This window comes from Hyperolius riggenbachi, chromosome 2 (assembly GCF_040937935.1).
Source record: "Hyperolius riggenbachi isolate aHypRig1 chromosome 2, aHypRig1.pri, whole genome shotgun sequence".
NCBI classification, from domain to species: domain Eukaryota; kingdom Metazoa; phylum Chordata; class Amphibia; order Anura; family Hyperoliidae; genus Hyperolius; species Hyperolius riggenbachi.
In genome coordinates this window covers 486,903,073-487,479,788 of record NC_090647.1, presented here as the reverse complement: position 1 = coordinate 487,479,788, position 576,716 = coordinate 486,903,073, and the positions used below count along the sequence as shown (strand labels likewise).

General features: G+C 42.4%; 3 protein-coding genes and 2 long non-coding RNA genes across 13 annotated transcripts in view; 1 reads left to right on the top strand and 4 right to left on the bottom strand.

The window, feature by feature from the left end:
- Positions 1-267,329: 267,329 nt before the first annotated feature.
- Positions 267,330-276,577, bottom strand: LOC137547131 (uncharacterized). Its single transcript, XR_011026493.1, has 3 exons — positions 276,386-276,577; positions 270,488-270,670; positions 267,330-267,696 (listed from the first exon to the last, which is right to left on the bottom strand). It is a non-coding gene; the product is annotated as an uncharacterized lncRNA (long non-coding RNA).
- LOC137547132 (uncharacterized) lies at positions 270,485-426,209 on the top strand. 6 transcript variants are annotated; one of them, XR_011026497.1, is made up of 9 exons: positions 270,485-270,707; positions 297,328-297,396; positions 309,463-309,530; positions 329,236-329,349; positions 335,261-335,672; positions 341,323-341,427; positions 355,999-356,063; positions 389,126-389,227; positions 423,990-424,073. It is a non-coding gene; the product is annotated as an uncharacterized lncRNA (long non-coding RNA). The 6 variants fall into 6 exon arrangements; XR_011026498.1 differs by lacking the exon at positions 270,485-270,707 and adding an exon at positions 275,481-275,546; XR_011026494.1 differs by lacking the exon at positions 270,485-270,707 and adding an exon at positions 276,178-276,583.
- Positions 345,372-351,597, bottom strand: UBB (ubiquitin B). The gene is made up of 2 exons (XM_068270365.1): positions 351,507-351,597; positions 345,372-347,386 (listed from the first exon to the last, which is right to left on the bottom strand). Exon 2 carries the CDS (start codon positions 347,378-347,380, stop codon positions 345,995-345,997), a length of 1,386 nt encoding a protein of 461 aa, XP_068126466.1. The 5' UTR covers positions 347,381-347,386; positions 351,507-351,597; the 3' UTR covers positions 345,372-345,994.
- ITGAE (integrin subunit alpha E) lies at positions 351,638-522,609 on the bottom strand. 3 transcript variants are annotated; one of them, XR_011026492.1, is made up of 32 exons: positions 522,529-522,609; positions 510,141-510,258; positions 502,945-503,069; positions 489,142-489,212; positions 486,961-487,078; positions 483,948-484,073; positions 481,527-481,642; positions 480,522-480,676; positions 478,147-478,300; positions 476,209-476,353; positions 473,712-473,779; positions 468,789-468,930; positions 460,211-460,353; positions 457,035-457,175; positions 453,301-453,516; positions 448,193-448,323; positions 444,078-444,202; positions 441,371-441,519; positions 440,234-440,362; positions 437,497-437,570; positions 435,138-435,270; positions 427,001-427,102; positions 422,230-422,309; positions 418,584-418,661; positions 417,324-417,396; positions 417,115-417,222; positions 415,589-415,651; positions 413,656-413,757; positions 401,413-401,508; positions 400,182-400,292; positions 395,573-395,695; positions 351,638-351,712 (listed from the first exon to the last, which is right to left on the bottom strand). XR_011026492.1 is itself a non-coding variant. In XM_068270361.1 (31 exons), the coding sequence occupies exons 1-31, from the start codon at positions 522,530-522,532 to the stop codon at positions 395,633-395,635; spliced, it is 3,459 nt and encodes a 1,152-aa protein (XP_068126462.1). In that variant the 5' UTR covers positions 522,533-522,609; the 3' UTR covers positions 393,596-395,632. The 3 variants fall into 3 exon arrangements, 2 of the variants coding, with proteins under 2 accessions (XP_068126462.1, XP_068126463.1); XM_068270361.1 differs by lacking the exon at positions 351,638-351,712 and having other exon boundaries at positions 393,596-395,695; XM_068270362.1 differs by lacking the exons at positions 351,638-351,712; positions 395,573-395,695; positions 400,182-400,292; positions 401,413-401,508 and adding an exon at positions 402,629-403,502.
- Positions 522,610-542,360: 19,751 nt separating this feature from the next.
- The window catches only part of TRPV2 (transient receptor potential cation channel subfamily V member 2), a 137,433-nt gene continuing 103,077 nt past the window's right edge, over positions 542,361-576,716 (bottom strand). For both annotated transcript variants that reach the window (XM_068270364.1, XM_068270363.1), the window contains exons 12-16: positions 567,329-567,395; positions 565,717-566,018; positions 550,836-550,963; positions 549,531-549,637; positions 542,361-546,203 (exon numbers count right to left, since the gene is read on the bottom strand). In XM_068270364.1, coding sequence (XP_068126465.1) covers positions 546,109-546,203; positions 549,531-549,637; positions 550,836-550,963; positions 565,717-566,018; positions 567,329-567,395 — 699 coding nt within the window. In that variant the 3' untranslated portion in view covers positions 542,361-546,108. The remainder of the gene's footprint in view (positions 546,204-549,530; positions 549,638-550,835; positions 550,964-565,716; positions 566,019-567,328; positions 567,396-576,716) is intronic.

The window sequence follows — 576,716 nt, the reverse complement described above, 5'->3', positions numbered from 1 at the left end:
TTAACTTACTGGCAAGATATGACAGTAGTATAGTAACATAGCATTTTAAACATGTAAACATTAGTGTAGAATGCTTCCAATATCTGCCAATATCTGTATTTACAAAAAAAAGTTACTCACAAACGGTTGCAACCCGCAGATTAAAAATCAGGGGCATATTTAAAATTATTTAAATACACCTCTGAGCTTTAATTGTGGCCTCCACCTCCCCTATAGCCAAAACCTCTTCTCTCCAAATTGGTACTAAGAAATGTAAAGTGTACCAGAGCTGTTAAAATACAAAGAATAGATACCTACCCAGGGCTTCCTCCAGCTCCATAAGCACGTCTGAGTCCCTGGCCGTCCTTTCCGCGGTCAGCCATTCAGCCTCAATAAGCACCGGTAACTGCTTTAGTCGGGATCTTTTGCCCCGGGTAAGTATCGATTCTTTTTTTTTTCTAACAGCTCTGGTTTTCTTTAACTATGGTTGTCAACCGTTCAGAAGAAACCCTTTTACTAGCAATATGTCCATTACATAAATGCATTGACAATATATAAGTACTTCCAGACACACCAACAATGAAATATTTTAACTTACTGGCAAGATATGACAGTAGCATAGTAACATAGCATTTTAAACATCGGGATCTTTTGCCCCGGGTAAGTATCGATTCTTTTTTTTTTCTAACAGCTCTGGTTTTCTTTAACTATGGTTGTCAACCGTTCAGGAGAAACCCTTTTACTAGCAATATGTCCGTTACATAAATGCATTGACACTATATAAGTACTTCCAGACACACCAACAATGAAATATTTTAACTTACTGGCAAGATATGACAGTAGTATAGTAACATAGCATTTTAAACATGTAAACATTAGTGTAGAATGCTTCCAATATCTGCCAATATCTGTATTTACAAAAAAAGGTTACTCACAAACGGTTGCAACCTGCAGAGTAAAAATCAGAGGCATATTTAAAATTATTTAAATACACCTCTGAGCTTTAATTGTGGCCTCCACCTACCCTATAGCCAAAACCTCTTCTCTCCAAATTGGTACTAAGAAATGTAAAGTGTACCAGAGCTGTTAAAATACAAAGAATAGATACCTACCCAGGGCTTCCTCCAGCTCCATAAGCACGTCTGAGTCCCTGGCCGTCCTTTCCGCGTTCAGCCGTTCAGCCTCAATAAGCACCAGTAACTGGTTCAGTCGGGATCTTTTGCCCCGGGTAAGTATCGATTCTTTTTTCTTTCTAACAGCTCTGGTTTTCTTTAACTATGGTTGTCAACCGTTCAGGAGAAACCCTTTTACTAGCAATATGTCCGTTACATAAATGCATTGACAATATATAAGTACTTCCAGACACACCAACAATGAAATATTTTAACTTACTGGCAAGATATGACAGTAGTATAGTAACATAGCATTTTAAACATGTAAACATTAGTGTAGAATGCTTCCAATATCTGCCAATATCTGTATTTACAAAAAAAGGTTACTCACAAACGGTTGCAACCCGCAGATTAAAAATCAGGGGCATATTTAAAATTATTTAAATACACCTCTGAGCTTTAACTGTGGCCTCCACCTCCCCTATAGCCAAAACCTCTTCTCTCCGAATTGGTACTAAGAAATGTAAAGTGTACCAGAGCTGTTAAAATACAAAGAATAGATACCTACCCAGGGCTTCCTCCAGCTCCATAGGCACGTCTGAGTCCCTCGCCGTCCTTTCCACGGTCTGCCGTTCAGCCTCAATAAGCACCGGTAACTGGTTTAGTCAGGATCTTTTGCCCCGGGTAAGTATCGATTCTTTTTTTTTTCTAACAGCTCTGGTTTTCTTTAACTATGGTTGTCAACCGTTCAGGAGAAACCCTTTTACTAGCAATAAGTCTGTTACATAAATGCATTGACAATATATAAGCACTTGCAGACACACCAACAATGAAATATTTTAACTTACTGGCAAGATATGACAGTAGTATAGTAACATAGCATTTTAAACATGTAAACATTAGTGTAGAATGCTTCCAATATCTGCCAATATCTGTATTTACAAAAAAAAGGTTACTCACAAACGGTTGCAACCCATAAAGTAAAAATCAGGGGCATATTTAAAATTATTTAAATACACCTCTGAGCTTTAATTGTGGCCTCCACCTCCCCTATAGCCAAAACCTCTTCTCTCCAAATTGGTACTAAGAAATGTAAAGTGTACCAGAGCTGTTAAAATACAAAGAATAGATACCTACCAGGGCGTCCTCCAGCTCCATAAGCACGTCTGAGTCCCTGGCAGTCCTTTCCGCGGTCAGCCGTTCAGCCTCAATAAGCACCAGTAACTGGTTCAGTCGGGATCTTTTGCCCCGGGTAAGTATCGATTCTTTTTTTTTTCTAACAGCTCTGGTTTTCTTTAACTATGGTTGTCAACCGTTCAGGAGAAACCCTTTTACTAGCAATATGTCCGTTACATAAATGCATTGACAATATATAAGTACTTCCAGACACACCAACAATGAAATATTTTAACTTACTGGCAAGATGTGACAGTAGTATAGTAACATAGCATTTTAAACATGTAAACATTAGTGTAGAATGCTTCCAATATCTGGCAATATCTGTATTTACAAAAAAAGGTTACTCACAAACGGTTGCAACCTGCAGAGTAAAAATCAGAGGCATATTTAAAATTATTTAAATACACCTCGGAGCTTTAACTGTGGCCTCCACCTACCCTATAGCCAAAACCTCTTCTCTCCAAATTGGTACTAAGAAATGTAAAGTGTACCAGAGCTGTTAAAATACAAAAGAATAGATACCTACCCAGGGCTTCCTCCAGCTCCATAAGCACGTCTGAGTCCCTGGCCGTCCTTTCCGCGGTCAGCCGTTCAGCCTCAATAAGCACCAGTAACTGGTTCAGTCGGGATCTTTTGCCCCGGGTAAGTATCGATTCTTTTTTCTTTCTAACAGCTCTGGTTTTCTTTAACTATGGTTGTCAACCGTTCAGGAGAAACCCTTTTACTAGCAATATGTCCATTACATAAATGCATTGACAATATATAAGTACTTCCAGACACACCAATAATGAAATATTTCAACTTACTGGCAAGATATGACAGTAGTATAGTAACATAGCATTTTAAACATGTAAACATTAGTGTAGAATGCTTCCAATATCTGCCAATATCTGTATTTACAAAAAAAGGTTACTCACAAACGGTTGCAACCCGCAGATTAAAAATCAGGGGCATATTTAAAATTATTTAAATACACCTCTGAGCTTTAACTGTGGCCTCCACCTCCCCTATAGCCAAAACCTCTTCTCTCCGAATTGGTACTAAGAAATGTAAAGTGTACCAGAGCTGTTAAAATACAAAGAATAGATACCTACCCAGGGCTTCCTCCAGCTCCATAGGCACGTCTGAGTCCCTCGCCGTCCTTTCCACGGTCTGCCGTTCAGCCTCAATAAGCACCGGTAACTGGTTCAGTCGGGATCTTTTGCCCCGGGTAAGTATCGATTCTTTTTTTTTTTCTAACAGCTCTGGTTTTCTTTAACTATGGTTGTCAACCGTTCAGGAGAAACCCTTTTACTAGCAATAAGTCTGTTACATAAATGCATTGACAATATATAAGTACTTCCAGACACACCAACAATGAAATATTTTAACTTACTGGCAAGATATGACAGTAGTATAGTAACATAGCATTTTAAACATGTAAACATTAGTGTAGAATGCTTCCAATATCTGCCAATATCTGTATTTACAAAAAAGGTTACTCACAAACGGTTGCAACCCGCAGATTAAAAATCAGGGGCATATTTAAAATTATTTAAATACACCTCTGAGCTTTAACTGTGGCCTCCACCTCCCCTATAGCCAAAACCTCTTCTCTCCGAATTGGTACTAAGAAATGTAAAGTGTACCAGAGCTGTTAAAATACAAAGAATAGATACCTACCCAGGGCTTCCTCCAGCTCCATAGGCACGTCTGAGTCCCTCGCCGTCCTTTCCACGGTCTGCCGTTCAGCCTCAATAAGCACCGGTAACTGGTTCAGTCAGGATCTTTTGCCCCGGGTAAGTATCGATTCTTTTTTTTTTCTAACAGCTCTGGTTTTCTTTAACTATGGTTGTCAACCGTTCAGGAGAAACCCTTTTACTAGCAATAAGTCTGTTACATAAATGCATTGACAATATATAAGTACTTCCAGACACACCAACAATGAAATATTTTAACTTACTGGCAAGATATGACAGTAGTATAGTAACATAGCATTTTAAACATGTAAACATTAGTGTAGAATGCTTCCAATATCTGCCAATATCTGTATTTACAAAAAAAAGGTTACTCACAAACGGTTGCAACCCATAAAGTAAAAATCAGGGGCATATTTAAAATTATTTAAATACACCTCTGAGCTTAAATTGTGGCCTCCACCTCCCCTATAGCCAAAACCTCTTCTCTCCAAATTGGTACTAAGAAATGTAAAGTGTACCAGAGCTGTTAAAATACAAAGAATAGATACCTACCCAGGGCGTCCTCCAGCTCCATAAGCACGTCTGAGTCCCTGGCAGTCCTTTCCGCGGTCAGCCGTTCAGCCTCAATAAGCACCAGTAACTGGTTCAGTCGGGATCTTTTGCCCCGGGTAAGTATCGATTCTTTTTTTTTCTAACAGCTCTGGTTTTCTTTAACTATGGTTGTCAACCGTTCAGGAGAAACCCTTTTACTAGCAATATGTCCGTTACATAAATGCATTGACAATATATAAGTACTTCCAGACACACCAACAATGAAATATTTTAACTTACTGGCAAGATGTGACAGTAGTATAGTAACATAGCATTTTCAACATGTAAACATTAGTGTAGAATGCTTCCAATATCTGCCAATATCTGTATTTACAAAAAAAGGTTACTCACAAACGGTTGCAACCTGCAGAGTAAAAATCAGAGGCATATTTAAAATTATTTAAATACACCTCTGAGCTTTAATTGTGGCCTCCACCTACCCTATAGCCAAAACCTCTTCTCTCCAAATTGGTACTAAGAAATGTAAAGTGTACCAGAGCTGTTAAAATACAAAAGAATAGATACCTACCCAGGGCTTCCTCCAGCTCCATAAGCACGTCTGAGTCCCTGGCCGTCCTTTCCGCGGTCAGCCGTTCAGCCTCAATAAGCACCAGTAACTGGTTCAGTCGGGATCTTTTGCCCTGGGTAAGTATCGATTCTTTTTTCTTTCTAACAGCTCTGGTTTTCTTTAACTATGGTTGTCAACCGTTCAGGAGAAACCCTTTTACTAGCAATATGTCCGTTACATAAATGCATTGACAATATATAAGTACTTCCAGACACACCAACAATGAAATATTTTAACTTACTGGCAAGATATGACAGTAGTATAGTAACATAGCATTTTAAACATGTAAACATTAGTGTAGAATGCTTCCAATATCTGCCAATATCTGTATTTACAAAAAAAGGTTACTCACAAACGGTTGCAACCCGCAGATTAAAAATCAGGGGCATATTTAAAATTATTTAAATACACCTCTGAGCTTTAACTGTGGCCTCCACCTCCCCTATAGCCAAAACCTCTTCTCTCCGAATTGGTACTAAGAAATGTAAAGTGTACCAGAGCTGTTAAAATACAAAGAATAGATACCTACCCAGGGCTTCCTCCAGCTCCATAGGCACGTCTGAGTCCCTCGCCGTCCTTTCCACGGTCTGCCGTTCAGCGTCAATAAGCACCGGTAACTGGTTCAGTCGGGATCTTTTGCCCCGGGTAAGTATCGATTCTTTTTTTTTTTTCTAACAGCTCTGGTTTTCTTTAACTATGGTTGTCAACCGTTCAGGAGAAACCCTTTTACTAGCAATAAGTCTGTTACATTGATGCATTGACAATATATAAGTACTTCCAGACACACCAACAATGAAATATTTTAACTTACTGGCAAGATATGACAGTAGTATAGTAACATAGCATTTTAAACATGTAAACATTAGTGTAGAATGCTTCCAATATCTGCCAATATCTGTATTTACAAAAAAAAGGTTACTCACAAACGGTTGCAACCCATAAAGTAAAAATCAGGGGCATATTTAAAATTATTTAAATACACCTCTGAGCTTTAATTGTGGCCTCCACCTCCCCTATAGCCAAAACCTCTTCTCTCCAAATTGGTACTAAGAAATGTAAAGTGTACCAGAGCTGTTAAAATACAAAGAATAGATACCTACCCAGGGCTTCCTCCAGCTCCATAAGCACGTCTGAGTCCCTGGCCGTCCTTTCCGCGGTCAGCCGTTCAGCCTCAATAAGCACCAGTAACTGGTTCAGTCGGGATCTTTTGCCCCGGGTAAGTATCGATTCTTTTTTTTTTCTAACAGCTCTGGTTTTCTTTAACTATGGTTGTCAACCGTTCAGGAGAAACCCTTTTACTAGCAATATGTCCGTTACATAAATGCATTGACAATATATAAGTACTTCCAGACACACCAACAATGAAATATTTTAACTTACTGGCAAGATGTGACAGTAGTATAGTAACATAGCATTTTAAACATGTAAACATTAGTGTAGAATGCTTCCAATATCTGCCAATATCTGTATTTACAAAAAAAGGTTACTCACAAACGGTTGCAACCTGCAGAGTAAAAATCAGAGGCATATTTAAAATTATTTAAATACACCTCTGAGCTTTAATTGTGGCCTCCACCTACCCTATAGCCAAAACCTCTTCTCTCCAAATTGGTACTAAGAAATGTAAAGTGTACCAGAGCTGTTAAAATACAAAAGAATAGATACCTACCCAGGGCTTCCTCCAGCTCCATAAGCACGTCTGAGTCCCTGGCCGTCCTTTCCGCGGTCAGCCGTTCAGCCTCAATAAGCACCAGTAACTGGTTCAGTCGGGATCTTTTGCCCTGGGTAAGTATCGATTCTTTTTTCTTTCTAACAGCTCTGGTTTTCTTTAACTATGGTTGTCAACCGTTCAGGAGAAACCCTTTTACTAGCAATATGTCCGTTACATAAATGCATTGACAATATATAAGTACTTCCAGACACACCAACAATGAAATATTTTAACTTACTGGCAAGATATGACAGTAGTATAGTAACATAGCATTTTAAACATGTAAACATTAGTGTAGAATGCTTCCAATATCTGCCAATATCTGTATTTACAAAAAAAGGTTACTCACAAACGGTTGCAACCCGCAGATTAAAAATCAGGGGCATATTTAAAATTATTTAAATACACCTCTGAGCTTTAACTGTGGCCTCCACCTCCCCTATAGCCAAAACCTCTTCTCTCCGAATTGGTACTAAGAAATGTAAAGTGTACCAGAGCTGTTAAAATACAAAGAATAGATACCTACCCAGGGCTTCCTCCAGCTCCATAGGCACGTCTGAGTCCCTCGCCGTCCTTTCCACGGTCTGCCGTTCAGCGTCAATAAGCACCGGTAACTGGTTCAGTCGGGATCTTTTGCCCCGGGTAAGTATCGATTCTTTTTTTTTTTCTAACAGCTCTGGTTTTCTTTAACTATGGTTGTCAACCGTTCAGGAGAAACCCTTTTACTAGCAATAAGTCTGTTACATTGATGCATTGACAATATATAAGTACTTCCAGACACACCAACAATGAAATATTTTAACTTACTGGCAAGATATGACAGTAGTATAGTAACATAGCATTTTAAACATGTAAACATTAGTGTAGAATGCTTCCAATATCTGCCAATATCTGTATTTACAAAAAAAAGGTTACTCACAAACGGTTGCAACCCATAAAGTAAAAATCAGGGGCATATTTAAAATTATTTAAATACACCTCTGAGCTTTAATTGTGGCCTCCACCTCCCCTATAGCCAAAACCTCTTCTCTCCAAATTGGTACTAAGAAATGTAAAGTGTACCAGAGCTGTTAAAATACAAAGAATAGATACCTACCCAGGGCTTCCTCCAGCTCCATAAGCACGTCTGAGTCCCTGGCCGTCCTTTCCGCGGTCAGCCGTTCAGCCTCAATAAGCACCAGTAACTGGTTCAGTCGGGATCTTTTGCCCCGGGTAAGTATCGATTCTTTTTTTTTTCTAACAGCTCTGGTTTTCTTTAACTATGGTTGTCAACCGTTCAGGAGAAACCCTTTTACTAGCAATAAGTCTGTTACATAAATGCATTGACAATATATAAGCCATTCAGCCTCAATAAGCACCGGTAACTGCTTTAGTCGGGATCTTTTGCCCCGGGTAAGTATCGATTCTTTTTTTTTTCTAACAGCTCTGGTTTTCTTTAACTATGGTTGTCAACCGTTCAGAAGAAACCCTTTCACTAGCAATATGTCCATTACATAAATGCATTGACAATATATAAGTACTTCCAGACACACCAACAATGAAATATTTAACTTACTGGCAAGATATGACAGTAGTATAGAAACATAGCATTTTAAACATGTAAACATTAGTGTAGAATGCTTCCAATATCTGCCAATATCTGTATTTACAAAAAAAGGTTACTCACAAACGGTTGCAACCTGCAGAGTAAAAATCAGAGGCATATTTAAAATTATTTAACCACTTTACCTCCCTTGCTACGCTTATCTACTCCCCACAAAACTTTACTTGAATCTCAGGGGAGTAGATAGGCGTACTTGTGGTAAACAGTGTGCTGTATGCCCAATAAGCTATCTGATTATGTATATAGGGTATCATTTTAACCGTGACAAGTGAGAGAATAGATTTTGTGGTGTTTGACAACTGAGGGATAAGTCATGTGATTTTTTTTACTGGAAAACTGAATGAAAAGCAATAAAACTGTTATTTACATGTACTCTATACCCCTAAATAAATACTAGTAAAAAAAAACAAAAGTGACATAATTGAAAAGAGAATACATAGTTACCCTAGGGACTTAGCTTTTAAAATATGTATGCCATGAGAGTGTATTACTGTTAATCATGAAGATAAGGGCTTTTTAATTACTGATAGAGTACAATGAGAAAACAAAAAACACAAACCAGAAACTAATATATTATCGCCATACATTGTACTAGGAACATTATTTAAATGTTGAGATAACCAGGACAAATTAGCAAATACAATGTATGGGTTTTACCTATGGTAACATTGTTTATTTGAAAACTATAGTGCATGGAAATGGAGAAATAGTGTATTTTTTCTTTTTTTTTCTCATTTTTCCCTTTAAAATGCACAGATAATAGCATAATTACTAAAAGCAAATATCACCCTCACAAAGCATAATTTGTGGCAAAAAAAACAAGATATAGATCATTTACATCTGATGAGTAGCAATAAAGTTATTGGTGAATGAATGGGAGGAGCGCTGAAATGTGAAAATTGCTCTGGATTTTAAGCAAAAAACCCTGTGGAGCTGAAGTGGTTAAATACACCTCTGAGCTTTAATTGTGGCCTCCACCTACCCTATAGCCAAAACCTCTTCTCTCCAAATTGGTACTAAGAAATGTAAAGTGTACCAGAGCTGTTAAAATACAAAGAATAGATACCTACCCAGGGCTTCCTCCAGCTCCATAAGCACGTCTGAGTCCCTGGCCGTCCTTTCCGCGGTCAGCCGTTCAGCCTCAATAAGCACCAGTAACTGGTTCAGTCGGGATCTTTTGCCCCGGGTAAGTATCGATTCTTTTTTTTTTCTAACAGCTCTGGTTTTCTTTAACTATGGTTGTCAACCGTTCAGGAGAAACACTTTTACTAGCAATATGTCCGTTACATAAATGCATTGACAATATATAAGTACTTCCAGACACACCAACAATGAAATATTTTAACTTACTGGCAAGATATGACAGTAGTATAGAAACATAGCATTTTAAACATGTAAACATTAGTGTAGAATGCTTCCAATATCTGCCAATATCTGTATTTACAAAAGAAGGTTACTCACAAACGGTTGCAACCCGCAGATTAAAAATCAGGGGCATATTTAAAATTATTTAAATACACCTCTGAGCTTTAACTGTGGCCTCCACCTCCCCTATAGCCAAAACCTCTTCTCTCCGAATTGGTACTAAGAAATGTAAAGTGTACCAGAGCTGTTAAAATACAAAGAATAGATACCTACCCAGGGCTTCCTCCAGCTCCATAGGCACGTCTGAGTCCCTCGCCGTCCTTTCCACGGTCTGCCGTTCAGCCTCAATAAGCACCGGTAACTGGTTCAGTCAGGATCTTTTGCCCCGGGTAAGTATCGATTCTTTTTTTTTTCTAACAGCTCTGGTTTTCTTTAACTATGGTTGTCAACCGTTCAGGAGAAACCCTTTTACTAGCAATAAGTCTGTTACATAAATGCATTGACAATATATAAGTACTTCCAGACACACCAACAATGAAATATTTTAACTTACTGGCAAGATATGACAGTAGTATAGTAACATAGCATTTTAAACATGTAAACATTAGTGTAGAATGCTTCCAATATCTGCCAATATCTGTATTTACAAAAAAAGGTTACTCACAAACGGTTGCAACCTGCAGAGTAAAAATCAGAGGCATATTTAAAATTATTTAAATACACCTCTGAGCTTTAATTGTGGCCTCCACCTCCCCTATAGCCAAAACCTCTTCTCTCCAAATTGGTACTAAGAAATGTAAAGTGTACCAGAGCTGTTAAAATACAAAGAATAGATACCTACCCAGGGCTTCCTCCAGCTCCATAGGCACATCTGAGTCCCTCGCCGTCCTTTCCGCGGTCAGCCGTTCAGCCTCAATAAGCACCGGTAACTGGTTCAGTCGGGATCTTTTGCCCCGGGTAAGTATCGATTCTTTTTTTTTTTCTAACAGCTCTGGTTTTCTTTAACTATGGTTGTCAACCGATCAGGAGAAACCCTTTTACTAGCAATATGTCCATTACATAAATGCATTGACAATATATAAGTACTTCCAGACCCACCAACGATGAAATATTTTAACTTACTGGCAAGATATGACAGTAGTATAGTAACATAGCATTTTAAACATGTAAACATTAGTGTAGAATGCTTCCAATATCTGCCAATATCTGTATTTACAAAAAAAGGTTACTCACAAACGGTTGCAACCTGCAGAGTAAAAATCAGAGGCATATTTAAAATTATTTAAATACACCTCTGAGCTTTAATTGTGGCCTCCACCTCCCCTATAGCCAAAACCTCTTCTCTCCAAATTGGTACTAAGAAATGTAAAGTGCACCAGAGCTGTTAAAATACAAAGAATAGATACCTACCCAGGGCTTCCTCCAGCTCCATAAGCACGTCTGAGTCCCTCGCCGCCCTTTCCGCGGTCAGCCGTTCAGCCTCAATAAGCACCGGTAACTGGTTCAGTCGGGATCTTTTTTCCCGGGTAAGTATTGATTCTTTTTTTTTCTAACAGCTCTGGTTTTCTTTAACTATGGTTGTCAACCGTTCAGGAGAAACCCTTTTACTAGCAATATGTCCATTACATAAATGCATTGACAATATATAAGTACTTCCAGACACACCAACAATGAAATATTTTAACTTACTGGCAAGATATGACAGTAGTATAGTAACATAGCATTTTAAACATGTAAACATTAGTGTAGAATGCTTCCAATATCTGCCAATATCTGTATTTACAAAAAAAAGTTACTCACAAACGGTTGCAACCCGCAGATTAAAAATCAGGGGCATATTTAAAATTATTTAAATACACCTCTGAGCTTTAATTGTGGCCTCCACCTCCCCTATAGCCAAAACCTCTTCTCTCCAAATTGGTACTAAGAAATGTAAAGTGTACCAGAGCTGTTAAAATACAAAGAATAGATACCTACCCAGGGCTTCCTCCAGCTCCATAAGCACGTCTGAGTCCCTGGCCGTCCTTTCCGCGGTCAGCCATTCAGCCTCAATAAGCACCGGTAACTGCTTTAGTCGGGATCTTTTGCCCCGGGTAAGTATCGATTCTTTTTTTTTTCTAACAGCTCTGGTTTTCTTTAACTATGGTTGTCAACCGTTCAGAAGAAACCCTTTTACTAGCAATATGTCCATTACATAAATGCATTGACAATATATAAGTACTTTCAGACACACCAACAATGAAATATTTTAACTTACTGGCAAGATATGACAGTAGCATAGTAACATAGCATTTTAAACATCGGGATCTTTTGCCCCGGGTAAGTATCGATTCTTTTTTTTTTCTAACAGCTCTGGTTTTCTTTAACTATGGTTGTCAACCGTTCAGGAGAAACCCTTTTACTAGCAATATGTCCGTTACATAAATGCATTGACACTATATAAGTACTTCCAGACACACCAACAATGAAATATTTTAACTTACTGGCAAGATATGACAGTAGTATAGTAACATAGCATTTTAAACATGTAAACATTAGTGTAGAATGCTTCCAATATCTGCCAATATCTGTATTTACAAAAAAAGGTTACTCACAAACGGTTGCAACCTGCAGAGTAAAAATCAGAGGCATATTTAAAATTATTTAAATACACCTCTGAGCTTTAATTGTGGCCTCCACCTACCCTATAGCCAAAACCTCTTCTCTCCAAATTGGTACTAAGAAATGTAAAGTGTACCAGAGCTGTTAAAATACAAAGAATAGATACCTACCCAGGGCTTCCTCCAGCTCCATAAGCACGTCTGAGTCCCTGGCCGTCCTTTCCGCGTTCAGCCGTTCAGCCTCAATAAGCACCAGTAACTGGTTCAGTCGGGATCTTTTGCCCCGGGTAAGTATCGATTCTTTTTTCTTTCTAACAGCTCTGGTTTTCTTTAACTATGGTTGTCAACCGTTCAGGAGAAACCCTTTTACTAGCAATATGTCCGTTACATAAATGCATTGACAATATATAAGTACTTCCAGACACACCAACAATGAAATATTTTAACTTACTGGCAAGATATGACAGTAGTATAGTAACATAGCATTTTAAACATGTAAACATTAGTGTAGAATGCTTCCAATATCTGCCAATATCTGTATTTACAAAAAAAGGTTACTCACAAACGGTTGCAACCCGCAGATTAAAAATCAGGGGCATATTTAAAATTATTTAAATACACCTCTGAGCTTTAACTGTGGCCTCCACCTCCCCTATAGCCAAAACCTCTTCTCTCCGAATTGGTACTAAGAAATGTAAAGTGTACCAGAGCTGTTAAAATACAAAGAATAGATACCTACCCAGGGCTTCCTCCAGCTCCATAGGCACGTCTGAGTCCCTCGCCGTCCTTTCCACGGTCTGCCGTTCAGCCTCAATAAGCACCGGTAACTGGTTCAGTCAGGATCTTTTGCCCCGGGTAAGTATCGATTCTTTTTTTTTTCTAACAGCTCTGGTTTTCTTTAACTATGGTTGTCAACCGTTCAGGAGAAACCCTTTTACTAGCAATAAGTCTGTTACATAAATGCATTGACAATATATAAGCACTTGCAGACACACCAACAATGAAATATTTTAACTTACTGGCAAGATATGACAGTAGTATAGTAACATAGCATTTTAAACATGTAAACATTAGTGTAGAATGCTTCCAATATCTGCCAATATCTGTATTTACAAAAAAAAGGTTACTCACAAACGGTTGCAACCCATAAAGTAAAAATCAGGGGCATATTTAAAATTATTTAAATACACCTCTGAGCTTTAATTGTGGCCTCCACCTCCCCTATAGCCAAAACCTCTTCTCTCCAAATTGGTACTAAGAAATGTAAAGTGTACCAGAGCTGTTAAAATACAAAGAATAGATACCTACCCAGGGCGTCCTCCAGCTCCATAAGCACGTCTGAGTCCCTGGCAGTCCTTTCCGCGGTCAGCCGTTCAGCCTCAATAAGCACCAGTAACTGGTTCAGTCGGGATCTTTTGCCCCGGGTAAGTATCGATTCTTTTTTTTTTCTAACAGCTCTGGTTTTCTTTAACTATGGTTGTCAACCGTTCAGGAGAAACCCTTTTACTAGCAATATGTCCGTTACATAAATGCATTGACAATATATAAGTACTTCCAGACACACCAACAATGAAATATTTTAACTTACTGGCAAGATGTGACAGTAGTATAGTAACATAGCATTTTAAACATGTAAACATTAGTGTAGAATGCTTCCAATATCTGCCAATATCTGTATTTACAAAAAAAGGTTACTCACAAACGGTTGCAACCTGCAGAGTAAAAATCAGAGGCATATTTAAAATTATTTAAATACACCTCGGAGCTTTAACTGTGGCCTCCACCTACCCTATAGCCAAAACCTCTTCTCTCCAAATTGGTACTAAGAAATGTAAAGTGTACCAGAGCTGTTAAAATACAAAAGAATAGATACCTACCCAGGGCTTCCTCCAGCTCCATAAGCACGTCTGAGTCCCTGGCCGTCCTTTCCGCGGTCAGCCGTTCAGCCTCAATAAGCACCAGTAACTGGTTCAGTCGGGATCTTTTGCCCCGGGTAAGTATCGATTCTTTTTTCTTTCTAACAGCTCTGGTTTTCTTTAACTATGGTTGTCAACCGTTCAGGAGAAACCCTTTTACTAGCAATATGTCCATTACATAAATGCATTGACAATATATAAGTACTTCCAGACACACCAATAATGAAATATTTCAACTTACTGGCAAGATATGACAGTAGTATAGTAACATAGCATTTTAAACATGTAAACATTAGTGTAGAATGCTTCCAATATCTGCCAATATCTGTATTTACAAAAAAAGGTTACTCACAAACGGTTGCAACCCGCAGATTAAAAATCAGGGGCATATTTAAAATTATTTAAATACACCTCTGAGCTTTAACTGTGGCCTCCACCTCCCCTATAGCCAAAACCTCTTCTCTCCGAATTGGTACTAAGAAATGTAAAGTGTACCAGAGCTGTTAAAATACAAAGAATAGATACCTACCCAGGGCTTCCTCCAGCTCCATAGGCACGTCTGAGTCCCTCGCCGTCCTTTCCACGGTCTGCCGTTCAGCCTCAATAAGCACCGGTAACTGGTTCAGTCGGGATCTTTTGCCCCGGGTAAGTATCGATTCTTTTTTTTTTTCTAACAGCTCTGGTTTTCTTTAACTATGGTTGTCAACCGTTCAGGAGAAACCCTTTTACTAGCAATAAGTCTGTTACATAAATGCATTGACAATATATAAGTACTTCCAGACACACCAACAATGAAATATTTTAACTTACTGGCAAGATATGACAGTAGTATAGTAACATAGCATTTTAAACATGTAAACATTAGTGTAGAATGCTTCCAATATCTGCCAATATCTGTATTTACAAAAAAGGTTACTCACAAACGGTTGCAACCCGCAGATTAAAAATCAGGGGCATATTTAAAATTATTTAAATACACCTCTGAGCTTTAACTGTGGCCTCCACCTCCCCTATAGCCAAAACCTCTTCTCTCCGAATTGGTACTAAGAAATGTAAAGTGTACCAGAGCTGTTAAAATACAAAGAATAGATACCTACCCAGGGCTTCCTCCAGCTCCATAGGCACGTCTGAGTCCCTCGCCGTCCTTTCCACGGTCTGCCGTTCAGCCTCAATAAGCACCGGTAACTGGTTCAGTCGGGATCTTTTGCCCCGGGTAAGTATCGATTCTTTTTTTTTTTCTAACAGCTCTGGTTTTCTTTAACTATGGTTGTCAACCGTTCAGGAGAAACCCTTTTACTAGCAATAAGTCTGTTACATAAATGCATTGACAATATATAAGTACTTCCAGACACACCAACAATGAAATATTTTAACTTACTGGCAAGATATGACAGTAGTATAGTAACATAGCATTTTAAACATGTAAACATTAGTGTAGAATGCTTCCAATATCTGCCAATATCTGTATTTACAAAAAAAAGGTTACTCACAAACGGTTGCAACCCATAAAGTAAAAATCAGGGGCATATTTAAAATTATTTAAATACACCTCTGAGCTTTAATTGTGGCCTCCACCTCCCCTATAGCCAAAACCTCTTCTCTCCAAATTGGTACTAAGAAATGTAAAGTGTACCAGAGCTGTTAAAATACAAAGAATAGATACCTACCCAGGGCTTCCTCCAGCTCCATAAGCACGTCTGAGTCCCTGGCCGTCCTTTCCGCGGTCAGCCGTTCAGCCTCAATAAGCACCAGTAACTGGTTCAGTCGGGATCTTTTGCCCCGGGTAAGTATCGATTCTTTTTTTTTTCTAACAGCTCTGGTTTTCTTTAACTATGGTTGTCAACCGTTCAGGAGAAACCCTTTTACTAGCAATATGTCCGTTACATAAATGCATTGACAATATATAAGTACTTCCAGACACACCAACAATGAAATATTTTAACTTACTGGCAAGATATGACAGTAGTATAGTAACATAGCATTTTAAACATGTAAACATTAGTGTAGAATGCTTCCAATATCTGCCAATATCTGTATTTACAAAAAAAGGTTACTCACAAACGGTTGCAACCTGCAGAGTAAAAATCAGAGGCATATTTAAAATTATTTAAATACACCTCTGAGCTTTAATTGTGGCCTCCACCTACCCTATAGCCAAAACCTCTTCTCTCCAAATTGGTACTAAGAAATGTAAAGTGTACCAGAGCTGTTAAAATACAAAGAATAGATACCTACCCAGGGCTTCCTCCAGCTCCATAAGCACGTCTGAGTCCCTGGCCGTCCTTTCCGCGTTCAGCCGTTCAGCCTCAATAAGCACCAGTAACTGGTTCAGTCGGGATCTTTTGCCCCGGGTAAGTATCGATTCTTTTTTCTTTCTAACAGCTCTGGTTTTCTTTAACTATGGTTGTCAACCGTTCAGGAGAAACCCTTTTACTAGCAATATGTCCGTTACATAAATGCATTGACAATATATAAGTACTTCCAGACACACCAACAATGAAATATTTTAACTTACTGGCAAGATATGACAGTAGTATAGTAACATAGCATTTTAAACATGTAAACATTAGTGTAGAATGCTTCCAATATCTGCCAATATATGTATTTACAAAAAAAGGTTACTCACAAACGGTTGCAACCCGCAGATTAAAAATCAGGGGCATATTTAAAATTATTTAAATACACCTCTGAGCTTTAACTGTGGCCTCCACCTCCCCTATAGCCAAAACCTCTTCTCTCCGAATTGGTACTAAGAAATGTAAAGTGTACCAGAGCTGTTAAAATACAAAGAATAGATACCTACCCAGGGCTTCCTCCAGCTCCATAGGCACGTCTGAGTCCCTCGCCGTCCTTTCCACGGTCTGCCGTTCAGCCTCAATAAGCACCGGTAACTGGTTCAGTCAGGATCTTTTGCCCCGGGTAAGTATCGATTCTTTTTTTTTTCTAACAGCTCTGGTTTTCTTTAACTATGGTTGTCAACCGTTCAGGAGAAACCCTTTTACTAGCAATAAGTCTGTTACATAAATGCATTGACAATATATAAGTACTTGCAGACACACCAACAATGAAATATTTTAACTTACTGGCAAGATATGACAGTAGTATAGTAACATAGCATTTTAAACATGTAAACATTAGTGTAGAATGCTTCCAATATCTGCCAATATCTGTATTTACAAAAAAAAGGTTACTCACAAACGGTTGCAACCCATAAAGTAAAAATCAGGGGCATATTTAAAATTATTTAAATACACCTCTGAGCTTTAATTGTGGCCTCCACCTCCCCTATAGCCAAAAGCTCTTCTCTCCAAATTGGTACTAAGAAATGTAAAGTGTACCAGAGCTGTTAAAATACAAAGAATAGATACCTACCCAGGGCTTCCTCCAGCTCCATAGGCACATCTGAGTCCCTCGCCGTCCTTTCCGCGGTCAGCCATTCAGCCTCAATAAGCACCGGTAACTGGTTCAGTCGGGATCTTTTGCCCCGGGTAAGTATCGATTCTTTTTTTTTTTCTAACAGCTCTGGTTTTCTTTAACTATGGTTGTCAACCGATCAGGAGAAACCCTTTTACTAGCAATATGTCCATTACATAAATGCATTGACAATATATAAGTACTTCCAGACCCACCAACGATGAAATATTTTAACTTACTGGCAAGATATGACAGTAGTATAGTAACATAGCATTTTAAACATGTAAACATTAGTGTAGAATGCTTCCAATATCTGCCAATATCTGTATTTACAAAAAAAGGTTACTCACAAACGGTTGCAACCTGCAGAGTAAAAATCAGAGGCATATTTAAAATTATTTAAATACACCTCTGAGCTTTAATTGTGGCCTCCACCTCCCCTATAGCCAAAACCTCTTCTCTCCAAATTGGTACTAAGAAATGTAAAGTGCACCAGAGCTGTTAAAATACAAAGAATAGATACCTACCCAGGGCTTCCTCCAGCTCCATAAGCACGTCTGAGTCCCTCGCCGCCCTTTCCGCGGTCAGCCGTTCAGCCTCAATAAGCACCGGTAACTGGTTCAGTCGGGATCTTTTTTCCCGGGTAAGTATTGATTCTTTTTTTTTCTAACAGCTCTGGTTTTCTTTAACTATGGTTGTCAACCGTTCAGGAGAAACCCTTTTACTAGCAATATGTCCATTACATAAATGCATTGACAATATATAAGTACTTCCAGACACACCAACAATGAAATATTTTAACTTACTGGCAAGATATGACAGTAGTATAGTAACATAGCATTTTAAACATGTAAACATTAGTGTAGAATGCTTCCAATATCTGCCAATATCTGTATTTACAAAAAAAAGTTACTCACAAACGGTTGCAACCCGCAGATTAAAAATCAGGGGCATATTTAAAATTATTTAAATACACCTCTGAGCTTTAATTGTGGCCTCCACCTCCCCTATAGCCAAAACCTCTTCTCTCCAAATTGGTACTAAGAAATGTAAAGTGTACCAGAGCTGTTAAAATACAAAGAATAGATACCTACCCAGGGCTTCCTCCAGCTCCATAAGCACGTCTGAGTCCCTGGCCGTCCTTTCCGCGGTCAGCCATTCAGCCTCAATAAGCACCGGTAACTGCTTTAGTCGGGATCTTTTGCCCCGGGTAAGTATCGATTCTTTTTTTTTTCTAACAGCTCTGGTTTTCTTTAACTATGGTTGTCAACCGTTCAGAAGAAACCCTTTTACTAGCAATATGTCCATTACATAAATGCATTGACAATATATAAGTACTTTCAGACACACCAACAATGAAATATTTTAACTTACTGGCAAGATATGACAGTAGTATAGTAACATAGCATTTTAAACATCGGGATCTTTTGCCCCGGGTAAGTATCGATTCTTTTTTTTTTCTAACAGCTCTGGTTTTCTTTAACTATGGTTGTCAACCGTTCAGGAGAAACCCTTTTACTAGCAATATGTCCGTTACATAAATGCATTGACACTATATAAGTACTTCCAGACACACCAACAATGAAATATTTTAACTTACTGGCAAGATATGACAGTAGTATAGTAACATAGCATTTTAAACATGTAAACATTAGTGTAGAATGCTTCCAATATCTGCCAATATCTGTATTTACAAAAAAAGGTTACTCACAAACGGTTGCAACCTGCAGAGTAAAAATCAGAGGCATATTTAAAATTATTTAAATACACCTCTGAGCTTTAATTGTGGCCTCCACCTACCCTATAGCCAAAACCTCTTCTCTCCAAATTGGTACTAAGAAATGTAAAGTGTACCAGAGCTGTTAAAATACAAAGAATAGATACCTACCCAGGGCTTCCTCCAGCTCCATAAGCACGTCTGAGTCCCTGGCCGTCCTTTCCGCGTTCAGCCGTTCAGCCTCAATAAGCACCAGTAACTGGTTCAGTCGGGATCTTTTGCCCCGGGTAAGTATCGATTCTTTTTTCTTTCTAACAGCTCTGGTTTTCTTTAACTATGGTTGTCAACCGTTCAGGAGAAACCCTTTTACTAGCAATATGTCCGTTACATAAATGCATTGACAATATATAAGTACTTCCAGACACACCAACAATGAAATATTTTAACTTACTGGCAAGATATGACAGTAGTATAGTAACATAGCATTTTAAACATGTAAACATTAGTGTAGAATGCTTCCAATATCTGCCAATATCTGTATTTACAAAAAAAGGTTACTCACAAACGGTTGCAACCCGCAGATTAAAAATCAGGGGCATATTTAAAATTATTTAAATACACCTCTGAGCTTTAACTGTGGCCTCCACCTCCCCTATAGCCAAAACCTCTTCTCTCCGAATTGGTACTAAGAAATGTAAAGTGTACCAGAGCTGTTAAAATACAAAGAATAGATACCTACCCAGGGCTTCCTCCAGCTCCATAGGCACGTCTGAGTCCCTCGCCGTCCTTTCCACGGTCTGCCGTTCAGCCTCAATAAGCACCGGTAACTGGTTCAGTCAGGATCTTTTGCCCCGGGTAAGTATCGATTCTTTTTTTTTTCTAACAGCTCTGGTTTTCTTTAACTATGGTTGTCAACCGTTCAGGAGAAACCCTTTTACTAGCAATAAGTCTGTTACATAAATGCATTGACAATATATAAGTACTTGCAGACACACCAACAATGAAATATTTTAACTTACTGGCAAGATATGACAGTAGTATAGTAACATAGCATTTTAAACATGTAAACATTAGTGTAGAATGCTTCCAATATCTGCCAATATCTGTATTTACAAAAAAAAGGTTACTCACAAACGGTTGCAACCCATAAAGTAAAAATCAGGGGCATATTTAAAATTATTTAAATACACCTCTGAGCTTTAATTGTGGCCTCCACCTCCCCTATAGCCAAAACCTCTTCTCTCCAAATTGGTACTAAGAAATGTAAAGTGTACCAGAGCTGTTAAAATACAAAGAATAGATACCTACCCAGGGCGTCCTCCAGCTCCATAAGCACGTCTGAGTCCCTGGCAGTCCTTTCCGCGGTCAGCCGTTCAGCCTCAATAAGCACCAGTAACTGGTTCAGTCGGGATCTTTTGCCCCGGGTAAGTATCGATTCTTTTTTCTTTCTAACAGCTCTGGTTTTCTTTAACTATGGTTGTCAACCGTTCAGGAGAAACCCTTTTACTAGCAATATGTCCGTTACATAAATGCATTGACAATATATAAGTACTTCCAGACACACCAACAATGAAATATTTTAACTTACTGGCAAGATGTGACAGTAGTATAGTAACATAGCATTTTAAACATGTAAACATTAGTGTAGAATGCTTCCAATATCTGCCAATATCTGTATTTACAAAAAAAGGTTACTCACAAACGGTTGCAACCTGCAGAGTAAAAATCAGAGGCATATTTAAAATTATTTAAATACACCTCGGAGCTTTAATTGTGGCCTCCACCTACCCTATAGCCAAAACCTCTTCTCTCCAAATTGGTACTAAGAAATGTAAAGTGTACCAGAGCTGTTAAAATACAAAAGAATAGATACCTACCCAGGGCTTCCTCCAGCTCCATAAGCACGTCTGAGTCCCTGGCCGTCCTTTCCGCGGTCAGCCGTTCAGCCTCAATAAGCACCAGTAACTGGTTCAGTCGGGATCTTTTGCCCCGGGTAAGTATCGATTCTTTTTTCTTTCTAACAGCTCTGGTTTTCTTTAACTATGGTTGTCAACCGTTCAGGAGAAACCCTTTTACTAGCAATATGTCCATTACATAAATGCATTGACAATATATAAGTACTTCCAGACACACCAATAATGAAATATTTTAACTTACTGGCAAGATATGACAGTAGTATAGTAACATAGCATTTTAAACATGTAAACATTAGTGTAGAATGCTTCCAATATCTGCCAATATCTGTATTTACAAAAAAAGGTTACTCACAAACGGTTGCAACCCGCAGATTAAAAATCAGGGGCATATTTAAAATTATTTAAATACACCTCTGAGCTTTAACTGTGGCCTCCACCTCCCCTATAGCCAAAACCTCTTCTCTCCGAATTGGTACTAAGAAATGTAAAGTGTACCAGAGCTGTTAAAATACAAAGAATAGATACCTACCCAGGGCTTCCTCCAGCTCCATAGGCACGTCTGAGTCCCTCGCCGTCCTTTCCACGGTCTGCCGTTCAGCCTCAATAAGCACCGGTAACTGGTTCAGTCGGGATCTTTTGCCCCGGGTAAGTATCGATTCTTTTTTTTTTTCTAACAGCTCTGGTTTTCTTTAACTATGGTTGTCAACCGTTCAGGAGAAACCCTTTTACTAGCAATAAGTCTGTTACATAAATGCATTGACAATATATAAGTACTTCCAGACACACCAACAATGAAATATTTTAACTTACTGGCAAGATATGACAGTAGTATAGTAACATAGCATTTTAAACATGTAAACATTAGTGTAGAATGCTTCCAATATCTGCCAATATCTGTATTTACAAAAAAGGTTACTCACAAACGGTTGCAACCCGCAGATTAAAAATCAGGGGCATATTTAAAATTATTTAAATACACCTCTGAGCTTTAACTGTGGCCTCCACCTCCCCTATAGCCAAAACCTCTTCTCTCCGAATTGGTACTAAGAAATGTAAAGTGTACCAGAGCTGTTAAAATACAAAGAATAGATACCTACCCAGGGCTTCCTCCAGCTCCATAGGCACGTCTGAGTCCCTCGCCGTCCTTTCCACGGTCTGCCGTTCAGCCTCAATAAGCACCGGTAACTGGTTCAGTCGGGATCTTTTGCCCCGGGTAAGTATCGATTCTTTTTTTTTTTCTAACAGCTCTGGTTTTCTTTAACTATGGTTGTCAACCGTTCAGGAGAAACCCTTTTACTAGCAATAAGTCTGTTACATAAATGCATTGACAATATATAAGTACTTCCAGACACACCAACAATGAAATATTTTAACTTACTGGCAAGATATGACAGTAGTATAGTAACATAGCATTTTAAACATGTAAACATTAGTGTAGAATGCTTCCAATATCTGCCAATATCTGTATTTACAAAAAAAAGGTTACTCACAAACGGTTGCAACCCATAAAGTAAAAATCAGGGGCATATTTAAAATTATTTAAATACACCTCTGAGCTTTAATTGTGGCCTCCACCTCCCCTATAGCCAAAACCTCTTCTCTCCAAATTGGTACTAAGAAATGTAAAGTGTACCAGAGCTGTTAAAATACAAAGAATAGATACCTACCCAGGGCTTCCTCCAGCTCCATAAGCACGTCTGAGTCCCTGGCCGTCCTTTCCGCGGTCAGCCGTTCAGCCTCAATAAGCACCAGTAACTGGTTCAGTCGGGATCTTTTGCCCCGGGTAAGTATCGATTCTTTTTTTTTTCTAACAGCTCTGGTTTTCTTTAACTATGGTTGTCAACCGTTCAGGAGAAACCCTTTTACTAGCAATATGTCCGTTACATAAATGCATTGACAATATATAAGTACTTCCAGACACACCAACAATGAAATATTTTAACTTACTGGCAAGATATGACAGTAGTATAGTAACATAGCATTTTAAACATGTAAACATTAGTGTAGAATGCTTCCAATATCTGCCAATATCTGTATTTACAAAAAAAGGTTACTCACAAACGGTTGCAACCTGCAGAGTAAAAATCAGAGGCATATTTAAAATTATTTAAATACACCTCTGAGCTTTAATTGTGGCCTCCACCTACCCTATAGCCAAAACCTCTTCTCTCCAAATTGGTACTAAGAAATGTAAAGTGTACCAGAGCTGTTAAAATACAAAGAATAGATACCTACCCAGGGCTTCCTCCAGCTCCATAAGCACGTCTGAGTCCCTGGCCGTCCTTTCCGCGTTCAGCCGTTCAGCCTCAATAAGCACCAGTAACTGGTTCAGTCGGGATCTTTTGCCCCGGGTAAGTATCGATTCTTTTTTCTTTCTAACAGCTCTGGTTTTCTTTAACAATGGTTGTCAACCGTTCAGGAGAAACCCTTTTACTAGCAATATGTCCGTTACATAAATGCATTGACAATATATAAGTACTTCCAGACACACCAACAATGAAATATTTTAACTTACTGGCAAGATATGACAGTAGTATAGTAACATAGCATTTTAAACATGTAAACATTAGTGTAGAATGCTTCCAATATCTGCCAATATCTGTATTTACAAAAAAAGGTTACCGTATATACTCGGATACAAGTCGACCTCGTGTATAAGTCGACCCCAATATTTGACCCTCTTAAGCTGGAATTATTTAATTACTCAAGTACAAGTCTAGCAAAGTTAATGGCTGCACAGTACACTTGAAGCCTTGCACAGGACATAAAGAAAACCTAGAGAAATGCACCCTGTATGTATTAAGAGAGTTTAGCCTGCCTAATCCCCCCTCATCTGTGCCTAATCACAAGCTGTAATTTGATCTCTCCCGTGTCACCTGACAAGGCAGATAAGCTCATTTGAAAGCACAGGATGTTAACAATATGCCTGCTTCCATGAAAACAGTAGACACACTACAGCTGATACAAATTCTCCAATACATCTGCACACAAAAGCCGTTTTTCTTTTAAAGGTTATTATGCTATTGCATATCTTTTAGAGCAGAGAGAAAGATCTGAGATCAGGTCCACTTTAAACAATAGACCCTTCCCAGAGCCCCAGCAGCCAGAGTCTCAGAGCCCCAGCAACCAGAGTCTCTCTATCCCTCCCTTCAGTGCTAAATCACCTGCAACACACTGGAAATCCCCCCTTCCTCCCAGCACAACTCTGTAATGTTATGCGCTGGGAAGGCTGCCTCTTTCTGTCCCCTTCCCCGCAATGTGCTTCCATCCTCTTTCTCCCCCCTCTGTGCGATGTGATGCACAGTGATCACTGCAGCAGAAGTGACATAGTTCCCATTGCCAGCATACGTTCATGCTGTAACTTTCCCACCTTCCCTTCTTCCCCCGCATCTCCGTGCAAATGTTGGCTGCCTCTCTCTCCCCCTCTGTGTAATTAATGTTAGGTGCCCTCGCAGCTGAAGCCGACACTTAAGTTTTATTGCCAGCACGGAATCCTCCCTTCATGCCGCTCTCTGTCCGTTAGTACAGCTCCAGTTCCCGATGTCATGTGACTTCATTTGTCATGTGACATCGAGAGTCGCGCTGTACTATTGGACAGAGAGCGGCATGAAGGGAGGATTCCGTGCTGGCAATAAAACTTAAGTGTCGGCTTCAGCTGCGAGGGCACCTAACATTAATTACACAGAGGGGGAGAGAGAGGCAGCCCACATTTGCTCGGAGATGCGGGGGGAAGAAGGGAAGGTGGGAAAGTTACAGCATGATGGCTACATCAGAGGGGGAGAGAGAGAGCGATGCCCTCCCCCCACCCTGCTATAAGTGGGACATTTAGGACTGACTCGAGTATAAGGCGACCCCCCCACTTTTATACTTTGAGTCAGTCCTAAATTTCTCGACTTATAGCCGAGTATATACGGTACTCACAAACGGTTGCAACCCGCAGATTAAAAATCAGGGGCATATTTAAAATTATTTAAATACACCTCTGAGCTTTAACTGTGGCCTCCACCTCCCCTATAGCCAAAACCTCTTCTCTCCGAATTGGTACTAAGAAATGTAAAGTGTACCAGAGCTGTTAAAATACAAAGAATAGATACCTACCCAGGGCTTCCTCCAGCTCCATAAGCACGTCTGAGTCCCTGGCCGTCCTTTCCGCGGTCAGCCGTTCAGCCTCAATAAGCACCAGTAACTGGTTCAGTCGGGATCTTTTGCCCCGGGTAAGTATCGATTCTTTTTTCTTTCTAACAGCTCTGGTTTTCTTTAACTATGGTTGTCAACCGTTCAGGAGAAACCCTTTTACTAGCAATATGTCCATTACATAAATGCATTGACAATATATAAGTACTTCCAGACACACCAATAATGAAATATTTTAACTTACTGGCAAGATATGACAGTAGTATAGTAACATAGCATTTTAAACATGTAAACATTAGTGTAGAATGCTTCCAATATCTGCCAATATCTGTATTTACAAAAAAAGGTTACTCACAAACGGTTGCAACCCGCAGATTAAAAATCAGGGGCATATTTAAAATTATTTAAATACACCTCTGAGCTTTAACTGTGGCCTCCACCTCCCCTATAGCCAAAACCTCTTCTCTCCGAATTGGTACTAAGAAATGTAAAGTGTACCAGAGCTGTTAAAATACAAAGAATAGATACCTACCCAGGGCTTCCTCCAGCTCCATAGGCACGTCTGAGTCCCTCGCCGTCCTTTCCACGGTCTGCCGTTCAGCCTCAATAAGCACCGGTAACTGGTTCAGTCGGGATCTTTTGCCCCGGGTAAGTATCGATTCTTTTTTTTTTTCTAACAGCTCTGGTTTTCTTTAACTATGGTTGTCAACCGTTCAGGAGAAACCCTTTTACTAGCAATAAGTCTGTTACATAAATGCATTGACAATATATAAGTACTTCCAGACACACCAACAATGAAATATTTTAACTTACTGGCAAGATATGACAGTAGTATAGTAACATAGCATTTTAAACATGTAAACATTAGTGTAGAATGCTTCCAATATCTGCCAATATCTGTATTTACAAAAAAAAGGTTACTCACAAACGGTTGCAACCCATAAAGTAAAAATCAGGGGCATATTTAAAATTATTTAAATACACCTCTGAGCTTTAATTGTGGCCTCCACCTCCCCTATAGCCAAAACCTCTTCTCTCCAAATTGGTACTAAGAAATGTAAAGTGTACCAGAGCTGTTAAAATACAAAGAATAGATACCTACCCAGGGCTTCCTCCAGCTCCATAAGCACGTCTGAGTCCCTGGCCGTCCTTTCCGCGGTCAGCCGTTCAGCCTCAATAAGCACCAGTAACTGGTTCAGTCGGGATCTTTTGCCCCGGGTAAGTATCGATTCTTTTTTTTTTCTAACAGCTCTGGTTTTCTTTAACTATGGTTGTCAACCGTTCAGGAGAAACCCTTTTACTAGCAATATGTCCGTTACATAAATGCATTGACAATATATAAGTACTTCCAGACACACCAACAATGAAATATTTTAACTTACTGGCAAGATATGACAGTAGTATAGTAACATAGCATTTTAAACATGTAAACATTAGTGTAGAATGCTTCCAATATCTGCCAATATCTGTATTTACAAAAAAAGGTTACTCACAAACGGTTGCAACCTGCAGAGTAAAAATCAGAGGCATATTTAAAATTATTTAAATACACCTCTGAGCTTTAATTGTGGCCTCCACCTACCCTATAGCCAAAACCTCTTCTCTCCAAATTGGTACTAAGAAATGTAAAGTGTACCAGAGCTGTTAAAATACAAAGAATAGATACCTACCCAGGGCTTCCTCCAGCTCCATAAGCACGTCTGAGTCCCTGGCCGTCCTTTCCGCGTTCAGCCGTTCAGCCTCAATAAGCACCAGTAACTGGTTCAGTCGGGATCTTTTGCCCCGGGTAAGTATCGATTCTTTTTTCTTTCTAACAGCTCTGGTTTTCTTTAACAATGGTTGTCAACCGTTCAGGAGAAACCCTTTTACTAGCAATATGTCCGTTACATAAATGCATTGACAATATATAAGTACTTCCAGACACACCAACAATGAAATATTTTAACTTACTGGCAAGATATGACAGTAGTATAGTAACATAGCATTTTAAACATGTAAACATTAGTGTAGAATGCTTCCAATATCTGCCAATATCTGTATTTACAAAAAAAGGTTACCGTATATACTCGGATACAAGTCGACCTCGTGTATAAGTCGACCCCAATATTTGACCCTCTTAAGCTGGAATTATTTAATTACTCAAGTACAAGTCTAGCAAAGTTAATGGCTGCACAGTACACTTGAAGCCTTGCACAGGACATAAAGAAAACCTAGAGAAATGCACCCTGTATGTATTAAGAGAGTTTAGCCTGCCTAATCCCCCCTCATCTGTGCCTAATCACAAGCTGTAATTTGATCTCTCCCGTGTCACCTGACAAGGCAGATAAGCTCATTTGAAAGCACAGGATGTTAACAATATGCCTGCTTCCATGAAAACAGTAGACACACTACAGCTGATACAAATTCTCCAATACATCTGCACACAAAAGCCGTTTTTCTTTTAAAGGTTATTATGCTATTGCATATCTTTTAGAGCAGAGAGAAAGATCTGAGATCAGGTCCACTTTAAACAATAGACCCTTCCCAGAGCCCCAGCAGCCAGAGTCTCAGAGCCCCAGCAACCAGAGTCTCTCTATCCCTCCCTTCAGTGCTAAATCACCTGCAACACACTGGAAATCCCCCCTTCCTCCCAGCACAACTCTGTAATGTTATGCGCTGGGAAGGCTGCCTCTTTCTGTCCCCTTCCCCGCAATGTGCTTCCATCCTCTTTCTCCCCCCTCTGTGCGATGTGATGCACAGTGATCACTGCAGCAGAAGTGACATAGTTCCCATTGCCAGCATACGTTCATGCTGTAACTTTCCCACCTTCCCTTCTTCCCCCGCATCTCCGTGCAAATGTTGGCTGCCTCTCTCTCCCCCTCTGTGTAATTAATGTTAGGTGCCCTCGCAGCTGAAGCCGACACTTAAGTTTTATTGCCAGCACGGAATCCTCCCTTCATGCCGCTCTCTGTCCGTTAGTACAGCTCCAGTTCCCGATGTCATGTGACTTCATTTGTCATGTGACATCGAGAGTCGCGCTGTACTATTGGACAGAGAGCGGCATGAAGGGAGGATTCCGTGCTGGCAATAAAACTTAAGTGTCGGCTTCAGCTGCGAGGGCACCTAACATTAATTACACAGAGGGGGAGAGAGAGGCAGCCCACATTTGCTCGGAGATGCGGGGGGAAGAAGGGAAGGTGGGAAAGTTACAGCATGATGGCTACATCAGAGGGGGAGAGAGAGAGCGATGCCCTCCCCCCACCCTGCTATAAGTGGGACATTTAGGACTGACTCGAGTATAAGGCGACCCCCCCACTTTTATACTTTGAGTCAGTCCTAAATTTCTCGACTTATAGCCGAGTATATACGGTACTCACAAACGGTTGCAACCCGCAGATTAAAAATCAGGGGCATATTTAAAATTATTTAAATACACCTCTGAGCTTTAACTGTGGCCTCCACCTCCCCTATAGCCAAAACCTCTTCTCTCCGAATTGGTACTAAGAAATGTAAAGTGTACCAGAGCTGTTAAAATACAAAGAATAGATACCTACCCAGGGCTTCCTCCAGCTCCATAAGCACGTCTGAGTCCCTGGCCGTCCTTTCCGCGGTCAGCCGTTCAGCCTCAATAAGCACCAGTAACTGGTTCAGTCGGGATCTTTTGCCCCGGGTAAGTATCGATTCTTTTTTCTTTCTAACAGCTCTGGTTTTCTTTAACTATGGTTGTCAACCGTTCAGGAGAAACCCTTTTACTAGCAATATGTCCATTACATAAATGCATTGACAATATATAAGTACTTCCAGACACACCAATAATGAAATATTTTAACTTACTGGCAAGATATGACAGTAGTATAGTAACATAGCATTTTAAACATGTAAACATTAGTGTAGAATGCTTCCAATATCTGCCAATATCTGTATTTACAAAAAAAGGTTACTCACAAACGGTTGCAACCCGCAGATTAAAAATCAGGGGCATATTTAAAATTATTTAAATACACCTCTGAGCTTTAACTGTGGCCTCCACCTCCCCTATAGCCAAAACCTCTTCTCTCCGAATTGGTACTAAGAAATGTAAAGTGTACCAGAGCTGTTAAAATACAAAGAATAGATACCTACCCAGGGCTTCCTCCAGCTCCATAGGCACGTCTGAGTCCCTCGCCGTCCTTTCCACGGTCTGCCGTTCAGCCTCAATAAGCACCGGTAACTGGTTCAGTCGGGATCTTTTGCCCCGGGTAAGTATCGATTTTTTTTTTTTTTCTAACAGCTCTGGTTTTCTTTAACTATGGTTGTCAACCGTTCAGGAGAAACCCTTTTACTAGCAATAAGTCTGTTACATAAATGCATTGACAATATATAAGTACTTCCAGACACACCAACAATGAAATATTTTAACTTACTGGCAAGATATGACAGTAGTATAGTAACATAGCATTTTAAACATGTAAACATTAGTGTAGAATGCTTCCAATATCTGCCAATATCTGTATTTACAAAAAAGGTTACTCACAAACGGTTGCAACCCGCAGATAAAAAATCAGGGGCATATTTAAAATTATTTAAATACACCTCTGAGCTTTAACTGTGGCCTCCACCTCCCCTATAGCCAAAACCTCTTCTCTCCGAATTGGTACTAAGAAATGTAAAGTGTACCAGAGCTGTTAAAATACAAAGAATAGATACCTACCCAGGGCTTCCTCCAGCTCCATAGGCACGTCTGAGTCCCTCGCCGTCCTTTCCACGGTCTGCCGTTCAGCCTCAATAAGCACCGGTAACTGGTTCAGTCGGGATCTTTTGCCCCGGGTAAGTATCGATTCTTTTTTTTTTTCTAACAGCTCTGGTTTTCTTTAACTATGGTTGTCAACCGTTCAGGAGAAACCCTTTTACTAGCAATAAGTCTGTTACATAAATGCATTGACAATATATAAGTACTTCCAGACACACCAACAATGAAATATTTTAACTTACTGGCAAGATATGACAGTAGTATAGTAACATAGCATTTTAAACATGTAAACATTAGTGTAGAATGCTTCCAATATCTGCCAATATCTGTATTTACAAAAAAAAGGTTACTCACAAACGGTTGCAACCCATAAAGTAAAAATCAGGGGCATATTTAAAATTATTTAAATACACCTCTGAGCTTTAATTGTGGCCTCCACCTCCCCTATAGCCAAAACCTCTTCTCTCCAAATTGGTACTAAGAAATGTAAAGTGTACCAGAGCTGTTAAAATACAAAGAATAGATACCTACCCAGGGCTTCCTCCAGCTCCATAAGCACGTCTGAGTCCCTGGCCGTCCTTTCCGCGGTCAGCCGTTCAGCCTCAATAAGCACCAGTAACTGGTTCAGTCGGGATCTTTTGCCCCGGGTAGGTATCGATTCTTTTTTTTTTCTAACAGCTCTGGTTTTCTTTAACTATGGTTGTCAACCGTTCAGGAGAAACCCTTTTACTAGCAATATGTCCGTTACATAAATGCATTGACAATATATAAGTACTTCCAGACACACCAACAATGAAATATTTTAACTTACTGGCAAGATATGACAGTAGTATAGTAACATAGCATTTTAAACATGTAAACATTAGTGTAGAATGCTTCCAATATCTGCCAATATCTGTATTTACAAAAAAAGGTTACTCACAAACGGTTGCAACCTGCAGAGTAAAAATCAGAGGCATATTTAAAATTATTTAAATACACCTCTGAGCTTTAATTGTGGCCTCCACCTACCCTATAGCCAAAACCTCTTCTCTCCAAATTGGTACTAAGAAATGTAAAGTGTACCAGAGCTGTTAAAATACAAAGAATAGATACCTACCCAGGGCTTCCTCCAGCTCCATAAGCACGTCTGAGTCCCTGGCCGTCCTTTCCGCGTTCAGCCGTTCAGCCTCAATAAGCACCAGTAACTGGTTCAGTCGGGATCTTTTGCCCCGGGTAAGTATCGATTCTTTTTTCTTTCTAACAGCTCTGGTTTTCTTTAACTATGGTTGTCAACCGTTCAGGAGAAACCCTTTTACTAGCAATATGTCCGTTACATAAATGCATTGACAATATATAAGTACTTCCAGACACACCAACAATGAAATATTTTAACTTACTGGCAAGATATGACAGTAGTATAGTAACATAGCATTTTAAACATGTAAACATTAGTGTAGAATGCTTCCAATATCTGCCAATATCTGTATTTACAAAAAAAGGTTACTCACAAACGGTTGCAACCCGCAGATTAAAAATCAGGGGCATATTTAAAATTATTTAAATACACCTCTGAGCTTTAACTGTGGCCTCCACCTCCCCTATAGCCAAAACCTCTTCTCTCCGAATTGGTACTAAGAAATGTAAAGTGTACCAGAGCTGTTAAAATACAAAGAATAGATACCTACCCAGGGCTTCCTCCAGCTCCATAGGGACGTCTGAGTCCCTCGCCGTCCTTTCCACGGTCTGCCGTTCAGCCTCAATAAGCACCGGTAACTGGTTCAGTCAGGATCTTTTGCCCCGGGTAAGTATCGATTCTTTTTTTTTTCTAACAGCTCTGGTTTTCTTTAACTATGGTTGTCAACCGTTCAGGAGAAACCCTTTTACTAGCAATAAGTCTGTTACATAAATGCATTGACAATATATAAGTACTTGCAGACACACCAACAATGAAATATTTTAACTTACTGGCAAGATATGACAGTAGTATAGTAACATAGCATTTTAAACATGTAAACATTAGTGTAGAATGCTTCCAATATCTGCCAATATCTGTATTTACAAAAAAAAGGTTACTCACAAACGGTTGCAACCCATAAAGTAAAAATCAGGGGCATATTTAAAATTATTTAAATACACCTCTGAGCTTTAATTGTGGCCTCCACCTCCCCTATAGCCAAAACCTCTTCTCTCCAAATTGGTACTAAGAAATGTAAAGTGTACCAGAGCTGTTAAAATACAAAGAATAGATACCTACCCAGGGCGTCCTCCAGCTCCATAAGCACGTCTCAGTCCCTGGCAGTCCTTTCCGCGGTCAGCCGTTCAGCCTCAATAAGCACCAGTAACTGGTTCAGTCGGGATCTTTTGCCCCGGGTAAGTATCGATTCTTTTTTTTTTCTAACAGCTCTGGTTTTCTTTAACTATGGTTGTCAACCGTTCAGGAGAAACCCTTTTACTAGCAATATGTCCGTTACATAAATGCATTGACAATATATAAGTACTTCCAGACACACCAACAATGAAATATTTTAACTTACTGGCAAGATGTGACAGTAGTATAGTAACATAGCATTTTAAACATGTAAACATTAGTGTAGAATGCTTCCAATATCTGCCAATATCTGTATTTACAAAAAAAGGTTACTCACAAACGGTTGCAACCTGCAGAGTAAAAATCAGAGGCATATTTAAAATTATTTAAATACACCTCGGAGCTTTAATTGTGGCCTCCACCTACCCTATAGCCAAAACCTCTTCTCTCCAAATTGGTACTAAGAAATGTAAAGTGTACCAGAGCTGTTAAAATACAAAAGAATAGATACCTACCCAGGGCTTCCTCCAGCTCCATAAGCACGTCTGAGTCCCTGGCCGTCCTTTCCGCGGTCAGCCGTTCAGCCTCAATAAGCACCAGTAACTGGTTCAGTCGGGATCTTTTGCCCCGGGTAAGTATCGATTCTTTTTTCTTTCTAACAGCTCTGGTTTTCTTTAACTATGGTTGTCAACCGTTCAGGAGAAACCCTTTTACTAGCAATATGTCCATTACATAAATGCATTGACAATATATAAGTACTTCCAGACACACCAACAATGAAATATTTTAACTTACTGGCAAGATATGACAGTAGTATAGTAACATAGCATTTTAAACATGTAAACATTAGTGTAGAATGCTTCCAATATCTGCCAATATCTGTATTTACAAAAAAAGGTTACTCACAAACGGTTGCAACCCGCAGATTAAAAATCAGGGGCATATTTAAAATTATTTAAATACACCTCTGAGCTTTAACTGTGGCCTCCACCTCCCCTATAGCCAAAACCTCTTCTCTCCGAATTGGTACTAAGAAATGTAAAGTGTACCAGAGCTGTTAAAATACAAAGAATAGATACCTACCCAGGGCTTCCTCCAGCTCCATAGGCACGTCTGAGTCCCTCGCCGTCCTTTCCACGGTCTGCCGTTCAGCCTCAATAAGCACCGGTAACTGGTTCAGTCGGGATCTTTTGCCCCGGGTAAGTATCGATTCTTTTTTTTTTTCTAACAGCTCTGGTTTTCTTTAACTATGGTTGTCAACCGTTCAGGAGAAACCCTTTTACTAGCAATAAGTCTGTTACATAAATGCATTGACAATATATAAGTACTTCCAGACACACCAACAATGAAATATTTTAACTTACTGGCAAGATATGACAGTAGTATAGTAACATAGCATTTTAAACATGTAAACATTAGTGTAGAATGCTTCCAATATCTGCCAATATCTGTATTTACAAAAAAGGTTACTCACAAACGGTTGCAACCCGCAGATTAAAAATCAGGGGCATATTTAAAATTATTTAAATACACCTCTGAGCTTTAACTGTGGCCTCCACCTCCCCTATAGCCAAAACCTCTTCTCTCCGAATTGGTACTAAGAAATGTAAAGTGTACCAGAGCTGTTAAAATACAAAGAATAGATACCTACCCAGGGCTTCCTCCAGCTCCATAGGCACGTCTGAGTCCCTCGCCGTCCTTTCCACGGTCTGCCGTTCAGCCTCAATAAGCACCGGTAACTGGTTCAGTCGGGATCTTTTGCCCCGGGTAAGTATCGATTCTTTTTTTTTTTCTAACAGCTCTGGTTTTCTTTAACTATGGTTGTCAACCGTTCAGGAGAAACCCTTTTACTAGCAATAAGTCTGTTACATAAATGCATTGACAATATATAAGTACTTCCAGACACACCAACAATGAAATATTTTAACTTACTGGCAAGATATGACAGTAGTATAGTAACATAGCATTTTAAACATGTAAACATTAGTGTAGAATGCTTCCAATATCTGCCAATATCTGTATTTACAAAAAAAAGGTTACTCACAAACGGTTGCAACCCATAAAGTAAAAATCAGGGGCATATTTAAAATTATTTAAATACACCTCTGAGCTTTAATTGTGGCCTCCACCTCCCCTATAGCCAAAACCTCTTCTCTCCAAATTGGTACTAAGAAATGTAAAGTGTACCAGAGCTGTTAAAATACAAAGAATAGATACCTACCCAGGGCTTCCTCCAGCTCCATAAGCACGTCTGAGTCCCTGGCCGTCCTTTCCGCGGTCAGCCGTTCAGCCTCAATAAGCACCAGTAACTGGTTCAGTCGGGATCTTTTGCCCCGGGTAAGTATCGATTCTTTTTTTTTTCTAACAGCTCTGGTTTTCTTTAACTATGGTTGTCAACCGTTCAGGAGAAACCCTTTTACTAGCAATATGTCCGTTACATAAATGCATTGACAATATATAAGTACTTCCAGACACACCAACAATGAAATATTTTAACTTACTGGCAAGATATGACAGTAGTATAGTAACATAGCATTTTAAACATGTAAACATTAGTGTAGAATGCTTCCAATATCTGCCAATATCTGTATTTACAAAAAAAGGTTACTCACAAACGGTTGCAACCTGCAGAGTAAAAATCAGAGGCATATTTAAAATTATTTAAATACACCTCTGAGCTTTAATTGTGGCCTCCACCTACCCTATAGCCAAAACCTCTTCTCTCCAAATTGGTACTAAGAAATGTAAAGTGTACCAGAGCTGTTAAAATACAAAGAATAGATACCTACCCAGGGCTTCCTCCAGCTCCATAAGCACGTCTGAGTCCCTGGCCGTCCTTTCCGCGTTCAGCCGTTCAGCCTCAATAAGCACCAGTAACTGGTTCAGTCGGGATCTTTTGCCCCGGGTAAGTATCGATTCTTTTTTCTTTCTAACAGCTCTGGTTTTCTTTAACAATGGTTGTCAACCGTTCAGGAGAAACCCTTTTACTAGCAATATGTCCGTTACATAAATGCATTGACAATATATAAGTACTTCCAGACACACCAACAATGAAATATTTTAACTTACTGGCAAGATATGACAGTAGTATAGTAACATAGCATTTTAAACATGTAAACATTAGTGTAGAATGCTTCCAATATCTGCCAATATCTGTATTTACAAAAAAAGGTTACCGTATATACTCGGATACAAGTCGACCTCGTGTATAAGTCGACCCCAATATTTGACCCTCTTAAGCTGGAATTATTTAATTACTCAAGTACAAGTCTAGCAAAGTTAATGGCTGCACAGTACACTTGAAGCCTTGCACAGGACATAAAGAAAACCTAGAGAAATGCACCCTGTATGTATTAAGAGAGTTTAGCCTGCCTAATCCCCCCTCATCTGTGCCTAATCACAAGCTGTAATTTGATCTCTCCCGTGTCACCTGACAAGGCAGATAAGCTCATTTGAAAGCACAGGATGTTAACAATATGCCTGCTTCCATGAAAACAGTAGACACACTACAGCTGATACAAATTCTCCAATACATCTGCACACAAAAGCCGTTTTTCTTTTAAAGGTTATTATGCTATTGCATATCTTTTAGAGCAGAGAGAAAGATCTGAGATCAGGTCCACTTTAAACAATAGACCCTTCCCAGAGCCCCAGCAGCCAGAGTCTCAGAGCCCCAGCAACCAGAGTCTCTCTATCCCTCCCTTCAGTGCTAAATCACCTGCAACACACTGGAAATCCCCCCTTCCTCCCAGCACAACTCTGTAATGTTATGCGCTGGGAAGGCTGCCTCTTTCTGTCCCCTTCCCCGCAATGTGCTTCCATCCTCTTTCTCCCCCCTCTGTGCGATGTGATGCACAGTGATCACTGCAGCAGAAGTGACATAGTTCCCATTGCCAGCATACGTTCATGCTGTAACTTTCCCACCTTCCCTTCTTCCCCCGCATCTCCGTGCAAATGTTGGCTGCCTCTCTCTCCCCCTCTGTGTAATTAATGTTAGGTGCCCTCGCAGCTGAAGCCGACACTTAAGTTTTATTGCCAGCACGGAATCCTCCCTTCATGCCGCTCTCTGTCCGTTAGTACAGCTCCAGTTCCCGATGTCATGTGACTTCATTTGTCATGTGACATCGAGAGTCGCGCTGTACTATTGGACAGAGAGCGGCATGAAGGGAGGATTCCGTGCTGGCAATAAAACTTAAGTGTCGGCTTCAGCTGCGAGGGCACCTAACATTAATTACACAGAGGGGGAGAGAGAGGCAGCCCACATTTGCTCGGAGATGCGGGGGGAAGAAGGGAAGGTGGGAAAGTTACAGCATGATGGCTACATCAGAGGGGGAGAGAGAGAGCGATGCCCTCCCCCCACCCTGCTATAAGTGGGACATTTAGGACTGACTCGAGTATAAGGCGACCCCCCCACTTTTATACTTTGAGTCAGTCCTAAATTTCTCGACTTATAGCCGAGTATATACGGTACTCACAAACGGTTGCAACCCGCAGATTAAAAATCAGGGGCATATTTAAAATTATTTAAATACACCTCTGAGCTTTAACTGTGGCCTCCACCTCCCCTATAGCCAAAACCTCTTCTCTCCGAATTGGTACTAAGAAATGTAAAGTGTACCAGAGCTGTTAAAATACAAAGAATAGATACCTACCCAGGGCTTCCTCCAGCTCCATAAGCACGTCTGAGTCCCTGGCCGTCCTTTCCGCGGTCAGCCGTTCAGCCTCAATAAGCACCAGTAACTGGTTCAGTCGGGATCTTTTGCCCCGGGTAAGTATCGATTCTTTTTTCTTTCTAACAGCTCTGGTTTTCTTTAACTATGGTTGTCAACCGTTCAGGAGAAACCCTTTTACTAGCAATATGTCCATTACATAAATGCATTGACAATATATAAGTACTTCCAGACACACCAATAATGAAATATTTTAACTTACTGGCAAGATATGACAGTAGTATAGTAACATAGCATTTTAAACATGTAAACATTAGTGTAGAATGCTTCCAATATCTGCCAATATCTGTATTTACAAAAAAAGGTTACTCACAAACGGTTGCAACCCGCAGATTAAAAATCAGGGGCATATTTAAAATTATTTAAATACACCTCTGAGCTTTAACTGTGGCCTCCACCTCCCCTATAGCCAAAACCTCTTCTCTCCGAATTGGTACTAAGAAATGTAAAGTGTACCAGAGCTGTTAAAATACAAAGAATAGATACCTACCCAGGGCTTCCTCCAGCTCCATAGGCACGTCTGAGTCCCTCGCCGTCCTTTCCACGGTCTGCCGTTCAGCCTCAATAAGCACCGGTAACTGGTTCAGTCGGGATCTTTTGCCCCGGGTAAGTATCGATTCTTTTTTTTTTTCTAACAGCTCTGGTTTTCTTTAACTATGGTTGTCAACCGTTCAGGAGAAACCCTTTTACTAGCAATAAGTCTGTTACATAAATGCATTGACAATATATAAGTACTTCCAGACACACCAACAATGAAATATTTTAACTTACTGGCAAGATATGACAGTAGTATAGTAACATAGCATTTTAAACATGTAAACATTAGTGTAGAATGCTTCCAATATCTGCCAATATCTGTATTTACAAAAAAGGTTACTCACAAACGGTTGCAACCCGCAGATAAAAAATCAGGGGCATATTTAAAATTATTTAAATACACCTCTGAGCTTTAACTGTGGCCTCCACCTCCCCTATAGCCAAAACCTCTTCTCTCCGAATTGGTACTAAGAAATGTAAAGTGTACCAGAGCTGTTAAAATACAAAGAATAGATACCTACCCAGGGCTTCCTCCAGCTCCATAGGCACGTCTGAGTCCCTCGCCGTCCTTTCCACGGTCTGCCGTTCAGCCTCAATAAGCACCGGTAACTGGTTCAGTCGGGATCTTTTGCCCCGGGTAAGTATCGATTCTTTTTTTTTTTCTAACAGCTCTGGTTTTCTTTAACTATGGTTGTCAACCGTTCAGGAGAAACCCTTTTACTAGCAATAAGTCTGTTACATAAATGCATTGACAATATATAAGTACTTCCAGACACACCAACAATGAAATATTTTAACTTACTGGCAAGATATGACAGTAGTATAGTAACATAGCATTTTAAACATGTAAACATTAGTGTAGAATGCTTCCAATATCTGCCAATATCTGTATTTACAAAAAAAAGGTTACTCACAAACGGTTGCAACCCATAAAGTAAAAATCAGGGGCATATTTAAAATTATTTAAATACACCTCTGAGCTTTAATTGTGGCCTCCACCTCCCCTATAGCCAAAACCTCTTCTCTCCAAATTGGTACTAAGAAATGTAAAGTGTACCAGAGCTGTTAAAATACAAAGAATAGATACCTACCCAGGGCTTCCTCCAGCTCCATAAGCACGTCTGAGTCCCTGGCCGTCCTTTCCGCGGTCAGCCGTTCAGCCTCAATAAGCACCAGTAACTGGTTCAGTCGGGATCTTTTGCCCCGGGTAAGTATCGATTCTTTTTTTTTTCTAACAGCTCTGGTTTTCTTTAACTATGGTTGTCAACCGTTCAGGAGAAACCCTTTTACTAGCAATATGTCCGTTACATAAATGCATTGACAATATATAAGTACTTCCAGACACACCAACAATGAAATATTTTAACTTACTGGCAAGATATGACAGTAGTATAGTAACATAGCATTTTAAACATGTAAACATTAGTGTAGAATGCTTCCAATATCTGCCAATATCTGTATTTACAAAAAAAGGTTACTCAAAAACGGTTGCAACCTGCAGAGTAAAAATCAGAGGCATATTTAAAATTATTTAAATACACCTCTGAGCTTTAATTGTGGCCTCCACCTACCCTATAGCCAAAACCTCTTCTCTCCAAATTAGTACTAAGAAATGTAAAGTGTACCAGAGCTGTTAAAATACAAAGAATAGATACCTACCCAGGGCTTCCTCCAGCTCCATAAGCACGTCTGAGTCCCTGGCCGTCCTTTCCGCGTTCAGCCGTTCAGCCTCAATAAGCACCAGTAACTGGTTCAGTCGGGATCTTTTGCCCCGGGTAAGTATCGATTCTTTTTTCTTTCTAACAGCTCTGGTTTTCTTTAACTATGGTTGTCAACCGTTCAGGAGAAACCCTTTTACTAGCAATATGTCCGTTACATAAATGCATTGACAATATATAAGTACTTCCAGACACACCAACAATGAAATATTTTAACTTACTGGCAAGATATGACAGTAGTATAGTAACATAGCATTTTAAACATGTAAACATTAGTGTAGAATGCTTCCAATATCTGCCAATATCTGTATTTACAAAAAAAGGTTACTCACAAACGGTTGCAACCCGCAGATTAAAAATCAGGGGCATATTTAAAATTATTTAAATACACCTCTGAGCTTTAACTGTGGCCTCCACCTCCCCTATAGCCAAAACCTCTTCTCTCCGAATTGGTACTAAGAAATGTAAAGTGTACCAGAGCTGTTAAAATACAAAGAATAGATACCTACCCAGGGCTTCCTCCAGCTCCATAGGGACGTCTGAGTCCCTCGCCGTCCTTTCCACGGTCTGCCGTTCAGCCTCAATAAGCACCGGTAACTGGTTCAGTCAGGATCTTTTGCCCCGGGTAAGTATCGATTCTTTTTTTTTTCTAACAGCTCTGGTTTTCTTTAACTATGGTTGTCAACCGTTCAGGAGAAACCCTTTTACTAGCAATAAGTCTGTTACATAAATGCATTGACAATATATAAGTACTTGCAGACACACCAACAATGAAATATTTTAACTTACTGGCAAGATATGACAGTAGTATAGTAACATAGCATTTTAAACATGTAAACATTAGTGTAGAATGCTTCCAATATCTGCCAATATCTGTATTTACAAAAAAAAGGTTACTCACAAACGGTTGCAACCCATAAAGTAAAAATCAGGGGCATATTTAAAATTATTTAAATACACCTCTGAGCTTTAATTGTGGCCTCCACCTCCCCTATAGCCAAAACCTCTTCTCTCCAAATTGGTACTAAGAAATGTAAAGTGTACCAGAGCTGTTAAAATACAAAGAATAGATACCTACCCAGGGCGTCCTCCAGCTCCATAAGCACGTCTCAGTCCCTGGCAGTCCTTTCCGCGGTCAGCCGTTCAGCCTCAATAAGCACCAGTAACTGGTTCAGTCGGGATCTTTTGCCCCGGGTAAGTATCGATTCTTTTTTTTTTCTAACAGCTCTGGTTTTCTTTAACTATGGTTGTCAACCGTTCAGGAGAAACCCTTTTACTAGCAATATGTCCGTTACATAAATGCATTGACAATATATAAGTACTTCCAGACACACCAACAATGAAATATTTTAACTTACTGGCAAGATGTGACAGTAGTATAGTAACATAGCATTTTAAACATGTAAACATTAGTGTAGAATGCTTCCAATATCTGCCAATATCTGTATTTACAAAAAAAGGTTACTCACAAACGGTTGCAACCTGCAGAGTAAAAATCAGAGGCATATTTAAAATTATTTAAATACACCTCGGAGCTTTAATTGTGGCCTCCACCTACCCTATAGCCAAAACCTCTTCTCTCCAAATTGGTACTAAGAAATGTAAAGTGTACCAGAGCTGTTAAAATACAAAAGAATAGATACCTACCCAGGGCTTCCTCCAGCTCCATAAGCACGTCTGAGTCCCTGGCCGTCCTTTCCGCGGTCAGCCGTTCAGCCTCAATAAGCACCAGTAACTGGTTCAGTCGGGATCTTTTGCCCCGGGTAAGTATCGATTCTTTTTTCTTTCTAACAGCTCTGGTTTTCTTTAACTATGGTTGTCAACCGTTCAGGAGAAACCCTTTTACTAGCAATATGTCCATTACATAAATGCATTGACAATATATAAGTACTTCCAGACACACCAACAATGAAATATTTTAACTTACTGGCAAGATATGACAGTAGTATAGTAACATAGCATTTTAAACATGTAAACATTAGTGTAGAATGCTTCCAATATCTGCCAATATCTGTATTTACAAAAAAAGGTTACTCACAAACGGTTGCAACCCGCAGATTAAAAATCAGGGGCATATTTAAAATTATTTAAATACACCTCTGAGCTTTAACTGTGGCCTCCACCTCCCCTATAGCCAAAACCTCTTCTCTCCGAATTGGTACTAAGAAATGTAAAGTGTACCAGAGCTGTTAAAATACAAAGAATAGATACCTACCCAGGGCTTCCTCCAGCTCCATAGGCACGTCTGAGTCCCTCGCCGTCCTTTCCACGGTCTGCCGTTCAGCCTCAATAAGCACCGGTAACTGGTTCAGTCGGGATCTTTTGCCCCGGGTAAGTATCGATTCTTTTTTTTTTTCTAACAGCTCTGGTTTTCTTTAACTATGGTTGTCAACCGTTCAGGAGAAACCCTTTTACTAGCAATAAGTCTGTTACATAAATGCATTGACAATATATAAGTACTTCCAGACACACCAACAATGAAATATTTTAACTTACTGGCAAGATATGACAGTAGTATAGTAACATAGCATTTTAAACATGTAAACATTAGTGTAGAATGCTTCCAATATCTGCCAATATCTGTATTTACAAAAAAGGTTACTCACAAACGGTTGCAACCCGCAGATTAAAAATCAGGGGCATATTTAAAATTATTTAAATACACCTCTGAGCTTTAACTGTGGCCTCCACCTCCCCTATAGCCAAAACCTCTTCTCTCCGAATTGGTACTAAGAAATGTAAAGTGTACCAGAGCTGTTAAAATACAAAGAATAGATACCTACCCAGGGCTTCCTCCAGCTCCATAGGCACGTCTGAGTCCCTCGCCGTCCTTTCCACGGTCTGCCGTTCAGCCTCAATAAGCACCGGTAACTGGTTCAGTCGGGATCTTTTGCCCCGGGTAAGTATCGATTCTTTTTTTTTTTCTAACAGCTCTGGTTTTCTTTAACTATGGTTGTCAACCGTTCAGGAGAAACCCTTTTACTAGCAATAAGTCTGTTACATAAATGCATTGACAATATATAAGTACTTCCAGACACACCAACAATGAAATATTTTAACTTACTGGCAAGATATGACAGTAGTATAGTAACATAGCATTTTAAACATGTAAACATTAGTGTAGAATGCTTCCAATATCTGCCAATATCTGTATTTACAAAAAAAAGGTTACTCACAAACGGTTGCAACCCATAAAGTAAAAATCAGGGGCATATTTAAAATTATTTAAATACACCTCTGAGCTTTAATTGTGGCCTCCACCTCCCCTATAGCCAAAACCTCTTCTCTCCAAATTGGTACTAAGAAATGTAAAGTGTACCAGAGCTGGTAAAATACAAAGAATAGATACCTACCCAGGGCTTCCTCCAGCTCCATAAGCACGTCTGAGTCCCTGGCCGTCCTTTCCGCGGTCAGCCGTTCAGCCTCAATAAGCACCAGTAACTGGTTCAGTCGGGATCTTTTGCCCCGGGTAAGTATCGATTCTTTTTTTTTCTAACAGCTCTGGTTTTCTTTAACTATGGTTGTCAACCGTTCAGGAGAAACCCTTTTACTAGCAATATGTCCGTTACATAAATGCATTGACAATATATAAGTACTTCCAGACACACCAACAATGAAATATTTTAACTTACTGGCAAGATATGACAGTAGTATAGTAACATAGCATTTTAAACATGTAAACATTAGTGTAGAATGCTTCCAATATCTGCCAATATCTGTATTTACAAAAAAAGGTTACTTACAAACGGTTGCAACCTGCAGAGTAAAAATCAGAGGCATATTTAAAATTATTTAAATACACCTCTGAGCTTTAATTGTGGCCTCCACCTACCCTATAGCCAAAACCTCTTCTCTCCAAATTGGTACTAAGAAATGTAAAGTGTACCAGAGCTGTTAAAATACAAAGAATAGATACCTACCCAGGGCTTCCTCCAGCTCCATAAGCACGTCTGAGTCCCTGGCCGTCCTTTCCGCGGTCAGCCGTTCAGCCTCAATAAGCACCAGTAACTGGTTCAGTCGGGATCTTTTGCCCCGGGTAAGTATCGATTCTTTTTTCTTTCTAACAGCTCTGGTTTTCTTTAACTATGGTTGTCAACCGTTCAGGAGAAACCCTTTTACTAGCAATATGTCCGTTACATAAATGCATTGACAATATATAAGTACTTCCAGACACACCAACAATGAAATATTTTAACTTACTGGCAAGATATGACAGTAGTATAGTAACATAGCATTTTAAACATGTAAACATTAGTGTAGAATGCTTCCAATATCTGCCAATATCTGTATTTACAAAAAAAGGTTACTCACAAACGGTTGCAACCCGCAGATTAAAAATCAGGGGCATATTTAAAATTATTTAAATACACCTCTGAGCTTTAACTGTGGCCTCCACCTCCCCTATAGCCAAAACCTCTTCTCTCCGATTTGGTACTAAGAAATGTAAAGTGTACCAGAGCTGTTAAAATACAAAGAATAGATACCTACCCAGGGCTTCCTCCAGCTCCATAGGCACGTCTGAGTCCCTCGCCGTCCTTTCCACGGTCTGCCGTTCAGCCTCAATAAGCACCGGTAACTGGTTCAGTCGGGATCTTTTGCCCCGGGTAAGTATCGATTCTTTTTTTTTTTCTAACAGCTCTGGTTTTCTTTAACTATGGTTGTCAACCGTTCAGGAGAAACCCTTTTACTAGCAATAAGTCTGTTACATAAATGCATTGACAATATATAAGTACTTCCAGACACACCAACAATGAAATATTTTAACTTACTGGCAAGATATGACAGTAGTATAGTAACATAGCATTTTAAACATGTAAACATTAGTGTAGAATGCTTCCAATATCTGCCAATATCTGTATTTACAAAAAAAAGGTTACTCACAAACGGTTGCAACCCATAAAGTAAAAATCAGGGGCATATTTAAAATTATTTAAATACACCTCTGAGCTTTAATTGTGGCCTCCACCTCCCCTATAGCCAAAACCTCTTCTCTCCAAATTGGTACTAAGAAATGTAAAGTGTACCAGAGCTGTTAAAATACAAAGAATAGATACCTACCCAGGGCTTCCTCCAGCTCCATAAGCACGTCTGAGTCCCTGGCCGTCCTTTCCGCGGTCAGCCGTTCAGCCTCAATAAGCACCAGTAACTGGTTCAGTCGGGATCTTTTGCCCCGGGTAAGTATCGATTCTTTTTTTTTTCTAACAGCTCTGGTTTTCTTTAACTATGGTTGTCAACCGTTCAGGAGAAACCCTTTTACTAGCAATATGTCCGTTACATAAATGCATTGACAATATATAAGTACTTCCAGACACACCAACAATGAAATATTTTAACTTACTGGCAAGATATGACAGTAGTATAGTAACATAGCATTTTAAACATGTAAACATTCGTGTAGAATGCTTCCAATATCTGCCAATATCTGTATTTACAAAAAAAAGGTTACTCACAAACGGTTGCAACCCATAAAGTAAAAATCAGGGGCATATTTAAAATTATTTAAATACACCTCTGAGCTTTAATTGTGGCCTCCACCTCCCCTATAGCCAAAACCTCTTCTCTCCAAATTGATACTAAGAAATGTAAAGTGTACCAGAGCTGTTAAAATACAAAGAATAGATACCTACCCAGGGCTTCCTCCAGCTCCATAAGCACGTCTGAGTCCCTGGCCGTCCTTTCCGTGGTCAGCCGTTCAGCCTCAATAAGCACCAGTAACTGGTTCAGTCGGGATCTTTTGCCCCGGGTAAGTATCGATTCTTTTTTTTTTCTAACAGCTCTGGTTTTCTTTAACTATGGTTGTCAACCGTTCAGGAGAAACCCTTTTACTAGCAATATGTCCGTTACATAAATGCATTGACAATATATAAGTACTTCCAGACACACCAACAATGAAATATTTTAACTTACTGGCAAGATATGACAGTAGTATAGTAACATAGCATTTTAAACATGTAAACATTAGTGTAGAATGCTTCCAATATCTGCCAATATCTGTATTTACAAAAAAAGGTTACTCACAAACGGTTGCAACCTGCAGAGTAAAAATCAGAGGCATATTTAAAATTATTTAAATACACCTCTGAGCTTTAATTGTGGCCTCCACCTACCCTATAGCCAAAACCTCTTCTCTCCAAATTGGTACTAAGAAATGTAAAGTGTACCAGAGCTGTTAAAATACAAAGAATAGATACCTACCCAGGGCTTCCTCCAGCTCCATAAGCACGTCTGAGTCCCTGGCCGTCCTTTCCGCGGTCAGCCGTTCAGCCTCAATAAGCACCAGTAACTGGTTCAGTCGGGATCTTTTGCCCCGGGTAAGTATCGATTCTTTTTTCTTTCTAACAGCTCTGGTTTTCTTTAACTATGGTTGTCAACCGTTCAGGAGAAACCCTTTTACTAGCAATATGTCCGTTACATAAATGCATTGACAATATATAAGTACTTCCAGACACACCAACAATGAAATATTTTAACTTACTGGCAAGATATGACAGTAGTATAGTAACATAGCATTTTAAACATGTAAACATTAGTGTAGAATGCTTCCAATATCTGCCAATATCTGTATTTACAAAAAAAGGTTACTCACAAACGGTTGCAACCCGCAGATTAAAAATCAGGGGCATATTTAAAATTATTTAAATACACCTCTGAGCTTTAACTGTGGCCTCCACCTCCCCTATAGCCAAAACCTCTTCTCTCCGATTTGGTACTAAGAAATGTAAAGTGTACCAGAGCTGTTAAAATACAAAGAATAGATACCTACCCAGGGCTTCCTCCAGCTCCATAGGCACGTCTGAGTCCCTGGCCGTCCTTTCCACGGTCTGCCGTTCAGCCTCAATAAGCACCGGTAACTGGTTCAGTCGGGATCTTTTGCCCCGGGTAAGTATCGATTCTTTTTTTTTTTCTAACAGCTCTGGTTTTCTTTAACTATGGTTGTCAACCGTTCAGGAGAAACCCTTTTACTAGCAATAAGTCTGTTACATAAATGCATTGACAATATATAAGTACTTCCAGACACACCAACAATGAAATATTTTAACTTACTGGCAAGATATGACAGTAGTATAGTAACATAGCATTTTAAACATGTAAACATTAGTGTAGAATGCTTCCAATATCTGCCAATATCTGTATTTACAAAAAAAAGGTTACTCACAAACGGTTGCAACCCATAAAGTAAAAATCAGGGGCATATTTAAAATTATTTAAATACACCTCTGAGCTTTAATTGTGGCCTCCACCTCCCCTATAGCCAAAACCTCTTCTCTCCAAATTGGTACTAAGAAATGTAAAGTGTACCAGAGCTGTTAAAATACAAAGAATAGATACCTACCCAGGGCTTCCTCCAGCTCCATAAGCACGTCTGAGTCCCTGGCCGTCCTTTCCGCGGTCAGCCGTTCAGCCTCAATAAGCACCAGTAACTGGTTCAGTCGGGATCTTTTGCCCCGGGTAAGTATCGATTCTTTTTTTTTTCTAACAGCTCTGGTTTTCTTTAACTATGGTTGTCAACCGTTCAGCAGAAACCCTTTTACTAGCAATATGTCCGTTACATAAATGCATTGACAATATATAAGTACTTCCAGACACACCAACAATGAAATATTTTAACTTACTGGCAAGATATGACAGTAGTATAGTAAGATAGCATTTTAAACATGTAAACATTAGTGTAGAGTGCTTCCAATATCTGCCAATATCTGTATTTACAAAAAAAAGGTTACTCACAAACGGTTGCAACCCATAAAGTAAAAATCAGGGGCATATTTAAAATTATTTAAATACACCTCTGAGCTTTAATTGTGGCCTCCACCTCCCCTATAGCCAAAACCTCTTCTCTCCAAATTGGTACTAAGAAATGTAAAGTGTACCAGAGCTGTTAAAATACAAAGAATAGATACCTACCCAGGGCTTCCTCCAGCTCCATAAGCACGTCTGAGTCCCTGGCCGTCCTTTCCGCGGTCAGCCGTTCAGCCTCAATAAGCACCAGTAACTGGTTCAGTCGGGATCTTTTGCCCCGGGTAAGTATCGATTCTTTTTTTTTTCTAACAGCTCTGGTTTTCTTTAACTATGGTTGTCAACCGTTCAGGAGAAACCCTTTTACTAGCAATATGTCCGTTACATAAATGCATTGACAATATATAAGTACTTCCAGACACACCAACAATGAAATATTTTAACTTACTGGCAAGATATGACAGTAGTATAGTAACATAGCATTTTAAACATGTAAACATTAGTGTAGAATGCTTCCAATATCTGCCAATATCTGTATTTACAAAAAAAGGTTACTCACAAACGGTTGCAACCTGCAGAGTAAAAATCAGAGGCATATTTAAAATTATTTAAATACACCTCTGAGCTTTAATTGTGGCCTCCACCTACCCTATAGCCAAAACCTCTTCTCTCCAAATTGGTACTAAGAAATGTAAAGTGTACCAGAGCTGTTAAAATACAAAGAATAGATACCTACCGAGGGCTTCCTCCAGCTCCATAAGCACGTCTGAGTCCCTGGCCGTCCTTTCCGCGGTCAGCCGTTCAGCCTCAATAAGCACCAGTAACTGGTTCAGTCGGGATCTTTTGCCCCGGGTAAGTATCGATTCTTTTTTCTTTCTAACAGCTCTGGTTTTCTTTAACTATGGTTGTCAACCGTTCAGGAGAAACCCTTTTACTAGCAATATGTCCGTTACATAAATGCATTGACAATATATAAGTACTTCCAGACACACCAACAATGAAATATTTTAACTTACTGGCAAGATATGACAGTAGTATAGTAACATAGCATTTTAAACATGTAAACATTAGTGTAGAATGCTTCCAATATCTGCCAATATCTGTATTTACAAAAAAAGGTTACTCACAAACGGTTGCAACCCGCAGATTAAAAATCAGGGGCATATTTAAAATTATTTAAATACACCTCTGAGCTTTAACTGTGGCCTCCACCTCCCCTATAGCCAAAACCTCTTCTCTCCGATTTGGTACTAAGAAATGTAAAGTGTACCAGAGCTGTTAAAATACAAAGAATAGATACCTACCCAGGGCTTCCTCCAGCTCCATAGGCACGTCTGAGTCCCTCGCCGTCCTTTCCACGGTCTGCCGTTCAGCCTCAATAAGCACCGGTAACTGGTTCAGTCGGGATCTTTTGCCCCGGGTAAGTATCGATTCTTTTTTTTTTTCTAACAGCTCTGGTTTTCTTTAACTATGGTTGTCAACCGTTCAGGAGAAACCCTTTTACTAGCAATAAGTCTGTTACATAAATGCATTGACAATATATAAGTACTTCCAGACACACCAACAATGAAATATTTTAACTTACTGGCAAGATATGACAGTAGTATAGTAACATAGCATTTTAAACATGTAAACATTAGTGTAGAATGCTTCCAATATCTGCCAATATCTGTATTTCCAAAAAAAGGTTACTCACAAACGGTTGCAACCTGCAGAGTAAAAATCAGAGGCATATTTAAAATTATTTAAATACACCTCTGAGCTTTAATTGTGGCCTCCACCTCTCCTATAGCCAAAAGCTCTTCTCTCCAAATTGGTACTAAGAAATGTAAAGTGTACTAGAGCTGTTAAAATACAAAGAATAGATACCTACCCAGGGCTTTCTCCAGCTCCATAGGCACGTCTGAGTCCCTCGCCGTCCTTTCCGCGGTCAGCCGTTCAGCCTCAATAAGCATCGTTAACTGGTTCAGTCGGGATCTTTTGCCCCGGGTAAGTATCGATTCTTTTTTTTTTTCTAACAGCTCTGGTTTTCTTTAACTATGGTTGTCAACCGTTCAGGAGAAACCCTTTTACTAGCAATATGTCCGTTACATAAATGCATTGACAATATATAAGTACTTCCAGACACACCAACAATGAAATATTTTAACTTACTGGCAAGATATGACAGTAGTATAGTAACATAGCATTTTAAACATGTAAACATTAGTGTAGAATGCTTCCAATATCTGCCAATATCTGTATTTACAAAAAAAGGTTACTCACAAACGGTTGCAACCTGCAGAGTAAAAATCAGAGGCATATTTAAAATTATTTAAATACACCTCTGAGCTTTAATTGTGGCCTCCACCTACCCTATAGCCAAAACCTCTTCTCTCCAAATTGGTACTAAGAAATGTAAAGTGTACCAGAGCTGTTAAAATACAAAGAATAGATACCTACCGAGGGCTTCCTCCAGCTCCATAAGCACGTCTGAGTCCCTGGCCGTCCTTTCCGCGGTCAGCCGTTCAGCCTCAATAAGCACCAGTAACTGGTTCAGTCGGGATCTTTTGCCCCGGGTAAGTATCGATTCTTTTTTCTTTCTAACAGCTCTGGTTTTCTTTAACTATGGTTGTCAACCGTTCAGGAGAAACCCTTTTACTAGCAATATGTCCGTTACATAAATGCATTGACAATATATAAGTACTTCCAGACACACCAACAATGAAATATTTTAACTTACTGGCAAGATATGACAGTAGTATAGTAACATAGCATTTTAAACATGTAAACATTAGTGTAGAATGCTTCCAATATCTGCCAATATCTGTATTTACAAAAAAAGGTTACTCACAAACGGTTGCAACCCGCAGATTAAAAATCAGGGGCATATTTAAAATTATTTAAATACACCTCTGAGCTTTAACTGTGGCCTCCACCTCCCCTATAGCCAAAACCTCTTCTCTCCGATTTGGTACTAAGAAATGTAAAGTGTACCAGAGCTGTTAAAATACAAAGAATAGATACCTACCCAGGGCTTCCTCCAGCTCCATAGGCACGTCTGAGTCCCTCGCCGTCCTTTCCACGGTCTGCCGTTCAGCCTCAATAAGCACCGGTAACTGGTTCAGTCGGGATCTTTTGCCCCGGGTAAGTATCGATTCTTTTTTTTTTTCTAACAGCTCTGGTTTTCTTTAACTATGGTTGTCAACCGTTCAGGAGAAACCCTTTTACTAGCAATAAGTCTGTTACATAAATGCATTGACAATATATAAGTACTTCCAGACACACCAACAATGAAATATTTTAACTTACTGGCAAGATATGACAGTAGTATAGTAACATAGCATTTTAAACATGTAAACATTAGTGTAGAATGCTTCCAATATCTGCCAATATCTGTATTTCCAAAAAAAGGTTACTCACAAACGGTTGCAACCTGCAGAGTAAAAATCAGAGGCATATTTAAAATTATTTAAATACACCTCTGAGCTTTAATTGTGGCCTCCACCTCTCCTATAGCCAAAAGCTCTTCTCTCCAAATTGGTACTAAGAAATGTAAAGTGTACTAGAGCTGTTAAAATACAAAGAATAGATACCTACCCAGGGCTTTCTCCAGCTCCATAGGCACGTCTGAGTCCCTCGCCGTCCTTTCCGCGGTCAGCCGTTCAGCCTCAATAAGCATCGTTAACTGGTTCAGTCGGGATCTTTTGCCCCGGGTAAGTATCGATTCTTTTTTTTTTTCTAACAGCTCTGGTTTTCTTTAACTATGGTTGTCAACCGTTCAGGAGAAACCCTTTTACTAGCAATATGTCCATTACATAAATGCATTGACAATATATAAGTACTTCCAGACCCACCAACGATGAAATATTTTAACTTACTGGCAAGATATGACAGTAGTATAGAAACATAGCATTTTAAACATGTAAACATTAGTGTAGAATGCTTCCAATATCTGCCAATATCTGTATTTACAAAAAAAGGTTACTCACAAACGGTTGCAACCTGCAGAGTAAAAATCAGAGGCATATTTAAAATTATTTAAATACACCTCTGAGCTTTAATTGTGGCCTCCACCTACCCTATAGCCAAAACCTCTTCTCTCCAAATTGGTACTAAGAAATGTAAAGTGTACCAGAGCTGTTAAAATACAAAGAATAGATACCTACCCAGGGCTTCCTCCAGCTCCATAAGCACGTCTGAGTCCCTGGCCGTCCTTTCCGCGGTCAGCCGTTCAGCCTCAATAAGCACCAGTAACTGGTTCAGTCGGGATCTTTTGCCCCGGGTAAGTATCGATTCTTTTTTTTTTCTAACAGCTCTGGTTTTCTTTAACTATGGTTGTCAACCGTTCAGCAGAAACCCTTTTACTAGCAATATGTCCGTTACATAAATGCATTGACAATATATAAGTACTTCCAGACACACCAACAATGAAATATTTTAACTTACTGGCAAGATATGACAGTAGTATAGTAACATAGCATTTTAAACATGTAAACATTAGTGTAGAATGCTTCCAATATCTGCCAATATCTGTATTTACAAAAAAAAGGTTACTCACAAACGGTTGCAACCCATAAAGTAAAAATCAGGGGCATATTTAAAATTATTTAAATACACCTCTGAGCTTTAATTGTGGCCTCCACCTCCCCTATAGCCAAAACCTCTTCTCTCCAAATTGGTACTAAGAAATGTAAAGTGTACCAGAGCTGTTAAAATACAAAGAATAGATACCTACCCAGGGCTTCCTCCAGCTCCATAAGCACGTCTGAGTCCCTGGCCGTCCTTTCCGCGGTCAGCCGTTGAGCCTCAATAAGCACCAGTAACTGGTTCAGTCGGGATCTTTTGCCCCGGGTAAGTATCGATTCTTTTTTTTTTCTAACAGCTCTGGTTTTCTTTAACTATGGTTGTCAACCGTTCAGGAGAAACCCTTTTACTAGCAATATGTCCGTTACATAAATGCATTGACAATATATAAGTACTTCCAGACACACCAACAATGAAATATTTTAACTTACTGGCAAGATATGACAGTAGTATAGTAACATAGCATTTTAAACATGTAAACATTAGTGTAGAATGCTTCCAATATCTGCCAATATCTGTATTTACAAAAAAAGGTTACTCACAAACGGTTGCAACCTGCAGAGTAAAAATCAGAGGCATATTTAAAATTATTTAAATACACCTCTGAGCTTTAATTGTGGCCTCCACCTACCCTATAGCCAAAACCTCTTCTCTCCAAATTGGTACTAAGAAATGTAAAGTGTACCAGAGCTGTTAAAATACAAAGAATAGATACCTACCGAGGGCTTCCTCCAGCTCCATAAGCACGTCTGAGTCCCTGGCCGTCCTTTCCGCGGTCAGCCGTTCAGCCTCAATAAGCACCAGTAACTGGTTCAGTCGGGATCTTTTGCCCCGGGTAAGTATCGATTCTTTTTTCTTTCTAACAGCTCTGGTTTTCTTTAACTATGGTTGTCAACCGTTCAGGAGAAACCCTTTTACTAGCAATATGTCCGTTACATAAATGCATTGACAATATATAAGTACTTCCAGACACACCAACAATGAAATATTTTAACTTACTGGCAAGATATGACAGTAGTATAGTAACATAGCATTTTAAACATGTAAACATTAGTGTAGAATGCTTCCAATATCTGCCAATATCTGTATTTACAAAAAAAGGTTACTCACAAACGGTTGCAACCCGCAGATTAAAAATCAGGGGCATATTTAAAATTATTTAAATACACCTCTGAGCTTTAACTGTGGCCTCCACCTCCCCTATAGCCAAAACCTCTTCTCTCCGATTTGGTACTAAGAAATGTAAAGTGTACCAGAGCTGTTAAAATACAAAGAATAGATACCTACCCAGGGCTTCCTCCAGCTCCATAGGCACGTCTGAGTCCCTCGCCGTCCTTTCCACGGTCTGCCGTTCAGCCTCAATAAGCACCGGTAACTGGTTCAGTCGGGATCTTTTGCCCCGGGTAAGTATCGATTCTTTTTTTTTTCTAACAGCTCTGGTTTTCTTTAACTATGGTTGTCAACCGTTCAGGAGAAACCCTTTTACTAGCAATATGTCCGTTACATAAATGCATTGACAATATATAAGTACTTCCAGACACACCAACAATGAAATATTTTAACTTACTGGCAAGATATGACAGTAGTATAGTAACATAGCATTTTAAACATGTAAACATTAGTGTAGAATGCTTCCAATATCTGCCAATATCTGTATTTACAAAAAAAGGTTACTCACAAACGGTTGCAACCTGCAGAGTAAAAATCAGAGGCATATTTAAAATTATTTAAATACACCTCTGAGCTTTAATTGTGGCCTCCACCTACCCTATAGCCAAAACCTCTTCTCTCCAAATTGGTACTAAGAAATGTAAAGTGTACCAGAGCTGTTAAAATACAAAGAATAGATACCTACCGAGGGCTTCCTCCAGCTCCATAAGCACGTCTGAGTCCCTGGCCGTCCTTTCCGCGGTCAGCCGTTCAGCCTCAATAAGCACCAGTAACTGGTTCAGTCGGGATCTTTTGCCCCGGGTAAGTATCGATTCTTTTTTCTTTCTAACAGCTCTGGTTTTCTTTAACTATGGTTGTCAACCGTTCAGGAGAAACCCTTTTACTAGCAATATGTCCGTTACATAAATGCATTGACAATATATAAGTACTTCCAGACACACCAACAATGAAATATTTTAACTTACTGGCAAGATATGACAGTAGTATAGTAACATAGCATTTTAAACATGTAAACATTAGTGTAGAATGCTTCCAATATCTGCCAATATCTGTATTTACAAAAAAAGGTTACTCACAAACGGTTGCAACCCGCAGATTAAAAATCAGGGGCATATTTAAAATTATTTAAATACACCTCTGAGCTTTAACTGTGGCCTCCACCTCCCCTATAGCCAAAACCTCTTCTCTCCGATTTGGTACTAAGAAATGTAAAGTGTACCAGAGCTGTTAAAATACAAAGAATAGATACCTACCCAGGGCTTCCTCCAGCTCCATAGGCACGTCTGAGTCCCTCGCCGTCCTTTCCACGGTCTGCCGTTCAGCCTCAATAAGCACCGGTAACTGGTTCAGTCGGGATCTTTTGCCCCGGGTAAGTATCGATTCTTTTTTTTTTTCTAACAGCTCTGGTTTTCTTTAACTATGGTTGTCAACCGTTCAGGAGAAACCCTTTTACTAGCAATAAGTCTGTTACATAAATGCATTGACAATATATAAGTACTTCCAGACACACCAACAATGAAATATTTTAACTTACTGGCAAGATATGACAGTAGTATAGTAACATAGCATTTTAAACATGTAAACATTAGTGTAGAATGCTTCCAATATCTGCCAATATCTGTATTTCCAAAAAAAGGTTACTCACAAACGGTTGCAACCTGCAGAGTAAAAATCAGAGGCATATTTAAAATTATTTAAATACACCTCTGAGCTTTAATTGTGGCCTCCACCTCTCCTATAGCCAAAAGCTCTTCTCTCCAAATTGGTACTAAGAAATGTAAAGTGTACTAGAGCTGTTAAAATACAAAGAATAGATACCTACCCAGGGCTTTCTCCAGCTCCATAGGCACGTCTGAGTCCCTCGCCGTCCTTTCCGCGGTCAGCCGTTCAGCCTCAATAAGCATCGTTAACTGGTTCAGTCGGGATCTTTTGCCCCGGGTAAGTATCGATTCTTTTTTTTTTTCTAACAGCTCTGGTTTTCTTTAACTATGGTTGTCAACCGTTCAGGAGAAACCCTTTTACTAGCAATATGTCCATTACATAAATGCATTGACAATATATAAGTACTTCCAGACCCACCAACGATGAAATATTTTAACTTACTGGCAAGATATGACAGTAGTATAGAAACATAGCATTTTAAACATGTAAACATTAGTGTAGAATGCTTCCAATATCTGCCAATATCTGTATTTACAAAAAAAGGTTACTCACAAACGGTTGCAACCTGCAGAGTAAAAATCAGAGGCATATTTAAAATTATTTAAATACACCTCTGAGCTTTAATTGTGGCCTCCACCTACCCTATAGCCAAAACCTCTTCTCTCCAAATTGGTACTAAGAAATGTAAAGTGTACCAGAGCTGTTAAAATACAAAGAATAGATACCTACCCAGGGCTTCCTCCAGCTCCATAAGCACGTCTGAGTCCCTGGCCGTCCTTTCCGCGGTCAGCCGTTCAGCCTCAATAAGCACCAGTAACTGGTTCAGTCGGGATCTTTTGCCCCGGGTAAGTATCGATTCTTTTTTTTTTCTAACAGCTCTGGTTTTCTTTAACTATGGTTGTCAACCGTTCAGGAGAAACCCTTTTACTAGCAATATGTCCGTTACATAAATGCATTGACAATATATAAGTACTTCCAGACACACCAACAATGAAATATTTTAACTTACTGGCAAGATATGACAGTAGTATAGTAACATAGCATTTTAAACATGTAAACATTAGTGTAGAATGCTTCCAATATCTGCCAATATCTGTATTTACAAAAAAAAGGTTACTCACAAACGGTTGCAACCCATAAAGTAAAAATCAGGGGCATATTTAAAATTATTTAAATACACCTCTGAGCTTTAATTGTGGCCTCCACCTCCCCTATAGCCAAAACCTCTTCTCTCCAAATTGGTACTAAGAAATGTAAAGTGTACCAGAGCTGTTAAAATACAAAGAATAGATACCTACCCAGGGCTTCCTCCAGCTCCATAAGCACGTCTGAGTCCCTGGCCGTCCTTTCCGCGGTCAGCCGTTCAGCCTCAATAAGCACCAGTAACTGGTTCAGTCGGGATCTTTTGCCCCGGGTAAGTATCGATTCTTTTTTTTTTCTAACAGCTCTGGTTTTCTTTAACTATGGTTGTCAACCGTTCAGGAGAAACCCTTTTACTAGCAATATGTCCGTTACATAAATGCATTGACAATATATAAGTACTTCCAGACACACCAACAATGAAATATTTTAACTTTCTGGCAAGATATGACAGTAGTATAGTAACATAGCATTTTAAACATGTAAACATTAGTGTAGAATGCTTCCAATATCTGCCAATATCTGTATTTACAAAAAAAGGTTACTCACAAACGGTTGCAACCTGCAGAGTAAAAATCAGAGGCATATTTAAAATTATTTAAATACACCTCTGAGCTTTAATTGTGGCCTCCACCTACCCTATAGCCAAAACCTCTTCTCTCCAAATTGGTACTAAGAAATGTAAAGTGTACCAGAGCTGTTAAAATACAAAGAATAGATACCTACCGAGGGCTTCCTCCAGCTTCATAAGCACGTCTGAGTCCCTGGCCGTCCTTTCCGCGGTCAGCCGTTCAGCCTCAATAAGCACCAGTAACTGGTTCAGTCGGGATCTTTTGCCCCGGGTAAGTATCGATTCTTTTTTCTTTCTAACAGCTCTGGTTTTCTTTAACTATGGTTGTCAACCGTTCAGGAGAAACCCTTTTACTAGCAATATGTCCGTTACATAAATGCATTGACAATATATAAGTACTTCCAGACACACCAACAATGAAATATTTTAACTTACTGGCAAGATATGACAGTAGTATAGTAACATAGTATTTTAAACATGTAAACATTAGTGTAGAATGCTTCCAATATCTGCCAATATCTGTATTTACAAAAAAAGGTTACTCACAAACGGTTGCAACCCGCAGATTAAAAATCAGGGGCATATTTAAAATTATTTAAATACACCTCTGAGCTTTAACTGTGGCCTCCACCTCCCCTATAGCCAAAACCTCTTCTCTCCGATTTGGTACTAAGAAATGTAAAGTGTACCAGAGCTGTTAAAATACAAAGAATAGATACCTACCCAGGGCTTCCTCCAGCTCCATAGGCATGTCTGAGTCCCTCGCCGTCCTTTCCACGGTCTGCCGTTCAGCCTCAATAAGCACCGGTAACTGGTTCAGTCGGGATCTTTTGCCCCGGGTAAGTATCGATTCTTTTTTTTTTTCTAACAGCTCTGGTTTTCTTTAACTATGGTTGTCAACCGTTCAGGAGAAACCCTTTTACTAGCAATATGTCCATTACATAAATGCATTGACAATATATAAGTACTTCCAGACACACCAACAATGAAATATTTTAACTTACTGGCAAGATATGACAGTAGTATAGTAACATAGCATTTTAAACATGTAAACATTAGTGTAGAATGCTTCCAATATCTGCCAATATCTGTATTTACAAAAAAAAGGTTACTCACAAACGGTTGCAACCCATAAAGTAAAAATCAGGGGCATATTTAAAATTATTTAAATACACCTCTGAGCTTTAATTGTGGCCTCCACCTCCCCTATAGCCAAAACCTCTTCTCTCCAAATTGGTACTAAGAAATGTAAAGTGTACCAGAGCTGTTAAAATACAAAGAATAGATACCTACCCAGGGCTTCCTCCAGCTCCATAAGCACGTCTGAGTCCCTGGCCGTCCTTTCCGCGGTCAGCCGTTCAGCCTCAATAAGCACCAGTAACTGGTTCAGTCGGGATCTTTTGCCCCGGGTAAGTATCGATTCTTTTTTTTTTCTAACAGCTCTGGTTTTCTTTAACTATGGTTGTCAACCGTTCAGGAGAAACCCTTTTACTAGCAATATGTCCGTTACATAAATGCATTGACAATATATAAGTACTTCCAGACACACCAACAATGAAATATTTTAACTTACTGGCAAGATATGACAGTAGTATAGTAACATAGCATTTTAAACATGTAAACATTAGTGTAGAATGCTTCCAATATCTGCCAATATCTGTATTTACAAAAAAAAGGTTACTCACAAACGGTTGCAACCCATAAAGTAAAAATCAGGGGCATATTTAAAATTATTTAAATACACCTCTGAGCTTTAATTGTGGCCTCCACCTCCCCTATAGCCAAAACCTCTTCTCTCCAAATTGGTACTAAGAAATGTAAAGTGTACCAGAGCTGTTAAAATACAAAGAATAGATACCTACCCAGGGCTTCCTCCAGCTCCATAAGCACGTCTGAGTCCCTGGCCGTCCTTTCCGCGGTCAGCCGTTCAGCCTCAATAAGCACCAGTAACTGGTTCAGTCGGGATCTTTTGCCCCGGGTAAGTATCGATTCTTTTTTTTTTCTAACAGCTCTGGTTTTCTTTAACTATGGTTGTCAACCGTTCAGGAGAAACCCTTTTACTAGCAATATGTCCGTTACATAAATGCATTGACAATATATAAGTACTTCCAGACACACCAACAATGAAATATTTTAACTTACTGGCAAGATATGACAGTAGTATAGTAACATAGCATTTTAAACATGTAAACATTAGTGTAGAATGCTTCCAATATCTGCCAATATCTGTATTTACAAAAAAAGGTTACTCACAAACGGTTGCAACCCGCAGATTAAAAATCAGGGGCATATTTAAAATTATTTAAATACACCTCTGAGCTTTAACTGTGGCCTCCACCTCCCCTATAGCCAAAACCTCTTCTCTCCGATTTGGTACTAAGAAATGTAAAGTGTACCAGAGCTGTTAAAATACAAAGAATAGATACCTACCCAGGGCTTCCTCCAGCTCCATAGGCACGTCTGAGTCCCTCGCCGTCCTTTCCACGGTCTGCCGTTCAGCCTCAATAAGCACCGGTAACTGGTTCAGTCGGGATCTTTTGCCCCGGGTAAGTATCGATTCTTTTTTTTTTTCTAACAGCTCTGGTTTTCTTTAACTATGGTTGTCAACCGTTCAGGAGAAACCCTTTTACTAGCAATAAGTCTGTTACATAAATGCATTGACAATATATAAGTACTTCCAGACACACCAACAATGAAATATTTTAACTTACTGGCAAGATATGACAGTAGTATAGTAACATAGCATTTTAAACATGTAAACATTAGTGTAGAATGCTTCCAATATCTGCCAATATCTGTATTTCCAAAAAAAGGTTACTCACAAACGGTTGCAACCTGCAGAGTAAAAATCAGAGGCATATTTAAAATTATTTAAATACACCTCTGAGCTTTAATTGTGGCCTCCACCTCTCCTATAGCCAAAAGCTCTTCTCTCCAAATTGGTACTAAGAAATGTAAAGTGTACTAGAGCTGTTAAAATACAAAGAATAGATACCTACCCAGGGCTTTCTCCAGCTCCATAGGCACGTCTGAGTCCCTCGCCGTCCTTTCCGCGGTCAGCCGTTCAGCCTCAATAAGCATCGTTAACTGGTTCAGTCGGGATCTTTTGCCCCGGGTAAGTATCGATTCTTTTTTTTTTTCTAACAGCTCTGGTTTTCTTTAACTATGGTTGTCAACCGTTCAGGAGAAACCCTTTTACTAGCAATATGTCCATTACATAAATGCATTGACAATATATAAGTACTTCCAGACCCACCAACGATGAAATATTTTAACTTACTGGCAAGATATGACAGTAGTATAGAAACATAGCATTTTAAACATGTAAACATTAGTGTAGAATGCTTCCAATATCTGCCAATATCTGTATTTACAAAAAAAGGTTACTCACAAACGGTTGCAACCTGCAGAGTAAAAATCAGAGGCATATTTAAAATTATTTAAATACACCTCTGAGCTTTAATTGTGGCCTCCACCTACCCTATAGCCAAAACCTCTTCTCTCCAAATTGGTACTAAGAAATGTAAAGTGTACCAGAGCTGTTAAAATACAAAGAATAGATACCTACCCAGGGCTTCCTCCAGCTCCATAAGCACGTCTGAGTCCCTGGCCGTCCTTTCCGCGGTCAGCCGTTCAGCCTCAATAAGCACCAGTAACTGGTTCAGTCGGGATCTTTTGCCCCGGGTAAGTATCGATTCTTTTTTTTTTCTAACAGCTCTGGTTTTCTTTAACTATGGTTGTCAACCGTTCAGCAGAAACCCTTTTACTAGCAATATGTCCGTTACATAAATGCATTGACAATATATAAGTACTTCCAGACACACCAACAATGAAATATTTTAACTTACTGGCAAGATATGACAGTAGTATAGTAAAATAGCATTTTAAACATGTAAACATTAGTGTAGAATGCTTCCAATATCTGCCAATATCTGTATTTACAAAAAAAAGGTTACTCACAAACGGTTGCAACCCATAAAGTAAAAATCAGGGGCATATTTAAAATTATTTAAATACACCTCTGAGCTTTAATTGTGGCCTCCACCTCCCCTATAGCCAAAACCTCTTCTCTCCAAATTGGTACTAAGAAATGTAAAGTGTACCAGAGCTGTTAAAATACAAAGAATAGATACCTACCCAGGGCTTCCTCCAGCTCCATAAGCACGTCTGAGTCCCTGGCCGTCCTTTCCGCGGTCAGCCGTTGAGCCTCAATAAGCACCAGTAACTGGTTCAGTCGGGATCTTTTGCCCCGGGTAAGTATCGATTCTTTTTTTTTTCTAACAGCTCTGGTTTTCTTTAACTATGGTTGTCAACCGTTCAGGAGAAACCCTTTTACTAGCAATATGTCCGTTACATAAATGCATTGACAATATATAAGTACTTCCAGACACACCAACAATGAAATATTTTAACTTACTGGCAAGATATGACAGTAGTATAGTAACATAGCATTTTAAACATGTAAACATTAGTGTAGAATGCTTCCAATATCTGCCAATATCTGTATTTACAAAAAAAGGTTACTCACAAACGGTTGCAACCTGCAGAGTAAAAATCAGAGGCATATTTAAAATTATTTAAATACACCTCTGAGCTTTAATTGTGGCCTCCACCTACCCTATAGCCAAAACCTCTTCTCTCCAAATTGGTACTAAGAAATGTAAAGTGTACCAGAGCTGTTAAAATACAAAGAATAGATACCTACCGAGGGCTTCCTCCAGCTCCATAAGCACGTCTGAGTCCCTGGCCGTCCTTTCCGCGGTCAGCCGTTGAGCCTCAATAAGCACCAGTAACTGGTTCAGTCGGGATCTTTTGCCCCGGGTAAGTATCGATTCTTTTTTCTTTCTAACAGCTCTGGTTTTCTTTAACTATGGTTGTCAACCGTTCAGGAGAAACCCTTTTACTAGCAATATGTCCGTTACATAAATGCATTGACAATATATAAGTACTTCCAGACACACCAACAATGAAATATTTTAACTTACTGGCAAGATATGACAGTAGTATAGTAACATAGCATTTTAAACATGTAAACATTAGTGTAGAATGCTTCCAATATCTGCCAATATCTGTATTTACAAAAAAAGGTTACTCACAAACGGTTGCAACCCGCAGATTAAAAATCAGGGGCATATTTAAAATTATTTAAATACACCTCTGAGCTTTAACTGTGGCCTCCACCTCCCCTATAGCCAAAACCTCTTCTCTCCGATTTGGTACTAAGAAATGTAAAGTGTACCAGAGCTGTTAAAATACAAAGAATAGATACCTACCCAGGGCTTCCTCCAGCTCCATAGGCACGTCTGAGTCCCTCGCCGTCCTTTCCACGGTCTGCCGTTCAGCCTCAATAAGCACCGGTAACTGGTTCAGTCGGGATCTTTTGCCCCGGGTAAGTATCGATTCTTTTTTTTTTTCTAACAGCTCTGGTTTTCTTTAACTATGGTTGTCAACCGTTCAGGAGAAACCCTTTTACTAGCAATAAGTCTGTTACATAAATGCATTGACAATATATAAGTACTTCCAGACACACCAACAATGAAATATTTTAACTTACTGGCAAGATATGACAGTAGTACAGTAACATAGCATTTTAAACATGTAAACATTAGTGTAGAATGCTTCCAATATCTGCCAATATCTGTATTTCCAAAAAAGGTTACTCACAAACGGTTGCAACCTGCAGAGTAAAAATCAGAGGCATATTTAAAATTATTTAAATACACCTCTGAGCTTTAATTGTGGCCTCCACCTCTCCTATAGCCAAAAGCTCTTCTCTCCAAATTGGTACTAAGAAATGTAAAGTGTACTAGAGCTGTTAAAATACAAAGAATAGATACCTACCCAGGGCTTTCTCCAGCTCCATAGGCACGTCTGAGTCCCTCGCCGTCCTTTCCGCGGTCAGCCGTTCAGCCTCAATAAGCATCGTTAACTGGTTCAGTCGGGATCTTTTGCCCCGGGTAAGTATCGATTCTTTTTTTTTTTCTAACAGCTCTGGTTTTCTTTAACTATGGTTGTCAACCGTTCAGGAGAAACCCTTTTACTAGCAATATGTCCATTACATAAATGCATTGACAATATATAAGTACTTCCAGACCCACCAACGATGAAATATTTTAACTTACTGGCAAGATATGACAGTAGTATAGAAACATAGCATTTTAAACATGTAAACATTAGTGTAGAATGCTTCCGATATCTGCCAATATCTGTATTTACAAAAAAAGGTTACTCACAAACGGTTGCAACCTGCAGAGTAAAAATCAGAGGCATATTTAAAATTATTTAAATACACCTCTGAGCTTTAATTGTGGCCTCCACCTACCCTATAGCCAAAACCTCTTCTCTCCAAATTGGTACTAAGAAATGTAAAGTGTACCAGAGCTGTTAAAATACAAAGAATAGATACCTACCCAGGGCTTCCTCCAGCTCCATAAGCACGTCTGAGTCCCTGGCCGTCCTTTCCGCGGTCAGCCGTTCAGCCTCAATAAGCACCAGTAACTGGTTCAGTCGGGATCTTTTGCCCCGGGTAAGTATCGATTCTTTTTTTTTTCTAACAGCTCTGGTTTTCTTTAACTATGGTTGTCAACCGTTCAGGAGAAACCCTTTTACTAGCAATATGTCCGTTACATAAATGCATTGACAATATATAAGTACTTCCAGACACACCAACAATGAAATATTTTAACTTACTGGCAAGATATGACAGTAGTATAGTAACATAGCATTTTAAACATGTAAACATTAGTGTAGAATGCTTCCAATATCTGCCAATATCTGTATTTACAAAAAAAAGGTTACTCACAAACGGTTGCAACCCATAAAGTAAAAATCAGGGGCATATTTAAAATTATTTAAATACACCTCTGAGCTTTAATTGTGGCCTCCACCTCCCCTATAGCCAAAACCTCTTCTCTCCAAATTGGTACTAAGAAATGTAAAGTGTACCAGAGCTGTTAAAATACAAAGAATAGATACCTACCCAGGGCTTCCTCCAGCTCCATAAGCACGTCTGAGTCCCTGGCCGTCCTTTCCGCGGTCAGCCGTTCAGCCTCAATAAGCACCAGTAACTGGTTCAGTCGGGATCTTTTGCCCCGGGTAAGTATCGATTCTTTTTTTTTTCTAACAGCTCTGGTTTTCTTTAACTATGGTTGTCAACCGTTCAGGAGAAACCCTTTTACTAGCAATATGTCCGTTACATAAATGCATTGACAATATATAAGTACTTCCAGACACACCAACAATGAAATATTTTAACTTTCTGGCAAGATATGACAGTAGTATAGTAACATAGCATTTTAAACATGTAAACATTAGTGTAGAATGCTTCCAATATCTGCCAATATCTGTATTTACAAAAAAAGGTTACTCACAAACGGTTGCAACCTGCAGAGTAAAAATCAGAGGCATATTTAAAATTATTTAAATACACCTCTGAGCTTTAATTGTGGCCTCCACCTACCCTATAGCCAAAACCTCTTCTCTCCAAATTGGTACTAAGAAATGTAAAGTGTACCAGAGCTGTTAAAATACAAAGAATAGATACCTACCGAGGGCTTCCTCCAGCTCCATAAGCACGTCTGAGTCCCTGGCCGTCCTTTCCGCGGTCAGCCGTTCAGCCTCAATAAGCACCAGTAACTGGTTCAGTCGGGATCTTTTGCCCCGGGTAAGTATCGATTCTTTTTTTTTTCTAACAGCTCTGGTTTTCTTTAACTATGGTTGTCAACCGTTCAGGAGAAACCCTTTTACTAGCAATATGTCCGTTACATAAATGCATTGACAATATATAAGTACTTCCAGACACACCAACAATGAAATATTTTAACTTACTGGCAAGATATGACAGTAGTATAGTAACATAGCATTTTAAACATGTAAACATTAGTGTAGAATGCTTCCAATATCTGCCAATATCTGTATTTACAAAAAAAAGGTTACTCACAAACGGTTGCAACCCATAAAGTAAAAATCAGGGGCATATTTAAAATTATTTAAATACACCTCTGAGCTTTAATTGTGGCCTCCACCTCCCCTATAGCCAAAACCTCTTCTCTCCAAATTGGTACTAAGAAATGTAAAGTGTACCAGAGCTGTTAAAATACAAAGAATAGATACCTACCCAGGGCTTCCTCCAGCTCCATAAGCACGTCTGAGTCCCTGGCCGTCCTTTCCGCGGTCAGCCGTTCAGCCTCAATAAGCACCAGTAACTGGTTCAGTCGGGATCTTTTGCCCCGGGTAAGTATCGATTCTTTTTTTTTTCTAACAGCTCTGGTTTTCTTTAACTATGGTTGTCAACCGTTCAGGAGAAACCCTTTTACTAGCAATATGTCCGTTACATAAATGCATTGACAATATATAAGTACTTCCAGACACACCAACAATGAAATATTTTAACTTTCTGGCAAGATATGACAGTAGTATAGTAACATAGCATTTTAAACATGTAAACATTAGTGTAGAATGCTTCCAATATCTGCCAATATCTGTATTTACAAAAAAAGGTTACTCACAAACGGTTGCAACCTGCAGAGTAAAAATCAGAGGCATATTTAAAATTATTTAAATACACCTCTGAGCTTTAATTGTGGCCTCCACCTACCCTATAGCCAAAACCTCTTCTCTCCAAATTGGTACTAAGAAATGTAAAGTGTACCAGAGCTGTTAAAATACAAAGAATAGATACCTACCGAGGGCTTCCTCCAGCTCCATAAGCACGTCTGAGTCCCTGGCCGTCCTTTCCGCGGTCAGCCGTTCAGCCTCAATAAGCACCAGTAACTGGTTCAGTCGGGATCTTTTGCCCCGGGTAAGTATCGATTCTTTTTTCTTTCTAACAGCTCTGGTTTTCTTTAACTATGGTTGTCAACCGTTCAGGAGAAACCCTTTTACTAGCAATATGTCCGTTACATAAATGCATTGACAATATATAAGTACTTCCAGACACACCAACAATGAAATATTTTAACTTACTGGCAAGATATGACAGTAGTATAGTAACATAGTATTTTAAACATGTAAACATTAGTGTAGAATGCTTCCAATATCTGCCAATATCTGTATTTACAAAAAAAAGGTTACTCACAAACGGTTGCAACCCGCAGATTAAAAATCAGGGGCATATTTAAAATTATTTAAATACACCTCTGAGCTTTAACTGTGGCCTCCACCTCCCCTATAGCCAAAACCTCTTCTCTCCGATTTGGTACTAAGAAATGTAAAGTGTACCAGAGCTGTTAAAATACAAAGAATAGATACCTACCCAGGGCTTCCTCCAGCTCCATAGGCACGTCTGAGTCCCTCGCCGTCCTTTCCACGGTCTGCCGTTCAGCCTCAATAAGCACCGGTAACTGGTTCAGTCGGGATCTTTTGCCCCGGGTAAGTATCGATTCTTTTTTTTTTTCTAACAGCTCTGGTTTTCTTTAACTATGGTTGTCAACCGTTCAGGAGAAACCCTTTTACTAGCAATAAGTCTGTTACATAAATGCATTGACAATATATAAGTACTTCCAGACACACCAACAATGAAATATTTTAACTTACTGGCAAGATATGACAGTAGTATAGTAACATAGCATTTTAAACATGTAAACATTAGTGTAGAATGCTTCCAATATCTGCCAATATCTGTATTTCCAAAAAAAGGTTACTCACAAACGGTTGCAACCTGCAGAGTAAAAATCAGAGGCATATTTAAAATTATTTAAATACACCTCTGAGCTTTAATTGTGGCCTCCACCTCTCCTATAGCCAAAAGCTCTTCTCTCCAAATTGGTACTAAGAAATGTAAAGTGTACTAGAGCTGTTAAAATACAAAGAATAGATACCTACCCAGGGCTTTCTCCAGCTCCATAGGCACGTCTGAGTCCCTCGCCGTCCTTTCCGCGGTCAGCCGTTCAGCCTCAATAAGCATCGTTAACTGGTTCAGTCGGGATCTTTTGCCCCGGGTAAGTATCGATTCTTTTTTTTTTTCTAACAGCTCTGGTTTTCTTTAACTATGGTTGTCAACCGTTCAGGAGAAACCCTTTTACTAGCAATATGTCCATTACATAAATGCATTGACAATATATAAGTACTTCCAGACCCACCAACGATGAAATATTTTAACTTACTGGCAAGATATGACAGTAGTATAGAAACATAGCATTTTAAACATGTAAACATTAGTGTAGAATGCTTCCAATATCTGCCAATATCTGTATTTACAAAAAAAGGTTACTCACAAACGGTTGCAACCTGCAGAGTAAAAATCAGAGGCATATTTAAAATTATTTAAATACACCTCTGAGCTTTAATTGTGGCCTCCACCTACCCTATAGCCAAAACCTCTTCTCTCCAAATTGGTACTAAGAAATGTAAAGTGTACCAGAGCTGTTAAAATACAAAGAATAGATACCTACCCAGGGCTTCCTCCAGCTCCATAAGCACGTCTGAGTCCCTGGCCGTCCTTTCCGCGGTCAGCCGTTCAGCCTCAATAAGCACCAGTAACTGGTTCAGTCGGGATCTTTTGCCCCGGGTAAGTATCGATTCTTTTTTTTTTCTAACAGCTCTGGTTTTCTTTAACTATGGTTGTCAACCGTTCAGGAGAAACCCTTTTACTAGCAATATGTCCGTTACATAAATGCATTGACAATATATAAGTACTTCCAGACACACCAACAATGAAATATTTTAACTTACTGGCAAGATATGACAGTAGTATAGTAACATAGCATTTTAAACATGTAAACATTAGTGTAGAATGCTTCCAATATCTGCCAATATCTGTATTTACAAAAAAAAGGTTACTCACAAACGGTTGCAACCCATAAAGTAAAAATCAGGGGCATATTTAAAATTATTTAAATACACCTCTGAGCTTTAATTGTGGCCTCCACCTCCCCTATAGCCAAAACCTCTTCTCTCCAAATTGGTACTAAGAAATGTAAAGTGTACCAGAGCTGTTAAAATACAAAGAATAGATACCTACCCAGGGCTTCCTCCAGCTCCATAAGCACGTCTGAGTCCCTGGCCGTCCTTTCCGCGGTCAGCCGTTCAGCCTCAATAAGCACCAGTAACTGGTTCAGTCGGGATCTTTTGCCCCGGGTAAGTATCGATTCTTTTTTTTTTCTAACAGCTCTGGTTTTCTTTAACTATGGTTGTCAACCGTTCAGGAGAAACCCTTTTACTAGCAATATGTCCGTTACATAAATGCATTGACAATATATAAGTACTTCCAGACACACCAACAATGAAATATTTTAACTTACTGGCAAGATATGACAGTAGTATAGTAACATAGCATTTTAAACATGTAAACATTAGTGTAGAATGCTTCCAATATCTGCCAATATCTGTATTTACAAAAAAAAGGTTACTCACAAACGGTTGCAACCCATAAAGTAAAAATCAGGGGCATATTTAAAATTATTTAAATACACCTCTGAGCTTTAATTGTGGCCTCCACCTCCCCTATAGCCAAAACCTCTTCTCTCCAAATTGGTACTAAGAAATGTAAAGTGTACCAGAGCTGTTAAAATACAAAGAATAGATACCTACCCAGGGCTTCCTCCAGCTCCATAAGCACGTCTGAGTCCCTGGCCGTCCTTTCCGCGGTCAGCCGTTCAGCCTCAATAAGCACCAGTAACTGGTTCAGTCGGGATCTTTTGCCCCGGGTAAGTATCGATTCTTTTTTTTTTCTAACAGCTCTGGTTTTCTTTAACTATGGTTGTCAACCGTTCAGGAGAAACCCTTTTACTAGCAATATGTCCGTTACATAAATGCATTGACAATATATAAGTACTTCCAGACACACCAACAATGAAATATTTTAACTTTCTGGCAAGATATGACAGTAGTATAGTAACATAGCATTTTAAACATGTAAACATTAGTGTAGAATGCTTCCAATATCTGCCAATATCTGTATTTACAAAAAAAGGTTACTCACAAACGGTTGCAACCTGCAGAGTAAAAATCAGAGGCATATTTAAAATTATTTAAATACACCTCTGAGCTTTAATTGTGGCCTCCACCTACCCTATAGCCAAAACCTCTTCTCTCCAAATTGGTACTAAGAAATGTAAAGTGTACCAGAGCTGTTAAAATACAAAGAATAGATACCTACCCAGGGCTTCCTCCAGCTCCATAAGCACGTCTGAGTCCCTGGCCGTCCTTTCCGCGGTCAGCCGTTCAGCCTCAATAAGCACCAGTAACTGGTTCAGTCGGGATCTTTTGCCCCGGGTAAGTATCGATTCTTTTTTCTTTCTAACAGCTCTGGTTTTCTTTAACTATGGTTGTCAACCGTTCAGGAGAAACCCTTTTACTAGCAATATGTCCGTTACATAAATGCATTGACAATATATAAGTACTTCCAGACACACCAACAATGAAATATTTTAACTTACTGGCAAGATATGACAGTAGTATAGTAACATAGTATTTTAAACATGTAAACATTAGTGTAGAATGCTTCCAATATCTGCCAATATCTGTATTTACAAAAAAAAGGTTACTCACAAACGGTTGCAACCCGCAGATTAAAAATCAGGGGCATATTTAAAATTATTTAAATACACCTCTGAGCTTTAACTGTGGCCTCCACCTCCCCTATAGCCAAAACCTCTTCTCTCCGATTTGGTACTAAGAAATGTAAAGTGTACCAGAGCTGTTAAAATACAAAGAATAGATACCTACCCAGGGCTTCCTCCAGCTCCATAGGCACGTCTGAGTCCCTCGCCGTCCTTTCCACGGTCTGCCGTTCAGCCTCAATAAGCACCGGTAACTGGTTCAGTCGGGATCTTTTGCCCCGGGTAAGTATCGATTCTTTTTTTTTTTCTAACAGCTCTGGTTTTCTTTAACTATGGTTGTCAACCGTTCAGGAGAAACCCTTTTACTAGCAATAAGTCTGTTACATAAATGCATTGACAATATATAAGTACTTCCAGACACACCAACAATGAAATATTTTAACTTACTGGCAAGATATGACAGTAGTATAGTAACATAGCATTTTAAACATGTAAACATTAGTGTAGAATGCTTCCAATATCTGCCAATATCTGTATTTCCAAAAAAAGGTTACTCACAAACGGTTGCAACCTGCAGAGTAAAAATCAGAGGCATATTTAAAATTATTTAAATACACCTCTGAGCTTTAATTGTGGCCTCCACCTCTCCTATAGCCAAAAGCTCTTCTCTCCAAATTGGTACTAAGAAATGTAAAGTGTACTAGAGCTGTTAAAATACAAAGAATAGATACCTACCCAGGGCTTTCTCCAGCTCCATAGGCACGTCTGAGTCCCTCGCCGTCCTTTCCGCGGTCAGCCGTTCAGCCTCAATAAGCATCGTTAACTGGTTCAGTCGGGATCTTTTGCCCCGGGTAAGTATCGATTCTTTTTTTTTTTCTAACAGCTCTGGTTTTCTTTAACTATGGTTGTCAACCGTTCAGGAGAAACCCTTTTACTAGCAATATGTCCATTACATAAATGCATTGACAATATATAAGTACTTCCAGACCCACCAACGATGAAATATTTTAACTTACTGGCAAGATATGACAGTAGTATAGAAACATAGCATTTTAAACATGTAAACATTAGTGTAGAATGCTTCCAATATCTGCCAATATCTGTATTTACAAAAAAAGGTTACTCACAAACGGTTGCAACCTGCAGAGTAAAAATCAGAGGCATATTTAAAATTATTTAAATACACCTCTGAGCTTTAATTGTGGCCTCCACCTACCCTATAGCCAAAACCTCTTCTCTCCAAATTGGTACTAAGAAATGTAAAGTGTACCAGAGCTGTTAAAATACAAAGAATAGATACCTACCCAGGGCTTCCTCCAGCTCCATAAGCACGTCTGAGTCCCTGGCCGTCCTTTCCGCGGTCAGCCGTTCAGCCTCAATAAGCACCAGTAACTGGTTCAGTCGGGATCTTTTGCCCCGGGTAAGTATCGATTCTTTTTTTTTTCTAACAGCTCTGGTTTTCTTTAACTATGGTTGTCAACCGTTCAGGAGAAACCCTTTTACTAGCAATATGTCCGTTACATAAATGCATTGACAATATATAAGTACTTCCAGACACACCAACAATGAAATATTTTAACTTACTGGCAAGATATGACAGTAGTATAGTAACATAGCATTTTAAACATGTAAACATTAGTGTAGAATGCTTCCAATATCTGCCAATATCTGTATTTACAAAAAAAAGGTTACTCACAAACGGTTGCAACCCATAAAGTAAAAATCAGGGGCATATTTAAAATTATTTAAATACACCTCTGAGCTTTAATTGTGGCCTCCACCTCCCCTATAGCCAAAACCTCTTCTCTCCAAATTGGTACTAAGAAATGTAAAGTGTACCAGAGCTGTTAAAATACAAAGAATAGATACCTACCCAGGGCTTCCTCCAGCTCCATAAGCACGTCTGAGTCCCTGGCCGTCCTTTCCGCGGTCAGCCGTTCAGCCTCAATAAGCACCAGTAACTGGTTCAGTCGGGATCTTTTGCCCCGGGTAAGTATCGATTCTTTTTTTTTTCTAACAGCTCTGGTTTTCTTTAACTATGGTTGTCAACCGTTCAGGAGAAACCCTTTTACTAGCAATATGTCCGTTACATAAATGCATTGACAATATATAAGTACTTCCAGACACACCAACAATGAAATATTTTAACTTACTGGCAAGATATGACAGTAGTATAGTAACATAGCATTTTAAACATGTAAACATTAGTGTAGAATGCTTCCAATATCTGCCAATATCTGTATTTACAAAAAAAAGGTTACTCACAAACGGTTGCAACCCATAAAGTAAAAATCAGGGGCATATTTAAAATTATTTAAATACACCTCTGAGCTTTAATTGTGGCCTCCACCTCCCCTATAGCCAAAACCTCTTCTCTCCAAATTGGTACTAAGAAATGTAAAGTGTACCAGAGCTGTTAAAATACAAAGAATAGATACCTACCCAGGGCTTCCTCCAGCTCCATAAGCACGTCTGAGTCCCTGGCCGTCCTTTCCGCGGTCAGCCGTTCAGCCTCAATAAGCACCAGTAACTGGTTCAGTCGGGATCTTTTGCCCCGGGTAAGTATCGATTCTTTTTTTTTTCTAACAGCTCTGGTTTTCTTTAACTATGGTTGTCAACCGTTCAGGAGAAACCCTTTTACTAGCAATATGTCCGTTACATAAATGCATTGACAATATATAAGTACTTCCAGACACACCAACAATGAAATATTTTAACTTACTGGCAAGATATGACAGTAGTATAGTAACATAGCATTTTAAACATGTAAACATTAGTGTAGAATGCTTCCAATATCTGCCAATATCTGTATTTACAAAAAAAGGTTACTCACAAACGGTTGCAACCTGCAGAGTAAAAATCAGAGGCATATTTAAAATTATTTAAATACACCTCTGAGCTTTAATTGTGGCCTCCACCTACCCTATAGCCAAAACCTCTTCTCTCCAAATTGGTACTAAGAAATGTAAAGTGTACCAGAGCTGTTAAAATACAAAGAATAGATACCTACCCAGGGCTTCCTCCAGCTCCATAAGCACGTCTGAGTCCCTGGCCGTCCTTTCCGCGGTCAGCCGTTCAGCCTCAATAAGCACCAGTAACTGGTTCAGTCGGGATCTTTTGCCCCGGGTAAGTATCGATTCTTTTTTCTTTCTAACAGCTCTGGTTTTCTTTAACTATGGTTGTCAACCGTTCAGGAGAAACCCTTTTACTAGCAATATGTCCGTTACATAAATGCATTGACAATATATAAGTACTTCCAGACACACCAACAATGAAATATTTTAACTTACTGGCAAGATATGACAGTAGTATAGTAACATAGCATTTTAAACATGTAAACATTAGTGTAGAATGCTTCCAATATCTGCCAATATCTGTATTTACAAAAAAAGGTTACTCACAAACGGTTGCAACCCGCAGATTAAAAATCAGGGGCATATTTAAAATTATTTAAATACACCTCTGAGCTTTAACTGTGGCCTCCACCTCCCCTATAGCCAAAACCTCTTCTCTCCGATTTGGTACTAAGAAATGTAAAGTGTACCAGAGCTGTTAAAATACAAAGAATAGATACCTACCCAGGGCTTCCTCCAGCTCCATAGGCACGTCTGAGTCCCTCGCCGTCCTTTCCACGGTCTGCCGTTCAGCCTCAATAAGCACCGGTAACTGGTTCAGTCGGGATCTTTTGCCCCGGGTAAGTATCGATTCTTTTTTTTTTTCTAACAGCTCTGGTTTTCTTTAACTATGGTTGTCAACCGTTCAGGAGAAACCCTTTTACTAGCAATAAGTCTGTTACATAAATGCATTGACAATATATAAGTACTTCCAGACACACCAACAATGAAATATTTTAACTTACTGGCAAGATATGACAGTAGTATAGTAACATAGCATTTTAAACATGTAAACATTAGTGTAGAATGCTTCCAATATCTGCCAATATCTGTATTTCCAAAAAAAGGTTACTCACAAACGGTTGCAACCTGCAGAGTAAAAATCAGAGGCATATTTAAAATTATTTAAATACACCTCTGAGCTTTAATTGTGGCCTCCACCTCTCCTATAGCCAAAAGCTCTTCTCTCCAAATTGGTACTAAGAAATGTAAAGTGTACTAGAGCTGTTAAAATACAAAGAATAGATACCTACCCAGGGCTTTCTCCAGCTCCATAGGCACGTCTGAGTCCCTCGCCGTCCTTTCCGCGGTCAGCCGTTCAGCCTCAATAAGCATCGTTAACTGGTTCAGTCGGGATCTTTTGCCCCGGGTAAGTATCGATTCTTTTTTTTTTTCTAACAGCTCTGGTTTTCTTTAACTATGGTTGTCAACCGTTCAGGAGAAACCCTTTTACTAGCAATATGTCCATTACATAAATGCATTGACAATATATAAGTACTTCCAGACCCACAAACGATGAAATATTTTAACTTACTGGCAAGATATGACAGTAGTATAGAAACATAGCATTTTAAACATGTAAACATTAGTGTAGAATGCTTCCAATATCTGCCAATATCTGTATTTACAAAAAAAGGTTACTCACAAACGGTTGCAACCTGCAGAGTAAAAATCAGAGGCATATTTAAAATTATTTAAATACACCTCTGAGCTTTAATTGTGGCCTCCACCTACCCTATAGCCAAAACCTCTTCTCTCCAAATTGGTACTAAGAAATGTAAAGTGTACCAGAGCTGTTAAAATACAAAGAATAGATACCTACCCAGGGCTTCCTCCAGCTCCATAAGCACGTCTGAGTCCCTGGCCGTCCTTTCCGCGGTCAGCCGTTCAGCCTCAATAAGCACCAGTAACTGGTTCAGTCGGGATCTTTTGCCCCGGGTAAGTATCGATCCTTTTTTTTTTCTAACAGCTCTGGTTTTCTTTAACTATGGTTGTCAACCGTTCAGGAGAAACCCTTTTACTAGCAATATGTCCGTTACATAAATGCATTGACAATATATAAGTACTTCCAGACACACCAACAATGAAATATTTTAACTTACTGGCAAGATATGACAGTAGTATAGTAACATAGCATTTTAAACATGTAAACATTAGTGTAGAATGCTTCCAATATCTGTCAATATCTGTATTTACAAAAGAAGGTTACTCACAAACGGTTGCAACCCGCAGATTAAAAATCAGGGGCATATTTAAAATTATTTAAATACACCTCTGAGCTTTAACTGTGGCCTCCACCTCCCCTATAGCCAAAACCTCTTCTCTCCGAATTGGTACTAAGAAATGTAAAGTGTACCAGAGCTGTTAAAATACAAAGAATAGATACCTACCCAGGGCTTCCTCCAGCTCCATAGGCACGTCTGAGTCCCTCGCCGTCCTTTCCACGGTCTGCTGTTCAGCCTCAATAAGCACCGGTAACTGGTTCAGTCAGGATCTTTTGCCCCGGGTAAGTATCGATTCTTTTTTTTTTCTAACAGCTCTGGTTTTCTTTAACTATGGTTGTCAACCGTTCAGGAGAAACCCTTTTACTAGCAATAAGTCTGTTACATAAATGCATTGACAATATATAAGCCATTCAGCCTCAATAAGCACCGGTAACTGCTTTAGTCGGGATCTTTTGCCCCGGGTAAGTATCGATTCTTTTTTTTTTCTAACAGCTCTGGTTTTCTTTAACTATGGTTGTCAACCGTTCAGAAGAAACCCTTTTACTAGCAATATGTCCATTACATAAATGCATTGACAATATATAAGTACTTCCAGACGCACCAACAATGAAATATTTTAACTTACTGGCAAGATATGACAGTAGTATAGTAACATAGCATTTTAAACATCGGGATCTTTTGCCCCGGGTAAGTATCGATTCTTTTTTTCTTCTCTCCAAATTGGTACTAAGAAATGTAAAGTGTACCAGAGCTGTTAAAATACAAAGAATAGATACCTACCCAGGGCTTCCTCCAGCTCCATAGGCACGTCTGAGTCCCTCGCCGTCCTTTCCACGGTCTGCCGTTCAGCCTCAATAAGCACCGGTAACTGGTTCAGTCGGGATCTTTTGCCCCGGGTAAGTATCGATTCTTTTTTTTTTTCTAACAGCTCTGGTTTTCTTTAACTATGGTTGTCAACCGTTCAGGAGAAACCCTTTTACTAGCAATAAGTCTGTTACATAAATGCATTGACAATATATAAGTACTTCCAGACACACCAACAATGAAATATTTTAACTTACTGGCAAGATATGACAGTAGTATAGTAACATAGCATTTTAAACATGTAAACATTAGTGTAGAATGCTTCCAATATCTGCCAATATCTGTATTTACAAAAAAAAAGGTTACTCACAAACGGTTGCAACCTGCAGAGTAAAAATCAGGGGCATATTTAAAATTATTTAAATACACCTCTGAGCTTTAATTGTGGCCTCCACCTCCCCTATAGCCAAAAGCTCTTCTCTCCAAATTGGTACTAAGAAATGTAAAGTGTACCAGAGCTGTTAAAATACAAAGAATAGATACCTACCCAGGGCTTCCTCCAGCTCCATAAGCACGTCTGAGTCCCTGGCCGTCCTTTCCGCGGTCAGCCGTTCAGCCTCAATAAGCACCGGTAACTGGTTCAGTCGGGATCTTTTGCCCCGGGTAAGTATCGATTCTTTTTTTTTTTCTAACAGCTCTGGTTTTCTTTAACTATGGTTGTCAACCGTTCAGGAGAAACCCTTTTACTAGCAATATGTCCGTTACATAAATGCATTGACAATATATAAGTACTTCCAGACACACCAACAATGAAATATTTTAACTTACTGGCAAGATATGACAGTAGTATAGTAACATAGCATTTTAAACATGTAAACATTAGTGTAGAATTCTTCCAATATCTGCCAATATCTGTATTTACAAAAAAAGGTTACTCACAAACGGTTGCAACCTGCAGAGTAAAAATCAGAGGCATATTTAAAATTATTTAAATACACCTCTGAGCTTTAATTGTGGCCTCCACCTACCCTATAGCCAAAACCTCTTCTCTCCAAATTGGTACTAAGAAATGTAAAGTGTACCAGAGCTGTTAAAATACAAAGAATAGATACCTACCCAGGGCTTCCTCCAGCTCCATAAGCACGTCTGAGTCCCTGGCCGTCCTTTCCGCGGTCAGCCGTTCAGCCTCAATAAGCACCAGTAACTGGTTCAGTCGGGATGTTTTGCCCCGGGTAAGTATCGATTCTTTTTTCTTTCTAACAGCTCTGGTTTTCTTTAACTATGGTTGTCAACCGTTCAGGAGAAACCCTTTTACTAGCAATATGTCCGTTACATAAATGCATTGACAATATATAAGTACTTCCAGACACACCAACAATGAAATATGTTAACTTACTGGCAAGATATGACAGTAGTATAGTAACATAGCATTTTAAACATGTAAACATTAGTGTAGAATGCTTCCAATATCTGCCAATATCTGTATTTACAAAAAAAGGTTACTCACAAACGGTTGCAACCCGCAGATTAAAAATCAGGGGCATATTTAAAATTATTTAAATACACCTCTGAGCTTTAACTGTGGCCTCCACCTCCCCTATAGCCAAAACCTCTTCTCTCCGATTTGGTACTAAGAAATGTAAAGTGTACCAGAGCTGTTAAAATACAAAGAATAGATACCTACCCAGGGCTTCCTCCAGCTCCATAGGCACGTCTGAGTCCCTGGCCGTCCTTTCCACGGTCTGCCGTTCAGCCTCAATAAGCACCGGTAACTGGTTCAGTCGGGATCTTTTGCCCCGGGTAAGTATCGATTCTTTTTTTTTTTCTAACAGCTCTGGTTTTCTTTAACTATGGTTGTCAACCGTTCAGGAGAAACCCTTTTACTAGCAATATGTCCGTTACATAAATGCATTGACAATATATAAGTACTTCCAGACACACCAACAATGAAATATTTTAACTTACTGGCAAGATATGACAGTAGAATAGTAACATAGCATTTTAAACATGTAAACATTAGTGTAGAATGCTTCCAATATCTGCCAATATCTGTATTTACAAAAAAAGGTTACTCACAAACGGTTGCAACCTGCAGAATAAAAATCAGGGGCATATTTAAAATTATTTAAATACACCTCTGAGCTTTAATTGTGGCCTCCACCTACCCTATAGCCAAAACCTCTTCTCTCCAAATTGGTACTAAGAAATGTAAAGTGTACCAGAGCTGTTAAAATACAAAGAATAGATACCTTCCCAGGGCTTCCTCCAGCTCCATAAGCACGTCTGAGTCCCTGGCCGTCCTTTCCGCGGTCAGCCGTTCAGCCTCAATAAGCACCAGTAACTGGTTCAGTCGGGATCTTTTGCCCCGGGTAAGTATCGATTCTTTTTTCTTTCTAACAGCTCTGGTTTTCTTTAACTATGGTTGTCAACCGTTCAGGAGAAACCCTTTTACTAGCAATATGTCCGTTACATAAATGCATTGACAATATATAAGTACTTCCAGACACACCAACAATGAAATATTTTAACTTACTGGCAAGATATGACAGTAGTATAGTAACATAGCATTTTAAACATGTAAACATTAGTGTAGAATTCTTCCAATATCTGCCAATATCTGTATTTACAAAAAAAGGTTACTCACAAACGGTTGCAACCTGCAGAGTAAAAATCAGAGGCATATTTAAAATTATTTAAATACACCTCTGAGCTTTAATTGTGGCCTCCACCTACCCTATAGCCAAAACCTCTTCTCTCCAAATTGGTACTAAGAAATGTAAAGTGTACCAGAGCTGTTAAAATACAAAGAATAGATACCTACCCAGGGCTTCCTCCAGCTCCATAAGCACGTCTGAGTCCCTGGCCGTCCTTTCCGCGGTCAGCCGTTCAGCCTCAATAAGCACCAGTAACTGGTTCAGTCGGGATCTTTTGCCCCGGGTAAGTATCGATTCTTTTTTCTTTCTAACAGCTCTGGTTTTCTTTAACTATGGTTGTCAACCGTTCAGGAGAAACCCTTTTACTAGCAATAAGTCTGTTACATAAATGCATTGACAATATATAAGTACTTCCAGACACACCAACAATGAAATATTTTAACTTACTGGTAAGATATGACAGTAGTATAGTAACATAGCATTTTAAACATGTAAACATTAGTGTAGAATGCTTCCAATATCTGCCAATATCTGTATTTACAAAAAAAAGGTTACTCACAAACGGTTGCAACCCGCAAAGTAAAAATCAGGGGCATATTTAAAATTATTTAAATACACCTCTGAGCTTTAATTGTGGCCTCCACCTCCCCTATAGCCAAAACCTCTTCTCTCCAAATTGGTACTAAGAAATGTAAAGTGTACCAGAGCTGTTGAAATACAAAGAATATATACCTACCCGGGGCTTCCTCCAGCTCCATAGGCACGCCTGAGTCCCTCGCCGTCCTTTCCGCGGTCTGTTGTTCAGCCTCAAAAAGCACCAGTAACTGCTTTAGTCGGGATCTTTTGCCCCAGGGTAAGTATTGATTCTTTTTTTTTTCTAACAGCTCTGGTTTTCTTTAACTATGGTTGTCAACCGTTCAGGAGAAACCCTTTTACTAGCAATAAGTCTGTTACATAAATGCATTGACAATATATAAGTACTTCCAGACACACCAACAATGAAATATTTTAACTTACTGGTAGTATATGACAGTGGTATAGTAACATAGCATTTTAAACATGTAAACATTAGTGTAGAATGCTTCCAATATCTGCCAATATCTGTATTTACAAAAAAAGGTTACTCACAAACGGTTGCAACCTGCAGAGTAAAAATCAGAGGCATATTTAAAATTATTCAAAAACACCTCTGAGCTTTAATGGTGGCCTCCACCTCCCCTATAGCCAAAACCTCTTCTCTCCAAATTGGTACTAAGAAATGTAAAGTGTACCAGAGCTGTTAAAATACAAAGAATAGATACCTACCCGGGGCTTCCTCCAGCTCCATAGGCACGCCTGAGTCCCTCGCCGTCCTTTCTGCGGTCTGTTGTTCAGCCTCAATAAGCACCGGTAACTGGTTCAGTCGGGATCTTTTGCCCCGGGTAAGTATCGATTCTTTTTTTTTTCTAACAGCTCTGGTTTTCTTTAACTATGGTTGTCAACCGTTCAGGAGAAACCCTTTTACTAGCAATAAGTCTGTTACATAAATGCATTGACAATATATAAGTACTTCCAGACACACCAACAATGAAATATTTTAACTTACTGGTAAGATATGACAGTAGTATAGTAACATAGCATTTTAAACATGTAAACATTAGTGTAAAATGCTTCCAATATCTGCCAATATCTGTATTTACAAAAAAAAGGTTACTCACAAACGGTTGCAACCCGCAAAGTAAAAATCAGGGGCATATTTAAAATTATTTAAATACACCTCTGAGCTTTAATTGTGGCCTCCACCTCCCCTATAGCCAAAACCTCTTCTCTCCAAATTGGTACTAAGAAATGTAAAGTGTACCAGAGCTGTTAAAATACAAAGAATAGATACCTACCTGGGGGCTTCCTCCAGCTCCATAGGCACGCCTGAATCCCTCGCCGTCCTTTCCGCGGTCTGTTGTTCAGCCTCAATAAGCACCGGTAACTGGTTCAGTCGGGATCTTTTGCCCCGGGTAAGTATCGATTCTTTTTTTTTTCTAACAGCTCTGGTTTTCTTTAACTATGGTTGTCAACCGTTCAGGAGAAACCCTTTTACTAGCAATAAGTCTGTTACATAAATGCATTGACAATATATAAGTACTTCCAGACACACCAACAATGAAATATTTTAACTTACTGGCAAGATATGACAGTAGTATAGTAACATAGCATTTTAAACATGTAAACATTAGTGTAGAATGCTTCCAATATCTGCCAATATCTGTATTTACAAAAAAAAGGTTACTCATAAACGGTTGCAACCCGCAAAGTAAAAATCAGGGGCATATTTAAAATTATTTAAATACACCTCTGAGCTTTAATTGTGGCCTCCACCTCCCCTATAGCCAAAACCTCTTCTCTCCAAATTGGTACTAAGAAATGTAAAGTGTACCAGAGCTGTTAAAATACAAAGAATAGATACCTACCCGGGGCTTCCTCCAGCTCCATAGGCACGCCTGAGTCCCTCGCCCTCCTTTCCGCGGTCTGTTGTTGAGCCTCAAAAAGCACCAGTAACTGCTTTAGTCGGGATCTTTTGCCCCAGGGAAAGTATCGATTCTTTTTTTTTTCTAACAGCTCTGGTTTTCTTTAACTATGGTTGTCAACCGTTCAGGAGAAACCCTTTTACTAGCAATAAGTCTGTTACATAAATGCATTGACAATATATAAGTACTTCCAGACACACCAACAATGAAATATTTTAACTTACTGGCAAGATATGACAGTAGTATAGTAACATAGCATTTTAAACATGTAAACATTAGTGTAGAATGCTTCCAATATCTGCCAATATCTGTATTTACAAAAAAAGGTTACTCACAAACGGTTGCAACCTGCAGAGTAAAAATCAGAGGTATATTTAAAATTATTTAAATACACCTCTGAGCTTTAATTGTGGCCTCCACCTCCCCTATAGCCAAAACCTCTTCTCTCCAAATTGGTACTAAGAAATGTAAAGTGCACCGGAGCTGTTTAAATACAAAGAATAGATACCTACCCAGGGCTTCCTCCAGCTTCATAAGCACGTCTGAGTCCCTCGCCGTCCTTTCCGCGGTCAGCCATTCAGCCTCAATAAGCACCGGTAACTGGTTCAGTCGGGATCTTTTGCCCCAGGGTAAGTATCGATTCTTTTTTTTTTCTAACAGCTCTGGTTTTCTTTAACTATGGTTGTCAACCATTCAGGAGAAACCCTTTTACTAGCAATAAGTCTGTTACATAAATGCATTGACAATATATAAGTACTTCCAGACACACCAACAATAAAATATTTTAACTTACTGGCAAGATATGACAGTAGTATAGTAACATAGCATTTTAAACATGTAAACAGTAGTGTAAAATGCTTCCAATATCTGCCAATATCTGTATTTACAAAAAAAGGTTACTCACAAACGGTTGCAACCTGCAGAGTAAAAATCAGAGGCATATTTAAAATTATTTAAATACACCTCTGAGCTTTAATGGTGGCCTCCACCTCCCCTATAGCCAAAACCTCTTCTCTCCAAATTGGTACTAAGAAATGTAAAATGTACCAGAGCTGTTAAAATACAAAGAATAGATACCTACCCGGGGCTTCCTCCAGCTCCATAGGCACGCCTGAGTCCCTCGCCGTCCTTTCTGCGGTCTGTTGTTCAGCCTCAATAAGCACCGGTAACTGGTTCAGTCGGGATCTTTTGCCCCGGGTAAGTATCGATTCTTTTTTCTTTCTAACAGCTCTGGTTTTCTTTAACTATGGTTGTCAACCGTTCAGGAGAAACCCTTTTACTAGCAATATGTCCGTTACATAAATGCATTGACAATATATAAGTACTTCCAGACACACCAACAATGAAATATTTTAACTTACTGGCAAGATATGACAGTAGTATAGTAACATAGCATTTTAAACATGTAAACATTAGTGTAGAATTCTTCCAATATCTGCCAATATCTGTATTTACAAAAAAAGGTTACTCACAAACGGTTGCAACCTGCAGAGTAAAAATCAGAGGCATATTTAAAATTATTTAAATACACCTCTGAGCTTTAATTGTGGCCTCCACCTACCCTATAGCCAAAACCTCTTCTCTCCAAATTGGTACTAAGAAATGTAAAGTGTACCAGAGCTGTTAAAATACAAAGAATAGATACCTACCCAGGGCTTCCTCCAGCTCCATAAGCACGTCTGAGTCCCTGGCCGTCCTTTCCGCGGTCAGCCGTTCAGCCTCAATAAGCACCAGTAACTGGTTCAGTCGGGATCTTTTGCCCCGGGTAAGTATCGATTCTTTTTTCTTTCTAACAGCTCTGGTTTTCTTTAACTATGGTTGTCAACCGTTCAGGAGAAACCCTTTTACTAGCAATATGTCCGTTACATAAATGCATTGACAATATATAAGTACTTCCAGACACACCAACAATGAAATATTTTAACTTACTGGCAAGATATGACAGTAGTATAGTAACATAGCATTTTAAACATGTAAACATTAGTGTAGAATGCTTCCAATATCTGCCAATATCTGTATTTACAAAAAAAGGTTACTCACAAACGGTTGCAACCCGCAGATTAAAAATCAGGGGCATATTTAAAATTATTTAAATACACCTCTGAGCTTTAACTGTGGCCTCCACCTCCCCTATAGCCAAAACCTCTTCTCTCCGATTTGGTACTAAGAAATGTAAAGTGTACCAGAGCTGTTAAAATACAAAGAATAGATACCTACCCAGGGCTTCCTCCAGCTCCATAGGCACGTCTGAGTCCCTGGCCGTCCTTTCCACGGTCTGCCGTTCAGCCTCAATAAGCACCGGTAACTGGTTCAGTCGGGATCTTTTGCCCCGGGTAAGTATCGATTCTTTTTTTTTTTCTAACAGCTCTGGTTTTCTTTAACTATGGTTGTCAACCGTTCAGGAGAAACCCTTTTACTAGCAATATGTCCGTTACATAAATGCATTGACAATATATAAGTACTTCCAGACACACCAACAATGAAATATTTTAACTTACTGGCAAGATATGACAGTAGAATAGTAACATAGCATTTTAAACATGTAAACATTAGTGTAGAATGCTTCCAATATCTGCCAATATCTGTATTTACAAAAAAAGGTTACTCACAAACGGTTGCAACCTGCAGAATAAAAATCAGGGGCATATTTAAAATTATTTAAATACACCTCTGAGCTTTAATTGTGGCCTCCACCTACCCTATAGCCAAAACCTCTTCTCTCCAAATTGGTACTAAGAAATGTAAAGTGTACCAGAGCTGTTAAAATACAAAGAATAGATACCTACCCAGGGCTTCCTCCAGCTCCATAAGCACGTCTGAGTCCCTGGCCGTCCTTTCCGCGGTCAGCCGTTCAGCCTCAATAAGCACCAGTAACTGGTTCAGTCGGGATCTTTTGCCCCGGGTAAGTATCGATTCTTTTTTCTTTCTAACAGCTCTGGTTTTCTTTAACTATGGTTGTCAACCGTTCAGGAGAAACCCTTTTACTAGCAATATGTCCGTTACATAAATGCATTGACAATATATAAGTACTTCCAGACACACCAACAATGAAATATTTTAACTTACTGGCAAGATATGACAGTTGTATAGTAACATAGCATTTTAAACATGTAAACATTAGTGTAGAATGCTTCCAATATCTGCCAATATCTGTATTTACAAAAAAAGGTTACTCACAAACGGTTGCAACCTGCAGAGTAAAAATCAGAGGCATATTTAAAATTATTTAAATACACCTCTGAGCTTTAATGGTGGCCTCCACCTCCCCTATAGCCAAAACCTCTTCTCTCCAAATTGGTACTAAGAAATGTAAAGTGTACCAGAGCTGTTAAAATACAAAGAATAGATACCTACCCGGGGCTTCCTCCAGCTCCATAGGCTTGCCTGAGTCCCTCGCCGTCCTTTCTGCGGTCTGTTGTTCAGCCTCAATAAGCACCGGTAACTGGTTCAGTCGGGATCTTTTGCCCCAGGGTAAGTATCGATTCTTTTTTTTTTCTAACAGCTCTGGTTTTCTTTAACTATGGTTGTCAACCGTTCAGGAGAAACCCTTTTACTAGCAATAAGTCTGTTACATAAATGCATTGACAATATATAAGTACTTCCAGACACACCAACAATGAAATATTTTAACTTACTGGTAAGATATGACAGTAGTATAGTAACATAGCATTTTAAACATGTAAACATTAGTGTAGAATGCTTCCAATATCTGCCAATATCTGTATTTACAAAAAAAAGGTTACTCACAAACGGTTGCAACCCGCAAAGTAAAAATCAGGGGCATATTTAAAATTATTTAAATACACCTCTGAGCTTTAATTGTGGCCTCCACCTCCCCTATAGCCAAAACCTCTTCTCTCCAAATTGGTACTAAGAAATGTAAAGTGTACCAGAGCTGTTGAAATACAAAGAATATATACCTACCCGGGGCTTCCTCCAGCTCCATAGGCACGCCTGAGTCCCTCGCCGTCCTTTCCGCGGTCTGTTGTTCAGCCTCAAAAAGCACCAGTAACTGCTTTAGTCGGGATCTTTTGCCCCAGGGTAAGTATTGATTCTTTTTTTTTTCTAACAGCTCTGGTTTTCTTTAACTATGGTTGTCAACCGTTCAGGAGAAACCCTTTTACTAGCAATAAGTCTGTTACATAAATGCATTGACAATATATAAGTACTTCCAGACACACCAACAATGAAATATTTTAACTTACTGGTAGTATATGACAGTGGTATAGTAACATAGCATTTTAAACATGTAAACATTAGTGTAGAATGCTTCCAATATCTGCCAATATCTGTATTTACAAAAAAAGGTTACTCACAAACGGTTGCAACCTGCAGAGTAAAAATCAGAGGCATATTTAAAATTATTCAAAAACACCTCTGAGCTTTAATGGTGGCCTCCACCTCCCCTATAGCCAAAACCTCTTCTCTCCAAATTGGTACTAAGAAATGTAAAGTGTACCAGAGCTGTTAAAATACAAAGAATAGATACCTACCCGGGGCTTCCTCCAGCTCCATAGGCACGCCTGAGTCCCTCGCCGTCCTTTCTGCGGTCTGTTGTTCAGCCTCAATAAGCACCGGTAACTGGTTCAGTCGGGATCTTTTGCCCCGGGTAAGTATCGATTCTTTTTTTTTTCTAACAGCTCTGGTTTTCTTTAACTATGGTTGTCAACCGTTCAGGAGAAACCCTTTTACTAGCAATAAGTCTGTTACATAAATGCATTGACAATATATAAGTACTTCCAGACACACCAACAATGAAATATTTTAACTTACTGGTAAGATATGACAGTAGTATAGTAACATAGCATTTTAAACATGTAAACATTAGTGTAAAATGCTTCCAATATCTGCCAATATCTGTATTTACAAAAAAAAGGTTACTCACAAACGGTTGCAACCCGCAAAGTAAAAATCAGGGGCATATTTAAAATTATTTAAATACACCTCTGAGCTTTAATTGTGGCCTCCACCTCCCCTATAGCCAAAACCTCTTCTCTCCAAATTGGTACTAAGAAATGTAAAGTGTACCAGAGCTGTTAAAATACAAAGAATAGATACCTACCTGGGGGCTTCCTCCAGCTCCATAGGCACGCCTGAATCCCTCGCCGTCCTTTCCGCGGTCTGTTGTTCAGCCTCAATAAGCACCGGTAACTGGTTCAGTCGGGATCTTTTGCCCCGGGTAAGTATCGATTCTTTTTTTTTTCTAACAGCTCTGGTTTTCTTTAACTATGGTTGTCAACCGTTCAGGAGAAACCCTTTTACTAGCAATAAGTCTGTTACATAAATGCATTGACAATATATAAGTACTTCCAGACACACCAACAATGAAATATTTTAACTTACTGGCAAGATATGACAGTAGTATAGTAACATAGCATTTTAAACATGTAAACATTAGTGTAGAATGCTTCCAATATCTGCCAATATCTGTATTTACAAAAAAAAGGTTACTCATAAACGGTTGCAACCCGCAAAGTAAAAATCAGGGGCATATTTAAAATTATTTAAATACACCTCTGAGCTTTAATTGTGGCCTCCACCTCCCCTATAGCCAAAACCTCTTCTCTCCAAATTGGTACTAAGAAATGTAAAGTGTACCAGAGCTGTTAAAATACAAAGAATAGATACCTACCCGGGGCTTCCTCCAGCTCCATAGGCACGCCTGAGTCCCTCGCCCTCCTTTCCGCGGTCTGTTGTTGAGCCTCAAAAAGCACCAGTAACTGCTTTAGTCGGGATCTTTTGCCCCAGGGAAAGTATCGATTCTTTTTTTTTTCTAACAGCTCTGGTTTTCTTTAACTATGGTTGTCAACCGTTCAGGAGAAACCCTTTTACTAGCAATAAGTCTGTTACATAAATGCATTGACAATATATAAGTACTTCCAGACACACCAACAATGAAATATTTTAACTTACTGGCAAGATATGACAGTAGTATAGTAACATAGCATTTTAAACATGTAAACATTAGTGTAGAATGCTTCCAATATCTGCCAATATCTGTATTTACAAAAAAAGGTTACTCACAAACGGTTGCAACCTGCAGAGTAAAAATCAGAGGTATATTTAAAATTATTTAAATACACCTCTGAGCTTTAATTGTGGCCTCCACCTCCCCTATAGCCAAAACCTCTTCTCTCCAAATTGGTACTAAGAAATGTAAAGTGCACCGGAGCTGTTTAAATACAAAGAATAGATACCTACCCAGGGCTTCCTCCAGCTTCATAAGCACGTCTGAGTCCCTCGCCGTCCTTTCCGCGGTCAGCCGTTCAGCCTCAATAAGCACCGGTAACTGGTTCAGTCGGGATCTTTTGCCCCAGGGTAAGTATCGATTCTTTTTTTTTTCTAACAGCTCTGGTTTTCTTTAACTATGGTTGTCAACCATTCAGGAGAAACCCTTTTACTAGCAATAAGTCTGTTACATAAATGCATTGACAATATATAAGTACTTCCAGACACACCAACAATAAAATATTTTAACTTACTGGCAAGATATAACAGTAGTATAGTAACATAGCATTTTAAACATGTAAACAGTAGTGTAAAATGCTTCCAATATCTGCCAATATCTGTATTTACAAAAAAAGGTTACTCACAAACGGTTGCAACCTGCAGAGTAAAAATCAGAGGCATATTTAAAATTATTTAAATACACCTCTGAGCTTTAATGGTGGCCTCCACCTCCCCTATAGCCAAAACCTCTTCTCTCCAAATTGGTACTAAGAAATGTAAAATGTACCAGAGCTGTTAAAATACAAAGAATAGATACCTACCCGGGGCTTCCTCCAGCTCCATAGGCACGCCTGAGTCCCTCGCCGTCCTTTCTGCGGTCTGTTGTTCAGCCTCAATAAGCACCGGTAACTGGTTCAGTCGGGATCTTTTACCCCGGGTAAGTATCGATTCTTTTTTTTTTTCTAACAGCTCTGGTTTTCTTTAACTATGGTTGTCAACCGTTCAGGAGAAACCCTTTTACTAGCAATAAGTCTGTTACATAAATGCATTGACAATATATAAGTACTTCCAGACACACCAACAATGAAATATTTTAACTTACTGGTAAGATATGACAGTAGTATAGTAACATAGCAATTTTAACATGTAAACATTAGTGAAGAATGCTTCCAATATCTGCCAATATCTGTATTTACAAAAAAAAAGGTTACTCACAAACGGTTGCGACCCGCAAAGTAAAAATCAGGGGCATATTTAAAATTATTTAAATACACCTCTGAGCTTTAATTGTGGCCTCCACCTCCCCTATAGCCAAAACCTCTTCTCTCCAAATTGGTACTAAGAAATGTAAAGTGTACCAGAGCTGTTAAAATACAAAGAATAAAAACCTACCCGGGGCTTCCTCCAGCTCCATAGGCACGCCTGAGTCCCTCGCCGTCCTTTCTGCGGTCTGTTGTTCAGCCTCAATAAGCACCGGTAACTGGTTCAGTCGGAATCTTTTACCCCGGGTAAGTATCGATTCTTTTTTTTTTCTAACAGCTCTGGTTTTCTTTAACTATGGTTGTCAACCGTTCAGGAGAAACCCTTTTACTAGCAATAAGTCTGTTACATAAATGCATTGACAATATATAAGTACTTCCAGACACACCAACAATGAAATATTTTAACTTACTGGCAAGATATGACAGTAGTATAGTAACATAGCATTTTAAACATGTAAACATTAGTGTAGAATGCTTCCAATATCTGCCAATATCTGTATTTACAAAAAAAGGTTACTCACAAACGGTTGCAACCTGCAGAGTAAAAATCAGAGGCATATTTAAAATTATTTAAATACACCTCTGAGCTTTAATTGTGGCCTCCACCTCCCCTATAGCCAAAACCTCTTCTCTCCAAATTGGTACTAAGAAATGTTAAGTGCACCAGAGCTGTTAAAATACAAAGAATAGATACCTGCCCAGGGCTTCCTCCAGCTCCATAAGCATGTCTGAGTCCCTCGCCGTCCTTTCCGCGGTCAGCCGTTTAGCCTCAATAAGCACCGGTAACTGGTTCAGTCGGGATCTTTTGCCCCGGGTAAGTATCGATTCTTTTTTTTTTCTAACAGCTCTGGTTTTCTTTAACTATGGTTGTCAACCGTTCAGGAGAAACCCTTTTACTAGCAATAAGTCTGTTACATAAATGCATTGACAATATATAAGTACTTCCAGACACACCAACAATGAAATATTTTAACTTACTGGCAAGATATGACAGTAGTATAGTAACATAGCATTTTAAACATGTAAACATTAGTGTAGAATGCTTCCAATATCTGCCAATATCTGTATTTACAAAAAAAAGGTTACTCACAAACGGTTGCAACCCGCAAAGTAAAAATCAGGGGCATATTTAAAATTATTTAAATACACCTCTGAGCTTTAATTGTGGCCTCCACCTCCCCTATAGCCAAAACCTCTTCTCTCCAAATTGGTACTAAGAAATGTAAAGTGTACCAGAGCTGTTAAAATACAAAGAATAGATACCTACCCGGGGCTTCCTCCAGCTCCATAGGCACGCCTGAGTCCCTCGCCCTCCTTTCCGCGGTCTGTTGTTGAGCCTCAAAAAGCACCAGTAACTGCTTTAGTCGGGATCTTTTGCCCCAGGGAAAGTATCGATTCTTTTTTTTTTCTAACAGCTCTGGTTTTCTTTAACTATGGTTGTCAACCGTTCAGGAGAAACCCTTTTACTAGCAATAAGTCTGTTACATAAATGCATTGACAATATATAAGTACTTCCAGACACACCAACAATGAAATATTTTAACTTACTGGCAAGATATGACAGTAGTATAGTAACATAGCATTTTAAACATGTAAACATTAGTGTAGAATGCTTCCAATATCTGCCAATATCTGTATTTACAAAAAAAGGTTACTCACAAACGGTTGCAACCTGCAGAGTAAAAATCAGAGGTATATTTAAAATTATTTAAATACACCTCTGAGCTTTAATTGTGGCCTCCACCTCCCCTATAGCCAAAACCTCTTCTCTCCAAATTGGTACTAAGAAATGTAAAGTGCACCAGAGCTGTTAAAATACAAAGAATAGATACCTACCCAGGGCTTCCTCCAGCTTCATAAGCACGTCTGAGTCCCTCGCCGTCCTTTCCGCGGTCAGCCGTTCAGCCTCAATAAGCACCGGTAACTGGTTCAGTCGGGATCTTTTGCCCCAGGGTAAGTATCGATTCTTTTTTTTTTCTAACAGCTCTGGTTTTCTTTAACTATGGTTGTCAACCGTTCAGGAGAAACCCTTTTACTAGCAATAAGTCTGTTACATAAATGCATTGACAATATATAAGTACTTCCAGACACACCAACAATAAAATATTTTAACTTACTGGCAAGATATGACAGTAGTATAGTAACATAGCATTTTAAACATGTAAACGGTAGTGTAAAATGCTTCCAATATCTGCCAATATCTGTATTTACAAAAAAAGGTTACTCACAAACGGTTGCAACCTGCAGAGTAAAAATCAGAGGCATATTTAAAATTATTTAAATACACCTCTGAGCTTTAATGGTGGCCTCCACCTCCCCTATAGCCAAAACCTCTTCTCTCCAAATTGGTACTAAGAAATGTAAAATGTACCAGAGCTGTTAAAATACAAAGAATAGATACCTACCCGGGGCTTCCTCCAGCTCCATAGGCACGCCTGAGTCCCTCGCCGTCCTTTCTGCGGTCTGTTGTTCAGCCTCAATAAGCACCGGTAACTGGTTCAGTCGGGATCTTTTGCCCCGGGTAAGTATCGATTCTTTTTTTTTTCTAACAGCTCTGGTTTTCTTTAACTATGGTTGTCAACCGTTCAGGAGAAACCCTTTTACTAGCAATAAGTCTGTTACATAAATGCATTGACAATATATCAGTACTTCCAGACACACCAACAATGAAATATTTTAACTTACTGGCAAGATATGACAGTAGTATAGTAACATAGCATTTTAAACATGTAAACATTAGTGTAGAATGCTTCCAATATCTGCCAATATCTGTATTTACAAAAAAAGGTTACTCACAAACGGTTGCAACCTGCAGAGTAAAAATCAGAGGCATATTTAAAATTATTCAAATACACCTCTGAGCTTTAATGGTGTCCTCCACCTCCCCTATAGCCAAAACCTCTTCTCTCCAAATTGGTACTAAGAAATGTAAAGTGTACCAGAGCTGTTAAAATACAAAGAATAGATACCTACCCGGGGCTTCCTCCAGCTCCATAGGCACGCCTGAGTCCCTCGCCGTCCTTTCTGCGGTCTGTTGTTCAGCCTCAATAAGCACCGGTAACTGGTTCAGTCGGGATCTTTTACCCCGGGTAAGTATCGATTCTTTTTTTTTTTCTAACAGCTCTGGTTTTCTTTAACTATGGTTGTCAACCGTTCAGGAGAAACCCTTTTACTAGCAATAAGTCTGTTACATAAATGCATTGACAATATATAAGTACTTCCAGACACACCAACAATGAAATATTTTAACTTACTGGCAAGATATGACAGTAGTATAGTAACATAGCAATTTTAACATGTAAACATTAGTGAAGAATGCTTCCAATATCTGCCAATATCTGTATTTACAAAAAAAAAGGTTACTCACAAACGGTTGCGACCCGCAAAGTAAAAATCAGGGGCATATTTAAAATTATTTAAATACACCTCTGAGCTTTAATTGTGGCCTCCACCTCCCCTATAGCCAAAACCTCTTCTCTCCAAATTGGTACTAAGAAATGTAAAGTGTACCAGAGCTGTTAAAATACAAAGAATAAAAACCTACCCGGGGCTTCCTCCAGCTCCATAGGCACGCCTGAGTCCCTCGCCGTCCTTTCTGCGGTCTGTTGTTCAGCCTCAATAAGCACCGGTAACTGGTTCAGTCGGAATCTTTTACCCCGGGTAAGTATCGATTCTTTTTTTTTTCTAACAGCTCTGGTTTTCTTTAACTATGGTTGTCAACCGTTCAGGAGAAACCCTTTTACTAGCAATAAGTCTGTTACATAAATGCATTGACAATATATAAGTACTTCCAGACACACCAACAATGAAATATTTTAACTTACTGGCAAGATATGACAGTAGTATAGTAACATAGCATTTTAAACATGTAAACATTAGTGTAGAATGCTTCCAATATCTGCCAATATCTGTATTTACAAAAAAAGGTTACTCACAAACGGTTGCAACCAGCAGAGTAAAAATCAGAGGCATATTTAAAATTATTTAAATACACCTCTGAGCTTTAATTGTGGCCTCCACCTCCCCTATAGCCAAAACCTCTTCTCTCCAAATTGGTACTAAGAAATGTTAAGTGCACCAGAGCTGTTAAAATACAAAGAATAGATACCTGCCCAGGGCTCCTCCAGCTCCATAAGCATGTCTGAGTCCCTCGCCGTCCTTTCCGCGGTCAGCCGTTTAGCCTCAATAAGCACCGGTAACTGGTTCAGTCGGGATCTTTTGCCCCGGGTAAGTATCGATTCTTTTTTTTTTCTAACAGCTCTGGTTTTCTTTAACTATGGTTGTCAACCATTCAGGATAAACCCTTTTACTAGCAATATGTCCGTTACATAAATGCATTGACAATATATAAGTACTTCCAGACACACCAACAATAAAATATTTTAACTTACTAGCAAGATATGACAGTAGTATAGTAACATAGCATTTTAAACATGTAAACAGTAGTGTAAAATGCTTCCAATATCTGCCAATATCTGTATTTACAAAAAAAGGTTACTCACAAACGGTTGCAACCTGCAGAGTGTAAATCAGAGGCATATTTAAAATTATTTAAATACACCTCTGAGCTTTAATTGTGGCCTCCACCTCCCCTATAGCCAAAACCTCTTCTCTCCAAATTGGTACTAAGAAATGTTAAGTGCACCAGAGCTGTTAAAATACAAAGAATAGATACCTGCCCAGGGCTTCCTCCAGCTCCATAAGCATGTCTGAGTCCCTCGCCGTCCTTTCCGCGGTCAGCCGTTTAGCCTCAATAAGCACCGGTAACTGGTTCAGTCGGGATCTTTTGCCCCGGGTAAGTATCGATTCTTTTTTTTTTCTAACAGCTCTGGTTTTCTTTAACTATGGTTGTCAACCGTTTAGGAGAAACCCTTTTACTAGCAATAAGTCTGTTACATAAATGCATTGACAATATATAAGTACTTCCAGACACACCAACAATGAAATATTTTAACTTACTGGTAAGATATGACAGTAGTATAGTAACATAGCATTTTAAACATGTAAACATTAGTGTAGAATGCTTCCAATATCTGCCAATATCTGTATTTACAAAAAAAGGTTACTCACAAACGGTTGCAACCTGCAGAGTAAAAATCAGAGGCATATTTAAAATTATTTAAATACACCTCTGAGTTTTAATGGTGGCCTCCACCTCCCCTATAGCCAAAACCTCTTCTCTCCAAATTGGTACTAAGAAATGTAAAGTGTACCAGAGCTGTTAAAATACAAAGAATAGATACCTACCCGGGGCTTCCTCCAGCTCCATAAGCATGTCTGAGTCCCTCGCCGTCCTTTCCGCGGTCAGCCGTTCAGCCTCAATAAGCACCGGTAACTGGTTCAGTCGGGATCTTTTGCCCCGGGTAAGTATCGATTCTTTTTTTTTTCTAACAGCTCTGGTTTTCTTTAACTATGGTTGTCAACCATTCAGGAGAAACCCTTTTACTAGCAATATGTCCGTTACATAAATGCATTGACAATATATAAGTACTTCCAGACACACCAACAATAAAATATTTTAACTTACTGGTAAGATATGACAGTAGTATAGTAACATAGCATTTTAAACATGTAAACAGTAGTGTAAAATGCTTCCAATATCTGCCAATATCTGTATTTACAAAAAAAGGTTACTCACAAACGGTTGCAACCTGCAGAGTGTAAATCAGAGGCATATTTAAAATTATTTAAATACACCTCTGAGCTTTAATGGTGGCCTCCACCTCCCCTATAGCCAAAACCTCTTCTCTCCAAATTGGTACTAAGAAATGTAAAGTGTACCAGAGCTGTTAAAATACAAAGAATAGATACCTACCCGGGGCTTCCTCCAGCTCCATAGGCACGCCTGAGTCCCTCGCCGTCCTTTCTGCGGTCTGTTGTTCAGCCTCAATAAGCACCGGTAACTGGTTCAGTCGGGATCTTTTGCCCCGGGTAAGTATCGATTCTTTTTTTTTTCTAACAGCTCTGGTTTTCTTTAACTATGGTTGTCAACCGTTTAGGAGAAACCCTTTTACTAGCAATAAGTCTGTTACATAAATGCATTGACAATATATAAGTACTTCCAGACACACCAACAATGAAATATTTTAACTTACTGGTAAGATATGACAGTAGTATAGTAACATAGCATTTTAAACATGTAAACATTAGTGTAGAATGCTTCCAATATCTGCCAATATCTGTATTTACAAAAAAAGGTTACTCACAAACGGTTGCAACCTGCAGAGTAAAAATCAGAGGCATATTTAAAATTATTCAAATACACCTCTGAGCTTTAATGGTGGCCTCCACCTCCCCTATAGCCAAAACCTCTTCTCTCCAAATTGGTACTAAGAAATGTAAAGTGTACCAGAGCTGTTAAAATACAAAGAATAGATACCTACCCGGGGCTTCCTCCAGCTCCATAGGCACGCCTGAGTCCCTCGCCGTCCTTTCTGCGGTCTGTTGTTCAGCCTCAATAAGCACCGGTAACTGGTTCAGTCGGGATCTTTTACCCCGAGTAAGTATCGATTCTTTTTTTTTTTTCTAACAGCTCTGGTTTTCTTTAACTATGGTTGTCAACCGTTCAGGAGAAACCCTTTTACTAGCAATAAGTCTGTTACATAAATGCATTGACAATATATAAGTACTTCCAGACACACCAACAATGAAATATTTTAACTTACTGGCAAGATATGGCAGTAGTATAGTAACATAGCATTTTAAACATGTAAATATTAGTGTAGAATGCTTCCAATATCTGCCAATATCTGTATTTACAAAAAAAAGGTTACTCACAAACGGTTGCAACCCGCAAAGTAAAAATCAGGGGCATATTTAAAATTATTTAAATACACCTCTGAGCTTTAATTGTGGCCTCCACCTCCCCTATAGCCAAAACCTCTTCTCTCCAAATTGGTACTAAGAAATGTAAAGTGTACCAGAGCTGTTAAAATACAAAGAATAGATACCTACCCGGGGCTTCCTCCAGCTCCATAGGCACGCCTGAGTCCCTCGCCGTCCTTTCTGCGGTCTGTTGTTCAGCCTCAATAAGCACCGGTAACTGGTTCAGTCGGGATCTTTTACCCCGGGTAAGTATCGATTCTTTTTTTTTTCTAACAGCTCTGGTTTTCTTTAACTATGGTTGTCAACCGTTCAGGAGAAACCCTTTTACTAGCAATAAGTCTGTTACATAAATGCATTGACAATATATAAGTACTTCCAGACACACCAACAATGAAATATTTTAACTTACTGGCAAGATATGACAGTAGTATAGTAACATAGCATTTTAAACATGTAAACATTAGTGTAGAATGCTTCCAATATCTGCCAATATCTGTATTTACAAAAAAAGGTTACTCACAAACGGTTGCAACCTGCAGAGTAAAAATCAGAGGTATATTTAAAATTATTTAAATACACCTCTGAGCTTTAATTGTGGCCTCCACCTCCCCTATAGCCAAAACCTCTTCTCTCCAAATTGGTACTAAGAAATGTAAAGTGCACCAGAGCTGTTAAAATACAAAGAATAGATACCTACCCAGGGCTTCCTCCAGCTTCATAAGCACGTCTGAGTCCCTCGCCGTCCTTTCCGCGGTCAGCCGTTCAGCCTCAATAAGCACCGGTAACTGGTTCAGTCGGGATCTGTTGCCCCGGGTAAGTATCGATTCTTTTTTTTTTCTAACAGCTCTGGTTTTCTTTAACTATGGTTGTCAACCGTTCAGGAGAATCCCTTTTACTAGCAATATGTCCGTTACATAAATGCATTGACAATATATAAGTACTTCCAGACACACCAACAATAAAATATTTTAACTTACTGGCAAGATATGACAGTAGTATAGTAACATAGCATTTTAAACATGTAAACAGTAGTGTAAAATGCTTCCAATATCTGCCAATATCTGTATTTATAAAAAAAAGGTTACTCACAAACGGTTGCAACCTGCAGAGTAAAAATCAGAGGCATATTTAAAATTATTTAAATACACCTCTGAGCTTTAATGGTGGCCTCCACCTCCCCTATAGCCAAAACCTCTTCTCTCCAAATTGGTACTAAGAAATGTAAAGTGTACCAGAGCTGTTAAAATACAAAGAATAGATACCTACCCGGGGCTTCAGCCAGCTCCATAGGCACGCCTGAGTCCCTCGCCGTCCTTTCTGCGGTCTGTTGTTCAGCCTCAATAAGCACCGGTAACTGGTTCAGTCGGGATCTTTTGCCCCGGGTAAGTATCGATTCTTTTTTTTTTCTAACAGCTCTGGTTTTCTTTAACTATGGTTGTCAACCGTTCAGGAGAAACCCTTTTACTAGCAATAAGTCTGTTACATAAATGCATTGACAATATATAAGTACTTCCAGACACACCAACAATGAAATATTTTAACTTACTGGCAAGATATGACAGTAGTATAGTAACATAGCATTTTAAACATGTAAACATTAGTGTAGAATGCTTCCAATATCTGCCAATATCTGTATTTACAAAAAAAGGTTACTCACAAACGGTTGCAACCTGCAGAGTAAAAATCAGAGGTATATTTAAAATTATTTAAATACACCTCTGAGCTTTAATTGTGGCCTCCACCTCCCCTATAGCCAAAACCTCTTCTCTCCAAATTGGTACTAAGAAATGTAAAGTGTACCAGAGCTGTTAAAATACAAAGAATAGATACCTACCCAGGGCTTCCTCCAGCTTCATAAGCACGTCTGAGTCCCTCGCCGTCCTTTCCCCGGTCAGCCGTTCAGCCTCAATAAGCACCGGTAACTGGTTCAGTCGGGATCTATTGCCCCGGGTAAGTATCGATTCTTTTTTTTTTTCTTACAGCTCTGGTTTTCTTTAACTATGGTTGTCAACCGTTCAGGAGAATCCCTTTTACTAGCAATATGTCCTTAACATAAATGCATTGACAATATATAAGTACTTCCAGACACACCAACAATAAAATATTTTAACTTACTGGCAAGATATGACAGTAGTATAGTAACATAGCATTTTAAACATGTAAACAGTAGTGTAAAATGCTTCCAATATCTGCCAATATCTGTATTTATAAAAAAAGGTTACTCACAAACGGTTGCAACCTGCAGAGTAAAAATCAGAGGCATATTTAAAATTATTTAAATACACCTCTGAGCTTTAATGGTGGCCTCCACCTCCCCTATAGCCAAAACCTCTTCTCTCCAAATTAGTACTAAGAAATGTAAAGTGTACCAGAGCTGTTAAAATACAAAGAATAGATACTACCCGGGGCTTCCTCCAGCTCCATAGGCACGCCTGAGTCCCTCGCCGTCCTTTCTGCGGTCTGTTGTTCAGCCTCAATAAGCACCGGTAACTGGTTCAGTCGGGATCTTTTGCCCCGGGTAAGTATCGATTCTTTTTTTTTTTCTAACAGCTCTGGTTTTCTTTAACTATGGTTGTCAACCGTTCAGGAGAAACCCTTTTACTAGCAATAAGTCTGTTACATAAATGCATTGACAATATATAAGTACTTCCAGACACACCAACAATGAAATATTTTAACTTACTGGCAAGATATGACAGTAGTATAGTAACATAGCATTTTAAACATGTAAACATTAGTGTAGAATGCTTCCAATATCTGCCAATATCTGTATTTACAAAAAAAGGCTACTCACAAACGGTTGCAACCTGCAGAGTAAAAATCAGAGGCATATTTAAAATTATTTAAATACACCTCTGAGCTTTAATTGTGGCCTCCACCTCCCCTATAGCCAAAACCTCTTCTCTCCAAATTGGTACTAAGAAATGTTAAGTGCACCAGAGCTGTTAAAATACAAAGAATAGATACCTACCCAGGGCTTCCTCCAGCTCCATATGCACGTCTGAGTCCCTCACCTTCCTTTCCGCGGTCAGCCGTTCAGCCTCAATAAGCACCGGTAACTGGTTCAGTCGGGATCTTTTGCCCCGCGTAAGTATCGATTCTTTTTTTTTTCTAACAGCTCTGGTTTTCTTTAACTATGGTTGTCAACAATTCAGGAGAAACCCTTTTACTAGCAATATGTCCGTTACATAAATGCATTGACAATATATAAGTGCTTCCAGACACACCAACAATAAAATATTTTAACTTACTGGCACGATATGACAGTAGTATAGTAACATAGCATTTTAAACATGTAAACAGTAGTGTAAAATGCTTCCAATATATGCCAATATCTGTATTTACAAAAAAAGGTTACTCACAAACGGTTGCAACCTGCAGAGTAAAAATCAGAGGCATATTTAAAATTATTTAAATACACCTCTGAGCTTTAATGGTGGCCTCCACCTCCCCTATAGCCAAAACCTCTTCTCTCCAAATTGGTACTAAGAAATGTAAAGTGTACCAGAGCTGTTAAAATACAAAGAATAGATACCTACCCGGGGCTTCCTCCAGCTCCATAGGCTTGCCTGAGTCCCTCGCCGTCCTTTCTGCGGTCTGTTGTTCAGCCTCAATAAGCACCGGTAACTGGTTCAGTCGGGATCTTTTGCCCCAGGGTAAGTATCGATTCTTTTTTTTTTCTAACAGCTCTGGTTTTCTTTAACTATGGTTGTCAACCGTTCAGGAGAAACCCTTTTACTAGCAATAAGTCTGTTACATAAATGCATTGACAATATATAAGTACTTCCAGACACACCAACAATGAAATATTTTAACTTACTGGTAAGATATGACAGTAGTATAGTAACATAGCATTTTAAACATGTAAACATTAGTGTAGAATGCTTCCAATATCTGCCAATATCTGTATTTACAAAAAAAAGGTTACTCACAAACGGTTGCAACCCGCAAAGTAAAAATCAGGGGCATATTTAAAATTATTTAAATACACCTCTGAGCTTTAATTGTGGCCTCCACCTCCCCTATAGCCAAAACCTCTTCTCTCCAAATTGGTACTAAGAAATGTAAAGTGTACCAGAGCTGTTGAAATACAAAGAATATATACCTACCCCGGGCTTCCTCCAGCTCCATAGGCACGCCTGAGTCCCTCGCCGTCCTTTCCGCGGTCTGTTGTTCAGCCTCAAAAAGCACCAGTAACTGCTTTAGTCGGGATCTTTTGCCCCAGGGTAAGTATTGATTCTTTTTTTTTTCTAACAGCTCTGGTTTTCTTTAACTATGGTTGTCAACCGTTCAGGAGAAACCCTTTTACTAGCAATAAGTCTGTTACATAAATGCATTGACAATATATAAGTACTTCCAGACACACCAACAATGAAATATTTTAACTTACTGGTAGTATATGACAGTGGTATAGTAACATAGCATTTTAAACATGTAAACATTAGTGTAGAATGCTTCCAATATCTGCCAATATCTGTATTTACAAAAAAAGGTTACTCACAAACGGTTGCAACCTGCAGAGTAAAAATCAGAGGCATATTTAAAATTATTCAAAAACACCTCAGAGCTTTAATGGTGGCCTCCACCTCCCCTATAGCCAAAACCTCTTCTCTCCAAATTGGTACTAAGAAATGTAAAGTGTACCAGAGCTGTTAAAATACAAAGAATACATACCTACCCGGGGCTTCCTCCAGCTCCATAGGCACGCCTGAGTCCCTCGCCGTCCTTTCTGCGGTCTGTTGTTCAGCCTCAATAAGCACCGGTAACTGGTTCAGTCGGGATCTTTTGCCCCGGGTAAGTATCGATTCTTTTTTTTTTCTAACAGCTCTGGTTTTCTTTAACTATGGTTGTCAACCGTTCAGGAGAAACCCTTTTACTAGCAATAAGTCTGTTACATAAATGCATTGACAATATATAAGTACTTCCAGACACACCAACAATGAAATATTTTAACTTACTGGTAAGATATGACAGTAGTATAGTAACATAGCATTTTAAACATGTAAACATTAGTGTAAAATGCTTCCAATATCTGCCAATATCTGTATTTACAAAAAAAAGGTTACTCACAAACGGTTGCAACCCGCAAAGTAAAAATCAGGGGCATATTTAAAATTATTTAAATACACCTCTGAGCTTTAATTGTGGCCTCCACCTCCCCTATAGCCAAAACCTCTTCTCTCCAAATTGGTACTAAGAAATGTAAAGTGTACCAGAGCTGTTAAAATACAAAGAATAGATACCTACCCGGGGGCTTCCTCCAGCTCCATAGGCACGCCTGAATCCCTCGCCGTCCTTTCCGCGGTCAGCCGTTCAGCCTCAATAAGCACCGGTAACTGGTTCAGTCGGGATCTATTGCCCCGGGTAAGTATCGATTCTTTTTTTTTTCTTACAGCTCTGGTTTTCTTTAACTATGGTTGTCAACCGTTCAGGAGAATCCCTTTTACTAGCAATATGTCCGTAACATAAATGCATTGACAATATATAAGTACTTCCAGACACACCAACAATAAAATATTTTAACTTACTGGCAAGATATGACAGTAGTATAGTAACATAGCATTTTAAACATGTAAACAGTAGTGTAAAATGCTTCCAATATCTGCCAATATCTGTATTTATAAAAAAAGGTTACTCACAAACGGTTGCAACCTGCAGAGTAAAAATCAGAGGCATATTTAAAATTATTTAAATACACCTCTGAGCTTTAATGGTGGCCTCCACCTCCCCTATAGCCAAAACCTCTTCTCTCCAAATTAGTACTAAGAAATGTAAAGTGTACCAGAGCTGTTAAAATACAAAGAATAGATACTACCCGGGGCTTCCTCCAGCTCCATAGGCACGCCTGAGTCCCTCGCCGTCCTTTCTGCGGTCTGTTGTTCAGCCTCAATAAGCACCGGTAACTGGTTCAGTCGGGATCTTTTGCCCCGGGTAAGTATCGATTCTTTTTTTTTTTCTAACAGCTCTGGTTTTCTTTAACTATGGTTGTCAACCGTTCAGGAGAAACCCTTTTACTAGCAATAAGTCTGTTACATAAATGCATTGACAATATATAAGTACTTCCAGACACACCAACAATGAAATATTTTAACTTACTGGCAAGATATGACAGTAGTATAGTAACATAGTATTTTAAACATGTAAACATTAGTGTAGAATGCTTCCAATATCTGCCAATATCTGTATTTACAAAAAAAGGCTACTCACAAACGGTTGCAACCTGCAGAGTAAAAATCAGAGGCATATTTAAAATTATTTAAATACACCTCTGAGCTTTAATTGTGGCCTCCACCTCCCCTATAGCCAAAACCTCTTCTCTCCAAATTGGTACTAAGAAATGTTAAGTGCACCAGAGCTGTTAAAATACAAAGAATAGATACCTACCCAGGGCTTCCTCCAGCTCCATATGCACGTCTGAGTCCCTCACCTTCCTTTCCGCGGTCAGCCGTTCAGCCTCAATAAGCACCGGTAACTGGTTCAGTCGGGATCTTTTGCCCCGCGTAAGTATCGATTCTTTTTTTTTTCTAACAGCTCTGGTTTTCTTTAACTATGGTTGTCAACAATTCAGGAGAAACTCTTTTACTAGCAATATGTCCGTTACATAAATGCATTGACAATATATAAGTACTTCCAGACACACCAACAATAAAATATTTTGACTTACTGGCACGATATGACAGTAGTATAGTAACATAGCATTTTAAACATGTAAACAGTAGTGTAAAATGCTTCCAATATATGCCAATATCTGTATTTACAAAAAAAGGTTACTCACAAACGGTTGCAACCTGCAGAGTAAAAATCAGAGGCATATTTAAAATTATTTAAATACACCTCTGAGCTTTAATGGTGGCCTCCACCTCCCCTATAGCCAAAACCTCTTCTCTCCAAATTGGTACTAAGAAATGTAAAGTGTACCAGAGCTGTTAAAATACAAAGAATAGATACCTACCCGGGGCTTCCTCCAGCTCCATAGGCTTGCCTGAGTCCCTCGCCGTCCTTTCTGCGGTCTGTTGTTCAGCCTCAATAAGCACCGGTAACTGGTTCAGTCGGGATCTTTTGCCCCAGGGTAAGTATCGATTCTTTTTTTTTTCTAACAGCTCTGGTTTTCTTTAACTATGGTTGTCAACCGTTCAGGAGAAACCCTTTTACTAGCAATAAGTCTGTTACATAAATGCATTGACAATATATAAGTACTTCCAGACACACCAACAATGAAATATTTTAACTTACTGGTAAGATATGACAGTAGTATAGTAACATAGCATTTTAAACATGTAAACATTAGTGTAGAATGCTTCCAATATCTGCCAATATCTGTATTTACAAAAAAAAGGTTACTCACAAACGGTTGCAACCCGCAAAGTAAAAATCAGGGGCATATTTAAAATTATTTAAATACACCTCTGAGCTTTAATTGTGGCCTCCACCTCCCCTATAGCCAAAACCTCTTCTCTCCAAATTGGTACTAAGAAATGTAAAGTGTACCAGAGCTGTTGAAATACAAAGAATATATACCTACCCGGGGCTTCCTCCAGCTCCATAGGCACGCCTGAGTCCCTCGCCGTCCTTTCCGCGGTCTGTTGTTCAGCCTCAAAAAGCACCAGTAACTGCTTTAGTCGGGATCTTTTGCCCCAGGGTAAGTATTGATTCTTTTTTTTTTCTAACAGCTCTGGTTTTCTTTAACTATGGTTGTCAACCGTTCAGGAGAAACCCTTTTACTAGCAATAAGTCTGTTACATAAATGCATTGACAATATATAAGTACTTCCAGACACACCAACAATGAAATATTTTAACTTACTGGTAGTATATGACAGTGGTATAGTAACATAGCATTTTAAACATGTAAACATTAGTGTAGAATGCTTCCAATATCTGCCAATATCTGTATTTACAAAAAAAGGTTACTCACAAACGGTTGCAACCTGCAGAGTAAAAATCAGAGGCATATTTAAAATTATTCAAAAACACCTCTGAGCTTTAATGGTGGCCTCCACCTCCCCTATAGCCAAAACCTCTTCTCTCCAAATTGGTACTAAGAAATGTAAAGTGTACCAGAGCTGTTAAAATACAAAGAATACATACCTACCCGGGGCTTCCTCCAGCTCCATAGGCACGCCTGCGTCCCTCGCCATCCTTTCTGCGGTCTGTTGTTCAGCCTCAATAAGCACCGGTAACTGGTTCAGTCGGGATCTTTTGCCCCGGGTAAGTATCGATTCTTTTTTTTTTCTAACAGCTCTGGTTTTCTTTAACTATGGTTGTCAACCGTTCAGGAGAAACCCTTTTACTAGCAATAAGTCTGTTACATAAATGCATTGACAATATATAAGTACTTCTAGACACACCAACAATGAAATATTTTAACTTACTGGTAAGATATGACAGTAGTATAGTAACATAGCATTTTAAACATGTAAACATTAGTGTAAAATGCTTCCAATATCTGCAAATATCTGTATTTACAAAAAAAAGGTTACTCACAAACGGTTGCAACCCGCAAAGTAAAAATCAGGGGCATATTTAAAATTATTTAAATACACCTCTGAGCTTTAGGGCTGGTTCAGACGGACGCTTGCAGAGCGTTTACAGCCAGCGTTCAGGGCTTGGTGTTAAACGCTCCCATTCAAGTGAATGGGAGCGTTTGTACCAAGCTTTCAAGCGCGTTTACACAAACGCGGCGTTTGGGTCCCGATTTTTCCTGGCGTTCAAGGAGCCCCTGGAAGCTACATGTAGCTTCCAGGGGAGGTTAACCGCGACGGCTAATGTCCCCCTAGGGGAAGAAAAAACGCAACCGCATCCAAACGCACACGAACGCTGCTAAACGCGACGCCAACGAACGCAACGCCTCCAAACGTCCATCTGAACCAGACCTTAATTGTGGCCTCCACCTCCCCTATAGCCAAAACCTCTTCTCTCCAAATTGGTACTAAGAAATGTAAAGTGTACCAGAGCTGTTAAAATACAAAGAATAGATACCTACCCGGGGGCTTCCTCCAGCTCCATAGGCACGCCTGAATCCCTCGCCGTCCTTTCCGCGGTCTGTTGTTCAGCCTCAATAAGCACCGGTAACTGGTTCAGTCGGGATCTTTTGCCCCGGGTAAGTATCGATTCTTTTTTTTTTCTAACAGCTCTGGTTTTCTTTAACTATGGTTGTCAACCGTTCAGGAGAAACCCTTTTACTAGCAATAAGTCTGTTACATAAATGCATTGACAATATATAAGTACTTCCAGACACACCAACAATGAAATATTTTAACTTACTGGTAAGATATGACAGTAGTATAGTAACATAGCATTTTAAACATGTAAACATTAGTGTAAAATGCTTCCAATATCTGCCAATATCTGTATTTACAAAAAAAAGGTTACTCACAAACGGTTGCAACCCGCAAAGTAAAAATCAGGGGCATATTTAAAATTATTTAAATACACCTCTGAGCTTTAATTGTGGCCTCCACCTCCCCTATAGCCAAAACCTCTTCTCTCCAAATTGGTACTAAGAAATGTAAAGTGTACCAGAGCTGTTAAAATACAAAGAATAGATACCTACCCGGGGGCTTCCTCCAGCTCCATAGGCACGCCTGAATCCCTCGCCGTCCTTTCCGCGGTCAGCCGTTCAGCCTCAATAAGCACCGGTAACTGGTTCAGTCGGGATCTATTGCCCCGGGTAAGTATCGATTCTTTTTTTTTTCTTACAGCTCTGGTTTTCTTTAACTATGGTTGTCAACCGTTCAGGAGAATCCCTTTTACTAGCAATATGTCCGTAACATAAATGCATTGACAATATATAAGTACTTCCAGACACACCAACAATAAAATATTTTAACTTACTGGCAAGATATGACAGTAGTATAGTAACATAGCATTTTAAACATGTAAACAGTAGTGTAAAATGCTTCCAATATCTGCCAATATCTGTATTTATAAAAAAAGGTTACTCACAAACGGTTGCAACCTGCAGAGTAAAAATCAGAGGCATATTTAAAATTATTTAAATACACCTCTGAGCTTTAATGGTGGCCTCCACCTCCCCTATAGCCAAAACCTCTTCTCTCCAAATTAGTACTAAGAAATGTAAAGTGTACCAGAGCTGTTAAAATACAAAGAATAGATACTACCCGGGGCTTCCTCCAGCTCCATAGGCACGCCTGAGTCCCTCGCCGTCCTTTCTGCGGTCTGTTGTTCAGCCTCAATAAGCACCGGTAACTGGTTCAGTCGGGATCTTTTGCCCCGGGTAAGTATCGATTCTTTTTTTTTTTCTAACAGCTCTGGTTTTCTTTAACTATGGTTGTCAACCGTTCAGGAGAAACCCTTTTACTAGCAATAAGTCTGTTACATAAATGCATTGACAATATATAAGTACTTCCAGACACACCAACAATGAAATATTTTAACTTACTGGCAAGATATGACAGTAGTATAGTAACATAGTATTTTAAACATGTAAACATTAGTGTAGAATGCTTCCAATATCTGCCAATATCTGTATTTACAAAAAAAGGCTACTCACAAACGGTTGCAACCTGCAGAGTAAAAATCAGAGGCATATTTAAAATTATTTAAATACACCTCTGAGCTTTAATTGTGGCCTCCACCTCCCCTATAGCCAAAACCTCTTCTCTCCAAATTGGTACTAAGAAATGTTAAGTGCACCAGAGCTGTTAAAATACAAAGAATAGATACCTACCCAGGGCTTCCTCCAGCTCCATATGCACGTCTGAGTCCCTCACCTTCCTTTCCGCGGTCAGCCGTTCAGCCTCAATAAGCACCGGTAACTGGTTCAGTCGGGATCTTTTGCCCCGCGTAAGTATCGATTCTTTTTTTTTTCTAACAGCTCTGGTTTTCTTTAACTATGGTTGTCAACAATTCAGGAGAAACTCTTTTACTAGCAATATGTCCGTTACATAAATGCATTGACAATATATAAGTACTTCCAGACACACCAACAATAAAATATTTTGACTTACTGGCACGATATGACAGTAGTATAGTAACATAGCATTTTAAACATGTAAACAGTAGTGTAAAATGCTTCCAATATATGCCAATATCTGTATTTACAAAAAAAGGTTACTCACAAACGGTTGCAACCTGCAGAGTAAAAATCAGAGGCATATTTAAAATTATTTAAATACACCTCTGAGCTTTAATGGTGGCCTCCACCTCCCCTATAGCCAAAACCTCTTCTCTCCAAATTGGTACTAAGAAATGTAAAGTGTACCAGAGCTGTTAAAATACAAAGAATAGATACCTACCCGGGGCTTCCTCCAGCTCCATAGGCTTGCCTGAGTCCCTCGCCGTCCTTTCTGCGGTCTGTTGTTCAGCCTCAATAAGCACCGGTAACTGGTTCAGTCGGGATCTTTTGCCCCAGGGTAAGTATCGATTCTTTTTTTTTTCTAACAGCTCTGGTTTTCTTTAACTATGGTTGTCAACCGTTCAGGAGAAACCCTTTTACTAGCAATAAGTCTGTTACATAAATGCATTGACAATATATAAGTACTTCCAGACACACCAACAATGAAATATTTTAACTTACTGGTAAGATATGACAGTAGTATAGTAACATAGCATTTTAAACATGTAAACATTAGTGTAGAATGCTTCCAATATCTGCCAATATCTGTATTTACAAAAAAAAGGTTACTCACAAACGGTTGCAACCCGCAAAGTAAAAATCAGGGGCATATTTAAAATTATTTAAATACACCTCTGAGCTTTAATTGTGGCCTCCACCTCCCCTATAGCCAAAACCTCTTCTCTCCAAATTGGTACTAAGAAATGTAAAGTGTACCAGAGCTGTTGAAATACAAAGAATATATACCTACCCGGGGCTTCCTCCAGCTCCATAGGCACGCCTGAGTCCCTCGCCGTCCTTTCCGCGGTCTGTTGTTCAGCCTCAAAAAGCACCAGTAACTGCTTTAGTCGGGATCTTTTGCCCCAGGGTAAGTATTGATTCTTTTTTTTTTCTAACAGCTCTGGTTTTCTTTAACTATGGTTGTCAACCGTTCAGGAGAAACCCTTTTACTAGCAATAAGTCTGTTACATAAATGCATTGACAATATATAAGTACTTCCAGACACACCAACAATGAAATATTTTAACTTACTGGTAGTATATGACAGTGGTATAGTAACATAGCATTTTAAACATGTAAACATTAGTGTAGAATGCTTCCAATATCTGCCAATATCTGTATTTACAAAAAAAGGTTACTCACAAACGGTTGCAACCTGCAGAGTAAAAATCAGAGGCATATTTAAAATTATTCAAAAACACCTCTGAGCTTTAATGGTGGCCTCCACCTCCCCTATAGCCAAAACCTCTTCTCTCCAAATTGGTACTAAGAAATGTAAAGTGTACCAGAGCTGTTAAAATACAAAGAATACATACCTACCCGGGGCTTCCTCCAGCTCCATAGGCACGCCTGCGTCCCTCGCCATCCTTTCTGCGGTCTGTTGTTCAGCCTCAATAAGCACCGGTAACTGGTTCAGTCGGGATCTTTTGCCCCGGGTAAGTATCGATTCTTTTTTTTTTCTAACAGCTCTGGTTTTCTTTAACTATGGTTGTCAACCGTTCAGGAGAAACCCTTTTACTAGCAATAAGTCTGTTACATAAATGCATTGACAATATATAAGTACTTCTAGACACACCAACAATGAAATATTTTAACTTACTGGTAAGATATGACAGTAGTATAGTAACATAGCATTTTAAACATGTAAACATTAGTGTAAAATGCTTCCAATATCTGCAAATATCTGTATTTACAAAAAAAAGGTTACTCACAAACGGTTGCAACCCGCAAAGTAAAAATCAGGGGCATATTTAAAATTATTTAAATACACCTCTGAGCTTTAGGGCTGGTTCAGACGGACGCTTGCAGAGCGTTTACAGCCAGCGTTCAGGGCTTGGTGTTAAACGCTCCCATTCAAGTGAATGGGAGCGTTTGTACCAAGCTTTCAAGCGCGTTTACACAAACGCGGCGTTTGGGTCCCGATTTTTCCTGGCGTTCAAGGAGCCCCTGGAAGCTACATGTAGCTTCCAGCGGAGGTTAACCGCGACGGCTAATGTCCCCCTAGGGGAAGAAAAAACGCAACCGCATCCAAACGCACACGAACGCTGCTAAACGCGACGCCAACGAACGCAACGCCTCCAAACGTCCATCTGAACCAGACCTTAATTGTGGCCTCCACCTCCCCTATAGCCAAAACCTCTTCTCTCCAAATTGGTACTAAGAAATGTAAAGTGTACCAGAGCTGTTAAAATACAAAGAATAGATACCTACCCGGGGGCTTCCTCCAGCTCCATAGGCACGCCTGAATCCCTCGCCGTCCTTTCCGCGGTCTGTTGTTCAGCCTCAATAAGCACCGGTAACTGGTTCAGTCGGGATCTTTTGCCCCGGGTAAGTATCGATTCTTTTTTTTTTCTAACAGCTCTGGTTTTCTTTAACTATGGTTGTCAACCGTTCAGGAGAAACCCTTTTACTAGCAATAAGTCTGTTACATAAATGCATTGACAATATATAAGTACTTCCAGACACACCAACAATGAAATATTTTAACTTACTGGCAAGATATGACAGTAGTATAGTAACATAGCATTTTAAACATGTAAACATTAGTGTAGAATGCTTCCAATATCTGCCAATATCTGTATTTACAAAAAAAAGGTTACTCACAAACGGTTGCAACCCGCAAAGTAAAAATCAGGGGCATATTTAAAATTATTTAAATACACCTCTGAGCTTTAATTGTGGCCTCCACCTCCCCTATAGCCAAAACCTCTTCTCTCCAAATTGGTACTAAGAAATGTAAAGTGTACCAGAGCTGTTAAAATACAAAGAATAGATACCTACCCGGGGCTTCCTCCAGCTCCATAGGCACGCCTGAGTCCCTCGCCCTCCTTTCCGCGGTCTGTTGTTCAGCCTCAAAAAGCACCAGTAACTGCTTTAGTCGGGATCTTTTGCCCCAGGGTAAGTATCGATTCTTTTTTTTTTCTAACAGCTCTGGTTTTCTTTAACTATGGTTGTCAACCGTTCAGGAGAAACCCTTTTACTAGCAATAAGTCTGTTACATAAATGCATTGACAATATATAAGTACTTCCAGACACACCAACAATGAAATATTTTAACTTACTGGCAAGATATGACAGTAGTATAGTAACATAGCATTTTAAACATGTAAACATTAGTGTAGAATGCTTCCAATATCTGCCAATATCTGTCTTTACAAAAAAAGGTTACTCACAAACGGTTGCAACCTGCAGAGTGTAAATCAGAGGCATATTTAAAATTATTTAAATACACCTCTGAGCTTTAATGGTGGCCTCCACCTCCCCTATAGCCAAAACCTCTTCTCTCCAAATTGGTACTAAGAAATGTAAAGTGTACCAGAGCTGTTAAAATACAAAGAATAGATACCTACCCGGGGCTTCCTCCAGCTCCATAGGCACGCCTGAGTCCCTCGCCGTCCTTTCTGCGGTCTGTTGTTCAGCCTCAATAAGCACCGGTAACTGGTTCAGTCGGGATCTTTTGCCCCGGGTAAGTATCGATTCTTTTTTTTTTCTAACAGCTCTGGTTTTCTTTAACTATGGTTGTCAACCGTTTAGGAGAAACCCTTTTACTAGCAATAAGTCTGTTACATAAATGCATTGACAATATATAAGTACTTCCAGACACACCAACAATGAAATATTTTAACTTACTGGTAAGATATGACAGTAGTATAGTAACATAGCATTTTAAACATGTAAACATTAGTGTAGAATGCTTCCAATATCTGCCAATATCTGTATTTACAAAAAAAGGTTACTCACAAACGGTTGCAACCTGCAGAGTAAAAATCAGAGGCATATTTAAAATTATTTAAATACACCTCTGAGTTTTAATGGTGGCCTCCACCTCCCCTATAGCCAAAACCTCTTCTCTCCAAATTGGTACTAAGAAATGTAAAGTGTACCAGAGCTGTTAAAATACAAAGAATAGATACCTACCCGGGGCTTCCTCCAGCTCCATAAGCCCTGTCTGAGTCCCTCGCCGTCCTTTCCGCGGTCAGCCGTTCAGCCTCAATAAGCACCGGTAACTGGTTCAGTCGGGATCTTTTGCCCCGGGTAAGTATCGATTCTTTTTTTTTTCTAACAGCTCTGGTTTTCTTTAACTATGGTTGTCAACCATTCAGGAGAAACCCTTTTACTAGCAATATGTCCGTTACATAAATGCATTGACAATATATAAGTACTTCCAGACACACCAACAATAAAATATTTTAACTTACTGGTAAGATATGACAGTAGTATAGTAACATAGCATTTTAAACATGTAAACAGTAGTGTAAAATGCTTCCAATATCTGCCAATATCTGTATTTACAAAAAAAGGTTACTCACAAACGGTTGCAACCTGCAGAGTGTAAATCAGAGGCATATTTAAAATTATTTAAATACACCTCTGAGCTTTAATGGTGGCCTCCACCTCCCCTATAGCCAAAACCTCTTCTCTCCAAATTGGTACTAAGAAATGTAAAGTGTACCAGAGCTGTTAAAATACAAAGAATAGATACCTACCCGGGGCTTCCTCCAGCTCCATAGGCACGCCTGAGTCCCTCGCCGTCCTTTCTGCGGTCTGTTGTTCAGCCTCAATAAGCACCGGTAACTGGTTCAGTCGGGATCTTTTGCCCCGGGTAAGTATCGATTCTTTTTTTTTTCTAACAGCTCTGGTTTTCTTTAACTATGGTTGTCAACCGTTTAGGAGAAACCCTTTTACTAGCAATAAGTCTGTTACATAAATGCATTGACAATATATAAGTACTTCCAGACACACCAACAATGAAATATTTTAACTTACTGGTAAGATATGACAGTAGTATAGTAACATAGCATTTTAAACATGTAAACATTAGTGTAGAATGCTTCCAATATCTGCCAATATCTGTATTTACAAAAAAAGGTTACTCACAAACGGTTGCAACCTGCAGAGTAAAAATCAGAGGCATATTTAAAATTATTCAAATACACCTCTGAGCTTTAATGGTGGCCTCCACCTCCCCTATAGCCAAAACCTCTTCTCTCCAAATTGGTACTAAGAAATGTAAAGTGTACCAGAGCTGTTAAAATACAAAGAATAGATACCTACCCGGGGCTTCCTCCAGCTCCATAGGCACGCCTGAGTCCCTCGCCGTCCTTTCTGCGGTCTGTTGTTCAGCCTCAATAAGCACCGGTAACTGGTTCAGTCGGGATCTTTTACCCCGAGTAAGTATCGATTCTTTTTTTTTTTTCTAACAGCTCTGGTTTTCTTTAACTATGGTTGTCAACCGTTCAGGAGAAACCCTTTTACTAGCAATAAGTCTGTTACATAAATGCATTGACAATATATAAGTACTTCCAGACACACCAACAATGAAATATTTTAACTTACTGGCAAGATATGGCAGTAGTATAGTAACATAGCATTTTAAACATGTAAATATTAGTGTAGAATGCTTCCAATATCTGCCAATATCTGTATTTACAAAAAAAAGGTTACTCACAAACGGTTGCAACCCGCAAAGTAAAAATCAGGGGCATATTTAAAATTATTTAAATACACCTCTGAGCTTTAATTGTGGCCTCCACCTCCCCTATAGCCAAAACCTCTTCTCTCCAAATTGGTACTAAGAAATGTAAAGTGTACCAGAGCTGTTAAAATACAAAGAATAGATACCTACCCGGGGCTTCCTCCAGCTCCATAGGCACGCCTGAGTCCCTCGCCGTCCTTTCTGCGGTCTGTTGTTCAGCCTCAATAAGCACCGGTAACTGGTTCAGTCGGGATCTTTTACCCCGGGTAAGTATCGATTCTTTTTTTTTTCTAACAGCTCTGGTTTTCTTTAACTATGGTTGTCAACCGTTCAGGAGAAACCCTTTTACTAGCAATAAGTCTGTTACATAAATGCATTGACAATATATAAGTACTTCCAGACACACCAACAATGAAATATTTTAACTTACTGGCAAGATATGACAGTAGTATAGTAACATAGCATTTTAAACATGTAAACATTAGTGTAGAATGCTTCCAATATCTGCCAATATCTGTATTTACAAAAAAAGGTTACTCACAAACGGTTGCAACCTGCAGAGTAAAAATCAGAGGTATATTTAAAATTATTTAAATACACCTCTGAGCTTTAATTGTGGCCTCCACCTCCCCTATAGCCAAAACCTCTTCTCTCCAAATTGGTACTAAGAAATGTAAAGTGCACCAGAGCTGTTAAAATACAAAGAATAGATACCTACCCAGGGCTTCCTCCAGCTTCATAAGCACGTCTGAGTCCCTCGCCGTCCTTTCCGCGGTCAGCCGTTCAGCCTCAATAAGCACCGGTAACTGGTTCAGTCGGGATCTGTTGCCCCGGGTAAGTATCGATTCTTTTTTTTTTCTAACAGCTCTGGTTTTCTTTAACTATGGTTGTCAACCGTTCAGGAGAATCCCTTTTACTAGCAATATGTCCGTTACATAAATGCATTGACAATATATAAGTACTTCCAGACACACCAACAATAAAATATTTTAACTTACTGGCAAGATATGACAGTAGTATAGTAACATAGCATTTTAAACATGTAAACAGTAGTGTAAAATGCTTCCAATATCTGCCAATATCTGTATTTATAAAAAAAGGTTACTCACAAACGGTTGCAACCTGCAGAGTAAAAATCAGAGGCATATTTAAAATTATTTAAATACACCTCTGAGCTTTAATGGTGGCCTCCACCTCCCCTAAAGCCAAAACCTCTTCTCTCCAAATTGGTACTAAGAAATGTAAAGTGTACCAGAGCTGTTAAAATACAAAGAATAGATACCTACCCGGGGCTTCCTCCAGCTCCATAGGCACGCCTGAGTCCCTCGCCGTCCTTTCTGCGGTCTGTTGTTCAGCCTCAATAAGCACCGGTAACTGGTTCAGTCGGGATCTTTTGCCCCGGGTAAGTATCGATTCTTTTTTTTTTCTAACAGCTCTGGTTTTCTTTAACTATGGTTGTCAACCGTTCAGGAGAAACCCTTTTACTAGCAATAAGTCTGTTACATAAATGCATTGACAATATATAAGTACTTCCAGACACACCAACAATGAAATATTTTAACTTACTGGCAAGATATGACAGTAGTATAGTAACATAGCATTTTAAACATGTAAACATTAGTGTAGAATGCTTCCAATATCTGCCAATATCTGTATTTACAAAAAAAGGCTACTCACAAACGGTTGCAACCTGCAGAGTAAAAATCAGAGGCATATTTAAAATTATTTAAATACACCTCTGAGCTTTAATTGTGGCCTCCACCTCCCCTATAGCCAAAACCTCTTCTCTCCAAATTGGTACTAAGAAATGTTAAGTGCACCAGAGCTGTTAAAATACAAAGAATAGATACCTACCCAGGGCTTCCTCCAGCTCCATATGCACGTCTGAGTCCCTCACCTTCCTTTCCGCAGTCAGCCGTTCAGCCTCAATAAGCACCGGTAACTGGTTCAGTCGGGATCTTTTGCCCCGCGTAAGTATCGATTCTTTTTTTTTTCTAACAGCTCTGGTTTTCTTTAACTATGGTTGTCAACAATTCAGGAGAAACCCTTTTACTAGCAATATGTCCGTTACATAAATGCATTGACAATATATAAGTGCTTCCAGACACACCAACAATAAAATATTTTAACTTACTGGCACGATATGACAGTAGTATAGTAACATAGCATTTTAAACATGTAAACAGTAGTGTAAAATGCTTCCAATATATGCCAATATCTGTATTTACAAAAAAAGGTTACTCACAAACGGTTGCAACCTGCAGAGTAAAAATCAGAGGCATATTTAAAATTATTTAAATACACCTCTGAGCTTTAATGGTGGCCTCCACCTCCCCTATAGCCAAAACCTCTTCTCTCCAAATTGGTACTAAGAAATGTAAAGTGTACCAGAGCTGTTAAAATACAAAGAATAGATACCTACCCAGGGCTTCCTCCAGCTTCATAAGCACGTCTGAGTCCCTCGCCGTCCTTTCCGCGGTCAGCCGTTCAGCCTCAATAAGCACCGGTAACTGGTTCAGTCGGGATCTTTTGCCCCAGGGTAAGTATCGATTCTTTTTTTTTTTTCTAACAGCTCTGGTTTTCTTTAACTATGGTTGTCAACCGTTCAGGAGAAACCCTTTTACTAGCAATAAGTCTGTTACATTAATGCATTGACAATATATAAGTACTTCCAGACACACCAACAATAAAATATTTTAACTTACTGGCAAGATATGACAGTAGTATAGTAACATAGCATTTTAAACATGTAAACAGTAGTGTAAAATGCTTCCAATATCTGCCAATATCTGTATTTACAAAAAAAGGTTACTCACAAACGGTTGCAACCTGCAGAGTAAAAATCAGAGGCATATTTAAAATTATTCAAATACACCTCTGAGCTTTAATGGTGGCCTCCACCTCCCCTATAGCCAAAACCTCTTCTCTCCAAATTGGTACTAAGAAATGTAAAGTGTACCAGAGCTGTTAAAATACAAAGAATAGATACCTACCCGGGGCTTCCTCCAGCTCCATAGGCACGCCTGAGTCCCTCGCCGTCCTTTCTGCGGTCTGTTGTTCAGCCTCAATAAGCACCGGTAACTGGTTCAGTCGGGATCTTTTACCCCAGGTAAGTATCGATTCTTTTTTTTTCTTCTAACAGCTCTGGTTTTCTTTAACTATGGTTGTCAACCGTTCAGGAGAAACCCTTTTACTAGCAATAAGTCTGTTACATAAATGCATTGACAATATATAAGTACTTCCAGACACACCAACAATTAAATATTTTAACTTACTGGCAAGATATGACAGTAGTATAGTAACATAGCATTTTAAACATGTAAACATTAGTGTAGAATGCTTCCAATATCTGCCAATATCTGTATTTACAAAAAAAAGGTTACTCACAAACGGTTGCAACCCGCAAAGTAAAAATCAGGGGCATATTTAAAATTATTTAAATACACCTCTGAGCTTTAATTGTGGCCTCCACCTCCCCTATAGCCAAAACCTCTTCTCTCCAAATTGGTACTAAGAAATGTAAAGTGTACCAGAGCTGTTGAAATACAAAGAATATATACCTACCCGGGGCTTCCTCCAGCTCCATAGGCACGCCTGAGTCCCTCGCCGTCCTTTCCGCGGTCTGTTGTTCAGCCTCAAAAAGCACCAGTAACTGCTTTAGTCGGGATCTTTTGCCCCAGGGTAAGTATTGATTCTTTTTTTTTTCTAACAGCTCTGGTTTTCTTTAACTATGGTTGTCAACCGTTCAGGAGAAACCCTTTTACTAGCAATAAGTCTGTTACATAAATGCATTGACAATATATAAGTACTTCCAGACACACCAACAATGAAATATTTTAACTTACTGGTAGTATATGACAGTGGTATAGTAACATAGCATTTTAAACATGTAAACATTAGTGTAGAATGCTTCCAATATCTGCCAATATCTGTATTTACAAAAAAAGGTTACTCACAAACGGTTGCAACCTGCAGAGTAAAAATCAGAGGCATATTTAAAATTATTCAAAAACACCTCTGAGCTTTAATGGTGGCCTCCACCTCCCCTATAGCCAAAACCTCTTCTCTCCAAATTGGTACTAAGAATTGTAAAGTGTACCAGAGCTGTTAAAATACAAAGAATACATACCTACCCGGGGCTTCCTCCAGCTCCATAGGCACGCCTGAGTCCCTCGCCGTCCTTTCTGCGGTCTGTTGTTCAGCCTCAATAAGCACCGGTAACTGGTTCAGTCGGGATCTTTTGCCCCGGGTAAGTATCGATTCTTTTTTTTTTCTAACAGCTCTGGTTTTCTTTAACTATGGTTGTCAACCGTTCAGGAGAAACCCTTTTACTAGCAATAAGTCTGTTACATAAATGCATTGACAATATATAAGTACTTCCAGACACACCAACAATGAAATATTTTAACTTACTGGTAAGATATGACAGTAGTATAGTAACATAGCATTTTAAACATGTAAACATTAGTGTAAAATGCTTCCAATATCTGCCATTATCTGTATTTACAAAAAAAAGGTTACTCACAAACGGTTGCAACCTGCAGAGTAAAAATCAGAGGTATATTTAAAATTATTTAAATACACCTCTGAGCTTTAATTGTGGCCTCCACCTCCCCTATAGCCAAAACCTCTTCTCTCCAAATTGGTACTAAGAAATGTAAAGTGCACCAGAGCTGTTAAAATACAAAGAATAGATACCTACCCAGGGCTTCCTCCAGCTTCATAAGCACGTCTGAGTCCCTCGCCGTCCTTTCCGCGGTCAGCCGTTCAGCCTCAATAAGCACCGGTAACTGGTTCAGTCGGGATCTGTTGCCCCGGGTAAGTATCGATTCTTTTTTTTTTCTAACAGCTCTGGTTTTCTTTAACTATGGTTGTCAACCGTTCAGGAGAATCCCTTTTACTAGCAATATGTCCGTTACATAAATGCATTGACAATATATAAGTACTTCCAGACACACCAACAATAAAATATTTTAACTTACTGGCAAGATATGACAGTAGTATAGTAACATAGCATTTTAAACATGTAAACAGTAGTGTAAAATGCTTCCAATATCTGCCAATATCTGTATTTATAAAAAAAAGGTTACTCACAAACGGTTGCAACCTGCAGAGTAAAAATCAGAGGCATATTTAAAATTATTTAAATACACCTCTGAGCTTTAATGGTGGCCTCCACCTCCCCTATAGCCAAAACCTCTTCTCTCCAAATTGGTACTAAGAAATGTAAAGTGTACCAGAGCTGTTAAAATACAAAGAATAGATACCTACCCGGGGCTTCAGCCAGCTCCATAGGCACGCCTGAGTCCCTCGCCGTCCTTTCTGCGGTCTGTTGTTCAGCCTCAATAAGCACCGGTAACTGGTTCAGTCGGGATCTTTTGCCCCGGGTAAGTATCGATTCTTTTTTTTTTCTAACAGCTCTGGTTTTCTTTAACTATGGTTGTCAACCGTTCAGGAGAAACCCTTTTACTAGCAATAAGTCTGTTACATAAATGCATTGACAATATATAAGTACTTCCAGACACACCAACAATGAAATATTTTAACTTACTGGCAAGATATGACAGTAGTATAGTAACATAGCATTTTAAACATGTAAACATTAGTGTAGAATGCTTCCAATATCTGCCAATATCTGTATTTACAAAAAAAGGTTACTCACAAACGGTTGCAACCTGCAGAGTAAAAATCAGAGGTATATTTAAAATTATTTAAATACACCTCTGAGCTTTAATTGTGGCCTCCACCTCCCCTATAGCCAAAACCTCTTCTCTCCAAATTGGTACTAAGAAATGTAAAGTGTACCAGAGCTGTTAAAATACAAAGAATAGATACCTACCCAGGGCTTCCTCCAGCTTCATAAGCACGTCTGAGTCCCTCGCCGTCCTTTCCCCGGTCAGCCGTTCAGCCTCAATAAGCACCGGTAACTGGTTCAGTCGGGATCTATTGCCCCGGGTAAGTATCGATTCTTTTTTTTTTTCTTACAGCTCTGGTTTTCTTTAACTATGGTTGTCAACCGTTCAGGAGAATCCCTTTTACTAGCAATATGTCCTTAACATAAATGCATTGACAATATATAAGTACTTCCAGACACACCAACAATAAAATATTTTAACTTACTGGCAAGATATGACAGTAGTATAGTAACATAGCATTTTAAACATGTAAACAGTAGTGTAAAATGCTTCCAATATCTGCCAATATCTGTATTTATAAAAAAAGGTTACTCACAAACGGTTGCAACCTGCAGAGTAAAAATCAGAGGCATATTTAAAATTATTTAAATACACCTCTGAGCTTTAATGGTGGCCTCCACCTCCCCTATAGCCAAAACCTCTTCTCTCCAAATTAGTACTAAGAAATGTAAAGTGTACCAGAGCTGTTAAAATACAAAGAATAGATACTACCCGGGGCTTCCTCCAGCTCCATAGGCACGCCTGAGTCCCTCGCCGTCCTTTCTGCGGTCTGTTGTTCAGCCTCAATAAGCACCGGTAACTGGTTCAGTCGGGATCTTTTGCCCCGGGTAAGTATCGATTCTTTTTTTTTTTCTAACAGCTCTGGTTTTCTTTAACTATGGTTGTCAACCGTTCAGGAGAAACCCTTTTACTAGCAATAAGTCTGTTACATAAATGCATTGACAATATATAAGTACTTCCAGACACACCAACAATGAAATATTTTAACTTACTGGCAAGATATGACAGTAGTATAGTAACATAGCATTTTAAACATGTAAACATTAGTGTAGAATGCTTCCAATATCTGCCAATATCTGTATTTACAAAAAAAGGCTACTCACAAACGGTTGCAACCTGCAGAGTAAAAATCAGAGGCATATTTAAAATTATTTAAATACACCTCTGAGCTTTAATTGTGGCCTCCACCTCCCCTATAGCCAAAACCTCTTCTCTCCAAATTGGTACTAAGAAATGTTAAGTGCACCAGAGCTGTTAAAATACAAAGAATAGATACCTACCCAGGGCTTCCTCCAGCTCCATATGCACGTCTGAGTCCCTCACCTTCCTTTCCGCGGTCAGCCGTTCAGCCTCAATAAGCACCGGTAACTGGTTCAGTCGGGATCTTTTGCCCCGCGTAAGTATCGATTCTTTTTTTTTTCTAACAGCTCTGGTTTTCTTTAACTATGGTTGTCAACAATTCAGGAGAAACCCTTTTACTAGCAATATGTCCGTTACATAAATGCATTGACAATATATAAGTGCTTCCAGACACACCAACAATAAAATATTTTAACTTACTGGCACGATATGACAGTAGTATAGTAACATAGCATTTTAAACATGTAAACAGTAGTGTAAAATGCTTCCAATATATGCCAATATCTGTATTTACAAAAAAAGGTTACTCACAAACGGTTGCAACCTGCAGAGTAAAAATCAGAGGCATATTTAAAATTATTTAAATACACCTCTGAGCTTTAATGGTGGCCTCCACCTCCCCTATAGCCAAAACCTCTTCTCTCCAAATTGGTACTAAGAAATGTAAAGTGTACCAGAGCTGTTAAAATACAAAGAATAGATACCTACCCGGGGCTTCCTCCAGCTCCATAGGCTTGCCTGAGTCCCTCGCCGTCCTTTCTGCGGTCTGTTGTTCAGCCTCAATAAGCACCGGTAACTGGTTCAGTCGGGATCTTTTGCCCCAGGGTAAGTATCGATTCTTTTTTTTTTCTAACAGCTCTGGTTTTCTTTAACTATGGTTGTCAACCGTTCAGGAGAAACCCTTTTACTAGCAATAAGTCTGTTACATAAATGCATTGACAATATATAAGTACTTCCAGACACACCAACAATGAAATATTTTAACTTACTGGTAAGATATGACAGTAGTATAGTAACATAGCATTTTAAACATGTAAACATTAGTGTAGAATGCTTCCAATATCTGCCAATATCTGTATTTACAAAAAAAAGGTTACTCACAAACGGTTGCAACCCGCAAAGTAAAAATCAGGGGCATATTTAAAATTATTTAAATACACCTCTGAGCTTTAATTGTGGCCTCCACCTCCCCTATAGCCAAAACCTCTTCTCTCCAAATTGGTACTAAGAAATGTAAAGTGTACCAGAGCTGTTGAAATACAAAGAATATATACCTACCCCGGGCTTCCTCCAGCTCCATAGGCACGCCTGAGTCCCTCGCCGTCCTTTCCGCGGTCTGTTGTTCAGCCTCAAAAAGCACCAGTAACTGCTTTAGTCGGGATCTTTTGCCCCAGGGTAAGTATTGATTCTTTTTTTTTTCTAACAGCTCTGGTTTTCTTTAACTATGGTTGTCAACCGTTCAGGAGAAACCCTTTTACTAGCAATAAGTCTGTTACATAAATGCATTGACAATATATAAGTACTTCCAGACACACCAACAATGAAATATTTTAACTTACTGGTAGTATATGACAGTGGTATAGTAACATAGCATTTTAAACATGTAAACATTAGTGTAGAATGCTTCCAATATCTGCCAATATCTGTATTTACAAAAAAAGGTTACTCACAAACGGTTGCAACCTGCAGAGTAAAAATCAGAGGCATATTTAAAATTATTCAAAAACACCTCAGAGCTTTAATGGTGGCCTCCACCTCCCCTATAGCCAAAACCTCTTCTCTCCAAATTGGTACTAAGAAATGTAAAGTGTACCAGAGCTGTTAAAATACAAAGAATACATACCTACCCGGGGCTTCCTCCAGCTCCATAGGCACGCCTGAGTCCCTCGCCGTCCTTTCTGCGGTCTGTTGTTCAGCCTCAATAAGCACCGGTAACTGGTTCAGTCGGGATCTTTTGCCCCGGGTAAGTATCGATTCTTTTTTTTTTCTAACAGCTCTGGTTTTCTTTAACTATGGTTGTCAACCGTTCAGGAGAAACCCTTTTACTAGCAATAAGTCTGTTACATAAATGCATTGACAATATATAAGTACTTCCAGACACACCAACAATGAAATATTTTAACTTACTGGTAAGATATGACAGTAGTATAGTAACATAGCATTTTAAACATGTAAACATTAGTGTAAAATGCTTCCAATATCTGCCAATATCTGTATTTACAAAAAAAAGGTTACTCACAAACGGTTGCAACCCGCAAAGTAAAAATCAGGGGCATATTTAAAATTATTTAAATACACCTCTGAGCTTTAATTGTGGCCTCCACCTCCCCTATAGCCAAAACCTCTTCTCTCCAAATTGGTACTAAGAAATGTAAAGTGTACCAGAGCTGTTAAAATACAAAGAATAGATACCTACCCGGGGGCTTCCTCCAGCTCCATAGGCACGCCTGAATCCCTCGCCGTCCTTTCCGCGGTCAGCCGTTCAGCCTCAATAAGCACCGGTAACTGGTTCAGTCGGGATCTATTGCCCCGGGTAAGTATCGATTCTTTTTTTTTTCTTACAGCTCTGGTTTTCTTTAACTATGGTTGTCAACCGTTCAGGAGAATCCCTTTTACTAGCAATATGTCCGTAACATAAATGCATTGACAATATATAAGTACTTCCAGACACACCAACAATAAAATATTTTAACTTACTGGCAAGATATGACAGTAGTATAGTAACATAGCATTTTAAACATGTAAACAGTAGTGTAAAATGCTTCCAATATCTGCCAATATCTGTATTTATAAAAAAAGGTTACTCACAAACGGTTGCAACCTGCAGAGTAAAAATCAGAGGCATATTTAAAATTATTTAAATACACCTCTGAGCTTTAATGGTGGCCTCCACCTCCCCTATAGCCAAAACCTCTTCTCTCCAAATTAGTACTAAGAAATGTAAAGTGTACCAGAGCTGTTAAAATACAAAGAATAGATACTACCCGGGGCTTCCTCCAGCTCCATAGGCACGCCTGAGTCCCTCGCCGTCCTTTCTGCGGTCTGTTGTTCAGCCTCAATAAGCACCGGTAACTGGTTCAGTCGGGATCTTTTGCCCCGGGTAAGTATCGATTCTTTTTTTTTTTCTAACAGCTCTGGTTTTCTTTAACTATGGTTGTCAACCGTTCAGGAGAAACCCTTTTACTAGCAATAAGTCTGTTACATAAATGCATTGACAATATATAAGTACTTCCAGACACACCAACAATGAAATATTTTAACTTACTGGCAAGATATGACAGTAGTATAGTAACATAGTATTTTAAACATGTAAACATTAGTGTAGAATGCTTCCAATATCTGCCAATATCTGTATTTACAAAAAAAGGCTACTCACAAACGGTTGCAACCTGCAGAGTAAAAATCAGAGGCATATTTAAAATTATTTAAATACACCTCTGAGCTTTAATTGTGGCCTCCACCTCCCCTATAGCCAAAACCTCTTCTCTCCAAATTGGTACTAAGAAATGTTAAGTGCACCAGAGCTGTTAAAATACAAAGAATAGATACCTACCCAGGGCTTCCTCCAGCTCCATATGCACGTCTGAGTCCCTCACCTTCCTTTCCGCGGTCAGCCGTTCAGCCTCAATAAGCACCGGTAACTGGTTCAGTCGGGATCTTTTGCCCCGCGTAAGTATCGATTCTTTTTTTTTTCTAACAGCTCTGGTTTTCTTTAACTATGGTTGTCAACAATTCAGGAGAAACTCTTTTACTAGCAATATGTCCGTTACATAAATGCATTGACAATATATAAGTACTTCCAGACACACCAACAATAAAATATTTTGACTTACTGGCACGATATGACAGTAGTATAGTAACATAGCATTTTAAACATGTAAACAGTAGTGTAAAATGCTTCCAATATATGCCAATATCTGTATTTACAAAAAAAGGTTACTCACAAACGGTTGCAACCTGCAGAGTAAAAATCAGAGGCATATTTAAAATTATTTAAATACACCTCTGAGCTTTAATGGTGGCCTCCACCTCCCCTATAGCCAAAACCTCTTCTCTCCAAATTGGTACTAAGAAATGTAAAGTGTACCAGAGCTGTTAAAATACAAAGAATAGATACCTACCCGGGGCTTCCTCCAGCTCCATAGGCTTGCCTGAGTCCCTCGCCGTCCTTTCTGCGGTCTGTTGTTCAGCCTCAATAAGCACCGGTAACTGGTTCAGTCGGGATCTTTTGCCCCAGGGTAAGTATCGATTCTTTTTTTTTTCTAACAGCTCTGGTTTTCTTTAACTATGGTTGTCAACCGTTCAGGAGAAACCCTTTTACTAGCAATAAGTCTGTTACATAAATGCATTGACAATATATAAGTACTTCCAGACACACCAACAATGAAATATTTTAACTTACTGGTAAGATATGACAGTAGTATAGTAACATAGCATTTTAAACATGTAAACATTAGTGTAGAATGCTTCCAATATCTGCCAATATCTGTATTTACAAAAAAAAGGTTACTCACAAACGGTTGCAACCCGCAAAGTAAAAATCAGGGGCATATTTAAAATTATTTAAATACACCTCTGAGCTTTAATGGTGGCCTCCACCTCCCCTATAGCCAAAACCTCTTCTCTCCAAATTGGTACTAAGAAATGTAAAGTGTACCAGAGCTGTTAAAATACAAAGAATACATACCTACCCGGGGCTTCCTCCAGCTCCATAGGCACGCCTGCGTCCCTCGCCATCCTTTCTGCGGTCTGTTGTTCAGCCTCAATAAGCACCGGTAACTGGTTCAGTCGGGATCTTTTGCCCCGGGTAAGTATCGATTCTTTTTTTTTTCTAACAGCTCTGGTTTTCTTTAACTATGGTTGTCAACCGTTCAGGAGAAACCCTTTTACTAGCAATAAGTCTGTTACATAAATGCATTGACAATATATAAGTACTTCTAGACACACCAACAATGAAATATTTTAACTTACTGGTAAGATATGACAGTAGTATAGTAACATAGCATTTTAAACATGTAAACATTAGTGTAAAATGCTTCCAATATCTGCAAATATCTGTATTTACAAAAAAAAGGTTACTCACAAACGGTTGCAACCCGCAAAGTAAAAATCAGGGGCATATTTAAAATTATTTAAATACACCTCTGAGCTTTAGGGCTGGTTCAGACGGACGCTTGCAGAGCGTTTACAGCCAGCGTTCAGGGCTTGGTGTTAAACGCTCCCATTCAAGTGAATGGGAGCGTTTGTACCAAGCTTTCAAGCGCGTTTACACAAACGCGGCGTTTGGGTCCCGATTTTTCCTGGCGTTCAAGGAGCCCCTGGAAGCTACATGTAGCTTCCAGGGGAGGTTAACCGCGACGGCTAATGTCCCCCTAGGGGAAGAAAAAACGCAACCGCATCCAAACGCACACGAACGCTGCTAAACGCGACGCCAACGAACGCAACGCCTCCAAACGTCCATCTGAACCAGACCTTAATTGTGGCCTCCACCTCCCCTATAGCCAAAACCTCTTCTCTCCAAATTGGTACTAAGAAATGTAAAGTGTACCAGAGCTGTTAAAATACAAAGAATAGATACCTACCCGGGGGCTTCCTCCAGCTCCATAGGCACGCCTGAATCCCTCGCCGTCCTTTCCGCGGTCTGTTGTTCAGCCTCAATAAGCACCGGTAACTGGTTCAGTCGGGATCTTTTGCCCCGGGTAAGTATCGATTCTTTTTTTTTTCTAACAGCTCTGGTTTTCTTTAACTATGGTTGTCAACCGTTCAGGAGAAACCCTTTTACTAGCAATAAGTCTGTTACATAAATGCATTGACAATATATAAGTACTTCCAGACACACCAACAATGAAATATTTTAACTTACTGGTAAGATATGACAGTAGTATAGTAACATAGCATTTTAAACATGTAAACATTAGTGTAAAATGCTTCCAATATCTGCCAATATCTGTATTTACAAAAAAAAGGTTACTCACAAACGGTTGCAACCCGCAAAGTAAAAATCAGGGGCATATTTAAAATTATTTAAATACACCTCTGAGCTTTAATTGTGGCCTCCACCTCCCCTATAGCCAAAACCTCTTCTCTCCAAATTGGTACTAAGAAATGTAAAGTGTACCAGAGCTGTTAAAATACAAAGAATAGATACCTACCCGGGGGCTTCCTCCAGCTCCATAGGCACGCCTGAATCCCTCGCCGTCCTTTCCGCGGTCAGCCGTTCAGCCTCAATAAGCACCGGTAACTGGTTCAGTCGGGATCTATTGCCCCGGGTAAGTATCGATTCTTTTTTTTTTCTTACAGCTCTGGTTTTCTTTAACTATGGTTGTCAACCGTTCAGGAGAATCCCTTTTACTAGCAATATGTCCGTAACATAAATGCATTGACAATATATAAGTACTTCCAGACACACCAACAATAAAATATTTTAACTTACTGGCAAGATATGACAGTAGTATAGTAACATAGCATTTTAAACATGTAAACAGTAGTGTAAAATGCTTCCAATATCTGCCAATATCTGTATTTATAAAAAAAGGTTACTCACAAACGGTTGCAACCTGCAGAGTAAAAATCAGAGGCATATTTAAAATTATTTAAATACACCTCTGAGCTTTAATGGTGGCCTCCACCTCCCCTATAGCCAAAACCTCTTCTCTCCAAATTAGTACTAAGAAATGTAAAGTGTACCAGAGCTGTTAAAATACAAAGAATAGATACTACCCGGGGCTTCCTCCAGCTCCATAGGCACGCCTGAGTCCCTCGCCGTCCTTTCTGCGGTCTGTTGTTCAGCCTCAATAAGCACCGGTAACTGGTTCAGTCGGGATCTTTTGCCCCGGGTAAGTATCGATTCTTTTTTTTTTTCTAACAGCTCTGGTTTTCTTTAACTATGGTTGTCAACCGTTCAGGAGAAACCCTTTTACTAGCAATAAGTCTGTTACATAAATGCATTGACAATATATAAGTACTTCCAGACACACCAACAATGAAATATTTTAACTTACTGGCAAGATATGACAGTAGTATAGTAACATAGTATTTTAAACATGTAAACATTAGTGTAGAATGCTTCCAATATCTGCCAATATCTGTATTTACAAAAAAAGGCTACTCACAAACGGTTGCAACCTGCAGAGTAAAAATCAGAGGCATATTTAAAATTATTTAAATACACCTCTGAGCTTTAATTGTGGCCTCCACCTCCCCTATAGCCAAAACCTCTTCTCTCCAAATTGGTACTAAGAAATGTTAAGTGCACCAGAGCTGTTAAAATACAAAGAATAGATACCTACCCAGGGCTTCCTCCAGCTCCATATGCACGTCTGAGTCCCTCACCTTCCTTTCCGCGGTCAGCCGTTCAGCCTCAATAAGCACCGGTAACTGGTTCAGTCGGGATCTTTTGCCCCGCGTAAGTATCGATTCTTTTTTTTTTCTAACAGCTCTGGTTTTCTTTAACTATGGTTGTCAACAATTCAGGAGAAACTCTTTTACTAGCAATATGTCCGTTACATAAATGCATTGACAATATATAAGTACTTCCAGACACACCAACAATAAAATATTTTGACTTACTGGCACGATATGACAGTAGTATAGTAACATAGCATTTTAAACATGTAAACAGTAGTGTAAAATGCTTCCAATATATGCCAATATCTGTATTTACAAAAAAAGGTTACTCACAAACGGTTGCAACCTGCAGAGTAAAAATCAGAGGCATATTTAAAATTATTTAAATACACCTCTGAGCTTTAATGGTGGCCTCCACCTCCCCTATAGCCAAAACCTCTTCTCTCCAAATTGGTACTAAGAAATGTAAAGTGTACCAGAGCTGTTAAAATACAAAGAATAGATACCTACCCGGGGCTTCCTCCAGCTCCATAGGCTTGCCTGAGTCCCTCGCCGTCCTTTCTGCGGTCTGTTGTTCAGCCTCAATAAGCACCGGTAACTGGTTCAGTCGGGATCTTTTGCCCCAGGGTAAGTATCGATTCTTTTTTTTTTCTAACAGCTCTGGTTTTCTTTAACTATGGTTGTCAACCGTTCAGGAGAAACCCTTTTACTAGCAATAAGTCTGTTACATAAATGCATTGACAATATATAAGTACTTCCAGACACACCAACAATGAAATATTTTAACTTACTGGTAAGATATGACAGTAGTATAGTAACATAGCATTTTAAACATGTAAACATTAGTGTAGAATGCTTCCAATATCTGCCAATATCTGTATTTACAAAAAAAAGGTTACTCACAAACGGTTGCAACCCGCAAAGTAAAAATCAGGGGCATATTTAAAATTATTTAAATACACCTCTGAGCTTTAATTGTGGCCTCCACCTCCCCTATAGCCAAAACCTCTTCTCTCCAAATTGGTACTAAGAAATGTAAAGTGTACCAGAGCTGTTGAAATACAAAGAATATATACCTACCCGGGGCTTCCTCCAGCTCCATAGGCACGCCTGAGTCCCTCGCCGTCCTTTCCGCGGTCTGTTGTTCAGCCTCAAAAAGCACCAGTAACTGCTTTAGTCGGGATCTTTTGCCCCAGGGTAAGTATTGATTCTTTTTTTTTTCTAACAGCTCTGGTTTTCTTTAACTATGGTTGTCAACCGTTCAGGAGAAACCCTTTTACTAGCAATAAGTCTGTTACATAAATGCATTGACAATATATAAGTACTTCCAGACACACCAACAATGAAATATTTTAACTTACTGGTAGTATATGACAGTGGTATAGTAACATAGCATTTTAAACATGTAAACATTAGTGTAGAATGCTTCCAATATCTGCCAATATCTGTATTTACAAAAAAAGGTTACTCACAAACGGTTGCAACCTGCAGAGTAAAAATCAGAGGCATATTTAAAATTATTCAAAAACACCTCTGAGCTTTAATGGTGGCCTCCACCTCCCCTATAGCCAAAACCTCTTCTCTCCAAATTGGTACTAAGAAATGTAAAGTGTACCAGAGCTGTTAAAATACAAAGAATACATACCTACCCGGGGCTTCCTCCAGCTCCATAGGCACGCCTGCGTCCCTCGCCATCCTTTCTGCGGTCTGTTGTTCAGCCTCAATAAGCACCGGTAACTGGTTCAGTCGGGATCTTTTGCCCCGGGTAAGTATCGATTCTTTTTTTTTTCTAACAGCTCTGGTTTTCTTTAACTATGGTTGTCAACCGTTCAGGAGAAACCCTTTTACTAGCAATAAGTCTGTTACATAAATGCATTGACAATATATAAGTACTTCTAGACACACCAACAATGAAATATTTTAACTTACTGGTAAGATATGACAGTAGTATAGTAACATAGCATTTTAAACATGTAAACATTAGTGTAAAATGCTTCCAATATCTGCAAATATCTGTATTTACAAAAAAAAGGTTACTCACAAACGGTTGCAACCCGCAAAGTAAAAATCAGGGGCATATTTAAAATTATTTAAATACACCTCTGAGCTTTAGGGCTGGTTCAGACGGACGCTTGCAGAGCGTTTACAGCCAGCGTTCAGGGCTTGGTGTTAAACGCTCCCATTCAAGTGAATGGGAGCGTTTGTACCAAGCTTTCAAGCGCGTTTACACAAACGCGGCGTTTGGGTCCCGATTTTTCCTGGCGTTCAAGGAGCCCCTGGAAGCTACATGTAGCTTCCAGCGGAGGTTAACCGCGACGGCTAATGTCCCCCTAGGGGAAGAAAAAACGCAACCGCATCCAAACGCACACGAACGCTGCTAAACGCGACGCCAACGAACGCAACGCCTCCAAACGTCCATCTGAACCAGACCTTAATTGTGGCCTCCACCTCCCCTATAGCCAAAACCTCTTCTCTCCAAATTGGTACTAAGAAATGTAAAGTGTACCAGAGCTGTTAAAATACAAAGAATAGATACCTACCCGGGGGCTTCCTCCAGCTCCATAGGCACGCCTGAATCCCTCGCCGTCCTTTCCGCGGTCTGTTGTTCAGCCTCAATAAGCACCGGTAACTGGTTCAGTCGGGATCTTTTGCCCCGGGTAAGTATCGATTCTTTTTTTTTTCTAACAGCTCTGGTTTTCTTTAACTATGGTTGTCAACCGTTCAGGAGAAACCCTTTTACTAGCAATAAGTCTGTTACATAAATGCATTGACAATATATAAGTACTTCCAGACACACCAACAATGAAATATTTTAACTTACTGGCAAGATATGACAGTAGTATAGTAACATAGCATTTTAAACATGTAAACATTAGTGTAGAATGCTTCCAATATCTGCCAATATCTGTATTTACAAAAAAAAGGTTACTCACAAACGGTTGCAACCCGCAAAGTAAAAATCAGGGGCATATTTAAAATTATTTAAATACACCTCTGAGCTTTAATTGTGGCCTCCACCTCCCCTATAGCCAAAACCTCTTCTCTCCAAATTGGTACTAAGAAATGTAAAGTGTACCAGAGCTGTTAAAATACAAAGAATAGATACCTACCCGGGGCTTCCTCCAGCTCCATAGGCACGCCTGAGTCCCTCGCCCTCCTTTCCGCGGTCTGTTGTTCAGCCTCAAAAAGCACCAGTAACTGCTTTAGTCGGGATCTTTTGCCCCAGGGTAAGTATCGATTCTTTTTTTTTTCTAACAGCTCTGGTTTTCTTTAACTATGGTTGTCAACCGTTCAGGAGAAACCCTTTTACTAGCAATAAGTCTGTTACATAAATGCATTGACAATATATAAGTACTTCCAGACACACCAACAATGAAATATTTTAACTTACTGGCAAGATATGACAGTAGTATAGTAACATAGCATTTTAAACATGTAAACATTAGTGTAGAATGCTTCCAATATCTGCCAATATCTGTCTTTACAAAAAAAGGTTACTCACAAACGGTTGCAACCTGCAGAGTGTAAATCAGAGGCATATTTAAAATTATTTAAATACACCTCTGAGCTTTAATGGTGGCCTCCACCTCCCCTATAGCCAAAACCTCTTCTCTCCAAATTGGTACTAAGAAATGTAAAGTGTACCAGAGCTGTTAAAATACAAAGAATAGATACCTACCCGGGGCTTCCTCCAGCTCCATAGGCACGCCTGAGTCCCTCGCCGTCCTTTCTGCGGTCTGTTGTTCAGCCTCAATAAGCACCGGTAACTGGTTCAGTCGGGATCTTTTGCCCCGGGTAAGTATCGATTCTTTTTTTTTTCTAACAGCTCTGGTTTTCTTTAACTATGGTTGTCAACCGTTTAGGAGAAACCCTTTTACTAGCAATAAGTCTGTTACATAAATGCATTGACAATATATAAGTACTTCCAGACACACCAACAATGAAATATTTTAACTTACTGGTAAGATATGACAGTAGTATAGTAACATAGCATTTTAAACATGTAAACATTAGTGTAGAATGCTTCCAATATCTGCCAATATCTGTATTTACAAAAAAAGGTTACTCACAAACGGTTGCAACCTGCAGAGTAAAAATCAGAGGCATATTTAAAATTATTTAAATACACCTCTGAGTTTTAATGGTGGCCTCCACCTCCCCTATAGCCAAAACCTCTTCTCTCCAAATTGGTACTAAGAAATGTAAAGTGTACCAGAGCTGTTAAAATACAAAGAATAGATACCTACCCGGGGCTTCCTCCAGCTCCATAAGCATGTCTGAGTCCCTCGCCGTCCTTTCCGCGGTCAGCCGTTCAGCCTCAATAAGCACCGGTAACTGGTTCAGTCGGGATCTTTTGCCCCGGGTAAGTATCGATTCTTTTTTTTTTCTAACAGCTCTGGTTTTCTTTAACTATGGTTGTCAACCATTCAGGAGAAACCCTTTTACTAGCAATATGTCCGTTACATAAATGCATTGACAATATATAAGTACTTCCAGACACACCAACAATAAAATATTTTAACTTACTGGTAAGATATGACAGTAGTATAGTAACATAGCATTTTAAACATGTAAACAGTAGTGTAAAATGCTTCCAATATCTGCCAATATCTGTATTTACAAAAAAAGGTTACTCACAAACGGTTGCAACCTGCAGAGTGTAAATCAGAGGCATATTTAAAATTATTTAAATACACCTCTGAGCTTTAATGGTGGCCTCCACCTCCCCTATAGCCAAAACCTCTTCTCTCCAAATTGGTACTAAGAAATGTAAAGTGTACCAGAGCTGTTAAAATACAAAGAATAGATACCTACCCGGGGCTTCCTCCAGCTCCATAGGCACGCCTGAGTCCCTCGCCGTCCTTTCTGCGGTCTGTTGTTCAGCCTCAATAAGCACCGGTAACTGGTTCAGTCGGGATCTTTTGCCCCGGGTAAGTATCGATTCTTTTTTTTTTCTAACAGCTCTGGTTTTCTTTAACTATGGTTGTCAACCGTTTAGGAGAAACCCTTTTACTAGCAATAAGTCTGTTACATAAATGCATTGACAATATATAAGTACTTCCAGACACACCAACAATGAAATATTTTAACTTACTGGTAAGATATGACAGTAGTATAGTAACATAGCATTTTAAACATGTAAACATTAGTGTAGAATGCTTCCAATATCTGCCAATATCTGTATTTACAAAAAAAGGTTACTCACAAACGGTTGCAACCTGCAGAGTAAAAATCAGAGGCATATTTAAAATTATTCAAATACACCTCTGAGCTTTAATGGTGGCCTCCACCTCCCCTATAGCCAAAACCTCTTCTCTCCAAATTGGTACTAAGAAATGTAAAGTGTACCAGAGCTGTTAAAATACAAAGAATAGATACCTACCCGGGGCTTCCTCCAGCTCCATAGGCACGCCTGAGTCCCTCGCCGTCCTTTCTGCGGTCTGTTGTTCAGCCTCAATAAGCACCGGTAACTGGTTCAGTCGGGATCTTTTACCCCGAGTAAGTATCGATTCTTTTTTTTTTTTCTAACAGCTCTGGTTTTCTTTAACTATGGTTGTCAACCGTTCAGGAGAAACCCTTTTACTAGCAATAAGTCTGTTACATAAATGCATTGACAATATATAAGTACTTCCAGACACACCAACAATGAAATATTTTAACTTACTGGCAAGATATGGCAGTAGTATAGTAACATAGCATTTTAAACATGTAAATATTAGTGTAGAATGCTTCCAATATCTGCCAATATCTGTATTTACAAAAAAAAGGTTACTCACAAACGGTTGCAACCCGCAAAGTAAAAATCAGGGGCATATTTAAAATTATTTAAATACACCTCTGAGCTTTAATTGTGGCCTCCACCTCCCCTATAGCCAAAACCTCTTCTCTCCAAATTGGTACTAAGAAATGTAAAGTGTACCAGAGCTGTTAAAATACAAAGAATAGATACCTACCCGGGGCTTCCTCCAGCTCCATAGGCACGCCTGAGTCCCTCGCCGTCCTTTCTGCGGTCTGTTGTTCAGCCTCAATAAGCACCGGTAACTGGTTCAGTCGGGATCTTTTACCCCGGGTAAGTATCGATTCTTTTTTTTTTCTAACAGCTCTGGTTTTCTTTAACTATGGTTGTCAACCGTTCAGGAGAAACCCTTTTACTAGCAATAAGTCTGTTACATAAATGCATTGACAATATATAAGTACTTCCAGACACACCAACAATGAAATATTTTAACTTACTGGCAAGATATGACAGTAGTATAGTAACATAGCATTTTAAACATGTAAACATTAGTGTAGAATGCTTCCAATATCTGCCAATATCTGTATTTACAAAAAAAGGTTACTCACAAACGGTTGCAACCTGCAGAGTAAAAATCAGAGGTATATTTAAAATTATTTAAATACACCTCTGAGCTTTAATTGTGGCCTCCACCTCCCCTATAGCCAAAACCTCTTCTCTCCAAATTGGTACTAAGAAATGTAAAGTGCACCAGAGCTGTTAAAATACAAAGAATAGATACCTACCCAGGGCTTCCTCCAGCTTCATAAGCACGTCTGAGTCCCTCGCCGTCCTTTCCGCGGTCAGCCGTTCAGCCTCAATAAGCACCGGTAACTGGTTCAGTCGGGATCTGTTGCCCCGGGTAAGTATCGATTCTTTTTTTTTTCTAACAGCTCTGGTTTTCTTTAACTATGGTTGTCAACCGTTCAGGAGAATCCCTTTTACTAGCAATATGTCCGTTACATAAATGCATTGACAATATATAAGTACTTCCAGACACACCAACAATAAAATATTTTAACTTACTGGCAAGATATGACAGTAGTATAGTAACATAGCATTTTAAACATGTAAACAGTAGTGTAAAATGCTTCCAATATCTGCCAATATCTGTATTTATAAAAAAAGGTTACTCACAAACGGTTGCAACCTGCAGAGTAAAAATCAGAGGCATATTTAAAATTATTTAAATACACCTCTGAGCTTTAATGGTGGCCTCCACCTCCCCTAAAGCCAAAACCTCTTCTCTCCAAATTGGTACTAAGAAATGTAAAGTGTACCAGAGCTGTTAAAATACAAAGAATAGATACCTACCCGGGGCTTCCTCCAGCTCCATAGGCACGCCTGAGTCCCTCGCCGTCCTTTCTGCGGTCTGTTGTTCAGCCTCAATAAGCACCGGTAACTGGTTCAGTCGGGATCTTTTGCCCCGGGTAAGTATCGATTCTTTTTTTTTTCTAACAGCTCTGGTTTTCTTTAACTATGGTTGTCAACCGTTCAGGAGAAACCCTTTTACTAGCAATAAGTCTGTTACATAAATGCATTGACAATATATAAGTACTTCCAGACACACCAACAATGAAATATTTTAACTTACTGGCAAGATATGACAGTAGTATAGTAACATAGCATTTTAAACATGTAAACATTAGTGTAGAATGCTTCCAATATCTGCCAATATCTGTATTTACAAAAAAAGGCTACTCACAAACGGTTGCAACCTGCAGAGTAAAAATCAGAGGCATATTTAAAATTATTTAAATACACCTCTGAGCTTTAATTGTGGCCTCCACCTCCCCTATAGCCAAAACCTCTTCTCTCCAAATTGGTACTAAGAAATGTTAAGTGCACCAGAGCTGTTAAAATACAAAGAATAGATACCTACCCAGGGCTTCCTCCAGCTCCATATGCACGTCTGAGTCCCTCACCTTCCTTTCCGCAGTCAGCCGTTCAGCCTCAATAAGCACCGGTAACTGGTTCAGTCGGGATCTTTTGCCCCGCGTAAGTATCGATTCTTTTTTTTTTCTAACAGCTCTGGTTTTCTTTAACTATGGTTGTCAACAATTCAGGAGAAACCCTTTTACTAGCAATATGTCCGTTACATAAATGCATTGACAATATATAAGTGCTTCCAGACACACCAACAATAAAATATTTTAACTTACTGGCACGATATGACAGTAGTATAGTAACATAGCATTTTAAACATGTAAACAGTAGTGTAAAATGCTTCCAATATATGCCAATATCTGTATTTACAAAAAAAGGTTACTCACAAACGGTTGCAACCTGCAGAGTAAAAATCAGAGGCATATTTAAAATTATTTAAATACACCTCTGAGCTTTAATGGTGGCCTCCACCTCCCCTATAGCCAAAACCTCTTCTCTCCAAATTGGTACTAAGAAATGTAAAGTGTACCAGAGCTGTTAAAATACAAAGAATAGATACCTACCCAGGGCTTCCTCCAGCTTCATAAGCACGTCTGAGTCCCTCGCCGTCCTTTCCGCGGTCAGCCGTTCAGCCTCAATAAGCACCGGTAACTGGTTCAGTCGGGATCTTTTGCCCCAGGGTAAGTATCGATTCTTTTTTTTTTTTCTAACAGCTCTGGTTTTCTTTAACTATGGTTGTCAACCGTTCAGGAGAAACCCTTTTACTAGCAATAAGTCTGTTACATTAATGCATTGACAATATATAAGTACTTCCAGACACACCAACAATAAAATATTTTAACTTACTGGCAAGATATGACAGTAGTATAGTAACATAGCATTTTAAACATGTAAACAGTAGTGTAAAATGCTTCCAATATCTGCCAATATCTGTATTTACAAAAAAAGGTTACTCACAAACGGTTGCAACCTGCAGAGTAAAAATCAGAGGCATATTTAAAATTATTCAAATACACCTCTGAGCTTTAATGGTGGCCTCCACCTCCCCTATAGCCAAAACCTCTTCTCTCCAAATTGGTACTAAGAAATGTAAAGTGTACCAGAGCTGTTAAAATACAAAGAATAGATACCTACCCGGGGCTTCCTCCAGCTCCATAGGCACGCCTGAGTCCCTCGCCGTCCTTTCTGCGGTCTGTTGTTCAGCCTCAATAAGCACCGGTAACTGGTTCAGTCGGGATCTTTTACCCCAGGTAAGTATCGATTCTTTTTTTTTCTTCTAACAGCTCTGGTTTTCTTTAACTATGGTTGTCAACCGTTCAGGAGAAACCCTTTTACTAGCAATAAGTCTGTTACATAAATGCATTGACAATATATAAGTACTTCCAGACACACCAACAATTAAATATTTTAACTTACTGGCAAGATATGACAGTAGTATAGTAACATAGCATTTTAAACATGTAAACATTAGTGTAGAATGCTTCCAATATCTGCCAATATCTGTATTTACAAAAAAAAGGTTACTCACAAACGGTTGCAACCCGCAAAGTAAAAATCAGGGGCATATTTAAAATTATTTAAATACACCTCTGAGCTTTAATTGTGGCCTCCACCTCCCCTATAGCCAAAACCTCTTCTCTCCAAATTGGTACTAAGAAATGTAAAGTGTACCAGAGCTGTTGAAATACAAAGAATATATACCTACCCGGGGCTTCCTCCAGCTCCATAGGCACGCCTGAGTCCCTCGCCGTCCTTTCCGCGGTCTGTTGTTCAGCCTCAAAAAGCACCAGTAACTGCTTTAGTCGGGATCTTTTGCCCCAGGGTAAGTATTGATTCTTTTTTTTTTCTAACAGCTCTGGTTTTCTTTAACTATGGTTGTCAACCGTTCAGGAGAAACCCTTTTACTAGCAATAAGTCTGTTACATAAATGCATTGACAATATATAAGTACTTCCAGACACACCAACAATGAAATATTTTAACTTACTGGTAGTATATGACAGTGGTATAGTAACATAGCATTTTAAACATGTAAACATTAGTGTAGAATGCTTCCAATATCTGCCAATATCTGTATTTACAAAAAAAGGTTACTCACAAACGGTTGCAACCTGCAGAGTAAAAATCAGAGGCATATTTAAAATTATTCAAAAACACCTCTGAGCTTTAATGGTGGCCTCCACCTCCCCTATAGCCAAAACCTCTTCTCTCCAAATTGGTACTAAGAAATGTAAAGTGTACCAGAGCTGTTAAAATACAAAGAATACATACCTACCCGGGGCTTCCTCCAGCTCCATAGGCACGCCTGAGTCCCTCGCCGTCCTTTCTGCGGTCTGTTGTTCAGCCTCAATAAGCACCGGTAACTGGTTCAGTCGGGATCTTTTGCCCCGGGTAAGTATCGATTCTTTTTTTTTTCTAACAGCTCTGGTTTTCTTTAACTATGGTTGTCAACCGTTCAGGAGAAACCCTTTTACTAGCAATAAGTCTGTTACATAAATGCATTGACAATATATAAGTACTTCCAGACACACCAACAATGAAATATTTTAACTTACTGGTAAGATATGACAGTAGTATAGTAACATAGCATTTTAAACATGTAAACATTAGTGTAAAATGCTTCCAATATCTGCCATTATCTGTATTTACAAAAAAAAGGTTACTCACAAACGGTTGCAACCCGCAAAGTAAAAATCAGGGGCATATTTAAAATTATTTAAATACACCTCTGAGCTTTAATTGTGGCCTCCACCTCCCCTATAGCCAAAACCTCTTCTCTCCAAATTGGTACTAAGAAATGTAAAGTGTACCAGAGCTGTTAAAATACAAAGAATAGATACCTACCCGGGGGCTTCCTCCAGCTCCATAGGCACGCCTGAATCCCTCGCCGTCCTTTCCGCGGTCAGCCGTTCAGCCTCAATAAGCACCGGTAACTGGTTCAGTCGGGATCTATTGCCCCGGGTAAGTATCGATTCTTTTTTTTTTCTTACAGCTCTGGTTTTCTTTAACTATGGTTGTCAACCGTTCAGGAGAATCCCTTTTACTAGCAATATGTCCGTAACATAAATGCATTGACAATATATAAGTACTTCCAGACACACCAACAATAAAATATTTTAACTTACTGGCAAGATATGACAGTAGTATAGTAACATAGCATTTTAAACATGTAAACAGTAGTGTAAAATGCTTCCAATATCTGCCAATATCTGTATTTATAAAAAAAGGTTACTCACAAACGGTTGCAACCTGCAGAGTAAAAATCAGAGGCATATTTAAAATTATTTAAATACACCTCTGAGCTTTAATGGTGGCCTCCACCTCCCCTATAGCCAAAACCTCTTCTCTCCAAATTAGTACTAAGAAATGTAAAGTGTACCAGAGCTGTTAAAATACAAAGAATAGATACTACCCGGGGCTTCCTCCAGCTCCATAGGCACGCCTGAGTCCCTCGCCGTCCTTTCTGCGGTCTGTTGTTCAGCCTCAATAAGCACCGGTAACTGGTTCAGTCGGGATCTTTTGCCCCGGGTAAGTATCGATTCTTTTTTTTTTCTAACAGCTCTGGTTTTCTTTAACTATGGTTGTCAACCGTTCAGGAGAAACCCTTTTACTAGCAATAAGTCTGTTACATAAATGCATTGACAATATATAAGTACTTCCAGACACACCAACAATGAAATATTTTAACTTACTGGCAAGATATGACAGTAGTATAGTAACATAGTATTTTAAACATGTAAACATTAGTGTAGAATGCTTCCAATATCTGCCAATATCTGTATTTACAAAAAAAGGCTACTCACAAACGGTTGCAACCTGCAGAGTAAAAATCAGAGGCATATTTAAAATTATTTAAATACACCTCTGAGCTTTAATTGTGGCCTCCACCTCCCCTATAGCCAAAACCTCTTCTCTCCAAATTGGTACTAAGAAATGTTAAGTGCACCAGAGCTGTTAAAATACAAAGAATAGATACCTACCCAGGGCTTCCTCCAGCTCCATATGCACGTCTGAGTCCCTCACCTTCCTTTCCGCGGTCAGCCGTTCAGCCTCAATAAGCACCGGTAACTGGTTCAGTCGGGATCTTTTGCCCCGCGTAAGTATCGATTCTTTTTTTTTTCTAACAGCTCTGGTTTTCTTTAACTATGGTTGTCAACAATTCAGGAGAAACTCTTTTACTAGCAATATGTCCGTTACATAAATGCATTGACAATATATAAGTACTTCCAGACACACCAACAATAAAATATTTTAACTTACTGGCACGATATGACAGTAGTATAGTAACATAGCATTTTAAACATGTAAACAGTAGTGTAAAATGCTTCCAATATATGCCAATATCTGTATTTACAAAAAAAGGTTACTCACAAACGGTTGCAACCTGCAGAGTAAAAATCAGAGGCATATTTAAAATTATTTAAATACACCTCTGAGCTTTAATGGTGGCCTCCACCTCCCCTATAGCTAAAACCTCTTCTCTCCAAATTGGTACTAAGAAATGTAAAGTGTACCAGAGCTGTTAAAATACAAAGAATAGATACCTACCCGGGGCTTCCTCCAGCTCCATAGGCTTGCCTGAGTCCCTCGCCGTCCTTTCTGCGGTCTGTTGTTCAGCCTCAATAAGCACCGGTAACTGGTTCAGTCGGGATCTTTTGCCCCAGGGTAAGTATCGATTCTTTTTTTTTTCTAACAGCTCTGGTTTTCTTTAACTATGGTTGTCAACCGTTCAGGAGAAACCCTTTTACTAGCAATAAGTCTGTTACATAAATGCATTGACAATATATAAGTACTTCCAGACACACCAACAATGAAATATTTTAACTTACTGGTAAGATATGACAGTAGTATAGTAACATAGCATTTTAAACATGTAAACATTAGTGTAGAATGCTTCCAATATCTGCCAATATCTGTATTTACAAAAAAAAGGTTACTCACAAACGGTTGCAACCCGCAAAGTAAAAATCAGGGGCATATTTAAAATTATTTAAATACACCTCTGAGCTTTAATTGTGGCCTCCACCTCCCCTATAGCCAAAACCTCTTCTCTCCAAATTGGTACTAAGAAATGTAAAGTGTACCAGAGCTGTTGAAATACAAAGAATATATACCTACCCGGGGCTTCCTCCAGCTCCATAGGCACGCCTGAGTCCCTCGCCGTCCTTTCCGCGGTCTGTTGTTCAGCCTCAAAAAGCACCAGTAACTGCTTTAGTCGGGATCTTTTGCCCCAGGGTAAGTATTGATTCTTTTTTTTTTCTAACAGCTCTGGTTTTCTTTAACTATGGTTGTCAACCGTTCAGGAGAAACCCTTTTACTAGCAATAAGTCTGTTACATAAATGCATTGACAATATATAAGTACTTCCAGACACACCAACAATGAAATATTTTAACTTACTGGTAGTATATGACAGTGGTATAGTAACATAGCATTTTAAACATGTAAACATTAGTGTAGAATGCTTCCAATATCTGCCAATATCTGTATTTACAAAAAAAGGTTACTCACAAACGGTTGCAACCTGCAGAGTAAAAATCAGAGGCATATTTAAAATTATTCAAAAACACCTCTGAGCTTTAATGGTGGCCTCCACCTCCCCTATAGCCAAAACCTCTTCTCTCCAAATTGGTACTAAGAAATGTAAAGTGTACCAGAGCTGTTAAAATACAAAGAATACATACCTACTCGGGGCTTCCTCCAGCTCCATAGGCACGCCTGAGTCCCTCGCCGTCCTTTCTGCGGTCTGTTGTTCAGCCTCAATAAGCACCGGTAACTGGTTCAGTCGGGATCTTTTGCCCCGGGTAAGTATCGATTCTTTTTTTTTTCTAACAGCTCTGGTTTTCTTTAACTATGGTTGTCAACCGTTCAGGAGAAACCCTTTCACTAGCAATAAGTCTGTTACATAAATGCATTGACAATATATAAGTACTTCCAGACACACCAACAATGAAATATTTTAACTTACTGGTAAGATATGACAGTAGTATAGTAATATAGCATTTTAAACATGTAAACATTAGTGTAAAATGCTTCCAATATCTGCAAATATCTGTATTTACAAAAAAAAGGTTACTCACAAACGGTTGCAACCCGCAAAGTAAAAATCAGGGGCATATTTAAAATTATTTAAATACACCTCTGAGCTTTAATTGTGGCCTCCACCTCCCCTATAGCCAAAACCTCTTCTCTCCAAATTGGTACTAAGAAATGTAAAGTGTACCAGAGCTGTTAAAATACAAAGAATAGATACCTACCCGGGGGCTTCCTCCAGCTCCATAGGCACGCCTGAATCCCTCGCCGTCCTTTCCGCGGTCTGTTGTTCAGCCTCAATAAGCACCGGTAACTGGTTCAGTCGGGATCTTTTGCCCCGGGTAAGTATCGATTCTTTTTTTTTTCTAACAGCTCTGGTTTTCTTTAACTATGGTTGTCAACCGTTCAGGAGAAACCCTTTTACTAGCAATAAGTCTGTTACATAAATGCATTGACAATATATAAGTACTTCCAGACACACCAACAATGAAATATTTTAACTTACTGGCAAGATATGACAGTAGTATAGTAACATAGCATTTTAAACATGTAAACATTAGTGTAGAATGCTTCCAATATCTGCCAATATCTGTATTTACAAAAAAAAGGTTACTCACAAACGGTTGCAACCCGCAAAGTAAAAATCAGGGGCATATTTAAAATTATTTAAATACACCTCTGAGCTTTAATTGTGGCCTCCACCTCCCCTATAGCCAAAACCTCTTCTCTCCAAATTGGTACTAAGAAATGTAAAGTGTACCAGAGCTGTTAAAATACAAAGAATAGATACCTACCCGGGGCTTCCTCCAGCTCCATAGGCACGCCTGAGTCCCTCGCCCTCCTTTCCGCGGTCTGTTGTTGAGCCTCAAAAAGCACCAGTAACTGCTTTAGTCGGGATCTTTTGCCCCAGGGAAAGTATTGATTCTTTTTTTTTTCTAACAGCTCTGGTTTTCTTTAACTATGGTTGTCAACCGTTCAGGAGAAACCCTTTTACTAGCAATAAGTCTGTTACATAAATGCATTGACAATATATAAGTACTTCCAGACACACCAACAATGAAATATTTTAACTTACTGGCAAGATATGACAGTAGTATAGTAACATAGCATTTTAAACATGTAAACATTAGTGTAGAATGCTTCCAATATCTGCCAATATCTGTATTTACAAAAAAAGGTTACTCACAAACGGTTGCAACCTGCAGAGTAAAAATCAGAGGTATATTTAAAATTATTTAAATACACCTCTGAGCTTTAATTGTTGCCTCCACCTCCCCTATAGCCAAAACCTCTTCTCTCCAAATTGGTACTAAGAAATGTAAAGTGCACCAGAGCTGTTAAAATACAAAGAATAGATACCTACCCAGGGCTTCCTCCAGCTTCATAAGCACGTCTGAGTCCCTCGCCGTCCTTTCCGCGGTCAGCCGTTCAGCCTCAATAAGCACCGGTAACTGGTTCAGTCGGGATCTTTTGCCCCAGGGTAAGTATCGATTCTTTTTTTTTTCTAACAGCTCTGGTTTTCTTTAACTATGGTTGTCAACCGTTCAGGAGAAACCCTTTTACTAGCAATAAGTCTGTTACATAAATGCATTGACATAAGTACTTCCAGACACACCAACAATAAAATATTTTAACTTACTGGCAAGATATGACAGTAGTATAGTAACATAGCATTTTAAACATGTAAACAGTAGTGTAAAATGCTTCCAATATCTGCCAATATCTGTATTTACAAAAAAAGGTTACTCACAAACGGTTGCAACCTGCAGAGTAAAAATCAGAGGCATATTTAAAATTATTTAAATACACCTCTGAGCTTTAATGGTGGCCTCCACCTCCCCTATAGCCAAAACCTCTTCTCTCCAAATTGGTACTAAGAAATGTAAAGTGTACCAGAGCTGTTAAAATACAAAGAATAGATACCTACCCGGGGCTTCCTCCAGCTCCATAGGCACGCCTGAGTCCCTCGCCGTCCTTTCTGCGGTCTGTTGTTTAGCCTCAATAAGCACCGGTAACTGGTTCAGTCGGGATCTTTTGCCCCGGGTAAGTATCGATTCTTTTTTTTTTCTAACAGCTCTGGTTTTCTTTAACTATGGTTGTCAACCGTTCAGGAGAAACCCTTTTACTAGCAATAAGTCTGTTACATAAATGCATTGACAATATATAAGTACTTCCAGACACACCAACAATGAAATATGTTAACTTACTGGCAAGATATGACAGTAGTATAGTAACATAGCATTTTAAACATGTAAACATTAGTGTAGAATGCTTCCAATATCTGCCAATATCTGTATTTACAAAAAAAGGTTACTCACAAACGGTTGCAACCTGCAGAGTAAAAATCAGAGGCATATTTCAAATTATTCTAATACACCTCTGAGCTTTAATGGTGGCCTCCACCTCCCCTATAGCCAAAACCTCTTCTCTCCAAATTGGTACTAAGAAATGTAAAGTGTACCAGAGCTGTTAAAATACAAAGAATAGATACCTACCCGGGGCTTCCTCCAGCTCCATAGGCACGCCTGAGTCCCTCGCCGTCCTTTCTGCGGTCTGTTGTTCAGCCTCAATAAGCACCGGTAACTGGTTCAGTCGGGATCTTTTACCCCGGGTAAATATCGATTCTTTTTTTTTTTCTAACAGCTCTGGTTTTCTTTAACTATGGTTGTCAACCGTTCAGGAGAAACCCTTTTACTAGCAATAAGTCTGTTACATAAATGCATTGACAATATATAAGTACTTCCAGACATACCAACAATGAAATATTTTAACTTACTGGCAAGATATGACAGTAGTATAGTAACATAGCATTTTAAACATGTAAACATTAGTGTAGAATGCTTCCAATATCTGCCAATATCTGTATTTACAAAAAAAAAGGTTACTCACAAACGGTTGCGACCCGCAAAGTAAAAATCAGGGGCATATTTAAAATTATTTAAATACACCTCTGAGCTTTAATTGTGGCCTCCACCTCCCCTATAGCCAAAACCTCTTCTCTCCAAATTGGTACAAAGAAATGTAAAGTGTACCAGAGCTGTTAAAATACAAAGAATAGATACCTACCCGGGGCTTCCTCCAGCTCCATAGGCACGCCTGAGTCCCTCGCCGTCCTTTCTGCGGTCTGTTGTTCAGCCTCAATAAGCACCGGTAACTGGTTCAGTCGGGATCTTTTGCCCCGGGTAAGTATCGATTCTTTTTTTTTTCTAACAGCTCTGGTTTTCTTTAACTATGGTTGTCAACCGTTCAGGAGAAACCCTTTTACTAGCAATAAGTCTGTTACATAAATGCATTGACAATATATAAGTACTTCCAGACACACCAACAATGAAAGATTTTAACTTACTGGCAAGATATGACAGTAGTATAGTAACATAGCATTTTAAACATGTAAACATTAGTGTAGAATGCTTCCAATATCTGCCAATATCTGCATTTACAAAAAAAAGGTTACTCACAAACGGTTGCAACCTGCAGAGTAAAAATCAGAGGTATATTTAAAATTATTTAAATACACCTCTGAGCTTTAATTGTGGCCTCCACCTCCCCTATAGCCAAAACCTCTTCTCTCCAAATTGGTACTAAGAAATGTAAAGTGCACCAGAGCTGTTAAAATACAAAGAATAGATACCTACCCAGGGCTTCCTCCAGCTTCATAAGCACGTCTGAGTCCCTCGCCGTCCTTTCCGCGGTCAGCCGTTCAGCCTCAATAAGCACCGGTAACTGGTTCAGTCGGGATCTTTTGCCCCAGGGTAAGTATCGATTCTTTTTTTTTTCTAACAGCTCTGGTTTTCTTTAACTATGGTTGTCAACCGTTCAGGAGAAACCCTTTTACTAGCAATAAGTCTGTTACATTAATGCATTGACAATATATAAGTACTTCCAGACACACCAACAATAAAATATTTTAACTTACTGGCAAGATATGACAGTAGTATAGTAACATAGCATTTTAAACATGTAAACAGTAGTGTAAAATGCTTCCAATATCTGCCAATATCTGTATTTACAAAAAAAGGTTACTCACAAACGGTTGCAACCTGCAGAGTAAAAATCAGAGGCATATTTAAAATTATTCAAATACACCTCTGAGCTTTAATGGTGGCCTCCACCTCCCCTATAGCCAAAACCTCTTCTCTCCAAATTGGTACTAAGAAATGTAAAGTGTACCAGAGCTGTTAAAATACAAAGAATAGATACCTACCCGGGGCTTCCTCCAGCTCCATAGGCACGCCTGAGTCCCTCGCCGTCCTTTCTGCGGTCTGTTGTTCAGCCTCAATAAGCACCGGTAACTGGTTCAGTCGGGATCTTTTACCCCAGGTAAGTATCGATTCTTTTTTTTTCTTCTAACAGCTCTGGTTTTCTTTAACTATGGTTGTCAACCGTTCAGGAGAAACCCTTTTACTAGCAATAAGTCTGTTACATAAATGCATTGACAATATATAAGTACTTCCAGACACACCAACAATGAAATATTTTAACTTACTGGCAAGATATGACAGTAGTATAGTAACATAGCATTTTAAACATGTAAACATTAGTGTAGAATGCTTCCAATATCTGCCAATATCTGTATTTACAAAAAAAACGTTACTCACAAACGGTTGCAACCCGCAAAGTAAAAATCAGTGGCATATTTAAAATTATTTAAATACACCTCTGAGCTTTAATTGTGGCCTCCACCTCCCCTATAGCCAGAACCTCTTCTCTCCAAATTGGTACTAAGAAATGTAAAGTGTACCAGAGCTGTTAAAATACAAAGAATAGATACCTACCCGGGGGCTTCCTCCAGCTCCATAGGCACGCCTGAGTCCCTCGCTGTCCTTTCCGCGGTCTGTTGTTCAGCCTCAAAAAGCACCAGTAACTGCTTTAGTCGGGATCTTTTGCCCCAGGATAAGTATCGATTCTTTTTTTTTTCTAACAGCTCTGGTTTTCTTTAACTATGGTTGTCAACCGTTCAGGAGAAACCCTTTTACTAGCAATAAGTCTGTTACATAAATGCATTGACAATATATAAGTACTTCCAGACACACCAACAATGAAATATTTTAACTTACTGGCAAGATATGACAGTAGTATAGTAACATAGCATTTTAAACATGTAAACATTAGTGTAGAATGCTTCCAATATCTGCCAATATCTGCATTTACAAAAAAAAGGTTACTCACAAACGGTTGCAACCTGCAGAGTAAAAATCAGAGGTATATTTAAAATTATTTAAATACACCTCTGAGCTTTAATTGTGGCCTCCACCTCCCCTATAGCCAAAACCTCTTCTCTCCAAATTGGTACTAAGAAATGTAAAGTGCACCAGAGCTGTTAAAATACAAAGAATAGATACCTACCCAGGGCTTCCTCCAGCTTCATAAGCACGTCTGAGTCCCTCGCCGTCCTTTCCGCGGTCAGCCGTTCAGCCTCAATAAGCACCGGTAACTGGTTCAGTCGGGATCTTTTGCCCCAGGGTAAGTATCGATTCTTTTTTTTTTTTCTAACAGCTCTGGTTTTCTTTAACTATGGTTGTCAACCGTTCAGGAGAAACCCTTTTACTAGCAATAAGTCTGTTACATTAATGCATTGACAATATATAAGTACTTCCAGACACACCAACAATAAAATATTTTAACTTACTGGCAAGATATGACAGTAGTATAGTAACATAGCATTTTAAACATGTAAACAGTAGTGTAAAATGCTTCCAATATCTGCCAATATCTGTATTTACAAAAAAAGGTTACTCACAAACGGTTGCAACCTGCAGAGTAAAAATCAGAGGCATATTTAAAATTATTCAAATACACCTCTGAGCTTTAATGGTGGCCTCCACCTCCCCTATAGCCAAAACCTCTTCTCTCCAAATTGGTACTAAGAAATGTAAAGTGTACCAGAGCTGTTAAAATACAAAGAATAGATACCTACCCGGGGCTTCCTCCAGCTCCATAGGCACGCCTGAGTCCCTCGCCGTCCTTTCTGCGGTCTGTTGTTCAGCCTCAATAAGCACCGGTAACTGGTTCAGTCGGGATCTTTTACCCCAGGTAAGTATCGATTCTTTTTTTTTCTTCTAACAGCTCTGGTTTTCTTTAACTATGGTTGTCAACCGTTCAGGAGAAACCCTTTTACTAGCAATAAGTCTGTTACATAAATGCATTGACAATATATAAGTACTTCCAGACACACCAACAATTAAATATTTTAACTTACTGGCAAGATATGACAGTAGTATAGTAACATAGCATTTTAAACATGTAAACATTAGTGTAGAATGCTTCCAATATCTGCCAATATCTGTATTTACAAAAAAAAGGTTACTCACAAACGGTTGCAACCCGCAAAGTAAAAATCAGGGGCATATTTAAAATTATTTAAATACACCTCTGAGCTTTAATTGTGGCCTCCACCTCCCCTATAGCCAAAACCTCTTCTCTCCAAATTGGTACTAAGAAATGTAAAGTGTACCAGAGCTGTTAAAATACAAAGAATAGATACCTACCCGGGGCTTCCTCCAGCTCCATAGGCACGCCTGAGTCCCTCGCCGTCCTTTCTGCGGTCTGTTGTTCAGCCTCAATAAGCACCGGTAACTGGTTCAGTCGGGATCTTTTACCCCAGGTAAGTATCGATTCTTTTTTTTTCTTCTAACAGCTCTGGTTTTCTTTAACTATGGTTGTCAACCGTTCAGGAGAAACCCTTTTACTAGCAATAAGTCTGTTACATAAATGCATTGACAATATATAAGTACTTCCAGACACACCAACAATGAAATATTTTAACTTACTGGCAAGATATGACAGTAGTATAGTAACATAGCATTTTAAACATGTAAACAGTAGTGTAAAATGCTTCCAATATCTGCCAATATCTGTATTTACAAAAAAAGGTTACTCACAAACGGTTGCAACCTGCAGAGTAAAAATCAGAGGCATATTTAAAATTATTTAAATACACCTCTGAGCTTTAATGGTGGCCTCCACCTCCCCTATAGCCAAAACCTCTTCTCTCCAAATTGGTACTAAGAAATGTAAAGTGTACCAGAGCTGTTAAAATACAAAGAATAGATACCTACCCGGGGCTTCCTCCAGCTCCATAGGCACGCCTGAGTCCCTCGCCGTCCTTTCTGCGGTCTGTTGTTCAACCTCAATAAGCACCGGTAACTGGTTCAGTCGGGATCTTTTGCCCCGGGTAAGTATCGATTATTTTTTTTTTCTAACAGCTCTGGTTTTCTTTAACTATGGTTGTCAACCGTTCAGGAGAAACCCTTTTACTAGCAATAAGTCTGTTACATTAATGCATTGACAATATATAAGTACTTCCAGACACACCAACAATAAAATATTTTAACTTACTGGCAAGATATGACAGTAGTATAGTAACATAGCATTTTAAACATGTAAACAGTAGTGTAAAATGCTTCCAATATCTGCCAATATCTGTATTTACAAAAAAAGGTTACTCACAAACGGTTGCAACCTGCAGAGTAAAAATCAGAGGCATATTTAAAATTATTCAAATACACCTCTGAGCTTTAATGGTGGCCTCCACCTCCCCTATAGCCAAAACCTCTTCTCTCCAAATTGGTACTAAGAAATGTAAAGTGTACCAGAGCTGTTAAAATACAAAGAATAGATACCTACCCGGGGCTTCCTCCAGCTCCATAGGCACGCCTGAGTCCCTCGCCGTCCTTTCTGCGGTCTGTTGTTCAGCCTCAATAAGCACCGGTAACTGGTTCAGTCGGGATCTTTTACCCCAGGTAAGTATCGATTCTTTTTTTTTCTTCTAACAGCTCTGGTTTTCTTTAACTATGGTTGTCAACCGTTCAGGAGAAACCCTTTTACTAGCAATAAGTCTGTTACATAAATGCATTGACAATATATAAGTACTTCCAGACACACCAACAATTAAATATTTTAACTTACTGGCAAGATATGACAGTAGTATAGTAACATAGCATTTTAAACATGTAAACATTAGTGTAGAATGCTTCCAATATCTGCCAATATCTGTATTTACAAAAAAAAGGTTACTCACAAACGGTTGCAACCCGCAAAGTAAAAATCAGGGGCATATTTAAAATTATTTAAATACACCTCTGAGCTTTAATTGTGGCCTCCACCTCCTCTATAGCCAGAACCTCTTCTCTCCAAATTGGTACTAAGAAATGTAAAGTGTACCAGAGCTGTTAAAATACAAAGAATAGATACCTACCCGGGGCTTCCTCCAGCTCCATAGGCACGCCTGAGTCCCTCGCCGTCCTTTCCGCGGTCTGTTGTTCAGCCTCAAAAAGCACCAGTAACTGCTTTAGTCGGGATCTTTTGCCCCAGGGTAAGTATTGATTCTTTTTTTTTTCTAACAGCTCTGGTTTTCTTGAACTATGGTTGTCAACCGTTCAGGAGAAACCCTTTTACTAGCAATAAGTCTGTTACATAAATGCATTGACAATATATAAGTACTTCCAGACACACCAACAATGAAATATTTTAACTTACTGGCAAGATATGACAGTAGTATAGTAACATAGCATTTTAAACATGTAAACATTAGTGTAGAATGCTTCCAATATCTGCCAATATCTGTATTTACAAAAAAAGGTTACTCACAAACGGTTGCAACCTGCAGAGTAAAAATCAGAGGCATATTTAAAATTATTTAAATACACCTCTGAGCTTTAATTGTGGCCTCCACCTCCCCTATAGCCAAAACCTTTTCTCTCCAAATTGGTACTAAGAAATGTAAAGTGCACCAGAGCTGTTAAAATACAAAGAATAGATACCTACCCGGGGCTTCCTCCAGCTCCATAGGCACGCCTGAGTCCCTCGCCGTCCTTTCTGCGGTCTGTTGTTCAGCCTCAATAAGCACCGGTAACTGGTTCAGTCGGGATCTTTTGCCCCGGGTAAGTATCGATTCTTTCTTTTTTCAAACAGCTCTGGTTTTCTTTAACTATGGTTGTCAACCATTCAGGAGAAACCCTTTTACTAGCAATATGTCCGTTACATAAATGCATTGACAATATATAAGTACTTCCAGACACGCCAACAATAAAATATTTTAACTTACTGGCAAGATATGACAGTAGTATAGTAACATAGCATTTTAAACATGTAAACAGTAGTGTAAAATGCTTCCAATATCTGCCAATATCTGTATTTACAAAAAAAGGTTACTCACAAACGGTTGCAACCTGCAGAGTAAAAATCAGAGGCATATTTAAAATTATTTAAATACACCTCTGAGTTTTAATGGTGGCCTCCACCTCCCCTATAGCCAAAACCTCTTCTCTCCAAATTGGTACTAAGAAATGTAAAGTGTACCAGAGCTGTTAAAATACAAAGAATAGATACCTACCCGGGGCTTCCTCCAGCTCCATAGGCACGCCTGAGTCCCTCGCCGTCCTTTCTGCGGTCTGTTGTTCAGCCTCAATAAGCACCGGTAACTGGTTCAGTCGGGATCTTTTGCCCCGGGTAAGTATCGATTCTTTTTTTTTTCTAACAGCTCTGGTTTTCTTTAACTATGGTTGTCAACCGTTCAGGAGAAACCCTTTTACTAGCAATAAGTCTGTTACATAAATGCATTGACAATATATAAGTACTTCCAGACACACCAACAATGAAATATTTTAACTTACTGGCAAGATATGACAGTAGTATAGTAACATAGCATTTTAAACATGTAAACATTAGTGTAGAATGCTTCCAATATCTGCCAATATCTGTATTTACAAAAAAAGGTTACTCACAAACGGTTGCAACCTGCAGAGTAAAAATCAGAGGCATATTTAAAATTATTTAAATACACCTCTGAGCTTTAATTGTGGCCTCCACCTCCCCTATAGCCAAAACCTCTTCTCTCCAAATTGGTACTAAGAAATGTTAAGTGCACCAGAGCTGTTAAAATACAAAGAATAGATACCTACCCGGGGCTTCCTCCAGCTCCATAGGCACGCCTGAGTCCCTCGCCGTCCTTTCTGCGGTCTGTTGTTCAGCCTCAATAAGCACCGGTAACTGGTTCAGTCGGGATCTTTTGCCCCGGGTAAGTATCGATTCTTTTTTTTTTCAAACAGCTCTGGTTTTCTTTAACTATGGTTGTCAACCATTCAGGAGAAACCCTTTTACTAGCAATATGTCCGTTACATAAATGCATTGACAATATATAAGTACTTCCAGACACGCCAACAATAAAATATTTTAACTTACTGGCAAGATATGACAGTAGTATAGTAACATAGCATTTTAAACATGTAAACAGTAGTGTAAAATGCTTCCAATATCTGCCAATATCTGTATTTACAAAAAAAGGTTACTCACAAACGGTTGCAACCTGCAGAGTAAAAATCAGAGGCATATTTAAAATTATTTAAATACACCTCTGAGCTTTAATGGTGGCCTCCACCTCCCCTATAGCCAAAACCTCTTCTCTCCAAATTGGTACTAAGAAATGTAAAGTGTACCAGAGCTGTTAAAATACAAAGAATAGATACCTACCCGGGGCTTCCTCCAGCTCCATAGGCACGCCTGAGTCCCTCGCCGTCCTTTCTGCGGTCTGTTGTTCAGCCTCAATAAGCACCGGTAACTGGTTCAGTCGGGATCTTTTGCCCCGGGTAAGTATCGATTCTTTTTTTTTTCTAACAGCTCTGGTTTTCTTTAACTATGGTTGTCAACCGTTCAGGAGAAACCCTTTTACTAGCAATAAGTCTGTTACATAAATGCATTGACAATATATAAGTACTTCCAGACACACCAACAATGAAATATTTTAACTTACTGGCAAGATATGACAGTAGTATAGTAACATAGCATTTTAAACATGTAAACATTAGTGTAGAATGCTTCCAATATCTGCCAATATCTGTATTTACAAAAAAAGGTTACTCACAAACGGTTGCAACCTGCAGAGTAAAAATCAGAGGCATATTTAAAATTATTTAAATACACCTCTGAGCTTTAATTGTGGCCTCCACCTCCCCTATAGCCAAAACCTTTTCTCTCCAAATTGGTACTAAGAAATGTTAAGTGCACCAGAGCTGTTAAAATACAAAGAATAGATACCTACCCGGGGCTTCCTCCAGCTCCATAGGCACGCCTGAGTCCCTCGCCGTCCTTTCTGCGGTCTGTTGTTCAGCCTCAATAAGCACCGGTAACTGGTTCAGTCGGGATCTTTTGCCCCGGGTAAGTATCGATTCTTTTTTTTTTCAAACAGCTCTGGTTTTCTTTAACTATGGTTGTCAACCATTCAGGAGAAACCCTTTTACTAGCAATATGTCCGTTACATAAATGCATTGACAATATATAAGTACTTCCAGACACGCCAACAATAAAATATTTTAACTTACTGGCAAGATATGACAGTAGTATAGTAACATAGCATTTTAAACATGTAAACAGTAGTGTAAAATGCTTCCAATATCTGCCAATATCTGTATTTACAAAAAAAGGTTACTCACAAACGGTTGCAACCTGCAGAGTAAAAATCAGAGGCATATTTAAAATTATTTAAATACACCTCTGAGCTTTAATTGTGGCCTCCACCTCCCCTATAGCCAAAACCTCTTCTCTCCAAATTGGTACTAAGAAATGTAAAGTGTACCAGAGCTGTTAAAATACAAAGAATAGATACCTACCCGGGGCTTCCTCCAGCTCCATAGGCACGCCTGAGTCCCTCGCCGTCCTTTCTGCGGTCTGTTGTTCAGCCTCAATAAGCACCGGTAACTGGTTCAGTCGAGATCTTTTGCCCCAGGGTAAGTATCGATTCTTTTTTTTTTCTAACAGCTCTGGTTTTCTTTAACTATGGTTGTCAACCGTTCAGGAGAAACCCTTTTACTAGCAATAAGTCTGTTACATAAATGCATTGACAATATATAAGTACTTCCAGACACACCAACAATGAAATATTTTAACTTACTGGCAAGATATGACAGTAGTATAGTAACATAGCATTTTAAACATGTAAACATTAGTGTAGAATGCTTCCAATATCTGCCAATATCTGTATTTACAAAAAAAAGGTTACTCACAAACGGTTGCAACCTGCAGAGTAAAAATCAGAGGCATATTTAAAATTATTTAAATACACCTCTGAGCTTTAATGGTGGCCTCCACCTCCCCTATAGCCAAAACCTCTTCTCTCCAAATTGGTACTAAGAAATGTAAAGTGTACCAGAGCTGTTAAAATACAAAGAATAGATACCTACCCGGGGCTTCCTCCAGCTCCATAGGCACGCCTGAGTCCCTCGCCATCCTTTCTGCGGTCTGTTGTTCAGCCTCAATAAGCACCGGTAACTGGTTCAGTCGGGATCTTTTGCCCCGGGTAAGTATCGATTCTTTTTTTTTTCTAACAGCTCTGGTTTTCTTTAACTATGGTTGTCAACCGTTCAGGAGAAACCCTTTTACTAGCAATAAGTCTGTTACATAAATGCATTGACAATATATAAGTACTTCCAGACACACCAACAATGAAATATTTTAACTTACTGGCAAGATATGACAGTAGTATAGTAACATAGCATTTTAAACATGTAAACATTAGTGTAGAATGCTTCCAATATCTGCCAATATCTGTATTTACAAAAAAAGGTTACTCACAAACGGTTGCAACCTGCAGAGTAAAAATCAGAGGCATATTTAAAATTATTCAAATACACCTCTGAGCTTTAATGGTGGCCTCCACCTCCCCTATAGCCAAAACCTCTTCTCTCCAAATTGGTACTAAGAAATGTAAAGTGTACCAGAGCTGTTAAAATACAAAGAATAGATACCTACCCGGGGCTTCCTCCAGCTCCATAGGCACGCCTGAGTCCCTCGCCGTCCTTTCTGCGGTCTGTTGTTCAGCCTCAATAAGCACCGGTAACTGGTTCAGTCGGGATCTTTTGCCCCGGGTAAGTATCGATTCTTTTTTTTTTCTAACAGCTCTGGTTTTCTTTAACTATGGTTGTCAACCGTTCAGGAGAAACCCTTTTACTAGCAATAAGTCTGTTACATAAATGCATTGACAATATATAAGTACTTCCAGACACACCAACAATGAAATATTTTAACTTACTGGCAAGATATGACAGTAGTATAGTAACATAGCATTTTAAACATGTAAACATTAGTGTAGAATGCTTCCAATATCTGCCAATATCTGTATTTACAAAAAAAGGTTACTCACAAACGGTTGCAACCTGCAGAGTAAAAATCAGAGGCATATTTAAAATTATTTAAATACACCTCTGAGCTTTAATTGTGGCCTCCACCTCCCCTATAGCCAAAACCTTTTCTCTCCAAATTGGTACTAAGAAATGTTAAGTGCACCAGAGCTGTTAAAATACAAAGAATAGATACCTACCCGGGGCTTCCTCCAGCTCCATAGGCACGCCTGAGTCCCTCGCCGTCCTTTCTGCGGTCTGTTGTTCAGCCTCAATAAGCACCGGTAACTGGTTCAGTCGGGATCTTTTGCCCCGGGTAAGTATCGATTCTTTTTTTTTTCAAACAGCTCTGGTTTTCTTTAACTATGGTTGTCAACCATTCAGGAGAAACCCTTTTACTAGCAATATGTCCGTTACATAAATGCATTGACAATATATAAGTACTTCCAGACACGCCAACAATAAAATATTTTAACTTACTGGCAAGATATGACAGTAGTATAGTAACATAGCATTTTAAACATGTAAACAGTAGTGTAAAATGCTTCCAATATCTGCCAATATCTGTATTTACAAAAAAAGGTTACTCACAAACGGTTGCAACCTGCAGAGTAAAAATCAGAGGCATATTTAAAATTATTTAAATACACCTCTGAGCTTTAATTGTGGCCTCCACCTCCCCTATAGCCAAAACCTCTTCTCTCCAAATTGGTACTAAGAAATGTAAAGTGTACCAGAGCTGTTAAAATACAAAGAATAGATACCTACCCGGGGCTTCCTCCAGCTCCATAGGCACGCCTGAGTCCCTCGCCGTCCTTTCTGCGGTCTGTTGTTCAGCCTCAATAAGCACCGGTAACTGGTTCAGTCGAGATCTTTTGCCCCAGGGTAAGTATCGATTCTTTTTTTTTTCTAACAGCTCTGGTTTTCTTTAACTATGGTTGTCAACCGTTCAGGAGAAACCCTTTTACTAGCAATAAGTCTGTTACATAAATGCATTGACAATATATAAGTACTTCCAGACACACCAACAATGAAATATTTTAACTTACTGGCAAGATATGACAGTAGTATAGTAACATAGCATTTTAAACATGTAAACATTAGTGTAGAATGCTTCCAATATCTGCCAATATCTGTATTTACAAAAAAAGGTTACTCACAAACGGTTGCAACCTGCAGAGTAAAAATCAGAGGCATATTTAAAATTATTTAAATACACCTCTGAGCTTTAATGGTGGCCTCCACCTCCCCTATGGCCAAAACCTCTTCTCTCCAAATTGGTACTAAGAAATGTAAAGTGTACCAGAGCTGTTAAAATACAAAGAATAGATACCTACCCGGGGCTTCCTCCAGCTCCATAGGCACGCCTGAGTCCCTCGCCATCCTTTCTGCGGTCTGTTGTTCAGCCTCAATAAGCACCGGTAACTGGTTCAGTCGGGATCTTTTGCCCCGGGTAAGTATCGATTCTTTTTTTTTTCTAACAGCTCTGGTTTTCTTTAACTATGGTTGTCAACCGTTCAGGAGAAACCCTTTTACTAGCAATAAGTCTGTTACATAAATGCATTGACAATATATAAGTACTTCCAGACACACCAACAATGAAATATTTTAACTTACTGGCAAGATATGACAGTAGTATAGTAACATAGCATTTTAAACATGTAAACATTAGTGTAGAATGCTTCCAATATCTGCCAATATCTGTATTTACAAAAAAAGGTTACTCACAAACGGTTGCAACCTGCAGAGTAAAAATCAGAGGCATATTTAAAATTATTCAAATACACCTCTGAGCTTTAATGGTGGCCTCCACCTCCCCTATAGCCAAAACCTCTTCTCTCCAAATTGGTACTAAGAAATGTAAAGTGTACCAGAGCTGTTAAAATACAAAGAATAGATACCTACCCGGGGCTTCCTCCAGCTCCATAGGCACGCCTGAGTCCCTCGCCATCCTTTCTGCGGTCTGTTGTTCAGCCTCAATAAGCACCGGTAACTGGTTCAGTCGGGATCTTTTGCCCCGGGTAAGTATCGATTCTTTTTTTTTTCTAACAGCTCTGGTTTTCTTTAACTATGGTTGTCAACCGTTCAGGAGAAACCCTTTTACTAGCAATAAGTCTGTTACATAAATGCATTGACAATATATAAGTACTTCCAGACACACCAACAATGAAATATTTTAACTTACTGGCAAGATATGACAGTAGTATAGTAACATAGCATTTTAAACATGTAAACATTAGTGTAGAATGCTTCCAATATCTGCCAATATCTGTATTTACAAAAAAAGGTTACTCACAAACGGTTGCAACCTGCAGAGTAAAAATCAGAGGCATATTTAAAATTATTCAAATACACCTCTGAGCTTTAATGGTGGCCTCCACCTCCCCTATAGCCAAAACCTCTTCTCTCCAAATTGGTACTAAGAAATGTAAAGTGTACCAGAGCTGTTAAAATACAAAGAATAGATACCTACCCGGGGCTTCCTCCAGCTCCATAGGCACGCCTGAGTCCCTCGCCGTCCTTTCTGCGGTCTGTTGTTCAGCCTCAATAAGCACCGGTAACTGGTTCAGTCGGGATCTTTTGCCCCGGGTAAGTATCGATTCTTTTTTTTTTCTAACAGCTCTGGTTTTCTTTAACTATGGTTGTCAACCGTTCAGGAGAAACCCTTTTACTAGCAATAAGTCTGTTACATAAATGCATTGACAATATATAAGTACTTCCAGACACACCAACAATGAAATATTTTAACTTACTGGCAAGATATGACAGTAGTATAGTAACATAGCATTTTAAACATGTAAACATTAGTGTAGAATGCTTCCAATATCTGCCAATATCTGTATTTACAAAAAAAGGTTACTCACAAACGGTTGCAACCTGCAGAGTAAAAATCAGAGGCATATTTAAAATTATTTAAATACACCTCTGAGCTTTAATGGTGGCCTCCACCTCCCCTATAGCCAAAACCTTTTCTCTCCAAATTGGTACTAAGAAATGTTAAGTGCACCAGAGCTGTTAAAATACAAAGAATAGATACCTACCTGGGGCTTCCTCCAGCTCCATAGGCACGCCTGAGTCCCTCGCCGTCCTTTCTGCGGTCTGTTGTTCAGCCTCAATAAGCACCGGTAACTGGTTCAGTCGGGATCTTTTGCCCCGGGTAAGTATCGATTCTTTTTTTTTTCAAACAGCTCTGGTTTTCTTTAACTATGGTTGTCAACCATTCAGGAGAAACCCTTTTACTAGCAATATGTCCGTTACATAAATGCATTGACAATATATAAGTACTTCCAGACACGCCAACAATAAAATATTTTAACTTACTGGCAAGATATGACAGTAGTATAGTAACATAGCATTTTAAACATGTAAACAGTAGTGTAAAATGCTTCCAATATCTGCCAATATCTGTATTTACAAAAAAAGGTTACTCACAAACGGTTGCAACCTGCAGAGTAAAAATCAGAGGCATATTTAAAATTATTTAAATACACCTCTGAGCTTTAATTGTGGCCTCCACCTCCCCTATAGCCAAAACCTCTTCTCTCCAAATTGGTACTAAGAAATGTAAAGTGTACCAGAGCTGTTAAAATACAAAGAATAGATACCTACCCGGGGCTTCCTCCAGCTCCATAGGCACGCCTGAGTCCCTCGCCGTCCTTTCTGCGGTCTGTTGTTCAGCCTCAATAAGCACCGGTAACTGGTTCAGTCGAGATCTTTTGCCCCAGGGTAAGTATCGATTCTTTTTTTTTTCTAACAGCTCTGGTTTTCTTTAACTATGGTTGTCAACCGTTCAGGAGAAACCCTTTTACTAGCAATAAGTCTGTTACATAAATGCATTGACAATATATAAGTACTTCCAGACACACCAACAATGAAATATTTTAACTTACTGGCAAGATATGACAGTAGTATAGTAACATAGCATTTTAAACATGTAAACATTAGTGTAGAATGCTTCCAATATCTGCCAATATCTGTATTTACAAAAAAAGGTTACTCACAAACGGTTGCAACCTGCAGAGTAAAAATCAGAGGCATATTTAAAATTATTTAAATACACCTCTGAGCTTTAATGGTGGCCTCCACCTCCCCTATGGCCAAAACCTCTTCTCTCCAAATTGGTACTAAGAAATGTAAAGTGTACCAGAGCTGTTAAAATACAAAGAATAGATACCTACCCGGGGCTTCCTCCAGCTCCATAGGCACGCCTGAGTCCCTCGCCATCCTTTCTGCGGTCTGTTGTTCAGCCTCAATAAGCACCGGTAACTGGTTCAGTCGGGATCTTTTGCCCCGGGTAAGTATCGATTCTTTTTTTTTTCTAACAGCTCTGGTTTTCTTTAATTATGGTTGTCAACCGTTCAGGAGAAACCCTTTTACTAGCAATAAGTCTGTTACATAAATGCATTGACAATATATAAGTACTTCCAGACACACCAACAATGAAATATTTTAACTTACTGGCAAGATATGACAGTAGTATAGTAACATAGCATTTTAAACATGTAAACATTAGTGTAGAATGCTTCCAATATCTGCCAATATCTGTATTTACAAAAAAAGGTTACTCACAAACGGTTGCAACCTGCAGAGTAAAAATCAGAGGCATATTTAAAATTATTCAAATACACCTCTGAGCTTTAATGGTGGCCTCCACCTCCCCTATAGCCAAAACCTCTTCTCTCCAAATTGGTACTAAGAAATGTAAAGTGTACCAGAGCTGTTAAAATACAAAGAATAGATACCTACCCGGGGCTTCCTCCAGCTCCATAGGCACGCCTGAGTCCCTCGCTGTCCTTTCCGCGGTCTGTTGTTCAGCCTCAAAAAGCACCAGTAACTGCTTTAGTCGGGATCTTTTGCCCCAGGGTAAGTATCGATTCTTTTTTTTTTCTAACAGCTCTGGTTTTCTTTAACTATGGTTGTCAACCGTTCAGGAGAAACCCTTTTACTAGCAATAAGTCTGTTACATAAATGCATTGACAATATATAAGTACTTCCAGACACACCAACAATGAAATATTTTAACTTACTGGCAAGATATGACAGTAGTATAGTAACATAGCATTTTAAACATGTAAACATTAGTGTAGAATGCTTCCAATATCTGCCAATATCTGCATTTACAAAAAAAAGGTTACTCACAAACGGTTGCAACCTGCAGAGTAAAAATCAGAGGTATATTTAAAATTATTTAAATACACCTCTGAGCTTTAATTGTGGCCTCCACCTCCCCTATAGCCAAAACCTCTTCTCTCCAAATTGGTACTAAGAAATGTAAAGTGCACCAGAGCTGTTAAAATACAAAGAATAGATACCTACCCAGGGCTTCCTCCAGCTTCATAAGCACGTCTGAGTCCCTCGCCGTCCTTTCCGCGGTCAGCCGTTCAGCCTCAATAAGCACCGGTAACTGGTTCAGTCGGGATCTTTTGCCCCAGGGTAAGTATCGATTCTTTTTTTTTTTTCTAACAGCTCTGGTTTTCTTTAACTATGGTTGTCAACCGTTCAGGAGAAACCCTTTTACTAGCAATAAGTCTGTTACATTAATGCATTGACAATATATAAGTACTTCCAGACACACCAACAATAAAATATTTTAACTTACTGGCAAGATATGACAGTAGTATAGTAACATAGCATTTTAAACATGTAAACAGTAGTGTAAAATGCTTCCAATATCTGCCAATATCTGTATTTACAAAAAAAGGTTACTCACAAACGGTTGCAACCTGCAGAGTAAAAATCAGAGGCATATTTAAAATTATTCAAATACACCTCTGAGCTTTAATGGTGGCCTCCACCTCCCCTATAGCCAAAACCTCTTCTCTCCAAATTGGTACTAAGAAATGTAAAGTGTACCAGAGCTGTTAAAATACAAAGAATAGATACCTACCCGGGGCTTCCTCCAGCTCCATAGGCACGCCTGAGTCCCTCGCCGTCCTTTCTGCGGTCTGTTGTTCAGCCTCAATAAGCACCGGTAACTGGTTCAGTCGGGATCTTTTACCCCAGGTAAGTATCGATTCTTTTTTTTTCTTCTAACAGCTCTGGTTTTCTTTAACTATGGTTGTCAACCGTTCAGGAGAAACCCTTTTACTAGCAATAAGTCTGTTACATAAATGCATTGACAATATATAAGTACTTCCAGACACACCAACAATTAAATATTTTAACTTACTGGCAAGATATGACAGTAGTATAGTAACATAGCATTTTAAACATGTAAACATTAGTGTAGAATGCTTCCAATATCTGCCAATATCTGTATTTACAAAAAAAAGGTTACTCACAAACGGTTGCAACCCGCAAAGTAAAAATCAGGGGCATATTTAAAATTATTTAAATACACCTCTGAGCTTTAATTGTGGCCTCCACCTCCCCTATAGCCAAAACCTCTTCTCTCCAAATTGGTACTAAGAAATGTAAAGTGTACCAGAGCTGTTAAAATACAAAGAATAGATACCTACCCGGGGCTTCCTCCAGCTCCATAGGCACGCCTGAGTCCCTCGCCGTCCTTTCTGCGGTCTGTTGTTCAGCCTCAATAAGCACCGGTAACTGGTTCAGTCGGGATCTTTTACCCCAGGTAAGTATCGATTCTTTTTTTTTCTTCTAACAGCTCTGGTTTTCTTTAACTATGGTTGTCAACCGTTCAGGAGAAACCCTTTTACTAGCAATAAGTCTGTTACATAAATGCATTGACAATATATAAGTACTTCCAGACACACCAACAATGAAATATTTTAACTTACTGGCAAGATATGACAGTAGTATAGTAACATAGCATTTTAAACATGTAAACAGTAGTGTAAAATGCTTCCAATATCTGCCAATATCTGTATTTACAAAAAAAGGTTACTCACAAACGGTTGCAACCTGCAGAGTAAAAATCAGAGGCATATTTAAAATTATTTAAATACACCTCTGAGCTTTAATGGTGGCCTCCACCTCCCCTATAGCCAAAACCTCTTCTCTCCAAATTGGTACTAAGAAATGTAAAGTGTACCAGAGCTGTTAAAATACAAAGAATAGATACCTACCCGGGGCTTCCTCCAGCTCCATAGGCACGCCTGAGTCCCTCGCCGTCCTTTCTGCGGTCTGTTGTTCAACCTCAATAAGCACCGGTAACTGGTTCAGTCGGGATCTTTTGCCCCGGGTAAGTATCGATTATTTTTTTTTTCTAACAGCTCTGGTTTTCTTTAACTATGGTTGTCAACCGTTCAGGAGAAACCCTTTTACTAGCAATAAGTCTGTTACATTAATGCATTGACAATATATAAGTACTTCCAGACACACCAACAATAAAATATTTTAACTTACTGGCAAGATATGACAGTAGTATAGTAACATAGCATTTTAAACATGTAAACAGTAGTGTAAAATGCTTCCAATATCTGCCAATATCTGTATTTACAAAAAAAGGTTACTCACAAACGGTTGCAACCTGCAGAGTAAAAATCAGAGGCATATTTAAAATTATTCAAATACAACTCTGAGCTTTAATGGTGGCCTCCACCTCCCCTATAGCCAAAACCTCTTCTCTCCAAATTGGTACTAAGAAATGTAAAGTGTACCAGAGCTGTTAAAATACAAAGAATAGATACCTACCCGGGGCTTCCTCCAGCTCCATAGGCACGCCTGAGTCCCTCGCCGTCCTTTCTGCGGTCTGTTGTTCAGCCTCAATAAGCACCGGTAACTGGTTCAGTCGGGATCTTTTACCCCAGGTAAGTATCGATTCTTTTTTTTTCTTCTAACAGCTCTGGTTTTCTTTAACTATGGTTGTCAACCGTTCAGGAGAAACCCTTTTACTAGCAATAAGTCTGTTACATAAATGCATTGACAATATATAAGTACTTCCAGACACACCAACAATTAAATATTTTAACTTACTGGCAAGATATGACAGTAGTATAGTAACATAGCATTTTAAACATGTAAACATTAGTGTAGAATGCTTCCAATATCTGCCAATATCTGTATTTACAAAAAAAAGGTTACTCACAAACGGTTGCAACCCGCAAAGTAAAAATCAGGGGCATATTTAAAATTATTTAAATACACCTCTGAGCTTTAATTGTGGCCTCCACCTCCTCTATAGCCAGAACCTCTTCTCTCCAAATTGGTACTAAGAAATGTAAAGTGTACCAGAGCTGTTAAAATACAAAGAATAGATACCTACCCGGGGCTTCCTCCAGCTCCATAGGCACGCCTGAGTCCCTCGCCGTCCTTTCCGCGGTCTGTTGTTCAGCCTCAAAAAGCACCAGTAACTGCTTTAGTCGGGATCTTTTGCCCCAGGGTAAGTATTGATTCTTTTTTTTTTCTAACAGCTCTGGTTTTCTTGAACTATGGTTGTCAACCGTTCAGGAGAAACCCTTTTACTAGCAATAAGTCTGTTACATAAATGCATTGACAATATATAAGTACTTCCAGACACACCAACAATGAAATATTTTAACTTACTGGCAAGATATGACAGTAGTATAGTAACATAGCATTTTAAACATGTAAACATTAGTGTAGAATGCTTCCAATATCTGCCAATATCTGTATTTACAAAAAAAGGTTACTCACAAACGGTTGCAACCTGCAGAGTAAAAATCAGAGGCATATTTAAAATTATTTAAATACACCTCTGAGCTTTAATTGTGGCCTCCACCTCCCCTATAGCCAAAACCTTTTCTCTCCAAATTGGTACTAAGAAATGTAAAGTGCACCAGAGCTGTTAAAATACAAAGAATAGATACCTACCCGGGGCTTCCTCCAGCTCCATAGGCACGCCTGAGTCCCTCGCCGTCCTTTCTGCGGTCTGTTGTTCAGCCTCAATAAGCACCGGTAACTGGTTCAGTCGGGATCTTTTGCCCCGGGTAAGTATCGATTCTTTCTTTTTTCAAACAGCTCTGGTTTTCTTTAACTATGGTTGTCAACCATTCAGGAGAAACCCTTTTACTAGCAATATGTCCGTTACATAAATGCATTGACAATATATAAGTACTTCCAGACACGCCAACAATAAAATATTTTAACTTACTGGCAAGATATGACAGTAGTATAGTAACATAGCATTTTAAACATGTAAACAGTAGTGTAAAATGCTTCCAATATCTGCCAATATCTGTATTTACAAAAAAAGGTTACTCACAAACGGTTGCAACCTGCAGAGTAAAAATCAGAGGCATATTTAAAATTATTTAAATACACCTCTGAGCTTTAATTGTGGCCTCCACCTCCCCTATAGCCAAAACCTCTTCTCTCCAAATTGGTACTAAGAAATGTTAAGTGCACCAGAGCTGTTAAAATACAAAGAATAGATACCTACCCGGGGCTTCCTCCAGCTCCATAGGCACGCCTGAGTCCCTCGCCGTCCTTTCTGCGGTCTGTTGTTCAGCCTCAATAAGCACCGGTAACTGGTTCAGTCGGGATCTTTTGCCCCGGGTAAGTATCGATTCTTTTTTTTTTCAAACAGCTCTGGTTTTCTTTAACTATGGTTGTCAACCATTCAGGAGAAACCCTTTTACTAGCAATATGTCCGTTACATAAATGCATTGACAATATATAAGTACTTCCAGACACGCCAACAATAAAATATTTTAACTTACTGGCAAGATATGACAGTAGTATAGTAACATAGCATTTTAAACATGTAAACAGTAGTGTAAAATGCTTCCAATATCTGCCAATATCTGTATTTACAAAAAAAGGTTACTCACAAACGGTTGCAACCTGCAGAGTAAAAATCAGAGGCATATTTAAAATTATTTAAATACACCTCTGAGCTTTAATGGTGGCCTCCACCTCCCCTATAGCCAAAACCTCTTCTCTCCAAATTGGTACTAAGAAATGTAAAGTGTACCAGAGCTGTTAAAATACAAAGAATAGATACCTACCCGGGGCTTCCTCCAGCTCCATAGGCACGCCTGAGTCCCTCGCCGTCCTTTCTGCGGTCTGTTGTTCAGCCTCAATAAGCACCGGTAACTGGTTCAGTCGGGATCTTTTGCCCCGGGTAAGTATCGATTCTTTTTTTTTTCTAACAGCTCTGGTTTTCTTTAACTATGGTTGTCAACCGTTCAGGAGAAACCCTTTTACTAGCAATAAGTCTGTTACATAAATGCATTGACAATATATAAGTACTTCCAGACACACCAACAATGAAATATTTTAACTTACTGGCAAGATATGACAGTAGTATAGTAACATAGCATTTTAAACATGTAAACATTAGTGTAGAATGCTTCCAATATCTGCCAATATCTGTATTTACAAAAAAAGGTTACTCACAAACGGTTGCAACCTGCAGAGTAAAAATCAGAGGCATATTTAAAATTATTTAAATACACCTCTGAGCTTTAATTGTGGCCTCCACCTCCCCTATAGCCAAAACCTTTTCTCTCCAAATTGGTACTAAGAAATGTTAAGTGCACCAGAGCTGTTAAAATACAAAGAATAGATACCTACCCGGGGCTTCCTCCAGCTCCATAGGCACGCCTGAGTCCCTCGCCGTCCTTTCTGCGGTCTGTTGTTCAGCCTCAATAAGCACCGGTAACTGGTTCAGTCGGGATCTTTTGCCCCGGGTAAGTATCGATTCTTTTTTTTTTCAAACAGCTCTGGTTTTCTTTAACTATGGTTGTCAACCATTCAGGAGAAACCCTTTTACTAGCAATATGTCCGTTACATAAATGCATTGACAATATATAAGTACTTCCAGACACGCCAACAATAAAATATTTTAACTTACTGGCAAGATATGACAGTAGTATAGTAACATAGCATTTTAAACATGTAAACAGTAGTGTAAAATGCTTCCAATATCTGCCAATATCTGTATTTACAAAAAAAGGTTACTCACAAACGGTTGCAACCTGCAGAGTAAAAATCAGAGGCATATTTAAAATTATTTAAATACACCTCTGAGCTTTAATTGTGGCCTCCACCTCCCCTATAGCCAAAACCTCTTCTCTCCAAATTGGTACTAAGAAATGTAAAGTGTACCAGAGCTGTTAAAATACAAAGAATAGATACCTACCCGGGGCTTCCTCCAGCTCCATAGGCACGCCTGAGTCCCTCGCCGTCCTTTCTGCGGTCTGTTGTTCAGCCTCAATAAGCACCGGTAACTGGTTCAGTCGAGATCTTTTGCCCCAGGGTAAGTATCGATTCTTTTTTTTTTCTAACAGCTCTGGTTTTCTTTAACTATGGTTGTCAACCGTTCAGGAGAAACCCTTTTACTAGCAATAAGTCTGTTACATAAATGCATTGACAATATATAAGTACTTCCAGACACACCAACAATGAAATATTTTAACTTACTGGCAAGATATGACAGTAGTATAGTAACATAGCATTTTAAACATGTAAACATTAGTGTAGAATGCTTCCAATATCTGCCAATATCTGTATTTACAAAAAAAGGTTACTCACAAACGGTTGCAACCTGCAGAGTAAAAATCAGAGGCATATTTAAAATTATTTAAATACACCTCTGAGCTTTAATGGTGGCCTCCACCTCCCCTATAGCCAAAACCTCTTCTCTCCAAATTGGTACTAAGAAATGTAAAGTGTACCAGAGCTGTTAAAATACAAAGAATAGATACCTACCCGGGGCTTCCTCCAGCTCCATAGGCACGCCTGAGTCCCTCGCCATCCTTTCTGCGGTCTGTTGTTCAGCCTCAATAAGCACCGGTAACTGGTTCAGTCGGGATCTTTTGCCCCGGGTAAGTATCGATTCTTTTTTTTTTCTAACAGCTCTGGTTTTCTTTAACTATGGTTGTCAACCGTTCAGGAGAAACCCTTTTACTAGCAATAAGTCTGTTACATAAATGCATTGACAATATATAAGTACTTCCAGACACACCAACAATGAAATATTTTAACTTACTGGCAAGATATGACAGTAGTATAGTAACATAGCATTTTAAACATGTAAACATTAGTGTAGAATGCTTCCAATATCTGCCAATATCTGTATTTACAAAAAAAGGTTACTCACAAACGGTTGCAACCTGCAGAGTAAAAATCAGAGGCATATTTAAAATTATTCAAATACACCTCTGAGCTTTAATGGTGGCCTCCACCTCCCCTATAGCCAAAACCTCTTCTCTCCAAATTGGTACTAAGAAATGTAAAGTGTACCAGAGCTGTTAAAATACAAAGAATAGATACCTACCCGGGGCTTCCTCCAGCTCCATAGGCACGCCTGAGTCCCTCGCCGTCCTTTCTGCGGTCTGTTGTTCAGCCTCAATAAGCACCGGTAACTGGTTCAGTCGGGATCTTTTGCCCCGGGTAAGTATCGATTCTTTTTTTTTTCTAACAGCTCTGGTTTTCTTTAACTATGGTTGTCAACCGTTCAGGAGAAACCCTTTTACTAGCAATAAGTCTGTTACATAAATGCATTGACAATATATAAGTACTTCCAGACACACCAACAATGAAATATTTTAACTTACTGGCAAGATATGACAGTAGTATAGTAACATAGCATTTTAAACATGTAAACATTAGTGTAGAATGCTTCCAATATCTGCCAATATCTGTATTTACAAAAAAAGGTTACTCACAAACGGTTGCAACCTGCAGAGTAAAAATCAGAGGCATATTTAAAATTATTTAAATACACCTCTGAGCTTTAATTGTGGCCTCCACCTCCCCTATAGCCAAAACCTTTTCTCTCCAAATTGGTACTAAGAAATGTTAAGTGCACCAGAGCTGTTAAAATACAAAGAATAGATACCTACCCGGGGCTTCCTCCAGCTCCATAGGCACGCCTGAGTCCCTCGCCGTCCTTTCTGCGGTCTGTTGTTCAGCCTCAATAAGCACCGGTAACTGGTTCAGTCGGGATCTTTTGCCCCGGGTAAGTATCGATTCTTTTTTTTTTCAAACAGCTCTGGTTTTCTTTAACTATGGTTGTCAACCATTCAGGAGAAACCCTTTTACTAGCAATATGTCCGTTACATAAATGCATTGACAATATATAAGTACTTCCAGACACGCCAACAATAAAATATTTTAACTTACTGGCAAGATATGACAGTAGTATAGTAACATAGCATTTTAAACATGTAAACAGTAGTGTAAAATGCTTCCAATATCTGCCAATATCTGTATTTACAAAAAAAGGTTACTCACAAACGGTTGCAACCTGCAGAGTAAAAATCAGAGGCATATTTAAAATTATTTAAATACACCTCTGAGCTTTAATTGTGGCCTCCACCTCCCCTATAGCCAAAACCTCTTCTCTCCAAATTGGTACTAAGAAATGTAAAGTGTACCAGAGCTGTTAAAATACAAAGAATAGATACCTACCCGGGGCTTCCTCCAGCTCCATAGGCACGCCTGAGTCCCTCGCCGTCCTTTCTGCGGTCTGTTGTTCAGCCTCAATAAGCACCGGTAACTGGTTCAGTCGAGATCTTTTGCCCCAGGGTAAGTATCGATTCTTTTTTTTTTCTAACAGCTCTGGTTTTCTTTAACTATGGTTGTCAACCGTTCAGGAGAAACCCTTTTACTAGCAATAAGTCTGTTACATAAATGCATTGACAATATATAAGTACTTCCAGACACACCAACAATGAAATATTTTAACTTACTGGCAAGATATGACAGTAGTATAGTAACATAGCATTTTAAACATGTAAACATTAGTGTAGAATGCTTCCAATATCTGCCAATATCTGTATTTACAAAAAAAGGTTACTCACAAACGGTTGCAACCTGCAGAGTAAAAATCAGAGGCATATTTAAAATTATTTAAATACACCTCTGAGCTTTAATGGTGGCCTCCACCTCCCCTATAGCCAAAACCTCTTCTCTCCAAATTGGTACTAAGAAATGTAAAGTGTACCAGAGCTGTTAAAATACAAAGAATAGATACCTACCCGGGGCTTCCTCCAGCTCCATAGGCACGCCTGAGTCCCTCGCCATCCTTTCTGCGGTCTGTTGTTCAGCCTCAATAAGCACCGGTAACTGGTTCAGTCGGGATCTTTTGCCCCGGGTAAGTATCGATTCTTTTTTTTTTCTAACAGCTCTGGTTTTCTTTAATTATGGTTGTCAACCGTTCAGGAGAAACCCTTTTACTAGCAATAAGTCTGTTACATAAATGCATTGACAATATATAAGTACTTCCAGACACACCAACAATGAAATATTTTAACTTACTGGCAAGATATGACAGTAGTATAGTAACATAGCTTTTTAAACATGTAAACATTAGTGTAGAATGCTTCCAATATCTGCCAATATCTGTATTTACAAAAAAAGGTTACTCACAAACGGTTGCAACCTGCAGAGTAAAAATCAGAGGCATATTTAAAATTATTTAAATACACCTCTGAGCTTTAATTGTGGCCTCCACCTCCCCTATAGCCAAAACCTCTTCTCTCCAAATTGGTACTAAGAAATGTTAAGTGCACCAGAGCTGTTAAAATACAAAGAATAGATACCTACCCAGGGCTTCCTCCAGCTCAATAAGCACGTCTGAGTCCCTCACCGTCCTTTCCGCAGTCAGCCGTTCAGCCTCAATAAGCACCGGTAACTGGTTCAGTCGGGATCTTTTGCCCCGGGTAAGTATCGATTCTTTTTTTTTTCTAACAGCTCTGGTTTTCTTTAACTATGGTTGTCAACCATTCAGGAGAAACCCTTTTACTAGCAATATGTCCTTTACATAAATGCATTGACAATATATAAGTACTTCCAGACACACCAACAATAAAATATTTTAACTTACTGGCACGATATGACAGTAGTATAGTAACATAGCATTTTAAACATGTAAACAGTAGTGTAAAATGCTTCCAATATATGCCAATATCTGTATTTACAAAAAAAGGTTACTCACAAACGGTTGCAACCTGCAGAGTAAAAATCAGAGGCATATTTACAATTATTTAAATACACCTCTGAGCTTTAATGGTGGCCTCCACCTCCCCTATAGCCAAAACCTCTTCTCTCCAAATTGGTACTAAGAAATGTAAAGTGTACCAGAGCTGTTAAAATACAAAGAATAGATACCTACCCGGGGCTTCCTCCAGCTCCATAGGCACGCCTGAGTCCCTCGCCGTCCTTTCTGCGGTCTGTTGTTCAGCCTCAATAAGCACCGGTAACTGGTTCAGTCGGGATCTTTTGCCCCGGGTAAGTATCGATTCTTTTTTTTTTCTAACAGCTCTGGTTTTCTTTAACTATGGTTGTCAACCGTTCAGGAGAAACCCTTTTACTAGCAATAAGTCTGTTACATAAATGCATTGACAATATATAAGTACTTCCAGACACACCAACAATGAAATATTTTAACTTACTGGCAAGATATGACAGTAGTATAGTAACATAGCATTTTAAACATGTAAACATTAGTGTAAAATGCTTCCAATATCTGCCAATATCTGTATTTACAAAAAAAAGGTTACTCACAAACGGTTGCAACCCGCAAAGTAAAAATCAGGGGCATATTTAAAATTATTTAAATACACCTCTGAGCTTTAATTGTGGCCTCCACCTCCCCTATAGCCAAAACCTCTTCTCTCCAAATTGGTACTAAGAAATGTAAAGTGTACCAGAGCTGTTAAAATACAAAGAATAGATACCTACCCGGGGGCTTCCTAAAGCTCCATAGGCACGCCTGAGTCCCTCACCGTCCTTTCTGCGGTCTGTTGTTCAGCCTCAATAAGCACCGGTAACTGGTTCAGTCGGGATCTTTTGCCCCGGGTAAGTATCGATTCTTTTTTTTTTCTAACAGCTCTGGTTTTCTTTAACTATGGTTGTCAACCGTTCAGGAGAAACCCTTTTACTAGCAATAAGTCTGTTACATAAATGCATTGACAATATATAAGTACTTCCAGACACACCAACAATGAAATATTTTAACTTACTGGTAAGATATGACAGTAGTATAGTAACATAGCATTTTAAACATGTAAACATTAGTGTAGAATGCTTCCAATATCTGCCAATATCTGTATTTACAAAAAAAGGTTACTCACAAACGGTTGCAACCTGCAGAGTAAAAATCAGAGGCATATTTAAAATTATTCAAAAACACCTCTGAGCTTTAATGGTGGCCTCCACCTCCCCTATAGCCAAAACCTCTTCTCTCCAAATTGGTACTAAGAAATGTAAAGTGTACCAGAGCTGTTAAAATACAAAGAATAGATACCTACCCGGGGCTTCCTCCAGCTCCATAGGCACGCCTGAGTCCCTCGCCGTCCTTTCTGCGGTCTGTTGTTCAGCCTCAATAAGCACCGGTAACTGGTTCAGTCGGGATCTTTTACCCCGGGTAAGTATCGATTCTTTTTTTTTTCTAACAGCTCTGGTTTTCTTTAACTATGGTTGTCAACCGTTCAGGAGAAACCCTTTTACTAGCAATAAGTCTGTTACATAAATGCATTGACAATATATAAGTACTTCCAGACACACCAACAATGAAATATTTTAACTTACTGGTAAGATATGACAGTAGTATAGTAACATAGCATTTTAAACATGTAAACATTAGTGTAAAATGCTTCCAATATCTGCCAATATCTGTATTTACAAAAAAAAGGTTACTCACAAACGGTTGCAACCCGCAAAGTAAAAATCAGGGGCATATTTAAAATTATTTAAATACACCTCTGAGCTTTAATTGTGGCCTCCACCTCCCCTATAGCCAAAACCTCTTCTCTCCAAATTGGTACTAAGAAATGTAAAGTGTACAAGAGCTGTTAAAATACAAAGAATAGATACCTACCCGGGGGCTTCCTAAAGCTCCATAGGCACGCCTGAGTCCCTCGCCGTCCTTTCCGCGGTCTGTTGTTCAGCCTCAAAAAGCACCAGTAACTGCTTTAGTCGGGATCTTTTACCCCAGGGTAAGTATCGATTATTTTTTTTTTCTAACAGCTCTGGTTTTCTTTAACTATGGTTGTCAACTGTTCAGGAGAAACCCTTTTACTAGCAATAAGTCTGTTACATAAATGCATTGACAATATATAAGTACTTCCAGACACACCAACAATGAAATATTTTAACTTACTGGCAAGATATGACAGTAGTATAGTAACATAGCATTTTAAACATGTAAACAGTAGTGTAAAATGCTTCCAATATCTGCCAATATCTGTATTTATAAAAAAAGGTTACTCACAAACGGTTGCAACCTGCAGAGTAAAAATCAGAGGCATATTTAAAATTATTTAAATACACCTCTGAGCTTTAATGGTGGCCTCCACCTCCCCTATAGCCAAAACCTCTTCTCTCCAAATTGGTACTAAGAAATGTAAAGTGTACCAGAGCTGTTACAATACAAAGAATAGATACCTACCCGGGGCTTCCTCCAGCTCCATAGGCACGCCTGAGTCCCTCGCCGTCCTTTCTGCGGTCTGTTGTTCAGCCTCAATAAGCACCGGTAACTGGTTCAGTCGGGATCTTTTGCCCCGGGTAAGTATCGATTCTTTTTTTTTTCTAACAGCTCTGGTTTTCTTTAACTATGGTTGTCAACCGTTCAGGAGAAACCCTTTTACTAGGAATAAGTCTGTTACATAAATGCATTGACAATATATAAGTACTTCCAGACACACCAACAATGAAATATTTTAACTTACTGGCAAGATATGACAGTAGTATAGTAACATAGCATTTTAAACATGTAAACATTAGTGTAGAATGCTTCCAATATCTGCCAATATCTGTATTTACAAAAAAAGGTTACTCACAAACGGTTGCAACCTGCAGAGTAAAAATCAGAGGTATATTTAAAATTATTTAAATACACCTCTGAGCTTTAATTGTGGCCTCCACCTCCCCTATAGCCAAAACCTCTTCTCTCCAAATTGGTACTAAGAAATGTAAAGTGCACCAGAGCTGTTAAAATACAAAGAATAGATACCTACCCAGGGCTTCCTCCAGCTTCATAAGCACGTCTGAGTCCCTCGCCGTCCTTTCCGCGGTCAGCCGTTCAGCCTCAATAAGCACCGGTAACTGGTTCAGTCGGGATCTGTTGCCCCGGGTAAGTATCGATTCTTTTTTTTTTCTAACAGCTCTGGTTTTCTTTAACTATGGTTGTCAACCGTTCAGGAGAATCCCTTTTACTAGCAATATGTCCGTTACATAAATGCATTGACAATATATAAGTACTTCCAGACACACCAACAATAAAATATTTTAACTTACTGGCAAGATATGACAGTAGTATAGTAACATAGCATTTTAAACATGTAAACAGTAGTGTAAAATGCTTCCAATATCTGCCAATATCTGTATTTATAAAAAAAGGTTACTCACAAACGGTTGCAACCTGCAGAGTAAAAATCAGAGGCATATTTAAAATTATTTAAATACACCTCTGAGCTTTAATGGTGGCCTCCACCTCCCCTATAGCCAAAACCTCTTCTCTCCAAATTGGTACTAAGAAATGTAAAGTGTACCAGAGCTGTTAAAATACAAAGAATAGATACCTACCCAGGGCTTCCTCCAGCTAAATAAGCACGTCTGAGTCCCTCACCATCCTTTCCGCAGTCAGCCGTTCAGCCTCAATAAGCACCGGTAACTGGTTCAGTCGGGATCTTTTGCCCCGGGTAAGTATCGATTCTTTTTTTTTTCTAACAGCTCTGGTTTTCTTTAACTATGGTTGTCAACCATTCAGGAGAAACCCTTTTACTAGCAATATGTCCGTTACATAAATGCATTGACAATATATAAGTACTTCCAGACACACCAACAATAAAATATTTTAACTTACTGGCACGATATGACAGTAGTATAGTAACATAGCATTTTAAACATGTAAACAGTAGTGTAAAATGCTTCCAATATATGCCAATATCTGTATTTACAAAAAAAAGGTTACTCACAAACGGTTGCAACCTGCAGAGTAAAAATCAGAGGCATATTTAAAATTATTTAAATACACCTCTGAGCTTTAATGGTGGCCTCCACCTCCCCTATAGCCAAAACCTCTTCTCTCCAAATTGGTACTAAGAAATGTAAAGTGTACCAGAGCTGTTAAAATACAAAGAATAGATACCTACATGGGGCTTCCTCCAGCTCCATAGGCACGCCTGAGTCCCTCACCGTCCTTTCTGCGGTCTGTTGTTCAGCCTCAATAAGCACCGGTAACTGGTTCAGTCGGGATCTTTTGCCCCGGGTAAGTATCGATTCTTTTTTTTTTCTAACAGCTCTGGTTTTCTTTAACTATGGTTGTCAACCGTTCAGGAGAAACCCTTTTACTAGCAATAAGTCTGTTACATAAATGCATTGACAATATATAACTACTTCCAGACACACCAACAATGAAATATTTTAACTTACTGGTAAGATATGACAGTAGTATAGTAACATAGCATTTTAAACATGTAAACATTAGTGTAGAATGCTTCCAATATCTGCCAATATCTGTATTTACAAAAAAAAGGTTACTCACAAACGGTTGCAACCCGCAAAGTAAAAATCAGGGGCATATTTAAAATTATTTAAATACACCTCTGAGCTTTAATTGTGGCCTCCACCTCCCCTATAGCCAAAACCTCTTCTCTCCAAATTGGTACTAAGAAATGTAAAGTGTACCAGAGCTGTTAAAATACAAAGAATAGATACCTACCCGGGGGCTTCCTAAAGCTCCATAGGCACGCCTGAGTCCCTCGCCGTCCTTTCCGCGGTCTGTTGTTCAGCCTCAAAAAGCACCAGTAACTGCTTTAGTCGGGATCTTTTACCCCAGCACTTACTGGCACGATATGACAGTAGTATAGTAACATAGCATTTTAAACATGTAAACAGTAGTGTAAAATGCTTCCAATATATGCCAATATCTGTATTTACAAAAAAAGGTTACTCACAAACGGTTGCAACCTGCAGAGTAAAAATCAGAGGCATATTTACAATTATTTAAATACACCTCTGAGCTTTAATGGTGGCCTCCACCTCCCCTATAGCCAAAACCTCTTCTCTCCAAATTGGTACTAAGAAATGTAAAGTGTACCAGAGCTGTTAAAATACAAAGAATAGATACCTACCCGGGGCTTCCTCCAGCTCCATAGGCACGCCTGAGTCCCTCGCCGTCCTTTCTGCGGTCTGTTGTTCAGCCTCAATAAGCACCGGTAACTGGTTCAGTCGGGATCTTTTGCCCCGGGTAAGTATCGATTCTTTTTTTTTTCTAACAGCTCTGGTTTTCTTTAACTATGGTTGTCAACCGTTCAGGAGAAACCCTTTTACTAGCAATAAGTCTGTTACATAAATGCATTGACAATATATAAGTACTTCCAGACACACCAACAATGAAATATTTTAACTTACTGGCAAGATATGACAGTAGTATAGTAACATAGCATTTTAAACATGTAAACATTAGTGTAGAATGCTTCCAATATCTGCCAATATCTGTATTTACAAAAAAAGGTTACTCACAAACGGTTGCAACCTGCAGAGTAAAAATCAGAGGCATATTTAAAATTATTCAAAAACACCTCTGAGCTTTAATGGTGGCCTCCACCTCCCCTATAGCCAAAACCTCTTCTCTCCAAATTGGTACTAAGAAATGTAAAGTGTACCAGAGCTGTTAAAATACAAAGAATAGATACCTACCCGGGGCTTCCTCCAGCTCCATAGGCACGCCTGAGTCCCTCGCCGTCCTTTCTGCGGTCTGTTGTTCAGCCTCAATAAGCACCGGTAACTGGTTCAGTCGGGATCTTTTACCCCGGATAAGTATCGATTCTTTTTTTTTTCTAACAGCTCTGGTTTTCTTTAACTATGGTTGTCAACCGTTCAGGAGAAACCCTTTTACTAGCAATAAGTCTGTTACATAAATGCATTGACAATATATAAGTACTTCCAGACACACCAACAATGAAATATTTTAACTTACTGGTAAGATATGACAGTAGTATAGTAACATAGCATTTTAAACATGTAAACATTAGTGTAAAATGCTTCCAATATCTGCCAATATCTGTATTTACAAAAAAAAGGTTACTCACAAACGGTTGCAACCCGCAAAGAAAAATCAGGGGCATATTTAAAATTATTTAAATACACCTCTGAGCTTTAATTGTGGTCTCCACCTCCCCTATAGCCAAAACCTCTTCTCTCCAAATTGGTACTAAGAAATGTAAAGTGTACAAGAGCTGTTAAAATACAAAGAATAGATACCTACCCGGGGGCTTCCTAAAGCTCCATAGGCACGCCTGAGTCCCTCGCCGTCCTTTCCGCGGTCTGTTGTTCAGCCTCAAAAAGCACCAGTAACTGCTTTAGTCGGGATCTTTTACCCCAGGGTAAGTATCGATTATTTTTTTTTTCTAACAGCTCTGGTTTTCTTTAACTATGGTTGTCAACTGTTCAGGAGAAACCCTTTTACTAGCAATAAGTCTGTTACATAAATGCATTGACAATATATAAGTACTTCCAGACACACCAACAATGAAATATTTTAACTTACTGGCAAGATATGACAGTAGTATAGTAACATAGCATTTTAAACATGTAAACAGTAGTGTAAAATGCTTCCAATATCTGCCAATATCTGTATTTATAAAAAAAGGTTACTCACAAACGGTTGCAACCTGCAGAGTAAAAATCAGAGGCATATTTAAAATTATTTAAATACACCTCTGAGCTTTAATGGTGGCCTCCACCTCCCCTATAGCCAAAACCTCTTCTCTCCAAATTGGTACTAAGAAATGTAAAGTGTACCAGAGCTGTTACAATACAAAGAATAGATACCTACCCGGGGCTTCCTCCAGCTCCATAGGCACGCCTGAGTCCCTCGCCGTCCTTTCTGCGGTCTGTTGTTCAGCCTCAATAAGCACCGGTAACTGGTTCAGTCGGGATTTTTTGCCCCGGGTAAGTATCGATTCTTTTTTTTTTCTAACAGCTCTGGTTTTCTTTAACTATGGTTGTCAACCGTTCAGGAGAAACCCTTTTACTAGGAATAAGTCTGTTACATAAATGCATTGACAATATATAAGTACTTCCAGACACACCAACAATGAAATATTTTAACTTACTGGCAAGATATGACAGTAGTATAGTAACATAGCATTTTAAACATGTAAACATTAGTGTAGAATGCTTCCAATATCTGCCAATATCTGTATTTACAAAAAAAGGTTACTCACAAACGGTTGCAACCTGCAGAGTAAAAATCAGAGGTATATTTAAAATTATTTAAATACACCTCTGAGCTTTAATTGTGGCCTCCACCTCCCCTATAGCCAAAACCTCTTCTCTCCAAATTGGTACTAAGAAATGTAAAGTGCACCAGAGCTGTTAAAATACAAAGAATAGATACCTACCCAGGGCTTCCTCCAGCTTCATAAGCACGTCTGAGTCCCTCGCCGTCCTTTCCGCGGTCAGCCGTTCAGCCTCAATAAGCACCGGTAACTGGTTCAGTCGGGATCTGTTGCCCCGGGTAAGTATCGATTCTTTTTTTTTTCTAACAGCTCTGGTTTTCTTTAACTATGGTTGTCAACCGTTCAGGAGAATCCCTTTTACTAGCAATATGTCCGTTACATAAATGCATTGACAATATATAAGTACTTCCAGACACACCAACAATAAAATATTTTAACTTACTGGCAAGATATGACAGTAGTATAGTAACATAGCATTTTAAACATGTAAACAGTAGTGTAAAATGCTTCCAATATCTGCCAATATCTGTATTTATAAAAAAAGGTTACTCACAAACGGTTGCAACCTGCAGAGTAAAAATCAGAGGCATATTTAAAATTATTTAAATACACCTCTGAGCTTTAATGGTGGCCTCCACCTCCCCTATAGCCAAAACCTCTTCTCTCCAAATTGGTACTAAGAAATGTAAAGTGTACCAGAGCTGTTAAAATACAAAGAATAGATACCTACCCAGGGCTTCCTCCAGCTAAATAAGCACGTCTGAGTCCCTCACCATCCTTTCCGCAGTCAGCCGTTCAGCCTCAATAAGCACCGGTAACTGGTTCAGTCGGGATCTTTTGCCCCGGGTAAGTATCGATTCTTTTTTTTTTCTAACAGCTCTGGTTTTCTTTAACTATGGTTGTCAACCATTCAGGAGAAACCCTTTTACTAGCAATATGTCCGTTACATAAATGCATTGACAATATATAAGTACTTCCAGACACACCAACAATAAAATATTTTAACTTACTGGCACGATATGACAGTAGTATAGTAACATAGCATTTTAAACATGTAAACAGTAGTGTAAAATGCTTCCAATATATGCCAATATCTGTATTTACAAAAAAAAGGTTACTCACAAACGGTTGCAACCTGCAGAGTAAAAATCAGAGGCATATTTAAAATTATTTAAATACACCTCTGAGCTTTAATGGTGGCCTCCACCTCCCCTATAGCCAAAACCTCTTCTCTCCAAATTGGTACTAAGAAATGTAAAGTGTACCAGAGCTGTTAAAATACAAAGAATAGATACCTACCCGGGGGCTTCCTAAAGCTCCATAGGCACGCCTGAGTCCCTCGCCGTCCTTTCCGCGGTCTGTTGTTCAGCCTCAAAAAGCACCAGTAACTGCTTTAGTCGGGATCTTTTACCCCAGGGTAAGTATCGATTCTTTTTTTTTTCTAACAGCTCTGGTTTTCTTTAACTATGGTTGTCAACCATTCAGGAGAAACCCTTTTACTAGCAATAAGTCTGTTACATAAATGCATTGACAATATATAAGTACTTCCAGACACACCAACAATGAAATATTTTAACTTACTGGCAAGATATGACAGTAGTATAGTAACATAGCATTTTAAACATGTAAACATTAGTGTAGAATGCTTCCAATATCTGCCAATATCTGTATTTACAAAAAAAGGTTACTCACAAACGGTTGCAACCTGCAGAGTAAAAATCAGAGGTATATTTAAAATTATTTAAATACACCTCTGAGCTTTAATGGTGGCCTCCACCTCCCCTATAGCCAAAACCTCTTCTCTCCAAATTGGTACTAAGAAATGTAAAGTGTACCAGAGCTGTTAAAATACAAAGAATAGATACCTACCCGGGGGCTTCCTCCAGCTCCATAGGCACGCCTGAGTCCCTCGCCGTCCTTTCCGCGGTCTGTTGTTCAGCCTCAAAAAGCACCAGTAACTGCTTTAGTCGGGATCTTTTGCTCCAGGGTAAGTATCGATTCTTTTTTTTTTTCTAACAGCTCTGGTTTTCTTTAACTATGGTTGTCAACCGTTCAGGAGAAACCCTTTTACTAGCAATAAGTCTGTTACATAAATGCATTGACAATATATAAGTACTTCCAGAAACACCAACAATGAAATATTTTAACTTACTGGCAAGATATGACAGTAGTATAGTAACATAGCATTTTAAACATGTAAGCATTAGTGTAGAATGCTTCCAATATCTGCCAATATCTGTATTTACAAAAAACGGTTACTTACAAACGGTTGCAACCTGCAGAGTAAAAATCAGAGGTATATTTAAAATTATTTAAATACACCTCTAAGCTTTAATTGTGGCCTCCACCTCCCCTATAGCCAAAACCTCTTCTCTCCAAATTGGTACTAAGAAATGTAAAGTGCACCAGAGCTGTTAAAATACAAAGAATAGATACCTACCCAGGGCTTCCTCCAGCTTCATAAGCACGTCTGAGTCCCTCGCCGTCCTTTCCGCGGTGAGCCGTTCAGCCCTAATAAGCACCGGTAACTGGTTCAGTCGGGATCTGTTGCCCCGGGTAAGTATCGATTCTTTTTTTTTTCTAACAGCTCTGGTTTTCTTTAACTATGGTTGTCAACCGTTCAGGAGAATCCCTTTTACTAGCAATACGTCCGTTACATAAATGCATTGACAATATATAAGTACTTCCAGACACACCAACAATAAAATATTTTAACTTACTGGCAAGATATGACAGTAGTATAGTAACATAGCATTTTAAACATGTAAACAGTAGTGTAAAATGCTTCCAATATCTGCCAATATCTGTATTTACAAAAAAAGGTTACTCACAAACGGTTGCAACCTGCAGAGTAAAAATCAGAGGCATATTTAAAATTATTTAAATACACCTCTGAGCTTTAATGGTGGCCTCCACCTCCCCTATAGCCAAAACCTCTTCTCTCCAAATTGGTACTAAGAAATGTAAAGTGTACCAGAGCTGTTAAAATACAAAGAATAGATACCTACCGGGGCTTCCTCCAGCTCCATAGGCACGCCTGAGTCCCTCGCCGTCCTTTCTGCGGTCTGTTGTTCAGCCTCAATAAGCACCGGTAACTGGTTCAGTCGGGATCTTTTACCCCGGGTAAGTATCGATTCTTTTTTTTTTTCTAACAGCTCTGGTTTTCTTTAACTATGGTTGTCAACCGTTCAGGAGAAACCCTTTTACTAGCAATAAGTCTGTTACATAAATGCATTGACAATATATAAGTACTTCCAGACACACCAACAATGAAATATTTTAACTTACTGGTTAGATATGACAGTAGTATAGTAACATAGCATTTTAAACATGTAAACATTAGTGTAAAATGCTTCCAATATCTGCCAATATCTGTATTTACAAAAAAAAGGTTACTCACAAACGGTTGCAACCCGCAAAGTAAAAATCAGGGGCATATTTAAAATTATTTAAATACACCTCTGAGCTTTAATTGTGGCCTCCACCTCCCCTATAGCCAAAACCTCTTCTCTCCAAATTGGTACTAAGAAATGTAAAGTGTACCAGAGCTGTTAAAATACAAAGAATAGATACCTACCCGGGGGCTTCCTAAAGCTCCATAGGCACGCCTGAGTCCCTCGCCGTCCTTTCCGCGGTCTGTTGTTCAGCCTCAAAAAGCACCAGTAACTGCTTTAGTCGGGATCTTTTACCCCAGGGTAAGTATCGATTCTTTTTTTTTTCTAACAGCTCTGGTTTTCTTTAACTATGGTTGTCAACCGTTCAGGAGAAACCCTTTTACTAGCAATAAGTCTGTTACATAAATGCATTGACAATATATAAGTACTTCCAGACACACCAACAATTAAATATTTTAACTTACTGGCAAGATATGACAGTAGTATAGTAACATAGCATTTTAAACATGTAAACAGTAGTGTAAAATGCTTCCAATATCTGCCAATATCTGTATTTATAAAAAAAGGTTACTCACAAACGGTTGCAACCTGCAGAGTAAAAATCAGAGGCATATTTAAAATTATTTAAATACACCTCTGAGCTTTAATGGTGGCCTCCACCTCCCCTATAGCCAAAACCTCTTCTCTCCAAATTGGTACTAAGAAATGTAAAGTGTACCAGAGCTGTTACAATACAAAGAATAGATACCTACCCGGGGCTTCCTCCAGCTCCATAGGCACGCCTGAGTCCCTCGCCGTCCTTTCTGCGGTCTGTTGTTCAGCCTCAATAAGCACCGGTAACTGGTTCAGTCGGGATCTTTTGCCCCGGGTAAGTATCGATTCTTTTTTTTTTCTAACAGCTCTGGTTTTCTTTAACTATGGTTGTCAACCGTTCAGGAGAAACCCTTTTACTAGGAATAAGTCTGTTACATAAATGCATTGACAATATATAAGTACTTCCAGACACACCAACAATGAAATATTTTAACTTACTGGCAAGATATGACAGTAGTATAGTAACATAGCATTTTAAACATGTAAACATTAGTGTAGAATGCTTCCAATATCTGCCAATATCTGTATTTACAAAAAAAGGTTACTCACAAACGGTTGCAACCTGCAGAGTAAAAATCAGAGGTATATTTAAAATTATTTAAATACACCTCTGAGCTTTAATTGTGGCCTCCACCTCCCCTATAGCCAAAACCTCTTCTCTCCAAATTGGTACTAAGAAATGTAAAGTGCACCAGAGCTGTTAAAATACAAAGAATAGATACCTACCCAGGGCTTCCTCCAGCTTCATAAGCACGTCTGAGTCCCTCGCCGTCCTTTCCGCGGTCAGCCGTTCAGCCTCAATAAGCACCGGTAACTGGTTCAGTCGGGATCTGTTGCCCCGGGTAAGTATCGATTCTTTTTTTTTTCTAACAGCTCTGGTTTTCTTTAACTATGGTTGTCAACCGTTCAGGAGAATCCCTTTTACTAGCAATATGTCCGTTACATAAATGCATTGACAATATATAAGTACTTCCAGACACACCAACAATAAAATATTTTAACTTACTGGCAAGATATGACAGTAGTATAGTAACATAGCATTTTAAACATGTAAACAGTAGTGTAAAATGCTTCCAATATCTGCCAATATCTGTATTTATAAAAAAAAGGTTACTCACAAACGGTTGCAACCTGCAGAGTAAAAATCAGAGGCATATTTAAAATTATTTAAATACACCTCTGAGCTTTAATGGTGGCCTCCACCTCCCCTATAGCCAAAACCTCTTCTCTCCAAATTGGTACTAAGAAATGTAAAGTGTACCAGAGCTGTTAAAATACAAAGAATAGATACCTACCCAGGGCTTCCTCCAGCTAAATAAGCATGTCTGAGTCCCTCACCGTCCTTTCCGCAGTCAGCCGTTCAGCCTCAATAAGCACCGGTAACTGGTTCAGTCGGGATCTTTTGCCCCGGGTAAGTATCGATTCTTTTTTTTTTCTAACAGCTCTGGTTTTCTTTAACTATGGTTGTCAACCATTCAGGAGAAACCCTTTTACTAGCAATATGTCCGTTACATAAATGCATTGACAATATATAAGTACTTCCAGACACACCAACAATAAAATATTTTAACTTACTGGCACGATATGACAGTAGTATAGTAACATAGCATTTTAAACATGTAAACAGTAGTGTAAAATGCTTCCAATATATGCCAATATCTGTATTTACAAAAAAAGGTTACTCACAAACGGTTGCAACCTGCAGAGTAAAAATCAGAGGCATATTTAAAATTATTCAAAAACACCTCTGAGCTTTAATGGTGGCCTCCACCTCCCCTATAGCCAAAACCTCTTCTCTCCAAATTGGTACTAAGAAATGTAAAGTGTACCAGAGCTGTTAAAATACAAAGAATAGATACCTACCCGGGGCTTCCTCCAGCTCCATAGGCACGCCTGAGTCCCTCGCCGTCCTTTCTGCGGTCTGTTGTTCAGCCTCAATAAGCACCGGTAACTGGTTCAGTCGGGATCTTTTACCCCGGGTAAGTATCGATTCTTTTTTTTTTCTAACAGCTCTGGTTTTCTTTAACTATGGTTGTCAACCGTTCAGGAGAAACCCTTTTACTAGCAATAAGTCTGTTACATAAATGCATTGACAATATATAAGTACTTCCAGACACATTAACAATGAAATATTTTAACTTACTGGTAAGATATGACAGTAGTATAGTAACATAGCATTTTAAACATGTAAACATTAGTGTAAAATGCTTCCAATATCTGCCAATATCTGTATTTACAAAAAAAAGGTTACTCACAAACGGTTGCAACCCGCAAAGTAAAAATCAGGGGCATATTTAAAATTATTTAAATACACCTCTGAGCTTTAATTGTGGCCTCCACCTCCCCTATAGCCAAAACCTCTTCTCTCCAAATTGGTACTAAGAAATGTAAAGTGTACCAGAGCTGTTAAAATACAAAGAATAGATACCTACCCGGGGGCTTCCTAAAGCTCCATAGGCACGCCTGAGTCCCTCGCCGTCCTTTCCGCGGTCTGTTGTTCAGCCTCAAAAAGCACCAGTAACTGCTTTAGTCGGGATCTTTTACCCCAGGGTAAGTATCGATTCTTTTTTTTTTCTAACAGCTCTGGTTTTCTTTAACTATGGTTGTCAACCATTCAGGAGAAACCCTTTTACTAGCAATATGTCCGTTACATAAATGCATTGACAATATATAAGTACTTCCAGACACACCAACAATAAAATATTTTAACTTACTGGCACGATATGACAGTAGTATAGTAACATAGCATTTTAAACATGTAAACAGTAGTGTAAAATGCTTCCAATATATGCCAATATCTGTATTTACAAAAAAAGGTTACTCACAAACGGTTGCAACCTGCAGAGTAAAAATCAGAGGCATATTTAAAATTATTTAAATACACCTCTGAGCTTTAATGGTGGCCTCCACCTCCCCTATAGCCAAAACCTCTTCTCTCCAAATTGGTACTAAGAAATGTAAAGTGTACCAGAGCTGTTAAAATACAAAGAATAGATACCTACCCGGGGGCTTCCTAAAGCTCCATAGGCACGCCTGAGTCCCTCGCCGTCCTTTCCGCGGTCTGTTGTTCAGCCTCAAAAAGCACCAGTAACTGCTTTAGTCGGGATCTTTTACCCCAGGGTAAGTATCGATTCTTTTTTTTTTCTAACAGCTCTGGTTTTCTTTAACTATGGTTGTCAACCATTCAGGAGAAACCCTTTTACTAGCAATATGTCCGTTACATAAATGCATTGACAATATATAAGTACTTCCAGACACACCAACAATAAAATATTTTAACTTACTGGCACGATATGACAGTAGTATAGTAACATAGCATTTTAAACATGTAAACAGTAGTGTAAAATGCTTCCAATATATGCCAATATCTGTATTTACAAAAAAAGGTTACTCACAAACGGTTGCAACCTGCAGAGTAAAAATCAGAGGCATATTTAAAATTATTTAAATACACCTCTGAGCTTTAATGGTGGCCTCCACCTCCCCTATAGCCAAAACCTCTTCTCTCCAAATTGGTACTAAGAAATGTAAAGTGTACCAGAGCTGTTAAAATACAAAGAATAGATACCTACATGGGGCTTCCTCCAGCTCCATAGGCACGCCTGAGTCCCTCACCGTCCTTTCTGCGGTCTGTTGTTCAGCCTCAATAAGCACCGGTAACTGGTTCAGTCGGGATCTTTTGCCCCGGGTAAGTATCGATTCTTTTTTTTTTCTAACAGCTCTGGTTTTCTTTAACTATGGTTGTCAACCGTTCAGGAGAAACCCTTTTACTAGCAATAAGTCTGTTACATAAATGCATTGACAATATATAAGTACTTCCAGACACACCAACAATGAAATATTTTAACTTACTGGTAAGATATGACAGTAGTATAGTAACATAGCATTTTAAACATGTAAACATTAGTGTAGAATGCTTCCAATATCTGCCAATATCTGTATTTACAAAAAAAAGGTTACTCACAAACGGTTGCAACCCGCAAAGTAAAAATCAGGGGCATATTTAAAATTATTTAAATACACCTCTGAGCTTTAATTGTGGCCTCCACCTCCCCTATAGCCAAAACCTCTTCTCTCCAAATTGGTACTAAGAAATGTAAAGTGTACCAGAGCTGTTAAAATACAAAGAATAGATACCTACCCGGGGGCTTCCTAAAGCTCCATAGGCACGCCTGAGTCCCTCGCCGTCCTTTCCGCGGTCTGTTGTTCAGCCTCAAAAAGCACCAGTAACTGCTTTAGTCGGGATCTTTTACCCCAGGGTAAGTATCGATTCTTTTTTTTTTCTAACAGCTCTGGTTTTCTTTAACTATGGTTGTCAACCATTCAGGAGAAACCCTTTTACTAGCAATAAGTCTGTTACATAAATGCATTGACAATATATAAGTACTTCCAGACACACCAACAATGAAATATTTTAACTTACTGGCAAGATATGACAGTAGTATAGTAACATAGCATTTTAAACATGTAAACATTAGTGTAGAATGCTTCCAATATCTGCCAATATCTGTATTTACAAAAAAAGGTTACTCACAAACGGTTGCAACCTGCAGAGTAAAAATCAGAGGCATATTTAAAATTATTTAAATACACCTCTGAGCTTTAATGGTGGCCTCCACCTCCCCTATAGCCAAAACCTCTTCTCTCCAAATTGGTACTAAGAAATGTAAAGTGTACCAGAGCTGTTAAAATACAAAGAATAGATACCTACCCGGGGCTTCCTCCAGCTCCATAGGCACGCCTGAGTCCCTCGCCGTCCTTTCCGCGGTCTGTTGTTCAGCCTCAAAAAGCACCAGTAACTGCTTTAGTCAGGATCTTTTGCCCCAGGGTAAGAATCGATTCTTTTTTTTTTTCTAACAGCTCTGGTTTTCTTTAACTATGGTTGTCAACCGTTCAGGAGAAACCCTTTTACTAGCAATAAGTCTGTTACATAAATGCATTGACAATATATAAGTACTTCCAGACACACCAACAATGAAATATTTTAACTTACTGGCAAGATATGACAGTAGTATAGTAACATAGCATTTTAAACATGTAAACATTAGTGTAGAATGCTTCCAATATCTGCCAATATCTGTATTTACAAAAAAAGGTTACTCACAAACGGTTGCAACCTGCAGAGTAAAAATCAGAGGCATATTTAAAATTATTCAAATACACCTCTGAGCTTTAATGGTGGCCTCCACCTCCCCTATAGCCAAAACCTCTTCTCTCCAAATTGGTACTAAGAAATGTAAAGTGTACCAGAGCTGTTAAAATACAAAGAATAGATACCTACCCGGGGCTTCCTCCAGCTCCATAGGCACGCCTGAGTCCCTCGCCGTCCTTTCTGCGGTCTGTTGTTCAGCCTCAATAAGCACCGGTAACTGGTTCAGTCGGGATCTTTTACCCCGGGTAAGTATCGATTCTTTTTTTTTTTTCTAACAGCTCTGGTTTTCTTTAACTATGGTTGTCAACCGTTCAGGAGAAACCCTTTTACTAGCAATAAGTCTGTTACATAAATGCATTGACAATATATAAGTACTTCCAGACACACCAACAATGAAATATTTTAACTTACTGGCAAGATATGACAGTAGTATAGTAACATAGCATTTTAAACATGTAAACATTAGTGTAGAATGCTTCCAATATCTGCCAATATCTGTATTTACAAAAAAAAAGGTTACTCACAAACGGTTGCGACCCGCAAAGTAAAAATCAGGGGCATATTTAAAATTATTTAAATACACCTCTGAGCTTTAAAGAGAGTCTGAAGCGAGAATAAATCTCGCTTCAGACCTCATAAGTAGCAGGGGCATGTGTGCCCCTGCTAAAACGCCGCTATAGCGCGGCTTAACGGGGGTCCCTTCACCCCCAAATCCCCCTCGATACACCGGGGGAGCGCTTCCTGGTTGGGGCAGGGCTAACCGCCGCAGCCCTGCCCCACGCGCGTCTGTCAGCGCGTATCTCCGCCTCTCCCCCGCCCCTCTCAGTCTTCCTTCACTGAGAGGGGCGGGGGAGAGGCGGCGATGCGCCGCTGACAGACGCGACTGGAGGCAGGGCTGCAGCCGTTAGCCCTGCCTCCAGGAAGAGACAGCCAGCGACTTTTTCTACGACACACTTTTGCGGGGGGTGGGTTGGGGGTGAAGGGACCCCCGTTTAGCCGCGGGATAGCGGCGTTTTAGCAGGGGCACACGTGCCCCTGCTATTTATGAGCTCTGAAGCGAGATTTATTCTCGCTTCAGAGTCTCTTTAATTGTGGCCTCCACCTCCCCTATAGCCAAAACCTCTTCTCTCCAAATTGGTACAAAGCAATGTAAAGTGTACCAGAGCTGTTAAAATACAAAGAATAGATACCTACCCGGGGCTTCCTCCAGCTCCATAGGCACGCCTTAGTTCCTCGCCGTCCTTTCTGTGGTCTGTTGTTCAGCCTCAATAAGCACCGGTAACTGGTTCAGTCGGGATCTTTTGCCCCGGGTAAGTATCGATTCTTTTTTTTTTCTAACAGCTCTGGTTTTCTTTAACTATGGTTGTCAACTGTTCAGGAGAAACCCTTTTACTAGCAATAAGTCTGTTACATAAATGCATTGACAATATATAAGTACTTCCAGACACACCAACAATGAAATATTTTAACTTACTGGCAAGATATGACAGTAGTATAGTAACATAGCATTTTAAACATGTAAACATTAGTGTAGAATGCTTCCAATATCTGCCAATATCTGTATTTACAAAAAAAAGGTTACTCACAAACGGTTGCAACCCGCAAAGTAAAAATCAGGGGCATATTTAAAATTATTTAAATACACCTCTGAGCTTTAATTGTGGCCTCCACCTCCCCTATAGCCAAAACCTCTTCTCTCCAAATTGGTACTAAGAAATGTAAAGTGTACCAGAGCTGTTAAAATACGAAGAATAGATACCTACCCGGGGCTTCCTCCAGCTCCATAGGCACGCCTGAGTCCCTCGCCGTCCTTTCTGCGGTCTGTTGTTCAGCCTCAATAAGCACCGGTAACTGGTTCAGTCGGGATCTTTTGCCCCGGGTAAGTATCGATTCTTTTTTTTTTCTAACAGCTCTGGTTTTCTTTAACTATGGTTGTCAACCGTTCAGGAGAAACCCTTTTACTAGCAATAAGTCTGTTACATAAATGCATTGACAATATATAAGTACTTCCAGACACACCAACAATGAAATATTTTAACTTACTGGTAAGATATGACAGTAGTATAGTAACATAGCATTTTAAACATGTAAACATTAGTGTAGAATGCTTCCAATATCTGCCAATATCTGTATTTACAAAAAAAGGTTACTCACAAACGGTTGCAACCTGCAGAGTAAAAATCAGAGGCATATTTAAAAAAATTCAAATACACCTCTGAGCTTTAATGGTGGCCTCCACCTCCCCTATAGCCAAAACCTCTTCTCTCCAAATTGGTACTAAGAAATGTAAAGTGTACCAGAGCTGTTAAAATACAAAGAATAAAAACCTACCCGGGGCTTCCTCCAGCTCCATAGGCACGCCTGAGTCCTTTGCCGTCCTTTCTGCGGTCTGTTGTTCAGCCTCAATAAGCACCGGTAACTGGTTCAGTCGGGATCTTTTACCCCGGGTAAGTATTGATTCTTTTTTTTTTCTAACAGCTCTGGTTTTCTTTAACTATGGTTGTCAACCGTTCAGGAGAAACCCTTTTACTAGCAATAAGTCTGTTACATAAATGCATTGACAATATATAAGTACTTCCAGACACACCAACAATGAAATATTTTAACTTACTGGCAAGATATGACAGTAGTATAGTAACATAGCATTTTAAACATGTAAACATTAGTGTAGAATGCTTGAAAATATCTGCCAATATCTGTATTTACAAAAAAAAGGTTACTCACAAACGGTTGCAACCCGCAAAGTAAAAATCAGGGGCATATTTAAAATTATTTAAATACACCTCTGAGCTTTAATTGTGGCCTCCACCTCCCCTATAGCCAAAACCTCTTCTCTCCAAATTGGTACTAAGAAATGTAAAGTGTACCAGAGCTGTTAAAATACAAAGAATAGATACCTACCCGGGGCTTCCTCCAGCTCCATAGGCACGCCTGAGTCCCTCGCCGTCCTTTCCGCGGTCTGTTGTTCAGCCTCAAAAAGCACCAGTAACTGCTTTAGTCGGGATCTTTTGCCCCAGGGTAAGTATCGATTCTTTTTTTTTTCTAACAGCTCTGGTTTTCTTTAACTATGGTTGTCAACCGTTCAGGAGAAACCCTTTTACTAGCAATAAGTCTGTTACATAAATGCATTGACAATATATAAGTACTTCCAGACACACCAACAATGAAATATTTTAACTTACTGGCAAGATATGAAAGTAGTATAGTAACATAGCATTTTAAACATGTAAACATTAGTGTAGAATGCTTCCAATATCTGCCAATATCTGTATTTACAAAAAAAAGGTTACTCACAAACGGTTGCAACCCGCAAAGTAAAAATCAGGGGCATATTTAAAATTATTTAAATACACCTCTGAGCTTTAATTGTGGCCTCCACCTCCCCTATAGCCAAAACCTCTTCTCTCCAAATTGGTACTAAGAAATGTAAAGTGTACCAGAGCTGTTAAAATACAAAGAATAGATACCTACCCGGGGCTTCCTCCAGCTCCATAGGCACGCCTGAGTCCCTCGCCGTCCTTTCTGCGGTCTGTTGTTCAGCCTCAATAAGCACCGGTAACTGGTTCAGTCGGGATCTTTTACCCCGGGTAAGTATCGATTCTTTTTTTTTTTCTAACAGCTCTGGTTTTCTTTAACTATGGTTGTCAACCGTTCAGGAGAAACCCTTTTATTAGCAATAAGTCTGTTACATAAATGCATTGACAATATATAAGTACTTCCAGACACACCAACAATGAAATATTTTAACTTACTGGCAAGATATGACAGTAGTATAGTAACATAGCATTTTAAACATGTAAACATTAGTGTAGAATGCTTCCAATATCTGCCAATATCTGTATTTACAAAAAAAGGTTACTCACAAACGGTTGCAACCTGCAGAGTAAAAATCAGAGGCATATTTAAAATTATTCAAATACACCTCTGAGCTTTAATGGTGGCCTCCACCTCCCCTATAGCCAAAACCTCTTCTCTCCAAATTGGTACTAAGAAATGTAAAGTGTACCAGAGCTGTTAAAATACAAAGAATAGATACCTACCCAGGGCTTCCTCCAGCTCCATAGGCACGCCTGAGTCCCTCGCCGTCCTTTCTGCGGTCTGTTGTTCAGCCTCAATAAGCACCGGTAACTGGTTCAGTCGGGATCTTTTGCCCGGGGTAAGTATCGATTCTTTTTTTTTCTAACAGCTCTGGTTTTCTTTAACTATGGTTGTCAACCGTTCAGGAGAAACCCTTTTACTAGCAATAAGTCTGTTACATAAATGCATTGACAATATATAAGTACTTCCAGACACACCAACAATGAAATATTTTAACTTACTGGCAAGATATGACAGTAGTATAGTAACATAGCATTTTAAACATGTAAACATTAGTGTAGAATGCTTCCAATATCTGCCAATATCTGTATTTACAAAAAAAGGTTACTCACAAACGGTTGCAACCTGCAGAGTAAAAATCAGAGGCATATTTAAAATTATTTAAATACACCTCTGAGCTTTAATGGTGGCCTCCACCTCCCCTATAGCCAAAACCTCTTCTCTCCAAATTGGTACTAAGAAATGTAAAGTGTACCAGAGCTGTTAAAATACAAAGAATAGATACCTACCCAGGGCTTCCTCCAGCTCCATAGGCACGCCTGAGTCCCTCGCCGTCCTTTCTGCGGTCTGTTGTTCAGCCTCAATAAGCACCGGTAACTGGTTCAGTCGGGATCTTTTGCCCGGGGTAAGTATCGATTCTTTTTTTTTCTAACAGCTCTGGTTTTCTTTAACTATGGTTGTCAACCGTTCAGGAGAAACCCTTTTACTAGCAATAAGTCTGTTACATAAATGCATTGACAATATATAAGTACTTCCAGACACACCAACAATGAAATATTTTAACTTACTGGCAAGATATGACAGTAGTATAGTAACATAGCATTTTAAACATGTAAACATTAGTGTAGAATGCTTCCAATATCTGCCAATATCTGTATTTACAAAAAAAGGTTACTCACAAACGGTTGCAACCTGCAGAGTAAAAATCTGAGGCATATTTAAAATTATTTAAATACACCTCTGAGCTTTAATTGTGGCCTCCACCTCCCCTATAGCCAAAACCTCTTCTCTCCAAATTGGTACTAAGAAATGTAAAGTGTACCAGAGCTGTTAAAATACAAAGAATAGATACCTACCCGGGGCTTCCTCCAGCTCCATAGGCACGCCTGAGTTCCTCGCCGTCCTTTCTGTGGTCTGTTGTTCAGCCTCAATAAGCACCGGTAACTGGTTCAGTAGGGATCTTTTGCCCCGGGTAAGTATCGATTCTTTTTTTTTTCTAACAGCTCTGGTTTTCTTTAACTATGGTTGTAACCCGTTCAGGAGAATCCCTTTTACTAGCAATATGTCCGTTACATAAATGCATTGACAATATATAAGTACTTCCAGACACACCAACAATGAAATATTTTAACTTACTGGCAAGATATGACAGTAGTATAGTAACATGGCATTTTAAACATGTAAACAGTAGTGTAAAATGCTTCCAATATCTGCCAATATGTGTATTTACAAAAAAAGGTTACTCACAAACGGTTGCAACCTGCAGAGTAAAAATCAGACGCATATTTAAAATTATTTAAATACACCTCTGAGCTTTAATGGTGGCCTCCACCTCCCCTATAGCCAAAACCTCTTCTCTCCAAATTGGTACTAAGAAATGTAAAGTGCACCAGAGCTGTTAAAATACAAAGAATAGATACCTACCCAGGGCTTTCTCCAGCTCCATAAGCACGTCTGAGTCCCTCGCCGTCCTTTCCGCGGTCAGCCGTTCAGCCTCAATAAGCACCGGTAACTGGTTCAGTCGGGATCTTTTGCCCCGGGTAAGTATCGATTCTTTTTTTTTTTCTAACAGCTCTGGTTTTCTTTAACTTTGGTTGTCAACCGTTCAGGAGAAACCCTTTTACTAGCAATATGTCCGTTACATAAATGCATTGACAATATATAAGTACTTCCAGACACACCAACAATGAAATATTTTAACTTGCTGGCAAGATATGACAGTAGTATAGTAACATAGCATTTTAAACATGTAAACATTAGTGTAGAATGCTTCCAATATCTGCCAATATCTGTATTTACAAAAAAAGGTTACTCACAAACGGTTGCAACCTGCAGAGTAAAAATCAGAGGCATATTTAAAATTATTTAAATACACCTCTGAGCTTTAATTGTGGCCTCCACCTCCCCTATAGCCAAAACCTCTTCTCTCCAAATTGGTACTAAGAAATGTAAAGTGTACCAGAGCTGTTAAAATACAAAGAATAGATACCTACCCGGGGCTTCCTCCAGCTCCATAGGCACGCCTGAGTCCCTCGCCGTCCTTTCCGCGGTCTGTTGTTCAGCCTCAATAAGCACCGGTAACTGCTTCAGTCGGGATCTTTTGCCCCAGGGTAAGTATCGATTCTTTTTTTTTTCTAACAGCTCTGGTTTTCTTTAACTATGGTTGTCAACCGTTCAGGAGAAACCCTTTCACTAGCAATAAGTCTGTTACATAAATGCATTGACAATATATAAGTACTTCCAGACACACCAACAATGAAATATTTTAACTTACTGGCAAGATATGACAGTAGTATAGTAACATAGCATTTTAAACATGTAAACATTAGTGTAGAATGCTTCCAATATCTGCCAATATCTGTATTTACAAAAAAAGGTTACTCACAAACGGTTGCAACCTGCAGAGTAAAAATCAGAGGCATATTTAAAATTAATTAAATACACCTCTGAGCTTTAATTGTGGCCTCCACCTCCCCTATAGCCAAAACCTCTTCTCTCCAAATTGGTACTAAGAAATGTAAAGTGCACCAGAGCTGTTAAAATACAAAGAATAGATACCTACCCAGGGCTTCCTCCAGCTCCATAAGCACGTCTGAGTCCCTCGCCGTCCTTTCCGCGGTCAGCCGTTCAGCCTTAATAAGCACCGGTAACTGGTTCAGTCGGGATCTTTTGCCCCGGGTAAGTATCGATTCTTTTTTTTTTCTAACAGCTCTGGTTTTCTTTAACTATGGTTGTAACCCGTTCAGGAGAATCCCTTTTACTAGCAATATGTCCGTTACATAAATGCATTGACAATATATAAGTACTTCCAGACACACCAACAATGAAATATTTTAACTTACTGGCAAGATATGACAGTAGTATAGTAACATAGCATTTTAAACATGTAAACATTAGTGTAGAATGCTTCCAATATCTGCCAATATCTGTATTTACAAAAAAAGGTTACTCACAAACGGTTGCAACCTGCAGAGTAAAAATCAGAGGCATATTTAAAATTATTTAAATACACCTCTGAGCTTTAATTGTGGCCTCCACCTCCCCTATAGCCAAAACCTCTTCTCTCCAAATTGGTACTAAGAAATGTAAAGTGTACCAGAGCTGTTAAAATACAAAGAATAGATACCTACCCGGGGCTTCCTCCAGCTCCATAGGCACGCCTGAGTTCCTCGCCGTCCTTTCTGTGGTCTGTTGTTCAGCCTCAATAAGCACCGGTAACTGGTTCAGTAGGGATCTTTTGCCCCGGGTAAGTATCGATTCTTTTTTTTTTCTAACAGCTCTGGTTTTCTTTAACTATGGTTGTCAACTGTTCAGGAGAAACCCTTTTACTAGCAATAAGTCTGTTACATAAATGCATTGACAATATATAAGTACTTCCAGACACACCAACAATGAAATATTTTAACTTACTGGCAAGATATGACAGTAGTATAGTAACATAGCATTTTAAACATGTAAACATTAGTGTAGAATGCTTCCAATATCTGCCAATATCTGTATTTACAAAAAAAAGGTTACTCACAAACGGTTGCAACCCGCAAAGTAAAAATCAGGGGCATATTTAAAATTATTTAAATACACCTTTAAGCTTTAATTGTGGCCTCCACCTCCCCTATAGCCAAAACCTCTTCTCTCCAAATTGGTACTAAGAAATGTAAAGTGTACCAGAGCTGTTAAAATACAAAGAATAGATACCTACCCGGGGCTTCCTCCAGCTCCATAGGCACGCCTGAGTGCCTCGCCGTCCTTTCTGCGGTCTGTTGTTCAGCCTCAATAAGCACCGGTAACTGGTTCAGTCGGGATCTTTTGCCCCGGGTAAGTATCGATTCTTTTTTTTTTCTAACAGCTCTGGTTTTCTTTAATCTATGGTTGTCAACCGTTCAGGAGAAACCCTTTTACTAGCAATAAGTCAGTTACATAAATGCATTGACAATATATAAGTACTTCCAGACACACCAACAATGAAATATTTTAACTTACTGGCAAGATATGACAGTAGTATAGTAACATAGCATTTTAAACATGTAAACATTAGTGTAGAATGCTTCCAATTTCTGCCAATATCTGTATTTACAAAAAAAGGTTACTCACAAACGGTTGCAACCTGCAGAGTAAAAATCAGAGGCATATTTAAAATTATTTAAATACACCTCTGAGCTTTAATTGTGGCCTCCACCTCCCCTATAGCCAAAACCTCTTCTCTCCAAATTGGTACTAAGAAATGTAAAGTGCACCAGAGCTGTTAAAATACAAAGAATAGATACCTACCCAGGGCTTCCTCCAATTCCATAAGCACGTCTGAGTCCCTCGCCGTCCTTTCCGCGGTCAGCCGTTCAGCCTTAATAAGCACCGGTAACTGGTTCAGTCGGGATCTTTTGCCCCGGGTAAGTATCGATTCTTTTTTTTTTCTAACAGCTCTGGTTTTCTTTAACTTTGGTTGTCAACCGTTCAGGAGAAACCCTTTTACTAGCAATATGTCCGTTACATAAATGCATTGACAATATATAAGTACTTCCAGACACACCAACAATGAAATATTTTAACTTGCTGGCAAGATATGACAGTAGTATAGTAACATAGCATTTTAAACATGTAAACATTAGTGTAGAATGCTTCCAATATCTGCCAATATCTGTATTTACAAAAAAAGGTTACTCACAAACGGTTGCAACCTGCAGAGTAAAAATCAGAGGCATATTTAAAATTATTTAAATACACCTCTGAGCTTTAATTGTGGCCTCCACCTCCCCTATAGCCAAAACCTCTTCTCTCCAAATTGGTACTAAGAAATGTAAAGTGTACCAGAGCTGTTAAAATACAAAGAATAGATACCTACCCGGGGCTTCCTCCAGCTCCATAGGCACGCCTGAGTCCCTCGCTGTCCTTTCCGCGGTCTGTTGTTCAGCCTCAATAAGCACCGGTAACTGCTTCAGTCGGGATCTTTTGCCCCAGGGTAAGTATCGATTCTTTTTTTTTTCTAACAGCTCTGGTTTTCTTTAACTATGGTTGTCAACCGTTCAGGAGAAACCCTTTCACTAGCAATAAGTCTGTTACATAAATGCATTGACAATATATAAGTACTTCCAGACACACCAACAATGAAATATTTTAACTTACTGGCAAGATATGACAGTAGTATAGTAACATAGCATTTTAAACATGTAAACATTAGTGTAGAATGCTTCCAATAGCTGCCAATATCTGTATTTACAAAAAAAAGGTTACTCACAAACGGTTGCAACCTGCAGAGTAAAAATCAGAGGCATATTTAAAATTAATTAAATACACCTCTGAGCTTTAATTGTGGCCTCCACCTCCCCTATAGCCAAAACCTCTTCTCTCCAAATTGGTACTAAGAAATGTAAAGTGCACCAGAGCTGTTAAAATACAAAGAATAGATACCTACCCAGGGCTTCCTCCAGCTCCATAAGCACGTCTGAGTCCCTCGCCGTCCTTTCCGCGGTCAGCCGTTCAGCCTTAATAAGCACCGGTAACTGGTTCAGTCGGGATCTTTTGCCCCGGGTAAGTATCGATTCTTTTTTTTTTCTAACAGCTCTGGTTTTCTTTAACTATGGTTGTAACCCGTTCAGGAGAATCCCTTTTACTAGCAATATGTCCGTTACATAAATGCATTGACAATATATAAGTACTTCTTTAACTATGGTTGTAACCCGTTCAGGAGAATCCCTTTTACTAGCAATATGTCCGTTACATAAATGCATTGACAATATATAAGTACTTCCAGACACACCAACAATGAAATATTTTAACTTACTGGCAAGATATGACAGTAGTATAGTAACATAGCATTTTAAACATGTAAACAGTAGTGTAAAATGCTTCCAATATCTGCCAATATGTGTATTTACAAAAAAAGGTTACTCACAAACGGTTGCAACCTGCAGAGTAAAAATCAGAGGCATATTTAAAATTATTTAAATACACCTCTGAGCTTTAATGGTGGCCTCCACCTCCCCTATAGCCAAAACCTCTTCTCTCCAAATTGGTACTAAGAAATGTAAAGTGTACCAGAGCTGTTAAAATACAAAGAATAGATACCTACCCGGGGCTTCCTCCAGCTCCATAGGCACGCCTGAGTCCCTCGCCGTCCTTTCCGCGGTCTGTTGTTCAGCCTCAATAAGCACCGGTAACTGCTTTAGTCAGGATCTTTTGCCCCAGGGTAAGTATCGGTTCTTTTTTTTTTCTAACAGCTCTGGTTTTCTTTAACTTTGGTTGTCAACCGTTCAGGAGAAACCCTTTTACTAGCAATAAGTCCGTTACATAAATGCATTGACAATATATAAGTACTTCCAGACACACCAACAATGAAATATTTTAACTTGCTGGCAAGATATGACAGTAGTATAGTAACATAGTTTTTTTAACATGTAAACATTAGTGTAGAATGCTTCCAATATCTGCCAATATTTGTATTTACAAAAAAAGGTTACTCACAAACGGTTGCAACCTGCAGAGTAAAAATCAGAGGCATATTTAAAATTATTTAAATACACCTCTGAGCTTTAATGGTGGCCTCCACCTCCCCTATAGCCAAAACCTCTTCTCTCCAAATTGGTACTAAGAAATGTAAAGTGTACCAGAGCTGTTAAAATACAAAGAATAGATACCTACCCGGGGCTTCCTCCAGCTCCATAGGCACGCCTGAGTCCCTCGCCGTCCTTTCCGCGGTCTGTTGTTCAGCCTCAATAAGCACCGGTAACTGCTTCAGTCGGGATCTTTTGCCCCAGGGTAAGTATCGATTCTTTTTTTTTTCTAACAGCTCTGGTTTTCTTTAACTATGGTTGTCAACCGTTCAGGAGAAACCCTTTCACTAGCAATAAGTCTGTTACATAAATGCATTGACAATATATAAGTACTTCCAGACACACCAACAATGAAATATTTTAACTTACTGGCAAGATATGACAGTAGTATAGTAACATAGCATTTTAAACATGTAAACATTAGTGTAGAATGCTTCCAATATCTGCCAATATCTGTATTTACAAAAAAAGGTTACTCACAAACGGTTGCAACCTGCAGAGTAAAAATCAGAGGCATATTTAAAATTAATTAAATACACCTCTGAGCTTTAATTGTGGCCTCCACCTCCCCTATAGCCAAAACCTCTTCTCTCCAAATTGGTACTAAGAAATGTAAAGTGCACCAGAGCTGTTAAAATACAAAGAATAGATACCTACCCAGGGCTTCCTCCAGCTCCATAAGCACGTCTGAGTCCCTCGCCGTCCTTTCCGCGGTCAGCCGTTCAGCCTTAATAAGCACCGGTAACTGGTTCAGTCGGGATCTTTTGCCCCGGGTAAGTATCGATTCTTTTTTTTTTTCTAACAGCTCTGGTTTTCTTTAACTATGGTTGTAACCCGTTCAGGAGAATCCCTTTTACTAGCAATATGTCCGTTACATAAATGCATTGACAATATATAAGTACTTCCAGACACACCAACAATGAAATATTTTAACTTACTGGCAAGATATGACAGTAGTATAGTAACATAGCATTTTAAACATGTAAACAGTAGTGTAAAATGCTTCCAATATCTGCCAATATGTGTATTTACAAAAAAAGGTTACTCACAAACGGTTGCAACCTGCAGAGTAAAAATCAGAGGCATATTTAAAATTATTTAAATACACCTCTGAGCTTTAATGGTGGCCTCCACCTCCCCTATAGCCAAAACCTCTTCTCTCCAAATTGGTACTAAGAAATGTAAAGTGTACCAGAGCTGTTAAAATACAAAGAATAGATACCTACCCGGGGCTTCCTCCAGCTCCATAGGCACGCCTGAGTGCCTCGCCGTCCTTTCTGCGGTCTGTTGTTCAGCGTCAATCAGCACCGGTAACTGGTTCAGTCGGGATCTTTTGCCCCGGGTAAGTATCGATTCTTTTTTTTTTCTAACAGCTCTGGTTTTCTTTAACTATGGTTCTCAACCGTTCAGGAGAAACCCTTTTACTAGCAATAAGTCTGTTACATAAATGCATTGACAATATATAAGTACTTCCAGACACACCAACAATGAAATATTTTAACTTACTGGCAAGATATGACAGTAGTATAGTAACATAGCATTTTAAACATGTAAACATTAGTGTAGAATGCTTCCAATATCTGCCAATATCTGTATTTACAAAAAAAGGTTACTCACAAACGGTTGCAACCTGCAGAGTAAAAATCAGAGGCATATTTAAAATTAATTAAATACACCTCTGAGCTTTAATTGTGGCCTCCACCTCCCCTATAGCCAAAACCTCTTCTCTCCAAATTGGTACTAAGAAATGTAAAGTGCACCAGAGCTGTTAAAATACAAAGAATAGATACCTACCCAGGGCTTCCTCCAGCTCCATAAGCACGTCTGAGTCCCTCGCCGTCCTTTCCGCGGTCAGCCGTTCAGCCTTAATAAGCACCGGTAACTGGTTCAGTCGGGATCTTTTGCCCCGGGTAAGTATCGATTCTTTTTTTTTTCTAACAGCTCTGGTTTTCTTTAACTATGGTTGTAACCCGTTCAGGAGAATCCCTTTTACTAGCAATATGTCCGTTACATAAATGCATTGACAATATATAAGTACTTCCAGACACACCAACAATGAAATATTTTAACTTACTGGCAAGATATGACAGTAGTATAGTAACATAGCATTTTAAACATGTAAACAGTAGTGTAAAATGCTTCCAATATCTGCCAATATGTGTATTTACAAAAAAAGGTTACTCACAAACGGTTGCAACCTGCAGAGTAAAAATCAGAGGCATATTTAAAATTATTTAAATACACCTCTGAGCTTTAATGGTGGCCTCCACCTCCCCTATAGCCAAAACCTCTTCTCTCCAAATTGGTACTAAGAAATGTAAAGTGTACCAGAGCTGTTAAAATACAAAGAATAGATACCTACCCGGGGCTTCCTCCAGCTCCATAGGCACGCCTGAGTGCCTCGCCGTCCTTTCTGCGGTCTGTTGTTCAGCGTCAATCAGCACCGGTAACTGGTTCAGTCGGGATCTTTTGCCCCGGGTAAGTATCGATTCTTTTTTTTTTCTAACAGCTCTGGTTTTCTTTAACTATGGTTCTCAACCGTTCAGGAGAAACCCTTTTACTAGCAATAAGTCTGTTACATATATGCATTGACAATATATAAGTACTTCCAGACACACCAACAATGAAATATTTTAACTTACTGGCAAGATATGACAGTAGTATAGTAACATAGCATTTTAAACATGTAAACATTAGTGTAGAATGCTTCCAATATCTGCCAATATCTGTATTTACAAAAAAAAGGTTACTCACAAACGGTTGCAACCTGCAGAGTAAAAATCAGAGGCATATTTAAAATTATTTAAATACACCTCTGAGCTTTAATGGTGGCCTCCACCTCCCCTATAGCCAAAACCTCTTCTCTCCAAATTGGTACTAAGAAATGTAAAGTGTACCAGAGCTGTTAAAATACAAAGAATAGATACCTACCCGGGGCTTCCTCCAGCTCCATAGGCACGCCTGAGTCCCTCGCCGTCCTTTCCGCGGTCTGTTGTTCGGCCTCAATAAGCACTGGTAACTGCTTTAGTCAGGATCTTTTGCCCCAGGGTAAGTATCGATTCTTTTTTTTTTCTAACAGCTCTGGTTTTCTTTAACTTTGGTTGTCAACCGTTCAGGAGAAACCCTTTTACTAGCAATAAGTCCGTTTCATAAATGCATTGACAATATATAAGTACTTCCAGACACACCAACAATGAAATATTTTAACTTGCTGGCAAGATATGACAGTAGTATAGTAACATAGCATTTTAAACATGTAAACATTAGTGTAGAATGCTTCCAATATCTGCCAATATTTGTATTTACAAAAAAAGGTTACTCACAAACGGTTGCAACCTGCAGAGTAAAAATCAGAGGCATATTTAAAATTATTTAAATACACCTCTGAGCTTTAATGGTGGCCTCCACCTCCCCTATAGCCAAAACCTCTTCTCTCCAAATTGGTACTAAGAAATGTAAAGTGTACCAGAGCTGTTAAAATACAAAGAATAGATACCTACCCGGGGCTTCCTCCAGCTCCATAGGCACGCCTGAGTCCCTCGCCGTCCTTTCCGCGGTCTGTTGTTCAGCCTCAATAAGCACCGGTAACTGCTTTAGTCAGGATCTTTTGCCCCAGGGTAAGTATCGGTTCTTTTTTTTTTCTAACAGCTCTGGTTTTCTTTAACTTTGGTTGTCAACCGTTCAGGAGAAACCCTTTTACTAGCAATAAGTCCGTTACATAAATGCATTGACAATATATAAGTACTTCCAGACACACCAACAATGAAATATTTTAACTTGCTGGCAAGATATGACAGTAGTATAGTAACATAGCATTTTAAACATGTAAACATTAGTGTAGAATGCTTCCAATATCTGCCAATATTTGTATTTACAAAAAAAGGTTACTCACAAACGGTTGCAACCTGCAGAGTAAAAATCAGAGGCATATTAAAATTATTTAAATACACCTCTGAGCTTTAATGGTGGCCTCCACCTCCCCTATAGCCAAAACCTCTTCTCTCCAAATTGGTACTAAGAAATGTAAAGTGTACCAGAGCTGTTAAAATACAAAGAATAGATACCTACCCGGGGCTTCCTCCAGCTCCATAGGCACGCCTGAGTCCCTCGCCGTCCTTTCCGCGGTCTGTTGTTCAGCCTCAATAAGCACCGGTAACTGCTTTAGTCAGGATCTTTTGCCCCAGGGTAAGTATCGGTTCTTTTTTTTTTCTAACAGCTCTGGTTTTCTTTAACTTTGGTTGTCAACCGTTCAGGAGAAACCCTTTTACTAGCAATAAGTCCGTTACATAAATGCATTGACAATATATAAGTACTTCCAGACACACCAACAATGAAATATTTTAACTTGCTGGCAAGATATGACAGTAGTATAGTAACATAGCATTTTAAACATGTAAACATTAGTGTAGAATGCTTCCAATATCTGCCAATATTTGTATTTACAAAAAAAGGTTACTCACAAACGGTTGCAACCTGCAGAGTAAAAATCAGAGGCATATTTAAAATTATTTAAATACACCTCTGAGCTTTAATGGTGGCCTCCACCTCCCCTATAGCCAAAACCTCTTCTCTCCAAATTGGTACTAAGAAATGTAAAGTGTACCAGAGCTGTTAAAATACAAAGAATAGATACCTACCCGGGGCTTCCTCCAGCTCCATAGGCACGCCTGAGTCCCTCGCCGTCCTTTCCGCGGTCTGTTGTTCAGCCTCAATAAGCACCGGTAACTGCTTCAGTCGGGATCTTTTGCCCCAGGGTAAGTATCGATTCTTTTTTTTTTCTAACAGCTCTGGTTTTCTTTAACTATGGTTGTCAACCGTTCAGGAGAAACCCTTTCACTAGCAATAAGTCTGTTACATAAATGCATTGACAATATATAAGTACTTCCAGACACACCAACAATGAAATATTTTAACTTACTGGCAAGATATGACAGTAGTATAGTAACATAGCATTTTAAACATGTAAACATTAGTGTAGAATGCTTCCAATATCTGCCAATATCTGTATTTACAAAAAAAGGTTACTCACAAACGGTTGCAACCTGCAGAGTAAAAATCAGAGGCATATTTAAAATTAATTAAATACACCTCTGAGCTTTAATTGTGGCCTCCACCTCCCCTATAGCCAAAACCTCTTCTCTCCAAATTGGTACTAAGAAATGTAAAGTGCACCAGAGCTGTTAAAATACAAAGAATAGATACCTACCCAGGGCTTCCTCCAGCTCCATAAGCACGTCTGAGTCCCTCGCCGTCCTTTCCGCGGTCAGCCGTTCAGCCTTAATAAGCACCGGTAACTGGTTCAGTCGGGATCTTTTGCCCCGGGTAAGTATCGATTCTTTTTTTTTTTCTAACAGCTCTGGTTTTCTTTAACTATGGTTGTAACCCGTTCAGGAGAATCCCTTTTACTAGCAATATGTCCGTTACATAAATGCATTGACAATATATAAGTACTTCGAGACACACCAACAATGAAATATTTTAACTTACTGGCAAGATATGACAGTAGTATAGTAACATAGCATTTTAAACATGTAAACAGTAGTGTAAAATGCTTCCAATATCTGCCAATATGTGTATTTACAAAAAAAGGTTACTCACAAACGGTTGCAACCTGCAGAGTAAAAATCAGAGGCATATTTAAAATTATTTAAATACACCTCTGAGCTTTAATGGTGGCCTCCACCTCCCCTATAGCCAAAACCTCTTCTCTCCAAATTGGTACTAAGAAATGTAAAGTGTACCAGAGCTGTTAAAATACAAAGAATAGATACCTACCCGGGGCTTCCTCCAGCTCCATAGGCACGCCTGAGTGCCTCGCCGTCCTTTCTGCGGTCTGTTGTTCAGCCTCAATCAGCACCGGTAACTGGTTCAGTCGGGATCTTTTGCCCCGGGTAAGTATCGATTCTTTTTTTTTTCTAACAGCTCTGGTTTTCTTTAACTATGGTTCTCAACCGTTCAGGAGAAACCCTTTTACTAGCAATAAGTCTGTTACATAAATGCATTGACAATATATAAGTACTTCCAGACACACCAACAATGAAATATTTTAACTTACTGGCAAGATATGACAGTAGTATAGTAACATAGCATTTTAAACATGTAAACATTAGTGTAGAATGCTTCCAATATCTGCCAATATCTGTATTTACAAAAAAAAGGTTACTCACAAACGGTTGCAACCTGCAGAGTAAAAATCAGAGGCATATTTAAAATTATTTAAATACACCTCTGAGCTTTAATGGTGGCCTCCACCTCCCCTATAGCCAAAACCTCTTCTCTCCAAATTGGTACTAAGAAATGTAAAGTGTACCAGAGCTGTTAAAATACAAAGAATAGATACCTACCCGGGGCTTCCTCCAGCTGCATAGGCACGCCTGAGTCCCTCGCCGTCCTTTCCGCGGTCTGTTGTTCAGCCTCAATAAGCACCGGTAACTGCTTTAGTCAGGATCTTTTGCCCCAGGGTAAGTATCGATTCTTTTTTTTTTCTAACAGCTCTGGTTTTCTTTAACTTTGGTTGTCAACCGTTCAGGAGAAACCCTTTTACTAGCAATAAGTCCGTTACATAAATGCATTGACAATATATAAGTACTTCCAGACACACCAACAATGAAATATTTTAACTTGCTGGCAAGATATGACAGTAGTATAGTAACATAGCATTTTAAACATGTAAACATTAGTGTAGAATGCTTCCAATATCTGCCAATATTTGTATTTACAAAAAAAGGTTACTCACAAACGGTTGCAACCTGCAGAGTAAAAATCAGAGGCATATTTAAAATTATTTAAATACACCTCTGAGCTTTAATGGTGGCCTCCACCTCCCCTATAGCCAAAACCTCTTCTCTCCAAATTGGTACTAAGAAATGTAAAGTGTACCAGAGCTGTTAAAATACAAAGAATAGATACCTACCCGGGGCTTCCTCCAGCTCCATAGGCACGCCTGAGTCCCTCGCCGTCCTTTCCGCGGTCTGTTGTTCAGCCTCAATAAGCACCGGTAACTGCTTCAGTCGGGATCTTTTGCCCCAGGGTAAGTATCGATTCTTTGTTTTTTTCTAACAGCTCTGGTTTTCTTTAACTATGGTTGTCAACCGTTCAGGAGAAACCCTTTCACTAGCAATAAGTCTGTTACATAAATGCATTGACAATATATAAGTACCTCCAGACACACCAACAATGAAATATTTTAACTTACTGGCAAGATATGACAGTAGTATAGTAACATAGCATTTTAAACATGTAAACATTAGTGTAGAATGCTTCCAATATCTGCCAATATCTGTATTTACAAAAAAAGGTTACTCACAAACGGTTGCAACCTGCAGAGTAAAAATCAGAGGCATATTTAAAATTAATTAAATACACCTCTGAGCTTTAATTGTGGCCTCCACCTCCCCTATAGCCAAAACCTCTTCTCTCCAAATTGGTACTAAGAAATGTAAAGTGCACCAGAGCTGTTAAAATACAAAGAATAGATACCTACCCAGGGCTTCCTCCAGCTCCATAAGCACGTCTGAGTCCCTCGCCGTCCTTTCCGCGGTCAGCCGTTCAGCCTTAATAAGCACCGGTAACTGGTTCAGTCGGGATCTTTTGCCCCGGGTAAGTATCGATTCTTTTTTTTTTTCTAACAGCTCTGGTTTTCTTTAACTATGGTTGTAACCCGTTCAGGAGAATCCCTTTTACTAGCAATATGTCCGTTACATAAATGCATTGACAATATATAAGTACTTCCAGACACACCAACAATGAAATATTTTAACTTACTGGCAAGATATGACAGTAGTATAGTAACATAGCATTTTAAACATGTAAACAGTAGTGTAAAATGCTTCCAATATCTGCCAATATGTGTATTTACAAAAAAAGGTTACTCACAAACGGTTGCAACCTGCAGAGTAAAAATCAGAGGCATATTTAAAATTATTTAAATACACCTCTGAGCTTTAATGGTGGCCTCCACCTCCCCTATAGCCAAAACCTCTTCTCTCCAAATTGGTACTAAGAAATGTAAAGTGTACCAGAGCTGTTAAAATACAAAGAATAGATACCTACCCGGGGCTTCCTCCAGCTCCATAGGCACGCCTGAGTGCCTCGCCGTCCTTTCTGCGGTCTGTTGTTCAGCGTCAATCAGCACCGGTAACTGGTTCAGTCGGGATCTTTTGCCCCGGGTAAGTATCGATTCTTTTTTTTTTCTAACAGCTCTGGTTTTCTTTAACTATGGTTCTCAACCGTTCAGGAGAAACCCTTTTACTAGCAATAAGTCTGTTACATAAATGCATTGACAATATATAAGTACTTCCAGACACACCAACAATGAAATATTTTAACTTACTGGCAAGATATGACAGTAGTATAGTAACATAGCATTTTAAACATGTAAACATTAGTGTAGAATGCTTCCAATATCTGCCAATATCTGTATTTACAAAAAAAAGGTTACTCACAAACGGTTGCAACCTGCAGAGTAAAAATCAGAGGCATATTTAAAATTATTTAAATACACCTCTGAGCTTTAATGGTGGCCTCCACCTCCCCTATAGCCAAAACCTCTTCTCTCCAAATTGGTACTAAGAAATGTAAAGTGTACCAGAGCTGTTAAAATACAAAGAATAGATACCTACCCGGGGCTTCCTCCAGCTCCATAGGCACGCCTGAGTCCCTCGCCGTCCTTTCCGCGGTCTGTTGTTCAGCCTCAATAAGCACCGGTAACTGCTTTAGTCAGGATCTTTTGCCCCAGGGTAAGTATCGATTCTTTTTTTTTTCTAACAGCTCTGGTTTTCTTTAACTTTGGTTGTCAACCGTTCAGGAGAAACCCTTTTACTAGCAATAAGTCCGTTTCATAAATGCATTGACAATATATAAGTACTTCCAGACACACCAACAATGAAATATTTTAACTTGCTGGCAAGATATGACAGTAGTATAGTAACATAGCATTTTAAACATGTAAACATTAGTGTAGAATGCTTCCAATATCTGCCAATATTTGTATTTACAAAAAAAGGTTACTCACAAACGGTTGCAACCTGCAGAGTAAAAATCAGAGGCATATTTAAAATTATTTAAATACACCTCTGAGCTTTAATGGTGGCCTCCACCTCCCCTATAGCCAAAACCTCTTCTCTCCAAATTGGTACTAAGAAATGTAAAGTGTACCAGAGCTGTTAAAATACAAAGAATAGATACCTACCCGGGGCTTCCTCCAGCTCCATAGGCACGCCTGAGTCCCTCGCCGTCCTTTCCGCGGTCTGTTGTTCAGCCTCAATAAGCACCGGTAACTGCTTTAGTCAGGATCTTTTGCCCCAGGGTAAGTATCGGTTCTTTTTTTTTTCTAACAGCTCTGGTTTTCTTTAACTTTGGTTGTCAACCGTTCAGGAGAAACCCTTTTACTAGCAATAAGTCCGTTACATAAATGCATTGACAATATATAAGTACTTCCAGACACACCAACAATGAAATATTTTAACTTGCTGGCAAGATATGACAGTAGTATAGTAACATAGCATTTTAAACATGTAAACATTAGTGTAGAATGCTTCCAATATCTGCCAATATTTGTATTTACAAAAAAAGGTTACTCACAAACGGTTGCAACCTGCAGAGTAAAAATCAGAGGCATATTTAAAATTATTTAAATACACCTCTGAGCTTTAATGGTGGCCTCCACCTCCCCTATAGCCAAAACCTCTTCTCTCCAAATTGGTACTAAGAAATGTAAAGTGTACCAGAGCTGTTAAAATACAAAGAATAGATACCTACCCGGGGCTTCCTCCAGCTCCATAGGCACGCCTGAGTCCCTCGCCGTCCTTTCCGCGGTCTGTTGTTCAGCCTCAATAAGCACCGGTAACTGCTTCAGTCGGGATCTTTTGCCCCAGGGTAAGTATCGATTCTTTTTTTTTTCTAACAGCTCTGGTTTTCTTTAACTATGGTTGTCAACCGTTCAGGAGAAACCCTTTCACTAGCAATAAGTCTGTTACATAAATGCATTGACAATATATAAGTACTTCCAGACACACCAACAATGAAATATTTTAACTTACTGGCAAGATATGACAGTAGTATAGTAACATAGCATTTTAAACATGTAAACATTAGTGTAGAATGCTTCCAATATCTGCCAATATCTGTATTTACAAAAAAAGGTTACTCACAAACGGTTGCAACCTGCAGAGTAAAAATCAGAGGCATATTTAAAATTAATTAAATACACCTCTGAGCTTTAATTGTGGCCTCCACCTCCCCTATAGCCAAAACCTCTTCTCTCCAAATTGGTACTAAGAAATGTAAAGTGCACCAGAGCTGTTAAAATACAAAGAATAGATACCTACCCAGGGCTTCCTCCAGCTCCATAAGCACGTCTGAGTCCCTCGCCGTCCTTTCCGCGGTCAGCCGTTCAGCCTTAATAAGCACCGGTAACTGGTTCAGTCGGGATCTTTTGCCCCGGGTAAGTATCGATTCTTTTTTTTTTTCTAACAGCTCTGGTTTTCTTTAACTATGGTTGTAACCCGTTCAGGAGAATCCCTTTTACTAGCAATATGTCCGTTACATAAATGCATTGACAATATATAAGTACTTCCAGACACACCAACAATGAAATATTTTAACTTACTGGCAAGATATGACAGTAGTATAGTAACATAGCATTTTAAACATGTAAACAGTAGTGTAAAATGCTTCCAATATCTGCCAATATGTGTATTTACAAAAAAAGGTTACTCACAAACGGTTGCAACCTGCAGAGTAAAAATCAGAGGCATATTTAAAATTATTTAAATACACCTCTGAGCTTTAATGGTGGCCTCCACCTCCCCTATAGCCAAAACCTCTTCTCTCCAAATTGGTACTAAGAAATGTAAAGTGTACCAGAGCTGTTAAAATACAAAGAATAGATACCTACCCGGGGCTTCCTCCAGCTCCATAGGCACGCCTGAGTGCCTCGCCGTCCTTTCTGCGGTCTGTTGTTCAGCCTCAATCAGCACCGGTAACTGGTTCAGTCGGGATCTTTTGCCCCGGGTAAGTATCGATTCTTTTTTTTTTCTAACAGCTCTGGTTTTCTTTAACTATGGTTCTCAACCGTTCAGGAGAAACCCTTTTACTAGCAATAAGTCTGTTACATAAATGCATTGACAATATATAAGTACTTCCAGACACACCAACAATGAAATATTTTAACTTACTGGCAAGATATGACAGTAGTATAGTAACATAGCATTTTAAACATGTAAACATTAGTGTAGAATGCTTCCAATATCTGCCAATATCTGTATTTACAAAAAAAAGGTTACTCACAAACGGTTGCAACCTGCAGAGTAAAAATCAGAGGCATATTTAAAATTATTTAAATACACCTCTGAGCTTTAATGGTGGCCTCCACCTCCCCTATAGCCAAAACCTCTTCTCTCCAAATTGGTACTAAGAAATGTAAAGTGTACCAGAGCTGTTAAAATACAAAGAATAGATACCTACCCGGGGCTTCCTCCAGCTCCATAGGCACGCCTGAGTCCCTCGCCGTCCTTTCCGCGGTCTGTTGTTCAGCCTCAATAAGCACCGGTAACTGCTTTAGTCAGGATCTTTTGCCCCAGGGTAAGTATCGATTCTTTTTTTTTTCTAACAGCTCTGGTTTTCTTTAACTTTGGTTGTCAACCGTTCAGGAGAAACCCTTTTACTAGCAATAAGTCCGTTACATAAATGCATTGACAATATATAAGTACTTCCAGACACACCAACAATGAAATATTTTAACTTGCTGGCAAGATATGACAGTAGTATAGTAACATAGCATTTTAAACATGTAAACATTAGTGTAGAATGCTTCCAATATCTGCCAATATTTGTATTTACAAAAAAAGGTTACTCACAAACGGTTGCAACCTGCAGAGTAAAAATCAGAGGCATATTTAAAATTATTTAAATACACCTCTGAGCTTTAATGGTGGCCTCCACCTCCCCTATAGCCAAAACCTCTTCTCTCCAAATTGGTACTAAGAAATGTAAAGTGTACCAGAGCTGTTAAAATACAAAGAATAGATACCTACCCGGGGCTTCCTCCAGCTCCATAGGCACGCCTGAGTCCCTCGCCGTCCTTTCCGCGGTCTGTTGTTCAGCCTCAATAAGCACCGGTAACTGCTTCAGTCGGGATCTTTTGCCCCAGGGTAAGTATCGATTCTTTGTTTTTTTCTAACAGCTCTGGTTTTCTTTAACTATGGTTGTCAACCGTTCAGGAGAAACCCTTTCACTAGCAATAAGTCTGTTACATAAATGCATTGACAATATATAAGTACCTCCAGACACACCAACAATGAAATATTTTAACTTACTGGCAAGATATGACAGTAGTATAGTAACATAGCATTTTAAACATGTAAACATTAGTGTAGAATGCTTCCAATATCTGCCAATATCTGTATTTACAAAAAAAAGGTTACTCACAAACGGTTGCAACCTGCAGAGTAAAAATCAGAGGCATATTTAAAATTAATTAAATACACCTCTGAGCTTTAATTGTGGCCTCCACCTCCCCTATAGCCAAAACCTCTTCTCTCCAAATTGGTACTAAGAAATGTAAAGTGCACCAGAGCTGTTAAAATACAAAGAATAGATACCTACCCGGGGCTTCCTCCAGCTCCATAAGCACGTCTGAGTCCCTCGCCGTCCTTTCCGCGGTCAGCCGTTCAGCCTTAATAAGCACCGGTAACTGGTTCAGTCGGGATCTTTTGCCCCGGGTAAGTATCGATTCTTTTTTTTTTCTAACAGCTCTGGTTTTCTTTAACTATGGTTGTAACCCGTTCAGGAGAATCCCTTTTACTAGCAATATGTCCGTTACATAAATGCATTGACAATATATAAGTACTTCCAGACACACCAACAAAGAAATATTTTAACTTACTGGCAAGATATGACAGTAGTATAGTAACATAGCATTTTAAACATGTAAACAGTAGTGTAAAATGCTTCCAATATCTGCCAATATGTGTATTTACAAAAAAAGGTTACTCACAAACGGTTGCAACCTGCAGAGTAAAAATCAGAGGCATATTTAAAATTATTTAAATACACCTCTGAGCTTTAATGGTGGCCTCCACCTCCCCTATAGCCAAAACCTCTTCTCTCCAAATTGGTACTAAGAAATGTAAAGTGTACCAGAGCTGTTAAAATACAAAGAATAGATACCTACCCGGGGCTTCCTCCAGCTCCATAGGCACGCCTGAGTGCCTCGCCGTCCTTTCTGCGGTCTGTTGTTCAGCCTCAATCAGCACCGGTAACTGGTTCAGTCGGGATCTTTTGCCCCGGGTAAGTATCGATTCTTTTTTTTTTTCTAACAGCTCTGGTTTTCTTTAACTATGGTTGTCAACCGTTCAGGAGAAACCCTTTCACTAGCAATAAGTCTGTTACATAAATGCATTGACAATATATAAGTACTTCCAGACACACCAACAATGAAATATTTTAACTTACTGGCAAGATATGACAGTAGTATAGTAACATAGCATTTTAAACATGTAAACATTAGTGTAGAATGCTTCCAATATCTGCCAATATCTGTATTTACAAAAAAAGGTTACTCACAAACGGTTGCAACCTGCAGAGTAAAAATCAGAGGCATATTTAAAATTAATTAAATACACCTCTGAGCTTTAATTGTGGCCTCCACCTCCCCTATAGCCAAAACCTCTTCTCTCCAAATTGGTACTAAGAAATGTAAAGTGCACCAGAGCTGTTAAAATACAAAGAATAGATACCTACCCAGGGCTTCCTCCAGCTCCATAAGCACGTCTGAGTCCCTCGCCGTCCTTTCCGCGGTCAGCCGTTCAGCCTTAATAAGCACCGGTAACTGGTTCAGTCGGGATCTTTTGCCCCGGGTAAGTATCGATTCTTTTTTTTTTCTAACAGCTCTGGTCTTCTTTAACTATGGTTGTAACCCGTTCAGGAGAATCCCTTTTACTAGCAATATGTCCGTTACACAAATGCATTGACAATATATAAGTACTTCCAGACACACCAACAATGAAATATTTTAACTTACTGGCAAGATATGACAGTAGTATAGTAACATAGCATTTTAAACATGTAAACAGTAGTGTAAAATGCTTCCAATATCTGCCAATATGTGTATTTACAAAAAAAGGTTACTCACAAACGGTTGCAACCTGCAGAGTAAAAATCAGAGGCATATTTAAAATTATTTAAATACACCTCTGAGCTTTAATGGTGGCCTCCACCTCCCCTATAGCCAAAACCTCTTCTCTCCAAATTGGTACTAAGAAATGTAAAGTGTACCAGAGCTGTTAAAATACAAAGAATAGATACCTACCCGGGGCTTCCTCCAGCTCCATAGGCACGCCTGAGTGCCTCGCCGTCCTTTCTGCGGTCTGTTGTTCAGCGTCAATCAGCACCGGTAACTGGTTCAGTCGGGATCTTTTGCCCCGGGTAAGTATCGATTCTTTTTTTTTTCTAACAGCTCTGGTTTTCTTTAACTATGGTTCTCAACCGTTCAGGAGAAACCCTTTTACTAGCAATAAGTCTGTTACATAAATGCATTGACAATATATAAGTACTTCCAGACACACCAACAATGAAATATTTTAACTTACTGGCAAGATATGACAGTAGTATAGTAACATAGCATTTTAAACATGTAAACATTAGTGTAGAATGCTTCCAATATCTGCCAATATCTGTATTTACAAAAAAAAGGTTACTCACAAACGGTTGCAACCTGCAGAGTAAAAATCAGAGGCATATTTAAAATTATTTAAATACACCTCTGAGCTTTAATGGTGGCCTCCACCTCCCCTATAGCCAAAACCTCTTCTCTCCAAATTGGTACTAAGAAATGTAAAGTGTACCAGAGCTGTTAAAATACAAAGAATAGATACCTACCCGGGGCTTCCTCCAGCTCCATAGGCACGCCTGAGTCCCTCGCCGTCCTTTCCGCGGTCTGTTGTTCAGCCTCAATAAGCACCGGTAACTGCTTTAGTCAGGATCTTTTGCCCCAGGGTAAGTATCGATTCTTTTTTTTTTCTAACAGCTCTGGTTTTCTTTAACTTTGGTTGTCAACCGTTCAGGAGAAACCCTTTTACTAGCAATAAGTCCGTTTCATAAATGCATTGACAATATATAAGTACTTCCAGACACACCAACAATGAAATATTTTAACTTGCTGGCAAGATATGACAGTAGTATAGTAACATAGCATTTTAAACATGTAAACATTAGTGTAGAATGCTTCCAATATCTGCCAATATTTGTATTTACAAAAAAAGGTTACTCACAAACGGTTGCAACCTGCAGAGTAAAAATCAGAGGCATATTTAAAATTATTTAAATACACCTCTGAGCTTTAATGGTGGCCTCCACCTCCCCTATAGCCAAAACCTCTTCTCTCCAAATTGGTACTAAGAAATGTAAAGTGTACCAGAGCTGTTAAAATACAAAGAATAGATACCTACCCGGGGCTTCCTCCAGCTCCATAGGCACGCCTGAGTCCCTCGCCGTCCTTTCCGCGGTCTGTTGTTCAGCCTCAATAAGCACCGGTAACTGCTTCAGTCGGGATCTTTTGCCCCAGGGTAAGTATCGATTCTTTTTTTTTTCTAACAGCTCTGGTTTTCTTTAACTATGGTTGTCAACCGTTCAGGAGAAACCCTTTCACTAGCAATAAGTCTGTTACATAAATGCATTGACAATATATAAGTACTTCCAGACACACCAACAATGAAATATTTTAACTTACTGGCAAGATATGACAGTAGTATAGTAACATAGCATTTTAAACATGTAAACATTAGTGTAGAATGCTTCCAATATCTGCCAATATCTGTATTTACAAAAAAAGGTTACTCACAAACGGTTGCAACCTGCAGAGTAAAAATCAGAGGCATATTTAAAATTAATTAAATACACCTCTGAGCTTTAATTGTGGCCTCCACCTCCCCTATAGCCAAAACCTCTTCTCTCCAAATTGGTACTAAGAAATGTAAAGTGCACCAGAGCTGTTAAAATACAAAGAATAGATACCTACCCAGGGCTTCCTCCAGCTCCATAAGCACGTCTGAGTCCCTCGCCGTCCTTTCCGCGGTCAGCCGTTCAGCCTTAATAAGCACCGGTAACTGGTTCAGTCGGGATCTTTTGCCCCGGGTAAGTATCGATTCTTTTTTTTTTTCTAACAGCTCTGGTTTTCTTTAACTATGGTTGTAACCCGTTCAGGAGAATCCCTTTTACTAGCAATATGTCCGTTACATAAATGCATTGACAATATATAAGTACTTCCAGACACACCAACAATGAAATATTTTAACTTACTGGCAAGATATGACAGTAGTATAGTAACATAGCATTTTAAACATGTAAACAGTAGTGTAAAATGCTTCCAATATCTGCCAATATGTGTATTTACAAAAAAAGGTTACTCACAAACGGTTGCAACCTGCAGAGTAAAAATCAGAGGCATATTTAAAATTATTTAAATACACCTCTGAGCTTTAATGGTGGCCTCCACCTCCCCTATAGCCAAAACCTCTTCTCTCCAAATTGGTACTAAGAAATGTAAAGTGTACCAGAGCTGTTAAAATACAAAGAATAGATACCTACCCGGGGCTTCCTCCAGCTCCATAGGCACGCCTGAGTGCCTCGCCGTCCTTTCTGCGGTCTGTTGTTCAGCCTCAATCAGCACCGGTAACTGGTTCAGTCGGGATCTTTTGCCCCGGGTAAGTATCGATTCTTTTTTTTTTCTAACAGCTCTGGTTTTCTTTAACTATGGTTCTCAACCGTTCAGGAGAAACCCTTTTACTAGCAATAAGTCTGTTACATAAATGCATTGACAATATATAAGTACTTCCAGACACACCAACAATGAAATATTTTAACTTACTGGCAAGATATGACAGTAGTATAGTAACATAGCATTTTAAACATGTAAACATTAGTGTAGAATGCTTCCAATATCTGCCAATATCTGTATTTACAAAAAAAAGGTTACTCACAAACGGTTGCAACCTGCAGAGTAAAAATCAGAGGCATATTTAAAATTATTTAAATACACCTCTGAGCTTTAATGGTGGCCTCCACCTCCCCTATAGCCAAAACCTCTTCTCTCCAAATTGGTACTAAGAAATGTAAAGTGTACCAGAGCTGTTAAAATACAAAGAATAGATACCTACCCGGGGCTTCCTCCAGCTCCATAGGCACGCCTGAGTCCCTCGCCGTCCTTTCCGCGGTCTGTTGTTCAGCCTCAATAAGCACCGGTAACTGCTTTAGTCAGGATCTTTTGCCCCAGGGTAAGTATCGATTCTTTTTTTTTTCTAACAGCTCGGGTTTTCTTTAACTTTGGTTGTCAACCGTTCAGGAGAAACCCTTTTACTAGCAATAAGTCCGTTACATAAATGCATTGACAATATATAAGTACTTCCAGACACACCAACAATGAAATATTTTAACTTGCTGGCAAGATATGACAGTAGTATAGTAACATAGCATTTTAAACATGTAAACATTAGTGTAGAATGCTTCCAATATCTGCCAATATTTGTATTTACAAAAAAAGGTTACTCACAAACGGTTGCAACCTGCAGAGTAAAAATCAGAGGCATATTTAAAATTATTTAAATACACCTCTGAGCTTTAATGGTGGCCTCCACCTCCCCTATAGCCAAAACCTCTTCTCTCCAAATTGGTACTAAGAAATGTAAAGTGTACCAGAGCTGTTAAAATACAAAGAATAGATACCTACCCGGGGCTTCCTCCAGCTCCATAGGCACGCCTGAGTCCCTCGCCGTCCTTTCCGCGGTCTGTTGTTCAGCCTCAATAAGCACCGGTAACTGCTTCAGTCGGGATCTTTTGCCCCAGGGTAAGTATCGATTCTTTGTTTTTTTCTAACAGCTCTGGTTTTCTTTAACTATGGTTGTCAACCGTTCAGGAGAAACCCTTTCACTAGCAATAAGTCTGTTACATAAATGCATTGACAATATATAAGTACCTCCAGACACACCAACAATGAAATATTTTAACTTACTGGCAAGATATGACAGTAGTATAGTAACATAGCATTTTAAACATGTAAACATTAGTGTAGAATGCTTCCAATATCTGCCAATATCTGTATTTACAAAAAAAGGTTACTCACAAACGGTTGCAACCTGCAGAGTAAAAATCAGAGGCATATTTAAAATTAATTAAATACACCTCTGAGCTTTAATTGTGGCCTCCACCTCCCCTATAGCCAAAACCTCTTCTCTCCAAATTGGTACTAAGAAATGTAAAGTGCACCAGAGCTGTTAAAATACAAAGAATAGATACCTACCCAGGGCTTCCTCCAGCTCCATAAGCACGTCTGAGTCCCTCGCCGTCCTTTCCGCGGTCAGCCGTTCAGCCTTAATAAGCACCGGTAACTGGTTCAGTCGGGATCTTTTGCCCCGGGTAAGTATCGATTCTTTTTTTTTTTCTAACAGCTCTGGTTTTCTTTAACTATGGTTGTAACCCGTTCAGGAGAATCCCTTTTACTAGCAATATGTCCGTTACATAAATGCATTGACAATATATAAGTACTTCCAGACACACCAACAATGAAATATTTTAACTTACTGGCAAGATATGACAGTAGTATAGTAACATAGCATTTTAAACATGTAAACAGTAGTGTAAAATGCTTCCAATATCTGCCAATGTGTGTATTTACAAAAAAAGGTTACTCACAAACGGTTGCAACCTGCAGAGTAAAAATCAGAGGCATATTTAAAATTATTTAAATACACCTCTGAGCTTTAATGGTGGCCTCCACCTCCCCTATAGCCAAAACCTCTTCTCTCCAAATTGGTACTAAGAAATGTAAAGTGTACCAGAGCTGTTAAAATACAAAGAATAGATACCTACCCGGGGCTTCCTCCAGCTCCATAGGCACGCCTGAGTGCCTCGCCGTCCTTTCTGCGGTCTGTTGTTCAGCCTCAATCAGCACCGGTAACTGGTTCAGTCGGGATCTTTTGCCCCGGGTAAGTATCGATTCTTTTTTTTTTCTAACAGCTCTGGTTTTCTTTAACTATGGTTCTCAACCGTTCAGGAGAAACCCTTTTACTAGCAATAAGTCTGTTACATAAATGCATTGACAATATATAAGTACTTCCAGACACACCAACAATGAAATATTTTAACTTACTGGCAAGATATGACAGTAGTATAGTAACATAGCATTTTAAACATGTAAACATTAGTGTAGAATGCTTCCAATATCTGCCAATATCTGTATTTACAAAAAAAAGGTTACTCACAAACGGTTGCAACCTGCAGAGTAAAAATCAGAGGCATATTTAAAATTATTTAAATACACCTCTGAGCTTTAATGGTGGCCTCCACCTCCCCTATAGCCAAAACCTCTTCTCTCCAAATTGGTACTAAGAAATGTAAAGTGTACCAGAGCTGTTAAAATACAAAGAATAGATACCTACCCGGGGCTTCCTCCAGCTCCATAGGCACGCCTGAGTCCCTCGCCGTCCTTTCCGCGGTCTGTTGTTCAGCCTCAATAAGCACCGGTAACTGCTTTAGTCAGGATCTTTTGCCCCAGGGTAAGTATCGATTCTTTTTTTTTTCTAACAGCTCGGGTTTTCTTTAACTTTGGTTGTCAACCGTTCAGGAGAAACCCTTTTACTAGCAATAAGTCCGTTACATAAATGCATTGACAATATATAAGTACTTCCAGACACACCAACAATGAAATATTTTAACTTGCTGGCAAGATATGACAGTAGTATAGTAACATAGCATTTTAAACATGTAAACATTAGTGTAGAATGCTTCCAATATCTGCCAATATTTGTATTTACAAAAAAAGGTTACTCACAAACGGTTGCAACCTGCAGAGTAAAAATCAGAGGCATATTTAAAATTATTTAAATACACCTCTGAGCTTTAATGGTGGCCTCCACCTCCCCTATAGCCAAAACCTCTTCTCTCCAAATTGGTACTAAGAAATGTAAAGTGTACCAGAGCTGTTAAAATACAAAGAATAGATACCTACCCGGGGCTTCCTCCAGCTCCATAGGCACGCCTGAGTCCCTCGCCGTCCTTTCCGCGGTCTGTTGTTCAGCCTCAATAAGCACCGGTAACTGCTTCAGTCGGGATCTTTTGCCCCAGGGTAAGTATCGATTCTTTGTTTTTTTCTAACAGCTCTGGTTTTCTTTAACTATGGTTGTCAACCGTTCAGGAGAAACCCTTTCACTAGCAATAAGTCTGTTACATAAATGCATTGACAATATATAAGTACCTCCAGACACACCAACAATGAAATATTTTAACTTACTGGCAAGATATGACAGTAGTATAGTAACATAGCATTTTAAACATGTAAACATTAGTGTAGAATGCTTCCAATATCTGCCAATATCTGTATTTACAAAAAAAAGGTTACTCACAAACGGTTGCAACCTGCAGAGTAAAAATCAGAGGCATATTTAAAATTAATTAAATACACCTCTGAGCTTTAATTGTGGCCTCCACCTCCCCTATAGCCAAAACCTCTTCTCTCCAAATTGGTACTAAGAAATGTAAAGTGCACCAGAGCTGTTAAAATACAAAGAATAGATACCTACCCGGGGCTTCCTCCAGCTCCATAAGCACGTCTGAGTCCCTCGCCGTCCTTTCCGCAGTCAGCCGTTCAGCCTTAATAAGCACCGGTAACTGGTTCAGTCGGGATCTTTTGCCCCGGGTAAGTATCGATTCTTTTTTTTTTCTAACAGCTCTGGTTTTCTTTAACTATGGTTGTAACCCGTTCAGGAGAATCCCTTTTACTAGCAATATGTCCGTTACATAAATGCATTGACAATATATAAGTACTTCCAGACACACCAACAATGAAATATTTTAACTTACTGGCAAGATATGACAGTAGTATAGTAACATAGCATTTTAAACATGTAAACAGTAGTGTAAAATGCTTCCAATATCTGCCAATATGTGTATTTACAAAAAAAGGTTACTCACAAACGGTTGCAACCTGCAGAGTAAAAATCAGAGGCATATTTAAAATTATTTAAATACACCTCTGAGCTTTAATGGTGGCCTCCACCTCCCCTATAGCCAAAACCTCTTCTCTCCAAATTGGTACTAAGAAATGTAAAGTGTACCAGAGCTGTTAAAATACAAAGAATAGATACCTACCCGGGGCTTCCTCCAGCTCCATAGGCACGCCTGAGTGCCTCGCCGTCCTTTCTGCGGTCTGTTGTTCAGCCTCAATCAGCACCGGTAACTGGTTCAGTCGGGATCTTTTGCCCCGGGTAAGTATCGATTCTTTTTTTTTTCTAACAGCTCTGGTTTTCTTTAACTATGGTTGTCAACCGTTCAGGAGAAACCCTTTCACTAGTAATAAGTCTGTTACATAAATGCATTGACAATATATAAGTACTTCCAGACACACCAACAATGAAATATTTTAACTTACTGGCAAGATATGACAGTAGTATAGTAACATAGCATTTTAAACATGTAAACATTAGTGTAGAATGCTTCCAATATCTGCCAATATCTGTATTTACAAAAAAAGGTTACTCACAAACGGTTGCAACCTGCAGAGTAAAAATCAGAGGCATATTTAAAATTAATTAAATACACCTCTGAGCTTTAATTGTGGCCTCCACCTCCCCTATAGCCAAAACCTCTTCTCTCCAAATTGGTACTAAGAAATGTAAAGTGCACCAGAGCTGTTAAAATACAAAGAATAGATACCTACCCAGGGCTTCCTCCAGCTCCATAAGCACGTCTGAGTCCCTCGCCGTCCTTTCCGCGGTCAGCCGTTCAGCCTTAATAAGCACCGGTAACTGGTTCAGTCGGGATCTTTTGCCCCGGGTAAGTATCGATTCTTTTTTTTTTCTAACAGCTCTGGTTTTCTTTAACTATGGTTGTAACCCGTTCAGGAGAATCCCTTTTACTAGCAATATGTCCGTTACATAAATGCATTGACAATATATAAGTACTTCCAGACACACCAACAATGAAATATTTTAACTTACTGGCAAGATATGACAGTAGTATAGTAACATAGCATTTTAAACATGTAAACAGTAGTGTAAAATGCTTCCAATATCTGCCAATATGTGTATTTACAAAAAAAGGTTACTCACAAACGGTTGCAACCTGCAGAGTAAAAATCAGAGGCATATTTAAAATTATTTAAATACACCTCTGAGCTTTAATGGTGGCCTCCACCTCCCCTATAGCCAAAACCTCTTCTCTCCAAATTGGTACTAAGAAATGTAAAGTGTACCAGAGCTGTTAAAATACAAAGAATAGATACCTACCCGGGGCTTCCTCCAGCTCCATAGGCACGCCTGAGTGCCTCGCCGTCCTTTCTGCGGTCTGTTGTTCAGCCTCAATCAGCACCGGTAACTGGTTCAGTCGGGATCTTTTGCCCCGGGTAAGTATCGATTCTTTTTTTTTTCTAACAGCTCTGGTTTTCTTTAACTATGGTTGTCAACCGTTCAGGAGAAACCCTTTCACTAGCAATAAGTCTGTTACATAAATGCATTGACAATATATAAGTACTTCCAGACACACCAACAATGAAATATTTTAACTTACTGGCAAGATATGACAGTAGTATAGTAACATAGCATTTTAAACATGTAAACATTAGTGTAGAATGCTTCCAATATCTGCCAATATCTGTATTTACAAAAAAAGGTTACTCACAAACGGTTGCAACCTGCAGAGTAAAAATCAGAGGCATATTTAAAATTAATTAAATACACCTCTGAGCTTTAATTGTGGCCTCCACCTCCCCTATAGCCAAAACCTCTTCTCTCCAAATTGGTACTAAGAAATGTAAAGTGCACCAGAGCTGTTAAAATACAAAGAATAGATACCTACCCAGGGCTTCCTCCAGCTCCATAAGCACGTCTGAGTCCCTCGCCGTCCTTTCCGCGGTCAGCCGTTCAGCCTTAATAAGCACCGGTAACTGGTTCAGTCGGGATCTTTTGCCCCGGGTAAGTATCGATTCTTTTTTTTTTCTAACAGCTCTGGTTTTCTTTAACTATGGTTGTAACCCGTTCAGGAGAATCCCTTTTACTAGCAATATGTCCGTTACATAAATGCATTGACAATATATAAGTACTTCCAGACACACCAACAATGAAATATTTTAACTTACTGGCAAGATATGACAGTAGTATAGTAACATAGCATTTTAAACATGTAAACAGTAGTGTAAAATGCTTCCAATATCTGCCAATATGTGTATTTACAAAAAAAGGTTACTCACAAACGGTTGCAACCTGCAGAGTAAAAATCAGAGGCATATTTAAAATTATTTAAATACACCTCTGAGCTTTAATGGTGGCCTCCACCTCCCCTATAGCCAAAACCTCTTCTCTCCAAATTGGTACTAAGAAATGTAAAGTGTACCAGAGCTGTTAAAATACAAAGAATAGATACCTACCCGGGGCTTCCTCCAGCTCCATAGGCACGCCTGAGTGCCTCGCCGTCCTTTCTGCGGTCTGTTGTTCAGCGTCAATCAGCACCGGTAACTGGTTCAGTCGGGATCTTTTGCCCCGGGTAAGTATCGATTCTTTTTTTTTTCTAACAGCTCTGGTTTTCTTTAACTATGGTTCTCAACCGTTCAGGAGAAACCCTTTTACTAGCAATAAGTCTGTTACATAAATGCATTGACAATATATAAGTACTTCCAGACACACCAACAATGAAATATTTTAACTTACTGGCAAGATATGACAGTAGTATAGTAACATAGCATTTTAAACATGTAAACATTAGTGTAGAATGCTTCCAATATCTGCCAATATCTGTATTTACAAAAAAAAGGTTACTCACAAACGGTTGCAACCTGCAGAGTAAAAATCAGAGGCATATTTAAAATTATTTAAATACACCTCTGAGCTTTAATGGTGGCCTCCACCTCCCCTATAGCCAAAACCTCTTCTCTCCAAATTGGTACTAAGAAATGTAAAGTGTACCAGAGCTGTTAAAATACAAAGAATAGATACCTACCCGGGGCTTCCTCCAGCTCCATAGGCACGCCTGAGTCCCTCGCCGTCCTTTCCGCGGTCTGTTGTTCAGCCTCAATAAGCACCGGTAACTGCTTCAGTCGGGATCTTTTGCCCCAGGGTAAGTATCGATTCTTTTTTTTTTCTAACAGCTCTGGTTTTCTTTAACTATGGTTGTCAACCGTTCAGGAGAAACCCTTTCACTAGCAATAAGTCTGTTACATAAATGCATTGACAATATATAAGTACTTCCAGACACACCAACAATGAAATATTTTAACTTACTGGCAAGATATGACAGTAGTATAGTAACATAGCATTTTAAACATGTAAACATTAGTGTAGAATGCTTCCAATATCTGCCAATATCTGTATCTACAAAAAAAGGTTACTCACAAACGGTTGCAACCTGCAGAGTAAAAATCAGAGGCATATTTAAAATTAATTAAATACACCTCTGAGCTTTAATTGTGGCCTCCACCTCCCCTATAGCCAAAACCTCTTCTCTCCAAATTGGTACTAAGAAATGTAAAGTGCACCAGAGCTGTTAAAATACAAAGAATAGATACCTACCCAGGGCTTCCTCCAGCTCCATAAGCACGTCTGAGTCCCTCGCCGTCCTTTCCGCGGTCAGCCGTTCAGCCTTAATAAGCACCGGTAACTGGTTCAGTCGGGATCTTTTGCCCCGGGTAAGTATCGATTCTTTTTTTTTTTCTAACAGCTCTGGTTTTCTTTAACTATGGTTGTAACCCGTTCAGGAGAATCCCTTTTACTAGCAATATGTCCGTTACATAAATGCATTGACAATATATAAGTACTTCCAGACACACCAACAATGAAATATTTTAACTTACTGGCAAGATATGACAGTAGTATAGTAACATAGCATTTTAAACATGTAAACAGTAGTGTAAAATGCTTCCAATATCTGCCAATATGTGTATTTACAAAAAAAGGTTACTCACAAACGGTTGCAACCTGCAGAGTAAAAATCAGAGGCATATTTAAAATTATTTAAATACACCTCTGAGCTTTAATGGTGGCCTTCACCTCCCCTATAGCCAAAACCTCTTCTCTCCAAATTGGTACTAAGAAATGTAAAGTGTACCAGAGCTGTTAAAATACAAAGAATAGATACCTACCCGGGGCTTCCTCCAGCTCCATAGGCACGCCTGAGTGCCTCGCCGTCCTTTCTGCGGTCTGTTGTTCAGCCTCAATCAGCACCGGTAACTGGTTCAGTCGGGATCTTTTGCCCCGGGTAAGTATCGATTCTTTTTTTTTTCTAACAGCTCTGGTTTTCTTTAACTATGGTTCTCAACCGTTCAGGAGAAACCCTTTTACTAGCAATAAGTCTGTTACATAAATGCATTGACAATATATAAGTACTTCCAGACACACCAACAATGAAATATTTTAACTTACTGGCAAGATATGACAGTAGTATAGTAACATAGCATTTTAAACATGTAAACATTAGTGTAGAATGCTTCCAATATCTGCCAATATCTGTATTTACAAAAAAAAGGTTACTCACAAACGGTTGCAACCTGCAGAGTAAAAATCAGAGGCATATTTAAAATTATTTAAATACACCTCTGAGCTTTAATGGTGGCCTCCACCTCCCCTATAGCCAAAACCTCTTCTCTCCAAATTGGTACTAAGAAATGTAAAGTGTACCAGAGCTGTTAAAATACAAAGAATAGATACCTACCCGGGGCTTCCTCCAGCTCCATAGGCACGCCTGAGTCCCTCGCCGTCCTTTCCGCGGTCTGTTGTTCAGCCTCAATAAGCACCGGTAACTGCTTCAGTCGGGATCTTTTGCCCCAGGGTAAGTATCGATTCTTTGTTTTTTTCTAACAGCTCTGGTTTTCTTTAACTATGGTTGTCAACCGTTCAGGAGAAACCCTTTCACTAGCAATAAGTCTGTTACATAAATGCATTGACAATATATAAGTACCTCCAGACACACCAACAATGAAATATTTTAACTTACTGGCAAGATATGACAGTAGTATAGTAACATAGCATTTTAAACATGTAAACATTAGTGTAGAATGCTTCCAATATCTGCCAATATCTGTATTTACAAAAAAAAGGTTACTCACAAACGGTTGCAACCTGCAGAGTAAAAATCAGAGGCATATTTAAAATTAATTAAATACACCTCTGAGCTTTAATTGTGGCCTCCACCTCCCCTATAGCCAAAACCTCTTCTCTCCAAATTGGTACTAAGAAATGTAAAGTGCACCAGAGCTGTTAAAATACAAAGAATAGATACCTACCCGGGGCTTCCTCCAGCTCCATAAGCACGTCTGAGTCCCTCGCCGTCCTTTCCGCGGTCAGCCGTTCAGCCTTAATAAGCACCGGTAACTGGTTCAGTCGGGATCTTTTGCCCCGGGTAAGTATCGATTCTTTTTTTTTTCTAACAGCTCTGGTTTTCTTTAACTATGGTTGTAACCCGTTCAGGAGAATCCCTTTTACTAGCAATATGTCCGTTACATAAATGCATTGACAATATATAAGTACTTCCAGACACACCAACAATGAAATATTTTAACTTACTGGCAAGATATGACAGTAGTATAGTAACATAGCATTTTAAACATGTAAACAGTAGTGTAAAATGCTTCCAATATCTGCCAATATGTGTATTTACAAAAAAAGGTTACTCACAAACGGTTGCAACCTGCAGAGTAAAAATCAGAGGCATATTTAAAATTATTTAAATACACCTCTGAGCTTTAATGGTGGCCTCCACCTCCCCTATAGCCAAAACCTCTTCTCTCCAAATTGGTACTAAGAAATGTAAAGTGTACCAGAGCTGTTAAAATACAAAGAATAGATACCTACCCGGGGCTTCCTCCAGCTCCATAGGCACGCCTGAGTGCCTCGCCGTCCTTTCTGCGGTCTGTTGTTCAGCCTCAATCAGCACCGGTAACTGGTTCAGTCGGGATCTTTTGCCCCGGGTAAGTATCGATTCTTTTTTTTTTTCTAACAGCTCTGGTTTTCTTTAACTATGGTTGTCAACCGTTCAGGAGAAACCCTTTCACTAGCAATAAGTCTGTTACATAAATGCATTGACAATATATAAGTACTTCCAGACACACCAACAATGAAATATTTTAACTTACTGGCAAGATATGACAGTAGTATAGTAACATAGCATTTTAAACATGTAAACATTAGTGTAGAATGCTTCCAATATCTGCCAATATCTGTATTTACAAAAAAAGGTTACTCACAAACGGTTGCAACCTGCAGAGTAAAAATCAGAGGCATATTTAAAATTAATTAAATACACCTCTGAGCTTTAATTGTGGCCTCCACCTCCCCTATAGCCAAAACCTCTTCTCTCCAAATTGGTACTAAGAAATGTAAAGTGCACCAGAGCTGTTAAAATACAAAGAATAGATACCTACCCAGGGCTTCCTCCAGCTCCATAAGCACGTCTGAGTCCCTCGCCGTCCTTTCCGCGGTCAGCCGTTCAGCCTTAATAAGCACCGGTAACTGGTTCAGTCGGGATCTTTTGCCCCGGGTAAGTATCGATTCTTTTTTTTTTCTAACAGCTCTGGTTTTCTTTAACTATGGTTGTAACCCGTTCAGGAGAATCCCTTTTACTAGCAATATGTCCGTTACATAAATGCATTGACAATATATAAGTACTTCCAGACACACCAACAATGAAATATTTTAACTTACTGGCAAGATATGACAGTAGTATAGTAACATAGCATTTTAAACATGTAAACAGTAGTGTAAAATGCTTCCAATATCTGCCAATATGTGTATTTACAAAAAAAGGTTACTCACAAACGGTTGCAACCTGCAGAGTAAAAATCAGAGGCATATTTAAAATTATTTAAATACACCTCTGAGCTTTAATGGTGGCCTCCACCTCCCCTATAGCCAAAACCTCTTCTCTCCAAATTGGTACTAAGAAATGTAAAGTGTACCAGAGCTGTTAAAATACAAAGAATAGATACCTACCCGGGGCTTCCTCCAGCTCCATAGGCACGCCTGAGTGCCTCGCCGTCCTTTCTGCGGTCTGTTGTTCAGCGTCAATCAGCACCGGTAACTGGTTCAGTCGGGATCTTTTGCCCCGGGTAAGTATCGATTCTTTTTTTTTTCTAACAGCTCTGGTTTTCTTTAACTATGGTTCTCAACCGTTCAGGAGAAACCCTTTTACTAGCAATAAGTCTGTTACATAAATGCATTGACAATATATAAGTACTTCCAGACACACCAACAATGAAATATTTTAACTTACTGGCAAGATATGACAGTAGTATAGTAACATAGCATTTTAAACATGTAAACATTAGTGTAGAATGCTTCCAATATCTGCCAATATCTGTATTTACAAAAAAAAGGTTACTCACAAACGGTTGCAACCTGCAGAGTAAAAATCAGAGGCATATTTAAAATTATTTAAATACACCTCTGAGCTTTAATGGTGGCCTCCACCTCCCCTATAGCCAAAACCTCTTCTCTCCAAATTGGTACTAAGAAATGTAAAGTGTACCAGAGCTGTTAAAATACAAAGAATAGATACCTACCCGGGGCTTCCTCCAGCTCCATAGGCACGCCTGAGTCCCTCGCCGTCCTTTCCGCGGTCTGTTGTTCAGCCTCAATAAGCACCGGTAACTGCTTTAGTCAGGATCTTTTGCCCCAGGGTAAGTATCGATTCTTTTTTTTTTCTAACAGCTCTGGTTTTCTTTAACTTTGGTTGTCAACCGTTCAGGAGAAACCCTTTTACTAGCAATAAGTCCGTTTCATAAATGCATTGACAATATATAAGTACTTCCAGACACACCAACAATGAAATATTTTAACTTGCTGGCAAGATATGACAGTAGTATAGTAACATAGCATTTTAAACATGTAAACATTAGTGTAGAATGCTTCCAATATCTGCCAATATTTGTATTTACAAAAAAAGGTTACTCACAAACGGTTGCAACCTGCAGAGTAAAAATCAGAGGCATATTTAAAATTATTTAAATACACCTCTGAGCTTTAATGGTGGCCTCCACCTCCCCTATAGCCAAAACCTCTTCTCTCCAAATTGGTACTAAGAAATGTAAAGTGTACCAGAGCTGTTAAAATACAAAGAATAGATACCTACCCGGGGCTTCCTCCAGCTCCATAGGCACGCCTGAGTCCCTCGCCGTCCTTTCCGCGGTCTGTTGTTCAGCCTCAATAAGCACCGGTAACTGCTTCAGTCGGGATCTTTTGCCCCAGGGTAAGTATCGATTCTTTTTTTTTTCTAACAGCTCTGGTTTTCTTTAACTATGGTTGTCAACCGTTCAGGAGAAACCCTTTCACTAGCAATAAGTCTGTTACATAAATGCATTGACAATATATAAGTACTTCCAGACACACCAACAATGAAATATTTTAACTTACTGGCAAGATATGACAGTAGTATAGTAACATAGCATTTTAAACATGTAAACATTAGTGTAGAATGCTTCCAATATCTGCCAATATCTGTATTTACAAAAAAAGGTTACTCACAAACGGTTGCAACCTGCAGAGTAAAAATCAGAGGCATATTTAAAATTAATTAAATACACCTCTGAGCTTTAATTGTGGCCTCCACCTCCCCTATAGCCAAAACCTCTTCTCTCCAAATTGGTACTAAGAAATGTAAAGTGCACCAGAGCTGTTAAAATACAAAGAATAGATACCTACCCAGGGCTTCCTCCAGCTCCATAAGCACGTCTGAGTCCCTCGCCGTCCTTTCCGCGGTCAGCCGTTCAGCCTTAATAAGCACCGGTAACTGGTTCAGTCGGGATCTTTTGCCCCGGGTAAGTATCGATTCTTTTTTTTTTTCTAACAGCTCTGGTTTTCTTTAACTATGGTTGTAACCCGTTCAGGAGAATCCCTTTTACTAGCAATATGTCCGTTACATAAATGCATTGACAATATATAAGTACTTCCAGACACACCAACAATGAAATATTTTAACTTACTGGCAAGATATGACAGTAGTATAGTAACATAGCATTTTAAACATGTAAACAGTAGTGTAAAATGCTTCCAATATCTGCCAATATGTGTATTTACAAAAAAAGGTTACTCACAAACGGTTGCAACCTGCAGAGTAAAAATCAGAGGCATATTTAAAATTATTTAAATACACCTCTGAGCTTTAATGGTGGCCTCCACCTCCCCTATAGCCAAAACCTCTTCTCTCCAAATTGGTACTAAGAAATGTAAAGTGTACCAGAGCTGTTAAAATACAAAGAATAGATACCTACCCGGGGCTTCCTCCAGCTCCATAGGCACGCCTGAGTGCCTCGCCGTCCTTTCTGCGGTCTGTTGTTCAGCCTCAATCAGCACCGGTAACTGGTTCAGTCGGGATCTTTTGCCCCGGGTAAGTATCGATTCTTTTTTTTTTCTAACAGCTCTGGTTTTCTTTAACTATGGTTCTCAACCGTTCAGGAGAAACCCTTTTACTAGCAATAAGTCTGTTACATAAATGCATTGACAATATATAAGTACTTCCAGACACACCAACAATGAAATATTTTAACTTACTGGCAAGATATGACAGTAGTATAGTAACATAGCATTTTAAACATGTAAACATTAGTGTAGAATGCTTCCAATATCTGCCAATATCTGTATTTACAAAAAAAAGGTTACTCACAAACGGTTGCAACCTGCAGAGTAAAAATCAGAGGCATATTTAAAATTATTTAAATACACCTCTGAGCTTTAATGGTGGCCTCCACCTCCCCTATAGCCAAAACCTCTTCTCTCCAAATTGGTACTAAGAAATGTAAAGTGTACCAGAGCTGTTAAAATACAAAGAATAGATACCTACCCGGGGCTTCCTCCAGCTCCATAGGCACGCCTGAGTCCCTCGCCGTCCTTTCCGCGGTCTGTTGTTCAGCCTCAATAAGCACCGGTAACTGCTTTAGTCAGGATCTTTTGCCCCAGGGTAAGTATCGATTCTTTTTTTTTTCTAACAGCTCGGGTTTTCTTTAACTTTGGTTGTCAACCGTTCAGGAGAAACCCTTTTACTAGCAATAAGTCCGTTACATAAATGCATTGACAATATATAAGTACTTCCAGACACACCAACAATGAAATATTTTAACTTGCTGGCAAGATATGACAGTAGTATAGTAACATAGCATTTTAAACATGTAAACATTAGTGTAGAATGCTTCCAATATCTGCCAATATCTGTATTTACAAAAAAAGGTTACTCACAAACGGTTGCAACCTGCAGAGTAAAAATCAGAGGCATATTTAAAATTAATTAAATACACCTCTGAGCTTTAATTGTGGCCTCCACCTCCCCTATAGCCAAAACCTCTTCTCTCCAAATTGGTACTAAGAAATGTAAAGTGCACCAGAGCTGTTAAAATACAAAGAATAGATACCTACCCAGGGCTTCCTCCAGCTCCATAAGCACGTCTGAGTCCCTCGCCGTCCTTTCCGCGGTCAGCCGTTCAGCCTTAATAAGCACCGGTAACTGGTTCAGTCGGGATCTTTTGCCCCGGGTAAGTATCGATTCTTTTTTTTTTTCTAACAGCTCTGGTTTTCTTTAACTATGGTTGTAACCCGTTCAGGAGAATCCCTTTTACTAGCAATATGTCCGTTACATAAATGCATTGACAATATATAAGTACTTCCAGACACACCAACAATGAAATATTTTAACTTACTGGCAAGATATGACAGTAGTATAGTAACATAGCATTTTAAACATGTAAACAGTAGTGTAAAATGCTTCCAATATCTGCCAATATGTGTATTTACAAAAAAAGGTTACTCACAAACGGTTGCAACCTGCAGAGTAAAAATCAGAGGCATATTTAAAATTATTTAAATACACCTCTGAGCTTTAATGGTGGCCTCCACCTCCCCTATAGCCAAAACCTCTTCTCTCCAAATTGGTACTAAGAAATGTAAAGTGTACCAGAGCTGTTAAAATACAAAGAATAGATACCTACCCGGGGCTTCCTCCAGCTCCATAGGCACGCCTGAGTGCCTCGCCGTCCTTTCTGCGGTCTGTTGTTCAGCCTTAATCAGCACCGGTAACTGGTTCAGTCGGGATCTTTTGCCCCGGGTAAGTATCGATTCTTTTTTTTTTCTAACAGCTCTGGTTTTCTTTAACTATGGTTCTCAACCGTTCAGGAGAAACCCTTTTACTAGCAATAAGTCTGTTACATAAATGCATTGACAATATATAAGTACTTCCAGACACACCAACAATGAAATATTTTAACTTACTGGCAAGATATGACAGTAGTATAGTAACATAGCATTTTAAACATGTAAACATTAGTGTAGAATGCTTCCAATATCTGCCAATATCTGTATTTACAAAAAAAAGGTTACTCACAAACGGTTGCAACCTGCAGAGTAAAAATCAGAGGCATATTTAAAATTATTTAAATACACCTCTGAGCTTTAATGGTGGCCTCCACCTCCCCTATAGCCAAAACCTCTTCTCTCCAAATTGGTACTAAGAAATGTAAAGTGTACCAGAGCTGTTAAAATACAAAGAATAGATACCTACCCGGGGCTTCCTCCAGCTCCATAGGCACGCCTGAGTCCCTCGCCGTCCTTTCCGCGGTCTGTTGTTCAGCCTCAATAAGCACCGGTAACTGCTTTAGTCAGGATCTTTTGCCCCAGGGTAAGTATCGATTCTTTTTTTTTTCTAACAGCTCGGGTTTTCTTTAACTTTGGTTGTCAACCGTTCAGGAGAAACCCTTTTACTAGCAATAAGTCCGTTACATAAATGCATTGACAATATATAAGTACTTCCAGACACACCAACAATGAAATATTTTAACTTGCTGGCAAGATATGACAGTAGTATAGTAACATAGCATTTTAAACATGTAAACATTAGTGTAGAATGCTTCCAATATCTGCCAATATTTGTATTTACAAAAAAAGGTTACTCACAAACGGTTGCAACCTGCAGAGTAAAAATCAGAGGCATATTTAAAATTATTTAAATACACCTCTGAGCTTTAATGGTGGCCTCCACCTCCCCTATAGCCAAAACCTCTTCTCTCCAAATTGGTACTAAGAAATGTAAAGTGTACCAGAGCTGTTAAAATACAAAGAATAGATACCTACCCGGGGCTTCCTCCAGCTCCATAGGCACGCCTGAGTCCCTCGCCGTCCTTTCCGCGGTCTGTTGTTCAGCCTCAATAAGCACCGGTAACTGCTTCAGTCGGGATCTTTTGCCCCAGGGTAAGTATCGATTCTTTGTTTTTTTCTAACAGCTCTGGTTTTCTTTAACTATGGTTGTCAACCGTTCAGGAGAAACCCTTTCACTAGCAATAAGTCTGTTACATAAATGCATTGACAATATATAAGTACCTCCAGACACACCAACAATGAAATATTTTAACTTACTGGCAAGATATGACAGTAGTATAGTAACATAGCATTTTAAACATGTAAACATTAGTGTAGAATGCTTCCAATATCTGCCAATATCTGTATTTACAAAAAAAAGGTTACTCACAAACGGTTGCAACCTGCAGAGTAAAAATCAGAGGCATATTTAAAATTAATTAAATACACCTCTGAGCTTTAATTGTGGCCTCCACCTCCCCTATAGCCAAAACCTCTTCTCTCCAAATTGGTACTAAGAAATGTAAAGTGCACCAGAGCTGTTAAAATACAAAGAATAGATACCTACCCGGGGCTTCCTCCAGCTCCATAAGCACGTCTGAGTCCCTCGCCGTCCTTTCCGCAGTCAGCCGTTCAGCCTTAATAAGCACCGGTAACTGGTTCAGTCGGGATCTTTTGCCCCGGGTAAGTATCGATTCTTTTTTTTTTCTAACAGCTCTGGTTTTCTTTAACTATGGTTGTAACCCGTTCAGGAGAATCCCTTTTACTAGCAATATGTCCGTTACATAAATGCATTGACAATATATAAGTACTTCCAGACACACCAACAATGAAATATTTTAACTTACTGGCAAGATATGACAGTAGTATAGTAACATAGCATTTTAAACATGTAAACAGTAGTGTAAAATGCTTCCAATATCTGCCAATATGTGTATTTACAAAAAAAGGTTACTCACAAACGGTTGCAACCTGCAGAGTAAAAATCAGAGGCATATTTAAAATTATTTAAATACACCTCTGAGCTTTAATGGTGGCCTCCACCTCCCCTATAGCCAAAACCTCTTCTCTCCAAATTGGTACTAAGAAATGTAAAGTGTACCAGAGCTGTTAAAATACAAAGAATAGATACCTACCCGGGGCTTCCTCCAGCTCCATAGGCACGCCTGAGTGCCTCGCCGTCCTTTCTGCGGTCTGTTGTTCAGCCTCAATCAGCACCGGTAACTGGTTCAGTCGGGATCTTTTGCCCCGGGTAAGTATCGATTCTTTTTTTTTTCTAACAGCTCTGGTTTTCTTTAACTATGGTTGTCAACCGTTCAGGAGAAACCCTTTCACTAGTAATAAGTCTGTTACATAAATGCATTGACAATATATAAGTACTTCCAGACACACCAACAATGAAATATTTTAACTTACTGGCAAGATATGACAGTAGTATAGTAACATAGCATTTTAAACATGTAAACATTAGTGTAGAATGCTTCCAATATCTGCCAATATCTGTATTTACAAAAAAAGGTTACTCACAAACGGTTGCAACCTGCAGAGTAAAAATCAGAGGCATATTTAAAATTAATTAAATACACCTCTGAGCTTTAATTGTGGCCTCCACCTCCCCTATAGCCAAAACCTCTTCTCTCCAAATTGGTACTAAGAAATGTAAAGTGCACCAGAGCTGTTAAAATACAAAGAATAGATACCTACCCAGGGCTTCCTCCAGCTCCATAAGCACGTCTGAGTCCCTCGCCGTCCTTTCCGCGGTCAGCCGTTCAGCCTTAATAAGCACCGGTAACTGGTTCAGTCGGGATCTTTTGCCCCGGGTAAGTATCGATTCTTTTTTTTTTCTAACAGCTCTGGTTTTCTTTAACTATGGTTGTAACCCGTTCAGGAGAATCCCTTTTACTAGCAATATGTCCGTTACATAAATGCATTGACAATATATAAGTACTTCCAGACACACCAACAATGAAATATTTTAACTTACTGGCAAGATATGACAGTAGTATAGTAACATAGCATTTTAAACATGTAAACAGTAGTGTAAAATGCTTCCAATATCTGCCAATATGTGTATTTACAAAAAAAGGTTACTCACAAACGGTTGCAACCTGCAGAGTAAAAATCAGAGGCATATTTAAAATTATTTAAATACACCTCTGAGCTTTAATGGTGGCCTCCACCTCCCCTATAGCCAAAACCTCTTCTCTCCAAATTGGTACTAAGAAATGTAAAGTGTACCAGAGCTGTTAAAATACAAAGAATAGATACCTACCCGGGGCTTCCTCCAGCTCCATAGGCACGCCTGAGTGCCTCGCCGTCCTTTCTGCGGTCTGTTGTTCAGCCTCAATCAGCACCGGTAACTGGTTCAGTCGGGATCTTTTGCCCCGGGTAAGTATCGATTCTTTTTTTTTTCTAACAGCTCTGGTTTTCTTTAACTATGGTTGTCAACCGTTCAGGAGAAACCCTTTCACTAGCAATAAGTCTGTTACATAAATGCATTGACAATATATAAGTACTTCCAGACACACCAACAATGAAATATTTTAACTTACTGGCAAGATATGACAGTAGTATAGTAACATAGCATTTTAAACATGTAAACATTAGTGTAGAATGCTTCCAATATCTGCCAATATCTGTATTTACAAAAAAAGGTTACTCACAAACGGTTGCAACCTGCAGAGTAAAAATCAGAGGCATATTTAAAATTAATTAAATACACCTCTGAGCTTTAATTGTGGCCTCCACCTCCCCTATAGCCAAAACCTCTTCTCTCCAAATTGGTACTAAGAAATGTAAAGTGCACCAGAGCTGTTAAAATACAAAGAATAGATACCTACCCAGGGCTTCCTCCAGCTCCATAAGCACGTCTGAGTCCCTCGCCGTCCTTTCCGCGGTCAGCCGTTCAGCCTTAATAAGCACCGGTAACTGGTTCAGTCGGGATCTTTTGCCCCGGGTAAGTATCGATTCTTTTTTTTTTCTAACAGCTCTGGTTTTCTTTAACTATGGTTGTAACCCGTTCAGGAGAATCCCTTTTACTAGCAATATGTCCGTTACATAAATGCATTGACAATATATAAGTACTTCCAGACACACCAACAATGAAATATTTTAACTTACTGGCAAGATATGACAGTAGTATAGTAACATAGCATTTTAAACATGTAAACAGTAGTGTAAAATGCTTCCAATATCTGCCAATATGTGTATTTACAAAAAAAGGTTACTCACAAACGGTTGCAACCTGCAGAGTAAAAATCAGAGGCATATTTAAAATTATTTAAATACACCTCTGAGCTTTAATGGTGGCCTCCACCTCCCCTATAGCCAAAACCTCTTCTCTCCAAATTGGTACTAAGAAATGTAAAGTGTACCAGAGCTGTTAAAATACAAAGAATAGATACCTACCCGGGGCTTCCTCCAGCTCCATAGGCACGCCTGAGTGCCTCGCCGTCCTTTCTGCGGTCTGTTGTTCAGCGTCAATCAGCACCGGTAACTGGTTCAGTCGGGATCTTTTGCCCCGGGTAAGTATCGATTCTTTTTTTTTTCTAACAGCTCTGGTTTTCTTTAACTATGGTTCTCAACCGTTCAGGAGAAACCCTTTTACTAGCAATAAGTCTGTTACATAAATGCATTGACAATATATAAGTACTTCCAGACACACCAACAATGAAATATTTTAACTTACTGGCAAGATATGACAGTAGTATAGTAACATAGCATTTTAAACATGTAAACATTAGTGTAGAATGCTTCCAATATCTGCCAATATCTGTATTTACAAAAAAAAGGTTACTCACAAACGGTTGCAACCTGCAGAGTAAAAATCAGAGGCATATTTAAAATTATTTAAATACACCTCTGAGCTTTAATGGTGGCCTCCACCTCCCCTATAGCCAAAACCTCTTCTCTCCAAATTGGTACTAAGAAATGTAAAGTGTACCAGAGCTGTTAAAATACAAAGAATAGATACCTACCCGGGGCTTCCTCCAGCTCCATAGGCACGCCTGAGTCCCTCGCCGTCCTTTCCGCGGTCTGTTGTTCAGCCTCAATAAGCACCGGTAACTGCTTTAGTCAGGATCTTTTGCCCCAGGGTAAGTATCGATTCTTTTTTTTTTCTAACAGCTCTGGTTTTCTTTAACTTTGGTTGTCAACCGTTCAGGAGAAACCCTTTTACTAGCAATAAGTCCGTTTCATAAATGCATTGACAATATATAAGTACTTCCAGACACACCAACAATGAAATATTTTAACTTGCTGGCAAGATATGACAGTAGTATAGTAACATAGCATTTTAAACATGTAAACATTAGTGTAGAATGCTTCCAATATCTGCCAATATTTGTATTTACAAAAAAAGGTTACTCACAAACGGTTGCAACCTGCAGAGTAAAAATCAGAGGCATATTTAAAATTATTTAAATACACCTCTGAGCTTTAATGGTGGCCTCCACCTCCCCTATAGCCAAAACCTCTTCTCTCCAAATTGGTACTAAGAAATGTAAAGTGTACCAGAGCTGTTAAAATACAAAGAATAGATACCTACCCGGGGCTTCCTCCAGCTCCATAGGCACGCCTGAGTCCCTCGCCGTCCTTTCCGCGGTCTGTTGTTCAGCCTCAATAAGCACCGGTAACTGCTTCAGTCGGGATCTTTTGCCCCAGGGTAAGTATCGATTCTTTTTTTTTTCTAACAGCTCTGGTTTTCTTTAACTATGGTTGTCAACCGTTCAGGAGAAACCCTTTCACTAGCAATAAGTCTGTTACATAAATGCATTGACAATATATAAGTACTTCCAGACACACCAACAATGAAATATTTTAACTTACTGGCAAGATATGACAGTAGTATAGTAACATAGCATTTTAAACATGTAAACATTAGTGTAGAATGCTTCCAATATCTGCCAATATCTGTATCTACAAAAAAAGGTTACTCACAAACGGTTGCAACCTGCAGAGTAAAAATCAGAGGCATATTTAAAATTAATTAAATACACCTCTGAGCTTTAATTGTGGCCTCCACCTCCCCTATAGCCAAAACCTCTTCTCTCCAAATTGGTACTAAGAAATGTAAAGTGCACCAGAGCTGTTAAAATACAAAGAATAGATACCTACCCAGGGCTTCCTCCAGCTCCATAAGCACGTCTGAGTCCCTCGCCGTCCTTTCCGCGGTCAGCCGTTCAGCCTTAATAAGCACCGGTAACTGGTTCAGTCGGGATCTTTTGCCCCGGGTAAGTATCGATTCTTTTTTTTTTTCTAACAGCTCTGGTTTTCTTTAACTATGGTTGTAACCCGTTCAGGAGAATCCCTTTTACTAGCAATATGTCCGTTACATAAATGCATTGACAATATATAAGTACTTCCAGACACACCAACAATGAAATATTTTAACTTACTGGCAAGATATGACAGTAGTATAGTAACATAGCATTTTAAACATGTAAACAGTAGTGTAAAATGCTTCCAATATCTGCCAATATGTGTATTTACAAAAAAAGGTTACTCACAAACGGTTGCAACCTGCAGAGTAAAAATCAGAGGCATATTTAAAATTATTTAAATACACCTCTGAGCTTTAATGGTGGCCTCCACCTCCCCTATAGCCAAAACCTCCTCTCTCCAAATTGGTACTAAGAAATGTAAAGTGTACCAGAGCTGTTAAAATACAAAGAATAGATACCTACCCGGGGCTTCCTCCAGCTCCATAGGCACGCCTGAGTGCCTCGCCGTCCTTTCTGCGGTCTGTTGTTCAGCCTCAATCAGCACCGGTAACTGGTTCAGTCGGGATCTTTTGCCCCGGGTAAGTATCGATTCTTTTTTTTTTCTAACAGCTCTGGTTTTCTTTAACTATGGTTCTCAACCGTTCAGGAGAAACCCTTTTACTAGCAATAAGTCTGTTACATAAATGCATTGACAATATATAAGTACTTCCAGACACACCAACAATGAAATATTTTAACTTACTGGCAAGATATGACAGTAGTATAGTAACATAGCATTTTAAACATGTAAACATTAGTGTAGAATGCTTCCAATATCTGCCAATATCTGTATTTACAAAAAAAAGGTTACTCACAAACGGTTGCAACCTGCAGAGTAAAAATCAGAGGCATATTTAAAATTATTTAAATACACCTCTGAGCTTTAATGGTGGCCTCCACCTCCCCTATAGCCAAAACCTCTTCTCTCCAAATTGGTACTAAGAAATGTAAAGTGTACCAGAGCTGTTAAAATACAAAGAATAGATACCTACCCGGGGCTTCCTCCAGCTCCATAGGCACGCCTGAGTCCCTCGCCGTCCTTTCCGCGGTCTGTTGTTCAGCCTCAATAAGCACCGGTAACTGCTTCAGTCGGGATCTTTTGCCCCAGGGTAAGTATCGATTCTTTGTTTTTTTCTAACAGCTCTGGTTTTCTTTAACTATGGTTGTCAACCGTTCAGGAGAAACCCTTTCACTAGCAATAAGTCTGTTACATAAATGCATTGACAATATATAAGTACCTCCAGACACACCAACAATGAAATATTTTAACTTACTGGCAAGATATGACAGTAGTATAGTAACATAGCATTTTAAACATGTAAACATTAGTGTAGAATGCTTCCAATATCTGCCAATATCTGTATTTACAAAAAAAAGGTTACTCACAAACGGTTGCAACCTGCAGAGTAAAAATCAGAGGCATATTTAAAATTAATTAAATACACCTCTGAGCTTTAATTGTGGCCTCCACCTCCCCTATAGCCAAAACCTCTTCTCTCCAAATTGGTACTAAGAAATGTAAAGTGCACCAGAGCTGTTAAAATACAAAGAATAGATACCTACCCGGGGCTTCCTCCAGCTCCATAAGCACGTCTGAGTCCCTCGCCGTCCTTTCCGCGGTCAGCCGTTCAGCCTTAATAAGCACCGGTAACTGGTTCAGTCGGGATCTTTTGCCCCGGGTAAGTATCGATTCTTTTTTTTTTCTAACAGCTCTGGTTTTCTTTAACTATGGTTGTAACCCGTTCAGGAGAATCCCTTTTACTAGCAATATGTCCGTTACATAAATGCATTGACAATATATAAGTACTTCCAGACACACCAACAATGAAATATTTTAACTTACTGGCAAGATATGACAGTAGTATAGTAACATAGCATTTTAAACATGTAAACAGTAGTGTAAAATGCTTCCAATATCTGCCAATATGTGTATTTACAAAAAAAGGTTACTCACAAACGGTTGCAACCTGCAGAGTAAAAATCAGAGGCATATTTAAAATTATTTAAATACACCTCTGAGCTTTAATGGTGGCCTCCACCTCCCCTATAGCCAAAACCTCTTCTCTCCAAATTGGTACTAAGAAATGTAAAGTGTACCAGAGCTGTTAAAATACAAAGAATAGATACCTACCCGGGGCTTCCTCCAGCTCCATAGGCACGCCTGAGTGCCTCGCCGTCCTTTCTGCGGTCTGTTGTTCAGCCTCAATCAGCACCGGTAACTGGTTCAGTCGGGATCTTTTGCCCCGGGTAAGTATCGATTCTTTTTTTTTTCTAACAGCTCTGGTTTTCTTTAACTATGGTTGTCAACCGTTCAGGAGAAACCCTTTCACTAGTAATAAGTCTGTTACATAAATGCATTGACAATATATAAGTACTTCCAGACACACCAACAATGAAATATTTTAACTTACTGGCAAGATATGACAGTAGTATAGTAACATAGCATTTTAAACATGTAAACATTAGTGTAGAATGCTTCCAATATCTGCCAATATCTGTATTTACAAAAAAAGGTTACTCACAAACGGTTGCAACCTGCAGAGTAAAAATCAGAGGCATATTTAAAATTAATTAAATACACCTCTGAGCTTTAATTGTGGCCTCCACCTCCCCTATAGCCAAAACCTCTTCTCTCCAAATTGGTACTAAGAAATGTAAAGTGCACCAGAGCTGTTAAAATACAAAGAATAGATACCTACCCAGGGCTTCCTCCAGCTCCATAAGCACGTCTGAGTCCCTCGCCGTCCTTTCCGCGGTCAGCCGTTCATCCTTAATAAGCACCGGTAACTGGTTCAGTCGGGATCTTTTGCCCCGGGTAAGTATCGATTCTTTTTTTTTTCTAACAGCTCTGGTTTTCTTTAACTATGGTTGTAACCCGTTCAGGAGAATCCCTTTTACTAGCAATATGTCCGTTACATAAATGCATTGACAATATATAAGTACTTCCAGACACACCAACAATGAAATATTTTAACTTACTGGCAAGATATGACAGTAGTATAGTAACATAGCATTTTAAACATGTAAACAGCAGTGTAAAATGCTTCCAATATCTGCCAATATGTGTATTTACAAAAAAAGGTTACTCACAAACGGTTGCAACCTGCAGAGTAAAAATCAGAGGCATATTTAAAATTATTTAAATACACCTCTGAGCTTTAATGGTGGCCTCCACCTCCCCTATAGCCAAAACCTCTTCTCTCCAAATTGGTACTAAGAAATGTAAAGTGTACCAGAGCTGTTAAAATACAAAGAATAGATACCTACCCGGGGCTTCCTCCAGCTCCATAGGCACGCCTGAGTGCCTCGCCGTCCTTTCTGCGGTCTGTTGTTCAGCGTCAATCAGCACCGGTAACTGGTTCAGTCGGGATCTTTTGCCCCGGGTAAGTATCGATTCTTTTTTTTTTCTAACAGCTCTGGTTTTCTTTAACTATGGTTCTCAACCGTTCAGGAGAAACCCTTTTACTAGCAATAAGTCTGTTACATAAATGCATTGACAATATATAAGTACTTCCAGACACACCAACAATGAAATATTTTAACTTACTGGCAAGATATGACAGTAGTATAGTAACATAGCATTTTAAACATGTAAACATTAGTGTAGAATGCTTCCAATATCTGCCAATATCTGTATTTACAAAAAAAAGGTTACTCACAAACGGTTGCAACCTGCAGAGTAAAAATCAGAGGCATATTTAAAATTATTTAAATACACCTCTGAGCTTTAATGGTGGCCTCCACCTCCCCTATAGCCAAAACCTCTTCTCTCCAAATTGGTACTAAGAAATGTAAAGTGTACCAGAGCTGTTAAAATACAAAGAATAGATACCTACCCGGGGCTTCCTCCAGCTCCATAGGCACGCCTGAGTCCCTCGCCGTCCTTTCCGCGGTCTGTTGTTCAGCCTCAATAAGCACCGGTAACTGCTTTAGTCAGGATCTTTTGCCCCAGGGTAAGTATCGATTCTTTTTTTTTTCTAACAGCTCTGGTTTTCTTTAACTTTGGTTGTCAACCGTTCAGGAGAAACCCTTTTACTAGCAATAAGTCCGTTTCATAAATGCATTGACAATATATAAGTACTTCCAGACACACCAACAATGAAATATTTTAACTTGCTGGCAAGATATGACAGTATAGTAACATAGCATTTTAAACATGTAAACATTAGTGTAGAATGCTTCCAATATCTGCCAATATTTGTATTTACAAAAAAAGGTTACTCACAAACGGTTGCAACCTGCAGAGTAAAAATCAGAGGCATATTTAAAATTATTTAAATACACCTCTGAGCTTTAATGGTGGCCTCCACCTCCCTATAGCCAAAACCTCTTCTCTCCAAATTGGTACTAAGAAATGTAAAGTGTACCAGAGCTGTTAAAATACAAAGAATAGATACCTACCCGGGGCTTCCTCCAGCTCCATAGGCACGCCTGAGTCCCTCGCCGTCCTTTCCGCGGTCTGTTGTTCAGCCTCAATAAGCACCGGTAACTGCTTCAGTTGGGATCTTTTGCCCCAGGGTAAGTATCGATTCTTTTTTTTTTCTAACAGCTCTGGTTTTCTTTAACTATGGTTGTCAACCGTTCAGGAGAAACCCTTTCACTAGCAATAAGTCTGTTACATAAATGCATTGACAATATATAAGTACTTCCAGACACACCAACAATGAAATATTTTAACTTACTGGCAAGATATGACAGTAGTATAGTAACATAGCATTTTAAACATGTAAACATTAGTGTAGAATGCTTCCAATATCTGCCAATATCTGTATTTACAAAAAAAGGTTACTCACAAACGGTTGCAACCTGCAGAGTAAAAATCAGAGGCATATTTAAAATTATTTAAATACACCTCTGAGCTTTAATTGTGGCCTCCACCTCCCCTATAGCCAAAACCTCTTCTCTCCAAATTGGTACTAAGAAATGTAAAGTGCACCAGAGCTGTTAAAATACAAAGAATAGATACCTACCCAGGGCTTCCTCCAGCTCCATAAGCACGTCTGAGTCCCTCGCCGTCCTTTCCGCGGTCAGCCGTTCAGCCTTAATAAGCACCGGTAACTGGTTCAGTCGGGATCTTTTGCCCCGGGTAAGTATCGATTCTTTTTTTTTTCTAACAGCTCTGGTTTTCTTTAACTATGGTTCTCAACCGTTCAGGAGAAACCCTTTTACTAGCAATAAGTCTGTTACATAAATGCATTGACAATATATAAGTACTTCCAGACACACCAACAATGAAATATTTTAACTTGCTGGCAAGATATGACAGTAGTATAGTAACATAGCATTTTAAACATGTAAACATTAGTGTAGAATGCTTCCAATATCTGCCAATATTTGTATTTACAAAAAAAGGTTACTCACAAACGGTTGCAACCTGCAGAGTAAAAATCAGAGGCATATTTTAAATTATTTAAATACACCTCTGAGCTTTAATGGTGGCCTCCACCTCCCCTATAGTCCAAACCTCTTCTCTCCAAATTGGTACTAAGAAATGTAAAGTGTACCAGAGCTGTTAAAATACAAAGAATAGATACCTACCCGGGGCTTCCTCCAGCTCCATAGGCACGCCTGAGTCCCTCGCCGTCCTTTCCGCGGTCTGTTGTTCAGCCTCAATAAGCACCGGTAACTGCTTCAGTCGGGATCTGTTGCCCCAGGGTAAGTATCGATTCTATTTTTTTTCTAACAGCTCTGGTTTTCTTTAACTATGGTTGTCATCCGTTCAGGAGAAACCCTTTCACTAGCAATAAGTCTGTTACATAAATGCATTGACAATATATAAGTACCTCCAGACACACCAACAATGAAATATTTTAACTTACTGGCAAGATATGACAGTAGTATAGTAACATAGCATTTTAAACATGTAAACATTAGTGTAGAATGCTTCCAATATCTGCCAATATCTGTATTTACAAAAAAAGGTTACTCACAAACGGTTGCAACCTGCAGAGTAAAAATCAGAGGCATATTTAAAATTATTTAAATACACCTCTGAGCTTTAATGGTGGCCTCCACCTCCCCTATAGCCAAAACCTCTTCTCTCCAAATTGGTACTAAGAAATGTAAAGTGTACCAGAGCTGTTAAAATACAAAGAATAGATACCTACCCGGGGCTTCCTCCAGCTCCATAGGCACGCCTGAGTCCCTCGCCGTCCTTTCCGCGGTCTGTTGTTCAGCCTCAATAAGCACCGGTAACTGCTTCAGTCGGGATCTTTTGCCCCAGGGTAAGTATCGATTCTTTTTTTTTTCTAACAGCTCTGGTTTTCTTTAACTATGGTTGTCAACCGTTCAGGAGAAACCCTTTCACTAGCAATAAGTCTGTTACATAAATGCATTGACAATATATAAGTACTTCCAGACACACCAACAATGAAATATTTTAACTTACTGGCAAGATATGACAGTAGTATAGTAACATAGCATTTTAAACATGTAAACATTAGTGTAGAATGCTTCCAATATCTGCCAATATCTGTATCTACAAAAAAAGGTTACTCACAAACGGTTGCAACCTGCAGAGTAAAAATCAGAGGCATATTTAAAATTAATTAAATACACCTCTGAGCTTTAATTGTGGCCTCCACCTCCCCTATAGCCAAAACCTCTTCTCTCCAAATTGGTACTAAGAAATGTAAAGTGCACCAGAGCTGTTAAAATACAAAGAATAGATACCTACCCAGGGCTTCCTCCAGCTCCATAAGCACGTCTGAGTCCCTCGCCGTCCTTTCCGCGGTCAGCCGTTCAGCCTTAATAAGCACCGGTAACTGGTTCAGTCGGGATCTTTTGCCCCGGGTAAGTATCGATTCTTTTTTTTTTTCTAACAGCTCTGGTTTTCTTTAACTATGGTTGTAACCCGTTCAGGAGAATCCCTTTTACTAGCAATATGTCCGTTACATAAATGCATTGACAATATATAAGTACTTCCAGACACACCAACAATGAAATATTTTAACTTACTGGCAAGATATGACAGTAGTATAGTAACATAGCATTTTAAACATGTAAACAGTAGTGTAAAATGCTTCCAATATCTGCCAATATGTGTATTTACAAAAAAAGGTTACTCACAAACGGTTGCAACCTGCAGAGTAAAAATCAGAGGCATATTTAAAATTATTTAAATACACCTCTGAGCTTTAATGGTGGCCTCCACCTCCCCTATAGCCAAAACCTCCTCTCTCCAAATTGGTACTAAGAAATGTAAAGTGTACCAGAGCTGTTAAAATACAAAGAATAGATACCTACCCGGGGCTTCCTCCAGCTCCATAGGCACGCCTGAGTGCCTCGCCGTCCTTTCTGCGGTCTGTTGTTCAGCCTCAATCAGCACCGGTAACTGGTTCAGTCGGGATCTTTTGCCCCGGGTAAGTATCGATTCTTTTTTTTTTCTAACAGCTCTGGTTTTCTTTAACTATGGTTCTCAACCGTTCAGGAGAAACCCTTTTACTAGCAATAAGTCTGTTACATAAATGCATTGACAATATATAAGTACTTCCAGACACACCAACAATGAAATATTTTAACTTACTGGCAAGATATGACAGTAGTATAGTAACATAGCATTTTAAACATGTAAACATTAGTGTAGAATGCTTCCAATATCTGCCAATATCTGTATTTACAAAAAAAAGGTTACTCACAAACGGTTGCAACCTGCAGAGTAAAAATCAGAGGCATATTTAAAATTATTTAAATACACCTCTGAGCTTTAATGGTGGCCTCCACCTCCCCTATAGCCAAAACCTCTTCTCTCCAAATTGGTACTAAGAAATGTAAAGTGTACCAGAGCTGTTAAAATACAAAGAATAGATACCTACCCGGGGCTTCCTCCAGCTCCATAGGCACGCCTGAGTCCCTCGCCGTCCTTTCCGCGGTCTGTTGTTCAGCCTCAATAAGCACCGGTAACTGCTTCAGTCGGGATCTTTTGCCCCAGGGTAAGTATCGATTCTTTGTTTTTTTCTAACAGCTCTGGTTTTCTTTAACTATGGTTGTCAACCGTTCAGGAGAAACCCTTTCACTAGCAATAAGTCTGTTACATAAATGCATTGACAATATATAAGTACCTCCAGACACACCAACAATGAAATATTTTAACTTACTGGCAAGATATGACAGTAGTATAGTAACATAGCATTTTAAACATGTAAACATTAGTGTAGAATGCTTCCAATATCTGCCAATATCTGTATTTACAAAAAAAAGGTTACTCACAAACGGTTGCAACCTGCAGAGTAAAAATCAGAGGCATATTTAAAATTAATTAAATACACCTCTGAGCTTTAATTGTGGCCTCCACCTCCCCTATAGCCAAAACCTCTTCTCTCCAAATTGGTACTAAGAAATGTAAAGTGCACCAGAGCTGTTAAAATACAAAGAATAGATACCTACCCGGGGCTTCCTCCAGCTCCATAAGCACGTCTGAGTCCCTCGCCGTCCTTTCCGCGGTCAGCCGTTCAGCCTTAATAAGCACCGGTAACTGGTTCAGTCGGGATCTTTTGCCCCGGGTAAGTATCGATTCTTTTTTTTTTCTAACAGCTCTGGTTTTCTTTAACTATGGTTGTAACCCGTTCAGGAGAATCCCTTTTACTAGCAATATGTCCGTTACATAAATGCATTGACAATATATAAGTACTTCCAGACACACCAACAATGAAATATTTTAACTTACTGGCAAGATATGACAGTAGTATAGTAACATAGCATTTTAAACATGTAAACAGTAGTGTAAAATGCTTCCAATATCTGCCAATATGTGTATTTACAAAAAAAGGTTACTCACAAACGGTTGCAACCTGCAGAGTAAAAATCAGAGGCATATTTAAAATTATTTAAATACACCTCTGAGCTTTAATGGTGGCCTCCACCTCCCCTATAGCCAAAACCTCTTCTCTCCAAATTGGTACTAAGAAATGTAAAGTGTACCAGAGCTGTTAAAATACAAAGAATAGATACCTACCCGGGGCTTCCTCCAGCTCCATAGGCACGCCTGAGTGCCTCGCCGTCCTTTCTGCGGTCTGTTGTTCAGCCTCAATCAGCACCGGTAACTGGTTCAGTCGGGATCTTTTGCCCCGGGTAAGTATCGATTCTTTTTTTTTTCTAACAGCTCTGGTTTTCTTTAACTATGGTTGTCAACCGTTCAGGAGAAACCCTTTCACTAGTAATAAGTCTGTTACATAAATGCATTGACAATATATAAGTACTTCCAGACACACCAACAATGAAATATTTTAACTTACTGGCAAGATATGACAGTAGTATAGTAACATAGCATTTTAAACATGTAAACATTAGTGTAGAATGCTTCCAATATCTGCCAATATCTGTATTTACAAAAAAAGGTTACTCACAAACGGTTGCAACCTGCAGAGTAAAAATCAGAGGCATATTTAAAATTAATTAAATACACCTCTGAGCTTTAATTGTGGCCTCCACCTCCCCTATAGCCAAAACCTCTTCTCTCCAAATTGGTACTAAGAAATGTAAAGTGCACCAGAGCTGTTAAAATACAAAGAATAGATACCTACCCAGGGCTTCCTCCAGCTCCATAAGCACGTCTGAGTCCCTCGCCGTCCTTTCCGCGGTCAGCCGTTCATCCTTAATAAGCACCGGTAACTGGTTCAGTCGGGATCTTTTGCCCCGGGTAAGTATCGATTCTTTTTTTTTTCTAACAGCTCTGGTTTTCTTTAACTATGGTTGTAACCCGTTCAGGAGAATCCCTTTTACTAGCAATATGTCCGTTACATAAATGCATTGACAATATATAAGTACTTCCAGACACACCAACAATGAAATATTTTAACTTACTGGCAAGATATGACAGTAGTATAGTAACATAGCATTTTAAACATGTAAACAGCAGTGTAAAATGCTTCCAATATCTGCCAATATGTGTATTTACAAAAAAAGGTTACTCACAAACGGTTGCAACCTGCAGAGTAAAAATCAGAGGCATATTTAAAATTATTTAAATACACCTCTGAGCTTTAATGGTGGCCTCCACCTCCCCTATAGCCAAAACCTCTTCTCTCCAAATTGGTACTAAGAAATGTAAAGTGTACCAGAGCTGTTAAAATACAAAGAATAGATACCTACCCGGGGCTTCCTCCAGCTCCATAGGCACGCCTGAGTGCCTCGCCGTCCTTTCTGCGGTCTGTTGTTCAGCGTCAATCAGCACCGGTAACTGGTTCAGTCGGGATCTTTTGCCCCGGGTAAGTATCGATTCTTTTTTTTTTCTAACAGCTCTGGTTTTCTTTAACTATGGTTCTCAACCGTTCAGGAGAAACCCTTTTACTAGCAATAAGTCTGTTACATAAATGCATTGACAATATATAAGTACTTCCAGACACACCAACAATGAAATATTTTAACTTACTGGCAAGATATGACAGTAGTATAGTAACATAGCATTTTAAACATGTAAACATTAGTGTAGAATGCTTCCAATATCTGCCAATATCTGTATTTACAAAAAAAAGGTTACTCACAAACGGTTGCAACCTGCAGAGTAAAAATCAGAGGCATATTTAAAATTATTTAAATACACCTCTGAGCTTTAATGGTGGCCTCCACCTCCCCTATAGCCAAAACCTCTTCTCTCCAAATTGGTACTAAGAAATGTAAAGTGTACCAGAGCTGTTAAAATACAAAGAATAGATACCTACCCGGGGCTTCCTCCAGCTCCATAGGCACGCCTGAGTCCCTCGCCGTCCTTTCCGCGGTCTGTTGTTCAGCCTCAATAAGCACCGGTAACTGCTTTAGTCAGGATCTTTTGCCCCAGGGTAAGTATCGATTCTTTTTTTTTTCTAACAGCTCTGGTTTTCTTTAACTTTGGTTGTCAACCGTTCAGGAGAAACCCTTTTACTAGCAATAAGTCCGTTTCATAAATGCATTGACAATATATAAGTACTTCCAGACACACCAACAATGAAATATTTTAACTTGCTGGCAAGATATGACAGTATAGTAACATAGCATTTTAAACATGTAAACATTAGTGTAGAATGCTTCCAATATCTGCCAATATTTGTATTTACAAAAAAAGGTTACTCACAAACGGTTGCAACCTGCAGAGTAAAAATCAGAGGCATATTTAAAATTATTTAAATACACCTCTGAGCTTTAATGGTGGCCTCCACCTCCCTATAGCCAAAACCTCTTCTCTCCAAATTGGTACTAAGAAATGTAAAGTGTACCAGAGCTGTTAAAATACAAAGAATAGATACCTACCCGGGGCTTCCTCCAGCTCCATAGGCACGCCTGAGTCCCTCGCCGTCCTTTCCGCGGTCTGTTGTTCAGCCTCAATAAGCACCGGTAACTGCTTCAGTTGGGATCTTTTGCCCCAGGGTAAGTATCGATTCTTTTTTTTTTCTAACAGCTCTGGTTTTCTTTAACTATGGTTGTCAACCGTTCAGGAGAAACCCTTTCACTAGCAATAAGTCTGTTACATAAATGCATTGACAATATATAAGTACTTCCAGACACACCAACAATGAAATATTTTAACTTACTGGCAAGATATGACAGTAGTATAGTAACATAGCATTTTAAACATGTAAACATTAGTGTAGAATGCTTCCAATATCTGCCAATATCTGTATTTACAAAAAAAGGTTACTCACAAACGGTTGCAACCTGCAGAGTAAAAATCAGAGGCATATTTAAAATTATTTAAATACACCTCTGAGCTTTAATTGTGGCCTCCACCTCCCCTATAGCCAAAACCTCTTCTCTCCAAATTGGTACTAAGAAATGTAAAGTGCACCAGAGCTGTTAAAATACAAAGAATAGATACCTACCCAGGGCTTCCTCCAGCTCCATAAGCACGTCTGAGTCCCTCGCCGTCCTTTCCGCGGTCAGCCGTTCAGCCTTAATAAGCACCGGTAACTGGTTCAGTCGGGATCTTTTGCCCCGGGTAAGTATCGATTCTTTTTTTTTTCTAACAGCTCTGGTTTTCTTTAACTATGGTTCTCAACCGTTCAGGAGAAACCCTTTTACTAGCAATAAGTCTGTTACATAAATGCATTGACAATATATAAGTACTTCCAGACACACCAACAATGAAATATTTTAACTTGCTGGCAAGATATGACAGTAGTATAGTAACATAGCATTTTAAACATGTAAACATTAGTGTAGAATGCTTCCAATATCTGCCAATATTTGTATTTACAAAAAAAGGTTACTCACAAACGGTTGCAACCTGCAGAGTAAAAATCAGAGGCATATTTTAAATTATTTAAATACACCTCTGAGCTTTAATGGTGGCCTCCACCTCCCCTATAGTCCAAACCTCTTCTCTCCAAATTGGTACTAAGAAATGTAAAGTGTACCAGAGCTGTTAAAATACAAAGAATAGATACCTACCCGGGGCTTCCTCCAGCTCCATAGGCACGCCTGAGTCCCTCGCCGTCCTTTCCGCGGTCTGTTGTTCAGCCTCAATAAGCACCGGTAACTGCTTCAGTCGGGATCTGTTGCCCCAGGGTAAGTATCGATTCTATTTTTTTTCTAACAGCTCTGGTTTTCTTTAACTATGGTTGTCATCCGTTCAGGAGAAACCCTTTCACTAGCAATAAGTCTGTTACATAAATGCATTGACAATATATAAGTACCTCCAGACACACCAACAATGAAATATTTTAACTTACTGGCAAGATATGACAGTAGTATAGTAACATAGCATTTTAAACATGTAAACATTAGTGTAGAATGCTTCCAATATCTGCCAATATCTGTATTTACAAAAAAAGGTTACTCACAAACGGTTGCAACCTGCAGAGTAAAAATCAGAGGCATATTTAAAATTAATTAAATACACCTCTGAGCTTTAATTGTGGCCTCCACCTCCCCTATAGCCAAAACCTCTTCTCTCCAAATTGGTACTAAGAAATGTAAAGTGCACCAGAGCTGTTAAAATACAAAGAATAGATACCTACCCAGGGCTTCCTCCAGCTCCATAAGCACGTCTGAGTCCCTCGCCGTCCTTTCCGCGGTCAGCCGTTCAGCCTTAATAAGCACCGGTAACTGGTTCAGTCGGGATCTTTTGCCCCGGGTAAGTATCGATTCCTTTTTTTTTTCTAACAGCTCTGGTTTTCTTTAACTATGGTTGTAACCCGTTCAGGAGAATCCCTTTTACTAGCAATATGTCCGTTACATAAATGCATTGACAATATATAAGTACTTCCAGACACACCAACAATGAAATATTTTAACTTACTGGCAAGATATGACAGTAGTATAGTAACATAGCATTTTAAACATGTAAACAGTAGTGTAAAATGCTTCCAATATCTGCCAATATGTGTATTTACAAAAAAAGGTTACTCACAAACGGTTGCAACCTGCAGAGTAAAAATCAGAGGCATATTTAAAATTATTTAAATACACCTCTGAGCTTTAATGGTGGCCTCCACCTCCCCTATAGCCAAAACCTCTTCTCTCCAAATTGGTACTAAGAAATGTAAAGTGTACCAGAGCTGTTAAAATACAAAGAATAGATACCTACCCGGGGCTTCCTCCAGCTCCATAGGCACGCCTGAGTGCCTCGCCATCCTTTCTGCGGTCTGTTGTTCAGCCTCAATCAGCACCGGTAACTGGTTCAGTCGGGATCTTTTGCCCCGGGTAAGTATCGATTCTTTTTTTTTTCTAACAGCTCTGGTTTTCTTTAACTATGGTTGTCAACCGTTCAGGAGAAACCCTTTCACTAGCAATAAGTCTGTTACATAAATGCATTGACAATATATAAGTACTTCCAGACACACCAACAATGAAATATTTTAACTTACTGGCAAGATATGACAGTAGTATAGTAACATAGCATTTTAAACATGTAAACATTAGTGTAGAATGCTTCCAATATCTGCCAATATCTGTATTTACAAAAAAAGGTTACTCACAAACGGTTGCAACCTGCAGAGTAAAAATCAGAGGCATATTTAAAATTAATTAAATACACCTCTGAGCTTTAATTGTCGCCTCTACCTCCCCTATAGCCAAAACCTCTTCTCTCCAAATTGGTACTAAGAAATGTAAAGTGCACCAGAGCTGTTAAAATACAAAGAATAGATACCTACCCAGGGCTTCCTCCAGCTCCATAAGCACGTCTGAGTCCCTCGCCGTCCTTTCCGCGGTCAGCCGTTCAGCCTTAATAAGCACCGGTAACTGGTTCAGTCGGGATCTTTTGCCCCGGGTAAGTATCGATTCTTTTTTTTTTCTAACAGCTCTGGTTTTCTTTAACTATGGTTGTAACCCGTTCAGGAGAATCCCTTTTACTAGCAATATGTCCGTTACATAAATGCATTGACAATATATAAGTACTTCCAGACACACCAACAATGAAATATTTTAACTTACTGGCAAGATATGACAGTAGTATAGTAACATAGCATTTTAAACATGTAAACAGTAGTGTAAAATGCTTCCAATATCTGCCAATATGTGTATTTACAAAAAAAGGTTACTCACAAACGGTTGCAACCTGCAGAGTAAAAATCAGAGGCATATTTAAAATTATTTAAATACACCTCTGAGCTTTAATGGTGGCCTCCACCTCCCCTATAGCCAAAACCTCTTCTCTCCAAATTGGTACTAAGAAATGTAAAGTGTACCAGAGCTGTTAAAATACAAAGAATAGATACCTACCCGGGGCTTCCTCCAGCTCCATAGGCACGCCTGAGTGCCTCGCCGTCCTTTCTGCGGTCTGTTGTTCAGCGTCAATCAGCACCGGTAACTGGTTCAGTCGGGATCTTTTGCCCCGGGTAAGTATCGATTCTTTTTTTTTTCTAACAGCTCTGGTTTTCTTTAACTATGGTTCTCAACCGTTCAGGAGAAACCCTTTTACTAGCAATAAGTCTGTTACATAAATGCATTGACAATATATAAGTACTTCCAGACACACCAACAATGAAATATTTTAACTTACTGGCAAGATATGACAGTAGTATAGTAACATAGCATTTTAAACATGTAAACATTAGTGTAGAATGCTTCCAATATCTGCCAATATCTGTATTTACAAAAAAAAGGTTACTCACAAACAGTTGCAACCTGCAGAGTAAAAATCAGAGGCATATTTAAAATTATTTAAATACACCTCTGAGCTTTAATGGTGGCCTCCACCTCCCCTATAGCCAAAACCTCTTCTCTCTAAATTGGTACTAAGAAATGTAAAGTGTACCAGAGCTGTTAAAATACAAAGAATAGATACCTACCCGGGGCTTCCTCCAGCTCCATAGGCACGCCTGAGTCCCTCGCCGTCCTTTCCGCGGTCTGTTGTTCAGCCTCAATAAGCACCGGTAACTGCTTTAGTCAGGATCTTTTGACCCAGGGTAATTATCGATTCTCTTTTTTTTCTAACAGCTCTGGTTTTCTTTAACCTTGGTTGTCAACCGTTCAGGAGAAACCCTTTTACTAGCAATAAGTCCGTTTCATGAATGCATTGACTATATATAAGTACTTCCAGACACACCAACAATGAAATATTTTAACTTGCTGGCAAGATATGACAGTAGTATAGTAACATAGCATTTTAAACATGTAAACATTAGTGTAGAATGCTTCCAATATCTGCCAATATTTGTATTTACAAAAAAAGGTTACTCACAAACGGTTGCAACCTGCAGAGTAAAAATCAGAGGCATATTTAAAATTATTTAAATACACCTCTGAGCTTTAATGGTGGCCTCCACCTCCCTATAGCCAAAACCTCTTCTCTCCAAATTGGTACTAAGAAATGTAAAGTGTACCAGAGCTGTTAAAATACAAAGAATAGATACCTACCCGGGGCTTCCTCCAGCTCCATAGGCACGCCTGAGTCCCTCGCCGTCCTTTCCGCGGTCTGTTGTTCAGCCTCAATAAGCACCGGTAACTGCTTCAGTTGGGATCTTTTGCCCCAGGGTAAGTATCGATTCTTTTTTTTTTCTAACAGCTCTGGTTTTCTTTAACTATGGTTGTCAACCGTTCAGGAGAAACCCTTTCACTAGCAATAAGTCTGTTACATAAATGCATTGACAATATATAAGTACTTCCAGATACACCAACAATGAAATATTTTAACTTACTGGCAAGATATGACAGTAGTATAGTAACATAGCATTTTAAACATGTAAACATTAGTGTAGAATGCTTCCAATATCTGCCAATATCTGTATTTACAAAAAAAGGTTACTCACAAACGGTTGCAACCTGCAGAGTAAAAATCAGAGGCATATTTAAAATTATTTAAATACACCTCTGAGCTTTAATTGTGGCCTCCACCTCCCCTATAGCCAAAACCTCTTCTCTCCAAATTGGTACTAAGAAATGTAAAGTGCACCAGAGCTGTTAAAATACAAAGAATAGATACCTACCCAGGGCTTCCTCCAGCTCCATAAGCACGTCTGAGTCCCTCGCCGTCCTTTCCGCGGTCAGCCGTTCAGCCTTAATAAGCACCGGTAACTGGTTCAGTCGGGATCTTTTGCCCCGGGTAAGTATCGATTCTTTTTTTTTTCTAACAGCTCTGGTTTTCTTTAACTATGGTTCTCCACCGTTCAGGAGAAACCCTTTTACTAGCAATAAGTCTGTTACATAAATGCATTGACAATATATAAGTACTTCCAGACACACCAACAATGAAATATTTTAACTTACTGGCAAGATATGACAGTAGTATAGTAACATAGCATTTTAAACATGTAAACATTAGTGTAGAATGCTTCCAATATCTGCCAATATCTGTATTTACAAAAAAAAAGGATTATCACAAACGGTTGCAAGCTGCAGAGTAAAAATCAGGGGCATATTTACATTCTGGAACATTCTCACGCCCCTGCATCTATTGCGTTTTAGTGCCTTTTTTAAAGGTTTTGTTTTTTTTTAACTATTTTTATTATGTGTTTCAGCTTCAAATATGCATAGAAAATTCCTACAAAATGCTTATGCGATTTATATATGTGAACCACAAACACAATAAAATGCAAGCAAAATGCACGTGCAGAACAAAAACGCAAAATGGAAATGCACTGAAAATGCACAAATGCATATGCAGCGAAACTGTAACTTTCACACAAGGCCAAGTGAGTTCCCACCCACACAGCCAAGTGTATCACCGGTAGTTAAATATCGGCCTGAATTATTATATAAACATCAGAATAAATCATATTATGTATAACCCCCAGAAAACCCCTTTGCTGATTCCCCAGTGACCAGCTGATATAAGGGTGGGGAACATCACATATGAGTGACACCTATAGAAGAATAGAGGAAATCCTAGAATAGGAGACATAAGGGACAAGCATTTACCCACCTGCCAATCTCACAGGAAATTAGCCCTCAGGGCCAAGACACCCAATATATGATAAACATGCTGATGTCATGATATGACCACACCCACATTCTGGAACATTCTCATGACCCTGCTATACACTGTGGCCTTGATTCACTGAACCGTGATAAGTCATATCACGGCCATTTTCGCGCAGATTTTCGGTTTGCATGAGACCGCGAATTTGCATGCGCAATCGCAAATTATCGCACACAATCGCGAATTATCGTGAAAAAATGATATTGTTTTGTGTGAAAATTTGCGATTGCGCATGATAATTCACGATTGCGCACAATAAATTGCAATCCCGCGTAAACGCTAAAATGTGCGTGAAAACGGACGTTATATGACTTATCACGGTTTAGTGAATAAGGCCCCATGACATCAATTTTATTTCCTGAATAATATCACAAATTAGCCACCATAGCTGTATTTACCACTTATAACTAAGAAAACAAACACTCAGGGTAGGAACACACTAGGCAGAAACTTTAGCGTGGAAAACGCAGCAGAAAATGCTCATACTGCAAGTCAATGGGCCACATAGAAAAACACATATCTTTGCATTCTGCAATGTGCGTTTTTTAAAATGCAGGACTTGCTGCATATTTCTCCAAAATGCATCTAAAACGCACATAATGAATGTCAATAGTGACGCAGAGGTATTACGTTTTAGGCCTCCTTCACATCATTTAGCGCAGATGGATGTGCGATCGGAACGCAACGCGTCCGATCGCACGCCATCTGCGCTACTATGCGCTGCGCTGCAGATCCCATTCATTACAATGAATGGGATCTGTGCTGCAATTACAAAAAATGCCACGCAGCGCATATGATGGGAACGGTAGAAGGGCTGTCTATGCCCTTCTACCGTTCTTGCGTGTCGCACACTATACGCGCTGCCAAAATGCGCACGGCAGCGTGTATAGTCTGAACAAGGCCTTAGTGCTTTTTGAAAGCTTTTTTTTTTTTTAACTATTTTTATGCTGTGTTTCCCCTTCAAAAATGCATAGAAAATGCTTAGAAAACGTATATACGATTTATATATGTGAACCACAAACACATTAAAATGCAAGCAAAATGCACGTGCAGAACAAAAACGCAAAATGGAAATGGACTGAAAACGCACAAGTGCATATGCAGCAAAACGCTAAGTTTCACGCATTGGCCTGGTGTGTTCCCACCCTCACTGCCATGTGTATCACTGGTAGTTAAATATCGGCCTGAATTATTATATAAACATCAGAATAAATCATATTATGTATAACCCCCAGAAAACCCCTTTGCTGATTCCCCAGTGACCAGCTGATATAAGGGTGGGGAACATCACATATGAGTGACACCTATAGAAGAATAGAGGAAATCCTAGAATAGGAGACATGAGGGACAACCAGTTACTCACCTGCCAATCTCACGGGAAATGAGCCCTCAGGGCCAAGACACCCAATATATGATAAACATGCTGATGTCACAATGCTTGCTGCAGCTGTGGGGGGAGGGAGCCTATTGTGACATCATCACATGACCACACCCACATTCTGGAACATTCTCACCCCCCTGCTATACACTATGGGCTTGACTCACTAAACCGTGATAAGTCATATCACGGCGGTTTTTTACGCACATTGTCGCGCACAATCGCAAAGTATCATGCAAGAAAATATAGTTTTTGCACGCTAATTCGTGATTGTGCGCAATAATGCACGCAAAAACGGCCATGATATGACTCATCACGGTTTAGTGAATCAGGCCCCATGACATCAAGTTTATTTCCTGAATAATATCACAAATTAGCCACCATAGCTGTATTTACCACTTATAACTCATAAAACAAACACTCAGGGTAGGAACACACTAGGCAGAAACGTTAGCGTTGTGGAAAACGCAGCAGAAAATGCATGTAATGCAAGTCAATGGGCCACATAGAAAAACACATGTTTGCATCCTGCAATGTACGTTTTTTAAAATGCAGGACTTGCTGCATATTTTTCCAAAATGCATCTAAAACGCACATAATGAATGTCAATGGTGACGCAGAGGTATTACGTTTTAGTGCTTTTTGAAAGCTTTTTTTTTTTTTTTTAAACTATTTTTATGATGTGTTTCCGCTTCAAAAATGCATAGAAAATGCTCACAAAACGTATATACGACTTATATATGTGAACCACAAACACATTAAAATGCAAGCAAAATGCACGTGTGGAACAAAAACGCATAATGGAAGTGGACTGAAAACGCACAAGTGCATATGCAGCAAAATGCTACGTTTCACGCATTGGCCTAGTGTGTTCCCACCCTCACTGCCATGTGTATCACTGGTAGTTAAATATCGGCCTGAATTATTATATAAACATCAGAATAAATCATATTATGTATTACCCCCAGAAAACCCCTTTGCTGATTCCCCAGTGACCAGCTGATATAAGGGTGGGGAACATCACATATGAGTGACACCTATAGAAGAATAGAGGAAATCCTAGAATAGGAGACATGCGGGACAAGCATCTACCCACCTGCCAATCTCACGGGAAATGAGCCCTCAGGGCCAAGACAAGCCAATATATGATAAACATGCTGATGTCACAATGGTTGCTGCAGCTGTGGAGGGAGGGAGCCTATTGTGACATCATCACATGACCACACCCACATTCTGGTTAACACTATGGGCTTGATTCACTAAACTGTAATAAGTCATTTTACGGCGGTTTTTACGCACATTTTTGCGCACAATCGCAAATTATCATGCGAAAACAATATCGTTTTTGCACGATAATTCGTGATTGTGCACGATAATGTGCATGAAAACGGCCGTGATATGACTTATCACGGTTTAGTGAATCAAGCCCCATGACATCAAGTTTATTTCCTGAATAATATCACAAATTAGCCATCATAGCTGTATTTCTCACTTATAACTCATAAAACAAACACTCAGGGTAGGAACACACTAGGCAGAAACGTTAGCGTTTTGGAGAACGCAGCAGAAAATGTACATAAGGCAAGTCAATGGGCCACATAGAAAAACATGTTTCCATTCTGCAATGTGCGTTTTTAAAATGCGTCCTGCATATTTTCCCAAAATGCATCTAAAACGCACATAATGAATGTCAATGGTGACGCAGAGGTATTGCGTTTTAGTGCGTTGTTTAAAGCTTTTTGTTTCATAAACAATTTTTATGATGTGTTTCCGCTTCAAAAATGCATAGAAAATGCTTACAAAATGCATATGCGATTTATATATGTGAACCACAAACACATTAAGATGCAAGCAAAATACACGTGCGGAACAAAAGCGCAATATTGGAAACGCACTAAAAACGCACAAGTGCATATGCAGCAAAACGCTAACTCTCACGCATGGCCTAGTGAGTTCCCACCCTCACAGCCAAGTGTATCACTGGTAGTTAAATATAGGCCTAAATTATTATATAAACATCAGAATAAATCATATTATGTATAACCCCCAGAAAACCCCTTTGCTGATTCCCCAGTGACCAGCTGATATAAGGGTGGGGATTATCACATATGAGTGACACCTATAGAAGAATAGAGGAAATCTTAGAATAGGAGACATGAGGGACAAGCTACTCACCTGCCAATCTCACGGGAAATGAGCCCTCAGGGCCAAGACAAGCCAATATATGATAAACATGCTGATGTCACAATGGTTGCTGCATCTGTCGAGGGAGGGAGCCTATTGTGACATCATCACATGACCACACCCACATGCTGGAACATTCTCACGCCCCTGCTATACACTATGGGCTTAAATCACTAAACCGTGATAAGTCATATCACGGCTATTTTTGCCTGGATCTTTGTGTTTGCACACGACCACGAATTTGCGTGCGCAATTGCGAATTATAACGCACAATCGCGAGTTATCGTGCAAACATGATATCGTTTGGTGTGAAAATTTACAATTGCGCGTGATAATTCATGATTGCACCCAATAATTCGAAATACCGCGTAAACGTTAAAATGCGCATGAAAACGGACATCATATGACTTATCACGGTTTAGTGAATCAAGCCCCATGACATCAAGTTTATTTCCTGAATAATATCACAAATTAGCCATTATAGTTGTATTTACCACTTATAACTAAAAAAACAAACACTCAGGGTAGGAACACACTAGGCAGAAACTGTAGCATTGTGGAAAACGCAGCAGAAAATGCATGTAATGCAAGTCAATGGGCCACATAGAAAAACATGTTTGCATTCTGTAATGTGCGTTTTTTAAAATGCAGGACTTGCTGCATATTTTTCCAAAATGCTTCTAAAACGAGTACATTTGAAATCGGCGCCGGTAGACTTGGGCGCAGGATACAGCGGTATATAGCTGATCCTGCTTCTGCACAAGTCCGGGCCGATTTAATTACTATTCCCCCTCCAGGCCGCCATGGATAGTGGGGGAATGAAATAATTTGGCTTCCAGCGATTGCTGGAGGCCGAATTATTATGTTTTTAAGCAACCTCGGCTCCGTGTTCTGACGGAGCCGACGTTACTCACTGAGCGCTTCAATAGGAGTGATTCCTATTGAAGTCTATGGAGGCGCCGGCTGCGCCCAAATCTAGCAGCGCTGAAAAGCACTGCTCCGTCTGAAACGCACATAATGAATGTCAAGGGTGACGCAGAGGTATTGCGTTTTAGTGCTTTTTTAAAGCTTTTTTTTTTAAAACTATTTTTATGATGTGTTTCCGCTTCAAAAATGCATAGAAAATGCTTACAAAACGTATATACGATTTATATATGTGAACCACAAACACATTAAAATGCAAGCAGAATGCACGTGCGGAGCAAAAACGCAAAATGGAAATGCACTGAAAATGCACAAGTGCATATGCAGCAAAATGCTAAGTTTCACGCATTGGCCTAGTGTGTTCCCACCCTCACTGCCATCTGTATCACTGGTAGTTAAATATCAGCCTGAATTATTATATAAACATCAGAATAAATCATATTATGTATAACCCCCAGAAAACCCCTTTGCTGATTCTCACACCCCTGCTATACACTATGTGCTTGATTTACTAAACCGTGATAGTCATATTACGGCGTTTTTTTGCGCATTTTCATGCACAATCACGAATTATCGTGCAAAAACAATATCGTTTTCGTGCGATAATTCGCGATTGTGCCCGAAAATGCGTGTAAAAAAGGCTGTGGTATGACTTATCACGTTTTAGTGAATCAAGCCCCATGACATTAAGTTTATTTCCTGAATAATACCACAAATTAGCCATCATAGCTGTATTTCTCACTTATAACACATAAAACAAACACTCAGGGTAGGAACACACTAGGCAGAAGCGCTAGCGTGGTGGAAAACGCAGCAGAAAATGCACATGATGCAAGTCAATGGGCCGCCTAGAAAAACACACATGTCTGCATTCTGCAATGTGTGTTTTTTCAAATGCAGGACTTGCTGCATATTTTTCCAAAATGCATCTGAAACGCACATAATGAATGTCAACGGTGACGCAGAGGTATTGCGTTTAATGCGTTTTTTTAAAGCTTGTAATTAAAAAAAAAACAATTGTAAGGATGTATTTCTGCTTCATGTTGACTTCCTAATGATTAGCATAAAATGCATATCAAAAATGCATAGAAAAAGAATATACGATTTATATATGTGAACCACAAACACATTAAAATGCACGCAAAATGCATGTGCGGAACAAAAACGCAAAATGGAAATGCACTGAAAACGCACAAGTGCATATGCAGCAAAATGCTAACTTTCACGCATTGGCCTAGTGTGTTCCCACCCTCCCTGCCTTCTGTATCACTGGTAGTTAAATATCGGCCTCAATTATTATATAAACATCAGAATAGTTGTAGCTCCCACCTATAACTAATAACAAACACTCACAGCCATGTGTATCACCAGTAATTAAATATGAGTCTGAGAGCCCTTTCACACCGGGGTGGTGCAGTGCAGTATTTTTACCACACCCCACTGCTTTGCAATTAAACTCTATGGAGACTTTCATAGTTCTCATAAGCTGTGTTGTAACATCACTAGGTCCCTATAGGGTGGAGGCCCCTCTAGAGACCTAGCAGACTGTTCTATGATCTTTTTTTTCTTTTTCCGTGAGTGTCTGGATCATAGTGGCGATCAAATCTGATGGTGTGTTTAAAGGGTGTGTGAAGAAGTTTGAAGAAAACTGAAGAAATCTGTCTGTACAGTGAGAACTATATGGGTAGCGCACCTTATATATAAACTGACACATATGAATACTGGCCTGTAAGTATATTGACACTGATAAATGACAAAGCCATGATGCGGATTGTGATTAAGGTTAGATTTTAGTCTTATTATCCTTTCTTAAAAGTACTGAAGACAATCTTCTTGATGAAGATACCCCACCAACAACTACAGATGTGCACATTACTGACCCTTCATCACAGAATACTAGTGCAACATCTGTGCATGAAGAAGAGGAAAACACTCCTATACACTCCTCAGACAGTCCATCCACTCAGTTCACACCCCATGTACCTGTAATGTATCACACAGGAGTAGACAAAGCTTTCAGCTTAGAAGATCAGGAAGAGGCATGTCTAGGTCTGGATATGACCACAAAATGATCTGATCCATTGAGAAGGCAGAATTCCATATGGAGAAGAAATTAAAAAAAAATTAAAAACATTGACTGAGCCCTGTACTCAGTTCCTCCTTAGTCTAGTACCATCTTTCAAAAAATCCCAGATGATAAATTGTTGCTAGCCAAACGTGATGTCATTGAGGTTGTAAACAAATATCTAACACCAGAACCAGCAATGGAAACCCAAGACACACATTATGGCCATACTCATATGGGCCCACTATATGATCCATACAGACACCCACCACAGCCACCTTTCTATAGTCAACCTGTATATGAGCCTCACAATTACTCATTGCCACTATGCAACATTATGCTCCTAGGGCTGCACACCCCTACTATTCACCCATCCCACCACCTATGCCTCCAAGACCATCAAGTCCACAAGAACCCTCTCCTGACACACCAGTGTATACAGACCTTAGTGGTCAAGGTAGTGGTCCCAACAAGCCACAGCAACACTTACCTGATAGTGAGACACACTGCATCTCACCATTATTGTATGTTGATGAAATATAATGTGGCCTCCTTCCATTGAGCTACTAGTTATGTTGGTTTAATTTCCTGTTTATAGTTTCTTTTGTAAAGATTTGCCTGTTCTTTTTTATATTTGACCACAAAGTGGTTATTTTTAATTACACTGTACCTTAGTGTTATTGGAAGTGTCTGTGTAGGACAGATAGGCCACCTCAACACTGTACTTGTCCTTACAAGTGTTAGGAGTGTGGTAGTTAGCTCCGCAGCGGGGAGCAGTGAGGCCGCCGCTCCCGCATCTGACGCGACCGCGGATCTCGCGGATCTGGCTCACCCTTATATCTATGGATATGTGGAACCAACAAACCAACAATCACGCGGTGCAGGCTCCAGCCACAATCCTGCCTGATGCACATGTTTTACCTAGCGTCATGGGCAGGCTGGCGCTGCTTCTTTCCCTGTAGAAGTTGTATTTTTTTATGCTTTACCATCCACGTAGACATAAAGCTGGTGTGTTTGCCATCTCAGACGCTAATCCAAAGCTTCCATTCTTGGAGTCCCATCAAACTCCAAGAAGAGGGAAGGAAAAAATGCATTTGTTTTTCTTCCTAATCGGTTACCAATGTTCATGGACTGCCTCCTGCAGCTGTTCCATCTAGTCAACGTCTCCTTAAAATGTTCCTCTCCTGTGTTGTCTTACTGCTAATGCTTTCAGCTAGATCATTTGATTAATCCAGCATCCTCAAGATATGTAGCATTCAACTTGTGAAATAAATCTGTCAGGTACCTTCCTCCTTTTTATGATTCACACCATAAGTGGTATTCTTCTTCCATGCTCCGTTGAGGCCAAAAGGCTGAAATTCTTCCAGGGTTTATGATAACGCAAAAAATTGCATGATGCTCGGATTTTAAATTGCAAGGGCATGCAATTAACAAATTGATATTGAAAGTGATTACAAGATTAATAGCTAAAACAGTGTCACCACTGCTATATCAAAATTTGTAGAATATTACAATTCAAAAAAAGTTTACACCTGATTTAATTACAATTAAATCAGGTGTAAACTTACTATTTAACTATATAGTGCTGCCTTCTAACCAAATGCCATTCTAACCATACCAGTCCTCTCCAGAACAGTAATAATGTTTAGCACATTCATCATTTCAGTTAAAATGGATGACCAAAAGGGTTACCACATTTATCAGCATTTTAGCATAAACCTCAATCTCAGTATTTTTTTAAACAATGAAAATAGTTGGGCATTATGAGTATAAAAAATATTGAAGGAGAGTCTTCTCACATGACCTAGGAAATTTCTTGACCTCAATGCCTGAGCAACTTCCACGACTGATCTCTTCCACCTTCTGTACCATGATCCATGCAGACATAAAGCTGGTGTGTTTGCCATCTCAAAAGTGAATCCAAAGCTTTCATTCTTGGAGTCCTATCAAACTCCAAGAAGAGGGAAGGAAAAAATGCATCCGTTCTTCTTCTAATCGGTTGCCAAAGTTCATAGACTTCCCCTCCTGCAGCTGTTCGATCCAGTCAACTTCTCCTTAAAATGTTCCTCTTCTGTTTTGTCTCACTAGTCACTACTAATGTTTTTACCTTGATTAGAGATGTAGCGAACGGTTCGCCGGCGAATGGTTCAAGGCGAACTTTGGGGGTTCGCGTTCGCCTGGACCAAGCGAACTTTTGCGGAAGTTCGATTCGCCCCATAATGCACTATGAGGGTCAACTTTGACCCTCTGCATCACAGTCAGCAGGCACATTGTAGCCATTCAGGCTACACTAAGCCCTGGAGCCCCACCCCCCTTATATAAGGCAGGCTCTGGCGGCCATTAGTCTCACTCGTGTGCCTGCTAGAGAGTGAGACAGACTAGGGACAGCTGCTGCAGACTTGTTCTTCTAGGGACAGATTAGTTAGGTTCTTGGCTGCTTAGCTTGCTCCTGGCTGATTATTATTGCTTTTATAGCACTCCTCAACAGCTCTTTTCAGAGCTCATCCTGTACTTTTTTTTTTTCTGTGTGTCAAACTGAAACTTTTGTTGCATGCACAGCCTTGCTAATTCATAGTGTGTGTGCCACTGCCAGCAGCCCAGCACATTCAGTGACGACCTGTGTGTGTGACAGGGAGCTGCACATTGTACTACCCAGTACTGCATATACCCAGTACCTGTTTTGTTTACTTAACCCACCTCATCACTGCATATACCCAGCTTTGCGTTGAGTGAACCCAGCTCACTGCATCTAACTACCTGTTGTGTTGAGTGAACCCACCTCACTGCATATAAGTACCTTTACTGTTCAGTGAACCCACCTCACTGCATCTAACTACCTGTTGTGTTGAGTGCGGACATGCGGACATTCTTTAGTCCAACTCCTTGCCATAGTCCTTCCGGATCCACCCTTCACCAACGCCTGGACCGGCAGGTAGCCGACTACCTGGCCTTGAGTGTGGATGTAGACACTGCGAAAAACGACGATGAACCCTTGGACTACTGGTTGCGCAGGCTTGACCTGTGGCCAGAGCTGTCCCAATTTGCCATACAACTTCTTTCTTGCCCTGCCGCAAGCGTCCTGTCAGAAAGGACCTTCAGTGCAGCTGGAGGCATAGTCACTGAGAAGAGAAGTCGCCTAAGTCACGACAGTGTTCAGTACCTGACCTTTATCAGTACCTGACCGTTATGCAAGGGAAAGCTGCAGGGGGACCTGATTATGATTTATTTTGTTTTTTGTTGTTTAAATTCTGAGCCATGTAATGAGTTAATTTGATTCATTAGACTAATTATGCAGATTTATGCAATTTGTATGTGATGTCACTTCCTGCTGCATGTGTTTATATACTTTAACCTCTTAAAGTGGATCCGAGGTGAACTTTTACACATTGCATAATTGTGTTCCTTTCCTATTGTTATAGGGCATTCCTCAAGCCAAATACTTTTTTATTTTTGTTTTAATACTCTAATTCCCTATAAACTAAAAAAGCCATGCCCACAGGTTTTCAAAGAGCCTTGGCAGTAGCAAGGGCTCATGGGAGCTCAGTCTGGCAGGAGGAGGGGGAGGTGTTACTAGCCATTGATTTCAGAGGCAGAGGGGAGGAGGGAGGAGGAGAGGGGATTAGGCTGGTGGCTCAACATACAGATAAGCCTGCCTCTGTGTAATGTTTGCAGCTAGATTTGCTGTGTAAACCATCTAAACTTTAGATAAGATATATAGACAAGTTACTTGTTATAGTTAGTTTTTCATCTCGGATCCGCTTTAAGAACCACGGGTTTAAACCCCCCTAAAGACCGGGCCATTTTTCACAAAAATGGCCACTGCAGCTTTAAGGCCTCGCTGCAAGGCCGCACAACTCAGCATCAAGTGATCCCCCCCCCCCTTTTCTGCCCACCAACAGAGCACTCTGTTGATGGGCAAGGATTGCTCCCAGGATGTTTATTTTTTTTATTATTATTTTAATGTTTATTTTGCTAATAAATGTGTGTATTTTTTCCGATCGCTGAAATCGACCAGTGTATGGGCCCCTTAACAGTGCAGTTAATGAATCAAACCCTTTGTTTTTAAAAACATTTGCATTTGTACGTCTGATTATTCCTGTATGCAACTCTTTGTATCTCATCTTGTAAACAACGACAGAGTAGACAATGTTCATTCTTCTAACATATTAAATAAAATTCTTATAACATATTAAATAAAATTCTTATAACACATTAAAGATCCCTCTACTCACTTTGCCCTGGAAGCCTCTTTACCTCAGTGTCCGAGCATCTTCAGCCAATGACTAGACAGTGCACCTCTGTGTTCATTACCATGATCCATATACCCATACAGATGGGGCTCTCACCAAATGTATCAGGAGACTGAAGCTCACATTCCTGAAGTCCCATTACTTCTGGGAGAGGAACACCAACACCATCCAAGGGGACACATTCAGGAAATATTTCTATTATTGAATACTCCTATAAACCCTGTCATCTGCCAACCCCCACGGGTGACACTGTTGATAGGAACTAATCCAAACTGCACAGTCTGATTGAAGGAGAGGGTAGCAAAAAGCACACCAAAATGCCATTTATCGCTGGGGAAGAGCTTAGTGCATGTATACATGTAAGTTTAGAAGATGAGCACTTCTTATAAACGCCCAGTTACGTTACTACAGTGCTAAGGCCTTGGTTCAGTGTGGTGTTGCTGGGTAAATGTTAGCAACACGTGTCAGTGTGTGTTATGCAAGGACATCAGATAATCCATACTACCATCAGACAGCACTGTCTGATGGTCACATGTATGTGCTGGGCAGCAGTGTAGATTGACAAGGCATTGCTGCATGCATTTATGTTTGCAACACAGTGCTGTTTCACACACTGTGATTGACTGCAATCAGTGCAGTTTCTAGGCTAAAATGCACCCAGGGCAAGGGTGTAAAAATTGCGCCCCTCCCCGGTATAGGTAGCCAGCTATAGGTTCCCCCGAGTATAGGTGGCCAGGCATAGGTGAGCCAGTAAAGTTGCCCCCCGTATAGGTTAGCCAGGTAGTTGCCTCCAGTATAGGTAGCCAGTATAGTTGCCCCCAGTATATGTTAGATAGGCAGGCACCCCTCCCCCCGGTATAAGTTAGATAAGTAGATGCCCCCAGTACAGGTTAGCTAAGTAGGTGCCTCCAATATAGGGAGCCAGTATAGTTGCCCCCAGCATAGGTTAGATAGGTAGGTACCCCCAGTATAGGTTAGTTAGGTAGGTGCCCCCAGTATAGGTAGCCAGTATAGTTGCCACCTGTATAGGCTAGCTAGGTAGGTAGGTGCCCCCAATACAGGTTAGATAAGTGCCCCCAGTATAGGTTAGATAGGTAGCTGCCCCCCAGCATAGGTTAGATTAGGTAGCTGCCCCTCAGTATAGGTTAGATAGGTAGGTGCCCCCAGTATAGGTTAGATTAGGTATGTGCCCCCAGTATAGATTAGATAGGTAGCTGCCCCCCAGCATAGGTTAGACAGGTAGCTGCCCCCCAGCATAGGTTAGATAGGTAGCTGCCCCCCAGTATAGTTTAGATAGGTAACTGCACCCAGTATAGGTTAGATAGGTAGCTGCCCCCCAGTACAGGTTAGATTAGGTAGGTGCCCCCCAGTATAGGATAGATAGGTAGCTGCCCCAGTACAGGTTAGATTAGGTAGGTGCCCCCCAGTACAGGTTAGATAGGTAGCTGCCCCCCTGTACAGGTTAGATTAGGTAGGTGCCCCCCAGTAAAGGATAGATAGGTAGCTGCCCCCAGTACAGGTTAGATTAGGTAGGTGCCCCCCAATATAAGATAGGTAGCTGCCCCCGAGTACAGGTTAGATTAGGTAGGTGCCCCCCAGTATAGGATAGATAGGTAGCTTGCCCAGTATAGGTTAAGTAGGTAGGTGCCCCCTCAATGGCGGGGGGAGCCAGAGCTGCGGGGAGGGCAGCCCGACCTCGTCCTCCCTCTCCTCTCCCGGCCGCCCTCCGTGCTCCCCCCTCGGACTGCAGCAGAGTTAGCGCGCAGGGAAGCGCTGCTATACAGTTACTCACCTCCCTGGATCCGATCGCCGCTCACGCCCTGCTGGTCTCCTCTCTGCAATGTAGCCTGATACACACGCTGCTTCCTGTTTACATAGGAAGCAGCGTGACGTGTGTATCAGGCTACATTGCAGAGAGGAGACCAGCAGGGCGTGAGCGGCGATCGGATCCAGGGAGGTGAGTAACTGTATAGCAGCGCTTCCCTGCGCGCTAACTCTGCTGCAGTCCGAGGGGGAGCACGGAGGGCGGCCGGGAGAGGAGAGGGAGGAAGAGGTCGGGCTGCCCTCCCCGCGGCTCCGGCTCCCCCCGCTATCACAGCGCCCCCCCCCCTTCCTCTGCGCCCAGGGCAGCGGCATGGGCCGCACGGCCGTAGAAACAGCCGTGACTGCAATACAGAGGCACCTAGAGCACCTTAGGGACCATGCTTTTTAGTAAAATGGAGTTTCATAGCAGCACAGTAGTGTGCCTGGGGCCTTAGGGCTGTACACATGATACCAGAGTGCAGGTGCGGCATTCCATTTTGTATGGTCATGCAGCTTTTGGATAAATTGACAAACTATTACCACATGTGTGAATTTGGAAAAAAAAAAGTAGAGTTAAGTAGTCGAACATGAAACTTTTACTGAACGAGTATTACTGAATTACAGCCAAAGTAACTTAAAGTGAACCAAGCGCCATGTTTAGCACCCAGGGCATCTCAATAGCACATTTAATATGCATGCCAACATTGGGGCTTATTAATAAAAAAAAAATTAATGGGTGTCTGAAGTGTTTAACTACTTTAGGACCAAGCTAATTGAAATCTACGCCTGTTTTGTTGGTTATCTGGATGGCAGGGTGTAGATCTCAATTAGCCGCCGCTGTGCACATCCGCCGTTTCCGTCGCTCCTGACGATCTCACCGCTGAATCCCAATGTCTCTCACCGCAGCTCACTTTCTCTGCCTCTCTCTATGACGGCAGAGCTCTGTGAGCGGGGCAGGAGCCAATTTCATTGGCTCCTGGCCCTGTCTTTCATTGCAAGCCGCTCCCATTGGCTTACATTGAAAGACATGGTCCGGAGCCAATGAAAACAGCTCCTGACCGGCTCACAGGAACTCTGCTGTCATAGAGACGGCAGAGTAGGTGGCCCAGGTTCCCAACATGCGGCGGTGATGGCGATTGCGGCGGGTAAGTGCGGCGATTTGTCGTTATCCATCGGTGTTCCGTCGTTTCTAGTACCAGCCGTCTCTGGTCCTTAAGGGGGCAGAGACCGCTGGTACTTAAGTGGATAAATGAATGATATACTTTCCCCACTATTAGGAAGCCTCTAGATAGTACAGAGGCTATCCTACTCCTCCTCGAGCCCACGGTTCATATATGACAAGAACTTGTTGGATGTTATGCTCTCATGGCCGTGTTCCTGGCCAACTACGGGCCTCTCCATACTGGGTATGTGTGAGTCTGGTCTGTGCATAACCAGTAGAATGAAGCCACTCATGTACAGCTTTTATCCCTGTGCACTACTAGCTTCATTCTACTGGGCATATGTGGACTGTACTTGCACATGCCCAATACAGAGAAGCTTGAACACAGACGGTAACATGGCCACAAAGAAGAGGGTGGGAGATAGCAGCACTGGGCTTGAAGAGGATCCGGGAAGCCTCTGGACATTCAGAGGCTTCCCACTACTTTAAAAGACAGATGAAACCTTCACAGAGTTATGCCTTAAATAATCCTACACCAAAATCAATGGTTTAGCCGACCACCTTAAAATAGCGGCATCATGTCCAAACAGCAGTCTGTTGCTGTTATCAGCTATTTGCATGTTTTCCATGAATTAAAACAATAAAAAAGCTTATTTTTACTGTGTTGCCGACGCTTCGGAGTTTCTATTGCTGACGCTTAGGCATGTGGGTCTGGGCACACAAGGAGACCACCAACTTTGCGGCTAGAGTGCTCCTCCATCTTGTTTGATGTTGCCCTTATGTGATCTATTTAAAGCAATCCTGAAGCAAATTAAAAAAAAAACCAGATACTTACCTATGGAAAAGACTCTGGATCGTATAGAGCCTTCCCCTTCCTCTCACGGTTCCCTCATTCCAGTGCCGTCACTGTCATTCAAATCTCCGGGGTAGGCTTTGGAAGTCTTCGGGAGCCCGAGTGCTCCTGAACAGGGGTGGCTGTGTTCTGTGCGAGCGCGCGAGAGAGCACCTCCCGTGGCGGCACAGAGCAGTCTTCCCCTGACTATCCTCACACAATCTAATCCCTGCCCCAGTTATAGATGCATAGTGTACTGGTAAAGCTGTTGCCTTTGATGTAGGGTTTAGGTCTTTTGACAAGGGTTCAAATTCTGGTTCAAGCTAGTACATAAAACAGTAAGGAGTCTTTGGGCAAGGCTCCCTAATGATCTTGGTTGCCTGTGGAGCGCGCCATAACTGGCTACAGCTCTGGTGCTTTGAGGCCGCCAGGAAAAGAGCACAATATAAATGGTCTTTGTCTTGTCTAATGGCGTATCATATTACAGGTAGTCAGGGCCAGCCTTAGGTTTCACAGCGCCTTGAGCGAAACCTGATTTTTGTGCCCCCCCCCCCTTCATCCTCTTCCCACGTGCATATACACGCACGCACGTAAACACACACACAGGCCCATATGCAATTCCCCTTTTCTTCTGAGATATATCCTAGAACAGTGGTTCCCAACCTTTTTGACGTTGTGACACATCATGCCAAATGTTCAGATCTCTGTGACACGTCACGTATGTATAATACTATTAACCACGAATGGATGGAAAGAATGCATTACCCTGAATACACTTAAAAATGAAGGCTAGAACCTTTCAGGAATATTAATAAAAACAATCAGTGAGACAGTTAGCCGCCTTCCCCCATTTAGAATGATAGCACAGCACTGACAATTTGCACCACGCGTTATAACCACATTGCGCCCCCCCCAAAAAAAACCGCCCCAGACTCAGTATAGGTAGGTAGCCAGGTATAGGTGCCCCCAGTATAGGATCTCATGTGTAGGTGCCCTCAATATAGGTTGCCAAGCATAGGTGCCCCAGTATAGGAAGTCAGGTGAAGGTCTCCATCCCCCCATAGGTAGCCAGGCGTAGGTGCCTCCAGTATAGGTAGCCAGGTGTTGGAGTCCTCAGTAAAGGTAGCCAGATATAGGTACCCTCAGTATAGGAAATCAGGTGTAGGTGCCCTCAGTATAGGCAACCAGCTATATGCGCCCCCTTGGAAGCTGGCGCCCTGAGCGACCGCTCCGGTCGCTCATATCAAAGGCCGGTTATGCAGGTAGTCCCCGGTTAACGAACGAGATAGGGACTGTAGGCTCGTTCTTAACCTGAATCCTTCCTTAAAGGGGACCTTAACTGAGAGTGATATGGATGTTTCCTGTTAAACAATACCAGTTGCCTGGCAGTCCAGCTGATCTCTGTGGCTGCAATAGTGGCTGAATCACACCCTGAAACAAGCATGCAGCTAATCCAGTCTGATTTCAGTCAGAGCACCTGATCTGCATGCTTGTTCAGGGGCTGTGGCTAAAAGTATTAGAGACACAGGATCAGCAGGCGATTCAGGCAACTGGTATTATTTTAATAGGAAAAATCCATATCCTTCTCAGTTTAGGTTCCCTTTAAGTTGGGATGCTGTGCTATCTCTGTCCCCTGTGCTTCCAGTGTCCCCCTCTGTGTCTCTAGTGCCCCCTAATGCAGAGTATGCGCAGTGGAAGGCGCAACAAGTCTCACCTGCTTCCAGGGTGGCTCCGGGCCAATCAGCGGCATCCTCTCACCCCTCAATGTTCCTCCCGGCGGCTTCACTAGCGTCGCGTAATGACGCAATCAGAAGGAGACCCCGCGGCTCCTTCTGATTGCGTCTTTACGCGACGCTAGTGAAGCCGCCGGGAAAAACATTGAGGGATGAGAGGATGCCGCTGATTGGCCCGGAGCCGCCATGGAAGCAGGTGAGACTTGTCGCGTCTTCCGCTGTGCATACTCCGCATTAGGAAAGTTGGTTCCAGAGGTAGTCCCCGGGCTGCGTGATGTCATCGCTGCAGGTCGGCAGGCGTTCGTATCGGCAGGTCGTTCGTAAGTCGGGCGTTCGTAACCCAGGGACTACCTGAATTATTATGTATTTATATAGCACTGGCATCTTCTGCAGCACTTCGCAGAGTACATAGTCATGTTACTGACTGTCCTGTGTCTTTAGATGAGCTCACAATGTAATCCCTGTCATATGTTTAGTAACTAAGGCATTATTTTCTTCATTGGATGAGAGGGGGCTTTGTTAAAAAGTTTTACTGTGCAGGCCCACCGTCTTTGAATTACACCACTGCTAAGTTTGTGTACATTTGTCCTAGCCCATCATGACCATGCCCAGTTTTGGGTGCCATGCCCATATTTTGTCACGACATGCTATGCGCACAGCAGGTCCCCAGCTGCCCCAACAGTGTATCCAGCACTGCTCAAGGCCCACTAACAGTATGTTTTGTGTTAATCTACGGATGTAGTCAATCAGCTCTGCTAAGACATTAAATTACCTATCCTTTGAACGTTACTGGTTTCCTGCAAAACAGGGACTGCTGGTGGGCCTTGAGGACAATATCGGGGAACATTGGCTTAGTACTTTGAGTACTTGCATCAGAGTACTCTTAACAAATATGTGTGTTGATGTCCATTTGGAGGCGCTGAGAGCTTAGTTACTTGCATAAATGTACCGCTCAGTTCACTTTTCACCCAGCTGCTATACTGTATGTGAAAGGTCCACAAAATAATCATCTCAGTGGCGCTTGGATCTGCATAAATAGATGATGACAGCACTACAAATAGTAATGTGTGTTTTAATGCCAATTAAATGTACAGTGATAATAAATGCATTTATTATCATCGTATATTTAATTGGCAATAAAACGGAGGTATTTTAATTAAACTAATAGTGGTATATGTAGGGTTAATTAATATGTGAAATATTATTATTATGTAACAAACATACACAGTACAGTATATAGTGCAGTCATTATCTATTTAGATAGCAGGTCATTTTGGCACCTAATTTGGGCTCTGGAAATTGTTGGATCCCTGAATTACCCTTGCGTGGGGCGCGTAGCATAGCACTAGTAATATGGTGGCAACCGGATTCGTCGTTTGCTGCTGTGCACCGCCAAAGCGCTAGTCCTAAGCTAAGCGCCCCACGCAAGGATAATTCAGGGATCCAGCAATTGCCAGACCCAGAACAACATCTCCCTTTGAGTTTCTATAACTCGGAGGGGGAATAGTATTTAACTCCACCGGGGATTTGAGCGGCAGCAGGGAGAGCCATCATTCTGCCCACCCTGCGCCCAGCGCCCCGGTGGCAGGGCAATACATACGCCCACTGAGATCATACTTTTTCAGAAAATGTGTTTACTAAAATATGGTTACATTTTATAATATGTGTGTACATAAGACATTGTGCTTCTTGCAGCTTACTAACAAAAATGTTTCCCGAAGTTTCAATAGCTCACTATTGTGTTCATTTTTACCACCATCTTAAGTTCTTAAGAAAAAGACCCGGAGTTTTGCATGTGTTTCATTTATATTTATATTGTTCAGGTATGTATTGTATTTTTCACTTTTCAGCAGCACATTCAACATTTTATTAGGTGACATCGCACTTACAACAAACAACAACACACAAGGTAAATATAATGCATACAATTAATGAAAGTATTATGTATACAATAAAAGTACAAAAACAATAAGTACACATAGTATGGATAGCATTTATAATAATAAATTACTATGTTTTAGAACCCAGTGGTCAGTATCTGGCTATCAAACAAATCTTAATTGGACTCTCTCTGATTGCAGAAGGGATTTATATGACTGTATGAGTCCCCCAAGGCTCTGTCTTCGGCCCCCGACTTTTCTCCCTCCACAGCTCCTGCCATGGCATTAACAACAAACGTCAACACACAGGGCAAATAGAATAAACACAATTAATGAAAGTATAATATATACAATAAAAGTACAAATACAACAAAAGTACACATAGTAAAGATAGCATTGCACTCACTAAATGGTACTCTATAGAACTACTGAAAGGCACACTAGGGACTCTAGAATGTGGAGTTCATTAGATGGTCTGAATCAGGGGCCTGATATGTTCTTTTTCATTAAGTGGCGATGTACATTTTAAACAAACGTACTTTTCAAGAGGTTTCCTAAAAAATGATGCTGAAGTGCTGAGAGAGTGCAAAGGATTGAAAAGTAATAATTATTAAAAACAGCTACTGTGAAAGATGTACACATGTATAAAAGACGCCTGGAAAAAAGGGCGCAGGGGATTGCAGCTAGTAAAATATCGCTAAGCTAGGTGATATTCTACTACTGCATTTTGATAGGAAAATATCGGAAAATACAGATACTCTACTTATATCATATGGCTAAACCTAAACCTACTCTCACACAGAACCTTTCCCTGCTGCTACCTAAATCTAAGACCCCCCCCCCCCCCCTGGTGGTGCCCAACTCTACCCCAAACCCTCCACCCCACCATGGTGCCTAACCCTAAGACTCCCCCTGGTGGTGCCTAAACCTAATCCACACTGGTGGTGTCTAAACCTAAATCCCCTCCTAAAGCTAACCCCCCCTCCTCTGCAAAGCCACATTATGCGGCTATGAAGGTAAATTTTGGCAACCGAAGGCACCCAGTTAGCGGCAAGAGGGGCAATTTCCACAGACAGGCTTTGTAAGCCTGTTTGGGCAAATTGTCCCCTTTTGCCAATAATCAGGAGCATCAGGCTGCCGAAATTTACCTAACAATCATTTTTATCGAATTGCCATAAAATTGGATCATTTTATTGTATGGTGTGTGGCCACCTTCACACTGTTCAAAACTGTTAAAGGATACAAGAGCCCAAATGGTAAAGATTACAAATCAAGTTGTGCTAGTGATGGGGGGGAAGGGGGGTCAGCCTTCACTTACCGCACCCTCTGTTCAAAGATGCGCCCGTCCATTCTCCTGTTTCACACCCCCCCCCCCCGTTGTGGAAATACTGCGCCGCGCATGTGCAGTATTTCCTTTCTTCTCCCCGTGAACGAGCTCCTAGGTCATCGCTAGACGCGCTTGCTCGCTCGCTTCCTCCCACCTTCTTTGGCTCCCTGCCAGCCAGCGCGTCTTCACAGCAGGAGCTGCCAAGGGCTGTGGCGCTTCTAGCGATTACGTAGGAGCGCGTTCACGGTGTAGAAGAAGGGAAATACTGTTCAGCGCAGTATTTCCATAGTGGATGCTTGGGTCGGGAGCCGCAATCAAGATCTGAAACAGAGGAATGGAGACACCCATCTTTAAACAGAGGGAGCGGTAAGTGAAGGCTGACGCCCTCCCACTAGCACAACACGATTTTTAATCATTACTAGTTATGCTCTGGTATCTTTTAAAATTAAATTACTTTTAACAAAAAGCATAAAAAGGCACACTGTGTTCAATTCTCATATCCGACAGCTGCTGTCAGTGGACTGTGAGTGACGCATGCATTACAAACAAGTGATTGTCTACAAAAAAAGTGGATATTTTCTGTGTATGTGAGTAAATCTTCCCTTTTCATTTTTATCATTGTCAGAGTATTTAATAAACAGGATATTTTCATGTTAATTTCTACAACTGGTCACTAGATGGCGATCTGGTAACATTACAGATTACATAGAAGATGAGACTGGAACTCCTAATCCCCACATGGCCACGAAGAATTGTGTACGGTTGTCCTGTTTCTGTATGATGCTGATGGAGCTGGGAGAGACTAGATACACGGACCTCTGCTGCCGCTTCCGCTATCATCTCCCCGGAGCAATATGGGCTTGATTCACAAACCCGTGCGCGTGCTAAACAGCACGTGAAGTTTTGCGCACGATAATGCAGACCATGGCCTCGATTCATAAAACTGCCTGCGAGCGGGGAAAGTCGAGCGGGGAAACACCGCTGTCGGTATTTCCGCCTTCAGGGTGGTAATTCATAAAAATTTAGCTACTTGTGATATACGTGCAGAGATACTCCGCTGTAGGCAGGCGTTAGGCTGTCGGGAGACGTGCGGAAACAGGGGAAGCAGGCGGAATCCCTCCGTGCGGTGTTCTCTCTGCAGCTGCTTGGGAGGTCTGTCCCATTCACTGCAACGGATTCCGCACGCTTCTCGCCACATCAGAGGTAGCGGTAATACCCGTCCGCATACCGCTACCTCTAATCTTTATGAATTGACATTTGTTACTGTTGCTGTGATAATCACTGCGCAAGGCGGTGATTGATCACTCTGCTCGCAAATGTCGGCTTTTCATGCGGAAAAAGCCTTTATGAATGCATATTTTGGTGTGTGGTCGGTAAAGTGAGCGTTTTTTTGCATTTCCGAATGCGGGAATGCTTTATGAATCGAGGCCCATGTCCGCGAGTGGCACTTCACATGCTGTTTAGCACGCGCACGGATTTGTGAATCAAGCCCTAAGTGTGTACAGGTTACCATGGCAACCGGAACGCAGCTGCCTTGTTCAAAGCCCTCCCCTTCACATATACACTGCCCCATTGCCTGTCACATGTCCCCGCTGTTTATCGGGATCTATCTTCCCTGGTATCCGTCATTACATACAGCTATAATACCTCAGTGCAGCTATAATACCTCAGCAGCGTCTTGTTAGGGTCACGTGCTAGAATGACAATTTTTCGTTATGAAAAAACAGACTGGAAATACCTGATTACACAGGGAGAGCAATTTCTATCTCTGGCCACAAGGGGGAGCGTCACTCCTGTACAAGCTGCTAGTCGGGTATGTCTCCTGTCTGGCACTCCGGGATGTCGCTGATTTTGCAGAAGAAGCCCAGGAGAAGCTGAAGACGCGCCTGTCTCTGCCGCTGCCCGGAGGATAAACACGCCGCTGCACGAGGATAAACAACACATCACCATGGCAACAGGTGCACGAGCCTTCCTGTGCAGCATACACCATCCTGTGCGCATGCGCACTGTCCATAGCCTGAAGCTGTCTATCACTACCTATCTACAACCTATTCTTCACTCTGTCTTTCTATAGCTGGCCAAACAGACTGAGATATTAATAGTGGTATATGTAGGGTTAATTAATATGTGAAATATTATCATTAATAATAATAATAATTATTATTATTATTATTTTGTAACAAACATGCACAGTACTGTTTATAGTGCAGTCATCAATTTACTAAGACCCAATCGCTACTGAACGAAGCAGGTCATTTTGGCACCTAATTTGGGGTCTGGAAATTGCTGGATCCTTGAATTACCCTTGCGTGGCATAGCACTAGTAATATGGTGGCAACCAGCATTTGCTGCTGAGCGCCGTCATAGCACTAGTCCTAAGCTAAGCGCCACACGCCAGGGTAATTCAGGGATCCAGCAATTGCCAGACCCGGAATTACATCTCCCTTCAAGTTGCTACAACTCGGAGGGTGATAGTATTTAACACCGGCGGGATTTGAGCGGCAGCAGGGAGAGCCATCATTCTGCTCACCCTGCACCCAGCTCACCGGCGGCGGGACAATACATATGCCCACTGTAATCATAATTTTTCAGAAAATGTGTTTGCTAAAATATGGTTACATTTTATAATATGTGTGTACATAAGACATTGTGCTTCTTGCAGCTTACTAACAAAAATGTTTTTCCAATGTTTCAATAGCTCACTATTGTGTTCATTTTTACCACCATCTTAAGTTCTTAAAGGACTTACGAGCCCAAATAGGTAAAAAAAGAGAAGTACCTTAATCACTTTTAAATACACGGAGGACGCCATCCGTGTCCTCCCGCCGGGTCCCCGCAGTGTGATAGCCCCCGTGCCGCTACCGACCCCACGGACGGGGTCGGGCTCCCCTTCCTCTCCTAAGATGGCCACCAGAGCTGGCCGTGGCTGCGCAGTCCGCATACACGTTAGTGCGGCTGCACAGCTCTAGGGCCCTCCCCCCCATCCACGCACAGTAGCGTGGATCGAGGCGGGAGGCCCTAGAGCTGCGCAGCCGCAGTAACGTGTATGCGGATTGCGCAGCTGCGGCCAGCTCCGGCGGCCATCTTAGGAGAGGAAGGGGAGCCCGACCCCGTCCGTGGGGTCGGTAGCGGCACGGGGGGCTATCACACTGCGGGGACCCGGCGGAACTGAACGGAGGGCGCGGATGGCGTCCTCCGTGCATTTAAAAGTGATTAATGTACTTCTCTTTTTTTACCTATTTGGGCTCGGAAGTCCTTTAAGAAAACAACCCGGAGTTTTGCATGTGTTTAATTTATATTTATATTGTTCAGGTATGTATTGTATTTTTCACTTTGAAGCAGCACATTCGACATTTTATTAGGTGACATCGCACTTACAACAAACAACAACACACAAGGTAAATATAATGCATACAATTAATGAAAGTATAATGTATACAATAAAAGTACAAAAACAATAAGTACACATAGTAAGGATAGCATTTATAACAACAAATTATTATGTTTTAGAACCCAGTGGTCAGTATCTGGCTATGAAACAAATCTTAATTGGAATCTCTCTGATTGCAGAAGGGATTTATATGACTGTTGGAGTCCCCCAAGGCTCAGTCCTCAGCCCCGACTCTTCTCCCTCCACAGCTCCTGCCATGGCATTACCAACAAAGGATAACACACAGGGCAAATAGAATAAACACAATTAATGAAAGTATAATATATACAATAAAAGTACAAATATAACAAAAGTAAACATAGCATTGCACTCACTAAATGGTACTCTATAGAACTACTAAAAGGCACACTAGGGACGGAGTTCATTAGATGGTCTGAATCAGGGGCCTGATATGTTCTTTTTCGTTAAGTGGCAATGTATATTTTAAACAAACATGCTTTTCAATAAAAAGAAGTTTCCTAAAAAATGATGCTGAAGCGCTAAGAGAATGCAAGAGATTGAAAAAGTAATAATTATTAAAAACAGCTACTGTGAAAGATGTACACATGTATAAAAGACACCTGGAAAAAAGGGTGCAGGGGATTGCTGCTAGTAAAATATCGCTAAACTAAGTGATATTCTACTACTGCATTTTGATAGGAAAATTTCGGAAAATACCGATATTCTACTTATATGGCTAAACCTACTCCTACTCTCACACAGAACCTTTCCCTGCTGCTGACTAACCCTAAGACACCCCCCCCCCCCTTTCCTCCCGGTGGTGTCCAATTCAACTCAAGCCCTCCCCCCCCCCCCCCCATGGTGCCTAGCCCTAAGACTCCCCCTGGTGGTGCCTAAACCTAATCTACCCTGGTGGTCCCTAAACCTAAATCCCCTCCTAAAGCTAACCCCCCCTCCTCTGCAAAGCCACGTTATGCGGCTATGAAGGTAAATTTTGGCAACCGAAGGCGCCCAGTTAGCGGCAAGAGGGGCAATTTCCACAGACAAGCTTTGTAAGCCTGTTTGGGCAAATTGTCCCCTTTTACCAATAATCAGGAGCATCAGGACGCCGAAATTTACCTCCTAACAATCATTTTTATCGAATTGCCATAAAATTGGATAATTTTATTGCATGGTGTGTGGCCACCTTCACACTGTTCAAAACTTTTAAAGGATACCTGAGCCCAAATGGTAAAGATTACAAATCATGTTGTGCTAGTGATGGGGGGGGGGGGGGGGGGGGGGTCAGCCTTCACTTACCGCACCCTCAGTTCAAAGATGCGCCCGTCCATTCTCTTGTTTCACACCCCCCCCTCCCCCGTTGTGGAAATACTGCGCCGCGCATGAGCAGTATTTCCTTTCTTCTCCCCGTGAACGAGCTCCTAGGTCATCGCTAGACGCGCTTGCTCGCTCGCTTCCTCCCACCTTCTTTGGCTCCCTGCCAGCCAGCGCGTCTTCACAGCAGGAGCTGCCAAGGGCTGTGGCGCTTCTAGCGATTACGTAGGAGCGCGTTCACGGTGTAGAAGAAGGGAAATACTGTTCAGCGCAGTATTTCCATAGTGGATGCTTGGGTCGGGAGCCGCAATCAAGGTCTGAAACAGAAGAATGGAGGCACACATCTTTAAACAGAGGGAGCGGTAAGTGAAGGCTGACGCCCTCCCACTAGCACAACACGATTTTTAATCATTACTAGTTATGCTCTGGTATCTTTTAAAATTAAATTACTTTTAACAAAAAGCATAAAAATGCACACTGTGTTCAATTCTCGTATCCGACAGCTGCTGTCAGTGGACTTTGAGTGACGCATGCATTACAAACAAGTGATTGCCTACAAAAAAGTGGATATTTTCTGTGTATGTGAGTGAACCTTCCCTTTTCATTTTTATCATTGTCAGAGTATTTAATAAACAGTATATTTTCATGTTAATTTCTACAACTGGTCACTAGATGGCGATCTGGTAACATTACAGATTACATAGAAGATAGGAGACTTGGATCTCCGTCCTAATCCCCACATGAACACTAGAGATGGGAAGTTCGGATCTTTTCAATGATCCGGATGATTCGAATCCGATCATTGAAGAGATCCGGATCTTTGATCCGAATCTCGGATCATTTTACTACCGGAAGCATTCGGGGGTGAAATGAACAGCAGGACAGGTCTGTGGACAGGAGAAGGAGAGGGGGGTGGACACACAGAGAAGGGGAGAAGATGGACAGAGGGCAGGGGGTGGACACACAGAGAAGGGGAGAAGATGGACAGAGGGCAGGGAGTGGACAGAGATGGGAGGAGGGACGAGCAGAGAGCAGAAATGTTTGCACACAATACCCACATGATGCAATCATATGCTTTACATATATTTCACCTATATGTTCATCTGTACACTTTGAAAGAAAAGGTCGCACAGTGAAAGAAAGCATTCCCAGAAGTGAACTGCAGCTGTTTAGTGCCGAGTGCAGGAGGATCATATTGCCTTTCAATCACACTGTCTGAAAAGTTACTGAGCTGTGCTGAGCCAAACGTTTCCAATGTGATCACTGTGCAGCACTACGGAACAGCCAGCCTATAATGAGCAGCACGTTATATCCAGTATGTGTGCTCTACACATATCTGGCAGTGGCACCCATGTCCCCTCTACCTCTCTCATCTACCTGTGGCTGCAAGGCTGGCTCCCCTCCAACTCAGCGATCCATCCCTGCTCTGCTTCCAGGACCCCGCTGCCCGCTGAGAGGGGGCGTGTCGCTCCTGGCCCCGCCCCTTTTGCGATCCGAATCACTCATTTTGATGATTCGGATGATCGACTCATAAAATAGATTCGGATCAAAGATCCGAATCGTTCATGATCCGGACAACACTAATGAACACGAAGAATTGTGTACGGTTGTCGTGTTTCTGTATGATGCTGATGGAGCTGGGAGAGACTAGATACACGGACCTCTGCTGCCGCTTCCGCTATCATCTCCCCGGAGCAATATGGGCTTGATTCACAAGCAGGGCGTGCTAAACAGTTAGCATGTGAAGTGCCGCTCGCGGACTTTTGCCTGCGATAACAAGGACTTTTGCACGCGATCAGCGGCACGAGTCCGCGAGCGGCACTTCACATGCTAAATAACTGTTTAGCACGCGCACGGGTTTCTGAATCAATCCCTAGTGTGTACAGTAGTGTTGTCCGGATCATGAACGATTCAGATCTTTGATCCGAATCTATTTTATGAGTCGATCATCCGAATCATCAAAATGAGTGATTCGGATCGCAAAAGGGGCGGGGCCAGGAGCGACACGCCCCCTCTCAGCGGGCAGCGGGGTCCTGGAAGCAGAGCAGGGATGGATCGCTGAGTTGGAGGGGAGCCAGCCTTGCAGCCACAGGTAGATGAGAGAGGTAGAGGGGACATGGGTGCCACTGCCAGATATGTGTAGAGCACACATACTGGCTATAACGTGCTGCTCATTATAGGCTGGCTGTTCCGTAGTGCTGCACAGTGATCACATTGGAAACGTTTGGCTCAGCACAGCTCAGTAACTTTTCAGACAGTGTGATTGAAAGGCAATATGATCCTCCTGCACTCGGCACTAAACAGCTGCAGTTCACTTCTGGGAATGCTTTCTTTCACTGTGCGACCTTTTCTTTCAAAGTGTACAGATGAGCATATAGGTGAAATATATGTAAAGCATATGATTGCATCATGTGGGTATTGTGTGCAAACATTTCTGCTCTCTGCTCGTCCCTCCTCCCATCTCTGTCCACTCCCTGCCCTCTGTCCATCTTCTCCCCTTCTCTGTGTGTCCACTCCCTCCCCTTCTCCTGTCCACAGACCTGTCCTGCTGTTCATTTCACCCCCGAATGCTTCCGGTAGGAAAATGATCCGAGATTCGGATCAAAGATCCGGATCTCTTCAATGATCGGATTCGAATCATCCGGATCATTGAAAAGATCCGAACTTCCCATCTCTAGTGTACAGGTTACCATGCGTTCCGCAGCTGCCGTGATCGAAGCCCTCCCCTTTCCATATACACTGACCCATAGCCTGTCACTGCCCCATTGCCTGTCACATGTCCCCGCTGTTTATCGGGATCTATCTTCCCTGGTATCCGTCATTACATACAGCTATAATACCTCAGTGCAGCTATAATGCCTCAGCAGCGCCTTGTTAGGGTCACGTGCTAGAATGACAATTTTTCGTTATGTAAAAACAGACTCGAAATACCTGATTACACAGGGAGAACAATTTCTATCTCTGGCCACAAGGGGGAGCGTCACTCCTGTACAAGCTGCTAGTCGGGTATGTCTCCTGTCTGGCTCTCCGGGATGTCGCTGATTTTGCAGAAGAAGCCCAGGAGAAGCTGAAGACGCGTCTGTCTCTGCCGCTGCCCGGAGGATAAACAACACATCACCATGGCAACAGGTGCACGAGCCTTCCTGTGCAGCGTACACAATCCTGTGCGCATGCGCACTGTCCATAGCCTAAAGCTGTCTATCACTACCTATCTACAACCTATTATTCAGTCTGTCTGTATAGCTGGCTAAACAGACATTACATTTACATCTAATCTAAAAATATGAAGTAAAATTCCACTCGGTGGCCCGAATTCCTGGAGTTTGAACTGCTTTTGAAAGCTGCACAGGTGGCAGCACTGGATGTTTGTTGGGAGTCCTCAGGAGTAGAACAAATAGACTAGCACCATATTGCCATTTTCTACAGTGGGTACTTGGAATAATGTGTACTGGGGAGAAAGACTGGATTGGTCACTACATTCCTATATCCCTATACTAAAGGTGCCCAGTAATGGTACAATGTCTATTGCACGATCTAGTAGAAGCAGAGCCGGCCTTTGGGGTAGGGCAACTGGGGCAATCGCCCCAGGCCCCGCGCTTGAAGAGGCCCCGCGCCACCTGACCTCCCGCTGCCCCCCCCCCCCCCCAGGCCACGTGCCGGAGCGGCCAGCAGGAGGAGAGCAGCGCAGTGGAAGGAGAGCAGCGGCGGAGAAGGCCCCCCCCCCTTCCCTCACCTTAGTGCTCTCCCTCCCTCGCTCTCTCCTCCAGAACTAATGTACGGGTGGCTGGCAGTGGGCGGAACTTACCTTCCGTCTCACTCCAGCGCCGGAAGTTCTGGTGCCGCTGCTCTGGTCTGGACCAGACCAGAGTAGTGGCAAATCCATCCCGCGCCGGCCCTGCATTAAGACGGAGGTAAGTTCCGCCCGCTGCATGCCAGCCACCGCACATTAGTTCCGGAGGGGAGAGTGAAGGAGGGAGAGCACTAAGGTGAGGGAGGGGGGGGGGGGAGACGTCCGCCCTTCCCCGCTGTCCCCACAGCTCTCCCTCTTCTCTGCGCTGCTCCCCTCCTGCTGGGGGACACCTGGCTACCTATTTTGGGACATATACCCCCGACTACATACACTGGGGACATATACACCTGCCTACATATACTGGACACATATACCCCTGGCTACATATACTGGGCACATACACCCCTGCCTACATATACTGGGCACATATACCCCTGGCTACATACACTGGGCACATATACCCCTGCCTAAATATACTGGGCACATATACCCCTGACTACATATACTGGGGACATATACCCCTGGCTACATATACTGGGTACATATACTTGGGACATATGCCTCTGGCTACATATACTGGGCACATATACACCTGGCTACATATACTGGGGACATATACACCTGCCTACATATACTGGGCACATATACCCCTGACTACATATACTGGGGACATATACCCCTGGCTATATGTCCTGGGCACATATACCTCTGGCAACATATACTGGGGACATATACCTCTAGCTACATATACTGGGCACATATACATCTGGCTACATATACTGGGCACATATACCCCTGGCTACATATACTGGGGACATATACCCCTGACTACATATACTGGGCACATATACCTCTGGCTACATATACTGGGGACATATACCCCTGACTACATATACTGGGCACATATACCCCTGGCTACTTGTTCTCGGGACATCTCTACCCCTGGCTATCTGTTCTGGGGACATCTATACCGCTGGCCACCTATTCTGGGGACATCTATACCGCTGGCCATCTATTCTGGGGACACCTATAGACCTGGGGCTACCTATTTTTGGGGAACCACTGCTGTCAGATTGAGTGTATTTTGGGGAACTGCTGCCAGGTGAGAGGTGTCTACCATATTAAGGGGGCATTCTGCCTATTTATGTGAAATGCTGTCTATTTATGTGCCTCATGACTGCTGAATTTGTCTTGTTGGGGGCCTCATGGTTACTGAATTTGTGTTGTTGGGGGCCTCATGATTTGTTGGGGGCCTCAAGATTGCTGAATTTGTCTTGTTGGGGGCCTCATGATTGCTGAATTTGTCTTGTTGGGGGCCTCATGATTGCTGAGTTGGTCATGTTGGGGGACTCATGATTGCTGAATTTTGCAAGACAAAAGTTACTACAACAATGTGAATTTTGTGAAACATGAACCTTAGAATTTTAAAATTAATTGAAGCATGAGCTCCCCCACCCCCGCACTTAAAACCACCATGCAAATGTTTGTTTTTATATTGGTTGGCTTAGTGACCTTAAAGAGACACTGAAGCGAAAAAAAATAAATGATATAATGAATTGGTTGTGTTATATGAATAATTACTAGAAGATTAGCAGCAAAGAAAATATTCTCATATTTTTATTTTCAAGTATATAGTGTTTTTTCTAACATTGCATCATTCTCTAATATGTGCAGATTACACAACACTCAGCATTCAAAATGATTCTTTCAGAGCAGTCTGTGAACTAATGAACTCTCCTCTGCCAGAGGAAAAGTAAATAGTTAACTAACAGTTGAGATAATAAAAGTCAGATAACAGCCCTCTCCACACTTTTGACAGTCATAGAGATAATGGCTTTTTTGTATAGAGATAACAACTGGAGTTTCTTAACTCTTCCTGTACTGGAAACAATTAGACTGATGTATCTGATCTTAATGTTTTATTTCTTAGCTGTACTACACATATATATCATAATATCATAGTTTTTTTTTCGCTTCAGTGTCTCTTTAAGCTGACATAATTGTTTTCAAACAATAATAATAAGGAATACTACATTAAAGGCAGACAAGCCCATGAACGTGGCGATACGGTATATGGCCTACACTTATGGCTCCCGCATGTGACACTCGCCCCAGGCCCCGCATACGCTAAGGCCGCTTCTGAGTAGAAGGGTGAAGTATTTGGCTATCAAACAAATGTTATCACTGAATTATTCATCTATAAAGCAGAATGCAGAAGAACTACTACACTACACTACACTTTTTTTAAATGACAGTGACACTCTTCTAAAATACTCTTTAGGCCTGGGACACACTAGGAATTGCTGCAGTGCTTTAACCAGGGGCGCCTCTGGCCTTTTTGTCACTCCAGGCAAGAAAACCTATGGCACCCCCCCCCCCTCCTTCCCTTCCCATGCTGCCACCATGTCCGTGAAATAAAAAAAATAAAAAAAAAGCATAACATGCTGACCTCAGAGCATGTTCAGATACCATGTTTTCACAAATCAGTTCAGACATATTTTTTACCATACACCATACCTGCAGATCAAATGCAGATACCATGTCCACTGCAGATCAAATGCAGATTCCATGCCCCCCACAGATCAAATGCAGATACCATGTCCCCTGCAGATCAAATGCAGATACCATGCCCCCCACAGATCAAATGCAGATACCATGTCCCCTGTAGATCAAACGCAGATACCATGCCCCCCATAGATCAAATGCAGCTACCATGTCCCCTGCAGATCAAATGCAGATACCAGGCCCCCCACAGATCAAATGCAGATACCATGTCTTCTGCAGATCAAATGCAGATACCATGTCCCCTGCAGCTCAAACGCAGATATCATGCCCCCTACAGATCAAACGCAGATACCATGTCCCCCACAGATCAAAGGTTGAAGAGATCAGCAGCACCACGTGGATGTATTCAAGCTCTTTATTGCATAAAGATAGCGCCCAGTGACAGCGACAGACGCTGTTTCGGAGACAAGCTCCTTTCTCAAGCTGTATAGGCTCACTCAAAAGAGGTAGCAAACATAAAGGCATTTATATACAGTTTCAATAGGGTCACATGGACCAATCAGATAACATCACAATACAAAAAAGCATAAGTATCCAATCACAGGGCAAAGCATAATGAGAGGACCTGATGGGAAACAGATATGTAAATCAGCAGCCGTTATCACAGCATGATTTGAAAAGTGTCATAACCCCAATGGCCAATCAGCACTTACCAAGTCAGGAGGACCTGATGGGAAACCACAGCAATGTCATAACGCTCCTCCCAATCTCCCAGGGGGCAATGCGAGAAGCGTACTGCTGAAAAACGGAACGAATGACGTCATCCGTTTCCATGCGTAAAAGCGTCCTAGCAATGCGTAAAAATGTACGCATAAGATTCTCAATAGCATCCATGCGTAAAAGCGTCCTAGCGATCACAGATCAAATGCAGATACCGTGCCCCCCACAGATCAAATGCAGATACCATGTCCCCTGCAGATCAAATGCAGATACCAAGTCCCCTGCAGATCAAACGCAGATATCATGCCCCCCACAGATCAAATGCAGATATCATGCTCCCCACAGATCAAACGCAGATACCATGTCCCCTGCAGATCAAGAGCAGATACCATGTCCCCTGCAGATCAAGAGCAGATACCATGTGCCCCCCACAGATCAAATGCAGATACTATGTTCCCTGCAGATCAAACGCAGATATCATTCCCCCCCACAGATCAAACGCAGATACCATGTCCCCTGCAGATCAAATGCAGATACTATGTCCCCTGCAGATCAAACGCAGATACCATGTCCCCTGCAGATCAAACGCAGATACCATGTCCCCTGCAGATCAAACGCAGATACCATGTCCCCTGCAGATCAAACGCAGATACCATGTCCCCTGCAGATCAAACGCAGATACCATGTCCCCTGCAGATCAAACGCAGATACCATGTCCCCTGCAGATCAAATGCAGATATCATGCCCCCCACAGATCAAATGCAGATACCATGTCCCCTGCAGATCAAACGCAGATACCATGTTCCCTGCAGATCAAACGCAGGTACCATGTCCCCTGCAGATCAAATGCAGATATCATGCCCCTCACAGATCAAATGCAGATACCATGTCCCCTGCAGATCAAACGCAGGTACCATGTCCCCTGCAGATCAAACGCAGATACCATGTTCCCTGCAGATCAAACGCAGGTACCATGTCCCCTGCAGATCAAATGCAGATATCATGCCCCCCACAGATCAAACGCAGGTACCATGCCCCCTGCAGATCAAAACAGAAATTTGAGCACAAACAAATAAATGAATGAGTCCTGACTTTCATCAGCAAAAATGCGTGCGTTTTACACAACAATAGGGCTTCTGCCTACTGTGATTAAAGCCTGTAAGCCCACCACATCACCTTGAGAGCATATTTGTTGTTAAAGAGACTCTGTAACTTCAAAAAGATCCCCTGGGGGGTACTCACCTCGGGTGGGGGAAGCCTCCGGATCCTAATGAGGCTTCCCACGCCGTCCTCCGTTCCACAGGGGTCTCGCTGCAGCCCTCTGAACAGCCGGCGACAGGCCCGACTGTAATTTCAATATTTACCTTTGCTGGCTCCAGCGGGGGCGCTGTGGCTGCTTTCGGCTCGGAAATAGACAGAAATACCCGATCTCCGTCGGGTCCGCTCTACTGCGCAGGCGCCGGAGACTTGCGCCTGCGCAGTACAGCGGACCCGACGGCGATCGGGTATTTCTGCCTACTTCGGAGCCGACAGCCGTCAGAGCGCCTGCGCAGGAGCCAGGAAGGTAAATATTACGTCACGGCTGTATGGAGGGCTGCAACGAGACCCCCGAGGGACGGAGGACGGCGTGGGAAGCCTCATTAGGATCCTGAGGCTTCCCCCTCCCGAGGTGAGTACCCCCCAGGGGACGTTTTGCCGTTACAGTTCCTCTTTAACCTTATAATGCTTATAATGCTTGGTGAGAATGATAATTTTTGGAATGCCTGGTGTTAATGTATTGCCTAGCTGGGAAAGAGCAGATCACAGGCATGTGTTATGTTTGTAACCCATTAGCTACTCACAAGACCTCAATAATATGCAAATTGAGGCTCTTTCTGGTAATTCTGATCACATGGAAAGGTGTCAGTGTTTTCTCTGCTGGTCTGGTGAGACTTTATCACACTGAATCTGCCGCCATGTCGCCGAGAGAGGAGGGGGACAGGGCACCACATTCAACGAGCTCAGCAGGAAGCTGCTGAGTTCCGTGCACTGCCTGCGCATGCCATTCTGGCTGTTTTGCTGATACTTTGTTGGGGTTGCTCACAAAGGCACCCCCAGACTGAGCGGCCCTCCAGCACTGCGTCTCCCTAGATACTGTGCCCTGGAGACAGAAGTCTATCCATGCTCCCCCTGCTTCTGGTCGGCAGGGAAGGGGGCGGGTCTAAAGGCAAAGCACGATGCAGCTCCGCTCCACACTGGCCCTGTGTTGGGGAAGGCGTGGCCATATAGGAGGAGCAGAGCACATGTGCTTTGTTTCTATGGGCCCTGGGGCGGACCTAGGTGGGGGTGTGTTTGAGTCTTCATAACAGCGATGCAGCTGCGGACAGTATGGAAACAAAGGTGCATGTGATTGACAGGCGCACTACAGGGCCCAGCGGCGTCGCCCTTGGCAACCAATGCGCCCCAGGTGGTTGCTTTTACTGCCTGTCCTGTCAGGCGCCCCTGGCTTTAACTACTTAAAGTAAGTGTACAAGCAAATAAAAAAAAAATCCACTTACCTGGGGCTTCTTCCAGCCCGTGGCAGCCGTCCTGTGCCCTCACCGCAGCTCCGGAGGCTCCCGGTCTTCTCCACTGCAGAACTCGACCTCGCCAGGTCAGGTTCTGGGTCAGCATCTTCTGCGCTCCACCGCGCGGGTCACGTGGTCCAGCCAGCGTCATGAGGAAGGTACTGCGCAGGCGCAGAACTACTGTGCCTGCGCAGTACCGTCCTGATGACATCAGCCAGACCACGTGACCCGCGCCATGGAGCGCAGAAGAGGCCGACCCGAAACTCGACCTGGCGAGCTGATTGGAAAGTGATCTGCTGCTTATCCATACACCACAGGCTGATTTCCGATTAATTTCATGCTGAAATCGATCCGGAATTGGCCTTTTGATGCCGCACCCGCCTCTTCAAAGGCCGGATGCTGTCCACTTCCTAATGGTCCATATGCATCTCCCCCTCCCCAGCAGGTGCCCAGTGCACTATACATTACCTATCCATGTCCACCACTGGCTCCTGGATCTGTCCTTCGTCCATACATGCACCCCACGTGCGTGACATAATTTATGCTTCTGCACATACATGTCCTGCCCGCACGTGCCCCTGTCGTGCTCCCGGCTGTGGCAGCGTTCTGTGCCTGCGCAGTACTAAGGCGCAGAGTGTTCCTGGCAGTGGTAGCGTTGCGGGGGTGGGGGGCGCACGTGTGGCCTAGCCACATGTGCGCAGAAAAGCACGGCTATCCAGATTACTGGCGGTGGTGGAGATAAGAAGTCAGATCGGCCGGAGAGGATGACGAGGGAGACCACACACCTCATGGGGCTGGAGGAAGCCCCAGGTTAGTATAAATACACCTATATTTAAAGCCTCACATAAAAAAAATCAGTTTTACTCACCTGGGGCTTCTACCAGCCCCCTGCAGCCATTGGGCTTTCTGCCCTCTGTCAAGTTATACCCCTCACTTCAGTAAGGAGGTGTTAGGGTGGGGATCACACACCTCTTTGGAACTTGAGAGGGACCAGCCCCTTCTCTTGGAGACCGGAATATACCTAAATCATGATAGATGTGCTAATCATCAAAACCGTACAGGTTATGTTAAACCTCGTAACATTTTTAGGTTTTTCAGAATTTATCAAGAACATTGATATCAAACTTAATTGGTTTGGAGTGAATTGTGGCCCCGAAATATCTCTGCTTTGGCAGGGCTTACCGTGAATTCGGAAACATCCAATCATGTGGTTTGTTCCGAATTTCATAATAAGCGGGTTCTAAAGGTCGATGCCCATTTGGAAAGTCATATTTATGACAAAAGATGGATTTCATATTTGTGAGTTCACAGAAAGGTTTTCCTAAGGCAGTGAAAAGCCAGCTGTTTTCTCTAAGTGGCCTCTTGCAGGATGCTAGCAGGACCCCCTGGTGGTTGGCTCTTTTCATGTAGGCACTGTGGTGCCCCACAGTCTCAAGAGCAGTGTAGGTGTGAGATTTCTCTCTCTCTGCCTGGTGGGGCGTCCTGGACCCTAGCAATATCTTATGATTCTTGCTTTGGGAAAGGAAGTAATTTGGTGATGACAGGAGTATCTGACTTGCCCAAGGGTAATTAGCATGAAGTTGCTACATTTAACCAGGGAGAGGAACTGTGTTAACCCCTGGTTCCCCTGATCTTTTTTAAAAGAAGCCTTTTTCTATCTGCTGTCACTTTTTACTAGTGGCTACAGTCAAAATTTTATAAGGCTCTAAATACTTTATTTGGACGAATAAACGTTTATTCGTCACAGCACCCACCACTTGAGGTGAGTGACAAGGGGTACCTATGGCAGTGGTCCTATGTGCTCCCTTCCAGATACACCTCTGGGCTGGAGATCATGCGGTGAAATAACTGAAATCTACGCCCTGGCAGGGATAACAGGTCCCAAACAGGGCGTAGATTTCAGTCAATTAGTCAATTCAGTCAATTAGTGTGATCCGGAAGTGGTTAATCTATATACATTTATAAACTGGGCGGAACAATGACGCCTGTAAGGGATGCAGCCGTGGAGGGGCCTGCCTCGGGCCGCTTTGGGGGGCAGGAAGGGGCATAGCACATGAGGGAAGAGCAAAGGCCATACACTTCAGCGGATAGGAGAGCCTACTCCCCACCTCCCTCACCTCAGTTTCCCCCTTCAATGCTCCCGCCTCCAGCATTCATAGTTACATAGTTACATAGTTATTTTGGTTGAAAAAAGACATACGTCCATCGAGTTCAACCAGTATAAAGTACAACACCAGCCTGCTCCCTCACATATCCCTGTTGATCCAGAGGAAGGCGAAAAAACCCTTACAAGGCATGGTCCAATTAGCCCCTAAAGGGAAAAATTCCTTACCGACTCCAGATGGCAATCAGATAAAATCCCTGGATCAACATCATTAGGCATTACCTAGCAATTGTATCCATGGATGTCTTTCAACGCAAGGAAAGCATCTAAGCCCCCTTTAAATGCAGGTATAGAGTTTGCCATAACGACTTCCTGTGGCAATGCATTCCACATCTTAATCACTCTAACTGTAAAGAACCCTTTCCTAAATAAATGGCTAAAACGTTTTTCCTCCATGCGCAGATCATGTCCTCTAGTCCTTTGAGAAGGCCTAGGGACAAAAAGCTCATCCGCCAAGGTATTATATTGCCCTCTGATGTATTTATACATGTTAATTAGATCCCCTCTAAGGCGTCTTTTCTCTAGACTAAATAAACCCAGTTTATCTAACCTTTCTCGATAAGTGAGACCTTCCATCCCACGCATCAATTTTGTTGCTCGTCTCTGCACCTGCTCTAAAACTGCAATATCTTTTTTGTAATGTGGTGCCCAGAACTGAATTCCATATTCCAGATGTGGCCTTACTAGAGAGTTAAACAGGGGCAATATTATGCTAGCATCTCAAGTTTTTATTTCCCTTTTAATGCATCCCAAAATTTTGTTAGCTTTAGCTGCAGCTGCTTGGCATTGAGTACGATTATTTAACTTGTTGTCAATGAGTACTCCTAAGTCCTTCTCCAAGTTTGATGTCCCCAACTGTATCCCATTTATTTTGTATGGTGCTAGACCATTAGTACGTCCAAAATGCATGACCTTACATTTGTCAACATTGAATTTCATCTGCCATGTATGTGCCGATATAGCCATCCTATCCAGATCCTGTTGCAATATGACACTATCTTCCTGAGAGTTGATGATTCTGCACAATTTTGTATCATCTGCAAAAATAGCAACATTGCTCACTACTGCATCTACTAGGTCATTAATAAATAAATTGAAGAGCACTGGACCCAGAACAGACCCCTGTGGGACCCCACTGCTAACAGTCTCCCATTTTGAGTACGATCCATTGACCACAACTCTTTGTTTTCTGTCCATTAGCCAGTTCCCTATCCATGAACACAGACTCTTCCCCAGTCCTTGCATCCTCAACTTTTGCACCAGACTTTTGTGGGGAACAGTGTCAAAGGCCTTTGCAAAGTCCAAGTATATCACATCTACAGCATTCCCAATATCCATATTAGCATTCACTACCTCATAAAAGCTGAGCATGTTAGTCAAACAGGACCTGTCTTTAGTAAACCCATGTTGATGCTGAGAAATAAGATTATTTTCTACTATGAAGTCATGTATAGTATCTCTTAGTAACCCCTCAAATAGTTTGCATACAACTGATGTTAAACTTACAGGTCTATAATTTCCTGGATCAGATTTTTTGCCCTTCTTAAATAATGGGAAAACGTGGGCTGTACGCCAATCCACTGGGACTCTGCTAGTTGCAAGAGAGTCACAAACGATAAGATAAAGGGGTTTATCTATAACTGAACTTAATTCCCTTAGGACCCGAGGATGCATGCCATCCGGGCCAGGTGCCTTGTCTATTTTTAATTTATTTAGTCTTGCCTTCACTTCTTCCTGCGTTAAGTATTTAATATTACAGTTAGAAGATTGAGACTCTTCCGCCTCTGTAGTTTGCAACAGTGCTGTTTCTTTTGTGAAGACAGAAGCAAAGAAAGCATTTAATAACTCTGCCTTACCTTGGTCATCCACCATTGAGTTCCCATCCTCATCCTTTAGGAGTCCTATACAGTCAACCTTTCTTTTTTTAGAGTTAATGTACTTGTAAAACTTTTTTGGGTTAGATTTGATATCCTTAGCGATTTGTTTTTCAGCTTCAATCTTTGCCTGCCTAATTTCTTTTTTACAATTTTTATTGCACTCCTTATAATCATGACAGCAGCAAGCAGGCAGGGAACAGTGAACGCGGACATACTTCCGTGTTCCATGCAACGGAGGTTCTCCTCTGTAAGCACCTGACACTACTTCCTGTTTATCAGTTACAGAGAAGACCACACCTCCGTCACATGGACCGTGGAATGGGTACAGTGCTGCTCATAATTATTCATACCCCTGGCAAATTGTAAAGTTACTTTTATTCAACCAGCAAGTAATTTTTGGACGGGAAATTGCATAGGTGCCTCCCAAAAGATAATAAGACGATGTACAAGAGGAATTATTGTGAAAAAAAAAACATTCCTCAACTTTTATTTACATTTCAGTAAAAATTGTCCAGTCCAAAATTATTCATACCCTTCTCAATAATCAATAGAAAAGCCTTTACTGGCTATTACAACAATCAAACGCTTCCTATAATTGCAGACCAGCTTTTGCATGTCTCCACAGGTATTTTTGCCCATTCATCTTTAGCAATGAGCTCCAAATCTTTCAAGTTGGAGGGTCTTCTTGCCGTTACCCTGAACTTGAGCTCCCTCCACAGATTCTCAATTGGATTCAAGTCAGAACTCTGGTTGGGCCACTCCAAAATGTTTTTTGTTTTTTTTGTAAACGTTTTTTGTATGTATGTTATATTTTTGTACAGATATCTACATAATTGTGTGCCTCTGAGGAAGCGGCTTTTGGCCATGAAACACGTGTCAGGCAGCTTTTGTTCTGTATAGTGGATCTTTGCATGAACTATCTACATTTATTGACTGCAATCAAGAAGAATTTGTACTATTGAAGAATAAAGACTTTTTGCTGTTCCTACAAAAACCCTGTAGTCTTGAGACTGTTTTGTATATTTTAAGTGCCTATTTGTTGGGGTGGAACTATACTACAGTATTTTATCTAAAGATATTTTGACAGTGTGCATTGTCAGTTGGATTGTCTGCTTTGAGACATTGCCACCAGCAGAGCCCAGATTCACCAGGAAGGCCTTGGTGGTGATCCTTGGATTCTTTTTCACCTCTCTCACTATCCTCCTGGCCAGCACAGGTGTCACTTTTGGCTTCCAACTACGTCCTCTGAGATTTTCCACAGTGTGGAACATCTTGTATTTTTTTATAATACTTTGCACTGTAACCACTGGAACTTCAAAACATTTAGAAATGGCCTTGTAGCCCTTTCCTGACTTGTGAGCTGCCACAATGCGCAGCCGCAGGTCCTCAGTGAGCTCCTTTTGTCTTAGCCATGTCTGTCCACAAACCATCTGCAGAGCGCTTCTGTTTTTTACCTGTTGAGTTGATTAAAACAGTTGTTTCCAATAAATCAGGGTAATTAGGATGCTTTAGAACAGCTTGGACTGTTTGGAATGGTATAAAACTTTGGATTTTCCCACGGACTATGACAGTATGTGAAGGGTATGAATAATGTTGGACTGGACACTTTTCGCTCAAATGTAAACAAATGCTGAGAAATGTTTTCTTTTACACAATAATACCTCTTGTACATCGTCTTGTTATCTTTTGGGAGACACCTATGTCATTTCCAATCAAAAAAGTACTTGCTGGATGAATAAAAGTAACTTTAAGTCAAAATTTGCCAGGGGTATGAATAATTATGTGAACTGAAAAAAGAGAGAAGATTGGCTCTTGGGTGCATAAGAAACTACAAAAAAATCTTTATTAATCTACACATCTAATCATACAAACAAATACATAAATAGTTGACTAGCTAGAGTTCCCCTTAAAATCTAAAAGATTAATCTCCTCAGGCAAAATATACAGGATAATGAGGCTGCAGTCCTCACAAAACCCAATAAAAAAGCGAGTCCCACTTCAATGACTGGATCCACAATTGATGGTATATGGAATAGGTTTGAAATTTCATGTCCAGACAAGGAATGATTAATGAAGACACACTCTTAGAGTGGAGGTTGGTCTGGATAGATGGAATCACGTAGTAATGGGGCTGGTTATAAATGGATCTCACACCCACATCATAAAGGGGTATGTTATAGTTCATATGCCATTTCATGAATCATTCAGGCAAAAAAGCACATGTGTAGCATTCCACATTCACATGCAGGGCCTAAGTGCATACAGCGAAAGCGCGACAGCAGATGGGATAGATGGAAAGCAGCAGTTCCCAATGTGTACATAGACACAGAGTAGCTCTCACAGTCCCCCAATCGCAGGGATAAATAACCATCAGCGTAAGCTTGAAAGATGAAGCGCAATGAGACATGCCAGGAGCAAAGTTCAAAAGCCAGCAGATTGTAAGCAAGCCATGTGGAGCTTTATAGTTACCATCCTGTCATTCATGAAGAGGATCCGAGTGCTGGGACATGGAGTGGCTCATTTGTAAGTGCCAGAGGAGGAGATAGCTGCCAGAATGCCCAACATGTTTCGCCGCACTAGCGGCCTTTTTAAAGGCAGGCAGCTAGAAGAAGTAGTATGAATAATTATGGGCAGCACTCTATGTCTGCGTTCACTGTTCCCTGCCCACTTCCATTTTGCTATTTAACCACAGCCTAAGTTGCTAAGCCGTGCCATGCATGGCTATAGTGATTCAGCTGCGGGCTGTAGAAATCTGCAGTATGCCGACCAGATTCCCACAGAAGCACGATCCGGACAGCAAAGATAGGCAGCATTTCCCTGTGCAGCTTGCAAGCAGGGAAACCCTGCAGATTTGGCTTAGATTTGGGCTGAATCGAAAGAGGCCCTAAAGGAGATGGGGAAAAAATGTGGTGTTTTACTTACCTGGGGCTTCCTCCAGCCCCCCCACAGTCTATCAGTTCCCTCTGAGTTATCCCAACCGCCTCCAGTGTGCCCTCAGAGAGATCTGGAGCTCTAGCTGTGGTGCAGGCGTGGTCCTGTCCACATGTGTCCTTGATTGCACTCTGCACATGCGCAGTTCACAAAGATGTGCAGAATGCTCCCATTTATGGGAGTCTGATCGGGGGGTGTGCAGCCTAGGCCGTGTATGTGCAGTTTGTGATCGTTCAGAGAAGGTCAGCAGCACACTGGAGATGATTCTGAGAGAACTGATAACCTGCAGGGAGCTGGAAGAAGCCCCAGGTAAGTCAATCTGAACTTTTTGCAACTGAAGCGAGAGGGATATGGAGGCTGCCATATTTATTTCCTTTTAAACAATACCAGTTGCCTGGCAGTCCTGCTGATCCTCTTCCTCTCATACTTTTAGCCATAGACCCCAACAAGCAAGCTGCAGATCAGGTGTTTCTGACATTATTGAGATTAGCTGCATTAAGATTAGCTGCATGCTTGTTTCTGGTGTAATTCAGACACTACTGCAGCCAAACAGATCAGAAGGTCAGCCAGGCAACTGGTATTGTTTAAAATGAAATAAAAATGGCAGCCTCCATATCCCTCTCACTTCAGTTGTCCTTTAAATACAAGGAAAAGTGTTAACCCTCTCTAAAGGTGACCTTTATACTCCATTCAGGGCCAGATTTACAGCTCAGGAGCCTACAGGCACATGAGCTCTGGTACCCTAAACTTCACCCCTTACCACAGGCCACACCCCTCACATCACAACCCCTTTTTCTCATTAAAAACAAGATAATGCAGATATTACCATAGACACGTAGAGAATACCAACAATGTGCAGATATTACTAAGGACATGTAGAATTTTTAAATATGGGCTGATATTACCAACAATAAGCAGATAATACAAATAGCAATAGCTGGAAGCCGAATTACATCATTCCCCACCGTCCACGTGGACCTGGAGGGGGAATAGTAATTTACGCCGCCGGGACTTGTGCAGGAGCAGGGCTAGCCATATACTGGCTATATCCTGTGCCCAAGTCTCCCGGCGGTGATTTCATAGGTATGCCACCAGCTACCTTCTCTGACCTCTCTCAACTTCAGCTTACCAAATGAACCACAAGAGGGCCCAAATCTACTACCATACCTAGGGCCCCATCTCTGCTGTCAGCGGTAGTAATGGTGAAATCTTACCTTAGTTTAGTGCATCAGGCCTCATCTATGTACTCTGAAAAATGCTGGAAAAGATGTCAGCAGCATATACATAATAATAATATCTATCTGTAGTGTGTGTGATCAGGACTAGAAGTGGTCAGTGAGATGCAATGAATTCCGAGTTGATGCCGGTTTTAAGGTAGGAACATACTAGGCAGAATTGCATATGCCTTTTCCATAGCACATAGTGGAAAAGGCTTATGCGATCTGCCTAGTGTGTTCCTACCCTTACACGGATTGAAAGTGGACCAGTGGAATGCAGGCACTGCAGCATTTGTGTGGCCACTTCTCGGGATGCATAAAATCTGCATCAGCTCAGGATTATTTGAATCTCATTGACGATCCCTAGGCTGGGCTGATATAGGGAGGGGCAGGGATTTTGCTGTGTAGTGTGCTGCTGGTTGGGGGTTCTGATCCTTTTTTAGGTAGTCTGTGTGTCAGGAGGGGTGCTGGGATTTATTTTACATATTTAAATAGTATTAACAGTTTTTCTGCAGAATTCTTGCATCATTTTTCTATCATCTGGCCTCACAGTCTAACATCTCTACCACGTTTTAAGCTTCTTATGCTAGGTACACACTATACAATTTTTTGGCAGATTTACCTGCCAGATCAATTATTTTCAAAGTCCGATCTGAATTTTAATCAATTTCCATTCACTTCTATGAAAATCGATTGAAAAATTGATTGGAAAATCGTTCGAAATTCAGATTGGACATGTTGGAAATAATCAATCTGGCAGGTAAATCTGACAGAAAATTGTATGGCGTGCACCTAGCACCACCAGGATTTTTCATTAATTAACCTCCCTGGCGGTAATCCCGGGCTAAGAATTAGTAGCCAGGAGCGGTAAGCGTAGCTTAAGTAGAAGCTCCAGCTGCTTTCCCAGGTCCCGCACGCGATCGGCGCTGTCCAGCGGGACTCCAGGACTTTCCAGCTGGCCAACCGGATCCCCGTCTCCTCTCTTCTTCCTGGATCTCGGTAGCGGCGGTGTGGTGGTTCAACTTGCGGTGGTGCTGCATGACATCGGGCGCGGTCCGGGAAAGTTAAAGTGGACCTGTACTCTTGCACAGGACAGAAGGAAAACAGCACCCAGCATGCATATGAAGAGTTTTGCCTGTCTAATCCCTCTGGACCTGAACTTGCACAGGAAACATAGAGAAATGCACACTGTATGTATATAGTTTAGAGAGTTTAGCCTGTCTAATCCCCCCCTCATTAGTAGTCCAATCACAAGTTGTAATTTGATCTCTCCCCTGTGACACATGACTGCCATGGCAGAGATGGCAGATAAGCTCATTTGAAAGCACAGGATGTTAACAATATAGCCATTTGGTTCCCAACTGCTCAGATCAGCCTTCTGCTGATCTGCCTTACTGTTACCAATTTTTGCCTGGATTTTGACTACTCTCTGCCTGCCGCCTGCACCAACCTCTGCATGGATTTTGACTACTCTCTGCCTGCCGCCTGCACCAACCTCTGCCTGGATTTTGACTACTCTCTGCCTGCCGCCTGCACCGACCTCTGCCTGGATTTTGACTACCTCTGCCTGCCGCCTGCACCGACCTCTGCCTGGATTTTGACTACTCTCTGCCTGCCGCCTGCACCAACCTCTGCCTGGATTTTGACTACGCTCTGCCTGCCGTCTAAGACTGATAGCAAAGGGAAAAAGAAAGGAATCACACTTCTACTGCCCCGATTGTGATGTTGCCCTCTGTGCCATTCCCGGTTTCAAATTATACCATACTTGGGAGGAGTATTAGGTTTATATGTACATACTGTATAGTCTGGTGCCTTATTTGTACACTTTCACTATTTTTTAAGTTTATTCATAAATTGTATTATTTCACCAATTTTGTGTTCTAGTCTTTTATTATACACGGGATGTCTACAAGACCTTTAGTCTGACATATTTTGGTGAGTTATGACTTACTAAAATTCTTGAAAAAAATGTACCTTTTAGGCCCATAAATCCAGACAGAAATGCACCACCAGGGAGGTTAAAGGGAATCTGAAGTGAAAATAAACTTCTGAAATAATGCATTGTATGTGAGGTAAAGCTAAGAAATCGAGCATTAGTAGCACAGATATGTGAGTCTCATGTTGTTTCCAGTGCAAGAAAAGTTAACAAACTTGAGTTATCTATGCAAAAGAGCTTCTCTGAGCTCTCCAACCCAACTTTGGTCGGAGACAGTCCTGTTTTCTAAAGCACTTGTACATCCCAGAAACAGCCAGAGACAGATTTACATAAGTTTTTACTGCAGGGGAGTTCAAAGGGTCATTAACTCTGCTCTGTTTTATAGTTTAAGATACAGAGTGTGGCTTGTAATTGTAAATAAGAGAGAATGAGGCAATGTTATTTTTTTAAAAAAAGCTATATAACTGAAAATAAAAATATGAGACTCTTTTTTGCTAATGTCCTATGAAGTATCTGTACTACACATACAATTCATTATATCATAATGTTTTTTTTTTGCTGCAGTGTCACTTTAACCCCCATCCCTCTCTACTGTGCACTGCCTTTCCTATACTCACCTCTGAGGGTCTTCAGCTTCCAGGTCACTTTACCTCAACATACAGTTGCTTTTTCTCTAATGGGTTGTGGTTGTTTTTACTCCTCCCATAATCCCCTGTTCCATATGCCATCTTGTCCCTCCCTGGTACAGCATCGATCAAAGAAGGGGGGGAAAGTTTAAGGATTCAGATGTGGCAACTTCCCAGCCATTGCCCCGCACCTACCAGCTGTGACAGCTGAAGAATGGGATGCTACGATGTGACCTCATTGTTCCGGTGATGAAATGTTTTTGTTGATGTTTCAGGGAAGAAGTTGTGGTGGCCACTTTAGAGCTAGTAAGATAGGGTGTATACAGGGCCCTTCCCCCCCCCCCTCTCCGCAGCAAAGTCGGGTCCCGAGCTGGCTTCCAACCACCCTATGGTCTCCCCTTAATTGCTCCCCGGGGCCCCTGCACAATTTGTAGCTTCATTGTAACTCACCTGTCCCGATGCACTGCTGCATCCGTGCTCCGTCTTCAGCGCTGCTGCCTCCCTCTTCTCCATGGCCTGACATCTGTTATGTGTAAATAACCTGTGTTGGATCATGGAGAAGAGGCAGTCATGAGAATGGGAATGAAGATGAAGTGTTGATGGAGCAGCTTCTGGGACAGGTTTCATTTGGGTACAAGGAGATGCCGAAAGATGTCTCTCCCTGCGCAAATTAATTTCTGGGAATGTAGCACAATTATTCCTCTACTGATCTACTAATTTTAACCTTTGGCTGCGTAATTCATGGTGAGTAAATTAGTGTGTGTGTGTGTGTGTGGGGGGGGGGGGGGGGGGGGTCAGCAAGCAGTTAAGGTCAGTTGTGGAGATTGGGAGTAGTTAAGGTTAGACATCAGGAGGGGGGTTATCTGAGGTGGGGGATAAAGGTCAGCCCTGGGGGGGGGGGGGGGGGGGAGGGGGGTTAAGATGAGCAGTGGAGGGGGGGGGGGGGGGTAAGATTAGGCTCTGTTAGATGGTTCTGTGTGAAATTAGGGTTAGCTATCATTGCCGAAAATCTTTTTAAACTTCAGTGGGTGTCCTTTTTTCCTCAGTGCCCTTTTGCACAGACGCATGCCAGATTGTAGTTCCACCTTAACAGCTGAAAGCAAGCTTATTGCTACGATCGCAGTCTCAAGCTTTTTTTTTTTTTTCATATTCTGCTGCCAGCTCTTCTTTTACTGTGTAAGTAATTTTTTTCTTTACGCCTTACCAAAGTGGGGCACCACAGCACAGTATTAATACTCCACTAAGAATCCTCTTACTAACATAACATACGGTACATTTTCTGGGTGAAGGTTTCCTGGTGTCTTCACTTTTCATTCTCCCGCAGACCAACTGTTTTAATGCTTGAAGTAGGCATAACACACACTGCTGCGATGCAGTAGCTAGAGGTGCTCCCCAGTATTAAGTAGACCCCTATGTAGGTAGCCAGAGGTAGGCTCCAGTGTGTTTAGCCAGTTATGACACCCTGCATGGGTAGCCAGAGGAGTTCTCAGTATTAGATTGTGACATGCAGCCTCCCAGTATAAGACAAGACAGACACAGAACATTTATATTGCGCTTTTCTCCTGGCAGACTCAAAGCGCCAGAGCTGCAGCCACTAGGACGCGCTCTATAGGCAGTAGCAGTGTTAGAGAGACTTGCCCAAGGTCTCCTACTGAATAGGTGCTGGCTTACTGAACAGGAATAGCCAAGATTTGAACCCTGGTCTCGTGTATCAGAGGTAAAGCCCTTAACCACATGCAGTATAGGTAGCCACATGAGCCCCAAGTATTAGGTAGCTAGATGAGGCCCACCCTTCAGTACAAGATTCTTCCCCCATTATAGGTAGCCACAGAGCCCCTAGCACCAGTGTAGGTAGCCACAGAGCCACCAGTGTAGGTAGGTAGCCAGAGAGCCCCTACTCCTTGTTTTTGTAACCAGAGAGCCCCTTATGTAGGTAGCTTGAGAGCCCCTCATGTAGGTGGCCAAAAAACAAGCATGCAGCTAATATTGTCAGATTTGTCATAGACATCTGATCTACATGCTTGTTCGGGGACTATGGCTTAAAGAGAATCTGTATTGTTAAAATCGCACAAAAGTAAACATACCAGTGTGTTAGGGGACATCTCCTATTACCCCCTGTCACAATTTTGCCGCTCCCTGCCGCATTAAAAGTAGTCAAAAACAGTTTTTAAAAGTTTGTTTATAAACAAACAAAATGGCCACCAAAACAGGAAGTAGATTGATGTACAATATGTCCACACATACATCCATACACAAGCAGGCTGTATACAGCTTTCCTTTTGAATCTCAAAAGATCATTTGTGTGTTTACCTTCTGTCCCCTTCTTCTCTCATGCACTGAACATTACAGGCTTTCTGCAGACAGCTCTGCCTGTGCCTGTGTTTGTAATTCCTCAGTATGTGTCAGCCAGCTACTTTCACAGCCTAACAGAGGAGGATTTTTATCCAGCTCTCTTCTATCACTGATAAGATAGCAGAGACGCTGCTGGCTTATGTAAATAAAACACACACTGGAGTGTGCATAGAGGAACAGACCAGCACAGAAGAGTTGGCAGCCTTCCAGACACAGGCTGACAAGTCTGACAGGGGAAAGATACATTGATTTATTACAGAGCCTGTGATAGTACAAAGTGCTGCAGTGAGCCAGAACAGATTAGAATAGGTTTAGGAACTTGTAGGATGGTAGAAAAAACGTTGTAATTTTTGTTACAGAGTCACTTTAAAGTATTAGAGGCAGAGGATCAGCAGGACAGCCAGGCAATGTGTGTTTTTTTTAAAGGAAATAAGCATGTCAGCCTCCATATCCCTCTCACCTCGGGTTCCCTGTAAGTAATTTTTTTGTTTCTGCTGTATTCCATCTTGCGTATGTAGTGGGATTCCATATTAAGCATAACACAGTGAAGATGAATTTCAGGGAAATGTTATTGAAAACTCAGAATGAGTAAACATCGTTGTCAATTTGTTTATTTTTTTAACAAAAATGTTATTCACAGCAGAATAATGTATTTCTAATGTTCACATAAAAAAAGGACATTTGACTTCATTACCATTGTCTACCACCTCGCAGATGAAGCACTAGGGCCTCTTTTCTGTTGCCGGCTGAACTGCTTATTTGTCGGGTAGTTCAGTCTCCCTGCAGCCAGCCACAGCTGCCATTTGACTGCAGTTGCATACAGCCAAATGGCAGCGGTTGGTTGGTAACACCCGCGTATCACGTTTGACATGCAATGGTGTTACCCTGTGGTAAGAAAAGTCTCATGTTGCATCTGAGGAAGGCAACCACTTTTGCTCAGATACAAGTCCATGGGGAGCCGCCTTTCCACCGCCTATGCCAAGCGCTAGCAAGTGCCCGGCCAGTGAACAGGAGCACTTGACAGGCAGTGAATTCATATGCCTGTGGAAAAGAGGTCTAAATTTAATGTACATTCTTTCTGGATGTTGCAGTCTGAAAGGGTGCGGCCATCTTCCAGCTGCTTGCCGTCAAAGATCAACCTCTGCTGGTCTGGTGGGATACCTTCTTTGTCTTGAATCTTTTTTTTTACCTCTTCTGTTGTGTCACTAGGCTCAACCTCAAGGGTGATGGTCTTGCCTGTGAGGGTCTTCACAAAGAGCTGCATGACTACCTGCAAAGGTAATTTTAAACATATGACTGATTAAAAGAAATGTCCATTTTCAATTATCATGACTTTTTCTTAATAGCAAATTAACGTGAACATTTTTATGTTTTATTTACATTTGTAAAGAGAAAATTATAGTGCTTTTGTGCATAAATATCGAGTAATAGCCTTTGACGATTTTTACAGTGCCTGGATAGTGTACTGGTTAAGGGCTCTGCCTCTGACACAGAAGACCAGGGTTCCAATCTCAGCTCTTCTTGTTCAGTAAGCCAGCACCTATTCAGAAGTAGACCTTGGGCAAGACTCCCTAACACTGCTACTGCCTATAGAGCGCATCCTAGTGGCTGCAGCTCTGGCGCATCCTAATGGCTGCAGCTCTGGCGCTTTGACTCCACAAGGAGAAAAGTGCTGTATAAATGTTCTGTGTCTGTCTGTCTTTGCAGATGGTGCTTTAAAATTTGCACTCTTCAGAGTCTTACCAACAACTGACATTAATCCCAGCTGTACTTACAGTATACGCGTTCATTGACCCTTTATGGTGACAGATTTTTTTTTTATTGTATTTTTTTACTTTCTTTATTATTAAACATTTTAGTTGGCAGTACAAAGAATTAAATACCAGAAAAACAAAACACAGTGAACAGCACACAATGAAACAAAATGAAAACATTAACAAGGGGCACACAAGCCCCAGCGTAAACAGCATAAAATAATGAAATACCATTTGAATCTAGGGTGCATAAGATCACAGTAACAAGTGAAAGCACGAGAAAGTCGTATAGGACAAAGTACTCAGAGAAGTTACCGGGTGCCTAGAGGAGAGCCTAATGGGAAACGCATTATTCAGTTCGCCCAGATATGATTAAATCTAGTGAGATTAGACGTAAGAGAGTATGAGGTCTTCTCCATGTGGTAAACCCATCACATTCTGTTTAATAGAGTTGCCTGAGAGGGTAAGGGACCCTTCCAGTGCCTTGCTATAATACATCTGGTGCTAGCACAAAACATGGCGGCAAGTATGTTTAGGACAAAAGGACCAAGATGCTACCCAAGTGCACCATGAAGGCAGGGCCAAGGCAATAATCTGGTGTTCTTTCAAGGATGTTGGGATTGGATGTGATCTTGGTAACCACAGGACATCAGCAATTCTGTGAGGGGAAATCAGGCGTTCCTCAAAGTCCACCCATCTGGGTCTGGGGAAAGCAGACCCCCCATTGAGGGTTTTGAGCCAGCCTGGACGCCTTATAATATGCTAACAGATTAGCAAACCCCATGCCTGTAATTTGAACCTGCAGATGTATTTGGCATAGATCCTAGGATGCTTCCGCCGCCAAATAATACACCAATAGCTATAAACCACATAAAACACCATAACAAAACCTAGAAGCAGGGGTGTAACTAGAAATCACTGGGCCCCCCTGCAAAACTTTGGATGGGCCCCCCTCCCCCGTGCTTTCTGCACAAGTAAACTGAAAACCAATGTTATTCAATTGGCTAGTGCACACTGTTTTCCCCATGCAGATAAAAACAGACAGCAGTGAAGCACTGGGAGTATTTTCTCTATCTATTACATCAGCTTCTGTGATAAAATGTGCATGTTTTTACACATACAGACACACATGGTGCTTGAGTCACTAAATCGTGATAACTCATATCACGACCGTTTTCACACGCGCTTTTTCTTTTGCGCACAATCGTGAATTTTCTCAGGCAATTGCAAATTTTCTGCGAAAACGCTAGCACGGCCTTGATATAAGTTACCACGGTATAGTGAATCAGGCCCATGGTGTGCAGAACATGTATACACCAAACCAACAGACAAGTTGGATGATGGAGCAGAACTGGCTCTGCAGACTTCTCCAGCATCACTACAGTACAGAGCACTTGGGGAGGGGTAGAGAGGTTGGGGGTTGTACACAAGACCCCGCAGAACACTGAATAGGGACTGTCTACAAATCTTTGTCGACAAAACTTTGTATGATTCCTCAGTGGCTGGGTAGATGCAGTGTAACGATCGTGGAATTATCTCCGTGGTCAGCGCACAAGAGGTGCGCTGACACTGCGGAAGTCCTCCCTCCACAAGCGTATAAAACGGCAGTACCCAGCTTTGGTGTAATGCACTTGTAGAGGGGAATTCCCACCAGCAGATGGAGCTGTGGAGTGCAGAGGAACACAGCCTCTGTACTGCCACAGATGCCAGATGGGAATTGTACGAGTTGAAGCAATGCAGGGCAAGATAGCCCTTAGAGAGAGAGAGCACAGGGACAGAATGTATGTGTGTCCACCAATCTAGTCGCCACCCGGCGACGGTGAACACACAACAGCGGAAACCAAGTGGGAACACAATCGCAAGAGTGGCGATTGCCAACAGTGACACAAGACCGAGTAAAGACAGAGCACAAGTGTAGCAAGAAAGACACAGCAAATAACAATGATCATAACGCCAAGGAAAATAACAAACGCACTCGCTAAGCGTGGTCGCCGCACGAAAAGCGCAACAGCGATAAAGCACGCTAATGGCGCGGTCTCCGCACGAGAAGCGCAACAGAGACAAAACACGCCAACCCTAACTAACCAATGTAACACGAAAATGAATAGAGAACGCGAACGCTGGCTAAACGGTTACCTCACCGAGCCTACAGCAAGTGTTCGTTCCAGACAAGACAGACAGAAGGAGTAACCAGTAGCAACCGCAGCTCTGGCCTGCACTCCCAGACAGAGTACAGAAGGAACCACTGCCACTACCGCTAGGGCGAATGTGATACGAACAGACAGACAGATGGAGCAACCAGTAGTAACCGCTGTTCTGGCTACACTCCCAGACAAAGTACAGAAGGAACCACCGCCTCTACCGCTAGGGCGAATGCGATCCCAACAGACAGAACTATTTTCTGTCGACCGCCGCTGGCGACAAGACAATCGCAACAGATAGACAGTACAAGGCAATACAGATAATACAACCTGACTACGCTAGAAGGAATGCTAGTGCAGTCCCAAGGAATTACTCTAAGATAATCTTAGCAAACAATTAGCAAAGGCTGAGACTCCAGGTAAGTTAGCAGGGACAAACCATCATGACCAGCAAGGAATTCTGGGAAGAAATGGTTTTTATACTGCAAGCCATCAGAGGAAGCAGCTAAGCAATTTGCATGACAAGTGGATGCAAATTCCTCCCCAGAACAGCAACTCTGCAGCTTGCAGAGTGGAGACAGGTCTCTTTTCCAGGGACCTGCAGCACTCAGACCTAACAAATGGTCAAACAGCTGTCTGCCTGTGCAGACAGCAGCGCAGATCATTACATGCAGTCATTAGAAAAATTGTGCATCGAGCAGAAAGTTTATTTTCTCTGTGCCCTTAGTTGTCAGTTTCTCGGGACAGGGAAAAGAAAATTCTCCCCCCCCCCCAACGGGGCCCCCTACGGCTTCTGTGTCCCCCTGTAGCTGCCTCCCTTGCAGGGTCTATTGTTATGCCCCTGCCTAAAAAGTACTGCCACAGTCATGGAGGAGGTGCATTATAGTTAAGCAAACCTAAAAAGGAACAGAATAGTTCCAGCAGTGTAAGAAGAAAAATTGTTTGCATGAAAAAAGTAAACAAAACGAACCCTTGAACCACCACTCTAGATCAGGATGAGAACTAAATCACCACGTGAAGATAGTCAGAACCAAACCGTGTGGATAATGGTCAAGGCAAGAACAAACTTTGTATGATGGCCATGCAAGGAGGTTCAGGCGTCATAAGCACCACCTGGGGCTCCATGATTAGATCTTGTCCGAAAGGAACCTTGAATGCAGCGCAGAAGGGTAGAGCAATCCAAGGCTGGTGGCGGAAGTCTCTGCAGTTTAGCGGGAGAGGTACGGCACAAGCTAGCTTTAGAAGTAGAATTGTCCAAACCCAGGGCCCGTAACGGGGGGGATGTCTTGGGGAAAGGATGCCGAGAGCTGTTTGCCCATTATGCGTGATGAAGATTTTAAAAGGATAACCCCATCTATATTTAATCTTGTTGGCTAGCAGGACTAATGTAAGGGGTTTCATATCCCTACGTTTGGCTAGATTCACTGGGGATAGATCAAGAAAGATCTTGAATGTAAAATCCGGGAAATTGAGAACTGAATGGCTTCTAACCTTCGCCCGCAGAGATTCCTTTGTAGAGTAATAATGGCACCTTAAAATGATGTCTCTGGGAGGCTCATCTTCTCTGGTCTTTGGTCTGAGAGCCCTGTGTATCCTGTCCAGTCTATATTCTTCCTTGGTAGTGTCAGGAAGAAAGTGATGCAGGGCTAACATGAACTCGGAGAGATTAATGACAGATTCTGGAATAGAAACGATTCATAAATTATTTCTCCAATTCCTGTTGTCAAAGTCTTCCTGACTATCACTCATGGCAGTCAACTCAGCTCGCACTTCAGTTAGATCAGAGTCAGTCTGCCGGCAAAATGCCCTTACCTCATCCAGGCCAGTTTCCAGAGTAGCTACCCTCTCTCCTAAGGAGTCTATCTCTGTTTTAATCTCAGCAACATTCTTCTGATTAGCATCTGTTATAAGCTGCTCGATGCCAGAGAGCAGCTTGTCTAAAGTTCCCCTTAGTGACTGTACCTTCTGGGTTGGGAGTGTTTGAGCATGTCCCAGACTTTGCAGCTGTGCCATCTTTGCTGGTGGGAGGCTTGTTCTTCCTCAAGAAGATTTTGGCAATGCTGGAGTCCTGCTCCATCTGTTTATCCTTTGGCGGCATCTCCGTTATAGCAGAAGGTGGAGCGGGTATGTAGCATCAGAAGGTGGAGCGTGTTGGCATCAGTGGCGGGAGGGCTCAGGAGCCGAATGCAGGGCTTGTTCTTCACAGAGCTACAGCACTGTGTGACCAGCCACGGTGGCCATCAAGCTCCGCCCCATGGTAACAAATTTTTAAAGTCACTTATGTGGAAGAATCCGGGCATACATATAAATATAACTTATAGTGTGGAATTCCATCAGTGGAAGAGTGCAAATAGAGTACTTTCAGCTTCCCAGCTGAAGACCCCAAAGAGTTCAAAAGAGAGAGACCCACAGCTCCTTCTTCAAGAATCCCAAAGATAGAAAAAGAGAGAAGAAGACATTGGTGGCGTACTAAAGTTCATTTTCAAAGCCAGTGCCAGGGTTTGCCTGTTAAATTAAAGGATATAACCATTCCATGTAGATTTTTTTTTTACTACTTCTTACTCTTGCGTCACCGGTGTATGGATTAGAAGTCTGACAAAATTCCTTAGTTTATTTCTTTATTTATTTGCCAGGGCATGGTTGACCATTTGCCACACTAGAGGAGCAAGCAAGTGGCATGTTACCTTACCCCCAGACAGAATAAGGTTAACTGGGGCCCTAGTGAATGTAGTTGCTTTGACTGCCCTTTATGGTCCTGAGGTGGGAGAGGGGTCAGAGATACTGGCATTCAGGACCCTTGACGACCACAAGGCCTTATGCACTTGCCTTGGCTGCCTTGTGGATGATCCTGCTCTGACCCTACCTCATATTACCAGCACTTCCACTAAGCAATGGAGGTGTCCAAAGTGGCCAGTGCTGATTCACTATTAGACTCTAGTATTTTGCTTGAAGAAGTTGTTTTTCTCACCCAGGTGTGCCCACTGCTAAGACTGCTCTCCCTAGTGCCCACTAGAGTATTTGCGAGTATTTGCTGTGTACTTTCATAATATCCCAGTGCCCATACTCCATGATCTTGTATGTGCTGACGCCAGGTCATGGAGTATGGCCAACAGGAAGTGACGGAAGCACACAGAAGTGACAGCATGGTGATAGGTGAGTGTGACTTCGCTCTGCGGCTTTAATAATCTGCAGGGACACCAAGGAGAGCCATTGGGGGCACTAGGTGCCTGCACAGACGCCACCCCGCCAATCCCCTTTTGGACCGCCAAAAAACATTCTGTCTGATTATTAATGTTGACCGATTTCTTCCAGAAAATCGGGGGAATCAATCCTCATAGTAACATAGTTCATTTGGTGGAAAAAATACATCCAGTCATCAAGTTCCCATATATCCCAGTTGATCCAGGGGAAGGCAAAACACCTTACAGGGCTTGGGCGAATAAGCCTTCAAAGGGAAAAATTCCTTCCCAACTCCAAATGGAAGTCAGAAAAATACCTGGATCAACTCTCCCGGAGTTACCTTGTAATTATAGCCGCTGATGCCCTTCAATGCAAGGAAAGCATCTAAGCCTTCTTTAAATGCAGATATAAAGTTTGCCATAATTACTTCCTGAGGTAAGATATTCCAAATTTTAACCACTCTCACTGTGAAGGACCCCTTGCTAAATAGATGGCAAAAACTTTTTTCCTCCATACACAGATCATGTCCCCTTGTCCGTTGTACAACCATAGAAACACAAAAGTCATCTGGCAACCTTTTGTATTGTTCTCTGAAGTATTTATACATGTTAATCAGGTCTCTGCCGCCTTTTTTTCCAAGCTTTTTAAACCCAGTTTGTCTAACCTTTCTTGGTAAGTGAGATCTTTCCTCTGATTAATTTAGTTGCCAATCTTTGTACCCGTTCTAGGAGGTCAATGGGCACCGCACAGATTTGTGTGGTGCCCAAATCTGTATCCCCTACTCCAGATGTGGCCTCACAAGTGGTTTATACAGAGGGAGTAGTATACAAGCATATCAAGATTGTATTTTCCATTTTATGCATCCCAGAATTGTGTTTGCTTTAGCTACTGCTGCTTGGCATTGGATATGATTACTTAAATATTTAACTTCATCTGCCATTTGCCTGCCCACATGGCCATGTTGTCAAAATCATGTTGTAATATGTCACTGTCCGTACAGTGTTGATAATTGTGCATAATTTTGTATCATCTGCAAAGATGGCTACATTACTCTGTATGTCATCTATTAAATCATTAATAAGAAAATTGACAAGAACTGGACCAAGTTTCCCATTTTGAATATGTTGCATTTACCACCACTCTACCACCTTCTATCCCTTAAAGGACAACTGTAGTGAGAAGAATATGGAGGCTGCCATATTTATTTCCTGTTACACAATACCAGTTGCCTGGCAGCCCTGCTGATCTATTTGGCGGCAGCAGTGTCTGAATAACACCAGGAACAAGCATGCAGCTAATCTTGTCAGATCTGACAATAATGTCAGTAACACCTGATCTGCTGCATGCTTGTTCAGGGTCTATGGCTAAAATAATTAGAGGCAGAGGATCAGCAGGTCTGCCAGGCAACTGGTATTGCTTAGTTAAAAGAAAATTAATATGGCAGCCTCCATAGACCTCTCATTACAGTTATCCTTTAACCAGTTCTCAATCCACATACACACATTTTCTCCTAGTCCCTGTATCCTCGGCTTCTGCACCAGGCTTTTGTGGGGAACAGTGTCAAAAGCCTTTGCAAAGTCCAAGTACACTACATCTAAAGCTTTCCCAAGATCTACATTTTCATTCACCACTTCATGAAAGCTGAGCATGTTGGTGAGACAGGACCTGTCTTTAGTAAAACCATGCTGTCGAACTGAAATAAGATTATTCTGTGCTACATAATTTTGTATAGCATCCCTTACGATACCTTCAAAAATTTACACACGGGATGAAAAGATGGTGTCGGGTTGGCATTACAGCGAACACCTGATGCGTGGAGTTGTGGACGATGAGCTTGAAAGTGTGCACTCCTCGTAATGCAGCTTCACTACTGTGCTCAAGCAATAGGGCAGATGCAATGCATAACAAAGGAGGTGTGAAGCTGGCACTGCTGTGAACGCTGATTTATTGGTACAAAAATGTTAAAAAAAAACATAAGTGCAGGCTTGCAAAAAATGACAAAAAAAAATGGTGCACATTCCAGAGTGAGAGGAGGCACAAATTTGGTGATGGGTGCTGGGTACAGGATGCCTGATGGCGGTTTCTTGCCGAATGTGCTTCTACGGAGGCTACAATCCTATGGGGGAATGCTTCCATGTTAAATACTTCCTGGAAGCTGTCTGACCGCGTCACACCGTGAGGTAGCGCCGACCTGTGCGCCTCTGCATGCTGCGTACGTTTGGAGTGCATCTGCGTTCCAGCGGTGCGCACACGTAAGAATCCACGCATGGCGCATAACAAGTGACGCGAACCAATTGGTGTACGCGCCTGGCATTATTATGCCAAGTGGATGCGTAGAAAGAAACGCGATGGAGTAAATTACTCCATCTAGCGGCCAAAATGGAGCTCAACAGTTTAAATAAATGACAGGCATAAATGGGAAATCAAAGTGGGGATGGGAGGAAAGAAAAAGAAAAAAGAGAAAGACCAGGACGAAGTCTGGATAGGTGAGAAAAACAAAAAGTGGAGATTAGGTCCTTTAGTCCTGCATGGCAAATACCAAAACCGTATGCTGACACATATTAGTGTATTGGGGCAGAGGGTGAGGGAAAGAGGGGAGGGAAAGGAATAAAACCAAAGAGAGGGAGCATAGGGTTAACAGCGTGAGGAACTCACGCTGAAAACTATCCTCTAGAGAGGAGAGGGGTGGGAGGAGGGTAGGGCCGTAGTCAAAGTACAAAGCACAAAGAAGGGCCGAAAATATACAGGTGAGGTGGAGCAGCATGATGTCCAAGAACATGGTTAAAAATCAAAGGGATAGGTCACAGTATATAGTCGAGATCTAGGAGAGGTCTCGATGCGGTCAGGACTTATAATTCAAGGGTCCAGGAAGCAAGAGAAGTCAGTATAATCATTAAGGCCCAAGGGACCTATAGCCTCCGTCCGCAAGAAAAAAATTTACACACACCTTGATGTTAAGTTTATAGTTTCCTGGTTCTGCTTTTTTCCCTTCTTGAATAAGAGGAAAATATCAGTTGTACATCAGTCATAAGGAGCTGAACCACTTGAATTCAGTTATCGTTAAGCCACTTTATCTTACTTTCTGTGATTCTTTTTCAACTTCTTTAACATCTGGGGATGGATACCATCTGGGCCAGATGCCTTGCCTATCTTAATCCTATTTAATCATGCCTGCACACCTCCTTGTGTTAGGCAATTCATGCTGAATGATGTAGAATGGGAACAACTCTTGCCATATTATGGGGTAAAGACAGATTCAATCACAGTGATTGATTCAGCTAGGGAAAATTGAATAGTGTATGGGCACCTTTGGATTTAAGCAGTATCTACTGCATATCCATGAAGGAGCCATTAGGACTCAGACACACTACTTTTTTGAGTGCTTTTTGGCCATCAGAGCTTTCTGAGAGCTTTTTTAAAAAAACGCTCCCATTGACAGTGATTTTACTGTAAGTCAATGGGAACTCCCACCCTCCATCCTGCTGCTTGTTTTCATTGGGAGGTCAAGTAAGGCTTTGTCTATATCCCCTGATAATTGCTTGTGTCACCTTGTGATAGTGTGTGGGAGCTGGCACCGTAGGTGACACTGACACAGTCCTGGCAGTGCAGGGAAAGTCCAACCTATCCTACCAGTATCAGGCAAATCTGAGGCATGTGTCATTTGTTCACTATAATGAGCAGCGATTGTTACATAACCTACCAAAGTCAGATCATGCACAAAGCAAACCTAGGCAGCTGCCTAGGGCCTGGAGAAAGTCTAGGGGCCTAGTGGATGATAGCCCCCACTAAATCTTACAAATAAAAAGCCAGGTGACCATCAGGGGAGTTGCTAGGACACAGAGAGATCCGTGGGCACTTTTGTGCACTCCAGCCAGAAAATGGGTGTGGCCATGCACCAGGTGTGGTCACGGGTGCAGCCAAATTTACATGAACTTAACAGCGGTCTAAGTAGCCTGCCCAGCAAAATGTTGGATGAAGCCTCTCTCTCCATTAACCACCCTGGCGTTCTATTAACTGCGCCAGGGTGGCGGCGCAGCAGTTTTTTTAAAATATATATATTTTTAAATCATGTAGCTAGCCTCGCGCTAGCTACATGATGCCCCCCTCCCTGCGTCGTCCGGCGCGTACCTTCGATCGCCGCCGGCGCGTACCCGCCTAAGGAAATCCCGTTCTGAACGGGATTTCCCTTAGGGCTTCCCCCATCGCCATGACGACGATCGCGATGACGTCATCGACGTCGTGACCTCAGACGGAGTCCCGATCCACCCCTCAGCGCTGCCTGGCACTGATTGGCCAGGCTGTGCAGGGGTCTCGGCGGGGGGGGGTCGTTAAGCGGCGGGTAGCGGCGCATTGGCGGTGAGCGGCGGCGATCGGGACCAACACGCAGCAAGCAAAGTGCTTGCTGTGTGCTTTAAAAAAAATTGTGAAAATCGGCCCAGCGGGGCCTGAGAGGTGCCCTCCGGAGGTCATGGACGAGCTGAGCACGTCCATACCGCCAAGGAGGTTAATATAAAAATAAAAATGCAACATATCATATAAATAGGCAGTGTCACTTAAACATAACTAAGCAGAGATACCTGGCTTCTGTGCTGGCTGGCCTGGCTTTCTGCTGGGCGGTCTGGCCTGCTGCCAGGTTATCTAGCAGTTCCCCATAGCATTCCCTGAACTCTCTTCTTAACCTGAATCTGTTCTTAAGTCAGAACATTGTGCCATCTCTGTCCCCTGTACCTCCTCTGTGCCCCTTTGTGCCTCCAGTGTCCCCCTCTGTGTCACATGCATCTGCCCTCTGTGCCTGCTTATACAAGTTTAAAAGCTATTTTTTATTTGAATTTTTTAAAATCGATTTTCTCAAAAACTACATGTCCAATTTGAAAAAAATTTTTTTTTGACTTGTTCCCATAGAAACACAGAATCCATGCCGTTCATATCGGTGTGTTGTTCGTAAGTCGGGGACTACCTGTATTTACATTGCCAGAGCATTTAGGGAAATCGCTAGCGATTTAAAGCGCTCCCTAAACGTTCAAAAAAGCGTTCTAGTGGGTTCCAGGTCTTAGTGTTAATGTAACGCTTAGTACTTTTAACTACTATAAAGGCAGACAAATGCATAAACCCTTCACTAAAGAAAGTTCTCATTTTCTTCAGAGAGTTGTGTTGAACCATCAATAAACAATATACATTAAAGTCTTACCTTGTTGTACCCTGTTTTGTGACTGCAGATATCTGGCACTGCAGAGGATCACACAGCTGACTGGCATGGCTTGCGCATATGCTGTATATATGCGCCCCCTCCCCCAGTGACATCAGCAAGAAATAAGTCCAGTCATTCTGCAAGTTCCTCCTCTGTGTATGAATTTTTTATGTACTCTACAGTTGTTGCCCAGCCAAGCACTTTATAATAAGACTAATTATCTTTATGACAGCTTAATGTGCTGGGCTGTGTCCTAATTATTAAACCACTCTTGCACTGATGTGTCACGGTGAAAAATTGCTCAAAGGAACCATCCGCACACATAAAAAAAAATGAGTTCTGCTTATCCGGGACTTCCTCCAGCCTCTGGCAGCTGCTATGTCCCTCGCCGCAGCTCCGGGGTCCCAGGATCCGCTCAGTTTCAGATGGCGTCCTCGCCAGGTCAGCATCTACTGCGCCTGTGCAACAAGTGCTGCTGTCAATCACTCTCGCAATGTCTGGAGTGTTCTGCGCTGGCTGCCATGGGCTGGAGGAAGCCTCGGGTAAGTAGAGACCATTTTTTGTAATTGTGTGAATGTTTCCTTTGAATTGAGATAAGGATGACTCGACCACTGTAAATTTCTAAATGTTTAAAGAAAGTCTCTTAAAGGGACTCCTGTCGCTAGTTATTAAAATTGCCTCACCTGGAGGTATGGGCTCACTTATTGCAGCTCCTCCTGGTATGCACTTTCGACCAAAATTTTCCAGCATGCTCGATCAATGCAGTTGGCCTTAAATCATTTAATTCATTGATTGGGGGGGCCATGTTGCATCACAGATTTCCATCTGATAGAATTATCAAATCGGATGGTCAATCAGGCTGCAAAATCGCTAGATATATGGCCAGCTTTACCCAACCCAGCAGATAGCCCATGCTAATCAGGTAACTCTAATGGGGGGTTATTAGATTTCATTTTCCAGCATCAATGTTAAATGTACTTTGGTGTCAGAGAAGATAGCATCGGAAATCTCAAACACTTTTTCAGACAGTTTCAGGATCTAATTAACATAATTCTCTCTCTCCCTTTATCTCTCTCTCCAGTATATGGCCTGGAAATGTGTCAAATGAAAGTGTGGATATCAGGAAATTTCTGTGCTGCAACCAAGGAGGTGAGTGTGATTTACATACCTACACTTCATTCACCATCATCAGGGGTGTTTGGATACCCCTTTTCAAAATCCAGATTGACCCGGATCCAGATACCCAGATATCCGGATCCAGATCGGATATCCGGATTTGAACTTTTGGGTATCCGATCCGAATTGGATATCCGACCCCACTATCCGGGATATCCGGGCTAATTCGGATATCTGGATAGAAAACCCGGAAGTGGCCTTTAAATTGCTTTAAAAACGTTTTTTAGGGTAAATACGGCATGTAGCATCATTATTTTTAAAGGGGAACACTATTTGACGAAGTCGATACTCCCCCCCTCCCACCCAAAAAAATCGCTGTCAATTAAAATCAGGCCTAGGTTCCAGACAGCGGTCGTGCAGTCCACATTGTGTCCAAAGTCCAACCACACAACTGGGACATGGCAGTTTTCAGCCCAGACACTTCAAAAAAAATTACGCAGCAATTGTGTTTTGGGTTAAATATAGGTGGTATCAGCACAGCAGCAGTGGCCTGTGGCACCCTGGCGGTGGTTTGAGCAGCACAGGCTGCAAGAGCAGGGCAGTGCAGCAGCAGCAACGTCTGCCAGGAGCATGCCGGACGTGGCACTTGGCAGTGGCAAGTGCAAAGTGCCACGTGCAAAGTGCTACGTGCATAGTGCCACGTGCAAAGTGCCAAGTGCAAACACGTGCAAAGTGCCACATGCAAACACATGCAAAGTGGCACTTTGCATGTGGCAACTTGCACTTTGCACGTGTTTACACGTGGCACTTTGCACGTGCCACCTGCCACGTGCAAAGTGCCACATGCCAAGTGCAAAGTGCCATGGGCCAAGTGCCACGTGCTGAGTGACAGTAAGACAGCAGAGGAGAGGATACTAGCTGTCACATTGGCACTGCTCAGCAGCACAGCAGTTCTGTAGTAAGCTAACACAGTAGTACTACTACTCTAACAACTACTAGCACTGGCTGCAGTACTACAGTACTAACTACACAATTACACAGTAATGTTAATCCCTAACTTAACCTACACTGTAGCTAGCTAAGGCTAATAGCTGGCCGGCAGGCAGCAGCTGGCCTGGTCTGTGCACAGCACAGACACATAGCAGCTGCCTGCAGCACTGGAGCACACACTCTGATTGTCTGTCACACAATGAAATCAAGCTAATTAACGATTGAACAATAGTGTAGTGATAGTGAAGGGGTTAATCACTGAACAACTTTAGGTTATCACTGTGTCCAGCACTTGCTAGGCCAGCAACACTGGAGCATGTCTCTCAGTGAGCATTCACAAGCAAGGAACGCTATTTCTCATCATGGCAGCCCTCCTTATTATACAGGGGGGCTGGCCAGTGTTCCTTTATGTGATTGGGTGCCAGGGTTTAGGCTGGGATCCCTCTGATTGGCTCAATGAGGTCAAGTGGGGCTGGCCAGGGTTCCCCTCTGTTATTGGTTTCTAGGGCTTCTGCTGGGAGCCCTCTGATTGGCTCCAGGACCTCCTGGACATCCTACAGTATGTCAAAAGTCGGATTTTGGTGGATATCCGCGGATATCCGCATTGCCAGCCAACAATCTGCAGATAGCTATTCGGATTTCTGTTGAAATCCGGTATCTGAATCCGAATCGGATAGCTGAAAAAAGTTCGGATATCCGGGTTACCCGGATATCCGGAATCTGGATGAGCACCACTGACCATCATATGGCTTTGGAAGGAGTTATTTGTGTAAGTGAAACGTCAGTAAAGAAAGAAACTTTCACCTCATACAGTTTTTTATGAAAGCTCTATTGTGGTATTTATTTTCATTAACTGAATAGATGCTCCCATATGCCTTAAGTGTGAGTGATCCGGAGTGGTAATATATGTAAAACATGGCTGCCGGATGTCTATGTCCAGACAAAAACTTCACAGTTGCAAAATTGACCGTCTTTGTTTAATAGCTCCCTCACAGCCTTGCCAGTCATCTCATTCAAGTCTCTTGTTCCCAGGGCCAACGCTACCATAGAGGCAAAGGTGGCAATTTCCCCAGGGCCCCAGAGCCTGTAGGGCCCCCCCAAAGCATCTCTCCTCCAACCCAGAGTGGAGTCGAGTTCATTGTCTCCACCTGCTTTCTGTGGTTGGTTGCCCTCCTGCAACCTGACTTTGTGAGTAGCCCTTTTATATATTTGCGTTTCTTCCCATTTTTATTGAACTACGCTATCTGGGCTCCTGTTTTTGATTTTCTGTGTTCATTTCCTTAGGGTGTTGAGACACCCCACCCCATCTTTTTCTTCTCTAAAGGTGGCCATACTCTATCCAGGGCCAGATTTACAGCTCAGGAGCTTACAGGCCCATGAGCTCTGGCACCTTAAACTCTGCCACTTAACACAGGCCACACCCTCACGTCAAAAAAAACCTTTTCTTATTAACTAAAACCACACAAGGTAATGCAGATATTAAGACAAGTAGACAATACCAACAATGTGCAGATATTTCCAAAGACATGGAGAATTTTCTAAAAATAGGCTGATATTATCAACAACAAGCAGATAATACAAATCACATGACCTTGTATGAATAGAAATTGTGATAAATAGTTTATAATCGCAGTCAGATAATAATCATACGTAGATTTAAAGTAAACCGTAACTGAGAGGGATGTGGATGTTTCCTTTTAATCACTTCAGCCGCCCAGACGGGATCCTCACGTCCAGACGGCTGCTCTGCTGCGGTGCCCCGCTTCAGCGCGCTACCGCGGGCGATCGCGAGCGCGCCCCCGTGCTCCCATGCTGTCCCCCGGTAGCCCTGGGATCAGTGAACGGGAACATGGTTCCCGATCACCGATCCAAGTCCCCAGCAGAAAAACCGAAGCGCTCTTACTAGAGGCTTCAGTCTTTCTGCAAATAAAATTTTCCGCGTCCTCCTTGTGCTTCCAGTTAGCGAGAAGCACAAGGTGAAAAAAAAAACTCAAGGTGGCCATCTTGTGGCCAAATAGTAAAACTACATCTACATATTTTTTACATTACAATTCACACATATAATAACATTAAAAATTAACTGTTTATTTCCCACACCAAAATATTACCCAAATAAAATTTTTACTGGAAAAAAAAATTACAAAAAACAAAACAAAACATAAATAGTTACCAAAGGGTCTGAACTTTTTAAACATGCATTTGAAGGGGGTATACTACGAACGCTTTTAAACTTATAACCTTGTAAATAGTAATGGATGCAAAACAGAAAAAATGCACCTCTATTTCCAAATAAAATATTGGCGCCATACATTGTGATAGGGACAAAATTTAAATGATGTCTCAACCGAGACAAACTGGCAAATAAAATACATAGGTTTTAATTATGGTAGCGTGGATTATTTTAAAGCTTTAATGGACGACAACTGAGAAATAGAGATGTGGCGAACGGTTCCCGAACCGTTCGCCGGCGAACATCTCTAAATTCATGGGCCTCTTACTACTTCCGGGTCGCAATGATCCGGAGTAGTACGCCTGCGCTGCCCGGCGGAGCGCGTCCTAGATCGCGCTCCCGTTCCTCATGCGCAGAGAGCGCCCGGCAACAGGAGCGCGATCTAGGACGCGCTCCGCCGGGCAGCGCAGGCGTACTACTCCGGGTCATTGCGACCCGGAAGTAGTAAGAGGCCCAGAGAGGTTCGCCAGGCGAACTGTTCGGCCCAACTCTACTGAGAAATAATGAATTTTTTCCATTTTTTTCTTATTAATCCTGTTAAAATGCATTTATAAAAAAATAATTCTTAGCAAAATGTACCACTCAAAGAAAGCCTAATTAGTGGCGGAAAAAACAAGATATAGATCAATAAATTGTGTTAAGAAATGATAAAGTTATTAGCGAATGAATGGGAGGTGAAAATTGCTCTGATGCATAAGGTGAAAAATTCCATCGGGCTGAAATGGTTAAACAATACCAGTTGCCTGGCTGTCCTACTGATCTCTTTTGCAGCAGTAGTGGCTGAATCACACACCTGAAACAAGCATGCAGCAAATCCAGTCTGACTTCAGTCAGAGCACCTGATCTGCATGCTTGTTCGGGGGCTGTGGCTAAAAGTATTAGAGACACAGGATCAGCAGGAGAGTCGGGTAACTGGTATTCTTTTAAAAGGAAAAATTCACATCCTTTTCACTTTTGGTGCCCTTTAAGTGATAGGAAGGTGATGGTAGGCAATACAGATGATCAATAAGTTTGCAGATTGAAAAAGCTGCAATGGAATTTGATTGGTCCAATTTTAATCTGTTGTTGGAGGAGAGGTCAGTGCCATCGGGGTACAGCTGTACACAGTAGTTTTTCTCCAAACACCATCAATCAATGATCATTTCAGCTGAAAAAATTAAAAGCACAGGTAGCTTTAGTGTGGGCTACACTACTACTTTCAGTATATGTTATCAGCAGTGCTTCCTCATCAGATATTCCTCCACCAAAATGACAATCATCCTATGGAACTGGACTTGCGTACTGGTTATGCTACGATCACAGTAGTCTACACGCCTGTGGGGCATTACATTGGCCCCCCTCGCCTTCTCCCGCACTCTTCAGCGCTCCCATTCACAGATAAACTGCCAGTCAGATGTGTCTCAAACAGTAGTTGTCATGAAATGCTCGACAAATCAGCGCCTCTTCATTTGACCTCAAGTATGAACAGGGGCATAACTAGAAATCACCGGGCTACCTGCAAAAATGTGGATGCCCCCCCGTTTTGGGGGGCAGGAGGGGTCATAGAATGGACATGGGCACACATCGGCGGGGAGGGGGGACAGTCCCCCCTCTCACCTCGAGCTTTCCCCTGAGCGCTCTTCTCCAGCATTTATCAGTGGCAGCAGGCGGCGGGCAAGAACACATACTTCCATCCACCACGGAGGTTCGATCTCTAAGTGCCTCACGCTACTTCCTGTTTAAACAGGAAGTTGCATCAGACACTTAGAGAGAGGACCCTCTGGCGCATGGGATGCATGAAGGTATGTATTCCTGCCTGCTGCGGCTGATTGATTCTGGAGGGGAACGCTGAGGGGAGAGCCCGAGGTGAGGGAGAGGGGACAGTCCCCTCTCCCCGCCGATGTGTTACCATGCTCTCTTCTCATGCTGAGACCCCTCCTGCCCCTCAAAACAGCCCTGAGCAGGCCCTAGAGGGGCTGCAGCCACGATTGTTATGCCACTGAATATGAAGCAAAGCCTCTCATTGTGCAGTACATTTAAAATATTTAAAAATCTTTATTAAAAATTTTGCACTCACGTGGTACAGTAAGAAAGTTCAGCTTTTGGGAAGTTTTACAACAAGTTCTACTCTGCGCAGTCTCCCGGGCTGACCACTGTGTTGCGTTTCGTGTGGTGTGTTGTTTCACTGGCCACCCTGCCTGCATAATCTCCCGCCACCCCAAGCAGCGTTCCGGCGTCCTCTCACTCTCTCGGCAAAATTCCTTATTTTGAATTATACCACTACTTTGTATGGGGCAAATCAGATTCAGGCAGTTTATAACTAACTGCTTACCTGACTTGATTACCTAGATCAATCCACTATTGGCAGCTGGTAGTGATCCGTCAAGGCTAGTGGCAGCCTCTTTTCAGTCGATTCTAGTGACAGACAGGCAGTGATCAGTTAATTCTAGTGATAAGTCCCCAAGTATTAGGGAGCTAGAGATGCCCCTCCACCCAGTATAGGTAGCCAGACGTTCACTCTCAGTTTAGGTGGCAATAGGTGTCCCTGAGTATAGGAAGCTAGACATATCCTTCCCTGTCCCTGCCCTATATTATTATATTATTAGGCAGCCCTTCACCTAGAGTGACCAGACGTCCCGGATTGCCCGGGACGCGTCCCGGATTCGGGGTCCGCTGTCCCAGGCAGCATGAGGTCCCGGGAAACGTCCCGCTTTCAGCTGCGGGACGTCCCGGCCTCGGGACTCTGGCCACTCTCTCCGCATGAACTGGCAGCGGCGTCTATAGACGCCGTGCCAGTTCATTGCCTGCAGCCCCGCTCCAGCCTCCTCTTCCGGTGTCTGCTCCGACACCGGCAGGCGAGCAGGGCTACGGCAAGATGGCTGCCGAAGCCCTGTACTGGAGACTATGCGTCTCCAGTACAGGGCTTCGGGCGCCATCTTGCCGTAGCCATGTCAGCGCGGGAGACCAGAGCAGGAGGAACAGCGCGCCAGAGGAGACTTCTGCCAGGTGAGTAAATGCTTTCTTTTCCAGGTGAACTTTGCCCGCATTACGTTTCTTGCCTGGTGAAATGTTTGCCCGCATTGCGTTTCTTGCCTGGTGAAATGTTTGCCCGCATTACGTTTCTTGCCTGGTGAAATGTTTGCCCGCATTGCGTTTCTTGCCTGGTGAAATGTTTGCCCGCATTGCGTTTCCTTTCTGGTGAAATGTTTGCCCGCATTGCGTTTCTTACCTGGTGAAATGTTTGCCCGCAGTGCGTTTCTTGCCTGGTGAAATGTTTGCCCGCAGTGCGTTTCTTGCCTGGTGAAATGTTTGCCCGCAGTGCGTTTCTTGCCTGGTGAAATGTTTGCCCGCAGTGCGTTTCTTGCCTGGTGAAATGTTTGCCCGCAGTGCGTTTCTTGCCTGGTGAAATGTTTGCCCGCAGTGCGTTTCTTGCCTGGTGAAATGTTTGCCCGCATTGTGTTTCTTGCCTGGTGAAATGTTTGCCCGCAGTGCGTTTCTTGCCTGGTGAAATGTTTGCCCGCATTGCGTTTCTTGCCTGGTGAAATGTTTGCCCGCATTACGTTTCTTGCCTGGTGAAATGTTTGCCCGCATTGCGTTTCTTGCCTGGTGAAATGTTTGCCCGCATTGCGTTTCCTTTCTGGTGAAATGTTTGCCCGCATTGCGTTTCTTACCTGGTGAAATGTTTGCCCGCAGTGCGTTTCTTGCCTGGTGAAATGTTTGCCCGCATTGCGTTTCTTGCCTGGTGAAATGTTTGCCCGCAGTGCGTTTCTTGCCTGGTGAAATGTTTGCCCGCAGTGCGTTTCTTGCCTGGTGAAATGTTTGCCCGCAGTGCGTTTCTTGCCTGGTGAAATGTTTGCCCGCAGTGCGTTTCTTGCCTGGTGAAATGTTTGCCCGCATTGTGTTTCTTGCCTGGTGAAATGTTTGCCCGCAGTGCGTTTCTTGCCTGGTGAAATGTTTGCCCGCATTGCGTTTCGTGCCTGGTGAAATGTTTGCCCGCAGTGCGTTTCTTGCCTGGTGAAATGTTTGCCCGCAGTGCGTTTCTTGCCTGGTGAAATGTTTGCCCGCAGTGCGTTTCTTGCCTGGTGAAATGTTTGCCCGCAGTGCGTTTCTTGCCTGGTGAAATGTTTGCCCGCAGTGCGTTTCTTGCATGGTGAAATGTTTGCCCGCAGTGCGTTTCTTGCCTGGTGAAATGTTTGCCCGCAGTGCGTTTCTTGCCTGGTGAAATGTTTGCCCGCATTGCGTTTCGTGCCTGGTGAAATGTTTGCCCGCAGTGCGTTTCTTGCCTGGTGAAAAGTTTGCCCGCAGTGCGTTTCTTGCCTGGTGAAATGTTTGCCCGCATTACGTTTCTTGCCTGGTGAAATGTTTGCCCGCAGTGCGTTTCTTGCCTGGTGAAATGTTTGCCCGCAGTGCGTTTCCTTTCTGGTGAAATGTTTGCCCGCATTGCGTTTCTTACCTGTTGAAATGTTTGCCCGCAGTGCATTTCTTGCCTGGGGAAATGTTTGCCCGCAGTGCGTTTCTTGCCTGGTGAAATGTTTGCCCGCAGTGCGTTTCTTGCCTGGTGAAATGTTTGCCTGCAGTGCGTTTCTTGCCTGGTGAAATGTTTGCCCGCAGTGCGTTTCTTGCCTGGTGAAATGTTTGCCCGCATTGCGTTTATTTTGTACTGACATGTTGCCCGCATTGCGTTTATTTTGTACTGACATGTTTGCCCACATTGCGTTTATTTTGTACTGACATGCTTGCCCGCATTGCGTTTATTTTGTACTGACATGTTTGCCCGCATTGCATTTATTTTATACTGACATGTTTGCCCGCATTGCATTTATTTTATACTGACATGTTGCCCGCATTGCGGTTATTTTGTGCTGACATGTTGCCTATTGCGTTTATTTTCTGGTGTCCGGGGTAACTGTTACTGCATTTATTATTTAATGGTCATAGATGGCTATGTTTGCTGCTTTGTGGTTACGGTATACTATTAGCATCACACAGTTTCTGCACACCCATGATGCAAAGTCTCGTTTGTCCACATCATGGCGTAAACACTGCTTTCTTATGCCTCGCTGTTACATCATTACGTTAGCTCCGCCCATACAGTGTCATGGCCACGCCCATTTTTCGCGCGCCGCAGCCCCCCCGCCCCCAGTCTTCGGCGCTGCGCGCTCCTCAGTCCTCCCCACTTTTCGCCGCCCCCCCCCCCACGCCCCCCTCCCCGTCCAGGTTGGACCCACAAAAATCTGGTCACTCTACTTCACCATATAGGTAGTCAGATGTGCACATTATAGGCAGCCCCCAATATAGGAAACCAGGTGTCCCCAGTATAAGTAGCCAGGTCTATAGGTGTCCCCGGTTTAGATAGCCAGGTTTATAGGTGTCCCCAGTAAATATAGCCAGGTCTATATGTGTCCACAGAATAGGTAGCCGCAGTGTCGGACTGGGAGCTGGAAAAGCTGAGGAAATCCACTTGCTGGCCAAGCAGCAGTTATCAGGTGTTGCTGCTCACAGTGAAGATAAGTGACCTTGGGCACGCTGCATACTCTTTTTTGGAAACGATGCTCCCTCTCTTTTGTTTAGCTGCTCACAGTGAAGACTTGCTGCAGGTTTCTATTGGGAGTGATAACACAGGGTTACTGCTGCTTGGCCAGCATGTGGATTTCCTCAGTTTTCCCACCTCCCTGTCCGATACTGGGTAGCCAGGTCTATAGGTATTCTCAGAATAGGTAGCCAGTTATATAGGTGTCCCCAATATAAGTAGGCAGGTCTATAGTGTCAAATATCTTATCAATATCTGCCTTAAATGATTATTAACTACTTAAAGGGCCAGCCTAAAAGTCATCATAATCCATATTAGCCAAAAGCGGGTGCGTAGCTCACTATAAGCAGAATATTTATAGGTTAACAGGTTTATCGTACTGTACAGTGTATGGTGCACACAAATAAACCTTTATCCTTATCGGTAGTATATAGAGTTCTATTTTTATATAAGGAACTTTAAGTAGATATATCTTCAACAAAGCTGGGTGGTTGTCCCTAAGCCTTCAGTTGCATTTAAATAGTAATGCTTACTGATTGGTGTTTAAAAAATAACATAAAAAGTTATCTAAAAAACTTAAAACTGCTGAAGTTTGAAATGACAAGTCTTTAAAGGGAACCAGAGACGAAGCACCCTTGTGTATTTTACCATGTATATCAGTAAGAACATTAGAGAAAACACTTACCATGCTCTCTGTTTCACCCTCACTGCTAAAAGTGTCTGTTACCAGCAGTCACAAGAATCCCAGACTGAGCAATTAAATCTGGCTTTGCTGGGAATGATTATTGCTGAGTCATTATAGCAAAGCCACAAGGGGGCAGGCTTGGGCTTGAAATAACACCACAGAAGACAGACTTAGCTATAATCTTTCTGTAGCAAAGCTAGACGGAGCAGCCTGACTTCTCAGTCGGGGATTCTTATCAGAGGTGATAACAGTCAGATTACACAGAGAACAATGAAACAAAGGGCAGATTAGGTGTTTACTGTCATGTTCCCACTGATTTATAAGGTAAAATACAAGAGGGTGCTTCATCTCTGGTTCTCTTTAACGTTTATATAAGCTGTTGTCAATAAATTCACCAAGAATAATGCACATTACCTCTCTTGTGTTCTAGAATCACAGTGGAAGGTAGAGTCTCTCAGGTAGGCCTCAGTCAGTAGAGTTTCTGGCTCAGAAGAATAGATATGCAGCCCGGTAGACATTCTTATAGTAAAGTTTCTAACATAGGTCCATATGCAATTCACTTTTTCTCCTGAGTTTTCTCCTAGGTGATATTTTCACAACTTGTCAATCAAATGTTTTTAGACCTCCAACATGCAAGAAAATAATCAGAATAATTTTGATAGTACTTTGTCACTGACTTTTCTGTACTTTTTCAATTGCAGAATGCTGAAAAATTATTTTAAATAGAAGATGAAAAACTATCTCCTAGGACATAACTCAGGAGAAAAAGTGAATTGCATGTGGGCCGGGTGTCTTTTAGGGGATTTTATGGTGATGCACAAAATTCAAACTTACTTTTAACTGGTACATTCTGACATTTTGTGACATTTTAAACTATAAAGATATCTGAGCAGGTACCTACATATATGATGCTACTTGGCTTAATAACATAAGCAGAGCAGGGACAAGGTCCTCCAGCACCCAAGGCTGAGACACCAAAGTGCGCCCCCTCCATCCCTTCCACCCCAGCCGTCACACACTGATTGCTATTAGACTAAGAGGGCCACAGGGCCCACAACCTCCCCAACACCTTAATATCTAGTTATCTGGCTTGCAGTCACTGCTATGTATCCCCTTTTCTTATTTCTTTCTGCTTCATACACAATTAGGAATGACAGCTGAATGAATTGTGCGCCCCTCCTACACTGCGCCCTGAGGCTGGAGCCTCTCCAGCCTATGCCTCGGCCCGGCCCTGAACATAAGCAATCTACATGTAATCAAAATTACATCAATAACATTTTAATTAGATCTTATGACCCAAGTGGTGTTCTTATGACATCTGTCTAGATCTGATGTACGCCAAGATATATGCATATGTTCTTGTCTTATTCTAGGAAATTGGCGTGTTCTTTGGTACATCATTAATTAACAGGGATGTCCTGAACACTCTCTGTGATCACAGGTTGTACTGTCTGGATCACATGCTTTATTGCTTTCATAACAAACAGCCATCTGTTTTAATACATGCTAAAATATATAGAAAGCAAACTTATTTACCTTAAAGGGAAGGTTCAGGGAGGGTGGCTAAAAAACAAAAATCAATTTCCACTTACCTGGGGCTTCCTCCAGCCCGTCCCACGTATCTGTGTCCCACGCCAGCGCGCTGACGTCATCGGACGTCCGATGACGTCAGCGCGCCAGTGTGGGACGCAGAAGTGCCGGGCCTTGGAGCACAGAAGAGCCCGACCTGGCAGCCGGCCTGGCCAGGTCGGGTCGGCCACCGGAGACCACCGGGAGCCTGCGGAGCGGCGGCGAGGGCACCTCCTGCCTGCCACGGGCTGGAGGAAGCCCCAGGTAAGTGGAAATTGATTTTTATTTTTTAGCCACCCTCCCTGAACCTTCCCTTTAATATATAGGTCTATTATTGATCAACTCATTTAATAACTCTATGATCACTATACTTGATTAATATATCAGCGCATAACAGGCTTAGCTTGTGCGGAGCATGGGATTGGCCTTGCGTCAGCACATTACATTGCAGCAAGAACTTAAATTAAATGTGAACACTTCTCTTGTGCTTATCTTAATATAAACATAACCTAGTACAGGGAACAGATGCGCTTATTGCAGTAAATAACACTAAGGGTTACTCTAAACAACAATCTAACCCTGATTAACCCCCTTGGCGTGACGCAGTTTCCGACGCTGCGTCCGCCAGGAGGTTTTTTGCCCCCCCAAATTTTTTTGAATGCTTTAACTAGCATTTCGCTAGCTAAGCGTGTGTATTAGGTTGCTCCGGTCCCCCCCATGCCCGCCGATCGCCGCCGGCTATACATAACCTCGCCGCGATCCCACGCAAAGCGCAGTTTCCTGAACGGCTTCCGGTGTTGCCATTGCGACGATCGGAGATGACGTCATGACGTCAGCCACAATCTCGATCGCCGTCATCGCGAAGCCTGGAGCCGATTGGGCGTCTGCGTGGGAACGCTGGGGGGTACGTATACCGGCGGCTATTACGGGCGATCACGGGGGACCGGAGCAACTTTGTGCATACGCTTAGCTAGCAAACCGCTAGCTAACGCGTATTGCACCATTTTTTTTCCTGGGGCCATGTGATCCTCCGTGGCGGCTACCCCGTATGTAGCACGGGGTTACCGCTAAGGAGGTTAAATAATAACTCTGGTTATAATTATAAAATCTTGAAATTCACTCAAATAATTAGAAAAACATATATAATCAAGTTAAAGCAAGATGAAGATCATAATTTCTCTGCATTAATATGAGATTTTCTGACAATAGGTGTCCCAGTATAAGTAGCTAGGCCTATAGGTGTCCCCAGTATAAGTAGCCAGGTCTATAGGCGAGTGTTGTAATAACAACTTGGGGCTCCCCCTTCCTCGCTCCCCTCTCCAGAATTAAAGGGAAGGTTCAGGGACTAGCTAAAAAAAATAAAAATCCATTTCCACTTACCTGGGGCTTCCTCCAGCCCGTGGCAGGCAGGAGGTGCCCTCGGCGCGCTGACGTCATCGGACGTCCTCCGGGCTGTACTGCGCAGGCTCAGTAGTTCGGAGCCTGCGCAGTACAACCCGGAGGACGTCCGATGACGTCAGCGCGCCGGCGTGGAACGCACCATGGAGCGCAGAAGAGGCCCGACCTGGCCGCCGACCTGGCCAGGTCGGGTCGGCCACCGGAGACCACCGGGAGCCTGCGGAGCGGCGCCGAGGGCACCTCCTGCCTGCCACGGGCTGGAGGAAGCCCCAGGTAAGTGGAAATGGATTTTTATTTTTTTTAGCTAGTCCCTGAACCTTCCCTTTAAGCTCTTTGGCAGGCTGGCACAACCAACTTTCGTTGGAGAAAGTTCTATTTTCTGATGCACTTATACATCAAAGAACAGAGACAGATTTTACTGCAGGGGAATTCAAAGGGTCATTAGCTCTGCCCTGTTTAATAGTTTAAAAAACTAGTGTGGTTTGTAATTGAAAATAAGAGAGAATGATGCAATGTTATAAAAACAAGCTATATAACTGAAAATAAAAATATGAGACTCTTTTCTTTGCCACTAATGTTCTATGAAGTATCTGAACTACACATACAATTCTTTATATCGTAGTTTTTTGTTTTTTGTTTTGTTTTGTTTTTTTGCTTCAGTGTCACTTTAACCCCCATCCCTCCTAACTGTGCACTGCCTTTCCTATACTCACCTCTGAGAGTCTTCAGCTTCCAGGTCACTTTACCCCAACATACAGTTGCTTTTCTCTGATGTGTTGTTTTGACTCCTCCCCATAATCCCCTGTTCCATATGCCAGGACCTTTTCTGTTGTCCCCACATCTCACTGTACAGCTGCAGTACAGCTGCAGTCCTCCTCTTGTCCATCCCTGGTACAGCATCGATCAAAGAAGGGCAAAAGTGTAAGGATTCAGATCTAGAAACTTCCCAGCCATGGCCCGCCCCTACCAGCTGTGACAGCTGGAGAATGGGATGCTATGATGCTGTGATGTGACATCATTGTTCCGCTGATGAAAACATTTTTGTTGTTGTTTCAGGGAGGAAGTTGTGGTGACCACCTGAGAGTTAGCAAGATAGGGTGTATACAGGGCCCTCCCCCCCCCCCCCTCTTCGCCGAAGCAAAGTCAGACCCTGAGCTGGCTCCCACCCCCTCAGGTGGTCTCCCCTTAATTGCTCCCCAGGGCCCCTGTGCAATTTGTAGCTTTATTGTAACTCACCTGTCCCGGTGTACTGCTGCATCGTTGCTCCGCTTTCAACCCTGCTGCCCCCTCTTCTCCATGGCCCAACATCTGTTATGTGTAAATAACCTGCGCCGGGTCATAGAGAAGAGGCAGGCAGCGGAAATGAAGACAGAGCATTGATGCAGCAGCTGCTGGGACAGGTTTCATTTAGGTGCAGGGAGATGCCAAAATATGTCTCTTGCTGCGTTAGGTAATCTGTGGGAATACAGCACATACAGTGGAATGCGAAAGTTTGGGCAACCTTGTTAATCGTCATGATTTTCCTGTATAAATCGTTGGGTGTTACGATAAAAAATGTCAATTAAATATATCATATAGGAGACACACACAGTGATATTTGAGAAGTGAAATGAAGTTTATTGGATTTACAGAAAGTGTGCAATAATTGTTTAAACTAAATTGGGCAGGTGCATACATTTGGGCACCACAAAAAAAAATTAAATCAATATTTAGTAGATTCTCCTTTTGCAGAAATTACAGCCTCTGAACGCTTCCTGTAGGTTCCAATGAGAGTCTAGTTTCTGCTTGAAGGTATTTTGGACCATTACTCTTTACAAAACCTCTCTAGTTCATTCAGGTTTAATGGCTTCCGAGCATGGACAGCTCTCTTTAACTCACACCACAGATTTTCAATTATATTCAGGTCTGGGGACTGGGATGGCAATTCCAGTATGTTGTACTTGTTCCTCTGCATGAATGCCTTAGTGGATTTTGAGCAGTGTTTAGAGTTGTTGTCTTGTTGAAAGATCCAGCATCGGTGCAGCTTCAGCTTTGTCCCTGATTCCTGGACATTGGTCTCCAGAATCTGCTGATACTGAGTGGAATCCGTGCATTCCTCAACATTGAGAAGATTTCCAGTCCCTGCACTGGCCACACAGCCCCACAGCATGATGGAACCACCACCATATTTTACTGTAGGTAGCAGGTGTTTTTCTTGGAATGCTGTGTTGTTTTTCTTCCATGCATAACACCCTTTGTTATGTCCAAATAACTACATTTTTGTTTCATCAGTCCACAGCACCTTATTCCAAAATGAAGCTGGCTTGTCCAAATGTGCTTTAGCATACCTCAAGCATCTCTGTTTGTGCTTTGGGTGGAGAAAAGGCTTCCTCTGCATCACTCTTGCATACAGCATCTCCTTGTGCAAAGTGCGCCGAATGGTTGAACGATGCACAGTGACTCAATCTGCAGCAAGATGATGTTGTAGGTCTTTGGTGCTGGCCTGTGCGTTGACTCTGACTGCTCTCACCATTCGCCACTTCTGTTTAACCGAGATTTTTCTTAGTCTGCCACTTTGAGCCTTAACCAGTGGCGGCGCTACACTGGGGCTTGCCGTGGCTCAAGCCCCAGCTGATATCCTGCGAGCCCCTCTGAAAGCCCCCCCGGGTCTCTGACTCTTGATTTGTGGCTCAGCGCAGCCGCCATTCACTAGACATGGCGGCCGCCATGTTGTGGGTGGCGCTTGCATTCATCATAGGCCGGCTGGACTATAAACAGGCTCCATGTTTGATGTGTCCATCCGCCCTCTGCCCAATCAGGAGAGCAGGGGGGCGTGGGATTGAATTGGATAGGCAGGGGGCTGGAGAGAATGACTAGCTCCGCCCCCTGCACATGTAGAGCAGAGCAGATCGATGCCATTTGCCCACCCGGCACCCGCTGACCCCTGCATGCCGCCAAATTTCAATTCAGCATGGACTGACTGCAGCGCTCGTCTCGACTCACACAGCCACAGACGGTCCACAGCCTCGCACCTCAGGTACGAGGACAGTGCTGACTCCTCCACCTCAACCCGGCATCCTCCTCCCTCACCCTCAGCTTGGCTCCCTGCTGCCCGCCAGAATGGTCCCAGACTGTACCCACTCACAGCTCCAGACAGACTGTCTGCCAAACCACCTAAGGTGCCAGTGCCTCACCAGAACCAGCCAGAGGCAGCAAAAGTGAGTAACTGCGAGCCTTGAGGGGTTGGGGGAAGACCGGGAGAGACACAAACAGGGGAGCTGCAGGCCAGGGAGAGGAGTGCAGTCACAGCCAGCCTTGTAGTGCTAGCTAGCTAAACAGCATTAAAGGCATGAGGAGCGAAGGAGCAAGCCTCTGCGTCAGAGCTGCAAACTGTATTTTGCCTGGCTTGTTCTGTGTGTGTCTGTCTGCCCCATCCTCTATACCCCAATGTGTGTCTGTCTGTCTGCCCCATCCTCTATGCCCCAATGTATGTCTGTCTGTCTGCCCTATCCTCTATGCCCCTATGTGTGTCTGTCTGTCTGCCCCATCCTCTATACCCCAATGTGTGTCTGTCTGTCTGCCCCATCCTCTATACCCCAATGTGTGTCTGTCTGTCTGCCCCATCCTCTATACCCCAATGTGTGTCTGTCTGTCTGCCCCATCCTCTATGCCCCAATGTATGTCTGTCTGTCTGCCCTATCCTCTATGCCCCAATGTGTGTCTGTCTGTCTGCCCCATCCTCTATGCCCCAATGTGTGTCTGTCTGCCCCATCCTCTATGCCCCAATGTGTGTCTGTCTGTCTGCCCCATCCTCTATGCCCCAATGTGTGTCTGTCTGCCCTATCCTCTATGCCCCAATGTGTGTCTGTCTGCCCTATCCTCTATGCCCCAATGTGTGTCTGTCTGCCCCATCCTCTATGCCCCAATGTGTGTCTGTCTGCCCTATCCTCTATGCCCCAATGTATGTCTGTCTGCCCTATCCTCTATGCCCCAATGTATGTCTGTCTGCCCCATCCTCTATGCCCCAATGTATGTCTGTCTGCCCCATCCTCTATGCCCCAATTTCTGTCTGTCTGCCCTATCCTCTATGCCCTAATGTGTGTGCCTGTCTGTCTGCCCTATCCTCTATGCCCCATTGTGTGTCTGTCTGTCTGTCTGCCCTATCCTCTATGCCCCATTGTGTATCTGTCTGTCTGCCCTATCCTCTATGCCCTAATGTGTGTGCCTGTCTGTCTGCCCTATCCTCTACGCCCCAATGTGTGTCTGTCTGCCCCATCCTCTATGCCCCAATGTGTGTGTGTCTGTCTGTCTGCCCTAGCCTCTATGCCCTAATGTGTGTGCCTGTCTGTCTGCCCTATCCTCTATGCCCCATTGTGTGTCTGTCTGTCTGTCTGCCCTATCCTCTATGCCCCATTGTGTGTCTGTCTGTCTGTCTGCCCTATCCTCTATGCCCTAATGTGTGTGCCTGTCTGTCTGCCCTATCCTCTACGCCCCAATGTGTGTCTGTCTGCCCCATCCTCTATGCCCCAATGTGTGTGTGTCTGTCTGTCTGCCCTAGCCTCTATGCCCTAATGTGTGTGCCTGTCTGTCTGCCCTATCCTCTATGCCCCATTGTGTGTCTGTCTGTCTGCCCTATCCTCTATGCCCTAATGTGTGTGCCTGTCTGTCTGCCCTATCCTCTACGCCCCAATGTGTGTCTATCTGCCCCATCCTCTATGCCCCAGTGTGTGTCTGTGTGTGTCTGCCCTATCCTCTGTGCCCCAATGTGCGTGTCTGTCTGTCTGCCCCATCCTCTATGCCCCAGTGTGTGTGTGTGTCTGTCTGTGCCTTATCCTCTATGCCTCAATGTGTGTCTGTCTGTGCCCCATCCTCTATGCCCCAATGTGTGTCTGTCTATGTCCCAATGTGTGTCTGTCTGCGCCTCATCCTCTATTTGTTGATGGATGCATTTGCTGGTCTCTTATGTGCATTTACTGGGAAAACGCTGTCTGTCATTACATGCATTTACTGGTGAAAAGCTGTCTCTTATGTGCATTTACTGGTGAAAGGCTGACTGTCATTATGTGCATTAACAGGTGAAAAGCTGTCTCTTATGTGCATTTACTGGTGAAAGGCTGTCTGTCATTACGTGCATTTACTGGTGAAAAAGCTGTCTCTTTTGTGCATTTACAAATTCCCCCCCCCGTAAGCCCCGCCTGCCAGCCCTTGTGCCCCTTTTGAGCTCCCCCAAAAATCTGAAGCTGGAGCCGCCACTGGCCTTAACTTGAACTGAGCCTGTGGTCTTCCATTTGCTCAATATGTTTCTAACTGTGGAACCAGACAGCTGAAATCTCTGAGACAGCTTTCTATATCCTTCCTCTAAACCATGATGGTGAACAATCTTTGTCTTCAGGTCATTTGAGAGTTGTTTTGAGACCCTCATGTTACTACTCTTCAGAGAAAATTAAAAAAGGAGGGAAAATTACAATTGACACCCTTAAATACGCTTTCTCATAATTGGATTCACCTGTGTATGTAGGTCAGGGGTCACTGAGCTTACCAAACCAATTTGAGTTCCAATAATTAGTTCTAAATGTTTTGGGATCAATATAAAGGCAACAGTGCCCAAATGTATGCACCTGCCTAATTATATTTAAACAATTATTGCGCACTTTCTGTAAACCCGATAAACTTCATTTCACTTCTCAAATGTCACTGTGTGTGTCTCCTATATGATATATTTAACTGACCTTTTTTATCGTAACAACTAATGATTTATACAGGAAAATCATGACGATTAACAAGGTTGCCCAAACTTTCGCATCCCATTGTATATTCCCCGACTGATTACCTAATTTTATCCTTTGGCTGTGTAATTCGTGGTGTGGCTATTGCCAGCACCCGAATTACGGAGATTTTACAGCAGTTTGGGCTGAGCTGTAATTAACATTATGGCCTATGGCGGCATCCAAATTAGGCACAGAGGCAGGCGTCAAAATGACCTGACTCAGCTGGAGGGGAGGTCACTGTAGGTGCTGCTAGATGGTGGGAGAGGTCAGTGTGGGATGGTAGGGGGATAGGAGACATCACTGTGGGTGCTGGTGAAGGGTAGGAAAAGTCGTTGTGGGTGCTGGAAGGGAAGAAGAGATCACTAAGGGTGCTTGTGGAGGGTGGGAGAGGTCATTGTAGGTGGAGGGTGGGAGAGGTCACTGTGGGTGCTTGTGGAGGGTGGGAGAGGTCATTGTAGGTGGAGGGTGGGAGAGGTCACTGTGGGTGTTGTAGAAGGTGGGAGAGGTCACTGTGGGTGTTGTGAAAGGTGGGAGAGGTCACTGTGGGTCAATGTTGCTCGTAAACCTCCAATCACGGATTTGAATAAATCCGTCCACGGCAGTCCCAAAATCCAGATTAGCAGTGATTGTGACCTGGATTTGAAACTGACTTACGAATTTGACTCAGATTTTAGCAGTGATTACCATTAGAATCTGTGATCATGGGTCGTGATCCGGATTTACCTTCAACGTTAATAGCAAAGCCCCCATACATACTACAATCGCCAAAATTGCATGGATTATAAAGGTGATCAGTGTCTACAACTTCAAATTCAAATAGACCTTATAGTTTTTGAGAAAATCGAATTTAAAGTTTTAAATGGAAGAAAAAAAGTATTTGTGATTAAAAATCGCCAAAACCCGCCGATTTTAGCAGTTAATAGCAAAGCCCCCTTACATGGCAGAAACACCAAATTTGCCAGATATATTAAAAAGAATAGTGGGATCAAGAGGAAAGCGCGCATGCGCAGTACTTTCACGCCGGCCGCCGTGACGACGCGGGGCGGCCGGCCCCGTGACGTCAGCCGCGTCATACCATGAAGAAGGAGCCCGATGTCGCCGGGCTGCCGCCGGTCAGCCATTCCAGAGCGGGGCCTAGGAGAGGAGCCAGGACGCCGTCGTGGGACCTCCCGACCAGCGCTGGGCTGGAGAAAGCCCCGGGTGAGTACTATTTTCCTTTTCAGGGTGAGCTCGGAGTCCCTTTAATGTTTTTTAATTTGTAAAACATTATTGTAAACAAAATACAACACATTATTTATTACAAAAGTTATTGCCACTTATTGTTTACACCCCGCGCCCTTTTTTCCCTACGCCTTTTTTGCATGTACGCGTCTGGTACTGCTACTTCAGTTCTCAGCAGGATGCCTTCTGTTCATCCTTCTCCCTTCTCTGTGTGTAAGACAGAACGAGCTGCCTGTTAAGCATATCTGTACAGTGGTTGTTACCAAACTGTTTTGGCAACAGGCATCTGCTAATATTGGCAGCTTTATTAGCTATGACAGATCAACATAATAGGTGTGTTTTACTTATAGAGAAACAACTAACTTGTCTTCTTTTTTATTGTGTTCCAGAATTCAAATATTTTGTTTTGACTCTAGAGAGAAAATGATTAAACTAAAGCCACTGATAAATATAAATACACCTGTGATGGTCTAACAAGAGATGCGGAAGGACTCTTCAAACAGGTATGGTACTGCTAACTTGAGCATTAGAGTATATTTTGCAAATATCGCTATATCGCTATTTGCATTACCAGTGTAACACGTTGTATACTAATGACAGGTGAGACTACTTTTGATCTTATTCTACATAACACAACTATTATATACTTTTTTGAATGTGCTTAGAAGATTGATGATTGCTTGGCTATAAAGGCCATGATGAGATGGAATACTGTAAGGAAACGCTACTTGGAACTGTTCATATTTTGTATACTGTATATGCTGTATGATAAGCAAATACAGTTTTTTATATAAAATCATATAATTAGTGCTCTGATTCATTTCAAGGTATACCATCAATCTATAATTACTTTTATAGAGGGTTCAGACACCGCTATGCCGGATTTATATGATAGCACCGCTTTAAAGGCTGGTCCTTTACTGAGTTAGCAATCATGAAAAAGGCAAGAACCGCACATGTTTTTGTCCCCTATAGTGGGGGGAGGGGGCTTTCTTGCTACCTGCATGGGGGGAGGGCTCTCTAGCTACCTACATGGGGGGCTCTTTGGCTAATGAGGGGCTCTTTGGCTATGTGCACAAGGGGCTCTCTGGCTACGTACATGAGGGGCTCTCAGGGGCATAACTAGGAGCCACTGGGCCCCCCCTGCAGAGATTCCGACAGCCCCCCCCCCCCCTGCAGAGATTCCGACGGACCCCCTCCAGGGCCCGCTCAGGGCTGTTTTGGGGTGCTGGAGGGGTCGCAGTATGAGGGGAAAGCTATGGCCACAGTCGGCGGGGAGGGGGGACGGTCCCCCCCCTCCCTCACCTCGGGCTCTGCGCTCCCCTCCAGCTTAAATTTGTGTCTGGGCAGCGGCAGATACATACCTTCCGTGCGCTCCACCATGAATGTTCCTATAATGCTGGGGGAGCATACTGTCTGACCACCCAGCACAACAAGGCTAAGAGCTGGATAATGGAAGAGGCTACACAGGCTGCCCAGAGCAACTGCAGCTCTAGGCTGCTGATAAGAGGCAATGGCAGCGTAGTGCAATATTGCGCTGCTCTTGCGTTAGCAAACATTCAGACGGATACAAGACATACTGAAATGAGGCAGCCAAATGCGACCACTGCGATGGCGTACCTCATAAGAGCAGGACTTGAGGATTCGCCACTCCAACACCGGACATGGCGTAATCCACAAGGCAGGACAGACAGAGGAAGATAAACAGGCAATAGGTCAAACACAGATAATCACAGGTAGTATTAAACAGTATGGGCCTGATTCACAAAGCGGAGATAACTCAGTTATCACGCCTAAAAGACTTTAGGCGTGATAACCTTTGCACTTGTGCGCGCAAAGCTTTGCGCGCGGAAAATTCGCGCGAGTTTCTACTTATCATGCCTAAACTGAGTTTAGGCGTGATAAAGGGCTTTTCACTCGCGTGCAAACACTTTGCACCGCTTTGTGAATCAGGCCCTATAACAGAACTAACTATTGTACAAAATCCCCGGGGTCCTGTCACTTCAAATGTACCACGGATCTGACTAAACATAAACAAGGACTTGAGACAAACAGAATGAACGCTTGCTAATCCAGTCAATGACCCAGCGACAGTAAGCGTTCACACACAGACCAACACACAAGGTAACAGGAACAGGACTAGGAAGGATTCGCTACTCCTACGCAGAAGTGAGCGCAATCCACGCAAGGTAACAGGAACAGGACTAGGAAGGATTCGCTACTCCTACGCAGGAGTGAGCGCAATCCACGCAAGGTAACAGGAACAGGACTAGGAAGGATTCGCTACTCCTACGCAGAAGTGAGCGCAATCCATGCAAGGTAACAGGAACCAGGAACAAAGGCCCAGAAGTAACAGCTAGACAGACTAAGACTGAAACTATGACGGGCGGAGCACGCTTGCAGGAAGCAAACCTTTATACTGAGGTCATCCAATGAGAGCAGAGATGCAAATCTCCACACAGGTGAATAGTAATCAGTCGCGAGCTGACAGCCAGAAAAGGCAGACAAAACTATGCAACCTGCATGAAAGTAACTGCAACTCAGCAGCAACAGACAATGGCCTCAATTAACTAAGCTTAACTCCTGTCTTTAATACCTCTTCTGAGCTGTTTTACAGTTATCACCATGGTGATATAATTGTAATAACTGTAACACAGCTCAGAAGAGTTATTAAAAACAAAAGTTTGCTTTCCTAAAACAGAAAGAATTTGCGATAATTCAGGTTGGAGTGAGCTCGAGATGTCTCCCAGGCACCACTGCTGAATATATGCAAATTAACCATTGTACCCTTAGAAGCTAAACACACCTCCAGAACCGCTGGAATGCAATGATGTGTCAGCTTGTTAATATGTACAGAGCCATAATAATCCAACATGCATACAGACTGTTTCGGATTGTTTGATCCTCATCAGTGCATGGTATGGATTAATTTGGCTCTATGGAGTAGGGCTTGTAAATCCGAGAGGCACAGGCTCTCAAGAGTTATTAAAGACAGGAGTTAAGCTTAGTGAATTGAGGCCAATGTTTGAATTCATAACAGCATCCCAAGCTGCCCTGAACTGCATAGCGGTTGCAAATGGAATCAACGCTCAGTGTGAGTGCAACCCCTATGCAAACGAATGCATGTAAAGAAATCAGAACTGCTTGGCTGCAGTACAAGGTATGTATCTGCCCGCTGCCCAGACACAAATTTAAGGTGGAGGGGAGTGCAGAGGGGAGAGCCCGAGGTGAGGGAGGGGGGGGACCGTCCCCCCTTCCCGCCGACTATGGCCATGGCTTTCCCCTCATGCTGTGACCCCTCCAGCACCCCAAAACGGCCCTGAGTGGGCCCCAGGGGGGGGGGCCCGGACCCCCCCACGGGAGCAGGGCCTGCAGGCCCTATTGTTACGCCCATGCTCTCTGGCAACCTACACGGGGCTGTACTGAAGCAACGCTGCATCTGCCTAATACTGGGGGCTCTTGTGGCTAACTATACTTGGGGGACTGCATCTTAGTACCTAATATTGAGGGATACTATGGTAACTAGAGATGCCCCGAACGGTTCTCCCGGCAGGTAGTCCAGGCGGATATCAGCTATCATCTGTTGAGGGAGGTCCACGGGCCCAGGTGTGGTTGCATCCTCTGCACCCCCGATTGCTACACCACTGGATCCCTCCGTGATGCTTCTGGGAATAAGCCCTTAACGTAGACACTGTTTTTGCAGAATTGAACAAGATTATGCTCTGTGAACATATTCTGGCTAAGATTAAAAACACTTTGTCTAATTTTGATAAAACTTGGGGGTCAATTGATAGATTGGCAGAATAATGAAGGCTTGTCCTATGTCCTTTACTCCTAACTTGGTCCTCTAGTGTTCCTTAACGCATATTTGCAGTCTTTTTGGAACTATCCCTGGAGACCTGTTTAATCCTGCTCGATTTGGCATGATGATTTGTTGATATCAGTGATTTATCTTGTCTTTCCCCATTCTCCTAGGTTTACTAGGCAGAAGTGTGTTTCACCCTTAAACCTACCCCACCCCCACCCTCCCTTCTCTGTTACATTTAAAGTGCTATATGTATGATACGATTTCCAGAATACAGTTTTTTCTTGTCTGTCCCCATTCCCCTATACCCCTAGGCTCACTAGGCAGAAGTTTGTAGCCCCATACCCTCCCTTCCCTGTTACATTTAAAGTGCCCTATCTATGTTAGTTTCCAGATATTATAATGAGGCTGTTTATTATGACCCCCATGCGTGGGATACTGTTGTAATACTTTGCATACTCATTTTTGCATATATGCACAATAAAATATTTTTGAAACCCGATGTGAGCGACCGATGGAAGCTACCATGTTTATTTCCTTTTAAACAATACAAGTTGCCTGGCAGTCCTGCTGATCTATCTGGTCAGTAGGGTCTAAATCACACACCTGAAACAAACATGCAGCTCACATTGCCAGATTTATCATAGACATCTGATCTACAGCTTGTTCGGGGGCTATGGCTTAAAGAGAATCTGTACTCTAAAATTTTTACAGCAAAAAGCATACCATTCTATTCATTATGTTCTCCTGGGCCCCTCTGTGCTGTTTCTGCCACTCTCTGCTGCAATCCTGGCTTGTAATTAACAGTTTTAGGCAGTGTTTACAAACAAACTAACCAGCTTGTGATAGTCTCACATAAGCAGAGTGTGTGAGTCATACAGAGCCTGCAGGGGGCCTGCAGAGGGTGTGTATCGCTTCTATCCAATCACAAGCAGCCCTGCACATTCCACACATTCCAGCATAGCCCGACAGAGCCGACAGAAGAAAACAGATTAGATCATATAACAGAGATAATACAGCCACTGTGCAATTAGGAAAGGCTGCAGTAAGCCAGAGCACATTAGATCAGGCAAAGGAACTTATAGGATAGAAGAACTAAGGCTGAACATTTTGTTACAGAGTCTCTTTAAAGTAGTAGAGGCAGAGGATCAGGACAGCCAGGGAATGTGCATTATTTCAAAGGAAATAAACATCAGTCTCCATTGCCCTCTCATCTCGTGTTCCCTGTAAGGAAATTTTTTGTTTTGTGTTTGCCGTATTCCATCTTTCTTATGGGGTGGGACACCATATTAAAGTGAGTGTCCAAGCAAAAAAATAAAAAAAGATGCACTTACCTGGGGCTTCCTCCAGCCTTTGGCAGCCGTCTTGTGCCCTCGCCGCGGCTACGGAGGCTCCCAGTCGTACCGTCCTGCACAGTACCGTCGTGATGACGTCGGCGGGACCACGTGACCCGTGCGGTGGAGCGCAGAAGGCACCGACCCGGAACCCGACCTGGCGAGGTCGGGTTCTGCAGCGGAGAAGACCGGGAGCCTCCGGAGCTGCGTTGAGGGCACTGGACGGCTGCCACTGGCTGGAGGAAGCCCCAGGTAAGTGCATCTTTTTTTGTTGTTTGGCTTGGATGTTTACTTTAAGCATAAGCTGAATTTAACACAGTAAAGATGAATTTCAGGGAAATTTTATTGAAAATTCAGAATGAGTTAACATCCTTGTCAGTTTGTTTATTTTTCAACAAAAATTTTATTCACAGAAGAAAAATGTATTTCTAGTGTCCACATAAAGAAAGGACATTTGACTTAATAAGCTTTGTGTGCCACCTCGCAGATGAAGCACTAGGGCCTCTTTTCCACCGGTGGCTGAACTGCTCATTTGTCTGGTAGTTCAGCCTCCTGGCTCCCAGCCACAAGTGCCATTTGACTACAGTTTCAATGCAGTTAAATGGCAGCGGTTGGTAACACTACCCTGTGTCACGTTTGACATACAATGGTATTACCCTATGGCAAGCTTTCTCAACCAGGGAACCCAGGGTTCCTTGAGTACTCTGAAGGGGTTCCTTGGCATTTTCCCCCGTCGTGGGGGAAGTGTAATAGAGCACATTATGACAGGAGGTATAGTAAAAAGAAGCACTAAATTGGGGGGCAGAATAATAATGAGCACGTTAATAAAAAACACTAGCATAATGAGACAGTATAATGAGTGGCAGTGTAAGAGGGATAGTGAAATAAACAGTCACTCCTACTTTTAAAGACTATGCCTCCTGAAAAATAAATGCAGGGGTTCCTCAAGGTCCAAAAATTATTTGCAGGGGTTCCTTGAGAATCAAAAATTACTTGCAGGGTTCCTCCAGGGTAAAAAGGTTGAGAAAGTCTGCCCTATGGTAAGAAAAGTCTCATATTGCATCTTCTGATGAAGGCAATGACGTTTGCTCAGATATATGTCCATTGGGAGCCACCTTTCCACCGCCCTTGCGTTAGCAAGTGCCTGGCCGGTGAACAGGAGCAGTTGACAGGCGGGGAATTCAGATGCCTGTGGAAAAGAGGCCTAAATTTAATATACTGTACATTCTTTCTGGATGTTGTTAATATACTGTACATTCTTTCTGGATGTTGTAGTCTGAAAGGGTGCGGCCACCTTCCAGCTGCTTGCCGGCAAAGATCAACCTCTGCTGGACTGGTGGAATACTCTCCTTGTCTTCGATCTTATACATCGCATCATCAATAGTTTCCTGAGGCTCAATTTCAAGGGTAACGGTCTTGCCAGTGAGGGTCTTCACAAAGATCTGCATACCTCATCTAAGACGTAGCACAAGGTGAAGTGTGGATTCTTTGTAGATGTTGTAGTCTGAAAGGGTGCGACCATCTTCCAACTGCTTTCCAGCAAAGATCAATCTCTGCTGGTCAGGTGGGATACCTTCTTTGACTTGGATCTTTGCTTTCACTTGATCAATAGTGTCACTAGGCTCAACCTCAAGGTTGATGGTCTTGTCTATGAGGTCCACCAAGATCTGCATGACTACCTGGAAAGGTAATTATAAACATATGACTGATTAAAGGAAATGTTCATTTTCAATTATCATGGCTTTTTCTTAATAGCAAATCATCTTGAACATTTCATTTTTATGTTTTATTTACATTTGTAAAGAGGAAATTATAGTACTTTTGTGCATAAATATAAAGTAATAGCCTTTGACGTCTTTACAGTGGCTAGATAGTGTACTGGTTAAGGGCTCTGCCTCTCACACAGGAGACCAGGGTTCCAATCTTGGCTCTTCCTATTCAGTAAGCCAGCACCTATTCAGTTGGAGACCTTGGGCAAGACTCCCTAATACTGCTACTTCCTATAGAGCGCATCCTATTGACTGCAGCTCTAGTGCTTTGAGTCTGCCAAGAGAAAAGTGCGATATAAATGTTCTGTGTCTGTCTGTCTTTGCAGTTGGTGCATTAACATTTGCACTCTTCAGCGTCTTACCTGACATTAATCTCAGCTGTACGTACAGTATACGCATTAAATCTCTGAGTTTATTGACCCTTTTTGGTCACAAGTTTTTATAGTCACTTATGTGGAAGAATCCTGGCATACATATAAATGTAACTTATAGTGTGGAATCACATCAGTTGCTGGCAGGACACTGAAGAGTGCAAACAGAGTCCCAGCTGAAGACCCCAAAGAGTTCATTCAAGAGTTGAAGACAAAAGATAGAGACCCACAGCTCTTTCTTCAAGAATCCCAAAGATAGAAAAATAGAGAAGACATTGGAGACTACTAAAGTTCATTTTCAAAGCCAGTGTCTTAAATTAAAGGATATAACCATTCCATGTAGATTTTTTACTACTTACTCTTGCTTCACTGGTAAATGGATTAGGAGTCTGACAAAATTCCTTTATTTATTTACCCGGGAGGGTGTGGCTGACCCTTTGCCACACTAGGGGAGCAAGCAAGTGGCATTTTACCTTACTCCCCGACAGAATAAGGTTAAATGGGGCCCTAGTTAAAGTAGTTGCTTTGACTGTCCTTTATGGTCCTGAGGTGTGAGAGGGGTCAGAGATGCTGGCATTCAGGACCCTTCAGACCCATAAGGCCTTATGCACTTCCCTTGGCTGCCTTTTGGATAATCCTGCTCTGACCCTACCTCATATTACCAGCACTTTGACTAAGCAATAGAGGTGGCCAGTGCTGATCCACCATTAGACACTAGTATTTTGCATGAAGAAGTTGTTTTTTCTCGCCCAGGTGTGCCCACTGCTAAGACTGCTCTCCCCTAGTGCCCCACCCGAGTATTTGCGAGTATTTGCTGTGTGATTGCATAATATCCTGGTGCCCATACTCCATGGTCTGGTATGTACTCACGTCAGTTCACGGAGTATTGCCACTAGGAAATGATGGAAACACACAGAAGGGATGATGTGGTGATAGGTGAGTGGGACTTCGCTCTTCTGCGTTAATACTCTGGAGGGGCACCGGGGAGAGCAGTTGGTGGCTCTAGATGCCTGCACAGATAGCGTCCCCCACACCTCCTCTTGGACCACCCAAAAAGTATTCTGTCTGATCATTAATGTTGATCGATTTAGTCCAGAAATTTATCAAAATTATAATTGTGTAGCGTGTTGGGGCATCAATTCTCATAGTGACATAGTAACATAGTTAATTTGGTTGAAAAAATACATCCAGCCATCAAGATCAACGAGAATGAAAAAAAAAATCATCCTGTACCCGCACATATCCCAGTTGATCCAGGGGAAGGTGAAAAACCTTACAAGGCCTGGGCCAATGAGCCTTCAAAGGGAATAATTCCTTCCCAACTCCAGATGGCAGTCAGGAAAATCCCCGGATCAACTCTCCTAGAGTCACCTGGTAATTATAGCCACTGATGCCCTTCAATGCAAGCAAAGCATCTAAGCCCTCTTTAATTGCAAATATAAAGTTTACCATAATTACTTTCTGGGGTAAGATATTCCAGATTTTAACCACTCTCACTGTGAAGGATCCCTTTCTAAATAGAAGGCAAAACTTTTTTCCTACATATGCAGATCATGACCCTTTGTTCGTTGTAGAACCCTAGAAACAAAAAGGTAATCTGCCAAGCTTTTGTATTGCCCTCTGAGGAATGTATACAGGTAGTCCCCGGTTTACGAATGCCCGACTTACGAACAGCCGCCGACCCACTGCTATGACGTCACGCAACCAGGGACTACCTCTTCTGCTGCCGTTTTTAAAGCAGAGTAGGCGCAGCGGAAGGCAGATAGGGGACATCTCACCTGTTCCACGGTGGTAGAAGGTCCCAGCGTGCTGCCCGGAAGCTGTGCGGCCCATCCTCTCTCTTCATTAACTGTCCCCCCAGCGGCTTCACATGCGTCGCATAATGACGCAATTAGGAAAAGCCCCCTAGTGGCGGCGCCTCCTGATGCGTCATTATGCGACGCATGTGAAGCCACCGTGGGGACAGTGAACGAAGAGAGAGGACGGGCTGCGCAGCTTCCGTGCAGCACGCTGGGACCTTCTACCACCGTGGAACAGGTAAGATGTCCCCTATCTGCCTTCCACTGTGCCTACTCTGCTTATAGAATGGGGGTAAAGGTGGCTGTTCCGACTTAAGGACGGATTCAGGTCAAGAACAAACCGACAGTCCCTATCTCGTTCGTTAACCGAGGACTACCTGTAGTAAACGTTAATCAGCTTTTACCCAAGCTGAATAAAGCCAATTTTTCCAACCTTTCTTGGTAAGTGAGATGTTCCATCTGATTAATTCAGTTGCCAGTCTTTGTACCCGTTCTAGAAGGTCAATGTCCTTTCTATAGTGCAGTGCCCAAAGCTGTATCCTCTACTCCAGATGTGACCTCACAAGTGATTTTTTATAAATGCTGCCTTTGACTTACATTGAAATCATGGCAAAATCGCAATTGTGGTAAAATCACTCAATTTTACTGTAAGTCAATGGTGACTCCCACCCTCCATTCCGCTGGTTGTTTTCATAGGGAGGTCAGGTACGGCTTTGTCTACTCTATATCACCTGGTGAATGCTTGTGTCACCTTCTGATAGTGTGCGGGAGCTGGCACCGCAGGTGACACAGTTTTGGCGGTGTAGTAAAAAACCAACCTATCCTACCAGTATCCGGCAAATCTGGGGCATGTGGCTTTTAAACAAATTGGACGCTGCCGTAGACTTTAATTGAAAATATCGGCAAGCCGGTGCCAAAAGGGAAAATCGGGCTCCAGGCAATGCCCAATAATTATCATATTTTCCGGTTTTTTTTTCTCTGTTGTTAAGCCCGCAAAGGAGGCGACTAAGTGGAAATTCGGGCACCAGGGGGCACCCTGTAATTATAGTTTTTGGCATGTTTTCCTCTTATCTTTGCAACACGTGGGGGGGGTCTTAGGTTTAGGCACAATGGGGGTGGGTGGGGGACTTGGGTTTAGGCACCACCAGAGGGGTCTTAGGGTTAGGCACCACTAGGGGAGGTCTTGGGGTTAGGCACCACCAGGGAGGTTTTAGGATTAGGCATAACTAGGGTGTCTTAGAATTAGGCAACACCAGGGGTGTCTTAGGGTTAGGCAACACCAGGGGGGTTTAGGGTTAGACACCACCAGGGGGGGGGGTCAGGGACCAGGGTTAGGCCCCACCAAGAGAGGTTAGGGTCAGACATAAGTAGTGGAGGGTTCTGTGTGAGAGTAGGGTTAGGTTTAGCTATAGTAAAATATCGGTAACAATTACTGATATTTTACTAACAAACATTAGCACTTTAAATAGTAGATTATCAGTAAATTTACTGATATTCTACCATCGGCACTGTTCCTGCGCCTAATTTTCCACACCTCACGAAATTCACCTACGCATCCTACCTGCAGAAATACATTGCTGGGCATCACTAGTCCTGGGCTTTGTTTTTGATTTCGAATTTTCATCTTTTAGACCAGGGGTCAGGAACCTGTTTGGCTGAGAGAGCCGTAAATGCCACATATTTTAAAATGTAATTCCGTGAGAGCCATACAATATGTTTCAAGCTGGGACAGTAGGGCTCATGTCCCTGTTGCCATGGTGATGTGTATACAGTTGAACCGCCTGGCTGCGGAAGTGTCAGAGACGTCTTCAGCTTCTCTTGGGTTTCAGCAACATCAGCAATTTCCCCGAGAGCCAGACAGGTGAAATGCCAACTAACAGCTTGTACAGTTATCTAGCTGACTTGGGGGTTGATTCACTTCGAATGGACAAGATCCCCGCACATTGGCCCAATAAGCTGCCTGTCACTCAATAGGCTGCCTGCCACTCAGGACCCTGTCAGGTCCAGTGACTACAAAGTCACTGGACCGGACAGGGTCCAGAGTGGGACAATTGGAGTAGCTGTTCATTTTGGGGGTAGTGTGAGTACGTTAGTAGTGGGTGCTACAGCAGTAGCTTGCCTACTTTGAAAATGTTACTTGCGCTGCTACACTAAGCTGCGCTGCTTGAGCAGTGTAGCTTAGTGAATCAACCCTGCTGATTTGTCTGTGAGGCAGATGTAGCCATCAAAAGAGCCACATCTGGCTCCCGAGCCATAGGTTCCCTACCCCTGTTTTAGACTATAGTTAGATGGTAAGGATATGTGATATGCATCTATACTACTTAGAAAGCAATAAGGCAGAGGATCAGTACAGCAGCCAGGTAAGTAGATATTCAAGAGTCATTACCCCCCTGGGTCCAGCGATCGCGCAGCCTCCCTGCACATCTCAGGTCCTCTCTATGGGGAGGATCGGGTCTGCGCATGACGTCATGTTCAATCCTCCCTATAGAGAAGAGCGGAGCTGTCCGGGGAGGCTGCGCCAATCGCTGGATCCAGGCTGGGTAATGTATTTAGCGTGCTATCGGGGGGATAAAAAGTAATGGGAAGGATGCCGGCCACCAATACTAGCTAGCCTAGTGCTAGCTGAAGCTATTACAGCTATGCAATCTCTTAAAATTATACTGGGGACTCTCGGCTGCAAACCCCCCTAAGTGGTGTAACGCTCAGGAGGTTAAAGGGGAACTGAAGTGAGAAAAATATGGAGGCTGCCATATTTATTTCCTTTTAAACAATACCAGTTGCCTGTCTGCCCTGCTGATCTATTTGGCTGCTTAACTGGCTGAATTACACCAGAAACAAGCATGCAGCTAATCTTGTCAGATCTGACAATAATGGCAGAAACACCTGATCTCCTGCATGCTTGTTCAGGATCTATGGCTAAAAATATTAGAGGCAGAGGATCAAGAGGATCAGCAAGACAATCAGGCAATGTGCATTGTTGAAAAGGAAATAAATATGTCAGCCTCCATATCCCTCTTTCTTCAGTTGCTTTTTCAATGACTGGCCTAGGCATTGACAGACAAAAACTAAAAATATAGTATACATAGACATTCTGCTATAGCTATGTAAGCAACGCGCGTAACTAAGGAAGGCACGCTCCTTACATAGCAGGGGCCACTGCTATGTAAAGCGTGCATAGCAGCCGCTCTTCTGTTTAACAAACACTCCCTCACATTAGCTCCCTCACATTAAGCTGCGCTGCTTTAGCAGGCAGTGCAGCTTAATGAATTAAGGCCATAGTTTTTTATTTTATAGTTTAGTTATAATGATGATTTCAGAGGGTGTAATGGAACACCATTAAGGATATTTTTGATTTTCGCAATTTTTGAAATTTTCATTGTTTTGGTTTTTTTTGACAGCTGTGGTCTCTCTCTACCCACCATCCACCCATCTGGGATCCTAGGACTTTGTTGTACCTGACCTCTTTTTATACACAACTGTAATAAAGATGAACAACATTGCAGGTTGGTGCTGGCTTTCTTCATTATTTACAGTGAAATGTGTGCCCATAGCCTTACACTATTCTATTTTAAAATGTTCTGCTATAAAGAGGCAAAATTTGCAACTCTCTCCATTGTTCTCTTACCTTTGTAAATTGTGCTTCTAGGTGTGTGTGTGTGTGTGTGTGTGTGTGTGTGTGTGTGTGTGTGTGTGTGTGTGTGTGTGTGTGTGTGTGTGTGTGTGTGTGTGTGTGTGTGTGTGTGTGTGTGTGTGTATGCGTGTGTGTGTGTGTGTGTGTGTGTGTGTTTTGTGTGTGTGTGTGTGTGTCTGTGTGTCTGTGTGTGTTTTGTGTAGCGGGTTGTTGCTGGAAGCTCTTACTATAAATCATTCCGTGTGTGTTTTGTGTAGCGGGTTGTTGCTGGAAGCTCTTACTATAAATCATTCCTCTATTGAAAATGAGTTAAAAGATCTGCATGGTCACATCCTTGAATATACCCATTGATTCCTCTAGTGGCTTAGCTAAGGGACTATGGGCCCCAGTGCACGTTTTACATCCACAGTGTCAGAGGTGCAAGTAGGGGATGGGAAACAGTTTAATGATTACTTCTATTCAAAGCATCTATAGAAGTGATTATTACCAGCAGAGGACCAATAAAGAGCCAATACTGCAGTTGAGGGAGAGCCCCATGAGGCTCCTCTGGTACAGAGCCCCAGTGCGGTTGCAACCTCTGCACCCCTATTGCTATGCCACTGGATCCCTTTGTGATGCTTCTGCGAAATAAGCCCTCCAAGCAGGGCCAGATTTACCATAAGGCACTGTAGGCACGTGCCTACAGGTGCCTGATGATAGAAAGGCGGCTCACTCCCCTCCCCGAGTGCCTCCCTCTCTAATTTCCTATGCAGAGTCCTGATGTGAGTGAAAATTAGAGGTTACTCACCCTGCTTTCTGCATTCCACTGATGAGATCTCCCTTCATTCAGAGGCACCTCTAGCTACGTAATATTGAGGTTCCTCTAGCTACCTCATACTTAGAGGCACCTCTAGCTTCTTAATAGTGAGGGTACTTCTGGCTACCTAATACTAAGGGGCACCTGTAGCTACCTATGACGGGCAAGGGAAGTAAGGGAAGTAGCTGGGACAGCCAGCACACCGTCGGTGCGCTTTGGTGGGGGTTTGTAGGTTCATGGAGAGCGAAATCTAAGGTGCCAGGACCAGTGCTGCTCGAATACCCCTTTTCAAAATCAGAATTGATTCGGATCTGGATACCCAGATATCCGGATCCGGATCGGATATCCAAATCAGAACTTTCTAATATCCGAATAGAATCGGATATCCGACCCAATATCCGAGATGTCCGCCCGGATTCGGATATCCGGAACGAAAACCGGAAGTGGCCTTTAGATTGCTTCTAAAACGTTTTTTAGGGTAAATGAGGCATGTAGCATCATGTTTTTTTAAAGAGAAACACTAATTGATTATGTGGGGACTTAAAATCCCCCCCCCCCCCCAAAAAAAAATGGCTGTAAATTAACATCAGGACTAGGTTCCAGACAGCGGTCCAACCGCACAACTGGGACATGACAGTTGTCAGGCCGGACACTTCCAAAAAAATACGCAGAAATTGTGTTTTGGGTTAAATATAGGTGGTATCAGTGGCATGTGGCACCCTGGCGGTGGGAGCAGCACAGGCAGCAGGAGAAGGGCAATGCAGCAGCAGCAGGTGTAACGTGTGCCAGGAGCATGCCGTACGTGGCACGTAGCGTTGGTGGTACCACGGCTGTAAAAAAAAATGTGAACCAGGCGGCTTAGTTAGTAATAGTTAATCAGGAGGAGCCAGGAGGTTGTGGTGGTGGTGGTAAAGGGTGGTAAGGCAGGCATAGTGATTCCCAGCCACTTAATGTCCACCTCTTGCCAACTACAGGGAAAGACTCGCCCAACAGGGTCTGGCGGCGGGTTTTCCTTGCACGGGAAGCAATAGAGGGAGCAGAGGAGGCCACTGAGGACTGGCTGCCTGAACAGGCCTCAGTGTCAGCAGGTGTGGCAGAGGGGGTTCTGGTGCCCCGAGTCTGACCACTGCTAGTGCCAGCTTGCTTCAGTCACATGATGTGGGGTACTTGTACTTTATTAAAATCGGAGTTGGACTTTAAAAAAAAAAAGCACGGAGTGACAGACAGCAAAGGAGAAGACACCAGTGCACACTAACTGTCACACTGACACTGCTCAGCACAGCAGTTCTGTAGTAAGCTAACACAGTAGTACTACTCTAACTACTAACTAGCACTGACTGCAGTACTAACTAACTACACTATAACACAGTAATCCTATTCCCTAACCTATACTGTAGCTAAGGCTAATAGCACGCCAGCAGCTGGCCTGGTCTGTGCACAGCAAACATACAGACACAGGACCTATAGCAGCTGCTGCAGGCCTGCAGCACACACTCTGACTGTCACTGAATGAAATCAAGCTAGCTACCTAATAAACAATAAAACAATAGTGTAGTGATAGTGAAGGTGTTAATCACTGAACAGCTTTAGATTTATCACTGTATGCAGCACTTGCTAGGCCAGCAGCGCTGGAGCATGTCTCTCAGTGAGCAGTCACAAGCAAGGATGAGATTTCTTATCATGGCACCCCTCCTTAATATACAGGGAGGGCTGGCCAGGGTTCCCTTCTGTGATTGGGTGCAAGGACTTAGGCTTGGAGCCCTCTGGTCGGCTCAATGAGGTCAGGAGGGGCTGGCCAGGGTTCCCTTCTGTGATTGGTTGCTAGGGCTTCTGCTGGGAGCCCTCTGATTGGCTCAGTGATGTCATGGACGTCATCTCCATAGTTACAGTATCCGGATCCGGATATCCGACCGAATATCCGAATTCCTATCCGGATACCGCTGCGAATCCGGATACCGCATTCCGTATTTGGCCAGATATCCCGAATCCGAGGTCGGATAGTGGAAAAAGTTCAGATTATCCGGGTAGTTCGGATATCCGGAATCCGGATAAGCACCACTGGCCAGGACATCTGTGCCTATAGGCTCCTGTGAGGTAAATCCGGGGCTGCCTCCAAGACTCCCTTCCCGACCCATAGATTTATACAACATGTGGTCTCCCTAGCCAAAACCACTTGGCTGCTAATCGGAAAACCTCTGTCCTTAATGTAGGCACTGTTTTTGCAGAACTGAACAAGCTTTGTGAATGTATTCTGGCTAAGGTTAAAAACACTAATGAAGGCTTGTCCTATATCCTGCACTCCTTCTAAGTTTGCCCCATGGGTGTTGTTTTCTCAACACACATTTATAATCATTTCTTGGATCTACCCCTGGAGACGTGTGTTTAATCCTGCTCGATTTGGCATGATGATTTGTCTTGTCTGCCCCCATTCCCCTAGGCTCGCTAGGCAGAAGTGTGTTTCACCCTAACCCTCCCTTTCCTGTTACATCTAAAGTGCTATATGTATGATACGGTTTCCAGAATACTGTAATGAAGCTGTTTATTATGATTGGGATACTGTTGCAGTATACTTATTTTTGCATATATGCACAATAAAATATTTTTGAAACTAAAAACTAGTTAAGAGAAATCCAAGGTGAGAGACCTATTGAATCTACCATGTTTATTTCCGTTTAAACAATACCAGTTGCCTGGCAGTCCTGCTGATCTTTTTGGTCTGTAGTTTCTACATCACACACCTGAAACATGTACAGTATGCAGCTAATCCAGACAGACTTCAGTCAGAACATCTGATCTGCATGCTTGTTCAGGGGTTATGGCTTAAAGTATTAGAAGCAGAGGATCAGCAGGACAGCCAGGCAATGTGCATTATTTAAAAGGAAATACACATGTCAGCCTCCATAACCTTCTCACCTCGGGTTCCCTGTAAGGACATTTTTTGTTTTGTTTTTGCTGTATTCTATCTTGCTTATGGGGTGAGATACCGTATTAAGCATAAACAGAATTTAACACAGTGAAGATGAATTTCAGGGAAATTTTATTGAAAATTCAGAAAGAGTAAACATTGTTGTCAGTTTGTTTATTTTTCAACAAAAATGTTATTCACAGCAGAATATTGTATTTCTAATGTTCACATAAAGAAAGGACATTTGACTTCATTAGCATTGTGTGCCACCTCAGTTGCAGATTAAGCACTAGGACCTCTTTTCCACTGGCGGCTGAGCTGCTCAATTATTAGGTAGTTCAGCCTCCCGACTGCCAGTCACAAGTGCCATTTGGCTGCAGTTGCAATGCAGTCGAATGGCAGCAGTTGGTAACAACCGCGTGTCACGTTTGACATGTGATGGTATTACCCTGTGGTAAGAAAAGTCTCATGTTGCATCTGAGGAAGGCAACCACCTTTGCTCAGATACAAGTCCATGGGGAGCCGCCTTTCCACTGACCAAGCCGAGCCCTAGCAAGTGCCTGGCCGAGGAACAGGAGCAGTTGACAGGCAGTGAATTTAGATGCCTGTGGAAAAGAGGCCTAAATGTAATGTACATTCTTTCTGGATGTTGTAGTCTGAAAGGGTGTGGCCACCTTCCAGCTGCTTGCCACTGTCGTCAGGCTCAACCACAAGGCCGATGGTCTTCCCTGTGAGAGTCTACACAAAGATCTCCATTCCACCTCTGAGACGAAGTACAAGGTGAAGTGTGGATTCTTTCTGGATGTTGTAGTCTGCAAGGGTGCGGCCATCTTCCAGCTGCTTGCCGGCAAAGATCAACCTCTGCTGGTCGGGTGGGATACCTTCTTTGTCTTGGATCTTACACTTCACATTCTCAATATTGTCACTAGACTCAACCTCAAGAGTGATGGTCTTGCCTGTGAGGGTTTTTACAAAGATCTGCATACCACCTCTGAGACGAAGTACAAGGTGAAGTGTGGATTCTTTCTGGATGTTATAGTCGCAAAGAGTTCGGCCATCTTCCAGCTGCTTGCCAGCAAAGATCAATCTCTGCTGGTCAGGTGGGATACCCTCCTTGTCTTGGATCTTACACTTTACATTATCAATAGTGTCACTAGACTCAACTTCAAGGGTGATGGTCTTCCCTGTAAGAGTCTTCACAAAGATCTGCATACCACCTCTAAGACGTAGCACAAGGTGAAGTGTGGATTCTTTCTGGATGTTGTAGTCACAAAGTGTGCGGCCATCTTCCAGCTGCTTTCCGGCAAAGATCAACCTCTGCTGGTCAGGTGGGATTCCTTCTTTGTCTTGAATCTTTGCTTTCACATTATCAATAGTGTCGCTGGGCTCAACCTCAAGGGTGATGGTCTTGCCTGTGAGAGTTTTTACAAAGATCTGCATGCCACCTCTGAGACGTAGTACAAGGTGAAGTGTGGATTCTTTCTGGATGTTATAGTCACAAAGAGTGCGGCCATCTTCCAGCTGCTTGCCGGCAAAGATCAACCTCTGCTGGTCTGGCGGGATACCTTCTTTGTCTTGGATCTTTGCTTTAACATTCTCAATTGTGTCACTGGGCTCAACCTCAAGGGTAATGGTCTTGCCTGTGAGGGTCTTCACAAAGATCTGCATGCCACCTCTGAGACGAAGTACAAGGTGAAGTGTGGATTCTTTCTGGATGTTATAGTCGCAAAGAGTTCGGCCATCTTCCAGCTGCTTGCCAGCAAAGATCAATCTCTGCTGGTCAGGTGGGATACCCTCCTTGTCTTGGATCTTACACTTTACATTATCAATAGTGTCACTAGACTCAACTTCAAGGGTGATGGTCTTCCCTGTAAGAGTCTTCACAAAGATCTGCATACCACCTCTAAGACGTAGCACAAGGTGAAGTGTGGATTCTTTTTGGATGTTGTAGTCACAAAGGGTGCGACCATCTTCCAACTGCTTTCCAGCAAAGATCAATCTCTGCTGGTCTGGTGGGATACCTTCTTTGTCTTGGATCTTTGCTTTCACATTATCAATAGTGTCACTAGGCTCAACCTCAAGGGTGATGGTCTTGCCTGTGAGGGTTTTCACAAAGATCTGCATGACTACCTGGAAAGGTAATTATAAACATATGACTGATTAAAAGAAATGTCCATTTTCAATTATCATGATTTTTTCTTAAAAGCAAATCATCTTGAGCATTTTATTTTTATGTTTTATTTACATTTGTAAAGAGAAAAGTATAGTACTTTTGTGCATAAAATCAAGTAATAGCCTTTAACGTCTTTACAGTGGGTGGATAGTGTGCTGGTTAAGGGCTCTGCCTCTGACACAGGAGACCAGGGTTCCAATCTTGGCTCTTCCTATTCAGTAAGCCAGCACCTATTCAGTAGGAGACCTTGGTTAATACTCCATAACACAGCTACTGCCTATAGAGCGCATTCTAGTGGCTGCAGCTCCGGTGCTTTAAGTTCATCAGAAGAAAAGTGTGATATAGATGTTCTGTGTCTGTCTGTCTTTGCAGTTGGTGCATTAACATTTGCACTCTTCAGCGTCTTACCAACAAGTGACTTTAATCCCAGCTGTACATACAGTATACGCATGACATCGACCTTTTATGGTAAAAAATGTTTACAGGACTTTATGTGGAAGAATCCTGACATACATATAAATATATCTTATAGTGTGGACTTCCATCAGTTGCTGACAGGAGGACACTGAAGAGTGCAAATAGAGTACTTTTAGCTTCCCAGCTAAAGACCACAAAGAGTTTATTCAAGAGTTGAAGACAAAAAAGTGAGACCCACAGCTCCTTTTTCAAGAATCCCAAAGATAGAAAAAGAGAGAAGAAGACATTTGAGGACTACAGTGTAGACATCTGGCCATCAAGTTCAACCAGAATGGAAAAAAAAAACATCCTGTACCCGCACATATCCCAGTTGATCCAGGGGAAGGTGAAAAACCTTACAAAGCCTGGGCCAATGAGGCTTCAAATGGAAAAATTTCTTCCTGACTCCAGGTCGCAGTCAGAAAAATCCCTTAATCAACTCTTCCGGAGTATAAATGCAGATATAAAGTTTGTCATGATTACTTCCTGAGGTAAGATATGCCAGATTTTAACCACTCTCACTATGAAGGACCCCTTTCTAAATACATAACAAAAACGTATTTTCCTCCATACGCAGATCATGTCACCTTGTCCGTTGTACAACCCTAAAAACAAATAGGTCATCTGCCAAACTTTTGTATTGCCCTCCGGTGTATTTATACATGTTAATCGGGTCTCAGTCACCTTTTTTCCAAGCTAAATAAACACACAGTTTGTCCAACCTTTCTTGGTAAGTGAGATCTTCCCTCTGATTAATTTAGTTGCCAGTCTTTGTACCCGTTCTAGAAGGTCAATGTCCTTTCCGTGTGCGGTGCCCAAATCTGTGATTTATACGGAGGGAGTAGTATATTAGCATCTCAAGATTGTATTTAGCGTTTTATCCCAACATTTTATTTGCTTTAGCTACTGCTGAAGCAAGTAAAATCTGACATGTACCTACCCACACGGCCATGTTGTCAAGATCCTGTTGTAATATGTCACTGTGCATATAGTGTTGATAATTCTGCAAAATTTTGTATCATCTGCAAATATGGCTACATTACTCTGTATTCCATCTACTAGATTATTAATAAATAAATTGAAAAGAATAGGACCAAGTACTGGGCCCTGTAGTACCCCGCTTGCTAACAGTTTCCCATTTTGAGTATGTTCCATTTACAAGCACTCTTTGGGCTTGATTCACTATGCGGTGCTAACCTACTTAGCGCGACTAAAGTCTTTAGGCGCGCTAACCAGGGTGCTAAGTAGGTTAGCACCGGTTTTCTCAATCAGATCGCGCGCTAAGTAAGTCCCATAGGCTCTAATGGGCACTTCGCGCGGAGCGCACTGCGCTCTGTGCAGTGCGCGCGTAAACTTTTACGCGCATAAAGTTTTACGCGCGAAAAGCTCGTTTAGACATGCTAAGGGGGTTTTCACAGGCGTGCTAACAGTTAGCACCGCTTTGTGAATCAAGCCCTTTGTCTTCTGTCCCTTAACCAGTTCTCTATCCACATACATATATTTTCTCCTAGTACCTGTATCCTCAGCTTTTGTACCAGGCTACATATTGTGGAGAACAGTGTCAAAAACCTTTGCACAGTCCAAGTACACTACATCTATAGCTTTCGGAAGATCTAAATTTTCATTCAACACTTCATAAAAGCTGAGCAGGACCTGTCTTTAGTAAAACCATGATGTTGAACTGAAAGAAGATTACTCTGTGCTACAACATTTTGTATAGCCTCCCTTACGATACCTTAAAAAATGTACACACACCTGATGTTAAGCTTACTGGTTTATAGTTTCTTGGTTCAGTTTTTTTTTCTCTTCTTGAATACGGGGAAAATATTATTTGTACACCAGTCATAAGGAACTGACCCAAATTGAAAGAGAATCACAGAAAATAAGACAAAGTGGCTTATTGATAACTGAACTCAACTATTTTAACATCTGGGAATGTTAATCGTTCCTGCACACCTTCCTGTGTTAGGCAATTCATGCTGAATGATGTAGAATGGGAACAACTCTTGCCATATTATGGGGTAAAGACATATTCGATCACAGTGATTGATTCAGCTGGGGAATATTGCATAGTGTGTGGGCACCTTTAGATTTGAGCAGTATCAACTGCATATACATACAGGAACCATTAGGGCTCAGACACACTATAAGCGCTTTTCTGAGCGCTTTTTGGCCATGAAAGCTTTTTTTACATTTGACTTACATTAAAAGCTTGGTAAAATGATGTGATTTTACAGCGATATTACTGTAAGTCAATGGGAACTCCCACCCTCCATCCCGCTGCTTGTTGTTATAGGGAGGTCAAGAAAGGCTTTGTCTACATCCCCTGATGAATGATAGTGTGTGGGAGCTGGCACCGCAGGTGACACAGTCCTGGCAGTGCAGGGAAAGACCAACCTATCCTACCAGTATTAGGCAAATTGGAGGCATGCGGCTTTTGGACAAAGTGGGCGCCGGCATAGGCTTTATTTGAAAATATTGGCAAGCCTGTGCCAAAAGGGAAATTCGGGCTCCAGGCAATGCCCGAGAATTATCATTTTTTCCTGTTCTTTTCTCTGTTGTTAAGCTGGCAAAGAAGGCGACTAAGGGGAAATTCGGGCACCAGGGCGGCACCCAGTAATTATTGTTTTTTCCTGTTTTCCTCTTATCATTTTTTTAGGGTTTGGCACCACCGAGGGGGGGGGGGTCTTAGGTTTAGGCACCACTGGGGGTTGTGGTTTAGGATTAGGCACCACCAGGGAGGTCTTAGGTTTAGGTCCATCCCGATCCAAAGGTTGTGGTGCATTTGTAATCATGATCATAGGTAGAAAAAAAAATAAAAAAAATGTTAAATTGCCAGAGCCTAAAAAACCCAAAGCACCTAGCACAGTGATTGCTATGCGATTTTTCTACACTCTTATCCTTTGTATCTCAAGAAAAATGCAGCAGGACCGACGAATGGGATAGGGGAAAGTTGTGCTGCAAATGCAACATACTAATGGAATCATCCCTGCAGTGTTTTAAAAGTCCTAGCGGTTTGCAATCCCCAAGTGATCAGAATTGGATCACAAAATGCTCCTAGTGAAAAAGGGCGCCAAGAATTTTTGGGGAAAAAAGTGGTGTCATTTATTCACTACAATAAGCAGCGTTTGTTATATAACCTACCAAAGCCACATCATGCCCAAGGCAAACCTAGGCAGCTGCCTAGGGCCTGAAGAGACTCTAGGGGCCTAGTGAATGCTACCCCATCCCCCCACCACCACCAAATCTTTCAAAAAAAAAAAAAGCCAGGTGACCCTTAGTGATGGACAAAAATTGCTATCTTGCCTATGGCTCCATTTCATCTTAATCCTTTTCGATAACCTACCGATAAGTGTAAATTTACAACATTTTAAATAATTTTTCCTAGCTTAAACATTTTATTCTATTAGGGATGGACTAATGGGCTCAAAAAACATTACATTGGATCTGTTCAGATCAGTGATGAGATCCAATCAGTAAAAGGTGAACACAAGTCAGTAGTAACTTTCTATAAGTACTCAAAAGGCAGACAAATGCATAAACCCTTCACCAAAGACAGTTCTCGTTTTCTTCAGGGAGATGTGTTGAGCCATCAGTAAACAAAATACATTAAAGTCTTACCTTATTTGACACTCTTTTGTGACTGCAGATATCTGGCTCTGCTGAGGATCACACAGCTGACTGGCACAGCTTGTGCATATGCTGTATATATATATATATGCACTCTCCCAAGTGACATCAGCAAGAAATCAGTCCAGTCATTCTGCAAGTTCCTCCTCTGCATATGAAATTGTATGTATTCCACAGATGTTGCCAAGCCAAGGATTCTATAATAAGACTAATTATGTTAATGACAGCTTAGTGTGTTGGGCTGTGTCCTTATGAATAAATCACTCTTGCACTGATGTGTCACTGTGAAAAATTGCTTAAAGGAATTGAGTTAAGGATGATTCGATCACTGTAAATTTCTGAATGTTTAAAGAAAGTCTCTTAAAGGGACCGCAAACTCATGTCACTAGTTCATTAAAATTGCCTCACCTGGAGAGTAAGGGGTCACTTTCAGCAGTTCCTCCACTCCTTGTACCGACACTCTACAATAGAGATGGCCCGAACCTCCAATTTTAGGTTCACGAATCTCGAACGCGAACTTCCACAAAAGTTTGGTTCGTGCAACCTTTCGTGAACCGCATTAGACTTCAATGGGGAGGCGAACTTTGAAAACTAGAAACATTTATGCTGGCCACAAAAGTGATGGAAAAGACGTTTTAAGGGGTCTAACACCTGGAGGGGGGCATGGTGGAGTGAGATAAACGCCAAAAGTCCTGGGAAAAAAATCTGGATTTGACACACAGCAGCGTTTTAAGGGCAGAAATCACATTTTATTGCTAAATTGGAGGCCTAAAGTGCTTTAAAATATCTTGCATGTGTATACATCAATCAGGGGGTGTAATTAGTGTACTGCTTCACACTGACAGACCAAACTCACTGTGTAACGCACCGCAAACAGCTGTTTGTGTAGTGACGGCCGTGCTGGACTGGTGCGCACCATTGCGAGATTGCTCTTCCTCAGTGATATCAGGTAATGTCTGACTGCCTTATCAACTTTCAATGGTTCTTTCTCTACCATTGTTAAAGCTTACATCTATTTTTTAAATTACTTTTTCTGCTGGCTGTTCAGTACTTTTAACGAGAATCTGTTATGGAGGGCAAGTCTGCCATTAATTCAACTGTGTGACTGATAAACTTTCCATATTACTTTCTCAGTACCATGGTGACTACGGGTAATGGCCGGGGAATCAGGGTTCGATTCCAGTCCGGAGTGGGAGCCTGAGAAACGGCTACCACCACACATACAAGGAAGGCAGCAGGCACGCTGTGGGCAAAGGAGCAGGAACGGCTGCCACCACACATCCAAGGAAGGCAGTGGACATGGCACGCAAGTCTCGGCTCAGGGAGGTAGTGATGAAAAATAACAATACAGGAGGACTCTTTCGAGGCCGTGCTGTATATGAGACGAATAAACTTTAAATCCTTTGACAACAATCGGTTATGGAGGGCAAGTCTGCCATCCATTCAAGTGAAAGGTATGCACTGACTGCCAGGTATAATACAGTGTGCAGTCACACAGATGCAGTGAAAGGTATGCAGTGACTGAAAACAGCTGTTTGTATAGTGATGGCCGTGCTGGACTGGTGCGCACTATGGCGAGGTTGCTCTTCCTCAGTGATGTCAGGTAATGTCTGACTGCCTTATCAACTTTCGATTGTTCTTTCTCTACCATTGTTAAAGCTTACATCTATATTTTTGAATTACTTTTTCTGCTGGCTCTACAGTACCTTCAACGAGAATGTTATTAAGGCCAAGTCTGCCATTCATTTAGGTGAAAGATATGCACTGACTGCCAAGTATAATACAATGTGCAGTCACAGATGCAGTGAAAGGTATGCACTATGCAGTCCACAGAACACTATCCCCAAACTTTTGTGGTAGTGTTCTGTGGACTGATGAAACAAAATTAGAACTGTTTGGGCCCATGGATCAACGCTATGTTTGAAGGAGGAAGAACAAGGCCTATGAAGAAAAGAACACCTTGCCTACTGTGAAGCATGGCAGGGGTCAATCATGCTTTAGGGCTGTTTTGCTTGTGCAGGTACAGGGAAGCTTCAGTGTGTGCAAGGTACCATGAATTCTCTTCAGTACCAGGAGATATTGGAAGAAAATGTGATGCAGTCCATCACAAACCTGAGGCTTGGGAGACGTTGGACCTTCCAACAGGACAATGATCCCAAGCATACCTCCAAGTCCACTAGAGCATGGTTGCAGATTAAAGGCTGGAACATTTTGGAGTGGCCATCGCAGTCACCAGACTTAAATCCGATTGAGAACCTCTGGTGGGACTTAAAGAAAGCAGTTGCAGCGTGCAAGCCTAAGAATGTGACTGGACTGGAGGCTTTTGCCCATGAAGAATGGGCTAAGATACCCGTAGATCGCTGCAAGATACTTGTGTCAAGCCATGCTTCACGTTTGAAAGCTGTTATAACTGGAAAAGGATGTTGTACTAAGTACTAAGAATGAATGTCACTTGGGGGTTGAATAAAACTGATACTGATGTGAGCACAGAAAAGACATTCGTGGTATTTCATTATAAATATTATGTTATATTTGTCTGACTTACAAGTGCCTCTTTGATTTAATTGTAAACAAGATGACTGAAATGATCAAAATCAATGTCAAACTGGCCAAAACACTCAATTTCAGTGGGGTTTGAATAATTTTGAATACAACTGTACAGGTACCGTGAACAGGTATGCAGTGGTATATAATATAACACTGTGTGCGGTCACGTAGGTGCACTGAACAGGTATGCAGGGATTGGCATTACAAATGTGCAGCTGTCACACACACAGGTACCGTGAACAGGTGCAGTGACTGGTATATAATATAATACTGTGTGCGGTCACGTAGGTAGGTGCACTGAACAGGTATGCAGGGATTGGTATTACAAATGTGCAGCTGTCACACACACAGATACCGTGAACAGGTGCAGTGACTGGTATATAATATAATACTGCGTGCGGTCACGTAGGTAGGTGCACTGAGCAGGTATCAGTAATTGGTATTACAAATGTGCAGCTGTCACACACACAGGTACCGTGAACAGGTAGTCACTGAATGTGCTGGCCCTCGCAGTGGCACAGTAGGAATTACCAAGGGGCCAAGGGCCAGCTGCGACTGACTGACAGGGCTGTATATGCAAGTGCCTGTGGGACACATACATACACACACGCACACAAACAAAATAGATCACAACACAACATTAGCTCTCAAAAGAGCTGTTGAGGGGTGCTTTTTAGCAATAAGTATCAGCAAGGAGCAAGCTAACAAGCCTAACAAGAGCCTAACTAAGCTTTCCCTATGTCTCTGCAGCAAGCTCTCCCTTCTCTAATTGCTGCAGCCAAATGAGTGAGGGAAATGGCCGACGCTGCCTGCCTTTTATAGAGGGGGGGGCTCCAGGAGGGAGTGTAGCCTGATTGGCTACCATGTGTCTGCTGACTGTAATGTAGAGGGTCAAAGTTGAGCCTAATGATGCAGTATAGGTAGCGGGTCGAACTCGCATATAGTCCGCGGTTCACCACGAACGCGAACCACCGAAGTTCGCGTGTTCACGTTCAAATGCAAACCGTTCAGGTCATCTCTACTCTACAATCACTTTTGCAATCTTCGTTATCTTTAGTACTCACAGTGCTTCTCACAGTCAATCAGCTATAGCTGAATGTCCCTCTTCTCCTTTCAAACATCTTCTCCTCCCCATAGACACAGAACAAGCATGCAGATCAGATGCTCTGACTCAAATCTGACTACATTAGCCACATGCTTGTTTCAGGGCTAGACTCAGACACCAGCAGGTCAACAAGACTGTCAGGCAACTGGTATTGTTTAAAAGGAAATAAATATGGCAGCCTCCACTGCATATCACTCTCACCTCTGGTTCACTTTATTGCTGCAAGTATCGAAAGTTGGTAGGGTTAATCACTCATCCATAATTCATTAATGATCGGTGGTTCCAGCACTCGACAGCGGAGGTGACAGTGGATGATGTTGGGAGTCCCACCAGAGGAACAGGTGAGAATTTATATGGCATGGGGGGAAGGGGGAAACACATTTTACAATTGGGGACGTCGGCCAGGCGTGCGTCACGTATGTTGGTCGTCACAATATCGAACGCTGTTATCAGCACACACCTGAATGAGCCTTTTTGACCGAGTTTTTATGCATACTCGATCAATGCAGTCTTCCCTAAATCAGTTGAATCATCGATTAGGCAGACATGTTGCGGCACCAATTTCCATCCGATTAAGTTGAATTATCAAATCGGACAGTCGATCGGGCCACAAAATCGCTCAATGTATGGCCACCTTTACTCCACTCAGAAGATAGCTCATGCTAATCAAATACATCTAATGGGAAGTTTTAGATTAATTTTCCAGCATCAATGTTAAATGTACTTTGGTGTCAGAGAAGATAGCATCGGGGATGTCGGAAACACTTTTTGAGACAATTTCAGGATCTAATTAACATAATTATTTCTCTCCCTTTCTCTCTCTCTCTCCAGTATATGGCCTGGAAATGTGTCAAATGAAGTCATCCAGAGAATTCCTATGTGTTGCAACCAAGGAGGTGAGTGTGATTTACATACCTACACTCAGCTCCATTCACCATCATATGGCATTGGAAGGGGTTCTTTGTGTAAGTGAAACATCAGTAAAGCAGGAAACTTTCACCTCATACAGTTTATTTATGACAGATCTATTGTGGTATTTATTTTCATTAACTGAATAGAAACTCCCATATGCCTTGAGTGTGAGTGACCCGGAGTGGTGATATATATAAACCATAGCTGGCGGATGCAGCAGTGTAGCTTAGGAGCTCTGGGCTCCAGTGCGAGTTTTACATTGGCCGCTTTATCAGGGCTGGGGTGGCCCATGACGCCAGGTGAGGCAGCTTCCTCAGGAGGCATAGGCCCTGGGGCAGCATCCTGCCCGCCCTCCCTCTCCCCCTGCAGATGTGGTATAGGTAGTATATTGTCCCCCAGTGTCTGCTCCCTCCCTCTCCGTGGCCGCCGCTCTATACTGGGGCAACTATTCTAGCTATACTGGGGCAACTATACTAGCTCTACTGGGGCAATTATACAAGCTATACTGGGGCAACTATACTAGCTCTATTGGGGCAACTATACTACCTATACTGCAGCAACTATACTACCTATACTGGGGCAACTATACTAGCTATACTGGGGCAACTATACTCACTATACTCCAGCAACTATACTAGCTATACTGGGGCAACTATACTAGCTATATTGGGGCAACTATACTTCCTACACTGCAGCAACTATACTAGCTATACTGGGGCAACTATACTAGCTATATTGGGGCGACTATACTTCCTACACTGCAGCAACTATACTAGCTATACTGGGGCAACCTCAGGGGCATCCTAACAAGTTTGCTCCAGGCAGCAAAAAGTCTAGAACCAGCCCTGTTCTCTATACATAACAATTGATATGGAGCACCAAAGCCTGCCAAGGACAGCTGCAGAGAGGTGCAAGCAGGGGAGAACAGTCTGTTAATGGTGGCAACCAATCAAAGCACATATAGAGGTGATTATTACTAGCTTACCACCAATAAATAGCTAATAAAGCTGTTTAGAGGAGGGTCCTCTGGTCCAGGGGCCCTGGTGTGGTTGCTACCTCTGCATCCCCTATTGCTATCCTTCACAGCAGCAAAACTGATGGTCTCAGTTTAATAGCTCAGTCACCGCCCAGCCTGACATCAATTCTCATGTCCCACAAAGATGACGTAAGTAGAATTTCCACATCACCAGCCTCGTTTTGTAGTCAGATAATATTGCAGGGTAAGGTTTTGACAACCTTTTTATGACTTTTTTACTTCTGTTGGCACCGCTGCTGGACTCGGGTACAAGCACCGGTATATAGTTCAGAGCCCCAGCAAAAGCATACTGCTCTCATTGGATTGCAAAACGCCAATGGGAATGCTCCCGAGCAACAGAGGATTCACATTGGTCCACCAAAGATGCTAGAGAGAATTCCCATTTGTCTTTGGCAATCCAAAGAGATATGCTTCTGCCATGGCCCTGAGCTATATACCAGTGCACGTACTTGAGCCCAGCAGTGGTGCCAACAGCGGCAATGGAAGACACAGAATTCTGGTGAGAAGATCCAAAACAGAGGGGGAAAACAGCCTAGTGAGAACGGAGACTGTCATAGTCTTGCGCGGATTTTGTGAGCATCTGCTGCGTCTGCAGTCTCTGAAAAGATTGTGCATGTCAGGAGCATGCGTCCTGCTCCTGTTACACTCCATTTTAAATGGATCCTATGCTTAAAGAGCAATTGTAACCAAGAATTGAACTTCATCTCAGTCAGTAGCTGATACCCCCTTTCCCATGAGAAATCTTTACCTTTACTCAAATAGATAATCAGTGTGGATGGGGAAGAGGGGGGGGGGGGGGGGGGGTTGAGGGGTACTGTGTGGCTGATATTGTGGTGAAGCCCCTCCCACAGTGTGATATCATGACCATGGTCCTGACAGTTTTCTTTCTGTAAACCTTCTTGCATTGTGGGAAATAATGGTTGTTTCCAACAACTGCCAAGCAACTAGTATCTCCCTCTGTGCATATTTATGTCTGTGAAAAGCACACCTTTAAACTACCCTGCAGGAAACATACCAAGCCTTAGTAAATAAGGAAGACACCAGAGGTGAAGTTCCACATAAAGGCCAAAACCTGGTTTTATTTTGTATGGAAAGGGTTCGATCCTCTTTGAGGTTTTTATTACCGAATTCCCATTTAGGAGAATACTCTTGATTTCTAGCCCTCAGAGGAGGTGAGGGAAATCTTTAAAGCTAATGGGAACTGGTAAAAAACAAACATTGGGTCCTATAGAGCTTTCCCACTCCTCTCATGGTCCCCTCGTTCCAGTGCAGTCACCCCCGATTTCAGTATCCGACCGACCGGTCGAATACTGCTCTCTGCCACCACAGGAGGCTTTGGAAGTCTTCGGGAGCATGAGTACTCCCAAGTACTCCCAAAGACAGGCGGCTCCGTACTGCGCCTGCGCTAGCACGCTCTTTGCGCGCTCATGTATGCCCAGTCAAGAAGATCTAAGTGCCCCCACAGCAATCCCACTTGACACTGTGATAGACTTCAGTCCTCTTTGCAACCCTACACTTGGCAATCCCAGTGTACAAAGGGTCTTACTGCTTCCACCCTAGAATAGTGCTCATTGATCTATCTCCCATCTCTAGGTACACAGCAGAAGAGTAACTATTTTGCAATCAACTATAATTTGACTGGTCCCACATGAATAGGTGTGAAGACAGATGCAACAATGTGACTTTTGCCCAAGTATCCCCTCAGCTAGCAGCCTAGCCAGGAAATAGACCACTAGACACATTCCTCAACACTCTCCAGATTGAAGCAGTCTCATATAGGCTGTGATGATAGGTTACCATCCTGGTAGCACCAGCCATCTATGAACTTCCCCAGAAGGCTTCTTATTCTGTGGCTTTCCACAGAATTAGATACAGTAGCCACTAGCCTAGGGAAGGAGAGAGGCTCCTTGCAAATTGTAATCCCTAAAATTCAAGACCTATTACTATTCACAACCTTAAATGGCCTTGGTATAGCCCTTGGGCCTCAGATTTGCCTAAAATACTTATTACAGAGTTGGGGGAATTCTGAAACAACTCCCAGTTTGCTGTTTGGTCTGACAATGATATTAGCCCAACTAGTGCAGATGGTGGCAATGAAGTCACGTTGTACCCGTGTTGCCAACCTTTCACATAATTTTTTACTGAGAAAGATATAAAAATTTACTGACAAAGGATATTTCATACTGACACAACAGTGCGGCGCGCGCAGCATGCTGCGACGAAAATGGGCGTGGCCACGCAACAGAACATAGGTGTGGTTATAGGTGGGGATAATCAGACAAGGCCTTAACAGTGGTGTAAATGGGCCTGCTGCAGAAATTTGAGCACTGCCGTAGTGTTTACCCTCTCCCAGCATAAAGCTATAGGAAGTGTTTCTGATGCTGAAACCAGGATATGTAATATCCTGAATAATTTACTGCGTTCTATTTGTCATTGCAGTTCCTCTTTCAGCATTTATGTTACATACCTGCAGCTGTGAGTCAGAACACCTTGTCATTACTCTAAGTTCTGGGTCAGTGAATCAGACCATATAAAAAGCATCGCAGCAGCCAGAAAAGTGACATTTGTAAAAAGCAAATTAGTAATGAAATGTTCTGTATTCCTCTCACTTCAAGTTATCTTTAGGGATCCATTTATAATGGCGGCAATCTACTGATCACCAGGAAAATACTATTATTTTCTAGTGTTGAGCCGCAAACTAATAAAGCAACTATCTGCATAAATGCCCCATTTTACACAGTTCACCTGCTTTCTCACAAGGGGGTTGATTCCTTATAGTATATCGCACTGAGGAGCGCAAGGTAAATGTAATGCTGCACCCTAAGCGCGCTGCCAGCGGCGTCAATTAACATAGTAGGGGCCGCGCTAGTCAAGTATCCTCCATTCCCCCCGCCACCGCTTAGTTTCGATTCTGCTGACTGATCATTTGCGGTCCACTGCACTTGCATGGCCCTGGCCATGCACATCCTGGTGTGAGTTCACGTCAAGGAGAGCATCCCACGCAGGCGCAGTAAGAGGAAACCTTGTGCTGCACCTGCGCAGGACACTCTCATCGATGTGAACGCGTACAAGGATGTGCAGGCCAGTATCGTGCAGGCGCAGTGAACCGCCGACTGATTAGTCGGCAGAATCGAAATCAAATGGTGGCGGAGGAATGGAGAATTGGTGAGGATTGGGGCAGATATATGACAGCTGTAGAGGGCTGGTAGAAGCCCCATGTAAGTGAAACTCTTTTTATTCACTACGGTTTAGGTTCACTTTAAGAACGCATGTGCTCCTCCAATTATTTTGTGCTCCTCAGCGCGATAAACTATAATAAATCAGCCCCAATATCTACTGTATAAATTGCCTTTCTTTCACACTGGAGCATTGTGTCGCGGTACTCTCCCCCGCTGCTCACCCGCCGCAGTGGCCATTAATATCAATGACACAGACCACAGCACCGCATACGTATAATTAAGCTGGCGTTAATTACTATTCTCCCTCCAGATCGCCGTGGATAGTGGAGAAAGATGTATTTCGGCTTCCAGTTATTGCTGGCGGCCACATTACAGTGTTTTCATAGTAATTTGTGCTCCGTCTTCTGATGGAGCCCCAAATTACTGCCTGAAAGCCGCTATAGCTGTAATTCCTATTATGGCCTATAGTGGCGACAGCTGCGCAGAGCGTTGTTTTTACAGCTGTCTTACAGTACTATGCGACGGGGTGCGATGGACACTGCAGTATGTTGCCGAGCAGTACTAGTGGTACCACGCGTCGCACCACAACAACCTTTATAGATTGTTGCAGTAGCTGTGCGGCGCGCATACCAACTAAGTCACGTGACGCACCTCCTGTCTGGAAGTGTGCACGTGACTTAGGAGACAGACACAAGTAGCACCTGAAAACATTTGCGGACATGTTCAGGGGGTGGGGCATACAGATTTCCCTATTGGTGCCATCTGCCGCAGAGACAAATCAACATGCGGTGGTGCACTGCACTGTGGTAAGCTCTTCTGCCACACGCAAATCGCACCACACCATGGGCTTTATTTACTAAACCATGATAACTCAAATATCACACCTTATCAACGATATCAAACCTTATCAAAGATATCACACCTTATCAAAGTTAACATGCCTTATCAGAGTAGCATATCGAGCGCTACAAAGTTATGCCTGCTAATTGGCAATGGCACTTGTCCTGCCCTGAGCCCCTGCGGGTTCTTAGCACTCGCTATGTTACTCTGATAAGGGGTTTGATTCACAAAATGGTGCTAACTGTTAGCGCGCTGTGAAAAATGATTAGCGCAAAATTTTGCGTGATAACAGTTATCGCACGCAAAAGTTTGCATTCACACGTCAACACGAATTTTTCACACATTAACGGTCACAAATTTTGGAGAGCGAAAACCGTTATCACGCGAAACCCGTTTTTTCACACGAAAACATGCTAAAACACACGAAAAGCAGTGCTAACAGTTAGCACCGTTTTGTGAATCAAGCCCAAGGCGTGTTAACTTTAATAAGGTGTGATATCTTTGATAAGGTGTGATATCGTTGGTAAGGTGTGATATTTGAGTTATCACGGCTTAGTGAATCAAGGCCCATGTGTGAAGCTAGCATTTAAAGGGCTCGATTCACAAAGCGGAGCTAACTGTTAGCACGCCTGTGAAAACCCCCTTAGCACGTCTAAACGAGCTTTTCGCGCGTAAAACTTTATGCGCGTAAAACTTTATGCGCGTAAAACTTTACGCGCGCACCGCACGAAGTGCCCATTAAAGCCCATGGGACTTAGCGCGCATAAAACTTTGCGCGTGCAAAGTTAGCGCGTGATCTGATTGAGAAATCCGGTGCTAACCTACTTAGCACCCTGGTTAGCGCGTCTAAAGACTTTAGACTTTCTAAGTAGGTTAGCACCGCTTTGTGAATCAAGCCCGAAGTGTTGATCTACACAATCAAAGCCAATGGGGTACACTTTTGTTTAGCAAACAGCCATTCACCACTTCTTATTCAAGACTCCATTCAAGTGAATGAGAGTTATAGATCGTCCCTTTAGGGTACTTATGGAAGGTGAATAAAAGCGCTCATTACCATTGTAAAGAGTCAGATTGCCCCTTCATAAAAATGGTAATCTGATTTTTAAAAGTGTTTATCTGTGGATTTCCATGTAGAGATAAATGCAGTAGGCCACTTAAATCCTAATGTGGCTTCCCCGTCCTCCTCGGTCCCGGCAATCCAGTGCTGCGACACCCCCCCCCCCCCCGAACAACGACAAGGTAAATATTATTTACCTACCGCAATCCAGCACATGCGCAATAGTGGCTCTCCGTTCGGGCTAAGGTAGAAATAGCCGAGCCCGAACGTATCCACTCTACTGCGCAGGCACCAGTCCTTTGCCCTGCGCAGTAGAGCGGATCGATGGGGCTTGGCTATTTCCACCTTGGCCCGAATGAAGAGCTACTGCGCTTGTGGAGTATCGCGGTTAGTAAATCTTGCCACAACTGTGCAGAAATTGTTAGGCGTTGTCGAGGAAGTTTTGAGGGAGCCAACGCTTGATTCCCCCAGGCTACAGAGGATAGGGAAGCCTCATTGGGACTCTGAGGCTTCCCCGTCCCGAGGTAAGTATCTACCAGAGACAGATTTTTTCGTTACAGGTTCTCTTTAAAGTAAACTAGAGATAAAAATATATACAGAATCAATACTTACCCGGGGCTTCCTCCAGCCCCATAAGCATGTGTGAGTCCCACGCCATCCTCCCGCGGTCTGCCGTTTAGCCGCGATCAGCCCCAGTAATTTCTTCAGTCGCATCAGTCTGGGTCTTCTGCGCAAGACAAAGACAGGACCTGACTGAAGCAAAAGCCCCGGGAAAGTATTGATTCTTAATATATTTTGAGCTCTGGTACACTTTAACCTCTTGAGGACCGCAGTGCTAAACCCCCCTAGTGACCAGGCCATTTTTAGTAAAATAGACCACTGCAGCTTTAAGGCCAAGCTGCAGGGCCGCACAACACAGCCCACAAGTGATCCCCCCCCCCCCCTTTTCTCCCCACGAACAGAGCTCTCTTTTGGTGGGGTCTGATCGCTCCCCCATGTTTTTTTTTTCTTTTTATAAATATTATTGTTAGTGTTTTTAATAAAAAAAAGACACTGTTTCTTTAAATCACTCCCATTCACTACAAAGAGTTGTAGTCAGAATCAGAATCAGAATCGTTTATTTCGCCAAGCATGACTGGGTCATGCCCGGAATTATTTTTGGCACAGTACATATAGCTCAGGGAGAGACATACAGTGGTGTGAAAAACTATTTGCCCCTTCCTGATTTCTTATTCTTTTGCATGTTTGTCACACTTAAATGTTTCTGCTCATCAAAAAACGTTAACTATTAGTCAAAGATAACATAATTGAACACAAAATGCAGTTGTAAATGATGGTTTTAATTATTTAGTGAGAAAAATAACTCAAAACCTACATGGCCCTGTATGAAAAAGAAATTGCCCCCTGAATCTAATAACTGGTTGGGCCACCCTTAGCAGCAATAACTGCAATCAAGCGTTTGCGATAACTTGCAACAAGTCTTTTACTGCGCTCTGGAGGAATTTTGGCCCACTCATCTTTGCAGAATTGTTGTAATTCAGCTTTATTTGAGGGTTTTCTAGCATGAACCGCCTTTTTAAGATCATGCCACAACATCTCAATAGGATTCAGGTCAGGACTTTGACTAGGCCACTCCAAAGTCTTCATTTTGTTTTTCTTCAGCCATTCAGAGGTGGATTTGCTGGTGTGTTTTGGGTCATTGTCCTGCTGCACCCAAGATCGCTTCAACTTGAGTTGACAAGCAGATGGCCGGACATTCTCCTTCAGGATTTCTTGGTAGACAGTAGAATTCATGGTTCCATCTATCACAGCAAGCCTTCCAGGTCCTGAAGCAGCAAAACAACCCCAGACCATCACACTACCACCACCATATTTTACTGTTGGAAGGATGTTCTTTTGCTGAAATGCTATGTTACTTCTACGCCAGATGTAACGGAACACGCACCTTCCAAAAAGTTCAACTTTTGTCTCGTCAGTCCACAAGGTATTTTCCCAAAAGTCTTGTTTTTTTAGCAAAATTGAGACGAGCCTTAATGTTCTTTTTGCTTAAAAGTGGTTTGCGCCTTGGATATCTGCCATGCAGACCGTTTTTGCCCAGTCTCTTTCTTATGGTGGAGTCATGAACAATGACCTTAATTGAGGCAAGTGAGGCCTGCAGTTCTTTAGATGTTGTCCTGGGGTCTTTTGTGGCCTCTCGGATGAGTTTTCTCTGCGCTCTTGGGGTAATTTTGGTCGGCCAGCCACTTCTGGGAAGGTTCATCACTGTTCCATGTTTTTGCCATTTGTGGATAATGGCTCTCACTGTGGTTCGCTGGAGTCCCAAAGCTTTAGAAATGGCTTTATAACCTTTACCAAACTGATATATCTCAATTACAGTACTTTGTTCTCATTTGTTCCTGAATTTCTTTGGATCTTGGCATGATGTCTAGCTTTTGAGGTGCTTTTGGTCTACTTCTCTGTGTCAGATAGCTCCTATTTAAGTGATTTCTTGATTGAAACAGGTGTGGCAGTAATCAGGCCTGGGGGTGACTACAGAAATTGAACTCAGGTGTGATAAACCACAGTTAAGTTATTTTTTAACAAGGGGGTCAATCACTTTTTCACACAGGGCCATGTAGATTTGGAGTTTTTTTTCCTCACTAAATAATAAAAATCATCATTTAAAACTGCATTTTGTGTTCAATTATGTTATCTTTGACTAATAGTTAACGGCTTTTGATGAGCAGAAACATTTAAGTGTGACAAACATGCAAAAGAATAAGAAATCAGGAAGGGGCAAATAGTTTTTCACACCACTGTAGATGGAAAGAGACATAAATAGATAGCAGCGACAGCAAAGGCATCAAGTACAAATTAAATTACATTACATTACTACATTCCAATATATGCATCACAGTCCCCAGTGTGACCTGAGGTGCCTGGCAGTTAGTCTTTTGGACTGGTTGGTTCGGTCAACTGGTCAGCCGTATCTCAGCCGGCCCCGCAGTCCGTCGGGGCTTGAATTGACGGTAGTATGTGGAGCGAATTTAGGAGGTTGACCGCTGAGGGGAAGAAAGAATTACTATGTCTCGCGGTTTTTGTGGAGATGGCCCGTAGCCTCCGGCCTAATGGCAGCAGGCTGAAGTAGCGGTGGCCTGGGTGTGAGGGATCGTTGGCGATCTTCAGCGCCCTGGATTTCAGCCTTTTGTTGTGTAGTAGGGCAAGTGAAGGGAGGGGGCACCCAATGATCCTCTCCACTGACCTGATGACTCTCTGTAGTATGTCCTTGTCGCTGGTGGTGGCACCCGCAAACCAGACCAAGATGGAAGAGCAGAGGATCGACTCGATGGTGGCGGAGTAGAAGTTAGTTATAATTACTTGAGTCATGTCGAACTTCCTCAGCTGACGGAGGAAGTAAAGTCTCTGCTGGGCTTTCCGTTGGGTGGCAGTGATGTTGAGCTTCCATCTTAGGTCACTGGAGATGGTAGTACCCAGGAGCCGGGCACAGGGCACCCTGGCTACCTCAGTGCCGTCAATATAAATTGTAGGTGGGGTGTGGGCAGACTTCCTGAAGTCAATGACTAGTTCAAATGTTTTTGCAGTGTTAAGCACCAGCCTGTTCTCCTTGCTCCAGTTGCAGATTCTCTCCACCTGCTGACGGTACTCCTGGACATTATCTTTGGTGACGAGGCCAATGATGGTGGTGTTGTCAGCGAACTTGATGACCTTGACAGAGTCAGCCTCAGATCTGCAGCTGTTCGTGTAGAGGGAGAACAGCAGTGGTGACAAGACGCAGCCTTGAGGAACACCTGTGTTCGTGGTTGCTGCTTGGGAGTGAATATCAGCCAGTCTGACGACTTGGGACCTGTTGGTGAGAAAGTCCGTGATCCAGAGTTGTAGGCTTGAGTGGACTTCAAGTGCAGCCAGGTCCCGTTGGAGGATGCGTGGGCAGATGGTATTGAAGGCCGAGCTGAAGTCCAAGAGTAGTATCCTAGCATACGTGTCTGGCCTGTCAAGGTGGTCGTTGATGAGTTCCAGACAGATGTTGATTGTGTCATCGGTGGACCTGTTCGCCCTTGTAGTCAATGGATCATACTCAAAATGGGTGACTGTAAGCAGTGGGGTCCCACAGGGGTCTGTACTGGGTCCAGTGCTCTTCAATTTATTTATTAATGACCTAGTAGATGCAGTAGTAAGCAATGTTGCTATTTTTGCAGATGACACAAAATTGTGCAGAATCATCAACTCACAGGAAGATAATGACATATTGCAACAGAATCTGGATAGGATGGCTATATGGGCACATAAATGGCAGATGAAATTCAATGTTGAAAAATGTAAAGTCATGCATTTTGGTCATACCAATGGTCTAGCACCATACAAAATAAATGGGATACAGTTGGGGACATCAAACTTGGAGAAGGACTTAGGAGTAATCATCGACAACAAGTTAAATAATCGTAATGCCAAGCCCCTGCAGCTAAAGCTAACAAAATTTTGGAATGCATTAAAAGGGAAATAAAAACTTGAGATGCTAGCATAATATTGCCCCTGTTTAACTCTCTAGTAAGGCCACATCTGGAATATGGAATTCAGTTCTGGGCACCATAAAACAGGAAAGATATTGCAGTCTTAGAGCAGGTGCAGAGACGAGAAACAAAATTGATACGTGGGATGGAAGGTCTCAATTGCCAAGAAAGGTTAGATAAACTGGGTTTATTTAGTTTAGAAAAGACGCCTTAGAGGGGATCTAATTAAAATGTATAAATACGTCAGAGGGCAATATAAAAGCCTGGCAGATGAGCTTTTTTTCCCTAGGCCTTCTAAAAGGACTAGAGGACATGATCTGCGCATGGAGGAAAAACGTTTTAGCCATATATTTAGGAAAGGGTTCTTTACAGTAAGATTGATTAAGTTGTGGAATGCATTGCCACAGGAAGTAGTTATGGCAAATTCTATACCTGCATTTAAAGGGGGCTTAGATGCTTTCCTTGCATTGAAAGACATCCATGGCTACAATTACTAGGAATGCCCAATGATGTTGATCCAGGGATTTTATCTGATTGCCATCTGGAGTCGGGAAGGAATTTTTTCCCTTGTGGGGCTAATTGGACCATGACTTGTAAGGGTTTTTCGCCTTCCTCTGGATCAACATAGATATGTGAGGGAGCAGGCTGGTGTTGTACTTTATACTGGTTAAACTCGATGGACATATGTCTTTTTTCAACCCAAGTAACTATGTAACTTTCATTAAATTTGTGGTAAAAATCACATAAAAATCACCGCAACCGCGCAAATTGCGTAAGGGGTATTTTTATAGCGATTTTAATGAAAGTGAATGGGAGTGATTTTTAAAAAGCGCTCAGAAAGTGCTCAGCAATCACAAGCGCTCAGCAAGCACTCAGAAAAGAGCTTTTAGTGGGATCCAGCCTAACTGAGAGTTCTAAAGCTAGTACAAAATATACCTGTTCTCCCAGAATGTTCAGTGGGACCAGGGGTGCCTCTGGTCATTTTGTCACTCCAGGCAAGGAAACCTGTGGCACCCCCCCCCCCCTCTCCATGAAAATATTCGCAATGCGGCAATATTCACAATACTACGAGCCGCAGATCTATCGCCTCTATACCGCTGTGTCCAATTGTAAAAATGTACTGGTTGATTGTACTTTTGGTACATTTTTGCCATGGATTGATTGAAATTCTGATCGATGTGGTGGTTGATAATCGCCATATTCGATCATTTTGAAAGAATCTGTCTGTAAAAATGAATGCATGTATTGACAGCTATAGGCTAGGGTTACTAATAATAAGATTGGGTGATTCAATTGTAAGGGTAAGATTGGGGGGAAAAGTAAAGAGTAACAAGGAACATTTATAATTACTTTTCTCCTGGCAGACTCAGTGCTGACTTGCTCAGTAGGCAGTAGCAGTGTTAGGGAGTCTTGCCCAAGGTCTCCTACTGAATAGGTGCTGGCTTACTGAGTAGGAAGAAGCAGAGATTTGAACCCAGGTTGCCTATGCCAGAGGCAGAGCCCTTAACAATTACGCTATCCAGAGAGAGGCAGATGAAACACACCACAGCCAAGAGCAAAGAGGACTATGTGGAAAAATGGAGGCGTGAAATAAAACAGTCACAAAAGCTAACCATATACCAGTCTCTACAAAGAGAATATAAAATGGCCCCATACCTGGAAAAGCTCCGAACTCTCAAGAGAGGAAAATCCTGAGTGTCTACACATTGAGTGCTCACAACCTCTAAATAGATTCTGGGAGACACAGACAGAAGTACAAACCCAGGGAGGAGAGACTATGCCAACACTGTGAGCAGAAAACCCTTGAGGATGAAAGCCACTTCCTGCTGCACTGCCCCAAATATACTGCAACCAGGGAAACTTACTTTAAGAAATTGTTGGAACTATTCCCAGACTTTCTCACATTAGAAGATGAGAGAAAAACATATATCCTACTAGGAGAAGAGGAATCCACAGTGACAACTGCTGCACACTATGTCACAGCATGCCACAGACTGAGAGGAGCATAACGGAACTGTAAACCTTATTCCCTATCCTGATGAAGATAGTCGTTTTACTATCGAAACATGTCGATGAAGAAGGGCTCCTTGGCACCCCAACAACTGGCATAACCTACTGCCGTACAAGACGCTAGACATAGCCTGCTCGTACTAGCTGAAGAAGCAAGTAACAGCGCTGAAGCGCAAGGTGGAACGCAGGAGCCCGGAGGGGAAGTGACGTCACTCCCAGCAAACCACCTATCCGGAAGCCGCAGCGGCGTGCGAGTGAAGCTACGAGAGGATTATCCAAGCTCTGAGCACAGACGCCTACCGGCAAACCAGGTGACTTCGAACCCAGAACGGGACTTTACAGGCGAGGCTACCGGCCGGAGCCCGCACTGCACATTCAAGCTGCAAGAACCGTAAGTTGTTGCGGAAAGCATATGCAGAACTTGATCACATAGAATAACCCTAAAGCTACAAGAGCTATAAGCCATTACGGAAAGCAATTGCGGAACTGGTCACATAAAGTACAATAGATTTCACTACACAGGGTACACCTGTTGGAGGAAATATATCTTCTGTGTATCCATACTTATGCATATAGAGGAAAAAGGAGGATCAGATTCCACATAAATCCTCTCAAATAGGTAGAACCAATACAACTCAGGTGGCTCCATTGTATGTATGGGGGTGTGTGTGCACATATGAGATTAAATACGTTGTTACCCATATATTTTTTATAACTACTGTGAACATATGGGAATACATGTACTAAATTCTGCACATGATCCAATTTTAAATTTTGATTTTTTAACCTTGGAATTTTAAACAATATCCTTTTAGCACCTTTATAGGACTTATATTGGAATGAATACAATTGTTGCATATAAATTAGCGCTGTCCTCTTCTGTTACAACCAATTCTTTTTTGACCATCAGTGGGGGTTAAAGGGGATACCCACACTCTGAGGATTTAAGCAGCTTTTGACCTATATATACACAAAAAAGAGCAGCGCCCTTCAAATTCTTCCTTTGGCTCCTTGTAAACCTAAAAAATGTCCACATACTGCTTAGCCATTGTCCCCCTTTTCTCCTTGCTTTGGCAATACCTGTAATTAATCTTGGTCATGCCAATAAAGCTATCTTTGATTTGATTTGATTTGATTTGAGAGGAGGAAAAGACAGCCAGCACTAGGGGAAAGGGGGGGGGGGCACAAAGGTGAATGAGGGAGAGAGGAGGAGTGGAGAGCGACTGAGAATAGCCTGACATGGAGCAGAGAACTTATCTGTATTGCAGCCACATAACACAGAGGCGACTTGCCTGTAATGTTACTCCTGTCCTGCCAGTCTCTCACACAAGGCTGCAGCAGCCACATGGAGTCTAGGGACTGTCGAAAACTTTTCAACCTGTGTAATACCAAATACCTTATCTAGCTGACCACATGCAGTCTTTACAATGATGAGAAAGCAGGCAGAGTTTTTTTCTAAGGACACTGTAGGAGGAAAGCCTCTCTTCTGCATCATGCTGTGTACATTTACCAGCTTGCCATCAAATTGTACATTTATTTCCCTCAACCAGCCTAGTGCTTCACATTGCCTTATATATTGTGCACATGATTTTAGGTGCTGTGGTGGTGGGCTGAACAGGGAGTAAGCACATAATTGTAGGTGCTGGGGGGAAGTGATGTGCTGGGAGGGAGTGAACACATGATTGAGGCCTGGAACTCACGACAAAACGCTATGGCTAATCGCAATCACTAGCGTTTTGTATGAGCGGTTTGTAAGCGATTTCATGAACGTTTTCGGTAGCGATTTTAAAAAGTGTAATCAATATGCCAGCGGTTGTGTAGCGATTAACTTCAAAATGCTAGCAAAACCGCTCTGTGCAGGATTTGATGAGCGATTATGCCAGCGTTTTTATACTTTACATTCCAAAAACGCTAACCGCTAAAAAATGCTGCATGTCCTGAGTTTTGCGATTTGGTAATCGCAGTCGCTCCAATGGAATTTGGCCCATCCACTAACATTAGATGAGCATTTAGGGAAATCGCTAGCGGTTTGAATCGCTCCCTAAACGCTTCGAAAATCGCTCTAGTGTGTTCCAGCCCTCAGGGTGCTAAGGACCAGGAAAATTAATTAGGGCCCATTTCCACCAGCAACCACAAACACACTGCATTGCGATCGCACAAGCTGCCTTTTCCACTTGCCGCATTCGTGCCATATTAGCGTCGGGAATGGAGCACAATGAGGTTTGCGCAAGCCGGCAATCTGCGTTCTGGGAAAAAATGCCACGCACTAGTGGGAAAAGAGCACACCGCAATAGACATGTAAAGTGCAGTGTAAATCAGCAAAATGGCTGTAATTCACTATTTGAAGCAGATTGCAAGTGGGAAAGGGCCCCAGTGTGTGTGTGTGGAGGGGGGGGGGGGGAGGGATGTAGGGAGCTTATAATTGAGGGCGCTGATAGGCTGGGGAGTAAGCAAATAACTGGTGGTGCAGAGAGAGCAAGGGCAAACTGTATGCTACCTGGTGAAAAGTGAATGCTGGAGGGTGGTTAAAGCTAAGTGGAGGAGCTGGGTGGAGGGGATTTGTGACTAGGCTGTGTGTTTATGCAGGGAGATGGGGCAGCAGGCACAGCATGTGAGCAGATGGGAGATAGCACACTGACTCCGTAGACCACAGCCGTTTGGAGGATGTTATAGTGTAGTACCTGGCAGCCTTCTATCCATACTCCATGCTGGCTAGAGAATGCAGCATTTAAAACTCCCAGCTAATCCTCTCTCAGCTCTGACATGGACAGCGCTGCTAGTTACAAGCAGCTACATACAAGCTGATCCTCTCTCCTCTCCACTCTCCAGTGTTGTTCAGGTGGGGCTGGGCGAATGAGTCACTGGCTGCTAGCACTCGCAGGCATCTGGGAAGAAGCCTGGAAGTGTAACTGAAAAAAAAACTCTTCTGCAAATGCAGGAAAAAAAGGGTCCTTGTGCTACTCACATCTGCTTGGCTGTTCTTTGCCCTCCCCCTCCCAGCGTCCCGGGCAATGGCAGCCCTGCAAGGCCATAACAACAGCCCTGATAAGGAGGGGCGGGCAGGACAGGAGTCACACAGACACACTCTAGATCTTGAGATAACACTAACATTAGGGAATGCCATACAAAGTGTTGTAGACAAAAGGTTTGTAGATTCCTTATTTGAGGCTGAGCAGCAAAGGCTTTCATTAGAACTTTTTATCCCCGTTCCCTAAGTTTTCAGTCTCTGAGGGAAAAAAAAGTTTATTTTTTCCTGTCCTTAAAGCGCCTGCCATAAATCTGGCACTCTAGGCAATTAGCTGGTCAGCTGGTCTCTAGAAGCGCCTCTGAGTGGGACATATCTAATTAGTATAGGCCATTGGTGTCAAACTCAAATACAACGTGGGCCGAAATTGTACACTGGGACCTAGTCGCGGGCCAACCTCAATATCTACTGGGTGCCTTCTTCCTTTATAAAGTTCCCAGGTGTCAATGGCCCCCCTCCAAGGAGTACATTTGAAATCGGCGCCGGTAGACTTGGCCGCAGGATTCAGCGGTATATAGCTGATCCCAGTGGTGCTCAGCAGAGCTCGAATATTCGAGTAGCTCGAATAATCGAGCTCTTTTTCAGCTATTCGAGCTCGGTATTCGAGCTCCGAATAGCTGGAGCTATTCGAATGGGCTATCCGAGTACACTCGAATAGCCCATTCACTATTCGAGCTATTCGAGCAACCCGGCGCTATTCGAGCTCGGTACCGAGCTCGAATAGCGTCATAGCCCAGATTGATGTCCTTAGAGCCAATCAGAGGGCTCCCAGGCCCTCTGACGGCAGCCAATCACAGAGGGGGACCCTGGCCAGCCCCTACCCTATAAATAGCGGCCGCCATGTTCCGTTTCTCCGTGCTTGCCTGAGACTTGTACAGAGAGAGAGTTGCTCCTTTGTGCTTTGGCTTAGCAAGAGCTCTATTGTGGTCATTTACCTAGCGTTTTTGCTCACATACACCTCCTATACACACCTATATTGTTGTTAGTTAGTTAGACATTGTATTTTAGTTAGTAGCTTGTGTGTTACATTAGAGACAGGCAGCTGCTGCAAGCTTACAGGTTTAGGCCTCAGGGGGGCCTTGCCTCTGTGGGCAGCTGTCCTCTGTTTATTTCTCTCATCTATACCAGTATTTCTGCTGTCCTTTACTAATAGTATTGTAGTTATACTGTACTAGGAGTAGGACACTCACTGACTGTCACTGTTTATAGGCTACTAGCTAGCTCCTGCGTGTGTGCACTCACTCACTGTCTGTGTGTACACACACTCTATTTCCTTCTGATTACTGATAGATTATTGTTAGTTGTACTTACTTACTACTTACTCTTACTGTACCCGTAGGGACACTCACTGTCACTGTTCATATAGGCTACTAGCTCCTGCGTGTGCGCACTGCACTCACTGTCTGAGTGTACACACACAACACACACTCTATTTCCTTCTGATCGCTGATTGATTATCGTAATTAGTTAGTTCTACTTACTGTTACTACTTACTCTTACTGTACTAGGAGTCTAGGACACTCAGTCACTGTCCATAGGCTACTAGCTCCTGCGTGCGTGCACTCACTGTCTGAGTGTACACACACAACACACACTCTATTTCCTTCTGATCGCTGATTGATTATCGTAATTAGTTAGTTCTACTTACTTACTGTTACTACTTACTCTTACTGTACTAGGAGTCTAGGACACTCAGTCACTGTGTTCATAGGCTACTAGCTCCTGCGTGCGTGCACTCACTGTCTGAGTGTACACACACAACACACACTCTATTTCCTTCTGATCGCTGATTGATTATTGTAATTAGTTAGTTCTACTTACTGTTACTAATTACTCTTGCTGTACTAGGAGTCTAGGACACTCAGTCACTGTTCATAGGCTACTAGCTCCTGCGTGCGTGCACTCACTGTCTGAGTGTACACACACAACACACACTCTATTTCCTTCTGATCGCTGATTGATTATCGTAATTAGTTAGTTGTACTTACTGTTACTACTTACTCTTACTGTACTAGGAGTCTAGGACACTCAGTCACTGTCCATAGGCTACTAGCTCCTGCGTGCGTGCACTCACTGTCTGAGTGTACACACACCACCCACACTCTATTTCCTTCTGATCGCTGATTGATTATTGTAATTAGTTAGTTCTACTTACTGTTACTACTTACTCTTACTGTACTAGGAGTCTAGGACACTCAGTCACTGTGTTCATAGGCTACTAGCTCCTGCGTGCGTGCACTCACTGTCTGAGTGTACACACACCCACACTCCATTTCCTTCTGATCGCTGATTGATTATTGTAATTAGTTAGTTCTACTTACTGTTACTACTTACTCTTACTGTACTAGGAGTCTAGGACACTCAGTCACTGTGTTCATAGGCTACTAGCTCCTGCGTGCGTGCACTCACTGTCTGAGTGTACACACACCCACACTCCATTTCCTTCTGATCGCTGATTGATTATCGTAATTAGTTAGTTGTACTTACTGTTACTACTTACTCTTACTGTACTAGGAGTCTAGGACACTCAGTCACTGTCCATAGGCTACTAGCTCCTGCGTGCGTGCACTCACTGTCTGAGTGTACACACACCACCCACACTCTATTTCCTTCTGATCGCTGATTGATTATTGTAATTAGTTAGTTCTACTTACTGTTACTACTTACTCTTACTGTACTAGGAGTCTAGGACACTCAGTCACTGTGTTCATAGGCTACTAGCTCCTGCGTGCGTGCACTCACTGTCTGAGTGTACACACACCCACACTCCATTTCCTTCTGATCGCTGATTGATTATTGTAATTAGTTAGTTCTACTTACTGTTACTACTTACTCTTACTGTACTAGGAGTCTAGGACACTCAGTCACTGTGTTCATAGGCTACTAGCTCCTGCGTGCGTGCACTCACTGTCTGAGTGTACACACACCCACACTCCATTTCCTTCTGATCGCTGATTGATTATCGTAATTAGTTAGTTGTACTTACTGTTACTACTTACTCTTACTGTACTAGGAGTCTAGGACACTCAGTCACTGTCCATAGGCTACTAGCTCCTGCGTGCGTGCACTCACTGTCTGAGTGTACACACACCACCCACACTCTATTTCCTTCTGATCGCTGATTGATTATTGTAATTAGTTAGTTCTACTTACTGTTACTACTTACTCTTACTGTACTAGGAGTCTAGGACACTCAGTCACTGTGTTCATAGGCTACTAGCTCCTGCGTGCGTGCACTCACTGTCTGAGTGTACACACACTAAATTTACTTGTGATTACTACTGATTATTGTAACTGCTAGTTGTACTTCCTGACTGTTACTACTTACTTACTGTACTAGGGGACACTCACTCAGTCACCTCACCAACCAACCCACTCCATTAAAGTACCCCACTTTTCACCCGCCCTTTTAAAAAACTTTTGTCTATACGCCCAAAACATTGAAGATGTCTGGAAGTGGCAGCCAGCGCGGTTTGGGCAAGGGCAAGGGCAGCAAGGGAATCAGGAGGAGAGGGAGCAGCATTGTGGCAAGCCGCGGCCGCGGGCGCGCCACCATGCACAGTTCCGCAGCAGCAGCAGCAGCGTCAGTGGCTAACATTCCTCCCATAGCCACTGGCCGTGGACGCCTTGGGCGCCGCCCAGCAGGAGCATCTGCAACTCACGCTGCAGAGACACAGCAGCAGCAGCGTGTAGCACCTGCTCCCATTTTCCTCCAGCCGGGTCGGAAACGTCCCATTGAGGAAAAGGATGCAGACACTGTGGTGCAACTCATGACGGAGGATGAGCAGCCCGCCATCAGCTCTGCATCCGAGGCCTCCACCCTCACCACCACCACCACCACCACCCCTGTTCACAGCAGCCGCCCAGCAGGGCCTGGGGAGGAGGCCAGTTCACCGTCAGTTGGCGACCTGTCATTCAGCAGTCTTTTGACCCCAGGCATCATGAGTCAATTGTCTGCTGTTGTTGGCGATTTTGAGGAGGAGATGCTGATGGGCACTTTGGGGGATGAGGGATTGGACAGCAAGACTGTGGCGACAGTCAAGCAGCCCATCCATGCATCAGGAGAGGAGTTTGGGGGGTCCTCATCCCAGCAGGACATGTTTCAGGAGGGGGAGGATGATGATGACCCGGTGACAGACAGAGACTGGGTGCCACCACCTCCAGGGGATGTCGTCCTCAGCAGCTCTGAGGAGGAGGAGGAGGATGCTCTTGTGGGCCTTGCAAGGAGGCGCATCATTGCAAGCATTGGCAGCAGCAGTAGGCAGGTCCCACAGCCTGCTGGTGTCTCAGGCTCAGCAGCAGCAGCAGCAGCATCTGCCAGTACCACCACCAGCCGCACCCAAGCCCCCCCCCCCCAACCACCACAGGGAGACAGGCAGCAGCGCTTCCATGCCGTAGGGGGATGTTTAAGTCACCAATCTGGCGATATTTCACCATGCCCACTGTGTACAGCAAGTACGCCACTTGCAACCACTGTCAGCGGAAGTTGAGCAGAGGTGCAGACCCCTTAAAGTTCTGCACCAGCTCGCTCATCAACCACCTTGCGGCTAAACATTTCCACCAGCATGAGGAGTTCCAGAGGCTGAAGGCATCTGGTGCTGGCAGTGGCACCACACCCATCACTGCACAGCCTTCAGCAGCAGCAGCAGCAACAGCAGCCACCCGCCCTCCTGCTCCTCCAGCAGCACCAGCAGGAGTGCGGAAACGCACTGCTCCTCCCCCCTCTGCAACTCCTGCCGCCGACACTGAGGCCTGTTCTGGCAGCCAGTCCTCAGTGGCCTCCTCTGCTGTGTCTGCTGATTCCCGTGTCAGCAAAAGGCCACGCCAGAGCCTTTTGAGCGAGTCCTTCCAGGGGGTGGTTAGGGCTCTGCCTCCCAGCAGCCGTCGCGTGCGGCAGCTGAACGGCTTGCTGGCACGGGCCATGTGCTCCCAACTCCTGCCGTACACGCTCGTGCAGGAGGGGAGCGACATTCGTGCGCTGCTTGCTTGCGCAGCCCCAGACTGGCAGCTCCCCAGCAGACACTTCTTTGCTTGCAAGGCCATTCCTGCACTGCACCGCTTTGTGATGGCCAATGTGGAGCGAGGGCTGGAGCACGCGGTTGGTGAAAGGGTCCACGTCACCATGGACTCCTGGAGCAGCCGCTTCGGGACAGGCCGCTACCTGTCCTTCACTGTCCACTGGGTCAGCTTGGTGGAAGGGGGTGAGGATGGGAGAGCAGCAGCGGGCACAGCAGCAGCAGCAACACAGTGGGTGGTGCCACCCCGCAGGGTCAGGGGAACTGCAGCAGGTTCCTCCGATACTCTGCCATCCTCCGGCACACCTGGCCAAACCCCCCGCCTCAGCAGCAGCGTGAAGGCCCGCCACTGCCAAGCGCTGCTGCACTTGGTCAGCCTTGGGAAGACCAAGCTGACGGCAACCCATGTGTTGGCTAAACTCCAGGAGCAGGAGAGGATTTGGCTGACCCCCAGAGGCCTCAGAGTCGGAGAGGTGGTGGCCGACAATGGGGCCAATCTGGTTGCCGCAATAGACAGGGGAAACCTGACCCACATCCCCTGTCTTGCCCACGTGCTGAACCTGGTGGTGCAGAAGTTCCTGCGCACCTACCAGGGGATGGGCGAACTGCTGGAAACGGCAAGGAATGTTGTGCGTCACTTCCGGCGCTCGGCTGCAGCCTGTGCGAGCCTGGAAGACGTGCAAAAGGAGCTGGATCTGCCACGCCATCGGCTGATCCTTGACGTTCCGACTCGCTGGAACTCCACCCTGGCGATGTTGGAGCGTCTAGTTGAACAGAAGCGCGCTGTCAAACAGTACCTTGCCCTGGCCACTGTTTCCGCCGCTCAGAGAAGGGACAAGACCAGCAACATCCCGTCCATCGTCCCCGATGATGACTGGAGGCACATGCAGCAGGTGTGCTTTGTGCTGGCTCCCTTCCTGCAGGCCACAAACATGGTGAGCAGGGACCATGCTATGGTCTGCGAGTGGGTGCCCCTGGTTTCTCTGCTGAACAGGGCCCTCGATGCTTTGCTGGAACAGGGAGCGGCAGCCTTGGACCAGCAGGAGCGGCAACCAGCTGCGCAGTCCACCTCTGAGGGGGAGGAGGAAGAGGACTTGGTGGAGGTCCCTGACCTGGCTGCTGATGAGGGGGATCAGCACAGCGCAGCTGAGTTGGTGCGGGGGTGGAGAGAGGATGAGGCGGCAGAGGAGGAGGATGAGGACAGCACTGACGTCGATGTGCCAGCAGACGTGGCCCGCCTCTTCCCAATGGCAGCGCACATGCTGACGTGCCTGCGCAGGGACCCCATGGTGATCCAGATGAAGCAGAGGGAGGACATCTGGATCAGCATGATGTTGGACCCACGCCTCAAGGGGAAGTTGAGCCAGTTCCTGCCGCCTGCAGGAGGAGACCCAGCGCAACAAATAAGGAGCTTGCAGCAGGCCCTTGTTGAGCGCTTGGAGGAAGCCTTCCCCCAGCCTTCCACCCCCACTGTCCAGCAGCCAGCACAGAGGCAGCAGCAGGTGCCTGCATCCAGCAGCAGCAAGCGCCCCACAGACCTGCTGTCTCTCAGCCACGAGCTCTACAGGACTGTAGAGGCTCCGGCAGCAGTGACTAGAGAGGAGATGCATGCAGCAGCATCCTCCTCCGGTCACAGCCAGCGCCTGACCCGCATGGTGGCTGACTACATGGGGTCGTACAGCGGGCTTGACAGCGATGCCCCTGTTGATCCCATGGAGTATTGGGTCAAGCGCATGGAGATCTGGAGCGAGCTGGCGCAGTACGCCCTGGAAGTGCTGTCCTGCCCCCCTTCCAGCGTGCTGTCCGAGCGCTGCTTCAGTGCAGCTGGTGGCGTGGTCACCGAGAAACGCTCACGTCTGTCTCACAAGTCTGTGGACAGACTGACGTTTCTCAAGATGAACCAGGCGTGGGTGGAAGGCGAGTTCCTGGCCCCTGTTGTCGGCGAGAGGGGGACATGAACTGGCTGCCGGAACCATCGTTAATGTGCCTTACCACCCTTTACCACCTCCTGGCTCCTGCTCACTAAGCCAGCCTGGTTCACTTTGACTATTACGTCGCCTGCAGCCACACATTTTACACCTACAGTGGGCTGCTGTGTACTGCCCTTCTGCTGTCTGTCTGTGTTTCCCACTGCCAGGGTACACAGAATTACCTTCTTCTGCTGCCACTCTGCCACCAGCTATTACGTCAAACAATAGCTATATTGGTTGTAAAACCAAAAACCAAAAAACCATAAAAAAAAAAAAAAGGTTTAATTTTTCTGAGGTGCCCGGGTTGAAAACTGTGTTGTCCCAGTTGTGTATTGGACACAATGTGGGCTGCACGACCGCTGTCTGGGACCTCCTGTTGTGTTTATTTACAGCCCTGGTATCACCGCTAGGTACCAGGGCTATTATGTCACGCTGCCTACCTGCTGCCACACTCACACTACTCCTCCATACCTCCTCCTGCTGCTGCTGTCTGTCTGTGTTTCCCACTGCCAGGGTACACAGAATTACCTTCTTCTGCTGCCACTCTGCCACCAGCTATTACGTCAAACAATAGCTATATTGGTTGCAAAACCAAAACCAAACAAACCATTAAAAAAAAAAAAAGGTTTAATTTTTCTGAGGTGCCCGGGTTGAAAACTGTGTTGTCCCAGTTGTGTATTGGACACAATGTGGGCTGCACGACCGCTGTCTGGGACCTCCTGTTGTGTTTATTTACAGCCCTGGTATCACCGCTAGGTACCAGGGCTATTATGTCACGCTGCCTACCTGCTGCCACACTCACACTGCTCCTCCATACCTCCTCCTGCTGCTGCTGCTGCTGCTGTCTGTCTGTGTTTCCCACTGCCAGGGTACACAGATGATTTACCTTCTGCTGCCACTCTGCCACCAGCTATTACGTCAAACAATAGCTGCTCGCCTACTCCTCCATTCCTCCTCCTGCTGCTGCTGTCTGTCTGTGTTTCCCACTGCCAGGGTACACAGAATTACCTTCTTCTGCTGCCACTCTGCCACCAGCTATTACGTCAAACAATAGCTATATTGGTTGCAAAACCAAAACCAAACAAACCATTAAAAAAAAAAAAAAGGTTTAATTTTTCTGAGGTGCCCGGGTTGAAAACTGTGTTGTCCCAGTTGTGTATTGGACACAATGTGGGCTGCACGACCGCTGTCTGGGACCTCCTGTTGTGTTTATTTACAGCCCTGGTATCACCGCTAGGTACCAGGGCTATTATGTCACGCTGCCTACCTGCTGCCACACTCACACTGCTCCTCCATACCTCCTCCTGCTGCTGCTGCTGCTGCTGTCTGTCTGTGTTTCCCACTGCCAGGGTACACAGATGATTTACCTTCTGCTGCCACTCTGCCACCAGCTATTACGTCAAACAATAGCTGCTCGCCTACTCCTCCATTCCTCCTCCTGCTGCTGCTGTCTGTCTGTGTTTCCCACTGCCAGGGTACACAGAATTACCTTCTTCTGCTGCCACTCTGCCACCAGCTATTACGTCAAACAATAGCTATATTGGTTGCAAAACCAAAACCAAACAAACCATTAAAAAAAAAAAAAAGGTTTAATTTTTCTGAGGTGCCCGGGTTGAAAACTGTGTTGTCCCAGTTGTGTATTGGACACAATGTGGGCTGCACGACCGCTGTCTGGGACCTCCTGTTGTGTTTATTTACAGCCCTGGTATCACCGCTAGGTACCAGGGCTATTATGTCACGCTGCCTACCTGCTGCCACACTCACACTACTCCTCCATACCTCCTCCTGCTGCTGCTGCTGCTGTCTGTCTGTGTTTCCCACTGCCAGGGTACACTACACAGATGATTTACCTTCTGCTGCCACTCTGCCACCAGCTATTACGTCAAACAATAGCTGCTCACATTACTCCTCCATTCCTCCTGCTGCTGTTGCTGTCTGTCTGTGTTTCCCACTGCCAGGGTACACAGAATTACCTTCTGCTGCCACTCTGCCACCAGCTATTACGTCAAACAATAGCTATATTGGTTGCAAAACCAAAACCAAACAAACCATTAAAAAAAAAAAAAGGTTTAATTTTTTTGAGGTGCCCGGGTTGAAAACTGTGTTGTCCCAGTTGTGTATTGGACACAATGTGGGCTGCACGACCGCTGTCTGGGACCTCCTGTTGTGTTTATTTACAGCCCTGGTATCACCGCTAGGTACCAGGGCTATTATGTCACGGCGAGCTGCCTGCCTCATTGACTGCCTGCTGCCACACACTCATCCTCCTCCTCCTGCTGCTGAATTTACCTCCTGCTGTCTTTGTGTTTCCACTGCCAGGGAGCACATACAATGGCGCTTCCAACATGCGTGCGCCCACCAGCTATTTGTTACGCTCAAAAATAGCTGCATTTCTTTAAAAAAAAAATTGAAAAGAGAAATACGTGAAGAAGAAGAAGACGATATTGAAAAAGAAGGAGAAGGAGAAGATGAAGATGAAGAAGAAGATGAAGAAGAAGATGAAGAAGATGATGAAGAAGAAGATGAAAAAGAAGAAGAAGATGAAGAAGATGAAGAAGATGAAGAAGAAGAAGATGAAGAAGAAGAAGATGAAGAAGATGATGAAGAAGATGAAGAAGATGATGAAGAAGATGAAGAAGAAGAAGAAGAAGAAGAAGAAGAAGAAGAAGAAGAAGAAGAAGATGAAGAAGAAGAAGAAGAAGAAGAAGATGAAGAAGAAGAAGAAGATGAAGAAGAAGAAGAAGATGAAGAAGAAGAAGATGAAGAAGATGAAGATGAAGAAGAAGAAGAAGATGAAGAAGATGAAGATGAAGAAGAAGATGATGAAGAAGAAGAAGAAGATGATGAAGAAGAAGAAGAAGAAGATGATGAAGAAGAAGAAGAAGATGATGAAGAAGAAGAAGAAGAAGAAGAAGAAGAAGAAGAAGACAATATAGAAGAAGAAGAAGATGATATAGAAGAAGAAGATCTAGAAGAAGAAGAAGAAAGATAAAGAAGAAGAAGAACAATTCTACTGAACAAGGGTTAACACTACTGAACAAAATTAAGGACACAACTTATCTTTCCACATTTTTTTTTAAAGGAACATCCCCACATAATCACTTGCTGTTGTTACTTGGAAAAAAAGATGTTTCTTGCATCATTCACCCTCAAAACAAGTGTTGGAAGCTATTTAAGGCCAATTCGAATAGTCAGCTCGAATAGTGAGCTCGAATACCGACTCGAATAGTGAGCTCGAAGTCCGAGGTCGAATCGAATAGTAAAAATTATTCGACTCGAATATTCGACTGACCTCGAATAATTTACTATTCGAATTCGACCTAACTCGAATTTTGAAAAGGGGTATTTGAGCATCACTAGCTGATCCTGCTTCTGCACAAGTCCGGGCCGTTTTAATTACTATTCCCCCTCGAGGCCGCCATGGATAGTGGGGGAATGAAATAATTCGGCTTCCAGCGATTGCTGGAGGCCGAATTATTATGTTTTTAAGCAACCTCGGCTCCGTCTTCTGACGGACCCGACATTACTCACTGAGCGCTGCAATAGGAGTGATTCCTATTGTAGTCTATGGAGGCGCCGGCTGCGCCCAAATCTAGCAGCGCTGAAAAGCACTGCTCCGCCTCCAAGCCCCATACAGTTCCCTGGTGTCTAGGGCTTCACCTCCAATATAGCTTCCTCGGTGGTCTAATGTGGGACAAACATAATGTAAAGTGGGGGAAACCACTTGAGGGCCAAATTGAATGGCTCTGAGGGCCAGATTTGGCCCGCGGGCTGGCGTTTGACATGTATGGCCTAGGCTAAGCATCGCTGGGAGCGTGGGTTACATACAGCAATATATAAATATAGGAAGTGTGTCTTATGCTGAAATCAGGAAAATTACCATAAAAGTGGGTATCCTGAATAAATGACTTGATTCTACTATATGTCACTACAGTGCCTTTGTAATGTTTACATTAACAGATAGTGATAATGGAAGATGATCTGTGAACTCATTCTGGGCCAGTGAATCAGAGACTATTAGAGACAGAATATGTCAGGCATGTGGCAATGGTATCTTCCATATTTCTCTCACTCCAGTTTTTGTTTTAATCATGTAGCGTATGTCGTGTTTGTTTTAGGTGTGGTGTGGTTTGTGTCCGTGTTTGATCTGCGCATATAGATGTATGCATAGATAATTATACCTGTGACTGTTCAGTAACCTGTTCTGCAGCTTCTGGGTGTCATCCTTATTAAAGTGCTGAAGGCTAAAATGCGAGGTTGTCTGACACTAACATGTTGTCTGTGGATTTCTGTGCACGACCCCGCTATTCTTCTTTCGTTCCAACGGGTGCAGAAAAAAGGGCGCCAGGAAAAAGGGCCCCGGTTGGATAACAAATTAGCTCCAGAATATAACGAAATCTCAATGACGATAAACATTGTCAACAAAATTGGTTAACGATAAATACCATTTAAAACAGACAGGAGATGAAAACGGAACGATATTAACCTCCCTGGCTGTATGCAGTTTCAGATGCTGCGTCCGCGGGAGGATTTTTTTCAAAATAAAATTTGAATAAAATGCTTAAGCTAGCACTTTGCTATCTAACTGTGGCCCCCAAGTCCCCCAGCACCGCTCTGATCCCCCCAATCGCCGCCGGCAATATCTACCCATCTGCGATCCCGCAAGAGCCGCATCTTCACCCTTTAGCTTCAGTCGTCGCTATGGCGACGATCGGACATGAAGTCATGATGTCATCGATGTCATGACATCATGCGCAGTCCCGATCCTCCCCGTAGCAAAGCCTGAAGCTGATTGGGAGGCTGCGCCATCGCGGGATCCCTGGGGGGTGCGTATAATGGCGGTGATCGGGGGCGATCGGTGGGGACCGGAGGGACTTGGGGGGGCATCGTTAGCTAGCAAAGTGCTAGCTTAATCATTTTATTCACATTTTATTTAAGAAAAACTCCGGGGGCCATGTAATCCTCTCCAGCGGCTAGCCCTAACATAGGTCGGGCTTACTGCCAGGGAGGTTAACTTTAAAAATCGTTACATACCGGTAATTCAACAATACAGCTTAACCTAACCCTACTCTCATGCAAAACCCTTCCCTGGTGGTGCGTAAACTTCTCCATCCCCCTGGTGATGCATAACCCTAACCACTCCCCCTGGTGGTGCCTAACCCTAACCATCCCCCTGGTAGTGCCTAACCCTAACCACCCCCCTGGTGGTGCCTGACCCTAACCACCCCCCTGGTGGTGCCTGACCCTAACCACCCCCTGGTGGTGCCTGACCCTAACCATCCCCTGGTGGTGCCTGACCCTAACCACCCCCTGGTGGTGCCTGACCCTAACCACCCCCCTGGTGGTGCCTGGCCCTAACCACCCCTTTGGTGATGCCTCTAACCCTAAGACCTCCCTAGTGGTGCCTAACCCTAACCACCCCCCTGTTGGTGCCTAACCCTAACCACACCGTCGCTTACACACATAGATACGATAATACATTTGATAACGTAAAATCTGTACATACAAACGATATAATATATGACTGACAAAAACTATAACATTCAGGGGAGGACTGGGACCTTTTGGCCTGGGGGGAAAACACAAACTAGAGGCCCGTTTCACGGCATGCCTAGCCCAAATACATATCTTTCTTGTGTGCAAATCTAATAATGGTAGCATGTATCATTAGTAGCCACCTTTAGCCCCTCCTGTCACCTCGATGCCCTGCAGCTCAGTCACACACACAATTTAACATTGGCCTGCTATCACAGGCAGTTTTAAGTGTACCAGAGACGACAAGTAACGAGGACGGCGAGGGACTCAAACGTGCTTATAGGGCTGTAGGAATCCCCGGGTAAGTAAAAAAATCTTTGTTATGTACCGTCTCTGGTTTCCTTTAAAGCAGTGCAGTAGTCGTCGTAATTTTGGGTACCTGATAGCGGCATAGCTATGAGCCACAGTGAAAGTTTTTGCCCCCCAGTATAGCTTAGATAGGTAGGTGCCCGCAGTATAGGTTAGATAGGTAGGTTCCCGCAGTATAGGTTCGATAGGTAGGTTCCCCCAGTATGGGTTAGATAGGTAGGTTCCCTCAATATAGGTTAGATAGGTAGGTTCCCCAAGTATGGGTTAGATAGGTAGGTGCCCCCAGTATAGTTGAGATAGGTAGGTTCCCACAGTATAGGTTCGATAGGTAGGTTCCCCCAGTATGGGTTAGATAGGTAGGTTCCCCCAGTATAGGTTAGATAGGTAGGTCCCCCCAGTATGGGTTAGATAGGTAGGTTCCTGCAGTTCAGGTTATATAGGTAGGTTCCCACAGTATAGGTTCGATAGGTAGGTTCCCCCAGTATGGGTTAGATAGGTAGGTTCCCCCAGTATGGGTTAGATAGGTAGGTTCCCCCAGTATGGGTTAGATAGGTAGGTTCCTGCAGGTTAGGTTATATAGGTAGGTTCATGCAGTATAGGTTAGTTAGGTAGGTTCCTGCAGTATAGCTTGGCTAGGTAGGTTCCCCCAGTATAGGTTAGTTAGGTGGGTTCCCACAGTATAGGTTAGTTAGGTAAGTTCCCGCAGTATAGGTTAGTTAGGTAGGTTCCCAAAGTATAGGTTAGTTAGGTAGGTTCCCGCAGTATAGGTCAGTTAGGTAGGTTCCCGCAGTATAGTTTAGTTAGGTAGGTTACCCCAGTATAGGTTAGTTAGGTAGGTTCCCCCAGTATAGGTTAGTTAGGTAGGTTCCCGCAGTATAGGTTAAATAGGTAGGTTCCCGCAGTTTAGATTAGTTGGGTAGGTGCCCTGCAATATAGGTGTTAGGTTTAGTTTAGGTTAGTCAGGTATGGGCGGCATGAGTTGGGCGCAGGAGCGGGGGGAGCGGACATAATAGTAATAACTCACCTGCTTCCGCCGAACCCATGCTGCTTCAATGTCCTTCCTTTCCTGGCATCTATCTCATTAGTAACAGCGCTTCCTGTGATGACATGCGGTACATCATCACTGGGGGTGCTGTTACCAGGCGACGGACGCCGGGAGAGAAAGATAATGAAACTGTGGGGGAACGGCTGAAGAAGGTGAGTTATAACTATTATGTCCGTTCCCCTGCTCCGGCGATTCCCCTCCTGCCGCACAATAAAGTGCCCCAGGCGACGGCACGTATCGCTCGCCCATAGAAACGGTGCTGGGTAGGTTCTCCCAGTATGGGTTAGATAGGTAGGTTCCATCAGTATAGGTTAGATAGGTAGGTTCCCGCAGTATAGGTTCGATTGGTAGGTTCCCCCAGTATGGGTTAGATAGGTAGGTTCCCCCAATATAGGTTAGATAGGTAGGTTCCCCCAGTATGGGTTAGATAGGTAGGTTCCTCCAGTTCAGGTTATATAGGTAGGTTCCCGCAAAATAGGTTCGATAGGTAGGTTCCCCCAGTATGGGTTAGATAGGTAGGTTCCTCCAGTTCAGGTTATATAGGTAGGTTCCCGCAGTATAGGTTAGATAGGTAGGTTCCCCCAGTATGGGTTAGATAGGTAGGTTACCCCAGTATGGGTTAGATAGGTAGGTTCCCCCAGTATGGGCTAGATAGGTAGGTTTCCTGCAGTATAGGTTAGTTAGGTAGGTTCCCGCAGTATAGGTTAGTTAGGTAGGTTCCTGCAGTTTAGGTTAAATAGGTAGGTTCCCGCAGTTTAGGTTAGTTAGGTAGGTGCCCCGCAATATAGGTGTTAGGTAGGTTCCCGCAGTTTAGGCTAGTTAGGTATGGGCGGCATGAGTTGGGCACAGGAGCGGGGGGAGCGGACATAATAGTGATAACTCACCTGCTTCTGCCGAACCCGCGCTGCTTCAATGTCCTTCCTTTACCGGCATCTATCTCATTAGTAACAGCGCTTCCTGTGATGACATGCGGTACGTCATCACAGGGGGCGCTGTTACCAGGCGACGGATGCCAGGAGAGGAAAGATATTGAAACTGCGGGGGAACGGCTGAAGAAGGTGAGTTATAACTATTATGTCCGTTCCCCTGGCCGGCGCCCCCCTCCTGGCGCAACAATAAAGTGCCCCGGGCGATGGCACGTATCGCACGCCCATAGAAACGGGGCTGGGCACACACAGAACGTTGCCTCAACAGATGAGTGAGCACTGAGCGGCAATGGCTCCAGGCGGGGGGCGGAGTCAAGTCACGACCAACTCTCAGCATGTGAATATGCTGCCTGCAGTTCACGCACCAGGGCACGCCACGGCCGCCTCAGCTTGATTGGATTAGAAGGGGAAGTGCGTGCGTGTATTTTTTTGATCAATCATCCTCCTGTCCTGAGCCGGTGTAATATCAGAATGGGCAGCCCGGAAGCTCCCTTCCTCACTGAGTATCACGCATGCTCACTGGGAAGTTAGACATTATTTACCTGAAATATCTCCGCTTCCGCACCTCCTACACTCCCGAAATTTTCAGGGGAGGGAGGGGACCCCCAGATCTAGCTCTGTGTCGAATTGCAGCCCCCGAGCCTCGCTAGTTCCTGAGATAGGTTTGCTGCAATCAGTCTCGGGAACCAGCGGGGCTCGGGGGCTGCAATTCGGCACAGAGCTAGATCTGGGGGTCACCTCCCTCCCCTGAAAATTTCGGGAGTGTACGTGGTGCGGAAGCGGAGATATTTAGGATGATTTACGTGGCTGTACAATTTAGGCTCCTACTGCGCATGCGGGGCTGCCCATTCCCATTCGAAAAGTAAGTCTGCTGTGACAGAGGGTGGGGCGGGCAGGGGGCTGGCTTTGAAGTGAGCGGCCATAGTAAACTAATCGCGGCGATTGCCCGAGGCTGCGCACAGCTCTGACTGTCACTGCGGCACCTGTCCCGAGCCGCACGCACGCACCTGAGTCACCAGAACTAATTACTTAGGAAGAGGGCGGCCCAGATAAACAGGAAATTCAATCAGATTTCTCGATGGAAAAAAAAAAAAAACCTTTCGCTTTAACTGTGCAACCAATCATTTTAATTGAATTGGGGTCACCTTCAGGCTTGGTTTGCAGGAGCAAAATGACACAGTAAAACCGTATTCCCCAGGATGCACTGCGCTCTGCCCCATGTCTGTGTCATTGTTCACACTACTTGCTATTTTGCACACGTTTTGTCCGCTGCTGACACCGCCATTCGGTCTAGGGAATAGCCGGTATACACAGACCATAGGCTGGCAGGAGCATGGGGCTCCCGATTGGTTTACAATAGACTGATCTTCCCTAGCAACAGGTACGTTTTTCATTGGTCCATCATGAACCAATCGGAATCCTCCCTGTTGCTAAGGAGGATTCCCATTGGTCCTTTGCAAACCAATGGGGAGCCCTGTGCTTTTGCCAGGTACCTGTGTATCAGAAATAGATTAAGATGTAATAGAGCCTTAGGCAAGGTAGTAGGTTTGGGGTCCCCTTGTGGTCTATTGAATATGCTGAAGTGGAGAGATGTCAGAGAAGATAACTGGTGGGCCCATTGCCACTGACTAGGCTTTAGGTACCTGCCTAGGTGTCCTGGTGGATGACCCTGCTCTACTGTGTATACACGCTTCCTGCATTTCTTGGAGGTGTAGAAAATGTACTAAACAGATATAAAATGTAGAGAAACCGAGAGCCCAATATAGTGTAGTATGTTAAGACATAAACGAAGTAAGGCAAATCAGTGAGAAGAATATACTCACAAACGTGGGTTACCACACAGGCAACCACTGTATAAGCAGGTGAGGAGATTAGACCTGTCCTCACTCAGGGCTAAGAAGTCGCTCTCTGTAGATGAGAAAAAGGGGTAGATCACCCCTCCACCAGGGGTGGACACGATTTTACAATAGGAGAACAGAGGCGCCAGCAGAATAAAAGTTAATAAAACCTTTAAAATTTGCTAGGAGGAAGTGGCGCTACACCTGCTATTGCTGGAATTCTGTTTTGTCCCCACGTTTCTTGCCTGATGAAGCTGGCTCAGCCTGCGAAACGCGTTGCACTTTTGGGGTACTATATAATAAATGTGATTGCTACTTTTCAGACAGTCTTTCGTGTCTGCTTTATGGAGGTAAGTCCACCACTTCCTCCTAGCAAATTGTAAAGGTTTTATCCACTTTTATTCTGCTGGAGCCTCTGTTCTCCTATTACTGAACAGATATGTTTTCTACACATGTGTGAACCAAGCTGAGCAAAGTATTGAACTTATCTCCTCTGACACAGCCATAAGTACTTGTCTGGCTTCTGTGTCATCTTTATTGTTTTACAAACAGGTCATGAACTTGTTCCTCTTCCCGTATGTGCTCAGCATGATTCAGCCACATGAAGGCAGCTTGATTTTAGGATTGGTGATGACGCCTGGGCGTATCCGATTCAATGAGGATCTTCTCTTATGATTACATTGATTGATGCAGAGTAACTAGTTCTGCTGCTCCAGCAAGTCAGCATTACCAAGAAGCAGGTTTTTTTTTCAGCTCATGAAGAGAACTTCTTGCCTTCCAAATTACCTCAGAAGAACATGCAGTGAATATGGTTTGAATATGGAGGACATTGCTGGCTTCTGTTCTCGATACAGGGTGTGTTGACACAGGGAGTACTGCATGTACTATAAATGTATTTGTTCGTTATACTGTACTAATAGAATAGAATATAAACAGTGGCGTAGCTACAAACCTCTGGGCCCCGATGCGGAATCTGGATGTGGGCCCCCCCCCCCCCCCCCACGGCAACAACAGCCCCCCTCCCCCGGCAACACCCGACGCACACACATATCCGAATCCCTATAGCCAGCTATAGGTCCCCCCAGTATAGGTAGCCAGGCATAGGTACGCCAGTATAGTTGCCCCCGGTATAGGTTAGCCAGGTAGGTGCCTCCAGCATAGGTAGCCAGTATAGTTGCCCCCAGTATAGGTTAGATAGGCAGGCGCCGCCAGTACAGGTTAGCTAGGTGGGTGCCTCTAATATAGGTAGCCAGAATAGTTGCCCCCAGCATAGGTTAGATAGGTAGGTGCCCCCAGTATAGGTTAGTTAGGTAGGTGCCTCCAATATAGGTAGCCAGTATAGTTGCCACCTGTATAGGCTAGCTAGGTGCCCCGAATACAGGTTAGACAATTAAGTGCCCCCAGGTTAGATAGGTAGGTGCCCCCCAGTATAGGTTAGATTAGGTAGCTGCCCCCCAGTATAGGTTAGATGAGGTAGGTGCCCCCCAGGATAGGTTAGGTAGCTGCCCCCCAGGATAGATTAGGTAGCTTTCCCCCAGGATAGGTTAGGTAGGTAGTTGGCCCCCCAGGATAGGTTAGGTAGGTAGCTGGCCCCCCCAGGATAGGTTAGGTAGGTAGCTGGCCCCCCAGGATATGTTAAGTAGGTAGCTGCCCCCCCAGGATAGGTTAGGTAGCTGCCCCCCAGGATAGGTTAGGTAGCTGCCCCCCCAGGATAGCTTAGGTAGGTAGCTGCCCCCCAGGATAGATTAGGTAGGTAGCTGGCCCCCCAGGATGGGTTAGGTAGGTAGCTGGCCCCCCAGGATAGGTTAGGTAGGTAGCTGGCCCCCCAGGATAGGTTAGGTAGGTAGCTGGCCCCCCAGGATAGGTTAGGTAGGTAGCTGGCCCCCCAGGATAGGTTAGGTAGGTAGCTGGCCCCCAGGATAGGTTAGAGTAGGTAGCTGCCCCCCCGGATAGGTTAGGTAGGTAGCTGGCCCCCCAGGATAGGTTAGGTAGGTAGCTGGCCCCCCAGGATAGGTTAGGTAGGTAGCTGGCCCCCCAGGATAGGTTAGGTAGGTAGCTGGCCCCCCAGGATAGGTTAGGTAGGTAGCTGGCCCCCCAGGATAGGTTAGGTAGGTAGCTGGCCCCCCAGGATAGGTTAGGTAGGTAGCTGGCCCCCCAGGATAGGTTAGGTAGGTAGCTGGCCCCCCAGGATAGGTTAGGTAGGTAGCTGGCCCCCCAGGATAGGTTAGGTAGGTAGCTGGCCCCCCAGGATAGGTTAGAGTAGGTAGCTGCCCCCCCGGATAGGCACGGAAGCGCTGTAGGCGGAACTCACCTCCGTCCCTGCGCCGCTGGTCTCCTCCCGCTCTGTATAGATGTTGTTACACACTGCTTCCTGTTTAGCCGGAAGCAGTGTGTAACAGCAGATCTATGCAGAGCGGGAGGAGACCAGCGGCGCTTGGAACGCAGGCAGGTGAGTTCTGCCTACAGCGCTTCTGTGCGCTGCGCACTCTGCATCTGAGGGGGAGGGGGGGGCCCGGGGAGAGGTCGGACTGCCCTCCCCACGGCTGCAGCTCCCCCCTCCCAATAACGCACGCAGGGATCCCATCTCCGAGTCCAAACGGACATGGGCCCCCCGGGCCCCTCCCCCGCCTCTTCAGGAGCCGGGCCCGGTCGCCGAGGCGACCGTTGCGACCACAGGCCCTACGCCCCTGAATATAAAAAATAACCTTCTGTTACTTCCAGGATGAATAAAGTATCAGGCTAAGTAGGTTATTTAATAAACAAAGCAGGTGTGTTTTTAAGTGGAGCAGGGAGCACTACCGCTTTCGGAGGGACAGTCCCTCTTTGGGAGCCCTGTCCCTCTTTACTCCTCATTTGTCCCTCTTTCAGGACTTTGTCCCTCTTTCTATGTAAATATATATACAGGTAGTCCTTGGTTAACGAACGAGATAGGGACTGTAGGCTCGTTGTTAACCTGAATCTGTTCTTAAGTCGAAACAGTGTCACAGCCAGCACCGGATTGTGGCAATTGAAATGTTTTAAAGCAGAGTTCCCCAACCCTATCCTCAAGGCCCACCAACAGTACATGTTTTGCAGAAAACCACAAACATGCACAGGTGAGGTAATTAGTGTCTCAGCAGAGCTGATTAACTGCCTCTGTGGATTTCCACAAAACATGCACTGTTGGTGGGCCTTGAGGACAGGGTTGGGGAACACTGTTTTAAAGTACATTTACATTGATCTAAAGACGCCATGTGTGTGTGGGGAGGTGAGCAGATACATACCGCACACCTCCCATGTCCTGGTGTCACCCTCCGCCTCTGCAAAGAACCTCCGTGTCGCTATAAGCAGAGCCGCGCCCTCTGACCCGGATACTGTACTGCGCTGCACATGCGCAGTAAGCCAGGTCGCCTCCTGGCCTGCGTCAGAAAGTGAAGCTCTGTTTAGCAAGACGGAGGTTTTTTATGCAGAGGATGGCACCAGGACATGGGAGGTGTATCTGCTCACCTCCCCACACACGCATGGCGTCTTTAGATCAATGTAAATGTACTTAAAAACATTTAAATCGCCACAATCCAGCGCTCGCTGTGACATCATCGACGGGGCGGAGCAATCGGCGGGCCGTTCGTATTGGCAGGGCTTTCGTAAAGCGGGCATTCGTAACCCGAGGACTACCTGTATTTCTCTACTAAAAAATGTTTGATTGACTCTAAACTTTATTCCCATCCTTTAAATTGATAAATTACTCATTATAAAATGTTAATATGAAGGAAAAGGAACCAGGATAGAAAGGACCAGTGTGGTTTGAATTATAAAACAACATATTTTTCTTATGAAATCTTCATGGTATTCATGACTAGGGGTGTGACGGGAGGTGGCAGAGGCGTGACTTACGTGTCCCTCTTTCTCATCTCAAAAAGTTGGGAGGTATGCAAGCGTGTTGCCAGTATAATGTATGTTACACAGATGGTACAATGCATGTTATACTGGCAACTAGGGATGGTGAATAAGATGCAAATCATGGTCATGCAAATGTATGCAGCTTGAGAAGGGTCCAAACGAATCCTGCCGAGATGGCAGAAAAATTTAAGTTTACCAAATTAAAAAACAAAAAATGTAATCAGTTATCTCAAAAACTACAAGGTCTTTTTGAAAAAAAAAATGTTTTGACCTGTTCCCATTTTTGGGCCGTTCCTATTGGTGAGTCTTTCGTAAGTGAAACGTTCAGAAAGTCGGGGACTACCTGCATTTCCTTGCTTGGTGGAGACTTGCAAGGCATTTTATCAGCAATGTGTGAAAACCTCCTGGGAGAAAACTTGGGAGAAAAGTTAATTGAATAATGGCCAATGAGAGAATCAACCCCATAATCTGTTATGTAATGTGAATTAATATGTTGGTGCTATATACATGCTGGAAATAAAAATACATAATAGTTTGGACAAAGACAAGAGCAGGTCATACTCCTCTCCACACCATCCATTTAATATGAATTAAAGGATACCAGAGGTGACATGTGACATGATGAGATAGACATGTGTATGTACTGTGCTTAGCACACAAATAACTATGCTGTGTTCCTTGTTTTCTTTCTCTGCCTGAAAGAGTTAAAGGGGTTCTCTGGGGGGTTTGAAAATAAAATCTGTCACTTACCTGGGGCTTCTATCAGCCCCCTGTAGCTGTCATATCCCACGCCATCCTCCTCTGATCACCCGTTCCCCGCCACCAGCACCGGGCAATTATCCGTCTACCAAGACGAATAATGCGCGCTCCCATTCACGTCATCGGGAGCTTACTGTGTAGGCGCAGTACGAAGTTTTCTTGTACTGCTCAGTAAGCTTCCAATGACGTGCGCGGGAGCGAGCACGTGCACAGCCACGGATGAGATGCCGCGTTAGACCGGGAACGGCGGATCGTCGGAGGATGGCATGGGACATAACTGCCCCAGGTAAATGTCTGTTTTATTTTTAACCCAACCCCCCCCCCAGAGAATCCCTTTAAATATCAGTGGCTGACTCAGTCCTGACTCAGAAGTGACTACAGTGTGACCCTCACTGATAAGAAATTCCAACTATAAAACACTTCACTAGCAGAAAATGGCTTCTGAGAGCAGGAAAGAGATAAGAAGGGTTAATAGTTCATAGATTTTAGCTCTAGCATACTTCAATGAATGTGTCATTGAGAAAAAAACAATAAAACAGTTAAAACTTAAAAAGTAGATTTAATCATAAAATAAAACTGTGGAATATCTTAAAAAGTCATTATTAGGAGAAGAGAGATAGATACAAACGCTTATTTAATTTATTTATTTTTGTCTCAGGTGTCCTTTAAGGAAACACCACTGTTTCCCTTATCTTGTCAAGTAAACACAATATTACATATTAGATTGCACAGACAAATACTGATACACAAATCAAAACTACAAAAACGTACACCATATAAAATAAAAATATAATACTTAGAATCTTAAATTCCTATGTACCCTTATAATAGACACATTTACAATTCAAAAGACAGGCACTGACAATAATTTGTGACTAGGCGATCTCTCTCTCTCTTTTTTTGTAAGGTCTTTTTACTAACAAGAGGAAATAGAGTGGAGCCAATTTGAGATTGTATTTTATGATGAGGTCATGTGGCTGCTGGTGACTGAGGATTAAGGCAGACTATTGCTGGTATTTTACTAACACTAGGGTCCATATGCAATTCACTTTTTCTCCTGTATTTTCTCCTATGGGATATTTTTTCACACCTGGGCCCATATGCAATTAACTTTTTCTCCTGAGTTTTCTCCTAGGTGATATTTTTAAACTTGTGAACAATATACCTTTTATGCCACCACAAAGCAAGAAAATACTCAAAATAGTTTTGATAGTACTTTTTCACCTATTTTTTTTTTGGTACTTTTTTAGTAAAAAAATGCTGGAAAGTTCTTTTAAATTGAAGATGAAAAATTATCTCCTAGGAGAAAACTCAGGAGTTAAAGGGAATTGCATATGGCCCTTGTCAAAAAATGCCTTCTAAACCTCCAGCAAGCAAGAAAATACTCAAAATAGTTTTGATAATACTTTTTTTCACCAATCTTTTGGTACTTTTTCAATTGTTAAGTGCTGAAATATAATTTTAGACAGTTACTGTTTTGCATACAGTATATCTACGCTCCCGGAGACTTCATCTTAGCTCAAGAGGCATAGGTATACATATCTCCGACTCAGCCCCACGCATTCACATCACCACCCATTAGTGCACAGATCAGTTAATAGAAATACAGTTCCCATTCATTGATCTGATTGCCCGTGATCAATGAAAGCGACATAAATGAGATGCCGCTTTCATTGACAAAACAGAAAGTGAAAGCATAAACGTGTTACATCCAGTAATGCGTGCATGCAATAAAAGACACACAATCAAAATAAAGTGGGGGGACATCTAGTGGCCAAATAGTAAAATTACACCTACATACACATCCCATTACATTAAAATACCCATTATTAATTAACCCCTTACCTCCCCTCCCATAGTTAATAAACTCATACACTTTAATTAGAAATAAAAAAAACATAAATAGTTACCTTAGGGATGCAACTTTTTTTAATATGTATATCATGAGGGTATATTACTGTTTTGCAAAAAAAAGGCTTGTTATTAGTGAAGGACGCAATACTGAAAAAATACACCTTTAATTCCAAATAAAATATTGTTGCCATACATTGTGATAGGGGCATAATTTAAATGGTGTAATAACCAGGACAAATGGGCAAATAAAATACGTGGGTTTTAATTATGGTAGCACGTATTACTTTAAAACTACAATGGCCGAAAACTGGAAAAAAAAAACTGAATAATGAATTTTTTCTTTTTTTTTTCTTCTTCATATTATTCCCATTAAAATGCATTTAGAAAAAAAATAATTCTTAGCAAACTGTACCACCCAAAGAATGCCCAATTGTTGGAAAAAATAAAAAAAACATCATGTTGTTATGATAACTAGTGATAAAGTTATTGGCGAATGAAAGGGAGGAGCGCTGGAATGTGAAAATTGCTCTGGTTTATAAGGGGAAAAACCCCTCAGTTGCGAACTAGTTAAAGACAAGATGAAAATCACCCCCCGGGAGATAGCGCATGTGAAAAAAGTTAATTGCATACAGGCCAAGGTGTGCAGAACCCTATACAATATTTTGAGATTGGACTTTAGCAGGGAAATTTAGGTCATAATGCTACTACCCTCGCTGTACATCTCATACTTGTCCATACATCTTCATCACAGGTCACACGCTCGATATTTCATCTAGGAATATCGCCTTCATTTTCCTCAAACTGTTTGTATTTTCTTTTAAAGAAGCCACACTGTAAGAAAAAGAGTAAGTAATCATGGAACACTAAAATGATGAAATGATGTCTAACATTTTAGTCCCGACCAACATTTAGATCAATACTTTTCACAATGAGGCACTGTCAACAGGAATCAATGTGATTCCTCTTGTAAAGGTGGCCGTACATCTAGCGATTTTACGGTCCAGTCGACCATCAGATTTGATAATTTGAATCAGTTGAAAAAAAATTATTCTGCAACATGTCCACCTGTTCAATAATTTTAAAGATTTTGGGCTAAAATCATTCAATTCCTTCGATCAAGCACAATGGAAAATCTCGGTTAAAAGTGCTTGATCGGGTGCGTAGCGGTAACAGCGTTTTATATCATGATGACCAACATATGCAATGGACCCCTGACCACTGTCCCCCCAAGTGTAAAATGTAACACCCGGGTTAGGGGTGTAGCAATAGGCATAGCAGCCATAGCAGCTGTTAAGGGGCCCTGGAGATTAAGGGGCCCAGGTGGTACTTGATGGGTTCACTTTCCTTTGTTTCTCTAACCTCTAACTGTGTCTCAGTTCCCATGGACTATACACAGTGCACATTGCATGGAAATGTAAATTTCCATTAGAGATGACCCGAACCTCCTCAAACGTTTGCGAACATGCGAACTTCCGCGAACCGCAATAGACGTCAATGGGGAGGCGAACTTTGAAAACTAGAAACATTTATGCTGGCCACAAAAGTGATGGAAAAGATGTTTTTCAAGGGGTCTAACATCTGAGTTTTTGCATGGATGAGTGGGATACATGCCAAAAGTCCTGGGGGAAAATCTGGATTTGACACAAAGCAGCGTTTTAAGGGCAGAAATCACATTGCATGCTAAAGTGGAGGCCTAAAGTGCTTTAAAACATCTTGCATGTGTATATGTTACGGCCAGAACCCGAAGTTTGGCCACTTCGCAATCTGGCTGGCCACTTCGGGTTCTGGCCGGCCAATGTGCGAAGTGGCCGCTGCACGGCGGCCAATGTTAGAAATTACATTTATTCCTGAAAGATTAATGTTCTTTTCCTGCGGGCAAATGTAACAAAACTTAGTTAATTGAATGGAATTAAGTCGGCGGCAATGTAACAGATCAAGCCACCGGCTTCTGCTCTGCCTCCTCTCCTCCCCCCTTGCCTCCCTCTCACCTACGGGCAGCCGGGGGACACACGTGTCCCAGAGAGTCATTCGTGGCTGCAGGGAAGCAGAGCAGGGAGGCTGCAGACATTGCTTCTGCCAGCACCCACTCTGCAGGAACGAACGGCAGGATTGCCTGCCGCGACGAACGACTCTGGGGGGACACGCATGTCCCTGCCGGCTGCCCAGTATAGGAGAGAGGCAGGGGGGAGGAGAGCGAGCTGAAGCCGGCGGCTTGATCTGTTACATTGCCGCCGGCTTAATTCCATTCAATTAACTAAGTTTTGTTACATTTGCCCGCAGCAAAAGAACATTAATCTTTCAGGAATAAATGTCATTTCTAACATTGGCCGCCGCGCAGCGGCCACTTCGCACATTGGCCGGCCAGAACCCGAAGTGGCCAGCCAGAACGCGAAGTGGCCAAACTTCGGGTTCTGGCTGTAACATATACATCAATCAGGGAGTGTAATTAGTGCACTGCTTCACACTGACAGACCAAACTCACTGTGTAACACACCACAAACAGCTGTTTGTGTGGTGACAGCCGTGCTGGACTGGTGCGCACCATGGCCAGAGTGCAGGCGATGTCGGTTTTCAAGCCCATATGGTCGGGCGGAGGTAGCTGAATGACAGAACAACAGTGACTGAGTGTCCAGCTGATCGAATTTGGTCTGTCCACAATGAAGCAACAACCTTATTATCTATCTTCTTGGGTCAGGTGTGCCCCCCCAGCCCCAACACACTCATATAGCCGGCGGTCATTGCTTCATTGTGATACGCAAGCCCCTTCACTGCGGCAAGGTAATGATCAGAATCAGAAGAAAAATTAGGCAGGCATATACACGCACCAGAAAAATTAGTATAGCAAATTCAGGAATCCACCTGGAGTCCTAGACCCTGTTAGTGGTGGCGGAAATGGCAGTCAAGCGGCCTGCAGGCAGAGATGCTGTGTGGGGACCGACTTAGTCTTGGGGCAGGCAGTCACACTGCGTGCAGGCAGAGATGCTGTGTGTGGGGACTGACTAAGTCTTTGGGCAGGCCTGAGCGTGCTTTTGCAGACCAGGCATCCGTGGTCAGATGGACCCTTCACCCAACGCTGTGTGCCAGAAATGTCACCACTTGCCTTTTAACATCACGGTACAGTTTAGGTATCGCCTTTTTTGAGAAATAATTGCGGCTTGGTATCTTCCACTGTGGTGTGTGGCTTTGGTTTTGTGTGCTGGGTGGTCATCCCATTGCAGTTTGTGCTTTGTAATCATGTGCCTTCGTAAGGTAGTTGTCCCTACGCGGGTCTTGGTCTTTCCACGGCTCAATTTTCGGTGGCAGAGAGTACAGATGGCATTGCTCTCATCTGAAGCAGACACACAAAAGAAATGTCCACAACCGCTGAGCCCTGTGATGATGACACTTTAGTGATGGCTGCCAGAATCAGAGCAGGAGGAGGAAGATATGTCACGCTTCCGTGCGGAAGCTGAGGAAGATGAGGTGTTCTGTGTTAAATAGTCAACTATGTCCTGACAATATTGGGGGTTGATGGCACGTGCCTTCTTCTGAACACTGTATTTTGGTCGAGGGCCACACAAAATCACCACAGCACGACCTCGAACAGACCTGCCAGGTGGCCTGCCTCTGGCTCTGCCTCTTGTTTTGTCCATATTTGGGGGGATGAAGTGAAAGGTATGCACTGACTTGACTAATACAATGTACGGTTACATAGGTGCAGTGAACAGGTTGCAGTGACTGCTGGTACAACAATGTGCGGTTACACAGGTGCAGTTAACAGGTATGCACGGACTGGTATACTAAACAGCGTGTAGTCACACAGGTGCAGTGAAAGGTAGCAGTGACTGGTAGTACAATACAATATGCAGCTGTCACACAGGTACAGTGAACAGGTATGCAGGGATTGGTATTACAAATGTGCAGCTGTCACACACAGGTACCGTGAACAGGTGCAATGACTGGTGGTATATTACACTGCTTACGCTAACGTGGGTGCACTGAACAGGTTACAGGTATGCACTGCAGTGATTGGAATTACAAATGTTCAGCTGTCACACACACACACACAGGTACCGTGAACAGGTGCAATGACTGGTGGTATTAACAATGCGTGCGCTCACGTAGGTAGGTAGGTAGGTAGGTGCACTGAACAGTGAACAGGTGCAGTGATTGGGATTACAAATGTGCAGCTGCCTGTCACGCACACAGGTAGTCACTAAATGTGCTGGGCCTGGCAGTGGCACAGTAGGAATTACCACCAAGGGGCCAAAGGCCAGCTGTGACTGACTGGGCTGTATATAATGCAAGTGGGCCACACAAAACATAAAACAAAAAAATAGATCACAAGAACAAGATTAGCTCTCAAAAGAGCTGTTGATGGGTGCTTTTTTAGCAATAAGAATCAGCAAGGCGCAAGCTAACAAGCCTACAAGAGCCTAACCAAGCTTTCCATATATCTCTCTTTGCAGCAGCTCTCTCTTCTCTAATTACTGCAGGCACACGAGTGAGTGCAAAGCCTTACGCTGCGTGCCTTTTAAAGGGGGGGGGGGGGCTCCAGAAGGAAGTGTAGCCTGATTGGCTACAATGTGCCTGCTGACTGTGATGTAGAGGGTCAAAGTTGACCATAATGATGTACTATGGGGCGAATTGAACTTCCGGAAAAACTTGCGGTTCTCTGCGATCGCGAACCCTGAAAGTTCACCGGCGAACCGCGCGGGCCATCTCTAATTGCCATGTAAACTCATATCCATAGGGAAGGGGAAGGTGGCATTGCTTAAAAGTGCCTAGATCTAAAAATTTTTGCTATGGGGCACCTACGCGACTGACCTGGGTCTCATCCTGTGTAAATCCTATTAGCGCAACTCCCGGCATCATCCGCAGTCACTCCCATAAGTTACCACGAGTTCCTGTACCACGTGGCACCAGGTGTGTGTGTGTGACGTCTCATGTGTGGTACACATGTCACGTGGTACAGAACTCCCAATAACCGAGGTGACATCGGAGGATGCCAGGAGTTGCGCCAGTCGGACAGGTAAGAATGTACACTGTACGGGCACCACACTTGAGGGGTGGCCAGGCAGGTGGCAGAGGCGGAGGTGCTAGGCTGATGGATAGATTTCATGTTGAAACCTATCAGAAATCGGTCATCATTGGATGGGCAGGCAACAGACCTCTCTCTGATCAGATTCAATTAGATACAGATCTGCCTCATGATCGTTAGATGAATAGGCACCTTAACTTTTCTAACTCATGCTTGAGAATGAAAACCAAGCTTGTGATTTCTCTTCACCATGCATGGCAATAACACACATTTTTATATTGGCCATGAATACTGTACCTTAATAAGGATGACGACAATGGTTAGAAGAAGGAGGATGCCCCCGACAGTACTTCCAATGATGACTGGTAAAACATTTATTGTTTTTTCTTTATGAATTACAACCGATAACTGGAAAAAGCACAACAATAGTACAATGATTAAAATGGAAACAGATGACCTGCTGCTTATATTATATTTCAAGATTTCTTCTCCCATTACCATTGAAGTCATGTAATAAAATGGCTTGGATAGGAATTTGTTATCTCTATAATATAAATCAGTTGTAAATCTATAGGTGGCTATACATCAGGTGACTTGGCGGCCGATTGACCATCCGATTCAGTTATTATAATCGAATTGGATGAAAATCGGTCCTGCCAAGTGCATGCCCGACCGATAATGCGACCAATTTCGGGACGAATATTGGTCGCATGGTTGATCGCACATGCTGAAAGATGTTGGGGCAACTTACTCGATCGGGTGCGCGGCGGGAACGGCATGCAACTTTGCCACGAAACCCCCGACGCTGCCCCCCCTAATGAAAAATGTGTCCCATGTAAAGTATACATTAGCTGTCAGCGGCCTCCGCTGCTCCGGGCACATTCCCTTCTCCATACACATGTGCCCCACGTGATTTCCTAGTAAGTGACGTCACACACGCATGCCCTTGCTAGGAAACACGTGGGACGTGCGTGTATGCAGAGGAGGAATCCCGGAAAGCAGCGGAGGACAAGTGCAGGCTGCAGACAGGTAATGTATATTTTGCACGGGGCACCGGGGGACATTTTTCATTAGGGGCACAGTAGCAGGTCGGCAAGGCGGCGCACGAGACCATTTCCAGATCGATTTCAGCATGAAATTGATCGGGAATCGGCCTGTGGTGTATGATGGTGTAGCGCACTTCTCTTACGCCAGACTGTCCGCAACTGGTTGAAGTTACGGGACCCGGTACTAAAGAGGGAGAAGACTGAGGATGGCGGCGTGGGAGTGATCCGTGCGCATGGGGCTGGAGGTGGAGGAAGCCCCAGATATGTATAAAACTTTTATTTAAGCTCAGCGCTACTTTCAATTAAGGCTGCCTGCAGCAAGAAAGGAAACAGTAATAAAAATGTGAAATACCTATCCCTTTAATTGTTTTTTTTTGTTTTTTTGTTTTTTACTGTAATCCTGACAGCACCTTTGACATTTGATAGTTCTGCGTGCGTACAAACAAATCCACAGTTCACAAGCACAGATCAGTTTTGCTCACCTGTGTCCATTGCTCTGTTTGTTTTACATTTGTAAATATTGCTTTGTCGTATTGAAGTTCCCCAGTGACATTTAGTTCTTGGGTATCCGCTATTAGCTGAGGGGAAAAAATGTTAATAATTCTCAATTAGTCACCTTTTTAATTGTAATACTTTGAAACATATCCTGATCAGTGATCAGTCAAAATATTTCCTGAAATTCTAACAGTGTAGAGTCCCATAGGGTTAAGTTCTGAAGGTTTTGCGGACCACTTTATTATTTTGTATGCACAGAAGATTAGAGGCACTTTATCGTGTGTGAAACCCCACCCCCAGGATCGAACTCCATTCTGCAGGAACATAAAGCAGCAGGCAGAGCAAGGAGGGGAAAATAGACTCAGCTTAGGGCCTGTTTCCACTACACGCAGATTGGATGCAGAATGGATGTAAAAAAACGCCAATGAATGCCTATGGGAAAATCTGCATCAGAAAAATCGCGTTTAGTGGAAACAGGCCCATAGGCGTTCATTGGGGTCAGTTTTTCTGCATCCATTCTGCATCCAATCTGCGTGTAGTGGAAACAGGCCCTTAATCAGATTTTGCAAACCAGTGTAATATCCTATACATTTATACAAATTCCTTCTATGTACTAACTACACTGAGAATCTGCATGCATCTACTGCCATACATTACATTATAGGGAAGACGATGGCAACTACATCACATTACTGACTCATGGATGATATACTATATATATATATATATATATATAACAGGGTGGGCCATTTATATGGATACACCTTAATAAAATGGGAATGGTTGGTGATATTAACTTTTCAAGATGGGTGGTGACCATGGTGGCCATTTTGAACTCGGCCATTTTGAATCCAACTTGTTTTTTTCAATAGGAAGAGGTTCATGTGATACATCAAACTTATTGGTAATTTCACAAGAAAAACAATGTTGTGCTTGGTTTTAACGGAAATGTATTCTTTCACCAACCATTCCCATTTTATTAGGGTGTATCCATATAAATGGTCCACCCTGTATATACAGTGGGATGCGAAATACAGTGGGATGCGAAAGTTTGGGCAATCTTGTGAATCGTCATGATTTTCCTGTATAAATCATTGGTTGTTTTGATAAAAAATGTCAGTTAAATATACCATATAGGAGACACACACAGTGATATTTGAGAAGTAAAATTAAGTTTATTGGATTTACAGAAAGTGTGCAATAATTGTTTAAACAAAATGAGGCAGGTACATAAATGTAGAAATGCAGAAATTACAGCCTCTAAACGCCTCCTGTAGGTTCCAATTCAGAATTCTGGCTGAACATATTTTGGACCACTCCTCTTTACAAAACATCTCTAGTACATTCAGGTTTGGTGGCTTCCGAGCATGGACAGCTCTCTTTAACTCACACCACAAATTTTCAATTATATTCAGGTCTGAGGACTGAGATGGCCATTCCAGAACGTTGTACTTGTTCCTCTGCATGAATGCCTTAATGGATTTTGAGCAGTGTTTAGGGTCGTTGTCTTGATGAAAGACCCAGCCCCGGTGCAGCTTCAGCTTTGTCACTGATTCCTGGACATTGGTCTCCAGAATCTGCTGATACTGAGTGGAATACATGCGTACCTCAACTTTGACAAGATTCCCAGTCCCTACACTGACCACACAGCCCTACAGCATAATGGAACACCACCATATTTTACTGTAGGTAGCAGGTGTTTTTCTTGGCATGCTGTGTTCTTTTTCTTCCATGCATAACGCCTCTTGTTATGACCAAATAAATCAATTTTAGTTTCATCAGTCCACGGCACCTTATTCCAAAATGAAGCTGGCTTGTTCAAATGTGCTTTAGCATACCTCTGTTTGTGCTGTGGATGGAGAAAAGGCTTCCTCTGCCAGGGTTGCCAACCCAATTGCTTATTTTTGCTGGACAAATTGGTCAAAAAATCTGGACACCCCAAGTTTTGGACGGACAGGGGCGGAGTCAGGGGGCGGACTCAGTCGCAGGCTTTTTGGGGAACTTCTTGTGATTTCGGGGGGAGAGAAATATAGCTGAAGCAGGTGATTACTGCATAAGGCTCAAGTTAAACCTAAAACTGAATAGAGAAACAAAAAAACTGCTGTGAACAGATTTTATTCTTGTTAACAGCATTAACCACAGGCATTAGTCCAAAAAACATTGTTCAATAAGAACAAAACTTCACTGAAATGTTAACAGAATGCCAAAAAGTTCTTTTAAACAGCATTAACCTCAGGCATCAATGCAGAAACCAGTGTACCCGCAACATTGTTCAATAAAAACTAAATTGCACTGAATTCCTAATGGACCAGTACAGCAAAACAAGCAAGCAGTTAAAAATCGGACTGGTTTTGGACTAGTCCATCTAATGGCAGATTCTCAGGGTTTTCTTTGTTTCCAAAAGCATTCCCTAACTGTCACAATAGTAAGATACCAGTCACTAGCCAGACTCCTTACTTGCTAACACACCATTTTAAGTATTTGGTTTGAGCAAATGCATTTTTGAAAGTGCTTTTAAAAACAAACAAAACCCTATGAATCCCCCATGAGGAGATGTGCTAGTCCAAAATCCTGTCAGATTGTAATTGCTAGTGCTTACGTGTTTCAAACTGTAATGAGAGGGATATGGAGGCTGCCCTATTTTCTTTTAGTTGCCTGGCTGTCCTGCTGATCCTCTGCCTCATGCTTTTAGTCATAGCCCCTGAACAAGCATGCAGCAGATCAGAATTCCAAGATGATTTCCAACTGTATAGAACACTATGTACACTGTAAACCAATCAAGCAAGCAGCATTTGCACCATTTTCAATCTTCATAAAAAATAGCATCAGATCAGCATTTGCATTCCATTCACCATTTCCTAGCATAACCGGAATGTTCAAAGAGAAAAATATTTCACATTGACAATGATCAAAATAAACTCAACCAAAAACAGTCAATTTTCAACAGCAATAACAGTTTTTCCCTTAGCCACCACCTGTTTAAAGGGGCACTATGGTTAAATAACTGGTTATAATGTCATTTAATATAAAATATGTGCAAGTTTAACACATATATTGTGGCAGAAAAAAAGTCTATTTCAATATTACATTACCCTTAGTTACAGATGAGTGGCGTCAGCAGAGGAAATTATCTGATGCCAAATCAGCACATACCATTGTGCAGTAGGAGGCAGCTTATCAGCTGTTTCAGCTGCTGTTTTAATCCCCCCTTTGATGTTTCAAGAGAGGATTCCTCCAACTCCTATAACGGCTCACTCGAGTAGTTTTATTACTCATCTCAGCCTCCGTAGTCTCAGGACTTTGACATACGGCTCTGATGAAAAAATGCTCCTGGCTGAGGCATCCCAGCTGGCTCAGGAACGGACACATTGTTGTCCGTTGCTGTGGAGACCAGCTCTCTGAGATGTATCTGTGTCCTGCATTCTTTTCATCAGAGCCGTATGTCAAAGTCCTGAGACGTACGGCGGCTGAGATGAGTAATAAAACTACTGGAGTGAGCCGTTATAGGAGTTGGAGGAATCCTCTCACAAAACATCAAAGGGGGAATTAAAACAGCAGCTCAAACAGCTGATAAGCTGCCTCCTACTGCACAATGGTATGTGCTGATTTGGCGTCAGATAATTTCCTCTGCTGACGCCACTCATCTGTAACTAAGGGTAATGTAATATTGAAATAGACTTTTTTTCTGCCACAATATATGTGTTAAACATTGCTACACTTGCACATATTTTATATTAAATGACATTATAACTAGTTATTTAACCATAGTGCCCCTTTAATCAGTGTGCAACAAATATGGAGAAACCAAAAATGTCACCGAAACTGAGTGTAAAATTCTTAAAATGAGGTTTTAGGTTTGAAAATTACCATATACAATACACACGTAATTTGTTTTACTCAAGTGTGAGTGTCCAGTGCAGATACTCACAAGGAGCCTAAACAGAGGGATATGGATGCTTCCTTTTAAACCATACCATTTGTCTGGCACTGGCAGTCCTGCTAATCTTTGGCTGCAGTAGTGTCTGAATCACACACCTGAAACAAGCATGCAGCTAGTCCAATCTGACTTCAGTCAGAGCACCTGATCTGCATGCTTGTTTAGGGGCATTGGCTAAAAGTATTAGAGACACAGGATCAGCAGGAGAGTCAGGCAACTAGTATTTGAAAGGAAATGTCCATACCCTTCTCAGTTTAGGTTCCCTTTAAGTTATGCAGGTTCTGGGGAAACTCCTGTCCTCCTAGAGGTTCTGCAGTGGTTATATAAGTATGCATGCGCACATGTAAAAAGAAATTAGACAAGACATACTTACCTTTTATACATACCTGGGGATTGCTCCAGCCCCATGGGCACAGATCGCTCGCTCCCACTACCAGTACTGACTGAGTCCTGTAACTTCCTCCTGTCATGGCCAGTCTGCACAAGAGAAGTGCACCCTCTACATATCTCTCCAGCGGGAGCTGGAGAAATACGTAAATAGCCTCAGACTGGCCGCAACTGGAGGAAGTTATGGGACCCAGTATCAGTACTGCTGCGGGCAGTGGAGGACGGCGGCGTGGGAGCGATCCGTGCGCATGGGGCTGGAGCAAGCCCCAGGAGGTATGTATAAAGTAAGTATGTCTCAACTCTGGTACACTAAGTTTACTAAGCATGGTACCATTGGCAGCCTTTGAGACTCCTTGTGGCAGTGGGCCTGGCTGGCAGGCAGCGGCACTAGTAACACTCAGGGTACTAGGGAGGGGGGACCCAGCATCACCACCAGTGAAGTGACCAAACTGACTGACTCTCAGACTCACCGACACCCACTCGCCGCTTGGTCATAGAATGCTGCTGTGTGGCCTGTCTCTCTCTGGCAGCAGGTGAAAGCGCTGCACGCTCTTGCTCTGACTGTCACTAGAAGATGATGTGAGGGTACAACAAGTCCCAGCATGCTTTGTCAGTAGCAGATGACAGGGGGGCACTGCAGTGCAGGTTCAGTACCCTCCTCTGTCTGAGGAGCACTAAAAGTCCCAGGCCAGCATGCATTGCAATCATGTCAGTAAAAGAAGAGGGGGCAGTGCACTACAAGTCCCAGGCAGCATGCTGTCAGATGATAGCTGTGCAGGACTACAATTGGCATGCCATGATGATGCTCACAGAACAACAAGTCCCCAACTACCATTCCTAACAGCCATAACTCACATAACCCATCCATACAGTCAGCATTATCTACTTACACTATCATTCCCTAACAGCCATAACCCCCTTACCATACAGTCAACATTGCCTACCTGTCCTGCACTATCGTTCCTGACAACCATAACTCACATTACTTTACCCACCACCTATCATACAGTCCCCACCAGGCCCAGTCCCCCTCCAGTGACAGGCAGCCAGCACAGCACCTCTCCTCCAACTAAGTCTCCCCCTGCCTGTCCCCCACTGACTGGACCCCCAGACCAGTCCCACAGACACCCAGCCCCCACTGCCTCTCTCACACACAGACTCACAGTGAGTGTGCTTGGGTGGCTGTTTGTCTCCCTCCCTGGCTCCAAGCCTCCAACTATGTCTCCCCCTGTCCCCCAACCAGTCCCACAGACTCCCAGCCCCCAGGGGTGCCCCTCTCTCCCTCACAGACTCACAGTTAGTGTGCTATAGTGTTGTCCGGATCATGAACGATTCGGATCTTTGATCCAAATCTATTTTATGAGTCGATCATCCGAATCATCAAAATGAACGATTCGGATCGCAAAAGGGGCGGGGCCAGGAGCGACACGCCCCCTCTCAGCGGGCAGCGGGGTCCTGGAAGCAGGGATCGCTCTGTTGGATGGGAGGCAGCCTTGCAGGGACAGCAGGTAGATGAGAGAGAGGGGACATGGGTGCCACTGCCAGATATGTGTAGAGCACACATACTGGCTATAATGTGCTGCTCATTATAGGCTGGCTGTTCCGTAGTGCTGCACAGTGAACACATTGGAAGCTTTTGGCTCAGCACAGCTCAGTAACTTTGCAGACACTGTGATTTAAAGGCAATATGACCCTCCTGCACTCGGCATTAAACAGCTGCACTTATCTTCTGGGAATGGTTTCTTTCACTGTGCGACCTTTTCTTTCAAAGTATACAGATGAACATATGGGTGAAATATATGTAAAGCATATGATTGCAGCATGTGGGTATTACGTGCAAACATTTCTGCTCTCTGCTCGTCCCTCCTCCCTTCTCTGTCCACTCCCTGACCTCTGTCCATCTTCTCCCCTTCTCTGTGTGTCCACCCCCCTCCCCTTCTCCTGTCCACAGACCTGTCCTGCTGTTCATTTCACCCCCGAATGCTTCCGGTAGTAAAATGATCCGAGATTCGGATCAAAGATCCGGATCTCTTCAATGATCCGATTCGAATCATCCGGATCATTGAAAAGATCCGAACTTCCCATCTCTAGTGTGCTGGGTCGACTCGGCTGCTGGCTGGGCTGTGGGTGGGGCGGGCTCCAATCAGTCTGCTGTAGACTGCTTGGTCGGCTGTTTGTCTCCCTCCCAGTCCCTGCCCTGGCTCGAACTAAGTCACTCTAGTCTGTCACTCTAGTCTCACCCTGTCCCCGCCCCAACCAGTCCCATAGACTCCGAGGCTCCCACTCCCAGGCCAGCCCCAGGGGTGCCTCTCTCCCTCACAGAGACTCACAGTCAGTGTGCTGGCTCCTGGCCTGGCCTGGGTCGACTCGGCTGTGTTTTTCTCCTTCCTTGGCCTGGTCTGGTCGCTCCTGGCTGGACCTGGCAGATGGCGGCTGCTGGGCTGTGGGGGTTGGGCGGGCTCCAATCAGTCTGCTCTGCTCTCTGCTGTAGGAGACTCACTCTGCCAAGGCTCTCAGACTACTCGAGTCAGGCTGCTGATCTGCTTCTGTGGCAGCTCGCACTGCTCGGTCGGTCCTGCTGCTGCTGATCTGCTCCTCCTGAGTCCTGCCCTGCTGCGTGGTGTGGCTCGGCGGCTGTGCTGTGTGTGTGTGCCCCTGAGTGAGTGTGCTGTGCTGTCTGTGGCTGTGCTGCGACCTCATCCGACCTGGCTGGCTGCCGCCGTGTGACGCACTCCTCTCTCCTCGCCGTCCTCCTCCTCGTGACACTCGACTCTCGCTGCTGTGGGCTGGGCCAGCTCCCTCCCGGCTGCATCTCTTATTGGGCAGCGAGTGGCGCTGGTGCAAAAAAAGAGGTGAGCTGATTGGAGCGGACACCCGGGGAGGAGAGGGCGGCTGAGGGGAGACTGAGGGAGGGGGGAAAAAGAGCGCGCGCATGCGCAGAACAGATTGGAGTAATTTATGCACTTTTAGACGGACGACTGCCCAGGAAATACGGGCAGTACGGACAGCTCTATTTTGAGAGCTTCTGTACGGACAGTCCGTCTTTTGACGGACGCTTGGCAACCCTGTCCTCTGCATCACTCTCACATACAGCATCTTCTTGTGTAAAGTGCGCTGCATTGTTGCACAATGCACAGTGACTCCATCTGCAGCAAGATGATGTTGTAGGTCTTTGGTGCTGGTCTGTGGGTTGACTCTGACTGTTCTTACCATCTGTCGCCAGTGACGTTCCTACCATTGGGTGCTGGGGGGCGTGGCACCCCGGGTGACTGACACTCAAGGGGATGTCGCCACGACCCTCCATGGTAGGGGAAGAGCAACACTAAAAGGAGAGGTAGAGGAAAGCGGCGGGGTGGGGGGACAGATCCCCCCTCCCTCACCTGGGTCCCTTCCTTCTGCCTCTCTTCCCCGCTGCCCGCCCGGGACCCCCCAGGTGTTGAACTCCCCACAGCCCACTGCGGGGACTGCCGGGAAGGGCAGGGCTACGGGAAGATGGCTGCCGAAGCCCTGCACTGGAGACTATTTGTGTCTCCAGTACAGGGCTTCGGGCGCCATCTTCACGTAGCTCTGCTCTTTGCCTGTCAGCGCGGGAGATTTACACTGGCTGCAGGAGGATCGTCGCTGGAGGATCGTCGGGGAGCTGCACGTCAGAGGCCGGCCAGGTGAGTGAATTTTTTTTACAGGTTTATTTACTGGTGAATGCTGCCCACATAATGATTATTTTCTGGTGAATGCTCCCCACATAGTGATTATCTTCTGGTGAATGCTCCCCACATGACGATTATTTTCTGGTGAATGCTCCCCACATAACGATTATTTTCTGGTGAATGCTGCCCACATAACGATTATTTTTTGGTGAATGCTCCCCACATAGCGATTATTTTCTGGTGAATGCTGCCCACATAATGATTATTCTCTGGTGAATGCTGCCCACATAACGATTATTTTCTGGTGAATGCTGCCCACATAACGATTATTTTCTGGTGAATGCTGCCCACATAACGATTATTTTCTGGTGAATGCTGCCCACATAACGATTATTTTCTGGTGATATGCTGTCTACTTTACAATTTCTGGTGAAATGCTCTCTTTACGATCATTTTATGGTGAAATGCTGCTCTCTTTACGATTATTTTATGGTGAAATGCTGCCCACTTTACAATTTATTTCTGGTGAAATGCTGCCTACTTTACGATTATTTTATGGTGAAATGCTGCCCACTTTACGATTTCCAGTGAAATGCTGCTCTCTTTATGATTATTTTATGGTGAAATGCTGCTCTCTTTACGATTATTTTATGGTGAAATGCTGCCCACTTTACGATTAATTTCTGGTGAAATGCTGCCCACTTTACAATTATTGTATGGTGAAATGCTGCTCTCTTTACGATTATTTTATGGTGAAATGCTGCTCTCTTTACGATTATTTTATGGTGAAATGCTGCCCACTTTACAATTAATTTCTGGTGAAATGCTACCCACTTCACAATTATTTTCTGGTGGAATGCTGCCCACTTTACGATTTCTGGTGAAATGCTGCTCTCTTTACGATTATTTTATGGTGAAATGCTGCTCTCTTTACGATTAATTTATGGTAAAATGCTGCCCACTTTACGATTAATTTCTGGTGGAATGCTGCCCACTTTACGATTTCTGGTGAAATGCTGCCCACTTTACTATGCAGGGAGCACCTATACCTGGCATTACTCACTGTGGCGCGCTTAGTATGCCACACTCGCTCCTTTTGGGGGGGGGGGGGGAGTTGGGAGGGGTGGTGGTGGTGGGGGGGTGTCTTATAATAACCAGCATCGGGTTCAAATGCCCTAGGTACGCCACTGTCTGTCGCTTCTGTTTATCCAAGATTTTTTTTGGTCTGCCACTTCGAGCCTTAGCTGTAACTGATCCTGTGGTCTTCTATCACCTAAAGATGTTCCTAACTGTGGAAACAGACAGCTGAAATCTCTGAGACAGCTTTCTGTATCCTTGCCCTAAACCAGGGGTCTGCAAACTTAGTCGTCAAAAGAGCCAAATATCAGCATTTCAACAGTAAAAATTTCTGTTGAGAGCCAAATTTCGGCCAAAGACCGATATTTACAGGATTCGGTTTAAACTAGCTACTTACATTAAAAAAAACAGATATCATAATAATAATCTTACATCATGACCAAAAACAATATTTCACTTTTAAATACAAAAGACAATACTCACATTTAATTACAGTGATCAGGTATTTCTGGGCCCAACCTAGGATGGGGAAGGGGGGAGTTAATGCGAAGCGCCCCACGGCGAAAAATGGCCGTGGCCATAATATCACATAAGCAGAGCTATCTGTAATGTAACGCTGTAACAGTGACACAGTGGGCCAGAGTTTCCTCCCAAAAAGGGCTGCTGTGGGGTGGATGGGAGAGAACTCCAAGGGGCTGCTGTGTTTGGGAGACAAACTCCAAGGGGCTGCTGTGGGGGGGTGGGAGACAAACTCCAAGGGGCTGCTGTGGGGTGGGAGATAAACTCCAAGGGGCTGCTGTAGGGTGGGAGACAAACTCCCAGGGGCTGCTGTAGGGTGGGAGACAAACTCCAAGGGGCTGCCGTGGGGTGGGTGACAAACTCCAAAGGGCTGGTGTGGGGAGGGAGACAAACTCCAAGTGGGTGGCTATCTCCAAGGGGGGGGGCTGCTGCTGCTACTGTGGGGTGGGTGGGAGCAAGGGTATCTCCAATGGGGGTTGCTGCTGCTGGGGGGTGGGTGAGAGGGAAGGTATCTCCAAGGGGGGGGGGGGGGGGCTGCTGCTGTGAGGTGGGGGCCTCTATGGTCTGCTGCTGTGACGCACATCGGGGGTCCCCCTCCTGTCACCCTGGTCCTCCATAGCGCTGCCGCTGCATTATAAACAGCTTCACACTCACTTTCCCTGACTCCGGGCTCCGTTAGATGTTAAGGCTGCAGGTCCACGCTGTCTCCTCTGTTCTGCTGCTCACACGGAATCAGGAAGTGGTGCGAGTGGCAATGCAAAGGAGACAGCGTGGACCTGGACCTCTAGCGTCTGATGGAGCCCGGAGCCAAGGAAGGTGAGTGTGAAGCTTTTTCACCTGCAGCGCAGCACTATGGGGGGGCATGGTGACAGGAGGGGGGCCCCAAGGAGAACAAAGAAGAAGTCATCCCCCCCTCCGGCACTGCTCCCGTTCGGGGCGCCCTGCCCCCGCCATAAATTGAGCCTTCCACTCCAACCCCAGCTCCAGGCGTGTGGCCGTGTGTGCTGACTAAATAACCTACCCACCGGCTAGATAGTCAGCGGTGGCGATGGGACACAGCAGGCATGCCCAAAGAGACGGCTCTGTTCGCCACCGCTGATGTAGAGCAGAGACGAGTCTCTGCCATAGAGTCTCTGGCAGACTGCTCGCTCTGGCTGCTCCCATTTGACTCATGAGTCAAAGATTGCTGGCCTAGATTCTAGGCCAGCAATCTTTGACTCATGAGTCGACTCATGAGTCACAGGAGCAACCAGAGCGAGCAGATTGCCAGAGACTCTCTGGCAGAGACTCGTCTCTAGCCCAAAATAGTGATGGAAAGTCCGGCTCACTAAAGAGCCGCAATGAAGTGGCTAAAGAGCCGCAGATTCCGACTGCTGCCCTAAACCGTGATGGTGAACAATCTTTGTCTTCAGGTCATTTGAAAGTTGTTTTGAGACCCCCATGCTGCTACACTTCAGAGAAAATGAAAAGAGGAGGGAAACTTACAATTGACCCCCTTAAATACTCTTTCTCATAATTGGATTCATCTGTGTATGTAGGTCAGGGGTCACTGAGCTTACCAAGCCAATTTGAGGTACAATAATTAGTTCTAAAGGTTTTGGAATCAATAAAATGACAAAAGTGCCCAAATGTATGCATCTGGCTAATTTTATTTAAGCTCCTTAGCGGTAACCCTGTGCAGGACACGAGGTAAGCCGCGCAGGAGGATTTCTCAGGCCCCGCTGGGCCGATTTGCATAATTTTTTTTTTATACACGCAGCTAGCACTTTGCTAGTTGCGTGTTACTTACGATCGCCGCCGCTCCGCGCCGATTCGCCACTACTCGCCGCGTCAGAGGGTGAGTATCCTCCCCCCCCCCCGAGACCCGTGCGCTGCCTGGCCAATCAGTGCCAGGCAGCGCTGAGGGGTGAATCGGGACTCCCTCTGACGTCACGGCGTCGATGACATCATGGCGCCAATCACCATGGCGACGGGGGAAGCCCTCATGGAAGTCCCGTTCAGAGCGGGATTTCCGGATGGGCATACGCGCTGGCGTCGATCCGATCGGAGAGTAGGCTAGCTACATGCTAAAAAAAAAGGTTAAAAAACCCTCCCATATATTCCTGCATATAAGACTACTTTTTAACCCTTGAAAATCGTCTGAAAAGTGAGGGGTCGTCTTATACGCCGGGTGTCATTGATGCCGGGTGATACGCCCTATCCTGTTACTGACTCTCAGATCTCACTGCTGAGGACTGTAATGAAGTGGCTCAGACGCACATGTATGAGATCTGAGAGGCAGAGAAGGTGGATACAAGAGTGGTCCAGAAGGGTGAAAGAGGCGGGTTTTATGGGCACAGCGCGATCCATTCTTCCATACTGCTCTGAAAAAAGGCAGACAAGGAGAGCTGACCAATCCACTTAGGGAGAAGGAGAGTTGACCAATCTAAGAAATCGCCTATATACTGGGTACCACATACAGTACAGCACCAGTATCTGTTCATATATAGCACTAGTATATGATTTTATTTTTTAACTTTTATTTGGTTTGCGTTGAAAGAGGGATAAGTCTTATACGGTGAAAATATCCCAAACACTATATTTTAACTGGAAAAGTTGTGGGGTCGTCTTATACGCCGGAATATACGGCATATATTACACTGCTGTCAGTCGCTGTAAGGTACCTTCTGTAGTGTCTGTAAGAAGAGTTTTGCTGTCACTGTGAATTCCTCTGGCAATGAAGTTAAGTTGCATCGGATAACCAGGCATGTTAGGACCTCCTCATTCTATCAGGCAAGAAAGAAACATAAAAACTGAAATGCAGATATTACACAACCATATAACCAATAGCCATAGCTGCCATAGCTGCTGCTATGGGGCCCCAGAGCATAGGGAGCCCAGAGGGTACTTAATGTACTCACCATTACCCTTCTTGTGTTTCTCCACCCTCTGACTGTGCCTCAGTGCCCATGAACTATGTGTAGTGTACCTAGCATGAGAATGTAAATTGCACAGCTATCTCGTATACATAGGGCAGGGGCAGGTGGCATGGCTTAAGAGAGCCTACATCTGAGGGCCCCGTGAAAGTTTTGTTATGGGGCCCCATGATCTCTAGCTAAGCCACTGCGGCCTTCTGCCTCATGAAAGTAATGTAGGCTTTTGGAAATCATGTTAACAATATGGATGTTGTCAAGTGTTGCACATTGCTCCATAAAGGGACCCTGTAGTGACCACAAAAGTGGTTATCTATAGATAGCTACCTATAGAGGAGGAAGGTACCTACAGTAGAATCTATGAGATCCTTCCCCATCCTTGTAAGTATTGGCTCCAGTTATCCATGCTCTTATCAAAGCAGATGGATAGTGGCAGATCCAGTTCCAGTGCTAGCCTCCTTCTCCTGGCTAGTGATGGTCATGTCTAGGAGAACTCATGAAGAAGCATGTGATTTGGTTGATCATCTGATAGATTTGCAAAGCTCTGATTTGCTGCTTTATTACATGATCATGACTAGCAAATTAGAGACTTACATATCTATCACCTGACCAAATTGATCACATGCTGATCACATGCTTCTCCATGAGTTCTTTAAAGGTTCATACACACCTACCAACTATCTGTCCAACTATCTGCCAAACTTGTCTGTTAAGCCCCATTCACATGCTCAACAGCGGTCTTTTATGCAGCACAATTGTCAAACAACTTTTGTTGTGAAACAAGTTGAAACAACTAAAAAAAGTATTTTGGTGTTGTTCAAAAAGCTGATAAGACTGATTCGAAGTCAATTCAACAGTTGGATCAAGGTCTTATCAGTCTTATCAGCTGTTTGAACAATAGCAAAATACTTTTTTTTAGTTGTCTCAACTTGTTTCACAACAAAGTTGTATGGGGCTTAAAGCAGCCCATACACTCAGCCGATTTTCTGGCCGACCGATCGATCCCGATCGATCGATCGATCGATCGATCGATTGCAAATCGGTTGGCCAATCGACCGATCGACGGCCGATTTCGATCGATTTCGATGGATTTCCATCGAACTTGCAGGGTGGAAAATTTAGGTCGATCTGATGAGATTGCTTATCAGTTTGCATTGGCCTTAATGGAAATCTGATGGCAGAAAAATGCCATCAGATCGAATTTCAATAGATTTCAAACTGAAATCTATTGGTATTCTATCCTGGTAAAAATGTTCTAAAAACGCATCAGATAGATCATCAGATGCATTTCTGATCTATCTGCTGCCAATCTGACGAGTGTATGGGCACCTTAACAGACAAGTTAGGTAGATAGTTGGCCAGATAGTTGGTAGGTGTAGGTGCGTATGAACCTTTAGACATGATCATCTCCCACTGCATAGGCTTATGGGCATGTCACTTTGGGGGGACAAGGCTGGTAGTGTGTTTAGTTTAGCTCTGGTCCATAGCGCAGACTACCATAAGTGATACCACCACAATACTTACAAAGTGCTGTATGGGATTCACAAATGTAGGTTCAAAACATAAAAAAGTTACTTAGAAACAATATTTTGTGTATGTACTGTAATCATAGTAACATAAAGTCTATGCTGGAACATTGATGAATATGATGATACATTCCGCATTTAGTATATGACAGACTCACCTGAGTTCTAGAAGAATTTCCACATTTACATGTCTGGCTTTTCTGAGTACACAGAGTGGATTTCTGTGAAAAATAATAATAATGAAAAACTGTACATGGGATTAGCAAATGGTGGCAGACTGTTCAGAGGAGGTGTGTTTATAGAGGGGACAACAGTTAGATTTGTGAGTATTGGTTAGTGGAGGTATAGTGTTTAGTTACATGTTTTTAACTGGAGATTAATGGTTCTAAGGATAATCATAAATGTATGGCAAGACTGCTATATTTACTTCCTTCTAAACGATACTAGTTACCTGGCAGTCCTGCTGGTCCGTTTGGCTGCAGTAGTGTCTGAATAATACCAGAAACAAACATGCAGCTAATCTTGTCAGATCTGACAATAATGACAGAAACACCCGATCTGCTGCATGCTTGTTCAGGGTCTACAGCTAAAAGTATTAGTAGCAGAGGAGCAGCAGGACTGCCAGGCAACTGGTATTGTTTAAAAGGAAATAAATATGGTAGCCTCCATATCCCTCTCGTTACAGTTGTCCTTTAAAGCTCGTTACTCTAAATCAAAGTTGTTTAAATAAAGCTATAGAGTTTTGTAAAGCTAATATGAGCTTGAGATGTGTGGCAGTAATTGAGACGGCTGTTTTGGTGTAATTTGGAGTATTGTAATGGCAGTTTAGTCTATGTACTGTACATGTAATAGACTGGATTGTGTTAAAGTGATAACGAACAAACCTCAAAAATGGAAATACTGAACTTACCTGGGGCTTCCTCCAGCCCCTGTAACCTGTGAGGTTCCTCTGTGTCTTCTGGGTCCCATCCGTTCTTCCGCTGGTGGCTTGGATAGCTGTGTGACTGGCCGAACGTCATGCCCATCTCTATCACATTCCTGTCACCATAATGTTCTGCGCACTTCACTCTTTTGGGGTAGAGGATGTGGGAAGCCACTGGAGGACCGAGGTAAGTATCTAACTTGTATATTTCAGAAATGCAAGTTTACTTTTAAACAAGGAGGGAGGGCAGCATAGAGTGGATTCCATATTGCTTTGCCCTGTGCCCACCAATGCTTTAATACAGCCCTGAGTATTCATATTGGTTATGGTTATGAGTCTGACTAGCAATTGACAAAATTCTGATATTGTAATATGTGTTGTTTCATTGATTGTGAAGACAAGACAAGACAAATAACATTTATATTGCGCTTTTCTCCTTGCGGACTCAAAGCGCCAGAGCAGAGCAGCAGCCACTAGGGCGCGCTCTATTGGCTGTAGCAGTGTAAGGGAGACTTGCCAAAGGTCTCCTACTGAATTAGTGCTGGCTTACTGAACAGGCAGAGCTGAGATTCGAACCCTGGTCTCCTGTGTCAGAGGCAGAGCCCTTACCCATTACACCATCAGCCAACTGAAACAGAAAGCAGCTGAGCCAGTCTAAGCCAACTAGTACTGACCAGTTACCTCACTGCTGACTAACTAACTAGCTGCTAGAAGGTTTGATTGATTCAGTTCCCTCCCTGTGTCAGTGTATGAGAAACTCACCTGGGTTGTCTGGATGGGGCTGATTTCCGATAAAGTATTATGTTTAATTTGGACAGGGATTTGCAGTTCTAAGGCCAGATCTGCATCAAACTGATTCTCTCCATTCACCTGTAAAATAATACATTTATATGTCAAGTATATTGTATGTATAGTAAATATTAATAAACACATTACATTCCTACAGAGGTCTATATAGTCTAGATACTTACACTGAAAGTGTACTGAATTTCCTGAACTGCAGCCGGCTCAGGCATGATCTTCACATAAAGCGTAGATGGTTGTCTGGATCATAAATACAATGAGTTAACACTGGTACTAGTGTTTAGTAAGTACAAAGCAGTTCAGAATTTGTCAGCAAAGATAAAAGTGAATAAACTTGCAATAGTGTGAATAAGCTTCCTCCTGGTTGCATAGTTCCCAACTGTCCCTCTTTTGGAGGGACAGTCCCTCTTTCTTATCTTAAAAAGTTGGGAGGTATGTTACATTGTTGCATTTATTTTAACAATACATTCAAACCAGTCTATGTAACACCAATGAGAAATTCAACATTCTGGATCCACCCCTGGAGCCACAGGGATATGTTGCTGCTTCCATAAACTTGATAAGGATCAGCACCATCTAAAGGCCGTACACACACAGGGTGGATGTTGCCCAAAGGGGATCGGGTCCCTCAGGAAACATTGCGGGGTGGGTGTGGGTGGAGGGCTGACAGATATGATGTCATGTGGTGGCGAGCACAAAGGTATCAGCCATCGCCCTACCAAGCTGATCCGTCTGGCAGGCCACTGGCCATAGGGTGGTCAGGGGGGTCATGGGCTGCTGTACACACGGATGATTATGATGGCGGCTTATAATGACTGCCCCAGTTCTAAGTTTTTAGAAGGACTTCCCCAGTGCCAGTAAGAAGTTCCAGCCCTTTGACCTTCAAAACCTGCCTGCTGGCCCTTCACCTTGATATTCCTCTTTACTGACTAAGTGAGATGGTAGTTCACTGCAACATGATTCGCCATCGGTGTTCACAAGCTCAAGCACCATGTTGAATTCCATCCCTATTAGCCAACTGAGTTAAGGCCATAGCTAATACTGGGCATTATGGGATTGGAGTTCACCGCACCAAAATACCATCCCTACAGACGAATAGGGAAGCTCAGCTCACTTCACTCACTTCTACTCTGACCTTATTACACCACTTACAATTTCTGGAAATACCGAAAATTTAGACCTAGAGGTTTCTGTTAATTTTTTTTCATCACTTGCTCAGTTTCTATTGCCAGTGTTTACTGTAAATGGCCAATTGCAGGGATTACGATTTTTAAAGCACATCCCTTTTATTGCCAAATTCCGTACATGCTTTAAAAATTAAGCTGAACAAAACATTTCATTTTAATGAGTTGGATGCTTTCATTGGCTGCACCCATGCAAGTAGAACATTGGTGAAAAGAAATTACAGGGAGAGTTCAGTGACTTACACGTTCAGCACCGTCTTCAAGGCGTGTCTCACTGGGAGTGAGATCTTCTGATGCAGAGGAGTCGACATGCCGTTCATGCTAAAATTCATCACATGAGAGATTGAATTAAAGAAATATTCTCAATGTAGGTGAGCAACATTTCAAAATCAAACTGAGAAGAACACGGCAGCTCACATGTTCATTTTCTTTTATCGTTACTTTCTTTTAAAATGCCATTTGCCTGGCTGTCATCTAGACCAGTGTTTCTCAACATTTTATTTATATGTACCCCTTTTACAACCCTGTACTCACCAAGTACCCTCTGGCATAGTAAACATTATCACAAGTACCCCTTGACAAACATATAATTAATCGTAGTACATGATAATTGGTTCTAAAAAACTTCCAAGCATTTACAATTGTTTTTAATTAGCTAAATACCAATTTGGTGTTGATTAGAATAAGATTTATAATTTTCTAAAACTCTAAATTTGTTATTCTTGGTTAAGTATAGCAAGCCCGAGTACCTCCTGGAACCATAAGAAGTACCCCCTGGGGTACGCGTACCACACGTTGAGAACCTAGGATCTAGACTTCTAGAGCATTTGGTTTCAGTAGACTGAACTATTCACCTGGAACAACCATGCAGCCAACAGAGGCAGAGAGTAGTAAGAAGGCCAGTACTTCATATTTCTTCTGGGGGGAGGGTTAAATAAGAAATGGGGAATGCAGGGCATACATTTAAAGGATAACCAACGTTAGAAGACTATGGAGGCTGCCATATTTATTTCCTTTCTCACAATACCAGTTACCTGTCAGCCCTGCTGATCTATTTGGCTGCTGTAGAGTCCGGGGTTACCTCATTGAAACAACCCTGTGCCTTACACTAACCCGCCCCCTACCTACATTTAACACCACTATCCGCTATCAATTGCTTATAACCTGAGTCCTTTCCCCTACCCAGAGTTCGGCTACACAGTAGCTGAACTACACCATTGCTAACCCCGCAGTTATCACCGTTACCTGAAGGTTGACTACACTGTAGCTGAAATCCACCACCACTACCGTAGCAGTCACCACCACTACCTGGAATTCAACTACACAGTAGCCAATCTCTGCTGCTACCGCTGCTAACTGCTCCATTCATCAATGCCCAAATTACCCTCTAACGCCATTGTTTGTATAGAAAAGCCACTGGGGCATATCGCGGTGCCCAATTTATGTAGCATGTATCTCATCAAAGATGTTGGGGGAATGAGGGGTGTGGCAGGTCATTTTGGCGTAAGCTCTTTCCCGCCCCGTGCCTGACCTTGGCACCGCCATAGACATAATGTCATTATGTCTATGGCTGCTTAGCAGTGTAATTCAGGTGTCAGCGATAGCCAGATCCCAAATTACTTCTCCCTCCGAGTTGCTATGACTCGGGGGGGGAATAGTAATTAACGCCGCTCGTGATTTCAGCGGCAGCATGGTGAGCCCTCATTCAGTTCACCCTGCGCCAAAGGGATCAGGCAGCAGAACACCATGTATGCATGACGGAGGAACTACAAAAAAAACTGTAGTGAAGATCAACGGGTATTAGTAAATTGTCTTAAAGAGAAATTCAGAGCATCACTTATGTTTCATGATCTTTGTAGGGAGAAGTCAATGAAGTATGGAGTCCTCCGATAAACCAAACATCAGTGTGACATCTTTAGATGAGTAGATGCTGTTAAAGAGACTCTGTAACATTAAAAAGATCCCCTGGGGGGTACTCACCTCGGGTGGGGGAAGCCTCCGGATCCTAATGAGGCTTCCCACGCCGTCCTCTGTCCCACGGGGGTCTCGCTGCAGCCCTCCGAACAGCCGGCAACTGTGCCGACTGTCAGTTCAATATTTACCTTTGCTGGCTCCAGCGGGGGCGCTGTGGCGACTTTCGGCACGGAAATAGACGGAAATACCCGATCTTCGTCGGGTCCGCTCTACTGCGCAGGCGCCGGAAACTTGCGCCTGCGCAGTAGAGCAGACCCGACGGCGATCGGGTATTTCCGCCTACTTCGGCGCCGACAGCCGTCAGAGCGCCTGCGCAGGAGCCAGGAAGGTAAATATTACGTCACCGCTGCACGGAGGGCTGCAGCGAGACCCCTGATGGATGGAGGACGGCGTGGGAAGCCTCATTAGGATCCGGAGGCTTCCCCCACCCGAGGTGAGTACCCCCCAGGGGCCGTTTTGTCGTTACAGTTCCTCTTTAAGAAGGGTCTGTGAGGTAGCGGTTATCTCATATCTTAACCACTTCATATCCAAGGGTTTTTCCCCTTAAAAAAACAGCAATTTTCACCTGTCAGCACTCCTTCCATTCATTCGCCTATAATTTTATTACTACTTATCACAATCTATATTTTGTTTTTTTCGGCACCAATAAGGCTTTCTTTGGCAGGTACTTTTTGCTAAGAATTATTTTATTCCAACTGCATTTTAACAGGAAACATAACAAAAAAATTGAAAACATTTATTATTTCTCAGTTTCGGCCATTATAGTTTCAAAATAATACATGCTACTGTAATTAACCTCCTGAGCGTTACATGATGTCATGCGCAGTCCCGATCCTCCCCATAGGGAAGACCGGAGCTGTGTGGGGAGGCTGCGGCGCTCGCTGGAACCAGGCTGAGTAATGTATATATGTATAAATGTAATAGATTTCTCCTGGGCGACTCCTGAGGCTACCAAAACCTCTATAGAGGCATGCCCAACACAGCATCGGGCATACCACTCAGGAGTTTAAAGCCCATATATGTTATTTGCCCATTTGTCCCAGTTATTGCAGTGTTTAAAATATTTCCCTAGTACAATATATGGTGCCAATATTTTATTTGGAAATAAAGGTGCATTTTTTTCAGTTTTGGGTCACTATTTACAAGCCCATAGTTTCAAGATTACCTGTAATATACCCTCTTGACATACATATTAAAAAAGTTCAGTCCCTAAGATAACTATGTAATTTTTTTTTATTGTAATTTATATTTTTAATACAAAAAAATGGGCAATTATGGGATAGTGTGGGAGCTAATGTGGGTCTTTTTTAAAATTAAATGTGTTTAGGTGTAATTTTACCATTTGGACACAAGATGTCCTTGCGCATTACTTCCTATTGCGTCTCTATAATTAGCTAAATAGGAAGTATTGCGTACATGGGTTCCGTGGGAAGTAAACAAATGAACACAGCAACACTGCCGAAGGAGGCTTCAGAAAGTCTTTGGGAGCACTTGGTTGCTCCACACTGCAGGAGACGGCGAGCGCCCTCTCTCATGCACTCACACAGTATGGAGCCGCCTGTCTTCGGGAGAACTCCCGAAGACTTCCGAAGTCCCCCGTGGTGGGGGATTCAAACACAGGAGACAGTGCTGCACCCAGAGCCAGGACCCAGAGCCTTCCGTCTCCTTAGGTAAGTATCTGGCTTTTTTTAATGCATGACTCCCAATAGCTTTTATAAATGGGAACTGCCTACCCATTCGTTCATCTCCCGTCTAACAATCAGCAGCGATAATGAGCACGGGAGCACGAGGGAGGCAAGCGGGAGTGCCCGGCAGGAAGGGACGTAGTAGCTACCTCCCTGCAAGGAGAAGAGGGAATTTGCAGGGACGTAGTTACTCATCCCAGGGGGAGGGGAAGTGGTTAAAGTCTACTTACTTGCTGACCATACAGAGAATATCTGCCTCAGATGCAGAAAACATTTCTTCATTGAGCTGCCAAATGATGTCGAAGGCCTCCTGCACAAACAGTCACCATATATATCAGATTTAAGTCAAAATACCAAAGTAAAAGCAATACCATTTATCAGCTAATCATTTCAAAACATAACAATTTTCAAAAACCTGTTCAGAGGATATAATACGGTATCAGAGATGCACATATTTATCTGGGAGATCATTTAAAAATTTTTATTTTCCTAACATAAGATTTACATTATTTTAGGAAAGTAAGGTAATTATAAGAGTTGAGACTACTGAGGTACTGACACATTTTGTTTGTCAACTGTTAATCAGTTCGACACAGTTTACACCAGGGGTCCCCAAACGTTTTGGGTCGAGGGCCGGGGCCGGAGTATACATAAAATGATGTAGAAGTCTTTGCGGGCCAGACAGTGAAGCATACCCAGATGACAACCTGCAGTCCAATTGGACAGCAGTGTCACCTGATGTGGAATTTGATTGGAAACCAGCGAATTACTGCTTTCTGGCTTCCATGTGGATGGGTGGTGCCAGCATTGCTATTCTATATGCGGACCACCAATATTTAAAGATGTAGCTGACCACATCTATAAGGAATACATTTTGTGTGTGGGGGGCCGGTAAAAAAGCCTCAGGGGGCCACATTCAGCCCGCAGGCCTTAGTTTGAGGACCACTGGTTTACACTGAATGCCTAACATACACGATTAGAGATGTGGTCAACTGCTTTCAAAGCCCAATATGTTTAGCATGTCTTACACACTTATTAGAATCACAGACAATAAGTCATATAGTGGGAACAATGGGCCACTGGGGGGGGGGGGGGGGGGGGGTAGTTTGTCAAATTTTTTCCTGCAAAAGGAGAATGTGGATGGACTTCTGCTTTTTTTCCTGTAAAACAGCGAGAGAAAAAAAAGCGCCCGTGATATTGCATTAACAAGTGAGCACCCTGCCTAAGTGAGACTTTCCATCCTTTTCATTCATTTAGTTGCCCTTTTTTCTACCAGTTCTAAATGTTTACTTTTTCTTTTACATTTTGTATTAAGTTAATTACATTTCTTTAATACAGATTCTTCCCTTCATTGCTTTAGGACCTTAAAGGTGTTCCTTTTACATGTGCATGAAATTTGTATTTTCCCATGGCAGTCTGTTCTAGACATAAATGTCTTGTTCACAGAAAGGATAATTATATGTCCATTAAAATCTGTTTTAAATGCACATTTCCGCAGTCTGCTATCCCACTCTACAAGATATAGTGAATCCCTAAGCTTTTTAAACGTGGCTCTTCTAAGGGCTCTTTCACACTAGAGGCCTTTTTCGGCGTTTTACCGCCACGGCCATAGTTGGCGTTTTCCATGGTAAAATGAAAATCCATAGACTTTCATTTTACCTGTCACACTTAACGCCACGTTTTTGAGCATTGTGTTTTGAAGCTCCCTGGCGCTTTTTTAGGGATGACCGCGGCGTTTCTCATTTCATTGATAATCATGTATTGGCGTTGAAACACCTTCAAAACGTACCAAAACGCTGACAGCCAAATGCAGCATTTTGGCCTTTTCTAGCACAGCCTCTAGTGTGAAAGAGCCCTTAGATTAGTAGTGTGTCCCCTTGTTCCAAACTGTACCATAATGTGATCACTACTTCCAAAGTGCTCCAGAATCTGAACATTGTAGCCATTTTTTTCATGTAAATATATTTTGCAGTTCTTTTTTTTTTTGCAGATTGTTGGGATTCTAATAAACATTTACTCAGCAAAATAGACCTTCAGCAGATGTGGACAACCTTTGTCCAGAGTTTGGCCACTTTCCACCAGATAAAGGTTTCTATGTCATTGTGAAGGATATGGATACAAATGTAAAGCAAACTTCTGCTTAAAGTAAACTTGTGTCAGTGAACAAATGCATTGTCTGCAGGACCTTGTCTTTCTAGTGCTTACTAGTTTAGTAGGATGTAGACACAAGCCAACTATCCACCATCCAGCAATCTCTGCACTGGAGTTCATAGCCATGTAATTGAATGTCATGTAAAACTATACATTCACCCACCTGACATGCAACTAGCTTCTTTGAGTAAGCATGCCTTTATGGGGAGTGAACATGTCACCTTTCAACACACATGATAATAAGCCAGCCGATGCAGAGGCTGTTGTACGGTCAGAGGAGTGGAGTAGATACTGTCACTTCTGTGGTGGTATGCTAGTACCAAGAAAGCATTACTGAGAGAAATCTGACTTATCAGAGCTGCCTGTAAACATTCTTTTTCTGGGTAGAATGGTAAGGTTGCATAGAATTCAGCTTTAACCTAAGTGGACATTGTGTTAGGTTTGACAAATGTTCGCTTTAATGCAAGGGGTGTCAAACGCAATACAAAATGGGCTGGAATTGAACACTGGGACCAAGTCATGGGCAAACCTCAATATCCAATGGCCATCTACCTCCCTTATAAAGTTTCTGGGTGTCTAATGACTCCACCTCCCTCCCCTACACAGTTCCCCGGTGTCTAGTGCCCACCCCCCCATAAAGTTCTGTGGTGTCTAGTGGCCCTCTTTTCTCCACTACAGTCCCCTGGTGTCTAGTATTCCAAAGCTTGGTGCAGCTACAGTAAAAGTGCTATATTCCTCTCCCCGTGTATGGGTAATTAGGGGAACTGGTGGTTGCCAGGACCCTGAATTACTTCTCCCTCTGAGTTGCGACAACTTGAATGGGGAATAGAATTTATCACCCCCCGAATTTGTGTGGCAGCAAAGTGAGCTGTCATTTGGCACACCCTGTGCTAAAAAGCCCCGCTGAAAATCCAGGTACGCCTCCCTCCTTCCCTCCCCTATACAGTTCCCTGGTGTTTAGTGGTTCTCCCTCCCCTATACAATTCCCTGGTGTTTAGTGGTACTCTCTCCCCTGTACAGTTCCCTGGAGTTTAGTGCCCCCCTCCCTCCTCTATACAGTTCCCTGGACTGCCGTCTAATGCTTCCTCCCCTGTATAGTTCCCTGTAGTTTAGTGCCCCCCTCCCTCCTTTATACAGTTCCCTGGACTGCTGTCTAATGCCCCCTCCCCTGTATAGTTCCCTGGTGTTTAGTGATCCCCTCCCTCCCCTGTACAGTTCCCTGGAGTCTAGGTATTTCCTACTCCCTCCCCATGTGGCTTCCCTGTTGATTTAGGGCTTTACTCTCCAGTATAGTTTCCCTGGTGGTCTAGAGTAGGTCAAACAGTGCAACGTGGGGAAACCACTTGAGGGGCAAAATTTGTTACAATACCTGTATTTTTAAGTAACAACATGTTAGATCTTTGTGTTACTTTGTTACTGGTTTTTGCAGCCACCTTGCTTGTGGTGTAAGCCCTGAGTGCAGCAGCATGGAAATCTCTGAACTTGAATCCGATTTTGTCATACAAAGTTTTGTTAGGGCTTGTAAATACTTTCATTCACCTTCACTGAAATTATAATCTTTTGGGGTGCCTTTCAAATGTTTGTACAAATGCTTCCTAACATCCGCAGACTGGTGGGAATTGGCGTCCAATTGCTAGGGATGATCAATGAGATGCAAATATTTCCGAGTTCATGCAGGTTATGTACATTTTTATGCAAAAATATGCATTTTGAAAATGGACCAATCAAGTCACACCCAGGTTTAAATTGATTGGTCCATTTTCAAGATGCATATTTGCATAAAAATGTACATAATCCTGCATGAACTTGGAAATATTTTAATCTCACTGACCATCCCTACCAATTGCTACTGTTATTCTGGTTGAATTATTGATGAGGGTGAAACCTCTGTGAACAGGTAGTGGCTTCTGATCAGTTTATGTTATTTTCTAGCAATGATAAGCTGCAAGAGTCAGAATTGATGAAACTAGTAAGGCGGAGCCTCTGGCGGAAGTGCGAGCTGGGAGACACGAGAGACTGGACTACGAGCTCTGTTTGGACTGCCGAGGAGTATATTATATGTGCATTGTTCTACTTCAATTGTTAGTGCATTGAAATGTTTTAAATCTTTTAATAAATACAGTATTACGCTATATAGCGTCTGTTTTAAGTTTAAGGATCCACGTATGCCAACCGAGTATGGGAGATATACTCTAACAAGTGCAATCTGCTGGTCTTCACATGTGATCAGCCTTCTTATCCGGTGAGCATATAACAGTACTACTTTGATTGCTGGTGGTGAGTTTGCTGAGTTCAGACACCTATACACGTGTGGGGCTAAGTGACGGCACCGTATTTATTGCTGAAGCTGGATCACGCTATGTTTGCCTGTTCTGTATGAGTTTCAGATATAAACGGAGATAGATGCCTATGAGATGCTACTGATATGCCATTTATGCTGATCTCTAATTTAAATCAGCCATCTAATTCGGTGAGAGTACCCAGTGTGGATATTTCTTTGGATGCAAGACTTTGTTGAAGGCACCAATAGACATGAACTGTTTCATTTATTGTACATGTTGAGCACCTGCACAGACTTTCTACAGATATTGTTTCAGGGTGGTTACCCCCCCCCCCCCCCCCATTGTGTGGCGACCCATATAGTTTTTAGGTTGATTCTATACTTACCTTGGACTGTAGTTGTATTTCTTTCCTTCTTTGGTGTTTAACTGTTAGAGGAGCGCTCATAGCCACATTCTGAAGTTATATCTTATTCAAAATGTTTTGTTTTAGTGTACTTTATTGTGCTGAAATTAGAGACCTATAAACTGAGAGTTCTCGAGTTTGATTGAAATGACTAACTGTACTTACTTTGGAAGATTTGAAGACAGGATGTCGTATACTACACTTCATTGTAGAGTTAAGGGAATGATGACGCTTAAATTCATAGCATTTGACATTGGGATTATTAGCCTACAAGAGACAAAATGCAGTGTACAATTTTTCAGGACAAAAAAATAATAAATGAGCATTGTTTTAGGCCTAGTTCACAGTGATCAATTGCATTGCAGAATAATTCTGCCCATATAATTCTATGGGCCTGTCCACAGTACTGCCTTATAACTTATTGCGTTATTTTAACTCGCTGCATACAAGCTTTGTATTAAAGTCTATACCTAGTCTCCATTGCAGTTCACGCTAACTTTAATGTATGCATTATGCAACTGACCACTGTGAATCCTGCCTTATTGTTGTAAAACTAATTTTCAACAGTATCTGCAGAATTATATATATCTATATATCTCTTACATACATATTTTTCACAGGGAAGTGGTTTGTTGTGATGCCAATCATTTGGTGCAGTTTTCTTGGTAATGTGCATGGTAATTTTACACCAGCTTTCTTTTTGCTGTTATACTGCTTCATATACTTGTTTATGTTAAATTAGTTCTTGGTGTAAAGGTAATATCAGAATTAGGAATAGAGCTGTTGATGTTAGCAGCATAAGACTTAATTGTGTAGTATCCTAACAGGGTTAACTTGTGTATAGAAAGTGAAGTATCCAGATTACTTGAACATGCTGAACTAAACCATAATTTATAAGCCATCATTTATTTGCTAACTCCAGGCTGGCTTTCACTGTAACCACTCCACAGAAATGGCTCTTACTAAAGTGGCCAATGATCTTCTTACAGCTAAACCCAAAGCCATTATTCCATACTCATCCTTCCCGATATGTCATCAGTGTTTGATACTATTGACCACACCTTACTTCTACAGATACTTTCATCTATAAGTATAAAGGGCTTTGCTCGCTCCTGGATATCTCCATATCACTCTGGAAGGTCTTTCACAGTTTCTTACTCGGATCAGATCTCTTTTTTGCATCCTCTGTCTGTGGGGCACCTCAAGGCTCTGTCTGTGGCCACCTCCTCTTTTCCATCTACATGCAGGATCGTGGCAACTTAATTAACTCATTTGGGTTTCAAAGCCACTTATATGCAGATGGTACACAACTGTACCTCTCGACCCCAGACTTTAACTCCCTCCTTGAACGTGTTCCTGACTGCTTGTCTGCTATATCTTCTTCCATGACCTCTCGCTTCTTAAAACATAATATGAGTAAAACAGAACTAATCATTTTTCCACCATCTCTATCTACCTCTCTGGCTTATATAACAATAATAACACTACTATAACTTCAGTTCCCAAAGCACGGTGCTTAGGAGTAATGTTTGACTCCTTTCTCTCTATTATTCCTCACATTCACTCCCTAACCAGCTCCTGTCATCTCCACCCATCCATCAACCAACCGTTTCTCACTCAGGACACAACAATACATTCTCTTGTAATATCTCAGTTGGACTATTGTCCAGTATTGTCCTCCTCAGTAACAGTTAAGGAATCGAATTACATTTATGTTTGCTAAAGAATGTTTCTCCTCTGTATGTCAGTGTATATAAGCTGTGTTTTTCAGTTTTGGTCAGGAACCAGTCCGACGAAGGCTTTTTATAAGTCGAAAGCTCACTGTTTATCCATCTCTAAGTTAGCCAATAAATGGTATCATCCTGATTCAAAACTTCTTGCTTGGACTATTGTGACATACTACCAGCGCTGCTTGCAAGTTTTCTCCAAAAGCATTTTCACATCAAAAATGGCATTTTTGTTTTTAAACATTTTTTCACAAAAATATGTTAAAATTTTTGCATTTTTCACTTTTGGGATTTTCCATATAAATTCACAAAACTTTTCTCCTGATATTTACCAACTTTTGTGGTTAATAGCAAATCCCCCTTACAAGCTAAAATCACCAAATTTGCAGGGTATGTTAAGGAGAAAAGTGGGTACAAGAGGAAAACATTTTCAAAAAAACCTTATAGTTTTGGAGAAAATCGATTTTAAATTTACAATAGGAAAAAGGATAAACTTGAAAGCAGTAAATGACAGATAATGTAGCAACCTAATGGTAGTGTAAATTTGCATATATCAAAAGAAAGAGCAATGAATTGCATGACGGGTGTCCAAACGCAGTGTGTACAGACAACCTGGAAGGGATTGCTATACAAACGCAATAAGGCTGTATAAGGATCCCTGGAAACTTTACCTATTTTTTAAACATTTTTTTTTTGTTCAGAGTGTGGGAAATTAAAAAAAATGATGTGGGGTTCCCCTCCCAAGCCTCTTTAACCACTTGTCCCCCATGCAGGCTGGGATAGCCAGGATGTGGAGCCCAGCCGCATGGGGCTTCGCACCCTGAGCTATACAGGCCCACATGGTCCATGGTGGCCCTGATTCACTAACCAGCGTTAAGCTGGTTAGCATGCCTTAATACCTAGTGGGCACAAACCACCTAACTCCCTGTTTTGCACCCACTAGGCGTAGTGTGCGCGCAGCTGTTAATAATGCGCGGTGTGACCATAACATTGCACCCGCTGTCCTGTAAGGGTGCGACAAAAACGGTGCATCGGGTGCCCCCGAAGCGGCGCACCGATGCGACGTTTTGGGGGCACCCGATGTGCCGTTTTCACAGGGCAGCGGGTGCAACGTTATAGTCGCACCGCGCACTATTAACGGCTGCGCGGGCACTACGCTGGGCTATGCACAATGTAGCTTTGCGCGACTATTAGTGCCCGCAAAGCTACTTTTCAGGCATTAAATAAAAACATGATGATGAGAAAAGTCCTTTATTATTCTTAATTAACCATAAATACTTAACTCTCCCTTCAAAAAAATGTTCCCACACCAATATCCTCAGAAATGTCCCGCACCATTATCCTCTAATGTTGTGATCTTGATTGATGATCTCTGCGCACCCACCACCACACCGCCGCTCCCCACGCAGCTCTAGCTATACTAAGTATAGCTAGAGCATAAGCATATTTGAATTTGGCTCCAAAGCTCCCCCTTGGTCTATTAACAGACCAATGGGGATCCTTCTGATCCCCATTGGGAGTCAAATTTACAGATGCTTTGGCTTTAGCTGCACTTAGTATAGCTAGAGCTCTGTCCTCCGTGGCTCCCCTTCTTCTCCCCACCCACTGCACCTATCGCCCCCACCCACACTGGCACCCTGGAGCACCCGTAGCACCCTGTTATCAGCGTGCTATGGTAGTTCCAAGGTGCCAGTGTGGGCGAGATAGGTGCAGTGGGTGGGGAGGAGAGAAGAAAAGCCATGCAAGAGGGACGGACGGAGCTCTAGCTACACTAAGTATAGCTAAAGCTGTGCGGGGAGCGGCGGTATGTGGCGTTGGGTGCGCAAAGATCTTCAATCAAGTTTGCAACATTAGAGTATATTGGCATGGGACATTTCTGAGGATGTTGACGTGGAAACTTTTTTTTAGGGTACAGTTAACTATTTCTGGTTAATTAAGAATATTAAACGACTTTATACGCGGTTGTGTTTTTATTTCCTTTAACCCCTTGTGGACATGAGTAAGGGGCCCTATGTAACCCTATACTCATTTCTCCTGGGGAGGGGCTGGTATCTGGGGGTCCCCTTCTTAATGGGGACTCCCAGATGCCACCATAAACACTCCCAGGGCATTGTCACCCCCACCTCCTCTTGGGGCACCAGAGGTGGGGAAGAGCCCCTTGTCCATAGTGTGGACAAGGGCTCTGGGGGAGAGAGGAAGACTTTGCCATACCATACCATGGATCATGCGGACTGGTATAGCTCACGTGCAAAGCCCCACGCTCCGATTTCTGGCTATCCCAGCCTGCATGGGGGACAAGGGGTAAAGAGGCTTGGGAGAAGGGACCTTTCTTTTTTTTTTTCCCACACTCTGAACAACAAAAAACAGTTTTAAATAATTGTTAAAATTGCCAGGGATCCTTATACACTTATGCAGCTTTATTGCAGCTGTATAGCAATCCCTGGCCAAAGCGTTACCACTTCCACAGGGTTTCCAGGGGGTCTGTGCGCACTGCGTACAGACCCACTCGCAAACCCCGTCATGGAATTCCTTGCTCTTTCTTTTGATATATGTAAATTTACACTACCATTAGGTTTCTACATTATCTGTCATTTACCGTATTTAAATCTATACTTTTCCTATTTTAACTTTAAAATTGATAAAAGACCAACTTTTCACCTTAGCATATCCTGCTAATATGGTGATTCTAGTTTGTAAGGGGGCTTTGCTATTAACAGCGAAAGTACGTAAATATTAAGCAAAAAAAAAGCTAAAATATTATTTTAGCAAAAATAGGGTGAAAAGAATATTGGCTTTTTCGCTCACCACTGTTGTCTATTATCTAAAGATGATTGTCTATTGAGGACTGACTATTGCCTATTGTTTATTGATGATTGTCTATTGTCTACTGATAATTTTGTCTACTGATAATTTTCTATTGATGATTGTCTATTGTCTATTGATGATTGTCTGTTGAAGATTGTCTATTGTGTTTTGTCTATTGATTGTCTTTTTTTTGTTTATTGAATATCTATTGTCCATTGAATGTCTATTGTTTGTCTATTGTCTACTCTCGATTGTCTATTGATTGTTGATTATCTATTGATGATTGTTGATTGATGATTGTCTATTGTTTGACTATTGCCTAGTTTTGTCTTCATTGTCTATTGTGTGATTGTCTATTGTCTAAATGTCTATTGTTTGGTGATTGTCTATTGATGGTTGTCTATAGTCTATTGATGATTGTCTGTTGTCTATTGGTTGTCTATTGTGTGTCTATTGTCTATTGTCTGATTATCTATTGTTTGATGATTGCCTATTGATGATTGCCTATTGATGATTGTCTACTGTCTATTAATGATTGACTATTGATTGTTTATTGATGATTGCCTATTGATGATTTATTATTGATGATTATCTATTGATGATTGTCGATTGTCTGATGATTGTCTATTATCTATTAATTGTCTATTGTCTGATTGTCTATTGTTTGATGATTGTCTATTAATGATTGTCTATTGTATGTTGATGATTGTCTATTAATTATTGTCTATTTATGATTGCCTATTGTCTATTGTTGATTGTCTATTGTTGATTGTCTGTTGATGATTGTCTATTGTCTGATGATTGTCTATTATCCATTGATTGTCTATTAATGGTTGTCTATTGTCTGATGATTGTCTATTTTCTATTGATTGTATACTATCTGATAATTTTTCTTTTGTCTATTGATGATTGTCTATTGATTGTCTATTGTCTATTGATGAGTGTCTATTGTCTAATGATGATTGTCTATTGATGATTGTCTATTGTCTATTTATTGTCTAATGATGATTGTCTATTGTCTGATTATCTGTTGTCTATTGATGATTATCTATTGATGATTGTCTATTTATGATTGATTATTGTCTATTGATGATTGTCTATTGATGATTGTCTATTGAGTATTGTCTATTGTCTGATTGCCTGTTGTCTATTGATAATTATCTATTGATGATTGTCCATTGTCTGTTGATTGATTATCGTCTATTGATGATTGTTTACTGATGATTGTCTATTGATGATTGTGTATTGATGATTGTCTATTGTCCATTGATGATTATCTATTGATGATTGTCTATTGCCTATTGATTGTCTGTTGATTGTCTATTACTTGTCTATTGACTATTGATTATCTTTTGTCTGTTGATTGTCTATTGTTTGTCTATTGTCTGTTGATTGTCTATTGTTTGATTGTCTATTGTATTTTGATTATTGCCTATTGATGATTTATGTCTTCTGATTGTCTACTAAGGACTGTCTTTTGATTGTCTATTAATAGTTTATTGTCTATTGTTTGACTTTTGTCTATTCTTTGTCTTGATTGTCTATTGTGTGATTGTATTTTGCCTGATTGTCTATTGTTTGATGATTATTTATCGATGATTGTCTATTGATTATCTATTGTCTATTCTTTGTCTTTATTGTCTTATTGTCTATTGTTTGATGATTGCCTATTGTCCATTGATGATAGTCTATTGATGACTGTCTATTGTAGATTGTCTATTGCCTATTGTTGATTGTCTGTTGATGATTTTCTTTTGCCTATTGATGATTGTATATTGACTGTATATTGACTATTAATGACTGTCTATTGTTGATTGTCTATTGTCTATTGATGATTGTCTATTGTCTGATAATGATTGTATATTATCTGATTATGATTGTCTATTGATGATTGCCTATTGTCTACTGATTGTTTATTAATGATTGTCTATTGTCTATTGATGTTTGTCTATTGATGATTGTCTTTTGATGAGTGTCTATTGATGAGTTGTTTGTTTGTCTATAGTCTATTGTTTGTCTATTGTCTATTCAATAATTGTCTATTGTGTGATTGTCTATTGTCTGATTGTGTATTTTTTTGATTGTCTCTTGATGATTGTCTATTTCCTATTGAAATTGATTGCCTATTAAATGTCTATTGTTTGTCTATTGTCTATTTTTGTGCACTGTCTATTGTCTGATTGTCTATTGATTATTGTCTATTGATTGTCTATTGTCTATTGATGATTGTTTATTGATGCTTGTCTATTGTCTGATGATTGTCTATTATCTTTCTTTTGATAAATGTAAATGTACACTAGCATTAGGTTGCGACATTATCTGTCATTTACCGCATTGAAACGTATACTTTTTTCCTATCTTAACTTTAAAATCAGTTTTCTCCAAAACTATGAGGTCTTTTTTTTTCTTGTACCCACTTGTTTCCTTAACATACCCTGCAAATTTGGTGATTCTAGCTAGTAAGGAGGCTTTGCTATGGACTGCGAAAGTCGTCAAATATTAGGCAAAGAAAAAAAATATTAGAGTAAAGTTTTGCTTGTCGAAGCAAAAATTTGTACTTATTTTCATGAAAATAAGGCGAAAAGAATATCGTCATTTTCGCTCATCACTGCATATTACTTTGTGGACTACCAACTAACACTAACTTAACCAGAGGATCCAGTTCAAACTCCACCCTAACTTACAAAGCTCTACACAATCTCTCTCCTTTGTACTTCTCCTCACTAGTTTCCAGATACCAACCCAACCGCAATATCAGATCTGCACATGACCTTCTTTTGTCCTTCTCTAGAATCACCTCCTTACATTCACGTATACAAGATTTTGCACGTGCTTCACCCTCCTCTGGAATCCCCTTCCACAACACATCCGTCACTCTCCAACATTTGATATCTGTAAACGCCCTCACAACTCACTTTTTCCATCATACATACACTCTACCTTAAGCCATTATCCCTTTGACCTCTGGCTGTATTCCTACTAGATAATCTACAACACCCTGCCTCTAGGTATCAATATTGTATACTACTACATCTCTTGCAGCATAAGGGGGCACCTGGACATTAAATAGGGGTTGCTACTTATGAAAAAGAAGACTGCAGATGGGTAGCAACACATGAAAACAGAAACTGATGCCCAAGGGAGCTGTACATGAAAGAGGGGGCTGCAGTACATAGATGTTATACATGGAAGAGAGGGCTGCACATGAGATGGTAGGGGCACTGCTGTACATGGAGATGGTGCCACAATATACTTAGCCTAGGGGCGGAAAAGGTATAAATGCGGCCTTGACTGTATGCAACTTGGAACTGGCCAGTAAAATGGACTTCCTGATGATTTTAACTGGTTGAATTCTCATAAAAGACAGAATTATAACCTTCTCATTTATCAACCATACTTGTTTGGATTTTTTGACCAGTCACTAATTGCCCGAGGCAGTGGACAGGGTCACGGGGAGGACACTTACTTGCGGTTTCACGCCTTGCTTCACGTGACTCTAATGCTTTCACCTTCCATGCCAGAAGAAGGAACCATCAGAGTCACATGACGCATAGTGTGAACCGCTAGTATGTGACCTCCCCCTGACGCTGTCCACTGCTTTGGGTACGGTGTGCAGGAAAATGCGGATTTCCAAATGCAATCGAATTCGAACGCCAACACTATTATCAGTTTTGAAAGGGAAGATCATTGTAAAAGTCTTATTTGTAGTCTGAAAAAAGAAACCAGTCATTATGTAATCACTCATATGAAGGAAAATGTGTTGTATTTACCGGTTTAATTGTATTGAACTGCAGGTTTTTAGGATATATCAGTGTCACATTCGTCATGTAGGAATCATCTCCTGTATTTTCCAAGGAAATGCTCATGGTCAGGTCTTTGGTGTGCCCAACAATAAGTTCCTTCCTAAATAAAAGAAAAAGCATTCTGTGCTCGTGTACCAATTAACGATTAAAAATATGTTGCATATTTGCATGGATCGGCCTTTCAGCATTTTTGACAGTGTCTAGATCTCCACATCTGAGCTCCCACTTCTGCCCACTTACTGCTCCTATTATAAGGATGGCTCACTCTTTGATATGGACCATCTTAACTCCTGTACATATGCCAGATAAAACTTGGCGACTGATAATGATCGCCTCTGCCGAGAATCCAGCATCTGTATGACATCCCCTGATGCCCCCAACCACTTGGCCAGCAATTTGCTTGGCAAATCACTTTGGCCGCTAGATAGGAGATTACATTGTTCTCACCCACTTTCCCTAGCCCCTGCCCGACATCACTCCCACGTCACTCCAGCCCCTGCATAGAGCAGAACACATTGCTCTCTTTCAATGCAAGAAACATGTCTGCTCAGCCTCGACCCTGCAATGCTGCCTGAGGTATCGGTTCCTGTTTGCCGTCAAACGACATTACACGGGTATTAGACTGGGAGAAAATAATTTAGGCTCCTCCTGATTTAAAGTACACCTGAACTAAGATCGATATGGAGGCTGCTATATTTATTTATTTTCTTTTATCCACTTCAGCCCACGGCTGTTTTCACCTTAAAGCGGACCCAAACCAAACATTTTTTTAATTAAAAATATTTAGTTGCACCACTCTGACACATACAAAGAAAAATAAACACTCCTTCAAACCTATGGGCATTTCAGTACATGCTTTTCACCCTTCTCTTTTCATAACTAGGATTATACTGGGGGCAGTTATTAGCAATTCCTCCATTGCTGGACACCACCTACTTCACCAGTTTGCCGGATTTTGTCCCGGCAATTCGAAAGGAAGGGAGGGGTTTCTCCAATAAATGTAAAATATTTTATATTTGTCATCATACAGCTGAAAAAAGGCTGCTATTTATTATTATAATTTAGAAAATAGATTTTATTTCTGAAAACTTGTATTTTTAATTTGGGTCCACTTTAAGGACGGAAGCAATTTTCCCCTGTCAGCGATCCTCCCATTAGTTCGCCAATAACTTTATCAATACTTATCACACCTAAATGATATGTATCTAGTTTTTTTGCCATAATTTAGGCTTTTTGGAGATGATACTTGTTTTCAGTAATTACTTAATTTTCTATGCATTTTATAGGGAAAGACAAGAAAAAAAACAAATACACTTTTTTTAAATTTCATCCTCTATCGTTTTAAAATAAACAAAGCTACAATATATAAAACCCACACATTTTATTTGCCCAGTTGTCTTGGCAATCACAACATTTAAATTATGTTCCTAGTGCAATATATGGCGACAACATATTATTTGGAAATAAAGGTGTATTTGTTTCTGTTTTGCATGTTATGTACCCAATCAACAATTACAAGCCCCTATTTCCTAAAATAACAGTAATATACCCTCATTACGTACATATTAAAAAAGCTCAGACCCTAAGGTAACTAATCATGTATTTTTGTCACTTTTCTTTCTTTTTTGTACATGTTTATGATTGGTAGTTGGGGGAGGGCGGGGAAGTAATAAGGTTTTAATAAACATTGAATGTATTAATTTTTTTACTTTTAAGACACTATATGGGAAGTTACCAAGAAGTGAACAATCTTTTTAACTGCATTTTTACTTCCACTTTTATGAATCAACATGCCTCGTAATTTGAGGCATGTTGATTCACTCACAGGGGCTTTGGTTAGCTCGGGGAACACATGTTCCCCTTCACCAAATGATTCCCTGTAAGTGCCACCGGGAATGAGCCGCGGGAGCCTGCAACTATAGACGTCCAGATTGGTTTAAGAGGCTAAACAATACCAGTTACCCGGCAGTCCTGCTGATGTCTTTGGCTGCAGCAGTGTCTGAATCACACGCCTGAAACAAGCATGTAGCTAATCTAATTATACCTCAGTCATAAACATATGGTCTGCATGCTTGTTCAGGTTCTATTGCTAAAAGTATTAGAAACAGAGGCTCAGTAGGACAGCCAGACAATCTGTATTGTGTAGAAGGAAATAAATATGGCAGCCTCCATATCCCTCTCAGTTCAGGTGTGCTTTGAAGTGGAGCAATGGAATCTATGGCCAAGTCTAAGACCACAGAAAAGTGGAAATCCGGTGAATAATTAACCTATCAGTATCAATCCGTGCCCAAAATACTCTTTAATTGTGGTGTATGTTTTCTCTTACCTGGACATTTCTGTGGTTAGATGCAATTCTGGTGTGCACACAGTCTTATTTTTGCAGTCTTTTTCATATGGCAACTGAACAAACAAAAACAAATTTATTCCAGCGACATACAATCTGTTAAAAGGCCACTCCAGTGAAAAAAATAAGCAATTAAAACCTGACTGAACCGACAGGTTTTAGACTAGTCCATCTCCTCATGGGGGATTTTCTGGGTTTTCAGCCAGCCTCCCTACTCACTTGCTCACTATTTTGGCAGTTAGACTTAGCAACTGGCTTTCAGGAAATGCTCCTTGGGAAGAGAAGAGAAGTACTGGGTCGGCACTAGATGCTGAACCGGCACACCTGATGGGGGTTAGCTTGAAGCATACTGTGCCTCCAGACCAGAGTCAATATGTAAGCAGCAAAAAGAGAAGATATCCGAGCACCAGCAGTTGCATAGCAGTCCACCACTTTTATTTCATCCCCATCACCAACAGATACAAGGCAAAAAACAAGGCCTAACAGCCGTATCGCAACACAAGTTGCTTCCTCAGAGTCTCTGAGGAAGCAACTTGTGTTGCGAAACGCCTTGTTTTTTGCCTTGTATCTGTTGGTGATGGGGATGAAATAAAAGTGGTGGACTGCTATGCAACTGCTGGTGCCCGGATATCCTATCTTTTTGCTGATATAAGGAAATGCTTTTGAAAACAAAGAAAATCTTGACAATTCCCATGAGTAGATGGACTAGTCCACAGCTGTTCTGTCAGGATTTAACTGCTTACTTTTTTTACTGGAGTGGTCCTTTAAATAACTTTGTCACCTGTCTGTGAAAGTATAAAATATTGTCCAAGATTAATCCAAATACCACCTGTGCTGCTTCAGGTACTAGTTGCACCACTATGGTGGTGGGCTCAGTGTGTGGAGTCAGTGGCGTAGCAATAGGGATTGCAGAGGTAGCCACCGCATCGGGGCCCCGTAAGGCCCTCCCTCAACTGCAGTATTAGCTCTTTACTGGTCCTGTGCTGTAATAATCACTTCTATTGATGCTTTGCATGATAATAACCATTAACAAGCTGCTCCCCATCCCCTTCTTGCACCTCTGACACTGTGATTGTCTTTGGTAGGTTTTGGTGCGCTGTATCAATTGTTATGTATAGAGTGTTTGGGGGGGCCCCATGTATAATTTGCACCGGGGCCCCTAGATCCTAAGCTACGTCACTGTGTGGAGTAATACCTAGGGACCATGTATTCATACATGATGGGAGCACTCGAGAAGGTCATCAGTGCAGGAAGCATTGTGCTCTCTCCATGAAAACTATGGTGCACTGTGTAGTGTAATATGGAGGAATACCAAGATGACATTTGAGGTCCTGTCATATTGTGTGTGTTTGGATCCCATACACTATATTATTTAAGGTTAGTGCCCTATCAAATTGTGTGTTATTCAATGAACATGAAAGTAACTATAATTGTTCCTGAGGTATAATTATATTTTTGGCCATACAGAGATACTCTTGTAGCTGCTATTTTTCCTGTAGCAGCTTTTTGTGTTGCTATTTTCCCAGTTGCGGTTATTAGTAGCCGCTATTTTTTGAGCACCCTGCTATAGCCATTAATCTAAGCTTTTCAAATGGCACCTATAGCATCCCTTAAATTTCCACAGCACCTCTGGCGCCACAAATTGCTGCTTTGCCCAGGAGGGCGTCCAATTTTCTAATGTTCCCTCTGTTTCGGTTCCCAGCATTGCACGGCCTGCTATAGCAAGCCCCAGTTGTGCGTCTGCTTTCCGGTGCCTTTTCTGTGTGTGACTGAAGGTGTATCTTGATTGGCTGTATCTAAGGCTGAAAACACAATAATTAATCTATGCAGGCCTGGATTTACGTCACAGGAACATATAGGCACAGATGTCTTGGCACCCTACATTCCGCCCTCCATGAGCCTACAAACCCCCAAACTGCACCACAAGTGTGCTGGCTGGCCCAGCTGTCACTTCTCCCTTATTTCCCTTGCACGTCATAGGTAGCTACAGGTGCCCCTTAGTATTAGGTAGTCAGAGGTAACCTACTACCAATAACTGAATCTGAGAGAGCCTAAGTGCTTTGAGTCCTATTGGAGAAAAGCGCTATATTAATGTTATTGTATGTTGCATAGGGAAGGAGGGAGGAAGGCACTTGAGGAGCAGAGTGAGCCGCCTTTTTATTATCAGGTACCTGCAGGCACGTGCCTACAGTGCCTTATGGTAAATCCGCCCTGGATCTATGCTTTCAGTGGGAGTCCTCTTCTCTCCTCCCATCCTTGTGGAACAGTATATGCCCGTGGGCATATCTGTATAAGCAGGGCCTGATTTTTGTAAAGGCCACAAAGGCCTGGGCCTTGGGCGGCAGCAGCAAGAGGGGACACCTGGAAATGAAATAGGCTACAAATGGGGAGAGACTGATGTCCAAAGGAGCTGTACAAGGAAGAGAAGCGCTGGCGCAGCATATGGATGTTACACATGGAAGAGGGGGCTACAGGGGGGGGGGGGGGGTACTGCTGCACTTGGTGGGGAGGCCCAACATATTTGGCCTAGGGGCAGAAAATGCATAAATCCAGACTTGTGTGCAAGTGGTCACTAACTAGATCAAGCGGTACACAGCCCAACTATTACCCAATATATGCAAGCAGCTTTACAGTGAGATGAGATCATCCACCGAATATAACCACTTCACAGCCTCAAAGTTTCTTAGGTTACAAGAGGAAAATGGCTGTGAAACTTTACCTGTGAGAGAGTGTAATTTTTCTTATAAAAGTCCATTATGGGTGATGGGAGGTCCCTCTTTTGATCAGTGGATGTCAGTGTATAAGAAACATTGATAATAATATCACTGAAGCAGTCATAAATACAGGGCTGTAAAGAGAACAGAAAAATGAAACACAAAATGTAACTACAGATGCTACCTCAGTAATACTATGTCTGTTTAGTAACATTATGCATCTTTGATGTGCGTTCAGGGCAGCCCTCCAGAAGTTAGTGATGATGTAATCTTTTATACAAAGCAGCATGTTCACAAAACTGCACACGGCAATTTTACTGGTACTTCTAAATATGGCAATCTTACCGTTACTTGCCGTATGCCAGCCACATAGTGCGTCTTAAGCAAATAGCGCAATTTGCATTACCTAGAACCTAGGTTCCCAACATGTGGTATGCGTACCCCAGGGGCTACTTCTGATGGTTCCAGGGGGTACTCAGGCTTGATATACATAACCAAGAAAAACAAATTTAGAGTTTTAGAATTTATGAATCTTATTTAAACAAAGCCAAATTAGTATTTGAGAAACACTGACCTAGATAACACCCATTATGCAAGTGGCATGGAGTGTACTAGCAGTGTGCGCCATACCTAGGTAATGCGGGTTGTGCCTTTTGTGCAATGATCTCTACATATCAATTTTGTAAATGAACAAACATAATTTTTCTAATAACAGTGGACTATGTTTTTTTTATGCCTAAATCAACATTAATAATATGTATGAAAATATAGTATACACCAACAAAATGCTGCACTATGATAATCAGTAGTTAATCTGCATAATAATCTGCTGAGGTAGGAATTTGGTACAAAGGGCATGATTCACAAAACCGTGGTGACGCATAGCACGACCGCGGTATGCGTTTAGCGCGCAATGTGATACGCGTGAGGGTTTGCGCGTAAAGATTTACGTGCCCACGTTAACGTGGCAAAGTGTGCGCATTAACGTGCGACAATCTTTGTTAGAGCGCGCACATAATACTTTACGCGTGCAAACCTTCACAAGCATTACATTGCACGCTAAACGCATAGTACGCTCGTGCTTTGCGTTACAACGGTCTTGCGAATCAAGCCCACAGTGTGAGAGTTTTAGAAGAGTTTACCAAGACATTCAGCACAATGGGTTTTGTGCAGTTGACATTCAAGAGGTAAAGCATTCCGTTCCTGGAGGCTTCGTCGTGGAACGCTATCCTTTTCGCCTCCATGTAGGCATCAAGGTCCAGATTATAATTCAGATTTGTTTTTTTAAATTCTGGAAATGGAGCAGAGGTAGCACCGATTAGGCAAGTTTCATTTCGATGCGAAATTCTCTTCCTGCATTTTACTAGTCTGGAGAATTGGAGAAAGGTAATTATTTGGCCACCCTGGGTTTCTTATGGTTGTCTTTGTCATTAATCTGTGTTCTAATAAAAACATTCTTACTGTCTCTTGTTTATCTATAATACAGTATATGAGAAGAAAGTGAACATATACATATACATACACACACACATATATGTATATACAGTGCTGCCCATAATTATTCATACCCCTGGCAAATTTTGACTTAAAGTTACTTTTATTCAACCATCAAGTCATTTTTTGACGGGTAATGACATAGATGTCTCTCAAGAGATAATAAGATGTTGTACAAGAGGCATTATTGTGGGAAAAAAAACATTTCTCAGCTTTTATTTATATTTGAGCAAAAAGTGTCCAGTCCAAAATTATTCATACCCTTCACAAACTGTCACAGTCTGTGGGAAAATCCAAAGTTCTATACCATTCCAAATAGTCCAAGTTGTTCTAAAGTATCCTAATTACCCAGATTAATTGGGAACAGCGGTTTTAATCAACTCAACAGGTAAACAACAGCAGCTCTCTGCAGTTGGTTTATGGACAGTCATGGCTAAGAAAAAACAGCTCAGTGAGGACCTGCGGCTGCGCATTGTGCCTGCTCACAAGTCAGGAAAGGGCTACAAGGCCATTTCTAAATGTTTTCAAGTTCCAGTGGCTACAGTGCAAACTTTTATTAAAAATACAAGATGTTCCGCACTGTGGAAAATCTCAGAGGATGTAGTCGGAAGCCAAAAGTGACACCTGTGCTGGCCAAGAGGATAGTGAGAGAGGTGAAAAAGAATCCAAGGATCACCACTAAGGCCGTCCTCGTGAATCTGGGCTTTGCTGGTGGCAATATCTCAAGGCAGACAATCCAACAGACACTGCACACTGCTGGATTTCACGCATACAGACCAAGGAGGACGCCACGTCTTCAGATAAGGCACACAAAAGCTTGCTTCGCCTTTGCAAATGCTCATCTGGACAAACAAGAAGACTTCTGGTCTTCTGTGTTATGGTCAAATGAAAAAAACCTTGAATTGTTTGGTCACAATGATGTTTCCTTCATTTGGCATAAAAAAAAATAAAAAATCCTTCAACCCAAAGAACACCATCCCCACTGTCAAACATGGTGGTGGGAACCTAATGCTTTAAGGGGGGGGGGGGGGGGTTCAGCCAATGGACCAGGGAACCTAATCACAGTAACCGGCACCATGAAAAAAAAGCAATACATGAGGATTCTCAACGACAGCATCAGGCAGTCTGTGCAGAGAAACTTGGCCTTGGGCACCAGTGGACATTTGCTGTGTGTTTTGGGTCATTGTCCTGCTGAAAAGCGGTAAAGAAATGGTTAGCAGAAATCAACATTAGCATTTTGGAGTAGCCCAACCAGCGTTCTGACTTGAACCCAATTAAGAATCTATGGAGGCAGCTAAAGATCAAGCTGATGGCAAGAAGACACTCCAGCCTGAAAGATTTGGAGCCCATTGCTATAGATGAATGGGCAAAAATACCTGTGGAGACATTCAAAAAAGCTGGTCTGCAATTATAGGAAGCGTTTGATTGCTATGATAGCTGAAAAAGGCTTTTCTGTTGATTATTGAGAAGGGTATGAATAATTTTGGACTGGACACTTTTTGCTCAAATGTAAATAAAAGCTGAGAAATATTTTTTTTCCCCACAATAATGCCTCTTGTACATCGCCTTATGAACTTTAAGTCAAAATTTGCCAGGGATATGAATAATTATGGGCAGCACTGTATATACACACACACACACATATATATATACTGTACTTACGGTGCACCCGGAAAGTATTCATGTTACAGCCTTATTCCTTGTAAAAAGGGAATATCAGCTACTGGGTGTATTGAAGTTGATTCCTTGATTAAAGTTCCCCTTTTAAGGTGAAAAATAAGTCAACTTTGTGAATCAAGGCCAATAGCACTTGATCAATGACTGAGTCGTCTTCAGAGTCTAATGAAAAGAATTACATTTTATAACAGGCACAGACTAACCAGCAAGCTCATGGTGAACCAGAACTCATTGGAGTGTGTGAGGGGCTACAATGGTCCTAAGAGCCTCCTTACTAAAATACTAAGGAAAACAAGAGTTTGCTTTCTTAAAACAGAAAGAATTTGCGATAATTCAGGTTGGAGTGAGTTTGAGATGTCTCCCAGTGCATCACTGCTGAATATATGCAAATTAACTATTGTTGCCCTTAGAAGCAAATTAACCAGTGTTGCCCTTAAACCATTATTTAGCTTCTAAGGGCAACAATGGTTAATTTGCATATATTCAGCAGACATCTCAAGCTCACTCCAACCTGAATTATCGCAAATTCTTTCTGTTTTAAGAAAGCAAACTCTTGTTTTATAACAGGGTATTTAATTTCAACCTAGCCACACTGAAATGCTGTAAGGACCATTTGTCTTGATCTGTGCTTGGAGATTAAAGTTAATAAAGCAAATGCAGAGAATTACTGTGTGTTACCTTGGCTATTGAAAGGCTCTATATGAAAGCACAGCGATGCCTCTACAGTTGTATCTTTGTAGACAAGAGGAATTTGTTCAGGTGTAAATTGCATATAAGCTTTTACTTCCACTACCGGTCGAGACCTGTATGGAGGAAAAATAAAATCATTCTTAAATAAGAACCAATAAGCATTTTCATCTGCCACAAGACTTGAATGTTCATGCATTTTACGGCCTCGTTCACACTAGGCAGTGCAGATGGCTGTGCGCTCAGAATGCAACGCACACGATCGCATGCCATCTATGTTGCAGTGCATTGCACTGCTGATCCCATTCATTACAGTGAGTAGGATTAGCACTTTGCCAAAAATGTGTGCAGCAGTACAATTGTGCATCGCACTGCTGCATATAGTCTGAACAACAGAATTGCTGTCTTTGCATTTCTGACACTTTTCACACGCTGTACATACTGCTGTAATGGATCTGGATAGGATGGCTATATGGGCACATACATGGCAGATGAAATTCAATGTTGAAAAATGTAAAGTCATGCATTTTGGTCGTACCACTGGTCTAGCACCATACAAAATAAATGGGATACAGTTGGGGGCATCAAACTTGGAGAAGGACTTAGGAGTACTCATCAACAACAAGTTAAATAATCGTACTCAATGCCAAGCCGCTGCAGCTAAAGCTAACAAAATTTTGGGATGCATTAAAAGGGAAATAAAAACTCGAGATGCTGGCATAATATTGCCCCTGTTTAACTCTCTAGTAAGGCCACATCTGGAATATGGAATTCAGTTCTGGGCACCACATTACAAAAAAGATATTGCAGTTTTAGAGCAGGTGCAAAGACAAGCAACAAAATTGATGCGTGGGATGGAAGGTCTCACTTACCAAGAAAGGTTAGATAAACTGGATTTATTAAGTCTAGAGAAAAGACGCCTTAGAGGAGATCTAATTAACATGTATAAATACACCTGAGGGTAATATAATAGCTTGGAGGATGAGCTTTTTGTCCCTAGGCCTGCTCAAAGGACTAGATGACATGATCTGCGCATGGAGGAAAAACGTTTTAGCCATTTATTTAGGAAAGGGTTCTTTACAGTAAGAGTGATTAAGATGTGGAATGCATTGCTGCAGGAAGTCGTTATGGAAAACTCTATACCTGCATTTAAAGGGGGCTTAGATGCTTTCCTTGCATTGAAAGACATCCATGGCTACAATTACTAGGTAATGCCTAATGATGTTGATCCAGGGATTTTATCTGATTGCCATCTGGAGTCGGGAAGGAATTTTTCCCTTTTGGGGCTAATTGGACCATGCCTTGTAAGGGTTTTTTCACCTTCCTCTGGATCAACAGGGATATGTGAGGGAGCAGGCTGGAGCTGTACTTTGTACTGGTTGAACTCGATGGACAAATGTCTTTTTTCAAACAAAATAACTGTGTAACTATGTATGGCAATGCCTATAGGGCTTGATTCACTAAACTGTGATAACTCAAATATCACACCTTATCAAAGATATCACACCTCATCATAGTTGACACGCCTTATCAGAGTAGCATAGCGAGCGCTACGAACCTGCAGGGTCTCAGGGCAGGACAAATTCCATTGCCAATTAGCAGGCATAAGTTCTTAGCGCACGCGATGCTACTCTGATAAGGCGTGTTAACTTTGATAAGGTGTGATATCTTTGATAAGGTGTGATATTTGAGTTATCAAGATTTAGTGAATCAAGCACATAATGTGAACGAGGCCTTAGCTTTTGTTACACGCAGTCCTAACAATTCTATATTAAATGTATATAAAGATTAAAACAAGACTCCGTTTGAACAACTCTAATTTAAAAAAAAAACCAAAAAGCTTTATAAACTGATAGTCATTATACCTAATTTCTCTATAGCATTAATCACATTCTTGGGGCTTATTCACAAAAATATGGTGAAATTGCAGTGTGTAATGCGCACTATACTTTCAGCATTTGCATTGTGCACGTAAAGTGGGTTGCACTATTTGTGCAGTGCATGCTAAGTAACTTGCATAAATCCAGGTAAAATTGCAGTGCACTACCATGGTTCTGTGAATATGACCCTATGTATGTTATGTGTTCATCAGAGTAACATTTCCTAAACTTATCCTAAGGCTAACATGTAAGTTTTGTTTCTCTCCATGGGAGTTTCACAGAATTGCACTCAATGAATAGTATTTATTAGTCACCATATAAAAAAAGTAGACAGAAATCCAACATGTTTCAGGCCTTCGGCACTTACAACTGAAATCCATCCAGGTACCTAAACCGCACTGGGGGATTGGGAGTCGTTAGAAGAATCCTGATAAAGACGTAAATCAGGATTCTTCTGATGACTTTTTTTTCTTTTGCAATAGCTGACTACTCAATGTCATAATGAATTCCTCCAGAACCAAAAAAAGAAGGCACTGCCATAGCCACAAATTACATTGGGGTAGATTCAACAACCAGGTTTGAACTGTGCCATGCTCTGTTTAGCACATGGCAGTATTACCCTTATTTCTGGCCTGATCATGCGTAATGCTTTTACTACGGGCTGCGGGACGCGCATAGCGAGACCGTTAATATGGTAAAGCTTGTTAGTAACTCATGCACCTTGTATAACTGAAGGATTTGTTGCGAATGCATCACTCCCCCCACATACACAATCTTAGATCAATAGTATCTAATAACTTGGTCACCCCAGAGTCCGCCTCAAAACCTTTGGAGACAAGCCTTCTGTCATGCTGCCCCTACACTTTGTAACTTCCACACCCAATCAGGACATCTCCATCCTTGGAAGCATTTAAAGGGGCAGTATGGTGGAAAAATTTAAAATTTTAAATATGTGCAAACATATACAAATAAGAAGTACATTTCTCCAGAGTAAAATGAGCCATAAATTATGTTTCTCCTTTGTTGCTGTCACTTACAGTAGGTAGTAGAAATCTGACAGAAGCGACAGGTTTTGGACTAGTTCATTACTTCATAGGGAATTCTCAGGGATTTATTTATCTTCAAAAGCACTTAGTGAATGGCAGTTGCTCTGTCCAACTGCCAAAAAAATGTGTAGTGAGCAGGGAAGCTGGCCAACATCATTGTTTAAATTCTTTTTAGGGAATATCTTTATAAAGAATAAAAGCCTTGCTGCGAATCCCCTATAAGGAGATGGACTAGTCCAAAACCTGTCAATTCTGTCAGATTTCTACTACATACTGTAAGTGACAGCAACATAGGAGAAAAGTAATTTATGGCTCATTTTACAATTTTTCGCCATAGTGCCACTTTAAGTCTAAACTGGAAAGCCACTTGTTTAGTCTGACATTTATGAACACCTGACTATTCACCCTGCAACTATTTATTGATCTGAGACATAACTATGCACGTTGAGTCCTATGGAAGAAAAGCGCTTTTCAAATGTAAGGGTTCATTGACACTATGTGCAGCGCTGTCAGTTTTAACCTCAACGCACATAGTGTACGATCTACATGGCAACATGAATGTCCATAGACTTTCATGTTACCATTCACATTACAGGTGTGCGTTCCCATGTGTTACGATGCAATACGATGTTATGCTTCTGGGAACATCTAATCGCACAACGCGCACATTCTCCTGATGGGTTGGCTGCCAACGTCTGCGCTCCTAGCGCACCACAACGTGTATTCTGTGCGTTGGCCGCACGATGGCAACGCATACACAAAGGCGCCAGGCGTTACTCTGACATTACGTTGCTGTGTGCTCCTACTTTATACTGCCTGATGAAGCGGGTGTAGACCTGCGAAACGCGTTGTACTAAACCCTCTGGAGTATACTATTAAAAAAATTTCTATGTTGAATTGCACAGCTTTCCTGTGTCTGCTTAGGGAGGTAAGTCCACCACTGCCTCCAAAGCAATTTTCAAACATTTTAAACATTGTTTTTATTCTTTTGGCGCCTCTGTTCAGTCTATAACATACACAAAATCGCGTTCGTGTATGCTCTCTGCAGTGTGAATGAGCCCTTAGAGTAGTGTATTAACAATGGTGCAGATGACTAGAATGCCATGGCATAGTTTCGTTTAAATGAGAAAACCCTATTAAGCAAAGCTTTTAGTTTTCACTAACTTTTTTTTTTACTTACCGAAGTACAATAACGGTTCCTAAGGATCCGACTGCAATGTCTGGATATCCATCCTCAGTAAGATCCAGGCCGCCATCTACTGACTGCCCAAAGAATTGCAGCTTTTGCTTGAACTCAGCTGCTCTAATTCTCTGTAGACAACATGTAAAACACGTGATAATTTTATCTTACGTAAAACTGTATATGATATATATCTCTTATATCTTATATAAACACTGCATAAGACAACCCACACTCAATTTACTTGTTCTCCTAAGTTTTGTCCAATGAGATCATTTTTCATCTCTGCGATTCAGGCCAGTTTCAGGGCTAGATTGCCCCCAGGGCGGGCCCCCCTACCTGCGGCTGAGTCCCAGTGTGCCCGCTGGTCCCCCCTTCCCTCAGTGCGCCCCGAGTGGAGACCCGTCTCGCCTGCCCCTAGAAGTGAGGCTGCTGCATTTGAAAAAGTACCAAAAAGCTGGTGAAAAAGTACTGCCAAAATCATCTGAAGTATTTTCTTGCATGCTAGTGGCTTAAAGGGCAATTTATTGATGAGGTTTGAAAGAGGTTCCTATTCAAGTAACTTGTTCTCCTGAGTTTTCTCCTAAATTATATTCTGACACCTTGGCAAAAATGCCTTTAAACCACAAGCAGGTTCCAGAACACACTCACAATAATTTTGACAGTACTTTTTCACCCACTTTTTGATATTTTTTCAATTGCAAAGTGCTGAAAAGTTAAATTAAAGGGAAGGTGAAAAATTATAGGACACTCTGCATTTGGTCTCTGAAGAAGCCGTGCAGTGCCAGGAAATGGCTGGCAGGCTACTGGTGCTTGTACCCCCACTGTCTATGCTCTCATGTCTGCTGTGTGCTTTTAACAAGTGTGTTCAATAAAGCTTGAAATCGTTTGGACCGGTGCCCAGCATTTTACTTGGTGCGTTTGAAAAATGATATCCTGAGAGAAAACTCAGGAGAAAAAGTAAATTGATTAAGGGCCCATGGGGTTGATTCACTAAAGAAAGTTAATGTTAAAGTGGTCTGAAACTCAGCATTTCTTCTTTGCTCTAAAAAGATTTACAGCTTTAAACCTACTATCACAAAAAAATTGTAGCAAAACAGCATTCAAACAGTTAAAGGGACTCCGAGCAGTGCAGAAAATATGGAAAGATGCATATCATTTTAAAGCTCTCTTTCTCCTCTTTCCAATGATATATAAACCGCCGCCCTACGCCTTTTAGTTTTCGCTAGTTTCACGATTGAAATTGCCGCGGCCGCGATTTCGATCGCAAAAATAGAGAAAACTAAAATGTTTATGTGTCGTCAAAAAGAGAAGAAAGAGAGCTTTAAAATGATATCCATCTTGCCATAGTTACATTGTATTACACAGGGCGACTTTTTCTCAAAGTCAGCAGCTCCAAAGTTCAAAGTCTAAAAGGCGTAGGGCGGCGGTTTATATATCATTGGAAAGAGGAGAAAGAGAGCTTTAAAATGATATGCATCTTCCCATAGTTTCTGCACTGCTCGGAGTCCCTTTAAACACAGCACTTAGTTTTGCAGTGAAAAGTTCCTTCCGCTTGTCATCTGCATCCAAAGTACTTTGGGCCCTTGTGATTTGTAAACAGGCAATATTACTTGTGCACCAAAGCAAATATGATAACTGTCTGTATGGGTAATGAAAAGTAGGAAAATACATTTTAATTGAATGTTATGTCAGAGTTTTATTCCACTTTAACCTGTGTAGATAGTGCACATTAAGATTACTGGCATTTATGTAATGTATGTGGCGGCTTATGCAAATAGTGTAAGGCATTGTATACTTGCACCACTTACGTTGGATGTTACTCAAGCAGTGTTAGTGGTGCATGTATATAGCGCGTTAAGCAAGTTGCTAAGTAAATTGCAGAAATTCTTTTAATCTTAACATGCTCCATCTACAAACATCTACAAACGTTAAAGCAGGATTGTCAGCCACAAAATCAAATTCCGTTTAGCCACCGCTGTGTTTATTACAGGGCTGTGGAGTCAGTACAAAAATCATCCAACTCCGACTCCTCAGTTTATTGAAACCACCAATTCCGACTCCAGGTACTCAAATTTGCTCTGACTCCTCAATTCCTACTCAATAGACCTGGATTATTATGCAGCCTGACTCTGCATTGCAAGCATTCCAATATAATCATAAATGTTTCTGCTGTAATGAATCTTATCTCAATCAGCCTGGCTCTATTCTGGTACATTGCTGGGGAGAAGAAAGCTTGTTATGTCCCCTCTCACATTCCTGCTCCTTACTCATTGGCTGAGGGCTGTTCAGTGTGACAGGTTGAGGCTGAGAAGGGAATTACACCTCACTCCTCTGCAGAATCTGCTTAAATACGATCTATGCTGTGCTAACATGTGTTTACAAATTGAGCTAGATATGACAGTGCAGTTTCTAGGAGAAAAAAAGACTAAGGGAGGAAATGAGGATTGGCTTTAGTCAGAGGCAGTTAAGATGGAAAATGCCTGAAACAATTTTCTTTTTATTTACTATATAACATTCACTGAAATCAAAATGTGAACAGTACAATACATATGTTATATAAGTCGAATAACTATTTATCTATACATGTGCAGGTTTTTTTTCTAATTATATTATGGCTGTCCCTGCTATTTTAATATTAACGTTCTTTATTGAATCAACCCCATGGGGCCATATGCAATTCGCTTTTTCACCTGAGTTTTCCATGAAAACATAAAGATACAGAGACCGGGCACCGTCCTGTTACTGCATTTATTCACTGTCCGCAGCCAGATGACATGTAGTATTGAGTAATAAACATCAAACCTGTCAGCAGTCTTGCATCAAATATCGTGGATACATCCAGTGAGGCCTGCAGGGAGGTGTGGTGACCAGGGGGTGATGGATGTGCACAACAGCCGTTTCGCGCTCTGTAGCGCTTGCTCACGTGCGTATCCCATGCCGGGTGCCCAGCTTCTACCTCTCAATTTCACCTGAGTTTTCTCCTAGGAGATAATTTTTCATCTTCAAATTAAAATACCTTTCCAGCACTTTTCAACTAAAAAAGTAGGTGAAAAAGGACTAATAAAATTATTTTGAGCATTTTCTTGCTTTCTGATGGCTCAAAATGCATTTTATTGACAAATGTAAAAATATCACGTAGGAGAAAACTCATATGAAAAAGTTAATTGCATATGGGCCCAGGTGCCATATGCAATTCACTTTTTCACCTGACTTTTCTCCCAGGAGATAATTTTTCATCTCCGATTTAAAATAACTTTTCAGCACTTTTCAACTAAAAAAGTACCAAAAAGTAGGTGAAATAGTACTATCAAAATTATTTTGAGTATTTTCTTGGTTTCTGGTGGCATAACCTTCTGCCGACCGCGTCACGCCGATGGGCGTGGCCGCGGCGGCAGCCCCAGGACCGCCTAACGCCAATCGGCGTAAAGTCCTGGGGCTCTGTTTTGCAGGAGATCGCGCGCAGGCTGCGCGCGCATCTCCTGCTTGGGGGCAGAGCTCCGCCCCCTCTTTATTCTCCGAGCGGCGATTGCCACTCGGGAGACTGTTAGACGGCGATCACACCGTCTATTTACTCTGTGCAGCGCTGCGATCAGCAGCAGCGCTGCACTGGGGAAAGCCGTGTGACACGGCTGTCCCCCTGGGGGACAAGAGAGCGATCGGCTCTCATAGGCAGAAGCCTATGACAGCCGATCGCCATAATTGGCTGGCTGTGGGGAGGGAGGGAGGGATGATAATTAAAGAAACAGGGTTGTTGGTTTTTTTTAACACCAACATAAATATTGATTATAAAAAAAATAAACGGGGGGAGCGATCAGACCCCACCAACAGAGAGCTCTGTTGGTGGGGAGAAAAGGGGGGGGGGGGAATCACTTGTGTGCTGTGTTGTGCGGATCTGCAGCTTAGTCTTAAAGCTGCAGTGGCACATATTACTATAAATGGCCTGGTCACTAGGGGGGTTTAGCACTGCAGTCCTCAAGTGGTTAAAAGGCAATTTATTGACAAGTTTAAAATTATCACCTAGGAGAAAACTCAGGTGAAAAAGTGAATTACATATGGCCCCATGTGTCTTCAATTTAAGATCTGATTTTCTATATGTACATTAGACAGTACTGACATATTCCAATTCCATACCGATGCAATCCTAGCTTCAGAATCAGAATCAGTTTTATTTCAAATGTGGTTTTCACAGCAGATTAAGTTAAAAGAAGAGGCAACTAAAGTCTCCGATATCATCCTGGAAAGTTCTGTCTCTAGTTTATAGCATCCATGAAGTCATAATAATAAAAAAAAGATCACCAGATTCATCTTGATAAAGTAATCCTGAAGTCATGAAAAAGGTAGATACTTATCTCGATCATGGGAAACCTCTGGATAGTCCAGAGGCTTCCTGTATCTTCGTATCCCTTACCTTTCCAACGCTGGATCCCTCTGTGGCTTCAGAGTGCGAGCGTGGCTTGCGCACGTAGAAGTAGAAAGCAAGAGGATGTAGAATTAAGGTCCTCATGCACAGACATAGGTAAAAGTTGCTCACAAGCACCTAGGCTCCATTGGCCCTACGCCAACCGAATATGTTTAGAGGGACTCATGGGGCTTGATTTACTAAGAGGTGCTAACCTACTTAGCACGTCTAAAGTCTTAAGGTGCGCTAACCAGGGTGCTAAGTAGGTTAGCACCAGTTTTCTCAATCAGATTGTGCGCTAAGTACCGCACGCAAAGTTTTGCGCGTGCAAACTCCCATGCGCGCGCTAAGTCCCATAGGCTTTAGTGGGCACTTCGGGCGGAGCACCCTGCGCTCTGTGCAGTGCGCACGCAAAACTTTGCGCGCGGTACTTTGCGCACGATCACTACTTCTCACATTTCAACTGAGTTTAGACGTGCTAAGGGCCAGTGCTAAAGTTAGCACCGTTTTGTAAATCAAGCCCATGGTTGGAACATTATGGTGCAGCAGGATACAAGGAAGCCTGTGGACTTTCCTGAGGCTGCCGACTAACAAGGTAAGTATCTATCTTCGTTATTATTTCAGGATTACTTTATCAAGAAGAATCTGGTGACAGGAGTACTTTAAGCCTAACTGTCATCTAGAAATTACCTTCTTCTACACAGACCTGAGAAGGTGTCGGATAGATTCCATCAGCTTTGCTGTTGTAGATGTAAACACTTCCAAAGGACTCTGTATCTTCAAAACGGCCTTCAAGAGGAGCTCCTATGGCAATGTCTTGGTATCCATCTTGGTTGACATCACCGATCTTAGCTATGGAGTATCCAAACCTTGCATAAGGATAATAATGCTGATCCATTGTTTGAGCTAGTGTAAACTTGCCCTGTTCGGAGAAAGAATAGTTTTGGTTGTTGTTAAGAGTATATTCATCTAAAGTAGACGTGCTTATAAAGCTTTCCGGTAATACATTTCAAGAACCGTTCACAGGAGCCTATAGGCACAGACGTCCTGGTACCTTAGACTTCACCCACCACAAACCTACAAACCCCTGTCAAACCGCACAGCAAGTGTGCTGGCAGTCCCAGCTGTCACTTCTCCCTTACTTCCCTTGCTCGTCATAGGTAGCTTCAGTTGCCCCTTAGTATTAAGTAGCCAGAAGTTCCGTCACTATTAAAGGACTTCCGAGGCCAAATGTTCCCCCCAAAAATAAAAAAAGTTAGATATCTGTATAACTTTGGTGGACACGGAGGACGCCGTCCGCGCCCTCCGTGCCATTCCGCCGGGTCCCCGCCTCTCAATATCCCACGGCCAGGGCCGGGCTCTGCTGCCTGTATAAAGATGGCCGCTGGCGCTGGCCGCGGCTGCGCACTCCGCATAGCCGCTACTGCGGCTGCGCAGCTCTAGGGCCAACCCCCCGATCCACGCTACAGGAAACAGCCTGTAGACCAGGGTTTGAATCCTGGCTAGGGTCAGTACATCTCCGGTTAGAAGTCCTTGGGCAAGACCTAACACTGCAAGGCGGCCTCTTAAAAGTGCCATTAGTGGATGCAACTCTTGAGCACTTTGAGTTCAACAGGAAAAAAGCGCTATACAAATGATAGGATTAATCTTATTATTACCTAAAGAGATGGAAGCCTCAGGATCCTATTGAGGCTTCCCTCCCCGCAGTGTTGTCCCCCGTCACTGAGCGCGGCCCCCCAAAAGAATAGCAACAATGCATTGTTGCTTACCCTAACGGGGCCGCGCAGCTCTTCTTCCTGATGCGGTGCTTCACAATAGATTCAGCCCACCCATAAGCAGTCAGTAAGACAGAGCCACGGGCTCCGTGGTACAGTGCATGCGCAGACGGGCTCGCACGGTTCCTGCGCAACCCCGCATTGGGAAGAAGAGCTGTGTGGCCCCTCCATGGAAAGGGGCCACGCTCAACAATGGGGGGCTTTACAGCAGCGAGGGAAGCCTCAGTAGGATTCTGAGGCTTCCCTCTCTTAAGGTATGGATGCGATTTTGATCCCGAGCTTGGCTCTGGATCACCTGAAAACCTAACAGTATGCATCTGGTTACAAAAGAATCATTGTAATGCAGCATGGTGGCATATTGGTTAGCGCTCTCGCCTTGGATCGCTGGGTCCCCAGTTTGAATCCCAGCCAGGTCAACATCTGCAAGGAGTTTGTATGTTCTACCCGTGTCTGTGTGGGTTTCCTCCGGGCACTCCGGTTTCCTCCCACATCCCAAAAACATACAGATAAGTTAGTTGGCTTCCCCCTAAAATTGTCCCTAGATTACAATAAATACACGATACATACATAGGCATACGGCTATGGTAGGGATTAGATTGTGAGCTCCCCTGAGGGACAGTTAGTGACAAGACTGTATTCTCTGTACAGCGCTGCGGAAGATGTCAGCACTATATAAATACTAAATAATAATGCTATTCTGCACTGAGTATTTAGCAGGGAGCAGTAACAGAGTTCTGATTATTAGGTGATCTGCAGTATCACCTATAATGCAGATATATACCTGATTATAGGGTGATCTGCAGAATCACCAATAATACAAGTATACCAGCAGCTAATGAGATAGCAAAGTATAGTGCTTGGTGCAACAGTAGTACTGATAGGTTTAGCTAGACCTCACCAGAGGAGCTGGTGGGCACTAACAGTACAGAGCCCCTCACCAGAGACAAGGGCCCTCTGGTGAGAGTAGAGTGGTCAGACTAATTGAGTTGGCCACAGACAGACAAATACGGTACAAAATCAGAAGGCAAAGACAAGGTTTTAACAGGCAGAGTCACTATTTACAAAAAGAAGTATGCACACCAAATGTACCATTAAAGTTTAAAAGCGACCAAAACAATTATTGGGTGCTGAGTAAATAAACCGATCCACCAGCGTGGCCCTACACAATCCAGTTTAAATATAAATAACTTGCACACCATGCAAATAGTGGATGCAAAAAAGTATGTATTAAATACAAAAATGTCACAGTAGTTAGTAACAGCTGGTTACATAAGACACAACATCACAGAAAATGACAATTACAATGAAACTCTTATGGAGTCAATGTGCAGCATAAACAGGGCTATACATTTCATACAAAGAGCAGATATGTTGCAAACAGAACAACACTACAGCTAATCAGCACCCAGCATGGAAGCGGCATCAGCTATAAAGCTATAAAGCTATGAAAAAATGCAGTGTCAATACAAAGACTCCATAATGTGGATATACCCTTAACAGGCAGAGTCGGCAGCAAGATCAGATGAGCAGAAGTACAGAATCATTGAGAGTAAGAGTAGTCAGAACGAGCAAGAGTCATACACAGATAATAACAGTGTTCAGATTATAATTATAGCTATCAAACAATCCTATCACTGTGTGAAATCCCCGGTTTCCTCCCGGATCAAAGCACACCAGATCTATCTAAGGTCTGAGCGCTAACACGAAGTATTCGCAACAGCAGACAAGTTGCGAGTGATTCAGCAAGGCTTAAGAAGCAGAGGAGACCCTTTCGGCACGCCCACTCCCATCAACCAATGAGGAGCGGTGAGCATCTCCTCTGACGTCAGGCGACTGGCCGGTCAGCTGTCGCGCCTCCTCCCCGCATAAAGGTCCCGTCTGTGCGCGCGCGCACGCAACAATGCAACCCTATGTGCTGCTGACAAACCCGTCCTCGGCGTGCTAGACGCCCGAGGCCCGGATAGATCGCTAGGCAGGGAGATGGAGGCAGCTGCGCTGGTATCGCTGTTCACCGCAGCTGTCTCTTCCATGTTTGTTACAAAAGGTCAGGGCAAAGCTCTGTATATTAATTCTGTTGAATTTTTAGTATGTCTGATTGATTGCACTGGCTGGACAAAATTTAAAATCTTTTAGCAAATTAGGTGTATCACGTACAGGATGACTCATAAAACCACAGTAAATTTTTACCTGCATTCACGCAGTTGACATAGTGCACTTTGCGCAAATAGCGCAACCTGTGTTTCCTAGGTAACACACACTTTGCAAGTGTAACACTTATTACACAAGTAATGTAACTCACTGTATACTAACAAAGCGTGCATCATCTTGGTACTGTGATTAGTACAACGTCTACTACATTAGTTGTGTGAATACCAGTAAAATTGGTGCGCACTACTTGCACACAGCAATTCTACTAAAGTTTTGTGATTTGACCCCTTAGTTACAACCCGATCCCTTCCATAAGTCTACAGAACAGACACCCCCTACAACCTGATTCCAACATGGCGTGTGTCAGACTGCAGGAATTTATATTAGCTGTACTGAAAAGCAATTTCATGACAATATGTAAATTACACTGTGATTTTATATATCCAACAACAGCTCTTCCATAATATGTGAAGAATGTATTAGTACACATTGCACTATTCAGAAGTTGCATTTATACCTCCACACTGAGCTTATACACATAAACTCTCCCTTCTTCTCCTTTGATGTGGTAAAATGGCGCCCCCACCAGGAGGAAATCTACAAATCCATCTGATTTCACATCCAGAGCACAGAGCTGGTGGCCAAAGTATGATCCAAGCTGTTTTTAAGAAGGAAAATATATGGTTTGGTATATAGTATACAAAAAATATACAGATGTATAGATAGCAGTATTAAAAATAAGGAGGATACACGTAAAAATAGAAGCGTAAAAAAGAATAATAGAAATGATCTTTAATTTATTTTTTGAATGCAGTATTTTATTTGATTAAATACAACTTAAAGGGAACCTGAACCTAGAGTATATAGAGTCTGCCATTTTCTTTTAACTACTTGCCGACTGCGTCACACCGATAAGTGTGGCCACGGCAGCAGCCCCAGGACCGCCTAACGCCGATTGGCGTAAGGTCCTGCGGGCCTTTTATGCAGGAGATCGCACATCCCTGCTTGAGCTCCGCTGGCGATCGCCGATAGGAGACTGTTAGACGTCTATAAACATAGTACAGCGTGTGGCACGGCTGTCCCCCTGGGACACAGGAGAGCGATCGGCTCTCATAGGCTGAAGCCGTGATTGGCTGGCTGGGGGAGGAAGGTTTTTTTAAATAAATAAATAGTAACATTTATTAAAGAAAAAAAGAACATAAATATTTATAAAAAATAAATAAACACTCTCTGTTGGTGGGGAGAAAATGGGGGGTGAATCACTTGTGTGCTGAGTTGTGTGTCCCTGCAATGAGGCCTTAAAGCTGCAGTGGCCAATTTAGCAAAAAATGGCCTGGTCTTTACGCGGGATTTATCACTGCGATCCTCAAGTGGTTAAACAATACTATTTGCCTAGCAGCCCTGCTGGTCTATTTGGCTGCAGTAGTGTCTGAATCACACCAGAAACAAGCATGCAGCTTATTTTGTCAGTTCTGACAGTAATGTCAGAAACATCTGATCTGCTGCATGCTTGTTCAGGGTCTATGGCTTTAAGTATTAGAGGCAGAGGATCAGCAGGATGCCAGGCAACTGGTATTGTTTAAAAGGAAATAAATATAACAGCCTCCATACCCCTTTTGCTTCAGTTGTCCTTTAAACCTTTGTTATAAACAGGTAGAGGGTCAAAAAGTCCTCCTTTACATGGGTGGAGACCAATCTCTTTGAATCCCCTTTTTATTAAAAGTGGCACCCACATTACATTTTATGTTGTTCCAGGACCTTTACATGTGTGGGGGTAATTACCTCCACCTCCTGAGTACAAGGTAGGAATGACCTCCGTATCAATAACTGTAAACATGTGCAACCTGCAAAGTTGTAGGAGCCATGGTAGCCCCTTTATTTCAGATTGCCACCCGATATTATGGACCATGTGGGCTGGTATTGCTCAGGGTTTTGAGACAAATGTTTATGGGCTGCACATTCCTTGGCTTATACCAGTATGAGACAAGGGGCTAATGAGTTTTGAGGGGGGCACACTCATTTTTTGGTGTTATTTGCCGTAATTAGTGCACAAATAAGACATTTATAAATGTCCATTTTGGCTTAAAGGGGAACTGAAGTAAGAGGTATACGGAGGCTGCCATATTTATTTCCTTTTAATCAATACCAGTTGCCTTGCAGCCCTGCTGGTCTATTTCTCTGCAGTAGTATCTGAATAACACCAGAAACAAGCATGCAGCTAGTCTTCAAACAAACAAAAATATCCTCTTGATGAGGGGACTGTTAATAAAACTTAACTTTTAACCTCCTTGCCGGTTATCCCGAACTCAGTTCGGGGTAACCTGCGCAGGAGGATTGCTCAGGCCCCGCTGGGTCGATTTGCATAATTTTTTTTTGTTACAAGCAGCTAGCACTTTGCTAGCTGCTTGTAACTTCCGATCGCCGCCGCTCGCCGCCGATCCGCCGCAATCAACCGCGCCGAGCCGCTCCCCCCCGCCCCAGACCCCTGCGCTGCCTGGCCAATCAGTGCCAGGTAGCGTTAAGGGGGCGGATCGGGATTCCCCATGACGTCGGTGATGTCATCACGCCCCGTCGCTATGGCGACCGGGGAAGTCCTGCAGGAAATCCCGTTCTCAACGGGATTTCCTGCATACTCTGATCGCCGAAGGCGATCGGAGTGGGTGGGGGGATGCCGCCGCTCAGCGGCTATCATGTAGCGAGCCCTCGGCTCGCTACATGATTTAAAAAAGAACAAAACAAAAAAAAACCTCCTGCGCTGCCTCCTTGCCGGAGGAATTGAACCAGCAAGGAGGTTAAGAAAGATATATAAATCTTTATTAAAAGTTAAGTTTTATTAACAGTCCCCTCATCAAGAGGATATTTTTGTTTGTTTGGCTATAGTATATCAGATGCTGTGAAGGATGCAGCTAGTCTTGTCAGATCTGACTTTAAAGTCTGAAACACCTGATCTGCTGCATGCTTGTTCAGGGGCTATGGCTAATAGTATTAGAGGCAGAGGATCAGCAGGGCTTCCAGGCAACTGGTATTGCTTAAAAGGAAATAATCATGGCAGCCTCCATATACCTCTCTCTTCAGTTGTCCTTTAAAGTGGACCTGAACTCTTGCACAGGACAGAAGGAAAACATAGAAATGCACTCTGTATGTATTTAGAGAGTTTAGCCTGTGTAATTCCCCCTCATCTGTGACTAATCACAAGTGTAATTTGATCTCTCAACTGTGCCTTGGCAGCCCCAGCTAATTTGTAAACACAGGATGCTAACTTTGTTTCCATGAAAGCAGGAAGTAGACACACAGATTTATTGCACGATTTGTATCAGCTGTAACAAAGAAATGTTTGTATGTTATTATGCTGTTGCTTATCTTTTAGAGCAGAGAGGAAGTTCTAAATTCAGGTCCTCTTTAAGTGGTTACTGTTCCTTTTTTTTGAACATGTAAAACAAAAGTGACATCTCCAGTCATCCCACTGCCCTAGTTTGGCCAATGTTTTAGCCTGTGGTGTGTAAAAAAATAGTGCAGCTGTGTGCTCTGTTTCTCTATTCACTTCAATGGAGCCATAGGTGGCTGCAGCATCAACAGAGCATTGCTCCAAAAGTGTGATAGGTTCCAGTGTGTAATCGGCTCACCAGTCACGCCCGGTGTGTTATAAAGCAGACATGGATATTGTAATTGTAATAAGAGAGTGTGAAAATATACCTGTTCTCCTTTTAGGGTCTCGGAATAGTGATGGGAAGTAATATCTTCTTCAAAGACAAAAACTTTGCCCACGTTGGAATGCCGTGGCGCTCCAGCTATATACAGGAATGTGTGCTGTCCCTGTGCTGTGGTCACACTATATCCTGTAACATGCAATAACAAGTGAAAACCTGGGATTAAATGTATGCTTTACCAGTATAAGAACAATTCAGTTGCGGGACAATAAGATTATTCTTTGTTATTGTCACTCAATTCTCACGTTGTTTGGACTTTGGCTGGACCATACAGTATTTTTAAGAAGATGCAAAAAAAAAAACAACAGGGACATTTCATGATTATTTGTACGCAAACAGATCTTTTATAACTTCATTTTTTCCAAAACGTCTTGTTTATATGTGTTGCTCATCGATGGTAGAAGCAGTATTAGTTGCCAAGTTTATCATCAAAGCTGTAGCGATTAATTTATACTTAAAGGACAACTGAAGTGAGAAGATTATGGAGGCTGACATATTTATTTCCTTTTATACAATACTAGTCGCCTGGCAGCCCTGCTGGTCTATTTGGCTGCAGTAGTGTCTGAATCACACCAGAAACAAGAATGCAGCTAATCTTGTCAGATCTGACAATGGGCTTGATTCACGAAAGAGTGCCAACTGTTAGCACTGCCGTTTTCGCTCGAAAAATCGCATTTCACGCGCAATTAAATGTTTTTGCGCGCAAACACGAATTTTAGTGTGAAATCGTTATCGTTTTCATGCAAAAAATCGCATTTGCGCACGAAAACTATAACGATTTCGATCGAAAATTCGTGTTTGCGCGTGAAAACATTTAATTGCGCATGAAAATTCGCGATCGCACGCAAATGCAAAAATTCACGCGAAAACGGCCATGCTAACAGTTAGCACTCTTTTGTGAATCAAGCCCATTAATGTCAGCAACACCTGATCTGCTGCATGCTTGTTCAGGGTCTATGGCTAAAATTATTAGAGGCAGAGGATCAGCAGGACAGCCAGGCAACCGGTATTGCTTGAAAGGAAATAACTACGGCAGCCTCAATATTCTTTTTACTTCAGTTGTCCCTTAATCAAGCCCTTTCTCATCTCAGTCAGGACACATATTACCATTTTGTTCTTGAAAGTGTCCAGCTATTTTCTTACTGACAAGTGCAAGTGCAATGCAATTATATTGTGAGGGTTTGTTCACACTAGGGGAGTTTTCGGCCTTTTTTCAAGTTCAGGCGATTTTTAAAATTGCCCACAAAACACTTGTGCGATTAATCTCTATAAGAAGGTTCATATCAGTGCGGGTCGTGCGCTGTGCGTGCAGCAAAGCGGTGCCTGGACCATTTTTGGGGCGATTTTGCCTCAATGGAAGGTATAGGAAAAACGCAAGCGCTTGCAAAATCGCTCTGTGCAGCGATTGCGTTCACGTTTTTAAGAATAAACACATTGTATTTATTATTTTCCGGGTCCAAGAGTTCACTTCCTGACTTGCGTCAGAGAGTGAATTACAAAACCGCTCTGGAAAATCGCTTAGAAAAGCACTTTTACCATGTGCGCAGTGGAGCGCCGGGAGGGGGGAAAAAGCGCCCAAAAACACAAAACGCTTGCATTTGCGTTTTCGTTTTTAGGTGTGAATAGGGCCTAAAGATACAGTCACATTAGCAGTGTGGTTCAGCGGGTTACATCGGAATAGTGTGAGCAATGCTGTGCAGTACAGGACAATGTGTGGCTTTATAGTTGCAGTAATGCATACTTTTGTATGCTGTATGCATCAAATCCCACACATCAGGGCCGTGCAGAGGATCCTCAAGGGGGCGGTGCTCAAATTTGAAAAAGAGGCCCTAATCAATCAACAGTGCTAAATTGTTTATGCAACACCTCCTCTCCAGAAGCCGTATTAGGCCCCACCCCCACCCCCCTTTCCTTTATAGCAGCATCAGGCACACTTTGTGTCTCTTTCCAACCAAGTCTTTTGGCTCAGCCATGCTCAAATCAGCAGTGATAGGTGCCCACTCTTAAATTGGGAACAATGGAGCCTGTTGAAGGCACGGCTCACCTATCATTACTGGGACCTCTGTCCCTCTTGATCGGCACCCAAACTCCTTTTAGGCAAAGAAGTGATTTCTAAGCATTAGTAGGTGCAAAATTACAGTAAGTGCCTGCCAAGGTGCAGTGGGTGCCCAAAAGCAGTGGGTGGAAAGATGCAAAGGTCCAGTTTGTGTTAACTTGCAGCGGATGCTGAGGTACCAAAGTACAGTCTGTGTCAAGCTGCAGTGGGTATCAAGGTCCAGCTTGTATTGGGTATTTATTTGCAGTGGGTGCTAAGCAGTATTTGGTGCTGAATGCATAGCAGATGGTGATAAACAGTAGTCAGTGCCATGTAAGTACTAATTGGTACAGAGAGCCATGCGAGTGTTGAGTACAGGCCAAGAGTGGGTACTGGGTGCATATAGGTGCAGTGAGCAGGACATGAGTGAGCAGGCCCGTTTCTACAGGCGTGCGGACAGTGCCACAGCACGGGGCGCAGTGCAGCACTGAGGAGAAGGGGGCGCAGGCAGAAGGACGGGACTGACAGAGAGAGGGTGACGCTAGTTGAAGAGGTAGAAGAAGCAGCTCTGCGATCACCTCTCTGTCTCCACTGACTCCTCCTGGGCTTCCTGTTGCCATGGCTGCCAGCAACAAGTAATCACCACGTGGTGACACTGACTTCCTGCAGCGGCATTGCAGCAGCCATCAGGGCACTGAAGCAGTCAGCTTGCTGCTGATGTGTTCCTGGCTGAGTGTGGGGGACTGGGGAGGAGAAGTAACTGACAGGCAGCTGAGGGCTGAGGCTCTGCTGGGGTCCCAGGCCATTATGACAACAAGTAGCTGTCCCGATCTGGGACACTTAGGAGAGGTTTCCTGGCCGCCATAAGCCCCGCCCCCAATCGCGGAAGCCCCGCCCCCACATGGGACATGGATGTCATCCATGTCCCATGTGGGGGCGGGGCTTCCGCGATGATAGGGTGGCTGGCGAATGTGAGCCCTGCCATCCACATGCAGGAAAGGCCATCTGTAGCCCCTGGAAGCTGATTTAGGAGCAGTGCCTGGAAGGTGGAAGTGTACCTGTCCTGGAGGAAGCCTCATATCATCTCCAGAGGAAACCCCGCTCCCCTGGGGAGAGGTCACCCCAGCTTCCTGTACACTAAGGAGTGCTCGTCTGACAGGAGGAAGACCAGCCTGGAGGAAGCCTTGCCCCCTTAGGACAGTAGAGGAATGGACACCTGCAATCAGAATAGTAAGTATAAATCTACCTGCCCCCACTGTCTTCAACTACCTTTCCCCTCACCTCGCTAGCTCCGGTGACCTTCTTGCTCCACCCAGTAGCCCCAGTGACCTTTGTCCTGCCCCCACTAGCCCCAGTGACCTCCTCCCTCCCCCCACTAGCTCCAGTGACCTCCTCCCTCTTCCCCTTAAGCTCCATTGGCCTCCTGCCCCCTCCAGTAGCCCCAGTGACCTTCTGCCCCCCTACCCCCCCCCCTGCTGCAGTGACCTTCTCCCTCCCCCTGCTAGCCCAAGTGAACTTCTTCCTGCCCCTGCTAGCCCTAGTGACCTCATCCCTCCCCCCATTAGCTCCAGTGGCTTTTTGCCTACCCCCAGTGACCTCCTCTCCCCCCCCCCCCCAGTAGCTCCAGTGATCTCCTCTCTCCCCCACTATCTCCAGTGACCATCTGCCTCCCCCCTCTATCCCCAGTGACCTTCTCCCTCCTCCCACTAGCCCCAGTGACCTCCCCCCCTCCCCCAGTAGCCTCAGTGACCTTCTGCCACCTCCCAATAGCCCCATTGACCTCTTCGCTCCCCATCTAATCCCAGTGACCTTCTCCCTCCCCCCACTAGCTCCAGTGACCTCTCCCCACACTAGCTCAAGTGACCTTCTGTGTCCCCCACTATCCTAAGTGACCTTCTCCCTCCCTCCCCACACTAGCTCCAGTGACTTTCTTCCTCCCCCCCCCCCCCCCCCCCCACTAGCTTCATTGACCTCTGACGCTTTTCCTCCCGTTGTGGCCACTCTCAGTGGGAAGAGGGGGGACGCTCCTCTTTGCTCTGGTCTGAGTAGTACTCTAATGATAATGCCTAGTACACACCATGCAATTTCCTGTCAGATTGACAATTGAATCAATAAAAAATTGATCAGAACAATGATCAGAAATCAGATCGGACCTGTTAGAAATTATTGATTCAACAGTCAATCTGACGAGAAATTGCATGGTGTGTACCAGGCATTATCTGCTGTATAATCTTCTGTGTATGATCTATGGCTTTGAAGCTGGAAGTGAGTTAAGGTGGCTATACACTGGTCGATTTGCCATCAGATCGACCAACAGATAGATCCCTCTCTGATCGAATCTGATCAGAGAGGGATCGTATGGCTGCCTTTACTGTAAACAGATTGTGAATCGATTTCAGCACGAAACCGATAACAATCTGTGGAGCTGACGCTGCCCCCCCATACATAACCTGATCCGGCCAGCGCTAGTCCCCTGATCTCCGCTGTCTTCTCCGCGCTCGGCTCCAGCTTCACTGTACTTCCTGTCCGGGGGTAGTTTAAACAGTAGAGGGCGCTTTACTGTTTAAACTTCCTGCCGGGACAGGAAGAAGTGAAGCTGCAGCCCTGGAGCCCAGAGCGGAGAAGGAGCACGCGCCGGTGGAGCAGGTAATGTATTGCCGCTACCATTGGTCGTCGGACATTCGAACTCTGCTATCGACGCACTCCCGACCCGCCGGTGATCAAACGAAATCTTCCGCACGGACAGATCGACGGCAACGATTGGTTTTGAATGGAAATCGATCGTTTGGTCAGCATTTGTGCAACGATTTCACAGTCGATTCGATCACAGTGATCGAATCGGCTGTATATTGGCGGGAAAAATTGGTAAGTGTATAGGCCCCTTTAGTTTAGTTCCTGCTATGTGATCTCCTGTGTTGGCTTAGTAGGTGCTATCTTTATTTCTGAACTCTACCTCTGTTTTGGCTGCCCCCTCCCCCCCCAGTTGAAAATTGTAAAGGCCCATACCCAATACGCATTTTTTTACGGCAATTTTCACGACAACCATCAATTATTTAATTTTTTTGCGACGAGCATTTCCGCCGGCTTGAGATGTGGGTACAGGTGCGTGATTAACACAAATTACATTTGGTGATAGCGACCACAACGGATTGGATATTTAAGGTGCCCTACGACTCTCACATAAAGTACCATGACTGTTGGGGGGGGGGGGGGGGGCGTGTTTTTTGACACTCGCCCTGGGTGAAATTTATCCTAGAAACTGCACTGTGAGTGAGTAGGGAGTGCCATATGTGGTCTGGCTATGTGCCATGGAAGAGTATCGGGTCTCATATAGGTTCAGACCATGGGTGGGTACTTGGTGTTATTTGGGTGCTGGCCATGGAAGGGTACTAGGTGCATATAATGGCTTGGGGTTTGGTGCCCTGTGAGTACTGTGCCATGTGGGTGTTAATTATGGGGGTTGGTGTTGGTACTAGGTGCCAAGTGGAGGCTTTGTGCAGCTTAAACTAATGCAGATAAAACATGGGTGCAGGTACTGAATGTCACATGGGTGCTAATACTTAAGGGGGCATTGTGTGTCATGTGGGTTCTGAGTGCACATACTTCAGGTGTGGGTACTGGTTATGTGAGTGCAGATAGTGGGTGCCATGTGGAGGCTGTGTGGGTGTGAATACTGGTTTCCATGTCAGTGCTGGGTGCAGGTATTATGCCATGTGGGTGCTAGTACTGGGTGCCAGCTATAGGGGGAATGGATGAAGGTACTGGGTGTCATGTGACTGTTTGATGCGAGTACTGAGTGCCATATGGTGGCTGGGTGTGAATGTGTGGGTGAAGGGGTGGGAGGTTACTGTGGGTGCGGCTGTGGATGATAGAAGTGCTGCTAGGAAAGGGAGAGTTCACTGTAGGTTCTGGGGGAGGTGGAGGTCACTGTGAGTGCTGGGGTAGGTAGAGATCAGTGTGGGTGCTGAAGGAAGGGAAGGTCACTTTGGGCCCCCTGTGTCCCCTCCTGGCTTCCTGTGTCCCCACCGGGGCCCCTATGTCCTTTCCTATGACCTTTCCAGTGTGGGTGCTGAGGGAAGGGTAGGTTACTGTGAGTGCTAGGGGAGGAGAGGTTACTGTGGGTGCTGGGGTAGGTAGAGGTCAGTGTGGGTGCTGGAGAAAGGGGAGGTCACTATGGGCCCCCTGTAACCCCTCCTGGCCTCCTATGTCCTTTCTTGTCCCCTCCTGGGCCCCTGCGTCCTTTCCTGCCCCACCCCATTCCATCCTGGCCCCCACATCCTCTAAAGTATCACAGGTGGGGGTGGGGCTTCCCAAGGTGGTGGGCGGGGCTTCATGTATGTAGTGGGCAGGGCTTATTGAGGTTGGGCGGGGCTTATATTGCACCTTGAAAAGGGCACTTTTATTGAAAAAATTGAAAGGGGGAGTCCCTGAGCACCCAGAGCAACCCCCTCTGCACGTGACTGCCACACATAACACACGATGCAACCTTTCCCCTCCGTTGCATTGCGATCCTGTTTTTACCAGAAGTGCACAATGTTTTTGTGGAAAAAATAGCATTTAAACGATAGAGGCATCTGATTTATTAAAACCACAATGGCCTCTATTCATAAACAGCAGTGCGATAAAAAAATCTTGTCGGGAAAATACTGCACTCGGTATTTTCCCGGTCTGTGTGCTAATTCATAAAGATTTCCCCAGCTGCCCTTGGAGGTCGGTAAATTACCGCAGCCCATTGAGCGGTAGAGTAGAGCAGTGTCTCGATCCTCTCTTTGCCCTGCAGAAATGAATCACACAGACAGCTCTCTCTGGCTCTCTCCACTGATGACTCAGACAGATGAGTCACACAGTCTTTCCCTGCCTGCTAAATGACTCACACAGCCGACTCTCTCCACTGATGACTCAGACAGATGAGTCAAACAGTCTTTCCCTGCCTGCTGAAATGATGCACACAGAGGGCTCTCTGGCTCTCTCTACAGATGTATCAAACAGACTTCGGCTCTCTGCACTTTGCATTCATCAGAGCTGTCAGAGCTGTCGGTAACTTGTTAAGACCTCACTAGAGGTGTCGGTAACTACCGCCAGGCTTACCGCTTGTTGAAGGCTTTATGAATTAGCATTTGCTGACAATTTACTGACATGTGTTGTCGGTAACTGCAGCCAAGTCGGTAATTTATCTCCCTGGTCGGTAATGTCAGCTTTTCATGCGGTAACAGCCTTTATGAATTGACATTTTGCTAAGTGGTCGGTAAAGTCTGCTGTTTTCAGCATTACCGCATGAGGTAATGCTTTATGAATCGAGGCCAATGAGTGATTTACAATAATGTAAGCAACATCCCAATCACACTGTTTGTGCCCATGTGTGAACCCAAATGACTTGTTTCACTAAAGTTTCCATACATTACTACGGGTAAACCACTCAGAGGGCCCCAAAGTAGGATCACGTCAATTGGGTCGACCGCCAGGCATCTAATAGGTGCCTGTATTCATTTGAGGTAATTGGACGTCCAGGTGGTCATTTGGGCGACTGATGCAGGCAACAGCTGATTGACTAGCACATAGTACTTAATGGATTTAGCTGATCGTAGATGATCGGTCATTTGGGTGCCAGGTTTCCAGGTTACTTTTAGCCACTTACTGGGAGGGGAGTTAAGGTTAGGCATTAGATAGAGCGTTCAAGGGTAGACACTTACGTGGGGTTAGGCATTAGGTAGATGGTCTTCTTTTTAAAGATTTATGGGAGATTAAGGTTAGGTAATGCATGGGAGTGTGATGGTTAGACACCTACAGACGGGTGAAGATTAGGCATTAGGTGTGTGTGTGTGTGGGGGGGGGGGGGGGGTGAGTTTGGGGTTAAGGTTAGACTAGGTCATGGGTAGTACATAGTAAAATATCTGTAATTTAAATCAATGATGTTTTACTATAAGCAGCACCACAGGTCACCCAACTGATGTGGCAGCACCGCAATATGTACTCCCATGATTTGGCTCATCTAGCTTAGCTAAGAAAAAAATATGCTGTCAGTAGGTATGGACAATGGGATGCAAATACTTTTGCGTTGGTGCAGCATTATGCAAATTGTGTATGCAAATGAACCAATCAGATCCTGCTGAGGTAAAATTTGATTGGTCCGTTGTCAAGCTGCATACATTTGCATACACAATTTGCATAATCCTGCATCAACTCAAAATGATTTGCATCTCATTGTCATTGACTATGCCTTGTCAGGAGGTCCTCACTGTGACCATTATCAGTGCTGGGATACCAAACAGTCATAAAGCCCATCATACATCATTTCTTCTAATTAGATATTCATTTTGAGTGAAGACACTTCCTATATTAAGTAAAAGTATTTTTAACATTATTCAAACTGAACAGATTCCTGATTATCAGCACATACAAGAAAAAGACAATACAGGCTGGTAATAAAGGTAGTTAAGCTCCTTCTTTAATTCTACTGCTTGTAAGCTGAGTTGGGTTCTTGGTTTTTGTTTAGGGATGAATGTCAATGTTTTTGTTGACCATTACTTACCTAAGTAGCCGTAAGCTGCTGTCCCCGCCGCAAGCGCCGAATCGTTGAGAAATTTCCCCCTTCTTGAATCTTTGCTTGTAGGATAAATCATCAAGCCACCTGACCAATCAAAGGCACCGACAACCCCTAGCACCATAGTGTCCTGCATAAACAAGAATAGTTACTATTTTATTCACCTTCTGTCACCAAGCATTCCTTATAAGTAGGAGGGCTTTTTGGTCTCTTGTATCCCCCTATACATTCCTAGTGATTTGGGTCACCCTGAGCTGCTTGGTTAATCTGTTATTTTTATACAAAAATGTACATACATGTTTGTATATAACATATCATAGGCCCTGCCGAAACAGAACACAGCTATATTGTGCTCCCAACCCACCTAGAAGAGATATGATGGGTGTTTTGGAAAGAATAGGTAGGTCAGATACTCATCCAGATGGAATGGGAGCATACATTGTGTTAGGCTAGGTTCACAATGTGACGGATACACAACAGTGTGTATCCTGTGTGGCTCTGCCTGTTCAGTAAGCCAGCACCTATTTCAGTAAGGAGTTTCTTGGGCAAGTCTCCTTAACACTGCTACTGCCTACTGAGTGCGCTCTAGTGGCTGCCTCGCAAGCGCTTTGAGTCCAACAGGAGAAAGGCGCTATACAAATACTGCCATTATTATTATTATTATTATTATATGCTGGGTCCGTAGCAGTGTCTGCCACAGTAGGTCACACTGGCACGATTATGCATCAGTTGCTGCAACTGCTTGGGTTTTTCCACCAAGGACAAGAGCAGGTCACCAATTTCAGCAGGTCACCAATTTCAGCTGTCACCGAAGACAAGCATCTCAGACAAGAAATACAGATGCGAGCCTCAGCAAAATTGGCTACCTAAGTGGTGATGGTGGTGGTGGCTAGAATGTGACAGATGAAGACAAAAGATGACAGAAGGCAGAAGGTTACAGAGGAAGACAGAATGTGAAAGTAACAGATGACGGCAAAAGATGGCAAGGCTCTTCCTACAGAAGGAGCCAGGCAAATATTAAAAAGGAAGGGAACAGGAGGAACCCTGAAGACATTGAGCAGCATGAAGAGGTTCAGGCATAGCTATAAAGCAGTATAAAACCCTGACATAATATTCAATAAAAACATGATTTACTACTTTTTATATGCCATACGGTTATCATATTTGCTTTTGTGCATATGTATTATTATTCATTTAGAAATTATACGTTCCCAAAGTACACTTTTTTTGCTCTGAGAGCTGAATTTGCATTTTATTCATAATTACTTTATTCATCTTCTAATGTAAGCAGAAATGCTTTCTGATTGTCTGACTGTGTTCAGGAGAGTCTGCAGTGTCAGAGAAGTGTTTACTTAATTGTATCAAGTGAGGAATGTAAACACAAGATAACATTATCTCCAGGTCGGATGCGTCCAGCTTTCCTGGCAGGGAGCTTATAAGTCCTGTGTTTAACCCTTTGAATGCTGTTCTAGTAAAAAAAAAATGGTGGTAGTATATAATATGCTGTAAATAATCTATTAGAGCGAACAAGAAATGCTGGGTTTCATTCTGCTTTAATATGTAATACATTAAATTTTAATTTGACATTTCACTTCAGGTGTACTTTAAGGCCTGAGCACACTTGTGTGCTTCTGTGCATTTTGCGCACTTCTGTACATTTTTCAGCAATGCATAACATTGATGTGCTGTTGCAAAAGTGCACTGAAGAGCGCTATGTGCTCAGGCCGTAAAGCTCACGTTCAGGAAAGGTTTTCAATACAGATTTATGCCTCTTTCACAGTGGGACGTTGCGTTTGATGTGACGTTAAAGTCGCACAGTGTGCCTTATGCAGCACATGTAGGTTATGATATTGGACTTTATTTTGTACTACGTTATGTGTCTCTTGGTGCGCCGTTTTTGTCGCATACTGATGGAACGAAAACGGCGCATGCGTTACATTTAAAGAAAAAAACATTACTGAACATGTGCAACACACATAATGCAGCAAATTTATTGCTATATTGCTAAACGCACAGCATGCATCACTTTCTAAATATTGCTACACGTTACACACAACGCAACGTGTGCACTGTTAATGTCGTACAGACTTTGTATTGCTGTGCGTTAGTCTGCATTATAAATTTCTATAACGCGCGACTTTAACGTCCCACTGTGAAAGAGGCCTAAAGGCAGACTGGAAGTTTTTCATAGCACCCAGCTGTGAATCAGAATGAGAGATGGGAGTAGTTAACCTGACTTGGAACGGTGGAATTGAGCAGTCATCTGTAGGTCACTGAGAAGGAAATGAAAATCTATGAATTGGTATAAAATACCTTTTCTTTTTTTATTTTGCAAACTCTAGCTTATTTTCCTGTTTAACTAAACACGATAACAGTCTACTGTTTGGAGTGTATGCAGCTCAAAACTCTTATTTTTGCATCATTTTATCTATGTGGATGGATAGTATTCAAAACTGTAGACAAGCTAGAATACTTAAAATGATTGCCATAGTTTATGCAAATGCATATACAGGTAGTCCCCAGTTAATAAATGATGTTGAGACTTTAGGTTTGTTCTTAACCTGAATCTGTAAACACTGTGCCATCTGTGTCCAGGGTCGTAACAATAGACCCACCAAGGGATGCAGCCACAGGGGGGCCCAGAAGTAGCAGGGGCCCCATGGGGGAAAACAACTAAGGGCACGGAGAGAAAAAGCTTTCTCTTGTTTGCACAATTGTTCTAATGACTGCCTCTGGTTAGCCACTGATACGGAATCATACAAGCTTTGCAGACAAAGATTTGTAGACAGTCCCTAGTCAGTGTGCAGCAGGGTCTTGTGTCCAGCGCCCAGCCCCCAACCTCTCTAGCCCTCTCCAAGTGCTGTGTACTGTAGTGATGCTGGAGAAGTCTGCAGAGCCAGTTCTGCTCCATCAGAGATGGACTGACAGAGTGAGTGTAATATGCTGAGCCTGGGAGCACACTCGTCTGTTGGTTTTCTGTGTGCGTTTTCTGTATACCTTGTGTGTGTGGGGGGGGGGGGGAGGAAGGAGTCCCATCCAAAGATTCGCAGGGGGCTCAGTAATTTCTAGTTACACCCCTGTCTGTGTCCCCTGTACCTCCTCTATGTCCCATGTACCTTCAGTGTCCCCCTCTGTGTCACCTGTGTTCACCCGTGCTTTCAGTGTCCCCCTCCGTGCCACCTTTGCCCCACCCATTGTGTTACCTCTGTCCCTGTCCTCAGTGTCATTTTACCGGTTTAAAACCATTTTTTGTTAGCATTTTTTCAAATCGATTTTCTCAAAAACTACAAGGCATTTTTGAAAAAATATGGTTGACTTGTTCTCACAGAATCTAATTTCACATTTTCGAGCTGTTTGTATCAGCGGGTCGTTGGTAACTTGGGTGTTCACAAAGCGGGGAGTCAGGGATCTCCTTTAGTTATCCTGGAGTAATTTTGTTCATGAAAGTGGAATTACATTTTCCATATGAAACAACTTGCTTTATATAACGCTTCTGCACTCCATGCTTTATTGCACCAAGTTATGATTGAGGCTTGCTTTACACTTGGACCACTGCCCTGCATTTTATTGGTAGAAAAGGCAGGGATACCTGGAGTAATCTCACCTTAGAAAGTTGCTGGCAAGCCTGTACAGGTTTGTCCAGCGGCTGCGCATGTGTCCCTATGGCCGGGGACCAGGCTTGGCGGTGTCCAGATTCTCCTCCGTAGGAAGGCAGGGCTGAAATCCGTGGTTGTATCTTTGCAGGTATCTGCCTGGACTGTGTGCTTTTTTGGCCATTCCTTTTACTCCTGCATTTTCTACCACTGGTTCTTTGAGTGCGCTCTATTTCTTGTTTTTATCCTAGATTTCACGGCCACTGGATTCTTAAAGAGCAGCACCATTACACAAGCCTCTCTGCTTGCTCCTTCTAGCCATAGAAGTACCCACTTATACCATTGCTGCATTTTAATGGAACAGGCAGAAGACATTAGGCCCCTTTTGCATTACCCTATTTTACCGCAAGCCATCACAAAAGCAATGAAAGTCTATGGAGGCTTTCACACTTATTACAGTCCATTGCAGTGCATCAGAAGTATCCAATCCGATGCATAGAAAACAGTGCGTTACCACGAGCACCGTGCTTGATGCACCCGGTGCTTGGGGTTATGTATGCCTATGGCTCACGCAGGAAGTGTTAATGACAGAGATCGGTGTGTTGTGATGCGCATGCTCGGACTGACGGGAATCCCAGTGACGTGCTTCCTGCCCAGCGGGGAGTACGTCACTGAGCAGGGGGGTGGCACTATGCATATGACCCTGTTGGCGCACTCTGCCATAGGGTCATATGTTTGTCATTTTTTGCATTGTGGTAGGTTGCGGCAGGAGCACCAATTCCCACCACAACACAAAAAACAGGTGTAAAACTGGCCTCAAATGTACGGATCGAAGACTGCGCACATCTATTTTATCGTGCTAGTTTTTGTCTTTTGCATTTACACAACGGATATTCTAAACCAGCACTATTATTATGGACAGCGGACGGTATTGCCATTCATTTGATGAACTGCATGCATCCACTGGTGGCAGCGGAGCCTGTAATAGGGTAAGGCACAACTGTACACAGAACATGCAGTACCAATACGGCATAGTAAGAACTGGGGCTGAGTGTTGTGTGTTTGTGACAGAACTGGGCATACACGGTACGTTTTCACCTTATCAATCGAGCCGCTGATGGCTCGATTGATAATTTCCGACAGGTCCGATGACCCCGCTCGATAAGGAAGCACCCACGGGGACGAGCCGGAATAGATCCGGACGCCCGCGGGGACGCGGCGGGAGTCGATCCGGCGGCTAATCGAGCCGCCGGGTCATACCGTGTATCCCCAGCATTACACACAGGTGTCATTGCAGGTATATAGAAGTAATGCCAACCTTATCTTTCACATGTGCTGCAAATCCAGCTTGTGCCAAATCAAATCCCAATGATTGACCTTCAGTACCTGTAGAATACCAGTGGGTTATAATAAAATACAGTGACAATGTATACAAACAATGCAAATGACAGCAGATTGATAACTAATAAAATACATTTCACAAAACAAAAGTTAATTTTTATCAACGTTGTACTGTCCAGTTTTTTGTATCAGGAATTGTTCAATCACTTACATATTTATTATTATTATTTAGTATTTATATAGCGCCAACATTTTCCACAGCGCTGTTTAGAGTATATATTGTCTTGTCACTTAACTGTCCTTCAGAGGCGCTCACAATCTAATCCCTACCATAGTCATATGTCTATGTATGTATTGTGCAGTGTAATGTATCATAGTTAAGGGCCAATTTTAGGGGGAAGCCAATTAACTTATCTGTATGTTTTTGGAATGTTGGAGAAAACCAGAGTGCCCGGAGGAAACCCATGCAGACCCGGAGAGAACATACAAACTCTTTGCAGATGTTGGCCTGGCTGGGATTCAAATCGAGGACAAAGCACTGCAAGGTAAGAGCGCTAACCACAATGCCACCGTGCTGCCCGAAATGACCATGCATATAACCATACATATGACCAATAGTGATGGTCATGTCTAGGAGAACGCATGCAGAAGTATGTGATCCGTCTGGTCACGTGATAGATATGCAAGTCTCTGATTTGCTAGTCATGTCCATGTGCTAAAGCAATGTGTGATCACAGCAAATCAGAGCTTTGCAAATCTATCCGCTGATCAAACAAATAACATGCTTCTCCATGAGTTCCCCTAGACATGACCATCATTAATGATCAATTGCATGTTGATTCCTATAATATCACTTAATTCCCAGTGTCAAATGCTGCACCCATCACTGGGCATTACAAGGGCAAGAGCGGTGGCGTAGCAATAGAGGATACAGAGGTTGCGACCCCACCGGGGCACTTGGGTCAGAGGAGCCCACTGGCGTCCCTCCCTCAACCACAGTGTTAGCTCTTCAATGGTGCTATGCTGGCAATGATCCCTTCTGATCCCCTCTATTAATGCTTTGAATATTGGCAATCAATAATAAACTGTCCTTCTCCTCTGCTTACACCTGCCATACTGTGGATGTCCTAGGCAGGTTTTGTTGCGCCATATGAATTGTTATGTATAGAATGCTTGGGGGTCCCAATGTAAAACTTGCACTGGGGCCCAGAGCTCCTTAGCTACGCCAATGGGCAGGAATTATACTTACCATGGCAGTGCAAGGCATTACAAGGGTAGAGTAGAAAAACTGACAGTTGACCTGCTGCTGTGAGTTCATATATCTAGAGTCAGATCATCATCCAATTAGGGGCACATATCTAGCCTTTATGCTGGGAATACACAATGAGTTTTTTTCGGAAGATTTACTGGCCGATCGATTTTCTGATCATTTTTCTGATGGATTTCTATTTACTTTTATAAGGAAATCGATCAGAAAAATGATCAAAATCAGGTCAGAGCTGTCAAAAAAACTCATGGGGTTTGATTCACTAAATAGCAGCATGTCTTATCAGAGTTACCATGCCTTATCAACGTTAACATGCCTTATCGGAGTTAACACGCTTGATCTGAGTTAACACGCCTTATCAGAGCTAACACACCTTATCAGAGTAGCATAGCGAGCGCTACGAACTTATACCTGCTAATTGGCAATGACGAGAGCTCCACTCGTCCTGCCCTGAGCCCCTGGGGTTCCAATCACTTTAAAGGACATTATCACAGCACCTTGATTGGGCCAATAGGCTGCCTGTCACTTGACAGGAAAGGTACAGCACAGACCCGGGGGACTCGCGCCGGCGGACAGGTAATATCATTGCTGCTGGCCCGGGCGAGCCCGAAAGGAAGCCTGGAGGCGGAGGCGGTGACGCAGGGCAGCAGCGGCAGTTCCACAGGTTTTGAATCTATGTCTTTAAAATCGGTGTGCAGTGTATGGGCAGCCATTAGATCCCTCTCTGATCAGATTCGATCAGAGAGGGAACTGTCTGTTGGTTGATCTGGTAGCAATCAACCACTGTATGGCTGCCTTTATTCTAACCCTTTGGGGTAGAATATTGTACACCATGTGTGTCAATAACCCAAGGAGAGCGTCCGACCGACCAGTACCTGCACAGCAGACCTGGGCTACTAAACGGGAACGGTTTAATTTCCCACAAGCTATGATGGTGGTTGCAGGAGTGCAACCCACTCTTGTGAGTATACCGTAATTCACTACTCTACTAACTTACCAACATATCCTAACGATACTGCATCATTGAGCTCTTGGTCTCTCTCATTGCAGAATTTTGGTGGTTGGAAGCACAACCACCAAGAGTCGTCCCACAGCCCTCTCACCATTGGTTCCCTTGGTTTTGACCATTGTAAAGTTTTCTCTCTCTTTCTTTGTAATCCCACCACCACATTTGCTAGTTTTTGTTTAGTAGGTGTATATTCCTTACCTTCTATTCCAATTATATTCTGCTGCAGGCCAGACAGTAAGCCATCCAGTTTTGAATAGTCATCCACTCTAATAATATGATCTTCATCTGTAGCGATATCTTTTAACTCTTGATAGGCGCCACGTCTATTAAACACGTTACCTACCTATAAATAGTGTTATGAGAAGCAGACTTATTACAAATTGACAGCAGGGTAATATTCCTGTTTTATAAATGATGTTGTTCACACCATTGACACCGTTTATCAACTATACTCTACTGATTTCAGACTCATGTTCCACTATATCCTACCATCCCCACTCCCCACATAGCACTAAGATAACCCTTACCATACAATTTCTGCCTCAACTCTCCCACCCCATGGCTGACCTTAACCCTTTCTCCCCATCGCTAACCTTGACCATCCCTGCCACCATAACCTTCCCCCCCCCCCCCCCCCCCCTTTTTTTCAATTTTCGGGCACCGGTGCCAAATTTCCCCTCCTTACCGAGATAAATGGATTCAAAAGGCCCCTATGGCGGTGCCAAAAATTCCACCGCACCCAAATTTCATGCTTCCATGATATAAGATGTTAAGGTTAAACATCAAAAAGTGATAGGCTTAAAGAAAATCTGTAATAAAAAAAACCCCTCTGGGGGATACTTACCTCAGGATGGGGAAGTCTATGGATCCTTCCCCCATCCGCTGGTGTCCCAGCAATCCAGCGCCGCTGCAGCCCCCTGAACCACGGCAAGGTAAATATTTACCTACGCAGGCGCACTAGCAACTCTCCGTTCGGGTTAAGGCGGAAATAGCCAAACCCGATCGGATCCGCTCTACTGCGTAGGCACGAGTCCTTTGCGCCTGCACAGTAGAGCGGATACGATCGGGTTCGGCTATTTCCGCCTTACCCGAACGAAGAGCAGCTACTGCGTCTGCACTGAATACCAGAGAGGTTTATATATGTCAGCTTGTCAGGCTTGTCAGGGGAGGATTTGGGGGGAGACAGTGCTGGATTCCTTGCAGCTACAGGGGATGGGGAAGCCTCATTCGGACCCTGAGGCTTCCCCCTCCCGAGGTAAGTATCCCCCAGAGCTCTTTTTTTGAAGTACAGATTCTCTTTAAGGAAGAGTCTAACATTAAATGAAAGGTGAAAGCAAGACATCAGACAAGATGTTAGTCCCAGTGGAGATGAGGGGGGATGGGGATGTTATCATGAACCATTGGTTAGTATTAGCCATACAATGGAAGAGAAACAGCAGAACTCTGACTGAAAGCCATACTGCTTAAAGGACACCTGAAATGAACGAGATATGAATGGTCCACCTCCTTTGCTCTCCTATAGGCAGATACTAGTGCAGTTGACAAGGCTTACCATTTCCAGTGCCATGCCTTCCGAGTCCCAGCAATCCTACACTTCAGCCAACCGCTCTCTACCTTCTGCTTCTGCTGCATGTCATGTAACATGAGAACGGGCGGCTGAAGAAGAGGATGGTCAGGATTGGGGAGACATGCCACTGGAGTTGTTAAGGCACTTAAGCATGTCCACTGTGCTAGTAGAAAAGTTGGAAGATCGAGGAGAAGCCCAGTGGACATCCAGGGAGGGTGACAGTTATGATCTGCTGGGTATGACGCTCATGGAAAGCTGTAGCAGTTACCAGGAAAAAAACATAATAATATAGTGGCGAGTATCTTTAGAGGGAACAAAATCATCTGTGTTCTGGAAACCATGGAAAGAGGTTAGAACATCCTTTAGGTTTGTGTCCTCATCTAGCAGGGAAAACAAAATACCAACTTACGGGGTGACTGCAAAGGACATGGGAATATGGAGCCAAAGAATTCTAAGGGGGTGAAAAGTTGTTGTAATTTTACTTTCCTGTCATTCTTTCTGTGCTGAGCCTATTGTGTAGTGAACATGCACAAAATGAAATTGTAACTGTTGAATTCTTTATTATTTACCCCAATACTAAATCGTTCAATGCTTTGCATCCTCGTATCTTTGATGACTGTGGAGAGATTCACTGGATCCTTGTATATCTCTCCATCTGTCACAACTAAGATTATTTTTGTAGAGCTTGGTTTAGATCCACTGTTTTCATTATAAATGGTGTCTCTGTTGAAAAAGAAATTGCAGTTTAGTGAAATAGTAAATGGTTCAGCCACTTCCTGCCATTTACAGTATATAGCATAACTCCAGGAACAAATATATTTTATTTTTGTATGGTAAGCAAAGTTGTAAAGAGTCATGATCCCTGGCTCCACCTCTCTGGGGAATCCTCAATCTCCTATTCCTGCCAATCAGTTCATCACCCTAACTGATAATCAAGATAATCCTCCCCTCCCAACATCCCCTCTAGCTCTCCTAATCTATGCCTGAACCACCTTCCCACCTGGTGGCAAATCATACTCCTGTCTTTCAGTCTTCACCTTCTGTGCCAGTCATGTTTAGCTTTGTATAGCCAAACGCCTGGTGGCAAAAATAACTACTCACTGCTAAAAAGTATGCCAGATGTTTTAACTATGTAACAGCTATTCACTGCCAAAAAATATGCCAAATGTTTTCGTTTCAGTAATTTTTATTGACATTTTTTTTTCAGTATAACAGTACAAATATTAGTGATTGAACATCAACACTCTAAGAAGACTGAAGACTAAACAATAAAAATGTATACCCAATAAGACAACAAGGTGACCTCAAGGTATTTAGAGAATAAATACAGTGTGTCCTAATAGTACTATGACTACTTGTGTCAGGAAGCCACCAAACGATTGGCCAAATAGCTCAAATCCAAAAGGAGCTTTTAGGACATGTGCCTGCGCGCATGGCCTGCAAAGACAAGTTAGGAGATATATGAAAAAGCAAAATAAACAAGAAACCCTCAACCTGTGTGGATTATATCCAACTGATAATAAAACACTAATACAAAGTTGTGGCTTTTATAGTGTGGTGACAACATGAGAGTACAAATCAGTACCAAAACTGAGGTCGATGAGGTTGTGATATTATGAAAACCTATAGGTACCTCAGCCATGGTATTTGTATATATTGGGAGGCAGGAAAAATATGTACATCCTTAATAGTGTTCCACTCCACCGACAATAACCGTATATAAATGCAAGGATATGTATAATCAAAATTTGTTTCAGGAAACAAAAGCTGAAGTTGAGTACAATACGTTCATATTCCAAAAAGTGCAAAAGAGTACAAAGTTCATAAATCTTCAATTAATCTATATATCCATAAAAATAGGCCTATGTGAGAAATATGGTGCAATAACAATTTTAAGGCAATAAACAATTTGTTAAGGCGACAACATTGACTTGTTTCAGATCACGTGGACCCTTCTTCAGGCCTTTATAACAGTAATGTACATCTGAGCAGCACAAGCTGTGACAAAGCTAACAAAAGCTAAATATCATCTGGGCAAATACAAAGCCAGGTATCCACCTTAACAATGCCATAACAGCATGCCCCGCAGAGGCAGGACGGCCAGGAAAAGGATGGTGACTTTACCTCTGCCATGGCACACATGACCAATAGCCTACATGACCAATAGCCTACGGATACACCAGCGAGGATAGAGTGCATCCAGACAAAGCAGGCAAAGTGAAGTCATGGCTTTTGCCAAATATTATGCCAAATGTTTTGCCATACACCCACTGCCAAAAATAACTCCCAACAACCAAAAACTGTATTTGGCTGTATCACAGCTGAATGTCTGTCATCAAAAAGCTCCTAACAGCTGAAAACAATGTTAGGCTATAGAAAATAAATATAGCCATGCGAACACACCGTATATACTAATACACAGTTGTATTTTTGCATGGTAGGACACAGCTGAACCCACACACCCCATCTGCCGCCTACCTCGCTTGGACAGGCTTTGGTGTGCATGCATGCAGGCTTTAAGTGGCTCTGTGGTGGTTCTGGTGAGAGATTCGTTTGAGAATCACGGATGGGAGCTCTTGCAGTTGTGTGGTGTGCAATTCTTTTGAGAATCATGGATTTACTGGTTTAGACTTGTGACCTCTTGTGGAAGCTAGAGTGCATTACAACGTAACACAACTCACAAATATAGAGTAAAAGAGCCCTTGGGCAGCAGGAAAGGGATATTCATTACAGAGGATCAATTATAGAAATAAGAAAGAGGGAACAATTATGAGTCTGAGTACAGACTCAAATCCCACACCAGCACAATTACACATGTGCACTCAAAAACTGCTAATTGGTTGACAGTGTGCATCTGCCGAGGCTGCCCTCTCCCTTACTAGCCATGTAGCAATTAAGTTAAAAAAGACCATAAATGATTAGTGGTTGGACAAGAGTTACTCACAAGACATGAAGAAGAGCAGATGCTGTTTTTGTGACATTTCCCAATTGTTTGATGTTTTGAACTTTTTCTAGAATAGATCTGCTGTCTTTCCGGCTCTCCTCAATGTTAAATTCTGTTTGGATCACTTCACCATATTGGACAACAGCAAACTCACACTGATATAAAATAAGAACATACAATCAATATATAATATAGACCAATTTAGTAAGATATATAGGGCCATATTCTATTGCTGAACTCGCCAGCGCTAAGCACTGGCGAGTTCTTAACTTAGGCGATGGGGGCATCGCCTAATCTAATTAAACTTTAGACCCCCCCAGGCGGAAAAGAACTCGCTTGGGCGATATAATCGCCCAGCGAGTTCTTAACACAGAATCCAATTACCCTTATCATGTCTCCGGGAAGCGATGCTTCCCGGCAGACATGAGCGTTAGCTTAGACCTGCAAAAAGCAGGTCTAAACCAGCTAACGCACGTCGTCGCCGCAGCATCTGGGGGTCTCCTTTAATAAGGAGACCCCCAGAGCTCCCCGTCGGGTCGCCGCACAGTTTAGAAGCCCCCGCGCAGCTCTGCCGGGCTTCCCTCTCATACGTACCGCCGCCGATCACCCGCCGCCTCTCGCCGCAAAATCCGTCACGTAATTACAGTGTATCTAACACTGTAATTACTGTGCGCATAGAAGGAGCCCGGGCAAAGCATCTTTGAATCTGCAGCCGGGCTCCCCATTGGTTTAAACAATTTTGTTTAAACAATTGTTGCACACTTTCTGTAAATCCAATAAACTTCATTTCACTTCTCAAATAGCACTGTGTGTGTCTAACTATATGATATATTTGACATTTTTTATTGTAACAACCAACCATTTATACAGGAAAATCATGACGATTAACAAGGTTGCCCAAACATTTGCATCCCACTGTATCTGTTTGTAACCTTTTCTTGCAGAATCCTTCCTAGTCAACAAACATTCGCATTCTAAACTATATAGTCCTACAAAACAACAAACCTCAGAACACTTGTCCCATATTTTTGTCATCAGATTGAATGTGAAATTCTTTGCCTTCATGAAGTCCACTTCCTCTATGCTCCCAGAGCCATCCAGAACTATGCAAATCTCTGTACCTGCCAGGAAATAATACAGTATGGTTGCAGAATAGGCACACAGTAATAAACGAAACTAACACGGGATCAGTCACGGAAAATGTAGAAGGTGAGGGTAAAGGTGAATGCTTGCTGTGGGCGCATGCACATAACTGTAGCAGCACAGATGCATGCTGTAATGTTTTCGTATCCGTCTCTACGATTCATTATAACTTAGGCTGTGGTTTGGAAATGTTTTTCCCCTTAAAGTGACACTGAAGGAAAAAAAAACCTTATATAATTAATTGTTTGTGTTGTTTGATAATTAATAGAACATTAGTAGAAAAGAAAATAGTCTCATATTTTTATTTTAAAATATATAGCTTTTTTTTATAAAATTGCATCATTGTCTAATATTTATTTATTTATTATTTAATTTATTGTATTTATAAAGGGCCAACATATTACGCAGCGCTAATATTTGCAGTGTACAAACTACACTCTGTATTTTAAACTATGAAACACAGCAAAGCTAATGACCCTTTGAATGTCTCTTCAGTAAAATGTTATCTGAAGTTGTCTTTAATCGTTTCTTTGATGTATAAGTGCTTGAGAAAATAGCACTGTTCTCTGACTAAATTAGTGGAGAGCTCAGAGAAGCTCTTTGCATAGATAACAAGTGAAGTTTCTTGACTCTTCCTGTACTGGAAATAATATGACACGCATATCTGTGATACTTCTTAGCTGTACTACAAATACAAATTGTTATATAATAACTTTATTTTCACTTCAGATTCCCTTTAATAATTGGTAATTCTTAAAGTGAAACTGAAGCCAAAAATTTGATTTTTTTTTGTTACTTACCTTAGAAGAGGGAAGCTTACATCTTCATTCTCGACCCCACTGACCCAACGTTGCGATCCTCTAAGCAAATCCTACAAGGGCTTCCCATGTCTTACTAGACCTCTCTGCTGCTTGCCAGGACCAGGGCCGGTTCTGGTAACAATGGGGCCCCAGGGCAATATTAGCTCGGGGGCCCCCAACAGAAACTCCTTAAACAAAAAGCGGCATTAGGGAAACTTTGTTGCAGCCAAATTTCCCTCCTGGGCCCCGAAGCCGGGTGCAGATGCTCCTTCTCATTCACTTCCCAACTTAACTGTGCTCCCTGGGCCCCTGCAGAGTATTTGGCAATGTAGTGTCTCACCTGCCCAGCAGCACAGGTGAGATGCTATTCTGTCAAAGACTCTGCAGAGGCCACCCTGGGAGCAACAGTTAAGATGGGGGTAGACACCTTGGGGACCCCTACATGGTCTGGGGCCCTGGGGCAATTGCCCCCTTTGTCTCTATGATAGCGCCGACCCTTGCCAGGACCTCCTTCTTCTTTGCAGCCGGGCTCTCCTAGGCGTACAAGCTTGGCCACAGTGCACCTGTGCAAATCTGCATTTAAGTGACTTTTTCCTCCATTGGGGAGCGCTGCTGCAATAAAGAAGGAGGTCCCGGCAACCAGCGGTAGGTTAAAGGAAGGCATCGGGAGCCTCTGGATAATCCACACGTGTGTATGATACATTGGTCAGATTTTTCAGATGTTACAATCAATCAGAAAAATTGAGTCCAATGAGCACTACAAAGCTTACAGCTATGGTGGGGAGCTGGGAATCTAGGATCTATATAATATTAAATGGAGAAAATGGTTCCTATGCCATTATTGGTTAGCTTGGTGGTCTAGTCACTAGACCACCAAGCTAAACAATAATGACATAGAAACCATTTGCTCCATTTAATATTATATCAATCCTAGATCCCCAGCTCCCCAGCATAGCTGTAAGACTCTAGTGGTTCCCCATTTTCCTTTTAGATTTCCCACCTTTTTCCTTACAGATCCTCGGTGGTCTAGTAGTTCTCACCTCTTTAGTTCCACATGCTAAGATAGGCAGTCAGAACCATGCTGAGTAAGTACTTCCTCTCCTACATGTACCTAGCCCCATGACATCATCAGACGAGGACCCAGCATAGAACAGCACAGGAAAGCCACAATAGATGCTGGAACATGGAGAGATGAGTTGATAGTACTTAACTCAGCATCTCTTCCTTGAGCTGATCTCTATAAAGGGGAGGGTGTGGGATCGGACATCTGGGAGGACTTCTCTGGGTATTGCTCGAAAAATACTGTGGGGGTGAGGGAGGGGTTTTGAACACAGAATAACATTAGCAGTAATTGTGCAAAAGATTTAGAGGAGATATGTTGAGCTGTTTTTCTCTAAATGGGACATTACCCTCAATTAGCATGGTTTTGAAGGAAACATAATATAATACAGTTTTGAAAAGAAAAAATGAATTGTTCACTTACCACCTTCATCATCATCCTCATCCTTGTTGTTATTATTATTATTATTATTGTTGTTACTGTTCATATTAAGATTGTCCAGTGTTTCCTTGCGTTTTGTCATTATTTCTTTTGTTTTATTTATGATCTCTATGTGATAAAAATGAAATAACATATTACAAAGAGGTGGAGAAACATTCATACAGCTTACCTAAAGTATTCACTCAAAGTATAGTCACCCAGTGTACCCTTCTACTGCATAGATTTAGTAGAATTTTGCAATCACAGACCGCGTCAATGGGATCAGCAATGTTTCAGCTAGTGGAGGTGGGAAGGTGTTGGTAGTGAAAATGTCATGGGTGTGTCAAGGTTTGTTGAAAACTATGCGGGACATTCCAATGGCCGGATTTCAGGCAAGGCCACAAAGGCCATGGCCTAGGGCACCAGGAAAGTAAGGGGCAGGCTGTGGGCAGCAGGGTGACAGTAGTAGTTAGCCTGCCAAACATTCATCCTGCTACACAGAAGTTTCACCTAGTGCTGGGGCGCTAGCAACAGCCGGATCTGGGGATGAAGGGACAGTGAACCGGTACTTACAGAGATCTCTGAGCTGCCTGTCACTCACTGAATGTGACACTTGCCGAGGAGCTTACAATCTAATCCCTGCCATCACTTCACTAACTGTCCTCAGAGGAGCCTACAATCTAATCACTAGGGCATAGTTATATTGTATAAATAAAGATAATAGCTGCGTTTCTGTTTCTGCTTGTGTTTCTTCCAGTATAAAGCAATCGGCCTACACGCATCTGTGACTATACAAGTTTACATACTACTGTTATGTTGCCCTACAAATTCCTATTGCCTTTCGATGCGCTGTGGCTGGGGATGCTTTAGAGGTGTTTGTGAATGAGACATGTCAGAGTATTAAACATTATGACTCTTAGGATAAGTTAACTGTTTTTGGATTGTGTAATATGCATAATCTTGAATGCTATCATTTGTTGTACGGGATGCTATGCCTGTAAAGGGAACACTTTAGGCATTATGCATGAGGCTGTAATATTCATTCTTAGCCCCACGGTGGCAGCATAGTTCCTTTTCGCCTCACAATACAGCTTGAGGACCTTAGCAGCCTTTGCATTGTGCAGAGGTCCTGTAGCCCGTGCTTACAAGCTGGGTTCTGTCGCAGAGACTGCTTCTCTATTTAAGGCGTCACGCGCCGCGGCTCCGTAGCCCCTGAGGAGTTGCCATAGCAACGAAACGTTGGGCGGAGTTGCGGCATGACGTCAGCGCGAAAGCCCGGTTGGACGCGACTAGTGGGATTCGCGCAGGAGTTGTTTTATCCTTTACAGTGAGCATTAATAGCACCGATAGCGGGAGTGACATCCGTGCACCCTTTTTACGTTTTTGCTGATCATCTTTATATATGCATATTTTTAAAACAAATAAAGCCATAAGTACACTTTTATGCGATGAGGAGTCTCCATTTTTATTATAAACAGCTAGTGATGAACTTGAGTCCCTGAAGGACCAGACAGGAGGTGCTAGAGAGGCTGTGGGGTGGCCAATACCCCAAACACGATACCGGGGACTGAAGACCGCACCATCCGGTGAGTCCCCATCTGACGGGGGGGTGTTGGTTTACTTGCTGATTGCTTTACACAAGCACAAACAGAAGTGCAGCTATTATCTTTATTTATGCTTAAGAGTGGTACACACACTGAATAGCAGCGCTCCACACCTGTTACATGATCTGGGACTTTGTAGTGTGTATGTGGTGCTTGCACATGGACTTTTGCACAAAATTATAACTAACTCACAGTATAATTTCGCTGAGGATTGAGGAGTCCCCTGTATGAGTGCAGTGTTCCAAGTGTGATTTGATTCTATATTTTGTATATTGAATAAAGCAGCATACCATTGGTTATGTGGTGCTTGTACATGGACTTTTGCACGAAACTATAATTGACTTACAGTATAATTTTCCTAAGGATTGAGGAGTCCCCTATATGAGCGCCGTGTTCCAAGTGTGACTTCATTCCACAGTTATATTGTGTGTAATACTAGCATGATTTATGATCGATCAATTGCTGAAGGTATCAGTATTGTAGCAGCACTGAGGTATGTGATCAGAGAGGAACGAAAATAGTCAGTGAGGCTTTTGATGTCTTAGAATTTACAATAAGTAAAACATAGCTTTAATTATAATTTTAAGATCCTCATTCAGAAATAACGCATAATATAACATATGAAATTCCATATGTCAGTGTTCCCCAACCCTATCCTCAAGGCCCACCAACAGTGCATGTTTTGCAGGAAACCGCACACAATCACAGGTGAGGTAATTAGTGTCTCAGCAGAGCTGATTAACCACCTCTCTGGATTTCCACAAAACATGCCCTGTTGGTGGGCCTTGAGGACAGGGTTGGGGAACTCTGCCATATGTCACATAGAGCTTGCTAATTACACCATATGTCATTTGAAGCTAATCTTGTCAGATCTGACAATATTGTCAGAAACACCTGATCTGCTGCATGCTTGTTCAGGGTCTATGTATAAAAGCATAAGCATTAGAGACAGAGGGTCAGCAGGATAGCCAGGCAACTGGTATTGCTTTAAAGAAAATAAACATGGCAGCCTCCATACCCCTCTCACTTCAGTTGTCCTTCAATTATAATTTTAAAATCCTCAATCAGGCATAACACATATTACAAAATATGAAAGTCCATATGTCACATAGTCCCGGCGTAAATAGCTAGCTGTGTTTTACTTATTGTACATTCCAAGGCCTCAAAACCCTTATTGACTTTTTCTTTCACCTTTGATCACATTATATCAGAGGGGTGGCCAATTCACACGTGCCCTAAAAACGATTGTAGCGCTGAGGTATGACATTTTGTGACACACTCTTACATGAGAGGTTTCTCTCTGCCCAAACACAATGCCTCCAATTCCATATTGAATGCGGTATTGAAACAGTTTAGGGGATTTCAATAAAATCCTTAAATCTTTATTCAGATATCAGTCTAACCATCCATACCAAAATCAGTATACAGCCGGTTTTCCACTGTTCCATTTGCGTAAGCTTGAAGAAAGCAAGCTCCATTTAATTCTTCTGTCGTGCTTTTCTTCTTACGAGTCTTGATCTGCTGACAAGTCTGTACAAAAATGCAAGACTTTATTTAAAGCAGACGTATAAAATACTACAATTACGAATGCTGTGCACTTGTATCCCATTCTAAGCTTCAATGATAAATCCAGAAGGTCTGCACACTCATATATAGACCAAGTCTGCTGTTTTATTCAAAAAACGTGACACAATTCCATTCCATAGCCAACGATTCGTTTCGTGGTCCCGGGGGGTCCCCTTTGTCAAGGTAAACACACAGAATGGTGTTACAGCAGACTTGGTCTACATATGAGTGTGCGGACCTTCTGGATTTATCATTGACTGACTGTTACTCAGGTCCAGCACCTCCACAGTGGTGTGCGGTACCTCCTCGGATTCCATTCTAAGCTTCAGACTCACCCAGAAGGTGAGATATACTTTTCCCCAGAAGGCAGTTGCTTTTGGTAATGGGAAACTTAGGCCAGAAAAATGCACACAAATGCATATATGTGCATTTTACTTTACTTACTTTACTATAGGCTTAACACTATTTACATAGAGCTTGATTCACTAAACTGTAATAACTCAAATATCACACCTTATCAAAGATATCACACCTTCTCAAAGTTAACATGCCTTATCAGAGTAATATAGCGAGCGCTACGAACCCGCAGGGCTTAGGGCAGGACGAGTTTGTAGCGCTCGCTATGCTACTCTGATAAGGCGTGTTAACTTTGATAAGGTGAGTGTAACGATTTGTGTCAGCAAGGAACGGAATTCTGATTATTAGGTGATCTGCAGTATCACCTATAATGCAGATATATACCTGATTATATGGAGATCTGCAGAATCAACTATAATACCAGTATATCAGAAGCTGATGTGACAACAAATAACAATGTGTGATTAGTGCAACTGTAGTACTGATAGGTTTAGCAATACCTCACTAGAGGAGCTGGTGGGTACTAACAGTACAGTGCCTCTCACCAGAGTCAAGGGCCCTCTGGTGAGAGTAGAGTAGTCAGACAGATCCGGTTGGCAACAGACAGACAGATGCAGTACAAAATCGGAAGGCAGAGACAGGAAGGTATAAACAGACAGAGTTGGCAGCAAGATCAGATGGGCAGCGGTACAGAGTCACTAAGCAGAAGAGTAGTCAGAACGAGGCAGAGTCATGCACAAATAATAACACAATAATGAATAATCTTTAAGGCTATCAAACAATTCCTATCTTGTGTGAAATCCCCGGTTTCCTCCCGGATCAAAGCACACCGGAACTATCTAAGGGTCTGAGCGCTAACACCAAGTATTCGCAACAGCAGAAGTTGCGAGTGATTTAGCTAGGCTTATGAAGCAGAGGAGACTCCTCTGGCACGCCCCCTCCTATCAGCCAATGAGGAGCGGCGAGCGGCTCCTCTGACGTCAGCCGACCGGCCGGTCAGCTGACGTGCCTCCTCCCCTCATAAAAGTCCTGTCTGTTCGTGCGTGCATGCGACAAAGCAACCCTATGTGCTTTGTCGCCGTGCTAGACGCCTGAGGCATGGATAAATTGCTAGACAGGGAGCTGGAGGCAGCCGCGGTGGTAGCGCTGTTCACCGCAGCTGCCTCTCCAACGTTTGTTACAGTGAGATATCTTTGATAAGGTGTGATATTTGAATTATCACGGTTTAGTGAATCAAGCCCATAGTGTGCCGTATAGTAGCAATGGGTGTGTTGCCTAGGTGGCAAGACAAACTATTTGCACAGCGCTGTGCAAATAGTTTGTCTTGCCTTACCTAGGCAACGCGCCCATTGCTAATATACCATTGTTTAGGTACCTGGCATAGGAACTGGTAAAATTGCCATGCGCTACCTGCAAATGGTAACTGGCTTCCCTCTACTTAGGTAAGTGTCTAACTTTTTTTTTTTTGGGGGGGGGGGGGGGGGGGGCATATTGTTGTACTAATGCAACAAGCAGGAAGTTGAACCATCTATATAATTGGACTTCACGGAGAGAAAGTAGTGGTATGTAGATAACCATGCCTCTGAGGAGAACATACAAATACATTTTACTGAAGAAAAGTACACTTTAATGTGTACATTTTGGTCTATAGCTTGTTTAAATATACTTACTAAAATGCTATCAGAATTTCTGTGTTGAGACAATACAGGATATGGCACACTGCGAATCCCCTGGCCTTGTCCTAAAATGTAAAATATATATTTTCTCAGATTATTAAAATAAGGGAAGGGATATTACTATGCACAATGGGATTCAATAGCAAGTCCATTATCAAGCTCATACCATCTCTAACCATGCTGGCTAAAAGGCAATCATGTTCTGTGTCATTTTAATAGAGCAGCAGCAGCTGCAGAACAAAACATTCATTGCATTTAAAGGATACTCGAAGTGACATGTGACATGATGAGGTACAAATGTGTATGTACAGTGCCTAGCACTCAAATAACTATGTTGTGTTCCTTTTTTCTTTCTCTGCCCGAAAGAGTTAAATATCAGGTATGTAAGTGGCTGACTCAGTCCTGACAGGAAGTGACTACAGTGTGACCCTCACTGATAAGAAATTCCCCTTTTTATCTCTTTCTTGCTCTCAGAAACCATTTTCTGCTAGGAAAGTGTTTTATGGTTGAAATTTCTTATCAGTGAGGGTCACACTGTAGTCACTTCCTGACTGAGTCAGGACTGAGTCAGCCACTTAAATACCTGATATTTAACTCTTTCAGACAGAGAAAAAAAAAAAGGAACACAACATAGTTATTTGTGTGCTAGGCACTGTACATACAAATGTCTATCTCATTATGTCACATGTCACTTCGGGTATCCTTTAAAGCAGGTGTGCAGAGGTATGCAAACTCATGTGCCATATGCAATTGTTAACTGCTTAAATGATTACATGGGACTACTGGGGCAAAACACGTTAGATGGTTTTTGCCCAGTTGAGGTCACCTTTGCTTAGAATCTAGAATGTGTATAGCAGCCTCCCGTCATGCACTGCTCCATTGGACCACCTCCCTTTCCATAGCAACAGAACGCATCTATACAGCCTCTGTGGCCCTGCACTGTCACCCGAGGGATCAAGTGCTGATGCCTGCTGGGTGACAGTACCTGTACATGTGTAAGAGAGTTTACACATGACAGTCCCCTTACATGTGTACTAGAGTTTACACCTGACAGTCCACTTACATGTATACGAAAGTTTACACCTGACATTCCCTGTACGTTTGTACTAGAGTTTACTCCTGACAGTCCCCGTATGTGTGTACTAGAGTTTACTCCTGACAATCCCCATATGTGTGTACTAGAATTTACACCTAACAGTTCCCATACGTGTGTATGAGAGTTTACACCTGACAGTCCCTGTAGGTGTGTACAAGAGTCTACACCCTGTACATGTGTATGAGAGTTTACACCTGACAGTCCCTGTACACGTGTACTAGAGTTTACACCTGACACATAGCTCCCAACTGTCCCTCTTTTGGAGGGACAGTCCCTCTTTGGGAGCCCTGTCCCTCTGTCTCTCTTTCCTCCTCATTTGTCCCTCTTTCAGGACTTTGTCCCTCTTTCTATGTAAATATATATACTTCTCTACTAAAAAATGTGTTTGATTGACTTAAAACTTTATTCCCATCCTTTAACTTGATATATTACTAATTTTAAAATGTTAATATGAAGGAAAATGAACCAGGATAGAAAGGACCAGAGTGTGGTTTGAATTATAAAACAACATATTTTTCTTATGAAATCTTTATGGTATGCGTGATTAGGGGTGTGTCATGGGGCATGGTTAGGGGTGTGACAGGGGTGTGGCTTAGGTTTCCTTCTTTCTCAAAAATCTGGTAGGTATACCTGACAGTCCCTGTAGGTGTGTACTAGAACAGTGTTTCTCAACATTTTATTGGTATGTACCCCTTTTAAAAACCCTGTACTCACCAAGTACCCCCTAGCATAGTAAACATTATCACAAGTACCCCTTGACAAATATATATTTAATCGTAGTACATGATAATTGGTTCTAAACTATTTCCAAGCATTTACTATTGCTTTTAATTTGCTAAAACACTAATTCGGTGTTGTTTAAATAAGATTCATCATTTTCTGTAACTCTAAATTTGTTATTCTTAGTTAAGTATATCAAGCCTGAGTACCCCCTGGAACCATCAGAAGTACCCCCTGGGGTACGCTCACCACACGTTGAGAACCTAGGTACTAGAATTTACTCCTGTTTCATTTGCTCAAATCTGTAGCAACCTAATCTGCCAAATGATCCATTTTTTTCTACTTAGATGAGTTGTTTCAAATAACACATGTTAGGCAGGTGTTTCGAGGAAGCTGTAATGAAAGACGAAGTGAGAAAACACAAGCCATACAGGTGTGGTTTCTCATTCAGTTACAGTACTGTACTGTGTTATGGTGGCCATACATGGTACAATTTTTTCATACAATCTTACCATTTCTATGTAATATAAGGGAACTGCCTAAATTATCCTTTCAGTATATTCACTTAATTTACCCTTATACTACATAGAAATAGTAAGATTGTATGAAAAAATTGTACCATGTATGGCCACCATTACACAGATTTGTTGAGATTTGATAATCTGCTGCAATTCGCTAACATTTCAAGCTACCATACTTTTAATACCTGGTGTCTGGCATTCTGCTGATCTCTCATGCATCAGCAGTGTCTGAATCACACACCTGAAACAAGCATGCAGCAAATCCAGTCAAACATGCAATCTGCGTGCTTGTTCAGGGTCTGTGGCTAAAAGTATTAGAGGCAGGGGATCAGCAGGACAGCCAGGCAACTGGTGATGTTAAAAAGCAAATACATATGGCAGCCTCCATATCCGTATCACTGCAAGTTCCCTTTAACTTCCTCCTTACTTTATCATTCCGGTCCTCTCTCTCTTACTCCCCCTCCCTCATAGCTTTCCTTTTCCTTTGTTAGTTGCTGACCTGATGAGTAAAAGGCCCAGATGGAAATCTCACATTATGGGATGTACCCATAACTCACAGCCAGGGCCGGGCCGAGGCATAGGCTGGAGAGGATCCAGCCTTGGGGTGCAGTGTAGGAGGGGGCGCAGAATTCATTCAGCTGTCATTCCTAATTGTGTTTGAAGCAGAAAGAAATAAGAAAAGGGGATACATAGCAGTGACTGCAAGCCAGATAACTACATATTAAGGTGTTGGGGAGGTTGGGGGCCCTGTGGCGTCTCTTAGTCTAATAGCAATCAGTGTGTGACGCTGGGGTGGCAGGGATGGAGGGGCGCACTTTGGTGTCTCAACCTTGGGTGCTGGAGGACCTTGTCCCGGCTCTGCTCACAGCAGACCACCACTGAATTGCCTTGTTGATTTGGAATAATATTTCCAGAATCCATGTACAGTATGTAGATCAGATGCTCTGACCTCACCCTGACTGTGACTGCACTGCTTCCATGCAGGGGCGTAGCTAGAAATTACTGAGTACATTAGCAACTTTACTTATGCCCTCCCCCCTTCCCCTTTTACCCACCCCAACAACTCTCCCAGACCCACCACCAAAGAGACCGACAAAGAGTTTCCATCTAGTATGAATGATATTTTCTATTTTAGGTTAAGATTCAATAAAATAAAATAAAAAAATAGTCAGACCAGATAGAAAATCTCTATCCATCTGCCAGGAATCAATTGCTCTCACGTGCACGATTTTAAACTAAAATCGATCAAAAATATTGTTCGGGCTAGATAGAAAATCTTCATTGACTTAGGGTGGGGCATGAACAAGCGGCCATACCTGAGCCAAATATTCAGGCCCCCCAGAAGATTAGCTGCAATGCATTGTTGTTAATCATATCAGGGCCACACAGCTCTTCTTCCTCCAGTGTTGCCACGCAACAGCCGACCCAGCCCGTCCCGTGCATACACAGTAAGCCAGAGCCACAGGCTCCATGGTACTGTGCATGCCGGGCGGGCTCACGGGGCCCAGCTTCAGGAAGAAGAGCTGCACGGCCCCATTATGGATTGGGGGCCGCGCTCAGCAATCGCGGGCTACAGATCAGTGAGGGAAGCCTCAGTAGGATCCAGAGGCTTTCCTCTCTTAAGGTATGTCTCCAATTTTTATCACATTGCAACCTCTCCTCTTCTACCCCATTTTTAACTTTTTTTTTTGTAACACTGTTTTTATTAAACGTATATTGTATCATACAAACGTTTAAAAAATTTCAATATATGTCCATATTAGCAAAAAGATACATATCATGTTTAAAATACAATAAAGTTGAAGAAATAGTATATGAGTTATCTAATGAGTTTGTATTATCTAACTTTTTCAATTATTAATAGAACCAAGGCAAAATATAATGAGGAGAGAAAATAATAAAATACTAGCCAACCCGCGTCGTAGCATACGCCGCATCTATCTATCTAATAGAGTACGTGCCTCAACCTTGAGGCTTCTTGCACACCAAGACGTTGCATTAGGTGCCACGTTAAGGTCGCATAACGTGCACCTAACACAATGTATGGTGCTGCAAGAGCCGACGGTAGAGTGAGCCACGTTAGGCGGCTCGATTCCTATAATGTCTCCCAGAGTGGCGCTGATTGGCCAGCGGGACCACGTGATGCGGAGCGAGACACTCCGCATCACGTGGTCCCGCCGGCCAATCAGCGCCCGCCAGTGCAGTGAATATTAAGTAGCTATGTGCGCGGCTACTGTAGCTGGCTCTCCCCGCCTCCTCTCCGCCCCCACTGCGCATGTGCAAACAGTCTAACGCGGCTATAGCCGCTCCAACGCCGTAGCATGCTGCACTTTGCGCAGAACGTGCAGCGTTACATGTAACGCAACGTGGGCTGTGTGAACAGCCCACTTGTGTTACATTGCTGTGCGTTGGGGGAGCGTTACAGGCGCCTGTAACGTCTTGGTGTGTAAGCAGCCTTAAGCAAGAAGAAGTAGGCTTTCCATGAGAAAATGTATGCGTGCTCAAACACCAAGTTTAACCCTAGCAAGTCTGGCTTTGCAAATCCGGCCTAATTGGCTATTCATGAGGCAATGCTCATGCAAATATGCATTTGCTTTCGCATGCCAAACTATGCGGGGTCAAAAAACCAATACTGCAAAGTGCTCTCTCGCTGCCTGGGAACCACAGCGGCACCCCGGAGTGGGAGGCTGGGTGGCGCAGCCGCCCCCCCCCCCAAGCGTGGCCAGCGCTGGGGAGAGCCGTCCGCACCCACCTCCTAATATTAAAAACAGCCACTTACCTTAAAGGGACTCCGAGCTCTGATTAAAAATAAAATTTGAACTTACCCGGGGCTTTCTCCATCCCAGCCCTGGTCGGGACGTCCCACGCCGGCCTCCTGGCTCTTCTCCCGGCGGCTGTCCGCATAGCGCGGACAGGCCGGGCCCCCGGGCGACACTGGCGAGAGTCGGGGCTTCTCCTTCCCTATACGTCACGAATGACGTCACACGCCGGCCGCCGCGCGTCATGACGGCGGCCAGCGTGACAGCACGGCGCATGCGCGATTAAACCGCGCATGCGCCGTGCTGTCACGCCGGCCGCCGTCATGACGTGCGGCGGCCGGCGTGTGACGTCATTCGTGACGTATAGGGAAGGAGAAGCCCCGACACTCGCCAGTGTCGCCCGGGGGCCCGGCCTGTCCGCGCTATGCGGATAGCCGCCGGGAGAAGAGCCAGGAGGCCGGCGTGGGACGTCCCGACCAGGGCTGGGATGGAGAAAGCCCCGGGTAAGTTCAAATTTTATTTTTAATCAGAGCTCGGAGTCCCTTTAACGTCCATTGGGTTCTGCTACATGCGCATTAATTTTCTCATGGAAAGCATTTTGTGCAGTTTGTATCCTTTGGAGGCAGGTGGTGGATGGCTTGCTCCGGTGGTGTGAACCCTGGAGTGAGTGCGCCTGTCCTCCCCCGCCCCTCTGGAGTGCTGTATGTGAGCCAGCCCTGAGCTCTAAAGCTCGGGGTGACCCATGCTTCTCTCCTTTCTCATGTGGTGCCCCCAAATTAATGCGCATGTAGCAGAACGCAATGGACATTAAGGTAAGTGCCTGGGTACTTATCCGTTAGCCGGGCGCATCCGGCAGGTGGCGACAAAACTCCACCAGAGTTACATCTTTCCCTACTATCCATGTCGGCCTGGAGGGGGAATAGTAATTAGCGCCACCTGCCGGATGCGCCCGGCTAACGGATAAGTACCAGTGCCTGTTTTTAATATTGGGAGGTGGGTGCAGACGGCTCTCCCCGGCGCTGGCCACACTTGGGGGGGGGGGGTCGTCCACGCCACCCAGCCTCCCCCTCCGGGGTGCCGCTGTGGTTTCCAGGCAGTGAGAGAGCCTGGGACCCTGCGGTCCCCCCAGTTGTATAAAAAGGGGGCATTGGGAATCCTCCCCGTGGCGCTCCTGGAGGCCTGGAGCACACCAAAAACTGCTAGCAGATCCGCAAAATGCTAGCAGATTTTGAAACGCTTTTTCTTATTTTTCTGTAGCATTTCACCTAGCATTTTGCGGTTATGTAAAGCGTTTTTGGTGTAGTAGATTTCATATATTGTTACAGTAAAGCTGTTACTGAACAGCTTCTGTAACAAAAACGCCTGCAAAACCGCTCTGAACTGCCGTTTTTCAGAGCGGTTTGCGTTTTTCCTATACTTTACATTAGAGGCAGAAACGCCTCCGCAATCCAAAAAATGCCTCACCTCGGGAGTATGCGTTTCAGCAAAACGCCTCCCGCTCTGGTGTGCACCAGCCCATTGAAATACATTACCCAAGCGTATCCGCAGCCGCAAGTGGATCGCAAAACGCTGCCGAACCGCTCTGGTGTGCACTAAGCCGGATAGTGCTAATGTAGCATGTAGCAGGGTGACTGCTTTGTGGTATTGGTTTGTGCATGCATTTGCATGAGCATTGCCTCATGAATAGCCAATTAGGCCAGATTTGCAATGTCAGACTTGCTAGGGTAAGGCCTCTTTTCCATGGACTGTGAATAGGCAGTGAAATGGCTCTCAAACTCTCACAACTGCCTGGTAACTGCTCACTGCTGCCTGGTAACTGCTTGCTGCTGCCTGGTAACTGCTTGCTGCTGCCTGGTAACTGCTTGCTGCTGCCTGGTAACTGCTTGCTGCTGCCTGGTAACTGCTTGCTGCTGCCTGGTATCTGCTTGCTGCTGCCTGGTATCTGCTTGTTGCTGCCTGGTAACTGCTTGTTGCTGCCTGGTATCTGCTCACTGCTGCCTGGTAACTGCTTGCTGCTGCCTGGTAACTGCTTGTTGCTGCTTGGTATCTGCTCACTGCTGCCTGGTAACTGCTTGCTGCTGCCTGGTAACTGCTTGTTGCTGCCTGGTATCTGCTCACTGCTGACTGATAACTGCTTGCTGCTGCCTGGTAACTGCTTGTTGCTACCTGGTATCTGCTCACTGCTGCCTGGTAACTGCTTGCTGAGCACACAGCTCAACAGTCCGTGGAAAAGAGGCCGTAAACTTGGTGTTTGAGCACGCATAAATTTTCTCATGCAAAGTACTTCTTCTTCTTGTTTGAAGGTTGAGGCACTTAGTCTATTATATATATAGATAATCTAGTATAACATATAGATATTTGTTCATTTGGTCTGTCCATCACTGTGGAGGAGAAACACATAACACTTGCATTGTGAGTTGAGCCCCACTAAGGAGGGGAAGCAAAAAGAAGCATGAGTCAATATAGAATACATTAATTAAGCCAGTCACAGTAGTCTTTATGATCCTCATGTAAGTATTGTTCCCCATGTATCGTCCCTTAGGTCATTTTGGTAAAGGTTAAGGAGTACCAACACCTATCAGGGAGGAGTATAATTAAGAAAGTATGTTTCCCATGGGTCCCATATTTGTTTAAATCTATCTTTTGTATCCCTTAGTAGAGAAGTTAGATATTCCATAACCTTAGTCCAGTTAATTTTTGTAATAACTGCAGATATTGTAGAAGAGAGGGGTTTACGCCAATGAGAAGCTATAGATAATCTAGTAGCAGTCAGTATATGTGTAACCAGTCTCATCGTATATTTCTTTATTCCTGGTATCGGTATGCCTAGGAGCATATAGAGAGGGTCTAAAGTAATATCAGAATTTGTTACCCTTGCTATTAAGGATTGGATTTCAGCCCATAATGGTTGAACTATTGGACAATACCAAAAAATGTGCTCTAGAGAGCCTAACTGATTACAACCCCTCCAACATTGATTGGAAACATCAGGGTTCATTTTTGATAGTACTTCAGGTGTTCTATACCCTAGGTTCTCAACATGCGGTACGCGTACCCCAGGGGGTACTTCTGATGGGTCCAGGGGGTACTCGGGCTTGATATACTTAACCAAGAATAACAAATTTAGAGATTTAGAAAATTATAATTCTTATTTAAACAACATCAAATTAGTATTTTAGCTAATTAAAAGCAATAATAAATGCTTGCACATTGTTTAGAACCAATTATCATGTACTACGATTAAATATATATTTGTCAAGGGGTACTTGTGATCATGTTTACTATGCTAGGGGGTACTCGATGAGTACAGGCTTTTAAAAGGGGTACACACTTATAAAATGTTGAGAAACACTGTTCTATACCACCGAAAAATCAATTTATAAATATTTTCTTTTACTTGCGTACATATTGATGTTTTTTTTAGCATTCTCCCATATTGCGGCCCAGTCTTCCATTTCTAGGGATTGTCCAAGAGCTTGTTCCCATTTGGTCATATATAAGTGTTTAGGTTTGATAGAACCAGAGTTGTCCAGGAGTAGCATATAAATTGCAGAGATAAGTCCTTTTTGATGTCCTTTAATATCACATAATCTTTCAAAAGGAGTAAATGTAGGAAGAAGATCCACTCCCCTGGTAAGAGTTCTAAGGAAATAGCTAATTTGATTATATTCCATGGACAATTGTGGTGTGAATGTTATTTTCTCCTCTAATGTAGTTTTAGTGAGGAGTTTTCTAGTTAGAACATTCGTCCACTTATGAAAATTGGTATATTTAAGATTGAACCATCGACCCATGAAATTTTCTATCATACCCGGAGTAAAAGCAGGGTTTCCTAATATAGGATATAAAGGAAATATTGGAGATCTGAGGTTAGCTTCCAAAACTGTTGAGTGCCATATTTGAAGAGTAAATTTAATCGTAGGAAGGAGTTTAATGTGGGGAAGTTTGGGAGTAGATGGAGACCATATCAGAGAAGCTAGAGAGATTGGGTAGATGCTGAATGCCTCAATAAGGCCCCATTTAGTATATGTTTTCAAATCTGACCATTCAGTAAGTTGGCGTAAGTGAGCGGCCTGATAATATAGTTTCAATTGAGGCAGACCCAAACCCCCCTGTTTCCTAGAAGCTAGAAGAACAGAGGAATGGATCCTTGGTTTAGAATTATTCCATACAAATTTTAAAAAGGCTCGTTGTAAAACCTTAAACTGTAGAGAGGGAACTTGAACAGGTAAAGTCTCGAATAAATATAATAGGCGTGGCAGTATATTCATTTTTAAAGAGTAGATCCTACCTATCCATGAGATTTTGTAAGCTGTCCATTTATGTAGATCTTGTAAAATGGATTGTATCAATGAGGGGAAATTAGCCTTGTACAAGGTAGTGTAGGTGGATGTTAATTGGATTCCTAGGTATTTAATAGAATGTATCTTCCACTTATAAAGGAAGGGTTGTTTTAAGTTATGTAGCATTGTCAGAGGCATTTTGATGGGGAGTGCTTCAGATTTGTCTTGATTGAGTTTAAAGCCTGAGATGGATTAGAATTCCCTTAAAGGGAAGGTTCAGGGAGGGTGGGTAAAAAATAAAAATCAAATTCCACTTACCTGGGGCTTCCTCCAGCCCGTGGCAGGCAGGAGGTGCCCTCGCCTCCGCTCCAGGGCTCCCGGTGGTCTCCGGTGGCGCGCCCGACCTGGCCAGGCCGGCTGCCAGGTCGGGCTCTTCTGCGCTCCAAGGCCCGGAACTTCTGCGTCCCACGCCGGCGCTCTGACGTCATCGGACGTCCTCCGGGCTCTACTGCGCATGCGCAGAACTACTGCGCATGCGCAGTAGAGCACGGAGGACGTCCGATGACGTCAGAGCGCCGGCGTGGGACGCAGAAGTTCCGGGCCTTGGAGCGCAGAAGAGCCCGACCTGGTAGCCGGCCTGGCCAGGTCGGGCGCGCCACCGGAGACCACCGGGAGCCTGCGGAGCGGCGGCGAGGGCACCTCCTGCCTGCCACGGGCTGGAGGAAGCCCCAGGTAAGTGGAATTTGATTTTTATTTTTTGCCCACCCTCCCTGAACCTTTCCTTTAATACTGAATGTGAAACCGGGAGGGATAGAGGTGAGAGGATTGGTTAATGTTAACAATATATCATCTGCGAAAAGTGATATTTTATATTCCTGAGTATTCTGTTTGATTCCAGTAATGTCCAGTAATGATGTCCAGTAATGATTTTGTCTAATGGCACACGCCAGGGGTTCAATACTTATGGCAAACAAAAGTGGGGAGAGGGGACACCCCTGGCGTATGCCATTCGTTATGGGGAAGGGGGATGATGGAGCAAAGGGAAGATTGACCATTGTAGATGGAGAGGAGTATAAGTAGCGTATTAAGGTCATAAAGAATCCACAAAAACCTTGACGTTCCATGACTTTAAGTAAAAATGGCCATGAAAGCCTGTCAAAAGCCTTCTCTGCATCCCATTTTTAACTTTTAACCCAATTACTCTAAAAATGGGGCTTTGCACTTTTTAGCAGTGTAGCAGTCTATGCCACACACCTTCTGTAGCCTTTTGCTGAAGTGAAGGTATGTGCAGGGCCCAGGGGCGCTCCTAGCGTAAGGCAAGCCAGGCAACGGCTTGGAGCGGCAAGATGGGGGGAAGCGCCGCTGCGGGGGAAGATTCGCCGCTACTACACACTGTGTGTGACAACTTGGAGCCCGTGGTTTGTTTACATGATGAACCACGAGCTCCGCTGCTGATGCCGCCTCTATGCTCTCCCCCAGCCAATAGGCATGACGCTCTGGTCCCACCCTTTTCCTCCTCCTCTAGCCTGACCAGCCCCCTCTTCATAGCAGCAGCCGGCCAGCCGCATGACCCAGGTCCTCTGATTCTCTTGTGCCCGGCGGCGGCGCCGCCTCTAACTCCGCCCCCGGATCCTAATTGCCCTCCTGCTGAGTCCCCTGGCGCTGCTTGTCTGCGGCTCTGCGCAGCATCCTTGGTTCCCCCTGGCTAGGGTGACCAGGCGTAGGCGTCCTCTTTTCCCCGGACAGGTCCTCTTTTTCCGACCTGTGCCGTTTTTTTTAAAGTCCGGGTGAAATCCCCGCAACCCACTGCGGGGATTGCCTCCCGGAGGCTGAGCAGGGCTACGGCAAGATGGCTGCCGAAGCCCTGCACTGGAGACTGTTTGTGTCTCCAGTACAGGGCTTCGGGCGCCATCTTGCCATAGCCCTGCTCTCTGCCTGTCAGTGCGGGAGATTCACACCGGCTGCCGCTGCAGGAGGATCGTCGCTGGAGGATCATCAGGGGCCGGCCAGGTGAGTGATTTTTTCTTATTTTACAGGTTTATTTTCTGGTGACTGCTCCCACATAGCGATTATTTTCTGGTGACTGCTCCCCACATAGCGATTATTATCTGGTGACTGCTCCCACATAGCGATTATTTTCTGGTCACTGCTCCCCACATAGTGATTATTATCTGGTGAATGCTCCCCACATAGCGACTATTTTCTGGTGACTGCTCCCCACATAGCGATTATCTGGTGACTGCTCCCCACATAACGATTATCTAGTGAATGCTCCCCACATAGCGATTATTTTCTGGTGACTGCTCCCCACATAGCGATTATTTTCTGGTGGCTGCTCCCCACATAGCGATTATTATCTGGTGGCTGCTCCCCACATAGCGATTATTTTCTGGTGACTGCTCCCCACATAGCGATTATTATCTGGTGACTGCTCCCACATAGCGATTATTTTCTGGTGACTGCTCCCCACATAGCGATTATTATCTGGTGACTGCTCCCCACATAGCGATTATTATCTGGTGACTGCTCCCACATAGCGATTATTTTCTGGTGACTGCTCCCCACATAGCGATTATTATCTGGTGACTGCTCCCACATAGCGATTATTTTCTGGTGACTGCTCCCCACATAGCGATTATTATCTGGTGACTGCTCCCACATAGCGATTATTTTCTGGTGACTGCTCCCCACATAGCGATTATTTTCTGGTGAATGCTCCCCACATAGTGATTATTTTCTGGTGACTGCTCCCCACATAGCGGTTATTTTCTGGTGAAAGATTGCTGTATTATGATTATTTTCTGGTGATAGATTGCTGTATTACGATTATTTTCTGGTAATAGATTGCTGCATTACGATTATTTTCTGGTGATAGATTGCTGCATTACGATTATTTTCTGGTGAAAGATTGCTGTATTACGATTATTTTCTGGTAATAGATTGCTGCATTACGATTATTTTCTGGTGAAAGATTGCTGCATTCCGATTATTTTATGGTGAAACATTGCTGCATTACGATTATTTTATGGTAAAATATTGCTGTATTATGATTATTTTTTGGTGAAACATTGGCGCATTACGATTATTTTATGGTGAAACATTGCTGCCTTACGATTATTTTCAATTGGGGGGGGGGCGCCACAGGTTTTCTCGCCTGGAGTGACAAAATGGCTTGAGGCGCCCCTGGCAGGGCCAACGCTACCATAGAGGTAAAGGGGGCAATTTCCCCAGGGCCCTAGAGCCTGTAGGGGCCCCCAAGGAGTCTCCCCCCAACTTAACTGTTGCTCTCTGGAGCCCCTGCAGAGTGTGGTTGGCAGTGTAGCGTCTCACCTATTCCAGCGGGTGGCTTCATGCACTTCCATCTTCATCCACCGCTGGCTGCATCTCCTCTGTGACCTGCGGCATCATATTACGTAATAACAGGCGTCGGGTCACAGAGGAGACGCACCCCTGTAAGGATGAAATCGGGGAGTGCATGGAATCATAGACTGACAGAGGCGCATGCCCGCCAGGATGGGTGAGACACTGCTCTGCCAAAGACTCTGCAGGGGCCCCAGGGAGCACAGTTAAGTTGGGTGGTGGTCAGAGGGGGGGGGGGGGGGGGCAGCAGCTGGCTCAGGGGCCTAGGGATAAATTTGGCTGCAACAAAGTGCCCCTCATGACACTTTCTGGTTTGAAGGTGCTTGTTGGGGGAGGGGGGCACAGATTTGTTTTGCCTGGGGGCCCCATTGTTACTAGGATCCCCTCCGGTTAAGTGGCAGCCTGAACTTTAGCAGATGGTAGGAACATGGAATCTATTATTTAAAAAATAGATCTGCTTTCAAAAGATTATAGACAAGGCCGGATTTACCTCACAGGAGCCTTTAAGCCTAGATGTTCTGGCACCTTAGACTTTGCCCTCCAGGACCCTAAAAAAACCCCACTGAACTGCACCACAAGTGTGCTGGCTGGCCCAGCTGTCACCTCTCCCTTACTTCCCTTGCCCTTCATAGGTGGCTACAGGTGACCCTTAGTATTCGGTAGTCAGAAGTACCCTCAGTATTAAATAGCTAAACGTGCCCCCAAGTATAATGCTGGGCATACATGGCTCGATTTTGCAGCTCGATTCTCCCTCTCGATCGATTCCCCGCTCAATTCCGCAGGTAGCTAGAGGAACCTCAGTATTAAGTAGCTAGAAGTGCCCCTGACTCATCAGTGGAATGCTGACAGTAGGGTGGGTAATCTCTCATTTACATTCTTATCAGGACTCTGCATAGGGAAGGAGGGAGGTGCTCAGGTTGGGGAGTGAGCCGCCTTTCCATCACCAGGCGCCGTAGGCACTTGACTATAGTGCCTTCTGGTAAATCCTGCCCTGATTATAGTAGTATTTCAGCTCAGAAAAGAATAACACTGTGACAGCTGCCAGATGAGTTCTATACCTGCTGCAAGAGGAATGTTGTCCATTTTGCACTGTAAACTCGAGTCCGTATTCATTAGTGCACATTTAAATAGTCCATCAAATATCCTTTTTTCAGCATCTTTTAGAGGCGAAAAAACATAAACTCTGCAAAAAGAAGACATGAAAATGGGTGAAAATGACATGCATGACCAACAATCCACATGTTACAGCCTTTAGGGACCAATTTACATAAACAATAATTGTATACCTTCTGAAGGCACAACTGTGCCCATAAAATGTAAATGGAATAGCTGAGGTCACCATGATGGCATACATCAAAAAATGTGGCCTGAAAAAGGGTGCATGGTGTAGCCGAAATTTAATGATGTTATACATATGTTGCTTTAACTTAGGTTAGGCCTCTTGCCCGGAGGTTTACCTCATTGTGGTGTAAGTGTCCAGTATATTAAACTTTGCATGCAAACTATAGTAGTGGAAGCTAAAGTTTCTCCATAGTATAATAAATGTAGAATTTGTTTGGACGCAGGGCATGCATTTTCAGCCTAGTAGAAGTGGTAAATGCCTGAGCGATTAACCAGTCAATTGCAGCATGACTGGGGTTGTGATTCAGTGTGAATCCGTACACTAGCACAAATTAGCCATATGGGAAAAACGCTTGTTTCGTTTGATAAAATGCTCCCAGGCGCGTTACATCGTAGGAGCTCTTTACTGACTAAATGGTAACATAAAAGTCAGAGGACTTTCCTGTTGCCATGCGTGAAAGCACCGCACATAAGTGTGAAAGCACAAAAGAGGTAAGAGGCGCCCAGAAGTAGATGAAACTGAGTTAAAAACAGCTAAAAAATTTTTGAAAAATAGAGGTGCTCCGTACCTGGCTCTGATACAACTTTGGCACTTTATGCGGCCTGAGGAAGTGGGCACAGACCCATGAAACGCGTTGCCTGTGCATATTAAGATTCATTGTTATATGAACGTGTCGTTATTGAGGTAAGCCACCTCTATTTTTCAATTTTTTCGCTGTTTTAATCTAAGGGTGCCCCCTTTTCTGCTTTTCACCCTCTTTTGGGAGAGGTGTATGTTGGTACCTCGTGGCTTTGCCATCGATAGCTCCAGTACCCAAGTGGAGTCAGGTTTAAAGATCTCCACCTGGAGCGCAGAAGAAGCCGACCGGAACCCGACCTGGTGAGGGCGGCTGTGCCAGCGGAGAAGCCTGGGAGCCATCAGAGCTGTGGCGAGGGCACAGGACGGCTGCCACGGGCTGGAGGAAGCCCCAGGTAAGTGGGTCTTTTATTTTTTTTTTAAGCTTGGATGTATCCTTTAAGGGTGTTTGGCAGGGCTGGTTCTAGACTTTTTGCTGCCTGAGGCAAACTTGTGAGGATGACCCCCCTCCCCCCAACCCCTCAACCCTGGCTGTGAGTCTGTGACACACAAACTGCTCACCCTCAGCCACTCCTTTCCTTCTCAGTCAGGACAGCAGTCGGCCGGATTTGTACTTTCCAGCACCCAAGGCCAGGTTGATGATTTATTTTGACATGCAGCCTCTTATCTCTTCCCAGGTCCTGCTGTCCTTTTATCCCTCTGCTTTTTCAGTGCCCTAGACCATGGCCTTTGTGGCCTTTCCAGAAATCTGGCCCTGACAGCAGTACCACCACCCTTCTGATGTGCAAGTCAAATAAAACACTGCAACCCTCCTGCCTCCCCCCTAAATACTCACTGTCAGACTCCTCACACAGCACAACAAGCTTCTTAGCTGGAAAATTGCACTTTAGAATTTCGTTGTACAACTTTGGTTGTTACAATGACAATCAGGGCCGGATTTCCCATAAGGCACTGTAGGCACGTGCCTACAGGCGCCTTTAAGTGGAAGGGGCGGGCCCCAGAATGCCTCCCTGGCGAGCTACAAGGCGCAGCTGTTGTGCTCCCTTTGCACCATGAAGATTTCCCCCTACCGCGCTCCTCCCCGCCTCTGATGCAAGTGTCCTCATGCTGTGCGCCTTTCTCCTCTATCTCTCTGATGTAGGAAGCAGGCAGCGGCGCTCTGTCCCTCCGGTGGCTCTGCATTACAGTGACGGCAATCTTCTGCAGTGTGTCTTTAAGCGCCCTTGCTTGATGAGGTCATCAAGTCAGGACCCTTTCACTATGGAAGGTCGCCACCTGTGTATGCAGAGCCGCTGCCAGCAGGACAGAATGCCCCTTCCTGCATTCTACATCAGAGGAAGAAAAAGGAGAATGGAGCACAGCACGGGACACCTGCATCTGAGGCAGAGAGCAGCGCTTGTACACCCTGCGATCACACTCCTGCCTGGTACATGCTATTTATTACATTATACATACATATACATGGGGGACCGCACTGTTATGTTCCGGCTATGCAGAGTGCAGGGCATTGGGTGACTGACAGTTCATTCCTGCTCCTCTAGGCTCCAGTCATCCTCCCTTCCACCCCCCTCCTGTGTCAGAGGTGTGTGCATGCGAGTGTGTTTGTGTCAGAGGTGTGTGCATGCGAGTGTGTTTGTGTCAGAGGTGTGTGCATGCGAGTGTTTGTGTCAGAGGTGTGTGCATGCGAGTGTTTGTGTCAGAGGTGTGTGCATGCGAGTGTTTGTGTCAGAGGTGTGTGCATGCGAGTGTGTTTGTGTCAGAGGTGTGTGTCAGTGTCAGCAGTGTGTATGTCAGCTGCAGCAGAGGGGCTGATATAGTGTAATATTGGTGGGGGTGCAGGCTGCAGCAGAGGAAAACACATTTAAAAAATGCATGCGTTGATGTTTTTTTTTGTTTTTTATTTAAAACACGGCAGTGGGCTCAGGCCCTCAGTGACATGATGAAGAGATTAGAGTGCAGTATATTTTTTACTTGGGGGTGTGACATGTTGAGGGGTGGAGTTTAGGGCGCCAGAAGGCCTGTGCCTACAGGCTCCTGAGTTGTAAATCCGGCCCTGATGACAATAATAAAGATTTTTATGTTTTCTATTTCTCTGATCAGAATCAGAATCAGTATCATTCCCCAATGAGGACCTCTTCACCTCGCTCTCCTCTCATTTCTCCTCCTACTCTGATATGCAATGCTGTTAGTGTAAACACAGTACTAAAATGCTGCCCCTGTAATCTCTGCGCCTGATGCAAATGTTTAACCTTGTTTCATGATAGAACCAGCCCTGGTGTTTGGTCACCCTATCTTGCAATAAGTGTGAAGGGGCCTTTTGTAATATTATAAAATGGATTAATTTTATATATACATAAAAACAAGGGAAGCAAGCCAAAATAATGTTTACCATTAAAAGGGCAAAAATTTGGAAGCCCCCCCCCCCCCCCCCGGCCTGCTCAGGGCCGTATTGGGGGGCAGGAGGGGTCACAGAATGAGGGGAAAGCGTGGCCACACATCGGCGGGGAGGGGGCACAGTCTCCCCCCTTCCTCACTTCGGGCTCTCCCCTCAGCGCGCTCCCCTCCTGCATCAATCATCAGTGGCAGCAGGAGGTGGGCAGGAACACATACCTCCATTCACTGCGGAGGTCCATCTCTAATTGCCTCACGCTACTTCCTGTTTAAACAGAAAGTAGCATCAGACACTTAGAAATCGGAACCTCCGGCACGTGGATGGAGGTATGTGTTCCTGCCCGCCGCCTGCTGCCACTGATGATTGGTGCAGGAGGGGAGCGCAGTGAGGGGAGAGCCCAAAGTGAGGGAGGGGGGAGACTGTGCCCCCTCCCCGCCGATGTGTGCTCATTCTTTACCCTCATGCTGTGACCCCCCCTGCCACCCTAAACTGCCCCCCCCCCCGGCGGGTGCGGGAGCTGCATCCCCTATTGTTACGCCAGTGGCCATTAATCCTTGCAAGTTACAGAGCTACATAAATGCAGCATTTCACTCATACATTGAGACAACATTTTTAGCTAGTTTATTTTAAAGGGATACTGTAGGGGGGTCAGGGGAAAATGAGCTGAACTTACCCGGGGCTTCTAATGGTCCCCCGCAGACATCCTGTGCCCGCGCAGCCGCTCACCGATGCTCCGGCCCCGCCTCCGGTTCACTTCTGGAATTTCCGACTTTAAAGTCAGAAAACCACTGCGCCTGCGTTGCCGTGTCCTCGATCCCGCTGATGTCATCAAGAGCGCACAGCGCAGGCCCAGTATGGTCTGTGTCTGCGCAGTACACTCCTGGTGACATCAGCGGGAGCGAGGACACGCGGCAACGCAGGCGTAGTGGTTTTCTGACTTTAAAGTCAGAAATTCCAGAAGTGAACCGGAGGCAGGGCCGAAGCATTGGGGAGTGGCTGCGCCAACACAGGATGTCTGCGGGGGACCATTAGAAGCCCCGGGTAAGTTCAGCTCATTTTCCCCCGACCCCCCTACAGTATCCCTTTAACTGCTACAGAATGTAAGAGACAGGACTGCATTGTGAGTCATACCAGTACTGCAATGATAAAAAAAAAAAACCACAGTGATACTAATCACACTCACACACTCTGAAAACACTAAGCTCAGTTATACTAAAGTTTCTCTGTCTCACATGTGACACCAGAACTACAGAAATAATGAAACAAAATTTAAAAATACAGACACAAATATATATATCAAAGACAAGCTAAGGCAGATTGGAGGAAGGGGGGGGGCAGGCAATACGACAACTTTAGTTTTCCCCGCTTGCCATCTGGGATTTTTAGGTAAGATGAGGCCACAGGAGATGGCAATCAGGCTTCTCAACAGTTAGTCATCTGATTTGTTTGATGTACTATGAAACTGTGAAAAAAGTTTCTGCTTTAGAAGGATGATGGTGTATTTTTCTTCTTATAGCAAAAGGCTGCGCAAATGCTTGAGCTTTGCAGAAATGCAAATGTTTTTACGTTACACCATTACACTGCATCTGCGTTCTTGTGTGCATTTATCTTGCCTGATTTGCAATTCTGGAAATGCGTTTGCATGCATTTTAATACATAGGGCTTCATTCACTGAGACAAATAGCACGCCTTATCAAAGTTAACACGCCTTCTTTTTCTTTTGGTGGACAAGGGTGTCTTTTAACCACTTGAGGACCTAGCCTTTACCCCCCCTTAAGGACCAGCGCTGTATTTTCAGATCTGTGCTGGGTGGGCTCTACAGCCCCCAGCACAGATCAGCTGGCATGCAGAGCGATCAGATCGCCCCCCTTTTTTCCCCCCCTAGGGGGATGATGTGCTGGGGGGGTGTGATCGCTTCTGCATGCTGTGGGTGGCGGGGGGGGCACCTCAAAGCCCCCCTCCGCGGCGACATTCTCCCCCTCCCTCTTCTCCCTCCCTGCCTGAGAGATCGGAGGCTGCACAGGAACAGATCTGTCCTGTGCAGCCTCTAATAGGCTCCCCGCTGTCATGTGACAGCGATCCCCGGCCGCTGATTGGCCGGGGATCGCTGATCAACTACAACGCTGCTACTGTAGCAGCGTTGTAAAAATGTAAACAAAGCGGATTATTTCCGCTTGTGTTTACATTTAGCCTGCGAGCCGCGATCGGCGGCCCGCAGGCTATTAACGGAGCACCCCGCCGTGAATTGACAGGAAGCAGCCGCTCGCGCGAGCGGCTGCTTCCTGATTAATTAGCCTGCAGCCGGCGACGCAGAACTGCGTCGCTGGTCCTGCAGCTGCCACTTTGCCGCCGTGCGGTATGAGTGCGCGGTCGGCAAGTGGTTAATACCCAGCACCGGGTGTCAAATGCCCTAGGTATGCCACTGCTGGGTGCACACAATGCAATTTCCTTTCAGATCAACTGGTAATCTGATAGGAAGTTGCATTGTGTGTCCACACTGCTCCCAATGAATTAAGGGATCAATTTTCCAATAATAACTTAACCCAAAATCAATCCCATTATCAAGCAGGAGCCAATCACACATGTTGAAAATAATCGTCTCAATCCCGTCAATCAGATGGAAAATTGTATCGTTTGTACCTAGCATCGCATCGCATCGCACTGCAAAGAAAGGCAATATTTTTGCTATAATTGCTAGAGTACTGAGGATTTCTGAGTATGAGGGAGTGATACACTTTGCAGGAAAACTTTCTGGAAGGTGATATTATAGCATGCATGGATGTCTGGGGTGAAAAATTTTTCTGGTCGGCAATGGGCCTGGTGAAGATAGTTTAAGGCTGCTTTCACAGTGGGACGTTAAAGTCCCACGTTACAGCAGCCTGTAACATAGCCCAGCTCACAGCAGTGAAAAATCAATGTGCTGTTCACAGTGCACACGTTGCATTAGAGTATAACGCTGCACGTTTAATGAAAGTGCAGCATGCTGTGCGTTATACTGGTACTTTGCTGCGTTACACTGCTTGCACATGCTCAGTAAGGGGAAAGTTCGCTATTGTTCCTAGCCACATAGCTAATTAATTTTCACTGCACTGTAGTGTCGTGAGTCGAATAATGCGGATCATCACAATGAACGATTCGGTTCACAGTGGATGTCTGGAAGAAACAGGAACTGCAGCTTCTGTGCACAAGCACAATCTTCCTGCTGCATCTTTTCCTTCCCCATTAGCACCCTCAATGTGCCCTCATTCTCCTGCACATCTCACTCTGCTGCAAATGATTCAAAAATTTGGTTCAAAGATCATTGAATCATTGAAAAGATCCGGACTTCCCAGTATAGAACGAAAACGGCGCACCAAGAGCCGCATAACGCGGCTAAATCTGACGTCCAACTTCAACACCACCATGCGTTGCGTTAGGGGCACGTTATGCGACCTTAACGTCCCCTAAATCGCAACGTCTTGGAGTGAAAGAGGCCTAAAAGCAGTGTAGAGGCATTTAGCAAGTACATGTAGATTAGTAGGCAGAGCAACAAAGAAGCTGAAAGCAGCTCAGCTGTTGCATAATTAAGTGTCTGAACAGTGCTGTCCTCCTTCTCTAATCCCCTAGGTCTGTTCAGCTTTTCTCAGCCCCTCCCCTAAGTGCCAGTGTGGAGGGGCGGGAGTCAGAGCAGAGCATGCACAAGAAACGCAAGGAGGAAGAAAACAGCTCCATACTGTCAGGTGATCATGGAACTGCTGATTTCCTGACACCTGCAACACCACCCCAGCTCTTGTCGCGCCCAAGGCTACAGCCTATATGGCCTGCCAACAAATCTGGCCCAGATGCTACACCTCATCCTGATATTCATAATTAATGACAAATGTTTTGGGTGGAATCTAGACTGAATCTGAGGTTATTGGACAGTTGACATAATCAGCATTCCTTGATCAAAAACACAGACTTACCCCTTCTCGGAACCATGATTAAACTGCATGACGCTTTGTCCAAAGAGAGACTTTTTGCTGGCTGTAAAGCTCCAAGTCTTCACTGTGTCGATATTGAAACACCCAGAAGGGACCATAACTGCAAAACAGGAATAAACACAGTAAAACTGCTAATATTACAGAAAGCAGTGCTATTCACAACACATAAAGGGCTATTTCTAAAGATGAAAAACAGGTGATTGCTGGAAAAATAGTGTTATTTTTATTTTAATAAGGCCTTTTTCAGATTGCCATAAACTTAGTAGCAGTAAGCTTAAAGCTTAAAGGGAAGGTCCGAGCAAAAATAAAAAACAAAGATCTACTTACCTGGGGCTTCCTCCAGCACCCGGCAGCCGATTGCATGCAGGCAAACTCGCTTGCACAGACACAGAAAATGTCAACCTGGTGAGACAAGGGCAGCATGGTGGCATAGTGGTTAGCGCTCTCGCCTTGCAGCGCTGGATCCCGGTTTGAATCCCAGCCAGGTCAATGCCTGTGTCTCTGGTTTCCTCACTTTTTGTATTTTTCTCATTGCAAGCATCAATAAACCAGTACTTTTATCTATGCAAATGAGTTAGTCAAATGCAGCCACAGCTCTCCTGAAAACTAAACTACAAAAAAAAAAAAAATCAGTAACTTCCCCACACACTGCACTAGCAACATAATTTAATTGTTATGCTAAAGCGCAGAGTACTTAGACAAGTCTCTAGGGTTTTTCAAGGGACCAAAGGAACCTAAAAGCTGTTACCAAAAAAAAAAAAAAAAAATCTGTGCTAAATATATACAGTATTTGCCTTTTTTTTAATGATTTGCATATTCTCTCACTGAGCAGAAGTGATGCAGAAGTATTACACTGTAAGAAATTTTTCCTGCTCCCATAGAGCTGAATTATTGCAAATACTTCTGTTTTACAAAGGGAGTCTGAAGTGAAAATAAAATTAGAAACAGATACTTACCTAAATAGAGGGAAGGCTCTGGGTCCTATAGAGTCCCGTTCCTCTCCTCATCACGTTGTTCCTGCATTGGCTCCTGCATTAGCAGTCTCTGACCGATGGGTGACTGCTCTCTCTGCCGCTGCCTGAGGCTTCTGAAGACTTCGGGGGCACTCCGGCTCCCGAAAACGAGCTGCACCGTACTGTGAATGGGCGAGCGCGCAGTTCTTCAGATTCTCTTTAAGGCAGCAAATTTATATTAAGCTTATCCTTTTAGCAATAGGTCTTTTGTGTTCATTTTAGTCCCTTATAAAAGCCTAGTACTTTTGGGTCACCATGACTATAAGGAAACCCGAGCTGGCAGTAAGAAAAAAGTTAGATTCTTACTTAAGAAGAAGGATGCTCCAAAGAACTCCCACATCCTCCTCGACCCCACCGCCACTGGCAGGGATCCTCTTTTAGTTTGCAGCTGCGTGCCCATCATGCACAAGTGCGGCCAAATTGTGCCTGCTGAGGACGGCAGCTCCTGCTCAGTATCATGGAGCCGCTGCTGCATGAGCAGCATCGGCTTACTGCACAGGCGCAGGGCCGGGCCGAGGCATAGGCTGGAGAGGCTCCAGCCTCAGGGCGCAATGTAGGAGGGGGCGCACAATTCATTCAGCTGTCATTCCTAATTGTGTTTGAAGCAGAAATAAATAAGAAAAGGGGATACATAGCAGTGACTGCAAGCCAGATAACTAGATATTAAGGTGTTGGGGACGTTGGGGGCCCGGTGGCCCTCTTAGTCTAATAGCAATCAGTGTGTGACAGCTGGGGATGGGGGGGGGGCGCACTTTGGTGTCTCAGCCTTGGGTGCTGGAGGACCTTGTCCCGGCTCTGCACAGGCGTACTTGCGTAGGCGCAGTAGGCTATGCTCGTACAGGGCGGGGAGCGCAGGCTTTCAAAAGCATCTCAAATACCAAATTAGGCACACGGTTTTTACTTCGGAGTATAAAATCTTTCTTTGTGTGTTTTAGCACATACTCTTAGTGCCCACCACCTGGGATAGAATTAGGCACAGAAACAAATGGAACAATTATATCGCGTTTTTCTCCCGCCCGACTCAAAGCGCCAGAGCTGCAGCCACTAGGGCGTGCACTATAGGCAGTAGCAGTGTGAAAGTCCATTAACAGCGTTTACAGCTAATCGCTGATGATCGCTAGCGCTTTTTAAAGTGCTAATACAATGTTAACTATATGGCAGTGATCTCACTGCCGCGATCGCTGGCAATTTGCGATTAGCACTAGACACAAATGCACTAGATGCAGCATTTTTTCACAATTTTAGAGCGATCACAATTGCAATATATTTCAATCGTGTATCATGATAGCTCACAAATCGCAAAACTAGATTTTCCAGGATATCTTAGGAAGTGGGAGGAGGATTTTGATATTTCTATGAGTGACATCCAAAAAAGGAAAGTATGTGTTTTGGCCCATGCTAATTCTGTAAGTTCTAGGATTAAGGAGGTAAATTTTAAGCAGCTAACCAGGTGGTAAGGAACGCCGGATAGATTGGCCTCCATATATCCGGGTGTAAGTGATAGATGTTAGAGATGTGGGGCGGAGGGCATATTAATTCATTTGATGTGGGAATGTCCTATAATTTCGAGTTTTTGGGATAGTGTATTAGATTGTACTGGAAGATTTGGTGATTCTTGTATTAATTGGGAGCCATCTAAAGTGTTGTTACATGATACATTAAGTTCTGTTAGTTGTAATAAGAGATTGATTATTCCCCAATTATTGATAGCCTCTAGAAGCTTAAAGTGAACCTTAAGTCACCGATAAAAAATGAGATTTACTCACCTGGGGCTTCCCTCAGCCCCCAGCAGCCGATCGGTGCCCTCGCAGCCCCGCTCTGACGCTCCAGGACCCGCCGGCGAACACTTACGGTTTGGCCGTCACCGGCCGACAGGCATGGGAACGCGAGTGATTCTTCACGTTCCCAGCCTGTATATCGCCCCCTACGCTGCTATTGCGGCCAGTCAGAGACAACCCACAGACCAGCACCAAAGACCTACAACATCATCTAGCTGCAGATGGAGTCACTGTGCATCGTTCAACCATTCGGCGCACTATACACAAGGAGATGCTATATGCAAGAGAGATGCAGAGAAAGCCTTTTTTCTACCCACAGCACAAACAGAGCCACTTAAGGTATGCTAAAGCACATTTGGACAAGCCAGCTTCATTTTGGAATAAGGTTCTGTGGACTGATTAAACTAAAATTGAGTTGTTTGGGCATAACAAGGGGTGTTATGCATGGAGGAAAAACAACACAGCATTCCAAGAAAAACACCTGCTACCTACAGTAAAATATGGTGGTGGTTCCATCATGCTGTGGGGCTGTGTGGCCAGTGTAGGGACTGGGAATCTTGTCAAAGTTCAGGGACGCATGGATTCCACTCAGTATCAGCAGATTCTGGAGACCAATGTCCAGAAATCAGTGACAAAGCTGAAGCTGCGCCGGGGCTGGATCTTTCAACAAGACAACTACTCTAAACACTGCTCAAAATCCACTAAGGCATTCATGCAGAGGAACAAGTGCAATGTTCTGGAATGGCTATCTCATGTTTTTTTAAAGAGAAATAGCTCAAAATACCATCAACCAGAATCCAGAATCTCATTGGAACCTACAGGAAGCGTTTAGAGGCTGTAATTTCTGCAAAAGGAGGATCTACTAAATATTGATTTCATTTCTTTTTTGTGGTGCCCAAATTTATGCAGCTGCCTAATTTTGTTTAAACAATTATTGCACACTTTCTGTAAATCCAATAAACTTAATTTCACTTCTCAAATATCACTGTGTGTATCTTCTATATGATATATTTAACTGACATTTTTTAGGTAAAAACCAATGATTTATACAGGTAAATCATGAAAATTAATAAGGTTGCCCAAACTTTCACATCCCACTGTACATCCCACAGCCACGTGGATGTGGCAATTCATCTTTGCTTATACTGCTGAAGAGGACTAGATAGTAAAAAGAGGTAATTTTCTTCCCTTCAGACTCTCTTTAAGGAGCCAACAGTTGGCAAGACGTTTTGGATATAGACTGACATTTTACTGTTTTATTTCAAATGCATCTGACAAGCTCTTGTCAGATATGTTCAGAGGGTGCATGTGCAGAAGGCGATGGCCTCCCTCTACCTAGGTAAGTATCTCACTGTTTTTGGCCAGCTACTTTGTAAAATATGTTCTTCTAACAATTAAATTATGTTTCTAGTGCAATGTATGGGGAAGATATTCATTTTCAAATAAAGTTTTGTTTTTTTTTACTTTTTCTTCTTCCTTTTTCACTTTTACTAGGTACTCTGTGAAACTCATAGTTCCCAAGCCCTACCCAGGCAGTCATATTAACCACTTAAAGTGAACGGAGCATCATTGTTAACTCCCAGGGCAGCTCTATAGCAAATTAAAAATGCATTCTACAAATGTGGTTTATTATTTTAAAAAAACTTTTATTTCACCTCATCTTTTTATATTTAAGGGTTAAAATCTTCTACCTCTTCCGTCCGTGCAAGGACTTGCGGACGGAGGAGCAACAGAAATGGAAGGCAGATAAGAAATTACCTAATTATGCTGGGAATACACCATGAGATTTGGTGGCAGATAGATGGTTCGATAGATCATTTCCGACATGTCCAATTTTATTTTCGATCATTTTTCTGATCGATTTCTCATAGAAGTGAATGGAAATCGAATGGAAAAATTATTGGAAAATTGATCGGTAAATCTGCTGAAAAATCTCATCATGTATTCCCAGCATTAGACTTGATTGATCACAAACAAACCCTGAGTGTTATCCACTGTGCTTCAAATAGAAAACATTATGCTAGGTACACACGTTGCGATTTCCCGCTCGATCCGCAGGATCGATTTTTTAAGACATGTTTGATCAGGTTTCGATTGATACAGCCGTCGATTTTGCATGTTAAGTTTGTAAAATTGATGGCTGCATCGATCGAAACCCAATCAAACATGTCGGAAATAATCGATCGATCCCACGGATCGAGCGGGAAAACGCAACGTGTGTACCCAGCATTACTCACACTTGTAGAATTTCACACCTAGCCTGGAAAATGGTAATGAATAGGTAGCAGGGGGGTGAACAGGGGGGTGAATGTCAGGGATGGTCGTAGTCAGCCAACTTCGCTACGCTGGAACTATGCGTAGTTTTACATAATTACGCTTCGCCAAACTACGGCTTTAAAATCCAATATTCGCATCGTTTACATTTCGTAGACTACAAGTTAAAATACGTAATTACACGTATTTTATGCGGATGCTTATGCCCATATGCAGAAAATTTTACGCATTAATACTTCATAATTGCTTATACCGATAACTCTTCTATGCGTACATTCCCCTTTCCAATGCGTAAATTTGTAAGCATGCAACCGCACGCGGAAAATTAGACGCGAGTAACGCATTCGTAATTCACTACGCAATACACATGTTAACTACGCATAGTGGGCGTAAGCTACGCTTAACAGTACTTCGCTGCGCGTAAATTCGTAAGCGTAGTTTTGAAACTTCACCTACGAACTACGATGCGTAGATGCAAACTACGATGCGTACATTCGCACTGGTGTAGTTTCTGCTCATCCCTGGTGAACGTCTCAAACATGGCAGCCCTTTCAGCTATTTGAAGCCAGAAGCTGCTCAGATTCCTTTAAAGCGGTATAAAACCCTGACATAATATTAAATAAAAACATGTTTTTAAATTTTTTTATATGCCATACAGTTATCATATTTGATTTTGTGTATAAGTATTATTATTAATTTAGAAATTACTAGTTCCCAAAGTACATTTTTTTTCCTCTGAGAGCTGCTTTTGCATTTTATTCATAATTGGTTTATTCATCTTGAATTTTAAACAGAAATGCTTTCTGAGTGTCTGACTGTGTTCAGGAGTGTCTGCACAGTCAGAGAAGTATTTACTTAATTGTATCAAGTGAGGAATGAAAACACAAGATAACATTATCTCCAGTTTGGATGCATCCAGCTTTCTCTGCAGGGAACTTGTAAGTCCTGTGTTTAACTAATTGAATGCTGTTCCAGTAAAAAAAAAAAAATGGTGGTAGTATATAATATGCTGTAAATAATCTTTTAGAGCAAAGAAGAAATGCTGGGTTTCATTCCGCTTTAAGGACCCCAGGCTTAAACCCCCCTAGTGACCAGGCCATTTTTCACTAATTAGGCCATTGTAGCTTTAAGGGCTCACTGCAGGGCAGTACAACTCAGCACACAAGTGACACCTTCCCCCCCCCCCCCCCCCCCTTTTCTGCCCACCAACAAAGCTCTCTGTTGGTAGGTGTGGATCGCTCCCAGGATGTTTAAATTTTTTTTAAAATATTTATTTCTATTTTTTATTAATAAATATTACTACAGTATTTATTTGTATATATGTCTGAAAGCTGGATTAGTATGGCTATGTAAAAGGACACACTGCACAACTGCATACCTCCCACCTTTTGAAGATAAGAAAGAGTGACGCTTAGAAATGAATCTGCCACACTCCTAATTACGCCTCCACCACACCCCTCGCCATGCTTATCACAAAGAATTCAGAATCAAAAGACATAGTTTTATAATTCAGACCACACAGGCATCTCTGTCATCATTGGGTTTCCTTAATTTTAACATTGAAAAATAAGAGATAGATCAATTTAATGGAAAGAAAAAAGTTTAGAGTCAAACTCATTTTTCAGTAGAAATAAATATATATTTACACAGATCTGTACATCAGTCCTGAAAGTGGGACAAATAAGGACGAAGGAGGGACAGAGGGATTTGGTTCCCAAAGAGGGGCTGTCCCTCCAAAAGAGGGACAGTTGGGAGTAGAGGTGAGCGTAATGACTTAATTACGATTTCGCGAAATTTTGCGTTATTAGTGTAAGTACGATTATGGCCGTAAGTACATAATCGTAATGAAGAAGGATTTCGCGATATTCCGCGTAAGCGTAATTTTCGCATAGCTTTCGCATTACAGTGGGTATCGCAAAATTACGTTTGCCTTGCATGCAACCGTTTGTAAGCGTAGTTACATAACGTAATTTCGCGATAGTTCATATTACTGTAAGCGTTAATTTTCGCGTTACGGTGGGTATCGCGAAATTACGTTTGCCTTGCATGCAAACGTTTGTAAGCGTAGTCTATAGCAATGACTGAAATAAAGCAAAATGCTAGAAAAGGCAAAGAAATGGTGTATATGAGTTCTGCAATGTGCTCTCTCTCACTCCTTCTCCTACAGAAACAACAACCCACAAAGTGAAACTAACATGGCTGCCAGATTATATACTAGGAGCAGAGCCGGGACAAGGTCCTCCAGCACCCAAGGCTGAGACACCAAAGTGCGCCCCTCCATCCCTCCCACCCCAGCCTTCACACACTGATTGCTATTAGACTAAGAGGCGCCACAGGGCCCACAACCTCCCCAACACCTTAATATCTAGTTATCTGGCTCGCAGTCACTGCCATGTATCCCCTTTTCTTATTTCTTTCTGCTTCAAACACAATTAGGAATGACAGCTGAATGAATTCTGCTCCCCCACCTACACTGCGCCCTGAGGCTGGAGCCTCTCCAGCCTATGCCTCGGCCCGGCCCTGACTAGGAGGGTGGATCAAACTACAATTGGTTGTTTAGGATGTATCTCAAAAGAAGCCTGTAATATGATTGGACAATCTCCAATACCCAGACACTTTCCTGTGTCTAGTAATTACTATTATAAACGAAATTACTTTCATTTTCAAAATTAAAATGTATTTCTATTTATAGCTAACAAGTAATTACGAAATTCGCGAAATTACGAAGAAATGATAAATTACGTTATGGTTTAACGCGAAATTACGGTATAGTTGTACGCGAAATTACGCGTTGAAAATTACGCTTACGGTATTATCAATTACTATTTTAATGGCAATTACGCTACCATAATTTCGCGCCGTAATAGCAAATTTCGCATGCGTAATTATAGTAACGCGAAATTTCGAAAATTTCGGCTCAACTCTAGTTGGGAGCTATGCACAACTGTGTATAGACACACTACTACTAGAGTTGAGCCGAAATTTTCGAAATTTCGCGTTACTATAAATACGCATGCAAAATTTGCTATTACGGCGCGAAATTATGGTAGCGTAATTGCCATTAAAATCGTAATTGATAATATCGTAAGCGTAATTTTCAACGCGTAATTTCGCGTTTCGTTCATAACGTAATTTCGCGTACAACTATACCGTAATTTCGCGTTAAACCATAACGTAATTTCGCATTTCTTTGTAATTTCGCGAATTTCGTAATTACTTGTTAGCTATAAAAAGAAATACATTTTAATTTTGAAAATGAAAGTAATTTCGTTTATAATAGTAATTACTAGACACAGGAAAGTGTCTGGGTATTGGAGATTGTCCAATCATATTACAGGCTTCTTTTGAGATACATCCTAAACAACCAATTGTAGTTTGACCCACCCTCCTAGTATATAATCTGGCAGCCATGTTAGTTTCACTTTGTGGGTTGTTGTTTCTGTAGGAGAAGGAGTGAGAGAGAGCACATTGCAGAACTCATATACACCATTTCTTTGCCTTTTCTAGCATTTTGCTTTATTTCAGTCATTGCTATAGACTACGCTTACAAACGTTTGCATGCAAGGCAAACGTAACTTCGCGATACCCACCGTAACGCGAAAACTAAGCGAAAATTAACGCTTACAGTAATATGAACTATCGCGAAATTACGTTATGTAACTACGCTTACAAATGGTTGCATGCAAGGCAAACATAAGTTTGCGATACCCACTGTAATGCGAAAGCTACTCGAAAATTACGCTTACATGGAATTTCGCGAAATCCTTCTTCATTACGATTATGTACTTGCGGCCATAATCGTACTTACACTGATAACGCAAAATTACGCGAAATCGTAATTAAGTCATTACGCTCACCTCTAACTACTACACAACACAACACTAGCTCTGGATGTATGTGTGTTTGGCTTTTTAAGGACAAAAGTGAAACATAATGAAGATAGTAGACAAATGCAATTTGTGCTTTCAATCTACAGTATCCCTATTTATTGTTAAACTAAAATGGGTAAAAAAATGTATTTTCTACATGTTTACCTTTAAAATGTAGTTTCGCTTTCATATTATGGGCTACTGCAAGAAGGGATTCGGTTGAACCTGTTCCTCAATGCAGTTGTGTAACAGACAAAAATAATTTACAGAAATAAAACTGATGGTCAACAGATCAAGAAATTACCGTATGTTAAATATAACAACATTGTTCTACATCAAATACATAAAAAAGTAGAATACTGGTGCTAGCAATCTATCCATTATAAACCGGGGAGATAGATAGTGGGTGTTTTTGCTTTCTTAGACTGGCCACAACCTGAAGCAAATATGGAGACTTTTATTGTTTCACCAACAGCAGTGTTTTATTTGTGCTGTACAGGCTGTATAAAGACTATTTGCAATATTTGCAGAAAAAAAGGAAACAAAACATAAGCAAAAACCTTGCCTCTAGATGAATGATCAACCGCTAGATGAGAGAATAGCAAATGCTCCTGAATTATTATTATTATTATTATTATTATTATTATTATTATTAGATTGGATAATACATAATAATGGTAAATAGTATAAGTAATAATAATAATAATAATAATAATAATAATAATACAATACAATACATGTTCATATTTTTTAGCTTTACCTCGTGGTTTGACTGGAAAGCATTTTCCTGCTTTAGGCCTTGTTCACATTGCGTTCCATTCGCGTGTTTTTTTTTTCCGATTCCCGGTGCTTGGGTGGGCGATTTGTTTTTGTGCTTAGCGGTTTTCTAAGCATTGTTTCCGAGCGGTTTTGTAATTCACTCCCTGAAGCAAGTCAGTAAGTGAACTCTTTGCCCCAGAAAAGAATAAATACAATGTGCGTTTTTGTTCGCATTCGCCGATTTTCCTATACCTTCCATTGACGTGGAATCACCCCGAAAATGGAACACGCACCGCTATCCTAGCCGCACCGCGAATGACCCATGCTGATATGAACCTTTTCCTAGACATTCATTGGTCATGCGGTCGGGGGGGGGCGGGGGGGCGTTTTTAAAAACCGCAGGTGGCCGAAAAAAAACTGAAAGCGCCTGCAGTGTGAGCAAGCCCTTAGGCCTAGTGCACACCAAAAACTGCTAGCTGTTTTTGAAGCATTTTTACTTATTATTATGAAGCGTTTTGCGGTTTTGTGTAGCGTTTTTTTGTGTAGCAGATTACACATATTGTTACAGTAAAGCTGTTACTGAACTGAAACGCCTGGAAAACCGCTCTGATCTGGCATTTTTTCAAGCGTTTCGCGTTTTTCCTATACTTAACATTGGAGGCAGAAACGCCTCCAAAATCCAAAAAGTGCTGCAGCCCCGGGAGTATGCGTTTCAGCTAAAACCGACCCACTCTAGTGTGCACCAGCCCATTGAAATACATTAGCCAAGCGGATTTACAGGCGCATGCGGCCGGCGGATCGCATCCAAATCCGCTCGGTGTGCACTGGGCCTTACTGCTGGGTAGTAAAGATAGGATAGCTCAATGCTGAATGGCTAGAGTAAATAGTCAAAAACCATTTTACCTAATCTTTAATAAGCCCTGGTGTGTTGTGATTGTATGGCCTGGACAGTTCAAATGCCCAGATTGTATCTGCTATGTTCATAGCTGTCTCTGTTTTAATTTACCGTAATCTCTTATCTAGCTGTAGTGGAAAATTCTGCTGAGTTTACAGAAAATAATTGAATAGTGCCTGGTGGTGGATTGGTTTCACTTTTCAGAGAAACAATGTATGGTGTATGATTGTATGATTCAACTATTATTATTATTATTTATTTATTTTTTTTCAGACAAGTCCAATCAATCAGTTTTCCACTTGATCAAATAATTTGCAAAATCAAGCTAATATGCCTTACACTTATGATCACTTTTTCTGAACATTTTTTTAAAATGATTGAATAAAATATTTTTTTTGTATTTTTCCATCTGATTGAATATTATCAAGGATTTTGGAAACATACATTGAAAAAGAAATGTTTTTGATTTTTTTCTATACAATTATAAATAAATAATAATGGAAAATGGATCTATTTGGTTGCATTGTGAATGGCCACTGTTTTACAGATTTATTTACAAACTCTACAAACTACACTCATCCACTGGCAATCTGTTTCATTTCACTATTTAAGATACGTTCACAGTGGTGCATTGCAACGTAACAGCTGCATTGTAACCCAGAATGTCGCACTGCTATGCATCACCTATGCAACGTTCACAGTGCAGCCAGTGTGGTTTAACAGCTTGTGGCATCCCAACACACTGCATGCTGTGTGTTACTGCAAAACATGTACGTTAGCAGTGACAGTAAAGCATCAAGCTTATCATTGACTGTATGCTTCACTGTATATGACGTGATGCACAGATAACACGTGGAGCGACTTTCCCATTCTGTTGAGTAGCATTCCTGTTGGTAGAGAGCATGCAACACAACACCCACAGCGACCCTAATCTCACAATTATTTATAAAGCCAATCAGACAACATAACTCAGGCGTACAAAATGCACATTAAATTAACCAGGCAGAAGTGTAGTGAATGTTCAGCAAATCTTCCCAAACTGAGACAGGAAATGAGGAATGATGGGAAAAAGCGAGAACCCTCAGCTTGTATTACTAATGCTAGGTTCACACCATACACTTTTCTGTTAGATTTTCTGTTAGATTTACCTGCCAGATAGATAATTTCCAACATGTTGGAAATTATCTATCTAACCATCTATCTGCCTAGCAATTATGAACATACAGATAAGTTCATTGGCTTCCCCCTAAAATTGTCCCTAGACTGATACATGCACTACAGACATATGACTATGGTAGGGATTAGATTGTGAGCCCCTCTGAGGGACAGTTAGTGACAAAACAATATATACTCAGTACAGCGCTGCATAATATGTCAGCGCTATATTAATACTTAAAACAAATAAATAAATTGTTCTACTCAGCAGGAGATAACCAGAAGACAATGCACCAGAGATAATGACCAGTATCTACAGAAAATAATCTAGCAGAAAAATCTGTATGGTGTGTACTAGGCATATAACCCAGCATCCAATTTGTGTGTGAACATAAATCCTTATGGTGACAGGATTCCTGTTCAAGTAATACGGTTATCTGTATAGAAATTACTGGTAGCAGGATCATGCATTTCTTGGTTGAATGCTAGGTCACCTTCAGCATTCACAATTTTATCAACCAAAGAGCCCAATGAATACCAAATTTATCATTATCATTATTTTTAGTTTTGCTGTGCAATTATTTCCTGAGTTTGTTCATGAAATAAAATTGATAATCAAGATCTTACACATCAGAAGTAGGAAGCCTCCTGTTCTGGTTCCAGTCCAGAAGCTGCAGGTGTTTCCACTCCAGCTGTAGACATTTCCAGCCTTCATTGCACGGTCTGCAGCACTTGAAGAACAACGATGAAGAGATGAAGGAAACTTCTGCAGCACTCTATGCTGAGGCTTGTGGCATGACATAGCTTTGTGATGAACACAGTTCCACTTTCTGCTACATCTTCACCGCAGTTAAAGGGGGACCAGACTTCCTTGTCTTGTTAAGCTAAATGCATTAATTTCTCCCTATACATTCTGTAGCCCAGTACAGGGGCATAACTACAAATCAAGGGGCTCCACAGCAAAACTTTGAAGAGGCCCCCTTAAAGGAAACCTAAAATAATTTAAAATAAAGAGTTTCACTTACCTGGGGCCTCTGCCTGCGCTGTCTTGGAGCAATCCTCCGTTCCCACAGCGTGGCTAAGTTTCATTCTCGACAACTTCTAGGTCGACAGCCACTGCCCCTGCACGGCCCTGGCCGCGTGCGTCCAAGTTTGCGCCCCCGTTGCCGGTAGCGTCCTGCGCAGTACAAGTTTTTTTGTACTTTGCCTGTGCAGGATGCTACGGAGGATCATTCCAGAACGCGTGGGCCCAAGGCAGCTTCAGAGGGCTGGCAGAAGCCCCAGGTAAGTGAAACTCTTTTCTTTTTTTAAGTTATTTCAGGTTTCCTTTAATGTTCAAACCCCTTCCCTTGTCTCCCCTTAGTGACTCTCACAGTCAAGGGGTATATTTCATAAAGGTCGTAAAACAAGTGTGGCCATCAAGCTCTTCACACTCATAACAAGAGTAGCCACAAAACCCCCTGATCCGGAGTATCAGAGAAACAGAAGGCTAGTAGTTGGGGCCACCAACACCTCTAGGTCCCCCTGTGGTCACAGGGGCGGCTCCCCGCTAGTTGCACCCCTGATCCAGAACAACAAGGATGTGAGAAAGCACTAGGATGTAGAAGCCCTGAGCTTGGTGAACTCTGGAGTCCAGTGGCGAGCCAGTGAGAGCAGTGGTGTGGCAATAGGGGATGCAGAGGTTGCAAATGCATTGGGGCTCCTAGACCAGAGGGGCCAATTAGGGGCCCTCCTCCATCCATCTAATGAGCTTTTCATTGGTGCTATGCTAATAAAGAACACCTCAATATGTGTATTGAATAGTAGTAATCCATAACTAGCTGTTTCCTTACTCTTATTACACCTCTCTGTCTCTGAAACTGTCCTTGGTAGTTTTGGGGGCTTCATATTAACAGAGTGTTTGGGGCCCCATGTAAAATTTACATTGGGGCCCCAAGCTCCTTAGTTGCACCACTGAGTGTGAGACAGCAAATGTGGACTGGATTCTTTTAAAAAGTGTTTCCTATTACGTGGGAAAAAAATGTAAAGCAAACAGTTAAAATCACTAAACAGTAAGTCCTTATTAATAAAACAATTAGATCAATGATCCCAATTCATACTCTCAATTTAATCCATGCGGATCAAGCATATCGCTTGTCCACTTGGCTCCTGCCCTGAGGATCAATTTTCACTTCTGGGAGTTGCAACGTGTTGCTGTATTTGGAATCAATTGTGCCACCGTATGTTTCAACTCATGGAAGTGCGCAGGAACTGCTAAATCCGCCTTTTCATTTCTCATGGTTGACTTGTGAGAGGAGTTCCTGTCCCTCACCCTCTGAGTAGTCATCCCAATGTAAAGCAACCCACTAGGGCACTTAATACAATAAACTACAAATCAGAATCACACGTGAAGAGTCCATCAATGTCTAAGAACTTATCACTATGAGGATGAACGACCCGATCTCCCCTCAAAACATTATTGCATTATGCACAAGACAGACAGGGGAAAGTCCGCCATCTGCCCTTGGCACATGTTGCACCTCTCCTACCGACTATATCACAATCTTATCCTTTATTTATGGGGCTCTCTGAAAAGAGAAAGGGAGGGGGGGGGGTCCCTAAATTCAGGGACTCAATTACGATCATCCCTCAGTGTTCCCCAACATTTTATAATTGTGCACCTTCATTTATTGGGGACTGCACTGTACCTAGATACAACATACCCTGATTAGACCTTCCGGTGGAGGATCTTGACTGTGGCTCAACCTCCAATACTGTCTTGGGGTACCCAGGAGACTTAAGCCCGGTCTCCATCAACCTCATTTCACTACGTTCTTCCTCAAAACAATTTTTGCTACTCTACCAAATTGTAACTTGAGAATGGACCTCTTGAGCGCAGGAGGATGGAAGCTCTCATATCTCAATAGAGAGTTTCTATATTGGTCGGGTTACGGTACAGATCTGTTGCCATATATGTGTCCGTGAAGAGATTCACATAGGATGGGGCCACAATACAACACAGCGCCCCAGTATGTATCTAAGCAGCCTTATATAGGGCTGCTGAAAAGGTTTTCTCAGCCAGTTAGAGTCACATACTGGGCAATTACTTCTCCAGGACAAGTATTGCTGGAAGTGCAATCCAATTACTCTACTGTATGTCTTTAATTGTAAAAGAAGACATTTGTTCCATATATTGTAATACATGTAATACAGTGGCATCACATTAAGGCTCATTCACACTCGGGCGATTTCAGCCTGCGTTTTTCGCTTTGTTGATTACCAGAGATCAGCAAAATGCTGCTGCACAAGAAGTTCTTTGGGATTACTTACATTGTGACAATTGTGGCGCATTTGCGTTTTGCACTTAATGCAAACAAGCTGCATGCAGCATTTTCCCAGTGATTACATCGTGATTCTTATTCACTAGAATGAGAATCGCAAAACGCAATCGCCAATTGCTAGGAGATTGCGACGGTTCCGAGGGTGAACTGGGCCCTAGGATGTCTTGTGTCCCTGTCCTAATCTCTCTCAAGCATTACCTATTGGAACAAGTATGCAGTGTGACCTGGCAGCTAACTGACTAGGAGGACACAATGAAAAGGGGACAACTATTTAGCAGCCATTCCCAGCAGTGTTGCATTGTAAAAATGTACAGCCATCATGAAATTCCATTCAGTATATTGAAGGGGGCAGAGCTGTGCCACAGAGCCCCCATATGACCGTTAAAGTTGGTGAAGAGATTTAGGCGTCGCTCCAACCACTCCACATGTGACCACCAGCTCTTAGGGCTCTTTCACGTCAGAGCCTGATTTTGGACATTCTGACAACAACAATGAGAGTATGCGTTTTCCTAGGTAACATGAAAGTCCATAGGCTTTCATTTTACCTTTCACATCTAACGCTGTGTTTTGGTGCATTGCGTTTTAACGCTCCCTGGAGCTTTTAATCGTTCAACGCTTGCGTTATACATTACAATGCGAATCAATGTAAAACGCAAGCTCCAAGAAGAGCATGCATTTTTAAAACGTTACAAGGCGCACAGTTACAGCTGAAAATCAAAAAATGATGACATTACCTGCGTTTTTCCTATGTGCTGTTACGGATTAAAAATGCATTAAAAACGCATACCCATTGCGGTAAAACGCAACGCACGAAAAAGCATACATCAAAACGTATGCGTTGACCTTTCAACAACGCTATCTCAGATGTGAAAGAGCCCTTAGACCCCCTTTGGTGCTTTCTTGTATTTAAATTTCATTGCGGCCCACATTATTTACAACATATCCCAATTTCTGCAGTAATTACCCTGAAACACAAACATTTTTTTGTATTCATTGAACTCACCAGAATGATGTGCACATGCATGTTAAACTGTTATCTTGGCTACTGTCTCTACTAAACACTGCAGTGCTGCCTCTTGCAGACAGATTTCTCAAGCTGTTTCAGTCATTCTTCCTCCTGTCACGCTAACCCACAGCCCAGTACCAGACAGGCTCCACACTTCTGTTTGTGACTTCAGAAGAGATAAAACAAGACTGATAATAATGGGGGTTTTGTAGAAACTGGCTCATTACAGTGTATGGCTACACAGTGAAGATAGTCATGTAGACATAGTAACCGAGTATGAATACACAATCATAAGAGACTCACATGTCACACCACCAAAATAGTGTTAAAGCAAACCAGAAGCGAATAAAAACTTGTGATATAAATAATTGTATGTTTAGTAAGGATAATGAATAGAACATCAGTAGCAAATAAAAGAGTCTCATATTTTTATTTTCAGTTCTAGCTATATTTTTTTATAACATTGGATCATGCTGTCATATTTGCAGTTTAGAAACCACACTCTGTCTTGTAAGCTACTAAACAAAGCAGAAATAATGACCCTTTGAACTTTCAGGCAGTAAAACCTTATTTCAAGCTGTCTCTCACTGTTTATTGGCTGTTAAAATGCTTCAGAAAACAGGACTGTATTCGACCCAGTGGGTTGAATAGCTCAGAGAAGCTCTTTTGCATAGATAACAACTGAAGTTTTTTTTCTCTCTTTTCTTTGTTACTATTGTTCTATTGCTTTGCCGTACTACATATACAATTCATTATATCATATGTTTATTTCACTTAGGGTTTGCTATAAAGGGATATTACATTTTTATAGGGAAATCTAAACATACATTTTGTACATGAATAGGTAGCTCCTCGTGCCCTTTGCTGATATATGCCTTTAGTTATCTTGGTCTGAGACATTGGGTCTGGTCTCTCCTAGTGTTGGGCGAACACCTAGATGTTCGGGTTCGCGAACGTTCGCCGAACATCGCCGCGATGTTCGGGTGTTCGCGCCGAACTCTGAACATAATGGAAGTCAATCGGGACCTGAACTTTCGTGCTTTGTAAAGCTTCCTTACATGCTACATACCCCAAATTTACAGGGTATGTGCACATTGGGAGTGGGTACAAGAGGAAAATTTTTTTTAGCAAAAAGAGCTTATAGTTTTTGAGAAAATCGATTTTAAAGTTTCAAAGGGAAAACTGTCTTTTAAATGCGGGAAATGTCTGTTTGTCGGCATGCAGTCATAAATGTAATACATATAAGAGGTTCCAGGAAAAGGGACCGGTAACGCTAACCCAGCAGCAGCACACGTGATGGAACAGGAGGGTGGCGCAGGAGGAGAAGGCCACGCTTTGAGACACTACAACCCAGGCCTTGCATGAGGACAAGAAGCGTGCGGATAGCAATTTGCATTTTGTCGCCATGCAGTCATAAATGTAATACAGATGAGAGGTTCAATAAACAGGGACCGGAAACGCTAACCCATCACAGATGTTCATTGTTCATGTTACTTGGTTGGGGTCCGGGAGTGTTGCGTAGTCGTTTCCAATCCAGGATTGATTCATTTTAATTTGAGTCAGACGGTCTGCATTTTCTGTGGAGAGGCGGATACGCCGATCTGTGACGATGCCTCCGGCAGCACTGAAACAGCGTTCCGACATAACGCTGGCTGCCGGGCAAGCCAGCACCTCTATTGCGTACATTGCCAGTTTGTGCCAGGTGTCTAGCTTCGATACCCAATAGTTGAAGGGTGCAGATGGATTGTTCAACACAGCTATGCCATCTGACATGTAGTCCTTGACCATCTTCTCCAGGCGATCGGTGTTGGAGGTGGATCTGCACGCTTGCTGTTCTGTGTGCTGCTGCATGGGTGTCAGAAAATTTTCCCACTCCAGGGACACTGCCGATACCATTCCCTTTTGGGCACTAGCTGCGGCTTGTGTTGTTTGCTGCCCTCCTGGTCGTCCTGGGTTTGCGGAAGTCAGTCTGTCGGCGTACAACTGGCTAGAGGAGGGGGAGGATGTCAATCTCCTCTCTAAAGTCTCCACAAGGGCCTGCTGGTATTCTTCCATTTTGACCTGTCTGACTCTTTCTTCAAGCAGTTTTGGAACATTGTGCTTGTACCGTGGATCCAGAAGGGTATAAACCCAGTAATTGGTGTTGTCCAGAATGCGCACAATGCGTGGGTCGCGTTCAATGCAGTCCTAGGCCGAAGAGGTCATAGCCTAGGGTCACAAAAACCTGTTTATTTGGGCAATTTCAATGGTAGTGATGCTGACGTACATAAATCTCAGCCATGGCCGTTAGCAACGTCTGAATTTCACGAAATGTCTCATGCAGGTAGAAGACATATTGTTGGACTTGGATTCCAAAGATGGGGTCCCTACATCTCTGCAAACCAGAGTTACAGGGGTCCAAAATTGGTAAAATCCCCCATAGGCTTTCATTGCCTCCCTATTTCACTTTCCAAAATCTCACATCTTTTCAAAGGGCAATTGCTCAGCAGTGGCAAATTTTCTAGCATTGTAGGGACCCTTAGGGGGATCATGACTGGTGAGTTTCGGGCCCCTAAGCCGAAGAGGTCATAGCCTAGGTTCACAAAAACCTGTTTATTTGGGCTATTTCAATGGTAGTGATGCTGACGTACATAAATCTCAGCAATGGCCGTTAGCAACGTCTGAATCTCACGAAATGTCTCATGCAGGTAGAAGACATATTGTTAGACTTGGATTCCAAAGATTGGGTCTCTACATCTCTGCAAACCAGAGTTACAGGGCTCCAAAATTGGTAAAATCCCCCATAGGCTTTCATTGGGCCTACTATTTACCGTTCCAAAATCTCACACCATTTCAAAGGGCAATGGCTCAGCAGTGGCAAAACTCACCAGTCATGATCCCCCTAAGGGTCCCTACAATGCTAGAAAATTTGCCACTGCTGAGCAATTGCCCTTTGAAAAGATGTGAGATTTTGGAAAGTGAAATAGGGAGGCAATGAAAGCGTATGGGGGATTTTACCAATTTTGGACCCCTGTAACTCTGGTTTGCAGAGATGTAGGGACCCCATCTTTGGAATCCAAGTCTAACAATATGTCTTCTACCTGCATGAGACATTTCGTGAAATTCAGACGTTGCTAACGGCCATGGCTGAGATTTATGTACGTCAGCATCACTACCATTGAAATTGCCCAAATAAACAGGTTTTTGTGACCCTAGGCTATGACCTCTTCGGCCTAGGGGCCCGAAACTCACCAGTCATGCTCCCCCTAAGGGTCCCTACAATGCTAGAAAATTTGCCACTGCTGAGCAATTGCCCTTTGAAAAGATGTGAGATTTTGGAAAGTGAAATAGGGAGGCAATTAAAGCCTATGGGGGATTTTACCAATTTTGGACCCCTGTAACTCTGGTTTGCAGAGATGTAGGGACCCCATCTTTGGAATCCAAGTCCAACAATATGTCTTCTACCTGCATGAGACATTTCGTGAAATTCAGACGTTGCTAACGGCCATGGCTGAGATTTATGTACGTCAGCATCACTACCATTGAAATTGCCCAAATAAACAGGTTTTTGTGACCCTAGGCTATGACCTCTTCGGCCTAGGACTGCATTGAACGCGACCCACGCATTGTGCGCATTCTGGACAACACCAATTACTGGGTTTATACCCTTCTGGATCCACGGTACAAACACAATGTTCCAAAACTGCTTGAAGAAAGAGTCAGACAGGTCAAAATGGAAGAATACCAGCAGGCCCTTGTGGAGACTTTAGAGAGGAGATTGACATCCTCCCCCTCCTCTAGCCAGTTGTACGCCGACAGACTGACTTCCGCAAACCCAGGACGACCAGGAGGGCAGCAAACAACACAAGCCGCAGCTAGTGCCCAAAAGGGAATGGTATCGGCAGTGTCCTTGGAGTGGGAAAATTTTCTGACACCCATGCAGCAGCACACAGAACAGCAAGCGTGCAGATCCACCTCCAACACCGATCGCCTGGAGAAGATGGTCAAGGACTACATGTCAGATGGCATAGCTGTGTTGAACAATCCATCTGCACCCTTCAACTATTGGGTATCGAAGCTAGACACCTGGCACAAACTGGCAATGTACGCAATAGAGGTGCTGGCTTGCCCGGCAGCCAGCGTTATGTCGGAACGCTGTTTCAGTGCTGCCGGAGGCATCGTCACAGATCGGCGTATCCGCCTCTCCACAGAAAATGCAGACCGTCTGACTCAAATTAAAATGAATCAATCCTGGATTGGAAACGACTACGCAACACTCCCGGACCCCAACCAAGTAACATGAACAATGAACATCTGTGATAGGTTAGCGTTTCCGGTCCCTGTTTATTGAACCTCTCATCTGTATTACATTTATGACTGCATGGCGACAAAATGCAAATTGCTATCCGCACGCTTCTTGTCCTCATGCAAGGCCTGGGTTGTTGTGTCTCAAAGCGTGGCCTTCTCCTCCTGCGCCGCCCTCCTCCTGTTCCATCACGTGTGCTGCTGCTGGGTTAGCGTTACCGGTCCCTTTTCCTGGAACCTCTCATCTGTATTACATTTATGACTGCATGCCGACAAAAAGCATGTTACCTGTGCAAAGAAAACAGACCTTTCCCGCATTTAACAGACAGTTTTCCCTTTGAAACTTTAAAATCCATTTTCTCAAAAACTATAAGCTCTTTTTGCTATTTTTTTCCCTCTTGTACCCACTCCCAAGGTGCACATACCCTGTAAATTTGGGGTATGTAGCATGTAAGGAGGCTTTACAAAGCACGAAAGTTCGGGTCCCCATTGACTTCCATTATGTTCGGAGTTCGGCTCGAACACCCGAACATCGCGGCCATGTTCGGCCCGAACCCGAACATCTAGATGTTCGCCCAACACTACACGTGACCCGTTCGGCCAATCACAGCGCTAGCCGGACGTTCGGGTAACTTTCGGCCATGCGCTCTTAGTTCGGCCATATGGCCGAACAGTTTGGCCGAACACCATCAGGTGTTCGGCCGAACTCGAACATCACCCGAACAGGGTGATGTTCTGCAGAACCCGAACAGTGGCGAACACTGTTCGCCCAACACTAGTCTCTCCTGGGAGATGGAAGACATTTCTCAGTACAAATGACCAGATCCAGCAGCCAGCGGTCTGGCTACAGAAATGAATTCAAAAATAGGCAGATATGGTATCAAGTGTGTATGCAAAAATCGAATACTTTATTATACTACCGTGAACAGTAAAAAATCTTAAAAACAAAGAGCAGATCATCATAGTCACCCCTCCTCGCTGAAACAATTTGTACAACCCCTTGACTTTAGTGCCCTCCAAGCTACCCCTATGAACTTCTGCATAGTGTACTGCCAGATAGCTCTTTTCTTCATCACCCTCCTCTATAAGACGGAGATGCTCCAGAACTCTGTCCTTCATCATCCTTTTTGTCTTACCCACATATTTGAGTTCACAAGGGCATTCTATCATGTATATCACTCTTTTAGTTTGGCAGTTTATGTGAGATCTTATTTCAAATGTTTTTGTTTCAGAGCTATTCGTAAACATCTTGTTATCCTGCCTACTGATGAATGGGCATCATTTACATTTCCCACATTTATAGGTCCCATTAGGAATCATTTTATTCATCCATGTTGAATTATCTTACTGCAACATAATATTACAATACAGATCTCTCTCCACTCATGAATCTGCTAGCGTGACTACTGTACACATTAGGTGCTCGGGTGGTACCACCAGAGTCAGGATATTGCAGTCACACTCTAGATTAGGGTGCATGAGGTATGTGTGATTACTGATTGGTGCATGTGATTGTCGTGAGCTGGTCGGCGACGTGTATTTTGATAGCTCTGCTACTTGCTCTTTGTTTTTAAGATTTTTTACTATTCACGTTTGTATAATAAAGTGTTCGATTTTGGCATATACACTTGGTACCACATCTGCCTATTTTTGAATTACTGTATACTGGTTGTGTATTGGTGGGCAGCGCTGACCAAATTGGTATATGGCATTAGTGAGATGGATTTCTCCCTCACTGTGTTTAGCTAGCACAGCCTGCCACCATACAGATCCATGGAGGTTAGTTACCTCACTTATTAGTTGTGGTTACTGAAATGCCCTTTACTCTTAATACCTTGCCCAATAGTTATAAACATAAATATGTAATACAATAGGGGCTCGAAATCAGAAGGGGGCTGGTAATAGATACAGGGCACGACAGCAAATATTTCCATAAACAGTAAATGTATATATATATATATATATATATATATATATATATATATATATATATATATATATATATATATATATATATATATATGGTACTATTCCGTTAGCCGGGCGCAACCACTAGGTGGCATTAATTACTATTCCCCCTCCAGGCCGCCATGGATAGTAGGGAAAGATGTAACTCTGCTGCAAGCGATCGCTGGAGTTTTATTGCCACCTAGTGGTTGCACCCGGCTAACGGAAAATAACTATATATATATATATATATATATATATATATATATATATATATATCCTATATAATAAAATACAAGTGTCCCTGCATCTGTTTCTGTGTCAGTGCTTTGCGCTACTGCGCATGTCAAGCACTGACAGCCGTGGGGACAGGACGCAGGGTGGGGGCGGACGTGTGTGCGCGCGGCAGAGGGGCAGCGGTGGCGGCGTGAAGAGACCTAGAGCCCGTTTTTAAACAGGCTTAGGTAAACTACTATATATATATATACTAGTGGACCCGCGGCATAGCATATGCCGCATAAGAGGGTAGCGGGTAGGAAGGGGGTATTGGGCACAGCGGCAGGGAGGGGGGTCGGACTCCCCCCCTCCCTCACCTGGGTCCCCCATCTGCGCTCCCCTCCAACTTAAGCTCAGCAGCAGCCGCCACTATTAGTAAGGGGCAGCGGACGGGGATGACTCACCTCTTCCGCGTTCCAGCGTGCTTTCCACTGTCGTCACTTCCTGCAATGCAGCCCACTGTATTGTAAGTGGAAGGCATTGCAGGAAGTGACGACAGTGGAACGCACGCTGCAACGCGGAAGAGGTGAGTCATCCCCTTCCACTGCCTCTTACTAATAGCGGCGGCTGCTGAACTTAAGCTAGAGGGGGAGCGCAGATGGGGGACCCAGGTGAGGGAGGGGGGATCCGACCCCCTCCCCGCCGCTGTGCCCAATACCCCCTTTGAATGGTAGTAATCATTAGCAAGCTGTTCCCCATCCCCTTCTTACACCTCTGACACTGCGGTTATCCTTGGCAGGTTTTGGCGCACCGTATCATTTGTTATGTAAAGAGTGCTTGGGGGGCCCAAAGTGAAACTCGTACCGTGGCCCATAGCTCTTTAGCTACGCCACTGACTACTTGTGTTTTACGGTACTTCCCCACCTGCAGAGAGAGTGGTTGCTGGTTTAGCAACCTAAACTTGTGAGTATTCTATACTTATTGCAAGCTAAGTCTACTAAAAACCTTACTACACCAGAACAGGTCCCCAGTGTCCCTGTACTCACTATCTAAATCTACTATAACCTTACTACACCAGAACAGGATCCCAGTGTCCCTGTGCTCTCTATCTAAATCTACTATAACCTTACTACAGCAGAACAGGCTCCCAGTGTTCCTGTGCTTGCCATCTAAATCTACTATAACCTTACTACAGCAGAACAGGCTCCAAGTGCCCCTGTGTTCTTTTTTCTTGCATGACCTACAAATACTCTTTAGATGATATGCGGTCACTTCTAGAATCACCAGTATAAACCCAGCATATCAGATCAATGTTTCAGAAGGTGTGAAAGAAAGGGTTTAATGGCTCGAATCTTTTGGGATTATCCACAATCCATTTAAATAATGTCTAGATTTGGGAGGAAGCTCACCGCCATGTTGAGGGGCATGGCATATGTAACACCAAGTCACTCCCTAAACTTAGTGCCAGCCAATCCGCTCGCCTCCAAAACTGGATGACCGCATGCGCTCCCTGCTGGAGCGCACCGCTCTACTTCTTTAGTCATGTCAGCTGCAGCTCTGCACAATGTTTGTTTCTGAGAATTCAGAATCCATCTCCCAGAATGCTCAGGGAGGAGAATCCAGCAAAGCTAAATAGCCTAGGCTAAGCATCACTGAGAGGTCAGCGCTACATACCAACATGCAGCAATGTATGGGTATAGGAAGTGCATCTGATGCTGAAACCAGGAAAAATACTGTAAAAGTGAATATAATAATAATAATATTCAAAATAATTGACTGCATTATGCTATATGTCACTACAGTGCCTCTTTAACTGAAAGCAATTTCGCACACAAATTACAGTATATTTCTGCTTATTAGTAAAACTCAAAATTAGTAAAACTTAAAATTAGTAAAACTCAAAATTATAGACAATAACTCACGCCGATGTTTTTACTGTTCTTTTTGCTTTGAATGTGTTATTTAGGTTAGATGTGGGTTTTCTTTGCAACTGTCCCCACAATGCTGTACAGCACGCTGGGTTTCCTTCCTCTCTATCTCTATATGGCACACACTAGTCTAGCGCACTGTGGTTACCACTAACTGCAGGTTATCTGTTCCTGTGAAGGCTATACACCTGTGACACAGTCTGCAGACAGGAGAAACAAAACTAAATTGTGCTGGTTATGTTCTGTCTGCAGTGATGAAAGTAGCTGCCTGACTGGTATAGACCAGCCCAGGCTTTAGTGCATTTCCATCATTACACACTGGCGGGAACAGTAAGTGACCATCGGAAGCTTGATAGCATCATTTGGACAGTCAGCTCTTCGGTATTCTGAGTTGTTGGACATTCACTGTGATGTGTCTGTAACAGGGCAGTGATATTGCTGTCCAGGTACTGTTTAGGGCTGTTCCTATGGATTTCCGCTGAACTGTTAAAGAGGGCAGACCAATAATCTTTGTTGATTTATCATTGGGTGTTCACAAAAAGACTGGTGACTGACACCCTCTTCAACCAGGTAGTCTACAAGTAACAAGGCAAAACAAGATTAACACAATGGTCATTTTTTGCCTTGCCCTGGCTAGCTTTTTTTAATACTTCCCCCACCCTCTTCCTTTTTTCATTTGCAGCCCCCTTTCAGAAATAGCAATACCATGTTATCTTTTATAAAGAAGCCTCCAGCACAGGAGATTTGGGCGCAGCTGGCACCACCCTAGACCGTAATGCTGAATTACTGAGCGCGCCTAGCCGGGCTGCAGCTCTCTCAAGCTGCTCCAGACCTTGTCTCAGATTTCTGCACCTTTAAACCTATTTGTGCTGAAACTGGACCCAAAATACAGAGGAATTCCACCCACCACGACCAAGGCTACAACTACAACCAACCAGAACAATCGGATTACTTTGGATGGCAGAGATTTAAACTGGATTGAAATCCTCCATGAAGCTTACCACTGTTGAACACACCAACCAAGCCTTCTAACAGCTGCTGACCTGAAACAAGACCTTCAACCTCTCTGAAGACTTGATTGCCTGTGATTGCCCTCACTCCACCCTGTGAGTAATCCTTTATACATTATCCAAGGCATATGCACCAAGTGACTATTTTCCACATTTATGTTATCATTTATCATCTAACTCTAAAACAAGGAACTTTACTTAAAATAATTCTATGATCCGACTCTGTGTAGGAATGAAAGGAGTGTGCACAGATCCCCTTTGATCTCAGCAGGACTCCAGAAGTAAAAGCTATCTAAACAAGTCTATTGTCTCCATGTCAACATACAAATACCCATCAAAGGATCTTCTCTCTGCCTGCCCTCCCAAGAATCAATTACAAATTAACACCTCACTAGCTCTCCTCTTAAAGAGACTTCGTAACAAAAATTGCATCCTGTTTTTTATCATCCTACAAGTTCAAAAAGCTATTCTAATGTGTTCTGGCTTACTGCAGCACTTTATACTATCACTGTCTCTGTAATAAATCAATGTATCTTTCCCCTGTCAGACTTGTCGGCCTGTGTCTGGAAGGCTGCCAAGTTCTTCAGTGTTGTGGTTCTGCTATGAACTCCCCCTTCCAGGCCCCTGTAAGCACACTGCCTGTGTGTTATTTAGGATTAGAGCAGCTTCTCTCTTCTCTCTTCTCTTTTACAAGCTGGATAAATCATCCTCTGAGCTGGCTGGGCTTTCACATACTGAAGAATTACAGACAAGGGCAAAGCTGTTTGCAGGAAGAAACAAGCAGCCTGAAACTTCAGTGCATGAGAACAGGGGGAAAGAAACACACAAATGATCTCTTGAGATTCAAAAGGAAGGCTGTATACAGCCTGCTTGTGTATGGATGTATTTTCTATGTGTGGACATACTGTACATCAACCTACTTCCTGTTTTGGTGGCCATTTTGTTTGTTTATAAACAAACTTTTTAAAACTGTTTTTAACCACTTTTAATGCGGCGGGGAGCAGCAAAATTGTGTCAGAGGGTAATAGGAGATGTCCCCTAACGCACTGGTATGTTTACTTTTGTGTGATTTCAACAATACAGATTCTCTTTAAAATCCTTTGGGATACTCAAGAAAAGCAGAAGGGGGAGGAGAGGGAGTGGATCCAAGTATAAAAAACATAGTTGTCCCCAGAAAAGCTCAATCACAGCTACACTCTGCAATGCCAGATCGATAAATAATAAGACTGCAACTATACATGACCTAATAGAGCTCTCTGATTTGACCTTTTTGACCTGGCTTGGGAAACATGCAGGCCCAACTCTTGAAGCAACCGTGCCGACCAATTATTCTTAGTCTTGCACTGTGAGAGACAAGTGGGTGGGGGGGTTGCCATATGCTTCAGATCCTCTTTGAACATAAGGCCCCTGCCCATAGGCACCACTGAAACCTTTGAATGACTTGCAGCTCAACTGTCAGCAGAAGTAAACATCAACATATTGCTCATATACCGCCCCCCAAAAAATGGTTCAGCCTTTCTTAAGGAAATATCTGAACTCTTATCTTGCCTAACAGTGGAACACCCCAGATGGATCATCCTGGGAGACTCCAATGCATGGGTGGATGATCACGACTCCCGCCTAGGAAGTTAACTACTCATAATGAATGAACTGGGTTTCTCTCAGGCTGTCAACCTCCCCACCCACAAGAAAGGGCACACCCTAGATCTTATATTTCATTCCGGACTTTTAATATCACACATGGATATAAACCCAGTGGTATGGTCAGACCACCACACCATCCACTTCTCTCTGACAGCACCAGCGATAAAACACAGAGGGAAAGAACTCATAAAATACCGTTCTCTGAAAGATGTCTCACCCCAGCACGTTCAGAATACCCTCAACTTCGACGCATTAACCAATCATTGTGCAGACCCAGACTCCATGGTCCTGATGTACAACCATGCAGTGTCATCTGCCTATGACGCCCTTTCTCCAGTTCGCATTAAACGGTCTACACCACTTCACCATGCACGGTGGTTTGACAGCTCACTAAAGGACCTAAAGAAAGAAGCGCGCAGACTAGAAAGGAAGTGGCGAAAAACTCAGAATTCAAAAGATAAACACACCCTTGTCTCTCACCTGGAAAGCTACCAAGATGCGATCACCAAGAAAAAATCCTCCTACCTATCACATGAGATCGCAAAGGCCGCCAACAGGCCAGCCCAACTATTTCGCACAGTTGATAGACTATGTAACCCATCCTGTCTAAAACCTACTATAACTCCCTCAAAGGAGCTATGCGAGAAATTTGCTTGCTACTTTGCTGACAAAGTATCCTCTATTCGGTGTCTCATTCAGTCCACAGCACCTAAGACTTATTCAACTCCTGGAAATAGTGGCAAAAACAACCTAACACCCTGGACTGACTTCAAAAGTATTAGTGAGGAAGAGATCTCAGACATCCTCCGTCGCCTCCGCCAGACAACCTGCGACCTGGACCCTGGACCAACTAAACATATGCTGAAATGCCCTGACCTGCTTGGTCCAGCATTTCACAAAATAGTAAATTGCTCTCTGCAAGCAGGGAGGTTTCCTACCTCTCTAAAAGAAGGAATCATCAAGCCCCTTCTTAAAAAACCTTCCATGGATCCAGATGCTATGAGCAGCTACAGACCTGTCTCCAACCTCCCCTTCTTAGGTAAAGTTATTGAAAAGGCTGTCTATCGGCAACTTGAAACCAGGCTGTCAGTAAACAACATCCTGGACCCTCTACAATCTGGCTTTAAGAAACACCACAGCTGTGAGACAGCCCTCATCCAAGTCTGCAAAGACCTGCTCATGGCAAGGGACAGAGGGGAATGCTCCATCCTAATCCTGTTGGATCTCTCAGCGGCTTTTGATACAGTTGACCATAAAATCCTGCTTAACAGACTGCAGGAGTACTGTGGCATCAGTGGATCAGTCCTCCAGTGGTTCAGATCATTCCTGACTGACAGAACACAGAGAGTATCCCTAGGTCCTATAATGCCCAAAACCTGCACCTCTACAATTCGGAGTGCCACAAGGATCAATCCTATCCCCTCTGCTGTTTGCAATCTACATGTTGCCACTCGGTACACTTATCCTACGTCATGGCCTGACGTACCACTGCTACGCCGATGACACACAGCTATACCTGTCCTTCAAACCTGGTGGAACAGACCCTACCCCAAAAATAAACTCTTGCTTAGCTGAGCTACAGGCATGGATGAATGATAACTGGTTGAAACTGAATGCTGACAAAACTGAGGTCCTGTTTGTCCAAAGCCAACACTCGCCATCAAAACAGCTCTATCCTAAAGCAACACCAATCAGGATTGGGAATTCAGACATAAACAGCTCCAACCTTGTGCGCAGCCTTGGAGTACTAATCGATGGGGAATTGAGTTTCAGAAACCAAATTTCATCTGTAGTTAAATCTTCCTTCTTTCATCTGAAGAACATTGCATTGATTCCCCCAGAGGATCTTCCAACCCAAGTCCACGCCTTCATCACATCACGGCTGGACTACTGCAATACCCTTTATGCTGGCCTCCCTAAAAAGGACCTGTGTCACCTGCAATTAGTGCAGAACGCTGCTGCCAGATTGCTAACAAACCAGCCTCGCCACTGTCACATTACACCGATCATTCGCTCACTGCACTGGCTACCAGTAGAATGGAGAATACTCTTCAAGATTGGACTGCTGACATTCAAATCCCTGCACAATCTGGGCCCTGGATACATGAAGGACCTGCTGAAGCTGCACCACACCTCTCACAACCTCAGATCAGCAAGTTCTATAAACGTGGTCACTCCCAGAGTGCACCTCAAAAATCTGGAGATAGAGCCTTCATGCTGCCCCTACTCTTTGGAACTCCCTGCCACACCCAGTAAAGACAGCACCATCCCTGGAGCTATTCAAATCCAGACTGAAAAGCCACCTGTTTAGCCTGGCATTTCCAGACTTATAAAATTCTTCCTCTGTACCACGATGGTCGGAACCATGCTTATGCGCTTTGAGTCCCATGGGAGAAAAGCGCTTTACAAATGTTATTTGTTGTTGTTATTGTTGTTGTTGTAATAGGAATTACGGCTATAGCTGCGCACAGGGAGTAACTTTGGTGCCATCAGAAGACGGAGCTGAAGTTACATTTAAAACACTGTCATTCTGCCGCCAGCAATAGCTGGAAGCCAAATTACATCATTCCCCACTATCCACGTGGACCTGGAGGGGGAATAGTAATTAACGCCACCGGGACTTGTGCAGGAGCAGGGTAAGCCATATAGCGGCTATATCCTGCGGCCAAGTCTCCCGGCGGCAATTCCTTATGTATGCTCTATCGGTGCCATAGACTCTCCCATATACAACCTCCATTAGGAAACTTCCGTTTCAACTGCAGCTCCCTGTCCATGTACAACCTACACATACAACATCCCTTTGTTACTTATGCTGCGGCTGCCCTACCAACTTTAAAGCGGACCCAAACCAACATTTTTTTTAATTCAAAATATTTAGTTGCACCACTCTGACACATACAAAGATAACTAAACACTCCTTCAAGCCTGTGAGCATTTCAGTGCATGCTTTTCACCCTTCTCTTTCCATAACTAGGATTATACAGGTGGCAGCCATTAGCAATTCCTCCTTTGCCGAACACCTCCTCCTCCACCAGTCTGCCGGATTCTGTCCCGGCAATATGAAAGGAAGGGAGGGGATCCTCCAATAAATGTAAAATATTTGATATTTGTCATCATGCAGCTGAAAAAAGACTGCTATTTCTTATTATAATTTAGAAAATAGATTTTATTTCTGAAATCTTGTATTTTTAATTTTGGTCCACTTTAACTTCACTGACTCATCCGCTAACCTGTGTTTCCTTCCCTAATATCTCCAACCCCCCTCTACCCTCTAGATCAGCCGTGCAGAGGGTTCTTAAGTGGGGGGTGCTCAAATTTAAAAAAGAGCCTGCCCCCCCCCCCCCAAAAAAAAATGCACAGCCGAACCTACAAGTGCTACAAGTGGGGGAGGACCTCCCCATCATCCCCCCCTCGTGACATGTGACCTTCAACCCCGGCTCTTAAACTGTCCCAAACCATAACCCTGAGCCCCTCCGCTTGACACCTAAATTCAGTCACAGAAACACTGGCTGCATTCAATGGTGTGAAATCAGTCGGACCTGTCACCTGCGGCCGCACGTTCCCCCTCCTCGTTTCTGGCTAGGGGGTACTGGTTTTCTTGTGGGTGCTGAATGCAGATGCGGGTGCCATGTGGGTTCTGGGTTTGGTTACAGGTTGTCATGTGGGTTTTGGCTATGGGTGGGTGTCAAGTGTCATGCGGGTGTTGATTGCAAGTACTTAGTACCATGTGAGATCTGGGTGCATATACTGGATGCCATGTGGATGCTGGGTGCAGGTACTGGGTGTGACATGGGTGTGAATACTTGGTGCCATGTCTGTACTAGGAGCTGGCTATGGGAGGGCATTGGGTGTCACGTGGGTTTTAAATGCAAGTACTTTGGGTGTGGGTACTGGTTAAGTGGGTGCTTGATGCAGATAGTGGGTGCCATGTGGAGGCTGTATGCAGGTGTGAGTACTGGGTGCAATGTTAGGCCTGGGTGCAGGTACTTGTTGTCATGTGAGTACTGGATGCCAACTATGGGGGAATGGGGTGTGGGTGGATGTTGGATGTTGGGAGAAGTAGAGATCAGAAGACGTCAGTGTGGGTGCTGCAGGAAGGGGAAGTAATTGGGGGTGCTGGGGCTGGGGAGGGAGAGGTCACCGGGGGTGCTGGGGAGGTAGAGGTCAGTTTAGGTGCTGAGGGAGGTAACTAAGGGTGCGTCTGGGGAAAAGAAAGGTGCCAATGGGGGAGGGAGACATCACTGTGGGTGCTGGGGTAGGCAGGATTACTGCAGTGCTAATGCTGGGGAGGGAGAGGTCAGTATGAGTCCTAGGTGAAGGGAGAGGTCACTGTGGGTGCAGGGTTAAGGGAGAGGTCACTGTGAATGCTGGGGAAGGGGAGAGGTCGCTGTGAATGCTGGGGGAGGGGAGTGGTCACTGCTGTTAGGAAGACACCATCTTACCTGCTCCATCACAGCTCCAGGGATGGTTACACTAGGAATCCTGTATGGGACCTCTTTACTCCAAAGTGTTTGCAGGTGGGGCTTATTGTAACCAGGGTGGGGCTTATTTTTCACAGCCAAAGGGGCATTTTAATGGGTATTTTAAAAGGGGGGGGGGGGTGCTTCGGCATGCTCTAGATTGTAAGCTCACTAGGGCAGGGACCTCCTTCTAGTGTCTATTTTTTGGCTATAATTTATCATATGAACATGTACCAGTATTGGTGATGTCTCAAATGACACAGCAACTATGTATGTATTTGTCATGCTGTATGATCTGATTATACAGAGTTTTGATCATCTCATGTATCTAGGCTCCAAAGTATTTGTTTTGTACTATGCATAGCTCTATGGAAGATGTTGGCGCTATATAAATGAAAAATAATAATTATCATCATCATCACATTCTGCTTTATAATCCTAAAAGGGGCATGTCCGAGACCTAGTCAGAGGTGCTTAATAGTGCTGCAAAACCGAGTGGTCTCCTGACCAACCGGAACACTATTTTCAAGCAAATCCAGGACTGCCTCTGCACTACATTATTCAAAACATTATTATTGTACAGTCCGCAGTCACATTTCAAAGGTGACATTTTTTTTCTTGATATATCACACCAAACACGCATACCAGAGTTATGCCAACAATGTTTAATATGAATGTATACAATACAGGGTAATAGAAATGCATGATTCCATACAAAAATAATATGTAAACAGAACAGTTTTAAAAGCGTACTCCACCTATATCCAGTGCAACTGTGGAGTTAAAGAGAAACAATTACCGTACAATGGTATACTGTATGTGCTATTCACCATCAGCACATAAACGACATTACATATAACAATTATACAGCCAACATTATATAAACACAAGCTCATGTGGAAATGAAACAAGTCAAGGAGATAAGGCAGATGAGCATCCATAGAACAGCAGAAACCATAGCGGTAAACCAAAACCTTAGTAGACATTTTGAACTGCATTATAGGAAATGTGATATAATTACGACACAGCATTTGTGGAACTCCCCTAACCTTTTGATGAGCTGTATTAACAGAAATACCCATTGCGTTTAGAAACGTTGACGGCAAGACTCCTACTTCTTTTCACTATCCAAGCCTTGTTCTGTACTAATCATAGGCTTATATAGTAAAGATTTGGGTTTCTGGGTAGCCCATGGTGAAAGTTCATTTTGGTATGGGGGATTGTGGTGTATAATGTTAAAATCAGGTTATCATCAGCAACGTGGTTTAATTATGACAGTGGCATTCAGCTAATATACAGCTGAAAAAACAGGCTTGAAGACTACAGAATGTAAGTATTAATTAGGATTGTAAGTTAGTTAGTTAGATAGACATAGATTAGGAGGGGTACCAAAGGGTACAGAAGGAGGTGTGTTAGTTCTATTTGTAAGGCTGTGAGGGTTAAGGTTCGGTATCAAGAAACAGTTAACCTTAAACAGGGGGTTTAAGGTTGGACATTAAAAAGGAACTGTAGTGAAAAGAACGTAATTAATAAAATTGCTTATTGATTTATTTATTTATTTTTTACAATATTCATTTGTAGATTATTTAGTCAGTGATTTCCCATTGTAAAATCTTTCCTCTCCCTAATGTACTTTCTGAAATTGGCGACATCTTTAGTTCTGCCAGGTGATTTGTAGGGAATGATAGTTTACTGAGAGTTCACTGCTTGCTTGTGAAGCAGGTTATCTCAGTGCGCAGCGCTGAGTGCCAATACTGTGCGGCCCATAGCAGCAATGCTATGCTGCGCGGGGCACATAGTGGGAATTCGGGGCTCCGCCAGTGGCCAGACCCCAAATTACATCTCCCTTCAAGTTGCGACAACTCGGAGGGGAATAGTATTTAATGCCGCCGGGGAGTTTTGCGCCTGCGGGGAAAGACGTCAATTTGGCTCTCCCTGCGCCAAACAGCTCGGCGCTGTAACAATATGTACTCGCTTGCTTGGCAGTTGGAAAATGCCATGGACATGACATCATACTGTGGGAGGGGTTTCACCCCAATATTAGCCATACAGACCCCCCTGATGATCTTGTCAGGAAAAGGTAAAGATTTCTCATGGGAAAGGGGGTATCAGCTACTGATTGGGATGAAGTTTAATCCCGGGTTAAAGTTCCTCTTTCAGCAGGGAGAAGAGAGTGGAGTAGGGTGTCTGCAGGGGAAACGTTAGGATCCGGTGTCAGGTGGAGACTTAGCAATAAGTGAATTGGTTAGGGTTATGTAATCAATAGATGGAAGACTTAAAGAGGAACTGTAGTGAAAATAACATAATGAATAAAATTGCTTATATTTTACAATATCCATTTATAATTATTTACTCAGTTTTTTGCCCATTGTAAAATCTTTCCTAACCCTGATTCACATTCTGGAATTCATCACAGGTGGGAACATCTTTAGTCCTGCCAGGTGATCTCTGCAGAAAGTTTCTTTCTGAGAGTTCTGTGCACAGAGGGCGATATTGCTTGCTTGGCAGTTGGAAACAGCCATTATTTCCCACAATGCAATGAGGTTCACATTATTAGAAACTATCAGGGCCATGGCCCTGACAATACACTGTGGGAGGACTTTCACTACAATATCAGCCATACAGATGTCGCTGATGAACTATTCAAGGAAAAGTAAAGATTGATTGAACTGGTAACATACTTCTCAATGATTTGTTCCAAGGAACAATTTGTGTAAACAAATTTGATCATTTATGACTATGCATTCCCTTTAGTCTAGTAACATACAAACACCAGGATGAGATTCTTTGCAAAATACAAATCATCTCACCCATATGACGATACAAAAAAAGTTTATATCTTGATGAGATCACAAAGTTTTTTTTATATGGCCAACATATAGCTAGCTAGTAATACATTGGTTCTTAAAAGCCAGACATTTCAAAGAACTGATCAGAAATAGATTGTGTAGTGATCAGTTGTTTGCCATGTTGCCTGATAAATCTTATTAGATTCCAGCTGAAATTAATAAAGAATTTATTAAACCGCTAGTGTTGTATTCAGGGCCAGGTTTAAGAGAAATGGGGTCCTGTACAAAAATGAACATCAGCCTTGCCATCCCCCAGATAGCAGCATTATGTAACCTTTTGCCCTCCCTTCCTCCCAGGTAGCAGTATTAGATGACCTTTTTCCCCCGCTGCTCCACATAGTGGTAGTAGGGTAGTGTTTGTCACTCCTTACCCCCATCCTCCATATAGCAGACTTTGTCTTCTCACTTCCCCAACTAAGTAGTAAGCATCATATCTCACCTTTCCTGCATTACACTCCCTCCTCCTTCCCTCCTCAGCATGCTCCAACCTCCACAGCTGCACTTATCCCCTCTTCCTCACACGCATGTACTTATTGATGCAACATGCCGATGGGTCACCATGACAGACAAGCTGCTGAGGGAATCCATAAAGACCGGAGGACATATTGAGGAAGGAAAAAGGAAGGGCATGCAGGCAAAACAGGGGAGATATGACGCTCTTCTGTATACTCCGCAATAACCCCCAGGTGTCATCCCTCTAATGGTGACCCCTGGTGCACATTGTACCCTCGCACCTCCATAATGATGCTGAAAGGTTGTAGACTTGAGGCCCCTACAGGCTCTGGGGCCCTAAGCAATTGCCCAGTCGCCCTAATGGAAGTGCTGTCCCTGGTTATATTTCTTCATACAGTACAAATGCTATATGACCATCATTCCCTTGCTAGTTCCCCCAATGTCCACTCAAATAGAGATCCTGAAACTCGGTTTTGATCAATAAAATGTCCAAAATTGTTTTTAAAATAACTGATTGGCATTTTGGTGGAAATAAAATCCCAGGCAAATCTGATAAAAGTGACTGAATCCGCTGGTAGAATTAACCCACCTATGACTAAATGTACCCTTACCTTCTTAAAGTCTGCAGAAATAGAACACAACTTGTATGTATGAACCCAGTCACCCTTTGGGAACCGAGATACACTTTGGAAAACATTATGTCAAAGATTTAATAAGACGTAAAAGAATTATTCTTTAAACAATGAAGACTTTGAGGTTACCGGTATACATCTCAGTCTAAACAAGCCAAAAAAAAAATCTATGGAGTGTGTTGCCTAGAACCACCAATAACACTTCTTACTGAGTCAAGTCACACCTGATGATATAGACAACAATACACTGTAAAAGAATACTTTCTTATTAACTCTTTTAAATATTGCTGTAATAATTTTTTCTGTCAGCATTATTTTAGTTCATGTTTTTCATATAGAGAAGGTTTTAAATTCATTCCTACACAGATGAGATGTCTGCTTGGTGATCAGAACAGCCAGAATGAGGAGCTATGACAGTTGGTTGCTTTGTTTGTTATCACTGGCTCATCTCGGGCCTTCTAAGCATTGGATGGGCTTGTGGAGACGGATTTCAGCGGCTCTTGTTCCTCTTCTCTTGCTCTCTCCTGGACTTGGGTAACCCAATGGCTCCATCCTGCAGAAGAGCAATATTTTGATTACTTTGCTGTGTCGCAGACAAAAGGCCATTTATTACAGTAATTCAACTTAAAAGGTGAAACTAATATATGAAATAGGAACCCTTTGCAGGTGTTTTGGATTAATTAGCTGGTTACAGTCTGACACTTTGAGCCTAGAATATGGAACATTTTCATAACATTCTAATGGTCTGAGATTTTGATTTTGGAGTTTTCATAAGTTGTAAGCCATAATCATCAAAATTATAACAAAGGCTTGAAATATCTCGTTTTGCATGAAATGTACGGAGGCACCCCCTCCATAAGGGGACCGTGGAGGGGATCCCTCCACCTTTTCTTTAGAAACCCTAAGTTGGGTTGTAAAATGTTTCCTCCAATTTTTTAATCATAAAGAGAGGGAAAATGTACCTCCAGTTTTTAAGGACAGTTAGGTCTGGTACTGCTGTATGTTTTCTTTGTTTCAACAGGTTCAAATTCTGGAGGCAAGGGCCCCCACTGGCTGAAATTGAATTTGTTTGTTTACTACAAGATCCAATCAACAACTAGCTGGTTGTATACATATGAGAAGACCTGGCTCTATCTTTACCTTTCTTTGACAGAACTGAAGAACTCTCTCTCCCTCCCTGTCGCAGCCTCGCAGGCAATTTTATTGGGGTATTGTCTCTCTTGGCAGGTGACAGATATGATGGGCAGAGTGTCCCCCGCTCCTGCTTAGTATAATTGACTGTTAATCTGCTGTTTCTGCCTAGGCCTTTCTGCCTGGCTATGTTTTATTGTTGTTATGATATTTGAATAAGGTTATCATTCCAAAAAAAGAAACAAAAAATTGACAAAAGATTTAAAACCCCAATACAAGGCCAAGGTCAATTTTAAAGTGTACCAGAGTTGAAACAAATAAAAAGTTTTATACATACCTGGGGGTTCCTCAAGACCCATCCGCTTGGATTGCTCATACACCGCTGTCCTCCGCTGTCTGCAGCTTCGGGAACCGGGTCCCATCACTTCAGCCAGTCGGGGCCAGTCTACGTCGGAGAAGTGCACCCTCTACGTATCCCTCCAGTGGCTGCTGGAGAGATATGCAAACAGCACACTTCTCTTACGACAGACTGGCTCAGACTGATGAAAGTGATGGGACCCGGTTCCAGAAGCTGCAGAACGCGGAGGACGGCGGCGTGGGAGCAATCCAAGCGGATGGGTCTTGAGGAACCCCCAGGTATGTATAACACTTTTTATTTGTTTCAGCCCTGAGTCCCTTTAGGTACTCAAAGGCTGTCTCTGACCCATTCTTCTGTACAAGTTGTAATCTAATAGGTCAAGTGATTGTTTGGTAAGAGGGGGGTGGGAAGTGTCCCCTCATACGGTCCCATGAGTCTATTTCATATATTAGTTCCACCTCTTAAGTTGAATTACTAATTACTTTTACATGATAGTCTAATTTTTCGAGTTTCACCTGTATAGCAGGCATAAATAAGCAGTAAGCATGAAACTTAAAATATTTCTCCTTTTACAGTAAGTTAACTGGTATTTTGCTAATCAGTGCTAGAGTCTTCTGTTCAGACTCTAGGTGGTCATTGAGATAGAAATAGTTCCAGCTTTTATGCAATATTGTATGCAACTTGGAAACGTCCAATCAGATTCAGCAGGAAGTGAATCTGATTGGCCCAATCCCAAACAGTTTGCATGAAATTTCCATGAAAGCTGGAATTATTTGCATTTCATTGACCATCTGTATAGTTCAGACACCATCCAGGACACTAAAAGAAGCCAGGCAGTTGCTCAGATCAGGCTAATAACTAGCATATGAGCAGCTCAGGAGGCTGGGCTATGTACAAGACATTTTTTTTTAACCCTCCTGGCGGTAAAAGCCGCGCAGGAGGATTTCTTAGGCCCTGCTGGGCCGATTTGCATAATTTTTTTTTTGCTACACGCAGCTAGCACTTTGCTAGCTGCGTGCGCACACCGATCGCCGCCGCTACCTGCCAATTCGTCGCTACGACGCTATGGGACGCGTTCCATGACTTGCTACCACACTTCCTCCTTCAAGCCGGAAGGAGGAAGTGCGGTAGTGAGTCGTGCAACGCGTCTCATAGGTCGCATGCAAGTGAATTGAGACACATAGAAGCCAATGGACTTATTGGGTAAGTAACCCCCATCTCACGTGGTCAGTGGTCACACCTGAGGCAATCAAGTCTCATTTTAATTTCGAATTCGAGTAGTTCCTTACTCGAAAGCCCATCCATGGTCAGGACAGCTGTGCCACCTCCTCCCTTCTGCTGTGCAAGTCAAATGAAATACTGCTGTTCTCCTGCCCTCCCCCCCCCCCCCTCCTCACTCACTGTCAGACTCCTCACACAGCACAACAATCTGCTTTTCCCCAACGATGACCTATTCACCTCGCTCTCCTCTTTTTTCTCCTCCTACTCTGACTGCATGCTGTTAGTGTAAACACAGTACAAACATGCTGCCCCTGTAATCTCTGAGCCTAATGCAAATGTTTCACCTTGCTTCATGAGAGAACTGGCCCTGCACTTAGGAGAACAAGTGAAATGAAAAAAGGGCCCATATGCAATTAATGTTTTCTCCTGCGTTATCTCCTAGGAGATCAGTTTTATATTCGCTTTAAAATAATTTTTCAGCATTTTACAATTTAATAAGTACCCAAAAGTTATTCAAAAGGTACTATCAAAATTATTTTGAGTATTTCCTTGCTTGCTGGTGGTTAAAAGGCATTTTATGACAAGGTGTAAAAACATTACCTAGGGGAAAACGTAGGATAAAAAAGTGGAGTGAAAAAGGGCCGTATGTGGCCACTGGCCAGGTCACAATCTAATAGCTCTTATTACATTATGTAATAATTGTTTTAATTATTGTCTAAAAAGTATGGGGTTCCCTCTGATGCCAAACTACAGCTTGCTTAGCTACTGCAAAACCAGGTCAATTTCCTCTCAATTTATATGAATTATATATGATTTATTTACAGAGCCCTGTACATTTAAACGGACTTCTTTTTCCTCCACCTGCCCTGGAAGAGCCAAATACAATAAAAGGAGCAGCCCCCTATGTTGTGGAAGGTAATCAGCATTCAGGACACTCCCATTACGCTTTGGAAACAGGCACACAGGTAATCTGACTGACAATATAGGATCTGCAAGAAAGTTCTTGGGCATTTTTGGCCATGTTGTCTATTTATGCTGGGGTAGGTAATGGAGATGCAGAGATTTATAGAAAATTAGAACTTCAATTCTACAGGGCACATTGGGTTACATCAAGCTTGATAACATGATAAGGCATTGCAACTTTATACTGTCATTTGGCACCGCTCTCACCTTTGGGCTTTTTATAATTGCTCAGCTTTGCCTTTTCTTTGTCACCAGGCTCCTCATTAATGATGGACAGATTCTTGCCGAATGATCCCCACTGCATTTCCTCCACCCTGCAGTATACAAGAGATAAGATTTTAGGTCATTTGCTTCAATTCATCAAAGGCTGTTTGATCAAAAATAAAGTCAGGAAATACCAATAGTTTAGACTTTTTTTGCTAATTCATCAATATTTTCACAGGTGCGGTAGAAATTCGGTAATTTCCCGAAAAAATGGGCTCCAATTCACAAAAACCTGTTCTATAACAGTAGAAGAGTGTGGAGTTGTCTCTTGTCTTGTTTTGTTACATGCTGTGACAGCATTGCAATAGTAAAAGGCATCCCCAACACCCCTTTACATGTACATGTTTGTTTTACTGTTTGTTATACTCCCTCTGCTCCCTCTGAATCTGTCTATTAGACTTTCTTAACATTTCATTTTATTGCAACAATTTAGATGAAATAACAAGAAACCTCAAACACACCATGCTTAGGTGTTTTCCCCATTAGCTACTCTGCATCTTCAAACAGGAACCTAAAGGGTTAAACGTCTGAAGGGCTGCAGGGGAAATCTATTTTGTGCATGCTCTCTGCTCTGCTGCCTGGGGGGTCAAGACGCTTGTTCCTCTACAGAAGGTGTTTCAGCCAATCAGAGGGAGTAGCAGGAGACAGAGGCTGTTGTTATTGGCTCTCTTTTCCTGTCAGTTATGTTTTCGGACAGTGAAGCTGTTTTTCTACACTTTAGAGGTGTCGGTAATCACATGTTTCTGGGCTATACCACATGCTGTAATCTTCATGAATTGACATTTGCTGACATTTATTGAGGTGTTTACCAGACAAGTTTGTAATTTACTTCACTGCTAGGTAATTTCAGCTTGCCATGCGGTAACAGCCTTGATTAATTGACATTTTACAAAATGCTCCGTAAAACCAGCTGTTTTCAGCATTACCAAATGTGGTCATGCTTACTGAATTGAAGCCATTGTCACTATGTTTGAAATGTCAATTTAAAGTCATCCTGTCACTTTTCAAACCTAGTATATTGGATTGAGATTTGTCAAACAAGACATTTCAGCCTAATTTGGTTGCATTTCTCTCCTCAAAGCAACGGTGTCATGGTTGATATACTGTATGAGGGTTGATTCTGCGCACTGCAATTTTGCCCAGCAAACCATTCAATCAGTGTTTTTTTCATTCTTTACCAAAGACACACAGTAGCAGGTTTTTGCCAGCTGTGTAGTTAGTTGACTGACCCATTACACATTGTCTCACCTTAAACACCATCTTTCATCTGGCTTTCCCGCAGGAGTTTTCCCCACTTGGAGTAAATGGCCAGTCCTCAACTTCTTCCTGAGCCACCTGGGCAGGAACCTCTCGATATCAAGTATTGTAGCTGCTCTCTGTAAAAAAAAAATATTTATACTAATTTTTACGAACAGGTTACACATTTATGGAACAGCAAGTGGCATAGCAATGGGGATGCAGAGGTTGCAAACGCAACCCATTAGGAGCCCTTCTTCATTCATCTTATTAGCTTTTTATTGGTGCTATGCAGGTGATGAACTCCTCTATACAGTGGAATGCGAAAGTTTGGGCAACCTTGTTAATTGTCATGATTCGGTCCTGTCCTCGGCCTTTGACATGGACTGTGCCAGGTACAGTCCAGACCTGGACTGTAACTCAACCTGTAACCTTGACTCTTCTGTGTCGGTTACCAGACCTGACCTCGGGATGTGATCTCTACCCTGCTCTGCCTGCCTCCAGTCCTTATCTCAACCCTGCTTTGATCTTCCCTCTCCACACTGCAGGGTTCACCGTCCTGTACTTCTTGTCTCTCTAGTAGGGTAACCTCATGGGTCACAACCTGTAAGCCACTTGTAAGTATTCAAGAGCACACTCTGGATATTAGCCCATCGACACCTGCAGGACACTGTATTAATGACCAGGGACTACTTAGGCTACATACCAGTGCCTATCACAGACATGGGGTTGTGAGTGTAGAGGTACAGGACAACTAGGGGTCATGTTCGGTAAACTTTGGTAAAGCTGCCATGTGCAGGGACAGCACCTCAATTTTACCGATACTTACATTGACAACAAAGCCCGAGTTGCGCAATTAGCATGCCCACGTTAACAAGGAAACAAGAGCGTTGCTATGGTAATGTGCATAATGCCACTTTTATAGATTGCATCAATCTAACAATGCTCGCTTCCTAGGGAACATGGGTCAACCTAATTGCGCATTGTTCACTACTTTGTCAGTGTAAGTAATAGTAAAATTGCTGTGCGCCTGCCAACTTTACCGAAATTTACTGAATAAGGCCCCTAGTTAAATAATGAAGAACCAGAATCACAAGGACTTTTGTTTAGGGACTCTACAATAACCAAACAGGAGTACATATGAACCTGCTGCATGGTAATTTGAAGCCGAAAGATGATTCTCCCTGCTAAGAAATCTCAGGGTATATAATAAATATAATCCCCTACTGATTACCTAATTTTTCTCTTGGTCGCATAATTCGGGGTTCGGCTATTGATGGCACCCAAATTACTATGATTTTATTTTAATTTGGGCTCTATCTATTGCTGGCGCCGAAATTACACAGTGAGCCCCTAATATTACAGCCTATGGGGCGCCCCAAATCAGGCACATTATGGGTGCTGAAATTACCTGTCTAATCAAATAGCCACCAACAGAAAATCAGTGCCAAATATAATTTTAGCTTTTTAAAAGGAGCCTGAGCAGACGCATTTAGCGCAAATCTGAATGTACCTGGGACTTCCTCCAGGGCCCCGTAGACTGTAAGGTCACTCGGCGTCCTCTGGGTCCACTCCGTGGTCTCGCTGGCCGCCCTGTTAGTGCAGCAACTTCGCGAAACTCATGCACAACCGCCCATTCATGGCCCATCTGCGCACCCAACTCTATCACACGCCCGTCGCCGTAAGCATCCTGCACATGAGCAGTTCTTACGCAGGACGTTTACGAGCATGTGATCAAGTCGGGTGTGCGTATGGGTCACACATGCGCAGTTGCACACAACTTTGGCTGATGTCACCACGCTAACGGGGCCTCTAGTGGGACCCCGGAGAGGACCCAGAGGATGCTGAGGGACCTTGCGGTCTATGGGGGGCTAAAGGAAGCCCCAAGTAAGTTTATATTTACTTTTAATGCGTCTGCTCAGGGTCCCTTTAAAACAGACATTATTAACAAATTTCAACTCCTTTTAAATGAGGAGTAACACTTCTAATGCATTATTTCAGCACAGTGGAGGGAACATGCATTGTTTCATGACCTTAGAAGCCCAGTATACAACCAGATCCACTGACCTATAGCACACCAAGGTGCTACGTGTTTTCTGTTACTGAGAAACTACAACTGTCTGTAAAGAGGAAGTTCTTCTCGGAGGCTCATGGGAAAATACTCTTACATCACTCTTTCCTACCAGGCAACCTCCACTTCCTTTCCTCACCACAGCCTGTTACTAATTCCAGAAGTGACACTCACATGTACCAGACAGAGTGGGATCAGAAAGAAGATATTTGTGAGCAGTTTAAAAAAAAAACATGCATTAAAGGAACACTCCAGCCAAGCAGGTAAGCAGTTAAAATCTGACAGAACCAACAGGTTTTGGACTAGTCCATCTTCTCATGGGGGATTCTAATGGTTTTCTTTTGTTTTCAAAAGCATTTCCTACTAGTTGCCAAGTCTAACTGTCAAAAAAGTGTTCAAGTCAATAGGGAGGCTGGCTGGCATCTTACTATTTGTGCAGTTAAACTGCCATTTAAGAAATGCTTTTGAAAACAAAGAAAGCCCTGATAATCCCTCATAAGGAGATGGACTAGTCCAAAACCTGTCAGATTTCAATTGCTTATTTTTTTTTTACTGGAGTGGTCCTTTAAGGAGAAATTGTACTAATAAGAACGTAATTAAAAAAAATTGCTTATTTTTTACAATATTACTTTACAAGGTACTTAGGCAGTGTTTGCCTATTGTAAAATCTTTCTTCATCCTAATTTACATTCTAAAATTTTCCACAGGTGGTGACATCTTTAGTGTAGCTCTGCAGAATGTTTGTTTACTGACAGTTCCAATGCTATTGAAAACAATACCTAGTCTCCCAGAATGCTCAGGGGAGGAAAGGAGAGAATTCCGCCTATCTAAGTAGCCTAGGCTAAGCATCACTGGGAGGTGGAGTTGTTTACCAATATAGAGCAATAAATAGATATACTAAATGTTTCTCATGCTGAAACCAGGAAAACGACCTTATAAGTGGGTATCCTGAATTATTTACTGCATTCCACTATATGTCACTATGGTGGCATTTTGATGGTAAGATTTCACCAAACTCGAATGTCAACATTTTTCCACATGCGAAAAAACACATTAGAAGTGACAGCTGATTTAACCACTTGCCGACCGCACGCTTATACCGTGCGTCGGCAAAGTGGCAGCTGCAGGACCAGCGACGCAGTACTGCGTCGCCGGCTGCAGCCTGATTAACGAGCGATCGCGCGGCTGTAGCCGCGCGATCGCTACGTCACACTCTTCGGCCCCCATGTGACTTCAGCCCGCCGGCCAATCAGCAGCGCCGGCGGGCTGTAAAAATTCAAATTGGCCTATAGAATGAGTATAATACAGTTTGTTTACGTAACAAACTGTATTATACTGCCTGCCTCCCGCTGGTGGTCACACTTAGCGATCGACCACCAGCGAGGAGAGCAGGCACAGTATAGCAACACACACACACACTTTAGGAGCCCCACAGACCCCCCGATCACCCGCAGCACCCATCAGACACCCCCCTGTACCCCCCTGCAGCCCGCAGATCAGACCTAACCACCCCCCATATCACCCATCAATAAATCCCTGTCACCACCTGTCACTTCTATCCATCAGAGCAGACCCCCAACTACCCCTTAGGGGTATCTGATCACCCCCACACCTCCAGATCTCCCCCCGACCCCCCCCCCCCCCCCTGTATACTGAACCTATCTATCTCCCCTGCATCTGTCTATCTCCCCAGTGATCAGCTGCCAATCACCTATCAGTCACCTGTCAATCATCCCTTGTCACCACCTGTCACTGCCCCCCATTAGATCAGACCCCCAACTGCCCCTTAGGGGTATCTGATCACCCCCCACCCCTTCAGATCTCCCCCCCCCCCCCCGTATACTGCATCTATCTTCCCTGTAATTGCCCGCTGATCAGCTGTCAATCACCTATTCGTCACCTGTCAATCATCCCTTGTCACCACCTGCCACTGCCCCCCATCAGATCAGACCCCCAACTGCCCATTAGGGGCTTCTGATCACCCACCCACCCTTTCAGATCCCTCCGAGACACCCCCCCCTGATCACATCAGCAGTCCATTGTTTACATCTGTTTTTCCCTGTAAACACCCACTTATCACCCGTCAATAACCCATCTATCACCACCTGTCACTCCTATCCATCAGATTAGACCCCCAACTACCCCTTAGGGGTATCTGATCACCCCCCACCCCTTCCGATCCTCCCCACACCGTCCTAGTTCATTGATTGCGTATATTCTCCCCCCTGCCATTGTGTATCTTATCTCCTGTCTGTAAGGCTTGATTGTGCTTTGTTTGGCTACAATTGTCTCAATTGCACTGTGATTGGCATCGATTGTCGTGTGATTGGCTTCGATTGTCACGTAATTGGGCTTCGATTGTCGCGTGATTGGCTTCAATTGCCCGTAATTGGTTTTGATTGTGCCAATTGCCCACTGATTGGCTGTTTTGCCCTGTGATTAGCATCGATTGTCGTGTGATTGGCTTCAATTGTCACGTAATTGGTTTTTGATTGTCACGTTATTGGATTCAATTGGTCCGTGATTGGCTTTGATTGCGCCGATTGCTGTAATTGTGTTGTAATTGTCTCGTGATTGTTTTTGATTATTTGTGATTGCTCTCTGATCCCCAACCCCCCCCTCACCATCACCATCACTATCACTGTCCTAGTGATCTAAAAACTTTTTTAGTATCACTAGTGGTAACAAACAGTTAGGCCAGTTATCTAAGCAAAAGGGTTGTTAGTGTCAGTTAGTGCTCAGCCCACTGCACCACAGTCACTAATTAGCGTCATCACTGTCGCTAATCAGCATTGGTACTATATAGTATCTGTAAGTGATTATTAGTGATCACAGTCAGATCTATATTAGGGTCTCTAGGATCCACAAAAAAACGCAGTGTTTGCCCGATCAGACCTGATCGTTCGCCTGCACTGCGTTCAGCCCGCCCCACCGCAGTGACAGAAATTTCTTTTTTCTGATCACTGCAAAAAACACTGTACACAAGCTGTGGCACTGTAAACATCAGTTTTGATTTTTTTTATCTAAACTCAGTGACCACAGCTTTCTACCTCTCAAGTACTCCCTTTCGCTAGGTAGGTGCTCTTTTCCTGGGTAGTCTCAGAGGAATACCTCCTAAATTTAGCAGGCCACCATGGCAAAAAAGAGGTTTTCCAATGAAGACATCTACAGGTACATGGACCAGTCGGATGAGGATGATTGGGTCGACTTATTCGACGAATCTTCGGGTTCAGAGTACGATCCTGTAGACAGCAGTGGCTCTCAGACCGATAGTTCCGATGACGAGGTTGAGGTCCCGGCTAGAGCCAGGCGTACCACACCCCATGTCACTGGACTGCAGGTGGCGGAAGATCAGTCTCAAGGGCAGCAGAGTGGCGCTGATCTGATTTTTCTTGGTGAGGCATGCACCAGCAGCGCAGCATCTCCTGGGCCTATCAACACCAGTACTTCCGCAGAAGACCCTGATGAAGTGGCGGACACCATCCTGGAAGTAGAAACTGGTTCGGTGGTACGTGAATTAAGATCCGATCCGCAGCCACCAAGTAGACGGGCCCGTACTCCCATTGGTTTTCCAGAGGTGCTGGCAAACCCTGATTGGCATTCCCCTGATCCCGCCGCACCCATACTGCCCCCTTTCACCGCCCAGTCTGGAGTCCAGGTGGAGACAGTTGAACTAGGATCGGCCCTAGACTTTTTTGAACTGTTCCTCACCCAGGATCTCCTTGACTTAATTGTGGCTGAGACCAACCTATATGCCACACAATTTATAACCGCCCATCCGAAAAGCTGCCACGCCCAGCCTTTTCGGTGGAAACCACTCCAAGTTTCCGAACTTAAAATTTTTTTGGGCCTTCTCCTCAACATGGGTATTACTAAAAAAAATGTATTGCGCTCTTATTGGTCTACACGCCAAATACATAACATGCCCGTGTTCTCTGCTGCCATGTCCAGGACGCGATTTGAGATCATCCTGCGCTTCCTGCATTTCAATGACAACGACACCTGTCATGAAAGAGACCACCCAGCTTATGACCGGCTCCACAAAATTCGGCCCCTCATAGACCACCTGTCATCCACATTTGCAGATGCTTATACCCCTGAACAGAACATCTGTGTAGATGAGTCCCTCGTACATTTTACCGGGCGCCTTGGCATCAAACAGTACATCCCAAGCAAGCGCACCCGGTATGGGGTGAAACTGTATAAGCTCTGTGATAGGGCCACAGGCTATACATCTCGTTTTAGGGTCTATGAGGGAAAAGACTCAAAATTGGAGCCGGTCGGATGTCCTGACTACCTGGGGAGCAGTGGAAAGATTGTGTGGGACTTGGTGTCACCCTTGTTCCAGAAGGGGTACCATCTTTATGTGGACAACTTTTACACAAGTGTGGCCCTCTTTCAGCACTTAAAGTTAGAAGGAATCCGATGCTGTGGCACCGTACGGCCTAGTCGCCGGGGCTTCCCCCAACAGCTCGTTAACACCAGACTTCAACGGGGGGAGAGGGCCGCCTTGTGTACCGATGACTTGCTCTCGGTGAAATGGAAGGACAAGAGGGACGTTTACCTTCTGTCTACCATTCACACAGACACGACAGTACAAATTACACGGGCAACAGAGGTCATTGAAAAGCCCCTCGCCGTCCACAGCTATAATGCCAACATGGGAGGGGTGGACTTCAATGACCAGATGTTAGGGCCCTATTTAATTTCCCGGAAAACCAGACGCTGGTATAAGAAAGTGTCTGTGTATTTAATTCAATTGGCGATGTACAACAGCTTTGTTCTCTACAGTAAGGCTGGGAGAACTGGATCTTTCCTTCAATTCCAGGAAGACATTGTTTCGGCACTCCTCTATCCAGAAGGTGACAGAGCCCAACCCCCAAATGCAACTAGCCGGCTGCATGGAAGGCATTACGCCTACCCGATTCCCAGTACCCCAACTCAACGCAACCCCAGAAAAAGATGTCGTGTCTGCAGCAAGGCTGGAAAAAGGCATGACACCCCCGTTTACTGTCCCCGCTGTCCTGACCAGCCTGGCCTATGCCTAGGGGAGTGTTATGAGAGGTACCATGAGAAGGCACACTTTTAGAACCTAGGGAACTACAGACACAGCAGTAGGCACACAAGGGTCTCTCAGTGCTATTTCACACTGGCGCGATGCGTTAGGGCAAATTGCCTAGCAAAAGTCACACTTTGCGGTCCCCCCCTACGCCGGAAGTGCTTGACTTAACGCTAGTGCATGCCTACGTTACTGCGTGGCTTCTGCGGCAATTTGGGTCGGCCCGGAAGTCATGTTAGTCTACGGCGACGCAGTTAATTACTAGGCCGAATGCTACTCTTGTGGTATTCCCTGAAGATCTATTTTGGGCGAGACGGTGCGGCGGGCTCGACCGACCGGATAGGCCAGTATGCAGTGTGAACCCAAACATCAGGTTTTGAGAGATCCAAATACACTGGCCTGCCAGAAACCTCTCCTTTCACTTGGGACAGAATGCATAATGTACTTCGCCACATATCTGTGCGATTTGCACTTTGCACATTGACCCATGGGGGAGGAGAAGTTTATCCTCAGCTCGCAGGTAAAACAAAACAAAAAAAAAAACAAACAGGTAAGCAAAAAAGTTAATATTTGGTTACCAATGTTATTGTTTGGTTTGAACATATTTAATAAAGTTTAAAAAGTTAATGTTATTGAAGTGCTTTGCTGCTTGCTTGCTTTTTTTTTTTTTTTTTTTTTTTTTCTTCTTCTCTCTTTTTTTCCAACCGACCAATCAGCTGCAGCACTGATGATGCATCCTGACAGAAGCATTGCGCTTCTGTCAGGTTACACAAAATCGGTGCATGCAGCGCTGTAGGACGAGATTTCTCCTCCACAGTAAAAAAGATACGTTTGCCGAGGCATATGGGCCAAGGTGTGGTGTTGGGGATTCATATGCTTTGGCAAGCACTTTGTATCAAAAAAGAACTCAAGCAATGATTTCTCCATTCACATCGATCAATGTGGATGAATAAATCAGGATTGCCTGGGCATACGAGCTGGTGGGTTTGGATTTTTGGGGTGGCAGCTCCTATGTCCAGGCGGACGCCTTCCCCTCCTTTTTGTTTTGTTTTTTTCGTTTTTCTTCTCTCTTTTTTCTATCCAGACCGACCGACCGACCGACCGACCAATCAGCTGCAGCACTGATGGTGCATCCTGACAGAAGCATTGCGCTTCTGTCAGGTTACACAAAATCGGTGCATGCAGCGCTGTAGGACGAGATTTCTCCTCCACAGTAAAAAAGATACGTTTGCCGAGGCATATAGGCCAAGGTGTGGTGTTGGGGATTCATATGCTTTGGCAAGCACTTTGTATCAAAAAAGAACTCAAGCAATGATTTCTCCATTCACATCGATCAATGTGGATGAATAAATCAGGATTGCCTGGGCATACGAGCTGGTGGGTTTGGATTTTTGGGGTGGCAGCTCCTATGTCCAGGCGGACGCCTTCCCCTCCTTTTTGTTTTGTTTTTTTTGTTTTTCTTCTCTCTTTTTTCTATCCAGACCGACCGACCGACCGACCAATCAGCTGCAGCACTGATGGTGCATCCTGACAGAAGCATTGCGCTTCTGTCAGGTTACAAAAAAATCGGTGCATGCAGCGCTGTAGGACGAGATTTCTCCTCCACAGTAAAAAAGATAAGTTTGCCGAGGCATATGGGCCAAGGTGTGGTGTTGGGGATTCATATGCTTTGGCAAGCACTTTGTATCAAAAAAGAACTCAAGCAATGATTTCTCCATTCACATCGATCAATGTGGATGAATAAATCAGGATTGCCTGGGCATACGAGCTGGTGGGTTTGGATTTTTGGGGTGGCAGCTCCTATGTCCAGGCGGACGCCTTCCCCTCCTTTTTGTTTTGTTTTTTTCGTTTTTCTTCTCTCTTTTTTCTATCCAGACCGACCGACCGACCGACCAATCAGCTGCAGCACTGATGGTGCATCCTGACAGAAGCATTGCGCTTCTGTCAGGTTACACAAAATCAGTGCATGCAGCGCTGTAGGACGAGATTTCTCCTCCACAGTAAAAAAGATACGTTTGCCGAGGCATATGGGCCAAGGTGTGGTGTTGGGGTTCATATGCTTTGGCAAGCACTTTGTATCAAAAAAGAACTCAAGCAATGATTTCTCCATTCACATCGATCAATGTGGATGAATAAATCAGGATTGCCTGGGCATACGAGCTGGTGGGTTTGGATTTTTGGGGTGGCAGCTCCTATGTCTCTCTTTCTTTTCTTTTTGTTTCACATTTTTTGGCAGATATTTGTTCATCCACATTGATCGATGCGAATGAAGGGATGTTTGCCGTTCATTTTTCCTTTCAGCCCAGAATGCACTACCTGTATGCCCAATATAAGGAGTATAGCAGAAATACTGGCCATACATGTAATGATTGCAGAGGCCCTAAAATGCCAGGACAGACCCCACAAATGACCCCATTTTGGAAAGAGGACACCCCAAAGTATTCCGTGAGGTGCATGGTGAGTTCATAGAAGATTTTGTTTTTTGTCACAAGTTAGCATAAATTGTTGTTTTTTGTTTTTTTTCACAAAGTATCCTTTTCTGCTAACTTGTGACAAAAAAGAATTTTTTTTATAAACTCACCATGCCCCTCATGGAATACTTTGTGGTGTCTTATTTTTAAAATGGGGTCATTTGTGGGGTTTGTTAACTGTCCTGTCATGTGGGGGGGGGGGGCTAAATTGTGAGCACCCCTGTAAAGCCCAAAGGTAGTCATTGCACGTTGGGCCCCTTAGCGCAGTTAGGCTGCAAAAAAGTGCCACACGTGCTATCGCCGTACCCGGGAGAAGTAGACCAATGTGTTTTAGGGTGTATTTTTACACATACCCATGATGGGTAGAAGAAATCACTCTGTAAATGACAATTTTTTGATTTTTTTTACACACATTTGTCCATTTACAGAGATATTTCTCCCACCCAATATGGGTATGTGTAAAAATACACCCCAAAACACATTGTACTACTTCTCCCGAGTACGGCAATACCACATGTGTGGCCCTTTTTTGCACCCTAACTGCGCTAAGGGGCCCAGAGTCCAATGAGTACCGTTAGCATTTCACAGGTCATTTTGAGAAATTTGGTTTCAAGACTACTCCTCACGGTTTAGGGCCCCTAAAATGCCAGAGCAGTATAGGAACCCCACAAATGACCCCATTTTAGAAAGAAGACACCCCAAGGTACTCAATTAGGAGTATGGTGAGTTCATAGAAGATTTTACTTTTTGTCACAAGTTAGCGGAAAATGATTGTTAATGGTTTTTTTTACCAAGTGTCATTTTCCGCTAACTTGTGACAAAAAATAAAATCTTCTATGAACTCACCATACTCCTAACGGAATACCTTGGGATGTCCTCTTTGTAAAATGGGGTCATTTGTGGGGTTCCTATACTGCTCTGGCATTTTAGGGGCCCTAAACCGTGAGGAGTAGTCTTGAAACCAAATTTCTCAAAATGACCTGTGAAATGGTAACGGTACTCATTGGACTCTGGGCCCCTTAGCGCAGTTAGGGTGCAAAAAAGTGCCACATATGTGGTATCGCTGTACTCGGGAGAAGTAGTACAATGTGTTTTGGGGTGTATTTTTACACATACCCATATTGGGTGGGAGAAATATCTCTGTAAATGGACAATTGTGTGTAAAGAAATCAAAAAATTGTCATTTACAGAGATATTTCTCCCACCCAATATGGGTATGTGTAAAAATACACCCCAAAACACATTGTACTACTTCTCCCGAGTATGGCGATACCACATGTGTGGCCCTTTTTTGCACCCTAACTGCGCTAAGGGGCCCAGAGTCCAATGAGTACCTTTAGCATTTCACAGGTCATTTTGAAACATTTGGTTTCAAGACTACTCCTCACGGTTTAGGGCCCCTAAAATGCCAGAGCAGTATAGGAACCCCACAAATGACCCCATTTTAGAAAGAAGACACCCCAAGGTACTCAATTAGGAGTATGGTGAGTTCATAGAAGATTTAGCTTTTTGTCACAAGTTAGCGGAAAATGATTTTTATTGGGTTTTTTTTACCAAGTGTCATTTTCCACTAACTTGTGACAAAAAAAAAATCTTCTATGAACTCACCATACTCCTAACGGAATACCTTAGGATGTCCTCTTTGTAAAATGGGGTCATTTGTGGGGTTCCTATACTGTCCTGGCATTTTAGGGGCCCTAAACCGTGAGGAGTAGTCTTGAAACCAAACTTCTCAAAATGACCTGTGAAATGCTAACGGTACTCATTGGACTCTGGGCCCCTTAGCGCAGTTAGGATGCAAAAAAGTGCCACACATGTGGTACCGCCGTACTCAGGAGAAGTAGTATTATGTGTTTTGGGGTGTATTTTTACACATACCCATATTGGGTGGGAGAAATATCTCTGTAAATTGACAATTGTGTGTAAAGAAATCAAAAAATTGTCATTTACAGAGGTATTTCTCCCACCCAATATGGGTATGTGTAAAAATACACCCCAAAACACATTGTACTACTTCTCCCGAGTACGGCGATACCACATGTGTGGCACTTTTTTGCACCCTAACTGCGCTAAGGGGCCCAGAGTCCAATGAGTACCTTTAGCATTTCACAGGTCATTTTGAAACATTTGGTTTCAAGACTACTCCTCACGGTTTAGGGCCCCTAAAATGCCAGAGCAGTATAGGAACCCCACAAATGACCCCATTTTACAAAGAGGACATCCCAAGGTATTCCGTTAGGAGTATGGTGAGTTCATAGAAGATTTTATTTTTTGTCACAAGTTAGCGGAAAATGACACTTGGTAAAAAAAACCAATAACAATCATTTTCCGCTAACTTGTGACAAAAAGTAAAATCTTCTATGAACTCACCATACTCCTAATTGAGTACCTTGGGGTGTCTTCTTTCTAAAATGGGGTCATTTGTGGGGTTCCTATACTGCCCTGCCATTTTAGGGGCCCTAAACCGTGAGGAGTAGTCTTGAAACCAAATTTCTCAAAATGACCTGTGAAATGCTAACGGTACTCATTGGACTCTGGGCCCCTTAGCGCAGTTAGGATGCAAAAAAGTGCCACACATGTGGTACCGCCGTACTCAGGAGAAGTAGTATTATGTGTTTTGGGGTGTATTTTTACACATACCCATATTGGGTGGGAGAAATATCTCTGTAAATTGACAATTGTGTGTAAAGAAATCAAAAAAATGTCATTTACAGAGAGATTTCTCCCACCCAATATGGGTATGTGTAAAAATACACCCCAAAACACATTGTACTACTTCTCCCGAGTACGGCGATACCACATGTGTGGCACTTTTTTGCACCCTAACTGCGCTAAGGGGCCCAGAGTCCAATGAGTACCTTTAGCACTTCACAGGTCATTTTGAAACATTTGGTTTCAAGACTACTCCTCACGGTTTAGGGCCCCTAAAATGCCAGAGCAGTATAGGAACCCCACAAATGACCCCATTTTACAAAGAGGACATCCCAAGGTATTCCGTTAGGAGTATGGTGAGTTCATAGAAGATTTTATTTTTTGTCACAAGTTAGCGGAAAATGACACTTGGTAAAAAAAAACCCAATAACAATCATTTTCCGCTAACTTGTGACAAAAAGTAAAATCTTCTATGAACTCACCATACTCCTAATTGAGTACCTTGGGGTGTCTTCTTTGTAAAATGGGGTCATTTGTGGGGTTCCTATACTGCCCTGGCATTTTAGGGGCCCTAAACCGTGAGGAGTAGTCTTGAAACCAAATGTCTCAAAATGACCTGTGAAATCCTAAAGGTACTCATTGGACTTTGGGCCCCTTAGCGCAGTTAGGGTGCAAAAAAGTGCCACACATGTGGTATCGCCGTACTCAGGAGAAGTAGTACAATGTGTTTTGGGGTGTATTTTTATACATACCCATGCTGAGTGGGAGAAATAACTCTGTAAATGGACAATTGTGTGTAAAAAAATCAAAAAATTGTCATTTGCAGAGATATTTCTCCCACCCAGCATGGGTATGTGTAAAAATACACCCCAAAACACATTGTACTACTTCTCCCGAGTATAGCGATACCATATGTGTGACACTTTTTTGCAGCCAAACTGCGCTAAGAGGCCCACAGTGCAATGACTACTTTTAGGCTTTACAGGGGTGCTTACAATTCCGCACCCCCCAAAATGCCAGGACAGTAAACACACCCCATAAATGACCCCATTTTGAAAAATAGACACTTCAAGGTATTCATTGAGGGGCATGTTGAGTCCATGGCAGATTTCATTTTTTTTTGTTACAAGTTAGCAGAAATGGAAACCTTTTTTTTTTTTTTTTTTTGTGACAAACTGTCATTTTCCGCTAACTTGTGACAAAAAATAAAATCTTCTATGAACTCACTATGCCTCTCAGTGAATACTTTGGGATGTCTTCTTTCCAAAATGGGGTTATTTGTGGGGTATTTATACTATCCTGGAATTTTAGCACCTCATGAAACATGACAGGTAGTCAGGAAAGTCAGAGATGCTTAAAAATGGGAAAATTCACTTTTTGCACCATAGTTTGTAAACGCTATAACTTTTACCCAAACCAATAAATATACACTGAATGGGTTTTTTTTCATCAAAAACATGTTTGTCCACATTTTTCGCGCTGCATGTATACAGAAATTTTACTTTATTTGAAAAATGTCAGCACAGAAAGTTAAAAAAATCATTTTTTTGCCAAAATTCATGTCTTTTTTGATGAATATAATAAAAAGTAAAACTCGCAGCAGCAATCAAATAGCATCAAAAGAAAGCTGTATTAGTGAGAAGAAAAGGAGCCAAAATTCATTTAGGTGGTAGGTTGTATGAGCGAGCAATAAACCGTTAAAGCTGCAGTGGTCTGAATGGAAAAAACAGCGCTGGTCCTTAAGGGGGGGGTAAAGGCTGAGTCCTCAAGTGGTTAAATTTCAGAATCAAAATAATTTTATTTGGACAAAAACGTTTGCACTTACAAGGAAACTTAATGGGCTGTTTCCATCTAATGAGGTTTTTTGGGGGGCTGGTTGCTTTTTTCTGAACACCGCGCGTGTGTGCACATTGACAAACACTTTGTGTCTATGGAGCTATAGCCACGGTGTGCCTATAACACAAGCATTGTGTCCAGAAAACCATCAGGGGTGTAGCAATACAGCGTGTCGAGATAGCGACCGCATCGGGGCCCTTGGGCCAGAGGGGCCCCAAAGGGTCCACCCTCTATCACAGTATTAGCTCTCTGTTGGTCCTGTGCTGGTAATAATCACTTTTATAGATGCTTTGAATAGTAGTAATCTTTAACACACTGTTCCCCAATCCCTTTTTACAACTCTGACACTGTAGTTGTCCTTGGCAGGTTTTGGTGCACCATATCAGTTGTTATGTATAGAGTGCTTGGGGGGGGGCCCATGTAAAACTTGCTGTGGGCCCCGCACAGCTCCTTAGCTATGCCACTGAAAACCATGCCTAAAAGTTGGGCCCATAACCATGAGGTTAACCCAGATGTAGCCTTAGTACTTTTAGCCATCAGTAATTGTGTGCAGGGCCGAGACAAGGCGGAGGTTTATACTGGTGGCATATCTGGCTAACTATGCCGGGGCAGATGGTCTTCCTAATACTGGGGTACATTTGGGGGCACATTTACCACCTATATAATGGGGTAGGCACAATTTGGAGGTTGGACTCTCCACCTCTGGAGAACCTAGTTTAGGCCCTGGTTACATGTAATAATGTAATAATGCTCTTGCTACGCCTGCTGTGTAGAAATCAAAGCAGAAAAAAACAAAAATCCCACCTGTAGTTTCCATATACTCTTGCTCTCGTTAGAGATCTTATTGACGGTTTCACTCATCAAGGCAATGAGCATGTTCAGCAGAAGAATGTAGGTGAGCACCACATACAGTATCAGCAGAAACATGAAAAAGTGCTTGAACTTCAGGTTCTCATTAAACTCCAGATCTCCCATGCCAATTGTAAACTTGAAGAGCTCCAAAGAAGTGATATAAAGGCCAGAATATGAGCTTCCCCCCTCACTCGATGCAGCATCAGTGCTGTTGTCTGCTTCCTTAGGGGCTTCACCGGTAAGTGTGACCAGGGCTGTGGGGAAGGAAATAAGGATTTTTTGTAATTGCACAGCACAGCACAGCTATATGTATGATTCAACAAGTGGACCCATGCCAATACCATCATCCGAATAACACAAGCACTGAATGCTCTTATCCAAGACTATAGCCTCAAAGGAAGCCTATCGTGTGTATTGTTTTTTTTTCATGATATTTAGTGATTTAAATTAGATACTTTTTTTTAGTTAATATGACACTTAAATATGATAGCAGCCTGCTTTGAGAGATACCAGGGACCTTGAAAAGAAATACAGAAGTAGTAAGAGCCCGGATGGTACAATACGTAAAGCAATGGGGAGGTAGCCTGGCTCCGATGATGTCAGTGACGGGAGCCGGTTCTCGTAGTTTCGGGCAGCGGTGGATGGCGGCGTGGGAGCGATCCATGCGTATGGCGCTGGAGGATGCCCCAGGTATGTATAAAAGCTTTTCTTTAGATCATCTCTGGTTCCCTTTAATGAGCTCTGCTGCAACACTAATTACTCCACCTGTGATTGTGTGTGGTTTCTTGCAAAACATGTACAGTTGGTGGGCCTTGAGGACAGGGTTAGGGAACTCTGCTTTAAAGGGAAGATCCCAGGGGAAAAAAATCTACTTACCCAAGGCTTTCTCCAGGCGTTGGCAGCCGATATGTCCCTCGCCGCAGCTCCGGTGTCCCCTCTGCTGTAAATGCCGACCTCGCTAGCTTTGCAGAATACTCCAGACCATATGAGGGGGATCACAAGCGCAGAAGATGCCAACCTGGCGAGGTCAGCAACTGCAACGGAGGGGACCCAGGGTCCCCGGAGCTGCGGTGATGGACATATCAGCTGCCAGGGGCTGGAGCAAGACCTGGTTAAGAAGAACTTTTTTTTTTCTCGGATCTTCCCTTTATTGGAAACCTGAGATGAATAAAGTCTCAAAATGTATACTTACCAGGGGCTTCCTCCAGCCCCCTTCAGCCACCCTCCACCATCTCCCAAGGCCGCTCTGGACCCCCGGTTCTTTGGCAAAGTTGCGATTCATCACACATGTGTGCCAAAGCCACGCACATTCAGAGCGCTCCCAGCCACAGGACGATGACGGGGGCATGCGCACGGCGCATCCGTGATGAACCATGGTTTGCCTAAGTACCAGGCCATCCAATGGGGGAATGGAGCAGACAAAGAAGACGGTGAGGAACCAAACAGCCTGAAGTTGGCTGGAGGAAGCCCCAGGTAATTCCTGAGACACTATTCATCTCACGTACACTTTAAGACAATGACATGTTTTATTTATAAGCAAAACTGCTAAATATATAATAAATACCTGCTGCAAAGCCAAAGAGGAAAACGAGGTAGACAAAGAGGAAGCGCAGCATGTCACGCAGGATGGTCTGAAATACAAGGAGATGTTATCAGTACTCCGTAATTATCATATTAACTTTTTTTTCTAATTTAACTTTTTATTGGTACTTGTAGACAATTACAACATATGTGTTAAATTGTACCAGTAGAATTTCCTTTACATCAAACATTCGGTGAAAAATACAAATAAAGAACAAAGTAGAACATTGCATATAGTAGTCACAATATATCATTTATCATTGTTGCTAAATAGCTAAACTTTTACACAAAGCTTTGTTCATGCAAAGTAATTCCATTTTAGCTGATCATGTCTCTTAGTAGTTATTGCTATAAAATCAATACTTTGCTAATGTCTGAAACAATGCACGAGAATTGTAAGTAAGGCACTAAAATATATGAAAAAATAAAAATAAAATAACGCTGAAAACTGTAAAGAGCAGATCATTAATAGTAATACCATATAATAGTAATTTACAATCTTGTGTCGGCTTATCTTTAATTTCCATACTTTTGCCAGTTCTATCTGAGCTTAATTATTGCTTATATTTCTGGGTTAATGTAAACATTTTTTACATTGACTGCATGTATCTTTACTGCAAGAATAAACCAAAGAGGTCTCCATCTAAAGGTGTCACATGTTCTCTGCTTCTGACGTACCATTCTATTCTTAAGTTACATAGTTACATAGTTATTTTGGTTGAAAAAAGACATACGTCCATCGAGTTCAACCAGTATAAAGTACAACACCAGCCTGCTCCCTCACATATCCCTGTTGATCCAGAGGAAGGCGAAAAAACCCTTACAAGGCATGGTCCAATTAGCCCCTAAAGGGAAAAATTCCTTCCCGACTCCAGATGGCAATCAGATAAAATCCCTGGATCAACATCATTAGGCATTACCTAGTAATTGTAGCCATGGATGTCTTTCAACGCAAGGAAAGCATCTAAGCCCCCTTTAAATGCAGGTATAGAGTTTGCCATAACGACTTCCTGTGGCAATGCATTCCACATCTTAATCACTCTTACTGTAAAGAACCCTTTCCTAAATAAATGGCTAAAACATTTTTCCTCCATGCGCAGATCATGTCCTCTAGTCCTTTGAGAAGGCCTAGGGACAAAAAGCTCATCCGCCAAGGTATTATATTGCCCTCTGATGTATTTATACATGTTAATTAGATCCCCTCTAAGGCGTCTTTTCTCTAGACTAAATAAACCCAGTTTATCTAACCTTTCTCGATAAGTGAGACCTTCCATCCCACGCATCGATTTTGTTGCTCGTCTCTGCACCTGCTCTAAAACTGCAATATCTTTTTTGTAATGTGGTGCCCAGAACTGAATTCCATATTCCAGATGTGGCCTTACTAGAGAGTTAAACAGGGGCAATATTATGCTAGCATCTCGAGTTTTTATTTCCCTTTTAATGCATCCCAAAATTTTGTTAGCTTTAGCTGCAGCTGCTTGGCATTGAGTACGATTATTTAACTTGTTGTCAATGAGTACTCCTAAGTCCTTCTCCAAGTTTGATGTCCCCAACTGTATCCCATTTATTTTGTATGGTGCTAGACCATTAGTACGTCCAAAATGCATGACCTTACATTTGTCAACATTGAATTTCATCTGCCATGTATGTGCCCATATAGCCATCCTATCCAGATCCTGTTGCAATATGACACTATCTTCCTGAGAGTTAATGATTCTGCACAATTTTGTATCATCTGCAAAAATAGCAACATTGCTCGCTACTGCATCTACTAGGTCATTAATAAATAAATTGAAGAGCACTGGACCCAGAACAGACCCCTGTGGGACCCCACTGCTAACAGTCTCCCATTTTGAATATGATCCATTGACCACAACTCTTTGTTTTCTGTCCATTAGCCAGTTCCCTATCCATGAACACAGACTCTTCCCCAGTCCTTGCATCCTCAACTTTTGCACTTTTGGGGAACAGTGTCGAAGGCCTTTGCAAAGTCCAAGTATATCACATCTACAGCATTCCCAATATCCATATTAGCATTCACTACCTCATAAAAGCTGAGCATGTTAGTCAAACAGGACCTGTCTTTAGTAAACCCATGCTGATGCTGAGAAATAAGATTATTTTCTACTATGAAGTCATGTATAGTATCTCTTAGTAACCCCTCAAATAGTTTGCATACAACTGATGTTAAACTTACAGGTCTATAATTTCCTGGATCAGATTTTTTGCCCTTCTTAAATAATGGGAAAACGTGGGCTGTACGCCAATCCACTGGGACTCTGCCAGTTGCAAGAGAGTCACAAAAGATAAGATAAAGGGGTTTATCTATAACTGAACTTAATTCCCTTAGGACCCGAGGATGCATGCCATCCGGGCCAGGTGCCTTGTCTATTTTTAATTTATTTAGTCTTGCCTTCACTTCTTCCTGCGTTAAGTATTTAATATTACAGTTAGAAGATTGAGACTCTTCCGCCTCTGTAGTTTGCAACAGTGCTGTTTCTTTTGTGAAGACAGAAGCAAAGAAAGCATTTAATAACTCTGCCTTACCTTGGTCATCCACCATTGAGTTCCCGTCCTCATCCTTTAGGAGTCCTATACAGTCAACCTTTCTTTTTTTAGAGTTAATGTACTTGTAAAACTTTTTTGGGTTAGATTTGATATCCTTAGCGATTTGTTTTTCAGCTTCAATCTTTGCCTGCCTAATTTCTTTTTTACAATTTTTATTGCACTCCTTATAATTGCTTAGTGCAGCCTCTGTCCCCTCCTGTTTTAAGACCGTATAGGCATTCTTTTTCCTCTTCATTTTATCTTTAACCTTTCTATTCATCCATAGAGGCCTTTTTTTATTCCTAGACATTTTGTTTCCATATGGGATATACATACTACAGTATTGATTGAGTATAAGTTTAAAAGCTTGCCATTTCCCTTCAGTGTCTTCCCCTTGTAGTACATTATCCCAGTTCACCAAACTTAGTGCCTGCCTAATTTGAGTGAACTTTGCTTTTCTAAAGTTCATAGTTTTAGTGGTCCCGCTGCCCCGTGGCCTATCAGTCACCAGCTCAAACGTTATCATGTTGTGATCACTATTTCCCAAATGTTCTTGAACCTGCACATTTGATACATTATCTGGTCTATTGTATTGAATGAAAACAGATGACATAAATAAAATAAATAAAATAAATATTAAATAAGTCATCGAACGTATGTCATCTGTTTTCTAATATTTGCATAATAAATTACGTGCTGCACACAAAACATGTGTAGTGATAAACTTATCACATAACCCAAAACCCTTCAGACCAATATTTAGTAAGGCCAATTGTGGTGTTAATACTATTTGTTGTATATTAACATTTTTTGATCATTACTGTTTCATCCTAGTTATAAAATAGGGTCATGGTGTCTGGGTGCCCTCTAGTGACAGCCTGTTAAATTGCAACACGCCTACTGAGTTTTCAGTTTCATTTTATGATCCTCACTGCTTAAAGTGTACTTGAGGTGATAATGTTATGCATAACTCCCTAATGTATAAGGTCTTCTGGCACTATGTGGTCCTTTCTTGAGCCTAACCTCCCATCTGTGCTGCTACTACAGGCCCCATTTACAGCCCCAGCAGGTTCCAGTTGGAGCGGGGGCATTCGCTGTCCATGCTGCATGCCCCCGTGGTTCGTACGTCTTATTAGCTGTACACATGGGTGCACCTTAGTGGTTAATAGCAAAGCCCCCTTACATGCTAGAAACACGAAATTTGTAGGATATGTTAAAAAAAAAAAAAAAAACAGTGGGGAAAAAAATATTCTTTTTCTATTTTTTTAAACTTTTTTTTTTATGTTCAGAAGGTGGGAAATTAAAAAAAAATGACGTGGGGTCCCCCCTACAAAGCATACTTAACCCCTTGTCCCCCATGCAGGCTGGGATAGCCAGAATGTGGAGCCCAGCCGACTGGGGCTTCACACCCTGAGCTATTCAAGCCCGCATGGTCCATGGTATGGGGGGCTCCAGGGGGGAGGGACGGGCAAGACTTCCTCACCTAACCCCCCAAAGCCCTGTCCAATCCTCCTGGGGCACCAGAGGTGGGGGCGACGATTCTCTGGGGAGGGGGGTTCATGGTGGCATTAGGAAGAGGACCCCGATGCCTGCTCCCCAAGGAGAAATGAGTTTAGGGGTACAAAGTACCCCTAACCCATTTCCACAAAGTACTTTAATATTCTTAATTAACCAGAAATACTTACCTGTACCTTTAAAAAAAATGTTCCCACGCCAATATCCTCAGAAATGATCCCACGCCAATATCCTCGAACTTGCGACCTTGAATGACGATCTCCGCACCCGATGTCACACACAGCCGTGGCCGGATTTATTCGACTCCGTGATCGGGGGTGTCCGAGCATCACTGGTTTGCGCACAAAGCACAAACTCATGTTACCTAGGTAATATTACTGCTATTTAGAGAATAAGGCCTAAAGAGCCCTGGTCGTTATATCAGGTGTAGCATTTTCACAGATGAGATCAGTGGTGTGAATAACTGTTTTGTCCTTTAGAAAGTTTGGACCCAAATCACTGAAGTCAGCAAAAATCCATTATATTTTTTAACACATACAAATACAAACATACAAAAACTCCACATTGAATTTTCAGTTGGGTTCATTATTGATGTCACTGTTATCTTATAATAATGATATCTACAATATTTAATGCAGATCTGTGACTTCTTTAAAAGTTATATTAAAAAAAATGGCACCATATTTCCGGCATTGTCCGTAGACCATGTGCGCCTATTTTACCACTCCCGGCTGCTCTCATCAGTTGAAATTTAAACCTTTAAAAATTAGTAGTCTGAGTAAGATGGCCGCGACCCTATTAGTACTTCCGGGTCAAATGCTGCACGTCACGGCTGTGCAGTAATGAGCTGCGATTGGCCAGTGTGCCCACAGGAGGGGGGCCAGCTGTGAAAAAAAATGAGGCGCAGAGTTGGCGGAAACAGGGGTACAGCAGATGAAAGACATCTGCCTCTCCCTGCCTGCAAGTTTTTGACTTAATTGACAAAAAAACTCTGGTCACTGATTAGGAGACACCGGCGGCTGCAGAATGAAAATGATTACATCAAGAGATATGTCTGCATGAAAGCGACATGCCTATGGAAGCAGTTTCTATTGTTCAAAAAGTACTAAAAGATTGACAATACTTGTCTTCTACCATGTTAGCTTTTCATATAAGTTTCCACCAGGGGGCAGCCAAACCTTGTGCTAGATTACAATGCATGAATGGGAAGACATAACAACAAAAGTTGTTTAGATGACTAACTGTACAAGAGTTCTTTGAAAGCTTGAAACTTTGTTTCTTCTTCAGGCATGTTACAGAACTAGATCAGAACCATACCACACTGGATCAGAACCGTACTACATGGATCCGAATCTTACCACACGCAAAATAATGAATGGTAAAGTTTCAGAATATACCTTTGCACTTTGTGCCAGCTTTCACTTCAGGCAGTTCAGGCAAGCAAGAAAGCCATTGTTATGTATCCATAAAAATATAGGAATATTTTCTTTGCTACTAATGTTCTAGTAATTATCCGTACTACACAACCAATTCATTATATCATATTTTTTTCGCTTCGGTGTCTCTTTAAGGTAATGCCATCTAGGAGGAGAGACTCTCTAAGCTGCTAACAGACCATCTCTTCACCATAAGTCTCTCTATTGTCCACCAAGAATGCTGGGCTACCGTATACTGTCTTTTATGACAATTATCCATGTTGGCTGCTTCAGTAGTGTTTCAGAACAAGGATGAGCAGAAACTACGCCAGTGCGAATTTACGCATCGTAGTCCGCATCTACGCATCATAGTTCGTAGGTGAAGTTTCCAAACTACGCTTACGAATGTACGCGTATTGAAGTACCGCTACGCGTCGCTTATGCCGACTATGCGTAGTTAACGTGTGTATTGCGTAGTGAACTACGAATGCGTTACTCGCGTCTAATTTTACACGTGCGATTGTATGCTTACAAAATGACGCATTGGAAAGAGGAATGTACGCATAGAAGAGTTCCCGTTGTAAGCCGTTACGAACTAATGCGTAAAATTTTCTGCATACGGGCATAAGCATCCGCATACAATACGCTTCGCACTACGCGTAATTGCATATTTTAACACGTAGTGTACGAAATGCATATGAAGCGAATATTTGATTTCGAAGCCGTAGTTTGGTGAAGCGTAATTGCGTAAAACTACACGTAGTTCCAGCGTAGCAAAGTTGGCTGACTACGACCATCCCTATTTCAGAAGAAGGGATTACCCTGCTTCACTGGTATAACAGCTTCCCCTGCCTAACTGCAAACAACCCAACATTGCCCATAGACATTTCTAAAATCATTACCTACATATTTGTTCACATATTTGTGAATTGTTGTTACTAGGACCAGAATCAGATCAGCCACAAACCAATTTAGGCATGTAGGGTGCAGTGGGTGTCCAGGGGCTTTTCTGTTATCCGGTCTAAGGCTTCAGCTTCATACACACTTTAGATGGTTCTCAGCCGATGTGGTCAGTCAGAGCTGACTCTGCTGAGAATCTAGCATAGGTACGGTGGCCCCCATGCATCACGAAGGGATCCTCAGTACCAGATTGCTAAGCAGAGGCCAAGGCAATTCAGCCTTTGCCTAAGTTACAGAGTAAATCTCCTAGTGTAAAAGGAGCCTAAAGGGTTATGGAGTGTATTATGAATTGTGGTTAGTACTTTTTAAAATGAGGCTCTGATCAAAAATACAATATACTTCCATAACGTTTTTTATCTTGTTACGTGAGTCATAGTGCCTGGACTTCTTTAAGGCAAAGTAAGGATAAAACACAAGAGCCTTCATGACTTGAATAGCTACTAGAGCTGAAACATTCAGAACCATTATCATTCATTCATTGCAATTTCCAGCACAGAGGTTGGCTGCACCCCTGGAGGGAACTGCATTATCGAAATGCTAATATTTTAGAAAGAAAGTACTATATGTCCGTATGAAAAGATAAAATAATAGTAAACATTGTGAAATACATAATAAACGCAACAGAAAATTCAGTGTGGAGAGTATTTGTACATGTTCAGAAAGCTAATGGATTTTGGCTGTCTTCAGTGGTTTAGGCACAGAGATCTTCCTAATGAGAAAAGCTCTCCAACTTTTTATCCTCCTTCCTGCAAATGCAGGGCCCATCCTTTTAGATCAGGTGCAGTTTTGACCACACTTGTTACAGGTGGGCTGAGTCATGGTGGCCACTTTTTTGGGAGCCATCATGGTGGCCACACGTTATATAATTCCTAGCAGATGGGCCATGTAGCCATAAATGTCATCAATGTTGGGGGCGGGTCATCAACCTTATGTTGGCAAGCCATATAATTTTCAGTTATTCTCCTGGCTGGTGTAGCCTTGTTTTAAACCCTTGGCTTGACTGCATCGCTTATCATCTGTGTGAAGATGAAATCAGCACTGTAGTATATGGACCAGTTTCCTACAATAGATATATTACCAACATTCGTTACTATGGATTCTGTTTACCTATCAAGAAACCTGATCTTTATTTGTGATGTGGCTCCTGCCCAAATAAACAGTGATGTAAGTAAGAGCTACATCTGCCTTCATTGTACAAAGCTAAAAGAAATTGGTCATGGAATGAATATCAATATGCATCTTATTTTCTACAGTATAATACCTTTATAGTAATTATCCACCACATAAACCAAGCACTGTTTTTTTATGAACAGTTCATTTGTTGTTTTATTCTTCAATCAAAAGAGTGTCTTCAAAATTGCGGACAAGACATATGAGTACACTTTCAGAGTTCCAAATCACATAAAAGACTGCTTGACACGGGTTTCACTTCCAAAAAGCCGCTTCCTCAGAGGCACACTGTATAACTGTAACGAATGCGGAACTATTTCCGTCGTCAGCACACAGGACGCGCTCTGACACTACGGAAATCCTCCACAAGCGTGTAATTTGAGAGAACCCAGCTATGGTGCTATGCACCTGTAGAGGGAGATTCCCACCGGCAGATGGAGCTGTGGAGTGCAGACGAACACAGCCTCTGCACAGCCACAGATGACAGATGGGAATTGTACGGGTTGAAGCAATGCAGGGCTGGATAGCCCTAAAAGAGAGAGAGCATAGAGACAGAATGAATGTGTGTCCACCAATCTAGTCGCCACCCAGCGACGGTGAACACACAACAACGGAAACGAAGTGGGAACGCAATCGCAAGAGTAGCGATTGCCAATAGTGACACAAGACCGAACTAGACAGAGCACAAGTGTAGAGAAAGAGCACAGAGACAGAATGAATGTGTGTCCACCAATCTAGTCACACCCAGCAACGCTGAACACACATCAGCAGAACCAAAGTACGAACGCAATCGCAAGACTGGCGATTGCCAACAGACACAAGACCGAGCAGGACAGAACACGAGAGTAGCAAAAGGCACAGCAAGCAAGAACAATCAGAACATCAAGGAAAATAACAAACGCTAGCTAAACGCGAACACCGCACTCATTCGCAACAGCGAACGCGTTTACGACACAATCACCGCACGTTAGGCGCCCAGTGATAAGCGTGCCACCCTAACTAACCAATGAAACACAAACATGAAATAGAGAACTCGAATGCTTGCTAAACGGTTACTTCACCGAGCCTACAGCAAGCGTTCGAACCAGACAAGACAGACAGATGGGGCTACCAGTAGCAACCGCTGCTCTGGCTAGCACCCCTAAGGCAGAATACAGAAGGAACCACCACTGCTAGTGCTACCGCTAGAGCGGATGCGATCCAAACAGACAAACAGATGGGGCTACCAGTAGCAACTGCTGCTCTGGTTAGCACCCCTAAGGCAGAATACAGAAGAAAGCACTGCCACTACCACTAGGGCGAATGCAATCCAGACAGATGGAGCAGCCAGTAGCAACCGCAGCTCTGGCCTACACTCCCAGACAGACAGAACGATTTCTTGTCGACCGCCGCTGGCGACAAGACAATCGAGACAGAGAGACAGAACAAGGCAATACAGATAATACAACCTGACTGCACTAGAAGGGATGCCTAGTGCAGTCCCAAGGAATACTCTAAGATAATCTTTAGCAAACAATAGCAAGGCTGACACTCCAGGAGAGTTTAGCAGGAACAAACCATCATGACCAGCAAGGGATTCTGGGAGAAAATGGTATTTATACTGCAAGCCATCAGAGGAGGCAGCTAGGCAATTTGCATGACAAGTGTATGCAAATTCCTCAGCAGAGCAACTCTGAAACTTGCAAAGCGTAGACAGGTCTCTTTTCCAGAGACCTGCAACACTCAGACCTAAAGAATGGACAAACAGCTGTCTGCCTGTGCAGA

Bases quoted from the DNA above. Each gene is read 5' to 3' on its own strand.
- UBB (XM_068270365.1), bottom strand. From the start codon at position 347,380: ATGCAGATCTTTGTGAAAACCCTCACAGGCAAGACCATCACCCTTGAG.
- ITGAE (XM_068270361.1), bottom strand. The intron at 487,079-489,141 runs GTAAGTATATTT...ATTTTTGTACAG, and splicing joins GAAATTCTGATAGCATTTTA to ACTTGTCAGCAGATCAAGAC. The intron at 415,652-417,114 runs GTGAGTTTCTCA...TATTTTTCACAG, and splicing joins GCCCCATCCAGACAACCCAG to AAATCCACTCTGTGTACTCA.